Source organism: Lissotriton vulgaris, chromosome 2_1 (genome assembly GCF_964263255.1).
Source record: "Lissotriton vulgaris chromosome 2_1, aLisVul1.2, whole genome shotgun sequence".
Taxonomy (NCBI): domain Eukaryota; kingdom Metazoa; phylum Chordata; class Amphibia; order Caudata; family Salamandridae; genus Lissotriton; species Lissotriton vulgaris.
This window is the reverse complement of record NC_141687.1, coordinates 205,310,385-205,887,100: the sequence shown is the minus strand read 5'-3', so window position 1 is coordinate 205,887,100 and position 576,716 is coordinate 205,310,385. Positions and strand designations below refer to the sequence as shown.

At 45.7% G+C, this 576,716-nt stretch overlaps 2 protein-coding genes and 1 long non-coding RNA gene across 4 annotated transcripts; 1 reads left to right on the top strand and 2 right to left on the bottom strand.

Moving 5' to 3' along the window:
- Positions 1-87,145: 87,145 nt before the first annotated feature.
- Positions 87,146-165,253, bottom strand: LOC147729837 (uncharacterized). Its single transcript, XR_015308558.1, has 3 exons — positions 164,943-165,253; positions 90,199-90,426; positions 87,146-88,554 (listed from the first exon to the last, which is right to left on the bottom strand). It is a non-coding gene; the product is annotated as an uncharacterized LOC147729837 (long non-coding RNA).
- A 163,054-nt stretch (positions 165,254-328,307) lies between these two features.
- Positions 328,308-430,379, bottom strand: LOC147729836 (uncharacterized). Its single transcript, XM_086954036.1, has 2 exons — positions 430,223-430,379; positions 328,308-329,656 (listed from the first exon to the last, which is right to left on the bottom strand). The coding sequence occupies exon 2, from the start codon at positions 329,628-329,630 to the stop codon at positions 328,308-328,310; it is 1,323 nt and encodes a 440-aa protein (XP_086810162.1). The 5' UTR covers positions 329,631-329,656; positions 430,223-430,379.
- RAD51D (RAD51 paralog D) lies at positions 428,313-563,251 on the top strand. Of its 2 annotated transcripts, XM_086954738.1 has the most exons (11): positions 428,313-428,425; positions 438,410-438,509; positions 439,380-439,441; positions 441,242-441,360; positions 461,668-461,749; positions 462,390-462,524; positions 479,333-479,428; positions 492,025-492,115; positions 518,846-518,916; positions 546,220-546,384; positions 561,870-563,251. In XM_086954738.1, exons 2-11 carry the CDS (start codon positions 438,428-438,430, stop codon positions 561,951-561,953), a joined length of 987 nt encoding a protein of 328 aa, XP_086810864.1. In that variant the 5' UTR covers positions 428,313-428,425; positions 438,410-438,427; the 3' UTR covers positions 561,954-563,251. The 2 variants fall into 2 exon arrangements, with proteins under 2 accessions (XP_086810864.1, XP_086810865.1); XM_086954739.1 differs by lacking the exon at positions 546,220-546,384 and having other exon boundaries at positions 561,870-562,879.
- The last annotated feature ends 13,465 nt before the right edge of the window (positions 563,252-576,716 follow it).

The following is a 576,716-nucleotide window of genomic DNA, read 5'->3' as shown; positions in this document are numbered from 1 at the left end:
ACAAGAAGGGATTAGTTTCTGACAACCGCATAAACAGGACAACTTTGCTTCCCCAGTGTTAGACCTGTCTGCCTCTGGGTGTGTCTTTACTGTTAATTATTTATTTTGTCCCCTTTGGCCTCCTAGTGTTCCCAATTCTCTTTCATGTTCACCAGAATTTTTTCAGTGTTGTCAAGGGGCTAGGTGTTGCCTTACCTATGGTGATTTTTCTTTAGGGCCTAGTTCCCCTCAGAGAAGAAACTGATCAACACAGAGACCTAAAATGGTGGCTGGCAACTGCCATAACGGTTCCCTCAGTGCTGCTGACCCATTGGCTTACATAAGGAAAGCTCTAGAACCTTCTGGCTAATTCTAGCAGCTGCGGGCTAGCCTATATAAAGCCAGTGACAGGGCGGCCATTTTAGAAGAGAGAAGTGACCAGAGGTAGTGGGGTGGGACTGGACAGGAGTGAGGCGGCTCAGTGAGGAGGAAGGCGCTTTATAGGAAGAAAGACTGTCCTGTGGGCCAGCTGCACTTCGTTATTGATGTGACCCCTCATCTGTTGACTGATCCCTGTCTGCGGAACTCAAACCTAGTCCCAATTTACCCCTACAATATTTATATGCAGCCCTGGTGAATCGACTTGGCGTCGCCGTGCCATCCCCACACCAACAGGGGAAACAGCAACTTTATGAACTCAAGCCAAAAGCACTTTGTAGCGTAATGAGTCGTGGGCTCTGTGAATGAGCTGAGAGAACCAGGACTTACTGGGTGAAGTGGCGATCGCCCCTCTGCAGGTCCGACTGCAAGGCGGTGACCCCCCGCTGATGTGAGTTCCCCCGCTACATGTGGGAGCGAGAGTCGGCGTGATCAGCTGAGTGTCAGCGGAGGTTTCCCTTTTCGTCGAAGACGCGGCTTCCGTGCCTGACGTAGCTGAGGAGGCTGGGCGGAGGCGGAGCCCTGTGTGAGGAGGCCGGCGGCGGCAACAGAAGAAGACGACGGACGCCCAGGAGGTTGGTCGGAGGCGGAGTCAGGAGTGAGGGAAGCCGGGCGGAAGAGCGTCGCTGGAGCTTCTTCGGACCCCTCCCCCAGTGAGCAGCCGTGGAAGGTGCGTCGTAACAGCGAAGAAGGTACCGATGAGAGAACTACCCTGAAGCTGGACGCTCACTAAAGTAAGCTGGGAAGAGTACTCTGGTGGGGGGGCGGTGAAAGGAAACGCTTCCAGACTCCGGGCGTGAACAAAGTACGAGCCTTCCTTTAGCCTGGAACTGTGACACTGATAAAAATTACCTGACAAGTGGTGAGACGTCCGAAAGGGACTTTTGAACTGAAGCAATAGGGCGAGCAGGCATTACAGGAGGACAGGAACTGGCCGTAATGCAGTATATGAACTAAGCTGTAGAGGAAAGCTTTCATTGAGAAAGAATAGGTGTACAAAATATCCCAGCTTTCCCATGAGTGCTTAGAGGAATCTGGGGGGCTAAATGTGTTGAGGTATTAATTACCCTGTCTCCTTTCAGATATCCAGCTGCCTTATCCAGTTACTAATACAACAGTAAGGTCCTCTTGTTGCACAACTGATCCTTCCAGCTGATATTGTCTTACAGTTCATATGGTAATGTAGAAATTGATTCTCTTATAGGAAAGTGTCATTTAGCTATTTACCAACTGTATATTGAGATCAAATAATAAGAAGTAAGGCTAACAGTGGAATTTTGATACACCTACCAATCAGAAAGAGGTGGGGGCAAATGTATTCAATGAAAGTAATGTAAAGGTTGCGAATGTAAAAGTACACCAATGCAGAAATATTTTATGTGAAAAGGTGAAACGTTATTGCAGAACCAAAACAAGAAACCATAGCTCTCTTTTATAAAACATTAGTATTTTTCTAAATTGGTGTGGCGCCCTTTATTTTTAGTGGTAAGACATTGAGTTACTGTGAGTGGGTTCTGTAAGTACTACACAAAAGCCTTGGAGGTTAGCTGTTTCCCCTCTGTGCCAGGCTACCCTATGTAGTCTAGGATTCCCTAGGTCTAACACCCAGGAATAAAACTGATCTTCAGAGACGTGGAAACAATAGATAGATATTTTACTCAGTCAATCGTGCATGCTTCGTTTCATCAGAGGTGCAGAGAAATAGAGAGACAGGCGTTTTCAATAAAAGGTTTATTGAACAGTCTTCTTTCTCATGCAAGTAAAGTGAACTGCTACAATCGTAATACTGGTTGCAAAGTATAATACGTACAGTAAGAAGAGTATTATAAAATAATACTGTAAAAGCATTGTATGGTTCTTAGACCATAGATAAATACATACATAAATAACAACGGCTAAAAAGTACTCAACTGGTGCTTCTAAAATACGCCTACCCCAATGTACCTAACCTAAGTCTAGTACGAGGGAAGAAGTAAGTGAGGTATTGCATGGGTTTAGTTTGTCTTTGCCAAGAATCTAACCAAGATTTCTCTTAGGGTCTAATCAGCTCCGTACCTTGGTTTTAGAATGAAGGAGGTCAGGTATCTATGTCTCGGGACTCAATTTCCAAACACCCCGCGAGCGGAGCTTGGAAACACTAGAGCTGGATTCTCAGCGAGAGAAAGGACAGCCTCTCTGTCAGTGCGTAAGCTGGAGGGTCGGCTTCCTTCGGCACTTGCTGTAGCGAGCTGCATCAGGCAAGTAGATAGTCGAGCTGCTCCTAACCACTGTGTCTTGCTAGGGCAAGTGTAAGCATATTTATACCTTGAAGGTGCCTAGTTTGACGTAAAGTCGGGCATAATAACGCCATCAAAGAACCCCAAGTGAATTGTAGTTCTTTGAAAACTCCATGATTTCTAGGACAAATCAATATTCAAGCAAGGGATGTCCCTGACTGCTGAAGCTGAGTTTTGCAAGAAATCGTTGTGGCTTTTTGGAACTAGTGGAAGTAGCCATGCTTGTATTTGGACTGGATGGGTTATGTCTAAATATGGATATGATTTCTATGTCTATATAAGGGCAATGTGAATTATACCTATATAAGGGCATGAATCAGTAAATTAGGCTTGGATCCTAAAACGCTACACAACACTGGTTGCAGGAATTCAGTGCACCAGAAAGAGATTCAATATAGCACGAGAATCTTAATATATTATATTTCACTAATAGAGCATCTGCGTAAGTATAATTTATTTAGTTTTTTACCACTTCTCCAGCTAAATCAAGATATGTTTGACTTACAAGTTCCAGAATAATTGAATACTGAAATTTACCTGCAGTCACTGGGATTATTCTTTTTACAATTTCTGAACAAAACAGAGCAATTTCTGAACAAAACAGAGCTCTTACATATGCCTATTGACTGCGATGAATTCCACAATTACTAAACATAGAATAAAATAGCAGGGTAACCAGGCCTCATCAACTAACAATCACTCATGAACAACATACATTCCTCTTGATTGGGGGTCATTAATGTTTTATTTGAGATTAAAGTTAGACGATTTATGAATTTCTATTTGAATTTAAGATAAACGCACAAAATGAGGTGGCAATTGCTCTGAGTATTAAATATAATTTGGTAATCCGTTTGCCATTAGCTGGTATTCAATTGATACAAACGTATAATAAATGGTGCTTGAATCAATTCATGTTTGTATGTTATGGTTTACATGGCCGTTAAGAGAGTTACAGATTGCAACGCTAACAATAACTTAAGAATTTCAGTGTTTTTTCCATCTTAATATGTAACCATAACCTTAACTGAATTTAAAGTTAATTTGTTTGTTTAATATACATTAAGGTGATGTAACCAATGCTAACCACTTCACTTAAGCATTGTTTTTTTGTTGTTTTTTTTTTTTGCACTTAATTTCTTTTATTCCATTTTTAATTCATATACCACATCCAACAGTTGAATGGAGGCCCTATGCCCAAACTGCCATAGGCGGTCAAACTCCTCTGTGCATGGGTGTGTGCAGCAAGGGTTGGTTGACTGCTGGGCTGGCCTTCAGCCAGGCCCTATGCATAGTTTTAAAATCATTCAAAGGTCCATGGACCTTGTCACAGGTTCAGGAGCCCGGCAGACTAGTGGACCCCTGTTGGTCCTCCAGAGGGTTTGCGGACCCTGTTCTGAGTAAGTGAACCCAGTGGGAGGTCTATTAATAGTCCAAAACCTATTACCATGGATATGTAGAGCCCTGGCCATGGTTCAAAGACCTTGGAGAACACCCTGGGTCCGGCAAATCTAGACGTCGGGTTCACAGGACTGCATAAATGAAGACTGACTCTAAGAGGAAATACTTACATGTAGTTTATTGCAGGATACACAGGTCAACCTATAGGCCATAGGTTAACCTATAAATCCCAACAGCAGCAAAGTATGCTGATAGTAACTCAGCCCAGGCAGATAAGAGCCTTCTCAGCAGATACAAATTTAATATCTGATGAACAGAAGCACACAACAATAAGGAGAGAACCGTACTTGGAAAGTGCACAGACCACAAACAAGATACAAACCAGGATAAAACTGCTTCCTTCGGTCCTCTGGTGCGTTTGGATATCGGGAGGGGGCTTTTAGTGTTGGCTCACTGTGCTTTTAGTGTTGGCTCACTGTGCCTTTTCTGGAGCTGTACCCTGGGAAGTCAGATTCCGTTTGAAAACTTGGGTTGTGGAGGTGATATGGACTTGTGGGTCTAAACAATTGTTGGTAAAATGATAAAAGTAGGATAACATAAAACTTTTTTGAATAAGGCTTAAAGAATGGGGCCTCTAACCTTAACATTCCCACTACTTCAAAAACTATAAACCAAAGGAAACATTTGTCCCACCCCAAGGCGGCAAATATTTTGGAATTAAACATTATTCAATTTTACTTGCAGAGTTTAATATACATTTTGCAGCACCCTCATTAATTAGGAGGTGCAATTATTAAGAATATTTTGTAAACAGTACTCTGCAGAACTGACTTACACTGCTTTCGCCTTTGTCTTCCCACTTCAAAGAAATAAAAGCAGACTCTTATAAGCAATGCTAATAGAACGTCTATCTACTAGAAGAACTGGAATAGGTGTAAAGCACTCAAAGGTACAACTCATAGGGAACGGAGAAAGCCTTATTGAGTTTATACAGGGAACATGTTCCCATCTGGAGAGGAAACAGCACCAAGAGCTCATGAAAGCCCTAGCTAGTACTAAATATTTTCCGTAACTACAGGTACACCAGATATGGTATATGCGTGTCAACCCTCAGCCACTAAAAGAAAGCGTTTTTCACAGTATAATGAACCGGAGAATTCAAAAGTTATGTTATGATTAATGCCGAGTGATTATCTTGATTAACAGGTGATGCTAATTTCTACCTAGGTTCTCATTTGCTTTCCTTTCAAAATAGCGATTTGGGCGTTACCTCCTGCTTAACCGGGACTTATAACTAGTGCACTACACGCACACCACATGGGAGCGTACCTGCACGATTTTTACCTGAGGTGTAGAGATTTTCCAGAGAGCGTGTTGGACGAGTGTTCATACAGACATGATATTAGAGAGGAATTCTTGTTTTGAGGTGATCCACTCTGACCTAAGTAGATGACAACACCCAGCAGAGGGATGAGTCAGATTGGTGCTATTAAGCGTCTCTGTTTTCTTTCTTATCCCATTCTCTTTTGCCCTAGGTCTACTGCTAACCTTTATATTCCTGATGTGAATGGTTGGCAAAGGATATGGTGACGTGTGGAAGGAACGATTCACCTTTCCCATTGGATTAGGATTTTTGGTTAGTGCTTTCTGACACACAGCACAGTGCTGTCCTTGACAATAAGCGATATCCAAGAATAGATTAAAATGGTTCACTTTGCATTTTCAAATTGAGTAAAATCTAATGGTAGCCACATTAAATTTGGGGCACATCATCTTCACCCAAACTTCGATACCGGAGACCCCTAGATAAAAAGCGAGTATCATAAATCTGCTAACAGATGGCGAGACTGCAGTCGACCCCCAGAACTCCTAACAACTTAAGGGAAATGTGGAGTACAACATTAAAAAACTCTGAGGAAACTGATGACAGACAGAAAAATAAAAAACATTAGTTGACCTTAACCCCAATCCCATGCGACCTGCTAAAATAGATACAAGAGCTCAATGCGCAACTGCATGAAAAACTGCAAATAGATACAGAAGCATGAGCAAACTGAAGCGGCTAGAAGCAGAGGTCAGTAGCTACAGGAGGTAAAAAGAGAGGAAACTAAAGTACTACAAAAAATGGGGGGCGTGACTTGGCCATGCAGCGAAATGGCCGCTTGTTGAGCAAGCTCCAATGGCTGGGCTCTCTATCCTTCAGTATCCTTCTCACAGCACATTACTCGTGCCACAGAAAGACTGCAATCTCACTCGTGAGACCCCGCTGCATCGTTTGCCACCGAACGGATCATCTGAGGATGCCAATAACGAGAGCTAAACATACAGCTGCAATGCACCCGGAGATGAACATGGCGGACTGCAGCCTCCACTTAAACGCCGTCCTCGCGGCTTACAACTGAAGGCACCTTCCACCGTGTTTGAACACTGGCGGCGACGGGGTGGACGCCTGGTAGGTGAGGGACCCAGCACTGCAACAGGCGCTGAATCGGTCCTGTAGCTGAATAGCAGTGTGTACGGCTGGTGAGGTCTATCAGTCCCCTCGCCCTAGACCAGCTGGGCCCTTCGCTGATCGGTATACCCGTAGCTGGCACCCATACACGCTGAGCTGCATGTCCTAGATGACTGTGTGGGCTGGGTGGGGCGGCAAAGGCCACCGTGATACTGATTGCAGCCTGAATACAATTCACTCGGAGACAACTATAGGCACGGCCTGTTTGATTTACATGCAGGCCGTGCCGGTGGCGGTGGAATGCTAGGTGGAGAAGACCCAAAATTTGTGCTCACCTGAGGCCGACGCATTAGTGACCGTTCATATTGTGCAAATGGGCACACACCGTCACCTTTGCAGGCTTGCTATATCAGTGATTGAGGATGTGGAACTGCTGGTGACTATTGCTGTGAACTTTGAACATGCTGCTGGGGCTGCGACTTGAGGACCTACACATTCACGGAGATTGCTGACTCCGTTGGGAGCGTATTCACTGGACCCCACTTTGATAAAAAGAGCAGCACTCAACAGTGAACAGAATCCGAAGTGCCCATCTATGCAAAGAATAATTGCTGCAATCCCCTGAGACCCAAAGGTGAACGTTCCCAGGCCCCAGCGGCCAGTATCGAGAGGTGCGTTAGAGGTGAAGGGTCTATTCATCGCAATGAGTTCCAGACTGTGTGTGTGGGTTTTTGTGGCCTAGAGCTGGTGCGCACGTGCTTGCTGGTTCCCCGAGGCGTACGGGTGCTGGGTAGTGAGGCCTGCATACCAGCAGTAGCTTAGAGTTCTGGATGGGAGGGGCGGTTGATGCGAGTTTGGAGTGCCGGGTGAGTGGCGCAGCACGACTCCCGGTCCTTTGCCCTTGTGTTGCCCAGGGTCTGTGGTGGGCTGCACATTGTGCAGCCTTTGGGCCGGCGTTGGCGCCCACTCTGTTCAGAAGCCTACCGGCAGACCAACACGTTGCTCTGCGGGACTCTTGCTGCGCTCAGATTCTCTTGCGCCACCACCGACTGCATAGGGCACACTTCCAGTTTCAACTATGGGGAAGAACGACCCAAAACATGCCAAAATTACATTTGAAGGCAAGAGACACACCTGTAACATGGACCCCACCCCTGAACCCGACTCAGATGCTCCAGCACTTGGTGATCCGCAGGAGGAGGACCTGCGCTCCATCGTGCTAGATGTCCGATCTAACCTTAAATCCATTGACACTAAGTTAGACGCTCTCACGTCCAGATTAGACTCCGTGAAGCACCAAGTAGATGCGCATGAAACCAGACTTGACACCCTAGATAATAAAGCAAACCGAAGCCAATGACTTCCAAGTCGAAGCCAAACAACTTATCCTGAGCATGGAGAAAGTTCTATCTGTTATACAGGCCAAGAATGACGATCTGGAGGCGCGCTCCCGGCGCAATAACCTCCGCATAGTGGGTATCCCGGAAACAACTGCCATTTCAAAGATGGAGCCCTATGTTGAATCGCCGATGCACGAATTGTTCCCCCAGGCTCTGTCCATTGTTTTGTGGTAGAGAGAGCGCACAGATCGTTAGGTCCCAAGCCCCCTGTGGGCAGAACGCCAAGACCCATCATTGCCCGGATTACAAACTACCAGGATAGAGACTCTATCTTCAAAGCGGCCAGGGAACACGGGCCCATTAATCATCAGGGAAACAACATTTCAAGATTCCCTGACTTTACTCCGCTAGTACTACCAGCGCGCAAAGAATTCCTTCCCACTAAAAGGCTACTACAGAAAGCGGAGCTACCCTACACAATGTTATACACCGGCACAACTCAAGATTTCATATGATGGTCAAAAGCACTTTTTCACAGATGCTAACTCTGCAAATAAATATGGTAAACATATCTGTACTGGACAGAGATCGCCCCACCTCTCCCACCCTGTGGAGAAAGATGCTACTACCAGTGACAATGATTGAAAGACGAGTGTAACTGCAAGATGACATGATCAACTTTCTATATACTCCTGATTCAGGCCACTTTACTTGCAGTATTGATGCTTAAGTCTCTATGGTTTCTCATTGATGCAGTCTTACTTATATTATATGTGAGCTGATGTTATACTATGTAGCCCAGCCACCTTGGCATGTGGCAAGGGTGTTAGTCGGTAACTCATGCCCCCACTAGGAGAGCACCCATGGTTCGCTTTGTTTAATTTGTTTGCAGGACTATTGTGGTGGTGTTTTTTTTCACAACCTGATTGGGGGGTTGATGTGGCTGGAGAGAGGGCAATGGGGTTTAGTAGTTGTTTAATTTTCAAAGAGACACACATTCAGCACAATCTGAGGCATTGCAAACACCTTCGTTGATTCATTCACTTTCATCACTCATGAGCATCTGAATACGGTGGTCAGGGTTGGCACACTGTTTTGACCATTCTGCTTATTGCAGATGACCTCGGGGACGTGAAACTCTTAATACACCAATGCCACTGGCATCCCTGACGGTTTCTTATCACTTTTTAAGCTGGAATGTCCGAGGCTTGAATAATTACAAGAAAGCTAGATTGGTGCACGCGTATTTGGCCCGCCAAAACGTGGATGTGTGCTTTTTGCAGGAAGCCCATCTACTACCAGCTGACAATGGTCGGCTGAGACACAGGCACTGGGGGGAGATGTACTCCTCAACCTTCTCTAGTTATGCCAGAGGGGTAGCTATCCTCATCCGCCGCGGAGTGGACGGGAAGTTGACACATTTGTCCATTGACCCTGAGGGCAGATACGTAATCCTTAATGGCTCTCTGGATGGAACCCATTTGGTCCTTTCTGCCATATATGGACCTAACAAGGATAATCCAGACATCTTCCATGGGGAAAAATCACGGGAATGGACTGTGATACTTTTATCTGGGGGGAGACTTTAATGCCATCCTATGTGATGACCGCGACCGATCTGGGGCCTCCCGTAGGCTACATCCTAGATCTAGTCAGGCACTCAATTCGATTTTGATAGACTCAGAATTGGTGGATATATGGAGAGTCTTCAACCCACTGAAACGCGAAGGCACATACATTTCCACTCAACATGGCTCCTGGTCCAGACTGGATTGGTGGTTACTGTCGGGAGATGTGGCAACCTGGACTGTAGGTACCCAGATTCTTCCAAGGACACTGTCCGATCACTCTCCGGTTACCTGCAGAGTAGCATTTCCGAACTCTGTACGACAGGAGTTCACATGGAGATTGCCCCCTTATGCTCTTCTGGATTCAGCTTTTAAAGCTGAAATTGAAAATGATATTACCGAATTCTTCACCCTAAACACAGGTTCTGTTTCTTCCACATCGAAATTGTGAGAAGCATTCAAAGTCGTTATCAGAGGGAAATGTATTGCACGCCAATCGGGGATTTTGAAATCGTTATGAGGCACTCTGCAGAAACTAGAAACCGGCCTTAAATCCCTAGAGTCACAATATTTCCAACATAATGATCCCTCCATACTGACCGTCATACGTGAGAAACTCTCCGAGTTTAATGAAGAGGCCGCACGGGAACTCAAATTTCTAGGGAAGTATGCTGCTGCCAGGAGATACAGGGAGGGAGACCGCCCTGGGAGGACACTCGTAAAGCTGCTCAAACCCTCTTACTGCTCCTCATTTGTTACAGAAATCTTAGCCGATGATGGCACCTTAGTCAGAGGCCCTGCTGAGGTACATGAACACCTTACTCAATTCTATTTCTCGTTATATACTTCCACTGCTGCACACGCAGACTCCAACCTCATTCCTTACCTTGACTCAATAGAACTTTTATTGCTTGCAAATGCCCGTAGGGAATGCTTGGACAAGCCAATCTCCAAAGAGGACATAGTGCAGGTAATCAGGAGTCTTCCACTCCATAAAGCTCCAGGTCTTGATGACCTTACCACCGCGTTTTCCAAGTCCTACGCCAATATACCAGCGAAGTATCTTGCAGAGATGTATTCTGAATCTCTGGAGAACGGCTCGCTTTCCCCATCAACGAGGGAGGCTGTTATCTCCACATTGCTCAAACCTGGTAAACCTCCCAATAACTGATTCGTACCGCCCCCTATCTCTTCTAAATATAGATAACAAAATATACGCTAAGCTCCTCGCTAATCGGCTTCAGCCCTTGCTTCCTCTTATCCACGGCCGGATCAATCTGGTTTTATCCTGGGCTGTTCCACCTCCCATAACCTGCGTACATTTTTTTCCTTCCTGCATCAATTGGACCCTCACACTCTTGTGTTGCCTGCCTTCCTAGATGCCACCAAGGCATTCGACTCGCTCGAATGACCATGTCTTTTTACTATCCTAACTCGAATGGGCTTCAGCCCCCTTTTAATTGCACAGGTCAAATTATTATATTCACAGATGACCGCAAGACTTCGAGCTAATAGAAGGATCTCAGCCACATTCGCAATTACATGCAGCATTAGACAGGGGTGCTCCCTTTCACCCCAACTGTTTTCCATTGCCATGGAGTCCCTTGCGGCCAGAATCAGACAACACCATAAAACCAGAGGTATTGACATCCCTTGAGAGACATTATTATATCACAATATGCCGATAACATCGCCCTTTACATTTGTGACCCACAGGACAACCTTAACCTAGTTCTCCGCGAGCTCACGAGGTTCGGGGGACTTTCAGGGATACATATCAACTGGTCCAAATCCAGCTTACTCCCTCTCACTCCTAACTTTCCCATGTTTGATCCAGACTATCCTATGCAATGCGCAGATGGCCCTGTAAGATATCTGGGGATCTGGCTCAGCGCCGACACTCAAGAACTTTGGAATGCAAACTTCGGCTGCACCGTGACCTGGTTGGAAGGGAAAATAGCTGTCTGGTCTAAGCTTTCAATTTCCCTGGCAGGCTGATTCGCCATAGCTAAGAAGGTTTTGCTTCCTAAATTTTTATACCTATTCATCAACATACCTTTACAGCTAACACAGGCATTCTAGAAAACAGTACGTTCCTTGATGATCTCCCTTGTCTGGGCCGGGAAGCAGCCTCGCATTGCGAGGGAAATACTTACACTGCCAATAGCACAAGGCGGACTCAGAGCCCCAGATCTAGCACTATAAATATATTGCGCACAAGCACAATTCCATCACTATTTAATGTTTCCCACCCTTTTTCAACCGCACACAGCTATTGAGACTGATATAGTTGCCCCACTACAACTGACGGTTGCCCTATATCAGCCCTACAAATGACACCAAACCATTATACATATGCGGGACACGCTCCTATGGGCCTGGGATCAACTCTGACTCCGAGCTCAGCAGTCAGTTCTATATGCTCCATCAATTGTATTGGTACAAAACCCACAGATCCCTGTTATGGAACATAGAGGCAGTTCTACCCGTTCACGGGCCTTAGGATGGGAAACATTAGGAGACCTGTATCGAGGTGACTCATTTTTGACTCCACTCACACCTTCGCCAGGCAGCACCATTAACTTCTCCAACATGCTATTATAATATTCCCTTAGGGGTACATGCCGTATATTACACAACACGTTTCCACACCCACCCCCTCACTTCCAGCCCTAGAACTAATATTGAGGAACAAATTCCCATACAAACTGATTACCAAACTTTACAGTAGCATGCAACGTTGCTCACCGCAGGCTTTGCCACGGTGGAATGAGGACCTAGTTGACCCCCTAACAGAGGCCCAGTGGGAATTTTGCTGTGGACAGCTGGAAAAGCTGTCTCCCAATTATAAACTCCGCCTTATACATTTTAAATACTTGCATCGCATATATAGAACACCCGTGCAACTTCAGCGGATGGGTCTCCGTCCTGAGGCGAACTGTTGGTGGTGTCCAGCGCCGGAGGCCTCCTTCTTACACATGGCCTGGAGTTGTCCCGGTGTCGAGTGTTACTGGGCGGAGATTCTCAACTATATCAATGAGATTCTTGATACAAAGCTGTCCCCGTGATACTGATTGCAGCCTGAATACAATTCACTCGGAGACAACTATAGGCACGGCCTGTTTGATTTACATGCAGGCGGCGCCGGTGGCCGTGGAATGCTAGGTGGAGAAGACCCCAAATTTGTGCTCACCTGAGGCCGACGCATTAGTGACCGTTCATATTGTGCAAATGGGCACACACCATCACCTTTGCAGGCTTGCTATATCAGTGATTGAGGATGTGGAACTGCTGGTGACTATTGCTGTGAACTTTGAACATGCTGCTGGGGCTGCGACTTGAGGACCTACACATTCACGGAGATTGCTGACTCCGTTGGGAGCGTATTCACTGGACCCCACTTTGATAAAAAGATCAGCACTCAACAGTGAACAGAATCCGAAGTGCCCATCTATGCAAAGAATAATTGCTGCAATCCCCTGAGACCCAAAGGTGAACGTTCCCAGGCCCCAGCGGCCGGCATCGAGAGGTGCGTTAGAGGTGAAGGGTCTATTCATCGCAATGAGTACCAGACTGTGTGTGTGGGTTTTTGTGGCCTAGAGCTGGTGCGCACGTGCTTGCTGGTTCCCCGAGGCATACGGGTGCTGGGTAGTGAGGCCTGCAAACCAGCAGTAGCTTAGAGTTCTGGATGGGAGGGGCGGTTGATGCGAGTTTGGAGTGCCGGGTGAGTGGCGCAGCACGACTCCCGGTCCTTTGCCCTTGCGTTGCCCAGGGTCTGTGGTGAGTTGCACATTGTGCAGCCTTTGGGCCGGCGTTGGCGCCCACTCTGTTCAGAAGCCTACCGGCAGACCAACACGTTGCTCTGCGGGACTCTTGCTGCGCTCAGATTCTCTTGCGCCACCACCGACTGCATAGGGCACACTTCCAGTTTCAACTATGGGGAAGAACGACCCAAAACAGGCCAAATTTACATTTGAAGGCAAGAGACACACCCGTAACATGGACCCCACCCCTGAACCCGACTCAGATGCTCCAGCACTTGGTGATCCGCAGGAGGAGGACCTGCGCTCCATCATGCTAGATGTCCGATCTAACCTTAAATCCATTGACACTAAGTTAGACGCTCTCACGTCCAGATTAGACTCCGTGAAGCACCAAGTAGATGCGCATGACACCAGACTTGACACCCTAGATAATAAAGCAACCGAAGCCAATGACTTCCAAGTCGAAGCCAAACAACTTATCCTGAGCATGGAGAAAGTTCTATCTGTTATACAGGCCAAGAATGACGATCTGGAGGCGCGCTCCCGGCGCAATAACCTCCGCATAGTGGGTATCCCAGAAACAACTGCCATTTCCAAGATGGAGCCCTATGTTGAATCGCTGATGCACGAATTGTTCCCCCAGGCCCTGTCCATTGTTTTGTGGTAGAGAAAGCGCACAGATCTTTAGGTCCCAAGCCCCCTGTGGGCGGAACGCCAAGACCCATCATTGCCCGTATTACAAACTACCAGGATAGAGACTCTATCTTCAAAGCGGCCAGGGAACACGGGCCCATTAATCATCAGGGAAACAACATTTCAAGATTCCCTGACTTTACTCCACTAGTACTACCAGCGCGCAAAGAATTCCTTCCCACTAAAAGGCTACTACAGAAAGCGGAGCTACCCTACACAATGTTATACACCGGCACAACTCAAGATTTCATATGATGGTCAAAAGCACTTTTTCACAGATGCTAACTCTGCAAATAAATATGGTAAACATATCTGTACTGGACAGAGATCGCCCCACCTCTCCCACCCTGTGGAGAAAGATGCTACTACCAGTGACAATGATTGAAAGACGAGTGTAACTGCAAGATGACATGATCAACTTTCTATATACTCCTGATTCAGGCCACTTTACTTGCAGTATTGATGCTTAAGTCTCTATGGTTTCTCCTTGATGCAGTCTTACTTATATTATATGTGAGCTGATGTTATACTATGTAGCCCAACCACTTTGGCATGTGGCAAGGGTGTTAGTCGGTAACTCATGTCCCCACTAGGAGAGCACCCATGGTTCGCTTTGTTTAATTTGTTTGCAGGACTATTGTGGTGTTTTTTTTCACAACCTGATTGAAGGGTTGATGTGGGTGGAGAGAGGGCAATGGGGTTTAGTAGTTGTTTAGTTTTCAAAGAGACACACATTCAGCACAATCTGAGGCATTGCAAACACCTTCGTTGATTCATTCACTTTCATCACTCATGAGCATCTGAATACGGTGGTCAGGGTTGGCACACTGTTTTGACCATTCTGCTTATTGCAGATGACCTCGGGGACGTGAAACTCTTAATACACCAATGCCACTGGCATCCCTGACGGTTTCTTATCACTTTTTAAGCTGGAATGTCCGAGGCTTGAATAATTACAAGAAAGCTAGATTGGTGCACGCGTATTTGGCCCGCCAAAACGTGGATGTGTGCTTTTTGCAGGAAACCCATCTACTACCAGCAGGCAATGGTCGGCTGAGACACAGGCACTGGGGGAGATGTACTCCTCAACCTTTTCTAGTTATGCCAGAGGGGTAGCTATCCTCATCCGCCGCGGAGTGGACGGGAAGTTGACACATTTGTCCATTGACCCTGAGGGCAGATACGTAATCCTTAATGGCTCTCTGGATGGAACCCATTTGGTCCTTTCTGCCATATATGGACCTAACAAGGATAATCCAGACATCTTCCATGGGGAAAAATCACGGGAATGGACTGTGATACTTTTATCTGGGGGGAGACTTTAATGCCATCCTATGTGATGACCGCGACTGCTCTGGGGCCTCCCGTAGGCTACATCCTAGATCTAGTCAGGCACTCAATTCGATTTTGATAGACTCAGAATTGGTGGATATATGGAGAGTCTTCAACCCACTGAAACGCGAAGGCACATACATTTCCACTCAACATGGCTCCTGGTCCAGACTGGATTGGTGGTTACTGACGGGAGATGTGGCAACCTGGACTGTAGGTACCCAGATTCTTCCAAGGACACTGTCCGATCACTCTCCGTGTACCTGCAGAGTAGCATTTCCGAACTCTGTACGGCAGGAGTTCACATGGAGATTGCCCCCTTACGCTCTTCTGGATTCAGCTTTTAAAGCTGAAATTGAAAATTATATTACCAAATTCTTCACCCTAAACACAGGTTCTGTTTCTTCCACATCGAAATTGTGAGAAGCATTCAAAGTCGTTATCAGAGGGAAATGTATTGCACGCCAATCGGGGATTTTGAAATCGTTATGAGCCACTCTGCAGAAACTAGAAACCGGCCTTAAATCCCTAGAGTCACAATATTTCCAACATAATGATCCCTCCATACTGACCGTCATACGTGAGAAACTCTCCGAGTTTAATGAAGAGGCCGCACGGGAACTCAAATTTCTAGGGAAGTATGCTGCTGCCAGGAGATACAGGGAGGGAGACCACCCTGGGAGAACACTCGTAAAGCTGCTCAAACCCTCTTACTGCTCCTCATTTGTTACAGAAATCTTAGCCGATGATGGCACCTTAGTCAGAGGCCCTGCTGAGGTACATGAACACCTTACTCAATTCTATTTCTCGTTATATACTTCCACTGCTGCACACGCAGACTCCAACCTCATTCCTTACCTTGACTCAATAGAACTTTTATTGCTTGCAAATGCCCGTAGGGAATGCTTGGACAAGCCAATCTCCAAAGAGGACATAGTGCAGGTAATCAGGAGTCTTCCACTCCATAAAGCTCCAGGTCTTGATGGCCTTACCACCGCGTTTTCCAAGTCCTACGTCAATATACCAGCGAAGTATCTTGCAGAGATGTATTCTGAATCTCTGGAGAACGGCTCGCTTTCCCCATCAACGAGGGAGGCTGTTATCTCCATATTGCTCAAACCTGGTAAACCTCCCAATAACTGATTCGTACCGCCCCCTATCTCTTATAAATATAGATAACAAAATATACGCTAAGCTCCTCGCTAATCGGCTTCAGCCCTTGCTTCCTCTTATCGCTCGGCCGGATCAATCTGGTTTTATCCTGGGCTGTTCCACCTCCCATAACCTGCGTACATTTTTTTCCTTCCTGCATCAATTGGACCCTTACACTCTTGTGTTGCCTGCCTTCCTAGATGCCACCAAGGCATTCGACTCGCTCGAATGACCATGTCTTTTTACTATCCTAACTCGAATGGGCTTCAGCCCCCTTTTAATTGCACAGGTCAAATCATTATATTCACAGATGACCGCAAGACTTCGAGCTAATAGAAGGATCTAAGCCACATTCGCAATTACATGCGGCATTAGACAGGGGTGCTCCCTTTCACCCCAACTGTTTTCCATTGCCATGGAGTCCCTTGCGGCCAGAATCAGACAACACCATAAAACCAGAGGTATTGACATCCCTTGAGAGACATTATTATATCACAATATGCCGATAACATCGCCCTTTACATTTGTGACCCACAGGACAACCTTAACCTAGTTCTCCGCGAGCTCACGAGGTTCGGGGGACTTTCAGGGATACATATCAACTGGTCCAAATCCAGCTTACTCCCTCTCACTCCTAACTTTCCCATGTTTGATCCAGACTATCCTATGCAATGCGCAGATGGCCCTGTAAGATATCTGGGGATCTGGCTCAGCGCCGACACTCAAGAACTTTGGAATGCAAACTTCGGCTGCACCGTGACCTGGTTGGAAGGGAAAATAGCTGCCTGGTCTAAGCTTTCAATATCCCTGGCAGGCTGATTCGCCATAGCTAAGAAGGTTGTGCTTCCTAAATTTTTATACCTCTTCATCAACATACCTTTACAGCTAACACAGGCATTCTAGAAAACATTACGTTCCTTGATGATCTCCCTTGTCTGGGCCGGGAAGCAGCCTCGCATTGCGAGGGAAATACTTACACTGCCAATAGCACAAGGCAGACTCAGAGCCCCAGATCTAGCACTATACATATATTGCGCACAAGCACAATTCCATCACTATTTAATGTTTCCCACCGTTTTTCAACCGCACACAGCTATTGAGACTGATATAGTTGCCCCACTACAACTGACGGTTGCTCTATATCAGCCCTACAAATGACACCAAACCATTATACATATGCGGGACACGCTCCTATGGGCCTGGGATCAACTCTGACTCCGAGCTCAGCAGTCAGTTCTATATGCTCCATCAATTGCATTGGTACAAAACCCCAGCCCTAGAACTAACATTGAGGAACAAATCCCCATACAAACTGATTACCAAACTTTACAGTAGCATACAACGTTGCTCACCGCAGGCTTTGCCACGGTGGAATGAGGACCTAGTTGACCCCCTAACAGAGGCGCAGTGGGAATTTTGCTGTGGACAGCTGGAAAAGCTGTCTCCCAATTATAAACTCCGCCTTATACATTTTAAATACTTGCATCGCATATATAGAACACCCGTGCAACTTCAGCGGATGGGTCTCCGTCCTGAGGCGAACTGTTGGCGGTGTCCAGCGCCGGAGGTCTCCTTCTTACACATGGCCTGGATTTGTCCCGGTGTCGAGTGTTACTGGGCCGAGATTCTCAACTATATCAATGAGATTCTTGATACAAAGCTGTCCCCGATCCCTCAAATTCGTCTTTTAGGCATCGGACAAGACTTTATACCTGGGCGTCGCAGGCTTCTAGCCATGTTACTTTTACTGGCCAAATGCCGGATTGTCATACATTGGAGTAAACAAAGCCCACCCACTACCAAACTCTGGGTTCTGGATGTCACATTCTGTCAAGGACAGCTTAGTATATTGGGAACTCCTGCCCCAGACATCTCGGCCTAAAGATATTTGGAGTCCTTTCCTTGCTTGGCTCTCCGGCTGTCGCAGAGCAGACACTTCATAAAACTCGAGAGCCTCTGCTGCGGCCCATTAACAGCCTTCCAACTCACGTCTTCCTGTTGGCCACACACAAGCAATTGTTCATATCACACTTTATTGCGTCACCGATGATTCATGTACACAGCCGGCCAGTGTATTGACTCCTTCTATGTCCTTGGTGCTTGCATTTTTCACAATTGATTAGATGCCTCTGTCTCGACTTGCTATGTTCTTTAAATGTAATTGATTATGCTGTATATCTGGGCAATCCTGATTTATACTATGTATTGTCTATTTTAAGCATGGGCTGAAAATTAGTTCCGCTTGCGGAATTTGCGGATTTTCCGTGATTTTGCGATCCGCGAATCTCACGAAATCGCGGTAAAATTCGCAAATCAGCGGGGACGAATTTTCAGCCAAGCACTTACAAGGTTACAGCAGCAGGTACAAAAGTTGAAGCTAATTTTTTGTAACCTTTTACAAAAGGGTTACAAAGAAATTAACTTCAACTTGGGCACCTGCTGCTGTAAGCCTGTAAGTGCTTCCTGGCGACTCATTGTCTACTTGCAACTATTCTCTGACCCTGCTCTGACTCTTGAAGCAGGGTCAGAGAATAGTTACAAGTAGGCAATGGGGCGCCTGTCACGAAAATTAAACCTCAACAGGAAGCACTGACAGATATAAAAACAAGCATTTGCAATGCAATAGGTCTCGCATTAGGAAAGTTTGAGCTATTGGTCTTGTAAATGACAATTTTTTTTATTTATGTGTTGGTTTTGAAAATAGCTAAATTAATAGCTTTGGCATTTACAATGCCAATAGTTATAACTTTCGCAAATGTGCCACCTATAGCATTTTTAATGCAACATGTTTTGTATTTACGTGACTTAGCTGTATTGATATTACAAATTACAATGGCTTTTACTTTTTTTAAATACTTAATACTTAAATAAAAGTGATTTTAATTTATAATGGCAATAGCTTAAACTTTTGTAAATAACTTTTGTGAAGATTATGTTCAGTGTATTTTATTGTGACGAAAATCCAAGAACAGAAGTGAAATATTAACATCTTTTTTGTGACATTTGTAATAAAGCTTGAAACATTGAAAGAACATATTTGAACCAGTTGTTGTTGTATGGTTGCGCAGATTGATGCTGGGAGGACGCTGAGTGGTGCTGTGGTGATGCTGAGTGGTGCTGTGGTAATGCTGAGTGATACTGGGATGGTGCTGAGTGATGTTGGGGTGGTTCTGAGTGGTGCTGTGGTGGTGCTGAGTGATGCTGTGGTGGTGCTGTGGTGGTGCTGAGGGATAATGTGGTGGTGCTGAGTGATGCTGTAGTGGTGCTGAGTGGTGCTGTGTTGGTGTTGAGTGATAATGTGGTGGTGCTGAGTGATAATGTGGTGGTGCTGAGTGATGCTGGGGCAGCGCTGAGTGATGATGTGGTGATGCAGAGGGCAGAAAGGCACAATAAGCAGTCTAACAAAGGGCAGAAGGGCAGAAAAAAAAGGGTAAAACGAGTCTAACAGAGGGCAGAAGGGCACAAAAAACCAGCCTAACAGAGGACAGATGGGCAGACAAACAAGGAAAAAATGAGTCTAACAGAGGGCAGAAGGGTACAAAAAACGAGTCTAACAGGGGGCAGAAAGGCACAAAAACGAGTCTAACAGAGGGCAGAAGGGCACAAAAAACGAGTCTAACGGAGGGCAGAAGGGCAAAAAAACAAGGGAAAAATAAGTCTAACAGAGGGCAGAAGGGCACAAAAAACGAGTCTAACAGGGGCAGAAGGGCAGAAAAACGAGTCTAACAGAGGGCAGAAGGGCAGAAAAACAAGGGAAAAACGAGTCTAACAGAGGGCAGAAGGGTACAAAAAACGAGTCTAACAGGGGGCAGAATGAAGCCCGACCTGCGTGTTTGTCTACGAAGATGCCACCGTTTTGTGCAATACCTCTACTCAACTGGAGTGCTTTCTACTGTCTAATCAGTAAGTGCTCCCTCGTTGGCTAAATGTATAGGGGCAGATTTACAATAACTGGCGCATCCCCAGGGATGCACCAGTTATTGTGCGCCGTAGCTCTGCCACCCATGGTCCGCCGCATTTACAATGCGGCGCACCATGTGGCAAAAATGGCACAGATGTGTCATGCATCTGTGCCGTAAAAGCACCACATTGCTGGAGCTGTGTCGCAAGCGCGACGCAGCTCCAGCAATGCTCTGGGGGGCCCTATCTACCCTATGCTGCGTCAAGCCTTGCACCTGCTTCAAGCAGGCAAAGGGTTTTGATGCAGCATTGGCCTAAAAGTGACTGAGTGAAATCTTGTAGATTTCACTCAGCCACTTTTAGGAGGCGTTCCTGCGCAGGAACGCCCTCCCCTGCTCCGGAACGCCTCCTGATGGCGCAGGGCTTTACAACGTGAAGTCATCTCTCAGATGCGTCACGTTGTTAATACCCAGCACCATGGCGCATCTTTTGTGCTGCCGCTGCGTCACAAAAGTGACGCAACTGCGGCGCCAAAGAGGCACAAGCGGCTTGTAAATCTGCCCCATAGTGCTTTTACTACACTGTAGCTGCGTATAGGGCCAGAAGATGTGTCTCCAGTGACCATGTGTGCCTGTGCCTGTGTCTTCTGGCCCTTTACGCAGCTGCAGTGCAGTAAAAGCACTATACATTTAGCCAATGAGCGAGCACTTATTGGATTAGCCAGTAGAAAGTACTCCAGGGCAAATCGCAAAAAATCCACGATTTCGCTGGAAAACGTGCGAATTCGTGGATTTTTTGGGCGATTTCGCGGGGAAATCCGCGAATTCGCAAATTTTGCCCATGCTTAGTCTATTTCAAAATGCCAATAAACAAAATATACATTTTGTTAAAAGTACTCCGAAAAATCAGTGCATTACACTGCCATCCTTCTCACCTAGGCACTGATTACAAGTCTGGAGTGTACGGATACAGGTTGGCCAGAATCCTGGATTCCAGAAGGAATTCCAGAAAAATAAACTATTAATTGCATGTTTTGTCCCTAGAATTGGGAATATTTAAATGGACCAAAAAATACAGAGTCCTTTTCTATGGGATATTCCCACGATTCAAATCAGCTGGTGTTTTCCACTTGCCCAGAGCATGTCGGCTGGGGGGAATTGGGAGGCGGGTGCGAGGGTAGGGTTGGGCTGTTCAGAAGGAGTCTTCTCCACTCCTGTTGTGTGCTCTGGTCGAGAGGAGGAGTACAGTGTACCACACAACCTGTGTTTTGCTACTGGCGTGGAGCTGGTCAGGCCTGGGTTATGCCAGTGGGGGCTGAAGGGTTAGGGAGTCTGAGGAATGGATGGGAATGCTTGGAGACCACTGTCTGCTTTCTCCATTGTTGGAAACGGGACGCCGGCTGGCCAAGACTCGCGTCAAGGTCAGTCAGGGATCACCATTCCTAAGGTCAGGGCAAGGGAGTTACACGCCAAGATAACCCCTACTCGCCCTCTAGGTAACGTGGCGCGAGCAGCAAGGCTAAACTTGGAGGCGATATGAGTTAAGTATTTGCGCACGCACCCCAGCAATAACACCCAAGGCCCACCACAAAGGAAACTCCACACAAGGTTATATAAAAAATAGCCTTTGTATTACACCAAAACACATTAGACAAACCCACACTTTACAATGTGCCAGGGGCACGGGCAGAATTTACAGGGGATATTTACAAGACAGGGCCACCTGGACCACTGTCAGGAATCAACACTTTTAGAATTAACACTTTTAAAAATAGCACTTAGGATGTAAAACTGTAGCACAAAAATAACATACAACCAGTCACTACTGGTACCAGGTGAGCACCACCTATGCAACCCTCACTATCTTAGGAGATTACACTAGGGACCTGGGCCTCGCTAGTACCACCTGCACTAGGGAGAAAACAACCACCTAAGTATTACAATACCTGTAGGGGTGTAAGAACATAACACATGATGCAATACATACATTCAGAGGTGTAAGAACAGCCCCACAATAGCGCAAAATCCACATTAGCCACCACCTGTGGCAGTCCCTGTGTCCCAAAGTCAGGGCCTAAACGTGGCAGTTGCCCACAAAGTGCTGGGCAACTGGTGCAAGCATGGTTGAGCCTTCCAGGGCTCAAGAACAACAATGGGGCCAATTTGGGAGCCTCTCTAGGCTCTGAGCACTGGTGGGGCGAACACGATGTGGGAGCCTCATAGGCTCTGCAGAACAAAATGTCCCCCTGAGACTCTCAGGGCTCTAAATACACAGGTGTGGCTGCCACTGAGCCTCTCGGGGCTCGCAAAACAATTATGGCACCTTGAGCCTCTCTGGGCTCTGAAAACAACTGTGGCGCCTCACTGTGGAAGTCCCCCCCCCTCTGGGGGACTCGAGAATACTGGCTCGTTGGAGTCCCACCTCTGGGGACTCGAGTTTGCCAAGATGCCCCTCTGAGCCTCGCTAGGCTCTCTGCACGACTGCGGCCACTGGTGGAGCCTTCAGGGCTCAAAACAACAATGCCCCCTCCTTTGGAGCGGCCTCCGTCAACCGGAGACACAGCGCAGCACTCACCGGGACTCTGGGGGGCGGGGGCTCCTCCTCGGCTCCGTCTGCTGGCGGCGTGCTGGGCGCTCTCGACGGAGACTCCGGGCTCTCCCTCTTCCAGGCCGGTCACCACGGGGCTCTCCTCCTTGCCGGGCCGCGGGCGGGGCTCTCTCACCCTCGAGAGCCTCGCCGAGGACAAGACGCTGGGCTCCTTCTTCTCCCCGGGGCTTCTTCTTTCACATGGGAGCCCCGGCAGGCAGCAGCTTCCGCCTGCCTCTCTGTCCTGCCCCCGGCCTGCCGGACTTCCGGGTCGCGGCTGCGGGGGCGGGACTTTCGTCGGGCCGCGCTCTGATTGGCCGGCCTCTCAGCTGCTTCCGGGTCGCCGCGGGCAGCGCGGTGGCCCGTTCCAGGCACTCGTAGGCGGGGGATGAAGTTACCGAGGGGTCGGCACCCTCGAGGCAAGAGCGAAAACGGGCATCAAGGTCCCTGGCAGGGTGGGCACCTGCCAGGCGACAAATTAACTACAAATAAGCGAGGTGGCACTCGCTAGGGTAGGCAAAGCGCTCCCAAGCGCTCTAGGTAGTTAACACAGCGCTCCCAGCGCTATAATCAAAAATAAAGCACTTCCAAGCGCTAGAGGGCATAAAGCGCGCTCCTAGCGCTACGAGCAGAATAAAGTGCTCCCAGGTGCCCTCAGCAAGCAGGGCAGAGTTCCAGCAAGTCCTTGGGCAGGCAGGGGGGCAAGGCTGGGCCAGGGGCCAGCTCACTGGCCCTCCAGGCAGGGAGGCAGTCCAAGTGGCGGTTCCTCCTGGCCCCAGCAGCAGCAGCCCCCTCAAGTAGGATCAGGAAAGAACAACTTCTGTGGGGACACAGCCCCATTTTTATACAGTACATTCCTCTGTCTAAGGTGCAGGGTGGGGGAGAAACCAGTTGCAGCTGGTTCTTGAGTACCCTTGATGGCCCAACCACCCCTTTCTTTCACTGGCAGGGCTAGGGTCATCAGTCACACCGCAGGGGGCGGAGCCAGCATTGTCTGGGGAAACCCCAGCCTCATTCAGGCCACAGGTACACTCCTCCCCAGCCATCAGCATGCTAATCTCCCACTCACCACCGGGCAGACCCATCCAGCCTTCCTGGAGCCAGGCTCACCAGCCTGCTCCAGCCAATCACACGCCAGACACATTTTATAATAATATGCCAACTCCTAGAAGTGGCACTTCTACATATGACACACTCATGCGACACACACCATTGCGAAGCATTCACTCTCACGAGTTCGCACATATCAGATTCGACCCTGTACACCCCACGCATCAGGAACTACCAGGGACACATACATTCCCCATGCATTCCTATGGGAGGGCAGGCCTATCTCATCACATGCACTCAGAGTGCGCACGCACTTTCCACTGGGACACAGTGAAAGTGCGCAGAACCCAAAAATCACCATCACCAGGTCACCATTACAAGCAAAAATTCTAGGGGTGAACCTGCCATAAGGGCCAAGTCCAACACAACCCCCTTCCAGCCAAAACGCAGGGGAGAACAATCACCACCGTGATGGACTTCCCTGCTTGGGGCGATAGAACACGGACGCGGGCCCACAACTGCAGGGACACCCTCCTGTTCTACGCCACGGTGAACCCATGGGATTCCTTCTCAACACACTGTCTGGACCAACTGGGCTACCCCACTGGTACTCCCAAGCTGTCCGCGGCCAGGACCAGGCCCTGGGCCACCCAGGTGCCACCGGTCCTTGCCTATTCGCAGAGCGGGGGGTAGTAACCCCTGGCACATAGTAGCCATTCTCCGCTCTCCCTGTCTGCAAGACAGGACAAGACTGCCATTGGTTCTCCAGCCTAGGGCCTACAACCTCAGGTGGACCAGGAGTCTCAGGGAAGGCTCTCCTCCCCCTACCTCTTCTTCTAGGGTTCCTCCTCCTCCTGCGAGGGGTACCCTTACAACGCCACTCCAACCCAGGGCTTATCCACTCAGGTTGTACCGGGGTCAGAGGTGGGCTTTCCCACCCTCTGCACCCCCTTCCAGAGGTCTGCCCTCTCCCAACTGGAGATGTTCCTCTGGAAGAAGAACCGGTCAGGACACTGGTTACAGTCGTCCTACCCTTCAGGTCAGGCTGAACCTGAACCTGGCCTCCCAACCTCCGGTCTAAAACTTTTGGTGGAACAATTGCCTGGCACTCCAGGACTTCTGGGGACTCACACGCAATCCCCCTGAGGCTGACACATGACCCATGTGTCGTGTGACTGTCTGCCTGGCGCAGATCTCCCGCCTCCTGTCCTCCTGACAGTGCGCAAAGATCCCCCAGCACAGAAGTGGCGCCACCCGGGTCCCCCCAAGAAGATCTAGCCCAACTGGCTAGTCCCTGGTCCACTGGTGCATCCACTGGGAAACTCATCCCCCAATCACTCCTCACTTCGGACTTCTGTGCACTCCCTCCTGGAGTAGCACTGCCGAACACTGGAACCCCTGGAGCTCTAGTTACAGACGCTCCAGGTTCCCTAGACACTAGGAGATCCTCCTCAAGTGTACTAACCGGACAGCCTAGGTCCCTAACCTGGTGTTCCCTCAAGAAACCATCCAAGTCCTGAGGCAGGGCTTCGGGCGTCTGGGGACCCTCGGTCTCCCTCTCACTCCTGCTCCACTGAGCCAGGCAGGGAGCCCCTATACCCTCCTCGCTATCCTGGGACCTAGCTGGGCTACACTGAGCCTCCTCCACCACGCTGGGCTGGAGGATACCTATACCACTACTGTTGGACTCACTCACTAGGGACTCTAAAGAACCTCTAGCACTCTCCCAGCGGTCTGCTTCCTCTGCAAGCTCGTATGGTTCAGACAATCCACACCCTACTAGGTGTTGGCGCAATCCTGGATAAACAACACTGAGCAACTGCTCTCTGAGAAACATATCAAACAATATGTCCCAATCACATTTCGTGGGCTCCCGTACCCAATCACACAGGGCTCCACAACAGTCATCCACAAAATCTTCCCAAGACTGATGAGACGGTTTCCTAAGGTTCCTAAACCTCAACCTATTCTCCTCCTCTGGGGAAACAGGAACCATACTCGGGGAACTGGGAGTGGGATTTCCTACACTGAAATCTATGTAGCTGCCACCACTGGACTGAACCCTCCCTGGAGAATCCAGACAAGCAACGCTGCGCGCAGGGGATAGTCTACCCTCCAGAGCTACTTTGCCTCTGGTGGAGGCCCTCTCAGCCTCCTCTATCCTTTCCTGCGCTAAGACCCTCTCAGTCTCTAGCTGTTGCTTCTTAACCTCCAGCTGCGCCATAGCCTGGGCATGCTCTAACCTGAGCTTCTCTAAGGCCAGCTGGTATTCCCTTTCTCTCCTCCTATCTTCCAGCTCCTCTGGGGACAGGGAAAGGGATGAGGCGCTGCCTCCTATGCTGGACCCAGCAAGGGACTCCCTATCTATGGGGTCCTCACTATCTGCTGGCGTCCCTGTGCTATCATTTTCTTCCTCCTCTTCTGAATCTTCAGGGCTCCCCACAGACCCACCACCCTCCTGGTGTGAGGCCCCGGCCCTTTCCTCACTGCGCTCAAGATCCCATTGATCTTCTTGCCATTTGACCATGCATCTCCTAAGTGCATACCAGCCTGACTGATCCGCCCCTATGTCTCTCTCTTCACAGAACGTTCTCAGCTCCCACACACCGTATGTGGCTAGATCATTGAAATCAAAAACAAGCTCCATTCTGGCAGACGTTCTGGTGAAAAGATTACACAGGGAACCTAGGGGTCTGAGCTTACACAGGAGTACACAATTCACAAAGGTTCAGCAAGTTCTCTACCCCAGAGAACTCACACTCACTTGTCTAGTGCCACACACCATTCATTCACACACAACCCCCCCCTCGGACTGGTAAGGCAGTTTCTACCACCCCTGATTCCTCAACCTGACCACATGTGACACAGGTACCAAACTCTGGGCGCGGGGCAGGGGAATAAATGTACTTGACACAATTGCACAATGATACCTTTTGGAGAAGAAAATAATGGATTTTAAAAAACAATAATCCCCAAAATGTTGTTATCTAAAATGCAGAGTTTTGTAGTGTGGCCTGTCGCCACTGTGGTACAACGCAAACACAAATCCTCATCCTCACCGCTGCGTCCAATGTTAGAAATGGGATCCCTGGCTGGCCAGGGCTTTCGCCAAAGTCAGTCAGAGACCACCACTCCCAAGGTCAGGGCAAGGGAGTTACACGCCAAGATAACCCCTACTCGCCCTCTAGGTAACGTGGCGCGAGCAGCAAGGCTAAACTTGGAGGCGATATGAGTTAAGTATTTGCGCACGCACCCCAGCAATAACACCCAAGGCCCACCACAAAGGAAACTCCACACAAGGTTATATAAAAAATAGCCTTTGTATTACACCAAAACACATTAGACAAACCCACACTTTACAATGTGCCAGGGGCACGGGCAGAATTTACAGGGGATATTTACAAGACAGGGCCACCTGGACCACTGTCAGGAATCAACACTTTTAGAAGTAACACTTTTAAAAATAGCACTTAGGATGTAAAACTGTAGCACAAAAATAACATACAACCAGTCACTACTGGTACCAGGTGAGCACCACCTATGCAACCCTCACTATCTTAGGAGATTACACTAGGGACCTGGGCCTCGCTAGTACCACCTGCACTAGGGAGAAAACAACCACCTAAGTATTACAATACCTGTAGGGGTGTAAGAACATAACACATGATGCAATACATACATTCAGAGGTGTAAGAACAGCAACCACAATAGCGCAAAATCCACATTAGCCACCACCTGTGGCAGTCCCTGTGTCCCAAAGTCAGGGCCTAAACGTGGCAGTTGCCCACAAAGTGCTGGGCAACTGGTGCAAGCATGGTTGAGCCTTCCAGGGCTCAAGAACAACAATGGGGCCAATTTGGGAGCCTCTCTAGGCTCTGAGCACTGGTGGGGCGAACACGATATGGGAGCCTCATAGGCTCTGCAGAACAAAATGTCCCCCTGAGCCTCTCAGGGCTCTAAATACACAGGTGTGGCTGCCACTGAGCCTCTCGGGGCTCGCAAAACAATTATGGCACCTTGAGCCTCTCTGGGCTCTGAAAACAACTGTGGCGCCTCACTGTGGAAGTCCCCCCCCTCTGGGGGACTCGAGAATACTGGCTCGTTGGAGTCCCACCTCTGGGGACTCGAGTTTGCCAAGATGCCCCTCTGAGCCTCGCTAGGCTCTCTGCACGACTGCGGCCACTGGTGGAGCCTTCAGGGCTCAAAACAACAATGCCCCCTCCTTTGGAGCGGCCTCCGTCAACCGGAGACACAGCGCAGCACTCACCGGGACTCTGGGGGGCGGGGGCTCCTCCTCGGCTCCGTCTGCTGGCGGCGTGCTGGGCGCTCTCGACGGAGACTCCGGGCTCTCCCTCTTCCAGGCCGGTCACCACGGGGCTCTCCTCCTTGCCGGGCCGCGGGCGGGGCTCTCTCACCCTCGAGAGCCTCGCCGAGGACAAGACGCTGGGCTCCTTCTTCTCCCCGGGGCTTCTTCTTTCACATGGGAGCCCCGGCAGGCAGCAGCTTCCGCCTGCCTCTCTGTCCTGCCCCCGGCCTGCCTGACTTCCGGGTCGCGGCTGCGGGGGCGGGACTTTCGTCGGGCCGCGCTCTGATTGGCCGGCCTCTCAGCTGCTTCCGGGTCGCCGCGGGCAGCACGGTGGCCCGTTCCAGGCACTCGTAGGCGGGGGATGAAGTTACCGAGGGGTCGGCACCCTCGAGGCAAGAGCGAAAACGGGCATCAAGGTCCCAGGCAGGGTGGGCACCTGCCAGGCGACAAATTAACTACAAATAAGCGAGGTGGCACTCGCTAGGGTAGGCAAAGCGCTCCCAAGCGCTCTAGGCAGTTAACACAGCGCTCCCAGCGCTATAATCAAAAATAAAGCACTTCCAAGCGCTAGAGGGCATAAAGCGCGCTCCTAGCGCTACGAGCAGAATAAAGTGCTCCCAGGTGCCCTCAGCAAGCAGGGCAGAGTTCCAGCAAGTCCTTGGGCAGGCAGGGGGGCAAGGCTGGGCCAGGGGCCAGCTCACTGGCCCTCCAGGCAGGGAGGCAGTCCAAGTGGCGGTTCCTCCTGGCTCCAGCAGCAGCAGCCCCCTCAAGTAGGATCAGGAAAGAACAACTTCTGTGGGGACACAGCCCCATTTTTATACAGTACATTCCTCTGTCTAAGGTGCAGGGTGGGGGAGAAACCAGTTGCAGCTGGTTCTCGAGTACCCTTGATGGCCCAACCACCCCTTTCTTTCACTGGCAGGGCTAGGGTCATCAGTCACACCGCAGGGGGCGGAGCCAGCATTGTCTGGGGAAACCCCAGCCTCATTCAGGCCACAGGTACACTCCTCCCCAGCCATCAGCATGCTAATCTCCCACTCACCACCGGGCAGACCCATCCAGCCTTCCTGGAGCCAGGCTCACCAGCCTGCTCCAGCCAATCACACGCCAGACACATTTTATAATAATATGCCAACTCCTAGAAGTGGCACTTCTACATATGACACACTCATGCGACACACATCATTGCGAAGCATTCACTCTCACGAGTTCGCACATATCAGATTCGACCCTGTACACCCCACGCATCAGGAACTACCAGGGACACATACATTCCCCATGCATTCCTATGGGAGGGCAGGCCTATCTCATCACATGCACTCAGAGTGCGCACGCACTTTCCACTGGGACACAGTGAAAGTGCGCAGAACCCAAAAATCACCATCACCAGGTCACCATTACAAGCAAAAAGTCTAGGGGTGAACCTGCCATAAGGGCCAAGTCCAACATCCATGCAGGTGTCAGTTTAGATGGGGGCCCTGCCTGCTCCAAGCTCTGCAATGTGATCAGGTGTGCACCAGAACCTGGCTTTGCTATGTGGGTTTTGGACCTTACTCGGGGGCTGTCGAGATCACGCTGGGGTAGAGTTCCCTCCTGCCTTCAGCCTTTGCCCCTACATCGATTTTAACAGGTGTGCATTCATACGTGGGGAAAGTGGGTATCTCTGGGCTCGAAATATATCGTGCCTAGAGTTTGTGGACCCAGGACTACCAGGTCTGGAATTTGCAGGCCCGTTAGTTCCAAGCCCTCCAAGACACTCACAATGGTGACAGGCAGAATTCCACAAGAAGTGGTGGAGTTCTGCCCCTGCTAATCAGGGCTCCTGGTCAATAAGAAGCATCATCAACTATTCCTTCCGCAGTTCTTCAAAATAAATATTTGAGGAGGTGGAAGACGAGGCTTGTGTCAAAAACAAGCACTCAACAACGGAAAGAATAGTATTTCAAATGTAAGGAGGTGGAAGACTAAACTTGTGTGAAAAGCAGTCACTCGACACCTGAAACAATAATAATGTTAACAATCCTTAGATTTAGATTTAAAGATTGTTAGAGAGCATCCATCACATGTTAAGCTTTGCACTAGTTTGGCGGCTAGAAAAGCCTTAATTGCACTAGTAGTCCAGGCCCCTTATTTGCGGGCTGTCTGGGGAAAGAGTGAGGAGAACCCAAGAAACGTACCTGAGGTCTCTTGCAAGTGTTGTCCATTTCCAAAGTGGGTCCTTTTACATGTAAGTTATGGGAGAGGTTTACAGAACTCCTCTGGGTTTTCTATGCTCCTGATATAACTTGGTATACCAGTTTTACCTAGGAGCCAAGGAAAGCCTACTTGGAGTGACCAAGATTAGTTTAGCAACGCAGCACCGTGTGAACCCGGATACCACCAATTCTCTGTTAAAAAAACTGGGCTCTCTGGGAGCCCACAGTAAACCTCTGGATAAACTCCTGCCTCCCATGCTCCTTTTCATACAAAAGTAGTGCTCAGATGTGAGGATTTTCAATACTTTAAGAAAAGTGAAACTTGGCCTCTGGAGCATTCCCCCTGCACAGAAAAAAGCACATTTTCAGTCCTTCTGTTTTCTGGTGCCACTACTAGGGAAGATCCCAAACCCGTTTGTTTCCTTAGTTTGGAAATGGAAGCTCCAGCCCTAGGGGTGCCTCACGTTTCTTTTCTTTCTCTGTGCCTTCGGACTTTCTGTGGGTCTGCTATGAGTGTTCAGGGGCAGGGAATCACAGTCTCCATCGCCTGCTCATTAGAATGGCTGCACCATGCTCTATTCAAAGTTCTGATCGGGAGCAAACCAATACCTGTATCGCAAAGCAAGATAGATGGCTGTAGCTCACTCTTTCTCATAATAGGAGGCTGGATAATGTTAGGCCTTCTTTGCAACAACTGGTTTGTACTGAGGGTGTTTATTTCCTGACTCCACTGGAAGGATTATCATTCAACTAGACACACACACTTGCTCTCTCTTATAAAAACAAACGTTCTGTCTTTCTTCCCCTTTCATTCTTTCTGTGCCTAATTCTCTCCCCCAGAGATTTCCCGGATTCTCTGAGACACTGCCACACTTAAAAAAGAATCCATTTTTTGTGCATACTCAACCCAAAGTACAGTACTCAAACCAATCTGTAAAGTTGCGAAGGTATCCGCAGCATCTTCTATTCTTGTTCATACAAAACACTTTCCATAACAGTATTTTTGGTCCACAAATATTTCTCCTTTAACATTTTTACTTGCCTGTCATAGGGCTGCTTACTCCAGGAACCGGTTGGTCACAGGCTGTCCTCGAGTGAATGATACAGAATTTAGAACACTTACGTTTGTCATAATTAGTCAAGTTTGTCATAATCAGTCAGCTCAGTTCTTTCACAAAATATTCTAGAACTCTCTGTGGGGCTTTGCCACAAAGGCTTGGCACATGCTCGTCTCCTACATGCTTCTTACTGAAGTATTTAATGTCAAACCGATTTCATGATAGAGTCTACCTGCTGTAAATTGCAGTCATGAGGTTTCTTGAACTCTCACGAGGACCTATTTTCAGCATCCTCGGTTCTATATTAGACTGGCCTTTGGTGTGTGCTTCCTCTGCATTCATTAAAAACTTTTAAATCGTTTTTGGTGTTTACCCTATGATTGCTGACCCCAAAGATAGACATCCTGTCTGAAACACTCTAAGCTATTCGATTGATCAACATTGTGGGCATGGCAATTGGCATTATGCGATTCGAGGCATTTTCTGTATAAGTATAGATTTGCCAAAGGAAATGATGGACGGAGCGTTGACAATACAAGCACTCACCCCCAGTCCACTGATCTGGGTTTAATCCATCACAGCTCAGACAGTTCAGACATGGCCATATGCAAATCAGTCTGAACCTGTGCCTCATGGGAACAGTCCAGCCCGAACTGCCAAGCCATGCCTTCCCTGGACCGGAAACAAGCTACCGAGGACCGGTTTCTGGCATTTCAACCGTCTTCAGCCCGGCTTGCTTGAATCCAGTGGCAAAGTGAGCAAGGGTCTGGAATGTCAGAAACCGGTCCTCTGTAGCTTGTTTCCGGTCCAGGGAAGGCATAGCTTGGAAGTTCGGGCTGGACTGTTCCCATGAGGCACAGGGTCAGACTGATTTGCATATGGCCATGTCTGAACTGGGGTGGCAGAGTGGGCTAAAGAACGGTGATGGATTAAACCCAGATCAGTTGGCTGGGGGTGAGTGCTTGTAATGACAACGCTCCGTCCATCATTTCCTTTGGTTTTTCTTTGTTCGCCATAAGTTGGCAGGGTATGCTCAGACATGATTCCCTTGCTCACTTTGCTACTGGATTCAAGCAAGCCGGGCTGAAGAAGGCTGGAAAGCCAGGAACCGGTCCTCGGTAGCTTGTTTCCGGTCCAGGGAAGGCATGGCTAGGCAGTTCGGGCTGGACTGTTCCCATGAGGCACAGGGTCAGACTGATTTGCAAATGGCCATGTCTGAACTGGGGTGGCAGAGTGGGCTAAAGAACAGTGATGGATTAAACCCAGATCAGTTGACTGGGGGTGAGTGCTTGTATTGTCAACGCTCCGTCCATCATTTCCTTTGGTTTTTCTTTGTTCACCATAAGTTGGCAGGGTATGCTCAGACGTGAGTCCCTTGCTCACTTTGCCACTGGATTCAAGCAAGCCGGGCTGAAGAAGGCTGGAATGTCAGAAACTAGTCATCGGTAGCTTGTTTCCAGTCAAGGGAAGGCATGGCTTGGCAGTTCGGGCTGGACTGTTCCCATGAGGCACAGGGTCAGACTGATTTGCATATGGCCATGTCTGAACTGGGGTGGCAGAGTGGGCTAAAGAACTGTGATGGATTAAACCTAGATCAATTGCCTGGGGGTGAGTGCTTGTATTGTCAACGCTCCGTCCATCATTTCCTTTGGTTTTTCTAAGTATAGTTTTGCCATATAACACATCATCTGCTGTATAATCTGCAGATTTTAACAAAAAAATTGCTCTAGCACAATCGAATCAGACTTGCAGGGCAATGGAATGCACTTTCCTGTACTTGTTGTTGTACTATTACTAATGACTGAGACCTTTGCCCAGAAGATATTAACATGCCGTCTTGTTTTACTTCCTTATGTTATTGTACCTGCGGTACTGTTCTCTTTATTCAATAAAAAAAATATATATATATATTATTTTTAAACAACAAGATAATAAAGTAATACAATAAAAACAATGCGCCGCATTATGCTGCATAATTTGTGTTTTCTTGTTGCATAATTTGGTCCGACCCTGCCTCATAATTCCATGACCGGGATTATGACGTGTCATATATGAATTTAGCATATAGGTGATTTAATTGCGTAAATCTAATTTCAGACACATTTTATCATACACATTTCATTTTAAAACGTGCTACTCATACACTGGCACATTAGAATGACACAGTCCTATATTTTGATTTGGAATTTATGAACGTATTCAATAAGAATGCATAGCAAATTGCAGATAAATCTGTATTCTTATATAAAAATGCTGATGTACATATTTTCAGCCCTGAAGAGTGCAATGTGCGCAAAACACGTACTGGCTGTTTAAGAATGTAAACAGTGTGTAAATAAAAGTAATCACAAGAAATTGTACTTATTAACATCGGTGGGTACCAATGTACTGAGAGTGAAGCGCAGGGCATTATGCCTGTTACCCACAGGTTATGTACGGTTTTTCGTTCAAACGTTTCCATTGATTTTGTTTTCAAATGAATTGACATGAATTCATGTCATTATGAAATGAATAAGTTGGTTATCTTGGATCCGATGGAGCCAAATAATTTGAGGGAAACAAATAAGAATGAGAATACATTAAAATGAAATAACCTTTTTTATTCTAAATATGTGTGGTTTTAACACAAAAGTTTACATGAACTATGTTACGGTGCTAAACATATCGGTTTCTGTGAAAAACATTTATTAAACAATACCCATTACGCTGAGGGATAGATGCAAGTATTACCACTCGTGTATCACTTAATGTAATGTATAGACGAAAGAAATAGCTGGGTACTACCTACAAGTTGCAGGGTAGAAACTCTGCATATGTAAACACCAGTACCATACACTGTTGCCATGTGAGTGCCGTCTAATTATAAGTTATTCTGTAGGAATGGGGAATAACGGTGTAGATCTGTGTTTTTCACAGTGAAATTCTGTACCGAATTCCTAATTCCACGGGATTAATGCTCCCATTTAGTACCTACTCTGAGCAAGTGATAGAAAGGAGCATGGAGGTCGGTATGTAGGCTGAGGTGGAGGCTCTTAGCGGCAGAGAGACGGTAGGATGTGACCAGGGTCGGATTGGGATCACAATTCGGCCCGGGCACTGACGAAAAAAGTGGCCCACATTCAAGAGGCGTGGCCCATATTTAAGGGGCGTGGCCCACATTCAAGGGGCGTGCCCTTTCATGAAACACCATATGCACAGACAAGGAATGAAAGTGGGAGGATACTGTTCTTGCACACGACACAGGGCCAAGGTGACAATGGCCTACATGCTGAGCAACTAAAAAAAATAGCAAGGCCCCTTTTTGTCACAAAATTATTCCAGCCCTCCAGCACAGGAGCACCTGAAAAGCAGCAAAGCCCCTGCTATCACTAACCTACTCGGCCCTCCCCAGACCTTCAGCTCAGGAGTACATGAACAGAGGTAAGGCCCCTGCAATTAGTAAATTAATCAACCCTCCAGGCCTTGGGAAAATGTCCTGGCAGGCGATCACAAAACACAGCTTTCTGGGTCATCCAAGGTAGCCAGGTACGCAGGGGGGAGGCTGAGGTGAAGCTGGTGCATGGAAAGTGCCTTCCCAGTGTGTTCTGGCAGTTTGAGTATTTACCATTTACTGTAGTATTACCCTTGTACCTGTGTATGGTACCCTTTTGTAACTTGCACACGTCACTTTTCTCTTGTAACACAGTGTTTGCTACCGCTCACTTTTGTTTGCTTTAGATACTTGCACAAGTGCCACCATTGCCTACATAACGTTTGTTCTTGTGCTGGAGTGTCTGCCATTAATATCAGTATTATACCTCTACTTGTATTTTGTACGCTTTTGTAACCTGCACACATATAACTTTTTCCTCCTGTAATGTACCGATTGCTACCTCATGTATTTTGGTTGCTCACTATTGTCACTTTTGATTCATGTAACTTAACGTTTGCTTTTGTAATTTTTCTCCTCGTGTATTATTGCTGTTCCTTGTGTGAAGCGCTCTGACACCTTCGGGTAAAGTCCGCACTATATAAAATTGCATAAATAAATAAAACAAAAAAATTCCAAACATCACCAGGCCCCCACAGCAAGACCCATTCTTCCTCGCCCACTATGCCCTGAATGTGAAGGGCTGTGGGCGAGGTGTTAAGACTAACACGTTTCTGGGCTGCATGGGCGCCAGGGGGGCGAGGTGCAAATGGCTCAAAGGCCTGAGAAACACCTGGCCCCCAGGGAGGCCGATTATTGCAAACAATCACCCCTCCCCAGCCCAGCCTCAGCTTGATTGCTTGGCAGGGTAGGGGTGAAGGAGAGCCCACAGCTGACAATCTCTGTCAGGCCGCACAGCGAGGCTGCTTTCATTTTCTCTGTCTGTCTCGTGCCCTCCGTGGGCCGTTTTTTTTCTCCCCTTTCCTAGTCCACTCTCTGTGGACTGGGACACGGGAGAAAAAAAACGGCCCACAGAGGGCACTGAGGCACCGGCCCTTCGGCCCATTCCCGAATGCCCGCCTTGCCAATCCGCCCCTGGATGTGACTCGATAGCTGGAACGATGCTCACCCTGTAACATAGATGGCGGCGGGTGGGCTGGTTGGCACCTACAGCCCAATCCCAAAGTGATTTTTCAGTTTCCAGACAGTAAACTTGGGTCCACTGTTCCTGCATCTGGGAATCTGGGCATGGGGACTGATGGAATGCGAGGGAGCTCTGTTATGTGTAGGGGTGCATCATAATCATTGATAATCCGCACCCGGATATATTCCTTTGTTGTGTTAACATTTGACCATTAGAAAGTGTTCAGTAATAACACGTGAAAGTGTAAATGGTAGGAAAAGTGATGTGAAGAGACAACGTAGCATTACGCTTATAATGTTGTAATCCATAGTATTTGATGTAATTAACTTAACGAAATTCTCACGTGATGTAATGCATTCTAGCATCAATGTGCATCATATAAAAGTTGAATGTAGGTGCTTAACGTGTAGGATTCCATATAATTGCAATTAAAATGAAGTTATGTGCTTTCGTAATGTAATGATAAAGAAAGGCCTAAATGAAATGTACATTCGTGTGTGTATTTGAAAGGCCTGTGTACCTTACGCTTATGTTGGCCGATTACTGTAGGCCTAAAATGTATTTTCCCTGGGGTCTTCGGAACAGGGCTAGTATTGTAATTCATGTATGTGTTGAATTTGTTCTGTTCTCACGTTTCTGTTACAGGTGGAGAAAGTCGTCTTTGCTAGTTAGAACAACTTCTGTTTAGGAGAGTTACGCTTGCGAGGATGTGATACAAATGTGCATGGGCCATTGATAATTGGGAGTAGGTGTTTTTTTCTCACTGAGGGAGGCCTGGGAATCAAGGTAATCGAGCCAGGAGCTGGGAGCACCAAGACAGCTAGGAAAATCACCTATGGGATGTGTCCAGCAGGATGAGGTGATCTGTGGGCCTGTTTTTATATTTTGTGATTTGGTATTAGGAACAGTGCTCCAAGGTCGAGTCAGGAGAAGAGGCGAGGCGATCGAGGGAGAGAGAAGGAACATTTTAGAACGAGCTCTGTAGCTTTGGCTACTTGATCCATACAAGGTGAGTGTACTTCTTAGGAAGTCTTCACATGCTGACACCTTTTTCCTGATCTTGCCTGGGAAATGCTAAGTAGGAATGTCACAGTAGTGGTGGTGTAGAGACAGGCTAATGCTTTTCATTCATTCACCACAGATGAAAGCCGAACTTGACTTGGAAGCAATCATTGCTTGTGTTTTGCTTCTGGAAATTGTCATTCTGTTTATGATCCATCGCATAAAGCCTGCCCGTAGGTTTGCATTTGTATTAGTCCCAAGTATTTCTACAACCTTGTGATGAGGTGCTTGTACATGCAGTTGTTCTTGGCTTTGTAAGAAACCCACTAACTTGGAATCAGGAGTCTGTGATTCTACAGAGTCATGGCTCTTATAAATTGTTGTCCTGTTTAAATGATCTATTTCTTCTCAGCAGGCAATAAAGGTCCATCGGCCACTAGTTCCACAGTAATTTGGTAGAGAGGAACTCAGCCCCATCAGAACACTGCACCAGCTCTCAATGGGTAGAGCAGTATTCTGCATCAAAAGAGGAAATGAGAAGAAACTGAGATTGTCACCTCAGCTTCCCAGCTTCATAAAACAATTAATCAAAAAAGAAGAAACTCACTACTAGTAAGGAGAAACATAGGTGCAGTTTTTTTGTCATTTGAAAAGGCGATCAAGAATCCGTCATCATTTCTTCTCGTGTCTGAACACCTCTGAGACACACACACACACACACACACACACCCACGCACACGCACACACACACACGCACACACACACACACACACACACGCACCCCCCACACACACCCACCCCACACACACCCACTTGGCAAACCAGTTACAAACTTACAGACAAAAACACGCTTTCAACATGCAATTGTTTCCATACACGAATACTAAGCAAAAATCTCCCCTGTGGTCAATTTCTGCATTAAGGAGAAACTGTAGCAGAAAGGAGGATTTCACAAATAGATATATAATCTAAACTAAGCAGACCATGGGATCAAATTTCAGTCCTGAAGAAAGCCAGTTGACACCAAGGGGTAAGGTGTATTGGCTGAAACATGTTAACCAGGAGATACTAATGCTTTCAAATAGTGTTACCCCCTATTTTTAACTTTGTCAAGGAACCCCTATAATAAATTAGCATTAGGGTATCATAGACAATTTTATTCATCTTTTGGACCCCTAAAAAATAACATAGAGCTCTTTGGATTTAAAGTCCAGATACAGAAGGCATCTGGCTACGTACTTTATCCTGAATCATGCCTTTTGTATTTCTAGTTGTTAAAGGTCCGTTTAAAAACACCTATGGTGTCCTTGCAAGTGAGGAAAAAAAGAGATAAAAGTATTATACCCTGTGGATCTCCACTCTTTTGATTAATTGCATTAAAGAGCAATATCCAAACAGTGGTACCACTCCTATTGATTTATAATCAAACTGTGAGTATTCAAATCACTCATAATAAACTGTGTCTATCACCTTTTCAAGATAAAACAACATAGAATGTGTAAGGTTAATAAAACAGCAAAAGGATAGAAAAAAGAAACAGCATGGAGGAAAATTGTAGTAGAACAATCAGCTGCTTTTTCAGGGATAATCTGACAACCTATAGAAGACATTTCAACAAACCATCTGCCCTCTACACCTACGTCTGTTGCTGAGATGTCAAGGGTTGTCTAAGGTGGTTCATTCCGATCTGGCTTAAAAATAGCACCTTTGAAATTAGATTAAACCCATTGTTAGACCTGGCACCATTGGTGTGGGTCTCCCTTCCATTTTTGCTGTTGCCTCATGTGTTTTTGCTGGTGTTGGATGCTTTGGGCACTGTGCCACTGCTGTCCAGTGCCACAGTGCAAGTGCTCCCTACTGTAAATTGGTGTATGGATTAGTGATTCCATGAATGGCTTGTTTGATTTACTTGCCAGACCCCAGTACAGAGCACTGAGTGTGCCCAGGGCTTGTAAATCCAACTGCTGCTGGTGGGCTTGCAGCACTGATTGTGCCACCCACAGAAGCAGCCTTGTAAAATGTGTCTAAGGTCTGCCATTGCAGAGCCTATATGCAGTCTAGTACTGTCATGCTGACTGGGCAAGTGCACCCACTTGCCAGTTCCTAAACCTTCCCTTTACTTCATATCAGACATCCCTATGGTAGGCCCAAGGGCAGGGTGCTTTGCATGTATAAGGTAGGACATGCCCTGGTGTGTGTGAGTAAGTAAGTAAAATATTTATTTGTATATGATTAATTAAAATCTTTACAAAATTGAAAAGTGTCCATAGTAATTTTTGCTTTAACGTAACAAACAAACAAAAAACAAAAAATAAGGTGCATAAAATTACAGTGATGTTAACAGTTATATGGTTAGCATCATAGGATTAAAAGTTCATATGGCATGGTTAAGTCTCTTTCTTATTAGGTCAAAGAACTTCACAACTTGACAGTTCAATTTAGTGTCGCTAGTAGAAAAGCACAATATGGCTGCCTATTTGCAGGTCCGGACGGCATAAAGGTTAAAAAAAGGACGTAAGAGATTGAACCTCAGGTCCTTTATGCTAGGGCAGATGCAAATCACATGAATTATGTCTTCCTTGCCGGTTTTGCACATGCGACACTGTTGTGAAGGGTTATTTCTCTCCCAAGGTGGAAGATGTGGAAGTATGGGAATTACACCAAGTCGTAATTTTAGGAATTTTTCTTTAACATTTATTTTCATGCCGATACTGAAGTACGCTTGTGGCCACAGTTTTTCATAGGCTCCCACCGTTAGCCATCCATGTGCTCGGTTTGCTAGGTCTTTCTTGTCTTCTATCGCTGAGATGATGCTAGCTGATTTTTTAGCTACTTTTTTAAAGGACAAGAGATCCATTGATGTTTCCCAGGTTTCAGTCAGGCCTAGAACTTTGAGCGTTTCATATAAGTAGGCTCTCGGCGCAAGGTTGCGGTGCCGAAGTAGTTCTTCCCATAGGTTTGCACATAGAGATCCAGCATCTGCATTAAGAATTTTATGCCAGTTTGTTGCATACACGCTCCGCCTCTCTAGAGTTTGTTTCAGGATACCGAATTCTAGTCGAATCTGAGCTGGGGAAACGTACTTGGGAAGATTGAAAATAGCCCTGTATGAATTGGCAATGAGAGTGTCCAGTAACGCCGCGTCCTTACCATGGTGTGATTCACTCCCATATGTGAGAGTCAGTTTTAATTTGGCACTCAATAGATCGAGAAGAGGTTTCAGTGTCAGATCGGGTAATTTACCCTTCAATGTTTTTAGAGCCATATAAGTCATTATAGCCTTCCCTCGCAAAGATTTAAACTGCGCCCTCGAAGTGTTATTTGAGTCCAGGATTACTCCCAGGTACTTATATGTGGTGACCTGGTCGAGCTTTTCGCCATTCAAGTACCAGCAAGGGTTCTTTTTTTTCTTATAGTTCACAGTCATCACCTTTGATTTATTGAAGTTTATTTGTAGGGCATTTTTTTCTGAAAAGGCATTGGTTATGTTCAAAAGATGTTGAAGGCCCATTGGAGTCCGACTTATCAGCAACAGGTCATCCGCATATAACAGGCTTGAGAGGATGATTTTCCCTAGTTTTGGTGCGTGATTGGAGCATTTGTCTAGTTGCCCAGGTAAGTCGGCTAAAAAAAGATTGAATAGGATCGGTGCAAGTAGACATCCCTGTTTCAGTCCTTTTGTTGTCGTTATGGGTTTTGAAAGATGTGTTCCAGCCCCAAGTTTAATTTTAATCCAGGTGTTTGTGTGGAGCAGTATTAGGACGTCTAATAGGTGTTTAGGTATTCCCAGTTTGTCCAATTTCGTCCAAAGTTTGTTTCGGTCCACGTGGTCAAATGCAGCTGTATAATCAATAAATGAAAAGAATAGAGATGACTTAGTTTCTTTTGCTGCTTCCATCAGCAGTGATAGTGCCATTAGATTGGTTGTGGTCCCTTCCATTTTTGCTGTTGCCTCATGTGTTTTTGCTGGTGTTGGATGCTTTGGGCACTGTGCCACTGCTGTCCAGTGCCACAGTGCAAGTGCTCCCTACTGTAAATTGGTGTATGGATTAGTGATTTCATGAATGGCTTGTTTGGTTTACTTGCCAGACCCCAGTACAGAGCACTGAGTGTGCCCAGGGCTTGTAAATCCAACTGCTGCTGGTGGGCTTGCAGCACTGATTGTGCCACCCACAGAAGCAGCCTTGTAAAATGTGTCTAAGGTCTGCCATTGCAGAGCCTGTATGCAGTCTGGTACTGTCATGCTGACTGGGCAAGTGCACCCACTTGCCAGTTCCTAAACCTTCCCTTTACTTCATATCAGACACCCCTATGGTAGGCCCAAGGGCAGGGTGCATTGTATGTATAAGGTAGGACATGCCCTGGTGTGTGTGGCATGTTCTAATAGTGAATTACAGCCATTTTCGTTTTTCACTATTGCAAGGCTACCTGTTCTCCATAGGCCAGAATGGGTAGTTAGATTATTACATTCTTATAATCCTAACTGACTCAGAGAACATGGTGGAAATTCGAGTTTAGTATGCCTAGACTCAGAATGATAAAATGCATATTTTAGTGAAGTTAGTTTTAACATTCTGTGTTTGAAAATACCACTTTTAGAAAGTAGGTATTTTCTTGCCTAACCTTTCAAGCCTGCCTCTGCTAGGTTGTGTATTCATTGTCTGGAGTTTGTGAGTGACAGGGCTGGGGGATTCCAAGAGACAGGATGAGTCAGCCCAGTGGTGAATAGAGAGATAGGCAGCTAGATGGGAGGGAGGACTTGCACCTGAACCTTGAATAGGGCTGTGCCTGCCTTCTACAATGTTGGCTCCACCTCCTGGGGTGCGGCTGATGTCTCTGCCCTGCACACTGAAAGAAGGGAAGGAATCATGTCAACAAAGTGCTCCAGGGCTGTGCTTTCCCTCCACAATGCTGGCTCCACCTCCTGTGGGGCGTCTGATATTTCTGCTCTGCACTGTGAAAGGAAAGTCATGCAAACAGAGTGCTCCAGAACTAGTTTGGACTAGACAAAGACCTCTCTGTCCTCAGAGAACAAAGGATTTTGGGGTATAAATATTGGGACCCTGATCCCAAGAAATTAGATCACTTTTGGACTACAAGAAGAAACCTTTACTGAGGAGAGGAACCGGAAGAAACTGAGGAGAGACTATTCCTAAGCTGAAGTGCTGCTTAGGGGATTGGCCTGTAGTGGTTGCCTTACTGCATAAGGCAAGAGAAAGGAACTTTGTGTACTTTATTTTCAACTTGTGAAGGATCTCCAAGGGCTTGGAAAAGAGCTTGCCTCCTGCTGGAGTCTCAGGGACCTGAAAATCCCTATATCTAGGGATCAAGAACCTAGCCTTTGAAAGGCGGGTTTTCACAAAACCTTCTTTCTTGAGTTCCCTCACTCACCAGGGTTTCCCCACGGTGACATGCTTCATCATAGGAGCCATCCCAGTCTTCTAGGGACTGAGGCGTGCTACGACTTGTGGTTTCACAGATCTAGCTCCCAAATTATCTCTAGTCAGCGAAGCATAGGGCTCTTTGATAATTTTAGGTAATTCTCACTACTGTTGTGCAGGAGTGCATTCCCTCAGGCGTTGGCATATAGCCACTGCTGCTTCCTCCCCTTTTATGTTTGCTAACATAATTGTAGATACCTGGGAAAATTTGCCTATCAATTTCTTCCCTAAGTCCATGGCAGGTTCTCCCCTGTACTCATTCTGTATTTGTTTCAATACTTCTGGTATGACTGCTATTGAGGGGTTACCATGCACTCTGGTATAAACTGCAGCGAAGACTGTACCCCAAGTGGTAAAACCCTCTATCGGGAGAGCTATTCCCATTGGCAAGCAGATTGTCAGTATTCTGTGTTTTTCTTGCTGGCCTGTGAGTGGAAATACTGCCTCAAGCTATGCTATTTTCTGTGCTATCCATAATGTCATTTGCTCACGTTTAGTGGGAATTCTTCCCATAATCATGTTCAGGGTTTGTAGGGTGATTTTTGTTGCTGTCCCTTGTAGTTGACCTGTTTGAGTGACCCTTGTAGGTTGAAGTGTGAGTTTTCACATAATAAACGGTGTAGGATTTTTGTAAAGTTTTATCAATTATCCACTATTGGATCTTTCATAGATTCACATGCTTTAATCATCCCCACCGTCTACGTGGGAGTCTAACGGTATAGTAAAATAAATATAAATAACAGTAGTAAAATATATTACAATAGGCTATAATGGACTGTACAGTCACTGTAATAGCCCATCCTTGTCCTTTTGTAAAAAAAAGAACCAAAGTTGAAATAAAATCAATCAGGGTCTAGCACCCTCTGGTGGCAAGTTCCTCAGATTTTCTACCCCATGTCATTTAACAGGGAATCTCAATGAGCTCTGCTCAGTTTTTGGTACTTCTCTTGGATTTTGTTGAGTACAGAATGTTTGATACTTCTAAAAAAGGTTTATTATTGCCTTGTGGCTCTTGTGGTAAAAAGAGACTACTTTTTGAAGATCTCCACAAGGAGTGTATTTATTGCCTTTATTGGAGAAGTGTGGCTCACGGTGTAGAGCAGGCAGACCCGGAAGCTGAGGTCAGACCCGGGACCAGGGTTCAATTCCCGACGCGGCAGGGTCTTGAGCTCAAATGTCCATGGGCTCGATAATTCTCGCTTCGGTGCCTGCTCTAATCATGGGTTCTCACTCTGCAACTCTGGACATTAAGCTTGCTTAATCTCCACAACGGCCGCCCTGCGGCGGGATGCCTGGCTTTCACCTTGGGGATGCCCTGTAGGGGCTATCTCACAGGGGAAAAGCCAGGACGGGTTCCCAAGGCAAGCGCCGGGAAACCTCCGGGTAGCTGTGCGCTCAATAAATGCAATAATAATAATAATAATAATAACCCTGCTTGAGGAAGAGCTACGCCGTGAACCAAGATGGCCGCATAAGCTCCCGGCTCCGCCGACCTCCACCGGCGGCCCGTCAATCCTGTTGTCTATCCTCTACCCACGCCCTGGGCCTGGATGTATGAAGGTTGCCTGATGCCAATGGTGCTTTCCCGGATTTTTTGCACACTTCAGCGACGAAGTTAGGTCGTGTTCCATTTTTGGCCTATTCCCGGGCTGCCGCCGGGACCTCGATTTTTGCAATACCCGAGGGGGACCTGTTCAACATCGGCTATGGGACCGAGATTTTTTCCACCTTTGAGTCCCTTCTCCTCGTTGATGGATGATGCCGGAGTAGAGACGCTGCACCGTGCTGTGGGTTGTGTACCTGACCCTCGTTTCCCGCCCCGGGGGCTGACGGGCTGCACCCACGACTGGTGTGTGTGCTGAGTTTGCTAGTCTGGGGCGCCCGTGTTGTTACTATCACCAAAGGTGTGCCCGGAGCCCGGCGTTGTGGGCTGGAGCTTGTGCCAACCTCTGTCCCTTGGACTCCGGGATGGAGGGGGTGGATGGCGTACATTCGCTGAGATCCGAAATGGCGGCGATTGGGGCGCTCCGATCGCAATTTACCGACACATGTGTCTCCCTGGCGGCGAAACTGGACGATCTTTGCCCACGACCGGCCGCAGACGCTACATCGCCGGCACAGAAATCTGAGGTCCAGTCGAGTGAATTGACCCGCCATCTCGAGGAGCCCGTGCGGCAGCCTGACTTTGTTTCTCTGAGTGTCGACCTCACTTTTCCATTTGTTTAACTTAGTATTTGGAGGGCCCATTTGTTTAACTTAGTATTTGGAGGGCCCATTTGTTTAACTTAGTATTTGGAGGGCTATTTGTTTAACTTAGTATTTGGAGGGCGAGCCTAGCTACAGTTCCATTTGTTTAACTTAGTATTTGGAGGGCGAGCCTAGCTACAGTTCCTCTAACTCCCTTCCTTTTTTGTTGACCAGAAACCCTCGGTCCGATAACATCCGGAGCGGAGGGACACAAGTAGGTGCCTAAAAGTAGGAGGTATCCGGTGCACAAGTAAGTCAAATCGGGGAAACAATGGCCATCCACGGGTCAGTTTACTATTGCTAATCGGCCCGAGGCTCTGCTATTTACAAAATCCGCCTTTCTCTCACCAGAGCTGCTAGGATACCGAACCCCTCCGAATCCATGGGGCCCAGTTAGGTCTCAGGAAATGTATGTATGAGTGTGTATGACAGATGAATGTTTGGGTGTGTCACAAAGAGAGGTGTTTTTATCACGTTACGATGCACGAAATGAAACACGTTTTTGTGCATGGATACAACCACGGTCAAAATGTCCGTTTATAAATCACAGGAAATCATCACATTTTCTTCTTGTAAACTATGTGTGATAAGATTTGGGGTAATTCACCCCGTGACTTTTCAAGTTGTCTTTTATTTTTCAGGAACCACGTGTTTTTGGAACAAATACGTAGGTATCATTGCATGCACTTAATATAGTTTGCTGCAGTCTAACTTTAACTTTAAAATTTAAACTTATTCATCAATATCTCATTGAAGAGCTAAGGAGTGGCGAACACAGGGCTGGTCCCTGTGTAGTCCCGAAGAAGTGCTTGGGGTATGCACGAAACATGTCGACGATAGGAGTTGATAGGTACATCTGGACACATTACGTTTAGGGTAGCCTATCTTTCCACCCCGTTTTTAATATTACCACCTAGAGGCAAGAATAAAGTTTATTGTAAACCTACTGGGCAGGTATTTTTAACACACATCACATAGTCCACTCCTCAAATACACATGCACCACACATAGTCTAATAAAGTGCTCCTACGTAACTGTCGTAAGTCGCAGCACGCCCCAGCCCGTAGAGGACTGGGATGGCCCCAATGATGAAGCATGTCACCGTGGGGCAACCCTGGTGAGTGAGGGGACACCTAAAAGAGGAGCATTTCTCCTTTTTTTGTACACAATATCATTTTTCCACAATCGACCCCAGTGTGTGTTGGTTGTTATCTGAAAAATCTAGCAAGGCTCTTAGGTATCTGGAAACAGAGACCATTTGTTTAACTTAGTATTTGGAGGGCGAGCCTAGCTACAGTTCCTCCAACTCCCTTCCTTTTTTGTTGACCTCACTTTTCCCTCATCCTCTACAGTACATGGTCGTCCCTCTACATCTCCTATCCGATGGTATATCGACGATGGCTGTACTGCACTTCCTTGTCGAGTCTCAGGGTCCCATCTACGGGGCCTGCCATTTTCCTTTGTCTCGGCCCGTCTACATGGGGGATGCCGCCATTTTGTGACCGGACTTTGCTTCATCTTCAACGCCCTGATCTGCCACGGACGCTTTGGATGCCTCTGGTCGGATGTGGCTTGGTCGGGATGTGCTCCGGGACGGACTCGTACTGGTCAGGGCTGACTTTGTCTTTGAGGTTTATTCGCCCCTTGCCACTACTTCGGACCATCTGCGACGCTCCCTTTGTTTGTACCTGATATGCCTTTGGTTATGGATCTCCTCGTGAGACTTGCAGGGTTGTCTTCTGTTTCCCTGGGGTTGCTCCGTTTAGTTTTGCCGGGACTGCACCAAATCCCTCACCGGGCTCGGGGTAGGGGGGGGGAAGGGGTTTTCATGGTGACTATCTTCCCCGTAATATTGCTGACTGTTTAGTATTGCTCGATGAAGATTGTGTTATGGCGGGGTTGCCGCTGGTGGGGGGTACCGGGTGTCCGGGGGCTTGTTTGTTTTCTCTCCTCCTCCGCTTATTCTTATATTTTCCCTTCTGTGGGGCAGTTTCGGGGCGACAGGCACGCTGTTAGTGGGTTTGGCCGTAGCCATTACAGGGGTGCAGGGTGGCGGGTGTGGGGGGGGTTTGTTATTTTAGTTTGTTTTGTTCTATGGTCCCTATCGCTCTTTTCCTTCTTTGGGAGGGTTATTTCCTCTGTAGTAGGGTTGGCTGTCTCTTGGTCTCGCACCTTTCTCTCTTTTTCCGGCTTTTTGATGAGCCTCTGTTTTTCTATTCTTGGGGGGTAGGCTCTCGGGGTGATCTTAGAAATGTGGAATGTTCTACTATGGTTTACTGTCCAATATTGTCGCCGTGGCTGCCTAGATTGCATAGATGCTTTTGTCATTGCCTGTCTCCGATACTACTTGGGGAGAAATCCCTTTCATCTCCTTGGTGCTCCTATCCTTTGAGGTGTGATGTCCTTGTTGTTGCAGCCCCTACTTCTCTTCTAAACTTTTAAAATGAAAACCTCATATCCTGTTTCCGAGTCCCACGACCACTCCTTATATCCTTCGTTATATCCTGCTTACTGATTTGCTCTAATTTCTCCTGTTTCATTGACTGTTTTTGCGGCCGGCCATGATGGTTGTGGGCCTGCGCATGTACCTCCTTTTTATGAATAAAGGTTTTCAAAAAAAAAATAATAATAATAATAATAATAACCCTGCTCAAGGACTGTAGGATTTGCAGGACCTTTTCATCTAAAACTTTAAAGGACAGGGAAAGCAGATTGCTCATTGGCCTGGAGAGGTTAAAATCTAAATCCTCTGTGGTTTTGGAGGATGAAGGCAGTGGTAATTCTCAGGCGCCAGTCCAGCTGACTAAGAAGAGGGACAGATCTGAGGAATATCCTGAGAGACTTGGAAAGTCATCTAAAAAGACCCATCAAGAGACTATGCACTCTACCTCTAAAAAAGGGAAGCTGACTTTCTCTTCTGAAGAAAAATCTGGAGGAAAAACTACCTCTAAAACACCTCAGAAAGCTGCCTTCAAACAGCCTAAAATTCAGTCAGAATCTGTCAGTTGATCCTCGTCGTCGAAAAAGACATAGTCAACCATAAAACCGCCACCTTTGTCGACGCTTACTTCATCAACGGAGCCATCAGCAAAGTCTGTACCATCGTTTAGGAAAATCTCTGTGCCGTCAGTTGACGGTACCGCCGCCGACAACATTCTCTCCCCCGTCGACATCTCTCCAGCCGCCGACACCATCGGCGTTGACGGTCCCTCCCTCATCGACGCCTCACCCGTCGGTGATGACAACTGCATCTACGACGACATTACCATCGACAATGGTTCTTCCGTCAACGGCCTCGATGATGACTACATCAACGTTGACGACAGTCATGTCAACTTCATCGATACATGTGGCACCGTTGATGATCATCTCGTCTATGCTTATACGTAGAAGGCCTACTTCCTTGAAAATTACACCTGTATTGTCATCCAGGTTCTCGTCCACGGTTCCATCAATGAGAGGTTTTTTCCAAGACCCTTCATATGTTTCTCCTTTACCTCCTAGCCATTTTTTGGAGATGATGGGCTGCTAAGTCCAGCTCGCAGCCCCTTTCGACTTCATGTAAAGTACAAAGAAGAGGATGATGAGGAGGAGTATTATGAACATGATCAACCTATGCAAAGGCCTTAGGTTTTGTTGCCTCGTCAAGAACCTATGAATCAGTGGCATTGGTGCAGGACTTGACAGCTATGCTGCAGGATTACCATACTCGTTTTCCTACTGCAGCAGGTTCTGTTCACAGACTCCTCCACCTGCTCTGCATACAGCAGGACCCTCGATTATGGAAGGCCAAGATATTTTGCCTTTGCCACAAGACTCAGGAGCGCAAGATGATGACGATAATACAGTCGCTGAGGAAGGTGAACTTCCTAAAACACCAACTACCATCGATGAGTGGGAGGATTACTTAATCCCAGCACCGTTCCCACTGGTTCCTCAGGCAACTGATTCTCTTCCGGAGGACGTTGGAGGTTTTCATGCCATCATGGAAATAGCGGCAAACCGTTTCTACCCTCCTATGCCTATTAAGCAGTCCGTCTGCTTTTTATATAATTTGAAGGAACAGAACAGGAAATCGGCCCGCGCTAGTCCCATCATTGACCATATTTGGGAGGAGGGTATTAAAATTCGGAATAATCCTTTCTCTATGCCTGCAATTCTTCCTAGAATTGACAAAAAGTATTGCGCCCCACACGATGCCCCTGCATGCCTGTCCGGACATCCTAGGCCAGATTCTGTAATTTCCAAAGCTGCATAGCGCAGATCTAGAAACCCTTCAGTGCCAATATTTGCACCACCTGATAAGGATGGAAGGAGACTTAATAATACAGGGAAAACATTCACCACCATTGCAGAAGCTTCTTGGCAATTCTGAGATGGTACGACCGCCAGATGTGGTCTAATGTTGCTCCGTACCTTAAGTTTTTGCTGGATGACAAGAAACAGGAGGCAAGGAAAATTCTCCTTGAAGGAGAGAGGACAGCATTCGAGATAATAGACATCTCTATGGATTTTGTTTCTCTAGGCTTTCGTCAACTGGCTGGGACAGCAGTTCTTCATCGACAGGGATGGCTCAAGTCTACCACCTTTCGTCCTGAGGTACAGAGCAAGATACTAGATATGCCATTCGATGGGGATGCACTGTTTGGCAAACACATAGACGATGCCTTACAAGAAATTAAAAAGGACACGTACATAGGAAAAGCCTTGAGTACTCTTCAGTACAGGAAGACAACCTTTTGAGGCGCCTGTGGCAGAGGATCTTACTACTTTTGTGGTACCTACCAAAGATATCAACCCAAGAATTACCAAAATAGATCTGACTTTTAACAGCAACTATCCTACAGAGCACCCGCTGCTGCTGCTTACACCGGACTGCAAACCAGGAGAAAACAACCCCAGCAGGCCAGAGATAATGCTAGGAAGCAGTGACACCTCCCCTGCACCTGCTACAATTTAGCCACGCTTCAACCCCAAGACTCCTAATATTTCTCGACATTTCGACCAATAGAAGAACGTAACTTCAGATAAATGGGTACTGGATATATTCAGATTTGGTAATAGCCTAGAATTTGTAAAGACCCCTCCTCCACCTCTAAAGAAGCCTCCAACTCATCTTACTCTCCTGAAAGAAGAAGCCAGAATTATGCTCCAAAAGGGAGCTATAAAGAGAGTCCCCCACTCCAAAGTGTGAAAAGGTTTAACTGCCATTTCTTTCTGGTCAAGAAAAAGTCAGAAGAGTGGAGGCCAATTTTAGATTTAAGGACATTAAACACATTTCTGCTGAAAAAGTCCTTCTGAATGGTTACTCTTCAGGAGATTTTGCAGCTCTTCGATCATGACAACACTAGATCTGCAGGATGCATACTTTCACATCCCTATACATTCCAAACATCGAAAGTGTATCAGTTTCTCTGTGCCAGGTGCGCATTTTCAATTCAAGGATCTCCCTTTTGGTCTGCAGTCAGCTCCAAGAGTTTTTACAAAATGTATAGCACCAGTCTCTGCTCATCTCAGACTGTAGGGCCTGCAGCTGTTCCCTTACGTAGACGACTGGCTAATAAAAGCACCGTCCTTTCGACAAGCCTCAAAAGCATAAATAACTTGCCTTCAGATGTTTCAACCCCTGGGGCTATCTCTCAACTTTCAAAAGTCAGTTCTGCATCCTTCTCATAGGACGCAATTTCTGGGGGCAGTTTTGGACACTATCCAAGACAATGCATTCTTGTCCTCAGAAAGGCAATCACACCTAATTTCCCCAGCAACAGAGTTAAGAGGAAGAAAGTCTGCTTCTGTGAGGATGATAAAAAATCTGTTCTTGGGATGTTGTCCTCTGCTATCCCATTGGTACCGCACGCTCGTCTCAGGATGAAACCGATACAAGAAGAACCAGACAAGGAATGCCGTTAGATAACCGGATTGTTCGACGACTTGATAAGGATAACTCCGGTCATGCAAACAGCTCTACTTTGGTGGCAGTGCTCCGGCCTTCCTCGCCCGCTGACCGCCACCGCTGACCCGGTCACTACCCCCCCGTTCTCCGGCCGCCGCCCCAGTCTCCTCCTTCCTGCTACCGCCTCCGCCTCCAGTCCCGCTTCCCCTCCCTGCCCATTGGCCACCCCGCCTCCCAGCTGACCCTCCCTCCCGGCTCCTTATTTATGACGCCCCTCAGCGACCGCGCAGCGGACGCGCGCAGCGGGAGCGCCGTTTGAGCACCGAAGGTGCGCCAAAGGTAAGCCCGTCTGCGCCCGTCCGCGCCTGGACCGCGCCCAGCGTCAGACCCCCTGGCCCCCGCGCCCGCCAGCCCCCCCGCAGGACCTACAACTTCGCCACACTCATCGCACTCAACACCGCCCGAGCCACCAGATGCTACCAAGCATCCCCGCGACACACCCATGGACCCTTCGTCTGCCGATCCTGCAACTTCTCCTGCCACCGAACCTGCACCGCACCTGCCAAGACTGGAAGCAACAACCACCTCAAGTGCATCATGCTCAACACCCGCTCCATCCACCACCACGCCGTGGAACTCTGGAACCTCCTCGACACCGCATCCCCAGACGTCGCCTTCCTCACAGTAACCAGGATGAACGCCTCCTCAGCCCCCGACATCGCCATAGCCATCCCGGACGGCTACAAGATCATCAGGAGGGACCGCATCAACCAGACCGGAGGAGGCTTCGCCATCGTACACAAGAGCACCATTCGCATCTCGACTGACTCCAGCATCACATTCAGCGCCGCCGAATACCTCCACTTCCAGATCCACATCGACCCCAAGACGACCCTCAGAGGCACCCTCATCTACAGACCCCCGGGACCGCGTTCACAGTTCTGCGATGACATCACGGACTTCATCAGTCCACACGCCCTCCCCTCCACCGACTACATCCTCCTCGGGGACCTCAACTTCCACCTGGAGAACAACAATGACCGCAACACCACCACCCTGCTGGAAAACCTCGCCAACCTCGGACTCAAGCAGCTGGTCAACACCCCCACCCACTACGCCGGCCACACGCTCGATCCTATCTTCTCCTCCAGCAAGCACGTCTCCTTCAGTCACTCCACCGGACTCAACTGGACCGACCACAGCTGCGTCCATTTCAGCTTCGCGAAGAACACGGTCCACCACCACCAGAAGCAGGTTCCCCACAGGAACTGGAGCAAGATCACCGCCGACCAGCTCGCCACCTCCCTCAGCCAGAACCCACCCGTCAGGACAACGGACCCTAACACAGCAGCCTGCAACCTCACACAGTGGCTGACCACAAGTGCTGACGACCTCGCCCCACTGAAGGACCCACTCACCAGACCCAGTAACAAGAAGGCTCCCTGGTTCACCGACGAACTCAAGGACTCCAAGAAGGCCTGCCGCACCCTCGAGAAGACCTGGCTCCTCAACAAGACCACGGACAACATGACCGCCCTCAAACTCGCCACCCGCAGACATCACCAGCTCATCCGCACCACAAAGAAGAAATCTCTGAAGGAACGACTGGACAAGAACGCCCATGACAGCAAGGAGCTCTTCAACATCGTCAAGGAATTCTCCAACCCCAGCACCGGCAACAACGACATCACCCCCTCACAGGACCTCTGCGACTCCCTCGCCTCGTACTTCCACCGCAAGATCTCCGACATCCACAACAGTTTCAGCGCTCAACCCCCGCACCCACCGGTCGAACCTACGCACCCAGCCGCAATCCTCCAGACATGGACCGAGGTGACCCTCGAAGACACGACAAGCATGATGAACACCATCCACTCCGGATCGCCGACCGACCCGTGCCCCCACCACATCTTCAACAAAGCGGCCCCCACCATCGCACCCCATCTCCGAGACATCATCAACTCCTCCTTCAACACAGCCACCTTCCCTGAGAGCTGGAAGCACGCCGAGCTCAGCGCACTACTGAAGAAACCAACAGCGGACCCGACCGACCTCAAGAACTTCCGCCCCATCTCGCTCCTTCCCTTCCCGGCCAAAGTCATCGAAAAGGTCGTCAACAAGCAACTGGCCGCCTTCCTCGAGACGAACGGATCCCTCGACCCATCGCAGTCCGGATTCAGAGCCAATCACAGCACCGAGACCGCCCTCATCGCAGCTACTGATGACATCCGAGCCCTGCTCGACAACGGTGAAACAGCGGCACTCATCCTCCTTGACCTCTCCGCTGCATTCGATACTGTTTGCCACCGCACCCTAGTCCAACGACTCAACGACACCGGCATCCAGGGGAAGGCCCTGCCCTGGATCACCTCATACCTCTCCGGAAGAACACAGAGAGTACGCCTCCCGCCGTTCCGCTCGGAGGCCACCGAAGTCATCTTCGGCGTCCCGCAAGGATCATCGCTCAGCCCCACTCTCTTCAACATTTACATGAAACCACTATCTGCCATCGCTCGCAATCACAACCTGAACATCATTTCCTACGCCGATGACACCCAGCTGATCCTCTCCCTCACAAAGACCCCGACACCGCCAAAACGAGCCTTCATGAAGGGATGAAAGACGTCGCCGAATGGATGAACAGCAGCCGCCTAAAGTTGAACACGGACAAGACAGAAGTCCTCATCCTGGGAACATCGCCCTCCGCATGGGACGACTCCTGGTGGCCCCCAGCCCTAGGCGCCGCACCCAAGCCAACAGACCACGCACGCAACTTGGGCATCATCCTGGACTCCTCCCTATCGATGACCAGACAAGTCAACGCCGTCTCCTCATCTTGCTTCCACACACTCCGCATGCTCCACAAGATCTTCTAATGGATTCCCACCGAGACAAGGAAGACGGTCACCCAGGCCCTCATCACCAGCAGACTGGACTATGGAAACACCCTCTACGCCGGAACAACAGCCAAGCTTCAGAAGAGACTCCAGCGCATCCAGAATGCCTCCGCCGGACTCATTCTGGACGTCCCCCGACGCAGCCACATCTCGAGCCACCTGAGAGACCTACATTGGCTCCCTGTCAACAAGAGGATCACGTTCAGACTCCTCACCCACGCACACAAATCCCTCCACGACCTGGGCCCTAGGTACCTCAACGACCGCCTGACCTTCTACACGCCCACCCGCCAGCTGCAATCGGCGAGCCTCGCCCTCGCCGTCGTGCCTCGCATCCAGAGAGCCACCGCCGGAGGAAGATCCTTCTCCTACCTAGCGGCTAAGACATGGAACTCCCTGCCCGTCCACCTGCGGCTGATCCAGGACCACCTCGCCTTCAGGAAACAGCTCAAGACCTGGCTGTTCGAGCAGTAGCAGACCCCCCTCCCCACACGCCTTGAGACCCTCCCGGGTGAGTAGTGCGCGATATAAATGCCATGATTGATTGATTGATTGATTGACAGGGTTAACTTTCCTTTTTCCAACACCAGATTTCGTCCTCACTACAGATGCTTCCCTCGAAGGATGGGGGGTTTAACTTCAAGATCTCCTCTAAAAGGGGAAAGGGTCCAAAGCACTGTCAAAAATGTACATCAACTTTCTGGTGCTTCAGGGGTATATTTCTAGCCTAACAGGCTAGGCTAACATCCCTAGGCTTAAGGGATCCTCTGTCCTCATAAGAACAGACAATACCACATGCATGCATTACTTAAACAAGCCAGGACTAACAAGCTCTTACATCCTATCTTAGGAAGCTCAAGAGACATGGAAATGGCTTCTCTCTCACCACAGATCTATAAATGTAGAACATCTGCGTGGGATAATCAACAGTCTAGCAGACACCTTAAGCAGGACATTTAATTCTTGCCATGAATGGGAAGTAGACCAGACAATCCTGGAATACATTTTCCAGATGTGGGGCTAGCTCAACTTGGATCCCTTCGCTTACGAGGCAAATCGGAAATGCCAATTCTATGCCAGATGGGAACCGGAAAAAGGCTATTGGGGAAATGCTTTCATGATGATATGGACGGGGATCTTCGCCTATGCATTTCCCCCCTTTGCGTTTCTCCTGAGACTTCTCAGGAAGCTGAAAATGGAGCCATGCCAGATAATTCTCATTGCCCCACATTGGCCGCGTCAGCACTGGTTCACAGAGCTTCTCCTACTCTCAGAATGCAGAACTTATTCCCTCCCAGTATCGCCAACGCTTTGACATTGAGCAAGGGCCAGATTCTCCATCCACATCCAGCCCACTGCAATTACATGCCTGACTTCTGAACTCTCTGAATTCAAGGAATTAGATTTGCCTCAAGACTGTAGAGACATACTTGCTAAAGCTAGATCACCATCCATGATTAAGACCTACTTTCTTAATTAGAAAAGTTTTTCTTCTTGGTGCCTTAATAATAATGAACATCCTCTGAGTGTTCTCCAGACAAAATTCTTCCGTATCTGCTTTCACTGGCTAAATCTGGCCTTATGTTCACATCTATCGAGTTACATCTGGCCGCCATCTCCATTTACAGACGTTCCTCTGGTGGCCCATCTCTTTGCTCTAGCTGATAAGGCAAGCAGTTTATGAAAGGTCTCTTCAGAGTTTTTTCCTCTTATTAGAGCTCCTCCTCCTGAATGGTGAATTAATCTGGTGCTAGCGCAGCTATGAAGCATCCCTTTGAACCAATTCACAGAGCTGAGCTTAAATATATCTCCTTACTTCTGCTAGGAGAGTCCGTGAAATACAGGCTTTTTGTATTAAACAGCCATATCCTCGCTTTACCAATGACTAGAGCTGAGCTTAAATATATCTCCTTACTTCCGCTAGGAGAGTCCGTGAAATAGATGCTTTTTGTATTAAACAGCCATATCCTCGCTTTACCAATGAGTAATGAAAGGTCTCTTCAGAGTTTTTTCCTCTTATTAGAGCTCCTCCTCCTAAATGGAGAATGAATCTGGTGCTAGCACAGCTATGAAGCATCCCTTTGAACCAATTCACAGAGCTGAGCTTAAATATATCTCCTTACTTCCGCTACGAGAGTCCGCGAAATACAGGCTTTTTGTATTAAACATCCATATCCTCGCTTTACCAATGACTACGTTCTCCCCAGAACTAATCCTACCTTTATTCCTAAGATTCCATCATCTTTCTATCTTAATTTTATTTATTTTATTTATTTATAGTGTTTTATATAGCGCGGACATGACCCGTGGGTATCAGAGCGCTTAACATATGGAAAACAGATTGACATGGTGGTAACATTTATAGCAACAAAACATATATAGAGGTAGGGCAGAGAGCTATCAGGGAGGTTAGAAAGGGGATTACCTAGGGACATAGAAGAATTAAACAGTTGACATTATAATAGCAATTATAGCAGCAAAAACAAATCAGGTGTGGGAGGTAATGTGCTGTCTACGGTGATTAAGGTAAGATATATTCCTAACGCCTAAGTAGTTAGTATTAGGGAGTGCCTATGTTTAGGTAGTGTCATAGTCATGCAGTCAAGTTCTATGAGGTAGTGTTGTATATTATTAACAAGTCAATATCGGCCTAATAAGCCATAAGAGTAGTGAGGGAATAGTTGGATGCATCGAACATAAATATTAACAAGTTCAAGGTAAGGGTGATATCTTCCGGTGAACGGTATAGCATAGATATCACCTAATAGTGAGGTAGTAATAGGTTGTAGAGCCGATGCTTGAGTGGCATCAGTCGTTTGTCTTATTGGTCTTCCAAGTGTTCGTGGTGACTCCAGTCCTTTTTGGCAGAAATGTTCGTATCACAAGTCTGTGGGCATCTCTATATATGGTATTTACTCATCATGTGGCTTTTCAGTTCCCTTTTAAAAGCTGCGGTATTTTGAATCCTCCTGATGTAAGGAGGGAGTGAATTCCAGACTCTGGGGGCCGCTCCTGAAAAAGCTCGGTCATAAGTCTTTTTTTTCTGGAAGAATGCCGGCCGCAATAGCAGCTCTTTAGAGCTTCTTGTTGTTCTGTTGCCTCCCGATATCTTAATTTTCTTGGCGAGGTACCTCGGCATGTTGTAGTGGACCGCTTTATGTGTGATGCAGGCCATCTTCATTTTAATTCTAGCATCATAAGGTAACCAGTTTAGAGCCTTCAGGTGAGGAGATATGTGGTCGAATTTCCTAGTTCCTGTGATGAGTCTTGCCGCTGCGTTGAGACAGGCTTTTAGTGGTGCAGTGGATGTTTTCGGTAGGCCAGCTAATGTGGTACAGCCATATTCGATCCTCGAGATAACTAACGATTGGATGGCAAGTTTTAGGTCTGCTTCAGAGATAAAGGGCTTCAGTTTCCTTAGATAGTTTAAATGGAAGCGGGCGCCCTTGGCCATCAAGTTGATGTGTTCTTTCATGTCTAAGTTCTTGTCTAGTGTAATTCCTAATGATTTAGCTGAATTAACTAGGGTCGGGGTGCAGTTCAGTGCTGTCACCAATTTCGCCCATTCCTTTGCCTCTGTGTAACTCCTTGTCGGTGAGATTAACAGGAATTCAGTTTTATTGGCATTCAGTTTCAGGTGATTGGCTGTAAGCCACTGCAATGCTCTATTGAGCCTATTATTCTACGTACATTCTTTCCCAGTCCTACTTCCCCGGCTGAGAATGCTCCTCACACTCTGGATGTAAAGAAATGTTAAAATGTTATCTGTCACATACTAAGTTCATCCAAAAGTTGGACCAACTGTTTGTGTTATATGGTGGACAAAAAACAGGTGCAGCAGTGACTAAGGCAACAATTGCAAGGTGGATTGCATCAGCTATTCAATTTTGCCACTCTAAAGCAGAAAGTCCTCTTTCTGTCAAACCTACAGCTCATTCCACAAGAGCAGTGTCATCATTATCAGCGCTTTTTGCTGGAGGGCTATTGGATAAAATCTGCTGTGCTGCAACTTGGAAAAATATACACACATTTGCACGTCATTCCTGCTTGGATTTGGCTACAGAAGCAGAATCAGCTGTTTTACGCAACCCTTTCCAATAACATAAGCCTCTGTTTGGAGGTGATTATTTATCAAATGCTAATTCAAGGTATGTGTTACACATGTTAATGCTGTCTCTTTCTCTTCATGCATGGTGCTTTTTTCATATTTTGTTGCATATGTCGAAGATATGTTGATGTATATCTTTTTACGAGGTATCTAAATGTCATTCGTATGATACCCCCTATCCGCTAAAAATTCAATACTTTAACTGCTAGCTATTCTGATTCAAGCATGTTGTGAATCTATGAAAGATCCAATACTGGATTAGAAAACGAGTTACTTACCTGTAACTGGAGTAATCCAGTATTGGTATCTTTCATGGATTGACATGCAACCCACCCTCCTCCCTGGAGAGGCTTCCCTTATTACCATTTATACTTGCTGTCACCTGAGCTAAAACATCTGAGGGACTTGCCTCTCTGTGGAGTGTTCTAGAGGGTGCTAGAGCCTGATTGGCTGTGTTCAACTTTTTTTTTTTTTTACATAAGGAGAAGGACAGGCTACTACAGTGAGTGTACAGTCCATTATAGCCTATTGTAATCTGTTTTACTACTTTTATATATAATTATTTTTTTATACCATGAGACTCCCACCTCGACAGGGGGGATCATTCAAGCATGCGAATCTATGAAAGATACCAATACTGGATAACTGAAGTTACAGGTAAGTAACTTGTTTTCTTCTTTGTGAAGTGAATGTAAATGTGCTGCTGCTAATGTATCTATCTCTGCATGCGGTGTGTACTATTATCACCTGTGTCTGCCCTTTGAGACATTATGCGTTGAAACTCTACGAAAAAGAGATAAGGTTTTGCACAATGTGGGTAACTATAATCCTTCGAGCTTGAATTAACCTGCAGCCAATACTTACTTAGCTGTGGCGGATTTTCCCTCCCCACTCCAAACATTTCTGGGTAACTGTGCGTAGGGGGCACAAATGAACTACTAAGATTTATCCGTTAAATAAGAACCAAACCAATGCTGGCGGCGCCATGTCGTGTAATTCTTACAAATCTATATAGGATCTGCACGTTTAGACAACATAAACTGAGGGATTGGTGTTCTGAGTGATTCCAGACACCCCAAAAAGATATGTTAGTCTGTAGAACAGCTAGCTCACAGTGCCACTATATGCCGCACAACCTTACCAAGGAGCGAATAGTTTTTGGCAACTATCGAACATGACAATCCTGACCCCTCAGGGATTGTAGAAACAGTACAGTTCTCAGGAAATTGTGCTCACTTTGTCTCAGAGATGCACAGAATAACCAATGGGTATATTATCAATAAGTATTTATTGAATCAACGTCATTCTAGTATAAAATATGTGCGCTGCAACGACCATTAGACAGAAACAGAAACCGATATATACGATTACAAGCACCAACATAGTAAATAAAAGGTAGAATTCTACCATGGCATATAGATACATGGCAGTAATCATACGTACTCCTAAGATGCTAACCCTAGTTAAGTATACCTAAGTGTACTTAGCATGTATGTAGGTGGAAAGCCAAGAATCCCCATAGGAAACCGCCAACCCTATAACCGGAGGGAGAGAACGAAGGTCTTTAGATGGACACCCCTCAAGGGATGTCAGACCACTTCGTGCTGGAGTGTCTGCTTGCAGGGACTTCAGCGTCTCATGTCAGCATGGTTTGCCCAGCGAAGATGTGGTACTCATATACATGAAAGGTAACCTCAGGGGTTCTGTTTAGATGTGTTAAGGTACTGTGGGCATGTCGGCCAAGGATGACATTAACAGTGACATTTGTACAGAGTTATTATGCAGAAGATGGTAATCCTGCTCTGATACCAAGAATCCTCATACATAATAAATTTGGCAAGTTTTCTAAGTAAATCACAATATTTATTCAGCAGTTAACTAGGTAAAAGGTCAGCGCCAGAACTGCTATGTAGAGCAAATGAAGGTAAAAGGTTGTGCAACTACCTACACCTATATTGGGGTACACTGGGGCTCGTAACAGCATTGTCCTATGTAGATGTATTTATCTGACGGACAATGAGTTATTGGATCGCTTGCATAGGGTGAACAACATAATTTGGGGGTTAGCCACTGTGGGCTATAAAATGAACTTTGAAAAATCAAAATTGCCCACCTCAATGTCCTACTTTTGGGGTATGAGCTATCAAGTGAAGGGAAAAGCCTGGCAGCAACTTTTTTAGGAAAATGTGCACTGCTCCAACCTCCAAAGGCTCTGAAAGGGTTACAATCCATTTTAGGATTCCTAAATTTCAGCAGAACATACATTTTGGATTATACAGAAAGGGTTAAACCTTTCTACAACCTAATCAGACCTGATTTTTCAGTCCAACATTGGACACAGGAACACACAGAAATTCTCAGTTGCGTACAAGCTGACAGGATAGCTTCCAAACACGTGTAAATAGCACCAGAGGGTCAATCTGGGTACCCTCATCTCACCTTCAATGAAGGGAAAATGGTACCCATTGCATACAAATCAGATTTGTACGCAAATGCTGAAATGCATTTTGCATCCACAGAAAAATTACTGACAGCAGTACAAACTGCTGTAGTGAGATTAATTATGGCCTGCCATTGGCCGGTTTAAGACTTGCAAAAGCAAACAATTTCTTGTGTTCTCTGCTGACCTCATATGTAAGTTCTTTCTCAAATAGTCTGCCAATTTTGGGTTATACCACAAAATGAACCCTTTAAATGACAGGCACTATCCTGATTGTTTTAGGTCCTGTGAAACGAGTTCAAAGCTATTCCACCTTCATTGAAGTGACACCTCGAACTTCAGGTACAACATTTGAAATAGCATATTGTAAATAAATAGAGAAGAGGAGACGCCCACATTTTTTTTCACTTGTAGGTTGCACTGTGCCCCAATGCCTTGATGACAATCCAGTGAATGACCGCACGGATTAGCAACGCGTCAGCCATTTCTATTTGTCCCCCACATATTGCTTTTGTAAATATTATTGCACTGTTTTTATTGTATATTTACATTGTTTATGTATCCAAACTACAAATTTTGTACGTCATATGTATCGCATCTCAGGCATGAAGTGAATGTCTATAACAAATATGCTTGAATTTATTACGAGTAATTCATACAGAAAAAGCATATGAACCTATCGGTCATTGTTTTTCTCTGCCAAAAATAAATAGTGGTAAAACAGACAACCAGGTACCTACCCCTTTTTTTGTACATTAAATACTCGTCCATACCTGGTTTGCTAAGGACGAAAACCCCCCCATTGTATACACGTAGTGAGAGAAAGAGCACTAGCACAGGGGAAAGCATAATTGTCGTGACTCCACTACCAACCTTAGAGGCTGTTACCAAAGCCAGCTTTCCAAACACAAAACCACTGAATCCGCGATGGATACAATGGGCTAATTCTCTCACTGCAACAGAAGTAGACTACACATTTGATTCTACATTAAAATCATAACAATTTCTGAAGTACGAACAAGAATATACTCTTCCGAATGAAATATTGCCTCGAGATCAGTATGAATACATCATTTACAATGATGGATCTGCCCTGCCTGCCATAGGAATTAAACAGCAATACAGCGCAGCATGTGTAATTGTGAAGGGACGACAAGTTCTGCCCTAGCAATACACAGATGCAGTCTTTAGGAGATTGCACTGCACAGCTGGCAGAACTAAAAGCCCTGATACTGGCAGTAAAAAATACGGTTCTGGAATTCCCCACACCACACTTATTGTGTGCGATTTGTTTTTACAGTGTCCAGTAATACTATAAATATCTTCACTATTCAGGTCAGAATGGGTTCAGAGATTCTAAAGGGTGCACAATAAAACACAATTTCTTTGGGAACAAGTGCCAAAGCTGAAAAAAGGCTTGCCATGGACTCATGTACTTTACACATGAAGTCATCAGGGTGTTTGCATGCAAGTTGAAGGGAATTTACTGGCTTATGAAGCCGCCAAGGTGACAGTGCGAACTGCTGCGGTTGCTGTAGTCACTCGTTCTAGCACAAGGATAGACGAACAGCTAATAATAGCTGTGAATGCTAAGTGCAACAGCAGCTCAACCTTGCCAAAAGGTTTTCCACTCAAATACTCCTACAAGTTATATGTGAAAAAAAATTCTATATGCTCAGAATTCCAGGATTAGGGGGATAGAGTAATACCAAACATGGATCACAAATTAGGATTAATTCTAGCTGCACACGAGGGTCTAGGCTCAGCACACACAGGTATCGCTGACACTATTTCACTACTAAAGCAGCGTTATTGGTGGGCAGACCAAGGGCTTTGTCCTCAAGTGCGACATCTGTCAGCAGATGAATGGCTCCACCGTAGCACGTCCACTGAACACACCGCTACTGATATCAGATAGACCTCTCGCATTTGTCTTTTTTGACCGCTGTGGGCCCTTACAATCTGGGCTAACAAGTACATCTTGTTGGCAATGGATTCATGCTCTAGATTCCTGTGGGTTTGGCCTCAGTGCTCGGCTGCTGCACAAACTGTTATAAAGGATTTGCGAGTCTTCATAGGGATATACGCAATTGGCACATTACTTTATTGCCTCTAATGCTTTGGTTGCTAACTTGTCCTGTCCCTTGAAGAGTTCCCCAGCTGCTGTGATTCATCCGGTGTTTAAGTTGCCCTCGAATGGGAGCAATTGATGCTGAATGATCAAGGCTGTTGTGGGATGGTACCAGGCATCGCATATCGTGGCCGGGCATTTAGCTCACAGGATTACGAAGAAGCCACAGGAAGTTTAGATGTAGCATTTCAGGACTCCTCCCCACATCATCCAGAGAGAAATTTGATTGTGGAGAGGAAGAACCGAGACTTAAAGCAATCCTTAACAACTATGGTACTAGGTTCGTCTGGCAGTGTGGTGCAGAGGGCACTAAACAACATGCCGAGAAGTTCCCTATGGGACTGTACTCCATACGAACTCCTGTTCAGGATCAGAATGTGGGTACCTGACCTCAACTGTGCCAGCACAGTGGCGGATGAAAAATCATTTGACATCAATGATTGTTTGGCTGTTTTACAGGAACTCAAAGAATTGGGGCATTACAAAGCAACGTCCAAGTAAAACGTACCACCACTGGAGAAGTGAAAGCTGTTCCGGCAAGACCTGCCTGGGTCCTGAAGATTGGGGACCTGGTCAGAGAAAATATTGTGGACAAAAAATAATTTGGGCCATCTTACAGAGTACCTGTACCTGTCCTGGCTGTCGAGGGAACAAGAAGAGTACTTCTTCTGCCCCTTGCCAGCAAGATAGAACAGATTCATCTCAATCGATCTGATCAAGCCACACTATGTGGCCTATACTCAACAATAGGCCGCAGGGCACCTGGATAGCCACCGATTTCCTCTCGCTACCATATAGGAAGTTCATACAGAAAGATTAATAACCTTTGAAGATTCTACTCTACAAAGCGAATGAGAAGGAGTTACTAACAATGAGGTTCCGTGACAATTGTAAGTGGTGTTTTCGACTCGCACGAATATGGTCGAGTCTGGTATCTATGAACCGCAAATGACGAGTTTAGTAAGTGTGCGCAGTTTCGCTGTGCTAACTTAAACCGTTCGTTTGTTATGTGGGTTTTTCATCTGTACCCACGGGTTCCATCTTAGATACGGCATCCATTTTGTCTCTTGCCCTCAAGTAGCCAGCGAACGGACGCTGTCCGCTTCGCGACCCTGGGACTCCCAAGATATTTGCGGAAGACACATGTCCTTTGTAAGTGTCTTTATGATGAGGGGGATGATACTGTAAGGCAGATGGCCCCGCTCGAGGCTCATCTCGCCGTGCCGGTTTATTGTCTCAGCCGTGCATCTCATTAGGCACGTCCCTTTGATGCCTGTATCTCGTGTTTCCCGATACCTCCCCTTTTACACCCTTTCCGATCTCCCCACTGTCTCCGTCTTCCTCTGCACCTGTCCTTGTTCCTATTTCGATCTGTTTTACTGCCGATTGGAATGCACTAATGTTGGGAAGATGGGTTTTTACAGTTGGGAACCGCCAAATGTTTCCGCACTTATGTTCCGGACCTTATGTGTATCAAAGTGACCAAAGTGACCCCTCTGGGGGATAATGGTGGGAACCGGGTTGTAAACCTTTGTGTACCATGTTGTCCTATGGGTAAAAACTGTATAAAAGGAGCGATCCACAGAACCAATTTGAAGCAGTCTCCCCAAGTTGCACGAGTTGTACTTGTCGTGATATCTGTGTTCCCTGCAGCAAATAAACCTTGAATCTGTGACGCCGAAGGAAGTGTCCCGTGTCTCTGTGATTCGTACGCCGGAGCAGGTTACCCACGAAGGTTTCAGGTGTTGTGCCCTGGCACCGCTGGGTCTTAAAGAACCCAGTCCTTCAGTTGGCGCCCAACGTAGGGCTGCATCAGTGGTACCGGTCCAAGCCCGACGATCGTGAGGAACTTCGTGTGAAATCTCCGAGGGAAGGTGCACTCCGCTTCATCGATCCTGTTGTCGAAATAAGTGGCCCGAAGTCTTTTCCCGCGAAGATTCCCGCCTCCTGACGGCTGCGACGGACTGCTGCCCTGACTGTAGACCTGTTTTGGCGCCTGGCGTAGACCTTGGTATAGCGAGACGATTGACGGGCCTTCCTGGAGACGCCATCGATCTTTGAGTTAAGTATTTGTGGGTCGCTCCCAGAGTTCTTGGTTGTGGTTACTTAGTGGTTGCATGGTTCCATTGCATTTGTAGTTCTTGGTACTTTGTTGTGTTGTTTGACGACTGCAGCCGCCAAAAACCGAGGGTTTTGTTCTTTGCTGGGACTTGGTAAATCCCGTAACCCTTGAAGTTTGTGAAACTCGGCTAGTGTGCAAGATGCCTGGTCGCAGTACTTTGTTTAGTTGTTTCAGACCTTGTGGTACGGATTCCCGACTGGAGGACTCGTGTCCGATACCTCCGGTTGGAACTCCCACTTATGAATTGTACAGCAAACATGGGCTAGGCCCGATTACCTTTAATGAATACTGGATCAAATACACGAAGAAAGATGGTGACCTTCGCTGGCCACCACATGGTAGCTTCGAGGCCCCGATCTTAGATAATCTAGAGGTTAAATTGTTCGCGAAAAAGTCAAGGCCGGCCATGTTTGATGCCTTTCGGTTGTGGCGTAAAGAAGCCCGACAGAAAGAAATCAGACAGACTAAGCGAAATCAGAGAGATAGTGCTGGTACCATTGTAAAGAAAGCAGAGCAGTTTCAGCATGATAAGGAGGTTAGGGAAAAGGAAGTGTTTGACAGGTTACAGCGTATGACTATAGATAAATGCTATCCTGCTTTGCCTACGGAGCCGGAAAAGAAGGATGAGTCAGTTGAGGATCCTTTAATGTCCTATCTTATGAAATCGCCACCTCCGTACGTACAGGGTACCACAGCCCCTGTGATTCCCCCTGTACCTGTTCCTGCACCTATTCTTCCTTTGCCTGTTCCTCAACCTGCACCCGTTCTTCCGACTGTTCCTGCTCCTTCGTCTGTTGCTATTCCTACTGCTCCTCCGCTTCCACATACTCCTGCTCCCGCTACTGCTCCTGCTCTATTAACCCCTGCTGTTGCTTCTGTTCCTACTCCTTCACTTGTTAGTCCTGTGTCCTATACTTCTCCCTCTACTCGTAGTCGTAATTCTCCTCTTGCGGCTAGCTTCTTTCATTCGCTCGGACCTGTTCTCGGGTCCGCTGGTTCAGATGGTCCTCAGAGACGTAGTCAGCTTCCAGGTAATAGGGAGCGTGCATCGCTATATAATATGGCGATGGGTTGGATGACGCACCCCCTTAGAAATCCACCCCGTATTGTACTCGACACGTTTTGTCAGTTCAATATACCAACCCAGAGATTTGTGTTCGAGGAAATGTGTAAGGTCCTTCGTGATCAGATATCGGCCGACGCACCTGACGAGGTGCTGACCGCGTTGTCTGATCTACAGCTTCAGTTTCCGGCTGGACTGATAGTGGATACCAACGTTCGACGAGCCGTTGAACGGTTGCTATCTTTTCGTCCCACTCCTATACCTCAAGCCTTGTTTGTTGAGGATGTCGAAAGACAGCCAGATGAGTCTGGGCAGTTTCCTATGCGTGAAGTTCCACCCGTGTTGATGCCAGGTGATGCTGCTCACGTTCCACCTATCCTGCCGTATTTTCAGAGAGTATGGATACATCTCCCATGGAAAAGATCAGAAGTGTTGCAGGTGAAGCAATCTTTGCCTGACCCTCGCAAAAATCCTACAGGGTATTACAAAGAATTATCGCAGCTCGTAGATGCTACGGTAATGAATCTTGCCGATATCGATATGTTGTTTGGCAATGTTGTACCGCAACCGGTATGGGCTAAGATTCGTCAGGAAAATCACGCAAACGAATTAGGTGGTGATTGGGCGGCCATTATAGCGGCGGATGGGTTGCAAGTTGGTGGTGCTAAGCCTGAACAGTTGATTGCTGCTCTCCCTCAAAGAATAATAACGTTAATGAAAACTCTTATGCCAGCTATGAGAGTAAATTGGGACAAATTGTCAGCTTGTAAGCAAAAGAAGGACGAGAGTGTTTCCGACTTCTTTACGAGGTTCGAGGAAGCATTCATCGACCATAGTGGTCAGGATATGAGCACTGAGGGTGGTCAGAGGTTGTTCGTGGATAAATTTGTTTCAAACTTACTGCCCGATTTGAGCAATAAATTAAAGAATTCGGAAAGTGCATGGGCCGTTTCTACCTCAGCTCAGATATTGGCTACGGCACAATATTATGAGAACAGAGAGAAAGAAGAGAATGACCGTGCTGATAAAAAGACGAAAGAGCTAAAAACTAAAGTGCTGCTTCAGCAAGCGTATCCTCCACGTTCGAATCAGAATAATTCGCAACAAAATAGATCGCAGCCGCAATCGAACCGATCCCAAACTCGTAATGACTCCTCTTCCCAAAGATCCTCGTTAGGGTACAATCAATGTGCTTATTGTAGACAAGAGGGTCACATTAAATTTAATTGTCCTGTTCTAAACGAACGTAATAGTGGTAACTCATCTAGAGGAGGTCGTGGTGGTTCGCAGCAGGCACCACGTGGTAGAGGTCGCGGTGCTCAGAACGATCGTTCAGATAACTCATCGAATTCCGATAATTGTTTTGATCAACGTGGATCGTCGCAAGGACGATCTGCGCAGTACAATGTAGATGATTATTACGTCGATCAGGGAACTGACGACAGTAATTACTAGGACAGCCATAGACAAGGAGAGGGAGTGGTATCAGTTCCGGTTGATCAGAGAGGGCCTTACGTCGCAGTTGCTACATCGGGCGTCGTTGAGCCTTTTCTGTTGGACACTGGTGCAGCGAAAAGTTCCATTAAGCACTCGAAACTCCCTGGCGCACCTTTGTCTGGCTTAACAAATGTTTCCGTTGGATTCTCTGGCGCCCCTGTTAGCAATCCAGTTTTGTGCCCTTTGCCCCTTAAAATTGGGCCTCGTGAGCTTGAAGCTCCGTTGATTTTAACCACGGGTTGTGGTGAAAATCTTTTGGGCCTGGATTTGCTCAAACGTTTGTATGCGACTTTGTATTGTTCTCCTGCGGGTGTAAAGCTTACGTTGGGAGAGAGGGTTGTCTCTCCCATGTACTTGTCTCTCGATAAGCTCCCACCGGAATTGAGTTCTCTTCCTGCGTCTTTGTGGGCGACAGGTCCCAACGATGTGGGCCTACTTGATATCTCCCCATATGTTGTTCAGTTGAAATCTAATGTGCGGTTGCCACGTATTCCCCAATATCGTATCTCCCTTGATGGTGAACGAGCACTGTTAGCAATCATCTATGATTTGATCGAGAAAGATGTTATTGAAGAGACTCTGGGAAACGTGTGCAATAGTCCTGTACTGCCCATTCTTAAACGTACTGATCCTTCAAAACCGCCTGTTTATCGCTTTGTTATCGATTTACGGGAGGTGAATAAAATTGTGGTTCCTCAATTCCCTGTTGTGCCTGACATCACGGCGCTACTGACTCTGATTCCAGCTTCTGCATCATGGTTTTCGGTGATTGACTTGAAAAACGCGTTTTTTAGCATCCCGATTGCCGAAGAGAGCAGAGACCTTTTCGGTTTCTCTCTCGGTGGACGCAGCTTCCGGTTCAAACGCGCTCCTCAGGGCTACTGTGAAAGTCCATCGATTTACAGTCAAGCCTTGAAGGGTCAACTGGATGCGTTTAGGTTGCCGGCCGGTGCGGCCTTGATCCAATACGTCGACGACCTATTGGTGGCTGCTGATACTCAGAACATTTGCAAAATTGCTACGGTATCGTTGCTGCAACATCTCTGTGAGTTGAATCACAAGGTGTCACCTTCTAAACTCCAATATTGTTGTCAAGAAGTAACCTATCTAGGTCACTTATTGTCAAAGGAGGGAAGGCGGTTGACCCCAGAGAGAATTGCAGCAATTGCGCGCATGGCTGTGCCAACAACCCAAAGAGATGTGCGTGCCTTTCTAGGTATCACGTCGTACTGCAGGCAATGGATTCCTAATTTTTCATTGCTAGCGAAACCATTAGTGGCTCTTACGTGCAAGGATGTTTCGACTCCTTTACCATGGACGGAAGAATGTCAGACAAGTTTTTCTGAACTGCGTGACTCATTATGTTCGGCTCCTGTGTTAGGTACCCCTGACTATAGCAAGCCGTTTACATTATATGTTCACGAGAGAGAAGGTTGTGCGTTGAGTGTCTTAACGCAACCTTTTGGTGGTAAGCAACGTCCATGTGCATATTTTTCCTCGACCTTGGACCCGGTAGCTAGAGCATTGCCGAGTTGTTTGAGAGCAACAGCGGCAGCCGCGGTCTCCATCCGACAATCAGCAGGATTGGTCATGGATAATATGCTTACGGTGATGGTTCCGCACGCAGTCGATACTCTTTTGAGTCGTACGAAAACTCAGCACTTGACGAGTGCAAGGTTGTCTGGGTACGAGTTGACGCTGTTGGCAAGCCACATTCAAATAAAACGTTGTAATGTTCTGAACCCGGCAACTTTGTTACCAATTAGCACAGAGTCAGATGTAGTAGCAGAACATGATTGTTACTTGAGGACTGAAGAAGAAACAAAAGGTCGAGTGGACCTTAAAAACACCCCATTGGAAGATCCGGATGGTACACTGTATGTGGATGGGTCATGTTTTAAGTTGCCGAATGGAGATGTGACTACTGCTTATGCTGTTGTAACGTTGAATACTGTTGTTGAGACTGCAAGATTAAATCAGAATTCTGCCCAAGCTGCAGAGCTGATTGCTCTTACTAGAGCGTGTGTGTTAGCGAAAGGGAAACGTGTGAATGTGTTTACCGACAGCCAATATGCATTTGGCGTCGCACATAGTTTTGGACGATTGTGGAGAGAGAGAGGTTTCTTGACGTCGCATGGTACGAAGATTCAGCATGGCCAGCTTGTGAATGATCTTTTGGATGCATTGACGTTACCTAAACAAGTAGCGATTGTTAAATGTAGTGCGCATCGTAAGGTGACGGATGATGTTGGTCGTGGTAATGCGTTTGCGGATGAGACTGCTAAGGAGACTGCCCGGAACCTTAGCACTCGAATGTATGTGACGAGTTCGGTTAGGTGGCCTACAGAATCGAGCATGTGTGAGGACACTACAGAGAGTGTGAAAGCAATTCAGAATGAGGCCACCGACACTGAAAAGACGAAGTGGAAAGAAAGTACGGGAAAGTTGGATGCGAATGGTTGTTGGATTGATTTGTCTGATCAGAAAAGATGGATGTTACCGGATGCGTATGTGCTGGCTGTTGTGACAATGGCGCATGGGTTAGCACATATTAGCGCGAAAGGTATTTGCAAATTGCTGTCTCCTGTATGGAAGAATGATGGTATCACGAAATGTGCTGAACCTTTGGTGAAGAATTGTATGGTGTGCATGATGTACAATCCTGGCAAGGGAACCCCAACTCCTCCTGGCAGTTTTGCTCCTCCTTCATGTCCCTTTGAGGTGATTCAATTGGACTTCATCCATATGGAGCGATGCAATAACCTGAAATACGTTTTAGTTGTGGTTTGCGCATTCTCCCGATGGATCGAGGCTTATCCTCTCAAAGACAATACTGCTTTGTCTACTGCGAAAATCCTACTGAAGGAATATTTTCCTCGGTATGGAATGCCTAGAGTCGTGTGGTCAGATAACGGAAGTGAGTTTGTGGGTAGTGTGATGAAGAGTGTGTGTAAGGGCCTTGGAATTAATCAGAAATTCCACAGCGCCAACCATCCCCAGTCAGCTGGTTTGGTTGAAGGGTATAACGGCACCCTTAAACTAAAGCTAGCGAAGATTCAGGCTACGACTGGTCTTTCGTGGCCTGACGCTTTACCTTTAGCATTACTGTCAACTAGGGCGACTGTACACTCCCGAGTAGGGCTTAGTCCCTATGAAATAGTGTTCGGTCGTCCTGCGAATGTTTGGGGGGTTCCTAGGCCAGGTATTTTCTGTGATCTTGAGTATCCAATGTTGATCGATTATCTTCATGACTTGACTGCTAAACTGAGGTTAATTCACCAACAGGTTCACGAAGCATTGCCGACGCAGACGGAGGGTCCAGGCCACCAGCTCCAGCCCGGAGATTGGGTGGTGACGCGGAACTTTTCGCGCAAGAACAACTTGGACCCGAGGTTCACCGGACCCTACGAGGTCCTCCTTGCCACGAGAACTGCAGTTCGTCTTGAGGGGCGGAAGAATTGGGTGCACGCCACCCACACAAAGAAAGTCCCCATCCCGTTGCCAGCAGACTCGTGGGTGAGGAAAGGCATTGCATCAACTGAACCCGAAGGATTGCCGGCGTTTGTACCTTTTAGCGACGCACAACCTGTCGGAGAATCCTCAGTGCAGCAGAGAGACACTGTTGAACAATTGTCAGCAAAAGACTCAAGACCAAAACATTCAGCTGATCAACAGGACGCTGTCCCTTCAACGGATCCTTTGTTTGACGAGCAGACACGTCCTGGGAAAACCCGATACTCTTTGCGATCTAGCACTAAAGACTAATAAAAGATCCTGCTTTGCTGTATTGACAACTGCATTATCCCGTTTTCCGTGATCAGTTTTGAACATTCATATTATTGTGATTATTCATATATATATACATTGAGCTTCGTTCCTTACACTTTTTGCTTCCACAGCTGAGAGACATTGTTTTTGCATACATATATATATTGTGCATTAAAGGCCGTAGGGCCGCGCGCGTACTTCCTTCTGGATAGTAGGTCTTGACGCTAGGTTAAAGGCCGTCGGTTCCTGGGAACTTCTAGGGATTGACTATTGCTACACAGAACGAAGTGCGTCAAGAAACGTTGCGGACGGTCGTAGGGAATGGCATTTTTGAAGCTGAATGATTTGGAAGGAGCTCAGGCTCATAGATTCAAGCTGCAGCAACTCAGTCGTACCAAATGTTTTATATTCCAAATATTTGTATTGTTTTTGACTGCTTCTGCATTATTGGCGGGTGGGGTGTATTACACGATGTCTTACTTCTTACCTTCTGCTACACCTACTCCTACCCCTGACCCTAAACTTACCTCCACCGCTTCTCCCCATTCCTTCCATATCTTACCTGAACACGAGCAGGCTAGACGTGCAGAATTCCGCAACAATTCCTTTATTCAGCTCCTTCATCAGCATCAGTTAGTGGTTAACACTACTAATTGTTGGGTGTGTGGGTTGATGCCACATACTATGGATAAGGGAATTCCATATCTGGTGTTACCGTATAGTTCCCAAGGGTCTGCTCGAGCATTTCAGTCAATGTTTCGAAGCGCACTGGGTTTCCACCCCATTCGAGAACCACGTTCCCCCTACTCTGGTCCTACCTCGTATCAAAAACCTTTGTCTATAGCAATAGAGGACCTAGATAGCGATATCTATGATCCCTCGCTTATTCCCGAAGAAGAGGTACAAGCCTATAGGGTCCTAAGTAGAGGCGAATATAGTGTGTTCACCAGTGAAAAGCAGCTTAAAAGCTCGCCTCCGATATGGGTCGTACCCCACATTGGTAATTTTTGTCTCATGGGTCGTGGCCGAAGATCGCAAGCCCGACTTGGAGCGAGTGCTTGCACTGAAAATTACATTCTGCCGATGTTCTCGTCCCCTGTGTTTCTGGCTGCCAAGGGTACATACTTTATCTGCCATGATCGTGCATACGCATGGTTGCCCGCTGACTTCATGGGCTCATGCTTCATTGCAAATCTGTTGCCTCCGACGTTCACTGTAGATGCCGATTATCATAAGACTAGAGTTGTGCGAGGCGTAATTAGCGAAGAGGACACTGCCGGTCAAGAGGCAGGAGACTTTTTCAAGGGTTTCCTCCCGTTTTGGGGACCTATGGTTAACAGTAGGAACCTGAGACAGTTGACTCGAGTGGTAGAATCGACTGCTAATATTACTGCCAGTGCCCTTGGTAATATCACCACTGAACTTCAGGCGGATAGGCTTATGACGTTACAAAACCGTATGGTTTTAGATGTCATCTTAGCAGATCGAGGTGGGGTATGTAAGGTGATCCATTCGAGCTGCTGCATTTTCATTCCAGATAACGCTCCAACTGTCTATCAAGCCATCTCGAAGTTGCATAAGATCTCTGAATCCATACACGTGGATGTGGGGGATTGGACGCTACTTGGATGGTTTTGGGGCCTGATGTCGACTTGGGGTTGGAAGATTCTGATGATCATCGGAGTTGTTGTGGTGTTCCTGTTCACGTGTTGCCTTTGTGTGCAGTGCGGTCCTGCCTTATGTGGCCTCTGTGCTACAACGTGTATGAGACAGCCACCCTATACCAAGGGGACTCGGTTGGACAGAGCTATGCTACAGCAACATCTCGATGGTCTGATGAATATCGAATATGATTCCGACTAGTGCTTGCCTACATGAGGGCAAAAGGAGCGTCTGAGGTTCCGTGACAATTGTAAGTGGTGTTTTCGACTCGCACGAATATGGTCGAGTCTGGTATCTATGAACCGCAAATGACGAGTTTAGTAAGTGTGCGCAGTTTCGCTGTGCTAACTTAAACCGTTCGTTTGTTATGTGGGTTTTTCATCTGTACCCACGGGTTCCATCTTAGATACGGCATCCATTTTGTCTCTTGCCCTCAAGTAGCCAGCGAACGGACGCTGTCCACTTCGCGACCCTGGGACTCCCAAGATATTTGCGGAAGACACATGTCCTTTGTAAGTGTCTTTATGATGAGGGGGATGATACTGTAAGGCAGATGGCCCCGCTCGAGGCTCATCTCGCCGTGCCGGTTTATTGTCTCAGCCGTGCATCTCATTAGGCACGTCCCTTTGATGCCTGTATCTCGTGTTTCCCGATACCTCCCCTTTTACACCCTTTCCGATCTCCCCACTGTCTCCGTCTTCCTCTGCACCTGTCCTTGTTCCTATTTCGATCTGTTTTACTGCCGATTGGAATGCACTAATGTTGGGAAGATGGGTTTTTACAGTTGGGAACCGCCAAATGTTTCCGCACTTATGTTCCGGACCTTATGTGTATCAAAGTGACCAAAGCGACCCCTCTGGGGGATAATGGTGGGAACCGGGTTGTAAACCTTTGTGTACCATGTTGTCCTATGGGTAAAAACTGTATAAAAGGAGCGATCCACAGAACCAATTTGAAGCAGTCTCCCCAAGTTGCACGAGTTGTACTTGTCGTGATATCTGTGTTCCCTGCAGCAAATAAACCTTGAATCTGTGACGCCGAAGGAAGTGTCCCGTGTCTCTGTGATTCGTACGCCGGAGCAGGTTACCCACGAAGGTTTCAGGTGTTGTGCCCTGGCACCGCTGGGTCTTAAAGAACCCAGTCCTTCAACAATGGAATGGAATTCGTACCTGTTGAAATTGAACAGCAAAAAACTACACAGGGCTCGAAAAATCCACTCGCCCGCTCGCATGTGCGAGCCAGATTAAATTAGGGCAAGCTATTTTTAGGTCCTACTCGCCCTTTCCGGCAGGTAGGAAAATAAACTGACTTTTGACCTCTGTCTCTGAAATCAGAGGATGAGTGACAAGAGAGCAAGATTTAAAGGCATCTTTATAGCTCAGAAAGTAAATGAGCAATATAAATGCCTTTAAATCTTATTAACTTATCACATTTGCTTCCTTTCACAGACAAAGGGCAAGTGCATTTCAGTTAGATTCAGTAGATTTAGTAGGTTACTAGACTAGTATAAATTAAATGATTTTTCGAGCCCTGCTACAAATGAAACTCAGATCTCAGCCTAATACTGACATCTATGTGAATATGTCCCGACAGGAGGCATCTGCCAGTTTTGCAAACCTTGCTGAGCTACCAAAGAGAGATCGAACTGCGCCTGGCTACTTCATTGATTCTGATGCTTTCTCATTGGATCCAAGTGAACCCGAGTTAACGTCACTACCTGTTTCCCACAAACAAATGATTAGTGATTTCTACCTTTGGCTGAAAAATACTTACTTTGTTTTTTCCTGGCTACAGCTAGGGTTGCTATTGGTCTGCAGTTCCTAGTCCTCTGGATAGGTGTAGTGACTGCCTTTTGCCTGCTCCTAAATGGACATTAACTCCCAGAACGCTCAGCAGCACAACATGTGAAACCTCATGCATCATCACACCCTGAACAGAGGGACCAATCCTTATTGAACATTACAGCAATTCCATTTCCTGAAGGGATAGTTTGGGACAGAGTTTCCTATGATGTGTATGGTCCAACTAAACGTTTAAAAATACCACACATATTTAAAATTTCTCTTAGTGATATCATCACATCTAGTACTTTCTCTGAAGATTGGGACTTTGAAATGATAAATACTATGCTGTCTGATTTAGAACAATCTGCTGCATTCTTAAATGATGAATTGTATGATGATGCACCATGTTTTGTTATCAACACTATGGTCACCATTTCTTGCATAAGGTGAGTACCCCAAGAAAAATGTTCACTTACTATCAATGGGAACATTACCCAACACCGCCAAAAGGTAGTTCAACAACATTTGCACAGACGTTTGCTTATTTTTCTGGGTTTAACATTTTAGACCAACCTCTTATTTCTTTATGGCCGCACCTACACCTGCAAAGAAAAATATGCTCACTTACACTACCCAGATAGACTCTGCTTCCTTTATTACCCGGCTGTCTGTACATGGTTTTGAGCTGTGGAAAGACACCATAGACACAAAATTTGTCTGGGGGACTAAAGATTGATAAATTCCGGGAACTGAAGCCTTATTCAGAGCATGACTCATACCATATCAGATAATCTTCCTAAATGACACAGTGCAACAGGCTTCCTGTCTTAGGCTAGCCAAGATCAAGGACTTGAACACACCTTGGATTCTCTCGCTTGAGGGTTGGCAAAATTACAGACAAAACAGTGAGGATACATTAGATGCCATGCTACACAATGGTTCGCACAATTCATCAGACCCCAATTGGAAGGACTGGTTGGTTTGGCCTATCAACACAAATAGGTGTCAGCCTAGATTCAGGGGGCCCGATTCACAGAAAGAACTTAAGGCTCAATCCTAAACTTACTACTATTTTGGTATTCACAGAATGCACTTACTACTTTTAGCATTCACAGAATGAATTTACTACTTTTGGTATTCACAGAAGTTAGGATTTTGTCTTAAGTTTGTCTTAGACAAACTTAAGACAGACTTAAGACAGACTTAATACAAACTTAAGACAGACTTAAGACACACTTAAAACAAAATCCTAACTTCTATGAATACCAAAAGTAGTAAGTTTATTCTGTGAATACCAAAAGTAGTAAGTTTATTCTGTGAATACCAAAAGTAGTAAGTTCATTCTGTGAATGCCAAAAGTAGTAAGTGCATTCTGTGAATACAAAAATAGTAGTAAGTTTAGGATTGAGTCTTAAGTTCATTCTGTGAATCAGGCCCAGGGGTACCACCAAAGGGTTTAGTATACATAGGCCTAATCAGCGCTATGTACAATTAGAACACACTGTGGTGGTGACATCATACAGTGTTGGGAATTTATGCCTAGAGTGGCTAAAGACCTCAACACTGTCCCAAGTCCCAAGTGAAACAACACTTCTCTCGGATGACATGGATCTTAGGGATTTTTTGTTAGGTCACCAGAAGCCATGTCAAAAGTACTTCTTGTATGCAATTTACAACAAGGTGTGGGAAATCTCCAACATGAGGCTGCTAAGAGTTTGCATTAGATTGACAGGGTTAACCCTGATAAAGCTTTGGCAATGGTTGACAATGATATGACCACATTATCATGCAGAATTTATTCACTGGGCAACATTATGTCTTCTGCAATAGATATAATGGAACAGGATTTGTTAATTCTACAACATGGACAATCGCAATTACGGTCCATTCTATTAATAAGCTTTACGCTATAATCATTGCTTTCTGGTCATGTGCCCTGGTGGTATATCAACAGTACGACTCTGTTTTTCTGCATACAAGCGAACTGAAAGACAGATAGTAATGGCATGGAAAGATGCAAAATATAACACGTTGCACATTGAAAAATTAGACCAATTACTGTTTACTGTGGCTGAGTCACCTTCCACGGAATGGTTAATCCACGGCTATATTACACTGCAAGTCATGACATTCCAATTTCAATACTGTCTACAGTATCACCAGGTAGGCAGGTATGAAGCCCTGGGAGACGGATAAAATTGTGAGTATTGGGAATTACTGTACAGATTTAGACACAGGAATAGGGACACTGAAGTTTTTCTTAGTGGTTCAAAGTGAAAGTGGGAAAGTGCTTTAATGAAATCTCTAGTTTGCAAAGACATTTCGCTTCAAGAAGTCTGTAATGCTTTAGTTGCTAACTTGTCCTGTCACTTGAGGAGTTCCCCAGCTGCTATGATCCCTCCGGTGTGCGAGTTGCTCTCGAATGGGAGCAATTTGATGCTGAATCATCAAGGCTTTTGTGGGATGGTACTGGGCATTGTATATCTGGTCATAGTAAGTTCCAGGGTACTTACTGTATACAAATGTTTCTACCAACTCACACAGTTAGAACGATATGGCCTTCATTGAATGTTTCCTTCATATGGTTTGATTTTCGCAAAGACAAAGCCATGCTTTACAGAAGGATGTGGCCTTAACCTCAGACTGAGAGACTTTAGATCTCCAGGTTGCAAGTTCTACGTGTGAGATACAGGCATTAGTCTGTATGAACTTCCCGCTCCATTTTGGGGAACTGGTTCATTGTATCTTTAACATGTCTGATACAAGGGGGATCGTCCACCTACTTAGAAGCAAAGGTTCTGGACTATTGAGCACCTTTCAGACAATCTTCAGAGTTATTCTAGCATTTATACACTCAGTACTGTGAAGGGTTTTTGGAGGGCTTCCGCTGGTCCTACTACTTGAAGTGGGTATCCTGTTTTTAATTTTCCTGCTACAAACTGGGCAGCCCGGTTCCTCAGGAGATGAAAAAAGCACTACTGGTGAGACGTTGTTGTGAACGAATGGTACTCCATCTGGTCACACCTCGGATTCTGGAGCTAAGCGAGCATTAGTTCCTATCATTCAGACCAGTGGGGGTTGACTGCATCTTGCCTGTGCTCCGGTGCCTATTCTGCGGCTACGAATCTGCGGCGCCAAATGCATGTTGTATATATGTCTGACTCTTCCATCGGTTGCGCTACTGGACATAGACATACTACTGGACCTCTTAAAGGCCCAAATGTTACAGTGTCCTCAGCGCATTCCCATGTTGATGATGGCATTCTTAGAGCCTCTTTTTGTACAATAGAGGAGTAACTAGGAGGTATATTTATCCAGGTCCAGCATACGGGCCCAAGTGTAATACATTAAACAGAGTGGTATGCTGTTCCTAATGTACACTGTCGGTTGAAGTGGTGAGATATGAAATACTCACTAGAGGCAGGAGGAGGTTTCCTCCTTTCGGAAAAGGATTCACACACACCCAATCAGCGGGGTGTCTTGTTTCATCATCAGGTCTGCTCCTTATCAGGTCGGAGCTGCAATACCCGATCGGCACCCTTGTTGGGGCCTTTTGGCGGAGATCTTTTTTCGTTTGCCGTAAGGTGCAGTGAGTGGAAGGACCCTAGTGAGTGTAGATGTGAAAAATACAAAAGTGAGGTTAAAAAAGGAGGTAGAGGTCCACCCAAAACTATTTTAATGAATGTGGCCACTCTCCTGATTAAAAACGTGAATATCGCGCACCCCTGTTTTAAGGTCAATTAGAAGGCAATTCTTCAGGACCGATGCACGATCTACAGGGAAGACTTGGCTTGGCAGTTCGGTCCGGACTGTTCCCATGAGGCACAGGGTCAAGACTGATTTGCATATGGCCATGTCTGAACTGGGGTGGCTTGGTCAGCAAAATAACGATGATTAAACCCGGATCTGTAACTGGGGGTGAATGTTTTGCCATTGTGCAACTTTCCTTCCATCATCTTGTGTGTTTTGCTGTTCACCCTATGTGGGAAGGGTATGCCCAGACGTGGGTCCCGTGCTCACTAAGCCACTGGAGTCAAGCTATCCTGGCTGAAAACGGCTGATAGCCAGAAACTGGTCCTAGGATGCTCGAGTCCGGTCCAGGGAAGACTTGGCTTGGCAGTTCAGTCTGGACTGTTCCCATGAGGCACAGGGTCAAGACTGATTTGCATATGGCCATGTCTGAACTGGGGTGGTTTGGTGAAAAAATAACAATGGATTCAACCCGGATCTGTGACTGGGGGTGTATGTTTTGCCATTGTGCAACATTCCGTCCATCATCTTGTGTGTTTTGCTGTTAACCCTATGTGAGAAGGGTATGCCCAGACGTGGGTCCCATGCCCACTAAGCCACTGGAGTCAAGCTATCCTGGCTGAAGACGGCTGATAGCCAGAAATCGGTCCTAGGATGCTCGATTCCGGTCCAGGGAAGACTTGGCTTGGCAGTTCGGTCTGGACTGTTCCCATGAGGCACAGGGTCAAGACTGATTTGCATAGGGCAATGTCTGAACTGGGGTGGTTTGGTGAGCAAAATAACAATGGATTAAACCCGAATCTTTGACTGGGGGGAATGTTTTGCCATTGTGCAACATTCCGTCCTTCATCTTGTGTGTTCTGCTGTTCACCCTATGTGGGAAGGGTATGCCCAGACGTGGGTCCCTTGCTCACTAAGCCACTGGAGTCTAGCTATCTTGGTTGAAGACGGCTGATAGCCAGAAACCAGTCCTAGGATGCTCGATTACGGTCCAGGGAAGACTTGGCTTGGCAGTTCGGTCTGGACTGTTCACATGAGGCACAGGGTCAAGACTGATTTGCATATGCCATGTCTGAACTGGGGTGGCTTGGTGAGCAAAATAACGATGGATTAAACCCGGATCTGTGACTGGGGGTGAATGTTTTGCCATTGTGCAACATTCCATCCATCATCTTGTGCGTTTTGCTGCTCACCCTATGTGGGAAGGGTATGCCAGACGTGGGTGCCGTGCACACTAAGCCACTGGAGACAAGCTATCCTGGCTGAAGACGGCTGATAGCCAGAAACCGGTCCTAGGATGCTCAATTCCGGTCCAGGGAAGACTTTGCTTGGCAGTTCAGTCTGGATTGTTCCCATGAGGCACAGGGTCAAGACTGATTTGTATATGGCCATGTCTGAACTGGGGTGGCTTGGTGAGCAAAATAACGATGGATTAAACCGGGATCAGTGACTGGGGGTGAATGTTTTGCCATTGTGCAACATTCCGTCCATCATCTTCTGTGTTTTGCTGTTCACCCTATGTGAGAAGGGTGTGCCCAGACGTGGGTCCCGTGCTCACTAAGCAACTGGAGTCAAGCTATCCTGGTTGAAGACGGCTGATAGCCAGAAACCAGTCCTAGGATGCTCAATTCCGGTCCAGGGAAGACTTTGCTTGGCAGTTCGGTCTGGATTGTTCCCATGAGGCACAGGGTCAAGACTGATTTGTATATGGCCATGTCTGAACTGGGGTGGCTTGGTGAGCAAAATAACGATGGATTAAACCCAGATCTGTGACTGGGGGTGAATGTTTTGCCATTGTGCAACATTCCATCCATCATCTTGTGCGTTTTGCTGCTCACCCTATGTGGGAAGGGTATGCCAGACGTGGGTGCCGTGCACACTAAGCCACTGGAGACAAGCTATCCTGACTGAAGACGGCTGATAGCCAGAAACCGGTCCTAGGATGCTCAATTCCGGTCCAGGGAAGACTTTGCTTGGCAGTTCGGTCTGGATTGTTCCCATGAGGCACAGGGTCAAGACTGATTTGTATATGGCCATGTCTGAACTGGGGTGGCTTGGTGAGCAAAATAACGATGGATTAAACCGGGATCAGTGACTGGGGGTGAATGTTTTGCCATTGTGCAACATTCCGTCCATCATCTTCTGTGTTTTGCTGTTCACCCTATGTGAGAAGGGTGTGCCCAGACGTGGGTCCCGTGCTCACTAAGCAACTGGAGTCAAGCTATCCTGGTTGAAGACGGCTGATAGCCAGAAACCAGTCCTAGGATGCTCGATTCCGGTCCAGGGAAGTCTTTGCTTGGCAGTTCGGTCTGGACTGTTCTCATGAGGCACAGGGTCAAGACTAATTTGCATATGTCCATGTCTGAACTGGGGTGGCTTAGTGAGCAAAATAACTATGGATTAAACCCGGATCTGTGACTGGAGGTGAATGTTTTGCCATTGTGCAACATTCCATCCATCATCTTGTGTGTTTTGCTGTTCACCCTATGTGGGAAGGGTATGCCTAGACGTGGGTGCCGTGCGCACTAAGCCACTGGAGTAAAGCTATCCTGGCTGAAGACGGCTGATAGCCAGAAACCGGTCCTAGGATGCTCGATTCCAGTCCAGGGAAGACTTGGCTTGGCAGTTTGGTCTGAACTGTTCTCATGCGGCACAGTGTCAAGACTGATTTGCATATGGCCATGTCTGAACTGGGGTGGCTTGGTGAGCAAAATAACGATGGATTAAACCCGGATCTGTGACTGGGGGTGAATGTTTTGCCATTGTGCAGCATTCCGTCCATCATCCTGTGTGTTTTGCTGTTCACCCTATGTGGGAAGGGTATGCCTAGACGTGGGTGCCGTGCTCACTAAGCCACTGGAGTCAAGCTATCCTGGCGGAAGACGGCTGATAGCCAGAAACCGGTCCTAGGATTCTCAATTCCAGTCCAGGGAAGACTTGGCTTGGCAGTTCGGTCTGGACTGTTCTCATGAGGCACAGGGTCAAGACTGATTTGCATATGGCCATGTCTGAACTGGGGTGGCTTGGTGAGCAAAATAATGATGGATTAAACCGGATCTGTGACTGGGAGTGAATGTTTTGCCATTGTGCAACATTCCGTCCATCATCTTGTGTGTTTTGCTGTTCACCCTATGTGGGAAGGGTATGCCCAGACGTGGGTCCCGTGCTCACTAAGCCACTGGAGTCAAGCTATCCTGGTTGAAGACTGCTGATAGCCAGAAACCGGTCCTAGGATGCTTGATTCCGGTCCAGGGAAGACGTGGCTTGGCAGTTCGGTCTGGACTGTTCCCATGAGGCACAGGGTCAAGACTGATTTGCATATGGCCATGTCTGAACTGGGGTGGCTTGATGAGCAAAATAACGATGGATTAAACCCGGATCTGTGACTGGGGGTGAATGTTTTGCCATTGTGCAACATTCCGTCCATCATCTTGTGTGTCTTACTGACAGCAGACCCTGAGAACATGTTGGTACTTTTGTTCACGCAGTACCTTACTGCACAGATAGATGGAACAGACAAATACAGACAACAAGGCATGTGGGGGAGGAGGGCGCACTCACCGAATAATCATCCCAGAGGCGCAGGCAAACACAAGCACTTTTTAAGAAAATGGGAAAAACAGGGTCGGAGGGAGGAGGGGATCGACAAGGGGGAGGAAGGGATCAACATGGGGAGTAAGTACCTCTGCAGGCAGGCGGGGACTAGGGCGCAGCTGTGACGGGCGGAAAGCAATAATTAAAATAAAGAGTTCTCCCAAACAACAGATAAAGAATGAAAGTGTAAGGAAACTGTACTTAACCGGTGTTCCTCAGCCTTGAACGGAAGTGAGGTATCAGCTGCTTGAATGAGTAAGGAGGTAGCAAAGTAGAGCGACACTGAAGTGAGTCTTTGGTAAGCAGCAGGTGGGAACAATCTTGTTTTATTGAATACAGCAGGTCTTGAATCAGCACATGCGTGCTGCCAAAGTTCGACCTAAAATAATCTAAGAGGACATGAAATTCAAAGTTTAAACTAGTACCTTAACCTTCTCTTCAACCCGTGCAACCTTTACGTCTTTTTATTATTGTGCAGAGCCATTTCTGACATCCCTATGCACCTTAACTTTAATTGTAGGTTTGAAGGGACTTTCAGTCGCTTTGATAGATGTATAGCTCTTATAATGCTGAAGGGAAAGCTTCATATTTATTTTTTTTTGGTTATACAGATGTTTGAGCACATGTAGTATTATATGCCACTTATTCTAGCACATAATTTTCGCAAATATGTTGAGAGGGGTAGCTTTTAGATGACAACACACACTATTGAGATGTTTTTTCATCAAAGCTGGGAAAGCTAACAATTACACCAATGCCCTCTTTGGGTGTTGAGGCCGCAGTAAGTTGTCCTGGGTCCCCTTCACCCTCAATTTAGTGATGGAGCTGGACCAGGAATGGCCTAGTTCTCTGTTATCTCTCACAGTTAGCATAACATAACATGATCCCAGCCTCCAAGAAAATCAGAATTAGTTGTTGTTCATGGACAGTGACTATAATAGGATAGACAGGTTCGCGGAGTAGAAATAATTTGAAAACTGTCTCTAGGTCTATACTTTAATAATGTTGGTTGTGAATCATATCTCTAGGCAATAATTTTATTAAGAAAGATCTGTGTGTTGTCATCAGTGGCATCGAATGGAGACATAGGGGCCTATTCACAAACTGCTTTTAGTAGTATTTAAACTAGTACTACAGTAGTACTACTGAAAGCACTACAAAATGGTATCCACAAACGTACAGTAAACGTTTAAAAAATGCCAACGGTACCCTCAGAGGAATTGTGCAATATAAATACAGAAACTTAGAGAGAATATTCATTTTTACGATATTGCTCCTACCAACTATACTAAGTGGAAGGAGGTGCCAACTGCGCAGTTTAGCAACCACCCTCTTTAGCAATGATTCATAATTTAATGTATTCACCTCCTCTACTCGACTACTAATGCAAACTCCTAAATATGTTGCTGGTTGTGTGATGCCCAATGCTACTGAAGCCACATCGGATTGATAATTCAGAATTGTCTCTGTTTTGTCTAAGTTTAATTTATAGCCTTAAAAAAGCTGAAACTTTGCGCTTCGAATGTAATCTCGTTAATAGCATCTCCCGGCTTAGTTGAATAAACTACTATATCATCTGCATACGCAGTTGATTTAAGATCAAGCCAATTGAGTGACACTGAATAATCCTAACATTTTGCAGCAAATGTTGCATAAAAGATCCTATGTAAAGGGGGCAAACAATAACGGATATAAAGGACAACCCTGTTGTGTGCCCCTTTGAACAGTAAAGTATGATGAAGAGAGGACATTAAGCTTAACAGAGGCTGTCGGATTGACATCAAGTTTCTGTATTGCCAAATAAACCTCTGGCTAAGACTAAGTGCTGTCATTGTTAACCATAAACATCCCCAGACCATACGATCGAAGGCCTTCTCGGCGCCCAACATCAGCATCCCAACACGCAATTTTAACTGGCCAGAAACATCAAAAACAGCAATAGCTGTATTGATGTGGGCCGCCGTGTCTCTCCCAGGGACAAAACCATGCTGCTGGGCCGAGACTAGGACGTGAATAACAGGAGCCAGCCGAGAGGCAAGAATTTTCAAGAAGATTTTGGGATCGGCATTAATCAATGATATTGGCCAGTATGAAGTCATCTCCTCTACAGATTTCCCCTTTTTAGGAAACACAATAAAATTAGTAATATTCCAAGAGGACAGGGCATCTTCCCCTTGCACAATTTCATTAAATAACACCAGAAAAAATCGGCACTAGAATATCTTTAAAGATTTTATAAAATTCCAAGGGAATTGTATCTTCTCCAACAGCTTTACCAGTGGGCAGTGTGCTAATTGCTTCCTCAATTTCCACAGTTGCAACATCTCTTTGCAAAGGCTCAGAGAAAGATGAATTCAGAATAGGCATTGCACTTTCCTGGATATACTCCACAGCAATATGCTGATTGAAATAGGTAGAACTGCCATACAAACCAGCATAATATAGCTTAAATTGTTCCACTATATCTTCAGATCTAGTATAGGCTAGCCCATCTGTTCCCTTAATTAATTTGATATAGGATTTAGCCCTTAGGTCAGCAATCTGATTAGCCAGCAATCGCCCAACCCTTTCCCCATACTTGTACTGTTTAAACTGGAACCTGTGATAAATGTTTGCTACTTTTGCCCCTTATCTTTTGCTTAAATTTAGCTCTTGCTTCAGTAACCAGCTGATAAACCTGCTGTTCACAGGAATCATTTATAAAAATAGCAGCAACGTGTTTTTGCTCCAAATCTAAATAAAGCCTGTGCTCCTGTTCCAACTGACGCACCCCTAGCCGGTTCTGCTTTATAATATATTGCAGCGTAGCCCCTCTTACAAACGCCTTTGTTATGTATGAATCTAGGACCCTAGTGTCATTTTCCCGATTCATGCCCATATATAGGTATAAATCACCCGATCCTTATATAGGCATAAAAATCATACCCATATTTAGACTGAGCCAATGCAGCCCAAATACGGCATGGCTACTTCCACTAAGTTCTGAGAATCCACAGCAACTTCTTAGAAAAAACCCGCCTTCAGTAGCTAGGGACTTCCCCTTGCCTGAATACTAATTTACCTAGGAAATCATGGAGTTTTCAAAGAACTGAGTCTTTGATGATGTTATTATGTCCAATCATACATAAAAACTCGGCACCTTCAAGGTATAAATATGCCTACATTTGCCCAGACAAACACACAGTGGTTTGCAGCAGATCGACTATCTACTTGTCCGACGTGCCCTGCAGCAGCAAGTGCCGAAGGAAGCCGACCCTCCAGCTGACGCACTGAGAGACGCTGTCTTTTCTCCTGCCGAGAAATCCAGCTCCAGTGTTTCCAGGCTACCCTTGCGGGTTGCTGGGAAATCGAGTCCTGAGAGAGAGATACAAGACCTCCTTCATTCTAAAATCAAGGTACGGAGATGATTAGACCCTTAAAGAATTCTTAGATAGATACTTGGCAGTAGAAATACTAAACTTAAAGCTACACCTCACTTACTTCTTCCCTCGTACTAGACTTAGATTAGGTAGGCGTATTTTAGAAGCACCAGTTGAGTACTTCTAGTCATTATTTTATCACTGTATGTATTTTATATGTTTTAGGCATTTTTATGGCTTAGAAACCATATCATGTTCTTACAGTACTATTTTATAATACTCTTTGTATTATATGCCTTGTACTTTATAACCAGTATTACGATTGTAGCAGTACATTTCTTATGCTTGAGAAAAAAGACTGTTCAATAAATACCTTTGATTGAAAACGCTCTTCTCTCTATTTTCTCAGCACCTCTGGTGAAATGAAGCATGCAAGAGTAAAATTATTATCTATTGTTTCCGCGACTCTAGAGATTGATTTTGTATTCTTGGGAAACAAAGTTGTCATGTTTATGCGGTTGTCAGAAACTAATCCCTTCTTGTGAATTCGAGAAAGTTTCTAGAGACCTCTTAGCTAGCTGGCACTCACAATTAAGTTTAATATATGCAATAGAGGCCTAGTCGACCTCAGTCCTACGTCTAAACTATAGTATATGTTATTCCAATGCGCAGAGCCTATTGGGAATATAGGAACTACACTACACCTTCAGACAGTTCCAAACTATTGCAGACGCTAAATTCTTCTCAGTATACTCCCCCAATGTTCCTTGCATGTATCTCACATATTCTGGATTGCTAAGGAGGTGCCGAGGAAAAAAAATCCCCGCCTTACTCGTGTATCCCATGGCCAAACCCGTATTGTCAACATCACAGGACTGTGATCAGAAGTAATTTTAGGACGTACCTCGATAAATGCACTTTCTAAAGCCTTATAATTTATAAAAATCATATTTATTCTAGTATATGTTTTATGCAGATGGGAATAGAATGTGTATCCTGGCACCGTAGGGTTTATTCTTCTTCAGGCATCTTGGTGTATGTGAAGAAGATCCGAAATAGCAGCTCTGGTCCTGCCCATTCTGCCACGAGATAAAGTATTAGTAGTTTGTATCTTTTTACCTAAAATACAGTTGAAACCCCCCCATAACAATCAGCTCGCCAACCCAATCCAATAATTCAGAATATAGATCTATAAAAACATCAGGACAATCAATATTAGGGCCATATACCGTACCTACTGTAACCTTGCGCTTATAGATCAACAACTGTGAAAATGCCCCTCTCCCTTTAGAATGAGCCTTTGTTCAGAGCACCGTGACACAACAATCTTTGGACTTCAAAATAGCCACCCCTCAGATTGAAGTTGATTGCGAGGTACTGACAATCATGTCATATCTCAGCTGTTTTAGGTACATTCTATCCTTAAAAGCGAGATGTGTTTCGGAAATCCCCAATATAGGAGGTTTAAATACCTGAAGTTCCCCCGCTACAAGGCGCTTTCTCACATAATTAAGCCCAGACACATTCCAACACATATATTCAAAGTCAGGCATTTAACCATGTTTATAAAGCCAAACCAATAACACCTCCCTCATTGAGTAACCCTTTCCCTTGTGCTCTACCAGTTCTACCTTAACTACCTTAACTAAACTATGGCTATTTAAACCCCTCCCTCCCCGACCCGCAAATGTAGAGAGGTATATTGGATCTTTGTCCTAAATACCTACCTGAACGGGATGAACAATGAAATACCGTGTGATCCGGTACTGAAATATAATTATGGATGAATAGAGAAGATAGTTGGTCCAACATGGCTTTGTTGGCTATTCGTTCTCTATGCCCTTACCCAGTTAGTAAACACGTTGACTGACTTAAAAAAAGGCTTTGTTTTAATTTTCAGTTCAGCTAGAATGCTAAAATGACCCCTGGCCTCCTAGCTGCTGCATAATCTCATACCTGTATAGACTGCCTACTCTGGTGCATTATTGTGACACACTCTACCACACCTACCATTAGAGGGCAGGGCTCCCTTGGGTCCCCAACTACAGGCCACAAAACAAGCACATATGTGTATTCTAAAGTAATAAAACATTATGCAAGTTAGACCATTCTTTACATGTAAACAGTGAACATGCACTGTCCTAAAAGAAACTAGAGTTACTTAAACATATATATGTATTGAACAATTCATATTTGTCATGGTTTTGGTTCAAATTTATTTCTACAGGTATCCTCTCAACATCTCACCCCTGCATTTTCCATGAGATACGCAAGGAATGGTTAGTTTGTATTTGCTAAAGTTAAAATCAATTTGAGAGCTTTAAATTGAACTTTAGAAAAAACAACCTTGTGCTAGCCTAGGGCTAGTACAGCAACCCCCATGATATGTAAATTGATCAATACACCCAATTAACAGGTAAACGTTAGACACACCCAAGGCCATAGTAATTCCACCTCCTGTTATCTACTCAAAACCGCAGTTCACAGGTTGCAGATTTATGACCTCCTGTTTGATGGCCATGATAAAGTCAACGCATTAACTGCCAAGAAACATTTACTAGCCACCACTTGGTGATAGAGCTCCTTCTCATGTCGCCTTCAGGGTATACCTAATGCACTCCACAGAGGACTTGGGCCCCTGCAGAGCTCTGCTCTCAAGTACCTTTGTTAAATCTTTCCAGAGCAATTTAGTGATTTTGGGACACCTGGCAATGAGAAAAATTAGATCTGCAGATAGAATGAGACATCCACTAAGGTTACAGTCATCCTCATTCAATAAAATACCAAGCTCATTCAGGTATGTATTTGCATTTGTATTTACACATGGCACACTAACTTTAGTGAACTTTGTTCCGTGCATTCAGGTTCTCTCAGTAGGTCTATGTGTGATTTCTGAAGCCTTCGCATTGTTCATGCCACCTAGAAACCGCGGACAGCACATTTGGTACATTATTTTTCTTCTAGTTTCTCGTCTCATTTTTGATAAGCCATCTGAAATCGCGGCAGAAGTGCTATAAGCCTGCTAAATAAGAATTCTCTGTACATTGGAATGGGAGTAGTGTCCTAAACCTAAATAAGTAGAGGTTACTAGACATAATTACAGTAAGTTCATGGGAGAGGCAGAGTCAATTCAGAATATATAATGTAGACTTTCTACTTTAGCAGGAAGAAAAAGTTGTAAGGGACCCACTTTTGTCAAGTGTGACCTAACACAATGCCCGGCCATTTTGAAAGCTAATGAAGGACACCACTTTCATCATCTTTTCCCTATGAAACACAAAATATTAAAATGTTTCAATGTACTCTGGTGTGGAGGGAACTTCAAGGGATATCTTCAAGCACTCCAAGCACTGAGGGGCTCCAGTACGGATCCTGTCAACAAAAACTGTGTAAATCTGTAACTAAGCTGACATCCAGTGCCGCTAAGGTGCAGGGGAGCACCATGTGCTGTGAGGTGACCCATTTTCCGGTTCATGAATCATGCCCGCCAGTGGTCTCCAACAGATAATCCTGACTCTGGCCCCTGACTCCTTAACTTCAGAAAGATAACTCCTGAGTGCTCCGAGACTTGGCTACTCCTCTATCACCGTCTTGTCAATCAGAATCCTTTAAAGTAGGCGGACGAGGCTTCCTTTCTAGGGCATGGAAGAAAAAGAGCTTTCTGGTTTTACATTGTCTGCCCCGCTGGACTTCAACAGTGATAGGGCTTTGCTGAATGCCTTGTTCCTTCACATCATTGCATGTTGTCACAAACTGAAAGGGATAAAAGATACCATCAGACTTCACCTTCATACAGGTATAAGTGTCTCTGTACCGTATTTTTATTTAAACAGTGCCATAAAATATAAAGAGGGGCTACGCTGCAATATATTATAAAGCAGAACCGGCTAGGGGTGCGTAAGAGCAGACATGGACTGATGAATTGGAACTGAGAAACCTATATACAAGTGGAGCGAGTACCTGCATAAATTCCGTAAACATTAAGGGCCAGATGTAGGTAATTTTTATTTACCGATTCCTAAATGCCGAATTTTACTGATTTGGTATTTAAGAATCGGTAAATATTATGTAGGTAAAAAATCGGTAGCCATAGGAATGAATGGGAAGGTATTCCTTATTACCGATTCGGTAAATACCGAATCGGTAATAGGGGGAGCATATTCAAGGGTGGCAGGGTGTCACATTGACACCCTCTTGCACCCCTGAAACGTGCATGTGCGCACATGTGGCACACATACATGTCTGCCACATGGCACTTCTAAAAAAGCACAAAATTGCTTTTTGAAAGGTGTTCGATATTTACCACCAACTTGTAGTTGGTGGTAAATAACGAATCCTTAAATCAAAAATGCACTCACTTGAGTGCTCCCTACATAGGATTTAAGGATTCTGTAATTTACCGATTCCTCAAATTACCGAATCAGTAAATTACCGAATTCTTAAATCCAGCCACCTACATTAGAAAAAGCTAAATACCGGTCGGTAACGGGAAATTTACAGATTTTCGGCCGTTACCGACCGGTATTAAGCTACCTACATATGGCCCTAAGACCCTTGGAGAAATTACCGTAGCCTGCCATAGTTCTAAATGTAAGGCACAATTTCTGTGAAATACATATCACCCCACTGAGCCCTCGGGGCAATTACTGGACTCATGTTATTACACTACTTGTTTAACTGAATTTCAATGCTTAAGTATCACTATAAATGATTGACAAGCAGTGTACTGAGTTAAACATCACACGCTACCAGCTGTAATGTTGTTTGTCTCATATGCATTAATAAAAAGAATGTTGAAAAAAATCTTTTAGAGTTAAATTACATTCCACAGATTCAGAAGACAAGCTTATGTGCTCTGGTCTATGGTAAATGACACAAAATGTATAATAATGAAGTATCAGGCGACACATTTCTCAGTTGGCTCTAGCGTGGCCAGACCAACACCATTAAACGACAAGCCCAACCTGCCACAGAGCTTTAAATGTTGTTTTATAACGACAGGTATAGGATAGGGGTATCAAACACATAAGATCAATGACTTTGCTAGCAATTTTGAGAGCTAGCCAATGTTGACACCTAAAAGATAGTGGGCCATTAACCACATTATGCATAGAGTTTTGTTATATCTTACATGTGGGACTTTAGAGTAAGAGGTAGTTGGGGTGCCAAACATGTTTAGACCCATGATAATTGCATTTGGCAATAATGAATTCCCAATGTAATGGCATTGGAGCGTTGGATCTACACCTTGTATGCATTATGTTTGACTATCACACCTACATTTCTTGATAAATTGTTTTTGCATGCAAAGTCTTTTCCCTTTTGTAACTTTTAGCACTTCAACCATACAGTGTTTGACACTCCATCTGCAAATTGTCCTACAACCTCAAAACTCACCAAGTAAGGATTGCTCCAGTTTCCTGGTCCGGAGATATTCACGCCTCTTACACATAGGAAATACCTGGTGTTGGGCATTAGCTTTTTTATTCGAACTGCATTTCTGTGTATCTTGGGAAAGAACCAGGAGTTCCTTTCATGGTCATTCATGTGCGTATTCTCTGGAACCAACTGTTGCAACTTTACTTGATAGAAGTTCAGATCTTGTGTGCAAGGCCGCCAACATATCTAATGTAAAGGAAGACAGACAGAAGAGAGGCTATTAAGATGCTTTACCCTGATCTGCAGTCAAACAGGCATATTATGTCATACTACATTGTGATACAAGATGATAGTCTACTGAGAGGATTTGCACCTTGGAAAGAGAAATAGCAGTAAAAACAGAGTACAGTATCTGCTTTGTAAAACTGAAGTTCAACATTAACTCTGGTAAGACAGGCATATATCTAGCTATTTCCTAAATGAAAAGGATAAATATCTTTATTGGACCAACAACGAAAGTACATTTTAGGGAATTTGTGGAGTAGCATCTACTTTATCGACTATGCCTCCTGGAGACCGGGTTCCAATTCCAACCCCCCTCTTAATCAGATTTTGAGATTCTTGGAAAATTCTATCAAATCCCTGTGCTTCAGTTCTCATAGCTATCAAAACTAGGAGTGTCTAGAAGCACCATAAATTTCCACAATGGCGTGCCTTATAACTGGACACGCATGCATATATACCGAGCTTCTAAAGTGAGTAGTGTTGGAGAGGGAAATCTGATATAAACTTTTAATGACATAAGAAAACGTATATTGACATTTCTGAGAGAAAATGAATAAAATGTGCACCAACTACACGTTAAAGAAAATATGACAAGAGTAGACAAAGTTTTGTTACTGCATTTTCAGTTACAGTATTGTCTTCACACAGCCTTGTCACCTTATACGGTCGACTCCTTTCGACCCTTGCTCCACCATAGCAATTAGACCACACAATACTAACTCTTCCACACCTCTTGATGGAGTAGAGGTATCCCCTAATCACCCTACCAATACATGCCATCACAACACCATTACAATAATGGCCACCGAGCTACACAATGACAAAAGTATCTTCACCAACCCCACCCCGCTCTCGATCCCAGAATACAAGCCTAAAACCATTGCTGTCCTTACCTCTCCCACACCAACTGTTTCCGACAAGCACCATCCCAACAGCGCAACACAGAACAACCACACTCCTCCATGCCCTCTGCCCCAAACCACAACCCTATGCTCCCATGCCTCTATAGAATATAGACTTCACTAAATTATACAGGACCTACATCAACTCAAATCTGACTTACAGAACCTAATAAGTATCACATCAGAGTTGGCCTATAACAGATGGCCCACAAAGGCTCCAGATATAATAGGCACATCCACCCACAAAACAACATATACCATTCACGTCTACCAACAAACACATGCAATAAGTCCGCAACCATCTCACCCTCTGATCTCACAAGATGGCGATCTATGCCCTACCCCACCGCTTCCTCTAGACCCGTCAAACTCAAGGATTCGCTATCAGACAGTGACATTCACTCCCTTCTCTTGCATATAATACTGCACACCATGACAACCCACACAGCCTGAATCCCATCCTAACAATTGAATTGAACCCACACAGAGAACCCAGACCTAACTCTAGCGACGTAAATAAGTCCAACCCCAAACCAGTACCCATCACTCAGAAAACCTCAGCAGACACCAAACCACACCTGAAAAGCATGCTTCTAAATTACAGATCGGCTATGAAACACGCAGCGGACATAGCTGACCTTATCCTTGCACATGAACTTGGCCTATTACTCCTAACTGAAACATGGCTAAATAATTCCTCTGCACCATTCCTTGACATATTAGTCCCACCCAGCTATTATAAGATGAGACAGACCAAAAGGTTCGAGGGGGGGAGGCATCGCCTGTATACACCGCAATAACCTTATGGGGAACCATCAAACTATCCTCTTATGAATAGCTATGCTTAACATTGTGAGCAACAACAGACCAATCGGTAAATTACATGTGATCTACCATGTGATCTACCACTCACCTGGTGACAACCTCTTATTTATCGAACAAATCATGATAATCATCACTACCAACGTAGGGCAACACTGCTTCTAAATCTTCCTCAGAGATTTCAACCTTCATTGGAATGACCAGAATGAACCTTCAGTTAATAGCCTAAAATCTTTCCTAGCGGACCTCAGCCTGAAACATATCTGTAACAACCCTATACACAACCTGGGTGCAACCTTGGACCAAACTCCATCCAACTTGAATCTATTGTCCCATGTGACTGGACTGACCACCACTGCATCACCTTCCTCATCACCGAATCAATGAGGACACATAAACCTCAACTTGAGTAACCCAAGCATTGGAAAAGGAACACTCGTGACATAAACCTTAATGATTTGACAACCCTCAGCAACAACGTACTGCCTCCTCCTGCGGACATGTCAGATGTCCACAACCTTACAAACCACTACAACATCTCCATGAGGAGCATCCTTTACACAGTTGCACCCTTACAGATAAAAAGATTGTCCACTAAAGATTCCAAACCATGATATAATGGGAGCCTAAATGAACAAAGACACAACCTGAGACTAGCTGAGCAAGCGTGGGGATCCTCCCCTTTAAGCACCTGAGATCACGGAGGAGCACCCACAACAAACACATTAGAAACTCAAAAGCTAATTTCTTCAGAGTTGAATTAGGCAAAGCTAGAAATTGTCCAAGAAAACTGTTCAAAATTATCAAACATCAATCCACTCAGCAACCTAACCCCTCCACATTAGGATCCAATTTGCAGCCAAACTGCAATATATGTACCTTCTACTTCCTTGAAAAATCGAAAAAGATAGAAAGTGATCTACAAACAGCAATGGAACACCTCCGCAGGATACCTCCAAGTAGCCCTTGCCCGCCCCTGATTGAGCAGTCTCCAAACCTACAAGGTCTGACCCCCAAAAACAATCATATCTTAACAACACTTAAAGCATCAAATCACTTCTGCGATCCTCTACCAGCCAACATCTTCAATGAGATTAAAACTTCTCCACTACCTCTCTGGACTAGAATAGTGAATGTTTCACTACTTCAAGGGCTCTACCAGACTGCCTAAAATCAGGGCAGATAACCCCCATTCTAAAAAAAGCACAGCAAACCACACAATCCCAGATAACTTCCATCCAATATCTACCATTTCCTCTCTGGCAAAGCTACTTGAGAAATGTGTCCATACCCAACTCAATTCCAACTCATTGACCAATTCCAATCGGGCTTCCATCAGGGTCACAGCACAGAAACAGTCCTTACGCATATTGTTGATGATGCTCTCAGATTACAAGATCAAAACAAATTTTGCCTCATAATCCTCCTAGACCTCTCCTCAGGCTCTGATACGGTCAAACATGACAGCCTTCTTGACTTTCTTGAACATCAAATGGGTTTATCAAGGGATTGCCTAAAGTGGTCTGCCTCCTTACTAAACAATAGCACTCAAAGAATCAATGTTAACCAATCACGGCAGTCTCGTGAGCTCCCGTCATGCTACTTGTCTGAAGGTGGACTGGGCTCGGTGGTTGGTGCTCTCAGCTGGTTAGGAGCGGTTGTAACTGCGGGAGGATTGCTCCCAGAGGAGGGCACATCGGGAGAACCTGAGTGAGGACGTGGGTAGCCTGAAAAAAGTTTGGATGCGTGGGTTTGGAGGGCTGAGGCGGTGCTGCTGTGCTTGTTGGCATATGAAGAATAGTTCGGGAAGGCAGACGAAATGAGGAACAGCTACATGTTTCTGGTGCTCGGAGGATTTAGGACTTAAGTGCATAAGGTGCTAAATTCAGGTCAGCAAATTCCGCTTGACTATTTTATAAATGATATTCTTATAATATTAACAATGCCTGCCATGGCTTACCCACACTGCTAGTGTCACCATCTCTGGGTCTGGATACTGTAGGGGGTGGGCACTAGGCCGCCCCTGCAGTGGTGGTCAGGTGGGTGTGTGCGGAAGCAGCCTAACTAGATTTAGGTGCAGCTTGTGTCCTCTTCTCAGGTCACATCCCATCATGCTAAGAAACAATGACCATGAAAGGAATCTTTCGTGACACCACTGTCAAACCCCGACTTGTAACAAACCCCTCGCGGAGTTCGAAGACTCGTCGTAGGAATCCTTTTTCTAAAGAGATTGAATTCAAGCTATTTAGTGGCAAACCCAGGAGGGACTCCTCCAATGAGGCATCTGGACAATCAGGTCTTAAAAAGTTGGATGTCCTGCAGGGGCTTAAAGACTCAGCTGCTACGTGGGGTCCCCTGCTAGTTAAGGATATCTATGGTACCACAGAATCTCCATCAAACAGAGAAAATCATGGCTCGTTCATGACACCAGAAGCAAGCTCCTCTGTACCAACTGAAGCATCAACAGCGGGGGCCCTTCAGCCGACAAGCAGCAGATAGCCTACCTACTGTTTTCAGGACTCAATGCAAAAAAACAGGTCAAAGCAACAAGCTATATGACACCGAAGCAAATTGCAAGTCGCGACACCCATGATAAGTGTTCCTCTGGTGAGACTTAACGGCTGACTCCTCCTTGTTTACTACTGCACTGGAAGCTGCAACCCGAAGGCCTACTTATGACAGCGCCTGTAAACTCATCTATTTTGCAGACCACCCCAGCACTTGAAAATACAAATAACATGAATGGATTAGAGGACTCCACACATACTCCACTACAACACATTTTGTCAGAATTAAAAAGTGTGAATTTTTCACAGGTAGAAGCTCAAAAGAGAACTGAATTGCAGCTGTGGTCAATCCAATTCCATATTCAACAACTTACGTCACGCATTACATAAAAAGAGCAAGATATATCAGATCTTGAAGATAGCGTACCTCGGCAGACCGATCAAGTAACCAAACTCCAATCTAAGCTAATGCGTTTGCAAATCAAGGTGTATGATACGGAAAAACGGTCACGAAGATGCAACCTACATATAACTGGAGTCCCAGAAGGCCTCAGGAATGGTCAATCAGTAGTGGAAGTTGTCTCTGACCTTATCGCTAAATATGTGTGTCCAGAAGTAGAAGCTCAGAAGACTAACCTTACTATCTCACAGGCTCATCGTGTTCCTGCTGTCCAGTACCCTAATGCCAAATTCCCGAGAAAGATTATTGTGAACTTTGGGGACTTCAGAATTAAGGAAAAGATTCTGGCATGTGCCATTCATGACAAGTGTATCAGACTATGGATAATATTTCATTTAAAAAATGTGTTCAGACATGTCCGCTTTAGACGCACGATAAACTGCTTTCAGCAGCTTGGCGTCCCGGTGGTATTATCCAGCAATCCAAATTAAAAGCTCTTCACAAAGGGAAGGTATACATCTTCCAGTCACTAGAGACATCACAAGAGTTCTTTCAGTCCCTACAACACCAAGAGGGAGGGAACGGGATAGTTATGCTCCGCAAGTCTCTAGCCTTGAATTGTCATATGTCAATGAATGTGCAGTCTCTTCTTCCCTCACGCGTGATAGCAGTTAGCAGATATACAAGGGGGCTTGGGAGCATGGGTTACCTGCTTTAGGCCGCCAGCCACCTGCCCACTACCTTGGGTACCATGTCATAGCACCCCAATGCAGGGAAGGGGGAGAGTTGGTAAGGGCACAGTGTTGGGGGGAAGGTGCACTGGGGGCAGAGGGGGGACCACTCAGGGAGTCCTCAACAGGGAGTTTCTGGAGTCATGGGGGTCCATGGGATGGCAGGGTGAGGGGTCACTGGGGGGAGGCGGGTTGAAGGGGATGTCACTGGGGAGTGGGGAAATGTAAACATAGCAAAAATGTGGAAACTCGAGGGAGTAACATATCCCATTTAAAACCTTTTTTTCACAAAGATGTCCTGTAGGCAACTAAAGGTGGTATCTTATAATGTAAATGGCTTTTACAATAGGGTAAATCGACGATGAAGGCGGGCGTGGTTCAAAGCCCTACAAGCTAACATAATCTTTCTTCAAGAGACACACTACAAGCTAGGGTCTCTAGTGGATAAAGCTCCTGGCTTTATTCAACATGAATTTTACGCTTCATCTAATGCTGCCAGAAGGGGGTTAGGTATACTAGTAGTTAAAATCTTCCAGTGTGAAATTGCAATGGTGCATAGAGATCATAGTGCCAGGTGGGTTTGGGTTCAGATGAGGATTTCCGAGCAGCTCTTTAATTTTGTGAGTTATTATGGACCCGTTGAGGATTCTCCTAAGACGATGCCGTCCCTCTATGATTTCGATACAGCTCAATCAGAGTTTTATGTGCTTGGTGGTGCTTTTAATGTATTGCTTGACCCCGCCAACGACTCTTTACCAGCACAAAAAAACACAGAGAAAACCTAGGTCGAGAATGCTCTGTCAGGACTTAATACAGGATTTTGCCCTGGTCAATTGTTAGAGAGATGAATTTTCAGGCGAGAAGATGTATACATGCCACTTACGGAGATTTCACTCTTCCTCTTGGATCGATTTATTTCTGATTTCCTGCTCTCTCCTAAAAACTGAGTCGGAGATTATTGAAACTCCCTTCTCTTACCATGCAGTAATTTCAGTTGAATTGAAAATTCGATCTCAACCCCAAACTGGGTATAGATGGTTTTTTGACACATCCTTGCTAGTGGACGGGCAGTGGATTACCCATATGCACCTAGCATTAGAGGAGTTTTTAAAGCTTTATGTTTACACAGCTTTGGAATTTGCGGTATGGGGCGCAATTAAAGCTTTCATTAGAGGGAAAGTAATCGCCGATATGACCTACTAAAGGAAAAAAGTAGAACAAAAAAATATTATAGCTAGCAAAAGAACTTTCTAAAGCAAAGGCAAGCTACCTAGCTCTACTTAAAATAAGCAATGTCATGCGAAGCATGAGTTGCAAGAATTTGTTACGTCCAAGGAAATTCTGAATCATTACTCTGTTCTGCAGAAGAGATATGAAGAAAATGAACATATCAGTAGATACCTGGCTTGGTCAGTCAAGCGTAGGGCTAATGCTAACTGCATTAAAAAAATAAATGACCCGGTTAATACGAGACCTAGATAACATTCTCTTGATATCGCTGCCATCTCTCTCAATCATTACAGGGAGCTCTACTCTGAGTCTGATAACACCTCCTCAGAGGAAGCTACAAGCTAGCTAGACGGGTCCCTACTTGCCGATATTTCACTCAAAGAAGTCACTCAGGCGGTGAATACATCACCATCTACCAAAGCATGCGGGCTAGATGAGGTTCCTATCGAGGTATATAAGACAATTTTTCCCTAGCTGAACGCTTATCTGAGATTACTATTCAATGGTATTTTAAAAGGAGGTGCTGTTCCTGACACTTTTACCCAAGCCGCGCTGATTAGTTTTGTTAAAAAGGGGAAATTGGAGGAAGAGATAAATTCTAGTTAACTGAATGTCGATTATACGATTTTCTCTAATAAAAGAGAGAGGGACCCCACGACCAAAGGGATGGGGTGCCAAGTCGACTGTTAGGTCAAGCAAGAAATCCCTTTGGGACACCTTTTTGTAGTGACACAACTTTCAACACACAATAAATACAGGAACAAGTAAATAAACACAATACCGTACTTATGAGGCGGTGCTCTGGTAACCCGCCGATACAAATACGGTACAAATAGCGTGCTAATGAAACTGCACCGTCCTGAATCGGACAAAAGCGCAGGAAGCTGCTGCCGTACTCTCGTGGTTCCACTATTCACTACTCAGCGTCCCGTGTGTCAATCACCGTCGTAGAAGGTTAAGGTGATCGACACACGGGACGCTGGCATTCTAACTAACTCCGGCGCTGTTTTGTGGTATCCGTGAGTAGTGATTAGTGAAACTACGAGAGTACGGCAGCAGCTTCCTGCGTTTTTGTCCTATTCAGGACGGTGCCGTTTCATTGGCACGTTATTTGTACCGTGTGTCCCTGGAGAGCGTCAAACAATTAACAAATGTTTATCGTGTATCCTGTATTTGTATCGGCGGGTTACCAGAGCACCGCTTGAGACTGCCCTTCCTTACCTTATTGTTAAGCACTTTTTAAGATTATCGGGTCTGAGAAGTTCTTTAACTCATCGGACGAGAGAAGGTGTTCTATTAACGTAGGAACTATTGACTATAAACTGATACGGTTTAAAAGTTTCGAGAATTTTTGGGGAAGAAACTATGTATAAGCCTGATGAAGGTGGTCTGACCATATGATCCACCGAAACGCGTCGCATGATAAAAGGAGGATTGTGTACTATAGGGTTTAGAAAATAATTCTGACGTTTTCGCTGAATTTAATTTTCTGTCTATACCTCCTTCTTTACTTATAGGAATTCAATGTTCCCTTTCTTTTAATGCTCTTCCCCGTTATTTTAATTATTGTTGAATTAATATGTTTTAACATTGCACTGTGTAATAAATTGTTCAGGATTTTTCATAATTTCTTTTGTGTTTTGCCTCATAAGTACAGTATTGTGTTTATTTACTTGTTCCTGTATTTATTGTGTGTTGAACGTTGTGTCACTACAAAAAGGTGTCCCAAAGGGATTTCTTGCTTGACCTAACAGTCGATTATATGATTTTCTCCAAAATTCTTGCAAATTGGCTTGCACAACTGACCCCCTCTCTTATACATTGGGAACAAAATGTGTTTTTGCAGGGCAGGGTTTTGGCCTCTAACACACATAACTTAATTCAATCGATCAATTATTTCTTTACTATTAAATCAAAGCAGCAATAATAATGTTGGAAGCCAAAAAAGCGTTCGACAGAGTACAGTGGAATGTACTCTTCACAGTAATGAACAAATTTGCGATTCCATCTCAATTCTGCCAGGAAAAGAAGAACTTATACTGCAACACCCACAACAGGCTCAGAAAACCGCAATGCTACCCACCTTGGGAAGGACTATTTAATACTTAGAACTAAGGTGTTAGGGAATTGGTATAGGCTATTTAAGTTTGCAGAGAACAAGCAAGCAATCTTAGATCATTTGGAAATAATTTTTACACTCACTGGCTGCCGCTATAACCTTGAACAGTGGAAATGGTTTATTAAAATGAGCTGCAAGGCTGTAAGAGCAGCTAATTTAAGAAGGATGGAATTTTTTAGTAAATGAATGATTTACTATACCCCTGCCAGACTCCACAAAATCTATCTGGCTGTGGACCCTAGGTGTTTCAGATGTAGACAAGCAATTGGGGCCTGGATGAATGTGGGGTTCACATGCAGCCACTTAATTAATTTTTGGCAAAATGTTTTTATAGAAATTGGAAGAAATCTCTTAATAAATCTCTCCCCGATGCGAGCTGCCCTTCTAGGCATAGCAGAGGTAGGTGATGAGCTTACTATTGGTCAGTGCCAATTCATCTATATTTCCACCTTAGGAGCAAGATCGTTAATCCTAGCCAATTGGAAATCCGAGATGATCCCGACAATCTACGAGTGGCAGATTAAAAGGCAAGGGGTATTTAGGTAGGCACCTATATATGCAAAAAGGATGGAGTCAGTAGCTAAGCTGAACAGAATACGAAAGAATTGGAATTGAATTGCACTAGTTACTGGTTAAAGATAACCTATGAATTGAACAAGACAAACTTAAGCAATTTAGTGCCTTCTATGAATTTTGTATGTACTTTATATGTCTAAATATCTCCCTGTTTTATGAATATGGAGGTATGCATGCACCTTATGTAAAATGTCTGATGAAAACTAGGCCCTTTTTTGGGGGGGTTTTGGTTTGTTTTGTTTAAGAAAAGAAGGCAGTTTCTGTATTATGCTACATTGAAAATAAAGATGGGGAAAAAGGTTAACCAATCCCTATGCACTACAACTCCGATCGCCTTGGGGGTCCCTCAGGGGTCCACCTTATCACCTACACTCTTTAATCTGTTCATGGAGCCCTTAACCCAAATTCTGAAATGTTCCTACCTACAATTCCACATGTATGTAGATGATAGCCAACTTCACCTAAAAATATCCAACCCTGAGGAGATCTGATTACTCAACATAGCTTTACAAAAAAAACAAAACTGACTGCCCAGAAACCCCCTCAAACTCAACTCACTCCAAACCGAATTCCTCCTAATTGCCCCACCAAAAAGATTCTCGACATTGAAGATTAGATGAAACATTTAACAGCCTTCAACTGCCTACCACACATTATAAATTCTATAAGATCATTAGGAATAACACTCTACAAGAATCTCACCATGCAGGAACACATCAGCCCAGCCATTAGAGCAGCAAATTTTCAAATGAACATTCTAATAAAACTAAAACCCTTTCTCCCCTTCGACGACCTCAAATCAGCCTAGCAAGCATTAGTTATCCCCTTATTGGACTATGGGAGTGCAACCCTATGTAGTTTGCCGATATCCAGTTTGGCTCCACTAAGGGCATCCCTCAACTCGGCTGCAAGGCTCATCACTCAATCAATCAATCAATCAATCAATCGATCAGGGGGTTTATAAAGAGCGCTACTCACCCGTGAGGGTCTCAAGGCGCGGGTGGAGAGGTGTGGGGTGTGCAGCTCTGGTACAGTCAAAGAGCCAGGTCTTACTGGATCCTCACTGGATCCAAAGGAATAACCACATCACTCCTTATCTGAAGGCACTAAACTGTCTTTGCTTGCATGATACATAAAGCCTTGCACTTCAACACACCAAAGTACCTCGGCAACAGACTGGAATTGTCAGGTGGTATCAGATTGTCGAGAAGCACCAGCACTTTATTATTGAAACCTCAAAAATTTCAGAAAAAGATAAGCTACAAACCGCACTTTCTCTGGATTAGCACCTAGAATCTGGAACTCCTTGCCCCCTGAAGTCAAACTGAACCCTTCAATCACATCCTTCAAAAAATAAGTCAAACTGTTTTTACTGAACAAAACTTTACCCTGAACCCAACGACTCATTTATCCGGGGACTGATCTGACACAGTTCACCAACTAGGGTCTCAACTTGGCGCTAGGTCCTGATGTTTAACACATTCCTTCTCCTGATATGTAATGGGTACTAACAGCATTTATGTTTCTTGGTTGTCTTGTTTTCCACTTATATTCATGTTTCTAGGTTATCCTACTTTCTACTTGCCGTAACATTTGTGAAGCGCTCTGATATCATTCCAGGGTCTAGTTCGTGCAATATAAAACCTTATAAATAAATTAACAAAAACCCCAAAAAATTGTACAATCATGCAGGATAAGCTGTAGATTAGATGATATAATTCATAAACCAATATAGACGGTGATTTATTAATCAACAAAGTACTATATTTTATTGGTGAGTGTTAGAAATGTTTAAATGGTGAGCGCTCATGTTTTGGAGTTTACCTCAAATCATTTCTTATTTTCAATTTTATGTGTATATAACTAATTGGAATTAATCAAATATTAAGATTTAACCTGAATATGATGATTAATTCATTTTAAATGTATCTTTTATGTGTAAACGTGTGCACCAAAATGGCAAAAACAAAAGAGGTGCCACACATTCCTAATTAATGATATATTCATGAAACCTTTAGAGATTGTATATTATACATGTACTAATGTTTTACGCCTAAACGAGTTTCTAATAATTTGATTTGAAATGTTTTTAAAAGTTAGCACTTTCAAAATATAGTAGCATGTTATACAGACATGAGTTATTTGTAACCACCCTAAATGATTTCAAATGCATCAGTTACTTTAGAAGTATGAGATCTTTATATTCTCTTTGAACACATGTCCAACGATCATATATATATATATATATATTACATTAAATTGGCTTAATAATGGGAACTTGACTGAAATATGAAGTTCTTCACTCGCTGAGTCTACAGCTCGTGAGAGAATTCCTCAATATAACCAATAACATGAAACAGTGTACAAGACAACTTGCTACATTTTTTGTTACAATCCTGAACATCTGCCTTGGAAACTGTCCTCTTGAACTCGCTTATGTGCTATTGCTAAAGGAGCATTGTCCTGACGTTTCACTTATTGGATTGATTAAGGACTGCATAATTGTCCCACCTATTTCCCTAAACTTTGTGTCATCTTTATGTCGCCTGACTCATCCTGTACCAGATGTCCAATGACCTGAGTGGTCTGATCAGATGTGATGACTCCAGAAGTGAAAATGTTAGTTGAAACCGCTTGCTGAGAGGAATGATGAAGGTGGTAACATGAGTTTACATATGCTTCAAAGTGTTGAGTTTTAATTAGCCTCACAGCGTTGTAAGCAGTTTTGATTAAGCTGTATTTGTGTAAGAGGCAGTACGAAGAAAACCAGTCACGATATCCCTGACGAAGGGAGCAATTCCCGAAATGCACTGGATATTTTAATATCATGACTCATGGAAATGTCACACTCTTTTGTGCCATGATTACTATGAATGTATCAAATGAATTGAAGATTTAAGGGAAAACAAGTGACAAGTAACAGATTAAAGAGTAATAAAATAGAAGACAAATTGGAATTTGATTCATTTGATTCATACATATAAGGGGCTGTGCAGCTTGTATAGGGACCGACCCCGGTTCCCTTTTGATTGTTTGTTCTTTCAAGCGCACTGGGCGAAGCACTATCAAGTTGGTACGCTGCCGCTGTTTGAAGAAATTGAGTAACTAAGACCAGAAGAACAAGTTGAGTACGTCAGTGTGCATTCCACTACTTATAATGACTCAGATGACTCCAGGAGGACGTCATGCCCGGAACTTTAGGAATATAATATTTCCCAATTGAACGAAAGGGGAGGCTAGATTCTAATTCTGGATTCTGGAATGCTGTGCGATTTTAAGCGAATTGGCAATTGCTGGTTGGCGTGGATGGGTCGCTGATTATGCAATTACGGAGATTTTTGGAACTTTCCCAGCAATCTTGAATTGCCTGAAGCAGACCCTCCTAGCTGCTTCCTGAAATTGACGCATATGCCATATGCGCATAGTGGTCTCTTCCTTTCTGAGAGAATGCTTGAACTGGTATGCTTCATATCCTTTCCTGAACTCTTGAGCTTTGGCATATCATTAGAATTTGGCCAAATTACCTTATGATCTGATGCTAATTTACGGATGCATTTGTTTACCTAAATCCTTGATAAACTATACTAAAATGTACATATCGACTCAGTTATTATGATTGTATCTATTAAAGAGGATGTGCATTCCTAATTTGGGTTTATCAATGATCAGCAAAGATAATAGCACCAAATACTAATGCTATTATTCTGTATAGCTTTAACCAAGCTTTTGGTGTGTATGAGTTTGGCTCGCCAGAAGATTTGGGCTTGCCATGGTAACCCTTTACCTTCATAGCCTTTTTTTAGGGTAATTTACATGAGTTTTTATTTGTAGTCTAGTTATCCAATTCCTGGTCCTAATTGGATGACTATTGGATGACTATTGGGACCCTTATATCCAGCCCCTCTCATCACAAAACAAGATCTAAGGTCCATCAAGAGAGTGGTATAAAATATAAAATAGGAAGAGAGAAGGGAAAAACAAATTCAGCTGGGGCCCAGGAATGCTACAACAGTTTTTCTGGTAGCATGTCGTATGGATACCTTTCCGATGAAATTAGGATACAAAAGGGAATCCCTACTTACATCGCTATTAAGACGCTGATTAAAAACTGTGTTCAGTTGAAGGTGACCAAGTGCCAGTATTGGAGGAGTACGACGAAGGCAACGAAACAGTGGTGTGAGTATTATTAACGTTGCACGTTGCTATTGCTTAAAGCTTAGGTTGCATTGATATGGCTGTGTGAGGTTATGCAAGTTTATGTTTGAGTGATGCGCTTTGTTCAGTGAAGTTGAAGTTGTTATCAGGTCCAAAGTGGCCTAAGATCTTCAGATATACACCGGGTCATCTCAATGTGGCATATACTGAATAAGACTGTCTACTGTGGTTTTGAAGGTACTGTGCATGAAACGTCATCGGCAGTATCACTAAGTGAAGGAAACATTCTATCAGTACGGTTGAGGAATCACGATCATTGCAATAGTTCTCAGTGTACAGGAAACAGTTGTAACAATTAGAGTGAGGTCGCGCTGGTCGAGATTTCACTCAGACGTGGAGCTAGATAAAAGTAGATTGGTGCGTTTATTGAATCTTTTGAGTGAATAGAGTCTAGACTTCTTTTAGTGGAATAGACAGAAATGATTGAAAACACTTGCATTTTTGTGACTATTGCTTAGAATAGAATGTACCCAAAGGATTGTGAAGGAGGGGGAGTTGCTGCAAGGAGTGAGGTGACATCACAGTGTGCCGCATTAGTATTGATTGATTGCTGTAATGCCACACTGGGATAGGTTTACAACTTCATAGAGTGCTGCGCTGGTATTGGTTGGTTGAAACTAACCAAGAAAGTATATCTCAGCATTTGGGAGCAAACTATTTGTGAAAAACACTATTAGATTTTGAGGAAAATGAAGAGTTTGATGCAGGGAGATGTGCCCGTGCCCACAAGAGAAAGGGTACAGATACCACCTGAGGGTACACCAGCTTTATACATGACATAGGAAAGAGGATATCACAAGTGCAAATGGCTTGAGAAGTGGATGTACCAAGAATGACGGACCTTTAGCTTTTCCTCAGTATGGGACATTTAACATTTGAATTCTTGAGAACTTACGAAGGCATTTGTAAGAAAACAAGCCACCCCTGAGACCCATGCAATTTGAAGCCTTTAGTGAATGTGAACACATAGCTCATCAGAAAGAAAAACAACAAATTTAGGGTAGATACAAACACTTTAAATCAATAGGTCGAGGCTAGGTAGGATGCACAACAAAAGGCTTGTAGAACAGATACAGCCAAGAGAAATCAAATGTATCCCGTATTAGTTTCAGAAAAAGAGGAGGGAAAGAAGTGTAAGGAAAAGAACAAACACATTGAGGATATCCCCAGACACTGACGCAGATGGATGATAGTGAGGATGAGATGCACCCGTCATGCCAATAAATCCAAATTCAAACAATCCTTTCCTACCTGCAAATGATGTTGCAGGGAGACCTGAAACAAATATTCAGACTGTCCTAAATGCTCCGGATGCCCTGCCTGTCCGTGACAATTAGTCCTGTAAATCTGTTATACCAATCTGGGAGTAGGGGACAAAACACACATACTTTAGCGGTTCCCACTGGAATGGGTTGCTCAGTTCCTACAACGACAGACCGGAGATCATGACAGATAAATCAAAAACGATTTACTCCGACTTCAGCAAATACTCCAAGTAGAATTAATGGAGGCTCAAAGACAAATTCGGCTCAACAAACCACTTTAGGTGGGAGATTTAGAAATGGCTTGGAAACCCCCCAACAGGGAACCCAAAGCATAATAGTGAGAACTCTTAAATAGCATCACCAGATCCTGATGTTTTCCTTCTACCGCCCACTTCTGTTATAGGTGCAGAAGGCCGAAGAGAAGATTTGCATGGTAATACCCCAGAAAGACAGATAGGCCTTACACCCAGGGAACTTGATGATTGGATTAGAGACATAGCTCCTTCTCTATACAAAAGAAGTGCAGGAATCCAAGGAACCACTGCTTTAAAAAATATTAAGGACAAGACTCTCGATGTAGCTACACTCAAGGTAGAAATTGAAGAAACGATTACGGAAACTACAAGCCCCGCTAGGATAGGTGCTTATCAGGACAACAAACTACTGTTAGTTTGCAAGGATATTACCAGAGGTGCTCAAAATACATGTGAGAAACTGTCTGAATTGGCACAAATGTAGAGGGTGGACATACAAAGATAAAAGACACTACAGAGATCACACAAATTAGACTTCAGTGATCGAGATATTGAAAACATGAGACCTTCAGGAATGAGATTGCAAATTAAAGAGTTGTTGACTACACTGGGGGGAGTTGGAAAAGTGGGAAGGAAGATGGGTTAAAGAGAAAAAGAAGGAACAAGGAGCGGTACAATGTCAATGTTCCCAGTCATTGAAGATGATGAAGGTGAGGGAGTAAAAATGCATCCTATGAGAGAGGTACCTGGAGGACGGTATGTACATCTTCCCTGGACAACATGAGACATATTGGGGTACATGCATCAAGGTGGGCAATTGAGATTCTTTACTTGCGACTATTAAGGAATCCCAATTATGGAATCGCAATTGCCTATGCATGTAGGTTTCGCTAAAATATTAGCGATTTCTACATATTCCTTAATTGCGAAATGCAATTTGCAATTAAGGAATAGCTCCCCATTCATTGCTATGGGCCAGGAGGCCCATAGCAATGAATGGGAATTGCATGCGCAATATCCGAGTACCAAATAGGTACTCACAAATTGCGCATGCAATTTCAAGGTTGCAATGGTGCCAAAAGGCCACCCTGATGCATCCCCTAATATTGACATGTGTGCACATGTGGTGCACACACATGCCCCAGGGGCATGTGTGAGCGCCACACGGCACTTTAAAAAATGCGCTTTTGTGCATTTTTCAAAGTTTTTGCAAATTACCATCAACTTGCAGTTGATGGTAATTAGCATTTCCTAAATGCGAAGTCGCAGTTAGGAAAGTCTTGTTGCATCCCAAATAGGGAATCGCGATTCCCTAAATGCATTTGCAATTTAAGTAGTCGCTAATTTTGTGATTACGTAATTTGGGTTGATGCATCCCAAATGCCCAAATACCGGTTGCAAAGGGGCCAATTCTGCGAATCGGCCTGTTAACGACTGGTATTATGGTTGATGCATGTGCCCCATTGTCCTTTAAAATGATTTCCCAAGATTGGGAGAAAATCCCTTTGAATGATACAAGCAAGTCAAGAGATTTATGTAGGTTTCAAAGGTTTTGTTGAAGGATTTGGCGACACTGTTTGACATCGTAGTTCCAGGTGAATTGTGGGCAGAATGTAAGATTGCTATCGATTGGCCTGAAACTGAACCAGGTAGACATCCACATACTGGTGCACCATCACCTGAGGTAATAAAAAAGGTATTATCTAGCCATTACCTCTTTGAAGGGATAAATCTCTCCTAAAGAGATCGATTAGATGAAAATCGACAGGACAACAGCATGCCTATTATAAACGGTTGTTTCAGGCATTTAAGCAATATAACAGGATGGAGAATGTGTCAGGGTAGGATATGGACATTTCGTTTATTGATTTGTGTATGGATTGAGACCCGAAATCAGCTGCATGATTCAGCAGCATTTGATTGCTGGAATAGCAAGCCCATAGACAAAATTCTCTGATATTCTAAATATTATGGAGAAAAACTTGTGACCAAGCATAAGAAGCTGAAGGAGATGCTGATGATTGCTCAAATGAAAGCTGCTAAGTAAGGACACAGTGGTGCTGCTGGTGATTTCGCAAATATGGTACAAGGAGATTATCAATTGAATTCTGGGATGCGCGGAGTAGGTGGAGGACAGCAGCAGGGTATACCACAACAATGTTGGGGTTGAGGTGTTTCAATCGAGATGATAAAAAAGACTAATCTGTGTCACATTTGCGGCAAATTTGGACATTGGAAACACAAGTGTTGATTTAATCCTCTTAATCAGATGAATGGGCAGGTTCAGCAGGTTGGGAATGCACAGTCACAAGGAGATAACATGGTACAGAGTCAGCAAACTCATAGGAAAAGAAATCAAAATCCAAACATACCCCAAGGCCCGATGCCACAGATGAATGGTCAGTTTCTGAAATATAATTCAAGCAAAGGATTTCACATAAATGGTCAAACTGATTCAAATCAGAATGTAGCCCAACAATATCTGATCCAGATTGATGATACAGATTCAGATATGTCCCAATGACAGTGCCTGCGGGAGGGCAGGAGGAATGCTTGCTTAGTGCATCCTTGGAGGTAGACCGTAGTGGTCCCTATGTGGATGCAAAGGTAAATGGGACTCCAGTCTCGTTCCTTATTGACACTGGTGCTACACGTTCCTCTGTGAGAACAGTGGAAGTTCCAAACCTACCCCTCTAGGGAGAAAGAATCTAAGTCATGGAGGTTTCAAAAATCGATTGACATCCAAACCAGTCACAAAACCTGTACCAGTTCATATTGGATCCTTTGAGAACTTACATAAATTTGTGGTGTGTGATTTAAGTCTGGTAAATCTGTTTGGACGAGACTTCCTGATTAAGCTCAACTGCTCAATGTATTGCACACCAAGGGAATCAATTTCCATGCTAATGATGAAGAAATTATTTTTTAATTGGCTGAACAAAATTCTGAAGTTGAGGTATTATTTATGATGCTGACTAGTGATGATTTACCTCTGGAATTGAGAGATACTGTATCTCCAGACATTTGGGATTTTACAGAAAAGGGCATTGGTCTAATCTGAGATGTGACTCAAGTACAAATTACTGTGAAGCCCAATGCTGAATTTCTTAGAATTTCTTAGTACAATCTGAGTCCATTGAAGGTATTACTCAATTAATTGAATCAATGATCGAGCAGGGCATTCTAAAGGAAATCATGGGTAGTTCATGTAATTCTCCTACTATGGGTTTGCAGAAAGCCAATGGAAAGTATTGGATAGTGTATGACTTGCAGCGAGTTAATCAGATTGTTGTTCCATACTGTCCTTTTATGCTAAATCCAGCTGTGATACTTTTCCAGATTTCATGTGAAGCAGATTAGTTTTCTGGCATTGATTCGTGTTAAGCCTTCTTCTCCATTCTATTGCATGAGGGCAGTCAATTTTTATTTGCTTTTCAGTCCGGAAATCATGTCTTGGAATGGTGCAGAGTCCCTTAAGGGTACACAGAAAACCCCTCCATTTTTAACCAGATCTTGAAAAAGACTCTGGAGTCATTAGTGATACCAAATCACTCTGTCCTTGTTCAGTATATTGATGCCCTGATGGTAGCACCAGCACTCAGGAGGCTTGCAGATGCAACACCATTGCATTATTGGATCACTTGTCAGAGAATGGACATAAAGTCTCATCAAACAAATTGCAGTTCTGCAAAAGGGATGTTCTATGTATAGGACATCATATTGAGAAAGGAGCCAGAAAGGTGTCATAAGACAGAATCACTGTGATTCTGAAGATGAGCCCGTCTAGTACACAAAAGGTAGTCTGAATGTTTTTGGGAATTGTTGGTTGTATTCGACAATGGATTGCCAATTTCTCATTGACAGCAAAGCCTCTTCAAAGGCATACTCACAAAGATGTGTCAGATTCAGTGCCCTAGGAGGATGAATGCATGCACTCTTTTACTGAACTGCAAGAGAGTCTTTGTCGAGCTCGAGCTTTGGGAATACCCGACTACAACAAAAGTTTATTCTGTTTTGCAGTGAGTGCGAAGTTGCACATTGTCAGTGCTAGCTCAAATGCATGGAACCGCTTGTAGACCTGTACCACATTTTTTCCCTACTCTTGATCCTGTAGCTGCTGCCTGGCTGGATGCCTTAAAGCTGTTGCTGCAACATGTGTGAGCTTGGAACAGAGTGAGAGCATTGTGATGGGACATCTGTTGAGAGTGCATGTACCACATTCTGTTGAGATATTGCTTACTCATACTCAAACGCAACATCTCACTAGTAGCTGTCTCACAAAGTATGAGCAGGTTATTTTTGGAGCATAGAATGTAACTCGGATGTTATATGCAAATTTGAATCCTGAAATTTGCTGCATTAGCCTGGAAATTAGATTGTGGTGGATGAAGCAGATCACGATTGCTTGGATGTGACTGAATTGTGCACTAAGTCAAGACCGGATATTTTAGATACTCCATTGTCCGAATTTGATCATGTGTTATGTGCGGATGCGTCTTGATTGCGAGATGCAGAAGGGAATTTGAAAGTTGCTTATCCTGTGTGTTCGGTTGCAGGCGTGGTTGAAGCTTCCTGGTTATAGGGTGTGTACTCTGCCCAGGTTGCCAAGTTGATCGCCTTGATGGAAGCCTGCCACTAATCGGACAAATGGAGAGTTACTATCTTCACCAAAAGTCAGTATGCATTTGACGTCGTACCTGACTTGGGGCAGTTGTGGTCACAGGGTGGGTTCATGACCTCATCAGGATCCCCCATAAGAGATGGGAAAAGCGTACGGAACCTTCTGCTGTTGTTACAATAGCCTGCTCAAATTGCTGTGGTGTAGTGTGCTGCCCATCGTTAGGGCAATGATTATGTCTTAGTTGGCAACCGCTATGCAGATGAGACTGCGTGCTATTGCACTCTAAATTCTTACACCTTCAATGGAGATTCCCTTTGAGAGAACACTGATATCACGAAATGTAGGCTGTTCTTGTGGACTGTAGAGACCTGGGAGGAAATTAAGGCATGGCAAGATGAAGTACCAGATGTTGAAAGACAGAGATGGATAAGAGCAGGTTGTAGCAAATGGCAAGAAGATGAGGATGGGAGACCCGTACTAACAGATAGCTTACTGCCTCCCATGGATCTGCACATGTTGAAATCAATGCTATGATGCTTCTCTTTCGCCAGACATGGTATAATCCCTGATTCAGAGCTGTAGCAGAAGGAATATGTCATAGATGCATGGTGTGTCAACAGCAAAATGTAGGTAAAAGAACACAAGTTACAATGAGTCATGTAGGGAGATCCGGAGGACCATTTAACAGGATGCAACTCAATTTCATTGAGATGCTTCCTTGTAATGGTCTGAGATACATTCTTGTAATTTCTATGCATTCTATCACAGTAGACAGAGGCTTACCCTACACAAAGGAATAATAGCCTTCACTGTGGCCAAGCTGCTTTTGAGGAAGATCATGCCGTGTTTTGGATTTCTGACTTCTTTGGTATCAGACCAAGGGACACACTTCAATAATGAGGTCTTAAAGATGTTATGTGCAGCAATTACAACCTAAATATGACAGCGGAACGCAGACAAGGCACACAGTATTTGTATATCCCTTTAGAATTCAAGAAGAAAATACATTGGCAATGTGCACACAATATCAACACCTGCTGTCAAGGTGTAGTTAAAAAGAATATATCAACATGAATACACAACAAGGTGCACCATTATGCATTTCAAAATAGAATCCAAATTCCAATGAAAGCGGATTCATAGTTTGTGTAATAATCTTCTTTTTATTTTGTTCTCGTTTCAAAAGCCCCGAATTATATGACACTCATACATCCAACGCGTTTCGTCCAACACAATGGACTACTTCAGGGCTGTACATATATTGTATAAAAACATATATAAACCCCACATATATATGACATAGATAACATTACGTTCAAAAAAGGAAAGAGTGTAAAAAAGAAAGACTCTCAGTAGTACAACCAGAGCAGAGAAAAGGTAGGTATACAACACCAATTAGGTTTGTATAGAAGGCCCTCACTCACCAACCTGGTTGGTGACATGCTTCATCATCGGGCCCCACTGAGAGAGGCCGAATACCTCTCCAGTGTGCTTCAACACCAGATTCAGGGGCTGATTAGGATGGAGGATTTTCCGCATCCTCCGGGCCGGCGGAAGCCACCACCGACCCGGAGGATGCGGAAAATCCTCTGCGGGCCCACCAAAGACCCACCGCCACATTAGGATGGCTGGTGGGTCCTGGTTTCAGTCTGCCGCTTTTCCGCCGCGGTTGACTTACAACCGCAGCGGAAAAGCTGCAACATGGCTGGCGGTGTCTATCAGACACCGCCAGCCATATTAGGATAGAGTAAAAGAGATGCTTTTCCACGGCGGCTGTTCCGCCATGGAAAAGCATACGGAATTTGACTTCGGGGGCCCGTTGTGGGCCCCCTGTGTGAAGGGGGCTGGGGGGTGCACAATAGGGGGTACCCATGGTACCCCCTGCATTTGTATGCAGAAATCGGCAGGCACCGCGCGGTGCCTGCCGCTTTCTGCATACAAATGCAATGTATGCATTTTTAACATTGCGGCGGGTGCAGCTTGAAGCTGCACCCGCCGCAATGTTAAAGATAGAGGATGTGACCGCCACCCTGGTGGTCACATCCTAATCTGCAAGGAGGGAACGCCGCTGCCCATGCGGACGTTCCCTCCTACTCTGGGGTCACGGACGGACTCAAGTCCGTCCGCAATCCTAATGAGCCCCATACTGCGGAGTGGGTAATGTGGAATAATGAGTGCTAGGTGATAGTGTTGATAGTGAGGTTAAAAATGTCTAAATTGTATCAAAAATGATTTATTACTTGATCAATTGGACATATTAAAAGCAATGTGTTGAAAAGTAAATCAAATAGATTGTTTGGCTGTTTCCAATAAAATTATGAGTGGGTCAACATGTTTCTGCCAATGTTGGTGTCAAATTACCTGCCATTCGTCAGGACCTATGATGGACTAAACCCCGGCGGTATGGGCACGCTAAAGCCCACCCTAACCTAGGGACGTGTAAGTGAAAAAGATGTGAAAAGTGCAAGGAAAAGGAAATTAAATGATTCTCTTTATGGTACTCTCAATTATGGAGACCAAAAAAAATATTTTAAAATGCACTTGAATGGTGAGAAAATGTCACACCATTGACCTGGGGAGGGGGGTGGTGGCGGAAACGGCACACCGCCCTCGACGCCAGGCACCCACTGGAAACCTGCATGCACCCTCATCTTCGGGACCCGGTTACAGAGGGTACATGCAGGTTTCCAGTGGGTGCCTGGCGTCGAGGGTGGTGTGCCGATTTCATGTGATCAAGCTCCGCCCGCGGAGTGAAACGCGTCATGGAGGGCAGCCGCCCAAAATTTGCACAATAAATACTCTGCAACTGCTTACACTTTCTGGTGTTTGATGGCTCGTCATTGAACGTTTTGATTCTGGGGAAGAGGTCGGTACCTGCTTGGTGCCGTTGTATATGCAGCGGCCAGGACTTGCTCTTTGATATATATATATATATATATATATATAAAGGGTAATTTTAACTGCCACACGGAGTTTGCTGTGTATGTCCTGACCTGTACCTGCGGCCTGAGCTATGTAGGTAGCACCAGGTCGCAGGTGCACGTGAGAATATTGTAGCATCTCCGTGCAATAGTGAATCATGATTCAGCATACCCCGTGGCACGGCATTTCGACTCGGTGCACGCCAGGGATCTGGCGTGTTTGAGTTATTTTGTTATTGATGCAGTGCCCCCGCTGAGACGGGGTGGCGACAGGGACAGAATACTCAGAAGGTTGGAGACCCAGTACATCGTGGCATTGGACAGCAAACAACCGTACGGTCTAAACGCCACAGAGGATTTACATAATTTTATATAAATGTTCCCCTCAGTATCGTCTCAGCAGGTGTGGTTTTTCTGAGTGTTGGATTTTGTAAGTCTTGGTTACCTCAGTATGGGGTTTTGGATTCAGGTTGTAATCCAATTCCAACATTAAATAACCCACTGAGTTAATAATTCCATTTCACACGACTAAGATATATCAGCTTGAATACCTTTGGTAATATTCTGACAATATGTGTGTTTATGGAATTTGCAACTTCTCTCTTTTTTAGGATTGTAAATATTACTTTATTCTTATAAAATCAATTGTTGAATTTTTATCACTCACATTTTTTCGCACATATAAATAGGAGCACAAATCAAGTGGTGGTTATTTTACACTACATTGTATATACACATTTTTTCTGTACATAGTTGTACATAGGTCTTGATATTTATGATATATGTAAATTCATGAAATTTGAATTTTTAATAAATATTTTAGACATTAGCTCGTGGGTATCACAAAGTGAGTTGTTATAAATATGTTTACATCACATGACTAAGGAAATCAAAGCTTTAATGTTAAATATTATTCTGGTGGTCAGTTTACATGAATTTGCACTAGGCACTTTACATCTCTCGGGATAACTGCATTTAAGCAGCAAGGAACAAGCACCAGTCACTTTAATAGCCCTTAATTTGGGTATATGCATTTAAGCAGTTATGATATGTGTTAAGGCCATGTATGAGAGATGTGTGCAATGCTTCAGGGCAGGAAACAATAATATTTTATAAATGTCTTACTGTACATTTTAAAATTGTAGACGCAATACATTTTATATAAACAAAATTGAATTGTTATATATATTGTATTATTTTTCGTGCAATGTTGTAATTCAGTAATTATATCAAGAAAAGTCGTCTGTTTCCCATCCTAAATTCAGCACCCATTTCTATGTTTATGTTCTCTGTCATTTGATGCACGACAGGAGTGTGGCCCTTAGGAAGGGTCAGGGAAAAGCAAATAAAAAAACAGGTTGACTGTTTTAACGGTGTGTGAACAAGAGTACATCGTACTCGAAACGCGTCATTGAAAGGTCTCAATAAATTGTACATCTTGCCTGAAAACGTGGGGTCTGCTTTCTTCTTTCGCCACGCTGCCGGCGTGGAGGTTCGAGGATTTGCTGCATATATATATATATATCTGCAAATACCTCGCAGCAGCGCTCCTTACAAAGAGACTCGAGGCAAGGACCAGCTTTCTTTCAGCATTCTTTATTCAGCCATTATGTAGTGTGTCATGACGCGTTTCGGCCGTCCCAGCGGCCTTGGTCACATCATACACACATTTAAACGCACTGTAATCACATGACAAAATAACTTACACATATAGACCGTTAACAAACAGAAATACACAGAAAGGAACATCATATTGTAATTTGCTCTAAATTTCATATCTATATACCAGAGCATACACTTACCAACATTTAATAAAAAACAAAACAAACACCTGAACACTAGAACAATTCTTAACAAATGTAGCATTTTACTACTAAGATCATATCTGTGCCTACATTCATCCTAAAACATGTACTAAACTATTATAAAAATCTTTGAAGAATAGGATGGGATTTGCAGAGGACAATAAAGCTGTTGTGATGCCATCTATTTGTGTATCAACACAATACATTCTAACATCCATCAGGTAACATATAATGAAATATGTTAGAAACCCGAGATATACTTTAAGTTATGAACTATGGTCTGATGTATGGATTGACACTACTAATCTTGACCCTGATCACGCTGCACCTCGGTAGGTACATCACTATACATATATATATTCCTCAATTTCTTTTCCTTTTCTAGAATCTTGTCTTTATTTTTGCCACACCATGATTGTTATGAGTGAAATGCAGTTATTATACTATACCTTTGGCTTTATTAATTTCATCATATGTTACCTGGTGGATCTTAGAATGTATTGTGTTGATACACAAATATGTGCATCACACCAGCTTTATTATCTTCTGCAAGTCCCATCTTATTCTTCAATCATTTTATGAAGATTATTATAATAGTCTAGTACACGTTTTAAGATGAATGTAGGCAAAGATGTGATATTAGTGGTAAAATGTTACATGTTAAGTGGTAAAATGTCACATGTTAAGAATTGTCCTAGTATTCAGGTGCATGTTTTGTTTTGTATTATATGTTGGTAAGTGTATGCTCTGGCATATACATATATAGATATGCAATTTAGAGCAAATTACTATGTGATGTTCCTTTCTGTGTATTTCTGTTTGTTAACGGTCTATATGTGTAATTTATGTTGTCATGTGATTACAGTGCATTTAGATTTGTGTATATATATATATATACATATATAATATTTTGTACTAGGTTTGTACTCTAGATACTATGTTGTAATGTTATATATGTCATATATATGTGGGGTTTATATATGTTTTTATTCATCATATTTTCAGCCCCAAAGAAGTCCATTGTGTTGGACGACACGCTGGATGTCTGAGTGTCATAATTCTGGGCTTTTGAAACGAGGACAAAATAAAGGGAAGATTGGTACACAAACTGGAAATCCGCTTTCACTAGACTTTGGATTCTATTTAGCAATGCTGTATGGTGCACCTTATTATGTGTTCATGTTATGTGCAGCATTACAGATGGATCAGAAGCTACATTATGCTTACCGCCCACAAGCCTCTGTTATAGCGGAGCAGGTTAATGGAACCTTCAAGTCCTGGTTGGCAAATGTGTGAGCTTCAACATCCCTGAAATGGCCTGATGCTTTGCCTCTTGTGTTGATGAGTTTGAGAAGTACCCCACACAGAAGAATGGGAGTGTCTCATCTTGAAATTAACATGGGAAGGGCGATGAGACAGCTTGCAGTCCCTACAAATCAATTGGTCAACATAACAGATGATTTGGTGCTCAATTATTGTAAAGGACTGGCTGATGTGGTACGTTCTGTGTCCCAGCAAGTTGAGGAAACTGCAAATCCGCCTCAACAGGAGCAGTGCCACAACCTCAGCTACTGTGACTGGGTACTGGTGAAGAAGCACATGTGCAAATCATGCTTGGAACCTCGTTGGCATGGGCCATTACAAGTAACCACAACTGCTGTCAAGTGTGGTGGCCTTTCAGATTGGGTACCTGCTGCCCACACTTCCTTGTTTCGGAGGTGCCGATGGTTACAGTGAGACAGCCGTCTCAGGTTAGCCAACTGTATAGGGGCTCCAGCTACTGGGACTGGTCCTGAGGAGGGTCTGAGAGAGTCAGCTCTGGTAGAACAGAAGGATTACAAGAGGAAGAGCTGGCTGGACGAGATTTTGTCCTGAATGAAGGGAACAGTGCCACCTGAGATGCGAGTGGTGAATGAAGACCAGTGTCACAAAAGAATGCACACATTGAGACACACTCTAACTGAACACCGAGTACCACGAACAGTTGTAGAGGTCTCTAGTGAGTTGGAACACAGTGTCAGTGATGATGAGGGGCTGTCAGTGAGAATGTTGAAAAGGGCGAAGATACCAAGTCGCAAATACGCTGCACCAGAGTCAATCAATCAATCAGGGGTTGGTGAAGCGCGCTACTCACCCGTGAGGGTCTCAAGGCGCTGAGGGGAGGATAGGGCAGATCCAGGTCAGTCAAAAAGCTAGGTCTTGAGATCTCGTCTGAATGAGTGCAGGTTAGGAGAGCTCCGTATTCCTAATGGGAGAGAGTTCCAAGCTGTGGCAGCGGTGTAGGAGAAAGCTCTTCCTCCTGATGTGGCTCGGCGGATGCGGGGGACCTCTGCCAGGGCGAGGTCCGCTGAATGGAGGGTCCTTGTGGGTGCGTGAAAACGTATTCTGTCGTTGAGGTAGATGGGTCCGATGTTGTTGAGAGCCTTGTAAGCGTGTGCGAGTAGTTTGTAGGTGACCCTCTTCTCAACGGGGAGCCAGTGGAGTTCTCGCAGGTGAGGGTTCATGTGATCATGGCGAGGTGTCCCTAAGATTAGCCTGGCGGCTGCGTTCTAGATCGTTTGGAGTTTGCGTAGTAGAGATGTGTTGATTCCTGCGTAGAGGGCGTTTCCGTAGTCTAGCCTGCTTGTGATGAGAGCGTGGGTGACTGTCTTTCTGCAATCGAGGGGGAATCCATTTCAAAGTCTTCCGTAGAGTCTGTAGGCAGTTGAAACAGGTGGATGAGATGGCGTTGATTTGGCGGTTCATGGAGAGGAAGGAGTCTAGGATTATGCAGAGGTTACGTGTGTGGTCCGTGGGGGTGGAGGGGGAGGCCGAGGGCAGGTGGCCACCATCAGTTGTTCCATGCGGTGGGGTGGGGTCCGAAGATGAGAACCTTGGTGTTCTCGGAGTTGAGTTTAAGACAGCTGTCCTTCATCCAGGTGTTGACGTTCTTCATTCCCTCTTGAAAGCTGAGTCTGGTATCTTCTGAGTTTCTGGTGAGGGATAGGATTAGTTGGGTGTCGTCGGCGTAGGATACAATGTTTAGTCCGCGTCATCTGACTATGTTGGCGAGGTGGGCCATGTAGATGTTGAACAGGGTGGGGCTCAGGGAGGAGCCTTGGGGGACTCCGCAGATGATGTCCGTGGGTTCGGATAGAAAAGGAGGGAGCCTAATTCTCTGAGTCCTGTTGGAGAGGAAAGAGCGGATCCAGTTGAGGGCGGTTTCCTGGATCCCAGCGTTGTGGAGTCTGGTCGTCAGTATGCCGTGCGATACGGTGTCAAAAGCTGCGGAGAGGTCCAGGAGAATGAGGGCCGCAATGTGGCCCTGGTCGAGCAGCATTCGTATGCCGTCGGTGGCGGCAAATAGAGCTGTCTCAGTGCTGTGGTTGCTACTGAAGCCGGATTGGGAAGTGTCTAGGATGCAGTTATCTTCGACGAAGGTGGTCAGTTGGGTGTAGACGTGTTTCTCTGCTACTTTGGCCACGAAGGGAAGGAGGGAGATGGGCCGGTAGTTCTTTAGGTCAGTCGCATCCGCTGATGGCTTTTTGAGGAGGGGCTTGACTACTGCGCATTTCCAATCCAGGGGGGTAGGTGCCCGTGGACAGGGAGGAGTTGATGGTGCGGGCTAGCTCTGGAGCGATGGCTGAGGAGGCTCTGTGGAAGATATGGGGTGGGAAGGGGTCAGTGGGGGCTCCTGAGTGAGTTTTGTTCATGGTGGTGGTGATGAGATCGATGGAGGCGGGGGACCAGGTGGTGATGGTAGGAGTAGTGGAGTTGGTGGTGGTGAGAGTGGACGCCTTCGTTGGTTCGTTGAAGTTGGCGTAGAGCGTCATGATCTTATGGTGGAAGAAAGTGCTTAACTTGTTGCAGAGCTCTTGGGAGGGGGTGATGTCTGAGGCTTCGCAGGTGGGTTTGTTGAGATAAGTGATGATCTTGAAGAGTTCCCTGCTGTTCGTTGCGTTGGCATTGATCTTTTCGCTGATGAAAGTTCTTTTGGTGTCTCTTATCAGCTGGTGGTAATTCCTCATGGCGCTTCTATAGACTGCGTGGGCTGCCGGGGTCTTCATGTTCCTAAAACGATTTCTCGAGGCGTCTACAGGTGCATCTGGATTCGAGGAGTTCTGTCGTGAACCAGGCGGCTTTCGGAGGGCGTATGGTGGTAGCTTGTCTCAGGAGAGCTAGTTTATCTGCCCAGCTGGTGATCCACCTGTGGAGTTCCGCTGCGGCTGCTTCAGTGTCGGTGAGGGAGGCGGGAGGATCCTCAAGGAGGGTAGAAATGAGGAGTTTCGCGGAGATCTTGCTCCAGCTTTGTCGAGGAGGGCGCGGAGCTATTCTGGGTGCGGCGCCGGACGAGAAAGTGAAATGGATACAGTGGTGATCGGTCCAGGCGTGCTGGGGGTATGGGTGACCTGGATGTTAGATGCTGCGGCGAAAATGGGGTCAAGAGTGTGACCCGCCGTGTGAGTGGGGGGATTTTACCAGTTCCTTGAGTCCCAGGTTAGAGAGGTTCTCCAGTAGAGCGTTTAAGTTGGGGTCCTGGTGGTTGCCGAGGTGGAAGTTTAGATCTCTGAGTAGATGTAGTCCATGGAGGTGATGGCGTGGGATGCGGCAAGTTCAGTGATGGCGGTAGTGGGTTGGGTGCGAGGTCCCGGTGCTCTGTAGATGAGCGAGCCTCGGAGTGTGGTCCTGGGGTTGGTGTGAATCTGGAAATGGAGGTGTTCTATGTTGGGAAGAGTGGTGTTGGGAGTGGAGAGTTTAAGGGTTGTTTTGTGCGCGATGGCGATGCCTCCTCCTGGGCTGTGTGGGCGGTCCAATCTCTTGAATTTGTAGCCTTCAGGTAAAGCTGTGGCGATGTCCGGTCCGGAGCTTGCGTTTGTCCATGTCTCGGTGAAAAAAGCGACATCGGGAGTGAGAGTGTCCAGTAGGTCCTAAATCTCAGTGGCGTGTCGCTGGAGGGACCGGACGTTGAGGAGGATGCAGTAGATGGTGTCGGTGGCTGAGGCGGCTGTGTGGATTTATCTGGCACTGAATACTTTTTTGTTTAACAATTCAAGCTCCTATAATCCGCCTTCAGAGACTGTTGTACTCAACTTAAACTTTGCAAACACTAAAAAAAAATGTAATTCAGTTGAGAAGTTAAAGGCAATCTACTCAAGTTCTAATCTTCGCCTGTGCTGCGACACTATTGACCTCTACTATAAAAGTCAAACAAAGTTGTGAAGTCTGTTTCTAGAGAAGCCATGGATCCAAACGTATATGTGCATGTCTACTTGCTGTGTGTTCTATAATTCTTGTCACATTTCTTATAATTCTGAATTTGCCTCATCGTGTGTATTTAGAAAAGACTAAACCTACTTCTGTTCCTAAATCTGTTTTTTTTTTTTTTTTTGGGGGGTTCAAACTGCTTTATTGAGAGAAACAGGGTGAGGTGCACAGCTTGGGTCGCCTACAACCCGGAGGCCGGCAGCAGGAGAGGAGTAACAATACACAGCCTGGAAGCCGGCATCCCGGGGGCCCGGCGGCACATTATAGACTTACATGGCGCTGGATCCGCATCCGGTGATGTAGGACAAGTGAGGATGAGCAGCAGTCGAACAGGTTTTTTTTGAGCGAGAGAAGAGTCTCACTACTGTTTTGTAGTTTGTAAAACAAGAACCAAAAACACCCCAACCAGGTAACAACTAAGAGGCAGTGCATGACCGTGTAGCAGTGACGTGTGATAGTGGTGTACTGAGGTAGTCCTAGCAAGTGGTGTCGCGTGGGGAGAAACGTGTCCAGAGCTTACTTCCCAGTGCTGTTGGAGCCTGCAGAGTGTCAGCCTTAGAAATCGCAGGGTGTTAAGGACATCGCTCGCCAGAGGGGCGAGATCGTGTCGCGATGGCGAGGGAGGGAGTATAAGCAGAGAGAGGGGAAAGGGGGCAGCACGGTCTAGGCAGGGCAACCCACACCTTCGGGGAGTCCGCGGGGGCAGAGGGGCATACATAAAGAGGGAAGGCAACAAGCCATATCCGGAGCTACAGGTCAAGAGAGAGTCCTTGGTGCTGGGGAGTGACAGGCCCGTCACCCGACTGCGTATCTTCGTTTGAGCGCCTAAGCAGGTAGTGCACCAGAGGATCCCATATGTCCCTGGGTCGGCATGAGAGAGGCAGTAGTTCAGCAAAGGTGGTATGCTGATCCTGGCAATATGTCAAGTCAGTTAGCCAGTCCTTGAACTTGGGCGCTCTACCCCTGCTCCAGTGGCAAGCAACACGCCGCTTGGCCAAGAGCAACGCCGTGTCAACGAATTTTCTGCAATCTCTAGGCAGCTGCATTGTATAACCGAGGACGGCTACCAGAGGGTCCGCAGGAATCTCCTCACCCACCATCTCCGCAACGGCCTCAATCACCTGTCGCCAGTAGTGAGCAATCTGGGGGCAAGACCACGCCAGGTGGAGAAAATCAGCATGTTCGGCACGACAGCGCTCACAACGATCATTATCAGCCAATCCAAATCTATACTTCCGGACCGGCGTGTAATATATCCTCTGAAGGAATTTGTAATGAATAATTTTTAATCTGCAGCTGGCAGAGATGCGGGAAGTCAATGCACAGCAGTGCTTCCATTGGTCATCCGAGATATCTGTTCCAAGCTCCGCAGACCAGTGTAGCCGGGCAGCAGAGATTTGTAATGGAGCAGCACCGCGGATCTGGCGGTAGAGCCCAGAGACCAAATGGGTCCCATCCTGCGTTCCCAAAAAGAAGTGCAGTGGTAGCAGGATCGCAGGCTCATCGGGGTAGTCAGGTAGGATGTTACGCATCCCAGCGCGTAGCCGAATATAGTAAAAGAGTTCAAGGGGCGTATGCTCATGCGTGTTAAAAAAACAGATCAGCAGATTTGAATTGACTGTCGTGAAACAGATCCCCCCAGCAGGTGATAAGAAGTTTACCACAGAGTTGCTGAAACCCCAGCTCCGATATCAAGGAAAGCTGCGGGTGATAGGTGAGCGGTAGTCTGGGGGAGTAGGGTAGTGAGCATAACAATCGCCGAGCGATACGGCGCCATGCATCCAATGTGCAGGAAACCGAGGTATTCGATGTGGTGATGGACGTCTCGGGACAGTGTAGCAGGCCGTTTAGCGGGAGTGGGTGCACTATCCAGTCCTCCACCGCTATATGCGGCATGAAGGGAGTAGGAGCCATCCAGTGATAGGCAAAATGCGCCTGAGCGCATAGATAGTATGTTTCAAAATCGGGGACATCAAATCCCCCCTGGTCATAGGGAAGGGTCAGCGTTGACCACTTTAATCGGGGAGAGTTGCCACCCCAGAAAAGTCTGCACAGCTCCGTGCGGAGTGTCTTGAAGAAGAAGGCGCCTGGGTAGTAGGGGATATTAAGAAAAAGGTACAGAAAGCGGGGAAATATCACCATTTTTATGAGGGAAGCCCTCCCAGCCATGGAGAGTGGCAACGTGATCCATCTATCGACGGAGGCAGTCAGCTTGGTTATGGCCACTTCATAATTGGATCGGAGTGTCTCGTCCTTATCACGAGCGATACGGATCCCCAAATAGCGAAGATCATCACGGCACCATATCAACGGGTAATCAAGTGGGAAGGTGTGCACCGCATCCGTAAGAGGAAAAAATTGCGACTTAGACCAATTGATGTGAACACCTGACACCCCTCCGAAAAGGACGAATTCCCGAAGCAGGGGATTAAGGTGTAGGTCCGGATATTTGACATACAGCGTGATGTCATCCGCATAGAGGGACACATCAATTTTCCGCTGCAGGCATTGTACCGCTCCCGCTCGGTGTAATTGACGTAGGCGACAGGCAAGAGGTTTGACCGCGATAGCAAATAATAGAGGCGAGAGCGGGCATCCCTGACGGGTGCCTCTCGTGAGTGTGATAGGTTGCGACAGTTTTCCATTTATCAGTACTTTCGCCGTAGGATCCGTGTATAGGAGGCGCACCCAGGCTAGGAACATTTTAGGGAAACCCATGTTGGCCAGGACCGAGAAGAGGTAGGGCCATTCGACAGAGTCGAACGCCTTGGTGGCGTCCAGGAACACAGCCGCCACTGGGACGTCAGGGTGGACCGTGCGGAGCAGGGAGAAGAGGGTGCGAAGATTATGGGATGTGGATCTGCCCGCAATGAAGCCAGATTGGTCAGGCAGGACAAGTCTGGTCATTAGTAACGAGAGCCGTGTGGCCAGAATCTTGGCAAGGATCTTGACGTCACAGTTTAGGAGGGAAAGTGGGCGGTAAGAGTCACAGGAGGAGGGATCCTTATCCGGTTTCAGAAGGGAGGTGATAACCACCTCGCGCATAGAACAGGGTAGTATCCCATCAGCCAGGGATTCGGTAAAGACCTCTCTAAGCACGGGCGCCATAATATCGATATAGGCTTTGTAGAATTCGGCTGGGATGCAATCAAGCCCCGGAGCCTTACCATTTTTGGGGGACATGATGGCCTCGCGAACCTCGTCTAGTTCGAAAGGCGCTGCAAGAAACTCCCTGTCACCATCGCTAAGCCAGCACAACGCCACTTCATTTAGGTATTCAGCATATGGCGCGTCCGCCTCTGCTGTTGATGTGTATAGTGACGAGTAGTGTGTCGTGAAGGCAGTGAGTATCGCATCCGAATCTCTAATGGTGGCACCGGCCTCATCGGTAAGCTCTAGTATAGTGTTGTGCACTCGTGTTGGACGTGTGAGCGCAGCGAGCACTTTTCCAGGCCTATCCCCCTCACAGTATCTCCGGGCCACCCAGTGTTTACCCCGATATTTCGCTTCCCTGGCGGCCTCCTCCTCATATTTGGACAGTGTCTCTCTAAAGGTCACATGTAGGCGTGGGTCAGTATCCGACGCCATGCGGAGCTCCAGATCCCGCAGGTCCCCCTCTAGTGTGGTGATGGTGCGCAGGATATCTTGCAAAACCCCGTGGCTTTTGGAGATGCAGAACCCCCTGATAGTGACCTTGAAAGCTTCCCATATGTGTTCAACTGACTCCACTGAGTCCTTGTTCCTAGGAAAGAAATCCCCATTCTCTTCACCCAGTTCTGTGCGAAAAAGAGCGTCGAGAAGCACATCGGGACCTAGTCTCCACTGTGGCCTCGGACTGTCCCACCCAGGAGTTCGGAACTGCAACCTCACAGGGCTGTGATCTGAATAGGTTCTGGGCAAATGGTCCACCCCCAACAGCCCCATAGCAATGTCTCGGGTAGCCAGAAAATAGTCTAAGCGCGCCCATGTCCCGGTGTGAGATGTGAAGTGTGTGCCCTCTCGCCCGAGGGGATGTAGGTGTCTCCAGGCATCCAGTAGCCCACCCTCCTCTACCACTCCCTCCAAAGCTTCCCTGGCACGGGGCTTGTAGGAACTAACACCATCCGCTCTGTCAAGGGGGGGCGCCAGCGCCAGGTTGAAATCACCACCCCAGATGATGTGTCGCGCCCCGATGGACACAATCTTACCCCACAATGAGGAAAAAAAGGCAGGAGAGTCAATATTCGGTGCATACATTGAGACAAATAAATAGATGTCATGTCCCACCCTACCCCATAACAAAGCATATCGTCCCTCCCCCTCTACCTCCTCTCCAAAGCGGTGGAAAGGTACTCCGCGGGCAATGAGAATCGCCACACCTCTTCCATAAGACGAATAGGAGGAAAAGACGCGGGTACCAGCCCATTTCGATGCAAAAGATGTATCCCTTCGTATGGGCATATGTGTCACCTGCAGCATGGCAACCTGTACATGATGTCTATTCAGGTAGGCAATAACATTCCTGCACTTTTTAGCATCTTTCAACCCTCGGATATTCCATGATAGACATGTCAGTCGCGCAGTTGCATTCACAGCAGCCATGGACATAGCAACAGTAGAAGCGAGAGCGCCCGAGGGGGCCATATCATGAACCCACAACCGCCCCTGCAGGACCAAGTCACAGACCAGGTTAGCAAATATACACACAGTCTAAGCAATGTCAACCTCATGAAACCCAACCACCCCCCACCCACCCCAGCATCCCAAACATGCCAGTAGCCATGGAACCCCCCCACGCAGCCCTCCCCCCTCCCCCTCCCCCCCAACTGTAGTAACGCAAACAGCTAAAAACACAACAAGTCAATGGGGAACACCCGACAGGGGTACATCAGAGTGCGCACTGCCACTATCCGGCCCATAGCTCCAGAACTATACCGCCCTCGGTGGAGACTAGGGCCGAGAGAGTGGTCCTTGGTATACGTTACCACTGGGGTGCAGGGTCCAGACAGTTCGCCGCTCTCGTATCACCCCAGCTCTCAAAGTGTGAGCCGCTGCCAGCAAGCAGGCCGGCATAATGCATATACAGCTCAAAGTATGTAGGGTCAATCAATCATCGTGGTGCGCTGGAGGTAGGTCAGCATTCTCCTGTTCGTCCGCAGATACATGTTCGTCCCTGCGTGCTCTCCGGATCGTCTTCAGGAAGTCCTCAGCTTTTTGCGGGTTGGTGAAAAAGCGTTGCTTGCCCTGGTGGGTAACTCTAAGCATTGCAGGATACAAGAGGGCATAGTCTATTTGGACCTCCCGCAGTTTTTTTTTCACTGGAAGGAACTTGCGCCGCTCATCCTGAATCATCGGCGTAAAGTCGGGGTAAATGGAGAAGGTGATGCCGTCGTACCGTAGTGATCGTTGAGTCCGGGCAGCTCTGAGGGCCGTATCACGGTCGCGATAATTCAGGAGACGAGCAATTATAGGTCTCGGTGGCAGACCAGGTTGGGGCACAGGCGCCAGGGAGCGGTGGGCCCTCTCCACAATGAACTGGGGCGAGAAAGCTTCCTCTCCGATTGAGCCCTTAAGCAATTTCTCCACGTATAACTCCATCCTGCCCGTAGCAGTGGACTCCGGCACATTTGTAATGCGAATGTTGTTCCGGCGGCTGCGTGCTTCTAAGTCCTCATTCTTTGCCGCTATGACGCGAAAGAGATTGTCCATTCTTGCCAGCTGCGTCGTGTGGGCCGTGGTGGCATCAGTGTTGTCGGAGATTCTCTGTTCCGCAGTCGTGAGACGTTCCTCATGGCGATCTACCTTGTGGACCAGGGCGTCCAGTCGAGCCGTGACGCCATCTACCTTCTCCACAACGGTGGTGAAGCCCTGACGCATCTCCTGTATCAGGTTGGTAAGGTCTGCAGCAGGGGCAGGAGGCGGGGCAGGTTGCGGAGGCGGCACGCTGGGCCCCGGGTTCATCTGTGTCGATGTGGCACTTTTGCGAGCGCTGTCGAAACTCAGCTTGGGCTGGCGCGTCTCGGGTCGCCCCATGGCAGTGACCGGAGGCAAGTGATGGGCCAAGACGAGGGATGGCAAAGCACTGCAGCGCAGGGTTAGATACCGCAGGTGAGAAGCAGCCAGCAGCAGGCAGAAGGATCTTGAGCTCGGTGTGCCTCAATATATAGCAGTAGAGGCGTTACCAACAGGAGCACTATGCAGTCCTTAAGCGCTCAGAGGTAGTGGCTGTATGTCCAACCATGGGCACGTGGTCTCAGCAATAGGCACTCGCTGCATGGAAGCTGGGTACAAGAAAGGCCAGAGCACCGACAGCTATGACGGGCAGCAGGGTCAGATCAAAAGAACAGGCTGCGACAGTCAGCGGCAGGGTCTCACGACTCACCGGTCGGCACCACACAGGATAGCAGCCATGCGACAGGTGCACAGCCGTCAGTGCACCCAGCGCTCGATATGGTGCAGCAATCTTCAGGCGAGTGAGGCGGGACGCGACAGGGGCACTCCGCGCAGGGGGGCCAGCCCCAACCCCCGGTCAGTGGGTCCAGCGGTCCGCGCCGCGCAAGCCAGGGTCTGCAGCACTGTGGACGACGGGCACGACAGTCCGGAGGTGCCGTAGCTGCAGGCGTCGTATCAGGAGCGTCTCCCTCTCAGCGCCAGCGAGGTGAGTCAGCGATGGCTGGGGGAGGGGGGGGACCCAAGGCGAATTCCTTAGCAGCCGCCTACCTACACAGCCGCCCCCACACGCCGCCCCAGAAGGATCATGGAAGCGAAGTCCCGATGTGGCCTGGGAGCCTCGTGACAGTCCCCGGGATCGCGTAACTGCAGTAGCCGAGCGTCCGTCTCACGCAGCTCCAGAGCGAGAGCCGGGCAGATTTCAGCAGCCCGTAACTCCGGCTCCAGTGCTCGCAGCAGCACCAAACTTGGGACGAGTGCAGAGAACCCCACTTGGATGCAGAGTCCGGTCTTCTGGGGGTGATACGGCACCCCATGGCGCAGGATCTAGGTAGGATTAATTACCAAGGAGCGGGAGCTGCAGGTCTAGGCAGCCATTCCGCAAGGGCGCCCTCTAGCGCCCCAACTTCTGTTCCTAAATCTTCATTAGAAAACAATAACAACGGACGAAGCATGTTAGCTGACTAAACCTTCATGGAGATCAGTCTACTAGCGATTTTTCATTGAATGTCTTTACCAAACTTATGTATGAGTACTTTGAAAACATGGATGCCCGAAATTGTTATGCGTGCTTACAGTGACCTACCTCAGTTTCAGAAGACATCACATACCATCATTTGCCTGTTACTTATGGAATTTCTTATAGTGTACAAACTAGTCAGTTTTATTGCAAAGGACAATTTCAGTATTATTATTCCAACTATGACCAAGTCGTTTCTGAAGTGCCTATTAAAAAGCATTCAAACCCTGTGCCAGATACACAACTTGCTGGAATGATGTGAGAATTATTCAAACCCACTCAAAGCTTAGACATCGCATTTGCACACCAACACAATTTAACATGCCTATTTCATTAGGTAGAAAAGGACTTCATAGATTCAATTGAAGACAGACAGCGATATCATGGGTAAAGTCGCAAATCATATGAAAATTCTACCATGGGCTCTTAGAGAACATGAACTTAACCAGACAGGAACACCAGCTGCAATTGGTTTAGACTGGCAACATAAAGGAAAGCTATGTATGTTGGTTCCTGCTAAGTGACCACACTTTCCAAATTGTAGGTGGTTGGGGATTATATCTGGGAGGTGTAGATCTTGTATTTACAGGGATTCACTACATTTGTGGACAAAATACTATTACAGGCGGCCTAAAAATGGTATGGATCTTGCTGCATGGGAAATGTTTTTCCAGAAATGTATAATCTGGATGAATCTGATGAAACCAATGAAGTAAAACATACCCAGCTAAAAAGGGGCGCTATTGCTGCTAAAATAGTAGGAGACATATTTGGTGCAATAATTCCATCAGTTGGGGTGATACTAAATTCTTACAAGATTCGGAAACTTTCTACAGTAGTTGACAAGCGGATTAAAAGCTGATGGTGCTTGGGAATCAATTGGCAAGGGATTTTCTGCAAGGGGGAAATGGTTTACTAACCTGGGAGGAAGTGGATTAGTGGGACATATTTAAAAACCTGTATTAACAATTTATGCTAGCATATTATTATTAATTCATTCTATCAGCATTTATAGATGCATAAAAACAAGGAAAGAGATGAGGGGTAAAGAGAAAGAGGTAGGAAATAGAATTGTAAGATAGACAATTTGGATATTATGAAAAGACCAAAGCTCTGTAGCAATCTAGACTAAAACTAATGATAACAACAGAACAATAAAGTCAACTCAGATGGGATCAAGATAATTGTTGGAGAGGGAATTACATATAAACTTTTACTGACATAAGAAAGCAAATTACAACATTTCTGAGAGACAATAAATTAAACGTGCACCAACTACACGTTCTTGAAAATATGACAAGACTAGAAAATGTTTTGTTACTGCATCGTAAAAGCATGCAGAAAAAGACGTTGATCAGATTATATAATTCGTAATTTAATATAGACTTTGATTTATTAATCGACAAATTTAGTATATTTTATAAATGAGTGTTAGAAATGTGTAAATGGTGAACTCTCAAGTTATGGAGTTTACTTCTAATCGTTCTTTATTTTCATTTATATGTGTGCATAACAAATGGGAATTAATCAAATATTAAGATTTAACCTGAATATGATGATGAATTCAATTAAATGTATCTTTTATGTGACAAAAAGAAAATAGGTACTAAACAATGTTAATTAATGTTATATTCATGAAACTTTCAGAGATTGTATTTTATAAATGTACTAATGTTATAAGCATAACATGATTTTCTCATCATTTGGTTTAAAATGTTTTTACACGTTAGTACTTTCAAAATGTATTAGTATGTTATACGTGAGTTATTTCGAAACATACTAAATGATTTCAAATGCATCAGAGTTATTGTAGAAGTATGAGATCTTTATATTCTCTTTGAAGATATGTCCAATGAACATATATATATATTTTACATTAAATCAGCTTAATAATTTGGACTTGACTGAAATATGAAGTTCTTGACTTGCTGAGTCTACAGCTTGTGAGAGAATTCCTCAATTTGACCTATAACGTGAAATAGTGTTTTGTTCCCTGAGTTCCAAAGTACTGTGCAAGACATCTTCCTACATTTTTCGTTACATTCCTGAACATCTGCATGGGAAACTGTACTCTTGAATTCGCTTATGTGCTATTTCTAAAGGAGCACTGTTCCGCCGTTTCACTTATGGGATTGCTTAATAACTGCGCAATTGTCCCACCCATTTCACTACATTTTGCCTCTTCCTTATGTCGCCTAACTCTCATCCTATACGAACTGACCAAAAAAAGGAGTGGTCTGATCAGATGTGTTGACTCCAAGAGGTTTCACCCCCCCCCCCCCCCCCCCCCCCCCCCCGGAACTTTAAGAATAGAATATTGACCGACTGAACGAAAGGAGCAAAAGGAGAACAGATTTGAGATTCTGGACTCTGTAATGCTGAGCGATTTTGAGCGGATTGGTAATTGGAGTTTGGTGTGGATGGGTCGCTGATTATCCAATTATGGAGATTTGCAGAACTTTCCCAGCAATCTTGACTTGCTCGATGCTGACTCACCTGGCTTCTTCCTGAAACTGTTGCATATGTCATATGCACCTAGTGGTCTCTTCCTTTGTGAGAGACTGCTTGAACTGGCATGCTTCATGTCCTTTCTTGAACTCTTGAGCTTTGGTATTTCATAAGAATTTGGCCGAATTACCTTATGTAAATTTACTGATGCATAAACAGAAGGAAAGTGTCCTTTTATCAGTTTTTTATCACTTTTACTATAAGGAAGTTGGATGTTTTGAGGCCCATTCACAAAGTCGTCTAAGAGTATGTGAAAGAGTACCACTTCCATAGTACTACTTAGAGTATTCAAAAATTATTTTGCGAGTCAGTCGTAAAATCATCATTTATTACTGTCACTGTTTGATTTGAAAAATTTCTAAATGTCTGTAGATTTCACAATAGTGGACACTTGGACATCTATTTTGTTAGTGGATTTAACAAAGATTTACCCTTTTTGATCTTGCTGTGGTGATGAAGCACATTAAGCCACTTGCTGAGCCTGTAGTTCTAAAGATAGCTGTGATTCCTATTCTGCTATCACCTAGGGAAGACCTCTCCCTAACTCTGCTCATTCCCCTTTCTCTGGTTCATGAGCTCATCTCTTGAACGATTATGCCCATTTCCTTGAGCCTTGATTTGGTTCATTTGAGACTGACACCTTCTGCTTCGAATTTCTCCTTTGCCATTGTTGATGCTTTATTTAGCTTAGGGAAGTTCCTTTATGGAACTGACGTATTCTCTGTTCCGCATCTTCAATTTGATTATGATTTGCCTTTTAATTTATATAATGCACAACTTCAGATTGAATAACCAAATTGATAAATATGCTTGTCTGGTAAACTGTTTTATCAATTGATTCAATCTCATTACTTTGACTAATTTTCTAATAAAAGTCTACGATGTGGAAATTCATCCACTCAGTCATTCTTGTGGTGCCAAATTGGTTCCACTGTAATTGACAATTTGGTGCTGATGCTAGTTCCTTTCATACACTTCCAGTAAGTCAATAACAAAAGGTCTATACGACCTGTGGCACAACCTATTTGACAACTACACCAGAACCTTTGTTATAAGGAAGTACACTGGATCAATGGCTTATGTAGATGAACTGATTGTTAGAACAACTAGGGAAGACCCCATTCATTAGCACCCTGGATCTGATGAAGGGCTATTAGCAAGTACCATTGTGGAAAAGAGCAAATAGAAAACATATTTTTCCATCCCAAAGGACCTCTTCTAATTGTAGGTATAACGTTTTGGGTTACACTGAGACCCTGCCACTTTAATTAGATTATTAGATATAATCCTAAAACTCCATTGTTTTGCCACATATATACATTGTGAGATCTTTTTCATCACCTTTTAGCAGTATGTACAGCTCTACAAACTGCAGGCATTATAGCTAATATGGATAATCACATGCTAGCTGATCTTCAAGACAAAGACTTGTGGGTATACATTTAATTTTTCTACATTTCCCAAGAGAAAAGACAGACATTCTTCTTCAGATCTCTATCTCAAAATCAATAAAGAGGTGTGTGCCTTTTGGCAATTCACAGAGTATTGGAGTATTGTAGATGTTTCTTTCCTCTTTTCCCTTCACTAGCTGCCCTAGTACAATTTTCATACCTAATAGTGGCACTTTAGACCATCTCTTACGGTCCATAGATTTTCAGCTAGCCTTTATCCTCCAGACTAATGCCTCTGGCACAGGATTGGGTGCTGTGCTACTTTAGAATGTTGAAGATAGTCCTAATTGCATCCTCTTAATCAGCCATAACAGCCTTCCACATACAGTTGTTTATGTTATGTTATGTTATTTAGGTACTTGTTAAGTGCGCGGCTACTCCACAGAGTGGCCAGGAGCTGCAAAGACCACGAGACAAACAGAGTTCACACAATCAGTTAGGCCCAGAACTAATGTTGGAAAAGCCAGGTTTTTAGTTGCCTCCTAAAGGCAAGAGGATCCTGCACCTGTCTAAGAGAAAGGGGAAAGCTATTCCAAAGACAAGGTGCCACCACCTAAAAGGATTGACCACCCATACGGGAGTGGAAAAACTTTGGGATGGTCGTCAGGAGCTGTACTGAGGACCTCAGAGTCCGTTGTGCTGAATTCATTTCCTGATGTAAGGGGCCCCTATATTGAAGACCAAGACCAATGCTTTAAAATGGATCCTCATCCGGACCGGTAGCCAGTGCAAGGATATCATGTGGGGGTCATTCGCTCCCTAGGGCCTACCATGAGAATGGCTCTGGCAGGCGCATTCTAGACCACCTGCAAGCGACCTAATAGATAGTCAGGGAGGCCCAAGTACAAGGCGTTGACTTAGTCCAGCCTTGATACAATCGGGGCCTGGACTACAGTCTTCCTATATGAGACCAGAAGCAGGGCCAGAAAATTCTTAACATTTTCAATAGCCCAATACAGGTGCCGGGGGGGGATGGGAACCAACCATTGGAAAAGAATGTTTAGCCATTAAATGGGACGTTGAGTACTTTAGGTTATGGGTTTGTTATATAAATTGATCATGCTCCTTTTACATGGCTGTCAAGGCTTTATGAATGATACATCATTTTGTGTCTCTCGGTTCCTTTCTCTCCAGCCCTTTGACTTTGAGACACATTGTTAGACCTGTCTGGCCTTTTGCGTAGCCCCTCCTATTACTTATTTATTTTGTCCCCTTTTTGCCCCTCATACCCTTTTTATCTTTTTGTGTCCACTGGATTTTTATGGTGTTGTCCTGGGGGATAGATGCTCTTTCGCCCTCATAGTTTTTTACCTGAGGCCTAGGTGCCCTTTTCTGACTAGAAAGGTTGGGCCATGTAAAATGGTGGCTACTAACTGCCACAACTGCCAACTCAGGGACTGGGCCCATAGGATAGAATAGGAAGCATCCAGAACCTTCTGGCTAGTTCTGGACCTTGGGAGCTAAGGGTATAAATAGAACACCTGTAGGGCGACCATTTTGTCTTGCCAGTGAGGAGCAGCTGGAGTATAGGCTAAGGGTCTGGAAGGGGTAGGGCCTTCATAGGGTGGACTACTTTTCAAGGGTTGCCCCCTTACAGGGATCACCACCCCCATTCCTGTAGACCTGACCCAGTTAGTCCCGACCTGCTGACCCTGGACAGGGAGACACCTCAAATGGGGTGTAGGGACTGACCTCCAGCTAGCGGTGAAGCTTAGGGGATCTCAGCTGAGGAGGGCGAGAAGTGAGAAGCACCCCCCCCTCTTTCCTTTGTCCAGTATGAAGAGCTAGATCGATCTTCGCAGGAGATAGAGGTCTGGGGCCCAAAAGCGTGAGACTTTACCTCTGACCCACCCTTCCTCTGTGACTGTGGTGCCATTGGCTGCCTATGTAAAATCGGGACCTCTCACCTGCATCAGGAAGTGCAGCAGGAGTTTACCCCCCCCACCTGTGGAGCCCGAAGTAAGGAGAGTCGGGGCTTCGGTGGGTGGTCCAATAGTCCTGAATCCATTGAGGACGGGCCAGGCGGGGAATCACTGGCGCTGCCGTGAAGGTGAAGTGGAGCAGAGCATAGGGCTGATCGAGCCTGGGGCAACGTGCTTCTGCGCATACTCTCGGCGGTGAACACTTTCCTGTCAGGAGGGGCCTAGGACCGAGCAGGCCCAGAGGTGAGCCACTCCCAGACCCGTCGAGTGGAGCAGCCTCCGTTTCAGGGCTGCTACTCTCCCGCGCCTGCGCAGAAGCGCCGCCGGTGAGAGAATCGTCAGAGGCGGCCAGAGGCGGGATCGGAGCCAAGCACTGGAGACAGACCTAGCGCGACCTCTCCTCAGGGCTGACGCGTGAGCAGACTTTGAACAGGCCCCGAGGTAAGCGCTGTTGGGGACCGGAGGAGGCCCCTGAAGAGAGCTGAACCCTGGGGCCGGAGCTGTGCACTGAGAAAGGCTCTAACAGCCGTCCCAAGTAAGGAGGGAAGTGGGAACTGTTGGGTGCCTAGGTTTTCCTTCAATTCGCCTAGCCACTGACTAGAAACACCGATAAAAGGGGCAGGAGATCGTTTCTGGCACCTAGAGGAATTCTGTTGCAGGACTATAATGAGGCAGAGATAGGATGTGGCTCTTCAGTGTAACTGGGATACTGACACCCGGATGTGGGTTGCCTGTGACAGAAATTCCAATCGGGGTTGCGTGTCAGAGAAACTCTCTGTAAGAAGTTGAAGTGCTAGGAGGCGACAGAACTGAAGGGATCAACTGAGGAAAATTTCTGTTAACACTGTGGAACTGCCTGTTTAGAATGCCTAGGATTTCTTAGGGAATTGAATAGCTTAACTTGCTTAATCTACTGCTCACTCAGTATTTACTGTGTATTACTGCTAATATTCCGGTGGGTAAAGAAGAGTGGAGTTCATATGTAAGTTGATGGAGGAAGTAAAAACATGTCTTTGTAAAGTGATTTCAACTGCATAAAATAAGAGGAGTATAAGGAGAAATAATAGTGTGAGAAAGACAAAAGTGAATCTAATATATTTTTATAAACCAGTCCATATTTTTCCAAAACATTGGTGTAGTGTTGTTTTTGTGTGGAAGTGCATTAAGTTATTACATGGCGGTGCGCAACCTTTACACTTGTGCTTCTAGGAACTGACTGTCTTACCCTAGGCCAGGCTACCCTATGTGATCTGGTAACAAAAGGTCCAACATATTGGTGTCTAGCGGTGGGATCAGAACTGTGGTTGCGACTACTCTGCAGTAACTAAGTGTAATCCACTGACCTACACCAGGAGTTTTCTCCTGGCGGACTTCCTAATTACTACTTTTGTTGTTTTTCAAATTCATTCCTGGTGGTGGGTGGAGGTAGCTTCAGATTGCCCCTTGTAAATCTATTCTTTTTGTGTGCTTGTCCCTGAATTGCCTTTAGCAAAATGGAATTTGCGTTGGAAGAACTGGACACTTATTCTGTAGCCCAGCTTAAGGACTTTTGTCAACAGATGGGAGTGTTCTTTAAGCGCGGTGCCAAGAAGGGGGAACTCCAGACCAGTTTGAGGGCTTGGGTGGAAGCACATGGAGAAGGGAAGGAGGAGGAAGAGGGGACGGACCGGGACACATTCATAGGGGTAGAGGGAATGTTCCATCCTGAGATGGGAAACCTACTACCAGGACCAATGACCTACTCAAAGAGGGGCAGTAGTGTCTCCGGAGGAAGCTTGACCGAAGCGGAACTCACAGACAGGAGGGAGAAAAGGCAAATGAAGTGGGAGTTAGCCAGGTTAGAACAGGAGAGTGAAGAACGGAGGATGGCTCATGAGTTTGAACTAAAAGAGCTAGAACTCCAGGCCCTGCAATTAGGACCCTCCCCTACTCCGAATGGTGGCAGCGAAACCAGAGAACCAACCCGGGAGTCCAGACCCTACCTGCCCAAAGACATAGTTGCCAGCTATAGTCAGGGGGATGACATAGCCAAGTGGCTGGCTGCCTATGAGGTCTCTTTAAGAGCCCATGGGATCCAGGAGAAACACTGGGGGGGGGTTATATAAGTATATGCCCCCCACTGGTCGGGACACCTTGTTAGCCCTAGAACAGGAGAAGCAGACCCACTACCCCACTATGAAGTTAGCATTAATCAAAAAGTTTGGGCTAACCCCGGAAAAGTATCGCCAAAAGTTCAGGGGGAGCCACAAGTTAAGCACCCAGAACTGGGTGGATTTCCTGGACTATGCGAAGAAGGCATTGGAGGGCTGGGTTCAGGGCAGCGAGGTGAAGGACTCTGAGGGGTTATATGACCTTTTTCTTAAAGAGCATCTACTCGAGAAATGTTTTCCCGAGCTGCGCCAACACCTGGTGGACAGCAAGCTGACCAACCCCCGGAAGCTTGCAGAGGAGGCGGACATCTGGGCAAGTACCCGGGTGTCCTCAAAGGGGACTGGAGGGGATTCCCAAAGGGCCGGACAGGGCGCCCCTCAGAAGAAGGAGGGGGGAGATAAAAAACGGGAGTTCTCTAAAGGTCCCCAAAACAATTTCCAGGGAAAGGGAACAGGTTTCACCCCTAAGGCTAACCCGCCCAGAAACTTTCATCCTGGCCAGAGCCAGCAGCCAAGGGTTGTCCACTGCTTTGAGTGTGGTGGTGTTGGACATTATAAGGGAGATGTCAAATGCCCAAAGAGACCACCCCCTCTCACCGGAGGAAAAGCCCCGGGAGTAGCTAGTGTAGCGCTCGGGGAGGAGTTGCCCTTAGATAAGGGGGGTGAGTGGGCGGGTGTCACCTTAGTGTCCCTGGGAGATCGGGAGATGGTTCCTAAGATCCATGTGCCCCCAAATACTACCAAGTATGGGCAATGGATCACCATCAATGGCCAGAGAGGGGAGGCTCTGAGAGATACAGGAGCCAGTATGACTATAGTGAGGAGTCAACTGGTGTCTCCAGAGCAGGTGATTCCCAATGTACTCCACCCCGCCGCGATGGCTGACGGCAGAATGGGTCACTACCCTGTGGCCGAGGTTCCCTTTGAGTGGGAAGGGGTTGCAGGTTCACTTCGAGTTGCCGTAAGCCCTGCCGTGCCAGTCGATTGTCTTCTGGGGAATGACATGGAGCACAATGCTTGGAGAGAGGTGGAATACCGGACGCATTCAGAGATGCTGGGTACACCGGACTGGGCCTGTGTAAGCACAAGGTCTGCGACTGCCCGGAGAGGGAGTTCGCCTGGGTTGGAGCCTGGAACAATGGCCCAACCCGCTGCCTAAAAGGGACAGACCCGAAGACAGGAGAAGCCTGCTTCGGCTTCCACACCCCATGTGACAGATCGGCCACCTGCGGTGGTGGACCAGGAGTCCGTGGAGGGGGAAGTAGTCTCCCTGGAGGACCTACCCATCCCTGCTGAGTGGCATGTGGAGGGAGGGCCTACCAGGGAGGAGTTCTGTAAGGGCCAGAAGGAGTGCCCTACCCTTGAGGGACTGAGGCGACAGGCCGAAGCCCAGGCAGCAGGGAACGTTGCGGGACACTACCACATTTACTGGGAGGACGGACTCCTCTACAGTGAACCCAAGGTACCCTTACCTGGTTCATCAAAGGCCTTGGTAGTCCCGCAACGGTACCGAGCCTTTCTGTTGGAATTGGCTCATGAAATACCCTTGGCAGGACACTTAGGTCAGGACAAGACCTTTGCTCGGCTTGTCCCCCACGTTTACTGGCCTCAGATGAAAGTGGCGTCTGACACCTACTGTCGGACATATGTATCCTGCCAAGCCAGTGGGAAAACAGGGGTGAAGCTGAAAGCTCCCCTGGAACCACTTCCTGTCGTTAGCACCCCCTTTGAAAGGGTGGGCATCGACATTGTGGGGCCATTGGATCCACCAACAACGGCTGGTCACAGGTTTATCCTGGTTCTGGTGGATCACGCCACACGGTACCCAGAGGCAATTCCTCTGAGGACTGTTACTGCACCTGTAGTGGCTAGGGCCCTGGTGGGGATCTTCACCCGAGTGGGTTTCCCCAAAGAAATTGTGTCCGACAGGGGGAGCAACTTCATGTCAGCATACATGCGGGCGATGTGGAAGGAGTGTGGAGTGACCTACCGGTTCACCACTCCCTACCACCCCCAGTCAAATGGACTGGTAGAAAGGTTCAACAAGACCTTGAAGGGCATGATCAGAAGTCTGCCTGAAAGCCTGCGGAGGAAATGGGACGTCCTCCTACCCTGTTTGCTATTCTCCTACAGGGAAGTGCCACAGAAGGGAGTGGGCTTCAGCCCCTTTGAGCTTCTGTATGGGCACCCTGTACGCGGTCCTCTCAGCCTGGTGAAGGATGGATAGGAAAAGTCTCCCAGGAAGCCTCCCCAGGATGTGGTGAGCTACATGCTGGCCTTCAGGAGCCAAATGGCAAAGTTGTGGAAGCAAGCTTCTGACAACTTGGAGGCCAGCCAGGCAGTAATGAAGGAGTGGTATGACCACAACGCTCACCCAGTGGAGTTGGAGCCTGGCCAGAAAGTGTGGGTGATGGAGCCTGGAGAGCTAAGTGCCCGCCAGGATCGCTGGACAGGCCCCTTTGAGGTGTTAGAGAAGAAGGGTAAGGCTACATACCGGGTGGACCTTAAGACCCCTCGACAGCCCCTACGGGTGCTACATGCTAACCGCCTCAAACCCCACCATGAGAGTCCTGAGGTCATCTTGATGATGGTGACTGATGGGGGAGAGGAAGCGGAAAGCGAACCTCTCCCAGACTTGTTTTCGTCTCAGGAAAAGGATGGGTCGGTGGAGGGAGTGATTCTCTCCCCATCCCTAACTCCTGAACAGCGAGAGGACTGCCGCAAGATCCTGGAGCAGTACTCTGCGTTGTTCTCCCTTGTCCCGGGAAGGACGCACTTGTGTACCCATGATGTGGACACAGGAGACAGCCCACCAGTGAAGTGAAAGACCTACCGGCTGTCAGACAAGGTGAAGGCTAGCATCCATGGTGAGGTTACCAAGATGCTGGAGCTAGGAGTTATAGAACCTTCCAGTAGCCCCTGGTCCAGTCCGGTGGTTCTAGTGCCAAAAGCAGCTCCACCAGGCACCACTCCAGAACTGAGGTTCTGTGTGGATTACCGGGGACTGAACTCAGTTACCAAAACTGATGCTCATCCGATCCCTAGGGCGGATGAATTAATTGACCGGCTGGGAGCTGCCCAATACTTGAGTACCTTTGACCTCACTTCAGGGTACTGGCAGATCTCCCTGACAGATGGAGCGAAGGAAAGGTCAGCCTTCTCCACGCCTGAGAGACACTTCCAATTCTGTGTGATGCCCTTTGGGCTCAAGAATGCCCCTGCCACTTTTCAGCGGCTGGTGAATCAGGTCCTCTCCGGAATGGAGGGTTTCTCCGCTGCTTACCTGGATGACATTGCTGTCTTCAACAGCAGTTGGGAGGACCATTTGCAATATTTGCAAGCAGTTCTCCAGGCCCTGAAACAAGCTGGCTTGACAATCAAGGCCAGCAAATGTCAGATTGGGCAGGGGTCGGTTGTGTACCTAGGCCACTTGGTGGGTAGGGGAACAGTGCAGCCCCTCCAGGCAAAGATTGAGGCAATCATGGCATGGGAACCCCCCAAGACCCAGACTGAGGTCCGAGCTTTCCTGGGCCTCACAGGTTACTACTGTCGCTTTGTGAAGGGGTATGGCACTATTGTAGCGCCCCTCACAGAGCTCACATCCAAGAAACAACCTCGACGGGTAGTTTGGACAGAGGCTTGTCAGCAAGCCTTTGAAAAATTGAAGCAGGCAATGTGTGCGGCACTGGTCCTGAGGGCCCCAGACTTCTCTAAGGAGTTCATTGTCCAGACAGACGCATCAGAACATGGCATTGGGGCAGTGTTATCGCAACTCAATGAAGAGGGTCTGGATCAGCCTGTAGTCTTCCTGTCCAGGAGACTGCTTCCCCGGGAACAGAAGTGGAGTGCAATTCAGAGGGAAGCTTTTGCGGTGGTGTGGGCTCTGAAGAAGTTGCGGCCATACCTGTTTGGCTCGCACTTCCTGGTTCAGACTGACCACAGACCCCTTCGTTGGCTGATGCAAATGAAGGGGGAAAATCCCAAGTTGTTGAGATGGTCCATCTCCCTACAGGGAATGGACTTCCGGGAGGAACATCGGCCTGGAGTGGACCACGCCAATGCAGACGGTCTCTCTAGGTATTTCCGCCTTAGTGATGAGGACTCCCAAGGGGTTGGGTAGCTCTCCCCACTTTCAGCTGGGGGGGACGCGTATTAGACCTGTCTGGCCTTTTGCGTAGCCCCTCCTATTAATTATTTATTTTGTCCCCTTTTTGCCCCTCATACCCTTTTTATCTTTTTGTGTCCACTGGATTTTTATGGTGTTGTCCTGGGGGATAGATGCTCTTTCGCCCTCATAGTTTTTTACCTGAGGCCTAGGTGCCCTTTTCTGACTAGAAAGGTTGGGCCATGTAAAATGGTGGCTACTAACTGCCACAACTGCCAACTCAGGGACTGGGCCCATAGGATAGAATAGGAAGCATCCAGAACCTTCTGGCTAGTTCTGGACCTTGGGAGCTAAGGGTATAAATAGAACACCTGTAGGGCGACCATTTTGTCTTGTCAGTGAGGAGCAGCTGGAGTATAGGCTAAGGGTCTGGAAGGGGTAGGGCCTTCATAGGGTGGACTACTTTTCAAGGGTTGCCCCCTTACAGGAATCACCACCCCCATTCCTGTAGACCTGACCCAGTTCGTCCCGACCTGCTGACCCTGGACAGGGAGACACCTCAAATGGGGTGTAGGGACTGACCCCCAGCTAGAGGGGAAGCTTAGGGGATCTCAGCTGAGGAGGGCGAGAAGTGAGAAGCACCCCCCCTCTTTCCTTTGTCCAGTATGAAGAGCTAGATCGATCTTGGCAGGAGATAGAGGTCTGGGGCCCAAAAGCGTGAGACTTTACCTCTGACCCACCCTTCCTCTGTGACTGTGGTGCCATTGGCTGCCTATGTAAAATCGGGACCTCTCACCTGCATCAGGAAGTGCAGCAGGAGTTTACCCCCCCCACCTGTGGAGCCCGAAGTAAGGAGAGTCGGGGCTTCGGTGGGTGGTCCAATAGTCCTGAATCCATTGAGGACGGGCCAGGCGGGGAATCACTGGCGCTGCCGTGAAGGTGAAGTGGAGCGGAGCATAGGGCTGATCGAGCCTGGGGCAGCGCGCTTCTGCGCATACTCTCGGCGGTGACCACTTTCCTGTCAGGAGGGGCCTAGGACCGAGCAGGCCCAGAGGTGAGCAACTCCCAGAGCCGTCGAGTGGAGCAGCCTCCGTTTCAGTGCCGCTACTCTCCCGCGCCTGCGCAGAAGCGCCGCCGGTGAGAGAATCGTCAGAGGCGGCCGGAGGCGGGATCGGAGCCAAGCGCTGGAGACAGACCTAGCGCGACCTCTCCTCAGGGCTGACGCGCGAGCAGACTTTGAACAGGCCCCAAGATAAGCGCTGTTGGGGACCGGAGGAGGCCCCTGAAGAGAGCTGAACCCTGGGGCTGGAGCTGTGCACTGAGAAAGGCTCTAACAGCCGTCCCAAGTAAGGAGGGAAGTGGGAACTGTTGGGTGCCTAGGTTTTCCTTCAATTCGCCTAGCCACTGACTAGAAACACCGATAAAAGGGGCAGGAGATCGTTTCTGGCACCTAGAGGAATTCTGTTGCAGGACTATAATGAGGCAGAGATAGGATGTGGCTCTTCAGTCTAACTGGGATACTGACACCTGAATGTGGGTTGCCTGTGACAGAAATTCCAATCGGGGTTGCGTGTCAGAGAAACTCTCTGTAAGAAGTTGAAGTGCTAGGAGGCTACAGAACTGAAGGGATCAACTGAGGAAAATTTCTGTTAACACTGTGCAACTGGCTGTTTAGAATGCCTAGGATTTCTTAGTGAATTGAATAGCTTAACTTGCGTAATCTACTGCTCACTCAGTATTTACTGTGTATTATTGCTAATATTCCGGTGGGTAAAGAAGAGCGGAGTTCATATGTAAGTTGATGGAGGAAGTAAAAACATGTCTTTGTAAAGTGATTTCAACTGCATAAAATAAGACGAGTATAAGGAAAAATAATAGTGTGAGAAAGACAAAAGTGAATCTAATATATTTTTATAAACCAGTCCATATTTTTCCAAAACATTGGTGTAGTGTCGTTTTTGTGTGGAAGTGCATTAAGTTATTACATGGTGGTGCGCAATCTTTACACTTGGGCTTCTAGGAACTGACTGTCTTACCCTAGGCCAGGCTACCCTATGTGATCTGGTAACAAAAGGTCCAACACACATCATGTGGAGAACTCCTGCTTGGGTCCCTATGACTTACTTTCTTGAATATGATTTCTGCCTAATTATCAGGTCTATGGGGGCATGTGTGATGGCCTCTGTGCCTTTTGGTTCTTACCCGGTTGAATATTGGTTGGGTGGGGATCTGGATAATTCCTGTTGACTCGCAGTGAAGGTGCTAGCGTGATATCTACTCTACCCCTGCCAGCAGAAGCTGGTACAGTGTCTCCACTGTACACCTGGGGGATACCGGGGTTGCATACACCATCCCACAATGAACCACACTTGAGAGAAGAGGTCTATGTTGTGGCCCTTGCCTGCAGTACCAGGGAGGAAAGCGGGGTTGTGAGGCTCCAGAAGGCTGTTATGACTCGGTCCACCAGAAAGCGGAGTGTTTATCATTTAAAGAGGAGGTGTCACCCCTCCCACTGACTTGGTAGCATCACACTCCTAACCTTAAAGGAAGAGTGGTTTCAAAAACACCCTATCAAAGTGAAGTTAAAAAGTAGTATCCAAAACCCTCCTCCCACTGGAAGCACACCAATGGAGGCAGTAGATGGAGCCCTATTGGAAGTCATCCACTGTGCTGACTTAAGTATTCTCTCTTTCAGAAGAATGTGCGAAAAGCCTAGCAAAATGAGGATTGCATACAGCAAGAGGGCAAAAAGACAAGACAAGAGTACCATAGAAACTAACAGCAAGGAGCGTGAAGTTAAAGTAATCCGTACAGATGATGTAGTCAGAGTCCTGGAGATTCATCTCTTCCTATGTTTTGTGAATCAGAAACCCAGGGGAGAAGGGTCTTTATATGGACTTTGATTCAGGAGCCCTGGAGAGAAGGATCTTCTTAAGGATCCTGAACCATAAACCTTGGAGAAAAGGAGAACGTGACCAAGCAGCATGAGAGGGTAGACATGAGTTTACAGCACCTCATAGGCAATAGTATTATATTTATTTATCCTCATTAAAATTATAATGGAACAAAAATAAAGATATTGTCAGTGGTAGTAAGTGAATTGACACTCCTTTTTGAGTAAGACGCCTGGATGACTAAACACATTTCCCTCCATTGAGAGACATAGAATTACACCACAACATATATTGGCATGAAAAGCAGACACTAGAGGAGAAGCTTGTGTGGCGGTGGAGGACAGTGTGAAACAGAGGAGAAACTGTTGCCTGGAAGAAACATGAAATATTGGAGAGCCACGCCAAGGAAGCATGACCTGCCATACAAGGAAATAATGGAAGTCAGTAAGCAGGAAAGACGTGGAGGAGAGGTGGTGTTACCACATAGTGCAGGACTCTGGTTGTGCGCTGTCTGCTGTGGTGGGATGCCATGTGGTATAATGGTAAGTTGGCATCCCAGTCAAAATATTAACCTACTGGCTGGGAATCAGCTGAGCAGTGGATGGCTACTTTTGGTGGACAATTAATTATACTCAAATTACTGAACTAGTGGGAGAGAAAGAGCGAGACAGACACAGAGAGATGCCATGTTACATACAGGCAGGAAAAAGGATGAACAGTAATACATGAGAATGCTGCTGTTGTATCTGGTTTACTGGCAAATAGTACAATGCCAAAGGAAATGTTTTGATGCAGTTAAAAGAATCTACAAATACATGCTACTATTGCGAGAGAAACTGGGTGCTACAAGAGAGTTGCAGATACTTCTTCCAGACTCCAGAGCAGGCATGGCAATGGGTATAGAAGGGCGGCAGACCCAAAAACACAAAAACAGACAAACATAATGTGATACCCATGAAAATGGTACAGAGTGAGATGGGTCATCGGCACAAATGGCTGAGCCCCTGGAGGGGGTGAGGCAGAGACTGCCAACAATTGACCAGGTGATAGCAAGGCAGATGCTACTTTATACTAACTATTCACAGAGTCTTTGAAGACCTTCTCCCTGCAACAAATTGTAACAGGGAATGTCGATTCTCAGGGTTTAACTGCTTAGAGAATCATGATTTTATTAAAGACTAGGAGGCTAGCATTATGCTTAACACTTTATTCACCACTTCTGAGCAGCACTTAAAAGCTTCCTGTAGAACAGTATGTAGTCACAAAACACTCGAACATACAACATATTAAAAGTCCCCAACGTTCCAGTCTGATCCTCTTTTGTTTCTCTTCTCTCTTCTGAACATAATAAACGTTTTGGAAAGTTTAGGGAATACTTGTAATTTTGATTTGACGATTTTGAGTGGGAAATTGATGATTCTGTTATGTCTACTATCCTTTAGAAGGGTTTCGAATGTGAGAGATTTAGATGTTTGTGCTAGGATTTTTAATCCTGAAGTTGTTTGTTTTTATCTGAACAAAAGAAACAAATCAAATTCAGAATCAATTTTCTATCCATATTTTAATGATCATGAAAATGTATGTGTGGTTTGATGTCTAAAAGAGTATTAGAGAAGGACTTTTTGAATGCGTTTCTCCAATGATAACCAATTGTTAATATATTTTAGACAACCTCACAAGGCAGAATCAAGCCCAACACTGGCTAGATGGGTAAAGGAAGTGATGAGGAGTGCAGGAGTGGATGTAAGCATGTTTGGTGCTCATTCTGTGAGGGGTGCTTCTGCTTTGAAAGAGTTTCTGTTTGGGGGTGCTTTGCAAGACATTTTGAGGTGTACTGTTTGGTCTTATGACAATATATTTTGAAATTTTTATTTGAGACCTGTAATTGATGCAGCTTCTTGTTTGTTGGAGGAGCTTTGAACTTGCAATAATCTTAGCCTATGTAGATTTTCCTCAGCTTTGATGGACAGAAAATCTGAATTTTTTATTAAAGACACAAAGGCTAATATTATCCCTCCCTGGTACCCGACCCTTGTTTGGTTATTGTCTTTTCTCTTTTATAGGTCGTGGTCAACAATAAAAGAAGATGGAGGAATTCTGAGAAGAAAGGATAAACTCTCGAATTTGGAAGTAACAAGTTTATGTTCGTGTTTAAAAACTTTGAGCATTTTAAAATGTTGTTTTGTTTGCAGTCCACAAACAAGAAGGAAGATGGCTGTTAGTTCTAGCCTTTTGTCGGACTTGGAATTTTGTTAAAATTCTTTAAAGGTGCTGCTGCAAGTGACGCAATAAAGGAGATTGCAATAATATCAGCCTCTGTGTCTTTAATAAAATCCAGATTTTTTGTCCATCAAAGAGGAGGAAAATCTACATTTCCTTGATTCCTTCTTCACATACTATTTAGCAGCTTACTGTGAATCTGCACAAAACAAAAAGATTGCATTGTATTAAAAAAGTCTTCTAAAAAATGTCTCTTTTCTTAATCCCACACTACAACATTAACATGCAGTTAAACCTTTACAAATTCCAAACTTCTAATATCACCAACACTCAACAGAAGGGAGAGTGGGAGGGATAATGCTAGCCTCCTAATCTTTAATAAAATCATGATTCTCTAAGCAGTTAACCTCTGAGAATCGACATTTTATGTCAAGACAGGAAGTTAGCATTATGCATGTTTAACGTTCTTTAAAGCTTGTTCTGTAACATGTTCCACTGGTCTGAAATAGAAATCTCTAAACACTCTGTCATTTGACCAATTTGCTGCTTTAGGAATATCACTTAAATTTCCTCCGTATTATATGCCTTAGAACCCATTGTCCCACTAATAGAATGTGCTTTAAACTTTCCTAAATCAGCTCCTACCTCACTCATCGTGTTCTTAATCCATCTAGAAGAGCAGCCACTGAAACCCCACATTGAGGTTTCAGATATGAGATCAACAATTCCTGCGCACCTAAACTCACTCATCTTTGATTCATATTCCCTAATGCATCTCTCCACATACAATTTAGGATTATCAATAAATCTTGGATAAAAAAATCTTTCAGACATTGTTTTAGTTATTCTCCTTACTTCAAACAACACTCCTTCTGGATTGAAGTATCTACCTGAAATATCCAATGCCTTCACATCAGACAAGCTCCTAAATGAGATCATTCATAGCAAGGTCGCAAACTTCCATGGCAATTATTTTAATGTAAAAAATCTATTAACTGGCCATCCTTCAAACAGTTTCCAAATCACATTGGCTTCACAAACAAAGGAATATCGTGATGCTAGTGGTTTCCGTAAATGAATTCATTTCATAGCCCCACAAACTAATTGTCCTTTCCCTACTGAAATACCATCAACCAATGAATGACCTGCTGCTATTGCCGATCTATAAAAATTGACAGTCCTATAACTGAAACCTTTCATATACAAGCTAGCTAAAAAAATAGCAATCATAACTTCATGTACAGCAACGGGATTCAACTCCCTCTACACGCTCCAGTGCAGCCATACTTTCCATGCCCTTGAATACCTTTTCCTTGTCCCTGGGGCTCAGGATTCACACAACAACTCTACAGCTTCTCTTGTTAAATCCTTGAATATTTCAGATTTCCTTAAATGATCCAAACTAGAAGGTTGGGCACGCCTGACTCCACTAAAGGATGTTCCCATCCGTCCACATCTTGTAAAAGTCCTCTAATTGCTTTTGCTAAAAATGGATCCTCTAAAGCAAATTCCATCACCGTAGGATACCAAGCTAGAGTCAGCTAGAAAGTAGTCACTAAAACTAATGTGCAACTCAGAATCCTCACCTGTTTCAAAACTATCTGAATCATTGAGAATGGAGAGAACGCATAACCTTTCATGCCCTTCCAATTCATGCTGAACGCTTCCACTGCCATTGCCCCTGGATCTGGTCTCCAACTCACATACCTCTCTAATTGATTTGTCAATCTTGAAGCGAATAAATCTACCTACAAAGGACCCAGTTCTTTATGTATCTCCTGAAAAACCACTGGATTCAGCTGCCAGTCACTGAAATCCTTCAAATAACGGGAATTAGAGCCAGCAACCATATTCTACTTCCTTGGAAGATTTTGCGCTGACACACTTATCTTGTGTTCCATGCACAATTTACAGACATCTTTTGCCAATTCTGTCAATTCTTTTGATCTGCTGTCACCTCATTTGTTTATGTATGTCACTGCAGAAATATTGTCCATTTTCAACAATACCACATCCTTCTGAATGCTTTCCTTGAAACTGCGAACCACCAATACATCTGCTTTCATTTCCAGACAATTTATTTGTTTTACTCATTCCTGCATATTTCACCTGCTTATATCTGTCTCTATTACAAAATCTAGGCTTGTTTAAAAAATTGCACGCCCATTCCACGCTTGAAGATTTTCCAACCACCAAACCAACTACTCCTGTGCCTCGATATCCAACTTCACCTTGTCCCCATACCCTTGACTTCTTCACCCTTTGCAAAGCTATGTATTGTAATGGTACCGGAAAAGATGCTTGTATTGACGAGGATAAAAGGACTATCACCCTTGCCAACAGCCACTTCACTACCCATCTTGTAAGACCAATTTTCCTCTCTGGTAACTCCAACTGCTTCTTCATTGTGTCCACCACAAATCCCCAAAAATCCATTATCTGAGCGGGTACCAAAACCACCTTCTCCAAATTTATCACAAATCCTAAATTCTGCAAAACACTTTGTACCAGAAAGCTGTGTTGTAGTAATGTCTCCACACCCTATTCATTACCAATATGTTGTCTAAATAGATCAACAAATGTACTCCTCTTTCTCTCAGAAATCCTACAACTGGTATCATTATCTTAAAAAAACCGCAAGGGGCTGAGGACAACCTGAACGGGAGACATACAAACATGTAAAGAGATCCTTTCCACTTGACCTGAAGGTAACTTTGACTCTCCTAAGTAATTAGGACCGAAAAGTAAGTAACTTTCAAATCTATTTCTACCAACCAGTCACTATATCAGAATGTCTCTCAGTAGATGGATACCCTTCATCTTGAAATGTCTGTAAATCACATAATGATTAAAATCCCTTAAATGTATCACTGTTATCCAACCTTGGTCCTTCTTTTTTACCACGAAAGTGTGCTTTCAAATCCTTTTTCACATTCCGGTACTTCCATTATCGCTCCTTTCTCTAACATTTCTTTTATTTCTTGTTCCACAATTTCTTTGACTTGTTCTTCGAATAATTAATCTTGGATCCCTTTCCTGTTTTGGTTCTCCCACAAATTCTATCAAATATCCTCTAACAGTTTCTAAAATTCATGCATACTCTGTTATCTCTTTCCATTTCTATATGTAGTGTTTCAACCTTCCTCCTTTGTTTCTCTGAGTAAAACCAATTATACTGTTCATACTCACCTTGATTTGATTGATTTCCTGTTTGGAAACCACCTCTTCCACGACTTGCTCTGCATCTGACACCTCTTCCTCTAATTGGATACAGAGTCCACCTCTACCTTGAAATATTATTCCTCCTTGTTAAAATGGGCCTCTTCTATGTAGACGGCCGAAAGCCTGACCCTCCCTTCCGGCCCTTCCATATAAACCTCCATGGACAAAAACCTTTGTCATGGAAGCATGAGCTTTATCTAGAGCTGCTAATGTTTGAACATGTTTGTCTAACAACTTTACCAGGACTTCACCGAAAAGTAACCCCTTTCACTCCTCAATCGATTATTTTTTAGCACAATCTCCTAGTTTCGGACTTATTCTAAATAATACTGCTTTTCGCCTTTCGGCAATCAAACTTGCATTTGCATTACCAATAAAGCAAATAGTTATCTGGCTCAAACCCTGCAGTAAATTTATATCCAGCTCTGACCCATTCAAATAAGATTCTTCCACTATATTGAAAAATCTAGATACTGGACAGAAAATATCCAGCAGTTTGTCTTCATACTGCTTAAGTGACCTCTGAAGTACTTTCCTTGGATCACAACCTAACCTAAACATATAAGCTATTAGATCAGGATCCAAATTTGGGGTCATGGTCTCCTTGACCTGTATTATAGGACGTGAGCATTCTGCTCTCATAAGGTTACGCTCATTTCTTTCAAGTGGACATCTAATCCAATATTTAACACAGTCTGCCACATGAGTCAAAGGCCACTGCTCAGAACTTCTTGGGCGCCTTATTTGAGCTGGATTGAACAATGACTGACCCGTAGCATCCCTAACCTCCTTTATAGTATCCTTATTTGAACTCCCCAAATCTGAAAACTCATCTTGATCCACTTTATAACCTAGATCCAATACATATTCATCCAATTCCTTATTTTCTTCATGTTGAGACCAGGTAGGCTGTCCATCTCTTTCATTTGCAGGGTGAACTTGCCTCTTTTTTTGCCGCAGAGGACACCATCCAACGACCTTCCACTAGTTGAAGGCCCGCTTTCTTATGTAAAGATTCGGAAATATTCTTCCTTGTAACTCCATGTTTAAGTTTTTTAAGTAAAGAATCGCGTAGTTGTCTGCGTAAATCAGCTGAGCTTTCTTCCAGGGATTTGATTTTACCAATCACCTCCTGTTGTTGCGCTTCAAGATTAAGTGTACGCTTACCCACTGAGTCAACATCTGCTTGGACAGCTACTAGTTTCTCACACACCTCCACGCGGAAGGTTTCAAAGGAGGCCTCCATTTCTGCCTTGATGCCTGCAGGTAGCTCAGTGCGCAACTCCTGTTTAAAGTCGTGCATGGAAGATAAGAGATCTTCTCAGGTCAGCGCCATGGCCGTCCCCTCCTCCGTCGCCCCCTTACCAGCCGACGTGAAGTAGTTGGAGACCCTGTTATTGAGGTTCTTCTTTGGTGGCATGGGGGGCCCTCAGCACGGTCAGCACTAGTAGGGACCCCATTTGCTCACTCCTCCTCTCCCGGGACCACACTACTCCTCACCTCCAGGTACCCTGCCAGGTCAAACTTGTGTGCCCCACCTGACAGCCTGCAAAAGACAGCAGGCTCAAAGATGATGTCAACCAGCGCCTGCCTAGGCGCACTCTTTTGACTCTCCCAGTGGGGCAGGTATCTCTCCGTTCAGGCGCCTCGTGGGGGCCACAAGACAATAAGGGAAGACTTCTTGGCAGCCATGTTGGGGTCAGGCACCCCTTTACTGCGCATCTTCAGAGCGGGTCTCCAGTCCCCAGCCTATAAACTCCTTGCCCCAACAATTTTCCAACTTAGGTCCAGTCCCAAAAGGAGACAAACTCGGGGCACTGTCAGTAACAAAAGGGGTCTCAGACTCGCACAGCTTTTCTTGGAGTGACTTCACTTCACTCAGCAATGTGCGGCAGCTAGATTGGCTCGAGGCTGGAGGGGCGCTTCATCACTGTATAAAGAGGCCGTCACATGCAGGGCCATCAGATCTGGCCAATCGTAACCTCTCCTTCACTCATTTTCTCAAAAATATTTATTTCTGTAAACTCCCAACAAATTTCTTATATATTTTTCCTACATCCAATTTATTTGGCAAACGTTTGATAATTTGCGCTTATTAAAACACTTTTAAACTGTTCTCCGATCGACAACAGTCAATGTAACTGAAGCCGTTGTCACTTGAAGATGCGTTGCTTGGTTACCCTTGTGTACAGCAATACATTGTCCGCTGTATACCAGGCAAGCCCTATTTCCTTTAAAGAGAAGCGTAGCTTTCTCACACAAGCTTAACGCGCTTTATTTCCTTCCGAAAAAGGCATAATCCCTCAGGCTTGAACTCCGTAACGAAGCATTCAGGTACAGAGCCTAGCTTCAAACTTTCCCCTTCGGTGAGCACTTGCTTTTAAAGTAAACAATCTAAAACACGGTATGACCGTTTATTTAATTTAATTACTAAATACTTTAAACTTGCGATTTGCTATCTACGCTTACAAAGAATACTAGAACCTCTGTAAATTCCCTGAAACTAAAACTAAATCAATTTTATCCGTAAATTGGGTAATACACAAATAAATAAACTTTTTATCAATCATACTCAATCTTCTAAACATACTTACCGATTTTTCCCCCAAATATATACATATATTATTAAAAACAACACAAATAGACAAACCTTTCTAAGACTAGCAATAATATACCCTTATAGATAAAGTAATTAAAAAAAATATCAATATACCTATCTGCTCAGAAGCAACAAACAAAAGAGGATGAGACTGGAATGTTGGGGACTTTTAATATGTTGTATGTTTTAGTATTTTGTAACTTCATACTGTTTATTGGAAGTTTTTATGTTCTGCTCAGAAGTGGTGAATAAAGGGTTATGCATAATGCAAGCCTCCTGTCTTGACATAAAATCGTGGCTGGACCCATGTACATATAGACAGATAATAGGGTGATAGTAAAATGATGATAGACTCTGCTGTAAAACGTGCTCTTTGCTGTGTTAGAAGAAGGTGCTAGGAGGGTTGTGATGCATCTTTTTCTTCACTGGAAGACAAAGTTAGGGTTCTGTCTGTACAGGCGTGGCTCCTCAGGTGAGGACCTTGTAATGTTCTCCTTTCCCCCACACCAAGCACAGAGCCTCTGTATATGTGTAGAGTATTTATTACACAATATTTCCAAGATATATGAACACAGGGCGCCGAGCGTCTACTTAGTTCCAGCTCCGGTCGCCAACTGCCGTTTTCCGCCTTCGCGCCTTTCTCTCGCGTCTATCCGCGCATGCGCGCGCCTCACGCTCCAGTCTATGACGTGACGCGTCATCGCGTCTACGCTCATAGACTAGAGCGCATACTACATATCTCCCCTTTTTATATAAACACCAATTAACATACCCCCCAACTCTCAATGTGTCCAAATCCCCAATGTGTGTCTCTGGGGGACGCCCGGGGGCGTGCGAACATATGGCTAATGTCCACTCATTTCAAAGTCTCTATATCGAGAGGGCACGGTGACTGCCCTGCCACTACGGGTGTGTCTTACCGGCATGTTCTCTTCCACCTCTCGCTCTCCTCGTGCTCTCTCTCCATCTCTGTGATCTCCACTCTGTACTACACCGTCCGGTGTATCGTCTCTGTCTATAGGCTCAGTATTGGGATTGTCCGCTTCATTGTTCTCTCCACTTCCATCCGGCAGGCCTCCCGTGTTGTGCCCCGTCTGAGATCTAGCTTCTTGGGAGTCCACCTGTATCTCTTCCTCCTCAGACTTGGGCCACACTACTATCTTGTTGACTCTGGCCATGCGGTCTTGGGACCACACCTTGCCGTCGCTCAGGAGAGCCGCCCTGCCTCGCACTTCTTGGACCTGTAAGGGCTGGCTGTATTTGCTTTCACCTTTCTTTTGTATGGTAGGGAGTTTGACCCTAACCCTTTCTCCTTCCTCCAGCTCTGTACCCTTCACATTGCGACGTTTGTCGTAGTGTGCCGCATAAATCCTCTGGGCCTTCTCCAGGTTGTGCTGGACCACCGCGGGGGACCATTTGCTGGTGATGGTCTTCTCCCTCCACACTACGTTGTCCCTGGTGAACGGATGTCGTCCTCTCAGCACTTGGAATGGGCTGTACCCCACCACCGTGGGGGTGATCCTATAGGCCCACAGCATACTCATCACTTCGGTCTCCCAGTCCTTTCCTTGTGTGATGGCTGCCTGTATGGAGCCCATTAGCACGCGGTTGAACCGCTCCACTTGGCCATTGCAGGCCGGGTGATAGACTGCCGTGTGCTTTGACTCGATCCCGTTCCTCCTCATAAACTTAATCCACTTGTCCGAGACAAACTGTGGTCCATTATCACTGAGGATACATTTGGGTATACCTTCTCTCAAGAACAAGGATGTCAAGAATTTCAAAATCGTGTCCGTGTCCATGGACTCTTGTATGTCCACTTCAGGCCATTTGGAATATTTATCTATCACCACACACAAATACTTGTTCACGCCTCTGTTGTCCAAGACCGGCCCCAGTATATCGATGGCCACATTCTCCCAGGGGCTTTGTGGTGTGTCAAACTTCCCCAAGACTGGTCTGAGTGGTCGTAGCACCTTGTCCGCTCCTTGGCACTGCCCACACTCCCTCACTGCCTTTCTATGTGGACATCCATGCCTGGCCACCAATACATTTGCTTGACTCGTGCTTTAGTCTTTACAATACCCAGGTGTCCTTCATGCAGTTGTGTTAACAATCGGGGTATTAGTGATTCTGGTGGTACTACCCTTTCACCTCTGTAAATGAAAATCCCCGAATCACTCAGGGACAGCTCCTCTCTTATTTCATAGAATCTCCGTATTCCTTCCGTGAGCCTCCTTTTGTCAGGCCAGCCAGATGTTAGATGTCTCTTTATCTCTACCTTCTCGGTATCCTGCTCGTAAGCTGCCGCCCATTCCTGGCCGCTTATCGTCGTCTCATGGTCCTCCATGCTGGCCACCATCTCATCTCTGTCCCGGGCTTCCTCCGGCGCATCTTCCATCGCCGCCGCCCTGCTGAGGTAATCTGCAACCCTGTTTTGCGTACCGGGTAAGTACTCCACGTCATAGGTGTAATCGAGAAGCTTCAGAGTCATCTTTGCTATTCTCGGGGTCGCTGTCTCATGGCCCGAAGATGTCAAGACTTTGATTAGGGGTTTGTGATCGGTACGAAGCTTGAATCTGGTGCCCCACACAAACTGCCGAAACTTGCCAATGGCCCAAGTGACCGCCAACATCTCTTTTTCTATAACGCTGTACCTTTGTTCCGTCGGGGACAGCGCGCGTGAGGCAAAGCTGATGGTTTTAGTGGATCCATCATCCCTTTCCTGAGCCAAGACCGCCCCTAAGCCCTTATCGCTTGCATCTGTCGTCACTATGGTCTTGCCCATGGGGACATACCCTTGCAGTGGAACAGCTTGGCTGATGCAGTCCTTAATAGTGTCGAATTCCAATTGCGCTTCTGAGTCCCAATCAAATTTTGTCTTGTCTCTGATGAGTTGCCTCATCCTGTATGTCCTGGTAGCGAAATGTCTCACAAACTTGCTATAATACTCGGCCATCCCGAGGAATGACCGTACTTCCTCCTTGGTGCTGGGAGCTTTGGCATTCCTGATGGCCTTCACATTTTGTTCCTTGGGTGTTATACCAAGCGTGCCGATTTCGTGACCCAAGTATGTCACTGAGTGGGTTCCTATTTTACATTTGCTCCATTCCGCAGTTAACCCTTTGCATTGTAGCACTCCCAGGACTCTATGTAGCTTCTTGTCGTGATCTTCCTTGGAGGAGCCCATCACCAGGATGTCTTCCTCACTGATGTCCGCAGTGGCTGAATCGACGCACTTGACCGTGGACTTCTTCCCCTTCTTGCGGCATACCTTTTCAAAATGGCCGACCAGGCCACAAAACGCGCATCTGGCGCGGGACAGCGTTTATCCTGGGCAGAATGCGCCGTGCTGCCACATCTGTAACACGAGAATTTGTTGTCAGTGCTGGGGCGGACCGTTTGTTTCCCGGTCCATCTCGAATCCTTCCTCTGGTCTCCATACGTCCCCTTGTGTCTGCTGGACTGTGGAGACTCATCGATCTTGTTGATCATCTGCCTCGGTGCACCCTCACGTTTGGCTGCATCTGCACCACGTTTCGACATTTCGGCCTTTTTGACCATCGCCACGACTTCCTTGAGTGATGTCTCGTTCTGCGCCCATAATTTGTCTTGAACAGCCCTGCTGGTGGTGTGCATGACGATCTGATCTTTTATGTACTCATCCTGTAGAGTACCATACTGGCACGTGATGGCCAGGCGTCGGAGCGCTGCCACATAGTCATCAATGGATTCACCAGCCTCTTGTTTCCTCTGTTGAAAGTTATAGCGGTCTATGGAGACGCAAACCGGTCTAAGGAGATGCAAACCGCTTGACGGTAATGGCTGTCCAAGTCATCCAGTGCATTTTTTAAGACATCTGTCTCCGTCGCGTCCCTTTCCTTGGGCACCAGGTTTTTGAATACTCTCACCCCTTCCGGGCCTAAGTTGTGAAGTAACAGTCTCTTTTTCCTTTCTGGGGTGTATTCTCCATCATTTTCATCCTCAAGTGCCTCTATGTAGTTTTGAAAGTATTCCTTCCAATCCTCCCATTTTAACTGGGGTTCCCCTGGTCTGGGCAAGAATGGGACGGGGGCCATCAGGGCCGACGCTTGGTTCGCCATCTTGGCCTCGCCTCTAGGGTCTACTGCCTGGGCAGTATGTTGGACGAGTACTCCGGATGCTCCTGCACTCCCTGCCGTGTCACTTTGCCCTCTTGGACTACCTGGGGTATTGTCCCTTATAGCCTGCGTGGGGTTGTCCGTCTGCACCCCTTCCTCTGGCTTGGGGGTGGTGCCTTTGGCTGCCAGGTTGCTGGCTGTGGCTCTGTTCCTTGGGGCAGCACTGACCTGAGTGTGAGGGCTTGTCCTCGTTATACTCGTGCTGTTGCGCTGCTGCCACGCCCTCTGTTCGTCCTGTTGCTGTTCTGTCCTTCTGGCTGGTGTGGGGCTGTAGAAGGGTGCCTGCTCCTGTTCCTTGTGCTCACTGGTGGTTTAGATCCCACCCTCGTCGCCACTGTAATGTTCTCCTTTCCCCCACACCAAGCACAGAGCCTCTGTATATGTGTAGAGTATTTATTACACAATATTTCCAAGATATATGAACACAGGGCGCCGAGCGTCTACTTAGTTCCAGCTCCGGTCGCCAACTGCCGTTTTCCGCCTTCGCGCCTTTCTCTCGCGTCTATCCGCGCATGCGCGCGCCTCACGCTCCAGTCTATGACGTGACGCGTCATCGCGTCTACGCTCATAGACTAGAGCGCATACTACAGACCTCAGGTGCAGAACAGGTGGAGTAACGTGGAACGTGAAGCTCCCATGATCATACAGACTGGTTGAGTTTGTTCGACAGATGTGTAATGGGGTTGTTTGTTAATTGTGACTGTTGTGGAACTGGGGAGTGTGAGGAAATACATAGGGTGAATGCAGGACTTTTTGCCACAGTTGGACGCTGTAAGAATGGTTCATGTGTTGTGGACAAAAGACGTCTGGAGTAAGCAGTAGAGTGAGACGATGTAAACAAGATACACTAAGGAAGCAGTCGAGGACAAGATGGTTCCAATATTTATGGCTATACTGGAGAAAGGCATGCGAAGTCTAGAGTATTGATGGAACACTTACTGTCAAGTGGATCACTTGGAATGTTAGGGTATTAAACAACCATGTAGATACAGGCAACCTATTTGTTGAAGATGGAAAGCAAAGATGTAAAAGAAACAGAGAGGGAATTCTACAGTACACCACACACCACATATTCTAAAGAAGTATGCCTATGACTTCTACCCAAAACACCAGCTGTTTCTACGCAAAATGCCAGCTCTAGTAGTCAGACAGAGCTAGATTCTATAGGTAGATGTATTAATTGAACAGAGAAACTGGAAGGGAAAGTTACAGTGTTACTAAATGTATATCCAAATAACACCAGCAATGGTCTCTTTTCCCTGAAATTGCAAATGTGTGTCTCATAGGTGAGTTTCTTCTAAAATGGGCCTGTGGTTTCAATCGTTTCATAGATGACAGACTAGACAGAAGTGAGAGGAGTGAAAAACATGTGCAGGAGAACACAAAACAATTAAAGGGGCACTATGTGGCTTAAATATGATTCATGTCTAGAGGACGCAACACCAGAGATAAGGACTCTATTCATTCAGCTCCCGGGTACAATAGGGATTGATGCCATATGTGTTACAGAGAAGTTCGGGGAGAAGGCTACAGTGGCATATTACCTGGTTAAGGTATTATCATATCACTCAGCACTGAAGTTGTTGTACACCTAGTGCAGTATCATACCAAGGGTCCTGACATTGGAGGTTGCCCCCTTGAGCTGTAACAGATGAAACATTTGGAATAGCATTTTGCAAGGAGATACATGTGTTTTTTAAAGTAAAGACAGAGGTAGAGGAACTAGCACTGCTACAGAATGTGGAACGATGAAGTTTGTAATATGAGGGTTTATATTGAAAAGGACAGATGGGATGAGAAAGACACTAGGGAGAAAGTCATAATGTGTGACACGAGATTGAGAAGGAGGTGGCAACAGAGAAGATCCAGCTAGGGGAGCAATTATTAAAGAAATGGACCCTCTTCCCTTTCACAAAATTGTTTGCTATTTCCTCTATTTTGCGAATAATGAAACTTTAAAATTGGGTTGGACTTTGGTTCGGCACTAGCTGTTGCCCTGACCTTGTCCCACCATAATAACATCTGGGCTGCTTGCGCAGGGAATACAATGCACCCAACTACTGAATAATCTGCATTACCTGCTATGGTGAACACTGTTGAAAAAAAGAATGCAAACCCCTCATCTACACTAGGTGGCTTCCTTCATCATAGGGATGGTCCTTCACCAGGAATAGCTAATGATAGTAGACTCATTCCGAGCTTTTGTTGCGAGCCTTTTTTTGGTATGTCAGAATGGTTGTTTAAAACTGTACCAAGTTAAGGGGTGGAATTACTTTATTTGGTTTTAGCTTTCTAGTTATACAAGGTTAAAACACCGAAGATCTAGTATTAGGCTAATTTTGACACCAACCTGTTTTTACCGTATTATATTGTGGTGAGGAATCACAGGTCTTTCACCAGGACCCAAAAAGGAAAAATAGAACCCTCCTTCCTACCCATTCCCACCTTTCCATGAGCCTACTCAGGGTGAGTTGGGTAATAGTGCAAGAATTCAATCCGACCTTGGTGCTCACCTTGTTGCTCCAGTGAAGCTAATTTACTGCAAAGGCACATTGCTGGCAAGGAGAAAAATAACTGTAACTATAGTTCTCCTATTTCTTACAAAGCATATACCCATGAGCAGTGAGGGCAGGAAAAGAGAAGCATCTATATAGGAGCTGCTTGTATTTATAACTATCAATGGTTCTCGCCTGAGTATATCGGTGTGCATGACCCTCTCCCTTTCCTTCCTTTAGAAAGTTTTCTTTGCCAGGGATGTTGTTCAGTGTTGACACAACTAGCTGACACTGGCACTGCGCATGACCCCATATCAGCTTGCGCAAGTGGGTAGCAGTCAGAGACTGTGGAGAATAATCATGTAAGAACTGGAATAAAACATGGATCCAGAGACCACAGTTATTTGTTTATACAGTGTGTTTTTCTAAATGTTAGTTATCTGCCTGTCTCTAAATTTATGATCGATGCAAATGTAATGATGTGCAGGGCGATGTTGGTTGGATAATCTGTTAACTTGGCTTAAATGTCATAAAACTAACATTTTTAAAACAAATAGGTCTCCCACTGGCCGTTGATTTGATTATTGTCATAGGGGCACACAGTGTTCTTGGGTGCATGTAGTTTAATGTGATAGGAGCATAAATCACTTGCCTGTTCCTGTAAAGAGCACTAGGATGTGCATGTGCATTGTGTGCAATGGGAGAAGCATCTATTAGTGAAGCTGAATATGCCACTTTTTTGGCTCCTTAGTGTGTGCCTATCCAATTACCTATTGGTACACCAATGGGAAGTCTGAGGCAGAGTCTCTGCATGCTCCACTGCAGGGTGCAGTTTGGGTGTTTGTTGCTCCTTATCCTGTGGTTTACAGACGAGGAGCAGCATGGCTTCAGTTAGATCCAGGGTTTGTTCACTGGGCCTGCATGCAGTAATTACACATTGTGCTGCTGGCAGATCCTTGTGCACAGGATCAGAGTATGTGGGTGTGTTAGTGCTGGGTCTTTGAGCAAGGGTGCAGATGACAAAGGCTGATAAATTGGTTTGTCGGTGGGTGGAGACTGGGGTTCTTTCATTCTGTGGCAGAGGACACGCAACACTGTTATCGGCAATGCTTCCCAGAGGCAGGTACTTCCCTTCTGCCCTGGTGTCTGTGTTCAGCACTTTCCAGTATCCTAGAGAGGAACCTCTGCTATCACCAGGGAACTGCTATTAAACCATTTTTGGGGAGTTGGGGGGTAGTCCTCTGCTTAAGGAGTTGGGACAAATCTGTTTCACCTATCATACAGCAATCAAGACCTTACATCGGAAGTATGAGGATCTGCATTTCCTCCTTAATGCTGTGTCCTGAGAAAATGTCTGCCCATGAGGTTTGGGAAGATATACCTTTACTAAGGTCCCTTGGATCTTTTCACTGAAGTAATCGGCGGATTGTGAATCTGGCATATAAAGTAGATTAAGGGAAGAGTTGTTTAAACGTTTTGTTAGATGAAATGTGCTTTGACATAGCGAATATCTAGTAGAAGGCTATGCAATTTTAACCAATGTGGTGGGTAACATCTACTTAACTAATACATTTTCTACTAAATTATTAAATAATCCTGTTTAGGGAATAAAATGCTCTTTATTTTGTTTATATCTTGGTAATATATCGTGTTCATTTCCAAAATCAATGCAGTCGGCTGTTAATCCCTAAAACATAAACTTTGGCCCTGTAGAAAATTTGAGTAACCACGCTTTGGTCAAGGGAAACATAGGAAGAAAGACAAGGCAAGCAGACTAATGTCATGGTTGACTAGAAGGGATGAGCCACCGGCTTGCCTTACATTTTTCACAGAAGAGAATTCATTATATGTTTTTTGTTTTTTCAAAGAGATTCGCCACCTTGCAGTGTGTAAAGGACCTGGATGGCTTGTAAAATGTGTTGGACAGATTAGACATTCCACAATTGCAAATGAACAGAGAGAACACATGTAAAATGCGGTAAAAGGAGGATATGCATGGAGCAATTAAACAGATGAATTTTTTAAAAAGCCCAGGTAAGAATGGTTTACAATTTATTTACAAAGAATATACAGCTATCCTGGTAGACAGGAGTATTAAAATATGGTAATACTTCCTAAATCAGCATATGAGGAGCATATGGCGTTACTCTAAAAATCTAATGATAATAAAAGAGCCTGGCCTAGGCATTTCTCATTACTTATATCTAATAATAAAATCTTATGCAAAGTGTTGGTGAACTACATTCAAACAGTAATATGCAGTTTTATTCACTTGGATCAATGTAGAATTATCCTGAACAGAAAGGCAGAGGCAGAATCTTAGGCACTTAGCATATACTATGATGCAAGAGTGTAGGAGGAAGACTGTGCTTGCGCTTTTAGATGGACATAAGTGTTGGATATTTCAGAAGGGAATACCTATTCCAAATTATACAGTGCATGAGCTTCTGACCTAATCTTACAAACTCATTGCTATTATTATACACATCCCCCACAGTCAGAATCAGGATCTACTCTGTGATTTTGGAAAGATGGAGTTGAGAAAGGGCAATAAGACAGTGATGCCCGCTACCACCCATCCTCTTTCTGGTGTTGACAGAACCACAGGCCTGTTAAATAACTATTAAAATGAGAGGTTAGGGTGTGCAGATATGTAGAGGCTTTGGGGCACATGCATCAAACTCCTCATTGGCGATTACCAAACAGCGATTTTTCAAGGATTTGCTATTTGATAATTGCAAATGCCTATGCATGTAGGAATCGCGAAAACATGTGCGATTCCTTAACATTAACTAATAGCGATGTTACTCCATTCATTCCTATGGGCCTGTTGTCCCATAGAAATGAATGGTAATGCATTCGAAAATTGCAATTACCAAATTAGTCATCACAAATTGCGAATGCAAATCCAAGGGTACCCGGGGGCCTAAGCCCCCCTGATGCACCCCCTAAAAAAAGTGTGCACATGTAAAGCACTCACATGCCCTAAGAGCATGTGTGCGCCACATGGCACTTTGAAAAAAGCATTTTTGTACATTTGTCAAAGCATGGACAAATTACCATCAACTTGAAGTTGATCGTCATTAGCGTTTCCTAAATGCACAGTTTGCATTTAGAAAGGCTTCATGCATTGGCAAATAGGGATTCACAAATTGAGATTTCCTGAATGCATTCGCAAATTAGGTAATTGCAAAAAATTGCGATTACCTAAAATGCTATTGAAAAAAGGTACGTGCATCTGAAAAGGCCTTTTGCCATTCTGCGAATCGGCCCATTTGCCAACGGAAAAATGCTTGATGCCTGTGCTCCTTTATATTGATAATATGTTGATTTAAGTAATGGATTATCACCGGCCTCGCCCCCTTACTATCCACCTTTGGTCCTGGGCATTATTGGCTGCCACATCAAACCCTCGCTCAGGGCATTGCCACTCAGGAAATCATCTGTGCTGAGCAAGGTTGCAGATGTCATGTGTGCTGCCCAGTTCTTACCCCACCAACACCATCACAGTTTAATCTGTCCCCATACGAGCACCTGCTGCTCTGTCCATCCAGATAAAAACATGTCAGCTGAACTTAAAGAAGGAATGGTTTAATTCATAGTGCCAGGACGGGAAGCTACAAATGGAATTGTGCTGGTCATTTGGAAGCCTAATCGCTCTAAAGAACTTAAAGCAATTATTAGGGGGAGAAAAAAAGAGGTCTGATGGAGGTTTGGTATGAATTGAAAAAGTGATCTTAAATGGAGAGACATCATGCTCACACGAATAGAGGATCAAAGAGGTCAATGTTCGCCCTACAGCTGGATACACCACATTTCCAAGGCGCTATGCACCTCTGAACTACTCTGGCCTATTTGACAATATTTCTTACATTTTGGATATCGTCTCCGTCTTAATTAATGTATTTCCACATTCAGGGGTTACAACTTTAGTAAAGGCTTGCCATTGCTCAAATAACCCTACTCTCAAACGTATGTTGATAAATTCCTTTAAAAAAAACTGAGATCTTTATATGTGGCTTTGCGCACCAAAGTGCTAAATGCAGCCTTGAATTCAGCTGGCGATATGGTTCAAATTCGGAAAAACAGCAATCTCAAACTTACAGAAGGCCAACAGGTCAGTGTTTGCCCTGCAGCTGGTTATACTACATCTCCACTTCTATACAGGACCTATGCACCTCTGGGCTACTCCAGCTCATTTGATCATCTGGCTTGCATTTAGAATAGTCCCTCAGTCGTACTCCATTTCCACTTTCAGAGGTTGATACTACAGTAAGAGCAAAGCGATTACTCAAATAAACATGGTCCTAAACGTGTGCTATTGAATTCCTTTCAACAAAGTAGGCCTTTAATGCATCAAAGTGCCGAAAAATGCCTTGAATTTATATCTGTGTCGGGATTCACTGGAAACTGCTGCGATAGTCCCAAGTTTAAAAAACAGGAACAGATGGATCCAAAATGCAGCTCCCTCCACCCCCATTTCGCTTGTTCTCCACCGCACAGTCCTTTGGAAAGCTACTGCTGAGTCATTGGGAGAATTGGTCTAGAGGTGGGCACAGAATGTCAAAGTCCAATCGAGAATCAAGGTAGCCCTGGGCACATGTAAACATCTGTCGTTTACAGAGTAAATAGACATTGGCAAAAGAGAGCCTGTTTTTCGATCCCTGTACTGCCTCTAGTTGTCCATCACAGGGGAGATGGAAGTACAGGATCCATTCTTGAACATCAACTTAAACATGGAGTTACAGCAGCCAGTAAATGTGGTTCTCATGACTAGATGTCTGCATCCTTAGCTTATTGGCACATGATTGGTGAGGAGCTACTTTAAGCCCCTAATGACTCACCCAAAATAGAAATTAGGAAAAATCTGTTTTATAATTTATGTAGGTCAACAAAACTTAACTTTAAATCAAAGGTGTTTTTTGGCCCTTTGAGGACACTAAAATGAAACCATTTTGGTGGAGTGTCTAAAATCAGAAGTAGCATCATTTTGTTACCTGGAAATTGATTTCAAATCTTATCATTGGTTTCATCATTACGGTCAGAAACTGATTTAACACGTATATTCACCCTATCATAAAAATTTGTAACACAGATTCTCATCTTCCAAAATATATGCAAGTGGCAGCATGTGACTATATGACAATAGTATTCTTAATTTTTTTCTTTTTTTTTAAAAAAACCTTTATTATATCATTCAGCAAAAAATTACAGTAGTAGCCCTACAACCACAGGGGCCAGTCACCACATGTAAGCGATACGTATCAGAAGTTCCAATAACACAGCTCTTGAGCCGGCAACCCTGAAGTCCGGCAGCGGTAAAGGATATACGGTGCACTGAAACTAGTACAGATCAAAGGATATTCATAAGGTTTCATTTTGCATTTAACCCCCCCTCACCCTCCCAGAGACAAGATAAAGAAGAAGATACAGGATATCCGGAGCCACACATTCGAAGGTATGAGAAAGGCGGGCAAGTGTAGGAAGGTAGTCGCGGACCAAGTTAAAGAAACAGTAAAGACGCAAGCGCTAGTAAGCTCAATGAGGGTGAAGAACAAAACAACCGATCTCCCATCGTAGCCGCCCACCCCAGACCCCGCCCACTCATATACTTCAGGATGAAACCGAAAGCACTGCTACCGGACACTGCAAGAAGGAAAAAAGGGGCCATAGAACAAAACAAAGGCAAAATAACAAACCCCCCACTCACCCCCCACCCTGCACCCCTGCAATGGCTACGGCCTAGCCCACTAGCAGCGTGCCTGTCGCCCAGAAGAATACCCTAAAAAGAGAGAGAAAGAAAGAAAAAGGGGCCATAGAACAAAACAAAGGCAAAATAACAACCCCCCCCCCCACCCTGCACCCCTGTAATGGCTACGGCCTAACCCACTAGCAGCGTGCCTGTCGACCAGAAACACCCCTAAAAGAGAAGAGAAGCAGAGGAGGAGAGATAAAAACACACTCCCGGACTCCCGTACCCCCCACCAGATGCGACCACCCCGATAGACGGTCAAAATAGAATGCAGCGAAATATACAGTCAATCCGGGGAAGTATGATACACACCACCCGACTCCCTTACATTACAGGTCACAATCCCAGCAGCAAATTAAATTATTTTGCCGAACCCTAAAAAACACAAGTCAACACTGGCCGGTACGATTCTTCACTAGAGCACTGATAACCCAGACCACAACAACAGTGAGAGAAGCAGAGCTTTCATAAAAGTTCAAGTCAGTACGAGCGAATCGGAGAAAGGATAAAAGTTCACGATATCCACAGAGCAAGCGAGGAAAAGCGTGGAAGGATAATGAAACTCTCCAATAGCCACTGGTGACCTTGTTGAGGCACTCAAGGTTGTCCATAGCGATGTGTAGCGGGATATGGCTCAAGCAGGGGAAGCTAACAATGTTCACGGGTGCACGAATTGTCCTGTAGGGATCAGCAGCGCACACGGAGTCCGGCTTTCGCACAGGGTCCTCGAAGTTGAGCATACAATGTTCCATGGGTAGTACAGCTGGTTGAGATGATGCCGAAAAGTCGCCGTCCGGTCTCCTGTAGAGATTGTCCACTGTTGCCGACAGCACCTGGTAGTTGGCAATGATCTGTGAGTGGAGCGCTCCAATGGCCGCATGCAGCGGTGGTGTGCCTTCTGTCCCCTCCATCTCCTCTCGCGAAGCGACAGAGCAGGATATGAACCCCGGAGGTCGACTACTCCGGGGTAGCAGGCACATCCGGAGCAGATAACAACAATGGGCGCCCTCACCTCACGATTTCTACACCTTCGCCGCTGGTCAGGGCTCCCGTCCGTCACCCCCGGGAGGCTTACGGTGTCTCCGGGCGTCGGATACAGGGCCGCAGCAACCGAAGAGTCACGCTGCAGCGTCTGTGGTGTAGACAGGATACCAAATCGCCGTTAAAAACAAGTAAAGTGTGTCTCCATTCGGGAGACTGGACGAAACCCAAAGTCCACAGCCGATGTTGTTCAACTCCAGCCCGGATGGGTTGGAAATCGAGGCCCCGGCTTCCAAGCTGAGTTAGGCCGAGAATGAAACACGGCGTATCTTCGTCACCCGATGAGTTAAAAAGTTCGGGATTACACCTTCAGAGTCAGTCACTCCTCGTGTACACGGGAGTCCGGTGTGAAAACAGGATAACTTGCAGGATATACAAGCTGCTGGCGGAGGTCGGCGGAGCCGGGAGCTTATGCGGCCATCTTGCTTGTTAGCGTAGCTCCTCCCCGTGTTCTGAATTTCTGGTAAACCAAATAGTTTTTTTCTCATACTGCCCTGTTTCACATGGTAAACCAAAACAAACACAAAGTTGTTTCAACTAGGTTCACCAGCACTAAGCAGTTTTGGTGAAAGTTGCTCTTACTGTATCGGTGATAGCCCCACTAGGGGCAAGAAAATATGACAGAAAATATGCAGATGGGCTGATGGAGGTGAGGCCTCTGCCCCCCCAGAAGCTTGGCAGCCGACTTTTTGGGGACAACAATACCCTCTTATTTTACTGGATATGGACAATATGATATAACTTTTTTATTTTTCTGGGCAGATATTCTGCTATATTAAATTTTAATTGCCACATTCATTTATCAAATTGTCAGAAAATCTTCACCATAGATCCCACCTCCTCCGAGCATTGCCCCTCTCATCAGCAAATTGTTTTTGTCATTATTTGTACACCTTAATCAATACATTTTTTTGTAATGCCTCCTGGTATGTACCTAGCATTTTTGGAAAGTCAAGCTCTCAGATAAACAGTCATGAAATTGCCTTTTTACTGAATTCAATACTACCAGACTAACTATTGAGTAACCACTAAAAATGAATTTCCAAACTTGAAGTGTGTCAAGTTTATATTCCGAGTTAGGTGCTCCTGTTAAAACCTGGCACCCAGTCGAAACATGCATAATCATTGGACAGCCCCTCCCCAACCAACCTTAAGGAAAATCATTATAAACACTTAACTTTTGCAGTGCTGTTGTCCACTCTGTGCTGATAAACCAGAGGTGCATCTGGTAACAAGCGCTCCAGATGGAGCGGCGCCTCGGGGCTACAGGAGGAGCTGCTGCTCCTTTTGCTCGAAGGTCTGGGTTCTGTTTGAATCTCTCTGGTTCCAGGGTCTGCCTTGCTGCTTGGCAGGTGCCAGCCCCATTTCCGGAAGTCCCAGATGAGAGCTGCAGCGTCACACGGGGACAGGTGGTTCCAGCAGTCAAAGGCGCAAAAGGAGGAGCTCTGCGAGCTTGAAGACAAAGAGGTGTCGTCGGTTCGGATGTAACGAGGATCACGACAGACATCGTTGTTGAACCTGGGGGAGAGAGTTTGGCTGAATTTATTAGCCTGATAATGAAAGGAAATAATACCACTGAATAGCAGACTTTCCCCATTCCTCAATACTCGCCGTGCACATTTTTACAGACCTGCCATTCGCTGCCAGTCCCCACACAACTATGCAAAAGCACTAACCAGAACAAATGTAAGTAGATACCTTAGCTATTTACTGTAAATTCCTTTGGTACTTCAAAACAGAACCCTTGCAGAGGTTTTCAAGCACCCCTAATTCTAACTAACAATGCTATTATAGGCATCTGGTGGAAGGCAGCTCTTTTGATGCTGCAGTGTGGCTGGTACATCAATGTCTTGGATCTACCAACCATGACATGAGACAACAGCTGGATCACTAAGAACTTCATAAACAAACAACCAGTAAGAGATGGAATTCAAAACATTGGATATTCATCTGGGTAGTATGCCGTTCTTTCATTCTAGAGTTCTTTTTGGGCTTCACCGACTCCTTTGGGTGTCGAGCCTGACTTATATTCTGTAATTTAGTTTTATACGTCACTTGTCATCTGCCTGCCTGATTCTCCCAGTGTGAAATGTGCATGTTCAGAGATGGCACTCTTGACATCTGCATCATAATGACTCATAGTCCTTCACCTCAATGATGCAGGCAATAAGGCTGAAATGCATTTGGGGTGGTATGTTAGAAGAAAAAGCACAGAAACATTCTAGAAAAATATTGTGGCGACAATATTGACAACCAAAATATTGATAAGGTAAGTATATATAGGCAGTGCTTAATGTGAGCATGTGGAGACCACCGGTACTTATTTTTGTGGACCGGTACGTATTGTTCCTCATCAGATATTTTCCAACAGAAAAAGAGGGAAAAACACAAACAGAAAGACGGGGGAAGAGACAGAAAATCTCTCACCAAGGGAGAAAGCAGAAACAAGTAGGAGTGAGAACACGGGCAGGGGTATCTGGCTGTGAATTAAAAGCAAATTAAAGAGGCCTGAATTGGATTCAGGACTACGCACCCTCGGTCCACAGCTTGCTGACATTTTAATAGCAACAGCCGTGGGTGTTCGAGCAGCGCTTTAGGCACCATCAATTATTATTTTACTAATAAAGCACTGTGTATAGGTACGTATAGATGTATTGTTCCTAATTCCACATCCAGGCCCCTTGAAGTTATACACTTAGCATAGCAAACCTATATTTACCTACATCTAATTAATTACATATGCTTAACTTTAAGATATTTTGGTAGTCAATATTTAGGTCACAATACTTCTATACTTCTATAGGGTGACATTTCGTCCATGATATTCAGGTGCTGTAGAGCAGATCACGTGTTCATGTTTGGGCAGGACTTCTCATTTGAAAACCTGTGGGCTATTCGATTTGGGTATGTTTACTTTCAACGTGTACTTTAATTGATGAATAAACAAACGATGCTCAGGTGAAGCATATAGCCTAATTGAGTGGGTTTTGTGCCATAGGGACTCACGCTGCACTTTACCTATGAGGACCAAGAAGTCCGAAAACCAGGTGGGATACCTTTAATGTTCTTGCTCACAAGGGACACGGTTTATAAGTTTGGATTGAACAATCCCAGTTGGCCAAGCCATAGTTGCATATGGTTGGCTTCCTTCTGTATCAATACACCCAAGCTAAGAATGAGGAAATGAATGATCAACCAGAGCAATTTTTGCAATTTAGATAGATTCAACTATTTCCACTAATCCATTTCTGGTGTTAGTGTGCCTCATTGTGTTGAAAATCAGATTCACCTTCTTTTGTCCCTGTCACATAATCTCGATAATTTGAATGCCGATCTGAAAGTTATAGAACCAGCTACAATTGTACACCTTATGCCACAGAACGTTATGGGCTGATCTCAGAAATGATCAATATAGGAGCTATTAAAATATACATCCTTGGTCAATACAGTAGAAGATGGTGTGATGTATTTTTTCTTGTTTTTTGAAAAGAGTTAGAATGGAAAGCACAATCTGCTAAAAAAAAGAATCCACCATTTACTTCATTTTTAGGTCTCGCACATGGCGACGCAGTCGCCAGCGAGACCTGTTGTTACCGTTTTGCCTGCCAAGTGATACAGACCGGGGCACGCGCCAATTGGGGTCTGTGTACGCGCCCGTGAACACGCACATGTACACATCTCCCTTCTGTCATCGCAAGCTCCACTTTTGTTTTTTTATGGTGGGGGGTGCACACGGGGGGTACCTGTGGTACCCCCCTGCATTTGCATATACAATGCGGTAGGCACCGCGCGGTGCCTGCCGCATTGTGTATGCAAATGCATACATTGCAAAAAACACTGTTGGTGGACAGAATGCAGAACAATGTCTTACATTCACCCCAGTACAAAGATCTGGGTCTAAATCCATTGTTTTTTTGCACTCCCGAATGGCTAAATGCACATCAGCCTTGACCCTGTGCCTCATGGGAACAGTCCAGCCCGAACTACCAAGCCATGTCTTTCCTAGACCGGAATCAAGCATCCAAGGACCGGTTTCTGGCTATCAGCCTTCTTCAGCCTGGATAGCTTGATTCCAGTGATGTGGAGAGCCTGGGGCTCACGTCTGAGCATACCCAGCCCACTCGGGATCATCATTGCAAAAAACACTGTTGATTGACAGAATGCAGAACAATGTCTTACATTCCCCCCAGTACAAAGATCTGGGCCTAAATCCATCGTTTTTTTGCACTCCACACCACCCTAGGTCAGACAATGGCTATATGCAAGTCAGCCTTGACCCTGTGCCTCATGGGAACAGTCCAGCACGAACTACCAAGCCATGTCTTTCCTAGACCGGAATCAAGCATCCAAGGACCGTTTTCTGGCTATCCGCCTTCTTCAGCCTGGATAGCTTGACTCCAGTGATGTGGAGAGCCTGGGACTCACGTCTGAGCATACCCAGTCCACTCGGGGTCAAAATTGCAAAAAACACTGTTAATGGACAGAATGCAGAACAATGTCTTACATTCACCCCAGTACAAAGATCTGGGCCTAAATCCATCGTTTTTTTGCACTCCACACCACCCTGGGTTAGACACTGGCTATATGCAAATCAGCTCTGACCCTGTCCCTCATGGGAACAGTCCAGCCCGAACTACCAAGCCATGTCTTTCCTAGACCCGAATCAAGCATCCAAGGACTGGTTTCTGGCTATCAGCCTTCTTCAGCCTGGATAGCTTGACTCCAGTGATGTGGAGAGCCTGGGACTCACGTCTGAGCATACCCAGCCCACTCGGGATCAAAATTGCAAAAAACACTGTTGTTGGACAGAATGCAGAACAATGTTTTACATTCCCCCCAGTACAAAGGTCTGTGCCTAAATCCATCGTTTTTTTTGCACTCCACACCACCATAGGTCAGACAATGGCTATATGCAAATCAGCCTTGACCCTGTGCCTCATGGGAACAGTCCATCACAAACTACCAAGCCATGTCTTTCCTAAACCGGAATCAAGCATCCAAGGACCAGTTTCTGGCTATCAGCCTTCTTCAGCCTAGATAGCTTGACTCCATTGATGTGGAGAGCCTGGGACTCACGTCTGAGCATACCCAGCCCACTCGGGGTGAAATTGCAAAAAACACAGTTGATGGACAGAATGCAGAACAATGTCTTACATTCACCCCAGTACAAAGATCTGGGCCTAAATCCATCGTTTTTTTGCACTCCACACCACCCGCCACAATGTTATAAATGCAGGATGCGGCCATCACTGTGGCGGCCGCATCCTAATACCACCCACGGGACCCCCGCCCTTATAGTGGGCGGTCCCAATCCCCGACAGGATGGTGGGCGGGCAAAGTCCGCCCACCATCCTAATGACCTCCTAAGCATCTTGTTTTCTATGGCATTGTGCTGACTTGGAGATAGTGGTTCCAAACTCTAACGCCATCTGCTGTAGGACACCACGTTTTGAAATGTAAGCAGCTTTGTTGAGGGAAATCGTAATTGATCTGTGAAACCGTCTTTGACAAAGCGAGTAGGTTTGGCTCTTGTATGAAACATGCATGAAGATGTACACAACAAACAGGTGCAAAAGAACAGATGGATCATAACACATGCACAGAGGCCAAAACTCTGCTTACCTAACATAAAAGCACACAACCAATCAGATGGCCCCATTTTTTGCTGTCTGCCAGAGACCTTTTTCTGCTGGCAAAAAATAAATATTGCGGTCATCTCGCTGCTCAGCTGGTTTCGCGAAATGTCATTACCCTGAATGTTGAAAGACACACAATGAGATCTATTGAGTTCTGCCAGTGGGTGCATATACACAGGGCCACTGGAAGTATGCAATTGGGCGGCCATAGAAATATTCGCTAAGTGATGAATTTGTCACTTAATCGATCGTCTGCCACGTAATCTGCAGATTATTTTTAAAAAGTCGTTTCTAGCTCAAACAGTTCAAACGTTACTAAAAATGAATCTGCCTGTGTTGCCGCGCCAAAAAGGCCCTTTGCAAAGCTAGACTGGTCTCCTTTCTGTTGCTTATTGCTATATTTGTATTTTAAACTGCTACTAATGATGCGCAAACAATGCCCACAGAGTGTTACCAAGTTTAACAAGTATTGAAAATGCAATATGTCTTCCCTTTGATTAAGTTAAAACCATTTGCTTTGCTAATGGTATTGTATAGCAAAGCTAATAGCTGTAACTTATTGAAAGGCGAGACCTATTGCATGTTTAATGCTTTTTTTTCTTCTTTTTTTATTGTACTCCATTTACAATGATATGAAATACCACTCACGCCCTAGTTTTGTGCACACATTTTCCTCCAGGTCTTACCTGGAAGAAATTCTGTGGGCAAAAGTATGTGGTGGTTCTGTACAAAAACTTATAGCAAAAGCAACCTTTTTACTGGCTGTGTTTCATGGTTTTCTAGAAAAGCTATAATTGCCACACTCACACACCCGATACTACGCGCCAATGCAATTTTAAATGCAGCTTGCTGATAGCTCGCCACTCCAAGAACCACCTCACTGTGGCATATCAACCATTTCAAATGATAGTTTCCCTCCATAGCAAAGCAGCCTCACCTCATGCGTCTTTCCTTCAGTTACTTTCCTTACCACACCTTCCTATTTTGCAACACTACCTATCCGACTGCCTCATTTCTGCCTCTGTGGTCATGCCCACCAACCCAGTACCCTCCAAACATGGAAACCCCTTAGCCCAACCAAAATTCAATTGGCAGCATCCCTTTGCTCACCAACCCCAACCCTCCTCTTCTATACCCGCAAAATGCCCAGAGCCCTCTGTACTTCAAGGATACATATCCCATACTATATAGCACTCAATATTTGTACAGCTATGTTTGTGCTAAACCTATCCCACATACCTCTAACCAACAGACCCAATGACTGGGCCAATAGAGGTTGTTGTAGGATTCTTGTGCAGCAGATGGATGATACATCTTTGTGTACTAACACTTACCAGGGCATAGTAAATGAAAATGGTAGATATAAACAAGTAATAGCAGACATAGAAAAGGAATTATAAAAATAGAGTAATAGAAAAAAATCTAAGAATAAAATGACGGAGTGAGGTTAGGCGAAAAAGAGAAAAAGCAAATCTGCTAGTCCTATTATGAGTTATACGTTTATTAAATCATTTAGTATAATGCAATAGGTCTCGCAATTACGCGAGTTTGACCTATTGTCATTGTAAATGACAATGGCTTTTATTTATGTTTAAAAACCAAAACATAAATAAAAGGCAATGTCATTTACAATAAAAATAGCTCAAACTCTCGCAAATGCGAGACCTATTGCATTGCAAATGCTTGTTATATAATAGTAAACCACTCTTAATCCCCCACAATATTTTATGAATATTTCTGCCACTGTCTTCTGGGTCTGAGCAAACCTGCTCCCATGAATTTCCTATACGCTCCAAAGTATCTTTGTACCAATAGCCAGCACTCATCCCATCTTGTATCCTAACCATTCCTGAGTATATTTACTGTCACGATTCCGCAAAATACTATTGCTTTTTCTTCACGTTATTGATGGAGTATTGCAAATGCCGGATAAAATTGTACATGCCTCGCCTTCTCAGAATGCACAACTATAGACAGTCCCCTTGCAAGGCTAATGAACATGGGACCCAGGCCATGGGTACTATGTCTATTCCTTGGGAGGTGAGCCTCTGAGATGGATGGTGTCCAAGTGTAGTGTGCTTAAAATTAACTATTCATCCAAAAGATATATATTGCAGTTACACACTAGATGCATGTACACCATATTCACTTTAAATCATCAGGTAATAAGGGGCCATATTATCAAGCATGGGCGATACATTATCGCTGCTTCTATCGGCAGGAAACTGCTGATAAAGCAGCGATAATGGGCTTTGATAATATGCCCTTGTGAATTCCCATAGAAGCCCAGGTTAACACCAGAACCTGGGCTTCTATGGGAATTCACAAGGGCATATTATCAAGCCCATTATCGCCGCTTTATCGGCAGTTTTCTGCTGATAAAAGCGGCGATAATGTATCGTCCATGCTTGATAATATGGCCCATGGTGTTAAGAGCGGATGTATGTCATTACAACGCATACTTTTACAACGCATACCTTTACAACGCATTTTTTACACCGCAACATCCATTACAACGCATTCCATTACAACGCATGCCATTACAATGAAATCTTTGAAACTACATTTACAACGCATTCCACTACAACGCATACTACATTTACAACGAATACCATTTAATTGCATGTATGGTAAGTATTGGATAGTGTAGGGGTAAAAATTACTATTCTAACTCCAGGGGGTGCAGCAGTAGGGTAAGTGTTGGATAGTGTAGGGGTAAAAATTACTATTCTAACTCCAGGGAGTGCCACAGTAGTGTAAGTATCGGATAGGTTAGGGGTAAAAATTACTATTCTAACTCCAGGGGTGCAACAGTAGGGTAAGTGTTGGATAGTGTAGGTATGCGTTGTAATGGTATGCGTTGTAATGACTGCATTGTAGTGACATGCGTTGTAGTGGTATGTGTTGTAGTGACATGCGTTGTAATGGTTGCATTGTAATGGTATGCGTTGTAATGGATGTTGTGTTGTAAAAGTTTCGTTGTAAAGGTAGTGCGTTGTAAAAGTTGCGTTGTAAGTGTTGTTTCCCGTTAAGAGCATCATAAACATTTTCGATAAAAAGAGCTGTAGATCTCCAATTTCACAATGCCCAACTTATATCCGAAGGACTATCTTTCCTAAAAAAAATATTTACAGAATAAGATCAACTGTTTCCAAATAAACAATTGACTACATGGCTTAGTCAGAAGTAGTATTTACACTTGATCCACTTGACTGATTTTAACATTTTATATAAACATATTCAATCAATTTAAAAAGGAATCAATGCTAAGTTTCCAACACATTACTAATGACCGATAGTAAGTAATACCTGTTCTAAATTAACATACGATTGTGTGTTTCAAAGCTAAGCACTAGGGACACAGTTGCACAGATGAGGTCCTCTTAAGACTGATATACAGATGCACTTTTTACGATTTTAACTTTTTATTGATTTCAGAAACGGAGGGGATAAGGAACATCAGCTGTCGCCTACATCCATTGGCCGGCGAAGAATAAGCAGTACCTACATCCATTGGCCAGTGCGGTAGTCATGAGACCAAACAGAAAATGGGAGAAGGTGTGGGGGTAAAAATGGGAAGGGGAAATATAATCTAAATTCACATCAAACCTTAAACAGGAAACAACGTGTGCTCAAGTATCTAAGGTGTAGACTTCACTCTTTCTTTTACCCTGGATCCGCTGGGGTTGTGGGTGGTGTAATCTGCAGTATGCGTAAGTATATCGGGCAAGTTAATTGTTGAAATTCTCCTGAGAGGTGCGTAATACATGTGCCTCACCTTTTTTCGAATTTGGGTAATGTGTGGCTAAAAGTAACTGTCAATGTCTCCATCACTAATAGGTCCCAAAGTTTGTGGCGCCAATCTGCGTGGGTCGGAACCACATACGTGCCCCACCTAGAAAGCAGGACCTGATTCGCAGCACACAGTGCTAATGTAATAGCTTTACCCTATTCAGAGTGTAGTGGATAGTTTAAGGCATTGAGCAATCCTAATAGAACGTAGGCTGGATAGCGGGGTATTTCGGTGATGAACATTGTGTCAATATCAGTCAGAACTTCCTTTCAATACCTATGAAGTTTGGGGCAGTGCCACAGTAAGTGGGTGAGTCTGCCTGAGTGAGCGCAGTGCCTTCAACACTCATCCGGCCTCCCCCTCAGCCACTGAGCGTGCCAGGGTGTAATACCAGTAATGTGACAATTTTAGTAGAGTTTCTTTGCCTGCAGCACTTGTGGCGGATGTGAGTGCTCGGTGTAGCATATCTAGCTACTCTTTATCCCTGAAGCTGCTTTTGCATTCCCGCTCCCATCTCTTCCTAGCTGGAGTGTGTAGCAGTGTAGGCAGGGTATTTAAAAAGGAGTATATGTCAGACAAAAATACGAGAATCGTCCTTCCGAGTGAAAAGCCAGCGTTCAAACAACGTTAGTCTTCTACTAGAATGTGGCTTAACAGTAGGTAGAGACACCTAGTGTCGGACTGCTAAGTAATGCCAATATTCTAGGTGCAGGAGCCCTAAATCCTGTTGAAGAGCCTTAAAATTCAACAGGCCTTGCACATCAAACAAGTCCCCAATCAGCTTACATTGTGCTTACTGCCAAGGTGCAAACGCTTTATCTGTCATTACCTGTGGGAAATCTGGATTTCCTATGATCGGCGTAAGTGGCGAGATACATGTGGGTAGCTAGTGGATGGAATACATTTTATCCCAAACCCCAACAGTTGCTCTGACCACCGGCGAGATCTATACACCTTGCGCGCGATATTTGCGCTGTAACCACAGGATCTTCCAAATATGGATGCCCGCTACCACCTGGTCCGGAAAGCCCCAATGTTTTTCGGTCATCATACTCTGCCATTTGACTACATGTCATAGCTGAGCGACTTGAAAATATTTCTTCAGATTTGGTATTTCCAGTCCCACCATGGCCAGTGGCAGGTATGTGCGCTCCTTCGCCATCAGAGCTCGCTTACCCTCCCCTATGAAGGCTTCTGTGCATCCTGCAATTTCCTCAAGATGGCTGAGGGAGGTGGCAATGGCATCATCTGCATAAGGTTGAGAATTTTCTGCAACAAAGTCATTTTCACTGCCGCGATGCAGCACACCCAAGAGAGGGGACCCCCACCATGAATGAATGAGTGATCTCGCGGTACGCAACAGGACCACGTAGTTATGGGTGATCAAACTTTCTATTGTAGTATTTGAATGCCCAGGCATTGGATACCCATTTCTGACCACAGAAAGGGAAATGTTGACTCTAAGTGGGTTTGTTCCTCTCGAGGGATAGTGATGTTCAGGGCTTGTGTTTTGGCTGTGCCATTTTAAAGCCAGAGACCTCCCCAAACCGAGCCAACTCCTCTAGGAGGGGTGACAAGGAGCCACAAGGATTGGTGACAGTCAATAAAACATGGACCGCATACAGGGCTATTTTATGAGATTGGCCCCCGTCCTCTATCTGTGGATGATGGCGGATGCAGTCCGCCAGGAGCTCCATGTTGAGCGCAAATAGAAGGGGCGAAAGGGGGCAACCCTGTCACATCCCCCTTGCAACAGGAAAGATCGGGGATTGAGTGTTATTTACCCGTACCCGCACTTTGAGATCTGCATAACCCGACCCAAAGCCGGAACTTGGGTCTGAAGCCCACCGCTTCCAGCACTCCATACAAGAAGGGCCAATGTATGCGGCCAAAGGCTTTTTCAGCATTAATGGACAGAAACAACATTGGGACCTGAGAGCGCTGAGTCTTGTCCAATAAATGGAAAAGCCGGTTAGTGTTGTCGCTGCAGGTTCGACCGGGTATAAAGCCAGTCCGGTCAGGCTCTATCAAGCCAAGCATGTGCCTGCCCAGTTGCCCTGGCAAGATCCCAGTGATTATCTTAGCATCGACAATCAAGAGGGAAATGGGGCAGTAGGAGGCACAAAGTTGGGGGTCTTTTTGGGGCTTTGGTAACACAGTGATGACCGCCATGCACATCGATTCTGAGAGTTCCCCCGATTCACTAAAATAATTGTACCGGTGAGTCAAAATGGGGGCTAGAAGGTATGCCTATTGCGTATAAAAGGCAGCGATAAGCCAGTCGTGCCCGGTGCTTTCCCTTCTTGGAAGCGACCTATCACATCTTAGAACTCCCTTTCAGTTATATCCTTCTCCAATCGTTCAGCCTGAAAGGGCAGCAGTTTTGTGATGGGAGCCTGTTCGATGTATAGTGTGCAAAATCTGAGGAATTTTCCTCCGCTGTGTACAATTGCGCATAAAAGCGGCTGAATTCCAACACTATATCTTCATCTCTCATGAGATGACGTCCGCTGCCATCTATGACAGCCTTTATGCGTCTAGAGGGCGCCTCGCTCTCAGCCTGCCTTTTTGCCCCCGCATAGTACTTCTGCCGTGTTCGCAGCAAGGTTTACGCAGCCATGTCCATTTCTAGCGGTTTAAGCTGTTTCCATGCTGCATTTAATTGGTGTCTATTTTTATGTGTGGCTACACGTCGATGCTCATCTTCCCCCTCTTTCACACTGGCTTCGAGCTCAGCTCACTTCGAGGCCCGTTCCCTGTTAAGCCTGGCCACTATCGCAATGTATGTACCTCTAACGACCACCTTAAGGGCTTCCCAAAGCGTCATAATCACAGCTTCTGGTGTGTCGTTGATGGAAATATAATATACTATGGCCTTCTCTACCTCCTCTACCATAGCGTCGTAAGTTCATAGTTTAGGATTAAGACACCATGTTTTGCGGGTCTGATGTGCAGTTGGAAGGCGAATATCTAGCTGGATCGGGACATGGTCAGGTATGGCTACCATGTGTAACATGCTGTGACCCTTCCCTGATTTTGTCCCTTCCCCACCCCCGTCCTGCCTGCTGTGTCCGTGCGCGTGTCCCCCGTCGCTCGTTTAGAACATTGTGGGGGCGTGTGCTAAAGCAGTTATTCCAACGTCATTCCGTATCTCTTATTGAATAAAGCTGGTCGCTTACTTTATCTCTCCCTGTCATCTCGTCATTACACACGTCAATCGTGGCCCCAACTACTCTTGGACATAAAAGGGCCGAGACCAAGAAGTAATCGATTCTAGCGTGAGGCTGGTGGGCCATGGAAACGAAGGATTAGGTCTGTGACTGTGGATACAATACCCACCAAATATCAGTAAGCCCTGCCTCTGCAATCCAGCTTACCACTTGTGGGGAGAACATTCCTGTAGGGCCTGGATGTGAAGGGGACCTATCTATTGCAGCATCCATAACCAGATTAAAATCGCCCCTTATTACCAAGTTGGAGTCTGGAGACGCCAGTACTTCACCTAGTGCCTGGAGAATAAAGGGTTCCTGCCTTTCATTGGGGGCATAGAGGGTAGCTATAGTGAATGTATGTTCTGGTCCAGATCTAGACCTAGAATGTCCGCTGCCTCCGAGGGTGTGTGCGCCACTCATGTCTCCCCTTGCCATGCGAATATTAGACGGAATGGGTGGCCCCATCTGTACCTCACTTCTTTGTCCCTTAGGAACGGCGTCGCAGGTCGCACATCCCTACGCCGCTGGAGTGTAATGACTGACAAGTCTTGGTACAAGCAGACCTTGTGCCCCTCAAAGAGAACATGTGGTTGGTCCCGTACTGTTGCCAAAATGAGCTCCTTTTGAGTATAGCTGTGGAGACACTTCAGAATGTCCTGAGGCGCACCTGGTGAGTTAGAGGGGCGCCCGCCCTATGCGTCCGATCCAGAAGAAGATCTTTCCCCTACAAGGCCGGCACAATGTGTCAGTAGAGGTGCAGAACGTAGTCCTCCAGGTGTCCCGCGTCCGCCTGTGAAGACACCCTTTTAATTCGGAAGTTTGACATACGTGACCTGATTTCCAAGTCTTCCAGATGCAGGTTGAGGGTCCCGTTGCAATCCTTAAGTTCCAAGATCTCCCTGCAGCGTTCCTCCATCTCCTCTTCTCTGGAGTCTGCGGTGCACTCCATCGAGTCCACCCTCTGCTCTGGTTCCCCCAGGTCTTGTCGCAGGTCTTTAACTTCAGTGGCCATATCCATCGGATGGCTGTGATATCGCTCTGTAGTGTGCCAATAAGTGCTTCCATGAAGCCCCTGGTGATTGGGGCCTCCTCGTCTGCCTCTTGGCGCACCGGCGAGCTTGCTCAATTTACCTCTTGGGAGACCGCAGTGGTCCCCATTTTCTTGATAGAGCCCTTACTCAGGAGATCCTTGATAGTAGCAGTGTCCTTCATTGACAGTGATGAGGGCATGGTCAGTCGGGGGAGGCACCGCAAATGTCTCACTCCAGGCGATCCGGGTGCAGGAGAGGGCCACCAAGAGGGCAGTGGCCAGCAGTCTCGCAGGTAAGAAGGTGCAGTCCCTCTATGTCTATCCTCCCACACAGAAGATCCTGAAGTAGAAACCACAGACGCTGGTGTTTGCGGTCGCTTTCACTGCTGCTACCAGGCAGCGGCCAGCAGAGCCCTTATGTCAAACCTCAAGTGGGCCCTCGACGGTTCAGCACTAATGGCCCTGCTACTTCGTCCACCGCAGCCAGTGGCTGCCCAGCTGTCTGGTCTCACCTCCGCGGGCCCAATGTGTCGATTGTCGCAGGCATGGGCCACCAAGCGGCAGATGCGGGCAGTAGATCTGTAAAGTCCACCGCAGCGGGACACGCTGATCACCATCCACCTGCCGTGATCCTGTGTCCTGATCCCGCTGAGCGAGTCTTCACTGGAGCCCCCCGTCCGACCCCCGCCCGGGGGCCCCCATGCACCTGGGATAGCAGTCTTGTGGCTCTCCTAATTAGTGCTGATGTGTCAAGCAAGGGTCTGCCCTCTTAGGATTCCCCTCCTGGGCCATTCACCATCGCCCACATCGACAGCGGGCCTAATCGCAGTTTCCGCTCAGTGTGGCCTGGTCTCCACTGCTGTGGGTCCTCGTACACGTGAGCTAGCTCCGCTTACAGTCGGCGGCTGTATCCGTATTTGGGGGAGATATGCTGATCAAAGCCACCGAGGCCCCCGACGCCTCAAGTACCTACGCTCACCCGGTGTCTCCACCCACATCACTCAGGGCACTGTTGGAGGGGGGCCTGCTCACCGCTCTCTGGTGTGGAAGTACATGCGCCTCAGATGCTCGCAGGTGCTGCCAATGGCTCTGTGCAGTCCCCTGCGCTCAGAATTCCCAACATCAAAGCCTGGCCAGGAGTAGATTTGCCATCCGGCTCCCAGCCTGGAGAACTGTGCGCACCCGCAACTTCTGCCACTTTCTCGGGCTCCGCCCGATCTGCTCGATTTGCCGCTCTCTGATTTCCGCGGGCTTGGAGCCTATGTAGCCGCCATTTTGTCTCTACCTCGCAGGCGGTGTGGTTGCGGATTCTGCTCAGTGGAGGCCCCAGCCTCCACCGTCGGGGTCGCTGAGTACGTGGGCATGCTCCACTGACCTTCAGCCCGCTCTGCTGTGAATTGGGGGTAGATACCCCCGGGAACTGCTAAAGAGCAATCCGGTGCGGCAGAGCTCTGTGACTCTGTTACAGCATGGTGCCATCTTGGACACGCCCCCAGAGGCACTTTTTAAGGAAACATTATGCCAACCACAGGGGCTTTCATAAAGATGTGAATTTTACCATAATATCCACTGTATAATAGCCTCTAGATGTGTGTGTTTATGCTGTCGCTACAGCAGGAGCTGTCGATTTTAGGACTCAAGGTCCCTTACTAAGATATAGGCCATATACTACCACCCAGGCAGAAATACATGTTTACTTGTTTGGAGGACTTGTTTGCTGAATGGTGCTATTTGAAGCCGACAACGGACTGGTGGAGGTTGCCTGGATGCTGGCACTATGTAAACTACTGTTACATCCAGTTGAAATTGAGCCTTGGTATAGTATGAGTCAGAAGCAAGCATAATCAGTAGAGAGCCTTGGTTCTTTGGCTCTTCACATCTCTCTTGCCTAAACTCCTGCCAGGTTTTTTTCAGGGTCAATGTTGTTGGAAAATTCAGTACATGGATATTTTACAGTCAACTAGATGGCAGACACCTGATTGCGGGAGTCACATTTGGTCAGACTTTAGCAAGTGTGCGGAGGTAGGATGTTGGTGTTGCTTGCAGCCTGTGCCACATGAGGTGAATGTACTGCAATATATCCTATGCTTTTGTGCTGATTTATTTCCTGATCTGACAGTGTTATTGGTGGCTGCCCATTGATGAATTTACTATGCCTACTTGGGCCAAAGTTGAATCAGGATGAGGGTAAAACTCAGACCTGTGGGAAGATGTTTCTCATGAGCAGACCAATACCTAGAGAGGAAAATATTGTTGTGACCCACACTTGATGAATAAGAATTATTGCAGCTGAGTAGCCCATCAAATTCTGTATCTGGTCTGGTGAGTCTACATGATGGTATACAACTGTTACAACGAAGTTTTTACAATGCACTACCATTACAACGCAGGCATTACCACGCATACCATTAGAACGCATTGCGCTGGGGGGCGCTCTAGGATAGGGTATAAGTATAATTTTATATCCAAAACCTTCCCTAGTGTCCACGGGGACTGGAGTTGGAATATAAAATTATACTTACCACTATCCAGCACCTCTAAGCGCTATGCGTTGTAACGGTATTCGTTGTAAATACCGCGTTGTAATGGTATGCGTGGTAAAAGTATGCGTTGTAACGTCATACATCCCTACATGATACCCTCCTAGCTTAAAATTCGTTGCCATTGCTTTATAATGTGTATCTTAATGTATATTTACAGACTGATCTGCATCACTGGGAGAAAGAGTTCTCCAAATAATTATACTATAATCACTCATTAATAATGGAGAAGATGCTTCGAAGTGTGGACTTTTCGCATCTTAATAATTTATGAACAAGAGACCTTCCGACCTTTGCAATAGATACAATTATTATCATTAACCACTGATCTTTAAGGCAACAAATGTTTAAGGATATGTTAAATTGGAGTGGACTGAAAATCAAGCCCTCTACACTGTCCTTTCCTTTCAGACTTGTAAGTGAATCTTCACATAGTTCAAGTCATCTCTATGGCTTCTGGTTAAGGGAACCTAACTGTATAGTACCTTTTTCGAATATATGATTATACCACGATTTCAATTACCACGCATGACTTTACCACTCGAATTTTACATCGCAAGTGGCTTTACCACGCTGGTATTTGCAACGTAGGATTTTACTACGCGTAGAAACGTCTTACCTGCACGTCTTTCTCTACGAGCCCTTACTTCTATCCTCCATGGAAACAAGCGTCAAAACACGTATACCAAAATAAAAAAAGGACTGCTTTTTTGACGTACACGGCACGTCTTTGGGGGAGGCTCTTTCCTTTTTTTTCTAAAATTATGTTCGTTTTTTTTTAAACTAACCTGCTTGTTATTTTTTGGGGGGGGAGACCCCCCCCAACCCCCCTCTGAGCCCCCCCCTCTGCCCCCCCCAAGCCCAAGCAGAACGACTTGAAGGAATACCACGTCTCCCCCCCAGCCCGTGGTAAAGACGTCGTGGAAGGCACCCTCGTTTTAAAGACGTTTGCGTGGTAAGTGTCACGTGGTAAACGTTAGTAGTGGTAATGCCTTCGTGGTAAATGATGTTTCCCACCTTTTTCAAATACCCAATGACTTCTATTGCTTTTGATAGGGCACAACTGACCGGCGCTACACCAATCCAACTTGCAAGCAGCAACTTCTTTCAAGTTATTGAGAGGGTCTCACCTTGCTGCTGAGACAATGATTGCCAGATAGTTCTAGACTAGGGAATGTAAGCTTCTCCTGTATTCAAAGCTCTAAAGTTGTCAATTGCTTCCATTTAGCGATTCCCCTTTTTAGGTCTCGGCCTCATCCAGAGCATGCGCTGGTCTCGGCCAAGACATTTTTGGGCTCTCAGAAATGTTACTTTGCTGGCAATCAGCTTGCTAGAACGAGCACAAGAGCGCATGCACGGGCATGCACGTTATAGCAAGCTGATTGCCGGCAAGGTAGCACTTGCGGTGACGCACTTGGTGTGCAACTCGCGTTTTTTTTTTTCAAATTTAATTTCGCGGCCACCAATGCTTGGTTGTTTTTCTATTTCTTAATCTCCCCCCAGCTGTTATCACTCCCCCTCCTCCGACATTGATTAATTTGTGCCGCTGGTTGCAGACAGTGGCATTAAAAAAAGTGCTCTTGCCTTAAAGCTTTGAAGAAAGCATGCTTTTTAATCTTAGGAATCCTTTACAACAGAGTGGAGACGATCCTCATCGTGCACCCCAAAGACAGTCTGCTAACATGCTGAGGCCACCAACACACAGACGCAAACAAACACACATCCGTGCACATACACAAAACGCACAGCACGAGTTTCCCATCTGTTGTGTTCTTTGACAAGCAAACATGCTTTCCCAGTTCCTGTACCACTCTCCATCCCCATTGCATGCAGTCTGCTGAAGCCAATGAGGGCCTTCAGCACAGCAGTCAAACATTTTTCCATTGCATGCATTCCAAGTGCAGGCGGAGTACTCACTCATGGAGCTTGACTAACAGCAACCAATGTATGCCCGGCAGCCCCATGGCTTCAAGTAACCTGCAGGATAATTAGCTATATACTTTATGTCAGACACTCTGGGGCGTGTAGAGCAGAGTGATTGGCTGTGAGGCGAAGGCACAGAACACTCTGTCAGAGAGCGAAGGGCAGTGGTGCACTTCTCTGGTCTTTGAAATTGGTCTGCCTGTTCCTTCCCCCGCCATGCCAAGCACACTGGTATGAGGAAGTACGCGCCTTCCTGAACCAGCGCTGGGGGAGCACATTAGGTGCAACCCCTCTCTCCCTCCCATCAAATAGCGCCAAGGGAATACATTAGTTATAAACCACTCTCCCTCCCATCAACAGAACCAAGCTCTGGCCACCTCCATAAGAATGTGTTCTGTGCGTAGAAATGGTTCATGTTTCCACCGCTTGAGGGCGACATGCGCACATGTGTATTGCCTTGTAATCGGCTGAAGACTTGCGGCAGTTTTTGATTTTTATGTATTTACACTTATTTATAGTATTCTGTAAGAAATTCACTCTCTGGATATGGCTTTTGTAATACGATGTATTCACTGTAAGGTTTTCAAATTCTCACTATGTTCAGAATTTGTGTCATTAGAATGAATCATTTGGACATTTTACCATCATTGTCCAGCATTTGACTCGGTGTGTAATGGGCACCTTAAAATAAATGGGTGCTGTGACGTACGCAATCCAGAGCTCTGTTTTGTCAAAATAAGAGCTCACAACTTCCTTTGAGTCTCATGAAAAAACAAATATTATATTAAACAACAGGAGAGATAGGGTTGGGAGACACTCCTCTACCCCAAGTAAAGTTACTAACAACAACAAAGGAGTGACTACTGGCACAAAAAACACAAGAAGGGGACTAGTGTTTGCAACCTCAAACAAAAAGCATAAAGGGTGGGGTGTGCAGTGTGTTACTCCAAACCATTAAGGTTTTTAGGAAAACCCTCATTCACACACCTAGTAGGTGACATACTTCATCATCGGGTTCCAACCGAGTGCCTTCCCGGTGTGCTACAACACCTGCAATTGCAGTGGAGCTGGTTTTTGTGTTTGAAGTGAATTGTGACAGGGTGAATTAAAAGAGAGCAAACTTTGTCTAAAATGTAATTTTAATATAGGTAAAGTGAGCAATCGGTTAAAAATAAGTGAAGCGGACAGCAGCTGGCTTTTAGCCTGATCCAGCTATGTCCTTGGTGTACAAAACGTCAACATGTTTCTGCTCATACATGCCAATTAGGCTGAGCTTTCATCAGGATCAAGCTACAGGTGCAAAACAACCTCTGGGCAGTATACACACACTAAGGTGTACCCTGACCTCAGGGGTGTAGGTGTAAAAAATGCAAAACTCACGGTTTTGTACCGGACTATCCTGGCATTTCCAGTTGTCCTGAACCTGTAAAGGAAGAAAAGGACATACAAACAAAACAACATTTAGGTTCATCGCATGCACCCTTTTACACTGAATTGCCAGGAGAGTATTATGCTGGACCCAGTTTAGTGAGCACACACACCATCTACACCCATTGGTGCTCACATTAGTCCTCTACTATTTATGCAGGAGAAAGTTTTGACCAAACATTGTTTCTTTAAGTTCAACATGACGGTCATATCAGGGGAAACAGCTCGGCAATTACCCCTCTCATTCCGTGCCCTCTATGGTACTTAACACGAGCAAATCTTGTCGTTCTCGTGTCTTTTAAAGTTTTTTTTACCAAAATGTGCTTTGTTCAAATTTGCCTTGTAGCGTAAAAATGGTAACAAGCCATTTATGATGTATTTAAAAAACACTCAAGTATGGAAGGAAGCCTAAATACTAGAAAGAAGAAAGGAAGAATTACATGGAAGCACGTTGAGCTTCACTTCATGGGACCGGTGGCAGGCGTTTTCTTCGCGTCTGAGATACTAAGATGGAAGTGAGAAGAGGTTTGGCCAGTTTCTCAATAGTGTATGTTCGGCAACCAAATGTCAAATCATATCGGAGGACCGACCAGTTCCCCTCCACTTACTTTACTCCTGACGACTCCGCGCCTGCGACCTATTCAGCTCACATCCACTGCCCGAATAGTGGAGATTGGGCTCTGCCAGGATGTTCAAATGCGCCGACATGGTTTCCGTTCTTGAGGACGAGGACCTGCCTCATTAGTAAAACGGGACCTTTAATGACTGCAAAACGCTTTGTTTTTTTTTTTTTTTTTTTTTTTTGAAAACCTTTATTTATCAGAAACATAGTACACAGCGTCTGCCTACAACCACTGCGGGCCGGCCGCTATGACAATAATTAGCCTTCCAAGGTACCTTGCACTGCAAATAAAGGACAAAAAATCACAAATATCAACACTACGGTAGACTGGCAAGGAGCCACAGGAGGAGGATAGGGAGGGTTTCATTTTGTAATTTAGACGAATCGTCCTAAAGTCAGATCGGGTGGCCGAAAGGGCGGACCAAATAAAGGGATATACACAAGTTAAACATCATTATCGAGAAACTGGCGTAAATCAGCACAATAAGGATAAACAAGCACCGAGATACATATCACCCCAGTTAGTGCCCGCCCAGTCAATTTGTCACATAAGGAGTTGCATTCAAGCTGGTATACGGTATAGTAGGATATAAGAGGGATCATTATATGACAACGATGAAAGGATCCTACGACATGCAGAAAGGCACTTATTACAAGGGAAAATTAGCAGCAGAAGATGCGCCCTCAAACAGTAATATAAGAGGGAAGGAAGAGCAGGATGTGTAATCATTCAGCGACTATGCATTAAAGTCGATATCATGGTCGTGAGTCAATAAACCTTGCGACAGTAACACAGACGCAAAGCACGAAAATCCGTCACAGAAAGAACTAAGCCCAACCCCCATCTGACCCGAGATACGAAAGAAGAAGAAGGAAACAAGAGAAAGAACAAGAAGAAAGGCCATAGAAACAAAAAGAAAACGAAAGTCAAGCCCCAACCCCCCCACCCTGCACGTCGAAGAGGCTACGGCCCCCCCCCCCCTACTAACGTGCCTGTCGCCCCAAGAGTACCCACATAAGGGAAAAGACGGGGGAAAGTCAACACAAGCAGACTCCCGCCCCACCCCATTCGCACAAAGCAGCTCAGGCGCGATCCCAAAACAGACCAGCAGGTCGACAAACAATGGCGGCGTCGTAGTACAGTTCAGCAAAGCGTCCACATCATAATGAGTGACCGGGGATCAGTCCTGCGATGCAAAAAGGAAGAGTTCACCCCTGTCCCAACTTTACCCTTCCGTCAATACGTAGCCACTGAAAGTTTGCAATGGGGCACCGCCCCGAATGAACAAGACGGCCAGGCGGGTAGAACAAAAGCAATTCAGCGAGAGATCCCAGAGGCAGGGGACTGACAAGTAGTCTCCTGAGGACATGTAGGCACAGGAACAAAGCTCTGAGCAAATCCCTCAGGTTGCGACCCGGTAGTGGCAACACAAGATAGCCGGGTGGTGAAACAGGCCCATGAGGGGAATCCGCACTTTTTGTAGCACTAGGCCTCGATGGCACATTCAAGCGGCTAGGCAGGTGGGATCTGTGACCAATATCGTCCAGGGCCCTCCATGGCACCATCGGTAGGCACGTAGCAGGCACATCTAATGGCGGCAAAGATCCGCCCACAACACTACTTCTAACGGGATCGCCGGAGCCTTCTTCCCACGACTGGGTGATAATAGCGTCCAGGCGCCGTGCAAGGTCCCCGGCCCCATCCAAACAGGTAAAGCGCAGGGAGCTCAGAGCAGCAATAAGGTCGCGAGCCGTAGGTTCCATGGTGCTTAGCCGGCATAAAATCACTCGCTCTCAGGGTATCTTCTACCTCGGCCAATGTCAGTGACCCCCACCGAACCGCCCAGCCGAAAAGGTAGTGTAAAAGTCACCAGAGCAGGGGCCGGCGCCACCTCCAGCTGTTACGATCGATCCGCCATTACACCTTGCCAATAAACAGTACACTCAGTTACAGGATGCCCCATAAGAAGCGCGGGCAGCATCGACGTTATATGGCACAGAGTCTCCATAGCAGGGGCAGACCCACCAACTGTGCGCAGGAGCGCCGACCTCCATACCTTCGAGGTCTGAAAAGATGCACCGGTCTGCCCCAGGTCAGCCAGCGCCAGCAACGTTGCTCCCGTTTCAAAATGGCGGTCTCAGCTCGTCCAGTAGATCTACAAACAGCGCAGATAACAAAGGAACGGTCGTATCAGGCAAAGGATCAGATCTCCGGCGTGTGCGCCCGTGTCTGTGGTGGCGCCAAGTCCCCGCGTCCGTCCGGGTTGGCGCAGTGTCTCTCCCGCAGCTAGGAGATATGGGCTTCGTGGCCCGCAGAGCCGCGACCTCCAGTGGCATCCGCGGCCGGCACCAACATCCGGTCTCTCGGCCAGCAGTCGGACGCCGCCACGGCGTCTAGCGAGAAAGGGTGGATGGATGGGTCACCAGTCACCTCCGAGCGCCGGAGTTGCCGCCCGCCGATCCACACATCTTCAGACGTCCCGTGAGCGCTGCCCGAGCCTGTGCGACCCGGGGAAGAGCAGGATATTAACAGGATAAGTGCCGTGGCGAGCGGAGCTCGCGGACTAGGCGGCCATCTCGCTCCGCGCTCGGCCACGCCCCCCCGCAAAACGCTTTGTTTAGTGGAAATTTAACCAGTGTTTTTCATAAGAGAAAGATACTTAAGACCGCTATCTAGCCTGATGAAAATTTTGTGGTAATGTTGTAAATGAATCTAGGATCCTAGTGTAAATTTTCCCAATTCATGCCCTTATATAGGTATACTTTATCATATCCTTATATAGGCATAGAAATCACTACAATTTTTGGCCTAAGCCTTGCTGCCCAAATACAGCATGGCTACTTCCACTAAGTTACAATAATCAACACGATTTCTTGGAAAAAACACACCTTTAGCAGCTAGGGACTTCCCAGTGCTTGAATATTGAGTTCTCCAAAAACTCCTGGAGTTTTCAAAGAATTTAGCCTTTGAGTGACGTTATTAAGTCCAATCATGCGTCAAACTCGGCACCTTCAAAGTATAAATATGCCTAGGTTTGCCCAGACAAACACACAGTGGTTTGGAGCAGATCGACTATCTACTTGCCCGACGCCCTGCAGCAGCAAGTTCTTGATGGAAGCCGACCCTCCAACTGACGCACTGAAAGAGAAGCTGTCTTTTCCCTTGCCGAGAAATCCAGCTCCAGTGTTTCCAGGCTACCCTTGTGGGTATCTGGGAAATTGAGTCCTGAGAGAGAGATACAAGACCTCCTTCATTTTAAAACCAAGGTACGGAGCTGATTAGACCTCTTAGAGAATTCTTGGAATAGATTCCTGGCAGGGAACTACCAAACTTAGGCTACTCCTCACTTACTCCTTCCCTCGTACTAGACTTAGGTTAGGTACACCGGGGTAGGCGTATTTTAGAAGCACCAGTTGAGTACTTTTAGTCATTATTTATTACTGTATGTATATTATACATTTTATGCACTTCTATGGCTTAGAAACCATATCATGCTTTTACAGTACTACTTTATAATACTGTTCTTATTATATGCATTGTACTTTATAACAAGTATTTCGGTTGTAGCAGTACATTTCTTATGCTTGAGAAAGAAGCCTTTTCAATAAATACTTTTATTGAAAAACGCCTGTCTGTCTATTTTCTCAGCACCTCTGGTGAAACGAAAAAATGCACGATTGACTGAGTAAAATAGCTATCTATTGTTTCCGCGACTCTAGAGATTGATTTCTTATTCGTAGGAAACAAAGTTGTCATGTTTTTGCGGTTGTCAGAAACTAATCCCTTCTTGTTTATTCGAGAAAGTTTCTAGTGACCTCTGAGCTAGCTGGCACTCACAATTAAGTCTAATATATTCGGTAGAGACCTAGTAGACCTCAGTCCTACGTCTAAACTACAGTATATAGTATTCCAATGCGCAGAGCCTATTGGGAATCTAGGACCTACACTACATGGCGCCCAACATTTGGTAAGGCGATAATTTAACGCTAGATACTAGAGTAACTCAGTCGTGCTTTTCACACAGACCCCTTTTTCCTGTAAAATACTCCAATAGATGTCTGGAGTGGGTAAAAGGTTAATATCCGCCAAAATTGAGTAGGACGAAAATCCTATGTATTAGCTGTTGGTTTATTCAACGTTGAAGGATACAATGTTCTAAAATATTGTGCACCTAATCTTTGTTTCCTTGAAACTTGTTCTGCAAACTTTCAATAAACAATGTCGAATAATGGCGACAACAACACAACTGGTGTAGCTTCAGTAGATGCGAATCAATCGGGTTTAGACGTTGCAGGGTTTAATGAAGAAGACGATGATGCTATAATCATCCCGGCAAATATAAAGAAAACCATAACTATAAAACTTATAGAAAATGGGGTATCATCGAGAGGTGGTAAAGTTATATTTGTGATAGTGGCACATGAATATCGGCAGACAGAGGTATTCTATTCATGGATTACTTTTCCACAAGCAAATACAGTAACACAGGAGTTCCACTACTACAAAGCAGAGGAACCTCCACCGGAATACGTTCCTTTCAAGGACATTGAAATTCCACTAACTTACCAGGAGCATCAGCTCTGGTTTAATGGCGGCCTAAAACATCAAAATCACATTACCAGGCTCGGTCCACTAGGTAGACCAGGAGCTACATGGCCGGTACTGGCCAGCTACACACCACATCCTGACATTAAAGGAAGGACAGGTGCAGAACTGTTAGCTCAGCTGAAACAGTTAATTAAAATACACAGACAATTGGTTCAATATGTCATGCAGACCTTAACAGTCTGAACCTGCTATAAGGATTCCACAGCACACCCTTCACCAGGGGAACACAAACAAAATTACACCACAGATAATACAAACAGTCATTGGTAAATTACCCGCAAAGAGGGAACAAAGTCCGTTCTGGTTAGCTCAAAAAATTACTCAAATAGAGGCTGTATTCCTTGATAGTACACCTCATGAGAAACACAGAATTCTGACAATCTGTTTACCAATGGGGATAGCACCACATGTGGAGGACTGTGACACTTGGGTAACAGTCTTTGCTTCAATCTACACAAAAACACATGGTGTACCGTCCATGGCGGTGATACCAGACGTTCTGAGGCAGATTCAAAATGAATACGATCCAGAACCGGCCTTAAATCTAGGTATGAAATCACTGAAAGATTTCAAACAGGTCTCGGCTATACTATTAGCTAATATTAAAGGTGAAGCAGCATCCGTGGCAGTCCGCCAGAAGTCAAAAGAAACAGATATAGCAGATCAACCATTTGAGCTTGCTAGAATTATTGAAAAATCATATGAAGAACTAGGTAGAGATAGTTTGGGTGGGAAACCAGTAAAACCCGAATTAACAGAAAATCCTGAAAAAATCTTTATTAAAAATAATCTCACTACTCCTAAAAACAAGTGGGAAAACACTAAACAGATTCTTCCTAAAGAGAAACGTTCTCAGTCCAGAGGAAGATATCGCCAAAGGGGAGGTAGGTCTCCCCAACGGGAGCCCTTTGAAAAAAGGTATAACCTTAGGAATAGGAATAATTTGAAAACACCTGACAGATATCAAGATAATGATACACGTCCCTCTCGATCTTTTCAGACTTCCTCGCAGAAATCGGAAAGAAGAGGACGGTCAGAACACAAGGAAGAACGCGTCAAGTCCAAAGACAAAGAACCCGTTCACCAAAGCAAAAAAGCTCAATTTTCCAAAGAGAAGGTAGCAAGCATAAAGATCAGACATGCCGAGGATCTTGAGTACACAACTCAAGAACGGGGAGTGGGCTCAGACAATGCTAGACAGCGCAGCAGAGGTCACCATAGTTCGCCGGATCCTGAAGGATCATCTGGAGACAGTGGACTTGAATGAATTCATTCAAGTTGAAACTGCAGACACCAGGGTTAGTGTACCCCACAAGTTATATGAAGTAACACTCCGGATAGAGGGGGACATAACTATAAAAACAAGAGCACTCTTTTGAAAGATATGCCAGAAAATGGGCAGTGGCCCAGGCTCCAGCGTTATATAAAAATCACATAGGATGGGATGAGGACTCTCCTCACCATAAAATCGAGTTAAAAAATCAACCTACTGCACAGAGGCAGTATCCAGTTAAGCAAGAAGCTAAAAAACAAGTCAGGGAGATTTTAAATCAACTTGAATACTAAGGGGTAATTGAAACATGCACCCCGTCAATGAACAATCCTTTGTTTCCTGTCTCCAAACCAGACAATTCATATTGTCTAGTATTGGATTACAGACACTTAAACTCTTGTTGCAAAATGTTTGCAGTACAAAATGCACACAGTGCAGCATTGATGAATAACATCATGCGGAAAAAATATAACACCACATTAGATATTTGTAACCTGGAGGACCAACGAGAGCCGCCTCCCCCGATACCCGGCGCGAACCTATAATCTGTGACCCCCCTCTTATCTCCACAGCCACCGACACTCCCGAAGTGGACCCGAGAGGAGCAATACAGCTGTGACGAAGAAGACGAGATCGGACCCTTTAACTGGATGGGAGGTCGTATGGAGGAGGAGGAGTCCCGATCCCCGATAAGTGTCAGCAGTGAACATCCACAGTTGTGTTATTACACCGGAGGAGCAGACAGAGAGTGGCAGAGCGGAGAGGCGTGGAGCAGTGTGGAGATCGGAGCAACGAGAGCGGAAGAGAAGCAGGAGGCGGGTGAAGAGTACCATCTGAGACGGAGGAGCCGCCAGGAAGAGGTGAAGACGAGGACGGGAGGAACGTAGCGGAAAGGAGAAAGCCAGAAGGCCGACACTACGCGTCGCCCAGCCCCACACCAGGAGGGGTGTGGCTATCCGAAGTGCGTACTCGTATCGTGGGCTGGGTGAAAATTAAAGCCTCACCTAAACAATCCTGTTCCCCGGGAGTCTAACACCTTTCACCCCTTCACATCCTGTGTACAGTTCTACACTTACGGTTTCCCTCACTCCCCACCCCTTGCTACTGGTATATAGTAGGAAGTGTGGACTGATACTTTCCTCTTTGTGTTCCCCCCCTTCAACTGCGGAGCCTGGATCATTACGGAGCCGAAGGAGTACAGCCGAAGGAGGAGCCCGATCCGAAGAAGGGAGGAGAGACTACTCCGAAAGACCCGACTAGAGAGAAGTCGGTCACAAAGAAGAGGCGTCCCACGAAAGACCTGTACCGATTTGTTGTTTCAACAATTAAAACCTTCTAAAACCAAGACACGTCTCCTGCCCTTCCCTATCCCGCATGTTACAGTGGTGGAGAATGCGGGCAACCCATCCGTCTATGTAATGAAGATGGACGAGGTAGTACAGGCACTCGTGAAGGGTCAGGAAAGACTGGAGTGGCTTGCGGAGCAACAGATTCGATCTGCAGATGCCGACAGGGAAATAATGAAAGCCGCCATGACGGCCCGTGCACTCGACTCTCCCCTGACCAGCGGACCAGTAACCTTAGGAGGAACTCCTCAGGGCATCAGTGGGGTGTCCCTGCAAAAATATCAGCCAGGCGAGGATACAGATGCGTTCTTGCTAAACTTCGAGAGGGCTGCCCGAGCATGCGGTTGGCCAGGAGCGAAGTGGCCGTTCTTTCTCGCGCCGTTGTTGGTGGGAGAGGCCCAAGCGGCCTACCAGGTGGCAAATCCAAGAGGCGTTACCTCCTATGCCGATATCAAGAGGATCATATTGGATCATCTCGGTTTAGATCAAGAGGCATACCGCCTCAGGTTTCGTAAAGAGCGAGGAGTACCAGGGGAGATACCTAAAAAGCTGTTTGTTTGGTTAAAGATGGCTGCTGATAAGTGGCTAACACCCAACACGTGCACGAAAGATGAAATAATGGACAGAATCTATCTGGAACAGTTTCTAGAGGCACTACCGTTTGCAACAGAGAGGTGGTTAAAACAGCATCACAACCTTACCACCATCCAAGCTGTAGAAATGGCTAATACGTTTTCGAGAGTACAACAGAGACCCCTCCCTCCCTGGGAACTGGAAAAACTAAAAGGCCGCCTTCTAAACCGAGAAAAGACCACTGAAAGTCCCGGAACCGCCTAAGCCCAAACCTTGGAGACCAGAACCCCCGCCTCATAGCGGACCGCAATGTTTCGAATGTGGTACCTGGGGCCACATAGCCTGACTGTGCCCCAGGAAGAACCTATGGAGGTCGGGTACCTGCCAAGGACTTTACTGTATTCAGCCGAAATGGGGCATGCATATCGAGTAAGTATAGAGGTAAATGGTAACCCCGTTAAAGCCCTCCTAGATTCAGGTTGCCGCCAATCGGTGGTACAAGCACATCACGTGCGACCCCAACAGGTCATACCTAGGGAAAAGGTGTACCTCAGGTGTGTCCACGGGGATGTGAGACCCTACCCTGTGGCTGTACTTCCCATAGTCCCCTTCAAGGGTAACCCCCATAATATCAGAGTGGGGGTGCTGTCCTCTCTTCCGGAGGACCTGATAATTGGAACAGACAATCCCACCTTCCTAGACATGTTTCGTCAGAGCATAGCACTCTACGACCCGAGGAGGAAAACTCTTGAGAGCAATCGGCCATTGCCAGCGTTGGTAACCCCCGAACCCTGGATCCTGGACAGGAGTTTTCATTTTGCTCAGGCGAACAATGCGACATTGTTCAACGCGTGGGAAACCGCTCACTAAACCCAAGGACAAACGCCAGTTAGATACCCCCGTTTTTTAATTAAAAACGACTTACTGTACAGACAGGGACAAAAGGACGAACCAGAGCAATTACTCGTCCCCGTGCCATTCAGAGAACATGTACTCTTCTATTCGCACTCACACTTGGTAGCCGGCCATACGGGAGCAGAAGAAACAACCCAGAATATCCTGAGATGCTTTTATTGGCCAGGAATCTATAAGGACGCGATGACCTTTTGCCAGGAATGCGAAATTTGTCAGAAACGGAATATGACCAGACCTCCAGCTGTGCCTCTGCAACCCCTCCCCATCATCGGGGTACCCTTCGAGAGGGTTGGACTGGACCTTATAGGCCCTCTTCCCAAGACAAGAAAGGGACACCAATACGTCCTGGTAATCGTGGATTACTCAACAAGGTTTCCGGAGGCCTTTCCGCTTACATCCATCACCACCAGAAACGTAGCGGACAAAATGCTGGAGCTGTTTTCTAGGGTGGGGTTCCCTAAGGAAGTTCTGACTGACCAGGGAACCCCCTTTGTATCTCGCCTGATGAGAGAGGTCTGCCAGCTTCTGCATATACATCAAATCAGAACTGTCGTGTACCACCCACAAACGGACGGGCTGGTAGAAAGGTACAACAGAACCCTGAAGACCACTCTTAGAAAAATGCTAGAGGTTAACGGAGCCGACTGGGACCAGATCCTGCCCCTAGCCTTGTACGTCATACGCGGACAAAAACAAAGTAGCATGGGTTTCTCGTCATTTGAGCTACTATACGGTCGACAACTGCGCTCTCTACTGGACATGACGAAGGAGGCCAGGGAGAAGGAGACCCCGGAAGAAACGCTAAAGACCCTGGAGTATGCCCGGAACCTTCGATCCAAGCTGGGAAAGTTAAGAGACCTGGCTTTTGCCAATCTGGAAAAAAACCAGAGGAAACAGAAAACACTGTACGACAAAGGAAAGAAATGGCGTTGTTTACAGAAGGACAATTGGGCCTTGGTCCTCCTACCCTCTTCGTCGCAGAAATTCAAAGCGGAATGGGGAGGTCCCTACAGGGTGGTCAACACTATTGGGAACACTAGTTACCGGCTGCAAATACATTCCCGGAAGACCCAAGTGTACCATATAAATATGCTAAAAAAATGGCTCGGTACACCACCAGTGGGGATACATCTGGCTGACCCCAAACCTCCGGACATAACGAACACAATAGACAAACTCGTGATCAATGAGGACCTAAGAGAGGCCGAGAAGCAGGAACTGATGAACACCCTGAAAGAACACGCCATTGTGTTCTCGGATACACCGGGAAAAACCACCCTGGCTCAACACCAAATCCCGACCCTACCCGGAAAGATTGTCAAGATCCGTCCCTATAGGATACCTGAAGCCAGAAGGACGGGGATCCGACAAGAAGTGGCAGAAATGCTGAGATTAGGTGTCATCAGACCCTCCCATAGTAACTGGTCAAGTCCCATCGTAATGATCCCGAAACCCGATGGAACTCGGAGGTTCTGCATGGACTTCCGAGCCCTTAACGAGATTTCCACCTTTGATGCTTATCCTATCCCTAGGATAGATGAACTCATTGAAAAATTAGGGGAAGCCAAATTCATAAGCACCATAGACCTCACTAAAGGTTATTGTCAAGTTCCCCTTAAAGAAGAAGACCGACACAAGACTGCATTTACCACAGACGAAGGGCATTTCGAATTCACCGTGTTGCCGTTTGTGCTACATGGAGCCCCGGCCACTTTCCAAAGGCTGATGAATAACATGCTAAAAGACATCTCGTCCTTCACATCCGCCTATCTGGACGACATTGTCGTCTTTAGCCCAGATTGGGAGACCCACTTAAAACATCTGCACCAAGTCCTGGAAACCCTTGAGAAGGCAGGCATGAAGATCAATGCGAAGAAATCAAGAATGGCTTTTCAGAAAGTAAAATATCTGGGGTACGTTCTAGGACATGGCCTTATCGAGCCCCAAATAGAAAAAGTACGGGCCATAGCAGAGACACAGTTCCCTAGAACAAAAAAAGAAATGAGTGCGTTCTTGGGCCTAATCGGCTACTATAGACGCTTCATTCCCCAATTTGCTCAGCTAGCTGCCCCCCTCACTGAGACCCTGAAGACTCGAGTCAAACGAACTGAGTTATCCACCCCAACCCCGGTAATGCTAGAAGCCTTCTCTGCCCTGAAACGTATGATCACATCGACCCCCATCCTGTCCTCACCAGACTTTTCGCGTCCCTTCTCCCTGCACACGGATGCGTCCGATTATGGTATAGGGGTGGTGTTGTCTCAGGTGTGGGTGGATGGGCTAGAACATCCCATACTATACATCAGAAGAAAGCTGTTCCCCAGGGAGCTCAGATACCCCACAGTTGAAAAAGAGTGCCTAGCGATTAGGAGGGCGGTGGACAAGCTGGCATACTATTTGGAGGGGCGTCCATTTACTCTCTATACAGACCATGCACCCCTCCTATGGATGGCTCGCAACAAATCAAACAATGCAAGGGTGATGCGTTGGTACTTGGCTCTACAGCCCTATGCATTCACGGTGTGTCACAAAAAAGGAACTGACAATACAGGTGCTGATTTCCTCTCCAGGAATCCACTTCCCGAACGGAAGTGTCCAGGGGGATGGTGTGTAACCTGGAGGACCAACAAGAGCCGCCTCCCCCCGATACCCGGCGCGAACCTATAACCTGTAACCCCCCCCTCTTATCTCCACAGCCACCGACACTCCCAAAGTGGACCCGAGAGGAGCAATACAGCTGTGACAAAGAAGACGAGATCGGCCCTTCAACTGGATGGGAGGTTGTATGGAGGAGGAGGAGTCCCGATCCCGATAAGTGTCAGCAGTGAGAATCCACAGTTGTGTTATTACACCGGAGGAGCGGACAGAGTGGCAGAGCGGAGAGGCGTGGAGCAGTGTGGAGATCGGAGCAACGAGAGCGGAAGAGAAGCAGGAGGCGGGTGAAGAGACCGAGGCTTGCGCACCCTGAGTACCATCTGAGACGGAGGAGCCGCCAGGAAGAGGTGAAGACGAGGACGGGAGGAACGTAGCGGAAAGGAGAAAGCCAGGAGATCGACAATACGCGTCGCCCAGCCGCACACCAGGAGGCGTGTGGCTATCTGAGGTGCGTACTCATATCGTGGGCTGGGTGAAAAAGAAAGGCAGAAGCCTCACCTAAAAAATCCTGTTCCCCAGGAGACCAATACCTTTCACCCCTTCACGTCCTGTGTACAGTTCTGCACTTACGGTTTCCCTCACTCCCCACCCCTTGCTACTGGTATATAGTAGGAAGTGTGGACTGATACTTTCCTCTTTGTGTTTCTCCCACTCACCTGCGGAGCCTGGGTCATTACGGAGCCGAAGGAGTACAGCCGAAGGAGGAGCCTGATCCGAAGAAGGGAGAAGGGACTACTCCGAAAGACCCGACTAGAGAGAAGTCGATCACCAAGAAGAGGCGTCCCACGATAGACCTGTACCGATTTGTTGTTTCAACAATTAGAACTTTCTAAAACCAAGACACGTCTCCTGCCCTTCCCTATCCCGCATGTTACAATATTTCAAAGGGGTTTTTCTGTCAAAACATTGCACCTGAAAGCAGGCATCTGACCGCTTTCTCAATTATCGGGACACAGCAACAATTTTGCCGTCTCCCCAAGGATTCAAGAATAGTCCAGGGTTATTTTCAGCTAGGATACAAATGTACGATGACGAGGCATTATCCTATGTCGATGACATCTATCTGACAGACGATGATTTGGACGTACACTTGAAAAGAGTGAACACCATAATACTTGGGTTCGCATCTGAAGGGTATAAATAAAATTTTAAGAAATCACCAATTGCCCACCTCAACATCCTATTTCTAGGCTACGAGTTATCAAGTGAAGGCAAAAGCCTGGCAGCTAACTTTCTAGAGAAATGTGCGCTGCTACAACCTCCAAAGACGCTGAAAAACTTACAGTCAATTCTAGGTTTCCTGAATTTTGGAAGAACTTATGTTCTGAATTACGCAGAACGGGTTAAACCTTTCTACGAATTAATAATACCTGATTTCAAACCAACTAATTGGACTCAAACACACACAGAAATTCTGAGGTCAGTCCAAACAGACATGTTAGCAAAAACAAAACTACAGACACGCTAAAACGTGTGCAACCTTGTGATCCGAATCATCCCAGGGAGATGCGGATTCACGTACCTGACCTTTAATGAAGGAGAAACTGTACCAATAGCATACAAATCTCACTTGTACACACAAGCAGAAATCAAATTCACGTCATTTGAGAAAATTCTGACAGCGGTTCAAACTGCAGTAGCAACGGAGAGATCTTTACCACAGGGTAAACGCATAATGATCGTTACACCTGTACCTGCCTTAGAGGCAGTGACAAAAGCAAGCATTCCAAATGCAAAAGCATTACATCCAAGATGGATACAATGGGTTAACTCTCTTGCTGCAACAGACGTTGAATACGTGTTTGACCCATACTTGAAAACACAAGAATTTCTCCAATACGAACAGGAATGTCCTCTGCCAACCGAGATTCTGCCTCTAGAACATTACGGCTGTATAATATATAGAGACGGATCAGCACAACCCGCAATTGGGGGTATACAAGCCTATAGTGCTGCGTGCACGATTGTTAAAGGTCGCTGGCGCGATGGCAAATTTAGACCTATGGTCACAAAAACTCAATCACTCGGAGACTGTACAGCTCAGCGAGCTGAACTACAGCCTTTCAAGATGGCGCTTGAAAATACTGATCGCGAATTCCCCCGACTAATAGTGTGCGATTCCTATTTCTGTGTTGAATCTTACAACGAAAATTTGCAGAACTGCGTTAAAAACGGCTTCAAAAATTCAAAAGGTGACACAATTAAGCATAAAACGCTTTGGGAACAAGTAGTTCTTTTGCAGAAAGAACTACAAAAGACTCACGTGATTCATACACTGAGTCATCAGAGTGATGGCTTTCACGTTGCAGGGAATTCATTGGCTGCTGAACCCACTAAGGCAGCTGTGCAAACGGCTTCCGTAGCTACAATCGCTCGTTCAAAAAGAGAAATAGATGGTGAAACGTTACTAGCAGTAAAAGCCTCGATGAAAGGCAATCATGCAGCGTTACCTCTAAACTATCTACTCGGTAATACATAATTGATGCAAACTCTGTTCCTTTTGCTCGAATCCCTAGAGTGGGCGACAGAGTAATTCCAAACAGGAACCAGAGAGCTGCTTTGGTACACGAAGCACATATGGGAGAGGGTCTGAGACACCACGGGATATTAGAATCTATAATAGAATTAGAAGAGATGTACTGGTGGCCAGGAATGAGCGTCCAAGTTTACGAATTTGGAATAAACTGTGATACCTGTTACAGATATCATAGCTTTGACAACCACCAGATACCTGACTACAGTGTAGCCAGCCCAGTACAGATATTTTGTTAGACAGCATTAGACTATCTACACGCAGACGTCACCATGGACAGATGCGTTCCCACAACTACCAGGACAAGATTTATTTGGATGTGGCCCCAGCGCTTGACTGACGCCAGAACTGTTATAAAGGATTTGCGAGTCTTTATCGGCACATACGCAATCGGCACACCACTCTCTGACCAGGGTCCTGCGTTTAGCTCTCGGGCTTACAAGGAGGCCATGGTTAGCTTGGGCTTTGCATTGCGGTATTCTAGTCCCTTCCATCCTCAGGGTAATGTGGTGGTGGAAAAAAAAAACCGTGACATAAAGCAATCCATAACAGCTAAGGTATTAGGTTCAGGTGATGGGTGGGTCAAACATCTAATAAGTGTCCAACGTAGTCTTAACAATCTGCCAAGAAATTCTCTGGGGGGAATCACTCCATATGAATTACTGTTTGGTACTAGAATGATCATCGAAGACCTTGATTGTCAAACTTCAGTGGTGGAACAAAAACTCTTTGATGTCAAAGACCGTTAGGCTGTTTTACAGGACTTAAATGAAACAAGAAGAAGTCTGAGTAACACGATACAAAAGACAACAGCCACTGAAGAAAAACCACCTGTCCCAGCAAGACCTGTCTGGATTCCAAAGATTGGGGATCTAGTCAGGGAAAAGATAGCGGTGAAGAAGGAATTTGGGCCTTCTTACAGAAAAGCAGTACCTTTCTTGGCAATCCAAGGAACAAGATCAGTAGTACTTCCGCCCCTTTCTGCTAAAAGGGAGAACAGAGTTGTGTCCATCGACCTGGTCAAACCACACCATGTGGCCAATAATAAGTAGTAGGCCAAGTGGACTCCCAAGATGTAGCACAAGACCAAATCTGGCTACTATCCATGAGGTTCAAACTGAAAGACTTAACACCTTTTGATAAACTTGCAGTAAGAAAAAAAGGACTATGCAAGGAAGCCATGGAACTCGTGCCTCTTGAGACCCAAATAACATTTCGTCAAGAAACACCTGTCTACAATGATGTAGCCTCTGACTATACCAATATGACAAAGGAAGAAGCAACTCCAAAGATTAATAACAATCCTGATGAAATTCCAACAATTGACAGAACTGCCTCTGGCTATTTCATCAACTTTGATACATTTTCTGAGGATCCCAGTGAACCCGAAGAAACGCCAGCAAATAAAACTTTCAAAGAAAAAACATCAGAACTCTTTCATCAACTTGAGAAAATATATCTGGTTTCACCATGGATTGAATTTTGGACTGGTTTAGGTGTATTTTTCCTCCTGCTTTGGCTGATTTTAGTTTTAAGCTTGGGACAAATGATAGATGGAAATTACAGTACAATGGACACAGCAAGTCAGAAAATCAACTTGGTCCTAAAACCTCACAAATCATCCCACCGTGAAAAGAGAGACCTGTCATCAGTAAACATCACAGCCGTTCCTATACCTGATGGTATAGCATGGGATAGAACTGATTATGACATCTATGGCCCGGTAGAAATGCTGAAGATTGCACACCAGTTCAAGGTTTCTTTAAGTGACTTTGTATCACCCAGCACATTTTCTGATGATTGGGACATTGAGACTATTAATAATATGATGTCAGATTTAGAAATGTCCGCAAAATTAACTGAACATGACTATTTAGAAGGGTCATCAGATTATGAACAAATGTGTTGTTTTAATCATTATGGTCACCACTATTTGCATAAATCTGCAAGCCCTAGGAATGTTTTTACATATAATCAACGAGAACATTGTCCAACGCCACCAAAAGGCAGCTCAAAAACATTTCATGAAACGTTTTCGTACTTCTCAGGGTTTAATGTTACAAATCCAGAAATGTTTTATTTAAAAAATATAAATAAGACAGGAATGAAATCAATGTTGACCAATACTAAGCAAATTTATTCTGTAAACTTTTATGCTCAGCTGTCTACATTAGGTTTCGACTTTTGGAAAGACAACATTGAGACAAAAACTGTCTGGGGCATGAAAGACTGGCAGGTACAAGGTTTAGAAGCCTTGTTCAGAGCCTGCATTATACCAGAACAAATAATGTGTTTAAATGACACTGTTCAACAGACTTCTTGTCTTGGCCTGGCTAAGATAAAAGATATAAATAAACCGTCTTTACCTAAACCCACTTCTGAGAGTAATGATATAACAGAAAAGGAGGTAGATGTACCATATATTTTAACACAAAACAGAACTAATCCTGATTGGATGAAATTGTTAATCTGGCCCACAGACACCAATAACTGTCAAGATAGATTCCTGAACAAAACACAGGGGTTAAAACTGAACAGGCCAGATCCAAGATACTCCCAGAGACAACATCCAGGGATAGTAACAACTTATAGTGTAGGAAAACTATACTTTAAGTGGCTAAAGACATACACACTTCCGGAAATCAAACAACACTTATCTTTACTTAAAGAAAGCAATGATTTGTGAGATTACTTAATGAGACTTTACAAACCACTGCAAATACGTTTCATATACGCCGGTATATACGCTGCGTACAACAAAGCTTGGGAAATAACGCAAATGGAAACTGCAGAAAGAATACAAGAAATTGATCGTATTAATTGGTATCCCTGGTCCATACACGACACATAAATCCACCAGGACCGAATGATTATACTGTACTGAATGCCTGGGGTCTCCCTCAGGTCCTAGGACATTACCCTTGCGGGGGTTGCAGTGTCTGTCATCTTACCACTGCAACAAAAATTCAGAATTTAGAGCCAGGGAAACAATGGCTTTTACGTAAGCACCCGAATTGTAATTCAGATAACATAATCTACTTGGTCACCTGCCCCTGTGGACTCCGTTACGTGGGAATGACCACAAAGCGTGTAAAACAACGAATCTGCGAGCATCGCAGTAACATAATATGCCAAAGGAATACCACTGAATTAACTGCGCATTTTATACAATTCAACCACACCCCAAATGACATCAAATGGACAGTGATTGAGCAAATAGTGGACTCTGCAAGAGCACAGGAGTCCCTATTTGAAAAAGAACAGCATTGGGTTTATCGTCTATCTACTCACGAACTAGGACTCAATGACAATATCCCCTGGGGTTCTGTGATGCATCGCTAGGTCAACAAATTATCATCTCCTCTGAAGCCCAGTAAAAATAATCTCCAACGGAAACTGATGGCACAGCCAATAACGTGGTGTTGATATATTACAAACCTTTTTCAGATAGTAGAAGAGACTTAGTCCAACTGCAGAATACATCATACACTATGTAACACAATTAATATCCCCCATATCATTCTTGCAGCATAAGGTAATGTTGAGATAAAGCCACAGACAAACTGTTTAACTTGTCATTACGATAGATCTCTTATGTATTATACACTGCACTTGAGTACTTGGACTAGCGTGTAATGCGGACCTTATTTCATATCATTCACACTGAGACTTAGGTTGCCACTGCTAGTTGAATTTTTTGCCTAGCTCTGGGTATAGAATATTCCCTTTGCCGAGATATGGGCACTGATTAAACTGTATGTCATCATGTGGTGTACGACGCGGTGAGTCCCAGTCTTCAAATTCGGCATCAAACAAATAACACATACTAGTACACCGTAACTGTTGTCAGTGTTGGCTGGACGGTTGCTCAATAAAGTTACATTGACTTCTTTAGACACCGTGGCCCTTTAACCAAATCCTTCTGACATCACGTGACGTGTTAGTCGTGTGATCCCTCTGAGATCGAGACCCGGAGGACGAGATCCATTGTTACCACTAAATTTTCATCAGGCAAGATAGCGGTCTTAAGTATCTTTCCCTGATTTGACATTTGGTTGCCGAACGTAATTCTTCCTTTCTTCTTTCTAGAATTTAGGCTTCCTTCCATACTTGAGTGGTTTTTAAATAAATAGTAAATGGCTTGTTACCGTTTTTATGCTACAAAGCACATTTTGGTAAAAAAAACTTTAAAAGACACGAGAACAACAAGATTTGCTCTTGTTAAGTGCCATAGAGGGCACAGAATGAGAGGGTAATTACCGAGCTGGTTTCCCTGATATGACCCTCATGTTGAACTTAAAGAAACAATGTTTGGTCAAAACTTTCTCCTGCATAAATAGTAGGGGACTAATGTGAGCACCAATGGGTGTAGATGGTGTGTGTGTTCACTAAACTGGGTCCACCATAATACTCAGCTGGCAATTCACTGTAAAAGGGTGCATGCGATGAATTGAAATGTTGTTTTGTTGGTATGTCCTTTTCTTCCTTTATAGGTTCAGGAACCCTGGAAATGCCAGAATAGTCCGGTACAAAACCGTGAGTTTTGCATTTTTTACACCTACACCCCTGAGGTCAGGGTACACCTTAGTGTGTGTATACCGCCCGGAGGTTGTTTTCCACCCGTAGCTTGGTCCTGATGAAAGCTCAGCCTAATTGGCACGTACGAGCAGAAGCATGTTGACCTTTTGTACTCCAAGGACATAGCTGGCTCAGCATAAAAGCCAGCTGCTGTCCGCTTCACTTATTTTTTTTAAAACAAATTTTATTGGCCGAAGACACATATTTATGTACAGCTCTGAAATCCAGAGGCAACTGCCACCATATTTTCTCAATATCAATTTCAGCATTTTACATTTAAACAACTAAGGATAAAAAAAGAACAAAGGAAATCAACTAACCCCCCCACCGCCGCTGCTAGCTCGACTCGCTACAAGTGAAACATATACAGTACATGCCACGTACACTAAGTCACCGTTCATAAGTTCAGAAAGTAAAAACTGTCAAAGATTTGGGGGGGCAGTGTCCTCTGGCGGTGGGTCCAGGTCCAAGCTCCGATAGTCCGCCCACCTTTTCCATATTTTGAAGTGCTTCCGGGGGCAGCCCCTCGCCACAAACACTGGGTGTTCAAGCCCCATACAAAAGTCTAACCCATTCTTCCAGGCCGCGAGGGGCGGAGCACGGGGCGCCTTCCATGCCCTCGCAATGTCCCTTTTCGCCAATGTTAATCCTAGCAAAAGCAGGTGTCGCTTGTATCGATTGCCCCCTACCCCAGCCATAACGTGAAGCAGGATTAGTTTAGGGTCCCTCTGGAGCTCCCAGGCCAGAACTTCCTAGAGACATCTGATGACCCCACTCCAGAATCTCTGTATAGCCCCACAGTCCCACACTGTATGCAGCAATGTGCCCACCTCCCTTCCGCAGCGCAAGCATTCTGGAGAAGGCACCATGCCCGCCCGCCACAGTCGCTGTCTGTATAGGTGCAAGTATCTGAACTGGATGAGTTGCAGGCGCGTGGATATCGCCGCCCCGCTAGGACTCTCTAGGGCCTCTACCCAATCCTCCTCGTCTAACTCCCCAACATCCTGTTCCCATAGTCTCGTCAAGTCGGAGGAGCTATGCCGCACTAGTGTTTGGTAGATGCGAGACACCTACTTGTCGGGCAATTCCCCCATAAATAACTTGGCTTCGAGTGGGCTAAACTCAGGGAGTTGTTCCAGACCCGCCAGATAGGGCATAAGAGCGTGACGGACCTGGAGATATCTGAAGAACTGCTTACGGGGCATATCAAATTCCTTCTGTAATGTTTCAACGGTCTTGAGGACACATCCGGACATAACGTCACCCAGGGTGGAAATGCCAATCGCATCCCATCCCCGGAAGCCTACCAGGGTGGTTAGCTGAGGCAGCCTACCGTTATGCCACAGCGGGGTTTCCTGGGTGAGTGTGTTCCACCAGCCCATTCGACGCAGGGCTTGCCTCCACACCCGGAAAACTACTTGGGTGACTGGGGGAAGGGCCTTCCTAAGTGGATCCGAATATAAGAGTGTATGAAGGGATGCAGTTCCCATTAGGGCCCTCTCTACCACATACGCCGGGTCCCCTCTGTCAGCGTACCACCAATCATTCAGTACAAGCAGGTGGGACGCCTGGTAGTACGAAAGCACATCCGACGTGGCCTGCCCCCCTGTATACGTGGATAGGAAACACGTTCGTAAGGCTACTCGTGCCACTCCCTCCCCCCCCCCCCCCCCCCCGCCCCCAGGAATCCACTCAGTGCAGAATTAAGGCACTGAAACCAACGAGGCAGAATCTCATGCGGATGGTTCTGAAGTTGATACAACAGGCGCGGAAGCGCCACCATCTTAGAGATGGCAGACCGTCCCGCCATAGACAGAGGTATCTTAGACCATATCTTCAGGTCCTCACGCGTGCGGTCCCATACCGGGTTAAGGTTCCGTTCACGAGAGAGAGCCGCGTCCTCAGACAAGAACACTCCTAGGTATTTCATCCCTTCAGTGACGAGCCGAAGACCAGATGCCCAGTCCCCTACCTCCTGCGGGCCTCCCAACACCCACAGCGTGGATTTACTCGGGTTCATATAGAGGCCCGTCGTCTCGCCGAATATCTGTAGTATGCGTATCAGCCGCGGCCCGAACGATCCAGGTCGGTGAGAAAGAACAACACGTCGTCTGAGTATAGTGCAATCCTATCTGCATGACCCGCCGACCACTGGAATCCTTTAAGTTGGGCATCAATGCGCACCCACTCCGCAAGAGGCTCCATAGCGAGCGCGAATAAGTACGGGGAGAGGGGACATCCCTACCGCGTTCCACGCCGGATCGGAAACGAGCGAGACACCCCTCCACCCACTCGCACCGAGGCTGTTAGATCGGTGTACAGAAGACATACATACGCCAGAAAGCGCGGGCCAAGGTTGAGGCGACCCAATAGGGCAAATAAATACGTCTAGCTCAGGGAGTCGAACGTCCTGTCCATGTCCGCCAGCAACAACGCTGCCCGCTCCCCCATGTGCCCCCAGGCAGATATTGCGACCTGGGCCCTTCTAATATTATGGCAGGTAGCCCGCTGCGGCATAAAGCCTGCCTGATCAGGATGGACCAGGTCGGTAATGTACGGCTTAAGCCTATTGGCCAGGGCCTTGGCCAGTATATTGGCCTCAGTATTGAGAAGTGATATGGGGCGATACGACGCATGACACTCAGGGGGCCTTCCAGGTTTGAGGAAGACCACCACCTCTGCATGCCGCCAGTCCGGGGGGAGAGTCCCGCGCTCGCACGCCTCTTCGACCACCGGTCGAAAATGGGGACCTAATTGCGGCCCAAACCGCCGGAAGAATTCGCTGGGAAACCCGTTTGGGCCAGGTGCCTTACCCGGATTCAGCTCACCCAGCGCTGTCGCCAATTCATCAGCTGTCAAGGGTTGATCTAGGAGGTCACGTACCTCATCTGTGACAGCCTTCGGTGGAAGGTCATCAATGAAGCGCTGGACCATCTCGGCCACCAGGCACTACCGGGGTGCGTATAATGCCTCAAAGTAGTCTGCGAAACTCTCAGCAAGCGCTGCCGGCTCCAGGAGGGGCGTGCCGCCGGGACCCATTATTCGGGGCACCGGATGGGAGTGCATGACACCCTGACACAGGCGGTGCAACAGTTTACAGGACTTGTCGCCCCATTGGTAGACCCAACTGCGTGTAGCTAGCCAGGCCTGCCTCGCTTCGTCTATCAGCATGGCAGAGTACTGCTGTTGAGCTAGTGCCAGCTGCCGTCTGGCGTGACGCCACCATCCTCTTGACCCCCGCGCTCCAACGCCTCCAGCTCCGCCTTGCGACGCACCAGGTCCGCACGTTTCTCCCGACGAGCTGCAGCACACCATGAAATGTTCACCCCCGTATCGTGGGCTTCAGGGCCTCCCAGAGGAGAGCTGTGAAGAAGTGATCTATTTCCGTAGTTATATGTGCGCGATATGCGTCCTGCATCAGATGCCAGGCCGACATGCGCCACCGGAATGGCTGTCTGGTTTGCCCCGTATCCAGCGTAAGGAGCACCGGCGAGTGGTAAGAGAGTGCCCGTGGCAGAATCTCTGCCGACTGCACTCTACCGGCCAGGACCCTTGGGACAAATATATAATCTAGTCTAGAGAAGGAGTCACGTGACGTAGAGAAACACGTGTAATCACGTCTACTCCTGTGTTTATACCTCCAGGTGTCCACCCAGTCAAGACTCGTGATGAGCGCCTGCAATTTGGTGGCCGGACCCCCTTCCCTCTCGGAGGTTCGGACTGCAGCTGGGTCCGCCTTCTGTCGTAAAGTCTATCTATGACATCGTTCCAGTCCCCCCCCACAATGTACAGGGCTGTCGGCATGTCTTCCCAGAGGGACATGATATTCTCTACCAATGACCACTGCAGCGGTGGCGGAGCATACACGCTGCCAAGGACAACAGACTCTCCCCCAATCTCTCCCTGCACCAAGACATACCTGCCCTGCGTGTCTGACCATGTGCGTTTGTGAGTAAAAGGAATTCTACAATGGACAAGAACTGCCACCCCCTAGAACCTCTGGTGAACCCTGAATGGTATGTGTGTGTGTACCCAAAGCGCTGGAGGTACAAAGCATTCGTACCTAGCAAGTGTGTTTCCTGTAGGAATATGATGTCCGCCCCGGTTCTCTTGGCATGTTTAAGGACCGCCCCCCGTTTCACTTTACTCAGCATCCCTCGCACATTCCAACTCAAGATTCGCATCTTGCCTAGGGCTAGCCGCCCCCCCCCCCCCCTTCAGTGTGAGACATTGGATCGCATCAACAAACTGATATCCAGTAACTATACCCAGCATGCACACGCTTCACTTATTTTTAACCGATTGCTTACTTTACCTATATTAAAATTCAATTTTGGATAAAGTTTGCTCTCTTTTAATTCACCCTGTCACAATTCACTTCAAACACAAAAACCAGCTCCACTGCAATTGCAGGTTTTGTAGCACACCGGTAAGGCACTCGGTCGGCCCGGTGGAACCCAATGATGAAGCATGTCACCCACTAGGTGGGTGAGTGAGGGTTTTCTTAAAAACCTTAATGGTTTTTGAGTAACATTGCACACCCCGCCCTTTATGCTATTGTTTGAGGTTGCAAACACTAGTCCCCTTCTTCTGTTTGTTGCACCAGTAGTCACTCCTTTGTTGTTGTTAGTGTCTCATGAAAAAAAGCCATGAATTTGAAAGTTTATGCTTTACTTTGGCATCACTTACCATCCGAAGAAAAGTAGCAGCTGAACACCATGCTGCTGTCCAAATTTGACAAAAAAAAGCCCCATAAGACTGTAGAGTACAAAGTTTAATACCAGATGATATTGATTATACACCTTCATTTGAGTTTGCCTTTTTTAGCGGGAGCGCTCCGGTGATCTCCATTGCAAATTAAGCCTGTCTCATTTAAGCAATGGATTTCATTAGCTCCTGTCTTGGGGCTATACCCATGTTTTGCATGCCACATGTTCGTTTTGTGTATCAGTCAGCATGCAATCACTGCGAAAGGGATGTGGCCTAATGGTAAGTGCTGCTGACTTTGAACCCGGGACAACATTCTGGCTTCTGCTCAAAGTCGCGTGATTCTGTACCACCATGGAACTTGCGTTTCAGTTTTAAAATTTGCTCCACCTCAGCATCACTTTGCAACACATCAGCACCAGCACAGCAGCAAATAAACACCACCACAGCACCGCATAAGCACCAACACAGCACAACATCATCAAAGCACCACTAACAGTGCAGCACCAAAACGGCAAAAGCACAGCACCACCTCAGCTGCAGTGCACCAACACCTCAACATCAACACAGTATAACACAGCACCATCTCAGCATCAGCGCAGCTCCACCCAGCATCAATGCACCAATACAAAGGCAGCCAAAATTCAAAAGCAAATTAAGACCAACACAACACCACTTCAGCAACAGTGCTGTACCACCTCAGAATCAGCCCTGCTCCACATCAGCATCGCTACAACACCAGCAGTGCAGCCCCACATCAGCACCGGCAGAGCCATACCACAGCAGCAATTTAGCACCAACAGCGTACAACTTCAACATAAGTGATACACTAAATCAGCATAAACTAAAACAACATCAACACAAATGCTCAAGATTAAAAAGCATACAGCTGCACAGCAGCCACACTGCTCTACAACATACCTTAAAACAAAGACCAAACCAAAACATCTGGCTAATCACTTATAAGTTCCCAAAGGCAAGACCTATTGGCTATGCCAATGCTTGTTCTGATTTGGAAGCCCGGTGCTCAGACACATCTACCATTGAATCTCAGCCTGGATCTGCAATCCCCATTATAGTTGTTAACAATCTCCAAACATACACACACTCACATACTTACGAGCATGCACACACAGGCACAAACACGCACACACACAATATATGCCAATAGGTATCAGTTCTGACCTACATCACCCACTGGATGCCCAGAGAGTTGCATGTTTGCATAATGTGGGCAGCTTATCACATAATCAGGGCTGCCAAGGAGTCCCTCTAATGTGCAATAGCTGGAGCTGGAGATGGACTGGTGTTCTGTTGGCCAGATGAAGTCATTGTTACTATTGGGCTCAGTGGCGGCTCCTCCGCTACGTCGGAAAAGTATCACCCCCCCTTCCAGCAACGTTAATACAATTAAAATAAAATGATAATGATAATAAACTGTGGTTTACTATCGTTTTATTTTGTGTCTCAAAGCCTGGGCGGGGCCAGAGGGATAACATGCTCCCATGTCTCAGGCCGGCCAAATCGGCATGCGCACTTTGTATGTTCTACAAGCAGGCTGCATTACAGCCTGGGAGAAGAACATGCCCAAGCTCCCAGTCCCTGGCTGAGCGCCGAACCATGGCCTCCTGCTTCCAGCTTCCCGCTGGAGCACAGCGACGACAAGAAGAGATGCAGGGCAAGCAGATAAGTTCCATTTTTTTTACTACCCTGAGCCCCCACACCTGAGTACCCCCGATCCATGCCAGCTGCCTACTGATTGGGCTCAAGTTTTTTCCATGTAGTTGAAAGTGAATCTGAGGGGAAAAAAAGGGACGGTCTTGAGTGACCGGAAACCACAGCCACAGTAATGCTGGAGCATATAAACCACATTCATTTCCACACACACACCTCCCGCACCCACACACATTAAATATAACAGTTGTAAGGGAAATCAGTGAAAACAAAGAGGAGTCCAAAATAAACAATCACATCAAACCTACAACTGAGCCATCTTGGGTATTGCCCCCAGAAATTGGAATTCCCTGTCCCCTGAAACTGGACTGAATCATTCAACTGCTTCATTCAAAAAAGAAGTTAAAGTGCTACTGATAAACAAACTTCTGAACTAGAACTCACGATCTTCACTCTCTGGGACATGACTTGATGCTTTTTCTCCACCCTGGTTTATTACACCCCGATCACACTTTTATTTGATGATTGATCGGCCTGGTCCTATGGCTCTCTATCTTGGTGTTGCCGCATCCTGTATTGTTCCCAATCTTATTGGTGTTTTGCTCCTTTGCTGCTGTTTTCCTGTCAATATGTAAAGCGGTCTGATCCCCTCTAGAATCATGTTTGTGCTAAATAAAACTTTATAAATAAAATGGGTGAGAAGCTCAAAGTATCAAAAATAACCATACAACAAAAAGTATTGACAAACTTAGTGCTTCAAAGGTTTTGTTTTAATTTAATTTTTATTATAATTAAATTAATTTAAAATTGAACTTGTGAAAACAAGGAAGAGATCAGAAGTAAGACATAAAGATACAATGGGCAGGTCAAAGTTATAGTAGAGCACCACACAATAGTAATCCATAATACTGATAATTCGGAAACGCGTAATCCGTAGTCTAAATGCAAACAGATATACAGAGTTGAATAGAGAGTCTGGGAAGAAAAAATAGATTTGTCACCTGTATGATCTTAACTGTGGCTTTATGGAGAAGTAAAGAGTGTTACAAAATAGCTTGTAATTTGTAAGGATACCATCTCTGTTAGAATCCATAGAGGCATGCCATGCATAAGAGTCGAAGCCTGGTCTCCCCATTCAGCAAATCAGTTTTATCACTCGTAATCCGCACAGGATAGTGTTTCAACCCATTATTTTGTTACCCACAATGTCTCCCTAGTTTGATATGAGGGAGCCTGGCTGGAGCCTAGGTGAAAAGCCAGATTTTGAGTGTTTTCTCAAACTCAAGGACCGGCTGATATGTATGGGACGGTCATTCTGGGCTTTGGGAGCTAGTGGACGCTTTTGGTTGGTGTGCAGAAGCTGTTACGGCTGTTCAGGTAGATGGGACCAAGATTGTGTAGTGCCTTATATTTGTAAGAGAACATGTGTGTACTGGGAGCTGCTGTAGGTTTTTGAGGTGGTGGTAATGTGTGTGCAGGGAGTGAGTTGGGGAGTGAATCTGGTTGCTGCTTTTAGCATGACCTGGAGACTTTGGTCAGATGAGAGGTAATGCCAACCTAGAGAGTGCTACAGTAGTCTAGTTTGCTGGTTGTCATTGCCTCGGACACTGCTCTCTGGTGGGAGATGAGCTTAAAAGAGTTGATCTTCACCCAGTTGACAACTTCATCTTTGATGTTCAAAATATCACTGTTATACATCTACAAGTGAAATTGGGAGAGCTGAAATGACAAGCTCGGTGTTCTCTTCACATTTTCTTTGATTCCCTTGTTGCCTCAAAACATTGAGGTGGAAGTGTCAGTTCCCTGTGGGTGTACATACAGAATATCTAGTTGTTTATTTTGAACTACAAGAAAATCGAGTTACAAGAATATCAACAGCAAGTATATTGTGGTACAGAACATCGACAGTACGGTAAGAAATATTGTTTTTTTTAATATCGAAGACAGTAATATCGTTTGTAAGAATATCGTTGTTAATATCGATATTTATATTAGTGTTCTGTATTTTAGTATATGTGTTAAAAGTATGTGATGTCATTTTTTGTTATAAGTGTAGTTTTTAAGTACGTTTACATTTTTAGCAGGAATTACATTTATGTAAATAAATGTTTGCGTATTTTAGTTCGGCAGTGGGTTGTGGGTTTATAGGGAAATAGGGTGGGAAGTAATGTAATTATAATAAAGTACTTATTAATTGTTATTTATTATTATTAATAAATAATTTATTAATAATTAATAAAAAAAATGTTATTTGTTTTCATTAATTAATTAATTGATAATTATATTAATTGTGTGTTTTTAGGAGCAGGTTGTGGGTTTATAGGGGAATAGTGTGGGAAGTAATTCATTTATAAAAAAGTAATGATTAATATTTATTCATTAGTATTCTTGATTAATTTATTATTAATTGATTATTTAATTTTAATAATTATTTCATTGATAAAGTATGTTAATTTTAACCATCTGCTATCCAACACTTTTCCTACCGTTGTACTCACTTTAGTGGGAATAGTAATTTTTAATCCTACCCTATCCAACACTTTCCCTACAGCTGCACTCTCTGGAGTGGGAATAATAATGTTTACCCCTCCGCTAGCCAAAACCTTCCCTACTGTTGCACTCACTGGAATGGGAATAGTAATTTTTACCCCTGGGCTATCCACCACTTTCCCTACTGCTTTACTCACTTGAGTGGGAATAGTAATTTTTACCACTTCGCTAGCCAACATTTTACCTACTGTTGCACTCTCTGGAGAGGAAATAGTAATTTTTACTGCTACGCTATCCAACTCTTTCCCTACTGTTGCTCTCTATGGAGTGGGAATAGTAATTTTTACCCCTATGCTATCCAACACTTTCCCTTCCGTTGCACTCACTGGAGTGGGAATAGTAATTTTTACCCCTTTACTATCCCACACTTTCCCTACTTTTGCACTCTCTGGAGTAGGAATAGTAATTTTATCCCCTCTGCTATCCAATATTTTCTCTACTGTTTTAGGTAATGTAGTGTAAAATGTATTTTAAAAAGATTAAAAATATTGAATTATTTTAATTTCTTATATATATATTTTGTATTTTTTATGTATGGTGTATGTGTGTGTGTGTGTGTATGTGTATAGATATATGATCAATCTTTCCTAGACAATACATTCAGGAGAGTCTTGAGAATTCCAAGGAAACATCTACTATCTCAGACAACTCCAACCTGATGAATCAGATCCCCACATAAAATTCTGTATGATTACCACCTACTCGGACGAAGCGAATCAACTCAGACATATTCTAACAAGGAACTGGCACATCCTCCGAACAGATCCCATAATAGGAAGTGTCCCAGCTAAACCCTTGTTGACTTTTAGGAAATCGAAGTCAATCAAGGATAACCTTGTACAGAGTCATCTCATGCCACTACTTCCGAAACCTGGCGGCACTCTGAAAGACGTGGGGGTTTTTCCTTGTGGGAAATGCAGAGCGTGTGAGAACAGTAGAAGGACTTTATGGTACAATGTACCTGGTCTCAGTAAACCCAGAATGATTAACAAATTTATCACATGTACGACTCCATTTGTAGTGTACTGTCTGGTTTGCCCCGGCGGGTTACAATATATCGGGAGTACCATTAACAACGTAAAACTCCGTATATTGGAACACCAAAGGGCAATCATGAACAGGGATGCAGCCTATCCAGTTGCTCGACACTTTGCCGAAGCACATGGCAGCAACAGAGAACTGCTGCGTTACTTTGGCATTGATCATGTGCCCCTACACCCCTGAGGAGGAGATAGACTGTTAAGTCTACGTAGACTAGAGTCTAGATTCATAATAGATCTGCAAACTAAGAATCCCTCTGGGTTAAACATAGGGGGAGAATTAACAGTACACCTGGGTAGATAATTAATTGACCTAACCATGAACATTTCTGAGACCTTGTCTGAAATCCTCTTGTAATAATGAAATGTCCTTCCATGTATTAAAAAATGTTTCCGTTTAATTAAGGCCTTTTTCATTTATTTTTCATTTTGCATATACTCTCTTTTCTTCCAGTTCCAGTTATGTTTTGAATGAGTTTCTCATTTGCTTGCTATTATATGAAATACTCATATACACAATTGTATAGACAGTAACAATGTTAACAAGGAATAAGAGAACCAGTGTTCTGTCCTATACAAATGTTTCATATGAAATGTAATTTTCTACATATTGCTTTAAATTCCGCATGGATCGTAAGCATGATGAAATGTATTTTTTAGCAGGTTATTCTCCAGAACTCACATTGTTATGGGTTACCGGAGCTGTGCCGATACACGTCTAGATCGCTTTCTGTCGCTGGTTCTTTAGGGTGCAGGAAGTCATTTGTGGGATGTAATAGGAATACTTCCTTTGGTTGATCTAGCCAGTACAATGCCGATACACGGCGATATTGTTTCGTTTTCTGGCGGTGGTGAATAGCCTTGATTTAGGTTAAGAATCATGTACATAGAAATTTTGAACGTTTTAAATATATGATTTGACATTAACGTTTGACTTTCAAGAAAAATGCACAATATGGCTGCCACGTTTAACCTACGTTTTAAATCATATGTTTTTGTAAATATGTCCGCTCTCAGTTTTCATGGGGGCGTGTACAAAAATATGCCGCAAACAGCGTGTGATTGACACTGAGGAAGGACTGTTGTCTGAAACGCGTCTGCCATCTTTGCCGTAGGCTGCGAATAAAATCTGCCTGCCATACCCGGAGTGCTTAAAGTCTTCTTTTCGAGTTGTGAGGGAGACCAACAAGCTTCAATATATCACGCATCTACCAGCGCGACATAGCACCCGCCATTGAGTGCCCCGAGATATCTGGTAGAACGGAGATGGAGATTGTTTATCGGGAGCACCGCTGTGATCAGGTTCGGACCGGAAGTGTGAGGAGTTAACGAATGGGCGCACGGCTGACATCCAAAAACACCGGTAAGTCGCTGTTCCCGTAATCTTACTCCTACCCGTACTTGCATCTGCGAGGGTCCAAAACGAAACAGCAAGGCGAGTGGGTTTTGGCAGAAAAACCCGGGGAGGCTTCCCCGTGGTTCCTAAGCCTACAGGCATGTGCGATGAGGAAGAACGCCGCGAAGCAGCTCTGGATGTTTTTAAGAAGCGCATACCACATGCGACCACTGCACCAAACACCGGAGGCAGGGGGAACATACCACAAAGTTCCCTACAAAATCTCTTTCAAAAAATGGAACGATTGAGTGAGAGAGAGATACGAAAATGGTGGGAGGCTACCTCTCTACAGAATTATATTGATGTCAATTGAGTGCCCAGGGGGCTCCGTATATACACGGTTCCTGCTTATGAAAGTCCTGACCCCATGCTTTTAGAGCAATGGTCGGAGCTCACCGCGGCATCCTGTAAAGCCATGCTCGAGTTACTTGTAAAATTCGCATGGAGTGATAGACTGAAAGCGATTGACGAGACAGCCTCTCTGGAACTGGAGATTGCCAAAGAAACGGATTCAGCTACAGTGACACAACTACGAGATGACATGAAAAAACGCTTGGTCAAATATGAACTTAAGATATGACAGCGAAAGCAAGAAAAGTTTGAAAGAGATGAGCGTGACTACGCTCAAGGAAGAATCCTAACTTTTTCAAAGAAATTCGATGGTCCATGAAAAGCTCTGAACAAAACAAAAAACACTGGACCAATTGAACCACCCCCCACTTCCGAATCCTTGGCCACAGAGGAAGAACTGTCAGGAGATGAGAGACCAACCACAAGTAAGGAAGGGAGGAAGACTCCTTTTCATTCGGAATTCGACCTCATCCGCAGCACATGGCTCAGAGGGGGAAAACTGAAACCACCCGAAAACGACGGAGAACTCGACGAGGTGGCTGGCAGAGGAAGTGGAAGGGGCAGAGCGGCAGCTCAATCTATTCGCAAAAAACGAGGCAAGAAATGGTAGATTCCAGTCCAACAATTATCAACCTCACGGAATATCCGTTAACACAAGAGGAGGAAGACACTCTACAATTGGGGCTGAGTTTTTGCCCGAATAAAAGACTGGAATATACTCAAACTCGTATCGATCTGTTCAATCTGACCCGCAAGATAAAACTACATAAGTTTCATAAATTGAAACCACGTACTGAAGGCACTAAGAAAATCAAAAAGAAAATCACAACGTGTCCCACTGATGTTCTATCAATCAAGGATCTTCATACGGCACGAATATTGGAGGAGCTTCGAACCGAACAAGAGGTTGAAATTGTTGACTTGAACATCAGAGCGTCAGATGCAGGAAGCATCGAACAACAATCACCAATAACGGATTTTAAGGCTCCATCACAATTCAATCCGCAGATGCCATATGATGCGATAGACACTTTTTCAGACGCAGTGACACAAGATCTTATACATCACAGATTTTCCAGTAGAAAAAGGACTCAGAAAAAAAAAATCTAACCATGGCACAAATCAACACTCTGACCAATTTGCATAACAACAAAGAGATAGTTGTAAAACCCTCAGATAAGGGTGGCAACGTGGTTTTATTAACTCAAAACCAATACTGTCAAGAATCACTAAAACAGCTGGAAAATCCAGGAAATTATAAAAAGATCAACAAAGATGAATATATGGACAGCATTAAAGCCTACAATGATCCCTTGACCAAATGGCGTAAAAAAGCAATGTTAGACATTGATGAGTTTCTTTTTCTTCTAAATCCAGAACCTGTGCTGCCGACCTTTTACCAATTACCAAAGGTCCACAAAGATCCACAGTACCCACCGGGACGACCTTTTGTTTCTTCAAAGGGAAGTCTAACGGAAAATGTATCTATATACATTGATTCTTTTCTCTCTATTTTTGTCACTGATTTAAAATCTTATGTTAAAGACACTAAGGACTTCATTGGACAAATTGGTCAAATCACCTGGGATTCCTCTTATGTGCCGATAACTCTGGATATAGCCAGCCTCTATACCAGTATTCAACATGACCAATGTATAGAGGCCATCAAATATTTTCTGGATAAAAGAGCAGCGAAATATGTGGCTCATGGGAAATTCCTAATTGAATGTTTGAATTTCTGTTTAAGAAATAACATCTTTCTCTTCCAGAATGATCTATTCAGGCAAACCAGCGGCACAGCGATGGGAACCTGCTTCGCCCCCAGCTACGTGAATCTTTTCGTAGGCTGGTGGGAGGAGCAGGTTGCCCTAGCTGGTGAAAACCAGCGATGGGCCAATCATGTCATCGCATGGCGTCGATATATCGACGACCTCTTTCTTGTGTGGAGGGGCTCCACCACACAGGCAGAGGAATTTATTGAGGATCTCAATCATAACGATCTGAACCTGAGGTTTACATCAGACATAAGTGGAAAGGAGGTACACTACCTTGATCTAAGGGTCTTCGTACATAAAGGCAAACTTGAGACAAGTCTTTATAGAAAGCCGACAGCTGGCAACAGCATACTACATGCTGGAAGCAGCCACCCCCCCAGTCTGATCCGTAGCATCCCATATGGTGAGCTACTAAGATTGCGACGGAATTGTTCTTTGGAATCTGATTTCGTCAGAGCAGCTAACGAATGTATAGCTAGATTTCTAGTTAGAGGGTATGATCAATCTCTCCTAGACAATACATTCAGGAGAGTCTTGAGAATTCCAAGGAAACATCTACTATCTCAGACAACTCCAACCACTGACGAATCAGATCCCAACATAAAATTCCGTATGATTACCACCTACTCGGACGAAGCGAATCAACTAAGACATATTCTAACAAGGAACTGGCACATCCTCCGAACAGATCCCATAGTAGGAAGTGATGTCCCAGCTAAACCCTTGTTGACTTTTAGGAAATCGAAGTCAATCAAGGATAACCTTGTACGGAGTCATCTCATGCCACTACTTCCGAAACCTGGCGGCACTCTGAAAGACATGAGGGGGTTTTTTCCTTGTGGAAAATGCAGAGCGTGTGAGAACAGTAGAAGGACTTTATGGTATAATGTACCTGGTCTCAGTAAACCCGGAATGATTAACAAATTTATCACATGTACGACTCCATTTGTAGTGTACTGTCTGGTTTGCCCCTGCGGGTTACAATATATCGGGAATACCATTAACAACGTAAAACTCCGTATATTGGAACACCAAAGGGCAAACCAAACCAAACCAAAGGGATGCAGCCTATCCGTTGCTCGACACTTTGCCGAAGCACATGGCAGCAACAGAGAACTGCTGCGTTACTTTGGCATCGATCATGTGCCCCTACACCCCCGAGGAGGAGATAGACTGTTAAGTCTTCGTAGACTAGAGTCTAGATTCATAATAGATCTGCAAACTAAGAATCCCTCTGGGTTAAACATAGGGGAAGAATTAACAGTGCACCTGGGTAGATAATTAATTGACCTAACCATGAACATTTCTGAGACCTTGTCTGAAATCCTCTTGTAATAATAAAATGTCCTTCCATGTATTAAAAAATGTTTCCGTTTAATTAAGGCCTTTTTCATTTATTTTTCATTTTGCATATACTCTCTTTTCTTCCAGTTCCAGTTATGTTTTGAATGAGTTTTCTCATTTGCTTGCTATTATATGAAATACTCATATACACAATTGTAGTGACAGTAACAATGTTAACAAGGAATAAGAGAACCAGTGTTCTGTCCTATACAAATGTTTCATATGAAATGTAATTTTCTACATATTGCTTTAAATTCCGCATTGATCGTAAGCATGATGAAATGTATTTTTTAGCAGGTTATTCTCCGGAACTCCCATTGTTATGGGTTACCGGAGCTGTGCCGATACACGGCTAGATTGCTTTCTGTCGCTGGTTCTTTAGGGTGCAGGAAGTCATTTGTGGGATGTAATAGGAATACTTCCTTTGGTTGATCTAGCCAGTACAATGCTGATACACGGCGATATTGTATAGTTTTCTGGCAGTGGCGAATAGCCTTGATTTAGGTTAAGAATCATGTACATAGAAATTTTGAACGTTTTAAATATATGATTTGACATTAACGTTCGACTTTCAAGAAAAATGCACAATATGGCTGCCACGTTTAACCTACGTTTTACATCATATGTTTTTGTAAATATGTCCCCTCTCAGTTTCCATGGGGGCGTGTACAAAAATATGCCGCAAACAGCGTGTGATTGACACTGAGAAAGGACTGTTGTCTGAAACGCGTCTGTCATCTTTACCGTAGGCTGCGAATAAAATCTGCCTGCCATACCCGGAGTGCTTAAAGTCTTCTTTTCGAATTGTGAGGGAGACCAACGAGCTTCAACACATATATATATATATATATATGTATATATATATATATATATATATATATATATATATGCTTGATTCAAAGAAAGCAGACGGCACTCCAAGCTGGTGGTAACTTCATTCGATTTATTGGCAGACCCCCTACCCCATAAAAAGACAAACGCGTTTCGCCGTGAAACGGCTTCCTCAGTGTCAAGGTGAATTACAAAACACGCCATTATATCTCCACCTCTTCATTAACGTCAAAAGAGGACTGAACCAAAACATGTTGGAAAAGTGGCAGACATCTTGTAATGTACAGGTCTATAGTTTTTTTGAATAAGTGCAAGGAGAATGGCGATTAATAAAGTGCTCGTGCAGTTAAAAACAACGGGGAAACCCCATGTGATTTTTAGTGTGATACTTTGCTTGCTCGGAGAAAGAACAGATTGCATATAGCAAAAACAATTAATTCATGTATATACAAAGACACGGTGTGTAAACATTATATTATTGGAGTTGGTAAGATGTCAATAGAAGTTATCATAGATTGCAAGTATAATACATATCATTACAAAACTCTCTGTACCAATTACTAATAAGCTTCACATTTGAATATTATTGGTATTTATCGACATTCTATTTTCACACACCGTGCATTGCCAATAACTCTCTCTACGTTATTGTATGTACTCCGCGCAAGCCACTTGTTTATAGCGCCCTGTACGGGCATCTCTTGCCCTGTATGGGCTTTAGGCTGCGGATGACATCAGAGCCATACAAGACCAGGGGGGGACAGCACTCCTGGTACTGCTGGATCTTTCGGCGGCCTTCGACACGGTCGACCACAAGATCTTAGTCGACCGTGTCGAAGGACTTGGGGTCCAGAAAACTGCTCTGGACCTGCTTGTATCGTTTCTGGCCAATAGATCACAAGCAGTATCTCTAGGACCCTACCAATCATCGAAGGTGTCTCTGCCGTGTGGGGTCCCTCAAGGCTCATCCCTGAGTCCGACACTATTTAATATCTACGTGTCGGACCTTGCAAATGTCATCAAAGCATTTGGGATGAGCCTGACCTCCTGCGCCGATGACACCCAACTGGTACTGGCTATCAAAGGGGACGGGGAGGAAGTGGCCAATCGATTCACGAGAGGAATGATGGCAATAGGTGACTGGATGGCTACGAATTGTCTGAAACTCAATTCAGAAAAAACTGAAGTGGTCATCTTCGGTCACCTCTCCCCGGGCTAGTCACCTGTCTGGTGGCCACCATCTTTCGGTCCCCCGCCGAGTCCAGCTAGCAAAGTGAGAAATCTAGGCGTCATCTTCGATGCTGGCCTCAATTTTATGGCACATGCGAATAAAACTGCGGCTTCAGCTCATATGAAATTGAGAATGATTAGGAAAATACTACCTTTCCTACCGAACACTGCCGGGAAAACACTGGTCAGCTCACTAGTCCTGTCCTCCTTGGACTATTGTAACGCTCCATTCTTAAATGCCCAAGTCCGAGTGACAAATAAGATGCAGTCAATCCAAAATGCAGCCGCACGAATGCTGGCTGGGATCCCCAAGTTCGCACCAGTTACAAACATCATTAGGGATCTCCATTGGCTCCCGATACGCAGCCGTATCAAATTCAAATCGCTGTGTATTGTTTACTAGTCACTCAATAGTCAAGGTCCCCACTTTCTCAAACAGAATCTTCTCCATCATGTCCCAACCCGATCTCTTCGTTCCTCTATTCAGAACGTCTTGGCTGTGCCTCGCACTAGAACAGTCACCTGGGGCGACAGGCATTTCCTGGTTGCCGCCCCTAGACTCTGGAACACCCTTCCTGCACATATCCAAGCAAGTCCCTCCCTGTTCACATTCCGCAAACAGCTAAAGACGTGGTTATTTGACCAATAGCCATGTATATCTTCTTTACCTCAGTTGCTGATCCATCCCTTAATTAGCGCCGAGACGCCCACGGGTATTCGCCGCGCTCTACAAATGTCAATAAATAAATAAATAAATAGTCAAATAGACATAAAGCGTATGGGAAGGGCTGGCAGATGATGGTGTCATAGTTCTATTTAGGATGTTTCCTACTGTTTTTACTTACAGCTACCCCCATTTTGGCTTTAATCCAGGTGTACCCAAAGTTCTTCATCATTATTTAGACCCACCGGTTTCATTGTCTGGAGGTCAATAATGTATTTAGACTCCATTGCCCTGAGAGTTCTTATTTTGTCCCCACCTCTTTCCTGTCTTTCCAGTTGATCTATAAGATAGAAAGATAGAAGATCTCTGTTGCTGTTATGGTGGGTTTCAAAATGGCATGCCACCGGGTAATTTTTATCCTTGTTGGTGATGGCACGCATGTGCTCCAAGATACGCTTTTTTGCTGGATTGATCGTACTACCAACGTACCTCTTGGAGCACGGACAGACAAGACAATATATCACAAACTCTGAATTGCAGTTCAGGAATTTGTTGATAGTTCTTGTAGGTCGGGGGTCATTAGGTCTAGCCTCATACTTGGTCTTTTTCTGACTGTATTTGCACGCTTTACAGTGCATGCAAGGGTAGAAGCCCTGGATAGATTCGGATCTGGATGGTTTTGGGGGGGTCCCTGTAGTGACTCCTTGTGAGATGGTCGTCTAAAGATCGACAACGCCTATATGTAATTGCTGGTCTAGATGGTATTCTGTTCTTCAGGACAGTATCTGTTTTCAGAATATGCCAGTTGTTGTTAAAAATCTGAACAAGTTCCTTCGATCTCATATTATAGGTCGTGATCATTCTTGTCAGAGGTTTTGTCTCCACTGTCTTTCTCAGGTTTTTGTCCACCAGGAGATCTTTTCTGTTTGTGAGTTCCACTTTTTTAGAGGCCTCTGAAAGTGATGTTCTCGAATAGCCTCGCTCTAGAAACCTGGAGACTGCTGCTTTTTGTGCCTGTAGGAAATCACTGTGTTCTGAGCAATTTCGTTTCAGGCGCAAAAGTTCACCATAAGGAATGTTCTTTAGCATAGATCTGGGATGGTGACTGGCAGCGTGCAATACGGCATTTCCTGCCGTCGGCTTACGGTAGAGCTTGGTTTGGATGATACCCCCTGCCGCAAACACCTCAAGATCGAGATAGTGGACTGATTTCTCACTTATCACACTGGTGAATCTCAAATTGAGACTGTTGTTGTCTAGCGTCGCCACAAACCTCTCAGCCGAGGTTCTGTCGCCCCGCCAGACCACAAACAGGTCGTCAATGTATCTGGTCCAAACCATAATATGGTCCAGCCATTGTTCGTTGGTCCCCCCCCAGGCCACGTGCTTCTCCCACCAGCCTACGAAAAGGTTTGCATAGCTGGGGGCGAAGCACGTGCCCATGGCGGTCCCCCTGATCTGACGATACAATGTACCTGAAAATAGAAAGATATTATTGTAGAGACAAAACTCAGTCATTTTTAAAAGCATGCGATTATGTTGATGAAACTGCATGCTTTTCTTTTTCAAAAACCATTCAATGGCTTGGAGTCCATCTTGATGTCCAATGCAGGTGTACAAATTGGCGACATCTAAAGTAATGAGAGGCATGTCTTTATCCCATTGTATGTCGTCAATAATCCTAAGGAAGTCCTGAGTATCTCTTACAAAGGAGGGAAGATCTTTGACAAAGGGAGATAGATAATTATCAATGAATCTGGAAGTTGCTTCTAGGAGGCTGCCTATAGACGAGACAATTGGTCTCCCTGGTGGGTGCTTGATGTCTTTATGCACCTTTGGCAGGTGGTAAAAAGTAGGGATGATTGGATGTTCGCAATGCAGGTACTCATGTTCGCTTTTGCTCAGCATGCCTTCATCCAGCCATTCTTTTAGGAGTCCATGATATTCCAAAATATATTTCTCAAAGTCATTCTTGTTGATTACTTCATAGAAATCCTTGTCCTCTAGTTGTCTTAAGGCTTCCAGTTTGTATTGTTCTTTATCGAAGATCACTATGTTTCCCCCTTTGTCTGAGGGTTTGATCTCTATTGAACTGTCTTCCTTAAGTGATTTTATGGCTTGCCATTCCATGCTTGAGATATTCGAGTTGTTTTTAGTTATTTCCACTTTTTTGGTGGTGAGTTTATCCAGATCTTGTAAGATTGCATCGTTGAAAACATCAATGGCGTCATGTGTAGCATGTGGTAGAAATCTGGATTTCCTTTTTAGGTTGCTTGGATCTCTTCTTTGTGTGATGTCTTCTCTCCTGAATATTTCATTTGAGCTAGGCAGTTCCTCCGTGCCTGCTAAGGAATGCGTGACTTGAAGGAGAGATAAGTCATCATCAATGAGATCATAGGTCGTTTGATTGGTTGATCCAGTATTTGTTGTAAGTTCTGATTGTGGACGATTGGCAAAGATTTTATCCAATTTCAATTTCCGTACAAACTTGAAGATGTCGATTCTTGTTTCTACTGGATCGAATTTCGCTGTCGGGCAGAAGGTCATGCCTCTTCTCAGTACTTTCTCTTCATGGATTGAAAGTTTTCTCTGAGAGATGTTGATGATGGTATTCTCCTGTTTTACCGTCTCCCCCTCCTGCCCCTGCTGCGTGTTACCAATGGTGTCGTGTCTTGTGCCGTCCCTTCTGCCGCGCCTTGTTTTCCTCCTTTTTTTGTGTTTTTTTTCACCGTCTGGGGCTGCGGACGTTGTCGCGTTTCTTTCATTACTTGAAATTCGTCTAAAAAAGGCTCTGTCATATCGGGTTCCATATTTTGTCTTCCATTTGTTCTGGTCGACTCGTCTTCTGATGTTGAGACTTCCGATTCTGAGGTGACATTAGTAGTTGCCCGTTGGGCTCCCTGGGCGAGCCTTTTTCTAGTGGCATCGAATTTCTTCGCGAAGGTGAGTATTCTGCCCGTTAGATAATCTTGCTCGTCCCTCTGGAACTTAGTTTGCTTCCTTTTCTTGATTCCGTTTTCGTACTCTTTCAGTCTTTTCTGCATGTTAACACGTAGTTCGTCAATGGTTTTCGTGTCCTTATCTTTTGCAATCAGTTTTTCAAGTTTCTGGATCTCGGAAAGAGCTTTATCTCTATCACTCCATGCGTATTTTATTAGCAATAGCAGCATGCCTTTACTTGAATCAGCTGCGTACGCTGCCCAATCCTTCAATAGTTGGGGATCTGGGTTTTCATAAGATGGAACGGTGAAAATCCGCAGGCCTCTGGGGACTCTATTGCAATCTACGTATCTTTGGAGTGATGTTGCTTCCCACCATTTCCTTATCTCTCGCTCCTGGATTTTCTCCAGTTGGTGGAATAGAGACTGTAAATTGCTCATTGATGTTTGTGGCAATCCCAAGTTCTCTGATCTTTTTGTTACTGCATTGAGACTTTTAAACACATCATCCGCCTCTCTCTCCCTCTCCGCAATTAAAGACATAATGACGGGGGAGTCCGTGGCACCAGAGTTGCTCGCTGTAACTATGTCAGCGGTTTCTCAAAACGGGGTAACTAACAGTTGTGTGGGGGGTCTGCCAAATTAGTTTATAGCGGGACAGAGGTAAAACAATTGCAAAGCGTATTGCAGAGTACTGGTGCGTGCAGCGCTTACCCTCTCCGGATGTCCGCAGTAGCCGGCGGCGTTCTGCAGTCTCACGGGTTGGGTAGGCTGAAGGCAGGGTTCCTCCGTGACTTCTTATGATTCCCGGTTCCGCAATACGGATGCCTTCATAGATTCCTTCTTTACCTCAGGGCTAACGGCCACATTAACTTGCTGCACCGAACGGTCACCGCCGTTGCTCCGCCCACGTCCCGGGTGCTGGCGTCTCACGGTGGTGAGCCGCGTATTATCAAAACACGCTCGCTTGATTCAAAGAAAGCAGACGGCACTCCAAGCTGGTGGTAACTTCATTCGATTTATTGGCAGACCCCCTTCCCCATAAAAAGACAAACGCATTTCGCCGTGAAATGGCTTCCTCAGTGTCAAGGTGAATTACAAAACACGCCATTATATCTCCACCTCTTCATTAACATCAAAAGAGGACTGAACCAAAACATGTTGGAAAAGTGGCAGACATCTTGTAATGTACAGGTCTATAGTTTTTTTGAATAAGTACAAGGAGAATGGCGATTAATAAAGTGCTTGTGCAGTTAAAAACAACGGGGAAACCCCATGTGATTTTTAGTGTGATACTTTGCTTGCTCGGAGAAAGAACAGATTGCATATAGCAAAAACAATTAATTCATGTATATACAAAGACGCGGTTTGTAAACATTACATTATTAGAGTTGGTAAGATGTCAATAGGAGTTATCATAGATTGCAAGTATAATACATATCATTACAAAACTCTCTGTACCAATTACTAATAAACTTCACATTTGAATATTATTGGTATTTATCGACATTCTATTTTCACACACCGTGCATTGCCATTAACTCTCTCTACGTTATTGTATGTACTCCGCGCAAGCCACTTGTTTATAGCGCCCTGTATGGGCATGTTTTTTTGTTTTTCTTACTCTTGCCCTGTATGGGCTTTGGCCTCCCTAGTTTGAATTATATTGATTTCATAGTCAAATAGACATAAAGCGTATGGGAAGGGCTGGCAGATGAAAAAAAAAAAATATATATATATATATATATATATATATATATATATATATATATATATATATATATATATATATATATATTTATAATTTTCTTTTTTTTTACAATTTATAAGATATTAAAAAAATTATTTCTAAATATTATTAAGTATGTATATATATTATATTTTATACATATATATGTATTATTTACTTTATTTTACATTCTTTTTTAAACATTAAAAAAAATATATATTTTTAACAATTATATTTTTTTCACGATATCTTTGTACTTACTATTATGTAGATAGGACTTCGATATTCTGGACATCGATATTTTTGCCTCGATATTTTTTACCTCGATATTCTGACTGTCAATAATCTGTCAGTGATCCTTCCCTGAGGCTTTCAGGGACTGAAGAGGTAACCCTACCTTCTCAGTATTTCAATGTCCATCTATGAAAAAATTGATTATTATTTGTTTGTGGGGTGACTATCCACCTCAGAGACTAATCATAATCCTTGTCAGGGTGAACACCCAAAGTCACTAAATTATTCTGACCTCAACTCCCTGGTACCTGTGGCAAAGAGCACAACAGGCTTATGTTAGGGCAATGTGTAAAATATTTATGCAGAACCTACCAATAATAGTCAATGGTCGCAGGATACCAGTACCTAGGTGCAACTTGACCTGGACCTTCATGAAGCACTGGTAGTATACACCAACCAGGTTCACCCTGGATAAAGATTTACCTTCTGACTCCTTTAAATCCCAATCGACCACTGAAGTACACTTCTATGCCTCCTCAGTTAAGTAGTAAGGTAGTACACTATATTGTTAGATTAATTAAAATTATTACAATATAAGTTAGGCGCAGGGAATTCATAAAATACAATAGAATTATAAAAATGTGTGAAATATAAGTGAAGGAGGGATCTCAATGTTTGAAGTTCAATTCCCCAGCTAAAAGATCCAGTCCATCTTTGTGCAAATGAGGAAGCGGTAACTTACCATGTGAAGAGGATTTTGGCGATTAATTCCGCCAGAAAGTGCTTTGTGCAAAGGGAAAGACCTTTGCAAGTGGTAAGTTAATCGCAGTCAGTAAGCTGGGGATGCAAGTGCATTGCTATGATTAAAGAGGAAGGTACTCTGCCTTGTCCCTGGCCGGTGCCAGAGATCACGGCTGCGTGAGCTATGAGCGGCTGGTGCGGTGCTTTCTTTAAGGCCTGGTCGACTCCCTAGAGATATTTACGATTCCGGAGATTACTTGAGGGTCCCCTGAGTTAAAATATGCTATTATGGGCTGTCTGCAGGAACGCACCCCAACCTGGTTTCCAAAAGGCCCTAAACCAGCAGCAGCGCATATTTAAGGTGGACCTACAAAAGTAGAAAGTTTGGATTGTGTCTTCTTTTGGTTGGCCACATGGCCTGCAGGAAGCTTCTCTTTCTGCCCTTAGCCAAGGTGCTATGTGCGCTTTAGCAGGGAGAACACCAAGGCGATGTTTTAGGAAAGGCCTTAGTCCTGCTGCTAAAAGCCCAGGTATGGTTGTGGTTTTAGGAGTGTGTAGCTATTAAGTATCATCCATGCATGGACAAGTAATTGAGGGAGGCCCTATCTTCTAGAGATGAAATAATGTTATACATTTTGCTAGTTGTCCTACGGAACGACTCCAGAGTGGGTCTTTCAGACCATAGCTGAGCTAATCCAAGCTGGTCAAGTGAGTGTTTGGGATATTTTCCAGCTGCTGAGTGGGGTTAATTTGATCTCCAGTCAGCCGTTGTGTTGTTTTCATCAGATTGGAGTCTGTGGTACATGATGGTGAAGGCTGTGCATCTAGCTATTGACTGTTTGCCTAGACCAAATTCTAGCCTGATTTGATCGGCCAAGGTATATCTAGGGAGGTGGAAACTTTCCCTGTAGAGTCTAATGACTGTTGTATCCAGAGTTGTTTAGGCCCTACCTAGAAGGACTTCACTTCCATATGCTACAGTTAGGACTATCTTCGTCCTTGCAGTTTCTAACATAGGGTTGTAGGATAGCCCATTCAGGTTTCTAAAAAGTGCCCCGAAGCCTGCTGCCAGAGCAAACCCTTTTCTTTTTGTTTCCTCTCCATGTGACTTAAAGTTTCCTTTGTTGTCGAATGTGAGTCTGAGGTGAGTCAGAGATCTTTATAATCGGTGACTTCTTTCACCTTGGTGGAATCAAGGAACCAGCTGACATTGCTGCTTGTTCTTCTGGAGCCGGTCATGATTTTGATTTTCTTGGTGTTGATTGTCATACCATTTCTTAATGAATAGTCATGGGTGGCATTCAGAAGGTGCTGCATCCCCACCTTAGTCCGGCACCCAATCATCAGCATAAAGCATGTTTGAGAGGAGATTAGGCCTAGCTTCGGGGCGTGAGAATTAACAGCAGCCAGGAATGATGAAAGGTCCGCTAGGAATAGGTTAAAAAGCGTTGGAACTAAAACACAACCCTGCTTGAGCCCACAAGATGTTGGAATGGTCCTGGAGAGGTTAGCCCAGTTTCCCAGCTCTCACCCAGGCATCCGTATAAAGGTTTTCAATTGCTCTTCAAAGCACTGGTGATACGTACCAGTTTTTTAGTTAGCTCCAAAGCAGATTTTGAGTGACCCAGGAGAAGGGTGCTTTGTAGTCTATATAATATAGTTTGATGTTTATTTGTTTTAGAAGCGTCAAGCAAAAGGGTCAATGCCTTGGTGTTTGTCTGAGTCCAATCTTTTTTGTGAACCTCGTCTGATTGATCGGGATGATTGCGGTTGCATTAGCCCAGTTGACAAGCCCTTCCATTAAAATGCCCACATAGTACTTCGCCTCATTGTCAATGAGGGCTATCAATCTGCAGTTTTCCGGTTTTGACTTGTCACCACCCTTAAATATAGGTGAGGTGATGAACCCCTTCCCGGAGGCTGAAATTGTGGCACCTGATAGGGCGTGGGTGATTAATGAGGTTACGTGCCCTGCCCATTTGGCTGGGTTGGTCTTATAAATTACCTGGGGAATTCCGTTCGGGCCAGGAACACACGTGATTCTGCCTTTTATTATCTGCCGTTTTACTGTGGCCTCGTCTAAGATTGGCTCCTCCTCTGAAAATGCTGGGTGTTGAATGTGGTGGGTGGTACTTGCCAGCTGAGGCCACCCCTGGACGGCCCAATGTGCCTGCTACATTGGCAGTGTTGTTGAAATGAGCGAGGAGGAAGGAGACCCCTCAGGATATCAGGGGAAGCACTTAAAGTCACAGAGTGCTAGAGAGAGAGCAAACAGCAGGGCCAAGTCCATTTAAACCAATGGACCCACATTTAAATGCAAACATTAAAAATATATACATTATAACATTCATCAACAAAATTGACAAATAAAGCATTTGTATTCAAAATTACCTTAAACATGTGTAAGATTCTTTTTTTAATATGTGAGGCAGCTACAGAAACAACCACCAGGGAGCCCAATACTTCCAAATTGTAGAGCAGAAGCTCCAGCCTAGAAAACTTTGAGCCCCTTTCCTGGTGGTTCTAAAATGCATGTGCTTGCAAACATACGGTAGCTTAAATAATCCAACTGTGAAGGGATTGCTGCTGTCCTGCAGCTACCAAACCGCCCCTCCCTTGGCACCACAAACGACAAACATATGCTAGTGTCCCCCCTTGCTCGGCCCCTAATTGTGCTTCTTGAGGAAAAGAATACACATTTGGAAAGAGGCTTTTCGCAACATGGTACAGAGGAGGATATGTGTGTGGCCTTGCTTTGTGGTATTAAAGTTACTCTGATGGTTACATTTTTTTGTGGGTTGCCCATGTCCCACCCTGGGCACCCGCAGAGCCATCCGTCCCTTGTGGGCTGAGGAGGGAGACCCAAGTTCCCCATGGCCCACTGGCTTTCAGCGAGCATTCCTAGACACAAGCATGGGTGTAGCAATGCACCCGGTGCATTTGTGCCTGCCTGCTCGGGGATTCAGTTCTAGAGTCAGGCCATGTTTCATTTGCACCGGCCCTCAGGGATATCGGTCCCCCCAAGGACACACTGGTGTTCGGGGAGGGGATCCACGTACAGCCGCCTCCTAACGAAAATAAATAAAGCCCCACCAAGAAGTGGGCACTGGCCCACCCCGAGGGTAAAATGAGAAAGCACTGGTGGAGCCCCACACACTCTGTTTTCTAATCGAGAGGGCAAATGTCACAATCTTTAAAGGACTATAGCTCGAGCCCTGTTGGTCCGATTTCCTTGATCTTGGGCTCATTTTAAGTTTGGTGGTAAACACTAGCACGTCGAGCATTTCTGCAGGCCTCCTGACCTAAAAAGGAGCACAAATTGTGGGTAGCTAGTTTCACTGGCTTCCTGAGCCAGCCTTCTCCTCGGCTTTTCCTTTATGCCCATCTTGCAGGGCGTCTGACGGCAGTGGGGCCCTCAACGGGCATAAGGAGGCCAGCAACACTGGCCCTGGAGAGACCCATTTATCCCTGGGGGCAGCTGTAGTCCTTAGCACTTCAGTGGCATCAGGTGCTTTTCCTTCGGGATGCCCATGGTGTTGTCGCCATCTAGATCCAGGGTCTCTCCATTGTGAAGGCGTTTATAAGTTAGGGTGGAATGTTCTAGATGCCAAGCGTCTCTGGCCAATCTTAGGTGCCACCTCATTCTCCACCCCTGTCCCAGTCCTCCTGTTCAGCATTTTGGAAGGTGTGGCTGTCATAAAGGGCAAACTTTCTCTGGTGGTCACTCCAAACCAATTCTGGTGCTGCTTCCCCCCCCCCCCCAAACCCCCCCCACCACCAGAATTGAAGCCAAGTTGGCTATTGGATTAAAGAAAAAAGCAGGTATGGTGTCAGTTTCATCTTTTTGTGACAGGGGAGGCTTCTTTGAAGTGTATCTGGCCTTGGAGCACAGCCCCATCTGTAAAAGAAAAGGCAGTACCTGCCCACTTCCAAGCCTTTTGTCCTCAGTCTGGGAGCACTAAACATCTCACTACAGGGTAGCCTTCCAGCTACCAGGGGACAGTTGAATATTTACAAGGTTTTGCACAAAACTGGTAACTTTCTAAAAGTACCAATTCCGTCATTGTTGGATGAAATTAGATTTTACAATAAAATTGCATAACCTGAAATGAGTCTTTGAAATATTTCTCTAGCTGCTACCAATCCGAATTTATCATTTAATAAATGTAACAATGTAGCCCAATGATTCCCTATGGAAGCAGCCAGCCTTTTGAACATAGAGGTCAGAAGTGTTTCATGAAGAGTAGGTTCCTTAATGAATTGTTGCATGAACTAATATGCGCAACCGACCTAGCCACCACATTTAAGACACAGCGGTTTTCACATTGGACTCCACTAGGGTAAACTGGTCCAACTTGAACGAAGTTTTAAAACTCAACAACTTGGGGGAGAACTTCTGTAATGTGATTCAACTAATATATTCTACTCCCGCGGCTAAAATCCTTATAAATGGGACTACAACATCAGAGTTCAAGATTTCTAAAAGGACGAGGCAGGTCTGCCCCATTTCCAATATGTACATTTAGCCTCTGGCAAAGAAGCTTAGAGAGAAAAGAAAGATAGACCATATAGGTACGATACATGGGAGAAGAAGATTTCCCTGTATGTGAATGATTTGATAATATATACAGTAGACTTACAAGCTTCACTTACAGTAGTGGAGGAATTGGTTTTAGATTTTTGTAAGAGATCTGGATACGCAGCAAACTCTTCCAAGATAGAGATAATCGTATGGAACATGGGCAGGGTCTACCCGGGAGTTAAGAAAGAGATGAAATAACTTGGCATTAAAATCACACAGGAAATAGCTAATATCCCTACGTCAAATTTCAACAACATTCTAAAAGAGGTACATGGTCTCCTGTCCAGCTGGTCTCATCTACCACTGGCAATTCTTGGAAGTGGTACTGCCAAAAATGATCATTCTGCCTAACTTCACTTTTCTCTTTTACTCAATTCACTTGCACTTTAAGAAGAGTGGTTAGAGAGGTTTCGGGGTATGAGCAGCTCATTTATCTAGCCTTCAAAGGGTCTACACATCTCTTGTAAGAAACTTCAAAGAAAACGAGAGAAGGTGTGGCTAGCCCTGCCGGACTTTCAGGTGTATGCTTGGGCTTTTCAGTTGAAAAACTGCAAGTCCCTACTCAAGGAAACAGTTTAAGGGTCATTCTGAAGGATGCTAATGGGGGTGAATCTCACTTTCTGTACAAGTTTGGGGACGTAAGATATTACAGAAAGTAAGCCTGAAAGTCCTGCAAGAAATGGCTTACTTATGGGCACGGATATGAAGAGCAACAAAATTACCATATTACAGCAGGTATGCACCAATCTGGGAGTCCCCAGGTATACCTGAATGTCTGGTCTCACACACCACCAGGTGTCATGCTTCATCATCGGCCAATCCTCGCCCTCTAGAAACTTGGTTTGGTAGAGGGCGGGCATACACCTGACGACAGGGATGCACTTCAAAACTAAGTGGGGGCCCGTGAAGGAGTGAGTGAATTTAAAAACCATTATAGTTACCAAATAAGTTGTGATGTGACTGGCAGCTATATGGTGTTAAAAGCAAGTGAACAGTGTGATGGGGATTTTATTGTCCCCCCCCACCGTAGTGTGTATGGACAATAAAATAGGGTCCTAGACAGAAAAACAGGGCAGCATTATGGGGGCCGAATGGTTTTGAGGCTGGAAGTAAAAAAGGTGAATGAGGACTAAGAAAAAAAATGATTCCTCATGGAAGCAGCCAGCCTTGCTACAACAGAGAAAGGTGTTTTGGGTGATATTTCACTGAAGGACATATTTAAAATTAGCGCCCTCAGGCCCTATGTTTAAATATTATGCAACGTGCTTTTATAAGCAGTATGGCCTACTTTGGAGTGTCTTATTAATATTTAAAAAGTCAGGCCTGTCAAAAGGGGTTACTTTTACAGGTCAAATTTGCAGTTTAAAACTGCCTGTCTGCAGCTACTGGGCTGTGCATGACTGTAAGTCTCTCATGTACAACCTGCGGACGTGTGCAGAAGTGTTCACGTTTAAACAGCCCAGTGCCCTTTACGATACCTGGCCTCTTCTTTAAAGGCAGTCAGTGGCAGTAAACAAGAGCAGCCCCATCTACCATGAAATTAGTGAGACTTAGGTAGTGAGATTCATCCTGAGCAAAGGTCCAAAAATCCGGTGATCAAAACTAAAAAATCCTAGTGGACTAAGTATGTGATACCCATTTGCAACACACTTGCACACACAACTAATTGTCAAAAGGCATTAATATGGACTTACACCACCATGCCAGAGCACAGAGAGATCTGTGTTTCCATATTGTCGTCACTTGATCACATGTCCAGGGCTTCCATAGAGTCCCTCTAATGTGCCATAGCTGGACCTGGAAATGGACTGACTTTGGGTTGGCCAGTTTGGCCAGGTGAAGTCATTGCTACTAGTGGAGTCAAGTTTGTCCCTGTTGTTCAACTTGGTACTGAGGGAAAGAAGTGGATGACTTTTAGAGACCAGAAAGTAACCATAGCTTCTAAGCTGAGGCATACAAACTACTTCCCCTACAGAATGCATGCATGTGCACAAACTCACCCAGACACTCACACACACATTCTGCCTTTCTTAAGTTATTAAACTGCTCTTTATCAAGGTTAGAAAGGCTTTGAAACCCCATTTCAACTGTTCCAATAAATAAAATAGTTTCAAAGGAAAGTAAAGAAATATAAAACAAAGAATAACTTGTTGATACATGACTAACATGACACTACTAGAGAAAGGTTTAAAATAACTGGTCAAATAGATTTATGGCCCGAATTTTGTCTCCCTCATCCCAATTCTAATGTTCTTCAAGTACTATGATAGATAAACCTAAATTCCATAAATGTGAAGTAGACTGTTTCCATTTCCCATAGAATGATCAGCCCTTCTTCTCTCTCTGTACTGTATCCAGCCTCTTTTTTCCATGAAAATATCCCTCATCACTTGCCCTACCTTTCAAATACCAAGCATCAACCAACACAAAACCACAGCACAACGCCAAGACATATTAGGATTTATAGCTTTTAGAACTTAAAACTTGGTCAGGATAGGCCTAGTACGAAACACCATCATTTACATGCTCACCTTATTTAAGTTGCCTTCTCTTTTACTTACTATGACTTTTGCCATACATTTACGTGTGTGACAATGCAGGATAACATTCTCTAAATTGGCATTACTTACAGTTTTACTTTTTGGGCACTTTATTACGACACCTTGATCATTCAGTAAAGGGATAAAGTTCACTGCGGAAAACGTCATCATTGTGATTGTCCATAAGGCAACAATGCTATCCATCTAGAATGGACAATTGCGGCCTTACAGGGGTTGCGACATGGCCAAATGGGTTCTGTTATTATATATACAGAAGGATTTCCTTGTTGAGGGGGAGAGGAACTTGGCTGAGACTGCGAGGCCACTACATGCCGGAATTACAGCTCAACTGATTCCTGTTTACAAACACGAGGAATGTCCAGCTCAACACCAAGACAGTTTGCCTGATGACACTTACCCACAGGTATGGCGAGTTAGTCCACCCTGGCAGGGATTTGGCCGATCACCCACCCAAGGGTGAACTAGGTTAGTGCCCCGCAGTACACAGTACTTGTATGCCCGCATATGTCCATGATCATAACACAATGGTGGAAATGTTCATCCTTTTCGGTGTGCTTGTGATGCTAATTATGCTAATCTGTTTTATTCTATTGATTATCGCAGCGTACATATTTTATACAAAATTCATAATTCTTCAATAAATATTGAAAAGCCTTGCTGAGTATTTCTTGTGTATTTCTTTTGGTATGCATGAGAGTTCAGACGAAAAGGTTCTAGATCTGTTACCATGATTGCCTTGGGTGATCAGGGTTGTCATTTTCTGAGGCTGCAGATACATTTGTTTCCCTGTATGGTAAGGTGTGCAGATGGAGCACTGATGGTTAGCAGGGAAAAAGGCCAACATATCCTGAGTATGTACACAGAATCAGTCTGTCACAAACCTCACGCAAGGGATTATGCCCAACTCTCTCTGTAACAGCAAAATGGTTGAACTGTTTATCTTTTTTACCATTCTCGTAATGCTAATCACATTATTCTGTTCCCTTCAATTGATTATTGTAACATACGTATTTACTCAGGAATCACAATGCTTCAATAAATGTTCTGAGGTTACACAATCCATTTGTTACCATGTCAGGTTAGGGGTACAGATGGTGTACTGTGAGCTAGCGCAACTGAGGCACACATATCCTGATGGTATGCTCAGAAAGAGTCTTGTACAGTTCTGACGTTTATGTTGTCCAACAAACACATAGTTTTACTTGGGAAAGCATAAGCCATACGGCATGGCACCCAGCATTATAGCATTGGTTCATACTTAATGGTATGCCTGAGTAGTTTTCTTTTGTATACCCAAAGACTCCTGCTCACCTCTAACAGGAGATGTCATTGGAGATAGGGAAACATCCTCCTTGGTTGAGTTGGTACATCCTATGTTTTGGCTGTAGGTTGTCCAAGCTTGAACCTTTCAAATGATCATCCCACATCGCTCTCTGAATCCTACATATTCATATGACTGAAGGCAAAGCAGCAAATAATATACCAGTAAACTGCAGACATGCGGTTACATAAATGCTGTTACAGCGTGGACTGCCCCATGTGGGTGGAGACGCTACCTTCGTGGTTGAGGTCACAAAGCTTTTAGAACAGAGGTATTCTATTCATGGCTTACATTTCCAGCAGCAAACACAACTCCAGGACGTTTACACACATTTACTGCAGATACAGTTCCTAGCAACTAGACAGCTTACAAAGCACTAGAAATACCATTAACTTACCAAAACACCAAAATTAGTTTTAAGGCACCTTATCACATACAAACAGAAATGTTAAACTAGGCTCGCTTAGCAGTGAGGAAGCAACATGGCCAGTCTTAGCAGGTTACTCACCCTACCCAGATATTGAAAATCTTACACCCCGGAACTACATATTCCAGATCCAGATCGGGCTAGAACATATAGATGTTGGACACAAATTGTCTTGAAGACAATGACAATTAATCCTGTCATGGCTGCTCAGGCTGCACAACCATGACTGGCTACAACTGGCATTAGTCCAAAAACCATCAATTCAGTCATGAGTAAAATTCCTGTCAGAAAAGTGCAAATTTCGTTCTGAATTGCACAAACACAAGCCAGCTTGAAGCTGTGTTTCCTCATGCGTGACCTCAGGAAAACCAGAATTCTCACAGTACACTTGCCAATGGGAATGTCTCCCCCGGTGGAAGACTGTGTCTCTTGGGGTACAGTCTTTGCTGCGGTATATACCAGAACACATGGTACACCCTCATTAGCTGTTTTGCCAGAAGTGCTTAAACAGATTCAAAATGAGTATGGGACAGCCCTGGATTTTGGGATAAAACTGATGGGCAATTTTGCCACAATATTCACCATAATGTTAAGTAAAAGTAGAAGGGAAGGAGCAGCATTGGCAGTACGCCAGCTACTCACAAATTTGGCTCCAGAAGAACAGTAGTGTGAATTACCTAAAAGTTTCGAGGAAACTTATGCATCTATAGGCAGAGATAATTTGGGAGCCAGACCTAATAAATCACAAATTGAGAGTAATTCTGAATAGGGTAACTCGAAGCAGGAATCTGAAAAATAAAGAAAAGACTAAACCACAAGGTGGGTTTCCTCAACAGGACGCCAATGAGAAACGCTAGAATTTGCATTATCGTGACAATATTAGAACGCCTGACGGGTATCAGGATACTAATCCACGTTCCTCTTGTTCCTTTAAGGAGTCATCCGAAAAACGCTCTGAGAGAGGAGGAAGTTTAAAGTGCAAATCAGAGAAGCGTATATGAAACCGAAGGACGCACAGTACTCATCTGACTTTATAAAGAAAAATGAGGATAAACCTGCATCCATTATACAAAATGCAACTCTAAATGGAGGGGGACATACAACATTCAATAAATGTCCTCTTTTGGGAAAACTTGATATTCGGCTACAGCATTCTCTTGGCTGAAAATTATTGGCCACCAGAATTTGTCATGGATTGGTCCGAGAGAGAAACTGTAATTTTACCTGCATTTTCCAACCTTGTCCCAGATGCAGTAAAACATGCATACATACCAAAGTGGGCCTTAGTGCAAACCCCTGCATTATGCTGCAACCACGGTGGGTGGAATGACAGTTCCCCCATCATGTTATACTTTAAGATCATTCCCACAACCAAAAAGACAATACCCCATTAAATATGAACCTAAAAATCAAGTAAGAGAGATCCTTACACAACTTGAATACCAAGGTGTAATTAAAAGTTGCAACTCTCCTATGAATAATCCTTTTTTCCCGTAATGAAACTAGATCATTCATTTTGTTTAGTGTTAGATTACAGACAATTGAACACCACTACACGTACATTCACTGTACAAAATGAGAACATAGTGGGACTGATGAACAACATAGGGGCCAATTTCGATGTTATTCGGAAAGGCTCTGAATGGGATTCGGCATTGCAGAATCCAATTCGGCACTGTTGTTTCTGAACGAATTGTACACATTTCCCAACGATCGATGACGATGCCTGGAAACCATTCGAACAGTCCGAATCGGTTCCAGAAGGCATTCGGACAGCCCGAGTCTTTTGTCGCCGAATCGTACAGCTCTATGGACATGGTTTCTGAATGACTGATTACAATGACTGATTCGGACAGCCGTTCGGATTCTGTCTGCCCAAGACGAAACGGCGGTCATAATCTGTTTTGGGGGGCCCGTTGCGGGCCCCCTTCATACTGAGCCATCCGATTGGGGCCCGTGGGGGTACCCAATGACGCCTCTTCCCATCCGTGCACAATATGGCAGGCCTGCCACAGGGTTCAAGCATTTCCCCAACCACCCCTTTTACCAAAGGGAGCCTGTGTTCTCGTTTAGAACATAGGCTCCCATTGAAGTCAATGTGAGTCCAACTGGACAATGTTGGGAAGTATCGTAATGAGTCGCTGAAACTCACAGGACCCGATTCGTTTGGAAACAATTCTGAGACTGGTTTGTTCGGAACAGTTTCCGAACAACATCAGAATCTGCCCCATTGTGCAGAATAGATACAAAACCATTTTACACATTTCAAATGGATTTTGCTGCCAAAACATAGCGTCTGAAAGCAGGTACTTGGCTGCATTCTGTGTGCTAGGTTCTCAAAAGCAGCTCTGTTGATTGCCCCAAGGAAATAAAAACGTCCTAGGGCATGGGTTACCAAACTTCTATAGACTTTGATGACCAGGCATTGGCCTATGTTGATGGCATATTATTTACGGATGATGACATTTCATCTTACTTTGCTAGAGTAGATTCCATAGTTTTGGGATTTGCTCACATGGGCTACAAATTCTATTTAAAAAAATCAAAAATAGCCCACCTCAATGTCCGATACCTGGGATGTGTGTTCTCAAGTGGTTGAGAAGTGTGTGCTTCCACAACCACCAAACACATTGAAGAAACTCCAATCAATATTAGATTTCCTGAACTTTGGCAGAGCTTACATTCCAGACTACGTAGAGTGGGTAAAACCGTTCTACAACTTAATGTAGCCGGACTTTAAGCACCCACTGGAAATCTGTTCACACACAAATTCTACAATCAATACAAGCTGACATGCTAGCTTTTAAACATATACACAGACGTGTAAAGATCATCAACTTGGCATGGCTGGGTTAGCTGTAGCAGGCATTGGGCTTTTCCCCAGAAGTCTAAAAGGGTGGGGCGCTGGTTTTGTTAGTGGGGGGCAGTTTTGTAGCAGTGCAGTAGTTTTAAAAGCACTGCAAAGTCCCCTGTATATTCAGCAGTTTGTCGGCAGAAATAAAAGTATCAACAAAACTCTGGTGATTAATGTACCTTCTTGAGAAACATGGGAGTTTTGTTTAGTGGCAATTTTGACTCATCTAAGGTAGCACATAGGGTTAATATGCTTACTGCAATGAACGTGTACCAAGCATATCAAAGAAAAATATTTTATGTGCATAGCTCAGTGGGTTACTGCTTTTATCACAGAGATTCATTTTTTACTGTGCAGTTCATAAGATACAATTGGGAAGTAGCACAGTGAGCTATGAACTGTCATCAAAGAGCTACTTGCAAGCTGCATGGCACAAGTTAAAAGGTTATTTTTTTCTTTCATCATCCAGATGATGCTAAAAAGGTTTGTTTGGGTAGAAAGACATTGGGGCATATTATCAAGCCTGTGCGCTAAAATTATCGCCGCTTTATCGGCCGAAAACGGCCGATAAAGCGGCGATAATGGGCTTGATAATATGCTCTGTGGAATTCCAATCGAAGCCCATGTTAGATGTCTTCACATCTAACATGTGCTTCGATTGGAATTCCATAGAGCTTATTATCAAGCCCATTATCGCCACTTTATCGGCCGTTTTCGGCCGATAAAGCGGCGATAATTTTAGCGCACAGGCTTGATAATATGCCCCATTCTTCTTATAAAAAGTTAACCATAACCACTGTGTTATGTTTGAATCCCTTTATGCTTCTCCAGACCAAGCACTCATAAAAATGTCTACCAGTATGGATGACATGTGAATCCTACACCTTGTACTTCCCTCTGCCTTATGTAACATTTTCTATACACTGATTACACACATATGATTCATTTGGCCAACTCTCTTACCACAACAGATGTAATTACAAATTTGACTCTACACTACAAACATAAGCATATCTTCAGTATGAAAACGAATATCCTCTGCCTAATGAAGTTATGCGACTTGATCAGTATGATTACATCATCTATACTGATGGTTCTGCACAGCCTGCCGTAGGGAAAAAGCACCAATATTTGCAGCATGTGCCGCTGTTAAGGGTAGAATGGAGGATGGAGAATTATACCCTCACACAACCTACAAGCAGTCATTGGTTCAGCTGGTTGAACTAAAATCACTATTACTGGCACTTGAGAATAAGGATCCCTGAATCCCCACACTCATAGTGTGTGATTCATATTATTGTGTCCAGTTTTACGATTAGTACTTATACTACTGAAGCCAGAATGGATTCAGAGATTCCAAAGGGTACACAATAAAGCACAAGCTGCTTTGTGGTCAGGTCACAAAACCTGCTGCTTACTATTGTGATACATACAATGAGTCATCAGTGTGTAGGAATACACATTGCAGGGAATCCCATGGCCGATGAAGCCGCTAAAGCAACAGTGCAATCTGCTGCAGTCACTGCAATTACTCGGTCAAGTACGAGACTAGATGGCGACATCATGGTAGCTGTCAACCTTCCACGCAATGGCACGCATTTGCTGAAAGCATTTCCAGCAAAGTACTCCTACCAGTTAAGTGTGCAAAACATTACATTTGCTCATATTCACAGAGTGGGGGATATAGTAATACCTAAATCAGAGCGCAGGCTAGGTTTAATCCTAGCAGCAGATGAGGGTCTAGTATCTGCTCATGCAGGGGTGGTGGCTCCAGTGTCATTATTGAAGCAACGCTATTTGTGACTAGATCTCTACAAACCGAACAAGGACTTTGTCCTTAAATGTGACATCTGCCAGCAGATGAAGGTCTTTCTTTGAATGAATGAATGAATGAATGAATGAATGAATGAATGAATGAATGAATGAATGAATGAAATGATTTCTAAAGCGCAAACCAATGCCTGGAGGCATCTGGGCGCTAGTTGGTTTAGGAAGGTGTGCATTAGTCTCCTGTAACTGAATGATTACCTTAGGGATGCAAAAAGACCAGCTAGGTCTGTGCGGAGAGGCAGGATTTTAAGACCTTCCTGAACCTAGCCAGGGATGGTGCTGTTTTGAGATGAAGAGGCAGGCTGTTCCACAAAAGGGCTGTTGATCTAAAAAAAAAAGCTCCCCATATGGTTTTCTGAAAGGCTGGCCCCAAAAATGTTATGTGGAAGCCAAACGGAGTGGCCTATTGGGGATATACCATTTCAAATGTTACCTGAAATAGAGAGGGCCTTGTCCATGAAGGGTCTTGTAAGCCATGCAAAGGGTCTTGAAGGCAATCCGTTGTCTAACGGGTAGCCTGTGTAGGGTTTTTATGGCCACTTTAGCTTACTGGGACTAGGTAAATTTTATAGAGAAGCAAGCCAAAGCATGTTGTAGCCTCAGAAGTTTCGTACGAGAGGAGGCCCGGAGATTAGAACAGAGACTGCTACAATACCAATGAGATAACCACTGTTTTCAGAAGCTCAAAAGGGAGGAAGTTTTCAATCTTTTTCACTAGCTTTAAGGAGTGAAAGAGGGCTGATGTTACTTTGTTCACCTGCTCTTTGAGCTTTAATTTGCTATCTTTAATTATCCACAGATCTGTGACCATTGCCACAGGGATGGGGAGTGGGCCCATTTGGGGCGGCCGCCATCAAGGTGTCCAAAAAGACAGGTTATTTCCAAATAATATCACTTCTGTCTTAGAGGAGTTAAGCTTTAAGGAATTCCCATCCATCCATTTGCTGACTATTGGATAGAAACAATTGTAGCAGTGCAAGACCATCGATTTCTAACCCCTTCAAACAGTCAGGAAATACATTGTGATTGACCGTGTCGAAGGCCGCAGATAGGTCCAACAGGACGAGAGCAGAGTTACCTCCCCTATCCAGGGTTGCTCTGATCTCCTCTGTTGCCACAACCAGAGTAGATTCGGTGCTGTGACACTTTCTAAACTCAAATGGGTGTCATCTAGAAGATGATTGGTGTCAATCAATATAGGATGTAACCTTTTCAGCTATTTGGCAGGAAAGGAGAGTATCACAATTGGTTTGTAATTATTCTGGTCAAGCTGGTCAAGTACATTGAGATTAGCTTTTTTCAAAAGGAGTACAACCGAGGCAGATTTCCATTGAGACGGCAAAACCCCAGATTTGCACATCGCTGTAAATTTATCAGCTAACTGTGACAGTTTTGCAGGCCATATGCATGATTCATGGTGGACAAGATTCCAGAGGGGAACCTGATTTAATTTTGGAGATGAGAGTAGCAGTTGTTCAGAAGTAGGTGCTTTGAAGGCCTTAGGGGGTGGGACTAGCTAGTTTAAAACTGGGTTGTTCGCCTATATAATTGCAAGCAGCAAATTTATTAAAACTTTGATAGTCTTAAAGAGAGTTTTATTAGAATAATTTGCATACCTAAAGGAAAATTCTGTTTTTGCATCTGTCACCAGTTTTTTTATGTTCAGTCAGCTTGGATTTGTAGATAATCTAAGAGGTTTCGTAGTTGTCACACCTCTTTAGCTCTTGCCTACGGCAAATTTGCCTTGAGGATCTAAGGGTATTGTTTTACTAAGGTTGGGAAATTATTTTTTTAGCTGATTCCTTTTCCTTTATTTTAAGGGGGCCACACCATCAAAGGCGCTTACAATCCAGTCGCTGTAGCTATCCACCATTTGCTCTACACTATTGGTCGCCTTGGGTCGTGTCTCCATGAGTACTAAGGTGTATTCTGATGGTTGGATTTTCTGTAGATCTTTATAGAATGAGTAATAATCCACAAATACTCTCAATTGTTTTCTCTATTTGTCAGTTAACTGAAAAATTATCAATCCAGGTTAACGGCAGCAAAGTCAGGTCATTAAAATGGGGGTTATTAGAAAAGATCCCAACCAGGATATGACCAGCGTGATGGTTGGAGTTGTTGGTTCTTAGTGAGAGCCTGAACCCTGTCATGGTGTCTATTAGTCTGCCTGAGTCAAGGTATGACTAAAGTCACCTAGTATTATACAGTCGGAGATAAGAATATTTGATCCCATGAAAGTGCTGATATAGTCTGCAAAACTAAATTAAGGTCCTAGGGAATAATAAGAAGAAGGATACCATTAAAAGTTTGTGATTTTGTGAGCTCAATGTTAAACTGTAGGGTTTCAGAATCTATCCCAAAAAACTGGGAAAAAGTTGCATGAAGGTGGTCGGAAAACTCACTGCTAGAGCTCCACCGTTTTTTTTTCTCTCTGTCTAGCCAAAAAATATCTTAGCCGGGAGGAACTGCTCCTATCATCTCTGAGCCAGAGCATTAGTCAGCCCAGGTTTCTGTCACAAACAATATATCAATGAGGTACATTAGTAAGAATTCATAGAATTCGGAATATTGCTTCAGAAAGGATCTGGTATTCAATAAAGAGCAGTTAACTGAGAGGAGTATTGTGACCTTTCCCTTAATGGTAGAAATTACTGGTTTAATGGCCGATGAGTGCTTCGAGTGAGGGACGTTTTGAATAATTTTAATTATATATTTGTTGCTTTAATAGCGGTTTTAGCTAAGGTTTTGACTAACTGATGCATATAAAATACATTTGAATTTGACATTAAATAAAGGTTAAAAAAACTCAAACCACTTGAATAAATAAAGGATGGAAAACAAGAGTCCACTTTAATCGGGTCCATGATCAGGTACAGAATCAGGGCCTTCTTTAGAGTTTGGCGGATGGGATACTCTGTGAAAACGTGTAAGGCTGCCCATTCGCCCTATTACAAGTGCCATAAGCTATAATTCACTTGTAATACAGCAACCATGTTTGTGATGGAGCACTAGGCCCCTAATGTGTGTAAAATATTACCAAATTTTATTATAATGAAATGTATTTAAGGTTCCACAAGAAGAAAACTTCAACTAAGGAATACATGGATGATATGGGAATTAAGAAATATGGAAACAATGGCTATTTCAAAGTTATAGTAAAGAGCAGTATTTTTCCTCATTAGCACAAGTTCGTAATTGGGTAAATTATTTATCTAAACAGATAGGTTTGGAGCTACAAGACTTTTCTGTGCAAACAGAAAGATGCTAGGGTCTGCAAAGAAAGAGTAGTCAGGGATATCTGGGTGTTGGGAGGGTTGTTGGAGATGGCAGGTGAGGCAACACACACTTTTGAAGTAAGGAATGGGTCAAGGTGAGGCACTGTCAGCTGACCAGCCACCTGGTAGGTCGAGGATAAAGTTGAAGCAATAAAGGACCCACTCTGCATGGGTCAAATATTGAACAAGTCCAACCAGTGCTTAATTTGAAAAAAAAAGAAAAGTGCCCGAGCTAAAGTATTTAATATTTGTCCACTGACGTTGACATCACCCACTGCTCTTGGCGCTTCTGTTGAAAGTCAAAGCCAGCATTACCTATTAACAATTACAGTCAAACAAGTGTAACATTTTGGCCTATTTAATATCACCTCAAACTGTAGGAATGCCGGGACCTCCTAGTTTTATCATGTTTTTAATAGTATATTAAGCAGTCAATCTTGGCACTCATGCACTCTTCTGAAAATGCAGACACAGCACCAAAACGTGGTGGAGTCTGAAAAATACCTGCTGGTGTTTAAACAAATGCTGTTGACGAATGCTGGAACACCGATAAAAATTAAGCTCTGGATCATTGAACAGTAAAGAGTCTGCTGGAGATGCAATCCTCTAGAAATGGTTACCTGGTACTGCAGAGCTTTAGGGACTACCGAATAATGTAGAAAATTGCTAAATAAATATTTGTCAGTAGCCAATTGATGAGGGCTGGGGTATGTAGTTCTAGAATTATAGATCACTATGTAATCCTTATCCGAGACAGTCAGCAGATACCTCAGCCCTCTTAGCCCTGACTTGGCTGGAAGGAAGGATTCCAGGGCCTATAATTCTCTATAAGGGCCCACCTTCTTCACGGCCAAAATTGCCAAATTAATCAAGCCTTCCCTCAAATCATGGCCTTTCCCAATCGCCAAATCTCTCTTAACATCTCCCTTTTCTCCACATCAATCCAGCCTCCTGATCCTTTCTTCAATCAACCTACTTCAAATGGTTCTGGAGACATCCTTTCCAACAAACAATTGAAAAACTACGCCACTTTGACTAATTTCATACCCACATCTGAGCTTGAAATCTTTAATATCATTGCGAAATTAAAGCCAACCTCATATACCAAATAACCACTCCTGGCTAAGCTAGTACATAACCTAAACCACATCATTGCCCCATGTTGGACAAAATTATTGACACCTCCCTTGCCTCTGGGTATGTCCATGACTCCCTTCAACTTGGGCAAATTTCTCTTATTCTTACAAACCACAAGGGTGACCCTAATGATCCCAACAACCTCCGTCCCATCTCTAACCTCCTACTCTTAGCTAAAACCATGGAGAAATGGGTCTTACAACAACTCAATAGACACATTGGCAAATGCAACTCACTTGACTCCTTCCAATCTGGTTTCAGAAAAGGCTGTATTACTGAAACCGCCATGCTTAACATTGCTGATGACATTCATAGTTTTTTAGGTAATAAAGAGGCTTGCCTTCTTATACTTCTTGACCTCTCAGATGCTTTTGATACAGTCAATCATTCTTTTTTACTGGCCTCGATGTCACTGTCCTAAACCGGTTCATTTCCTACCTCCAACACCGAACACAGCAAATTAAAATCAACTCTCGAATCCTGTCGCTCTCGGTGTCTCCCAGGGTTCAATTCTCTCCACCCCTCTTTTCAATCTCTTCACGGAATCCCTTACTATCATTTTGAAACAAGCCAGGATCAATTATCACCTTTATGGTGACGACACGTAACTCTACTACAAAATCAAATCTCACAGCAACATCCTTCATCTAAACAACACTCTGACCAAGATTCAATCCTGGTTTTACTCTAACCATCTAAAATTGAACCCTAACAAAACGGAAATCATTATATTTTCCCCCAAAAGTAACCACCTTCCAATGTAAGGCTGGATCACCAACCTCAAAGCCCCAAACTGTCCGCTCACTCTATCTAACTCTGCTAAATCCTTAGGTTTCATCCTGGACAAAAAGTTGGCACTGAAGTATCATATCAACAACTCAGCAAAAGGAGCACTTTTCACACTTAAACACCTAAAAAAAAAAAGCCCATTATCCAATTCCAAATTCCAATTCCCAAAAACTTTATTGTGGTTATTTGTAACCATAAAAGCACAATCAATTTCAACAATTACAGATCCAGGGTGGCTTTTTGAGGTAGATAATTGTTACGTACATAATCAATTCAGGCATAATACAACAATACAGATTCATAAAAATCATTAAGAGGTAAAATATCATAAATATAAAAAAAACACTTTTTTAAAATTTGGATTTATATATACAATTCTAAAATTCTAGATGCAATTAGTCTCCCAATCCCATACTAAAAAAGAAATAGAATGAAGATACTAATTCTCCCTCCATCTAGGATAAAGATTAAGGCTCGATGATTCCATTACAAAATAGGCATTGCCATTGAATACTAAGGTCAAATCCTATTTTAGCAAATTTCTGCGGGTTAGCCACATGGAGAATAGGAACTTTGCTATTGAGACCACAAAAACTGGGTTGGAATCTGTTCTTAAAATCCTGACAAAATCATGGTAATTCCTGATGCCCAGGTTCCTACACAATTGGATTATCCATTTCTGCCTATGGTTTTTGTATTCCCCACAGAAGAGTACTACATGTACTGCTGTTTTCTCCTCTTCTCAGCAACCGGGGCATAAACGACTTGGGACTCCCGCCCACTTGCTAGTAGATGCAAATAATGTTAAAGTACCATATCTAAACTGGAGGAAAAGCTTTTTGGCTAAAATCAGCTGAATAGAGTCTAACACTTGCTCAAATTCGTAATGGCACTTAAAATCAAGAATTCCTGATGTAAGACTGGTTAGTTTTACTGACCGAAAAACTTCCATCAATTTGAACTCTTTAAGTGCATTTTTCAGCGTTTTTTTGGTATCTCAGAACAAGAAACCTCCAGACTTAACCAGAGGTTTTCCATACCTATTGCACTAAAAGAGTTCCTTACAAAGGCTAGCCAGGGTATACTGCCTACCCCAAATGATGTAATTACCGCTCTCAACTCTTCCCGGTAGCTACCCAGCTCGGGAGTACACCATAACCGCCGCCAATAAAGCAGCGGGCGCGTTGCAATTACATCTGAGATTGGAAGAATATTTAAATCCATCCTAAGCCTTACTAATGGCGTGTTCTTCGGAAGAGTTCAAATTTGTCTAATAAAATTGTTGTCAGTTAAAGCTAGGGAGCTGGAAGTTCTGTACCCCCACAGTTCCGCCCCATTTAGGGAAGCTGCCCTCGCTTGGACTTTATAGATTTCCAGAGGTAGCCCTATAGTTTTTAAGACGCAGTTCTTTTGTACTTTAAGGATTCCCCCCATAGCCTGCATCAATCTCAGATTAGCCTTGTCCATCTGTGGGCCCCACCCCATTTTGTCATTTAGCATGAGGCCCAGATAGTCAAAAACGGATACCCTTTCTAGGGGTCTATCCTCCATCATTGAATGGGGACAATTGATAGAATTGGCATTAAAAACCATATACTTGGTTTTATTGATGTTGACCACAAGATTCCTTTTTTGTCAAAACTGACAGAACGCGTTTAACACACGCTGCATGCCCATAGATGACTTTGCGTGAATCCAGTTTCGGGCAGTCTATTTCCTTTATGGCAAGAAGATCTTCTATCAACCCGTTTAAAAAAAGAGAGAGCTACACAAACCTGCCTGACCCCCTTGTCTACAGGGAAAGGGGCCATCAATTACACAGTCTTACCATACCTTACTCTCGCAAAGGCACCTTCGTGAAGAAGCTTAAGCTGGTGACAAAGATACGGAGGAACCCCCATAGCCAGCAGAATACTCCAAAGCTGGTTTCGGTCCACCATATCAAATGCCGATTTCAGGTCTATGAAAGTTAGGTATAGACTACCACCTCCTAATACGACATGCTTCCAGTAAATTAACTGGAGCCTAAACAACTGGTCTATTATGGAGGTTTTGGCCCTAAAGCCTGCTTGTAACGGTGTACGGATATCTTGGTCACTCATCCATTCTTGGAGACGTTGTAGTAAAACCCTTGCATATATTTTTTTAGATACAGCGATGAGGCTAATTGGCCTGTAGTTTGCCGGTTCCATGGGTGATCCCTTTTTATAAATGGGGATAATCTCCGCCCCCGCCCATGTGGGGGGGCTGGGAGTCCCCCTAGAATTGCATTAAATAATGATTGTAGATAGGGGCCCACACTGCCTGTTCCTCTCTATACAGATCTCCTGGAATTCTGTCCAAGCCGGGCGCTTTATTCCTTTGAAGCTTAGCTAGGGCCAGTTGTGCCTCTGCCAGTGTGCAGGATGGTATACACCATGTGGGGTCAGGATTTGAAAGACAGACTGGGAGCGCACTTGCTTCAACTGCGTGATTTGAATATAATTCTTTAAAATGTAAGCGCCATGCTTCTTTGCAGATGTTTGGATCGATGGTAGACTTGCCCTCTGACTTCCCAGTTTGAACCAGATTCCAGAAGGCCTTCACATCTTTTGCTTCTAACGCGGATTTAATGGTCTGCCATCTTTCAGCTTCCCATTCTATTTTTGCATTTTAAATAAAAAAATTAAAACTGCCCTAGCTTCCTTAATACGTAACTGATTTCCCTCCTTAAGGCAGGATAGGAGGGTCTGCTTTGCTGCCCCACATCCCTTATTAAACCATGGGTTCTTATCTCCATGTATTTTACTCTTGTTAGGCTTGGAGGTAAAAAAGAAATCCGCCAGGATTGCCACCATTTCCTGGTGGATTCCTCCCAAGTCCTCATGGCATACGTTGTTAGTAGGGTTTTCGGAAACAATGCATGCCCTTCTAACAGTGGAATTATACTTTTGTACATTCTTGCCATTGTTTCTATGGATTGGGTAATTTTGGCCCAGCGAATACGCCTCCCTTCAGCCCCGATTCTGTAATCACTTCTAGATGATATTGCAGAGCCATGGTCTGCATCATTAGAACAGGTATCTAAAAGAGTGACCAAATGATTATGGTCACTTTCGGCGCACTGCACAATACTAAAATCTAAAATTTTGTGCCAAATATTAATACTGATTAGAAAATAATCAATTGCCGATGTTTGGCCCAGTCGTTCAAACTTTGGATGGCCTGCATTGTCTTTTGGGAAGCGCCCATTACAAGCCCTTATCAGTCATTTGGAGAACAACTGGAGTCCACCCCTTACCAGGGTATGTATTTGGCGGAGGGACTGACCATGTTGCGTCCTCATCAGCTGTAATAGGTTGCACGATACAGCTACTGCAGGCGAGTGAAAGGTCTTAAATCCATTAATGAGGATCACATCTTCGCCCCTATTTCCTGCAGACACAAAATATCGAACCTGAGTACAAACTCTGTCCACTGTGGGTTAACAGTCTTAGATTTTAAACCTGCAATATTCCAAAACAGGGCGTTACAAGTACAATCTTTGAACTTTTCCTTTGCAACCCTTGCACATGGTTCTAATGCTATGGCAATGCCCACTTTGGGGGACACTATTATACTGTTATCTAGGCTTTTTACCTGCTAGATCAGTGACTCTGCTAGTTAGGGCCGGGTGAATATCGTTCCTAAGATCCTTATTTGTGGCCATCTCTGGGGTTTTATACTTATTTACCACAACATTTATGGGCCCGGATCCGTTAGTCCCTGTGCTAGTGATCTCATATCTATGGTAGCGACTCTACTCAACAAATTCGGTCCCTCTCTGTTCTTAGGGTGTCAATCCACCAGCTCCAAGTGGGAGAAGAGATCATAACGATTCTGCACTGGGACATTATATAGTGTGTGCCTCATAGGGTATTCAATTCAATTTCTCGAACTATGCATAATTTCAATAGTGTTGCCTTCCTTTTCCCTAGTGAATTAAATTTAATATAAGACCCACGCAGAATCAAAATACTCTAGTACCCTGCTTTCCATAACAATTTCTGGAGCCATCATTTTACAATGAAGTATGATGCTCTCACATGGCGTTGACCCTTAGAGCCTGTACTTCTGAATAAAAGCCACCTAAGTACTATGATGATGAAGACCCATTCAAATGTTCTACAATGGAGAAACATTTAATCCTGAGCTAAAAAGAATAGAGCATTTCATGCCTTAACAGCATGTTCATCCCCACCCTATGAAAATACAGCATGTTGTGCTCTCCTGTCTTCTAGATTTCTACCCTGCTGGCCATAATGTCCTGTCCAGTTGTATACACAGATTATGAAATGTACCTAGTTACTGACCTGTTGCTGTTCTGATGGTTTGTATTGGCATCTGGCTTGTTCTCATAGGGTAGGGCCTCTGGAAAAGTGTTGTGCTTGGAGTCAAACACCCCCAGGGGACCAGATGAGCTGGTGGTGGAGCTACTGATAAAGTCTGTTGTCTCTCTGATGCCTGAGTCACTGGTGGAAAGCGGATTGTCCCAGGATTCCTCCGCGAATCTGGGAGAGACAGGTGAATTATATCAGAAACAGAAAGAAAACAAACAGCACTAACTAACGTCTAACAGTCTCTGCAGAGCTGCCAACTTCATAGAAGCTGCTGAAGATGTAATCAAATGACTGGTAAAGTTTCATTTGTTATTTATAATTATTAAATTTAATTAACTCGTCAATGCATTTCCGTTATTAATATATATTGTGTATGTATGCCATGCCAGTGTTGGTCATCTCAGACTGCTCTGTTAGGATAGAGGGTACAAGGTGATCATACAAATGTGGAGTCTGCCTTTCTTTTGGGGTGTCTCATCAAGCACACCTCATGGTCATGTTGGAAGCGAGAAAAATCACCGATGGGATAGTTTAAATATGAAAAACTGCACTGACGTAAAACCATAATAGTTGTTGGTAATAGAGGCCTTATTGAGTGTGAAATCAAACATAAAACATCCTCAGAGCAGGTACAGAGACATATTTAAGTTTACACCGCAAAGAAATGTTAAGTCCATGTAGAAAATACCTTAAAAGAGAAGGGCGAAAAAGTGGCAACAATGTGTTTGTATACTAATGCACTGTATGGCTTCCCATGTGGAAAATAATCCTCTTAACTAATTGTACAATAATAGGAGGACACTGACCTCTCACGTAAACTAGGTGGGATGCTTAATTATTGGGTCGCCCTCACCCACAATTATTCTTGTTTCTAGGTGGCCTCACCAAGAGGTATTTCTGTCATCGACTGCATATGTATAAGATTTTTTCTTTTTTGCCACTCAATTTATTAGAGCTACTTGTTTTTCTGAGGTTTCTATATGGTTAGACATGTATTATATGGGAAAATATAGACTTTGTAATTTATACATGATATACATTAAGTGGATAACATAAGAGTTTTATTTAACCCGTTAACCGCGGCGGTAATTCCGCCGCGGTGTGGGCGTTTTCGTGCGCAGACTGGGCCGCGTCGGCCATTGGCCGACGGCAGCACTGGGAAGGTAGTGCTGCCGTCAGCCAATGGCCGACGGCAGCAAGGAAAGGGTTAAGAAACATCCTTCCTTTGTCATATCGATCAACATATTTCTGCCTAGTCACAGGACATTCTTCAGGACCACTTACACCCCTTATCCTGGCCTACTTTTTATATCCTGATCTGGGTATTTGTGCATTTCTAAGCATGACAGTAAAGCTATGGCTAGTGGGAAGGTAGACTAGTTCACTCTATTGGACCAGTATGTTTAATTCACAGTAATATCATATCTAGCTGTCTCAGAGTTTCTGAGATTAATAGGAATTGTGTTTAGCTGGCAGATTATTTGCATTTTCAGTACTGTGAAACCTCCGGTTCACACCCCTCTCCCTCCTAAGGACGATCTTCTAGTCTAGAGACATTTCCAGAGCCCTCCCTTCATGGCTTTGGAATCTCCATTCTTTCGATATGTTTAGGGCTCGGCTATATTAACTGGAGGGAACTCTGGAGTGTACATACCTTTAGAATACTTCTTTGTCACTTATGAGCTGGCAGTTTGTTCAAAAAAACCACTAGGGCACACTTGAGATTATGTGAGTGTGGTCAGATATCCATTGGGCTATTCACCAGGCCTATCTTGGGGAGGGGAAGGAGGGATGTGAAGGGGAGAGTGGGCCAACATAAATAGCACAGGATTTTTGATGCTGGACCTTTTCTCCGACTTTGAAGAAAATACAAACCCTTAAGGGAGACATCATCGGCCAGAGAACCCAGGCCACCGAGGAAAGCTGTATGAGAGGTACATTCATGGGCAAAGGAAGTGTAGGGGGCGCGGGGATCACATCCCCCCAGATTTTGAATGAGGGCAAGGTGAGGGGGACAAGAGAGATATGTTATCGTGTGGATTGTGTGGTTTTGGGGCCATCTCGTATGCAGATGGCACCCAGCTTGTCATCACCAAGGATCCCAATCCTGAATCTACAAAACTTAGATTCAGGGGCTGTATGACTCAGATCACCGCATGGATGTCTGCTTATCAACTGCAAATGAATTCCGGCACTACAGGAATACTGCTTCTTAGGAAAGCTCATTCCTTTTAGTCAGACGATTGGTGACCGAGAGATCAGGGCATCACCCCCACTCCAAAAAAAGTAGTAAAAAATATAGGGGTTTTAATTAATGAAAATCTATCCATGAAGGAACAGGTGGACTTTATTTCCGTAACCTGTTTTGGTATAATGCGTATGCTCAGGAATACCTTTCAGTGGTTACCTTTGCAGACAAGGAAACCACTTATACAGGCACTGTCTGGAATACAGAAATTCGCAAATGGTTGCAATGAATGAGAGTCTCTTTTCTAAGCTCCAGGTGATACAAAACATAGCAGCATGGTTGGTCTGCAACGTACCATCTCGCTCTCCTTCGGAACCTACTTTGAGATTTCTCCACTGGCTGCCCATGAGAAAGCGTGCCACTTTCAAACTTTTATGTTTGGCCTATGGGGATCTGCATGCAAAAGGGCCTTGTTACTTACAAAATAGGGTGCAATAATACATTTATTTATTTTGGAGTTTTATATAGCGCTAGCCAGACCCGAAGGTATTGGAGCGCTTTACAATATTTGTTGAATAACAGTTGAGTATACAAAGAGTGTAATATACAGAGTGTTCAAAGATGGGTCATTACTCGGTATAAGTGAAATATAATTCAAATGCAGCATAGCAGTGGAGGTGATAATAGTTGGGGAGAGTAATGAGCGGGGTAAGAGTAAGATTCTGTAGGAAGTTGGTCTTATAGTAGTGATTGGATCCTCAGTTGATGTTGGATTGGTAAATTGTAGGACCTTTGTTTTTTTTTATTTATGATGTTTTTCAGAAACATACAAGCATATATAACCCTACACATGTAAGAAATGATATTACTTTTCAACATTCTCTGTGAGTGCATCACAATGGCATGTCCGAACCATATTGCTCCTAGGCGGCAACAGTATACCTGCAAGCATAGTGCATCAATTGGTAGAATTGCTGTTACATGAACAAGGGGATATCAGGAACATAGCAATCCAATACATAAGTGTCCCTCATACAAGTTCATTGTACGGCTCCTGTGCATTCGTACGGTCAGGTAAGGGGGAGCGCTTTCTCCTTTTTGACCCCACATCACTGGAATTAGCTGCCACTAAACCTTCGTGTCTGTGCCAATTGATCAGCATTTAAAAAAACTACTGAAAATGGTGATATATTTTGTAATCTCATTCAACTGATTCTAGGCAGTGTGCCAGAATGTCAAGAGACCCCTTATGGGGTGAATCGAGCACTTAATAATTGCCTATAACATAACATAACCTAAATCTCCCGAGCACCTCGAGAAGGGCCATTTCCTATGTCCCTCTCCTCTCATATCACCGAGGGGCCAGAATTTTTTTTGTTGCAATTGTTTTATAATTTTTTCTGCTGTGCTGCAGTGTCTCAGCCAGTGGTGGTTTTTGCATTAGGGCATCGGGGCTCCGCCCCCTTACAGTCTCCATACAAATTAAAAAAAAGAATAATAGGGTCATAGTGTGCCACTTACAACTGGAATGACTTTTGTTGCTGTCTGTGATGCTGAAACTAGAGTGTGCAGCTTGACGTGTCACAAGCCGGCACTATCCCTACTTGCTCCCCTAGGCTGCAGTATTGCCGGGCTGACAATCTCACTGTCCTGATATCTGTGAGGTCATCAGCTTGGCAAATGCTGAACATCAAGGACCAGTCTCCACCCCCTGGTGACGTGGAGGTAAAGTTAGCCCCGGGCGTTTTCAACTCAAGCCCTGAAGAGCTAAACCTCCAGGTCAATCAAGGAGTGGAGAGCATTTTGACCAAACCCTTTCCCAACTCGTCACAGGGTGTGACCCTGTGAGGAGTTGGGAGAGGGTGTGGTAGAGGTGTGAGTGGTGGAAAGCAAGGTATTGAGTATTCGCAGTATGTCATGACGTAAGACACACTGCACAGACTCGACTTATGGTGTCTGCCTCCTGCATGAGTCAATGATGCTGGGTGCCATTTTAGGACCGGACTTACAGTCAGAAAGGCGCGTAGAAATTATCCCGATTCCTGTCAGCAGCAGGCTTCTGGACTCCGGACGTGATTGCAATAGATCTATACATGCGACCTCAGTCTACCATTCTTTCTGGTATGTGCTATTTATTCTCATGATAGCTATTATTCGCTGTAAGAAGTACAAACTGTCCAGGCGGCGGCCCTCTCATTTCCTTCCCTGTGAGTTTCGTTCTTAAAGGTTTTCATTGTCTTACCTGTTCATGTGCAGAAAAGGTGTTAATACCGCACATTTGCATGTAGTGTGTTTCCTTTTTGTCATGACATCCGCTGTACTGGTACCTTCCTTTCAAATATGTTGTTGAGTGTTACCCAAAGCACTTAAAAAGGTATTTGGCTAACCTCGGACATTCCCCTCCCTGTGGAATTTCTTACATTAAGTCTAACTCGTGGTTCTTTAAAACCTCCGGTGCCGCCTCAATGTTCATGTGCACCCGGCCTTGAGAAAACTGGGATTTTGATCAAAAGCTAACATTCCTGTACAAGAAAATCAACATGGAAATTGTGGTACAAAATAGTTAAACCTATGTTCTTTTACCATTCTCCCACGTAAAAGCTACTTCCCCAACTCCAGTTCAGTGGCGAATTTAAATCCACTTTTCTCCATGTTATTATTATGGCATTTGTTCCTCAAAAATCTCCCTCTTGGTGGATTTTAGATTATGGTATGAATGCATGTCAGACTCAAAATAGCACCAGCTTCACCATTTCTGGAAAAGACCTCGACAGCAAACCCAGCTTGGCTCTGTAGTTCCCAATATGGGTCTGGTTATAAGTATGATGGATTTATGACCGCATGGAAGTAAGTGGGTCATATCAGATGCTTCAGAGGATCCCTCCATGAGTGCATGGAGAAATAAATGTGGACGGTGACATTCTTTTTTTTATATATTTTTTTTATTGCAATTTATGTCAGCAAGCAGCCCTGTATATCTTCACAATCAAATTATAACAAAATGTGATCTAATTAACACAGTATATTACAGCATATTCCATTTACAAAAGCAGGACAATAATTCAATTCTTTAAATCCCTTTTGACAAAGGAGACCAAAGTTTCAGACCAAATAGCTTTCTTCTTAGCCCTTTTGATTTATACACTGCAGTCTCTAAGTGAAATGTCAAGAGTAATCTGGATTGCCAGTTAATAAATACTGGTGGTTCTGCATCTAGCCATTGAGATGTTATACATAACCGAAAAATTGACATATAAATAAATAAAAACCTTTGCTCGGCTTTCATCCTACCGCTCACTTGATTTGATTGCAAACCCAAAATAACAAATTCTGCTGATAATTGTGCCTGGATCCCCAGACTAACATTAAAAAAATATTCAACATCAGAAATGAATTGACTTAGTTTTGGACAGTAAAAGACTATATGAGCAGCATCTGCCGCAGTGACCTCACACCTATTACATTTATCCCCTTTAATAGAATTCCATTTAGCCAATTACGCCGGGGTATAGTATAAGTTAAATAAAGCCATAAAATGTCGGCTTTTCAGGGGGCCATTAAATAAAACTGTTATCGATAATTCAATTGCTCTAGCTAAATCAATTCTATCCATTCCTAATTTTCTTTGCCATTTATCCTCCCAAACAGCCAAATCATCATCTAAATTTTTTAACAAGAGCTGATAAATTGAGCCTTTTTTCAATTTTGCCCTTATTGCTTCTAATACGCCCACTTTTTCAATAGCTACTCGATTTGGAATATTTTTTAAGTCCAAAAAACTTCGTAGTTGAAGATATTAAAAAAATTCTGTCCTGACCAGGTTCTATTTATTCTGCAAAAAAAGAAAAGAGGCTATTTGGTTCCCCTGAAATAAATCACCTAATATATGTATCCCTGCTGCATACCATCTAACCATCACCTGATCCCTAAACACTTCCGGTAATAGAGAACAATTATTCAAAGGTGTATAATAATTCAGATTGGAGTTCCAACCAAATCTGTCCTTTGCTTTTCTCCAAATTTCAAAAGTAGTCAACAAGATTTTTAATTTCGTATTCTTATAGTAGCTAGGCTCGATTATACGAACTAAACATTGCTTCGCCTCCTTCCCCAATACCATCTCGTAAATTGAAGGGCTAACTGATTCTTCTATAGTAACATCATGAAAAATCAGAACACCCATATGTTTCAAAAGTGCAGCCCAGTAATAAAGCCGAAAATTAGGAATCCCCCAACCACCTCTATCTCTGGGTAATATACACCATTTCATAGCCCTCCTTGATCTGCGATAGCTCCAAAGAAACCTAGAGCATAGTCTATCAGTGCGAAACAGATATAAGAATTTCAGAAAAATGTACATATTTAAAACATTGCTCCGCCCATACAAAGATAAATGAAGTTTGTTCAACCTTTTCAGTGTCTTATTTGCTGAACCTAAAATAGGATCTGTATTCAACCGTCTACTTTTGCCGAAATTTTAATACCCAAATAGAGGGCTTCAGACACAAAGCTAATACCCTTTGGGCGTCCTACATCTGAATAAATTAACTGTGTTTTAGAGATGTTTAGTTTATAACCCGAACGCCCTCCAAATTTATCAGCTGCTTGAACTATCTTTGGTAAAGCAGACTTAATATCAGATGCAACAATGGCAATATCGTCTGCATACGCAAACACTTTATACTCTATCTGATGTATCTAAATCGGCATGATGCCTACATCATTTTCTAATCTAATTAAAAAGGGCTCGATATGTAAAGCAAATAACAAGGGGGAGCTAGAGCATCCTTGCCTCGCCCCCGTGTTATTGCTATGTCTTCCGAAACATTCCCAGCAATTCGAATTGCAGCCTTTGGTGTACTATACAATGCCTGTATTGCTTTAGTGAATAGTCAAATGCTTTTTCAGCATCTAACAGGGCAACCACAACAGGAGAATTTGTAGCCTGGGCCCAATCCAGAAGAGATATAATTCTATTAACATGGTCAGTTGTGTCACGCTTGGAAATAAAACCATGTTGTCTATCAGAAACTAACCTGGGCATGAGATCATTCAATCTGTGTGCCAATATCTTGGTATCCCCATTGAGAAGCAAAATTGGTCTATATGACCCCATGTCAGTGTCCTCCTTTCCCTTTTTCTTAAAGATTACACTTGTGGCTTCAGACCAGGAGTTTGGGGGATTACCCAGAAAAGTTTGTTGACAAACTTCTAATAACTCTTTCTTCAAGATCTTTCTAAAAGTATGAACAAAATTCAAGTGGAATGCAGTCGGGACCCATAGCTTTACCAAAAGCTAAATCCAATAAGGCTTTTTCTATTTCTTCACAAGTTATGGGTGCAGATAACAAAGCTTTTTGCATTTCAGAGAGTTTACTGGTCTCTAGGTCTTTCAAATAATCCACGGACATATGCCCACCTGACATATCATCTATTGGTGCCCTATATAGGGATTGATAAAAGTTTTGAAAGGCTTCTAAAACCCGGTGACATTCTGGTGGTGTGTGGAGGCGTTTGACTTTTTAGGAAGATGAATAGCATTGAAAGGCTGGCACCCACTAAGTGAGGGTGAGTTGACAGTAAGGCTGATCCCTAAGGTGTTTATATAGCAAGCCTTTGTGAAAAATTAATTTAGGATAACTTAAAAATGTTAAGTACGGCAGTTATCTGAGGTAAATAGATTTACAGTCCATGTCAACGAAGACAGTATTTTGGAAGTGCAGTTGTGTAATGTAATGGTGATGGTTGGCTGTCTTTCAATTTTTTTTCATTTGTCTAGGTCACTGTGTCCTTGACCATTGTTTTATTTTTAAACTTTGAAATAAAAATACAATAAAATAACAAAGACAACATGAAGTAATTCATTGGTTGTTAGTGTTTAGGTAAGCTGATGCTCAGAGGAGCTATATGAATGTATGCAGAAGAACTTCTCATCATGTGAAGCAGCAATGTTTTGGGATTTCAATGCAGTGTGAATTGACTGATCATTTTCTGCTGCTGTACATCATATCATTGGTTAACACTACTCAAATTTGATTCACACATGGAGTGTATTATAGGGATGTATGACGTTACAATGCATGCTTTTACCACGCATGCCGTTACAACGCAGGTTTTACAATGCATACCATTACAACGCATAGCGCTTTGGGGTGCTGGATAGTGAATAGTTTAATTTACTATTCCAACTCCAGTCCCCGTGGATAGTAGGGAAGGTGTTGGATAGTAAATTAAATCTATTCCCTATCCTAGAGTGCCCCCCCAGCGCAATGCATTGTAATGGTTTGCGTTGTAATGGTTGCGTCGTAATGGTAGTGCGTTGTAAAAGGTACGTTGTAAAGGCTGTTTACCGTATTATAGGAACTTATATTAAGAATACAGAAATGTGATCTCTAGTATGGCAGGTGGTCTTCCACTGTCTCTTGGAAATGGTTGAATAGTGGGATTACTCTAAAAATGCGCCTAGTAAGCAACCCTGATATCTGACAGAGAGAGAGGGCGAGAGAGTGTGTGTAAACAATCTGGCTGAAAAATGCATAGTTTAATCCCATTTTTGTTAAATAAGATTTGCACAGGAAATGGCAATTAATCTCCCCAAAAAACACTGTGATTCCCCCTCCCCGCCAGTAAGCGCAGCCTCACCACTCACAAACCTTACCAGCCGCCACTGGTCTCAGTGAAGCAGCACAGCAGGACGTAAAGAGAGGCAAATCAGCTTCTGATCAAACCAGGACTTTAAGTGGGCTGATCCTGCCTAGTCTCGTAGCTGCTGTTAATTAAGAACGGATATTGAAACAGGTCCCAATATTCGTGTCCTTAAGCCACAATGGCAAAAAACAGTGATCGATATTTGAACAATATATGTGAAAAACGTTTAGGTAATCAATATCAGCGTGTTGGTTTTTGGTTACATTTCAAGTTCTACTTAATATTGCATTCCTCCATGAAAGTGTTAGCGAGTTCCAAGATGTTATGTTTCTGTTTATTTTCAGTTTAGCTTTTTAAATTTATATAGTGCATATTCTCAGTTGAGTCACCTCTGTGTATTTATAACGTGCCATGACTGAGTGCTTTGGAGTTTAGACTGAAGGCAGCTAGAGTTTCTCAGGAGAGGTCTGGCTGTAAGTGGGGCAAAAAGGTGTTCAAAATACATTGGCATCCAATCCTTGGTATCTCTTCGGAATGAACAGAGAAATGGTCACATAGTTCAGTTGCAATTGTAATTCTGTACAAATGTGTGTGAAGGACGATCACAATTGTCAGAATAGTGACAAGGTAAAAGAAAATGCGGAGCTTACATATGAGTGAGTGCCTTGTGTATATATTGGGGTGGAGAAGCAAAAGAGTTGCGAGGACAATCAAAATCGTGTATACACTCATTTTAGTATGTTTGCCAACTACAAGCATATTCACTTCTCATCATCTCATGCCAACACTGGTTTGCAAGAGAACCTTCTTCAGCACGAGACAATGACAAATTTAGAAGATGAAGTCAGGAGTAAAGTGGTTTATAAAAAATCAATTAACCAATCAGCTATCCTATTGTCAACTATAATAGATAAAGATGAACTAAGGAAAAAACACTCATGGTCAATTGCTAACTCCTTTGGTAAACTGGTTCCCCAACCTTATTTGTTGTTTCATTTAAAACCTTTAATTAAGAATACGTTTATGTTATTATGGTTCGGGAGATATCCAACTAAAGATGGAATACCAAAATGGGAAAACAAGTGGCCCTCCAACCTATGTAGGTTATGTGGTTCTTGTGAGAAAACCTTAGTACATATAGTAACTTTATGCCCAAAATTGTTAGAGCGGCAGACCATCTTAAACCATCTTAAAATCTATTTTGAATGAATTGGGAGTAAGATTTTGTAGAAACGCCATCATTTTATGTTTAAGTGGAGCCACCACCCGTCTTATTTCCCGATTTGTTAAGTTTATTTTTTTTTCTGAAAAGAAACTTTGTAATATAGACAATTTAAGCGAAGATATTTATGCTACGAAAATTATTTTAAAAGCTGCAATGATTTACATTTTTTTTTATATGGCTATCAAATGTTTTTAGGGATAGTGTGGGCATTCTGAAGTCTGGCTAAAGTCTATTACTATAAATGCACTTTCTAACACAATTTTACTATGGTTGGTTGTATTTCATGTACCATTTATTCTAAAGTTTATTTGGTATATAGACAACTTTAGCCGCTAGCACAAAGCACCTTAGTTTCTGCTGCTAAAAGTTTATTAGCTTAACTGTACTTTATTGTCAAATTTGTTGTAAATGTTATTCTTTTGTGCCTTTTTTTATTTTTGTATGTCTTATTGTTTTAAAGTATTGTATATTGTGAATTATAGCTGCTGGCACAATATATTTTATTTTTGCAAATTGATTATTTGCAGTCAAACAAACTATGTTAGGGCTTAGCTGTAGATTTTGGCTTGGATATAAATGTACACTGTATCTGCATATTTTTTATCTAATTTTGTTTCGGACATGTACTTTGCTGATTGTAATGATTTTAAGTAATCGGCAAATAAATATATTACTTACTTAAGAGTTGCGAGGAAGTGTATTCAAGAGAAAGAGTAGATGGTGCAGAAGAGGAAAAATGAGATGTATCATATGCAGATGGAGGGGAAAAAGGGTGTACATGTCTAACATAAGGTGATCCAACAGGAGTGATTGAGACAAGCTGTAGACAACTAACCCCTTCCACAGCTTCAGTCATGTTTAATTCACATTCTCACAATTTCAAAACTGGAACATCCTCAATATTAGTTACACAAACGCAGTATTGCTACTCATTTATTTTAAAGAGCTAACAACCATTGACAAAGACAATAGTCCGGATTGGTTTTAGGTGTATGTCAGTTGGATTACATATCTGGATGTGATAACTGAAAGCACAGAGAGGAACCTAAATACAGACTGGGTGGAACACTATGGGACTCACAGAAATTTAGAGACAGATTTGTCAATATTTCACGCAAAGTAAAACCTTGCTGTGCTGTATGAAAGGGAGAGGGCAGGGATTTGCCATATCTAACATTATATGGTGCATTCCTGTTCTCTCCTTGTGCTGACCCACTTTAGGCTAACTAGTGCCAACACATGCACCCTTGTGTCATGATTCAAAGGTGTTTGTGTTGCAGGCAGGATCGTTTTTGTGCACACTTTCCTGCACAAAAACAATCCCCATAGGGGGTTTCCTCTTTATATGTGCGCTGCAGAATGCAGCACATGTAGAAAGAGAAACAAAGGGGAGAAAAAAATATATTTTCATTCATTATGCCTTCCCTGGGAAGGCATAACACTTTAACAGATTCACAAGTTTACCACTCATGGTAAATATGGGAATGCACCAAAATCAGTAGGTGGGTGCATTGGAACACCCACTCTCCACCCATGGACAGCCTACCTGGGACTTGCACTGCCTTGTATTACTCTAGGTGTACCAAACACCATAGAGTCACGCAAGGTGGCATTGCATGGATTGGTAAATCTGACTTTAGTGTCGAGTTGCCCTTTTGTTACCTTGCATGAACCATGGGCAGCTCAACACTTTGGTAAATCGGCCCATTGTTTACATGTTTAAGCCACGGTCTTAATTACAGAGGCCAAGAACTTTTGAGACCCTACATTTCTTTCATTTCACTTGAAGCCCTGGAGAGGACACTCTGCTGACCTACCTCATGAGCTTTCCCCTTAGCCTCAAAACAAACTTTTGAAAAGAAGAAGGGCTATTTAATGAAAATACATTTGCACTATTTTCATTTGATGTCTAACTGACTTTGGAAAAATTTTGATGTTCCATCAAGCTTAAAAAAAGGTATGCATTTTTTTTAAAGTTTCATATTGTAGAAAAGTAAACATATTCATACTTATTAAGTCCTGGTTCTATAATTTGCTTTCAGGAACTTTATTTTCTGTAGAGGTGAGCGAGCCACTAAAAGCTTCACACTCCAGCCAGATTCCTGGCTCTGGTTCAATTTAAGGACCTTTTGGAACCTTGAACCCAGAACAGGCCAATCTTTCACTGGAGGTGACCACACAGCTACAGCTGCCAACTATCTAACATGAGGAAAAGGGTACAAATTTCAGCCTTGGTTTCAGAATCTTGTCAACCCTGTCAAATTACACTGTGCTAAAAAAAAGCATGTTTTGCAGTATGTCTCTTGCGAAGAGCTCTTATGCCCTTGAGTAAGAACTGTGCTATGTAAAACTATCCAAAATAAAATGTGGATTCTGCTTGTCACCCATGCTCTAATCTCATTCCCTAAGAATTACGGGCAAAGTATTAACCTTTGATTGTCAGAAAGAGATACCCAACTAGCCGCTAATTAGAAAATCTGGGATTAAACACAGCTTCCCTATTTGACCAAACTGTGTGATTGTAGGCAAATACTTTAGTTCACGGAATCTCCTTTTTTTGTACATTATGGCTCTTAGTTGATACAAAATTGTAGTCCTACGTCTTTGTTTGTCAAGTGTCCTGGTTTTAGGTCTCGCCTAAGACAGTGTATGCACTGTCGCTTGCGAGATCTTTTGTTTATTTAAACTAAAGGGGGCTTAAACCCTGCACATTACTTGCCATTAATTTTGGTTGTAATAAAAACAAATATTTGGTTAATCACCACTATATTGTTTGGCTTTTTTAATCAAATCCCCCAAAATGTTTATCTTACCTTTCAACAAATTAAGTCGCAGATTTATAGTTGTGTGGTACGAAATCTCATTGCCAATTTTGGTGCCCTTAGACAAACCTGTGAACCCAATTTATTACAATTTTACCTAGCTCAATTCTCCACTCATCGGACAACAGGTAACATTTCAAAACGTTTTATTCAGCTAAATACTATAATAATTGGTATTGTGTGTCTTTGGGTAATATTATGGTCTTTATTTGGGTAGCGCTGTGTTGCTTACCCTGCTCCTCCCGCCAGAATAAGAATTCCTATGACAAGTCCTGTGCTGGTCATGTCTTAGCACTTTTTTCTAACTATTAGCCTTGCTACACTGTACAACATGGCAAAAAGTCATTAACATAGGCTACACCTATTGCCTTTGCTAATGCTTGTCGGTTTTCAAAATGTAGTGACACTAAAATATGATCACCCAGCTTTTGACCTTCTGACTTACCCTTAGTATTTTTTACCTATCTGCAGGTCACAAAATGAGGCAACCGTCATGAAGCTCACCTCCATCTTAAGCCCACTGCAGGTTTATTTAGACTCCAGGGTTTTGCCCATTCGTTGTGTGTTCACCCACCTACAAGCCCACAGTTTCAAAATGTCATGTGCTGCTGAGGACAAAAGGAGAGGTAGAAACTTTGCTACCAGCAGTTTACTGCCTGCAGTCAACCCCGGAATGAGAATCAGGACCTCCACACAGTGCTTATTAGCTGGCAGGTCCAGGGTCCGGGTCGTCTAGCCAGATCTGGTGGCTTAGAAGTCTAATGCATCCACTGTAGGGGGCTGTGTTGAACCTTATGGTCACAGATTCAAATCCCATAGGGTTCACTTAGCCTTTCATCCTTCTGAGGTCAATGAAAAGAGTACCAAAGAGTTGGGAAACAATAAATATCTTTTATTCAGCGGCAAGATGCCCAAGGGTGGAAGTGTGTTCAACATATAAACATGGTATGGTATGTCTAGTGCCCCAGGACTTCCTCAGCGACAGCCCTGCCAAGATTCCCAGGTCAAGGCATAATGAGCTAGTCCAGGTTTTTCTTCTTTGAATTCTGGGACATGTAGTCTTCTTTATTCCATTATAAAACCAGGCCTACACTTTGCAGTACCAGAATGCAAAGAAAACAAGCACTGGCGTTGCCATTAGGTCTCGCAGTAGGAAAGTTGGAGCTATTACAATTGCAAATAGCAATGCCTTTTATTTTTGTTTTCATTTTAAAAACATAAAGGGCTTTGTCATTTACAAAACCAATAGCTCCAACTTTCCTACTGCGAGACCTATTGTGCACTGCACAGTGTGGGTTAAAGTGGCACTGCGTGGGTGTTAGTGCCTTTGGGTGAGTGGCGTTGCATGTGTGATTGTTGTTGCGTGGGTGAGTGGCGTTGCGTGGGTGAGTGGCGTTGCGTGGGTGAGTGGCGTTGCGTGGTTGAGTGGCGTTGCGTGGGTGAGTGGCGTTGCGTGGGTGAGTGGCGTTGCGTGTGTGAGGGGCATTGCATGGGTGAGTGTGGCGTTGCATGTGTGAGAGTGGGCTTGCGTGGGTAAAAGTGGCACTGCGTGGGTGTGAGTGGCGTTGCGTGGGTGAGTGAGGTTGCGTGGGTGAGTGGCGTTGCATGTGTGAGTGGCGTTGCATGTGTGAGTGGCGTTGCATGTGTGAGTGGCGTTGCATGTGTGAGTGGCGTTGCGTGTGTGAGTGGCTTTGCGTGTGTGAGTGGCGTTGCGTGTGTGAGTGGCATTGCGTGTGTGAGTGGCGTTGCGTGTGTGAGTGGCGTTGCATGTGTGAGTGGCGTTGCGTTGAGTGGCGTTGCGTTGAGTGGCGTTGCGTTGAGTGGCGTTGCGTGGATGAGTGGGGTGTGTGGATGAGTTGCGTTGCGTGGATGAGTGGTGTTGCGTGGATGAGTGGCGTTGTGTGTGTGAGTGGCGTTGCGTGAGTGAGTTGCGTTGCTTTGAGTGACTGGCGTTGCATGTGTGAGTGGCGTTGCATGTGTGAGTGGCGTTGCGTGGGTGAGTAGCGTTGCATGTGTGAGTGGTGTTGCGTGGGTGAGTGGCGTTGCGTGGGTGAGTGGCGTTGCATGTATGAGTGGCGTGGCGTTGATGAGTGGCATTGCGTTGATGAGTGGCGTTGCGTGGATGAGTGGGGTTGCGTGGATGAGTGGGGTTGCGTGTGTGAGTGGGGTTGCGTGGGTGAGTTGCGTTGCGTGTGTGAGTGGCGTTGCATGTGTGAGTGGCGTTGCATGTGTGAGTGGCGTTGCTAGTAAGCTTGTTGACCTTTCCTTTTTCTCATTTTTGACTGATGAGTCTGACCTCGGAGTTTAATGTCCCAGGACAAGAAGAAAAGATTGTTGCCTTCTCTCAAGAATCCCTTGATCAAAGCCGACCTGCAGAAGGATTGCCAAACGGGCTGTACAAACGCTTTCAAATGTGTTTTCCTACTGTTCCTCGGTGCTCTCGGCTTGTAAGCCAGCTGTGTTTACTGGCAACGAACACAAGGAAAACAAGTAGCAGTACTCGAGGAACTGCTGAGACCCACATCCCGTCGCCACAAACAATGTGTGATCCTCCCACCTCCAAAATGATCACATGAGTTCAAGTATTGGAAAAAGGCTCTGCAAGTAAAAATAAATGCACGCACGGAGACAAAGTGACAAAAAAATGAGTTCGAGTATTGGAAAAAGGCTCTGCAAGTAAAAATAAATTTACGCACAGAGACAAAGTGAAATAAAGAATGGCAGCCGAAGCAAATACAAACAAGCAGCAATTGGCCACGGCCTGCCTGCGAGGCTCTAAAGGCTCTGCAAGTAAAAATAAATGCACGCACGGAGACAAAGTGAAATAAAGAATGGCAGCCGAAGCAAATACAAACAAGCAGCAATTGGCCACGGCCTGCCTGCGAGGCTCAAAGTGTTAGAAGGCAGGTCTTGGGCAGAGGCAGAGTACTGACTTAGGAATAACTGTGAGGTGCATTGGTGTGAAGCACATCAAAGGGCTTCTCCTCCCCTAATTAGGAGAGGAGAAGCCGTTTCGGGAAACTGAAAGTACGGCCGGCCTGCGGCGGCCATGAATAATTAGGGGAGGAGAAGCCCTTTGATGTGTTGGGCTGGCCCTGAATGCGCGTGCATGTTTAATCACGTGGTTCACGTGAACTGCATGAAAACCGCGGGGCTGAAAGCCCTTTGGTTTGACGATGTTTTCGCCACTTGAATTCTCGCTCCGCTCGATGCGCTTGCGCACATCGATAGGTCGCGAGACCTAAAAACATTGACTGGAGCATGCATGGCTCTGGAAACTTGCCAGCTATGCCTCCCTGCCAAGCTGCTGCTTTGAAGCTGAACTTCATGCTGAAAAAGAGGACTATCCCAGACGAATTAGTGTAGACTGCTACTGCCAGGTAAGAGACTATTTTTAGAGTGAAATCATATAATATACAACAACGTGGGAAGTTTAAATAGAGACAGTAATGCAGTCCCTGTTTAAACCTCACTCATTTATCAGTGCATAAATAGCATGGGAACTGTGACCCTGACTAGTCGGGGGTAGTGGTGTGGCAAAAAATAACACTTATATAATCGTTTTGCTGCCATTTGACTTTCAGATAACTCAGCTGAAGACTTACCCTAATGTCAAGGGGCCCAATTCACAGAATGAACTTAAGACTCAATCCTAAACTTACTACTGTTTTGGTATTCACAGATTGCACTTACTACTTTTGGTATTCACAGAATGAACTTACTTCTTTTGGCATTCACAGAATGCACTTACTACTTTTGGTATTCACAGAATGAACTTACTCATTTCGGTATTCACAGAAGTTAGGACTCCTAACTTTAGGACTCCTAAATGCCTTCTGTGAATACCGAAAGTCTTAAAATTTGATTTTTTCTCAATTTAGTAGTAGTAAAGTTAACTTTACTACTACTAAATTGAGAAAAATCCTAATTTTAAGACTTTTGGTATTCACAGAAGGCATTTAGGCGTCCTAAAGTTAGTAGTCCTAACTTTACTACTACTAAATTGAGAAAAATCGTGATTTTAGGATTTTCGGTATTCACAGAAGGCATTTAGGAGTCATAAAGTTAGGAGTCCTAACTTTACTACTACTAAATTGAGAAAAATCCTAATTTTAAGACTTTCGGTATTCACAGAAGGCATTTAGGCGTCCTAAAGTTAGAAGTCCTAACTTTACTACTACTAAATTGAGAAAAATCGTAATTTTAGGATTTTCGGTATTCACAGAAGGCATTTAGGAGTCCTAAAGTTAGGAGTCCTAACTTCTGTGAATACCGAAATGAGTAAGTTCATTCTGTGAATACCAAAAGTAGTAAGTGCATTCTGTGAATGCCAAAAGTAGTACGGTCATTCTGTGAATACCAAAAGTAGTAAGTGCAATCTGTGAATACCAGAACAGTAGTAAGTTTAGGATTGAGTCTTAAGTTCATTCTGTGAATCGGGCCCAAGGTTCTATTGTTTTTCTGTTTTATGGAATATTTAATAGATATATTCAGATTTAAACATTTCTTTTCACATCAGACTGAGCATTACCAGTCTTGACAAGAAATATCATCCTGTATTGTACTAATCTTTTGTACATAAGTGTGCGGGCCTGCTTATGACTTTGAATAATATCGATCAATCAATCAGACCATTTATAGAGCGCGCTACTCAGCCGTGAGGGTCTCAAGGCACTGAAAGGGGGGGGGGATGCTACTACTGCTTGAAGAGCCAGGTCTTGAGGTGCTTCCTGTAGGAGAGATGGTCCTGGGTAGTTTGTAGGTGTGCAGGGAGGGAGTTCCATGATCTGGCCGCCAGGTAGGAGAACGATCTTCCTCCGGTGGTGGTTTTGCGAATCCGTGGGACGGTGGCGAGGGCGAGGCTGGCGGCTGTTGAGGTATTCGGGGTCCGTGTCGTGGAGTGCTTTGTGTGCGTGGGTGAGGAGCCTGAATGTGATCCTTTTGTTGACGGGGAGCTAGTGCAGGTTTCTCAGGTGGGCCGATATGTGGCTGTGGCGAGGGATGTCGAGGATGAGTCATGTGGAGGCGTTCTGTATGCGTTGTAGTTGTTTCTGAAGTTTGGCGGTGGTTCCTGCGTATAGGGTGTTTCCGTAGTCCAGTCAGCTTGTGACCAGGGCCTTGGTGACCGTTTTTCTGGTTTCAGTGGGGATCCACCAGAAGATCTTACGGAGCATGCATAAGGTGTTGAAGCATGATGACGAGACGGCGTTGACTTGCTTGGTGAATCGTGAGGAATGGGTCCAGGATGAATCCTCGGTTGCGTGCATGATCCGAGGGTGTCGGTGCGGTGCCCAGCGCCGTGGGCCACCAGGAGTCGTCCCAGACGGAAGGGGATTGTCCGAGGATGAGGACCTCCGTCTTGTCTGAGTTCAGCTCCAGGCGGCTGAGCTTCATCCATTCTGCGACGTCTTTCATTCCTTCCTGTAGGTTGATTTTGGCGGTGTCTGGGTCTTTGGTGAGGGAGAGTATCAGCTGGGTGTCGTCGGCGTAGGAGATGATGTTGATGTTGTGTTTGCGTGCGATGGCGGCGAGGGGGCTCATGTAGATATTGAAGAGGGTTGGACTGAGCGAGGATCCTTGGGGTACACTGCAGATCTTGGTGGCTTCTGAGCGGAAGGGAGGGAGGCGAACTCTCTGGGTTCTGTCGGAGAGGAACGAGTATATATCAGTGTATATCATGTCGAGCAGTTCACCATAAACAGGGCTACTTGAATAATGCGATTCTGTAGCTGCTGGACTGGTCGCATCTGTCACATAATCCAGCAACTCCTGCACAATCTTCAGTGTTTATCAAAAAATGTATTCTAGCTCAAACAGATGAAACATTACTAAAAGTGCAGAAACACGAATTGCAGCACAGTGGAAAGCCATTTGCAAGCTGACTTAACCTTCCACAGTTGCTTATTCCTGCATTTTGCTGGTAAACTGGTACTAATGATGTGAAACCTTTCCCAGTGCTAATATTTCGAAACATTTCAAAACAAGTAAGATCATAAAAAACTTATATTGCAGTATTATTTAGTTAACCCTGCCAGATAATTTGGTCCTCCCTGCCTCATACTACTAGTGGCCCTGAACTTTGGCGATAACTGCATGCAAAATATAATACAGACACCTTAAGTGAAAAATAAATGAAAGATAAACTAATTTTGGGAATGATTTGTTCTGGTAAGGAAGCTTAATCGTTTACAATGATTACTTTAAAAATCTGTGTAAGTGGTGGATGCGGAGTAGTGACTTGTATGTTTATAGACCCTTGAGGTCTCAGTCTGGGAGAGAAAGCATTGTGAGTACATAGGTCACTTAAAAAATGTTTTAGGCTGTTCACAGTATAAGATAGGCTGGCCCAAAGTTTGCAAAAAGACCTAGGCGGAAATATACTAACACTTTTCACCAGGTTTTCTTCACAAAAGTGACAGACAGCCAGGGAAAGTGTTGTGTTGGGATTTACTTTCCAACTCTAATTCTGGTTTGCATTGAAAAGTGACCTAACGTAATGCAAAGAATAGCTATGTGTTACTTTGTGGCAAGGAGGAGTTCCATGGGTAGTAAGTAGGCATTCCCATGCAACCTCCCACGTGTTTTTTAAGCAATGCCCAATTACTAAAAAAAATGTACACAGGATTTTGTGCCAAACTCTACACTTCATCGAGGAAGCTGCAAAATGTTGTGATCGTATTAAAGGGTACTCTTCCAAACCAAAACCTATGCGTGGCATCACATGTCCACCCTTGCATTATTGCAGTATTTAAATAACAATGAAGCATACTTGCAAACTGTGACTACATGCCTGTCTTTGTTTTTCACAGCAGAACTATTTGATTGAATTAGTTTGCATTTATAGGAGCCTGCTGGCCGACAACAGGCACTTTGTATAGGGTCAATGGAAAGTCCCCAAGCCTGTCTCTGTCCCCTTCAGAAATGTATTGTCTCCTACACCCCTGAGAAGTGGTGATGGATTAAAGCAGAGGGTCTGACAAGCGGCCAATGCACAGCGGTGACTGAGAAAACTCTGATAAGAGTTATATGGGGGGCACTAGGATGGGATGTTCCTGCCTAGTGTCCGCCTGTGTCGCAAGCCACTGAGATTGGATTCGTAGACATGGCTTCTGAAACAGACTGCAATGGTATAAGTGGCACACATGACAGAGCTGTGGATACTGCATATATGCAAACATTTTAGAAGCAAAAAGTGGGAGATTCCTAAAAAAATAATCGGGAGAATGTATTTGCCGAATTGACTTCTATTGTGGGCTGAAATGGGTTACTATCATGTACGGGCTTTGCAAATCTGCTGCTGCAGGATCAGATATTAGAAAAGCAAATGTATCTTTTTTATCTTACATGTCAGAAACATGGAGAAAGCACTGTGGCAGGCAGAGAGAGCGTGATGTAAATGTTGTTCACTGGCCTGAGCAGCAGAGAGCCGTGGAGAACCGTGGCTGTGCAAGCACTGTGAGCAGCTAGTGGCAGCAGCAGCAGCAGCCGCGGTCGCAGCGGTTTTTGAGCTCTTTCTAGAAAAAGCAGACGGGGCCAACCGAGCAGCGGCCTCACCGGTCTGAGCTCATTTTGAAAAACGCCGACTGGGCCGATTGACTGAGGCCTTGAAGTCGGCCAAATGCCAAGCGGCTTGTCAAGCGGCGTGCCCTGAGCGGCGGGCAGCGAACGAGCGTGCTGTGAGGAGCACACACCGAGATCCACCGCAGAGACAGCCGGTTGTACCAGGTTGCACCAAGAGGAGCCCAGGCATCCAAGGAGCTGACAGAGAATTAGCGGTCTAAGGGCTACGGCCCGCACAGGGTAAGCGGCAATTCTCCAGCACACCAGCATCTGTCTTCCACCCTGCCCTCTTCCTCTCTGCTCTCTGCGCTCTAAGTGAAGTTGTTGCTAGAGGCTGATAGAGTCTGCAGTGCTTGTGGTGCGACTTCCTTGCCCCCTTGCAACCGGCTCTCGGCTCCCGGCTACCGGTCTTACTGCTGCTGTGTGCCGTGCAGAGAGGGGGGTTGCCGCCTACAAGGTTGCCACAGTGTGTGGGGTGTGGCGCATGGTGAGGCCTTTGCAGTTACCCCGGAAGCCACCGCGAGGCACCCCAAGTGAGTCACCTAAGGCGGGAGCACCCAAACAGTTGGAGCAAGCGGCAGGAGCCGCCTGTCAACCCCACAGCGGCAGGAGCCGCGAGTTTCCCACAGCAGCAGGAGCCGCGACTTTTCCGGCAGCGGCAGGAGCCGAGAGTTTTTCCGCCCGCCACCCCACAGCAGCTGCAGTAATCGTGTGAGACGCCTCCGCAGCGGCAAGAGCAAAGCCATAAGAGTCCTCCTCTGCAGCAGTAGGGGTTGCATGAGACACCCCCCCAGTGGCAGGAGCTGCAATAGCCAAGTACCAGTAACCAGTACCACTCAGCACAAGTTAAAGTGCACCGGTCTTCACCCTGGGTGTGTACTAAAATACCAGGAGCCCTTGGAAGCAGCTAAATCCTTAAGACACCTAAAGTAACGGCAACAGGTAAATGGTAGCAGTAACACCCTAGCACCCCAGTACCCCAGCACCCCAAGATTATCTGGTCCGGAACTCAGAGTTGCCCAGGTGTTTGAAAGCTTGGACAAAGCCACTTAATAGGATCTTAATAAGATCTCAATAAGAACAACAATAGGAACAACAAGAGCAGGCAACTATATCCAAGCAAGTCGCACTGCCCAGGCGGGACAAAACACAAAACAAAAAACAAAAATAAAAAAATCTGAATTGAAACTTGCGCAAGTTTACGCAATTAGACCACCATGAGATCAGGGAAGATTAGGGGGGCACCAGGCGACCAGCATCAGAAACCTGAAAAGGAGGGAGAGGACCCAACAGAGGCCCAAACCGAGGACCAATCAGAATTGGAAAATTTCAGTAAACTAAGGGATATGGAGCAGCAACAGTATTCGGAATCAGACTACGATCAAGAAAAAGACATGGATAGCAAACCAGAAAAGGAAAACATTCAAGAAGACAACCATACCCTCATCATCGTCACTTGCTCTCCCACCAAAATTAACACCAAAAGCAACAAGCGGGCTCTCATTACTGATTTTTTAAAAGTATGTCGCAGCTTATCCCCAGGGAAGCAAAAGGTGCATAATGCAGCCAAGGAAGCAAAGGAGGCAAAGGAGGCAAAAGAAGCCAAGAAGTATAAGTATAAGGGGGCAGCATGGAGAATGAGACACACAAGGACAATGCCAGCAAAAACAACAAATAAGGAAGACACTGAACAAATGGCCCTTAAGCTTTCTGTATCAGAAGATGCAAGTAGCGCCAATCTCATTCAGAGTCCACCAATCGCTCATCACGGATGCCATCAACAGTCCATCCAGGCTGTTGTCCACAACTAACAGGAATTTAATTGGGAGCCTGCACTTACACCCAAACAACGGACCTGTCAGGCCCAAACAAATCAACTAAGACAACAAAACCAACAACTCCAAACAGCCCAACAATCTGCTCGGCAGTATCGTGAAGAGCAGAGCCGGGAGGATAACCTGGTGCTCGGGCAGGATAGTATCGACAGCTCCGGTGCAATACTAAACATATCTGCAGACCCACACCTTGACCAACCTCTCATTCAGTTTGTGGGCCAAACAACCTACGTAAAAGAACAACTCTCCAATATTTTGAAACCACCAATTAAGCAACTTCAAATGGTACATCAGATGACGCAGATGCCATTTCAAAGCATGACCAACGGACCCCGGCCCAAAACCTCCCATGAGACTGAACAATTCAGTCCAGTTAGCCACTTAGAAGCTCAAAAATCACCCGCACAACGGCGAAGCATGAAGAGACAAGAGGGACAACACTTCACGGAACAACAAAAAGACCCATCAACAGGACCATTCTGGGATCAGCTATTAGGCACAATGAAAACAATTGGATCAGCCGCTACCTACCACGCTGAAAAGCTGGACACTCAAGTCGAGCTATTAAATGTATTAGCCTTATATGGGCAGGGAATAGACCAAAAATGACATGACTTAAATGCTATGACAACAAGCGCAGGATATCACATATCATACGTGTCACTGCAACCAAATAATTGACAAGCTTGCAAGAGTCCCAACCATAATGTCAGAGTTGCTGGGGGCAGTCAGGGAAACACAATTTAATTCCACAACTTCCATGGAAGGAGACCTCAAGGAGGCAGATAGAACTAACAAGGATACCCTTAACATCAATACCAAACCATTAAAGGAGGAAAACAACTTTCAAGAAAGCAAATGTAGAAACTCCCCTGTCATCGAGAAAGACTGGGAACGATCAGAGGAATATCCTCACTTAGAAATCTCATCACCATTTCTGAATCTAAGTAGTTACTTGAAGGAATTTGTACAAAGCAAGGAACATAAAAGCTTGGAAAACACCCTCTCAAAACAGGAACGTAAGCACTTGAGGAAAGCAAGGAAAAGTAAAACAAATAAAGTCACTTCACAAGCATTACTGAAACCAACTCAGAAAAGACAAGACAAGATTGATGATAGTAATAGTGATATACTCAGCATGCCGAATCATAAAACTCGGCAATAAAAGATGCAGCGGCCTCAAGAAACTACGATGGCAAAAACAAAAAAAAGGAAAACTTGTCGACAAGCAAAATATACGGCATATTCAAGTCATCGGTCGAGAAGGAACATGACAATGCCAAAAACAAAGAAATCGTAAAATCAGACATAATTCAAACTTCTCAGAACCCAAATATAAAGAGAAATGAAATCGATATGCAGGACACAGCAATAAGTGGGAAAGGAGCCACACAGGCAAGAAATCATAACAATGAAATCCAAAAGAATTTACAGTTTCAGAGCTCTGGAGAGTCCTTTGAAAACACACAACAAGACCAAGTCAAACCTGCCCAGCATGCCGAAATACACCGTCAAGATCCAACAGATGTATTAAAAGGGTGCCTGATCGAGTACAACAAAACACAATTGCCTACAGCTCGAAGCCAGATAGAACTGATCCCACATTACAAATCGAGAGGAACTCACGACATACTAAATCGAAGTGCAATAATAAAGCTATTCAAATCTCTACCTGCCCTGAGACACATAACATCCAGCGAACTGGAAAGAATTGAATTTAAACCTAATGCCAATCAAACAGGAGCCGAAATAAAAACAGCCACCTGGATACACTATTCAGTCACTGAACAGATCTTGAGGCACAAGGAGGTATTTGCAGCATGGGGCATAGAACTAAAAGAGGTGGAACCTCCTCGTTACCCAAGTCCCCTACAACACACCCCATTGTATAGAGGGCGTTTTAAAAGGAGCGAAAGGCCCAGAGACTCAGGATCAAATAAAGGAAGACGTCAAATTCATAAGACAAATCACAATTACAATTTCACACCCAGACACAATTTAAAAAGAGGACAATCAACATTGGAGATCCCCAAACACACAACAAGGAGCAGCATGAACAAAATCCCATAAAAACTCTAAAACATTGCCGGACATCAAAATCTGTTCCTGGAATGTGAATGGCCTAGCCTCAAAAATAGGGGAAATTTATTTTGCTGACTTCATTCTACAGTACGATATACTGTTGTTACAAGAAACCTGGCAGACAACGCATACCCCGATTGTAGGTTATAAAGAACACTTAAATCCAGCTAAAAAGGAGTCAGCATACGGAAGAGCCAAGGGTGGTTTATCAATATACATCTCCACAGATATCCCCTGGCAAGAAGAAAACAACGACCTAGACTCGAGCTGGATGCAATGTATTAAATTCATAGTCACCATCACTTGCACATTGTTAATTTTGAACATCTACTTGCACCCAGCTTACAAGCATAAGGGGAGAGATATCCAACAATTGGCTGCTACTTTTAAAACTCTAAAGTCAATATACCCACACGCCAGCCTAATATTGTCTGGAGATTTTAATATGAGCTTGATGCAAGCCCAAGAGAAAAACTTACCAAATGGAATAAGCGTCAGGAGTGACAACACAACCAGACGTGATAGCTCGGGCAAGAAATGCGCCGGACTATTGGACAAACAATCACTATACACTTTAAATGGTCGAGGCCCACAAGACAGCCCGGCAGCTTTCACAAGAGTGACGGCAAAATCAGGAGCAACTATTGACTTCACCTTAGTAGATCCAGACCTATTCCCCTGCATCACAAATTTTCAAATAATAGATAGAGTAGATAGTGATCACTATCCCCAATCTTTTACATTAACTAACTTCAGAGAAAAGTCCCGGCCATCGAGTGCCCTGGCACAATTCACCCAATTGTACAAACTAAACCGGCTAACATGGAACGAAAACATCGTAGATGAAATCATGGAGTTTTGCTCAGCTTGTCTGGCCACTACTGGCGCAAAACCACTAGGGACAGAGGCCTGGGAGACCATCATTAACAGCTTGAACAGAAAGTTTTCACACAGCCCTAAAAACCATAAAGCTGTCAGGATCAGCGTGTCAGAATGGTATACCTACGCTCTAAGGATAAAAAAACTAAAATTAAATAAAGCTTTGAGACAAATGCAAACTTACGGACAACAACATTCTGGGAGGTCCTGACCACAATTAAACAAATGAAAAGCGACCTAAAAAAAGTGATCCGGGAAGCAAAACGTACATATAATGAGCAGTTCTGGACAAAAATGCTCCATGTGAGCAAACAACAAAATTACAAGCAGTTCTGGGCCCAAATTAATGTTTTATCAAACAGAAAAAATCAGCATTACAACTCCGACATAACTGAGCACATATGGCGAGCACACATAGAAGCTGCATATAATCCCCAGAAAGCCCCAGAGTTACCTCTGAAAATGAAACATGGAAGGCGACACGATCCAACCACAGTACCGCCAGTGATATGCCAATAAGAGAGCAGAGGAAGGCAGAGATACTGAAACCAACCTCACAGGCCCTAGATTACACGACATGCAAATTGAACCTGAAACATCACAGTAATTCACAATACAAACAAATGGAAGGCAAAGTTCAGCAAGACCCATCAGGGTCTGATCAATCAACCGCCAACAGTCAGATTACACAAAAACAAGTATTGAAAGTTATAAAAAAAACAGAGATCCGATGGGGCGCTGGGACTAAACAGTTTGCCCAACGCCCTATTCAAAAAAAGACAGCATTTTGGTCGAACCTTCTAGAGACACTGTTTGCTAATATTTCAGAATCTCATACCATCCCAGACTCTTGGCGAGGAAACATATTGCATCCAATATTCAAATCAGGGGCTCGCGCAAATCCCTTCAATTACAGGTTAATAGCCCTCATAGACGTTGAGGCAAAAATCTACGCTGCAAACTTGCTGAACAACCTAGAGGATTGGGTAGATAACATCAAACTGATCCCCAATACACAGACAGGCTTTCGAGCCAGAATGGGCACTTTAACAAACATATCCGCCGTTCAAGTTCAAGTTCAGGAATTTGTATAGCGCACTATTCACCCAGAGGGTCTCAAGGCGCTTGAGGGAGGGTGTGTGCATTACTTATCGAATAGCCAGGTTTTTAGCTGTTTTCTGAAGGAGAGGTGGTTCTGTGTGAGGCGGAGGTGAGAGGGGAGAGAATTCCAGGTTTTGGCCGCTAAGTAGGAGAAGGATCTTCCTCCCATGGTGGATCTATGGATGCGCGGAATTGCGGCGAGGGCTTGATTGGATGAACGTAGTTGGCGGGTGTGTGTGTAGAAGGACAGTCGTGTGTTGAGGCATTCGGGTCCTAGGTCGTAGAGGGCCTTGTGTGCGTGGGTGAGGAGACAGGACGTTATTCTCTTGTTGACTGGGAGCCAGTGGAGGTCTTTCAGGTGACCGGAAATGTGAGCCACCATGAGTTGTCCCAGGCAGATGGGGATGATCCTAAGATGAGGACTTCCGTTATGTCCGAGTTTAGTTTTAAACGGCTGTTCTTCATCCATTCGGCTACTTCTTTCATTCCTTCGTGTAGATTGGTTTTGGCGGTGTTTGGGTCTTTGGTGAGGGAGAGGATCAGCTGGGTGTCGTCTGCGTAGGAGATGATGTTGAGGTTGTGTTGTCGCACGATGGATGCGAGGGGACTCATGTAAACGTTGAAGAGGGTGGGACTGAGTGATGATCCTTGTGGTACGCCGCAGATGACTTCGGTGGCCTCTGATTTGAATGGGGGGAGGCGGACTCTTTGGGATTTCCCGGTGAGGAACGAGATGATTCAGTCCAAAGCTTTTCCTTGTATACCGACGTTGCTGAGGCGTTGTATGAGGGTGCTATGACAGACTGTGTCGAAGGCGGCGGAGAGGTCAAGTAGGATGAGGGCAACTGTTTCTCCGTTGTCCAGTAGCGTTCGGATGTCGTCTGTAGCTGCAATGTTACACTCTTGGCTAATCAATCTATTGCCAATTCAAAAGTTCTGTACGCGTGCTTCGTGGATCTCAAGGCAGCTTTTGACAAGGTCCCTAGACAATCCTTGTGGGCAAAAATGGAATCCTGGGGTGCACCCACAAACCTATTGAATGCTATAATTAATCTCTATTCAAAAACATGTGTCCAAATAAAAATGGGAGATGGTCGAACTCTAACAAACAAAATTACCACCACCAATGGCTTAAAACAGGGGTGCGTTCTAGCCCCCTGTTTATTTGATATATATATATACAGCCAATTTAGATTATAACTTACGTTCAACATTAGGTGATCCTCCAAAACTGGGAAATGAGAGAACAGCAAGTTTGCAATATGCAGAGGACATTGTGCTGCTCTCCCAAACGCCTCGTGGCCTCCAACTTCTGATGAATAAACTAGTAGAATACACAGACCTAAATCAACTACATATAAACTTCAAAAAAACAAAGCTCATGTGTTTTTCAAGCCCACATAAGAAAATACCAAAATTCACCTGGACGATCAACAGTAACCGCCTGGACCGCGAGGGGACATACAAGTATCTGGGATTAATTTTGGATCGCCACCTTAATTATAAGCAACACCAAGAACAGCAGAAACAAAAGCTAAACAGCTATTATTTGCACTCAAAACCTTGCAAAAAAAACTCAGTGTCTGTTCAACCACCCACTTATTAAAGGTCGTGGCATCAACATTTTTACCTTCAATTACATATGGTTCCGAACTATTAAACACAAAAGACGCAACATCTTTGAAAAAATTGTTTAACATTCTGCGCCATATTTCTCAAGCCCGGATCAGACTTGAATTCGGGTTAAAAAACCAGACTATGTCAAGACAAGGAGCACTGGTTAAATATTACTGGAGAATGCGGGCAGCAGAGGATGACTCTCTGGCACATTATTGTTGGCCGGAGGTCGAAAAGCAATCCAGATCGAGTCGTCTCTGGCACATTATTGTTGGCCAGAGGTCGAAAAGCAATCCAAATCGAGTCGTTCAGTTTATTCATTCTCAAAGAAATCGATTGAGGCCTTAAAGTTAGAGAAAGCATGCCACACAATTCCATCCTATCCGGAGTTTAAACAATTAGTCAACAAAACAGTTAATCAAATGTCTGAAGAACAGGATAAAGCTGCACTGACTATGAAAACCAATTCATGGATCGTGCTGCCAACATATAAAATGTTAAAGCCCCAATCATACCTTTCGTAACACTTTGCAAATCGAATGAAACAGCAACTGATCTTACTGAGACTGGGAGTGTACCCAACCAAAGATCTAACTCCAAAATGGAAACGCACCTGGCTCTCAACGGACTGCCGCCTCTGCGGGCAAGGAGACGAATCAGTGCTCCACTTACTTTGTATTTGCCCAGCATTATCATCCAAACGGAAAGAACTGTTGTGGCCTTTAATGAAAAAAGAGCAGATAAGGACTTGTAGATCCGCAGTAATAAAATGTTTAGGAGGGTCAACTGTGCAACTGGCATGTAAAGCATTAAAGTTTTTAAGTCTAGCTGCAAACGTACTAGAAAAGAGAGATACAGAACTTGAACTGGCTAAGCAAGTAATGAGAAAAAGTTTAGACAATTACCCCGAAGCCAGCATAAGAATTAGATATCTCATACCCAGAATGACTCCTATAAGACTAAAGGTACCAATTGCCCTGTTTCTCTCTATTTTATTAATAAAATAAAAAAAAGGTTTTTTTATATACATTTTAAATGAGAAGGTTATCAACTAACATGTATTTTACTCATGAATTTTAAGTGTTTTAGTGGTTAAGCCGCTCTTTTTATGATTTAACCCAAATCAAATAAAGTAGTTTACTACCACTGGCCTGCAGGAGCAGGTTACTGGGGATTGGTGTCACTACAACGCAGGCTATTACAACGCCTGCTGTTACAACGCGGTTTTTACACTGTATACCATTACAACGCATTGTGCTTTTAAGCGCTGGATAGTGAATTATTTAATTTACTATTCCAACTCCAGTCCCCGTGGATAGTAGGGAAGGTGTTGGATAGTAAATTAAATATATTCCCTATCCTAGAGCGCCCCCCAGCGCAATGCGTTGTAATGGTTTGCGTTGTAATGGTTGCGATGTAATGGTAGTGCGTTGTAATAAATCGTTATAAGTGATGTTCCCCGGTTACTGGTAGTGCATACTCTGAGTTTCACAATACCAGACCCTTTTAGCGGCGCGGTCTTAACAGCATTATAGGCGCCAGGGCAAAGCAGGGCACTGGGCCCTGCCTACACAACCACTCACCGGAAAAAAAATGTTCAACAGAAACTTTGTGTTAAATTCTGGTCTGAATTGGGCCCCTATGCCCATGGGGCCCCCGAGCTGCATGCCCAGCGTGCCCCTGCGTATGAGACGTTACTGCCTGTTTGCTGAAGCCCGCAGAGGAATCAGGTTTATGCATGCAGGAATCAAGTGGGAGTATAGCTTAAAATCGGTAGTCTCCTTCCTGAAACTGGAGGGGTTGGCCTGTATGATACCGACACATGGTGGGAGGTGGAGGCAGTGTACAAGCGGGGGTCTGCCACAGGTGACGTCACCTTCCATAACTCCCATGGCCCGAAAATACGATTAAGGAGACTTAGGCCCAGGCTCCTTATAAAAAGAGGGTGATTTCCTGCAAGAGTACAGGAGGCTCCTGTAAGAACGACCATGCAACAAGGGGCAGCCAACATACAAGGAGGATTCCGTGGTGTGCAATGTACTAGGCTGGTATTGGAGACAGTAGATAGTCAACAAGAAACCAATTAGGAAGAAAACACAGATCGAAATACCGAAAGCACATGTGCCCATCTGATGGCCGGTAGAACTTACTCCCACCTGGAAAATTCAGAACATCAAAAACTGAGAGTCCACCTGCCCAAAAGGCCTTCGGGTCTATTGCTCACATCGACTAAAGCAGAACTCGTGCAGAAAAAAACAGACTTCAAATGAAACAAATGTGCACAACCACTAGTGCCACCCATTCAACCCCTCTCCTTCTCGCCTACCACGACCCTTGCGGCAAAATGAATGTTCCTATTGGAGTAGGACTGACACTGATTTCCATATGGCTGGGTGTATTCTGAGGCGGCATGGAGGGCAAAAAATCAATGGGTCTGAGATGCTATTCCAAGTAATTATCTGTGGTTTAGATTAATCCAGGAATTCCACAAATCACGTTTTTGTTTACTTCTATACAGAAACAGATCAGAGGTACTAGACGCAACAACATTGAATCATATCGCCAAAGTGCACCTCCCCTAAGTGGCAAATTACCAAGTAGAAGCTTTAGAACTCTGAGTAATGGTACAAGACATCAGGAAAGCAATATCGGAGATAGACAGAGTAAAAACCAGTGGCGGCTGGCTCAGGAAAGCGCGGTGCGGCAGGGCAGGGCGCGGCAGAGGGGGAAACGACAGAATCGGTATAATTAATTAAATACCACTCTCCACCACTTCCAAAGTAAGCAGAAGATGCCTGATTTATTTTGTTACATTCATTAATAGTTTTTTTTTTCAATACATTTTACACCAATACAAGTTATCAGGAAAGTACACTTGTCCTGTCTATTAAACACATTAAGTAATATTAAGTATTGACACTTGTACTTGAACCATAGGTACTTCCAGTACACATTTCTTTCAGTACACACACATTTGCAACCAGGCCTGCTCTCTCCTTGAGCACAGGGAAGTAAAACACCATATACTGCATAATGCCACCATTTAAAAGCAAGAAAGAGGCACGTTTAAAAAGAATTTTCTTTTTAATCTGAGTAATTTATTTGGCTTGCATTGATTTGGAGGCAAATTTAGGGAGGGGACTATAATCATAAAGCTGTATGTGATTTAAAAAATCGTGAGTCACCCTGCTGAGAAATGTGTGTTGGCACTTATGATTGATTGGTGGTATTTGTGGAACGTTGATTAATTGCGCCATTAATCAGTGTTCCAAAAATACCACCACTCAATTGACATTTCTATTATTGAGTTCTTCTAGAATATTGGACACTTGAGTGTGGGAATGTTACAAGTAATTAAAAGTGAATTAAGAAAATACAATTGTTAAAAATGAGTAAAAATGTGACATTAGGGAGGCGAAAGAAAGCTTATATTTAAGCTACTACATTTGTCCATGTCCTTCGTTTGTGCCACATGGAGTTCAGAAAACGGGAAACAGCAAAAACAATGAGTGGATGGACATCTGTTCACAATATTTTATATGCCTCCACTTATTGCCTACACCTCACGTTTTTACAGAGTGGGACTATCTAACACGGTCTGGCAATTTTGTACCCGGGGCAAAAAAAGAAAACATGTAAATCAGTCTCCTCTGCACTGTCACAAGCGGGGCACCCCAGAGAGATAGAGTTAGACCATTTGTTGGTAAATGCACGGAGTGGCAGTGTCCCCATTCTAAACTGAAGATAGAGTTTCCTTGCGAAAATCGGTTGAATAGCATCCATAAAGTGCTCAAAAAGATAGTCAGCTTTAATATTTAAGAAAGAAGCTGTTAGATGGCCAAGTTGAGCATTCCCATGCAGTGCATCAAACTCGTGCGATCTAAAGGCTCTGAATAGTGCTAAGCGTGGACTGGCCAGACACGCAGACTCTGGGGGTCCATAAGTTTGGGAAGCCGCCCCTTTTATAGGAAAGCCACGGCCGGTTGGCCACCTTCAGGAGGCCCAAAATCTCCTTAAGTTTTGACTGGTAATTAACAAGCTCTGGGGTCGCCCACTGTCTCCGCCAGTAAGTTAGAGGACGAAGACAGAGCTCCTCTACTATGGGTCTAATGCCAAGATCCATTCGGGGTGGGGTTAGAGGGGTACTGGATGGGAGACCCTGCAACTGTCTCATAAAGTTATTCTCGGTTTTGGACATGCCACCAGCGGAGCAGTGACCCGAAAACTCTGTCCTGTAGAAGATAGCACTCCTGGCTTGGATTTTTCAAATTTCTGCCACCGAGGCAGGAGGAGTTCCTGTAGGTTTTTAATAACGCCCCACCGTCTGAGCTAGTTTAAGGCTTGCTTTAGCAATTTGAGGGCCCCACTCCAAGGTAATCAAAGACAGAGACCCTTTCTAACATGGTGACATTTAAAGAGGGAGGTTTTTGCTGGATTAAACACCATGAATTTGAATATGTTTATCTCCAAACCTCTTCCTGTACAGAATGTTACAAAGCTATCAATGACTCTCTGAATGCCCATAGGAGACTTGGAAAGGAGCAAGGTATCGTCCGCAAGCATCAAGGCCGGCACCTTGCTGTGTGCCAGCTTGGGGGCATCATTGTCAACTGCCTCATTAAGATGGACTATCAGAGCACTGATGAAGAGACAGAAGAGGGTTGGGTCAAGCACACATCCCTGCCTTACACCTCTGGTTACTGGAAAACGAGGTGTTAATTCCCCTAACTTCTCATACCTTACTTAGGCATAATTATCCGAGTGCAGTATCATAATCAATGTCAAGAAATAGGAAGGGATTCCCTGTTGTTGCAAAATCTCCCGCAGTTTGTATCTAGGAACCAAGTCGAAGGACGTTTTCAGGTCAACGAATATCACATAGAGGCTGCCACCCCCTATTGATACCGTCTTCCAGCGTAATAATTGTAACCTTAAAACTTGGTCAATGGTGAAGGTATTTTTATTGAAACCGGCTTGATAGGGACTAAGTATTTCTCTTTCCTCTATCCAATCATGCAGAAGATCGAGGAGGATCCTTGCAAACAGTGTCTGTGAGACATCGATCAAACTGATCGGCCTGTAATTGATCGGTAGGAGGGTAGAGCTCTTTTGTAGGTGGGGTAGATTTCAGCCCCATCTACAAAAAGGGCTCTCCCTTTATATACATGTTTATTTTTTAGTGAAATATATATGATTAGAAATGAAAAATATACAATAAATACATTTGAAAGCGCCTAACGGAACTTGAAGGGGGCATTGCTGTTTACCTGCTCGCCGGACGCCTTGTTGAAGCGCTAGCGCGCCGGACACTTTGAGCCTGCTGCCAGTCTCCTGTTGCCGGTCTCCCTCCCGCCGCCGCTGTTTCTGCCATCAGCGCGGCCGCAGGAAGGAGGGGGACTACAGGTCCCAGGAGCACACGCGGCGGAAGCTGGTACCACCCATCCTGCGCCCGGAGGCGCTATAAGCCAAGCAAACCCCCGCATCGCGGGACCGCGCGCCGGGCTAAGCCCGGGCAAAGGACGGGCCATCAGTAGCCGTCCAGGGTTGGACGTGGCTGGGCTGGGCCGGACCCTTTGGTTTTCGAACCCCAGGATTATTAACAAACTTGAAGTGTGATTTGTGAGTGCCCTAAATGTCTGTTAGCAGGGGATGACATAACTTTGTGTATTTCCCCTCTTTTATTATCATCGTATCGTTGTTTGTTTACGAGGAACCCGGGGCTACATTTTATTTAGTTTTATTCCCTATTCTTTCATATTAAGCATCTGTACACCTAAGGATATTTTATAGATAGCCACCTACTGTAGTCATGTCGAAACAGAAAGGAAATAAAACCCCTCTTGAGCTGGCTAGCGCAACGCTCAACAATTATTTGGTAAAAGCTGTGAATAAAATAAATACTGAAATTGATAAAACTGAGCGGCGATTATCGCTGGGCCTGGGCAATTTGTTAATTACGCCCCTGACTTCCCTAGTAGAACCACCTTTAGATAATAGTACGGAATCCATTAACTTAGCTAGTAGTACCCCTGAAGCACAAGTTCAATTGCCAGTTATATCTGCCACATTGGTTGATATTACTAACAACCCTTCACAGAGGTCTCAACCTCCTAGAACTAGAAGGGGCTGCAGGAAAACCCAAACTAAAAGTGGGGGTCATAATAATAATAAAGGAGCTAAATCACCCTTAAAAAGTACTTTAGGTGGTGGATGAGTCAATGGTGAACCCACACACAGTTAAAATAAATGCCGACCAGTTTGAACGATTAGTAAGTATTCTGGGCGCCAAATTTGAAAATTTAAATAAACCTTTATCTGAAAAATTAGATGTAATTTCCAATGAGGTCTCCAGGCTAGGGGACCAATTATCTGCCCATATTGAATGGGTAAAGAGACCTAGGGACGAGGGTGAAGGACACAGGGCGAGTAATGTTGCCTCTAGTATATCTAACCCAGCCGTCAACAGCAGTGGGGAGAAGAATGTGAAAGAGTCGGTCCAGCCTAATTCCCAATTAACTGGATCTCAGAAGAAACGGGTAGTAGTGGAATCTAAGAAGCCATAACATTAACTTACCCCCGGATTCTGCCCCATATGTGGTCGTTTTAACAAATGTGCCACCGTGTGAACAACATTTGAACAAGAACCAACAGGAATCGCATGATTCCCCTAAAAATAAAACTGTTTTCTGGCTCAATAACCGATGTGGTTTCCCCTTGAATTACTCAGATCAGATTCTTACAACTAGGAGGGTGAATTAGATTGGCAATTCCCGCAAGAGCAGCAGAGGTGATTGTGTTTTTATTAATTTCAAACATCCCCAACATGCTGCAACCACCTTGCTAAGAACGGCTTCATTGCCTTATTCTGAGAAGGGTATTTGTCCACGCCCACTTGGTTTTTTCTATAGTCACATTATGAATGGTCCCACCAGTATAGAAAGAGGAGACCTGTCTAGCCCTAACAAAGATATTAATTTACTTCCCGCATTTGAGGTCCCAGTGTTAAATCGTTACAAAGCCTTAAGCTCTTTAGATGCTACTGATTGACTTACCCAAGTCGGTTGTCCTAACTATGAGGGGAACACAGCTTGCAAGGGCGATGCAATAGGAGAAGAACCTGTGCTCCCCAATTTACTACCTAAGGTTTATCCGAGTGTTGAAGCAGACGAAAGGGAAATGTTAAATGTTGATTCAAATGTGGGGGATGTTCAACAGGAAAAGCGTATCATAGGTAGCTTTGGGACTAGGGGAAAAAGTGGCCTAACTATTATTAGTTGGAATATCGCCAGGTTAAAATCTAAGGGTGATGTCCTTGGCTGGTTGAAATTGATTAACCTCTATGACATCGTCTGTGTCCAGGAAACGTGGTGCACGGACTTTGTCAATTATGAGGGATATGTATCATATAACCTACCAGCACAGGGTTCTATATCAGGTAGGGCCAAAGGCGGACTTTTAATCTTAGTCTCTATCAATCAGCCTATAATTGTAAAAAGGTATTTGTCTATAGGTGCTCATGTACAGATTCTTTGGTTGCATGAGAAACATGGCCATAATGTTATTCTTCTTAATTTTTATAACACTATTTTTGATAATACTAGAATGCCAGTTGTAAAGGACCTGCCCATTGCTATTGAGAATTTAATTGCTGAATCAAATGTTTTTTTAAATTTTATCTGGGTAGGTGATTTTAACATCCCGATCTGTGAAATGTCAACCCAAAAAGTCTGTGGGGGTCTTAAATAACGTGGGACTGGATGACCTCCATTTTCGCCATAACAGCTATGGAGAAACACTTAATAAATTCATGGGTGATCATGACTTGGAAATTTTAAACTACTCAAAAGATGAAAATGGTCAGATTGTTCCCACGTTTAAGAACCGGCACACTAGTTCAATCATCGACCATGTATTAGTTTGTTCCAATATTGTCCCTTATTGTCTGGCCCCCAGGATAGAAGTCTCCTCACTGAGTGACCATAATTGTATCATTCTAGAAACTATTATTTGGGGTGGTAGGCATGTCTGTCCAGGGAGATCAGTGACGAATATCGAACCCCATAGACCTAACGGAGTAAGACTGAGATGGAAAGGGGAAAAATCTGATGGAATATTGAGTTCTATTGTTAAAGAGTACCTTGCAGATATTACCCTTATCCTAAATAATAATAACGAGCCTGACCGGGTTTTAGACGCTTTTAATGGTATTAACAAATGCATACATGCTAGATTTACTATACCTGATAGACCACAATCTAAACATGGCCCGGGTTGGTTCGATCACACCTGTACCTCACTTTTAACGGAATTAAAGTTTGCCTTGACGTCAAGACCTAGGGATACAAACTTAATTATTAAGTTGAGATCAGATTACAAATTTGCTTTGAAACGAAGGAAAGAAGAGCTGCAGCAGCAGGCATGGGAAACTTTAAATTTAGCCGCTGAACTGTCTAACTGCGCTCTTTTTTGGGCTACGATCAACTCCCCTTTCCTTAAGGAATATTCTATCCCAGAGCTGAGCTCTAATGTTTCTAGAGAGGGGTGGGTTTCCCATTTTTCAATGATCTTTGAATCTGATAATCACTATGTAGCCTCCCCAAGGAACTGGCCGATTGTGCCTCTGGATATTACTGTCCCTGAGGTTGAGCTAGGTATCTGTGCTAGCAAGGGGGGGAAGGCTCAGGGGCCAGATGGGGTACCCATTGACGTCTATAAAGCTGCACCGGAGCTGTGGAGTCCTATTTTAGCTTTTGTTTTCAACGCAGCTGTTTGTACCGAGGCACCCTTGACCTGGGGAGAGGTGCTGATGACGAGCCTAGGCTCGTCATGCAGCACGGTGCTCATGTGCTGGTGACGAGCCTAGGCTCGTCATGAGCCGTGGAACGCTCACACGCGGGGCTAATTTCCCCGCTGTGCTGAGCGTTCCATTGCGCGGGCGTGGTCATGACGAGCCCAGGCTCGTCACCAGCACACGAGCACCGTGCTGCATGACGAGCCTGGGCTCGTCATGAGCACAGCGGCGCCGTGCGCGGCCCCCCTCCCCCGCGCTGTGGGGAAATTAGCCCCGCAGCGAAGGGGTTAAAAACTATCGCCCTATCTCCCTTTTAGACTCCTCAGTTAAGATCATGAGTAGAGTAATGTTGGTTAGATTGGAAGAGCGGTTGGAAAGTGAAGGGATTTTGGCAGATAGCCAGTATGGATTCCGGAAAGGGCGGGGTACACTCAATCAGTGTATTAATCTAGAACTACTGATCGGGAAGTATACGCAGGCCAAATATGGTTCGCTTTATCTCTGCTTTGCAGATGTAACCAGTGCTTTTGATCTGGTGGACCATTCCATCTTATGGCCAGCCCTGTTACAGCTTGGGATTCCGGAGGGCATAATCTTTTTTCTGGCCAGGTTATATGAAAAATTACAAACAAGTGTGCGATATGGATTCAAAGGAGAATGTACCCCCAAATTTAGCGTTAATAGAGGTATTAGACAAGGCTGTGTCCTTGCCTCCCTGCTTTTTACGTTAAAAAAAAAGTGCAACATGTAGGCAAATTTTGTTATTTGGGAATAACCTTCTCAAAATACAGAAATTGGTTTAATGAATTTACCAATGTTTGTAACAAAATGGCTAAAAATGCTCACGGGATTTTTAGATTTGCGAAAAAGATCGGAGACAGACATACCAGGGATATGCTCCAGATCTATCAAGCCAGATGTGTGTCAATCGCACAGTAAGAGGTGGGAGTCTGGGGATACTGTTGTGATTATAGTTTGCAGAAGGAGGAAAATCTAGTTTTGAAAAAGCTCCTCTGTTTACCTACCTCCGCACCTACTGAGCTGATCCATAGAGAACTGGGGATTAACTACCTGATGGATCTGCTATCCCTAAGGCCTCTTATGGTTTGGTGTTCCATCTGGCTAAAGGAGGAGACAGCTTTTAATAGATCTGTTATAGAGGACTGTTTCGCCTTAGACATTTATTCTAAAATTCCCTGGTTAAAATATATTGTCAATTGTTTCTCAGAAATTTTTAATATTAACATCTTGGCCGACCCAGGTGCTGTTACCGCAATATCCAAAAGTGAGCTGAAGTCAACTTTTTTAGCACATAGAATGAGGAGGCGATCAACAAAGACTGGTGTTCTGTCTTCCACTATGTTTTATAATAGCCACATTGTTGATGAAGGATACCTCCTGTATTTAGCTATGGTGACTAGACCATCACACAGATTTGTACTCATTAGACTCAGGCTCGGGTTGGTGCACCATTTGGTGGCATGGCCGCACCTTAACAAAATTTCGACCGGACCCTGTCCATGTGATGGTCTATCAAAACAGAGCACCTTACAATTTTTATTGATATGTAAACTGTATAAGGGTTTTCGTATTGCCTATTTAAAACCTCTTTTTATCAAATATGGCCTACGTACCATTAATGATGCAATGAAATTAATTTTTAACATGCAATCTGCAGATATTTGCTTTTTTACTGCTACCTTTTTAAATCAATCAATTAAAGCTAGGAAAAGTATGCTGTTTTAGATTTTATGTTAGTATTTTCTGTTTCAATTCTGCAATATTGATTTTCTATGTATTGTCTATGTGCTTTTATGGTCATTTCTTATGCACCGAATAAAGCTTTATGAATTGTTGTCATTTGAAAGCATAAATAAAATTATTAAAATATGTCACATGTGTTTACTATACAAAGCAATGTAATTAATAATATTATGGTTACAAACATACAGCAATTTTTTTATTATATTAGTAGTCACCAAAAATACTAATAAAATAACACAAGGTATTTGTACTACATACAAATAAAAGTAATATACAAGATTTTAGAATAAAATTATAAAATCTAATAATCATACTCCCAACATTTTGGGAAAGGTTTTGGACACTAGACGGGTGACATTTACAAATCCAACTCCAATCCAACTATATTGGGGGAAAGCGTCGGACACTATAGTGGTGAAATTTACTATTAGCACTCCAATCTAACCATATTGTGGATGGTGTGAGACACCAAAGGTGTGACATTTGCTATTCCCACTCCAGTGTAACCATACTGGGGGGAAGTGTTGGACACAAATGGGGTGACATTTACTATTCCAAATTCTATCTAAATGAATTTGGGAAAGGTGTTGGGCACTAAAGAGGTGGCATTTTCTATACCAACTCCAATCTAAACCAATTTGGCGAAAGGTGTTAGATACTAAAGGGGTGACATTTACTATTCCCACTCAAATGTAACCATATTGGGGAAGGCGTTGGACCCTAAAGTGGGACATTTTCTATTCCCACTCCAATCTAAGGGCCTCATTTTGAGTTTGGTGGTGCGGGAGCGGGTCCGGGCCGCTCCTGCACGACAAACCCGTGGTTGAATCGCCCACCAGATTAGGATTTTCTGCTGTCTAGCTGAGGGTCCTTTGGTGTTCCCATGGTAGTGTCTATGAAATAGGCACCGCAATGGGAACGTCAAAATCAGTACATGCATGGCATAGGCTGCTGCAGTGCATGCCCTGCAGGTATTGGGGTGCATGTAGACAACATGTGCCTCCCTGCATGCACCCAATGGAGTAGAGGCAAAAGGAGGCCCTGTAAATCCCCCTTTGTTTCCTCACCACCACACTTTTCATGGTGGTCGCACGGCCATGAAAAGTGTGGTGGTGTGGAAACTCGTAATATGCTTGGCGAGGCTGCAGTGGCCCACCAAGCATAGTGCGGCCTCAAGACCGCTGCACCACTGCCAGGGATCTCTGATCCCTGGCGGTTGCGTCGGTCTAAGGGCAGCCTGGCCGTCCTAGTCATAATAGGCTAGTAGGAAGCACACTGCGAGTCTGGCAGTCCGTGGACCGCCAGACTTGTAATGAGGCCATATAGCTATTTAAAAAAGATATTGGAGGCTAAAGAGTTGACATTTACAATATCCACTTCAATTTAAAACATTTTAAACATGGTAAGTCAAATTAAACAATGTAAAGACACAATCAATACTCCATACTCATACACATTATTTTACTATCAAATTAAATATCTAAAAACACACTAACTAAAACTTCACATCTATATATAGAAATGTAAATATTAAATAAGAAAACCTAGTTTAAATTGCTAGTAATAATTAATATATTTTTGAAACTTGTTACTGCCTTTCCTAAACTTTCAACCATAAAATAATTAATACATTAATATTCTACAATTGCAAATCATAAAATGTAAAAACATTTAAATAAAGTTTATATTTTTAAAGAAGTTAAGTATATTTTGAAATTAAATGTCAATTTTAAACAGTGTAAACTATTTCTACAGTTTGAAATACATTTTGACAAAAAATTATAGAAATGCAACATTTTACATAAAAATATTTCAAAATATTTTAAAATGTGCAAATATTATTCCTAATTAAAATAAATTAAAAATAATAAAGTCGGGGGCATGTCCAGCGAAGATGGCTGTGTGGGCGTAATCCACGATGGCTCCGCTGCCACCGACATAGAACTGCAGAGAATCAGCCATGAATACCATTTCCTCACGGACTATTTGCTAGCCTCCGCAATCCAGAGGAAATCCAAGTGAATTCAGCAGCTCCCATGGTCTGAGCAAAAGCTGCTGTGGGCGGATGGTGCTGCAGCCTACCGAGCACAGAACGAGTCGTCCCACTCAGCATGAGCGCAGGCGGTCCGCAGTAACTAAGGACCCGTGGTGAGGAGTACTGGCGTCTCGGTGAGGGGGGCTCACACAGAGAGAGGAAGGACCGATGCTCCGGATCAAGGGACTCCATGCGGTAGTGCCACCTGCCTGTCCCGGAGTGAGCAGGCAATGCTGGGAACACACCAGAGAGCGGGAGAGCGCAGCAAACTAGGAGCTGGCACAAAGATGGGCCTCAGCCAGCAGTGACCACACATGAACACATCGTCTGCGTGTGGGAGAAGAGCTTCAAGAGGTGGACACATCATTAGCAACGGAGTGGGACGGTGCCACCTGTACTGGAGCTGTATCTGACCCTAAGATGGCGGCTGAGAGGCCCGCACAGAGGCGGTGAGTGAGACAAGGATCTGTGTGACAGGAGTCTACAGGGGGGATCAACTCGGCTGAAATCAGGGGACTTAACCAACAGCCTGCCCCGCTGGCACATATTGGAATATAGATAATGTCTGTTACGCTGTTGCCTGACCCTGACATGGCAGCCTTGGAAATACACAGGAGGCCGACAACAGCTCCATTGAATTTATTAACAGAGCATCTGCATAGCGAGCACACAGGAGATACCGCCGGGGGCAATACACAAATCGAAGTCAGGAACCGGAGGCTGAGGGGCAGTGGAAGGGACACAACGGAAGCCACATCAGAAGGACTGCCTCTATAGCAATCGCATGAGAGACACTACCCCCAGTGGGCCCCACTACAGACATGTTTCTTCTGGTTTCGGCTGCCATTTAGACTCCCTCTATGCTTTAAAAAAAACAGCAGAACGTGGTGTTTAATGACTTCAGCCCTACTCAGCGCTTAATTTGATCCTGTGGTTTCCGGTGCTCGGCACCAGCACTTAATTATCAACACCGGTGCTTATGACAGTATGCCACAAGGTGGCGCTATATAGCTAATTTAGAGATGACCAGAACAACAGTTACTTATTTATTCAATATACAGTAGATATGACTATTACCTGTTTACCTAGCCATTCTTATAGCTTTGGTTGCCTGTAACAGTCCGAATTGTAGAAGTGTGAGGGTTAGTAGCGTTATTATTTTCCCCGACCCAATGGCAGGGGCAATGTGTGCTGCAAGCTTTAGTGGGCTCTTGGTGGGAGCCCTGTCACTTGTTATGTTTTTACAAATTAAGCACTGGCCCTACAGACTCTTGCAATAACTGTCAGGCGACGGGGTGAAGGACACAATGGCCCTCACACTGGAAGAACTCAAAACGTACATGTCCACATCTCTGGAAACATCTAAGGCTGACCTGAACGAAAAACTAGTAACACTCCGGCAAGATGTAGATTCAGTGGGTAGCAGAGTAATGGAGCTGGAGGCTAAAACTTTGGAATTGGAAAAGCGCACTGATCAGATCAATATCACTATGCACTCTCTACAGTTGCAATTTCAAGCTGCACTGCTCAAAAGTGAAGATAATGAATATAGATCTCGGAGGGACAACATAAGGATCAGTAATCTGGAGGAGCGAGCAGAGGGACCGGACCTAGAAGAGTTTGTGACGGGACTCTCCGCTAAGACCCTGGGCACAGCCACAGCAGTCAACATCAAAATAAAAAGGGTGCACAGAATGGGGGGGTCACCGATGGGAGACAAACAGCAACAGAGTGACATCCTGGCCAAACTACACTCCTTTAAAACAAAAAAGGTCAAAGAAAACAGACAGCGTAACCTTCCAGGGGGGTCACCTGAATATTGTACCAGGACATCGCTCCAGCGACTCTGGTTTGCAATCAACAATTCAGGCCGGTCACTGACAAGTTCTGTCGGATAACATCAAGTACAAATGGACGTATCCTTTTGGTCTGGCCTTCGAATTCCATAACAGAGCGTATCAAATTTTGGAAATGGAGGAAGCCATGATGCTGCTGGGTCTAGGGGTGCTGGAGGGTGGACATTCTACCGGTGATCCCGGGTCATTGGGGGCAGGGCCGGTGGAATCTGGGGAGGGGGTCCATGGCTCTCCCAATGGCCCCACAAACATTAGAGGAAACACTGCATATCTTGGCACCCAGACTCTGACTACACGTGCCCTCATGTACCAGCTTTGCACTGCCTGAACTGTCCTGGAAGATAGGCGACTGGGAGGCTGGCATGAACATACTCCATGGAGTGCAGCTCTCATAACTGTCTCGCCAGCTGACACCAGGTGCTAAACCACAATCCTTTAAACTCCTTTGATAAATGATCAGGATTTGGGGAAACATCTGCGTTGAACACTTCAACAGACGATACAGACGCCTGCATGTAGTTGCATCTGTATAGCCATGGTAGGGATAATGGACCGATTTCCTCTTATGATCTTCACACATCTTGGCATCAGCACAGTTCTGGGACCTGTTGTCCCTAACGTTTTGGTTTTGGGGGATTTTATTAGTAGGTACTCAGCCGGCACTCTTGGATGGGGGACTGTGGATATACACTATTCGTACTGGTTTAGCACAGGGTAGGTAAGATGTGGGGAGGATGGGGAGATGGGGGTGGCAGGGAAATTGGAGGGAGGGCACTATTTAAAGAACAGCTGCCTCGGAGACAAATGGGACTGACCTAACTCTCGCAAAGGTAGTCACAGTGCTTACATGGAACTTAAGGGGTCTTAACGCAAGGTTTGGAAATACCTGTTAGAAGGCCACTATGATATTGTGGCTCTACAGGAAACCCATCTTAAAAGATCGGAAGATCACAGCCTGAAACATAAGTGCTACCCCTTGATCTAAAAATCTTCTAGTTCTATGAAACACAACGGTGTGGCGCTCCTGTTTCACTCTGCATCAAAGTTCCAACCCAAAGTCTTTAGGACAGATAAATAGGGGAGGGTGGTCTTGGTGAAGGGGCAAATACGAGGGAAGATGTGCACTGATGCAGCGACTTACAAACCAAATATCAATCAGATAGCATTTATGACAGGTTTGTTAGCACTTCTGGGAGGTTTTGAGGAGGGTGAGATACTACTCATGGGGGACCTTGACCTCACCTGGCATTGAGGCACAGATAGCATAGGGCCCACACCGGCAGTTTTACAAGATCAGTGAAACTCGCAATGCGTGACCTAGGCCTGCTCGAAGCCTGGAGGGAGTGTCACTCTGCGGACAAGAACTACACGTTTTTCTCACAAATTCACAGCACCTATTCTAGGCTAGACTATATATTTCTAAGCCAGTTCCAGACCCTTGCTCGATACATCTGAGACGCAGAGATTTGAACAATAATGATATCTGGTCACGCCTCTGTGGTTATTTCTCTTGAATGGAATAACCCCGCCCCAAAATATTCAGGTTGGTTCTCCCCCAATACCTTGCTTCGAGCTAGACAGTCATGCGATGACTTGCGCAAGGCTATCAAGGAGTTATTTCAGCTGAAAAATCCCCAAGACACGTCCCCCTCAACCAACTGGGATGCGTTCAAAGCGATCTGGAGAGGCTTGTGTGTGCCAGCACTATCGGCACTCAACAAACAGAGGACTGCGGACACTTCACTCTGGAGACAGCACTACATACACTAGAACAAGCCCATAAGATGACCCCAACACTATCCCTCCAGCACAAAGTCACAGCCATGAAGGGGAAACTGAATGAGATTTATATAAGCAGGGTGGAGCTGACGCTTCTACAGCTCAAGCAAACATCCTACACGCATGCCAACAAGGTGCGGGTGTATCTGGCACACCAGCTCAGGGTAAAGGAGTATATTGAAGCTATTTGCTGCTCCACAGGGGAGTTGGAGACATCAGAGCAGGGAAAGGCGGGAACTTTGGGCAGTTCTACAAATCGCTATACACGTCTGACCCCACCGACTCCCAGTTCCAAATAGATTACCTGACTAAGGCGGATCTTCCACAAATCTTGTCAGCGCAAAACAAACTGCTAGGGGAACCTTTTAGTATAGAAGAGTTGCGGGAAGCCATAGGTTCCTTGAATCTCTATAAATCCCCTTGCCCAGACGGGCTGACGGCGCACTTCTATTACACCTTCAGTGTAGAACTTATCCACCAACTGACTTTACTTTTTAATCATATAGTGGAAGCTGGCACAGTAACACCCTTAATGAGCGAAGCCATAATTACGATTATACCCAAAGCAAGGAAAACCCTAAAACCCTATAGTTCATGCCGTCCCATAGCACTACTTAATCTTGATGCAAAACTCTATTCTGAAAATCTTAACCTCACGGTTGGAGGACGTGATACCTGACCTGATCCACCCAGATCAATCGGACTTTATCAAAGGCAGGCAGACCCATGATAATGTTCGGAGAGTGATACCAGTAAGTCAGTCAAACTTGCTTTATTCGACATTTTGTCATAAATGCAATATACAAAACAGATTAAAAACCATCAAGCAGTATATAACTGCTTGCAAAAATAATCATTAAAAAAACAGACAATGTAGTGTAGTTCCTATTTTCCCTATAGGCCCTGCGCATTGGAATAACATAAACAGCAGTGTAGACGTAGGAGTGCGGTCTTCTAGGTCTCTACTGACTATGTTAGACTTAATTGGGTTTGTACCAGCTAGCTCAGAGGTCACTGGAAACTTTCTTGACTGAATAGGAAGTGATCAGCTTCTTTGGCTCAGACAAGAAGGGATTCAGTTTTCCAACAACCGCATTAACATGACAACTTTGCTCCTCAAAACAAGAGTCAATCTCTAGAGTTGTGTGAAACAATAGACAGCTATTTCACTCAGTCAGTTGTGCATGATTACTTTCACCAGTATTCAGAGAATAGAGAGACGGGCGTTTTCAATAAAAGGTATTATTTTTTGAACAGTCTTTCTTCTCATGCAAGGAAAATGAATTGCCACAATTGCAAGACTTGTTTTTATAAAAAGTGCGTACAGTAAAAGTAGTATTACGAAATAATACTGTAAAAGCATTGATATGGTTTCTTAGCCATAAGATGGTTAAAATGAATAAAATATATACATTCATATATACATTTGGCTAACAACCTCAACTGGTGCTTCTAACTACGCCTACCCCAGTGTACCTGACCTAAGCCTAACATGTGGAAGTGAATAAGTAAGTAGCAAGTTAAGTTAAGTTGGTTTTGCCAAGGGTTTGCTTCAAGAATTCTCTCTAAGGGTTTAGTCAGCACCGTACCTTGGGAATAGAATGTTGGAGGTCTGGTATCTCCTCTCAGGACTCGATATTCCAGTCACCCGCAAGGGTAGGCTGGAAACGCCTGAGCTGGATTTTCTCGGCAGGAGAAAAGACAGCGCCTTTCTCAGCGCGTGAAGGAGGAGGGGCAGCGTCCGTGGGCTTTCGCATCTGCTGGGCTTTCTGCAGGGGTACAGCTGTTCTGCTCCTGTATTCACCACCACCGCTGTGTTTGCTTAAGGCAACGTTGGTATTATTTATACCTGAAAGGTGTCGAGTTTGACGTACGTTTTTGGACATAAGACGTCAATAAAGATGTCACTAAGAACTGGTCGTTCTTACAGTGCTCGTTAGGAGTTCTATTACAAATCAAAACAAAGCAAGCAGGGCTTTCCCAGGTTGCTGGAGGTTTGAAGTGTCGAAAAAACTCGGTGTGCTATCTAGGAATCTAAGGAAGTGACTTCTGCTGTGTCATGGACTGTCATGGACTGCAGGGGCGACTCGCTAAAATATGGTTTCGGATATTATGCCATTATAGGGATATGTATCGATTATAGCCGTATAGGGGCATAAGGTCATGATAATGATCGGGGTCCTAGATAAAACACAACACCCACTCCACAAATTCATGTCCATCAAATTACTAAAAACTAAAGCAATAGGATGCGCGTGTATTCCTACCCACCCCAAAATACATTTTGTATTTGAAATGGTGTACATGAAATACATGATAATATAGGTACTGTACGTTTATAAGCAGATTAATCATTCAAAATCTATGCATATATATTCAGTTGAATGATTATGCGAGTTTACACATGAAATGTCTCTAAATACAGAAGAAAAGGTCAAGACTATTTCATCACATATAAATACAACTGCTGTGAAAATGTACTAGAGGTCGAGGTACTATATTGTCTCTAGATGTACTAAAAATAGAAGCTCTGTTCTTTATGAATAGTTCTACTTTAAGCAAAAGTATTTGTGCCAGAAAAAGGTAAATATTTTGAAACAAAAAGTGTCTGATTAAAAAAAAAATTCCAAGGAGAGCGGGGAAATATAGTTCCAACGCTTTTCAGTAGCTTTTGTTTATCAAAGCTGAAGGCCGACTTCAGAGTTCATGGGAACGCTGTGCGCCGGATCGTTTTCCAAAATTCATTGTTTCTGTTCAGGGGAGAACATCATATCAGACAGGCTCTCAAAGAATAGCTCTACATATTCAGGTGACAGTTCGACCAGGTTTGATAGTGCTGTAACCTGGCAGCTGTGAGAATGATTGCTATCATCGATGTCTGGACCAGCAATGCTCACAGAAGGCCGTACCTGGGTGATGCTGCTTTCACTGCCGCCACCTAGTCGTAGCGCAGGAGTTTCAATGAATGCCGTCATCAGGATTGGTAACCGCTGGGGACAACATGATGCATGAGCCGTTACAGGACTTAGCAAAGTATCGATATCCATTGGTACAGCCGATGGTAGTGCAAGACAGGTGTCTAACACGCATTCTTCTCCGCACAGCATACATCGAAGCACAGGTAAGATGCAGGTCTGCCATATAGGTCTGAATGAAAGAAACCAGGTCATGTTCAGATCTCTCAGCCGAGCCAGTCCAAGGACCTTAGTTATGCGGTCCCGGTAGCGCATTGCTGGGATCGTTTCTTTCATCCTTGCCGGAGTCATGTCTGTGTTTTGGCTTGCCATATCGGAGCAGAAGGGTCAAAAATAAAATGCCTGCTACGAGTCCCAAAAATAATGGTAGGCCGGCAAAGACCGAATGGACAAAATTTGGAATTATGCCCAGGACTGCTTTGAATGGTGTTAAGAGTCCCGAAAAAATCGTCTTAAATACATTAGAGATACCTACGGCATCCGACATATTTAGGATTTGGCTCAACATTTCCACAAAATGTACGGGGCAATTTGTTGATAAAAGTTCATATATCTCCGATTTTGTCCTTGCAACTTGAAAATCATACGTTTCTTTTGATGACGTGATGGGCACTGTTGTCTGCAAAAGCACAGACTTCATTCTGCTTAAAGTATCAATTCTTATAGAAGAGATTTTCAACGGAGGCCAAATAGGAGTCTCTGAGTCTCCAGGGCCGTTTGGAAACAATGCTTGCATACAGCAAGTGACCATGGAAGACATGCTCACGAGATATGCTTTCCCTTGCACCAAGCCACAACAGCTGTGGTCTGTCATTAGAATGTAACTCCCGTTAGAAAGTTGTCTAAAGAAAGGCTCTCTCTGTGTTGCAGGTGTGACGTGCTGGTGGCATGAAAGGTTGTTTGAAGTCCCTTCACAGACCCCATGTAAATTAATACCCTGGCACAAAAGTATACCGCTTAGTGAATGTTTGCAATTTTCACCACTAAGAAATACATTTTTGTCGTTGTCACTATAGCATGTGTGTGTATATGGTAATTTCCATGATGACTTAATGTACCCTTTACCCAACCTTTCATACTTAAGGCAATTCTTAAACTGAAAAGTTGTTATCGGAATTGTGATAATCCCGTGTATTATCCATTCAATGACAGGTCTTTCTGACATTGTTAATTTTTTTTTTTTCTCAATTCAAAAGTGCTTTATTCGAGTATTACTCATAAAAGCAGACATACAAACATACAATAAAAAGTCAATTAAATTACAAAGGTCATTTAGACATAAGCACATATCACATATAAAAAGTTATTACTCATCATAATCACAGGTGCAAAGTTCATTACTATTTAAAAAATACAAAAAATGATTACGGTAACATTGTGCTAATAATCATTAAAATTTCATTCCGAATGATACATTAGATGAACCGTTACAGAGAATAGACAATAGTCTAGCAGTCTCTGAACAACTAAATAAACAGTTACAGAGAATAGACAGTAGTCTAGCAGTCTCTGAACAACTAAATAAACAGTTACAGAGAATAGACAATAGTCTAGCAGTCTCTGGACAACTAGGCAGAGAGTAGTTACCCTACTAGCAATCTCTGCCTTATTACCCACGCCCACCCCAAGTACTTTGCGGTGGCAATTGTGATCCAAGTTACAGAAGTAGATCTAACAATACGCAGCGCTACCATGCTACTTTTTGTACCTAAGTTCCTGCACATAGGTGCCAACCAGGCTCGCCTTGGGACAGAATATACTGGGCAGGAAAACAAAAAGTGACCAAGGGTTTCGTTTCCTTCCCCACAAACCGGGCAAGTAGCTACACCTCCTGATTTCCACTTAGATGTTAAATTACGGAGAGGGAGGGAACCAACCCTTAGTTGGAAAAGCAGTTTCCTGTCCATGGGGTTCAATATGTAGTCCCAATACATTTCATAAATAGGGTACATTTTAACTTCAAGAAAACTGGTGGTCATGGACCCACTGTTGGTACTGAGCAAACTCCTTTTAGCAACCTGTTCCCAAAAAATGTTTTTAGAATAGACTTGGTGGGAAATGGTGCCCCAGCAGGATCGGTCCATAAAGCATTTAGTCCTAGATCGAACAATGCAATCTTTAGTGTTTTGAACCATCTAATTTTATTAAAGCGGTCAGCTTTAATGACGTCAATGAACCCATCCGCGTAGTGGGAGAGCTCCGGCGTGGTCCAGAGCCTACGCCAGTATAGAATCAGGCGTAGTTTGGCCATTTCCGAAATTTCTCTCCTGCCAAGTTCATATCGCAGGGGCAATAACGGACTACTCTGTGGGGTACCTGTGAGTGTCCTAAAAATTTTATTCTCTGATATTTGGAGTTCCTGCAGATTTTCGTGCCCCCATAGCTCAGCACCATACAAAGCTGACCCAATTGCTTTTGCCTCGTATATTATCAATGGTGGTTTGATGGGTTTAGTCAGCGATTTCCTATGTTCCTTTATAATGGTGCCAGCTAATTGCTTGTGCCTTAATGTAGCAATGTTAAGATGTTGGTGCCACCTATTATCATTTGAGATAAGGATCCCCAGGTAGGTAAATGATTTTACAACCTCAAGAATGCGTCCACTCATGGAAATTTTGGGTTTAAAATTTCTATGCGGATTAAAAACCATGAGTTTTGTTTTGGAAGCATTCACCTCCAGTCCGTGATCTACACAGAACTCGTCAAATATTGCCAATGCTTTTTGCAGACCACTTGGGGTTTTAGATAAAATTAACGTATCATCGGCGAACATTACAATAGGAACTTTTACACCAGCAAGAAAGGGAGCATCCACTACCTGAGATTGCATGCGGGAAACAATACCATTAATAAAAAGGGTGAACAGAGTTGGGGCCATTGAGCACCCTTGCCGAACCCTGCGCTCAACAGGAAATTCGGCTGTGTCATTAACGTATCCACCCCATCGGATTTTGGCATAGTTACCCTCGTGCAATCGCATGATCAAAGTCAACAATTCCCCTGGGACCCTGTCAGGGGGTCCCTTGCTCGGCCCAGACTGAGTTGCTTGATTCTCCATCTTCCCTACAGGCGGACTACTACGGGCCCTTTAAGGACGGCCCGTGCTACCTGGATGACCGCCTCGCTTCTGGACCACCTGACTTTGTGGGCCTATCCGGTGCGACCTCGCACCATTTGAGGGTGGATCAGGAAGACGCCACGTCTCGGTTGGCAGACTCGTGGGAAGCTGCAGTTCTACGTCAGGAGCAGAACGTGAGCAGGAACGGAGAAACCGAGACCACGACATCCGACACAGGAGTCGAGACCAAGGAGAGGAAGACCTTCCCGGGAGCGGAACCGAGGAGAGCAGAAGGGACCGTTACAGAAGCAGACGAGGACCCGAAATCACCAAAGGAAACGCCAGGAGGCCAACGATACTGCGTATCGCCCAGCCACGCCAAGGAGGACACGTGGCTTACCCAGGTGCGTGCTCGTTTGGGTTCACTGTTCCGGGGTAAAAAGGGTGGAACCGAGTAGAGAGACGGGAGGGGAGGTCTGGCACCACAATTGTTGCTTACCTGTTCACGGGAGGGTCGGCACACTTGTCCCGAGCACTTTACATGACGTCCGTGATTGCTGGTGGTGGTTCTGACTGTTCCCTCACTCCCCTAACCCTTTCCGGAAGCAGAATAGCGTACAGAGTCTTAAAGCCTTTTCGTTTTCTTTGTCTTCCCATACATGGCGTGGTAACCCCGGATCTTCACCCAAGACTCGGAGCTGAAGACCGCAAGGAAGGACCCTCGAATCTTGTTGCATTTATGTTTACTAGAAGTGACTATTCTGTATAACCCGAATAAAGTGGTTACAAACGCCCATTTCAGTGTTGGCTCCTTCCCTCCTTGTGACCCAAAGGTGACAAGTGGCGAGCCAGCCAGGAGACATTCCATCTGAAAACAAGATGGAGGCCCTGTTAAATCAAATGAGCGAAGGACAGTCCAAACTGGAGTGGGCCATTGGGCGGTCGAATGAACAAGCAGACACAGACAGAGCTACGTTTACTACCGCTATCCAACAACAGTCGGATCACCTTACCAAATTGGCAGAAGGTCAGACACAGCTGTTGGCTGTATTGGGACAGAGTAGAGCCGCTCATCCACCGGGCGCAGTAGTTCCCCTTCAGAAATATGCTGCAGGTGATGACCCGGTTTCTTTTTTCTTGAATTTTGAGAGGGCAGCTAGAGCGAGCGCCTGGCCAGGTGAACGCTGGCCCTTCTATTTAGCTCCTTTGTTAACTGGGGAAGCACAGGCTGCGTATCAGTTAGCTAATAAAGACGGAACCGCCGCTTATGGACATGTGAAACAAATCATATTGGACAGATTGGGGGTAGATGATGAAACCCATAGAATTAGGTTTAGACAAGAAAGGGGAACCCCCACAGATGCACCAAAAACTCTCTTTTACAAACTGAAGGATGCGGCAGATAGGTGGTTGAAACCACAGGATGGTGATATGGACAGTGTTATGAAAAAGATTTATCTGGAACAATTTCTTGAGGCTCTTCCCTATGGGACACAGCGATGGCTTCGACAGCATGCAGGATTAACTCTAGATCACGCCATTGAGATGGCTAATTCGTATGCTCGTGCTCAAACTAAGCCGGTTTTTAGGGAGCAAGAAAAACCTGTTGTCAATAAGGTTCCTCCAAAACCTGACAAAAAGCCGTTCAAACCTCAAAACGAGCCTCCACCTTTCAAACCTAGACCAGTGAAAGTCGAGCCGCCCGCCCTAGCAAGTCCTCAATGCTATGAGTGCGGTGAGTGGGGACATATTGCAAGGTATTGCCGCAAAAAGAAAGAGAAAGAGGAAGAGCCCATGGAAGTTGGTTATGCTCCACGTGCTATCATGTATGCCCAAGAGACTGGAGCAGCGTTTTACGTAAGTGTCCTTGTGGATGGTAGGAACATCAGGGCATTGCTAGACTCAGGTTGTAGACATTCAGTAGTGAGGAAAAGCACCTTGTCTGATTCTTCTACATTGTTAAAACGCACAGTGAGAATTAAGTGTGTACATGGGGACGTTCGCACGTATCCTTTAGCTCAGGTTACTTTAACGACTGACAAGGGTACCCGTTTACAGGGTGAATTAGGAGTTCTGCCAGATCTGCCTGAACCCCTTATTATCGGAACCGATAACAAATGGTTTACCACTCTCATGTCTGAAGTTTTGGATAAACAAGATAGCAAGAAAGCGAGCCTCGGCCTGCTGGCTGAAGAACCCTGGTCCACTGATACCAATTTTAGGGCGGCTCAGTTAAATGACGCCTCCCTCGCAACTGCTTGGCAGAGTGCACACGGTAATCAGGGTCAGGCTCAGGTAACATATCCCTGTTTCATTGAACAAAACGGCCTCTTGTATTGAATAGCTAAAGACCAGGCTACTCCCCAACTACTAGTGCCCACAGCATTCAGGGACCAAGTGATGTTTTACGCTCATGCGCACCTACTGGCAGGACACTCCGGGGCAGAAAAGACTACTAATTCCATTGTGGAACATTTCTATTGGCCGGGTGTGTTTGCTCAAGTAAAGAAATATTGTCAAGAATGCCAGATTTGCCAAAAGAGAAATCCTTATATTCCTCCCAGAGTACCTCTTGTCCCTCTTCCTACTATAGGAAAACCATTTGAGAGATTAGGAGTTGACATTATCGGTCCTCTACCGAAGTCACATAGAGGGTATCAATATGTCATGGTGGTCGTTGACTACGCAACGCGTTACCCGGAAGCGTTTCCATTAAGAGCGGCCACTACAAGCGCCATTTCACAGAAGTTGGTTGAGTTATTTGCTAGAATGGGATTCCCCAAGGATCTTATTACAGATCAGGGAACTCCGTTTGTGTCACGGCTTATGAAGCAGGTTTGTAGTATCCTAAACGTGAAACACCTGCGCACTTCGGTATACCACCCACAAACCGATGGCCTGGTGGACGTTACAACAGTTTAATAAAGACCACCTTAAAAAAACTGTTGTCAGGAGATGGCAAACAGTGGGATCAACTACTTCCACTGGCCCTGTATGTTCTGAGAAGTCAATACCAAAGCAGTTTAGGGACCACACCCTTTGAGTTACTCTTTGGAAGAAAGCCTCGTACTCTGTTAGAAATAACCAGAGACAGCTGGGAAAAGGAAGGGTCTTAGGATGCAGAGGAATTACTAGACTATTCACAACAACTAAAAACCAGGCTGCACAAATTAAGGACTTTGTCCTATGGAACTTTAGAGAAAGCGCAGGAAAAACAAAAGACCTTTTATGATAAAGGCAAGAAGTGGAGAGAATTAAATCTGGGTGATTGGGCTCTTGTCCTCCTTCCCACTTCTACCCACAAGCTCCGCAAGGAGTGGCAAGGCCCATTCCAAGTCATAAGGAAGATAGGAAAAACTACATATACATTACAGTTGTCTCCCACACGAACCCAGATTTACCACATTAATATTCTGAAAAAGTGGCTGGGACCTCCTCCTAAAACTCCTGTAGCTGTCTCATTGGCTGCCCCCACAGAGCAGCATACCATTGACCAGGCGGTCGTGAATCCGGACCTTTCTAACCAGAGAAAGGAAGAGTTGAGGTCATTATTGTTAAGACACCACTCAATCTTTTCTGATCAGCCAGGCAGAACTAGCTTGGCCGAACATCATATTCCCACTGCTCCAGGGGTAACTATAAAACAAAAACCATACAGACTTCCCGAAGCTCGACGGGCACTGATAAAAGAGGAAGTGCAGAAAATGTTGGAAGCTGGGATCATTGTGCCGTCCAAAAGCAACTGGTTATCCCCAGTAGTACTGGTCCCAAAACCAGACGGAAGTAAAAGATTTTGTATTGACTTCCGCGCAGTAAACAAAGTGTCCAAACAAGATGGGTATCCTTTGCCAAGAGTGGACGAAATGATAGAACGACTTGGTGAGGCACAGTTCATAACCACTATTGACCTTACTAAAGGTTATTGGCAGGTGCCCCTTGCGCTAGAAGATCAGGAGAAAACCGCCTTTTCCACACCGGACGGTCTCTTTCCCTTTTGGTCTACACGGGGCTCCTGCTACGTTCCAAAGACTCATGGACACAGTGTTAGCTCCATACCGCCACTTTTCTGCGGCCTATTTGGATGACATAGTCATTCACAGTCCCGATTGGCAGACCCATCTACAGCATTTGGGACAGGTCTTGGAAGCTTTGGAGAGCGCGAGGTTACACATCAATTCCAAGAAGTCCCGACTGGCTTTTTCTCAAGTCAAGTATCTTGGTTACATCCTGGGTAATGGTCAGTTATATCCCCAGCAAGAGAAGGTGAAAGCCATACAGTGTCAACTCTTTCCCACGAATAGGCGAGACCTGCGAGCCTTTCCTGGTCTGGTCGGTTACTACCGACGATTCCTTCCTCACTTTGCGTCCCTCTCAGCTCCTTTGACTGATTTGCTGAAAAACAACGCTACTTCAGCCCAGTTCAAACATCCTTCCCCTCAAGCTCGAAGTGCCTTTCAGGCCTTGAAGGACGCATTGTCATCCTCCCCAGTGTTGATAACGCCTGACTTTGATAAGCCATTTTATTTATAGACTGACGCCTCAGGGGTGGGTCTGGGGGCTGTCTTGTCCCAACAGGATAGTGACGGTAGGGAGAGCCCTATTTTGTACTTGAGCAGGAAACTGTTCCCTAGGGAAACTGCCTATCCCACCATTGAAAAGGAGTGCCTGGCGGTGAAATGGAGCATAGAAAAGCTTCGTTATTATCTGGACGGCCGGCACTCTACCTTATTTTCTGATCATGCCCCTTTGCAGTGGTTACAGCAGAATAAGGGTCGCAATGACCGAATTCTTCGGTGGTTCTTGTCCTTACAGCCTTTTGACTTTGAGGTTTGTCACCGGAATGGCTCTTCCCAGACTAATGCTGACTATTTGTCCCGGTATCCACTTTCCCCCGATCGGGAAAAGTCTGTGGGGAAGATTTGTCAGGGGGTCCCTTGCTCGGCCCAGACTGAGTTGCTTGATTCTCCATCTTCCCTACAGGCGGACTACTACGGGCCCTTTAAGGACGGCCCGTGCTACCTGGATGACCGCCTCGCTTCTGGACCACCTGACTTTGTGGGCCTATCCGGTGCGACCTCGCATCATTTGAGGGTGGATCCGGGAGACGCCACGTCTCGGTTGGCAGACTCGTGGGAAGCTGCAGTTCTACGTCAGGAGCAGAACGTGAGCAGGAACGGAGAAACCGAGACCACGACATCCGACACAGGAGTCGAGACCAAGGAGAGGAAGACCTTCCCGGGAGCGGAACCGAGGAGAGCAGAAGGGACCGTTAGAGAAGCAGACGAGGACCCGAAATCACCAAAGGAAATGCCAGGAGGCCAACGATACTGCGTATCGCCCAGCCACGCCAAGGAGGACGCGTGGCTTACCCAGGTGCGTGCTCGTTTGGGTTCACTGTTCCGGGGTAAAAAGGGTGGAACCGAGTAGAGAGACGGGAGGGGAGGTCTGGCACCACAATTGTTGCTTACCTGTTCACGGGAGGGTCGGCACACTTGTCCCGAGCACTTTACACTACGTCCGTGATTGCTGGTGGTGGTTCTGACTGTTCCCTCACTCCCCTAACCCTTTCCGGAAGCAGAATAGCGTACAGAGTCTTAAAGCCTTTTCGTTTTCTTTGTCTTCCCATACATGGCGTGGTAACCCCGGACCTTCACCCAAGACTCGGAGCTGAAGACCGCAAGGAAGGACCCTCGAATCTTGTTGCATTTATGTTTACTAGAAGTGACTATTCTGTATAACCCGAATAAAGTGGTTACAAACGCCCATTTCAGTGTTGGCTCCTTCCCTCCTTGTGACCCAAAGGTGACAGACCCCTAAAGCCGCAAGCACTTCCCACAGTTTTGCCCTTGGTACCAGGTCGAAGGCAGCCCGCAGATCAACAAATGCCGCGTATAGACTGCCTCCGCCTAGCACCACGGTCCTCCACTGGATCAGTTGAAAACGAAAGACTTGGTCCACAGTGCTGGTTGCCCTGCGAAATCCAGCCTGAAAGGGAGATAAAATGTTGTGGTCCTCCGCCCAATCGAGCAACCTGTTGACAATCACTCGCCCCACAATTTTTTGAATAGTATCTATTAAACTGATTGGGCGGTAGTTACAAGGCTGGGCGCGATCTCCCTTTTTATATACTGGAATGATTACAGCACCCCGCCATGTTACCGGTATATCTGCACCTCTGGCAATATTGTTTATTAGCAGGTAAATGTATTTGCACCACCTTCCAGTGTCATTTAAAAAAACGTCCGCTGGAACCCCGTCAATGCCAGGAGCACGGCCACTTTGAACAGTTTTAAGGGCAGACAGTATTTCACTCTGCGTGAAAATGTCGTCTTCTGCCAATAAAAGGGTCAGGCACCTACTATTTACAGTCTGATCCCTGGAAGCATACTGTTCGCTAAAGAATTTAACCCAGGCGTCCTGGGGGACGTTGTTGGTACTTGCCTCTTCAATCCTTTCATGACCCCATTTGACTATGTGCCAAAATAATCTAGAGTGATTTTGATCACTTGCACATTTCAACTTGTTCCAATGGGCTTCGTCCCAGTCTTTTTTCGCTTTGGCTATGCAATTTTTGTAATGTTTCCTGGCTGATCTAATAACCCCCAGATTTTTATTCTTGATTGCGTCTCCCAGAGAGGTTCGGGCCACCTTACAGTCATGATTATACCATTTAGCAGCTCTATAAGCACAGACCCTCTTTCTGTTTACCGGTTTTAAGAAGTGGCATTTGATTTCATTAAAGAGATCCTCATGAACCTTAGTAGTATTATTTTATTTTTATATATTTTGGCTCGAGGAATACCCAGCCACTCCCTCTAGGGCCATAATAGCCTTATCAGTCGCCACTCCTATTTTTTCTAAAACCAGCAGATCTGTCCTAACACTTGTCCACCTCAGCCTGCGCATGTCATTAGTTGGTACGATCAACGGGGGTAAGGGTTCGACACAGAGACTAGGAACAATATCATCAGACAGCCACCATTTGTGGAGAACACATAAAGGGTTATGATCGCTCTCAAGCCTTTCCAATACAACCATATCGATAACAAATGACCAAAGAGACATGCTACAAATGACATAATCAATGCAGCTTTTGTTTCTCACATTGTTAATGATAATCTATCAAGTTTTTCGATGCTCAGGATTGTATAGTCTGCTCCTTTCTGTGCCAAACTGATTTGTTTATCAGTGAGGTTAAAGATAGAAAACAATGACGTTATGTTGATTAGATGCCATGGCACATAGCCCGAACGCAGATTTTGCAACGTCCAACCTAGCTGTACAATAGAACGTAATTGGGACTGGCCATGTTGTAACATTAGCAGGTCCTGATCTATTATATCGATGGCAGATGATACAATACTGTCCAGTGAATATATTCTGGAGGACAGAGTCATTAACCCATTGTCCACAACAGAAAGTGATTTTTCCAAATTAATACGATCAATTTCTCGTATTTTCTCTGCTGTTTCAATTTGCTTTACTTTCCATGCCACGTTGTAAGCCGCATATACACTTGCCGCTATGAAACGTTTTTGACGCTGCTTGCGTGGTCCCATAATGAAATCACGCAAGTCAGCACCCTCTTTAAGTAAAGATAAGTGTTGCTTAATTTCTGCCAGTGTTGATGTTTCTAGCCATTCGAGGCAGAGTTTCCCTACACTGTATGTTGTTACTATCCCTGGATGTTGTCTCTGGGAGTATCTAGGGTCTGGTCTGGTCATTTTTAACCCCTGTGTTTTGTTCAGGAATCTATCTTGACAGTTATTAGTGTCTGCTGGCCAGATCAACCACTTTTTCCAATCAGGATGTGTTCTGTTTTGATGTAAAATTTGGGATACGTCTATTTCAATATCCGTGGTTGTATTATCAGGTATTGGCTTTGGAATAGACGGTTTGTTAAGGTCCTTAATCTTAGCTAGGCCAAGACAGGTTGTCTGTTGAATTGTGTCATTTAAGAACATTATTTGTTCTGGGATCATGCAGGCTCGAAATAATGCTTCTAGGCCTTGTACCTGCCAATCTTTCATACCCCAGATTGTTTTCGTTTCAATGTTATTTTTCCAGAAATCAAAACCAAATGTAATAGTTTTTTCATAAAATGCTTCTGAATATATCGATTTAGTATTGGTCAGCATGGTTTTCGTCCCTGTCTTATCCAACAGTTTATAATAAAATGTTTCAGCATTACTTGTGTTAAACCCTGAGAAGTATTGGAATTTCTCATAAAACGTTTTCGAACTGCTTTTGGGCGGTGTTGCACAATGCTCCCATTGGTTATATTTATAAACATTTCTAGGTTGAGCAGATTTATGCAAGTAGTGGTCTGCGTAATGTGAAAAACAGTACATTTGTTCATAGTTAGATGAACCTTGTAAATAATCATGTTCTGTACATTTTGCTGACAACACTAAATCAGACATCATATTATTTATACTTTCAAAATCCCAATCATCAGAGAATGTACTTGGTTTTACAAAGTCACTTAATGAAACCTTAAATTGGTGAGGATATTTCAAGATCTCGACCGGGCCATATATTTCATAGTCCGTTTTGTCCCAAACTACCCCGCCGGGTATTGGAATGGCTGTGACATTCACTGATGATAGTTCTCTTTTCTCGATGTGAGATGACTTGTGTGGCTTTAGAACTAAGTTAATGTTCTGACTTGCTGTGTCCATTGAACTCTATTTTCCCTCAATGAATTTTCCCAAACAAAGTATCATGATGAGCCAAAGTAACAGGAAAAATACACCTAGCCCAAACCAAAACTCTAACCATAGAGAAACAAGATAAGTTTCCTTGAGTTGATGAAAGAGTTCTGTTGCCTTTTCTTTAAAAGTCCTGGTTTCTGGCGTTACTTCAGGGTCGCTTGGATCTTCAGAAAAGTTATCGAAATTGATGAAGTAGCCAGAGGCAGTTCTATCGATTGTAGGAATAGCAATTCCCCTTTGATTTTCATTAGCACATTCTGATGCCACATCATTGTAGACTGGTGTTTCACGATGAACTGATTCAATTTGAGTTCCAAGAGGCAAGAGTTCCATGGCATTATTGCATAGTCCTTCTTTGTGCACTGCAGGTTTATCAAATGTGATTAGTCTTTCAGTTTGAACCTCTTGGATTGTTTCAAATTTGGGTATTCTGTTACTTCTTGGGAGTCCACTTGGCCTACTATTTATTATAGGCCACATGCTTGTGGTTTTACCAGGTCAATGAATACAACTCGGTTCTCCTTTTTACCAGCAAGGGGCGGTAGTACTACTGATCTTGTTCCGTTGATTGCTAAGACAGGTACTGCTTTTCTGTAAGAAGGCCCAAATTCCTTCTTCACCGCTATTTTTTCTCTGACCAGATCCCCAATCTTTGGAATCCAGACAGGTCTTGCTGGGACAGGTGGTGTGTCTTCAGTGGTTGTTGGCTGTTGTTTTAACTTTATGTTGCTCAGGGCTTTTCTTGTTTCATTTAAGTCCTGTAAAACAGCCAAATGATCTTTGATTTCAAAGTCTTTCTTATCATCTTTTACTACTGAAGCCTGACTATCAAGATCCTGAACATACATTCTAGTTCTGAACAATAGTTCGTACGGGCTGAAACCTTTTAGAGAATTTCTTGGCAAATTATTAAGACTACGTTGGACACTTGTTAAATGTTTGACCCACCCATCACCCGAACCTAATACCTTTGCTGTTATGGATTGCTTTATGTCTCGATTTTTTCTTTCCACTACACTGTTTCCCTCAGGGTGAAATGGACAAGAGAACCGCAACCCAATGCCCATGCTGGTCATGGTCTCCTTATAAGCTCGAGAGCTAAAAGCAGGACCCTGGTCAGAATGGAGCATGGCTATTACGTATGTGCCGATAAAGACTCGCAGATCTTTTATAACAGTTTTGGCGTCAGCCGAGCGCTGGGGACACATTTTTTAAGTGAGTTTTAGTCTTAAACATTATGGGGCGCATTATTGCGTATAGACAGCATTACTCTGTCCATAAAGGGTATCTGGGCTACAGGTTGGAACAGTTCACAACTGCGGTCTCTGCTGCAGTCTTGGCATTTTTTTGCAAATATTTGATGTTGCACGCTCATCCCCGGCCACCAGTACTCTGATTGTAATTCAGTCAGAGATTCCTTCATCTGTTTATGCCTAGGACCTTCACCCATGTGTGCGTCTGCTATTAATAAGACTCTCCGATTCGTGTTTGGAATTACCTTATCCCCCACTCCAGGGATTCGAGCAAAAGGAACGGAGTTTGCATCAATTACGTATGCATAATTGAGTGGATAGTTCACGGGTAGTGCTGCACAGTCGCCTTTCAAAGACGTTTTTACTGCCAGCATGCTTTCCCCGTCTATGTATTTTTCTGAACGCTTTTTTGTGGCTACGGAAGCCGGTTTAGTTGCTTCCGCTGTGGCTGTATTAGCCAATGAATTCCCTGCAACGTGAACGCCATCACGTTGACGACTCAGAGTGTGTATCACGTGAGTCTTTTGTAGTTCTTTCTGTAAAAGAACTACTTGTTTCCAAAGCATTTTATGCTTGATTGTGGCACCTGTGTCATCTTTGTAATCATTTTGAACCCAGTTCTGCAATTCATTATTGTAAGAATTGATGCAAGAATTCGAATCGCACACGATTAGTGTCGGGAATTCTCGATCGGCATTTTCAAGCGCCAACTTCAAGGATCTGATTTCAGCTCGCTGAACCGAACAGTTTCCTTGTGATTCAGTTTTTGTTATTTTCGGTCTGAATTTACCGGAGAGCCAGCGACCTTTAACAATCGTGCAGGCTGCATTGTAGGTTTTATCTTCTACATTGTAATGCTGTACAAATCTGTCAGTATAGATTATACATGAGTACTGTTGTAGAGCCAGAATTTCGAATGGCAGAGGATATTCTTTTTCATATTTTAAATCATTCAGTTTTTTCATGTGCGGGCGAAATAATATTTCACGTCCTCTGCAGCAAGAGAATTTTCCCACTGTATCCATTTCGGATCTAGTGACACTGTGGGCAGGTTTACTGGGCTGAATAGTGCCTTGAAGGCTGATTCTGCTGTGAGAACAGTTATTCTTTTCCCTTGAGCCAGTTCTCGTTCTCTTGCTTTAGCAGTCTGAACTGCTTTCACAGTATTTTCTGTGAGACTGAATGTTTTCTCCGCTAAGGACAAAAGCAAAATATTATGTAAGAAAAAACTGTGACCTAATCGACCAAGCCCAACCTAAAAAATTCGCTATAGCTGTAGTGATTGGAATAGAAGCATTTGTACATAGAATTCTTTCAGCTTCTTCGCTCCTTCTAGTTTCAAGTAATTTACAAATTGGAACTAACCATACTCGACGAGGAGCGGCGTAAGCTGGGCAAACAAATTACAAGTGTGCTACTGACTCCACTTTCATCTGGTATAGAGAACACAAGTTGCCATTGGACTTTGACCATCTAGCAGTAAAGATTTTAATGGGCAATGTGCCCACCCTGAACTGGAAGTACAGTTTCCTATCCTGTGGTTTTGCTATTAAATACCAAAACGCTTCAAAGATTGGTAACAACTTAACATCCAAAAGGGTTCCTGTTAGGGTAAATGACACACTATTGCTAAAAGTTTTTTGTGTAATCATCTCTCAGTACTTTTCTTTCAGGATCTTTTTTGAAGGGAAGCTAGATCTGTCAGGTTCTTCCCATAGTATTCTCATACCTATGCTTACTAGGGCATCTCTAATTCCTGTCAACCAGCGAGCTTATTTTTTTAAATGTGTCAGTCCTGATAATGTCCAGAAAGCCCATGGCATAGTGGTTCAGTTCTGGAGTAATCCACAGCCTGCCCCAGTATAGTAAAGGGCGCAGTTTGGCCACCTCCGCCAGAGGCCTTCCTCCCAGGTCATGTAGTAGCGGACACACTGGTGTACCTTGGGGGAGTAGTGTGATGCTACGCATTAACCTGTTTAATGCGGTCATAATGTTGGTGAGATTTTCGTACCCCCATATCTAATAATACACCAGACAGTTGTCGATGCCTAAGTGTTGCTAGGTCGATTTGCTGTTTCCATTTTAGGTCACTTTAAATTATGACCCCCAGATAGGTAAATGCCTTTACTTGCTCCAGTGGACGATTATTCATTACGATTTTACTTTTAAAAGTTTTATAGGGGTTAAAAGCCATACATTTCGTCTTGGACAAGTTGACCTCAGACCGCGAGTGTTGCAAAACTCCTCAACGATGTTCAGCGCCTTCTGCAAACCACTCGGGGTCTTTGAGATGATCAACGTGTCATCTGCGAACATTAACATCGGAATTTTGCTGCCGGCTAGTACCAGACCATCAGTAGACTCAGCTTCCATGTAATCAACAATACCATCAACAAATAGGGAGAATAAGGTTGGGCCAAGTACACAAACCCGACGTACCCTCTCTCTACCCAAAATGGGCCGTTAACCATACCCTGGGAACCCCATCGAATTTTGGTGTAGTTTTCTTCATGCAATCTCACAAGTAGTGTGAGTAGCTTTAGGGGGATTGCCATCTCATGGAGGATTACCCATAGTTTGTGGTGAGGGACAAGGTCAAATGCTGATTTTAAATCAACAAAGGCAGCGTACAAGTTACCATTGGCCAGGACCACTGACTTCCAATATAACAATGTGAAACTGAACACCTGGTCAATGGTACTGGTGTACTCTCGAAAGCCTGCCTGCAGGGGGGATAATATACAGTTCTCATCAATCCACTCCTGGATCTTGTTAAGAATCAGCCTGCCCATTATTTTTTGGAGGGAGTCTATCAGGCTGATGGGCCTGTAATTGCCGGGACGAGTTTTGTCTCCCTTCTTATATATGGGAATTATTTCTGCCCCTTTCCACAAGAGTGGTACAGGGGCACCTTTTGCAACTGTGTTAGCCAGCAACAGGATGCACCTGCTCTGTCTTGATTTGTCATATAAAAACATGTCAGCAGGGACACCATCAGGGCTGGGGACCCTCCCTCCTACTACTGAGCCCAGTGCTACACTAATTTCTGTACAGTTAAAAACATCATCTTAATAAAGTACTTGGGAGTGACCGTTCATATTTAACTCACTATCTGGGCAAGCATATTGTGGTTTAAAATTTTTTACCCAGTTTTCCTGCGCAACATGATTGTGAGGGTGTTCCGGCATGCCTCCTCTGTCCCATTTGACTATGCTCCAGAACGTTTTGCTGTCATTCCGAGAGCATGCATCCCTGAGATCCTCCCATCTTGCCTCGTCCCATAGTTTTTTAGCTTTTATCTGGGTACTCTTATATGCCGTCCTAGCCGCTCCAACTATGGAAGGCTCTCCCTTTTTTACTGCCTCCCCAAGTAATTCCCTAGCTGTTCTACATTCTTTGTTAAACCAGGAATTAACTCTCTTCTTTTTAGGTTTCTTTGGGTTGCAGCGCTTCGTAAAATATGTGCGAAGTTGAAGGAAAAGTCATTGTGGATCTTCGTAATAGGCTCTGGCACTACAATTGGAACTAGGGTAGATTCTAGCTCTATCACAGCCTTGTCCAATTCCATTGTGATGGTAGCTAACAGTTCAGGTTTTTCAACTTGGCACGCCCACTTTAAACACCTCACATCATTAGTCGAAACTACATCACAAGGATAGAGATCCTCTGCGGATATCCGCTGTCACCACAAGTCCAGGCTTGCACACAAAGGGTTATGGTCGCTTTCTAGCCAATCCCTGACTACCATATCAGCAAGGGCATGCCATAGGTTCAAACTAATCAATATATAGTTAATACGACTGGCCACTGTTCCATTATTAAAAGTATTGGCCCCTAATCTATCTGATAATGTCCTGCCGTTTGCGGATCGAAAGCCCTTACCTAGACATATGGAATTAATCTTTATGGCCACATCTGTCCATTTTTTAATAGGTGCAAGATCTAACTTTGGTATGGTCCTCTGTTCATCTTCTTCCACTAGGAGATTACTTTCCCCGCCGACCAGGGGCTCAAATGTGCCGTTAAAATCGCTGCCAATGATAACATTGGAGGCTGCTGGGTACTTATCGAGGAGGTCATCAAGAGCCACTATTACGTCGGACCTCCTCCCTCTTGTGCCTCTCGCATATACATTATAAATATCCACATGCTCCCTAGTATCTATTTTCAGGCATAAAGCCTGGATGTCAATATTCGTAGCCGGGAGCTCAATAATGGTGATACTTAGGTCCTATCTCACCCGAATTGTCAAGCCCCCAGATGGGTGACCTTTGGTCCCTCTCGCGGCTGGAATATGATAATTGAGATATCATACACAATATTGGGGGGTCATGAGACAGGTTTCTTGAAATAATTAGACATCATAGCCTTCAATGAAGGTGGGCCACTCCGGGGAGGATAGTTTTGAGGCCAATCCTGCTATATTCCATGACAAAAATGTACCCTGTTTATCATTAGTAGAAGGCAAAAGCGGGCCTGCTGGCACCACTGTATGTATGAAACTGGGTTCCCTATGGTTACCCTGTGGGCAAGATAAGGTGTTCCTTCCTGGAGACCCAGCATGCCCTTCGCTTTCAGTGCCTATGGGATATATAGATTTTGGACCGACTCTTGTAATTGGAAGATCTCCCAGGTCGCCTGGGCTTTTTATGGACAGGGCTCCTAGTCAGTCAATATTCTCTAGTGAAAAACATCCCTCCAACATTGTGAACAGTTGGCCTGTGGGGTCCAACAGAGTATACAAGGGGGCCTGTCTAAACTGTATGTTTGAGGAATCCGGGGGACAAGTGCGAAACTCTAGGGCAAAGAGGTTTGCAACTAGATCTTTCCTAGCAAAGGTCAACTCAATACATTCTTTCGATTGATTAGGTAAGGAAAGTCTACGCACCCTGGTAATGTCCTCCCTTATCACGGAGCGGCAACCCCTGACATGCCTAATCCAATGTATAGCTTTGTTTGTTAATGAATCTGCATGTTCCCGGCTTCTACCAGTGTCTAGTTTGGGCACATTTGTCATAACATTTTTGTATGCACTTTGGTCTGAATCAACATTTTGTCCCCCCCCCCCGACCTCGGGTAGGTATTTCTCTGCTGTGGAATAGCTTCCAGGGGTGTGACCCTGTACCACCCAAAGAGTGAATTTTGAGCTCCCTCGCGGGCCTTGGGTTTGCAAGATGGTCAGTTGCAGCACAGATGTTGTTACTATGCACATGTCTAAAATTGGGTGTTGGTTTGGGAAGTGAAGGTGCTAGTTTTTTAGACTTCGCTACCACAGAGTACAGCTCCTCGCTTGGATTAGCTCCACGGATTAAGGGCCTAGCAATTTCTCCCTCTACGACAGGTTTTTGTCTGTGTTGCGAGGGATAACTCGGTTGGTTATTGGTGCAATTTGGGCATCCGGGATTCCTTATTATTAGTTGCCTAGCCATTGCTGACAAATCCTCGATAGCCACCTTCATGACCCCTATTTCGGACCTTAGCAGCTGCACTAAGGCTGATGCTTCCTGATTTTCTATGGTGGGATCTTTATCTGGCATGCTAGACTTACTAGGGGAGTCTCAGGATCTTGAAATATTGCATCCTCTGAATTGTTAGATAGCACCACATATCTATTTGTACATACAATTATGGGGTCAATGTGATGGCAGTTACTATTAAGCACCACAACTGGAGAGCTTTTGGAGAACACTGACTGCGTCTACAGATGCGTGGCTAGTACAAGGAGCAGAGGGCGAATCACCCATCTGCCCTTGTTTCTGTACCCTGGGTGCGCCCTCTTTTGTGTGGTTTAAAAACATATTTGGAATAGCTACAGATTGGCTAGAGCGCTCGCTGGTAGATTGCGCCAATCCATGTGTCTCTTTATTCATATCTATTCTCGTATTGGTATCTATTACTAGTATATCTTCACATTCCTCAATGAGTGTGTCAATTCTGTCTATAACACAAGGATTTCCAGCTTCCTTGGGTAACTTTCTTGCCTTTTTCCCTTTGCGTAATCTACCACTATTACCCTCCTCACCATTACTCCCACTCTCCCACCACCCTCCATGGTCTTTCTTTTCCCCATGGATCAGAGTAGGGGATACAATATGTTAGAAGAGCAAGTATAACAATTGGAAAACAAACACCAATACTGGAGAAAAAGGTTTGCACTAATGGCTTAACAAAGAGCAGTGATAGACTAACACATACTCTCTAGATGGCTGTGTAGCAAAATGTCGAGGAATAAGTTCAGATTTAACAAACAAAACCCACTCAGTCCTATTCAGTCCAACAATCAGATAGGGGGTGAGGAAAATGAATGCACAGAAACTCTGCACAGAACAGTTGCCACCAAAATGATCAGGGTTCAGAGAGAAGGTGACAGAGGAGTGGCCCAGCCTCTTCCGGGCACTGACGGGCCCGCCCCGGGCGCTGCCAGCGCGTGTCCCGCGCAGCAGTGTGCCTCTGAGCCTTTTAACGCTGAGCTTGGCATCTCCTGGCGCTTGGCGTCAGGTCCCCAGCAGGCGCCTCTACCAAAGCATGCTGGGAGGTGTAGTGCGGGCACCAGCGGTGATTCCCAGAAGCCGTTCCCCTCACGGCTGTTGCTGAAGGAGGAACAGGGGAGAAACAAGGGAAGTGCCTCGTGCCCCTCACAGTGAGTCTCCCCTCTTTATGCGTGGCCCGGGCAGCAATTTCCCTAACGCAGAGCCTGGCGTTTCCTGGTGCTCGGCGTGACGTCCCCAGCAGGTGCCTCCACCAAAGCCTGCTGGGAGGTGTAGTGCGGGCACCAGCGGTGATTCCCAGAAGTCGTTCCCCTCACGGCTGTTGCTGAAGGAGGAACAGGGGAGAAATAAGGGAAGTGCCTCGTGCCCCTCACAGTGAGTCTCCCCTCTTAATGTGCGACCCGGGCAGCAATTTCCCTCTAAGCCTCTTAACGCAGAGCCTGGTGACTCCTGGCGCTCGGCGTAACGTCCCCAGCAGGCGCCTCCACCAAAGCCTTCTGGGAGGTGTAGTGTGGGCACCAGCGGAGATTCCCAGAAGCCATTCCCCTCACGGCTGTTGCTGAAGGAGGAACATGGGAGAAACAAGGGAAGTGCCTTGTGCCCCTCGCAATGAGTCTCCCCTCTTAGTGCGCGACCCGGGCAGCAATTTCCCTCTAAGCCTCTTAAGGCAGAGCCTGGCGTCTTCTGGTGCTCGGTGTGACATCCCAAGCAGGCGCCTCCACCAAAGCCTGCTGGGAGATGTAGTGCGGGCACCAACGGTGATTCCCAGAAACCGTTCCCCTCACAGCGGTTGCTGAAGGAGGAACAGGGGAGAAACAAGGGAAGTGCTTCATACCCCTCGCAGTGAGTCTCCCCTCTTAATGCGTGAAAATCTTAGCCTCACAGTTGGAGGACTTGATGCCTGACCTGATCCACCCAGATCAATCCGACTTTATCAAAGGCAGGCAGACCCATGATAATGGTCGGAGAGTGATACATTTAATAGAGAAGGCCACCAAGAAAAATATTCCAGCAGTTATGCTGGGATTGGATGCAGAGAAAGCATTTGACTGGGTGGACTGGTCCTTCTTATTCTCCACCCTGAAACAATTTGGTTTCTGTGAGCCCTCCAGAGCGAACTCTGACTACTTGAGGGAGTAGCAGGCCTACGCATAAACCTGTCCAAATCCTTTCTGCTCAATCTAATGCTCCTCAATGCAGAGATGAGATTACTGGTGGCAGCGATGCCCTTTCAATGGGCGAAGAAAGAACTGGGCAAACCTGGGCAACAAACTAACTCCTAAGATCTCAAAACGGTTTCAGGCTAATTATTCACACATCTTGCAACATTTGAAACATAACCTTAAGAGGTACTTATACCCTACCAAACTAAAAACTAAAAAAAGTGTTTCCCAGATTTGTGGGATCTGTGCTGGAGGGGCTGTGGCCTCCTAGGCGACTTTCATCACATCTGGTGGGACTGTCCCATCTGGTGAAACTGTCCGACTATCCACCCCTTTTGGTCTGAAATTTTGGCTCAGATTAAAGACATATTAGGCTACCTGATCCCTGATACATTGATATTTGCACTCCTGGGGCTAAGGGCCTCCTCTTTGAAATACCAAACAAACGCAGACAGAGATGTTATGCGGCTGTGTCTGGGCACGACAAAGACTGCGATAGCTGCTGCCTGGAAGAAGAAGAAAGCTCCAACCTTGACACAATTGCATGCCCACTTGTGGCAGACAGTCACATTGGAAAGGATGAGCAACATTTTCAGGGATGACTTTAAACATTTCGAATATTCTTTGGACTCCTTAATTAGCTATCTTTCAAGAGGGCTCCCTCTCATAGCCTGCCCGTCAAGGACAGGGGCATTGCATCTCTTCCAGTTCTGAATAAAGACCAGAGCACTGCATAAGTGATATTATATATTATTTTATTTTATCAATTTATAGGGCGCAACAGCTACCCAAAAAGGGTTTCCCGGCGCATAGACACAGCTAGATTGAGGGCAGAGAAGGGAGGTGACTGTTAAGTGGTTATTGTTCATACAGCCAGGTCTTTACACAAGCGACACAAGCATTCCCATGTCCCACCTTAATTTTCTGAGATGTTGGCCAATGCTCCTCGCCTTGATCAATCCTGAGGGAAGAGAAGGGGTGCTGTACGAAGATGGCCAGGGGTCAGGGGACAACCAGGGGGACACATTAGGTTTCTCATTCGAGTAATACATGGTTGTTGTCCTATATAGTGGCATGCCATAGGAACATGGGAACGATGAACACTAATATAGTTTTTTTTCCTCATGGCTTCTGAGAGTAAAGGAAGTGTTAACGGTCAGTCTATAGAGTGTACTTAAAGGCTGTCAGAGAGGAGAAGAGCTTGTGGGACTGGGTAGGATCGTAGGACTACGGCTGATTTCTGGGTCCCCTTTGCTGATTGTTCCTCAAGGAGTGTCTCCCCCGTGACCCGCCAATAACAGGCATGAATGTTGTCTTTTTTTTTTACTAGTTCCGCAGAGCGTTTTTGTGTCCAGAAAGATATTCTTATTCAAAGTATGCACCTTCTGACCTTCCTGAGTACCTTGTATTGTTCATTTTAATTAGCCTTTTCTTTTAATGTATGGGGAAAGTTAGGGGGAAGGAAGGTGAAAAGTGAATACCGTTAGACTCCTAAATCTGGTATTACAAAAATAGGAATACAAGTAAACAGCAGACCAGAGGAGATAAAGGAAAGATGGTTGTGGATATAGCAATTGCGTCTGAGGATATGGTCTTATTGATATCATTGTAATGCAGCTTATTGTGGTTAAAAACTGAATAAAAGAAATGTTTGGCAAAAAAAATAATTTAACTAAATATGTTTACAAATTTAAAATTAATGTTTTGCAAATCTTCTAAATTATTAACATAAAATTGAATTTAAAATAGAGTTTTTTAATAATCTCCCCACTCAATGTAGTAAACAATTATTTATATACATTAATACAACTAAGTATACACATGTCAACAATTTTATAGCTAAAAAGTTATTTTACTGAGAGCACAAATAAACAAAATTATAAACAGATGCAATCAAACACACTACAATAAATGAAATAATAATTAACGCTGATAAACAATACGACATAGAATGATATTTTCTACATCAATATTTTTACAACAGTTTTAAAAACAACACTAAAAATGATATTTTGACTTTCGATATTCCTGGCAATTATTTGTTTGATGACCCAATATTCTTGACGCAACATTGATGTATCACATTTTCTTCCAATATTCTGTCCAAACACCAACAATAGTCTTTTCTTACAACATGGACTAAATGGATGCTGCTACGAAAAAACAAGAACAGACTTTGAATATTCACCATGAGAAAAAACACTGGTTTAGCGGTAGTCTGCCCACTGGTTTCGAAGAATGGGCAGGGGTGCGGGGATTGAAGTGCACTGGGATAACCTGTTCTCAAACATGAGAAGCTAGCTTGGTTCAAAACCAGGGAGCGAAGAACTGGAGAGAATGAAGGAGTGACTACAAATGGGTGATATGTTTGTTTCTGCAGGTGATACTGCAGGACAGATTTTCTAAGGCAGAATTGGATGAGAAACAAGTTAAAGATGGGCAAATATTCGGTAAGTACTTTCCAAATGCAATATAATAATTGTATGATATTATGCAAGAAGAAAAGGGTGATATTCAGTTCTAGAGAAGGAGGGGAGAATCTGATTTAGAGTTGAAACCACAATGTCCGGAATATGGATAGTGGTAGATAGTTCAGAAAATTTTCAATACGCAAGAGAACAAGGGAGGAGGCAGGGTTTTATAAAAGGATGGCAAGGCCAAGTGCAGTGAGATCCCCAGGCAGGACTGTAGTCTCAGAGGTGGTCTCCTAAAGTCAAGAGTAGGCGTTAGGGTACACTGAAATATGTGATAATAGATCTGTTTCACCTGGGCTTCCAAGGACCATACAGCAGATGGACAAAACTAAGACTTGCTACATGGACCCTGGACCTTCAACACAGCCCCTGCCCTAGCCCTCTACTCACCATTGTACATTTTACCTTCCCTTCTCACCCAGTTCCCATTCCCTCTCTTGGAATTGTTCCCAAGCACCCCTTACTCCTCGGTGCACCTCTAGTTAAATACATGCAGACATACATCCATACATAAATCATGTTTGTTCAAAGGCTGTTCTTACAGCTGAGACTGCTTTATTGGAAATAGAAAAATAGAGGTTGAAGTGAGAAGGAACTGAGTTCCACCATTTATAGTTGTATTTCCAATTAGTTCCACTGCTTTTTGCAACACCTCTCCCCGATCTGGTGATTATGGTCTGAGAAGACATAGATAAGCAAGACTAGAGCATTGCTCTGAATGAAACATTCTGGTAGGAAAACTGATCTACGAGGTGAGAGGCTGCACCACAACTTACATGAGAAGATAGACATGGCACATTTCAAGACCATTTTCAGAAACATTTCTGCAATGGGATATTTTTAAGGGCCTGTTGGAAATTCAATAAATGCAATACACCAGTGGATATTTTTCACAGATCAACTCCACAAATCTCACAGAAAAAAAGAGTGAAACACAGCCAGATTAAACTCTTACCCACAGGGGAACGACCACCATCCACACAAAGACCCAGACTCCCCCAAATACAGCTTTTAACAAATAGATTTGAATTGAATATGTAAAAAGGAAACACAAATTGGAGTCATTTTCTACCTTGTCTCCCAGGGCTTGATTTAGAGTAATCAGACCCATGCTTCTTTACCATAGCTCATTGTGGATTGCATCGGCGCATGGTAAATTGCAACAATAGCACATTTGTACAGATACTAATATAGCCCATGCAATTTAATTTGTAAAATAATAGGGCCTATTCCACCACCAACAATGCCCACTCCCACTAAGTGCACTGCTCACTATCACCTCCTCTGCTGCAAGCACAACAGCTCCCAGATTGTGGTCTGGTTGTAACCATAGCGAGGTGGTTGAAGGGGTCCATCACACTTTAATATTTAGCTGAAAGTCCTTTCTACCACTAGTTCACACAGTTGACCAAGGGAGCCTTTATAAAATCCAGTGAGCCAACCGTGCATGGCTGATGTGTTAGAGGAACCCCTATAATCCATCACACAAGTCATTTTTAATAAACGCCCCCAAAGTGGGGGTTCACCTTTGGAAAATACAGAACTTATATCTACACAATGGATGTTTTAAGTAATGTGGGAGCTGGTGGCTGATATTTCATTGGGCAAGCAGCTTTTCCCTGCATTCTAAATGAGGAGGAACCCACAGCGTGGGTGGACAGGACACGTGCCAGATTCACGGTGAAGGTCTTGTACCACTTTGCTATGACATTTACATATTTTATGTGACACAAATTGAAGCATCACGGTTCAGGCAGATGTTCTGATTGAATATATTAAGCAAAACTGGAAATGCTTGAAAGTGACACTCTCTGTGAGGTTTAGGTTTTCTCCACAAACCACTCTTCTGGCTCAACATAACACAGAAAAGAAACGTTTTGTAGTGGAGGTTATCTTAAGAGCCTTGCTCCCCACAGAGAACTATATCTAAATTAATTATACTTTACATCCTGGAGTCAAGTAATCAAGTGATTCATTTAAAGATTGTCAGACAGTTCACTGTCCTGCCAGGTCATTGTAGGCTACGGACTCTGCTTTCCTGGTGAGCCTGATTTAAAGACCATGCCTGCATGGCTAGATTTCTAAAGTCTTCAGTACAGTCTTTGTAGCGGAGCCATGTTTGTTTCGTCTTGGTACCCTGATCTTTTGTCTTTCAGTAATAAACTACTGAAACAAGAGTTTGTTATTGGGAAACAAAACTGTAGATGGCCTTGACATGCAGGGACATTTCTCACTGCACGCTGGTCAATGCATTGAAATTTAGAAACTGTCATGGTGGGTGTGACCATCACAGTGATCTGGTGGCATGGCGGTAGATAAACAGCCTATTCAAGAGTTTTTGACAGGAGTACCAGCTGAGGCTCCAGTGTCAAAAAGGCGGCTATTTCCCCACCTCTAAATGGGGTGAGGAAACTGCAAATTTAGCGCACAGGCACCAACTCTTTTCTGGTAAATGCTCAATCTTTGCCAAACTTTAAATGAACCACAGAGTCTGTTTCTGTAACTTACATTTCAAAACCAACATTTAGTGGACAAAGTAGGGTATTGCTAGTATAAGAAGCTGTCTCTGTCTATATAATATACCAGTGCATAGTCCAGTGGATCCCCTGAGGGTTTACAGAGGCTAAAGTAGATAATACTAATAATGCTCTCTTTTTGTGGTAGTGTAGGCGAGCAATTAGGCTTATCATAGGGCAGTGCTAAGCATTTGTTGTACACAGACAGCCAAGAAATTATTACACACGCTGCATGACCAAACCTGAGGCCAATGGTTTATAAAAATATTAATTTTAGTATATTTTTATAGAACCAAAGATACTTTGTTGCAGTAAAATAAGTTTTGCAATATCACTGTTTTTCAATATAAAAAGTGGACACTGCATTTTTCAATCAGTACAATGCTATCTTATGGGAGGAAACACATTCAGCAATATGAAAGTAAGTAAATAATGTACGATATTCAGCTTTTGGATAAAGAATCAGTACCAGGCAAGGTTCAGGTAAGTGACCTCACTGCACCACCAGCGACACTGGGGGCGGCCGGGTGCAGAGGTCTATTTCGGGTTCTGGTGCCAATGTTATCGAATGGAGATAGGGAGCAATCAGAGTGGTACTAATTAAAGGTAAGTAGAATGGCTTCGTAACCCAGTCTATGGGGTTAAGGTAAACACGGGGCCGCAAGTCAGCACCAATCTTACACCCTCAGCGGTACAGGGGCGGCCGGGTGCAGAGTGCCAATACAGTGTTGGGCGCCCAATGCAAACAAACGGTGAACCTCGAAATCGAAAAAAGGCTGCAGGCTCAGGCCAGGAGGCTGGAAGAAAGAAACTTACAGCTGCACAGGTACGTTGAGGAGTGCTGAAGCATCGAGACACTGTCAGTAGATCTCCCCAAGGTTTAGGGGGCTTTGGGTGCAGCAGTGTCCTTTGGTGTTGGAAGTCAGCTTATCAGTGCGGTTGGCGGGTTGGTCATCGTGCAGACACCTTGGAGTCCGGCAGGGGTCAACCCATGAGGGACTCTTGCTCAGGATCACCGGTTAACCTTTCCTGGACCAGTGGGCCTCTTGGACTCAGGCCTTGGGTGTCGGTGCAGAGGTGGTCGACCTCGCGGTTTCACAGACAGAGCTTTGGTCTTTAAACTTGGTTTCCTTCTGGACAGGCCCGCAGTCCATGGAAGGTCAGGAGTCTTTATAGAAGACAGTCCTCCCAGGGTTCTGGCTTCTTCAGGACCAAAAGGATCCCTTCTACGCTCACAAAATAACAAAGGAAAATGCAAAATAGTATAAAAAAATGTCTATGTACATGTAGTCACTGCTACGTGATAAGCATGCCAAATAAACATGCATAACATACAGTACCCCAATAGGGGAGCTGCTGGGAGGCAGGATCCAGGAGAGGAAGTGACCTTGGAGTATGTGTGACTATAGGCCCCCTTCCCACCCCGTTAAAGGCTCATGGGGGAATATCTCCATTGAGAACAAACTTCATAAAGTAGTATACCTATTGGGGTACTGTATTTCACGCATGTTTGTTTGGCATGCTTATCACGTAGCATTGACTACATGTACATACACATTTCTTGATACTATTTTTGCATTTTCCTATATTATTTTGTGAGCGTAGAAGAGATCCTTTTGGTCCTGAAGAAGAAGCCACGGGAGGGCTTCGAAACCGGTTGACATAGGAGGGCCTGCTCATTATAGCATAGTTCCTCCGACCTATTCTTCACTTTTAACAATACCAGCTGAAAGAAATATATATGTTTTTTTAATCCATAGAGCCAGGTATTTTTTAATCACTCACTCATTCCTGACCCTTCCACTCACATTTCTACACCACACATAGCCTTGCTGTTTCATAATAGCAAAGTGCTCCTGCGTAGCCGTAGGTTGTAGCACGCCCCGTCCCGTAGTGTGCGGAAAGACCCCTATGATAAAGCATGACACCAAGGGTCCTTCTGGTGTGTGAGGGGTATTTCAAAAAAGCTATGTGCTTTCCACAAACTGTAGGATGCCCATATAGTCTGGCAGAACACGGTTATACATCAATCTGAGGGTGGATCCTTTTGTTTATTGTACATTAGCCAGAGGAGGACGTATTCACCTCTCTCGCTCTTTTGATCACCTCTTCACTCCCTCTTTTTGTTTTTTTCGCTTTGCATGTGCACCAGTAACATACCCAGAGCGTACAATCACCATGGGGCATAGGGTCATATTTTCAGGAATTTACATGCCTTTCCCCCAACACACGCATGGCTGTGTTCCCGCCAGGAAAAGGTAGACGGAAAGGCAAGTTGTAATTTGGATGGCCCTCAACATGCCTGCACTGCATCCATTGACTACCTCTGCCTCCTCTGCCGCAGTAGCTGCGAATGGCGGTGGTGGCATTTGTTAACTGCCAAAGTCATATTTGGGCCCTAGTGTGTGGCATTTGAGGTTGAATGTGAGCTAAGTGTACAAAAGGTGGCTCTAAGTTTGTGGAAAAGGTATTCTAGAAAGATGACCTGGTAGATCTAATTGTATGGAACTTGAAGAAGCATACAAGGCAAAATGGTGTGGAGTGACACAAACTTGAAGAAACCTTAAACTACAGGACGACCATTTTGCACTCTACACTGGGTATTGGTGGTGAGAAATGAGAGATGGTTTTGAGCATGTTAAGTAGTGCCAGGATGAAGGAGTTCATCATCTTGTGATTGTGTGAGAGTGTAGCCAGTGGTCGCTGATGCATGTAAAAAATGGTGGGGCAGGTGAAGGAGGTGCGGGGGGAACCAATGGGGTTGGGGGGAGCACGGGGGAGAGCGAGGTTTTAAAAATTAAAAAACCTAAAACGTACCTGATGCTGCTTCTACTGCCTCGCGCCTCAGTTCTCTGATGCTTCTTGTGTCCTAGCAGCCTCTGAGCCAGCATCAGAGACTCTCTGTGCCATACCAGTGCTTCTCTAAAGCATAAGATCAGTGCAGAGATTTGCCTGAGCAGGCTGCTTTGACGCCTCGCTCAGGACAGGGAATGTGTGCTGTTTCTCCAGCCCGGCTGTTCATTACAGCCAGGTTGGAGAAACCTAAGAGCGCATGTGTGTTTGTCTGGCCTGAGACGGCCGGCCAAACACACATGCTCACTTACAGTGCAGGAACCAGTCCTATTTCCCCCTCCCATGGCCTCGGCCCAGCCCCTCCCTGCACACGCTGGCTGAGCCAGCCGATGAAAAATGAAATGATTATAAAATAACTTTGAATTTTTCACCAGCTGGCTCTGAGCCCGTGGGGCGATGCTCCTCCACCATTGGTAAGAGGAGCCGCATCTGAGTGTATCAGAAGGAAGCATGTAGTAACCCATTCCCCTTTATGAATGCAAAATAAAAATTGTTTGGTGGTGGGCAGTGGTCAGAGGGCCAAACTTTTTATGGAAAGTTAATTCTTTAGTCTTGCCCATACAGTACCTGCGCTATGCTGCAAGACATATTGTTTACTATTCAGAGGCTCACAACCTGCTCACTGTGCACCACTGATTGTGTCCTTTGTCACTCTCATATGCAAGCCTTCAATTGTTTAGCAACTGTAGGATTCCCTTCCTTTCTTGTGTTAGCTCATTAGCTCCTCTCTGAAGTACATGTGTTCCTCCTCATCTTTGTGTATTTTTTCTTTCTGTGTTTTTTTTTAATGCACAAGCGTTACGGTAATATTTCTGGATGTGCCGGTGCAGATAGACAGCCTTATCTTTACAAGAAGAAACCTTTGTCAGCGTCGCCTAGCAGACCAGCTTGTGACACTACGTCTCTCCACTCTACATCACACACCACTCTACTGCACACCACTCTATTATACGCCACTCAAATGTATGCCACTCCACAAAGGCAATAGCTCTCTCATAGATTACATTTGTTGGCTTTGCCAAAGCTTGTTTCTTAAATGCAGACCTGTTTCCTTTAAGCAAAATAGACTGTGTTTAAAAAAATACTTAGTTTAAATGTGATCACAGACAAGGGGATCTGGTGAACTCAGCAGGCCACCAACCTTTTTATGGCAACCAATTTGCGACCTACCTCATGAATATTGATGAGGTGGGTTGACTTGCAACCCACCCTGAATGGTGATTTTGGGAACTGACCTATTAGTGCATAGGTCGGTTTGCAGAATCTCACTGGTTTTGCAACCACTTTTTTCGTAAGTCTCTCCTGTTATTTCAACGTGCCTGGTCCTGGTAGATGCATCTCTAGTGTTCTCTTGAGGTAAACTGATATTTGAACATTGTCACAAGCAATAATGTAGGGTGACATATTATTGGGGGTAAATGACTTACATAGAGAGAGCTGCAAAAAAACACAGTTGATGGACAGAATGTAGAACAATGTCATACATTCACCCCAGTACAAGGATCTGGGCCTAAATCCATCGTTTTTTTGCACTCCACACCACCCTGGGTTAGACCCTGGCTATATGCAAATCAGCTCTGACCCTGTGCCCCATGGGAACAGTCCAGTCTGAACTACCAAGCCATGTCTTTCCCAGACCGGAATCAAGCATCCAAGGACCGATTTCTAGCTATCAGCCTTGATTCAGCCTGGATAGCTTGACTCCAGTGGTGTGGAGAGCCTGGGACTCACGTCTGAGTATACCCAGCACACTCGGGGTGAAAATTGCAAAAAACACAGTTGATGGACAGAATGTGGAACAATGTCATACATTCACCCCAGTACAAGGATCTGGGCCTAAATCCATCGTTTTTTTGCACTCCACACCACCCTGGGTTAGACACTGGCTATATGCAAATCAGCTCTGACCCTGTGCCCCATGAGAACAGTCCAGTCCGAACTACCAAGCCATGTCTTTCCCAGACCGGAATCAAGCATCCAAGGACCGGTTTCTGGCTATCAGCCTTCATTCAGCCTGAATAGCTTGACTCCAGTGGTGTGGAGAGCCTGGGAGTCACGTCTGAGTATACCCAGCACACTCGGGGTGAAAATTGCAAAAAACACAGTTAATGGACAGAATGTAGAACAATGTCATACATTCACCCCAGTACAAGGATCTGGGCCTAAATCCATCGTTTTTATGCACTCCACATCACCCTGGGTTAGACACTGGCTATATGCAAATCAGCTCTGACCCTGTGCCCCACGGGAACAGTCCAGTCCGAACTACCAAGCCATGTCTTTCCCAGACCGGAATCAAAGCATCCAATGACCGGTTTCTGGCTATCAGCCTTCATTCAGCCTGGATAGCTTGGCTCCAGTGGTGTGGACAGCCTGGGACTCACGTCTGAGTATACCCAGCACACTCGGGGTGAAAATTGCAAAAAACACAGTTGATGGACAGAATGTAGAACAATGTCATACATTCACCCCAGTACAAGGATCTGGGCCTAAATCCATCGTTTTTTGCACTCCACACCACCCTGGGTTAGACACTGGCTATATGCAAATCAGCTCTGACCCTGTGCCCCATGGGAACAGTCCAGTCCGAACTACCAAGCCATGTCTTTCCCAGACCGGAATCAAGCATCCAAGGACCGGTTTCTGGCTATCAGCCTTCATTCAGCCTGGATAGCTTGACTCCAGTGGTGTGGAGAGCCTGGGACTCACGTCTGAGTATACCCAGCACACTCGGGGTCAAAATTGCAAAAAACACAGTTGATGGACAGAATGTAGAACAATGTCATACATTCACCCCAGTACAAGGATCTGGGCAGAATGTAGAACAATATCATACATTCACCCCAGTACAAGGATCTGGGCCTAAATCCATCGTTTTTTTGCACTCCACACCACCCTGGGTTAGACACTGGCTATATGCAAATCAGCTCTGACCCTGTGCCCCATGGGAACAGTCCAGTCCGAACTACCAAGCCATGTCTTTTCCCAGACCAGAATCAAGCATCCAAGGACCGGTTTTTGGCTATCAGCCTTCATTCAGCCTGCATTCTGTCCATCAACTGTGTTTTTTGCAATTTTCACCCCGAGTGGGCTGGGAATGCTCAGACGTGAGTCCCAGGCTCTCCACATCACTGGAGTCAAGCTATCCAGGCTGAAGAAGGCTGATAGCCAGAAACCGGTCCTTGGATGCTTGATTCCGATCTAGGAAAGGCAAGGCATGGCTTGGTAGTTCGGGCTGGACTGTTCCCATGAGGCACAGGGTCAAGGCTGATTTGCATATAGCCATTGTCTGACCTAGGGTGGTGTGGAGTGCAAAAAAGCGATGGATTTAGGCCCAGATCTTTGTACTGGGGTGAATGTAAGACATTGCTCTGCATTCTGTCCATCAACTGTGTTTTTTGCAATTTACATAGAGAGAGGACACAGAGATTTAACAATGGCCCCTTTAGAAAGAGGAAGCCAGTAACTTCGTGTCTGTTTACTGAGATGTGGTTTTCAATCATATTGCTCGTTTTACCACACCTTTCTAGCGGATTACAGCTGGTTAATGCTTATTTTTTTAATACAAAGCATAGAGCAGCACATTTTCTTATAGGAAGAGATAGAAAAATCCAGTGGTCCCAGCTCCCCCACCATGTAAATGTTCAAAATCTCAGCTATTTCCATCACTGCGTGTAAGAATGAATGGTTGACACACATACTGGTTACACAGGCATTGTATTATAATTTGGATAGCCCCTGAGATGAAATAAGTTCTTCTTGTAGGTACTTTGCCAACATATAGAGCACAAGTAATGGAGGATACAACTTTCAGACATTTTATTCATGTTTCTTTTTTCCATACCCAAAAGGACCTGTTTTACATGAAGTCTTTCCTAACCGCCTTCGAGCTGCTAGCTTTCCGTGTTATCCGAGGTTGGGTCAAAACAGAAGATGGTCTGTGCTGTGTTTTGCTAAGGCACTGCGCAGAGAAGCCTCTCTGTCTTTGCTTGCTAGCGCTAGGACAGCCTTGCCCTGTGCACATTAAAGAGGTCACCTGACGAAGGTTCCGGCTTGAGCCACATAGACTACGTGGTGCGTAGGCACTCCGCAGAGAAGACACTTTGCAGCAACTTTCCTCATGTGCCTGAAAACTAGAAGAGCATTTGAGGCGTGAGGGGCAACATCTATTGTGGCCCAGGTGTGAATTCTTGGAAGCAGAAGGCTTACTTGTTTTTGTTGCCTTGGTCAATTTCTGGGAAAGAGGATGCACAGCAGAAGCTACACTTATTGCGAGATGTTCAAAGCTGGTGGTGAGCCTCTCCCATCGCTCTCTGTCTATTCTCCGTGCTTCCTGTTCCTCAGCCTGCCAGCCCTGGCACTGCAGCCGCCAGTCTTGCAGCTGCCCTAGTAGCTCCTTCTGATTTTGCTCCAATATCTTCACCTCCTCATGCAGTTGCATCTCCTTCTGCTCCTCCAGCTCAACCAGGCGGCGCATGCATGTTCTCAGCGTCACTCGCTGGTGCGTGTGTTGTGTGCCCCCTGTCTCCTGGTCTTCTGGAGGGTCAAGTTCTGAGCGACAATTTGTTTCTACCTGTGTAGAAGTGTTGCATGTCCTGGTGCCAGTTTCACTGTTCTTGGTACCATGCACCACCACTTGACTTTTTTGGGCAGATGAGACTTTGTACTTCTCGTCTATATATGATGTACCCTCAGAGTTTTGTTCCTCATCCATTCCATTTACTGCCAAAGACATTTGAGCTATCCTCTGCAAGTTACCATGTGCTTTGCATTTGTGTGCCTTGAATCTGTATGTTGTACTTATGGGCAAAGTGGAAGAAAGTGGTATAAGCAAGTCTTTCTTTTGCTCAGGTCTATCATTGTCCGTGTTAGTGCCAGCTGCAGTGCTCACCATCATCAGCCGAGGTTCTGCCTTAAAATACCCCTTGGCTTCATCTCCAAGCATAAATGTCTGAGGTAAAGTAGAGTTCTTTGTAGCCGAATGCTGTCCTCCTTCGGGCTGTTGAGGGTTGCTGCTTGTAGGAGACATCTGTAACTGCACTTCCTGAAACCGGTCAATATGAAATAGACCAAGATCTAACGGAGTCGTGTTTGTCGCCAGGGTCCAAACTGATGGGTCTTTCTTGACGTGGGCATAGCCTGGGCTAAGCATGATCTCATTCATTGAGTAGAGCGTTTCCATCGGAATACTGCTGGCACAGAAGGGACCTGTAGAAAGTGTAACAAAGCAGGGGTTAGTCTTTCTTCTTTAAAGCTTAGCAGTCCAGACAGGGAGATATGCAATGGGTGATGCATCCTTCCTGCTCTGTCATTATTAGGCGGAGTTACTCTGGCTCTGATTACATGAATTGCAGGTGTGCTACCTGGATCTCCTGCACCCAGAAAGAACGGATACCAAAGATACCCGCACTTCCGGGATGGAGCAATATTGGCCCCTTACGAGTTATGTGAATGCGGAAGTACATGAGGGAATCGGTGCTTCTACACCAGTTACCACATGATTTTCACAATTATCGGGCATCTTAACCACTGCACTTTCGCCTTCTTTTAGTAGGAGCGACTGAAAGAAAAAGAAAATGAGAATATGAACATGACTGAAGTGGAAATGACAGAAAATAGAAATAAAATGAAAGAGAAGAGAGGTTGAAAGGGACAATGAGTAAATTAAGAATTGAGAAGAAATGGGTCAGTTTAATATAATATATAATGTGTGTGTATACATTTCTAAATAAAAACAAACATATAAACATATGTATGTATATAAAATATACATATATGTGTGTATATATACATATATGTGTGTGTATATATTTATATATATATGTAAACCTACATATATATACATACATACATTCTTCACATTTGTTATAGGCGACCCCACCAGTCTAATATGTGGCCCGTAGTGTGCGCCCCTCCTTTAACATCATTTCGAGAGATGCCATTGGTTGAACCAAGAATTATTGCCCATTTATATTAGGTCATACTGATTTGCATATAATCATGTCTGAACTGGGGTGGCAGAGGGGGCTAAAGAACGGTGATGGATTAAACCCAGATCTTTTGACTGGGTGTGAGTGTTTGATTGGTTCAGATGCTCCGTCCATTACCACCCCCTTTTGTACCGCTTTTGGCTGCCATAAGTGTCGCAGGGTATGCTCAGACGTGAGTCCATTGCTCACTTTGCCACTGGATTCAAGCAAGCCGGGCTGAAGACGGCTGGAATGCCAGAAACCGGTCCTCGGAAGCTTGTTTCCGGTCCAGGGAAGGCATGGCTTGGCAGTTCGGGCTGGACTGTTCCCATGAGGCACAGGGTCATACTGATTTGCATATAGCCATGTCTGAACTGGGGTGGCAGAGTGGGCTAAAGAGCGGTGATGGATTAAACCCAGATCTTTTGACTGGGTGTGAGTGTTTGACTGGTTCAGATGCTCCGTCCATTACCACCCGCTTTTGTACCGCTTTTGGCTGCCATAAGTGTCGCAGGGTATGCTCAGACGTGAGTCCCTTGCTCACTTTGCCACTGGATTCAAGCAAGCCGGGCTGGAGACGGCTGGAATGCCAGAAACCGATCCTCGGAAGCTTGTTTCCGGTCCAGGGAAGGCATGGCTTGGCAGTTCGGGCTGGACTGTTCCCATGAGGCACAGGGTCATACTGATTTGCATATAGCCACGGCTGAACTGGGGTGGCAGTGTGGGCTAAAGAACGGTGATGGATTAAACCCAGATCTTTTGACTGGGTGTGAGTGTTTGATTGGTTCAGATTCTCCGTCCATTACCACCCCCGTTTGTACCGCATTTATATCAATCCAGCACAGCCCAAAGAGCCCGGTTACACGGATTTATTGAAACCTTCCTTCATAACTATTTAAAAGGCAGCAACATATGCAGCTACTAAAGTCTACAAGGGCAAGTAAACCACAATTTCTGCATGTGCGAAGTTCCAGTACTGAAACCCTGCATAGCTGCCAACTGTCCTATTTTTGCCGGGACAGTCCCAGCAAGTTGGAGAATGCCCTGGGTAATTCACTATCCCAGGACAGCCCCAGCAATTGCACTTTGGAGAGAATTGCAGGGAATTGCGATGAGAATTTCAAACTTTAGGCCAAAGAAGCCGAGTTGGAAAAATTCTCCAATGCAGCTGTGTGGGAGAATGTATCCAACTCAGCTACTTTGGCCTTTAAGTTTGAATTTCCAGTCTCAATTCCTTGCAATTCTCTCTTTATTGAATAGACCCTATAATCTGCGCTATGATAAGTAGACAGAGTTAAATTATGCTAATTATGTGGGTTGGGCTGAGTGGGCGGAGCTTTGGGGCAGTGGGTGTGGTATATTTTGAAGTAAGTAATTTATAGCTGTGCTGCAAAATGTCCCTGGATTTTTTTTTCAAATATTGGGAACTATGCCTCTGTCATTGTAATCCCTGTCCTTTAAAGGAAAGAGGTTGCAAGGCAAGAAAAAACTTGCCCTTTGTGAAAGATGAAAGGCATTTAATAGATTGGACCACTCATTCCTTACATTATGCAAGGCTGACATACCATGGAAAACTGGCATAGCTCTGCGTCTCAATGCAAAGATTTCACTGTTATAAAAATTTATATTTTACTGAGCTGAAATGATAGTGCAAAGATGAAGGAGCATGGCGGGTCTGCCCGCCTCAAAAGAGAGATTTAGGGCCTCAACCTGCCACTTATCTGTTACAATTTATCATGACCCGCTACCTCTGGCAGAAGTCTTCTTTGCTGCCTGAAATATATTGAATGATACTAATGTCTTAGGTGGTCATTAGGATGTCTGGCGGATTGCCTCCACCAGGCTGGCAGTGGCCACCGCTAGCCTGGCGGAGGCAATCCGCCAGACATCCTTCCCTGAATTCCCCCCGCCATGTTACAATGGCGGGGGGGGACCGCAGCGGGAGAAAACACCGCCCGCCTGTTTTCCGCCCTGGTCGCCTTGCGGCCGGGGCGGAAAATGATTAATATGGTGGCTGTGTCTATTAGACACCGCCAGCCATATTAACATGGGCTGTGTTTCATGCTTTTCCGCGGCGGCAATGCCGCCACAGAAAGGCAGGCGGTGTTCACTCTGGGGGCCCCCTGCGGGCCCCCCAAGTGAAGCAGGGTGGGGACATGCACATGGGGGGTACTTGTGGTACCCCCCCACATTTACTTAAACAAAACGGCAGGCACCGCGCAGTGCCTGCCGCTTTGTTTATGTAAATGCTGCAAAGCATTTATAGTATTGTGGCGGGCAGTGCAGAGAGCACCGCCCGCCACAATACTAAAAATACAGGATGTGCCCGCCACTGTGGCGGGCACATCCTAATACCCCCCGCGGGACCCCCGTCCTTATGGTGGGCGGTCCCATTTACCACGAGGATGGCAGGCGGGCAAAGTCCGCCCGCCATCCTAATGAGGCCCTTAGTGTTCAATGAGATTGTGTGAGGTAGGGGGAGTGGAGACTCCACAGCATCGGATTCAATAGGACAAAGTTCCCTGAAGGTGAGGACCAAGGATCAAGGCACTGGAGCTCAGTCAAAAAGCTGCTGCCTGCTTCTTGCTGGCCTTTCAGGTATATCAACCATGCAAGATTTAATTTCATGATTCTCATCTTTGCTTTTCTCCAGCCTCATTTGTTTAGAATTTTTAGTATATCTTTTCCTAGCTTTCCATAAAACCTCTCTCTCTCTACACGACGCTCGATTTAAGAAAAACAGATCATTAACAGGGCAGGAACATCAGCTGAACAAAAGCTCGCATGAGCACGTTGAAGAAGATTTACTCGTTTTGACATATGGCATAGTAATCAAGCAACAGTCCATGTGATCAGTTCAAGTGCCAAATTCTTGCCAACATCTGTTTCTCAGCTATTATTTTTCTTTATTCCTCTGACGACTCTTTTCTATGACAGCAATCAGTGGCTTAATTCGTGCTAAACATCAACAGTATTGAAATCAATTCAAAGAGTAGTCCTGCTGCTAAGTCTCATCTTGATTTCCATGCCAACAAAGGAAGTGTTGACTACGTGATGGCCATGTATTACTGATTCCACCGTGTAGATTGACTGGGGACAGTGATGCTTGGGTTCGTTAATCTGCTTTAGTTTCATCCTGGAAACCTATTTTGCAAACTGCTGCTCGTTTGGTTTCTAGCACTGCTGCTGTTTAGTTTTACATTGGTTACCCTTATGCCTGAGAATGAGGTCTATGATTGCTGTATAATTTTCTGGCTCTAGCTCCTGGTCACTCTGCCTACCTTGCTATCAGGAGGTCTACCAAGAGAGTAGGAGGAAACTGGTTCACTAACTAGAAAATCCGAAGGTTTGTCATCTCACTTTCTTAAAATAGATGTTCTTCACTGTAGCGTCCTCCACAGCCCGGTAGCATGTAAATTAATTATGCCACACATGGAGTTCGGTATTGCACGTCTTTATTTCTCAGAGTGTAACCGGTAACTGCAAAGTACTGCATCATGAATTTTATTCACCACACCCAGTCACTTACCTCACAAGACTACGGAGTCTGTTAGGGACATAGGGTCCGGCCTTCTAAGTTACACAAGACACTTCATCTCCCCATTTGGTAAATAAAAAAATACAAAATACACATCATAGTTCCTCAATGAGTCATTGAGGCCCTTGAACCAATCTTCCAGATCTCGTGGTGTGAGGAAGAGGAGACATAGGAGAAACAACTGCAGCAGGCACCAGTGATGCGGCCACTGGGGCAGTTTTGAGGCTCTCCTGGCCCTCTGATGACATATTCTCACTCTGGATGTCTTGGACCGACTGACTCTGAGGCAGGTGCGTGAAATGTCAGAAATCCCTCGTAATGGACTTTACTGGACAGCAAGCAGTAACCATGTGCCCCTTACTAGGCACAACTTGCAATGGATTGGCCTCAAATGGAGCATCAGATTTGCGTTTTTGCCGCTGCCTGACAAGGACATGATCCCCTTTCTGAAACGTAGAGTCCCTAACACATCAAAGCTTGCCTGCATAAGTCTTCATTTTGGACTTGTGAACTGAATCAGTTAGTTGAATTGCATTGGCATCAATTGATCTTTCCGTGGTCCACTGAGCCACCTGTGTAGCCAAGCCTCTCCCAAACATCAAGGTGGCTGGGCTTTCACCAGTTGTAGAACAGGGGGCAGATTTGTAGGCACGAAGAGCAGAATGAAAAACTGATTTGAGCTCAAGTCCCTCTAGCACAGTGCGCTGGACAGCCTTCTTAAGAGTGCTCATAAAAAGTTCAACAAGTACCAAATTAAAGTCTCCCATCCAGATTATTAGACCTTGAGTTGTTAGGAGGTGGCTCTGAATTTTATTCAGATATGAGGGATCATCCTGATTAGGACCGTAATAGCCAACCAAATTATATGGTCTGCCCTCTAGACTAACTTTAGCGTATAGCCACCTACCACTAAAGTCTTCCTCATGGGCAAGAATCTGAGCTCTTATTTGCTTTTTGAAAATTATTAATATACCACGAATATTCGCATTATGGTTGGTAGAAATAAAACAGTCTACCCATCTGATTTTACTCAACATTTCCCTCACTTCGTGTTGAAGATGTGTTTCCTGAATGACGATGACCTGCGCTGGAGAGTCCCTCAAATATTGCAATATTCTATACCTCCTACTCTTAACACGCAGGCCATTGACATTCCATGACAAGAATTTTATTCCCCTCAGCTAATGTCCATACCCCTACCCCAACTCATTAGGTAAGTATAAAAATTACATCTCCCAATGCGAATTGAACAAAACAAAGATGTATTTGGTATGATTTGTGAGTGTGGAACGGTGACTGATCGATGAGGATATTTTACCGTTTTATCCCTCCCCCCCCCACTCCCCTCCCTGGAAACCCCCCCCTTGGTTAATCTGGCCGTTGGTGCCAGATTTGTCTCTCTAAGGAGTTCCCCTTTGCCCAGCTCTGTTACATATGTGAAATATAGTCCGGCATACCTAGATAAGTACTTTTAGGGGGAAACCGTCATAATTATAGAGAGTAGTAAAACTAGAGGTGGGTAATTGTCACAAAAATTTCCAGTCTGAGTTAGTGCTCTAAGAATTTTTCCCTTTTTATTTGTTTGCATATATTATTATTATTTTTTTTTCTTTCCTTTTTCCTTTTCCTCTTTTCCCATCCCTATTTTCCTTTTTTTTGTGTATATTTAAACATCTGTGAAAATCCCACTTCCTCAATCTCCCTTCTTTTGTATATTTATTCTATTTTTCCCCTTTTTTTTCTAGCATGTCTTTTATCTCTGTATCTCTGTGTCTCCCTGCTATTTTGTCTGAAAGCTTCCACTAGATGTTTCCCTGTTGATGGTTGCTAATAGATGTCAGAAGTTCATCTGCCTCCAGTGGGGAATGGATGTTATGCATTTTATTGTTATACATAACCCTCAGGAAGGCACGAAACCTCATCTGGACAGTAGCTCCCAGAGCCCTAACCTTCTCCATTTTCTGGCCTAACTCCCATTGTCTATCGAGGGTAGTTTTCGACAGGTCAGACCTAACAACATAAGAGAAATCTGGAGCTTTTAGAGCTGTAGATTTAAGTGCTAAATTCAATATCTTCTCCTTAACAGAATAGGTTAGGAAGTTGACTAGGATCTTCCTTGGTTTAGATCTCCCCTGTTTTAAATGGAACAGATCTCTGTGAGCTCGTTGAATGTCTTTTTCCAGGTCTTCAACAGATTCCTCCAGGTTCAGGGACTCTTTAAGCAAGGAAGCAACACATTTTTTCATTTCACCTCCCTCTTTTCCTTCTGGAACTTTCAAGATTCTGATATTATTCCTCCGTGAGTAATTCTCCAAAGATTCCACTCTCTTTTTTTCCCCCAAAGATCCGATGATTAAGCCCACCTACTCAATGGTTCAGTATTGTGGTCTGCCCCGATTTCGATATTTACATACTGGCTTTACTGGCACGAAGTTGCCTTGAGATCGTTAATAAGATGCATGGTTGTTCCCACCAACTCATAAAAAGTTCAGCCTAGGTGTGTAGCGGCTCAATCTCCAGGGAATTGCTCCCAATGGCAGTGAGCTGGTCGGGTTGTCTTCTCTGCATCTAAGGGACGTAAGTTGGGCAGATGAGGGTTAAAAAAAAAAAAAAAAAAGTATAACAAGGCGATTATTAACCTGTAGCCATATAGGTGTGCTTTTCTGATACTTGATATTCAAATGAGTAATGAAGGGGCCGATTACGATGGCGGGCGGATGCTGCTGCAAAAGGGACAGCCCACCATAGGTGCTGGGGTCCCGCAAAATTAGTTAGGATGAGCCCACCACACTGGTGGGCGCATCCTGTATGTTTGTATTGCGGCGGGTGTCAGCACCGACCACAATGTAAAAATACAAGTTTTGCATGTGTATGTACACCTTGTACATGCACATGCAGGGGGGTACCATAGGTACCCTCACGTGCAGCACCCCACCCTACCCTGACCCCTCCCGGGGTTTAGGTGTTAGTTTTAAAAAATAAAAAATAAAAATATATAATAATAATATAAGAGGCTCCTAGAATTGGACCTTCTAAAATCCTGTTCCCTTTTACTTTATTCGATCCTAACTATACCTACCTGTCATGTCTGACATGGATTCAGATGACTCTATCGCTAGCTCCCCTAACCATACCAATGACTCTTTTAAAATATTCCTACAAAAAGAGATGAGGTCCTGCATGATGGACAGGTTGAAGGAGGTCATGTCATCTAAGAGACCCTTCTTACAGGAACATGATGAACATACTCCTCGTGATCCTGAAGCTGTATGCTTAAAAAACACTAAAAAAGTCAAACATTGTGAAGACACTATTAGAGGTCGCGGTACCTCACTTGACCTGGGAGGTCCTAGCACCTCGCGCTCTATGGGAGGCCCCCGCACCTCAAAAGTTACTGGTGTCCCTCGCGACCCGAGTAGGATGGGTGTTCTTGGTGGCACGAACCTGGCTGGTGTCCCTAGCGACACAAATTTTAATAGTGCATGTGATGATGCTGGTACCGACTCAGACGAAGACGAAGTCTTCAACGATCCTTGTGATGAGTTCATCTTTGACCTGGATGACCAAGATCTGAACGACATGGATTTTAATATCCATTCAGAGTCCGACTCTTCTGCCCCTCCTAAGGATGCCATTTTTGACCCTTTGGGTGGCAAAATGTTTTCTCCCGACAGCACCTCCCACCCTAATATTTCTAAATGGTTTCCCCACGATCATGTCTCTAAATGTATTACCAGATGGCTAAGAAATTCTCTGGAAAGAGAGACACGTAATGCCCTAAGATCCGAATGCCTGAGACCCTGCATTGAAGACAAGGTCTGCCAGACCCCCAATCTAGATACTGACTTGAGCGAGCTCTCAAAAGTTGTCAGGATCGTCTCTTGATGTTCTCGGGCCCCTTACTAAGATTCTCGATTTGGCTGAGGAATCTTATATCTCCAATTCTCCCCTCGACACTAACCTAATTAGAGGCTGGAGCCCAAGAGCAATCGTTTTGCTTGGCAATGCTAATTCAGGCCTTAATATTGAAAGGAGGAAAACCATCCTCAACAAAATTAATCCTAAACTGGGTGACCTTGCCGAAAAGGAACCTTTAACAAACCAAAGGCTCTCCTCTTCAGTGAGGATATGATTAAAACTATAGGGAAGTACGTTTCCACTTTCATTGCCCTAGATAAGGCTCAAAATAACATGAGGCGTGTCTTCAGTTGTAATTTTTTTGGTCAGGCCGGAAGAAGGGGCCGTTCTTCTGGCCGCGGAAACTACCGCCCCTTCTCATCCAGTAGAGGCAGAGGTGCTATGGGCAGAGGCTTCTACCCCTCCAACCGACAATTCTACCCCCAGAGAGGCAGAGGTTCTCGCGGCAGAGGCTTCTCATCCCGAGGAACTCTGAACAGCAACCCTCCAAGTAAGTCCTTCTCTCTCCTCTTCCCTTCCAAGGGTCGGGGGAAGACTCAAACACTTCTATCACGTTTGGAAATCCGTAACTCAAGACCCGTGGGTTCTCGAGACAGTTCAAGGGTTCAGAATAGATTTTGTGAATATCCCTTTTCAAACACATACACCCAACCCCTTGGTTCTTCCATTGGAACACCTAGAAATTGTCAAACAGGAAATTTTCTCTATGCTTCAAAAAGAGGCTATTATCGAGGTTCCTTGGTCTCAAAAGAGATTTGTAAGCACGCTTTTCTTAGTCCAAAAGAAGGAAAAAGGGTGGAGACCAGTTATGAATCTTCAAGAGGTAAACAAATACCTAGTGTACAGACGCTTCAAAATGGAAGGGATCCCCCTCCTCAGGGACCTTCTCCTTCAGGGAGATTGGCTGGTCAAGCTGGATCTAAAAGACGCATATTTTACCATCCCTATGGCAGAAGATCATCAGCCCTTCCTTCAATTCATATGGGACAATCGCCTTTTTCAGTTTCAAGCCCTCCCTTTCGGGCTTTCATCCGCTCCTTGGTGTTTCACCAAGATCACAAGGACAATTGTCTCTCTCTTGAGAGCGAAAGGGATCCGCATCATTATCTATCTAGGCGACATTCTCATTATGTCTCAGTCTCACTCTCAACTCTTGGAAGATCTCATGATCGCCATGAATCTGATAGAGGATCTTGGCTTCATTATAAACCGGGAAAAATCCTTTCTTACCTCTTCAAAATCTCTAGAGTTCCTAGGTTTCACCGTAGACACCTCGAAATGTCTCCTCCTGCTTCCCAACAAGAAGATCGCCAAGATTCGGAAAGAGATCAAGTTTGCTCTAAGACAGCAATCCCTCACTCTTCGAGAATCGGCCAGACGTCTGGGTTTACTCTCTTCCTCAATTCAGGCCATCTTCCCCTGACCTTTCAACTATCGTGCCCTCCAGAGAGTAAAAGCCAATGCCCTCAGGTCCGGGCTGTGGTACGAGGACCTTGTAACCTTGGATCAACAAGCGAGGTTGGAACTCTCTTAGTGGCTGGACAATTTGGATGCGTGGAACGGAAGAGCTATCTTCGGTTCGACTCCAGACTTTGTCTTGGAATCAAATGCCAGCCTTCATGTTTGGGGAGCACGCCTCCTCAACCAAGACACAGGTGGCGTCTGGTCTCAGACGGAGTCCTCTCACCATATAAACTTTTTAGAGTTGACTGCCGGTCTTTATGCCCTAATGAGTTTCAAACACTCTCTTCAGGGCAGATCCGTTGTTTTAAAGATGGACAACATCTCCGCAGTCTCTTATATCAACCGCCTTGGAGGGACGAGGTCAGCAGACCTCTCTGACTTGGCCAAGAAACTTTGGATGTTCTATTTGGAACACAAAATTTCTTTGAAGGCGGAATATCTCCCCGGAAAATCGAATCTTTCCGCAGATTAGAATTCAAGATTCCTTCAAGATTTCAGCAATTGGAAACTCAACGTAAATGTTTTAAATTCTCTGTTTCATTTTTGGGGCCTCTTCGATGTGGACCTTTTTGCCAGCAGATTGACTTTCCAACTGCCCCATTACTTTAGCTGGATGCCGGATCCGGGCGCACTTGCTGTGAACGCCTTTCTCTAACCATGGTCCCTTCTGCAACCTTACGCCTTTACCCCATTCGCCATGATTCAGAGGGTTCTTCAGAAGGTAAGACAGGACCAGTGCACCCTGGTCCTGATAACTCCCTTCTGGCCTTCTCAGGCGTGGTTCCCCACAACTTTGGAACTGTCGTGCGACATTTCCTTCCTGATTCCTTTAATGCAAGGTCTGGTTTCAAACGCAAACGGAGAAGATCACCACCTGGTAATTTCAGGGAGTTTGAACCTTCTTGCTTGGAAAGTGTCAGGCAATCTAACGAGTTGTCTGGACTTTCGTTGTCAGCTCTCACTCTCCAGGGACCCACTATAGATACAATAACATTTGGAGAAAATGGTTTCGTTGGTGCATGGAGAGGAACTTGGGTCCTGTGGAGGCACCTATCGTCAATATAGCTAATTTTCTTGTTCAACTTTTCGACAATGGCCTCTCCTATAGATCCATTAATTGTTGTAGATCCGCTATCTCCGCTGGACATTCTCTTGTCAATGGTAAGACAGTAGGTAAGAATGTTATTATTTGTAGAGTTTTAAAAAGTATTAGGCTTAAAAGACCTCCTAGGCCTAAATACCAATCTTTGTGGGATGTTAAACTTATGCTCGACCTTTTTTGGTCTTGGCCTGATAACTCTCTTCTTAACAGGAAATGTCTTTCCATTAAACTTGCTTCTCTTTTATGTTTAATTTCTTGTCGTAGACTATCTGATAATAAATCTTTAGATATTTCTAATAGATGTTATGACATGTTTGGTGTTAAGTTTGAAATCCTTAGGAGAACTAAAACCATGTCAGATTCTATCTTTTACCCTCACTTTGACTACTGCAAAAAACTTTGTGTTGTTGATTGTATGAAAGAATACGATTCCAGAATGAAATACCTTCGCCCTCCTAGTGCCAATCAACTTCTCATTTCTTTTGTCAAACCTTTTAAACCTATCTCTTCCTGTTCAATTGCCAGATGGGTTAAGTTAGCTATGAGTTTTGCTGGCATTGACCTTTCAAAATGTCAGGCTCACTCCCTCAGAGGTGCTATGGCCAGCAAGTCCTTCTGGTCTGGTGGTAAGTTAGATGTTATCCTTAAAGCTGCTGACTGGTCCAATGCTTCCACCTTTGCTCATCATTATTGTAAACCTATTGAACATTTATCCAACGTTGTTCTTCAAGGCTACCAACATGCATAATGTAGCCTCATGTCTTGTAATGAAATTGCGATTCTCCTATTAACATGACCAGAGAATCTGGATTTCATTAAAGACACGGAGGCTAACATTATCCCACCCGTCCCTCCCTTGGACGGTATATTTGTTTATATTCTTATATTTGATTGAATATCTACATTGTTTTATTCTTTTTGTTGTTTACAATATGCACTCTTTCTTCGCAAAGAGCCCTTCTAATGTTTCTCTTTCTTTTCAGATAATTCATCTTAAAGGATCTTCCAGGTCGTCTTCTCTTCTTCTCCCTGCTTCATCGTTCTCCAGCACAAGTTTCATCTTGATCCTCCCGGTTCTCTCCTTGCTTCATTGCATTTAAAAGAGGAAGCTCTGTTGTTGCTCTTGACTTATATTGCTGTCATGTGTCAATACATTTTAATTCTCGTGTTTATGATATAAGCGGCTGCTTGTGAGTTGCATTAAAGGATTAATGCATAATGTTAGCCTCCGTGTCTTTAATGAAATCCAGATTCTCTGGTCATGTTAATAGGAGAATCGCAATTTTCTTTCAGATGTTTACAAGATGTTTTTGAATTGGAATACCACTGGTGAAGCATTCACTGTTGAAGTTTAGTTCTCTGTTGCAGTTATCTTGTTTGCAGCGCTGGAAGAAGAAAGATGGCGGTGTGTTTTAAAGTTCTGAATTCTTCCAATTGTTGCTGCTGTGAGTGGGCAATAAAGGAGATTTGTATAATCTTAGCCATCATGTCTTTAATAAAATCCGAATTCTCTGCCCACCAGGCTATCAGAAATCTACATTATAAGATGACTGCAGATGATGCTGGACCACTGCCTATAGAATACTTCATAAATATTCCATATGAATACAATTTAAGAAGGAATAGATACCCATTAAAAGACCACAAATAACTTTTATTAGTGAACTATTCAGATAACTAACAAGAAAATATAAACCAGGCTATGAACTTCCAGAAATAGATGCAAATGATCCCAGCACTGAAAAACATATTGGTCAAGGTAGTGAGGTACTGGCAAATTCAACGGGTCTGGCTCACAATGCCAATGTTTGTTCTTAGCAGGGAGCTTCTCGGCATCCTGAATAGCAGCAGTGCCCACGTAGTAGGATCACACCAGAGCTAATGGACACTCTGATAGGACTACAGCAGCTCAGCAGCAGAGAAAAGCAGACACTGGGCATGTCACTGCCTGAGGTGTGTCCTGACAGCAGGAGAGAGTATTCACTAGACAACAATCCTAGTTTCGGACATATAGAATGCATTCAATATTTTTTTGTCATACTCTGTTGCTATTCACAAGGCAATAATTGTTTTGTACTGCCTAAAGGTTTTTTTAAATTTTGTGTCTGCGCTCGACTACGAGACTGACACCACGATGGCTGCATGGCTACAATGGAGAGTAGCACTGCTGGAACATGAGTGCTGACAAAAAGAAACTTTAATGCATTCATGAAAAAAGATTGCATTGTGCGCAGCACGAAAAGTCAGACATAATATATGGAGTGCATAGGGTTTGACGGGACGTTCTAGATATATAATGGTCACTAATGCATCCCAATGAATACATTAAGTAGAAAGAACATGACACTAAAATAGTCCTCTGGACTGATCCAAGATGTGAATGACAATATATCACGCCAACGTCTCAAGAGTCCTGAGCCAAAGAAGCCAATGACGAAAGAAGGATGGCCCAAAACCCACAGTAAATGTTCATTTTATATATTTTTGAAACCAAGTGGTTTTGGCTTACCCAAGTACTACAAAAGAGCATTTATTCTCTAATTGAAATGCGAAAGGATTTATTGTAAATTGCAATGTAACGCAATTAATGTGTTATAAGAATACATACAAACAGTTCATGTCATGAAATTAATATCAAAAATTCTCATTTCCATTGTATTGGTACCCTGATACTGTCACATTCCCTGATGTCACACTTTGGTCTCTGTTTCTCACACGTCCAAGCATACCCACATATATGCTTAAGTGCACCTACACGTACTCATCACACACACCAAAACAGTAAAACACCTGATAACCTACTCAAATACATGGGTTATCTGTGTGTGTGTGTGTGTGTGTGTAATCTGTGGGTGTATCAGCAATGCAATTGTTCAATGTGAATTAATATCACTCCAAACATGTATTAGGTACAGCCTCTAAATGCAAAAAACATAAGACCTCATGCAAATGTGTTTTGCAGTTGACAAGTCTGTGATTCACAAAATTACGGCTTCCCTGAGCACACAATCTTAATTCAAAATGTTCAAAAGATTCATTACGAGTCACAAAGAATATTTATGACTCCCTAATTACGATTCTTTGCAAATCTGATGGAAGGGGTGCAAAAGGGGCATCTTTTCTTCTTACAAATCAAAATTAAATGTATTAATGCTTTGCTACTGCAGTTTTGGTTCCACACTATTGATTGCATTTCAACTCCTCAAAGGGGGCAGTATTGAGTTCACTTGGTGGAAGCTGTCCATGAGGGACAATTATGTTCTGTAATTCCTTATTCTAAAGACGTAACTCTGATAAAAACAGTTTTCGAGCACTGGAAGCTTCTTAGGCTTCCAGAGAGCATCTTTTTCCGACTAATTCCAGAGTTAACGTAAAGTTGAAAAGAAGTGAATGATGCTGGACAAGTTGAATGAGAGTGGAATAAATGTATTGTTAATTCTCACAGGTGAACTGTAATGGGGAGATAAAAAATATCTTCACAAACGTTTTTCTTTAATACGTAGTGATACAGGTTGGCTCAATTGTTACCTCCTATTGTTTCTTGGGGGTGATACCAGAATCCCCTGGCCTAAATTTCGCATGACAAACATACTGTCTCCTAAATGCACTTACAAACACCTTTTATAGACCCAGATTTTACAGCAAGACTAATAATTTCAGATGAGAATACATAAGCAAATGTAGTTCAATTAAGAAATTCAAAGAAAGAAGAAATTCCCGAAAAGTCAATAAATAAAATGAAAAAATCAATAGCCCCAAAAAAAACCCTGAAAGACAAATGAACCTATCATATATTTGTCCAATTATTCACTTAGGTCCTCTAGTAGATTAAACGTTAGTATGTCATTCAAAGCAATTGTTAAATGTAACATATTTACTCAAACCAGTTTTTGAATACCAAAGGTCTAAGGTAAAGGATATGGTCACAACATCAATTGCAGAAATGCATTGCAATACACCATAATGTTACAGATAGTAGAGGAGAGGATGTTTCCATACTTAAATAGTGTACAATAATGTTTTTTTTTAATGAAAAGTAACTCACAATCATCTGGGAAAGCAACACAGCTTAAGGTTTATGCAACTGGTTAAACTATCTGTTCCAGCATAGGCCAGTGGGAAAATGATACAGGAGGCTAAATTACTCTGGTCTGAGCGCAAACGCATATGCATACGTCTAACATGAAGTTTCCACAAACTCCACACTATTAGGAATATGGGCACAATGTACAAGAAATTAATGTTTCAACTACTCAAAGTTATCAACACGAAGCAGTGTGCCAACAGAAACCTTTTATTGCAGAATGAGGCTTTTTGGACAGGACATATATATACCACCCACCAGAACTGTTTAAATGAATGATTAGACCTTACCAGATTTTTATAATTTCTATAGGTGACTCAAATACAACGGAAAGAAACAGTACAAGAGTATGTCAAGCTATTGTACTAAAAAAAAAAATCAGTTGCTGCTTTGTGGGACATTTATGGAACAAGTCATCAAAGTAATGATCTGCAGTAATGAATGGGGTTTTCATTTGAAGATATTTAATATGGTTTTTACATTCATTATATTGTTAAGAATATTATTTGTTTATTTTAATTTGGCCGATAGATTTTACTGAATGTAAATGTATAACTTGTAATGCTCCTGGACAAAAGCAGTGATGCGTGAAATGCTTTCAGCATGTGTAATTATCCAATAGTAAACAGGAAATAATTTTTTGAATCCAATTATTCCACGATTTTTTTTTTAAATAGATTGACAAATACACCAAGGAACCTTTAAAAAGAACCCATACAATGCACACTTTGCAACAGCTCAAGTTACCATTTGTAGTGACTTAGGACTTTAGAAACACATACTACGTAGTACAGCACAAGGTAATACTACATAGCAATAGATAATTATTGTCTTCGTTTGAATATTCCAGTTCTATCAGGATCTACTATTGTGGTTACAGTTGAGTCAATTTCTAAAGAACTGTTTGGGAAGACCATGATTTAAAAAAAATAGTTGTATTGATTTATTTCTTTCCGTTTAGCAACCCCCAAAAAAATCTGATTAATAACCATATTAAGAACAGTATGTGCAGAGAAGATGGAAACAAGCATCAAGTATACATTACTATATCATTACATGTCTAAAAACAGTACAAATCACATTAAGTTTTACATGCCATGCACAGGTTCTCTAGAGTGCTCCGCTTTCCCAAGTACTCTCTCCCTGTCATAGCTTCACATTACCTGGGCTGTGCCCGACTATGCAAGAACATGTACAACTGGTTGGCAATACAAGGCATCCTTTCCTCATCCCACATTCTATTTTACCGTAAATTACTGAAACGAAAGTATTTTTTTTATTTTTTATACTATTTGTTCCAATCTTTTTTTTCTTCCGTATCTGGTTGTGTTCATTGTCTGTTTCATTGATGGTTGCAAGGTAAAACTAAATGTTTTTGCCCTGAAGAAGCGACATTAAAGTTGTGAAACAGTGTTGGCAAGTGTTTGTTGATAATAAAGATAGAGGTACTGAATTAACAGCAAGAAATGTGTGCTTTTCCTTTCGCACCAGTATCTTTTGCTACAGACCTCGAATTGAGTTTTTCCCTATCCTACTTTACCCTATTACGAAAGGCTATAAATCACTGCCAATTTTCAACTCCAAACACTCTTAGTTTCCCTGGGATCTTGTATTCAAGAGATACAAGATCTTTTGTAGAATGGACACCCAGCGGCATGGCGTTGGTTGTCAGCTCCTGTGGCAAGGCAAGTATCCTTTCACTTTTCTTTTAAAATGTTGTGCCCCTATTAAAATTGTGCAGCCCTAAGAATGCCCCTAAGAATTTTGAACCCGGGGCAACCGCCCTTATGGCCCCATCCATGCTATGCCACTGTTGACACCTAATCAGCATTATCATGCCAGTATATCATCCGTTCGCTCCATTTTTATTTGACCCTCTTCAGCCATGGCCCATTCCATCATATCCCTCACACAGATGTTCATTGGTGGTGCCTGTGGCCTCAGCGAATATATGACTATCCTGTGTTTGGCAGGGATAAGTCCCAGACCATCAACTTTACATATACACTTGTTTTTTTCTAGGTAGGAGTAAACCCAGTATGCACTGGTTAGGCGGACCCCCAGTAAGTGGATGCAGTCTCCCCTATACATTAGAACAGTAATGCTGTATCAGCTGGCACAGCCACCTCATGTGTAGAAGTCCTACCCAAGGGCTATGTCATCGTGAACAGTCATGCATCACTAAACTATCTTTTTACTAGGTCACATGCCAACTCTGCTGTGCTTCCCTGTCCATATCAGAGACACGAATAGATAGTCTAATTCCTTCAATACCCTTGTCATGGGAAACATTGACCCTTGTAGACAGGGTGGAAGAGTGCTATTTTCACTAAAGAAATTCTGTCCATCACCAGAAAAGGCAGTATATTCTAGAAGTCCACCAAGCATTTCAGACCAGTAAGCACTCCACCCATTATGAGGGAATAATGAGTGTCTGTATTGTGCTTAATTTGTACCCAAATAATGAAAGTTTGCAACCGCTCACTTGAGTCACACCTGCTCTGTCTGATCCCTGAGATCCCCCTTGTGGGAAAAGTTTAGATTTTGCCTCGATATTTCCTCAAACTGGTCAGCTTATTTAGAAAGACCATCAGGAAGTGGAGAATTGTTCAAATATACAAGAGCATAATCTGCACACATCAATACTACATGAGCTTTCTTACGATTCTTGTACCCCTCTCATGAAGGGATATACACAACCAGTAGGCTAGCAGTTCCATTATCAGGGCAAGCAAGAGCGTTGAGAATGGACACCCCTGTCTCGTTCCACTTTCGAGGGCCCGGCTCTGAGAGATCATATGCCTTGCCCTTACCTTGGCAGTGGTATTGGTATAGAACAATTTTACCAATTTGAGTATGTGCTACCCAAACTTGTATGTTCAACAACAGACACATACAAGCCAAGCAACTGTGTCAAACGCCTTCTAGTTAGCTGGGATCACCACAGAATATTGACTTTCCTCCCCGAAGTTACACGGGAATGTAGACACCTGAGATTATGTTACATGCTTCACAGCGGCACAACGCCACTACAGTTATACATCAGCAACTCCATTACATTGATTACTCTGGTACTCAAGACCTTCACATTTGTGGTGATCATAGGCGATAGAATATATGCCCCAACCTCGGTCAGGTACTCATATGGTATTGGAATCAGGACGATAACTAACTCCCTCAATTTCTACAAGCTACTGTACCCTCCAGCATACTTGGGAACTTCTGAGGGCAGCATATGTAGGCTCGGAACTTGGATTGTTCGTGAGTTTTAATCATAAGTAGAGATTTAGCAGAATATGATATGTGGGTCAAGTATGAAGTGTTTATCTCAGTTTGGGCAGAATCTCTGGCCTCTGGGCTCGGCTGGGCTCAGCTGGGCGCAGACGGACTTGCCTTTGGCGCGCCTTTGGTGCGCCCGCTGCAGGCATCCGCTGGGCGTGCGCGTTGGCGCCATCATTTTATGGCGTTGGATGTAGTAAAAGACTAACTCGCTACCCTGCAATACCCCCAAGATGTCTGCCCGCTCCAGCGGTAGACTTGGGACCATGATTTCTCTCCACCACCAGCGCCTCAATTGGCTGAATTATGGTGATAGAGGGTATGCTTTGCCAATAAGTTAAAATTTAGTTTCTGTAATTTAAAAAATATGCACAAGTGAAGCAGCGAAACAGTGCGTTAAAAGTTCTGCTCACGGTTTTCCGCCTCAGGAGTATCTAGTATGGCGCAAGCGCGTTGGCGCCATCATTTAGTGGCGTTGGATGTAGTAAAAGACTAACCCGCTACCCTGCGATATTCCCAAGAATTCTGCCCGCTCCAGCTGTAGACTTGGGACCATGATTTCTCTCCACCACCAGCGCCTCAATTGGCTGAATTATGGTGAGAGAGGCTATGCTTTGCCAATAAGTTAAAATTTTGTTTCTGTAATTTAAAAAATATGCGCAAGTGAAGCAGCGAAACAGTGCGTTAAAAGTTCTGCTCCTGGTTTTCCGCCTCAGGAGTATCTAGTGCGGCGCAAGCGCATTGGCGCCATCATTTAATGGCGTTGGATGTAGTAAAAGACTAACCCGCTACCCTGCCATATTCCCAAGATGTCTGCCCGCTCCAGCTGTAGACTTGGGACCATGATTTCTCTCCACCACCAGCGCCTCAATTGGCTGAATTATGGTGAGAGAGGCTATGCTTTGCCAATAAGTTAAAATTTTGTTTCTGTAATTTAAAAAATATGCGCAAGTGAAGCAGCGAAACAGTGCGTTAAAAGTTCTGCTCCTGGTTTTCCGCCTCAGGAGTATCTAGTGCGGCGCAAGCGCATTGGCGCCATCATTTAATGGCGTTGGATGTAGTAAAAGACTAACCCGCTACCCTGCCATATTCCCAAGATGTCTGCCCGCTCCAGCTGTAGACTTGGGACCATGATTTCTCTCCACCACCAGCGCCTCAATTGGCTGAATTATGGTGAGAGGCTATGCTTTGCCAATAAGTTAAAATTTTGTTTCTGTAATTTAAAAAATATGCGCAAGTGAAGCAGCGAAACAGTGCGTTAAAAGTTCTGCTCCCGGTTTTCCGCCTCAGGAGTATCTAGTGCGGCGCATGCGCGTTGGCGCCATCATTTTATGGCGTTGGATGTAGTAAAAGACTAACCCGCTACCCTGCAATTCCCCCAAGATGTCTGCCCGCTCCAGTGGTAGACTCGGACCATGATTTCTCTCCACCACCAGCGCCTAAATCGGCTGAATTACGGTGAGAGACGGCATGCTTTGTCAATAAGTTAAAGTTTAGTTTCTGTGATTTTAAAAATATGTGCAAGTGAAGGAGCGAAACAGTACGTTAAAAGTTCTGCTCCCGGCTTTCCGCCTCAGGAGTATCTAGTGCCAGTGAGTGCAACAGTAGAGAAAGTGCTGGATACCACACCAATAAAAAATAAACCATCAACATTTTTATAAAATTTTATTTCTATGATTAACATTATTTATATTTAAATTAAAAAATATTATTTAAAATATAATAAACATTAATTAATTACACATTGTTTAACACTATCATTTCCACAACACACACCTAAATTTAATTACACAATTACAATGAATAATTACTAATTAATTAATTCAAATAATTAATAACTCATCAATAAAAAATAAACTATTTCCCACCCTTCCCACCATTTACACTTATAAACACCACATCACACACCTAAAGTTAATTAAACAATTACCATAATGAATTAATTATTTAAAATAATTAACAACTAATTATCAAACAATAATTAATAAATTAATGTACACATTTAACTCAATAACATCACAGCTATACAATTATGAATAAATATAAATTACTAAATACATTTTATATAATTACATTACTTACTCTATTCCCCTATAAACCCACAACCCGCTACAGAACTAAAAACGCAAAATTCAATTTACATTTTTTTATTAACTACTATAAATAATAAATAACATCTATAAAATAAAATTACTTCCCACCCTATTCCCCTATAAACCCGCGACCTGCTACGGAACTAAAACGGCAAAATTGGATTAAAAAAAAATTGTAACTACTAAAATGTTAACACATATACTAAAATTACAAACAATTCTTACACAAAATACTAAAATACATAACATTAATAATAATTCGATATTTTTAACAACTATATTTTTGTAAATTATATTTAACACCAATATTTTTGCAATCGATAATATCGACCTAACAATCAATATTCTTAACCACAATATTTTTTTCATCGATATTTCTATCCCACAACATTTTTATCTCAATATTTCTGTACATCGATATTTATACATCGATATTCTAGCTCTGTACCGATTTTTCACATCCTGGTGGGCAGAAAATAATTTTTTGGATTAATGACACGGAGGCTAAGATTATCCCACCACATCAATACCCACCCTAATAGAATAAATACATGTTGTTTTGATTTTGTTTCGTAATAAGAAGAATTCAGAGAATGAAATTTGAAATGGCATGCCGGGAGCATTCACATTCGGATTTCTAGTCCTGTGTTTTGGGATTCATCTTGTTTGCAGCATTTGAAGAAGGAATTTGCCTGCGCGTTGCTGGATCTTATGCTTTAGTAGAATGTTTTCAAAGTTCTAAGTTCTCGAGGGCATGACCACACTGCGACCCGAGCTGGTCGTGTAGCTTTGAAGCTCCTCACAGTCCTTGCCATATAGCATACTATAATCGCCATCCTAGCCGGGTAAAACCTGTGTGGGAAGTCATTGCACCAGGGGAACATCCTGCCATGGGCAGAAGCTGAACGATCAAGCCGTAACCGTCTCCCTGGCCGACATCTGAACAGGGCCTTGCTGGCTGTGGTGTGGTTCCCACACGGCCGGTCAGGCCTACCTTGGTGGTGCTACCTTCCCCAAGGGCCGAACCACCCCTCCGCTGTGCGACTGGAGGACAACAGCGGACCTGCCGGAGCGGAGCAGCTGGTGCTGAAACCGAGTGACCGGGGGGAGAGCACGGTGCTGCGGTGCAAGACCCCAGTAGCGGTCTAGGGAAGCTGTTGGAGGCTGTGGGGGAGGAGGTTTGGGGCTGGTGGGAAGACGCACCAAGATTTGGTGCATCAGTGGAAAGTAAGGCCGGCCCATGCAACCGGCGGATGCCCCGTGGTTTACAGAGTCCATGGGGGAGCCTGGGGGCCGGCCATCGGGCTGAGCTGGGCCGTCCCAGAGCTGTGTGCATGCCCACGCCCCCCCCACTACCTCCCTTTTTATTTTTTTTAATTATTATTATTATTATTTTTTTGCAAAGGATTCAAACACAAGATAGACAGACAAAAATTCAGCATCCATATCGTTTTTTGGTCTCGCCTGCCAATGCGCTTGCGCATTCGAGCTCGGGGGAGATATAGGGGCTTATCCAGAGTTTAACCAAACTGGCGATTTGAAGCAGAGCACGTGAACACAAGTACGCGCATTCTCGCCACATGCACTTTTTTAAAGTTCTTTCATTGGCTCGTCACTTTAAGTCCTCCCACCCTTTCCCTGTCCAGCTCGCGCTTCACTTTCATCGCACCCCCTTGCACTTTCGTAAAGTTCTTTCATTGGCTCGTCACTTTAAGTCCTCCCACCCTCTCCCTCTCCAGCTCGCGCTTCTTGCTCGCCAGCCACCACACTCATTCCACAGCCTCTCTCCCATTGGCTCTTCACTTCACAGCCTCTCTCCCATTGGCTCTACACTTAGTCCACGCTCTTTTCAGCTGACTCGCGCGCCTCGCGCTGTCACCCCCCCCTTGCTCTCCAGCACGCTATCATGCATCCCACAGCCACCACACTCATTCCACAGCCTCTCTGCCATTGGCTCTCCACTTAGTCCACGCTCTTTTCAGCTGGCTCGTCACTATAAGTCCTCCCACCCTCTCCCTCTCCAGCTCACTCTTCTTGCTCTCCAGCATGCTATCATGCATCCTACAGCCACCACACTCATTCCACAGCCTCTCTCCCATTGGCTCTTCATTCCACAGCCTCTCTCCCATTGGCTCTCCACTTAGTCTACGCTCTTTTCAGCTGACTCGCGCGCCTCGCGCTGATCACCCCCCCTTGCTCTCCACCACGCTATCATGCATCCTACAGCCACCACACTCATTCCACAGCCTCTCTCCCATTGGCTCTTTACTTAGTCCACGCTCTTTTCAGCTGGCTCATCACTTTAAGTCCTCCCACCCTCTCCCTCTCCAGCTCGCGCTTCTTGCTCTCCAGCACGATATCATGCATCCTACAGCCACCACGCTCATTCCACAGCCTCTCTCCCATTGGCTCTTCACTTCACAGCCTCTCTCCCATTGGCTCTCCACTTAGTCCACGCTCTTTTCAGCTGACTCGCGCGCCTTGCGCTGATCACCCCCCCTTGCTCTCCATCACGCTATCATGCATCCTACAGCCACCACACTCATTCCACAGCCTCTCTCCCATTGGCTCTCCACTTAGTCTATCTATCACCCTCACTATCCATTGCATCACCATAGCATCACTTATAGCCACCACAACATTACTATACGCTACATCCATCCTCTCAACCCAGCCATCAATCTATCCCCTCACTACAAACATCCATCCACCTACAATAATCCATCCATGCAAACATCCATCCCACTGTATCCATACATCCATACATCACACAACATCAATCCATACATCCATCCCAATCCAAACATCAATCCCACTCAATCCATCCATCCATCCATACCACTTCATCCATCCATCACACTACAGTAACACAACTTTCACAAGAGGGATGGCTACCTTTAGTTAAACATACTCGTCTAAACAAAACACACAGACTCTCTCCCATTTACCTGACTACTTATTTACACACTCCCTCTCCAGCGTGCGCATGCTCAATGGTATTACTTTACATTCAGACTCCAAACTTGCACTTAAATTCAAAATTATTTGTCGGAGTTATTAAAATAACGTTTCCTTTATATATTTTACGTTTTGCAAACAGACTTGCACGTTAAATGTTATAACTTGGATTTAGATCATAAAAGTAAGTTTGATTTTAAAGTAGACGAAAACACACAGCCTCTCTCCCATCCTGCTGACTAATTCCTTCAACCCCCTCACTCCTTCTGTACAGCGCGCCCCCTCTGCAATTTCATTAACATAAACGTTCAGGCCACACACTTTAAGAATTTGGGAAACAAAACTACAAGAGAATAGTGGAGTGCTTTAAGCACCATCATAAAGATTGTAATCTGATGTCGGACAGCATCTGTGAAATGCTAATTTGAACAGCAGGATGCAAAGCTCTTGTGAGCGCTAAAACATAAATAAAAAACGCATGCACGTTTGTTCAGCAAGCCCTAAAAAGGCGGACAGCAGCAGAAATTCCCCTGTCACAAAATGACATGCACTGCAGATGTTATTAGTCTTTTTTAGTAAATACAAATACATTTGTTGGGATATTTTACATTGTGCACACAGAGCTTCGCCACAAATGTTAATACTTACGGTTTCGTTATGATGAATAGATTTATTTTACAAACACAAAGCCCACATCTTAGCTCCCATTCACTTGCCTAATCAGACCACCCCTCTATCTCTAGTGCGCGCATAGCTCTCCATATGTTTTTAAAAAAATCAGCCCACAGAGTTACATGTCACATCTTAAAAAATTTGTATTTCTTACAGAAACTACTTTCTTTTTTAAAAACATTACATGGGTGGAAAACAATAACATTTAACACTTGGCAATCACATAACAATGCCATAAAGCCAACATACATCCATCCGTACATCCATCCAACAACATTAATACATACATCCATCCCACTACAAACATACATACCTACATCCCACTCCATCCATCCATCACACTTCATCCATCTATCCATCCCACTCCGTCCATAACTATCCATCCATCCATACAATTACTTATGTTATAATTATGATTAATAAAAATGAAGCATCTCATTTACATTAGGCATACACACATCAATCAACAGTGCATAATTTTGCCCCAGGAAGACACAGCCACAGACATTTGTGCACACATTTACAACAGCCACACATAACACATGCTGTTCCTGCACATTTACCCACCAGGCACACACAACACCAGCTGTTTCTAAATGCTTCCAAATGGCACACACCAACAGCCGTTACTGCATAAATCCAACACGTACACACACAGCAGGAACACCCATTGCATATATTTTACGTTTTGCAAACAGACTTGCACGTTAAATGTTATAACTTGGATTTAGATCATAAAAGTAAGTTTGATTTCAAAGTAGACAAAACACACAGACTCTCTCCCATCCTGCTGACTAATTCCTTCAACCCCTCACTCCTTCTGTACCGCACGCCCGCTCTGCAATTTCATTAACATAAACACTCAGGCCACAGACTTTAAGACTTTGGGAAACAAAACTACAAGAGAATAGTGGAGTGCTTTAAGCACCACCACACACCACAACAACATTACTCTGCACCAACACATTATCAGTCAGCACAAACACATTCACACTATGTACCAGGGTACAACAGCACAGCATCACTCAGCATCACCATAGCACCACTCAGCACCACAACAGCAGCACTCGGCACCAACACAGCAACACTCATCACCACAACATTATCACTAAACAACACCACATTATCACTAAGCACCAACACACCATCACTCTGCACCATTCCAGTATCACTCTACAACAACACAACATCACTCTGCAACACCACAAACAACACTCTACACCAATACAACACCACTCAGTACCACTACAGCACTACCACACCAACACTTATCGACACACCAGCATCACTCAACACAACTCCAGCATCACTAAGCACCACCACACACCACAATAACATTACTCTGCACCACCACATTATCAGTCAGCACAAACACATTCACACTATGCACCAACACAACAAAACTTTGAACAATCACAGTAAAAAACAGCACAACAGCGTCAAACAGCACCACTACAAAAAGTATGTGCAACCAAACAATGCAAAGTTGTGCTGCTGTGCTGCTGAGTAATGCTGTTATGGTGCTAAATGATGTAATGTAATGTAATGTATGTGTCTTGTAAAGCGCACTGCTGCCCTGAGGCGTCCTGGCGCTGTAGACCGCTGGGGAACCCGTCCTGGCTATCCCTGTGAGATGGTCCCTACTGGGTATCTCCAAGGTGAAACCAGGCATCCCCAGCGAATGTGGGGGGCCGTTGTAGAGATGAGGCAAGCTAATGCCCAGAGTTGCCGAGTGTGATCCCTGGTTAGAGTAGGCACCGAGGCGAGAATTATCGAGTCCACTGGCCCTGGTCCACGACCCTGCCACGTCGGGAATTGAACCCTGGCCCCAGGCCGTTCTCTGCTTCCGGGTATGCTGCCTCTAACCAGTGAGCCACACCACTCCAAATGATGCTATAGTGATGTTCAGTGATGCTGTTGTGGTGCTAAGTGTTCCTGTTGTGGTGCTGATTGATGCTGTGGTGATGCTAGGTGATCCTATGGTGGTAGTGCGTGATGCTGGTGTGTTAATGAATGTTACTCTGGTGGCGGTGAGTGATGCTGGATGTGTTGGTGAGTAATGCTAAGTTGTGCTGTTGTGCTGCACTCGCATAAAAATCGTACAAAAAAATAACACTCTGCAACACCACTGCAATAGCAAATTCCAATATCTAATAACTAGAAAAAATATACTGTTACTGAAAATAAAATTTTATAAAGACATTCAAAAAAAACAAATTAAGAAAGACACTGTGAATAAAAAAAAACACTGTACAATAAACACTTTTTCGTTCACAGTAATGGCAAAACTCTCAAGACATGTACGGAAAACATCACATAAAATAAATACATTGCTATATATTAATTCAAAGCTACCTTGATACATCAAATGTAGAAAGTACATTACATTCTTAAAGTACATTACAATATATTACGTCAAAAGCGCTTTAATACTAGCACAACATTTTTTGCAAAAGTGCAATTAAAAAACAATAAGTACATAAGCAAACTCAAAGAGTGACACCATTGATCCGAGGTACATCCCAATCAATACTAAAAAAAATTACAAAATATTCATAAGGTGTTAATACATTGCACATTTAATAACCAGAAGAAAAAAAACACAATACACTAAGTACACAAGGAAAATAAAACAAATATATAGATATTACTTCAATAAGTCACATAAACAAAATACATTTACATACATTCTATTGCAACAGATTAAAACTTACCAGATCCACAATTTCGTAACATACATAACTATATACTAAGAACACAGCCAAAAGAAAATACAGTCTCGATACACACACGTATAGAAAACATCAAAATCAATAATCCATAGAGAAAATTATTACAGTAATTGAAATATTTACATTTACCTGTCCAAGAACACATCTACAACTACGTAAGAACTAGACACCTTTCGCACGCCAACATTCGCCAACATCGGGATAATTACACGTTTACGCACATCGAACGCAACGCTACATCAGTAAACCGAGCGATCACATTGGCTAAAAATTACGTAAGAACTAAACTAAACAAAAGTTACTAAACATACATTTATATACATTGATACTTTTATATATAGCACATCCACTCTTTAAAAAAGTACATAACTAAATAATAAATATATAGCCTACTAATAAAAATGTTGCTAGTTCATAACATACCCAAACATTAACAAACGGAAAAAAAATTCTAATTAAATATAAACACTATCAATAATACATTCACGGAATGTAGTAAATACATTTAAAATTTACAATTACCTGTCAGACGACGCAGCAACAAGACCGGAAGAACAACACGCCTTTCCCACGCGAATAATCACGAAGATCTGGGAAATTACCTGCTGACGCATGTCAAACGCAACGCTACGTCACTAAACGTAGCGCTGCGATTGGCTAGATATTACGTCACACCGTAAACATTATGGAAGTTAAGAATAAACTAGAACACTAACCACAAAAAACGTCACCAACGTAAAAGAAAAACATAGAGTCCGCAATGTTTATAACCCAAAATATACATACGCGGAAGAAAATAACAAGACAATACCATCACACACTTCAATAAAAAAAATTACAAAACACATACACACACATATGTGTAGAGGCAACGTGTACTATGCAGATTTAAGCTTCAAAAACTGTACATAAATTAACAAAAGATGACAGAAATGATAAATCTCAATTACAGATGGTGTAGTGTTCAGAATGCTTTTTTGGGGGTTTTCATCCAATCCACACTCCAGCCTGTGGATTGTATAAAAACACAATATAAACATTTTTAACACTACGCCATCTGTCTTGGAAATTAATCACTCCTGCCATCTATTGGTAATTTATGTACTGCATTTGAAGGTTACATCTGCATAGTACACGTTGCCTCTCAACATATGTGTAGCACACCACTAATAAACATCACAACAGCAACACGCACCAAGACCAAAGTATCACTCAGAAAAAAAACTTTCTGCACCACTCAGCACCACCAAAGAACAAATAAACCACAGCACACCAACACTCTGCAACGCCACGCAACACCACAGCATTACTCTAAAGCAACACAGCATAAGTAAGCACAACAAGGTAAATACTAGGCGACACACCAGCATCACTCAAAGCCAACACAGCATCACTCATCGCAACATCATAATCACTACACCCAACAACAGCATCACTGTGGTCCATACCAGCATTACTGAGCGCAGCATCACCGTCACTTACCACCGCTATACACCAACACAGCACCACTCAGCATCACCAAAGCATCAGGCAAAAACACAACAACATCACTACGCGCCACTCCAACATCACTCATAGCCAACACTGCACCACTTAGCACCACCACCACATCACTCAGCAACACAAATTACCACAACAAAATAATTATGCAACGCCACATTATAACTACACACCATCACATTATAACTCACAACACACACAGCAACACTACACGATCTCTCAGCACGAAAAAAAATATTTCCAGAAACAGTTACATTTCAAACAGTAGAGGAAAATACAAATAAAAAATTAACAAACAAATAAAATATCTCCATTATGTAGTACCATCAACAATACCCAAAAAAAAAATAAGGGACAAATTACAAACACTCAAAAAAATACAATTACGCCAAAACTTAATAACTAATAAAAAAATCAATGAATTCATACAATGAAGGACCAAATAACACTCCAAAAATAAAACCCACTCAATAATAACTTACTAACGAATAAACAACTCATGGAATTCTATTTAAAAGGCTTATCCTGCACATATGCCAAAGAAAATGATCAAGTTACCCAAAAAAAAATGAAAAGACGAACGGAAGTAAAAATACAACACCAATACTGTACATACAATAACTGAAATAATAACCCAACACCTACAAAATACATACCGATTCAATATAAGCATGGCAATACTTTAATACATTAAATTATTAATACATAACAGCTCATAAATAAAGGTAAATACTATTTATAAACGCAAAATACTTAAGCAAAATAAATAAATGTATGATATTTACACATTAACAATAACTTTAAATCAATACATTGCTATACATTACATAAAAGTACATTAAAACATTGTACATTCACAATTTAGAAAGTTCAATACATATTTAACTATATACTAAGTACATCCGCTAAAGACAAAAAAAGGCGCAATACAAAAATGTAGAACATTACTATTAAACAGTCATACAAATGAAAAATAATCTCTACAAAATCAATAATACATTCACATAATACATTATATAGTCTTACATTATAAACTTACCTGTCAAACGACGCAGGAGGAAGACCGGAACAACAACACGCCTTTCCCACACGAAAGTTGCCGAAGATCTGGGAATTTCCCAATTGACGCACGTCAAACGCAACGCTACGTCACAAAACGTAGCGCTGCGATTGGCTACAGATTACGTCATTCCTCAAACACTTTGAAACTTCACTAAAACACTAGAACGCTAAACACAAAACGTAAATCACGTAAAGGAAACACATAGCGTCCGCCGTTTAAAAAAAAAATAATAATTAATAAACAACTTTACAACACAATACATTAACATACATAACACATACTTAACAAATATATAAATACACACACATGTTACAAAAAAATGCAACACACTAACACTCACACAACAACACATCTGACAAATACAATAAACCATCACACACAAAGCATAACGCCACAACATATAATACACTAATAACAAACATCTACACAACAGCATTAATACACACCATCACAGCAACACACCAACTCAACTCTGCAACACCAAATCAACACTCAGCACCACCACATCAACAGTCAGCAACAGCACAGCACCACTCACAACAAATACAGCATTACTCACCATCAAAACAGCAACACTCAGCTACACCACAGCAACACTCAAAAAACACATGCATCATTAAACAACACAACAACATCACTGTACAACACCACAGCAACACTCAGCACCAGCCCAGCATCACTCTGCAACACACCAGCATTACTTAGCGCAACACCCACAACACTCCGCACCAACACAACATCACACAGCACCACACAAAATAATAAAATTGCATCAATCCGCAAAACACCTGAAACAATCAGCAGAACATTAATAATAAACATCACAACATTTACAATGTGAACAGCAACTGCATCAACACAACACCACTCAACACCACCACAACATCACTCAGAAGCACACAAAAAAATCAATAAATAAATAAAAATAAAAATAAAAAAACATGAAAAAAGATAAACTCAATCTTGCTGTCACTCAACCGCCCTCACTCTACTACTCTAACACCCTCACTCTACCGACAACAATCTACCACTCTACCGCACTCACTATACCGCTCTCACGCCCTCACTCTACCTCACTCACTCTACTGCCCTCAAGCCCTCACTCTACCAACATCAATCTACAACTCTATCGCCCTTCCTCTATCACTCCATCACCCTCACTCTACCGGCCTAACTCTACCACTCTACCACTCTCACTCTAACACCATCACTATACCACTTTACCTCCCTCACGCCCTCAATCTACCCCATACCGCCTTGACTCTACCGACCTCACTTTCATACTCTACCGCCCACACGCTCTCACTCTACCACACACACTATACCTCACTACCACCCTCAGGCACTCACTCTACTGCCCTCACTCTACTCCTCTAACGCACTCACTCTACTGCCCTCACGGCCTTCACTCTACCTCACTATAACACTCTACCTCACTCACTCTAACACTAAGCCGCCCTCGCTCTACCACTCTAGCACCCTCACTATAACACTTTACAGCCATCACTCTATCCCCCTCACTCTACCACTCTACCGCCCTAACCCTACCACTATAACGCCCTCACTCTACCGCCCTTAATCAACCACTCTACCAAACTCACCCTAACACTCTACAGCCCTCACTCAACCACCCACACTCAACAACCCTCACTCTACCACCCTCACTCTATCCCCCTCATTCTACCACACTCACTCTAATGTCCTCACTGACTCTACCGCACTCACTCGCTATAACACCCTCACTCACTCTACAACCCTCACTCACTCTACCGCCCTCAATCACTCTATCTCGCTCACTCACTCTATCGCCCTCCCTCACTCTATCTCCCTCCCTCACTCAATCGAACTTCATCACTTTGCCGCCCTCCATCACTCTACCATCCTCACTCACTCTATCGCCCTTCCATCACTCTAACACCCTCCCTCACTCTATCGCCCTACATCACTCTATCACCCTCCCTCCCTCTATTGCCCTCCCTCTATCGCCCTCCCTCTACCGTCCACCCTCTATCGCCCTCCCTCTATCTAACATCCTCCCTCTATCTATCTATCGCACTCACTCTATCTATTGCATAACATAGCAACACTCAGCACCACCACTGCGTCACTCAGGGGCACCACACATCACTATGCGCAACAACAGCATCACTGAACGCCACAGCATCACTTGTCACCAAAACAACATCACTCAGCGCCACAACACCATCAATCTGTGCAACAACTCAACAACAACTGGTTCAATTATTTTCTAACAATGTTTCAAACTTTATTACAAATGTCAAAAAAATATGTTAAAGGTTTTCACTTCGGTTCATGTTAAAATATTTTTATTTGTCAGGTCAATACATGTAAGACAGGGGAAAACTACATATTGTACCTTTACTAATGCTATACATGTAACATGTGATAATTTTATAACTATTGCCATTTCTAAAAAACTTAAATAATACTTTTATATTTTGCAAAAAAAACTAACATTTTCCACACCAAAAGCTCAAACTTTTCTATTGCGAGACCTATTGCATTTCCAATGCTTGTTCAAACTCTTTTCATTTTCCTTAGGTGGGTGATTGTATATACTTTAAGAAATAACAATAGAGAATCCTAGCTAAATAATAAAACAAATAGATCCAAAGTACTAAGCACGAAAATTAATTGGTAGCTTGATGCTGAATCATACCATACCAGATAGCATTACATTTTCTAAGTGCCTTAACGCCTCTGATTTTAGACAAAGCTTTTTCTCGTGCAAATATTTTGCTAAAACTACTCCACCACTCCATTACATTACGTAGCTTCGGAGATATCCAAGCCTGGGCTATAGCCAACCTAGCCGAAACTATAGCTAATTTAATTTAATTTAATTTAATTGCGGGTTTATATAGCGCTAGGATCGACTTCCGGAGGAGTATCTCTGCGCTTCGACTGCTGGGGAACCCGTCCTGGCTCACCCTGAGAGATGGTCCCTAATGGGTATCTCCAAGGTGCAACCAAGCATCCCCGGCGGTCTGGGGGGGCCGTTGTGAAGATGAGGCAAGCTAATGCCCAGAGTTGCCGAGTGTGGTCCCTGACTGGAGTAGGCACCGAGGCGAGAATTATCGAGCCCGCTGACCCTGGTCCACGACCCTGCCGCATCAGGAATCGAACCCTGGTCCCGGGCCGTCCTCTGCTTACGGGTCTGCCGCCTCTAACCTGTGAGCCACACCACTCCACTCCGCTATAGACATTAATGCTGTCTTAGCTCTATTAGCATCATTTCTATAACCCACCATTATCTCAGTTGTAGAAAAAGCCTCATCTAAGCCAAGTTGATTTCTTGATACATTCTGAACTCCTTGCCAAAAAGTCATTAACATAGGGCACATAACAAACATGTAGCAATATTTACTCCATATCCCCCACATTTAGGACAGCACGACTTATTACAAGAATGTTGCATGGTTGCTTGTCCCCATCTAACAATTTTATCCGGCTTATAATACAACATACATATAGTCTTAAATTGCTGAAGTTTTAAATTCACGGATCATACGGCTCCTTTTAATGTAATGAGTGCATCTTCTATAATTGTACCAGATATTTCCTCCCGTAGCACTGCACTCCACTTCTCAGCCAGTGGGATCCGGTCTATCCTGGTTAAATAATTGATAAGCAATACCAATATATTTTCCTTGAGAAGGTTCCTGGATAAAATTCAGTAATTGATGGGATTCCACTATTTTGAGTCTTTGTGATCTCAAAAGATAATCCCTAAATTGGAAATATTTATAGTAGTACTGTCAGGGTATAGAAAAGGAGTCTTTCAAGTCTTGAAAAGTGTGAAAGCCCTCCGTGTCGTATAAATCTCCAAGTTTATCTACCCCCAGGTTAGCCCATTGTTTAGCTATACTATCCTGAAAAATATCTGGGAGAAATGGATTATCGAACAGCGGGAATTTATTAAAGTAAATTGGCAAGGAGTAAATATTAAATATCTCTCTCCAGATTGTAGCTATATCCTTTAGAGTCTTAAAGCGTACCCTTTTGTAATAGTTAGGATTGTGTATGTAGTGAAGAAATCTGCAACTATCCTGTTCTAACAACAACTACTGGCTAAAATCTTGATCTTTGCTGGAGAGCAGGCTCTGAAATCTGCTCATGACTGAGGCCCAATAGTATGCTTTAAAATCAGGCAATACTAGACCACCTTGACTAAAGGGGTATTTTAGAAGCTTAATAACCCGACGTGCCCGCCTATACCCCCAAATAGAACTACCTACTAGCCCAAAAAATAGATTCAGCAATTTCAAAGGAATAGAGATAAATAAATAAATATATGTTAATGGTAATGTTAAGGGGGGTACTTTTATAGCGCACGGCTACTCCGAGGAGTGTCCCGGCGCTGGAGCAACCTCACAGATCCAGGATGGAGGAAGGGACGAGCGAGAGAGCGAAGCTAAGAGGGAGTGGTTTATTGCATAAAAAACAGGGTCTTCAGATCTTTCCTGAATGCCAGCAGATTGGAGCTAGATCTGAGAGAAAGAGGAAGAGTGTTCCACAGCAGGGGGGCGAGATATTTGAAAGAGCGCCCGCCACAGCGAGCACGTCGGATCAAAGGAGTGACTGCCCTGGCCTGGGCCAAGGAGCGCAGGGATCTAGAAGGAAGATAGAAGCTGATCCATTTCTGGAGATAGCGGGCACCTGTACCATGAAGGGCTTTGAAGGCGATGGTCAGGGCCTTGAAAGTGATCCGCTTCTTAATGGGCAGCCAGTGAAGAGTTCTAAGGAGTTCACGGCCCTGGCTCTCCTAGTGAGGCCGAAAATGGCCCAGGCCGCAGAGTTTTGAACAACCTGGAGACGCGCGAGGAGGTAGTCCGGGAGGCCTTGGTACAGAACATTGGAGTAGTCCAGGCGCGAGCCAATCAAGGCCTGCACCGTGGTCTTTCTGTGCTCTAAGGATAAGAGCTGCAAGAACTTCGTCAGCATCTTCAGGATCGCAAAGCACCTGCCGGCTAGGCCCGACACCTGGGCCCTGAAAGAGAGGCTGTTATCAACCTGGATCCCCACATTTTTAGCAGCCCCTGAATCGCTGGCAGGAGGAAACATGGCGGCAGGCCACCACTCTTTCCATCTGGGGTCTGCGGGGCAGCCGAAAAAAAGCACTTCGGACTTGTCGGAGTTGCACTTGAGGCTGTTCCGACTGAACCATCCAAACACAGCCCCAAGGCAGTCCCGAATCGACACCCCGTCGAAGTCGTGGCCCCTGTCGCAGGTGAACAGGAGTTGTGTGTCGTCCGCATACGACATGATCTGGGCCCCAAAATCCTCCGCTAGTGCCGCCAGAGGGGTCATATAAATGTTGAAGGGCTCAAGATTGAGCCCTGCGGAACTCCAACCTCCAGAGGCGTCATCGCGGCAGAAAAAGGTGGGGCCCAGATAGTTTGCTGGCGGTTGGAGAGGAAAGACCTGAACCATCTGAACACCATCCCCCTTAGACCCACCTCCCATAGTCTAGAAAGAAGGCGGTGGTGGGGGACGGTGTCGAAGGCTGCGGACAGGTCGAGCATCACCAGCATGGCTTTTTCTCCCCTATCCAAGGTTTTTTTGATCGCTTCGGTGACCTCGAGCAAAGCTGTTTCAGTGCTCAGATTAGAGCGGAAACCAGACTGTGATTTGTCTAGTATATCATCCGTCTCTAGAAAGTGGGACAGGGTGGTATGGACGTGTTTTTCGACCACTTTCGCAAGTGCTGACAGGAGGGAAATTGGTCGGTAGTTGGCATGGGATTCGGGGTTCAGGTTGGCTTTCTTAAGCAGTGTCAAAATGAGTGCCTGTTTCCAAGGCTGGGGGGACTTCACCCGTGTTGAGCGAGAGATTGAGTATCGGGTTAATGAGGTGGTTAAGGGTGGGGGCCATTTGTGCGAGGAATGTAGCCGGACACGGGTCGAGCGGTGAACCAGATTTCAGTTTAGAGAGGAGATCTAAAGAGGACTGTAGGGATAGTGAAGGAAAATTCTAGAGGGAAGGGCCCGCCGAGGTCGGGCAGGGATCGAGAGACCCCAAAATGGGAGTGCTACTCGTATTAGAGGTCCCAAAGGAGGTCTGGATAGTCCGAATTTTGCTGGCAAAAAAGTCAGCGAGTTCGGAGATCCAGGACTCCGAATGCGAGGTTTTAGGAGTGGACCATGGAGGGGAGATGAAATCCTTAACTATCCTGAAAATTTATTTACAGGAATTAGAAGCATCATCTATCCTGCTAGCCAGATAGGACTTCTTACCAGCGGTGATATCATGGTGATAGTCTCTAATCATCGTCCTGTAGGTTTCCTTAGAGCTGGCGTCATAGTGTTTACGCCATTAGGGAGAATTGTCATTTTAACAATGTAGCATCTTCCAATGATGCTATTAGGGAGCTTATGCCAATTATTTAATTTCTTAGTAGTATCAATCAAGAGTTCTTCATAATTTAGTTTAATGATATTTTCAATCTTTGGAGTGATATGAACTCCAAGATACATAGGGGCTCATTAGTATGGCAGGCAGACTTTGTATGCCCGCCATAGCCCTGGGAACTGGGACCGCCCGGAATGCATGCGGCGGTTCCGCACTTTCCATTTGGATGCACCCGCCACACTGGCGGGCACATCCCACATTTTTAACATTGTAATGCAGCTGTGAGAAAACGAAGAGGGACTAACCGCACAATTATGGAGACTACAGCCCTGGCACTAAAAGTTGCCCCATTTGGGTTCCCGAAGGAATACTATAAAGCCTACCAACAGGCCCTGGCACCGCAGCTCCTTACTATGTATTGAATCATGCAGGAGTCGGAGATGCTGCCTGGCACACTGCGTGAGTCTTTACTGGTGTCATTACCAAAACCAAATAGAAATGCGGAACTGCTTGGCTCATATTGCCCACTGACACTCCCAAATACAGATTATAAAGTGCTAGCAAAACTATTGGCATGCAGATTGGCCCCATTGGTTCCGAAGCTCATCCATGCAGACCAAAATGGGTTTGTACCCACTTGCAGTATGTCATTAAATCTGCGCCGCTTCTTCAGGGTGGTGCACTATTCCAGGGATGTCTGGGAACACTCAGGGCGTCTAGTATTAAACTTAGAAAACGCGTTCAACACCCTGGAGAGGGATTTCTTATTTGCCAGGCTAAGTAAATACGACCTGGGTGGGAGACAGGTTTTTAAGTCTTGTTCAGCTGCTCTATACTCAGCCAGTGGTCAGTGTCAAAACTGGCCTATATCTCTCAGATCAGATCCCTATTCAACATAGCACGCAACAGGGCTGCCCACTCTCCCCGCTCCTGTTTGCGCTAGAGGTTGAGCCACTGGCCGAATCACTGCGTAATACACAGGACGCATGGGGAATCCCCTTGGGCGATGGTTTACACGGTGTTTCATTAAACACAGACAATCTGCTTATATATCTCAAAGACGTCAGGTTACCCTGTGCGACAGTAGAAAGAACACTGCTAAAGTTTGCCACTGTTTCAGGGCTCCGCATGAACTGGGACAAATCATGCCTATACCCCTTCTCTGAGTCCTCTCCAGATCCCCACCTGTCCATTAATGGCAAGTCAGTGCACTGGCAATTGTCTACGTTCCGATATCTCGGGATACTTATATATAGAGACCCAGTGGACCTGATTGAGGGTAACCTGGCGCAAGCCATCACTGCGGTGCGGGTGCAGATGTCCTTTTGGGGCACATTGCCACTGATGGTTATGGGATGGATTGCACTGCTGAACATGGTGGTACTCCAGCGCCTCTTATGTCATTTCGTGGATTTACTGTTGTGCCTTAAGCTGATGTTGTTTAAAATCCTGGAACTGGACACGAAGAATTAATTTGGAACGGGTTGTCCAGCAGAGTGGCCTTGCCCAAGATGTACCCCTAGACAGCCAATGGAGGCCTTTCGCTGCCGAATATGGAGAAAAATGACCTCGCCCACAGCTCCAATGGGTGGCAAGATGGCTGAGTGTGCGCCATCTGGAAGACTTGGCGACTCAGGTGCCAGGACTCACACATCCATAGGTGGTGGAGTTATTCCATTCCAGCAGAAAGGGCAGGCTGCCCGCCCAGCTGTTGATGGAGGTAGGACACTACTGCCTCCGCCACAGCCTGCGGATCACACGCAGAGTGATCCCATAAGCGCCATCCCTCCCCATAGTGGTCAAGCCCAGAAGGCACTGAGCTATCGCAAGTGCGATGCTATTGCAGTGGGAGGAAGCAGGCATCCAAACACTAGGGGACCTGTTCAACAATGGGCAGCTCCTGCCTTTCCATGTGCTGGCTGAAGACTTGGGCCTACTACAGGGCCAGTTCCTACTGCATGTGGAGGTAACCCGCAAGTTGCAGACGGAATGGGTTAACATAGTGCAGGAGCCTGCCACTCATTTGACCGTACAATACTTACACGAGTTAGAGACAGGCCGCCACCTTGTCAAATGGTTTGCGCAATCACTCAGGGTGCACAAGGCACCATAGTGGAGTTCCCTCCGTGCTGACTGGGATGCAGATCTGCAGCGGCCCAGCACTGAGCGTGAATGGGAAGCCATCCTTTAGGGCCCCACTCGTGTCCCCCGTAACGCAAGATTCCGGCTCCTCCAGTATTACATAGCGCACAGGGCTTACCTGACACCAGCCATAACAAATATTTTGATTGCACCAACGCCAGTTGTCCAAGATTCGAAGAAGTAGGATGTGACTTGCTTCATATGCTTTGGTGCTGCTCAGCTATACAACCATACTGGGAAGTGGTTAACACAACCTTAACACAATGCACAGAGCGCACACTACATTGGTCATGGGAGGTGTACATACTGGGATTCTACCAGAGGTCTAGCAAATACAAAGTAACATCCTGTTACATAGATCTGGGGCTTGTAGTGGCCAAACGTCTGATCGCGCAACACTGGAAATCCCCTGAGCATCCTGCAGCGAAGGCCTGGTTCCAGTCGCTGCTCTGCTGGGCGCAGGCAGAGAGTATAGAGCTGCGTCGAGAGGATGCGATAGGAATTCGTACGCATCCGTTTGTGGTGGAATGGGATGCAATCCTGGCAGATTTCAGCCCAATCTGGCAGAACCAGGCCGAGGAATTAAACAACACACCTGTGTGAAGTAAATTCTAACAGTTTAGACAGAACACACGGGTCAAGCCAGAGCATTCATGGCACACTCAGCAACATGCATAGGGCGACGGGTGCAACGTTACTTACTGACACTTACACAGGCCAACCAGCACAAAAAGCGACAGGCACTAATTGAGGTATAGGAGCCTAGAGGGTGGTATACAATTAGGTCAGCATAGAACCAACCGAAGCGCAAAGGCAAATAGATAGGTCCCATAGAAGGCTGAGATATGATGTACACCGTGTTGCACTGTTTTAATGTCTCAACTTTGAGAGAGGGGGTCCATGTGTTATTTCCATTGTTATATCAATGTTATGTTGTAAATTGCCTATCATATATTCACTAGGACAACGCAGCCATTATCGCAATGTTGAGTAAGAGTCTTATGTTTAATTGAAACAAGCTGTGTTGCAAACCTGCTCAGGAAAATTATTGAGTCAAAACTGAATTGTGATACAACTGCATAACCTGATGCGAACTGCAATTATGAAAAATCAATAAGCAAATTTAAACAAAAAATAAGGGCAAGCAGTTAGTTTAGGAATTTTGGATGGTGGATAACATATTTATGTACTGGTTAGTGGCAGTAATCAAGTATGGAGGTAAGAAATTGCAGCTCTCATGTGAATCACGCCCATTGGTAGCAGAGTCCTTCAGTGGGAAGGTTATTTATGTGATTTTTAGGTCGAGCCTGGGCAGCACATGCGCTGCTCTGCGAGGCATGCTGTTTTGAGTAGGGACTTGTAGCTCCGCCCACTCTACACACACATTTTTCATTGGCTTGTGTCATTGTCCACTGTAAACTGTGGCTGTTCATTGGTCAAAAGTATCCGTACTAGGGCAGTCATCTGCATTTCCGCATTTAGCCTATGACTAGCCTTTGTGGCTACGGGCTGATGAGAGTTGTCTCCAGCACCCGAAACATTGGAGGGGCTTATGGAAGGTATCATGAACCTCATGCAGGGCGGCCCATAAGTGATAATACGTGAATGTGGCTAACATCGGGACTGCAGGTCCCTGAAGAACCCACTGCAGGGTGGCAAAGGTTTCCTCTGGGTAAACTGGCCCAAAGGTCATCAACTGTAGTCGACATAGCTGACTGCGAGTGCCAGCGTCCGTAGCAATAGGAAGTGAAGGGAGGTCAATCATCGGCACTGATGGCACAACCAAATAATGCAGTCATGCCCTCCACTGTAATTCATTCCATGCTCAAACCGTGCATGCCACTGTGTCTACCTGGGTACGCAGTCCCCCTACCCGGGAGATACAAAGCCATTTATTTACATTGGGCACGGGCGGGGTAGTCATTTTCAGGTGACGTGTGCGGTTGAAATTGCGTAGAGTAGAGACAGTAAGGACCAAATTGCACTTGCGCACTAAAATAATACCAATCTATATCTGTGGGCTTGATTCTTGACAGTAGTGTATTCTCAGTCAGTGTAGCCTAGCTCCAGGTAAAGGCCAGGACATCCTCCATTTAAGCTGACATTATGATGCCTTGTTTCTTTACCAACGTGGTGTGTGGGTGGTAATTTGGGGATTGGAGATTAGAGAAGGGGGAGTTACTGGTGTGATAGTTAATAGACTTTGTAGACATGGTATAAGCGTTAACATCCCTAGCAAAAGTAGAAGCATTTAGGGGCTTCATAGTATCGTTTTCCCCTTAAGGGAGCTAAGTAGTCTTCGAGATTAAGAGTAAAAAGTACATTGCATTGGGGCAGGAGGGTGTGTCTTTAGTTAAAAAAAGGAGTAGGTCATTTTAATGAAGCCCTGTCTGAGACTATAGTACATGTCACTGATAAAGATTTCGCGGTTAGTCATCAGGGCTTGCTGCTTGTGGTATTTGAGGGCAGCTTTGAATAAGTCAGGTTCTCAGTTTCTCTGAGCGTTTGTGATATGCATCCTGGGCATGATATGATATGAAGTTCACTTTTGTTTAGGTTTGGTGGCTATAGTAGGTCTTTATTATTTGATGCTAAGAGGAAAAAGAATAGTCCATTGGTATAAAATGGTATGTCCTTCATTAAAAAAGAGAAGGTCATTTGTTGAACCCCAGTCTATAAGATGATAAATGTTACTGATAAAGGATTCGTGGTTTGTCATCAGGACTTGGTGTTTTTGGTGTTCTAGGGTAATTTGCTGTCGGGTGTCACTCAGCACATAGGTTCATATGTATGAACACATTTTCCCATAGGCACAGAATGGGTAAAATCCTTTGATACATCTGGCCCATAGAGAGACTAATATAGTCAGATTAGGTGTAAACAGAGTACATCAATCTGACCTCACAATTGGTTGCGAGCAGATTGAGGTTCAAAATCACTCTCTGTGCAGCATTTATTAGCATGTGTGTTGAAGGCTTTGAGGAGCACAAATTACATGTATAAAAATCACTTTTGGTAAACCGTGGCACGATGTAAGTAGGACTGTGGTATCAAATTTAGGAGCAAAATCAAATTTAGGGGTAAAATCACATTTACATGCAGAATCACATTTAGGTAAAAAATCAACCTTGATACAACATCGCCTAGAGTGTGGAAACAGATTTTGGAACACAAACAACTTTTAGAGATTAAAAAAAACGTTTGCCTGCAAAATGACCTGTTTACACATCACTTTTAGGTGAAAAATCACATTTAGGTATGAACTCGTCTTTGGGGCAACATTAACAAGACTGTGGAAACAAGTTTAGGTGCAAAAATCACATTTAGGAATTAGAACACATTTAAGGGCAAAATCAACTTTGATGCAACATCAACAGAAGTGGAGACACTTTTAAGTGCGAAATATGTTTAAAGGCAAATGTCACATTTGGGTGCACCAACACATGTAGGTGCAAAATCACTTAGTGCAAAGTCAGCAGGAGTGTGGTATCAGATTTTAGGTGCAAATTCATTCATAAGAGAGAAGTTATAGTAAGTGTTCAACACGTGCATCATGTTTGATTGCCAGCACATTGGCTTGCAAAATCACATTTGGTGCAGAATCAGCATGAGTTTATAAAAAAAATGTAGAAGCGCAAATCCCATTTATGTGTAAGATGACCCGCAAAATCGCATACAGCACAGGCAACACTTTGGTATCACATTTAGGATCAAAATTACATTTTATATTCAAAACCACTATTAGTGCAACATCAGCAGAATTGTGGAGATGCTTTCTGACCACATGTAGATTTCAGAGGAACACATATTTAGGTACAAAATCTGTATAATTATGAAAACACTTGTTAGTGTAGAAGTCATATTTAAGGCAAAACATGTGTAGGTGCACAATCACATATAGGTGGAAAATCACCACCGGTGCAGCATTAACAGTAGCGTGAAAATACTTTTCTAAGCAGAAATGCGCCTTCACTGTAGTGTCTCGATGCTTTACTTCCTGGTTCATATACTGCAGTGGCAACCACTCTTTAGGCATGCAGATTATGATATCTAGTAGCCAATTGCTAAGGATGAGGTACTACTCTCGTTGAGTCAACATTGTTAGCGATACTTTCATCAAGCAATGGCTGAAGGGGGCTGACCCAAACTAACAGGAAACAACAGTTACAACGCAACTGTTACAACGGACTACTTTTACTACGCAACTACTACAACGCAGGATCCTTTATAACGGATGCCTTTACAACGCATGACATTACATAGCAGATGCTTTTACAACGCATGCCATTACAACGTAAGTTTAGGTAAGTTTATCTTTTTTAAAACATTTATTTAATTTGGGTTTTGGGGTACAGGGGTATTTTTAGGTTTCAGGGGTAGGTTTGGGTTATGGGGTACAGGGGTAATTTTAGGTTTCAGGGCTAGGTTTGGGTTTTGGGATACAGGGGTATTTTTAGGTTTCAGGGCTAGGTTTGGGTTTTGGGGTACAGGGGTATTTTTAGGTTTCAGGGCTAGGTTTGGGTTTTGAAGTACAGGGGTATTTTTAGGTTTCAGGGGTAGGCTTGGGTTTTGGGGTACAGGGGTATTTTTAGGTTTCAGGGCTGGGTTTGGGTTTTGGGGTACAGGGGTATTTTTAGGTTTCAGGGCTAGGTTTGGGTTTTGGGGTACAGGGGTATTTTTAGTGTTCAGGGCTAGGTTTGGGTTATGGGGTACACGGGTATTTTTAGGGTTCAGGGCTAGGTTTGGGTTTAGGGGTACAGGGGTACAGGGGTATTTTAAGGGTATTTTAAGGGTTCAGTTTAAAAAAAAAAATAACTTTAAATAAATTAAATTAATTAAATATTTATTACTTACAATTTAAAAAAAAAAGATATACTTACCTACACTTACATTGTAATGGCATGTGTTGTAATAGCATCTGCTATGTAATGACATGCGTTGTAAAGGATCCTGCGTTGTAAAATTTGCGTTGTAATGGTATGCGATGTAAAAGTTTGCGTTTTAACGTCATACATCCAAACTAACCAATGGCTGAAGGGGACTGTCCCAAAGCCCGTGTCTGTATATATTTTCGGTGTTGTTGACATGGACTCTGGTAGGCTGTCTATAGCCACATCTATTACCTGTTTGTGGATTGAGACAATAATCTATAATTGGTGACTACAGTCAGAAGTTAATCCAATTTACAAAATATTCTTCAGTTACTTAAGATGGTAAATGTTATCAAAATACCTTTCCAGTGAACGTTATGAACACAAAACTACTACTGGAACTTCAGAACCGCAGTATACAAGTCAACCCAAAAGACGACCATTATATCGAATTAAATATGCCCCATAACCGCTCCTTTTCCCCCTGTCACGATTTTAATTGCGACAGGCTTCTTCTTGTTATTTTATGTTCTTAAGCAATGACAAATGGTTCAGATGTTTTGGAAGAAAATGAAAATAAACCAAATGAGCTAACAAAAGGCTTAGCTGTACCTAATTCCCATGCATTTACTCATCAGTAGTAGGCAAATGTAAATGTTTTATATTTATGATTATCATTATAATGAGTATTGTTGAATATTTCACAGGTTATGGAAGAGTAATAAACGCCAATCTGTAGTGTATGGTAAACCTGGTTGAAGTGCCCATACTACATATTTCGTAGGAGGCGATAGATCCAAATATGTAGAAACACACCTGAGAACATCACATTTACAGCTAATCCCAAAGGCCCAAAATATATCGCCTGGAATATTCTTCAAATCATACTGACAGAGAACATTTCTGCCCAGACACTGCCCTGCACAAGATGTCTCAGGAATTAGAAGCCTATTAGAGAGCTCAACCAGGTGCACCTTAAAGAGGTCATCACTTGTTCTGACCTCAGTCTCTGACAACAAGAGAGAAACCATTGCTGATCCCAGGCGTTGGCTCTCCAAGAGGCCACATCACAACATATACACGTTATAGAAACAAAAATGTAAAACCTTCTGAAAGGGCCAATACTAGATTTATGTTGGATTTGTGGCACTCCCCCATTTTCAAAACAAACAGAAACCAGCTCTACGGGTGGCCAAAGCAGGCTATAAACAGGAATATATGTAACAGCAAAGGTTGTTCTTACTGCATCTTTTCATCCTTGTGGTGTGACAGGGTCTTTGGCAGTTGGTTGTTTCCCTGAGTCGAGATGAATGTATTGTCTCCGGTTCCTGGTCTTTTTTCAGTCCTTTCTCCTAACCTCGGATCATTAGGAAAGCTTGTCAGCCCTAGCCGCTGTTTTCCTGGCTGTCTGGGGTTAAGAGATGACTGTAGGCGGGACCCAGTGACGTCATAATGCTGAATAGGAAGAGGCCCCTGATTGGTAGACAGTATTTACAATACAGAAAGTGCTGATGCATACATCATTTTTAAACATAATTTTTAAAGGAGAAGTTTCGGAAATAAAGGAAAAATATATGAAGATTGTCCATCAAGCTTTCAAGACCTGCGTGGTTCCCTTTTTACACTCTTCAAATCCAGAAAGAAAACTGGACTCTACAAATCAGCTACATCCTATGAATTGGACTTTCCAGTGCCTCTGCTTAGTCCCCTCCCTTCTAAAACATGTAAGTGTGGGGGGGGGGGGGGGGGACGGAGGCGAGGGGGGTTATAGTCAGCAATGTGTGGAGTGATGTATGTCACTTACTTGGTCCCACCCCTTGCATTACATTCAAGTTAGAGGCGTCACTCATCAACATTTGAGGAGTAATGGAAGTGACCTCAAGCAATATTGACATTTCAGATGGCGCCACTTGACTGACCCATTGCCCAACCTGTAGAAAGGCAGATTTCTATTTGCTGTTGAAGGGCCAATACAAGTGAGGGAGTGGGCACTGCGGAAAGAAGAGAAGACCCTCCAAGCCCTATTTCCTTTCTGTTCCTGCTACTTCCTTCTATCCTGAGTCCCAATGCAGCAAGGGAAGTGATAAAGGTACCAACAATCGAACTAGTAATAGTAGCGGCTACTCCTGGGTTCCTCAAATTGACGTCCCTGAGAGGCGGTCATTGTTTTCTTCAGGGTTTAGTCAGGTTGGAACTGGGAGAGGCCTGGGTGAACCACACTCAGAAACAAGAAGACTCATCATGTTTGTATACACAGCTCAACACCAATAGAGATACTGTACTTTATTAGGTAAACGATGGCAGAGCAAAGCGTTTAATTCAAGAATTGCTTCAGTATATTGCAGAAACATAAAATAATCTGGTTTATCTATAAACTCTACACCAGTGGATTACATACTGGGCTCCATCAATTGCTAGGATCCTCCTTTCTGTTTTGCATCTTTACATACAAGGCATTTGTAATCTGTACTGGGCAAGCGACTTGAAAGGTGCGAGCTAACAGATTGTTTACACTACGAATGGCAGTATTTAACCAAACGAATGGAGTCCATGCCTCATGATGGCCAAGATGGACTTTACGCTTGATTCAACCGGAGAGAAAGGAGTGGCCAAATTTATAAATGTTGGAAGCTAGGCAGCCATATTTTGACCTTTTTAAGCATGCAACTGTACCCAATGTATGTGGCATGCTCGTAAGGGCACTTTATAGTATTTTGCAAGACTGGACTGATAGGGACCGTAGAGAGTTACTTTTTAAAACCTGGTGATTGATTAGTGGAGACCAGATCTCATTTGTGCCGTCATGAATAATTTTGTTTTCTTTTCTGTCTCCCGCTCTGATTGCTTGGTAAAGGCATCTGATTTAGCCGCCAATTGCTCTTGATTCTATTATCATCCATAGAAGCTTCCATATCAATTGTGGTGGAAACTGTTATATACAAATGAGGTTGTCCTCTATACCTTCTTGTACAAAATGCATGTAGGTATTCCTAAGTCTATAACTGATATTCCTTAGAGTATGCCATGGATCATCAAACCTTGCTAACTGCAGAGTCACAAAAAACATTTTATACATGCAGGAACCAGGGGTTTAAGTTCTCCTTGAGAAATAGTACAGTTTGTTAACCACATGGCTGCTGGGCGTTTCCCCCCCCTGTGCTGGAAAATGCCATTTTAGTGGCACCATGACGAGCTCAGCTCGTCATCAGCACACGACACCTTTGGGTGATGACGAGCTGAGCTCGTCATCAGCATCGAAAGGGTTAATGAGAGCAAGTGTCAGGAACGGTTGCTGCCTGTCCAAATCTTTACCTATTAAAGAAGCGACTTCAGTTCTAAATTAATTCAATATATGAATATCCAACTTGCAGTGCACAACCATATTGCAAGAACCATGTGGAATTCCCAGAATTCTTTTAATAAACAAATTCTCTGTCACAGCTACAGATGTGGCCATACTATGTTCTCAGATTTATGTTTCGTAGCTTGTTATTCCAATCAATTTGGCTATACTGATTTAGCCTACCATAACAATTCTCAATGCAGTGAGCAAAATTACAAAAAAATCCAATTCAGATGAAAGATTGCCAAGGTTATCTTTCTGTTCTGCTCTTTCTAAGACACCGTGACCCAAGGTATATTTTTTGTACATTTTCTATAGCCATTTTGACTTGTAAACAGTGTTCTTCAATGTGACATGTTGTTCAAAGAAATGTAGCACATTTATGGCCTTTGCTATCACACCTGCATCATGTGTGAATTGAAATGTCAGAATTCAGAGCCCAGTTTTGGAACATCTGGTTCCATTTTAATAATATGGAACATATGAAGTTAACATATAAAATAAACAGCAGGGAGGAAAAGACACACACACACACAGTTTATAGTTTATTGCACAGTTAATTAAAACCAATGCGATACAGTACACAATAAGAAAGTTAAAATGCTCATAAAAAACATGCGTTTAAGATCAATTCTATACTATAGTGCAATAAGCATAAGCTATTCAGCATAAAAAATGATTTTGTTTGCCGGCCGCCCACATTAGGCCGTTCTGCACTTCTCATCTACTTTGTAGGCCTGTTAGTCTATTCGTATTTTCCATAAAATTCATTAAAATTTACAACATAGATGGTTCATCAATGTAAATTAAATCATATGTCCTGTTTGTAGATTATTCATGGGTCAGTTTTCGGTAGTTTTTTTCCCACTGCTTTTAAAAATTTCACGAAGCTGCAGCTCAGCTGAGGGTCCTGTGCTGAGAAGCAGGTTAGCACTGCGCTCCTTCGTGTGCGTACACCCTGTAGAATAAAGTGGCGTTTCAGCAGGAGCTTCCTTTCTTCTTTCAGTTCTTCACACAAGCATAGCAGATGCATCATGTCTTCAGCCCCAATGCCACATAGCCTGCATAGTGTTCCTGCTTTCGATCTCAGCCAGTGAGGGAGGTGTAGGATGCATGGTAGCAGGCCCAGTCTGTATCTTAAAAAGGACAGTTTGGGTTTTTTTGTATAACCTAGACCGAGATAAGGCTGGGAGGCTTGTGTCAGGTATGTGTTTAATACCATCCATGCGTGAGATCGTTTTGATAGGGTGGCTTTATCCTGGACCCATGACTGAAGCTTGATCGATTTCTTCACCAGTTTATTGAGTGATTTGTGATCTGCAGAGGACGCCCAGAGTTCTGCCAGCCCGGTGTTCACTATGCTCTTTTCCAGATATTTTGCTGCTGGTGAGTTTTGAATCTGCTCTAGCTCTTTCCATAAATATTCGTTCAACGTTCCTTCAGTCGTTTTCCTTACTTTGTCCCATGAGCAGATATATGCCCCCTGTCGTGTCAAAAGCTGTGACCGAATACCAAACTCAAATTTGATCTGTGCTGGGGAGGATCGCTTTGGAAGGCTGAAGATGATTCTGTATGCCAACACGATTGTACTGTCAAGTGTTACGGCATCTCTGCCTCGGTCGGCCTCACTCCCATAAGTTAGAGTCGGTAACAGTTTGGCACGTATGACATGTAGTAAAGGGGTCAAAGAAGGGCCGGAGAGGTTGTTATTTAGTGTTTTTAAGGTGATTGTCAGAGCGAGGCCTTTGCCTCTTATGCTGGCCCTTTGTTCGCTGAATTGGCCACCATTGTCAATCTTCACACCTAGATATTTGTACGACGAGGTGTCTTTAATGCGGGTGTTATTCCAGAACCACAAGAAGACTTTCTTGTTTTTGTTCTTGCTGATTATCATTGTTTGCGTTTTCTCGAGGTTCACTGTTAAATCATTTAACTCGGAATATCTCTGGGTCGTATTTAAGAGATTTTGGAGCCCTACTCTTGTATGGCTTATTAGCACCAGGTCGTCTGCATATAAGAGGCATGGTAAATTTAGGCCTCCTAGTTTTGGCGAGTGTGAGTTGCAGTTGTTTAATAGGGGCACCAAGTCCGCCAGGAACAGGTTGAACAGTGTGGGGGCCAACACGCAGCCCTGTTTAAGGCCGTTGTTAGTTTGTATCCACCTTGACAGCATTGAGACGTCCCCCACCTTTATCTGAATCCAAGTGTCTGTATGTATATTGATTAACAGCTCCAACAAACCTTTTGGGATACCCCAATCATTGAGTTTTGTCCATAGTAGATTGCGGTTGATGTTGTCGAATGCCGCCTTATAGTCAATATAGCAGAGGTGCAGGGGCATTTTTTTCATCTCTGCCTTATCTATAAGCATACCCATAGTCAGTATGTTTGTTGTTGTCCCCACTGCTTTAACGAAGCCTGTTTGACTGACAGGTATAAGAGACTTCCTCATGGCCCATGCCTTTAGTTCTTCCAGTATTAGACCTGCAAAATACTTCGCATCATTATCGATTAGGGCAACTAGCCGGTAATTTTGAGGAAGGCCTCTATCCCCTGCTTTATATATGGGGGCAATGATGGAACCCTTCCAAGTGTCTGGTAAGATGTTAGTGTACCTGATCTCCCGAAAAAGGGGTTCAAGTGCCATTGCCCAATAGTCCATATCTTGTTTGAAGAGGACTGGCGGAATCCCGTTTGGACCCGGCGCGCCTTCCCTTCTTCCTTTCTTTATTTACCGCTTTATTATGGGTTCCAGTAATATATGATCTAGGTCCCCTGCTGTGTCCTGGTCAATTGGGCACCTTTGTAACCTATTGCCGACGTCATGGGCTCGTACAGGGAAAGGTTTGCTCATATTCTGATTGGCCGACAGATCTCGGTTAAAGTGGTTTTCGAGATATACTGCCCAAGTTGCCTCTGTGATGTTTGATGTAATCTCCATTTTTGCAGGGTGCGTTAATGAGTTTATTGTTTTCACAAAACTTGCACCATCATTCTTTTTTATGTCCTCATGGAGTGTTGTCCAGAGTTGTTCCTCTAAAGTTCTGTTTGCTTCCCACTTTAGTTTTTTTAAGGAAGCTTTTAATTTAGAGAGTTGATGCAGCATCCCTTTGTTATTTTGGTCCTGCTGTGCTGCTCTAGTTAACTTAGAGATTGAGTGTTTCATTTCTTTTATTTTCCCTCTATATGCTTGGGGAAGGGTGCCCAGCTTGTTCGTCCTTGTGTGCACTTTTGGCTTTGTTGCATATTGTCCCAGGGTAGTAGTAAACTGCGCCCATTTCGCTACTTCATTGGGGCCTGTGCGCTCCATATAATGTTGTTTTGCCAGTCCAATCAAAAATTCACCCATTGCGGCCGAATACTTGATCTTTTTAAAATTTACGGTGTAGATGGACTCTTTAGGAGCCGTCGAACACTCGTAAATTGGTTTTGCAAGGTCCATAGTGATTTCCTGAGGACAATGATCACTATCTGTTTGGTTCCCTATCCGATAAGATATTGTGAATTGGAAGAGTGAAAGTGACATGAAGGTATAATCTAGTGTACTATTCGCTATTCTTGAGTGAAAAGTTGAGGCTGGCGGGTTATCCCTTCAAACCTGCCATTTAGTGCCCTGATGTTGAAGTTTTCTAGTGCTTCGAGTACCTTCTTTCCCAGTTTTGGTTGATTGGCTGTTTGTGGCTTGCCTTGTTGTGGCAGGGCCCAGAATGTATTTTGTGCCATGATACCCTCCTCTTGTGTTGTTCCCATAAGATTGAGGTTGAAATCCCCAGTGAGTACTAAGTTCACTGTTTTTTCCCCCGTGATGCACTCTTCTATGTATGCATATAACTCCTCCGCTGCTTTTTCTTTCCTTTGGGGTGAATATAAGCATTGGCCAGGATGTAGTTATTAATTGTTTTTCCTTGTCCTGTTGTCAGAGTCAGGTTAACTGCAAGTGCAGCTGTCGCCGAGGGCCCGATTTCTTTAGCCATCACAAAGCTAGTTGTAGCTACATATATTACCAAACCTCCTCTTAAGTGACCATACTTGGCTAAGCTCTTTGCGCCGGAGAATAAGCGTAGGTACCGCTGAAGGTGCGGGGGCTCGGCAAGCCAGGTTTCTTGTAGCACAATTAGATCAAAGGATCGAATATAAGCTATGAAGTCCGAGTCAAGCATTTTGGATGCTTGGCCATTTATATTCCAGGAACATAAACGCAATTGATCCTGTAGGTGCTCCGTTGTTGTCCACTGCACTTGTCAATTACTGTTTGTTATGGTTCTCACGAACCGTCTTTGTTCCTGCCACCCGTTAGGGGCTTGTCTTCCATGTCGTTCCCCAAGAGTGAATTCAATGAACCCATTTCTGCCAGTACAACTTGGCCCGACAGCACCACTAAGAACCGAGATTTTACTGCCTTCTGCATGCTCCCTCAGGTTCAGGCTTCTCTCAGAGCACAGTACGTCCGGGTATCGTGGCTTTGTAAAGGGCTTCAACGTGATGCCCCAGTTTTTAAAGGTCTCGAATTCCATAAGGATCTTTTGTGCCAGGTCTACCGAAGCCCAAATTGCCTTTGGCGCTTCTTTTCCTGTACCTTCCGCAGCTATAAATTCAATAGACTTCAGGTCAGAGCTTGCCACAAAAGTCAGTGAAGGGATGTGGGCCAATAATCGCAAGATGTTGCCTCTGTTAAGGATATTGTGACTTCCTTTGGAGGTAAAATCACGGGTGACCATATGGCATCCGAAACTTCCCCTTGGTTGGTAGCACCTCCAAATACATTGTCCGTGTTTAGTGTTGCTGTCTGCTTCGTATTACTTATTGTATTTACTGATGCCCGAAAGCCCTCTCAATTGTGCTCCCATGCTGAGCTTTGATCCCTTGCACATTCAGTTGGATCAGAGGTTTCGCAGCGTGGAAGCTGCTTGTTTAAAGTCAGGGCTACAGGGGCAATTGTTGACATTGGCTGGTCCACTTGTAGATAAGTTGACACAGTTTCTTTAGTGATGGCTGATATTTGGTTTTCAGTGAGTCCTAGGTCTTGTCTTCCTGTTTTTTCTCCCCTTGGGCTTGTGATAGCTTTTGGGCTTCCCATGGGTTTTGTGCAAGGCTGGATGTTGTCCGTTAGCTGGTTCTGTGACCCAGGGTCGGCCAGTGATGTAATGGACCCACAATATTGGGGCACCGCAGCGTGATTACTTAGTGGATCAGCTGCTATTTTTGCTGAGCTTTTATTTGCTGGTTGGGCAATGTCTTCAGATGTGCCGCCTCTTTCATCGTATTCACGATTTGGTGATATTTCTTCCACCAGGTTGCTCGTGCTTTGTTCTGCGGTCTTAGTTTGCCCAAAAAGTTGCCTAAAGCCTTCACGTTTAGAGCAGAGCTTATGTTTTCTCCCTTTGCGTTTTTTCGCTCTCCTCTGTTTGGCATTTAATTTATGGTTTGTGTCCGCGTTGTCTCCGACTCCTGCTGATAGAGGCATTATTGGCTCCATCCTATTCTCCCCTGTGTCCTAGGTTTTCTCTTCCGTCCTTGGGTGATCATGGCCACCGGTCTTCGATATTTTATCATGCCGTTTGGCAGCAGTGTCCTTGCTGAGGGTGGCGTCAACCTCAGCCGCCCCTGTTTGTCCAGTAGGCACTTTGCCGGGTCCATTTAATTTTGGGCAACCCAGTACGTCTCTGCTGATCTTCTATGTTCGGCAGATTGTTTGAGATGTCCGCATAAGTCTGACATTAGTGTTGGCAGGGTGGCCAGTTTGTCAATGATTGGGCCACATTCACACTCAATGCCATTTCTCCTTTTGGTATCCTCAAGTTGGTTAAGTTTACTCTGAAGAAGCGAATTTAACGTGCCCAGCTTCCCATCTATTGCAACTACAAATACTGCCAGCGTGTCTAACAACGTTAATTGGGCGTCCATTTTCTCCAATTGGTAGTGTGCTGCATCCACCAGGAGTTGTACTGTATTAAGGAGACGGCCATGCGCTTTCTTGACTGGCCTGAGCTGGAGTTGCATCCTGGTTTCCATGACACTCTTTGAGCCCTGCTTCCTGGGACACGGGAGGCACTTTGAGGGGTTGTGCTATTTCTGGCCCCTCCATTCCTGCTATGTTTGTCTGCAGGTGGGCCATTCCACTTTTTGATGTCTCACTGGCCGTCCTACTTGTGCTCAGGTCTTTTGGGTAGGCTGCCATGAGTTCCTCCCACTCCTCTTTCCTTAGATAAGAAGAGATTTCGATCACCTCTGGAGTGCAATACTTCTGGCTTACATCTTTATTTCGCGTCCCTTCTGACGCCTTGGGTACTAGTGTGGGTTTGTTGTTTGTTGTATCAAGGACTACTAATGAGGGTTCCATCTCTAATGGCCGTGCTGGTGGGGTTATAGTTCCCTCTTTTCTCATGCCCTCCTCATTATTGCTTATGCCCTCGTAGCCCTCATGGCCTAGTTCATTACTCATGCTGACATTCTTGATGTTACTGTTGATGTTAGAGATCTTCTTCTCCGCTTTTGATGGCAGCATATCCATGGCTTCCTTTGGATGATGTACTTGTATTAAATTAGCGTCTATGGTCATTTTCCGTCCTGCCGGGGTACCTGCCATCTCGAACTTTTGCCCCATTTTGATATTATTGCGCTGAGGTGTTGAAGTTTTTTGGGGTGGTGTTATAGATGTTATACTTTTGTCTCCTCTGCTGTTGCCGATGCTATTACTGTAGCTGTCGTCCAGTCGGGCCGCTTATTTCTGGGATGGTGGTTTAAGCTTGATTGGAATGGTTCAAGAGGCGATTGAAGGCCTGATACTTTGTTAATCTTCGAGAATAAAACGTCCCCTGGATTTTTTAGAAAACAGAATTTTGTATAAATTTTAGGTTGAACCAAAGTTATGTTCATTTTATTTCCCCCTTCTTTATCCGTCGTTTTTCTTGTTTGTTTGGTTGTGGCAATTTGGACCTGTATTTGCTCCGTTAACTCACTTGAGACCTTTAGGTCAATTGTTTCTGGTAGGGGGCTCTTCTCTATAGCTGTGGACACGTCTGTCTGAGCCTCAATCTCCCCCTTAGATGGCTTAGTCCTTTGTTTTCGCTTGTTTGGCCCTCCCTTATTCGTTTGGCCCCCTCGAATCTTGCCAGATCCATTTGTTGGCTGTTGGCCCTAGGTTGCAACCGACTGACAGACGGTGGAAGGTGGAAGGTGGGGAGCTGGGGAAAGCTGGGAAAGCTTAGGGTGCACACTGACCGTGATTTTGATTATGCTGTATCAGTCCTTTAGCAACCCCCCCCTGCGCACCCCGCACCAACACACCAACACACCACTCACCGGTTTAGTCCTGGTATATATCCGGTCCCTCCCGGGATGGTCTAGTGCTACTGGCGCAGTCAGCAGCTTCACGGGCTGGTCCGTGCAAGTTTTGAACTGAAGCGGGAGGGTCAGTTAACCGATTGTCCGATATCCCTTTGCTCCCCTTTGGTTTGGTTGGTTGGTTGTCCCTTCCCACGTAGTATTGCTGTGCTATACTGTGGCTTGTTTTTCGTTTTCGGTTGCGGTTGCCGCTGATAGCTTCCATTATTAGCTGAAATCACAGTTTGTTAACTGAAATCACCACGCCGTCACCACCTTCTCAGCTCAGCCCAGCCCAGCCCTGCGCCGTGACCGCGATGGTAGCTGGAATCACCACGCTGCTCACTCCCCCATGCTGAGCTGTGGCTGGAAAACTTCAAATTGCGGAGTTGCGGGTTTTTCGTTTTTCACGTCGGGTAAATTTGTTTCCGTTTATTTACCGGTTACCGGTTTGCCGCCGCTAACTCCCGTTGGTGGCTGAGATCACCACGCTGCTCAGCCCTGTATCGTAACTGCTCCGCTCCGCTCTGCTCTCAGCGACAGTATGGCCACACGCTCTGCTCTCTGCGCTGCTCTTTAGCGCCACCACTCGAACACAGGGGCAAGTCACACGGCTTGACATACCCTTGATAACTAAAACAATATCAAATCCCTCACCATTATTCCCTACCCTCATGCATGCAGTATTTGCAGTATAGTAAACCAGCCAATGTGAATGCCGTCCAACATGACACCTGTCCAGGTGAATGTTTCTGGTTCATATCCGACTCTGAGAGGATCTACTATGACCAACCAAGGCTATGCATGATTGTCTTGACTAAAGCGATTGCCTTTTCTACCAAGTCGGATGGCGTAGCCTCCTAACAATCGCAATACTTTTTATGATTGTCAGAAGATTAGTCAACCCTTACAGTCTTTGTTCTGCACTGTTGCCCACTCAAGTTTTCTGACACGCTTTCTAGCCTTTTTGATGAGGCTTTTCTAGGAAACCATTTTACATTTTGACTGCCCGTGACAAGTATTCTATCACCTACAAATGCCTTAGAAGGAAAAGACTTTCTTGTAGGCAGAGATTCTCTTGCATCTGATGTCTCCTACATGTTATTTACATATTTATTTATTTATAATTTAAATTTAAATAGGTGTATGATACTAGGGCTCCTGGTCTTGAGGCACTTGAAGAAAAATGTGGATGAGATTAGGTCATCTGATCAGGTGTATTGTGTTATCAATAATCAATTTAATAAGAAGGTGTTTGAAATTCTGAATTTATTCAAGAATAATGTTATGTTTTAGTTTGGAACAAATTGGCGGTAAGGAGGAGTGTCATATGTTACTCACATAATCTATTAACTTAGGAGATCAAGGATGTCAAGATAGACGGAAGTGCTAGAGAGCCCGACCGCAAGATGGCCGACACTCTGTGAGGCTCTGCGGGATGGACGGCCAATCCATATTCTATCCATCACATCTGACAGACATAGCAGCCACAAAAAGAAGGGTGGACACTCTGCTGACACCCGGGGCTCGGATTGACCTGACTCCGGGGCACTGAGCACCAATCTGGGGTGCAGAATTGTGCAGCAGTGCAGCCCGTGACTCAACATGGCAGAGTAATGAGGCCTGAAATGCTGTATGCTGTGCAGGGTTTCCCATGACAGTGGTGGAGACCCGTGAACGCGCGCACCCAGAGTGCGGGGGACAGGACAGGACTCCCGCCCTGAAAGCAGCAAGAAGTTGGGGGAAGTGATGGCTGGAGGAGCGAGTGCACCGGCTGCCGGAGAGGAGTAAACTGTGACCCAGCCTTCAGGGGGGAGCCGTCGGCCCACCAAACCATAATGGAGCACAGAGGTCGCTAGTGTTGGAGGTGTGCATCTGGAGCCGGCCAGCTAAGCGCTGTAACAGGGAGCAGGGGCACTGAGTTGGCTACTGCTCTGTAAAAAAAAAAAAGTAAATTGATACTTGTATAGCGCACTACTCACCCGCAAGGGTCTCAAGGCGCTTGTACGAATACCGCTGTGGAACCCGTCCTAGCTTTCCCTGTGAGGTGTCCACTCCTGGGCACCCCCAGGGTGAAGGCCAGGCATCCTTAGCATTGTGGGGGCCGTTGTGGAGATTAAGCAAGCTATTGCCCAGAGTTGCAGAGTGGGACTCCATGATTAGAATAGGCACCGAGGCGAGAATTATCAGGCCCGTGGAATTTTGAGCCCAAGACCCGCCGAGGCGGGGAATTGAACCCTGGTCCCGGGCTAGACCCCTGCATCAGGGTCTGCCGCTCTAACCATTGGTGGTGGCCAAGGTGAGCGCAGGAGAACTTGATCACCATGGGGAATACGGATGCCCGACAATCTAAGCTGGTGTTTGAACAGAGCAACTCATCTAGAAGCACTGCACTTTTTAGAGGAGGCTCTGCAGGAGACAGGGTCGGTAGGGGTGCCCCCACAGGAGACAGATATTCGTGAGACGTTTAAGGACTTTAAGCAATTTCTCACAGCCATTGACCATAACATTGATTCCCTTTCGGATAGACTAGACTTCCTAAAAAACAAGGTATCCAGTTAGGATGAACGTATTGAACAACTTGAGCAACGCACCTTTCAATTTGCGGATGACAAAGTAGCGACACCTGAGAAGCTGCTCAGCATGGAAAAAGTTCTGGAAGTGATCCGAAACAAAAAAGGACTTAGAAGCCAGGTCTAAGTGGAACAAACTACGAATAATGGGAATCCCGGAATCCACAACCATGACACGTATGGAGGACTATGTATAGGAAATGCTGAGATCCATCTATGGAAACTCATTGTTGCCAGTATGCATCCTGGAAAGGACACACAGGACATTGGGACCAAGACCCCTGCCGGCAACTCACGCCAGATTGATAATTGCCCGGGACACTGTACTCCGGTTGGTGAGAGATTAGCAAGTGGTTGTCTATCAAACAAACACTGTGTCGTTCTATCCTGACTTCACCCTGGCGGTACAGGCAGCTAGACAAGAATTTCTGCCTGTGAAGAGGCTACTTCAAAAACAGGACATTAAATACACTTAGCTATACCCCTCGAAAATCTGCATTTTCCACGTGGGCAAGATCTCGTACTTTACTAATCCAAAGATGGCCACAAAATGTGTGCGTGATCTCCCTCAGCTACACAGTCTTTGTGTTCAGAGAAGGATATTGAGGTTGATAACCGCACCAGCGACAACAACTAACAGGACCTGGCACACAAGCCTCATTATAGACTGGGGCCCAGACCTGTGCCCACAGGGCAGCTACTATCAATTCACAGAAATGTAACTATTCACCACCTTATTTATATGCTATTGAAATATCTGTTGATGTCTGCTTTTTCAGCAGCGGGGTACTGTCTTCCCACTGATTCCGTTTGGTCCAGCCACCCAGCTATCTATAGCGGGGATGTGCTGGACGCCTAGTGTTACCCCTCAGGAATGAATCCTATTTTTTGCTTAATTGTCAGCCACAGATGGCTGCGAGCAGGGTGGGTTATACTGGGGTCTTATGGAGGAGTTGGCCTAACGGCTAGGGCGGTCAACCTCGAACCTCGTATATGGGGAACTGGGTTTGAGTCTCAGCAATGACGCTGAACATCCTGTGATTCTGGGCAAATCACTTAATCCCCCCGTGCCTAACAAAAATGAATATGTCCTCGTGTAATGCAACTGGGGCTATGTAAAGTGCTCTGATTCTCGATTTGGGTCAGGTTCGCGCTATATAAAACTCAGTAAAATAAAAAATAAAAACATAAATAAAACATGTTCTCTTGATGTTCTTCCCCCCTTTCATTCCCCGTCCCGCTGGCCTCTTCCTGCCTTAATGTGCCTAGTGATTGGCCCTTAGGTGTGAATGAGAGATTGCTTTTGAGCATCTGGATATGCGAAGTGAGAAAATGACTCAACTAAAAATAATTAACTTGGAATGTCCGAGGCTTGAATAATAGACAGAAAGCAAGATTGGTAGCAGCCTTTTTGCACTGCCATGAAGTGAACATCTGATTCTTGCAGGAGTTGCACTTGACGGAAAGCCCTTGTGCACACCTGCTGGCAGGATGGCTGGGGAAAAACATGTACCATAGAATTCTAACTATGCAAGGGGGTGACCATTCAGGAAGGGGCTGCGGTGGTTCACGCGAAAGGCTCTTTGCAATAACCAGGGAAGAAACTTCATGCTGGTGAGCACGCTTGGAGAACACATAATCAGGTTGGTCTCGGTATATGGCCCCAACGTAGATGACCCGGACTTGGAGAGGTCTGGTTGCTGATTGCCACTTTAGGGCTGGGTGCACTTGGTAGATATTTGGCGCAGTAGAAATGTAAACAGCGAGGAGGGCACTTGCATGTCCTCCGCTAGTCCCTCCTGGTCAAGAACTAATTATTGGCATGTGTCGAGAGACACACTCGCGTGGGTTACCATTGTCATACACCTAGCTAGAACCCTGTCTGACCACGCCCGATGTGGGTCGAATTAGCTTTGCCGGAGTACCTGAGCGGAGCGTTCAGCTGGTGCAATCAGGACGGTGATAATAGAGTACTTCACAATTATTATGGGCCCGCTTGAGTTCCCTTCCACACTTAAAGCCGTAATATGGGGAGAATGCATTGCAAAACAGGCGGGTGAGGAGATACAAAGCCTAGAGAGCGAGTTCTTTGCCACCAACAATAATGTAATCCTGGGCAGCATCAGGGGCAAGATTGGGGAATTCGAGGAGGTAGCCATACACGAGACTCTTTTCCTCGGGAAGGAGGCATGTGCTAGAAGATATGGAGAGGGAGACCAAGCTGCTAGGACCCTAGCAGGTTTACTAAGGAAGCCCGGGACCAGTGATTATATCAGTGAATTACACACCTCTGTTAACGATGTGGCGATTGGCCAAGCGGCTGTCCTCTCCGAAATGATCTTCTTTTACTCCACATTGTATGAAGTGAGTAAAAGAGATGCCCCTCCAGATATGAACAATTTTTTGATTCAAGTCTGCTGCTGTGGCTTGAGGAAGGACATCAAAACTATCTGGACAAACCATTCCCAGAGGAGGAGGTGGTCAGGGTCATCCACGCATTACCCGGGGATTAGGCCCCCCGGCCTGGGTGGCCTGTCAGCTGCTTTTTACAAAGAATATGCAGCACTGTTAGCACCGCATCTTATAAATATGTATGAGGAATCAATGAAAAGCGGAGTACTTCCCCCTTTTATTTACAAAGTACTCATCATCACAATCTTAAAACCTGACAAAGATTTGTTAAAATGGGATTTCTATAGATCGTTGTCTATGATTAATCTGGACAACAAAATCCTGGCTAAACTCATTGCATCAAGACTTCTCCCAATGCCGCCCCTTATAATACGGTCTGACCGGTGTGACTTTGTCCCTGGTAGGGCTACGTCTCACAACTTGCCCACCTTTTTGCCACATGCAGGAAATTCACCCCTCGTTCTAAGCGGCTGTGATTTTTCCGGAAGAAATTTGACTAACTCGAATGGCTATATATATTTTCACTTCTTTATCATCTAGGCATCAGTTCCACATTCATCAAACTGATCACTCTCTTATACTCTAATGCCACAGTGAGGGTCTGGGTCAATGGAGTGTTATCCCCTCCATTTCCTGTGTCCTGGGGCACAAGACTGGGGTGCACATTGACCCCCTTCTATTTGCCATCCCTATGGAGTCCCTAGCGGCCCTGTTACGGCAGCATCATGTACTCCGCGGTTTGGCTTTCATTCCGTGGGTGATTCTCATCCCCCTATACGCATATGATGTGACTCTGTATGTTAAATGCCCTTGATCAGGGAGATGACGCGGTTTGGAGGACCTTCGGGCACACATCAATTGGGGCAAATGAATAATATTCCCACTTGCAGCAGTTACAGAGTGGTTCCAATCTGAGTATCCATTCTGCTGGGCAGAGGGCCCAGTGAAATACCTGGAAATCTGGCTGAGTCCTAATGTCGAGGAACTTTGGTGCTCCAGTTATGGAAGACTTATCGAGTGGATGGAGAGCTCACTGAAGCGATGGGAGGGACTGCCGCTGCCTCTGGCTGGGCGACTGATAACAGCCAAAATAGCCATTCTCCCCAAATTTCTTTGTGTTCATTAACCTTCTGCTACCTCTCAGCAGTGCCTTCAGACGTAGATTGTGCTCAAACTTGATATCCCTTTCCTGGGCTGGAAACCAATACAGGGTGCCTTGGGAAACCTTAACCCTGCCCTTTGAATAGGGTGAATTGGGCCCTCCAAACATGGACCTTTACTATAACTGTGCCCAAGCCCAATTTGGTTTTTACTGGATATACCCAATGTAATTTATGGCAGACATGGGATCCTGCAATAGACTGAAGAAACTCCAACTTCATACAATGGGGGATGCGTTCCCGCAGGGCACCTTTGTACCGCCATGCAGGGCGCTGGCGGGGGAGGATGTGGGTGTGCTCGACAGAATGACTTACTATCAGCTTCGAGCTGTACTGCGTGCTGGGTTTACTTCCTACCTGGCGCGCAGTCCACGTTTCAGGTGCTGGAGGACTTCCTGACTAATCCCTCGCCTTGAAAACTGATCATGGGGTTACATACAGGCATGCAGGAAACTGTGCTGGTATGCGTCCCTGAGGCTCGGCGGGAGTGGGAGGAACAGTTCAGCATACCTATATCAGAGGACCAGTGGGCGTTCTGCTGCAGGCAGGAACAGGAGCTATCCTCCAATTACAGGCTGCACCTGATACATTTCAAGTTCTTACATAGCTTATATAGAATGCCAGAAGGGTTGCACAGAGTCAGCATAAGTGAGGATGCAAGATGCTTGAGATGCTAGGCGCAGGTCGCGTACTTCCTCCACCTAACGTGGGACTGTCCTGACATTAGTCATTACTGGGTAACCATCTTTAATGCTACGGATGAGATATTAGAGTTCCCTATACATTACTCCTCTTTGACAGCACTACTTGGTATGTGAGGAGTGCGCCTGCGGATAGTAGGAGGCTAGCGTACATGTTCCTGTTGCTTGCCAAATGCTGAATTACGATGTGTTGGGGCCGTGGTCAGGTGCCCTGGGATGCAGACTGGCTCAGAGATGCTGTTTTCTGCCCTGGGTACTTGTCTGCCTACTGGGAACTCACAGGTGAGTAGCACGCTATATAAACCCCTGATTGATTGATTGATTGATTGATTGATTGATTGATGCCCGCACATGCACGCCCCAGGGACATTTGGGAACCGCTGCAGATGTACCTCTGGATGAAAGCACAGGATCAAAGAGATCCCCCTCTGTCTGACTCAGCAGCGTTTAACGAGAAAGGCATCAAATGGATGGCACGCCAAAGATGGAATAACAGTACACAGTAGTAGAAGGCTAGCTCCTCCACCGCTCCCCCCTCTTCTTCCTGGTTCCTCCATTTTCTGTTCTGTGTTGCGTACGAGTCATAACTCTGTTGAATGTAATGCAGGATGTAATGGCAGAGATAAAATATATATCCGTACTGGCAATTGTTGTGTATAAGATGTGCTAGAACCATGTCATTTTCTGACATTACAAAGTATGTAATTGGTCTGGCCCCCTGCATGTATACACAACTGTTTTCAGATTTTATTTTTTAAAGGATGTCACGATAGACAGTGAGCTAAATGGCACTTTATACATGGAAAGCTTTTTAAACTTTGTTTACCATTTTCAAATGAATTCATTACAAGCATTACATGGTTACTCACTGCGAAAATACAAACCAAGAGGAATATTTACTTAGAAGATATGATCTCAGACACATCACACTGTAATGTTGGGGCGGCGCATACGTTATATACTTTACTAACAACATTTAAGCAACCTGGCAACGATCCCATCCATTCAGGCCCACCACCCATCACTCTCAGCATAGGAGATATGTCTACAGGAAACATAGTAGTGCAGGGTTCCCCCACGCCAGTGGGAACTATCCCTGCAGCCACTATGAAGTAGGGCTAGAGCCAATGTCAATCAAGTAGCTCTTCAGGGGGCTCCAAATATCCTTGGGACTAGATGCAGGGGGTTGAGTTGTTGCATACATCTCGCAATTTGTGTTACAAAATATGAGGCTATTAAGCCAACCTTTCGTTGTAGGAGTGACACTGCTGCCCCATCGGAGCGATATCGCCCTCTTTGCATGTAAAACAGCTATGACAATGAATTTGAGCAGCTGTTTAGGGAAGTCATGTACATATCCCTACAAAGCAACCTCGGGTGTAGTGGCTATATCAAGGTGAATCATACACGATAAAATTGTGTGAATAGCTCTCCAGTAATCCCCAATCTTAACACAGTTCCAGGTCATTTGAACAAAATCTGCATGCTGCACGCCACACTGAGGGCACTTGTACGGCCGGTTGGGGTCAATAGAGTGGATTTTTGCAGGGGACATATATGCCCTTCACAGGAACTTAAAATGAATCAGTTTGTGTCTACTGTTTAGGGAAACCTCTTTGGTCTGGGTACAACAAAAGGACCAGTGCGAGCCCTGTATCGGGTGGCCCAGGTCACGCTTCCATGCCTACCGGACCTTGATGTCCTTACTAGGGACTAAAGCCATACATGATCTGTATAACTTGGAGATCAGGTGGTCACCTCCGTTGCTCGTGCTCAGTAGTGTTAGTGGTGGGAAGGATTCGGGCTCCAAAGGGAATTCAGTAATCCTTGCACTGAGGGCTCTCCGAATCCTACTGAAAACAAACTTAACCATAAAAGATGCCTCGCTGAACCTCCCTTCCTCTGTGCTAGAGAAGACATGTCCCCCCGGTAATAGGTCCCCGATCTTATCTAAGGAATATGAGGTAAGTGTGTGTTGAATCAGTTTTCCTCAGTAACGGGCAGCCATGGGTTATTAATAATTGGGATCGCAGAGGAATATAGGATGCGCCCACCTGTCACGCGCGCTAGTTTCTGCCAGGCCCAGCTGGTGGTGGATACTGTTTGGATATCCCAGGGGTCTCTGGGAAGTCCCTGTGATAATACCATGCGCAACAGGGCTGGGAGCACTGGATCAGCCTCAGGCCTAGTATAAGGTATCCATGCATCGGGGTGATACCATGAATGCTCAAAGCTGCACTGCTTGACTAGACAATAAATCTGAAAATTGGGCAAGGTCAGTGTGTCCCAACTAACTCTGGCCCTGCCACCTCCCCAGACAAGCATGATGAGGTGGGAACAGAGAGTACGGAAGAAACTGTTGGGAATATTGTGGAACAGGTATAAAGAATTTTGGAATGACCACCATTTTAATGATCACTACTCAATGAGCCAGCGAGAGAGGGAGCCTTTACCAATGTTCCACCTGCTGCTCTGGCGTAAGTAATACTGGGCCATAGTTAAGTAAAATAATTTGTTCAGTTTCCCTATGGAACTGGATTCCCAAATATCTAGCCGTCTCATCACACCACAACAAGGGGAACTCACAATCCAACTTAACGGCACTCGGGGCCAGGGGAAAGATTTCCGATTTACAAGTTTATGCCCAGTCCAGAGAAACCACTAAATCAGATGATCTCTCTGATTAGCGGCTCCAAATTATCCTGAGGATGACGAACATAGAGAATAATGTCATTAGCGTAAAGTGGGATTAGGAGTGGGCCCCTATTGAACTGAAGCCCCCTATGAAGGTGCTGCTCCTGCAATTGCCAGACCAATGGGTCCAGCGCAATGATGAAAAGCAGTGTGGAAAGTGGGCAGCACTGTCTGGTGCCATGGGTAAGAGCAAACTGAGGGGACAGGGTGCCGTCCAGCCTAAGCCTAGCGCTGGGTGAAGCATATGTCCTTCTTTTTATGGCCGACCCAGAGCATTCCGGTCCCCACTGTCTAGAGATACTTCGAAGCTATGAAAGCGTTTCCGGACTCCGACTTAACCCCGCCAAATCTATCCTTGTCCCGATCCACATATAGAGAGCCTGCTTTGAGTGGCAATCCACCATTCCCATCAGGAGACAGTCCTTTAACTATCTGGGAATTTGGATAGCCCTCCTACCAGAGTTGGAATGGGCTCTGAATATCACTCCCCTGAGCTCCAAAGCAAAAACTGATCTTAAACGCTGGCAAGCTGTGCCGCTTAATCCCCTAGGCCGTAGCGCCCTTTTCAAAATGAGGATTCTCCCCCACTTCCTTTATATCCTCCAAAACATTACCCTCCACCTTCCGGGGAGTTGGTTCCGAGATTTCGACGGAGCTCTCACCAGATTCCTCTGGGGGCATGGGAGATCGCGCATTGCCCTGGCTCAATGTCGGATCCCGCCCTTCGACGGCGGCATGGGAGTGACTAATTTACACCTTTATTACTTAGCAACCAGACTCCTCCTAGTCCATGATTGGTATACAGGAGGCTGGTCAGACCCGGCTTACTGAACTGTGCTTCGGTACATGGACTTCCCACAGCTGCATGCCTATCTCTACGGCGCTCCTATACCGCTCATACTCCCCCCGATCACTAGATCAGTTCTGGTGGCTTGGCGCTCCGCCCTCCGGCACACCCGTTGGTATAGACAACTTACTCAACACACACCCCTTTGGCAGGGCACATGGCTCCGAGAGATGTCCTCCCTCATGGGCTTCCGGTCCTGGGACCACATTGGAATCTCTCTCCTTGGGGATGTTTGGGTGGGAGATCACGTTCGGACCTTTAATGACTTACAAAAGCGTCATTCCCTCCACACCTCCCAATTCTATTGAAACCCCCAACTCCGCCACGCACTCACGGCACATATCTCCCCCGGTACATCAATACCCGAATTCAGCCCACTAGAGGGGCAGGTACTTATGGGAGACCTGGGGCAGGGAGGGGTCTCGAGCATATACCGATCTCTGATTAACAACACCCCTACCAACCTGGACACAGTCCGAGCCCGCTGGGAGGGATCGTTGGGCTCCCTGGAAGAAGCGGATTGGCAGGACGCCCTTATGGCTCCCAAAACCCTTCCGACCTCCTCCAAGCTTCGCCTCATCCAACTATACTACCTCCACACAGCCTACCTCACCCCAGTACGTCTACATAGGGCACAATTGCACCCCTCCCTTGACTCGCTGTGGTCAGGCCCCTGCAGATTTTTTTCATATGGTGTGGACCTGCCCGACCCTCGCTTCGTTTTGATCCAGTATAGAAGCGGAGCTTACCAAGACCCTAGGCTGGCAGGTTCCCCACGACCCAATGCGCCTGCTCCTTGGTGTCTTCGATGGCTTAGACGGCTCTAGAGCCTACAAGCTCTTTTTGGGCACATCTCTCGCAATTGGCAAATGCGACATAGCGGCGGTATCTACAAGCACCAGACCCCCTACCCTGCAGAAGTGGCGACGAGGGGTGGATTGGTGCGCCACCCAAGCAGAACCCCTGTTTGAGGCCCGGGGTTGTCCGAGAAAGTTCCAGAGGATATGGGGCAAGTGGTTGAATTTGCTACTTTCTTAATGGTCATGTTGCCTGTTAGACCTGGCACCGTTGGCGTGGGTCTCCCTTCCAATTTTGTTGCAGTTGCCTCATGTGTTTTGCTGGTGTTAGCTGCTCAGAGCACTGTGCCACTGCCAATCAGTGTCACAGTGCAAGTGCTCCCTAGGTAAAGTGTATATGTTGATTGGTTTCCATGATTGGCTTATTTGGTTTACTGTAAGACCCCAGTAAAGTGCACCAGGAGTGCCCAGGGCTTGTAAATCCAAATGCTGCTAGTGGGCCTGCAGCACTGGTTGTGCCACCCACAGAAGCAGCCCTGTAAAATGTGTCTTAGGTCTGCCATTGCAGAACCTGCGTGCAGTCTGGTACTGTCATGCTGACTGGGCAAGCGCCCCCACTTGCCAGTCCCTAAACCTTCCCTTAACTTCATATTAGTCACCACTATGTTAGGCCCAAGGGCAGGGTGCATTGTAAGCATAAGGTAGGACAAGCCCTGATGTGTGCGGGATGTCCTAATAGTGAATTACAGCCATTTTCGTTTTTCACTATTGTAAGGCTACCTGTTCTCATAGGCAAGAATGGGCTGTTGGAATTGCTACATTCTACATTCCTAATAGACTCAGGGAACATGGTAGAAATTCGAGTTTAGTATGCCTGAATAAAATACATATTTTAGTAAAGTTTATTTTAATGTTCTGTGTTTGCAAATACCACTTTTAGAAAGTTGGTATTTGCTTGCCTAACCTTTTCAGCCCGCCTCTGCTAGGAGGTGTATCTGCTGTCTGGTTTCTGTGTGTGACAGGGCTGGGGAATTCCAGGAGACAGGCTGGGCAGCCAGGTGGTGAATAGAAAGATTACACCAGGATGGGTGGGAGGAGTACCCCTTGACTCTGAATAGGGCTGTGCTCTGCCACCACAATTCTGGCTCCACCTCCATCTGATGTCTCTGCCCAGCACACTGAAAGCAGAAGCCTGCATCATGTCAACAAAGTGCTCAAGAACTGGACTGAACAAGGCAAAGGCCCCCTGGTCTGAAGGAACAAAAGAAATGCAGTATAAATATAGGAGCCCTGCTCCTAAGAAATCAGATCCTGTTCTGAACCAAGAAGAACCTCTGCCCGATGAGAAGGACCTGGAAAAGCGGCAAGGAGGAGTACTGTCCCTGACCTGGGGGATGGGCCTGTAGTGGGTGCTTTGCTGCGAGAGGAGAGGAGAAGATTGAAGAAACTTTTATCTACTTGTGAATTCTGAACAATCTCCAAGGGCTTGTGTGTGAGCTTGCCCCCTGAACAGAGTCCCAGGACTATTGGACTCCTCCTGCCTTCGCTAACGAATTGCTGAACTTTGCCCGACCTTCCTTGTCGCTGGAGCCGCGACCCCAGTGCGCCTCGTCCCCTCCTTTGCTGCGACGCCTGTGCCTGGCCGCCCCGCACCGTGTGAGCCCGCTCTGCTGCGAGCCGTCCCTCGCACCGTTCCGCCAGGGCCGCCCGCACTCTGCCTCACTCTCCCCCCCTTTTTGGAGCCGCACTGCTCGTCTCGCCGCCCCCATCGCTGGAAGCCGGATCGGAGCGCTTCGCAAGGTGAAGTACAGCCCGTACGCTCGAAGCGTACCGGCTGCCTCGCACAGCGCTCCTGATCCCTGAGGCCGTGCCACACTGCAAACCCGGCCCGTACGCCACGTACTGGCTGCCTCGTGCCACGCTGCCCGCATCGGAAGAACAGCCCCCGAACCGAAGGTACGGCTCGAACGCCGCCTAACGCCGTGAACGCCTGAAAAGAACCAGCATCGTCCGCCTCGCTTCTTGAGGCCCCCCCCCGCTCTACGCCTCTCACCAAGAAGCCTACAGCAGCCGGGGCCCGCCTCGCAAAGGCGCCGCCAGCACCCTTGGTTGGCGTTCACTTCCCGTACGCCTCATTCGAGCCAGACTCATCACCCTAAAGGTACTGTAACTCGACTCGTACCCCTGTGAGTATGCTACGGACCAAGGAGTCCACAACGTTTGTGCAGCCCCTTTTTGACATTGTTTTTCACACTGTTACAGTCGGACAAGAGTGCGCACCGCGCACCGAACAAGAGAATTACGCATTTTTGTAACCTTTCCTAAAATAGTATTGTGGCCTAATTTTAAACGTTATTTGGAACTTGTGCTAAGTCTTTTACATAAAGAATACCTATTTATGATACAGCCCTGGTGTGGTGTCCATGTGTGGTGTTGTCACTGAGTTACTGTGTATATTTACCAATGCTTAACCCATAACGCTCTGTGATTAGCCTTGTCCGCTCGCGCCACGCAACCTAGAGGGTGAGCAGGGGTTATTTTAAAGAGTAAGTCCCTTGCCCTGACTAGAGGAGAGGGTCCCTGCTTGTCACAAGTACTTACCTGTGCCAACCAGAGACCCCCAATTCTAACATTGGAGGCAGCGGTGAGGATTTCGAATTTGCATTTGTAATTTATATACAGTAATTGGTGAACACCACGTAGTGAGTTCAGACCAATAATGCAGCCACATACTTATTGATTTTTGTTTTGCTGAGAGATTCCATTTTTAAAGAAGTCATGCCTGGCCCAAACTCTGTAGAAAAGGCAGCATCTGTAATCTCTGACATTGAAGGAATAGAATGGGAAGAGGAGAGACTAGAGATCTACTCCTTAGCCCAGCTGAAGGGCTTCTGCCTCAAGTTTAGAGTTTCACAGTCTGGATGTAAAAACAAGTCCCACTTCCAAAAGGCACTGAGTGCCTGGATGGAGTCAAGGGCACCTGAGAATGTGGTGGAAATTGAACCAGCGGAAAGCATCCATGATTTTGGCAGAGTCCTGTCACCAGAGGAATTGGCAGACAGGAAGGAAACCCGGGCACATGAAATGGAGATAGCAAAACTTAATGGACAGCTGGCTATGGAAAGCAAAAGGCTGGCTATGGAAGAGAGAAGGAGCCAAATGGAGAATAAGAAGAAATTGAGGGAGTTGGAGCTGAAAGCTAAAAGTATGTAACATACTCCCTCTGGTGGCAGCGCATCACCAGTGCAGATAGAATCAAGGGTGTACATACCTAAAGAAGTGGTAAAAGAGTTTTTTAAGAATGATGACAAAGGGCAGTGGTTCAAGGCCTATGAGGTAGCCATGTCTTCCCACCGGGTCCCTGAGAGAGATTGGGGAGCGGGGTTGTGGGGGTGGTTCCTTAGTGAGGGGCGGGACACACTGCTAGATTTGCCCTCTGAGGTTCATAATTCTTATCCACACATGAAGGAAGCTTTGAATACCAGGGATGGGTTAACTCCTGAATTGTACAGACAGAGGTTCAGGGGTTGTGCAAAGATTCCTAATAGTACGTATTTGGAGTATGTAACTTTTTTCTGCAGAGCACTGGATGGTTGGGTGAAGGGTAGCAAAGTTGATGATTTTCAAGGTCTCTTTGATTTAATTGCATGGGAGCACTTGTGTAGAAAGTGTTTTCATGAGCTACGCAAGCACCTGATTGATAGCAAGCTGACTAACCCTAGGAAGCTTGCTCAGGAGGCGGACCGCTGGGTCAGCACCAGGGTCCACAAGGGTCAAGTGGGAGACTCCGCCAAGGGTGGGCAGGGTCCCCAGCAGAAGAGTGGGGGGACAAGGGCAAACAGAGGGAGTTTCAGAAGAGGCCCCAAAGTAATCCCCAAGGGAACCCAGGGAAAGGTTCTCAGCCTCCCCCAACCCAGAAACCGGCCGGGGCCCCGACAGGTAAACCTTTTCAAAGAGGGCTCCCAAAGTGTTACAAGTGTGTTGAGCTGGGTCATTTTTCCAATGATCCAAAGTGTAGCTAGTTTGGTAAACCAGCACCCACTGGTGCTCCGCCCCGGCAGATGGCTAGTGTAGCCTTTGGGGAGAAAGTAGCAGCCCAAGTTGGGTGGGGTACAGTAGAAATGTCCCTTGTCTCTTTAGGAGACTGTAAGGTGGTCCCTGAAAATCAACTGCCCAATAACACAAAAAATATGGGCAGTGGGTGACCATCAATGGCAAGAAGGTGGGGGCTCTTAGAGATACAGGAGCCAGTGTGACAGCTGTCAAGCATCACCTGGTGTCTCAAGAGCAGGTGGTCCCACATGCATTCTGCAGCGTCGTGAACGCCGACAACACTGAGAGTCAGTGTCCAAAGGCTCAGGTTCCCTTTGAGTGGGGGGGGGGTCTCTGGTACTCTTCAAGTAGCTGTGAGAACTGCCATGCCTGTAGACTGTTTGTTGGGGAATGACTTGGAAAGTTCACCTTGGGAGAAGGTGGAGAAGAGTACTAACCTGAGGATGGTGGGTGTGCCTGACTGGGCGTACGTGACCACCCGGTCAATGGCAGCCAGTAGGGGTGCTCAAGAGGTCCTAGAGCCTGAGGAATAGGCCCAGGAACCGGCCTTAGAGAGAAGGTACAGGAGGCGCGGGAAACCGGCCCCTGGAGTTCCCACGGCCCAAAAGGAAGCAGACCTTGAGGGGGATGCTCTGGAGCCTACCGGGGAACAGAACTGGGAGACCTGCCTGAGCTGACCCATCGGCAGCAAGAAGGAGGCCCCTCCAGGGAGGAATTCTGCAGGGCGCAGAAATAGTGTCCTTCTCTCATAGGTCTGCGGCAGCAGGCTGCAGACCAGGCCAACGGTGATCAGTCTGGAACACATTTAATTTATTGGGAGAATGACCTCCTGTATTCAGAGCCTAAGGTTGCTGAGCCTGGGTCAGCCCATGCGCTGGTGGTACCCCAGCGCTTCAGAGCCTTCCTACTGGGGCTGGCTCACGATGTGCCATTGGCAGGGCATTTGGGGCAGGACAAGACCTATGAAAGGCTTGTCACCCATTATTATTGGCCTCAAATGCACAGGAACTCAGAGGCTCACTGTAGGACCTGCCAGACTTGCCAGGCAAGTGGAAAGAGTGGGAGGAAGCAGAAGGCTCCTCTCCAGCCATTCCCTGTAGTCAGTACCCCATTCCAGCGAGTGGGAATTGACATTGTGGGGCCACTGGACCCCAGGACAGCCATGGGCAACAGGTTTATCCTGGTCCTGGTGGACCATGCCACCCGGTACCTGCAAGTTTACTCACCCTTGAGGCGGAAGCCGGGGGTTCTCTGCGCTCCCTTGCGCACTGTGTAATTTGGATGGTGATTGGGTGCTATTTGAGCACTAAATACACTCGTTTTTTAAAATTGTGTAAATATTTTAAATAGGAGCTTTTTTAGCAGCCCCCACCTGGAGCGAGACTCACATCGCCCCAGAGCCCCCTCTCGTGTCCGGCAGCGCCACTGTTGCCAGGCGCCAGGCACTACTCGAGAATCTTCAGGCGCCATCTTGGCCTGGGGAAGGATCGCGGGACAGATCTCCGCCCCTCCGCCCTCCAAGGAGATTTAAGGGCTGGTTTCTTAGGTGCTCGTGTTATCTGCAAGTTTACTCACCCTTGAGGCGGAAGCCGGGGGTTCTCTGCGCTCCCTTGCGCACTGTGTAATTTGGATGGTGATTGGGTGCTATTTGAGCACTAAATACACTCGTTTTTAAAAATTGTGTAAATATTTTAAATAGGAGCTTTTTTAGCAGCCCCCACCTGGAGCGAGACTCACATCGCCCCAGAGCCCCCTCTCGTGTCCGGCAGCGCCACTGTTGCCAGGCGCCAGGCACTACTCGAGAATCTTCAGGCGCCATCTTGGCCTGGGGAAGGATCGCGGGACAGATCTCCGCCCCTCCGCCCTCCGAGGAGATTTAAGGGCTGGTTTCTTAGGTGCTCGTGTTATCTGCAAGTTTACTCACCCTTGAGGCGGAAGCCGGGGGTTCTCTGCGCTCCCTTGCGCACTGTGTAATTTGGATGGTGATTGGGTGCTATTTGAGCACTAAATACACTCGTTTTTTAAAATTGTGTAAATATTTTAAATAGGAGCTTTTTTAGCAGCCCCCACCTGGAGCGAGACTCACATCGCCCCAGAGCCCCCTCTCGTGTCCGGCAGCGCCACTGTTGCCAGGCGCCAGGCACTACTCGAGAATCTTCAGGCGCCATCTTGGCCTGGGGAAGGATCGCGGGACAGATCTCCGCCCCTCCACCCTCCTCCCACTCGTTTGGATGGATATAAACAGACTACCTTCCCGTCCGCGCAGCGGGCGGGCGCAGTGGGCGCGCCGGCGGCGCGCCGAAGGCGCGCCAAAGGCAGGCCCGTCTGCGCCCGTCCGCGCCGGGACCGGGCCCAGGGCCACAACCCCTGCCCCTCTTCTCTCCTATACCCGCAATGCGCTGTTGGAGCTCTGTCCATCTTACGCGCCGCTTTGCACCAAACACGATCTATCCCTCATGCAGTTGGTATCACACACACAATGCTCACAGTGTAACATTTCCCCTGTGTTTGATTATCCAACTTTGTATGCTAAATCTGTAAGTAATGAGGCCGATACCCATGTCTCCATGGCACTCATTAATGCGCGCTCCTTGAGCAAACATTGCCAGGATATAGCTGACCTTATCAGCAACTTTCATTTAGATGTGCTTTACATCACAGCGACATGGTCTGATGAAGCATCTGCCCCCGATTATGTCATAGCAGTCCCTTCAGGTTACAGTGCATACCGGCAGGACAGGCCCATAGGAAAAGGTGGTGGTATAGCTATTATAGCGAGAGACCAATTTGAAGTTCGTTGCTCGTCGATTCCTACTACCTCATGCGAAGCCATGCATTTCAATATAAAACTGTCCCCTACCTATAACTTTAAGGGTATATTAATTTATAGACCCCCGGGGACAAGATCTGCGTTCCTCACAAATCTTACTAATATGACTGAGTCCATAGCTACAGAAGAATCCACTACGATTATGGGAGATTTTAATTTCCATCTGGAGCTCCTTGGTGACAGGGATACTTCAGCCCTTCTATCAGACTTAGATATAATGGGTCTCAGACAATTGGTCTCGACTCCCACCCATCAGGCAGGCCACACGCTGGATGGAATTTTTACAAATGTGGAAGGACTGTGTATCACCTCAGTTCTCCCTATGACCTGGACAGACCACTCAGTCATCTTCAGCAGACTTACAATTAAAGGTTCACAGAGAAAAAAAGTGGGCCCAGCGAAAAAGGGTACGTTTAAAGCTTGGAAGGACATCAACCCCAATGACTTAACGTTGCTTCTTAATTCCACAATCCCAGAACTATCCACTGATCCTAACATCGCTACTAATCAATTTCAAAAGTGGTTGGGTGAAGCCACGACCCAGCTGGCACCCACTAAATCACTTTCTAAGAATAGAAATGCGCCTAAAGCTCAGTGGTATACAACAGAACTAAAAATTCAAAAACAGTTAACCAGGAACAGGGAAAGACACTGGCGAAGAACGTATGACAGTGAAAATAAGGAAAATTATAAAAAAGCCCTTGCCACTTACAAAGCTATGATAATAGCAGCTAAGAAAGACTTTTTCACACGCCAGATAGAAACTGCGAAAAATTCCAGTAAACAGTTATTTGACATTGCTAAAACCCTCGCTGGAGACTCCCCGGATCTTAATCCTCTCCCTTCACAAGCTTTATGTGATGCACTATCGGAGTTCTTTTATGCAAAGGTTAATGACATCTACCAAGCCTTTAGCTCAGACCAGACCAGCAGTAATGCCATAACCTCTACAACTATTCCAAAAAATTCCATGACTTGTTTTAGCCCCCTCACCACTGACCAAATCAAGAGTATAGTTAAAACAATCAAAGCTGGCTCTGCTTTGGACCCATGCCCGACTTCTGTGCTCGCTACTGTACCGGACACAGTCATTCCCATCATCACTGCTGTCTGTAATACAGTATTGACATCCGGAATTTACCCTGATCGACTAAAAAACACGTTGATTAAACCCCTGCCCAAAAAACCTGGCTCAGATAAAGGCGAATTAAAAAACTATCGCCCTATAGCAAGCCTCCCTTTCTTAGCCAAGGTTCTAGAAAAGGCTATGAATCAGCAGCTATCATCCTACATAGAAAAACACAATTTACTGGATGATACACAGTTCGGTTTCCGTAAAAACTATGGCACAGAAACCGCTCTTATAAAAGCAGCTGATGACATAAGAGTCATCCGCGATCAAGGAGGAACTGCTTTGTTAGTTCTCTTGGATCTCTCAGCAGCTTTCGACACGGTTGACCACAAGATCTTGGTCGACCGTGTCGAGAGGATGGGCATTCAGCTCACTGCTAGGGACTTACTCGCCTCCTTTCTAGCCAATAGAACCCAGGCGGTTACACTGGGTCCCTTCCAGTCAGCCGAGTTGTCGTTACCGTGTGGGGTTCCCCAAGGCTCATCCCTAAGTCCGACACTATTTAATATATATGTGTCAGACCTTGCTAGTGTCATCAAAGCACATGGGATGAGCCTAACCTCATACGCTGACGACACCCAGCTGGTGCTGGCAATAAAGGGTGATGGACAGAGGGTTGCAGAGAGATTTAAAACCGGGATGATCACTATCGGTGAGTGGATGGCAAGGAATTGCCTGAAGCTTAATTCCGATAAAACGGAGGTGGTTATCTTTGGCAATCTCTCACCAGACTGGTCTGCAGATTGGTGGCCATCGGCCTTAGGTACACCTCCTTCCCCTACGGTCAAAGTCAGAAACCTAGGTGTTACTTTTGATGACCAGCTGAACTTCATGGCCCATGCAAATAAGGTGGCAGCTAACGCCCATTTCAAACTTAGAACGGTAAGAAAAATCATACCGTATCTACCAGACTCAGCAGCCAAAACGCTAGTCACCACTCTAGTCTTGACATCACTAGATTATTGCAACGGTCTGCTGCTCAATGCTCAGAGCAGAGTTATTAAAAAACTACAGACCGTGCAGAATGCGGCCGCTCGCGTACTATCAAAAAAAACCAAATTTGCACCTATCTCAGATACTTTGAAAAATTACCATTGGCTGTCCATTCACAACAGGGTGAAATTCAAAGCTCTATGCACAGTGTACAAGACATTACAGGATCAAGGACCTCGTTTCCTTAAAAATCAATTGATCCCCTACAACCCATCGAGAACCCTCCGATCCACCTCACTCAACCAACTAGTGGTGCAACGTAGCCGAACAGCTTCTTGGGGTGATCGCCGCTTCTCAATTGCGGCCCCTAGACTCTGGAACACCCTTCCAATCCACATAAAAACATGCCCGTCGCTTCTTCAGTTTAGAAAAAAACTGAAAACGTGGCTATTCAACCAGTAATTTACATCTCCGTACTTCCTGATCAGGGTGAGACAACATTTGCATTTCTAGCGCCGAGACGCCTACGGGTATTTGCAAGCGCTCTATAAATATCATTAATAAATAATAATAATAAAATAAATACCCGGAAGCCATCCCTCTGAGGACAGTGACGGCCCCCGTGGTGGGACGTGCGCTGATGGGAATTTTTTCCAGAGTGGGATTCCCTCTAGAGGTGGTGTCTGACGGGGGTACCAATTTCATATCCAAGTATATGAAATCCCTTTGGCAAGAGTGTGGTGTAACCTACAAGTTAAAGTCAAAGTCAAAGTCAAAGTCAAAAGATTTATATAGCGCGCTACATACCCAGAGGGTCTCAAGGCGCTTGAGGAAGGGTGGGGAATTACTTGTCGAATATCATAAGTTTTAAGTTGCTTTCTGAATACTAGGTGGTTCTGAGTGAGGCGAAGGTGAGTGGGAAGTGAGTTCCAGGTTTTAGCTGCCAGGTAGGAGAAAGATCTACCTCCCATGGTGGTTTTGTTGATGCGAGGTACAGTAGCAAGGGCTTGGTTGGAGGATCGTAGCTGGCGGGAGGGGGTGTCGAAGGAAAGTCGTGTGTTGAGGCATTCGGGTCCAAGTTTGTAGAGTGCTTTGTGTGCGTGGGTTAGGAGGCGGAAAGTAATCCTCTTCTTGACGGGGAGCCAGTGGAGGTTTTTCAGGTGACCAGAGATGTGGTCTTTACGCGGGATGTCTAGTATGAGTCTGGCTGAAGCGTTCTGGATGCGTTGGAGTTTTTTCTGGAGTTTTGCGGTAGTACCGGCGTATAGGGTGTTTCCGTAGTCCAGGCGGCTCCTGACCAGTGCGTGGGTGACCGTTTTTCTAGTTTCGGTGGGGATCCAGCGAAATGTTTTTTTGAGCATGCGAAGAATGTTGAAGCAAGATGATGAAACGGCGTTGACTTGTCTGGTCATAGAGAGGGAGGAGTCCAGGATGACGCCCAGGTTATGTGCGTGGTCCGTCGGGATGGGTGCTTTTCCAAGGGCCTCTGGCCACCAAGAGTCATCCCAGGCGGAGGGGGAGGTACCTAAGATAAGGACTTCTGTTTTGTCTGAGTTCAGTTTCAGACGGCTGTGCTTCATCCACTCGGCTACTTCTTTCATTCCTTCATGTAGGTTGGTTTTGGCAGTGTTAGGGTGTTTGGTGAGTGAGAGGATCAGTTGAGTGTCATCAGCGTAGGAGATGATGTTGAGGTTGTGTTGGCGAGCGATGACCGCGAAGGGGCTCATGTATACGTTGAAGAGGGTGGGGCTGAGTGAAGATCCTTGTGGTACGCCACAGATGACTTCAGTGGCCTCTGACTTGAATGGTGGGAGGCGGACTCTCTGAGTTCTTCCGGTGAGGAACGAGGTGATCCATTCCAGTGCTTTTCCTTGGATTCCGATGTTTCTGAGGTGCAGTATTAGGGTGCTATGACAGACTGTGTCGAAGGCTGCGGAGAGGTCGAGGAGGATGAGGGCGACTGTGTCTCCATTGTCCAGTAGAGTTCGAATGTCGTCTGTTGCTGCGATGAGGGCGGTCTCAGTGCTGTGTTTGGCTCGGAAGCCGGACTGTGAGGAGTCGAGGGATTTGTTGGTTTCGAGGAAGGCGGCGAGCTGGTTGTTGACAGCTTTCTCAATGACTTTGGCCGGGAATGGAAGGAGCGAGATGGGGCGGTAGTTTTTGAGTTCGGTGGGGTCAGCTGTGAGTTTTTTCAGAAGGGCGCTGAGTTCTGCGTGTTTCCAGCTTTCCGGGAAGGTGGCGGAGTTGAGGGAGCAGTTGATGACGTCTCGGAGGTGTGGTGCTATGATGGAGTCTGCTTTGTTGAAGATGTGGTGAGGGCATGGGTCTGTGGGGGATCCTGAGTGGATGGAGTTCATCAGGCGGATGGTGTCCTCAGTGGAGATTGTGTTCCAGTCATTAAGGATGTTCAAGGGGGGTGAAGGTCTTGCAGAAGGTTGGGTGGGTTGGTCTCCGGGTCGGTTGTCAAAGCTGTTGTGGATGTCTGCGATTTTGTTGTGGAAGAATGAAGCTAGGGAGTCGCAGAGGGCTTGAGAGGGGGTGATGTCGTTGGAGTTGGCTGAGGGGTTGGTAAATTCTTTGACGATGTTGAATAATTCCTTGCTGTTGTGGGCGTTGTTATCTACTCGGTCTTTGAATGCGGCTTTCTTGGCAGACCGGATTAGTTGGTGGTGTATGCGGGTGGCGTTTTTGAAGGCGTCCCTGGTGCTGGTGTTTGGGTCTTTTTTCCAGGCCTTCTCGAGGGAGCGGCAGAGTTTCTTAGATTTCTTAAGATCATCGTTGAACCAGGAGGCGTTTTTGCTGCCTAGTTTGATTTGACGTTTTTTCAACGGTGCTAAGATGTCGGTGCTGTTGGATAGCCATTGGGTGAGGTTAATGGCTGCTTGGTCGGGGTTTGAGGAGTGGGCAAGAGGGTTTTGAAGAAGCGATGAGGAGATCTGGTTGATGGTGATTTTGTTCCAGTTTCTTCGCAGAGTAGGTTGAGGATGGTTGTGGGTTGTGGTCTTATTGTAGATAAAGTGAACGCAGCTGTGGTCCGTCCAATGGAGAGCTGTGGTGTGACTGAAGGAGACAAGTTTGCTGGAGGTGAAGATAGGGTCGAGTGTGTGACCTGCAATGTGGGTGGGGGTAGTGACAAGTTGTTTGAGTCCGAGGTTGGCGAGATTGTCCAGAAGGGTGGTGGCGTTGTTGTCATTGCTCTTTTCCAGGTGAAAGTTGCTGAAGGGCATGAATATGGGTCTGGAAGAACCCATGAGGCGTAAGTGGGACGTCCTCTTACCATGCCTGCTCTTTGCTTACCGTGAGGTGCCACAGAAGTCTCTAGGGTTCAGCCCCTTTGAGCTCCTGTATGGCCACCCAGTGAGAGGACCTCTAAGTCTGGTCAAAGAAAGCTGGGAGCAATCTTCCAGGAAACCTTCCCAGAATGTATATAGCTACATGTGGCCTTCAGGAACCAGACTAGGCGTTTCAGAGCACTTGCTGAGGCAAATCTGGAAGCCAGCCAGAAAGAAATGAAGCAGTGGTATGACCAGAATGCCACTCTGGTAGAGCTTCAACCTGGACAGAAGGTGTAGGTCTTGGCCCCCGAGGAGCCTTGTGCGCTCCAGGATAAGTGGACAGGCCCCTTTGAGGTTGTGAAGCACAAGAGTTCTGTCACCTATTTGGTGGACTTGCAGTCTCCCAGGAACCCCTTGAGGGTCCTACATGTCAACCGCCTTAAGCCCCACTTGGAGAGGTCCGAAGTGGGCATGCTCTTGGCAACAGATAATGGATTGGAGGAGGAGACTGAGCCTCTTCCTGACCTCCTAGTAGCCAGAGAGCAAGATGGGTAAGTGGATGGAGTTCACCTCTCTCCCACCCTGACCCCTGAGCAACAGAATGACTGCCGCCAGTTGCTGGGGCAGTTCTCTGACCTGTTCTCCCTGGTTCCTAGTATCACTGATTGGTGCGTCCATGATGTGGATACAGGAGACAGTTTACCTATGAAGCACAAGGCTTACAGGGTGACTGACAGGGCCAGGGCTTGCATCAAAGAGGAGGTCTCAAAGATGCTTGCTCTTGGGGTGATTGAGTCCTCCAGCAGTCCTTGGGCCAGCCCAGTGGTCTTGGTCCCGAAGGCTGCAACGCCGGGTGCCACGCCCGAACTCCGGTTCTGTGTGGACTACAAATCTAGCAAATCTAGCAGTGTGTCAATTCAGTCACCAAGACTGACGCGCACCCCATCCACAGAGCTGATGAGCTCATTGATCGGTTAGGGGCTGCACGGTACCTCAGCACATTTGACTTAACGTCTGGGTACTGGCAGATTACCTTGCCTGATGAGGCCAAAGAGAGGTCAGCATTCTCCACACCAGATGGGCATTTCTAGTTTCGGGTTATGCTATTTGGGATGAAGAATGCCCCTGCCACCTTTCAGAGCTTGGTCAACCAGGTGTTGGTTGGGCTGGATGAGTTCAGTGCCGCCTACCTGGATGACATTGCAGTGTTCAGTGTCACATTGGAAGAACATCTGCGCCACCTCTGGGAAGTGTTGATGGCACTGCGCAATGCAGGCCAAATGATCAAGGCGAGCAAGTGCCAGATCGGACAGGGTTCTGTGGTGTACTTGGGACACCAAGTTGGGAGCGGCCAGGTGGCGCCCCTTCAGCCCAAGATTGAAACCTTCCTGGCTTGGGAACCCCTCAAAACCCAGACAGGTGAGAGCCTTCCTAGGTCTCACAGGGTATTACAGGAGGTTTGTCAAGGGGTATGGCAACATTGTTGCACCCTTGACCGAGCTGACTTCCAATAAGCAGCCAAAAAAGTGATCTGGACTGACACCTGTGAGAAAGCTTTTGACACCCTGAAAACTGCCATGTGCTCCTAGCATCCAACTTCTCCAAAGAGTTCCTTGCGCAGACAGACGCTTCAGAGCATGGTGTAGGGGCTGTTCTCTCACAGATGACTGAGGAGGGCTGGGGCCAACATGTAGCCTTCATCAGTAGGAGGTTACTTCCACAGGAACAGAGGTGGAGTGCAATTGAGCATGAGGCTTTTGCTGTGGTCTAGGCACTGAAGAAGCTAAGACCCTACCTGTTTGGGACTCACTTCCTGGTTCAGACAGACCTCAGGCCCCTCAGATGGTTGATGCAAATGAGGGGTGAGAACCCAAAGCTGTTGAGGTGGTCCATTTCCCTACAGGGTATGGACTTCACGGTGGAACACCGCCCTGGTTCAGACCACGCCAACGCTGACGGTATGTCCAGATTTTTCCGCTTTAGTGATGAGAACTCCCTGGGGTAGGATAGTTCTGCCCACATTTCGGCTGGAGGGGACACGTGTTAGACCTGGCACCATTGCCGTGGGTCTCCCTTCCATTTTTGTTGCTGTTGCCTCATGTGTTTTGCTGGTGTTAGCTGCTCAGAGCACTGTGCCACTGCCAATCAGTGCCACAGTGCAAGTGCTCCCTAGGTAAAGTGTATATGTTGATTGGTTTCCATGATTGGCTTATTTGGTTTACTGTCAGACCCCAGTAAAGTGCACTAGGAGTGCCCAGGGCTTGTAAATCCAAATGCTGCTAGTGGGCCCGCAGCGCTGGTTGTGCCACCCACAGAAGGAGCCCTGTAAACTGTGTCTAAGGTCTGCCATTGCAGAACCTGCGTGCAGTCTGGTACTGTCATGCTGACTGGGCATGTGCCCCCACTTGCCAGTCCCTAAACCTTCCCTTAACTTCATATTAGTCACCCCTATTGTAGGCCCAAGGGCAGGGTGCATTGTAAGCATAAGGTAGGACAATCCCTGATGTGTGTGGCATGCCCTAATAGTGAATTACAGCCATTTTCGTTTTTCACTATTGTAAGGCTACCTGTTCTCATAGGCCAGAATGGGCTGTTGGAATTGTTACATTCTACATTCCTAACAGACTCAGGGAACATGGTAGAACTTTGAGTTTAGTATGCATGAACTCAGAATAATAAAATACATATTTTAGTAAAGTTTATTTTAATTTTCTGTGTTTGCAAATACCACTTTTAGAAAGTTGGTATTTGCTTGCCTAACCTTATCAGCCCGCCTCTGCTAGGAGGTGTATCTGCTGTCTGGTTTCTGTGTGTGACAGGGCTGGGAAATTCCAGGAGACAGGCTGGGCAGCCAGGTGGTGAATAGAAAGATTACACCAGGATGGGTGGGAGGAGTACCCCTTGACTCTGAATAGGGCTGTGCTCTGCCACCACAATTCTGGCTCCACCTCCTGTGGAGCATCTGATGTCTCTGCCCTGCACACTGAAAGCAGAAGCCTGCATCATGTCAACAAAGTGCTCAAGAACTGGACTGAACAAGGCAAAGGCCCCCTGGCCTGAAAGAACAAAGGAAATGCAGCATAAATATAGGAGCAGGTCCTGTTCTGAACCAAGAAGAACCCCTGCCCGATGAGAAGGACCTGGAAAAGCTGCAAGGAGGAGTACTGTCCCTGACCTGGGGGATTGGCCTGTAGTGGGTGCCTTGCTGCGAGAGGAGAGGAGAAGATTGAAGAAACGTTTATCTACTTGTGAATTCTGATCAACCTCCAAGGGCTTGTGTGTGAGCTGGCCCCCTAAATGGAGTCCCAGGACTATTGGACTCCTCCTGCCTTTGCTAACGAATTGCTGAACTGTGCCCGAACTTCCTTGTCGCTGGAGCCGCGACCCCAGTGAGCCTCGTCCCCTCCTTTGCTGTGACGCCTGTGCCCGGCCGCCCCGCACCGTGTGAGCCGGCTCTGCTACAAGCCGTCCCTCGCACCGTCCCGCCAGGGCCGCCCGCACTCTACCTCATTCTTCTCCCCTTTTTGGAGCTGCACTGCTCGTCTCGTCGCCCCCATCGCTGGAAGCCGGATCGGAGCGCATCGCAAGGTGAAGTACGGTCCATTCGCTCCAAGCGTACCGGCCGACTCGCACCGTGCTACTGATCCCTGAGGCCGCGCCGCACTGCAAAGCCCGGCCCGTATGCCACGTACTGGCTGCCTCCTGCCGCGCTGCCCGCATCGGAAGAACAGCCCCCGAACTGAAGGTACGGCTCAAATCCCGCCTAACAACGTGAACGCCTAAAAAGAACCAGCATAGTCGGCCTCGCTCCTCGAGGCCCCCCGCTCTACGCCTCTACCCAAGAAGCCTACAGCAGCCGGGCCCGCCTTGCAAAGGAGCCGCCAGTGTCCCTGGTTGGCCTTCACTTCCCGTACGCCTCATTGGAGGCGGACTCATCACCCTAAAGGTACTGTAACTCGACTCGAACCCCTGTGAGTACGCCACAGACCGAGGAGTCTGCAACGTTTGTGCAGCCCCTTTTTGACATTGTTTTCCACATTGTGAGAGTCGGACAAGAGAATTACGCATTTTTGTAACCAAGAATGCTCTTTCCTAAAATAGTATTGTGGCCTAATTTTAAACGTTATTTGGATCTTGTGCTAAGTCTTTTATATAAAGAATACCTATTTTTGATACAACCCTGGTGTGGTGTCCATGTGTGGTGTTGTCACTGAGTTACTGTGTATATTTACCAATGCTTAACCCATAACGCTCTGAGATTAGCCTTGTCTGCTCGCGCCACGCAACCTAGAGGGTGAGCCGGGGTTATTTTAAAGAGTAAGTCCCTTGCCCTGACTAGAGGAGAGGGTCCCTGCTTGTCACACCAGAGACCCCCCAATACTAACATTGCCCTCTAAATGTAAAAGTACATGTTGCCTTATAAATGGAAATAAGATGATATACCATCTTTACCTAGAGCTGGATTACGCTGTTTGTTATACATGGCTATTGTGTATTCATGCTGACATGCAATGGATTTTGTTCTGTTGCTTATACGAAATGCAAATAAAATGTGATTATCATAAGAATCTACTCTATGAAAGGTGAACCAGAAAAGCTATCCAACACACTACGACAAAGGAGCTAAATGAGAGTCCTAATATAGTGGGGGTGGTGAGGTACTAACTTTGAATATTCACATAGCATTAGAATTTTGTGAATTGCACTATTTTAACAGACTCTTTGTTCTTTGTCTCTTTTCCATTTACCAAGTTTCTCTAACACCTTCAATTGCTATGCACACCTGTCCACCATATGTTCTGTATAGAATTATTCATTCTTCTTTGTGTGTGTTCTTCACAACATTCTTGTTAATTAAAACTCCCAGCTCGTTGCCAGTTAAAATTTGAAGACAGAATCACTTAGCTAATTAAAAAACGAAATGCGTCGGCAAGGAAAGAAATAGGGTGGAACACAGAACTGCAATTAATGTCTTTCACCCAAAGGAAAATGTGCTTTTATTTTGCGAAATTACAAAGATTAGAGAGATGAAGAAAATGTGCTGCTTACCATTGTGGATATAATCGAAGTCTATGGCGTATGGATATCATGCAGAATGCAATCAATGGACGGGTGGCATGGAGAATATGACGTGTCTATTGGTGATATGCTGAATGTGACATGTGTAAGCGTGGCATGCAAAATGTCCCATGAATGGGTGCCATGTAAAAAATGAAACTTCCCAGTCAGTCATGCCACAGGGGTTTAATATGCAGTCTTACATGCCAGGGAGGAGTCAAAGTAGTAGTAGAGTTTGAATAGAACCAGTGTTGCATAGCAAACCGAACATCCAGTGTCAGTAAATATTAGAAACGTATTATACTGTAACATCTGTATGGCGCTTACTATTCCTGTGTGGGGTACTGAAGCACTTTTTTCTGCATGTTTGGAAAGGTACACCATGTGTGGTTTGAATAGTGTTATCTATGTTGTGTGCCTATGTGGAAAGTGTTTTTATGTCATGTGGGATGAACACTGAGGTGCGGATATCATGTTATGGGATACGGTGCATGGCAGTGTAATGGATGAAGTAATGTGACAGATGCATATTTTAGTTTTGTAGAATACTGGTCTGTTATTATCGTGATTTTTTGGGATGTTCTCAAACCGGTGTCCTATGCTGGCTGTGCCGGAGTTCATCTATTCTGAGAACTTATGTATCTAGGGGAGGTAACAGGTGTAGAGAAGGAGAAAATAGAGTCAGATCTGCATGCAAGGACTGTGTTACACTTATCTTTTATACTTTTAATATGGGTGTTAAATAGTGATATTTGGCAAGATGCACTGCACTAAGTACAGAATTTATATTATTGACATCATGAAATGTCAGTGCTCATAGAATGTGACTACTTGGGACTTGCAGGACAACCTAAGTTGGATTCCTCCTGTGACAGCTGTGTAGCAGATCTCTTCAGTCACAGTTTGACTGGTATCATGCTATTAATTGTATCAGTGTCAGGAGAGTCCAACAACTACTTTCATACATTATATGCTTGTTCTATTAGCAGTAAGGGATCATGTAGCGAACGATTATATGATGACACAGTGATTAAATCAGATAGAGACATGGCAGACTGTTTGAATGACTAATGTTACTATCATTACTCAAGTGGTTGCATTTGGGGGTAAGGTAGACAATGCATAATACGATATTGATCTGTAGGCAGGACTATGGTTTAGAGCTCCACAATCTATCAATCGAGTGGATCCTTCAAAAACGTTCTTATTGCAAGGCATATGAGGATCCGAGGGCTCTGTGGATTAAACAGCGTGGCTTGTACACTGACCGTCTAGTTAGTTGAAAGCCAGTGAAGTGCTTGCCGAAGTAGTTTAATGTGTTCTCTAGTGTGACGGCAGAGGAGGAGTCTTTTGACAGGATTTTGGACCCATTGTAGTTTGCCTATTATAAAACAGGGGGATGCCAAAATATAGGCCTTTGGCTTAATCAAGCTTGGTGATCCGGAGTATGGGGATAGGGGTAGTTTTAGTTGGCATCCAAGATATGGGAAAATGCATGACAATATTTTCAAACAAGTGCTCCTAGGTACCGTACTGACATCTAATATCAGTGATAGATCGGAGTCCATGATCACCCCTCTGTTCCTCACCACTCTTGACGAGGCTGGTAGGACATCAAGTTATCTAGGGCTAAATAGCTGTTAGCTTGTGCTTCTGTCACTGTCCACTGGTCATTGCAAGGGTTTTCGCTGTGCTTAGCTTTAGATGGTCACTCTTCATGCATGCTTCCATGACACAAGGATTAGGAGGATAAGGTAATGGTCGACAGAAATAATCAACTGTCACCCGTTTCTTCTCAAATTAACTCTCCTAATGTGGATGAATGCAGGGCTCTAGTCACATCAGGGCCACAGAACCGCCCGCCCCCGTGATGCCCAAACCTGCAAATAACACACAGACACAAGTGTTAAGTTTGGGAAAAATTGCTGCAGGTTTATTACATACAACATATGTAATGATGGTGGGTTAACTTACGGGTGATCAAAGGGCAGGCCGCATTCTCGCCACCTGCCCGCCTGTTGAGCCAATCAGCACAGTGGCGAACCACGCAACTGCTGCACACTTATTATAATTATTATATTTATACTACACACGCCCCTTGCAGGGCGTGACTAGGCAAACCCCCGGCTGCACAGGCCCACAACCACCCGAAGGACTACTGGGGCGCCGACACGAGTTCCTGCACCTCCCATGAGGTTACAGGTTAGGCTCTGAGGTTATGCTCTGGCACCCCTATGTGCCCGCTTAAGTACAGTTTTTGCACCTCTCTTCTTCCAGATCGCCCAGTAACTCCTTTCTGCAACGAAAAAGGAACACATTAAAGCTCCCCCCGAAGCCCCCCTCAAGCAGACACTCTGGGTTCGAGGAAGGGCGGGAAAAGAGTGTCCCGAGCTGTAGCGCAACGTCCGGAGCGGCAAAGAGGCCTCCACGAAGGTGCAAGGGAGTAATAAACCCCCTGAGGCTCCTCCTAGCCACCCCGGACGTGCGTCAGCGACCCGCCTACCTCTACTGGGCGATACCTGCCCAGGTGAGGAGTGGCTGGCCACAAGGTGGGCGGGGGCAGCCCTCCGTGACTAGGAGCCCGCCCTCTTGATGGCCACTGCGTGGCCTCGGGCAAGCGCATAGTCACATCAGGGCCACAGAACCCCCCGCCCCCGTGATCCCCAAACCCGCAAATAACACACAGACACAAGTGTTAAGTTTGGGAAAAATTGCTGCAGGTTTATTACATACAACATATGTAATGATGGTGGGTTAACTTACGGGCGATCCAAGGGCAGGCCGCATTCTCGCCACCTGCCCGCCTGTTGAGCCAATCAGCACAGTGGCGAACCACCCAACTGCTGCACACTTATTATAATTATTATAATTATACTACACACGCCCCTTGCAGGGCGTGACTAGGCAAACCCCCGGCTGCACAGGCCCACAACCGCCCGAAGGACTACTGGGGCGCCGACACGAGTTCCTGCACCTCCCATGAGGTTACAGGTTAGGCTCTGAGGTTATGCTCTGGCACCCCCATGTGCCCGCTTAAGTACAATTTTTGCACCTCTCTTCTTCCGGATCGCCCAGTAACTCCGCCACAGCCCGTGCGGTAGCTCCCGCTGCTGCAAGGGCCCCCCACCACTGCTACTACTCTTTACCTGCAACCTTTGCTCAGAAGTGCTTCCTTCAGATAGAGGAGGACCAGGTCAAAGCCTACAGGCGCGAGATGAACACCATCTGCCACCAATAACCCCTGACCTCCAACCTTAGCTCAGCAGAGCTTCCGTCAGTCCAAGGAGCAAGACCAAACGACAGGTGCGGGGACACTTTCTACCACTAAGAGACCATATCTCCTGACATGAACATTACATGCCTGAAGGAGTGAAAGGCCCCTCTGTCACTGATCTGCCGATCCCCCCGGGTCCTTTCGCCAAATCAGCGTAACCATCCCCAGTTCGAGAGGCCATACTACCATGAAAAAACCAAGGGAGAGGAGGGGCCACTACTACTGCTGAATGCCCTTCGTATCATAAATAGGCTGTCCAGCACATGCCACCGGAACTCAACCCCTCACCTCCCACAAAGCGTAAGAGGACTACACCCAGGTGAAGTTACAGCGACGGCTGCAACCCCGTCCTCTGCACAATCAAGAAAGTGTGCTTACGTTGAACGCTTGTGCTGTTATCCTCAAAAGTAATTAGTATACAAGGGGGTAACCCAATAGAATCACAGGGACCTGGGTTCAATAAGTGTTAAGAGGAAGGGGTCCCAATGAAAAGTGGGAAACATATAATACACTTCACAAGAATTGATCTAAAGCAATTATTTTGATACACAGAGTTTTATTCAATATGGGATCCAGTGTAATTAATACACATAGCAAAGCAAACAGTCAACTGTATTCATGGTCATACAGGCCCCCAGGAAGGAGAAGGAAGTGATCGTGAGGAGGTAGGGGAGTGGTGGGATGGCGTGACAGTAAAATCAACAGTTCAAAATATTTTTCACGCTATGAATCACATAGCAGTAGGTGCCACAACCTTATGGCAACATTATGTATAAACAGGCATACAACACATAGTACAATGTAAATGCAATTTTTCGCATGTGTGGTTGCCGTAATTGAAAAAGCCGTCGACGTTTCGACCCTCTGAGACTGCAGGAAGATTTAACCTTGCTGCGGGGTCTTCATCAGGACCAAGGAAGGGGCAGGGGACCACATGGTCCGTAGTTTGCAATGTGGTCTTGTAGGTACTTAAACATGGGAAGGTCTGAGTCAGCATCGAAAGACGGCATTCTGCCAGTAATCAGTATTCAGTAAATGGAATTAATCCACAGTAGAGTCTGTAGCGTTGGTTCACTGAGCTCCGTAGATCGGCTGCCCGCGTACGGAGCTCAGTGAACCAACGCTACCGACTCTACTGTGGATTAATTCCCCGCGCAATTTGCCTTACTTCACTTGGACACAGAGTTGCCTGTCTAGCATTTATAATATACAATAACACCCCTACTAGCCGCCTCGCCGCAACATGGCCTCCCCGAAGTATCAATCACCATGCCTCCCTTTCTTACATTAAACGCCGGAGCACAAAAGCGACACAAACCTTTCCCGGAGCATCAGGGAGGCCGCGCACCGGAAATTTGGGTGAAGGGAAAGGGCGTCGTGCGCGCTCCCGCGGCTGGCCTCTGCACCCCCACAGTTCCCCCTCCAAAACAACAGGACGTAAACCCTCCCCGAGATGGAGCAACTCACCGGCCAATAAGACGAACCCGGCGACCACGGGAAACATCACCCCGACGCCAGACCGAGCTCCACACGACGACAGGCTGGGGGAACAAAGAAAATGTGTGTCACCCCAAAAGTGTGTCCCGAGCTGTAGCGCGACGTCCGGAGCGGCAAAGAGGCCTCCACGAAGGTGCAAGGGAGTAATAAACCCCCCTGAGGCTCCTCCTAGCTGCCCCGGACGTGCGTCAGCGACCCGCCTACCTCTACTGGGCGATACCTGCCCAGGTGAGGAGTGGCTGGCCACAAGGTGGGCGGGGGCAGCCCTCCGTGACTAGGAGCCCGCCCTCTTGATGGCCACTGCGTGGCCTCGGGCAAGCGCAAAGTCGGGGTACACGCAGGTAGAATGTGTCTACCCACTATTATCACATTGTAGATGTCGTCCACCCTGCCAAAAAGGTGGATCCTATTGAAATATGCTGAACTACAGCCAGAGTAATTTCAAGACAATGGGACACGTTCAGTCGCAGGGCACGTTGTCTGCTTTCCATTCCCAGCAGCTACGTGCAGGCAGGGAGGGGGCTTTATTATTTTCAACTGCAGCTGGGCCAAAGATAATAACCGAAGTTAATTGGCCATCAGTCCTCTTTTTGTTCCTGTATCCTGGCTGAGGGAGGTCTGGTGCCTCACACTCATATTCAAATGCAACTAAGAGGAAACAAAGGCACACATCTTGTTATCATATCTCGTCACAGGAACTTAAGAGAGGCATACTTTTGACTTTGTTCAGTCCCTGGATAAAAGACGTATGGATGCAATGTAAACATGTTAGATGTGTTGGTCTATGCCAGTACTAATTACCACTATTTCTTTCATAGCGCTATTCATCCCAACACAGGGTTTCAGAGCGTTTTGCATCACACAAAAACATTATACATTGATAATAAATCATGTGAGTGTACAAATCAACGTATTAGATGTGTTAAATAAGACAGTGAGGGTTACGAGGTGTAGGAGTCACGTGTCCTTCATAGCTCACTGTGCGATATTAGAAGGATTACAATTTATGAACTGGAAGTAACAAAAGGATCTGTGTTAAAATCAGTAACTTACCCATCTACATAAAATAAAAGTCGGCCATCTGCAGGTCACATGATGTGCTTAGCAGGTGACTCCTTAGCCCTCTATGGGACTATAATTCTTTACTGGGACTGAACAAAACACATCTCTCTCCAGCAAAAGCATTAACCTTTAGAGTAATTTTACCATTATTATTATTCTGCAGCAGGAGCCATAACCCCATAATATTTTTTAATGGAGACGGTTATGTTGTGAGGACCACCCCATGTAGTTGCGATGTAGGGATGTCCTCTATATTTGTCCTGAACACACCAACAAGGTGGTACTGCCCCAGGCGGAAGCGGGGTTTGGAAATAAATAAGGGTTGTGACCGGATGTCCGGAACAGGTCGGGTTATCACCACTACGAGTGTCAGCGGTCTTATTTATCTTGTTGTGGACGATCTAATCATCAGATCTAGCGATACGCACCAAAGGTTCCCCTGGCACATTACAACTGGCGACGAGCATGGTTCCTGTTCCTAGGACCCGCGCAATCTCTGTGCCTGCCTCCGTGCGATCGCTCCATTCCGGAGCGCCTCTACCCCGTCTGCAGTAGCCGCGGTATGGCGAGGAGTCATTGGGTGCCAGGCTCCCCAAGATTACGGTGAGCGCCCCCCACCCACCAGCGTTTCTCCGCTACATGCTCACCTCCACAGTGTGTGCTCCTGGCTCTCTTGTGCTTTCTTCCTGTGCCCGGAGAGGTGTTCGGCCGTGTCTGTGTGCTGCCTCAGCACGGCCCAGTGCACGTGGTCTGTGCATGCACGCACGCCTGCCGTGAGCGAGGCTCAGCCTGGTGCCAGAGTCTCGGTGCCGGTGGCCTCCAGGACTATGTGCCCCTGTATCACCGAAGGGCGGGGAGACCTCAGGAGTTTCCTCTCAAGAAGACAACACATAAAAATAACTGCTAAACACAAAACAAATAAAAGGAAATGAACAAATAAGGAAGGGAAGCCAAAATAGATGGGGCACGCGTGGGCTGCACTTACCGACAGTGGGAATTTCTACAGGCAATTAAGTGGCTGGATAGCACAACAGGGGCATCCCAACTGACTGGAAGTGCACACATAAGGAGTACAGTGCTGAGACGTGCTACTGCACTGATATCCAGTCGCGCTGTTTTCGCTTGTGCATCCCCGGTGGGGCTGAAGCACGCAGAATGGTGACTGGTCCACCCGTGGAGGCTTTTGTGGTCGATGGTCCGCCATCTGTGCAGGTAGCCAAGTGGAAGGACTGGCTGGAGCGCCTCAAGACCTACTTCAAAGTGTTGGGCCTGAAACCCGAACGCCAATGACCCATGCTGCTGCACCTGGGTTGGGGAAATCGGTGGTGGAGACTGGGCCACCTTACACGTATGCCACACTCAAAGCTGCACTGACTGCGTACTTCGAGCCTCAAGCCAACCCAGACTACGAACGCTCCCTTCTACGCCAGGCACGACAGCTCCCCGAAGAGTCAGTGGACACATTCTATGCCCGGTTAAAAGAGCTGGTGATTACTTGCATGTACGCCGACGACGAGATTAGGGTCCAATTCATTCAGGGGTGTTCGTTTGCCAAGCTACGAGAAAACATACTCCAAACCCCCGGAATTTCCATGGTGGATATCTTGACTATGGGTCGGTCCAAACAATTGTAGAAGGTGCGCGCCCACATAAAAGCAGCCCTCCAACTGCAGGCAAAGACAGAACCTGCAAACGTGGTGGTGACCGAATCCCTGGCAAAACCCTCCACAAAGAAGCCTGAGCGCAGCAAACTGCCTCCAACATCCAGGGCATGCTACACGTGTGGAGGAGTCTACCCTCATCAAGGCCCGTGCCCTGCTCAACGAAAGTGGTGCACAGTGTGTGGCAGGTTCAATCACCTGGCAAAGGTATGCCGCTATGCTGGGCAAAGAAGACAGCGAGGCCGTCAAGTCAATGCCATGGATACCCCGCAGACGGGAGGAGAAGAAGAAATGGCTGATGATGACGTGCAAGGCGCAGTCCACATTATTCACGTCCTGCAACCAAACGATGCCCCAGAAGGCGTATACCAAAATGTAGCATAAGTGCCGCCGGACACCCAATTCAGGGGCTCATCGATACAGGAGCCTCCATAAACATGATGGCGGAGTCAATACTAAGGATCCTCCGAATACAGCTGAACCTGCGGCCAACTTCCACACAAGTGTTTGCATATGAATCTACGACGCCTCTTCGGTTGGCAGGAGTATTCACCACAACCATCTCCCATGAGTTACAGTTCACCCGTGCCAAGATGTATGTCACCCAAGAGGGGTCCGAGATGTTGCTGAGCTGCTGCACGGCGGAACACCTCCAGCTAGTGGCATTCGCTGTGCACCAGGAAGATGTTGAATCCTTGGTGGAGGATTTCAGGTCACTTTTCGAAGGCATAGGGTGCCTCAAAAATCACATGGTCCCTCTCCAAGTGGATCGTTTGATCTAGCCAGTTGCTCTCAAACACAGGCGAGTGGCTTTTCATCTACGAGCAAAAGTGGAGGAAGAGTTGAGGAAACTAGAGGCCGCGGATATCATCGAGCGGGTAGAAGGTCCGACCCCCTGTGTATCTCCCATTGTGATAGCACGAAAACCTAAGCAGCCTGGTGAGGTTAGGATCCGCGTGGACATGCGCCTGCCGAACAAGGCAATTAAGAGGGAACGTCACATAACCCCAATGGTGGATAACATTGTCGCGGAAGTGAGTGGTTCGCAGTGGTTTTCGAAGATTGACCTACGGGCCAGGTATCATCAACTGTTATTGGATCCCGAGTCGAGAGCCATAACAACTTTATCCACACATGCGGGACTGCGCAGATACAAGCGTCTCAGTTTGGCAGTCTCCAGCGCAGCTGAACTTTTTCAAGAAACCATCAGAGGTGTGCTCTCCGGACGAAGAGGAGTCATCAACGTTAGTGGTGATATTTTGGTGCATGCACCCACTCTAGAGGAATACATGGACTGCCTCTGAGATATATTCCAAAGGTCTACAAGACAGCGGTCTCACCCTCCATTGGGAGAAATGTGCATTTCTACAAAAGGAGGTAGCTTTCTTCAGATACCATTTTTCCCAGCAGGGAGTGTCGCCGGACCCTGCGAAAGTCTGTGATATTCATACCACACCAGCCCCCACCACCGTTACTGGTGTGAGAAGCTTCCTGGGCATGGTCACATACTATGGCCGGTTTATCAGCAACCTCACGGCACCATTAAGAGACCTCACGAAGAACGCCACCACGTGGGAATGGGTCGCTGTGCAGGAAAAAGCATTCCTGGACAGCAAACGTGCTCTCTCGGCTGATTCCACGTTGGTCTACTTCAACTCGACCTGTGAGTCGGAGCTATGTGTTGATGCAAGTTACATTGGACTGGGTGCAGTGCTGTCACAGAAACAATCGGACGGCGAGTGGGCCCCGGTAGCATATGCCAGTCGCGCCCTCACAGACACTGAACAGCGGTATTCACATATTGAAAAGGAAACTATAGCAATTCACAGGGTTTCGTCATTTCCACCAGTACCTGTATGGTCAGCCATTTACAGTCCACACAGACCACAGACCGCTAATTCCCCTCTTCATGGGACTCTCGTAAAAACCTCCTCCAAGAATCAAGAAGTGGATCCTACAGCTACAGGAATACCAGTTCAATGTGGGCTATTGCCCAGCGACGAACAATCCAGACGACTTCCTGTCCAGGCATGCAGGCCAGTAACTAAGGAGGAGGAAGATGAAGCAGACGAGGTTAAAGAGTACGTCAAGCTGGTGGTTGTACGATCTCGTCTCTACCTGTCTTGTTGGAGGACATCATAGAAGCAGCCAAAGCGGAAGTGGATGGGTGCTGGGTGATGGCGATCTCGGCAGTGGAGTCAGGACGGTGGCATCTCCTCCTCGAGAATTTGACATGCAGAACTGAGGAAGCGCAAGCAGCCCTCAAGGCCCTGCATCATGTCCGCATGAAACTGGCCGTCTCCCCCGAGGGATGCTTAATGAGGGGTGCCCGCCTGGTAATCCCTAGAGCAGTATAGCAAATGGTGGTGGATCTGGCTCACATCGCTCACCAAGGAATAGTCAAGACTACGTCCCGGCGGCGCTGCAAGGTGTGGTTCCCTGATCTAGACCATGTCGTAGAGCAGACAATCCAGTCCTGCTCCCTGTGCAAGGCAGTTGGCCCAGCTGAACCACCTGCACCGATCATGACAGAAGACATACCGCCTCACCCGACACTGAGCAAGTGCCGACTTCGGGAGTCTGCCAGATGGAAGACACATGCTCGTGGTAATAGACGATTTTTCAAAGTATCCAGAGGTACAAATTCTGGACTCTTATTACAGCCAACAACACAATACCACGGATCGAGAAGGTAATGGTCACCCATAGCCTCATTCGAGAGCTACGTGCACACAACATTCTGCCTTTCTCGAGTCACAAATTCACTAGCTACGTCCAATTCTGAGGTATTCGAATGAATGAATGAATGAATGAATGAATGAATAAAATATTTAATAAAGCGCGCGATGGCCGAGCGGCTTCCTGGCGCTGGGGACCTGATCAAGAACTCGGCAGAGGGGACCCAGGGAAGATTAAGAGGGGAATGCCTGAAGGAAGAGGAAGGTTTTAAGGGCTTTGCGAAAGTGGGAGTAGATGGGAATGGAGCGAATAGAGAGAGGAAGGCTATTCCAGAACTGGGGGGCAAGGACTGAGAATCGGGTTCCCCCGGTTCTGGATTTGCGGAAACGAGGGGTGTGAAGAAGGGAGAGAGAGGAAGAACAGAGGGTGCGGACAGGGGCATGAGAAGAGACAAGAGTGTTGATGAACAGGGGTGCGGAGCGAGAGTGAGCCAGGAAAGCTAGACAGGCCAGTTTGAAAAAGGATCTGAGACGGACAGGGAGCCAGTGAAGTGATTTAAGAGCCGGGGTGATATGAGAGGATTTGGGGAGGGAAAGGATGAGACGAGCGGCTTGGTTTTGAATGGCCTGTAGGCGGCGAGATTCGTAAGCAGGTATGCCCACGTACAGGCCATTCCCATAGTCAAGGCGAGAGATGACGAGGGCCATGACTATGGATTTGAGAGCATCAGAGGAGAAGAAGCGGGAGATTTTCCGGATTAAACGGAGGGAAAGAAAGCAGGAGGACACAACAGAGCTGATCTGACTGTGCATGGATAAGTCATGACTGACTTTGATGCCAAGAGTGCGGACAGAAGAAGAGGGAGCAGGGGGGGGACCAAAAGAAAGGGGCCAATGTGCGGGAGTCCAGGGGTTAGAAGAGCCACCGGTGAGAACAAGTTCAGTTTTATCTGGATTGAGCTTCAGTTGGTTAGCGCACATCCAGTCGGAAATGAAAACTAAAGTGGAACAGAACTTGGGAAGAGAGTCAGGGGAGGAAGAAAGATCGAAGACGAGCTGAAGGTCATCTGCGTAGTTATACACAGAGACCCCCAGCTCAAGAAGAGAAGTGATGAGGGGATGAATATAGAGATTGAAGAGGAGAGGGGAGAGAGAAGAGCCTTGGGGAACTCCGCAAGTGACAGGACGGGGAGGAGCGGAAAAACCGGAAAGATGAACTGCCTGGGACCTATCCTGAAGGAAGGACGCCAGCCAGGAAAAGGCCACGCCCCGAATGCCCGCTGCGCTGACACGGTCGAGAAGGATGGCATGGTCGACCGTGTCAAACGCAGCGGACAAGTCGAGAAGGACCAGAGCTTGGGGGAGATTGGAATCAGCCTTCCCCTTAAGCTCATCCAAGACTGCGAGGACCACCATCTCCGTGGAGTGGCCCGGGCGAAATCCTGCCTGGTGGGATGCAAGGAGGCTGTTCTCCTCAATGTAAGAGGAGAGGCAAGAAGTGACATGAGCCTCGAGGATCTTGCCAAGGTAGGGAAGGAGAGAGATGGGACGGAAATTGGAGGGAAGAGAGGGATCTAAGCCAGTTTTCTTTAAAATCGGAAGGACTATGGCAGATTTGAAAGAGGAGGGGACAGATCCAAGAGCCAGAGAGGAGTTAAGGAGAGCAAGAGGAGGTCCAGAGCAAGTGGTGAAGAGGGTTTTAAGAATGCGTGCTGGCGCGCAATCCATGGGGGAACCGGACTTGATTTTGATCAGTAGATTTAGAAATAGTTCAGTGGAGAGAGGAGGGAAGGAGGAAAAAGAGGAGGGAGGATAGATGGAAAGACAGGTGGGGCGGGGTGGTGGCAGTGTGGGAATGTTGGCTTTGATCTTAACAATCTTATCAATAAAAAAATCGTTAAGTGAAGAACAGAGGGACTGTGAGGGAACCGGACTGGGGGTGGAGCGATCAGAGGTGGCAAGATTGTAGACCAGAGAGAAGATTTCACGGGATTTGTTATTCGCGAGAGCTACTCTCTCAGAGAAATAGGCGGTTTTAGCCGCCAGGATCGCTTTTTTATATTCAGCAAGGAGTGATTTGTATTTGGCGCGCAACAAGGGGCAATAGTTCCGTCTCCAGTGGCGTTCCGACCGCCTTAGGTCGAGTTTAAGGGTTTTAAGTTCTGGAGAGAACCATTTGTGCGCGTCATGAGGACGCATCGCCTTGATCTTTTTAAGCGGAGCGACAAGGTCGCAGGAAGAGGAAAGCCATGTGCCAATGGCATTGACCTGAGAATCAAGAGAAAGATTGGTAAGGGTAGGGACAGATGAAGCCAAAGTGAGCGAGAGAGAGTCAAGGTCCGTTCGATTCCAATTGCGGGTTGAGATGTTCTTAGGGAGGGGAGGCTTGTCAACCACTCCCAGGTGGATGGCAAAAGAGATGGAAAAATGATCCGACCAGACGCATGGGGAGACAAGAGGGGGTGAAACAATGGGGCGAGAGGACCAGATTTGGTCCAAGATGTGACCCTGGACATGAGTGGGAACTGAGATATGAGAAGTGAAGTTTAGGCATTGGAGAGTGCCTGAGAAATCTTTCGAGGGAAGGTCTTCCCTGGGGTCACCCGGCCAATAATTAAAGTCGCCGAGCAATAGGACGGAAGAATTATTGACCACAAGGGTGGCCATAAGGTCCTGAATGGAGGCTACAAAAGAGGGCATAGATTGAGGAGGACGGTACACAAGGACAACAGTGAGGGGGGCAGGTAGATTGAGAGAGCGGGCCACTAGGTAGTCCACATTAGAGATAGGGGGGTAATTAAGAAGTTGGAATTTGAGGGTTGACCGAATGATCATCGCCACCCCTCCCCCCACCTTGCCATCCGGACGATCAGCCCGGAGGGCATAATAGGTGTCGGGAAGAATGGCTAAGAGGTCGGGAAGGGAGTCAGCGGTGAACCAGGTTTCGGTCAAAAAAAGGAAATCTGGGGAGTCGGAGGTAAGAAGATTAAAAAGAGCCGTCTGATGTTTGGCCGCTGAGCGGGTGTTAAGCAGTATGGCAGAAGCAGCGGCAGAGGCAGAGAGGGAGGAGGAATAGGAGGCAGAGGGGGGGTCAGCAGCTAGGGGGGTAGTGCTGGTGGGGCTAGAAAGAAGCAGAGTCAAGTGAGGGGGAGGAGAGACGAGAATACCAAGTGTGTCAAGGTGGCGCAAGAGTGGAGGTGAAAGTGGGGAAACAGCATTGAAAGCTAGGAGTTGTGCGGAGGTATAAGCTACAAAAAGGGCAGGGGGTGTGGCCCCTGGTCCCGGCCTGTCGCGGACGGGCGCAGACGGGCTTAACTTAGGCGCAACTTCGGCGCGCCTTCGTCGCGCCCGCTGCGCGCGTCCGCTGCGCGGCCGGGACTGGGTAACCATTAAGTAGCGACACATGGGGGAAAGAGTCCGGGGGTGTGGCAAGGGGGGAGGGGCCAAAGAACTGCAGCGCCGAGCCCAGACCCGCCCAAGATGGTGGAGCCGCCCGTCCCACTCCAAGAGTCAGCAGGGAGGGGGCGATCAGCGGTGGCGGTCTGGGTCAGCGAGCAGGACAGGAGCAGCCAGGAATAGCAGAAGCGCTGGCTCCGTAGCGCCAAACAGCGAAGCAGGTAGGCGGGCTAAGAACAAGTAGACAAGTGTCCAAGTAATTTTAAAAGCAGCGTTGCTCCCGGAGTCGCCTCGGGAGTTCTGGTGAAATGCAGGATAGGCGCGCTAACAGCTGACCGCCTAAAGTACTTGACGAGGGGGGAGGGGCCATCACAAGATCACACCCCGGTGGCCCCAAGCGCATGGGGAAGCGGAATGCGCACCTTGAACAAAGTACTGAGGATAGCGACTGCCAAGGGGCAGAACGAGGAGTGTGTCCTGTACACGTTCCTCAAAGAATACTGGCTGACACCCCACTCCACGACCATGGTCAGCCCTGGGTCGCTGTGCATCCACCAGATGGTGGACGATGTCATCCCTCATGTGACTCCATCTTCCAACCTGCGTGATCAAGTTGCCGAATGGCTCCAGCTACGACTGCCCAAGAATGATCCCATGTGAAGGCGACGGCATGCGAAGAGACGGACTCTGGCAATCGGCGATTTGGTGTTGGTAAGGAATCAACACCCACAAAGCAAATTCTCACTCACGTTTGAACTGGACCCTTGGGTCATACAGGCAATCAAAGGCACGATGGTCACTGCCAGGAAAGGTGGTGAAACAGTCACGAGGAACATTTCACACTTCAAGAAGTACCAACATCCTGTGGCTCCCAGCGCTGAGGTACCCAGTCTGGATGATGTTGGATCCACTGTCCAGTCTGAATCAGAGGGCACTGGGCTGCCCGACCGACAGGGGCTGTCTCCACCTAGGGCTTTCGCTACCAGACCCTCGATGACCCTCCAGGCTGGAGACTGCCGAGATGAGACAGGACGTCAATGAGGTCTGAGGTACCATCTCCGCAGCAATTCTCCAGTCGCCTCGACTGTGAGGTTTCGTATTGGACTAATTGTTTTGCAGTGGGCAGTTTCTCTGTTATCCATTTTGCATCTCTCTCTTTTCTCTTTTGTTTCTCTATCCCATCCAACTGTTTTGACGTCCTATTTGGTTGTCAACCAATTTGTGATAAAGGAGGAATGTTATGTTGTGAGGACCACCCCATGTAGTCTGGGATGTAGGGGTGTCCTCTACGTTTGTCCTGAACACACCAAACCAGGCGGAAATGGGGTTAGGAAATAAATAAGGGTTGTGACCGGATGTCCGGGTCAGACCGGGTTATCACCACGAGTGTGTGCTGTATCATTTATCACGCTGTGGCCTATCTAATCATCAGACCTAGCGGTACGCACCAAGGGCCCGATGTAGGTCGGTCGGTAACGGCCGAAAATCGGTATTTTCGGCCGTTACCGATCGGTAAACAGGTGAATGGCATGTAGGGGGCATTATTTTACCGAATCGGTAAAATTACTGATTCGGTAAAATAAAAAAAACGGTAAATTTACCGATTCTGAGCCACCCATATGTAGGTGGGACTCTTCAGAGTCCCAGGAGCCTTAACGAATCAGTATTTTACCATCAAATCCAATTTGATGGTAAAATACCGATTCCGGTGTGCATGCACATGTGTGCATGCACACCTATGCCATGTGACAGGCAGACCTGCCCTTAGGGCAGGTCTGCCTGCCACATGGCACCCGTGCCTGTTTTGGGGGTGCCAGAGGGTGTCAAAGTGACACCCCCTGCACCCTTGTGAAATTCGGTATTTACCGATTCGGTAAATACCGAATCGGTAATGCCCATTCATTCCTATGGGCTTCAAAGCCCATAGGAATGAATGGGCATTACCGATTCGGTATTTACCGAATCGGTAAATACCGAATTCATCCGATTCGGTATTCCAGCACATCTGGAATACCTACATGTCGGACCCATTGATTTACCGATTTTAAATTACCGAATCGGTAAAAATCGGTAATTTAAAATCAGTAAATCGTTCCTACCTACATCTAGCCCTAAAGGTTTTCCCTGGCACATAATAGAGACTTTGCAAACAGAACAGATCTACTGCCTGAGAAGTCCCCCCACCACTTTTTTTTTGTTTAAGCCTTGTGCCCTAGGAAGAATAGGTTTAGACAGAGCTTTAAGTAGGATGAAAAAAATAGGGGGTCTTTCAAAGGGGCTTGGCGAATTAATTATGGGAGTGGCTTAAAAACATGTACGCTAAGTATATGTTCTTATTATAGTATACCACCCAACTGGTATTTTGCATTTGGTGTCACTGCATCCAGATATATTATGCCGCAAGTATCATTACACCTACAACAAGCCAGGACTATTGGCTTTGTCAATGGTTGTTAGTTGCATAAGATAAGTAAGAGACGTATGGCTTCGTTGTATAGAATAATGAAAACGCTTCAGTTCTGAAATGATGAGACTGAAGGAACTATAACCAGTCTCTTAGAAATTACATCAAATGCAGTGAAGGGTGGCACTGCTACTGATTACTTATTAACCCTGAAGGTGAGGACAAAAATGGACAGCCCGATAGTGACCCGTTTCAGCACCTGCTTTTTAGCTGCGGCAAGACCCGGCCCGTTTAAAGCCCTAGGTTTAGACACAGGTTAGGAGAGTTAAAAAATAACATTACGTGATAATTTACTGTTTTGGAGACATGGGTGGTAATTCCTTTATTTCTGTCTCAGTTATTAGTGCGACAAAGGGATGTGTCCCCCACTATGGGGATTGCCAGGTGTTCTACTTTTCCTTAAGGAAACGGAATATCTCTAATAAAAGTAACAGAACCTGGCTCCAATGTGCAGTCGAGATCTTTCCAGGGTGCCTTCGAGAACGAACACCATGAATCCCACTGTCACGAGCCGCCTTAGCCCCTCCTAGAACGAGGAAAGCAGCCGAAATAGCGCTCTCTACTGGCAATCAGGATTAGAACATTCATCGCTGAAGCATCACTCCCATGATCACCAGCCTTCTCATCCCCACCCCTGCCGATACTCTTCCATTCAGGACAGGCGGCAGCAGCCAGGCTTGCCCCCTCTCCTCGCGGTCTAAACAGGCTGTCGCCACACTCAGTCAACAGACGTTATACCAACACAAACTGCTGACCAGCAAGCGCCAGCCGCCTTCTAAAACTCCAGAAAAGTTCGACGACTTTGGCACATGCACGCGCAGACGCCACGACCAATCAGCAATTCATAACACCTCGTAGCGCACTAGGATTGGCTCAGATGTACATTTGAGGCTCCAATTATTGATCATCTTACACATGAGCAGTAGTACCTCCCGCTCTCTGACGACTGGCAGAGTATATTCTGCCGTGAGATTGGCTAGTCACCTGGACAAATGACACCCATTAAAAGATCAACAGCGGACGAGAGAACTTGTGCTGTGGTTTCCGGATAGTCCGCGTAAGTAGCGGGCAACTGGTCACCATATACCTATCGGTGGTAAAGTGTATTGTTTTATATTGTGAGAAGTAGAATGGCGTTACCGGCAACACATGGAAATAGGCAACCGAATAATGTACTGACTGGATCCTGTCGGTAGCTAGGTCTAAGGGCATTCATTTAGCGAAACAGGAACTGCACCAGGCTTCAGGAAGAATTGAAGACTGTGATTATTTGGACATATTGCCTGACTAGTTGTATGGGGAATAGAGAAAACCACCGTAACTCTGAGGACGGGTGTTGGTTTTTAGGGGTGTGTGATTGAAATGGAGTGATCAGCTCTCGGCTTGGCAAGTTATGAGGAAGCGCACAGAGTTTCCTTGTACACGTCTGTATATGTTGCCCTCCCCAGTTTACCCTTACACCGACTCGCTTACTACAGGGGCTGGTATGAACACGGTACCTACCAGTAATATTTACTATCCTCAGTATTACACGTTCTGACCAAAATTCATACTTTTGAGGTATACCCTTCTCAGAAGAAAGAAGTGGGGGCATTTCAGCAGTCTTCCTGACTTTACCACCCTTTCCGAACGTCATCGCCATGGTGTGATGTTGGGTCATAATGACTGTGTTTATGATAAGGAGGACTAATGAGAATGAAAATGACAAGTAAGTAACTGGGGTATTTAGCTTATGTCCCTCATCTCAGACATTATTTTTGAGGAACACAAACGTAATGCCAGCCTCACATGTTAAATGAAAAGAACTTACTGCACATGTTTGCCATTAATACCAAACTAACTTTATTAGTGAAAAACATTAATATCTGCCAAGAATTGCAAATAATTATCTAAAACCGCATTCAGCGTATTCTTCCCAAAACAACGACCTTGCATTCCCAACTCCTTAATTCTATATTGGCGCTTTGAACCTACGCATATGAGAAGCTTTTTATCCTTGTAGTGTCCTCACAGGTTACAAACGTATGGCTGAAGATCAGAAAGGTTTTAAAATATTCAGAATATATGGTGAAGGCTCTTTTCACATCCTAGAAGTGTAACTATTTATCCTGCATAGAAGCTAAAGTAAAAAAGACAAGTAACAAGACCTCCCTCTTAATTTCTGGGACCCATGAAAGTGATCTTCGGTATAAACTTAAGGTATGGTTTAAAAATGATCCAGTCTTCAAGAATTCTCAAATAAGGTTATATAGGATAGGACCCAGTTCCCCAATCCTTCTAATCACCAAGGAGTTAACTAAGTCTGACTTTTTTCAAGATCCTCAATCGTATAATGTATGGACATGAACCTGTGAACATTGACCCAGACCAGGGCCTTCCAGAGCTGTAAGATAAGTTCCAAAACTTGCTGGTATAGCAAACTACTCCGAGCAGGAGCGCATTGGTACTACATTTGTCATGTTTCTGATGGAAGTGTCAGGAGATTTCTTAATAAAGTCACCCATTTTCTGACGAATTTTTCCAAAGGTTTCAGGTATCACCTCCTCATCTTTATGTTTACCTCTTAGATCTGAAGAAGCAGATGCCATTTTTTCTCCCTCATTATTGGAAGATCACCATGATCTGGAATCTAGTGTGAAGACTTCTGTTTGGGAGAAGGTGGCTGCTGCTTTGAGGACATGGTTTACTGAGGATCTGTCTTGTCCTGTCCTCAACTCCACCTTAATCATTTCCCTTTGTCTTCCTTGCCCTCGTAAAAGAAGAAGTTTACCTTTTAGGATGAAAAATCCTCTCTACATTGTATCCTTTCCTAGAATTGTTCCCTATTGTTTCATTAGAACAAATCAACACTTACCTCTTCTTTTCAATACTTAAGAAAGATTGTCCTGCATGGGATGGAAAGCGAATCTATGCAGATGAGCACAGCACCTGATTTCCATCCAGCATATGCGTCCTTTGTCAGAAAGTGGAATTTCGTATGTTTGGAAAGGAAATGTGCTGCCTTCCGCTTCAGTTAAGCACCCGACCTCTTACTTTTATAGCTGCTCACTCCCTCACTTCAAAGGCAGTTTTTGGTGCCCTTCCAGCCTATCGGGGATCTTTGCCACCTCTTCCTGAAATTCTCTCCTCTGCGTTACTCAACTGTATTACTCAAACCAGACGTCCCCATGCCCAGCTCCTGGAGGAAAAAGGGATGATTAAATGGCAAGACAATGTAATGGTGAATAATAAAAAAGCAAAACTAAAAAAACTCAATTAGAGAAGTACCTTATTTCTAGAAATATTATTTTTAAAACCTTATTTGCATTTATGATCTACAACTGAGAGTTGTTAGTACAAACTTTATTAAACAAGGGACGTATCAGCTGTATCCAATATTAAAAAAAAAAAAAAAAAAAAATTATGGACGGGGACATCTACAAGTTCAAAATGATGGTACAATGAATTTTATGAATCGGGATATTGTTTTGGTTTTAATTAACTATACAATAAAGATATTTTTCACTTCATTTTATTCAACATAATATATTAAGCACCTCATTTCGCTCTGCTGTTGATTCACTCACAGCCCTATTCCATCTCGTTCTTAGTGCCATAGCCGTTTATGAATGTAGCTCTGAGCAGGGCCTACCTTTTTGACTTCTGTTGCATTTTTTTTGTGTTAACCTGCATTAGGAATTTTTGGTTGGCTGAATTTTATATTATGTTTTATTATGGGTGTGTTGTGAGTTCTATTTTATCTTTCACCCTTAAACTAGGTTTCTGTCATTTGCTAAACATAAATAAACCAAAGAATGAACAATTTTTTGTTGTTTGTAATTCTCCTTTTTCCAGTTGGAAGCGTGTCTGTAGTCGAAACCAACAAATCCCTCGACTCCTCACAGTCCGGCTTCCGAGCCAAACACAGCACTGAGACCGCACTCATCGCAGCAACAGACGACATTCGTACTCTACTGGACAATGGTGACACCGTCGCCCTAATCCTCCTCGACCTCTCTGCAGCCTTCGACACAGTCTGTCATAGCACCCTGCTACAACGCCTCAGAAACATCGGAATCCAAGGAAAAGCACTGGAATGGATTACCTCGTTCCTTACCGGAAGAACTCAGAGAGTCCGCCTTCCACCATTCAAGTCAGAGGCCACTGAAGTCATTTGCGGCGTGCCACAAGGATCTTCACTAAGCCCCACCCTCTGCAACGTACACATGAGCCCCCTCGCGACCATCGCACGCCAACACAATCTCAACATCATCTCCTACGCTGATGACACTCAACTGATCCTCTCACTCACCAACGACCCGAACACTGCCAAAACCAACCTACATGAAGGAATGAAAGAAGTAGCCGAGTGGATGAAGCACAGCCGTCTGAAACTGAACTCAGATAAAACAGAAGTCCTTATCCTAGGTACCTCCCCCTCCGCCTGGGACGACTCTTGGTGGCCAGAGGCCCTTGGAAAAGCACCCATCACGACGGACCACGCACGAAACCTGGGCGTAATCCTGGACTCCTCACTCTCAATGAACAGACAAGTCAACGCCGTTTCATCATCTTGCTTCAACATTCTTCGCATGCTCAAAAAAACATTTCGCTGGATCCCAACCGAAACTAGAAAAACGGTCACCCACGCACTGGTCACGAGCCGCCTGGACTACGGAAACACCCTATACGCCTGTACCACCGCAAAACTCCAGAAAAAACTCCCAACGCATCCAGAACGCTTCAGCCAGGCTCATACTAGACATCCCGCGTAAAGAACACATTTCCGCTCACCTGAAAAACCTCCATTGGCTCCCCGTCAATAAGAGGATTACATTCCGCCTCCTAACCCACGCACACAAAGCACTCTACGACCTCGGACCCGAATGCCTCAACACACGACTTTCCTTCTATACCCCCTCCCGTCAGCTACGATCCTCCAACCAAGCCATTGCTACTGTACCTCGCATCAACAAAACCACCATGGGAGGAAGATCCTTCTCCTACCTGGCAGCTAAAACCTGGAACACACTTCCCACTCACCTTCGCCTCACTCAGAACCACCTAGCATTCAGAAAGCAACTTAAAACTTGGATATTCGATAAATAATTCCCCTCCCTTCTTCAAGCGCCTTGAGACCCTCTGGGTATGTAGCGCGCTATATAAATTATTTGACTTGACTTGACTTGACTGTAGAGAACTATACAAATTAGGAATAAACGGTAAGAGTGAAAGGACAAGCACAGAAAATAAACCTTACATTTTTATCACTTATTCTGTAAATATTGTAGAGTACGTACGCTCAAAACCCCAAAAGGATCTACCGGTAAGATCCCAATCACTCCAAAGAATCACTAAACAAATTGATGGAGCGTCGTATTGTTTATTGAAGTTCATGAACTTCAATAAAAAAGATATTTTGGAATCAACATCGTTGAACCTGTGACACATTTTTGAACAATACGACGCTCCCTCAATTTGTTTAGTGATACTGTAGAGAACTATTTTGTGTGTGTATGTGGTCCTTGTGAACGTGCAGTATGCTTTAACTTTTAGTGAAATCAGTTAGTGCCTGAAGTGAGCTGACATTGCCCTTGATGAATGTTGGAGTGGGTGGAAGAAAAATATGAATGACCCAATCACAGACAAATGGGTGAAGTCTGGCTGAAAACCCCTATAAGTACCTATGTTACTAATCATTTTAGTAAAATCAAAAGGTCTTGTCTAACACAAACCTAAACAAGCTTTTGCAATGCAATAGGTCTCACATTTATGAGAGTTTGAGCTATTGGCATTGTAAACAGCAATGCCTCTTGACTCCTTGCGTGCTTCTGTCGGCCAATTGCCATCGCGCGCACTACCTTCGTAGTGCTGCGCACGTCCGTTGGCATTGCCGCCGCGTTTAATCGGTTATTTTTGTTTTGGTTTTTTAAACATAAATAAAAGGCATTGTCATTTACAATGCTAATAGCTTAAACTGTCACAAATGTGAGACCTATTGCATTGCAAATGCTTGTTTAAAGGACGCCCCAGACACTACTTCCCCAACCTACCAGCCTTCAGCGATAGGACAACAGCAAGCTCATCTCTAAAAAACATCTTGCACCTGGTCCTGCAATCTTACCTCCCGAGAGCTAAAACCAAAGCTCTAACCGCCTGTGAACTTACAAAAGTATGAACCCACCGGGTCAGGCATAGTCTCTTCTCTTGCAGAACTATTTCATAGACTCTCCTGTTACCTTATTCCCTCTCCTGCCACCTGCACTCGCTATCCAATCACACACATGACGCTAATGCACTGTTCATCAATAGGGAGCTGTTACCTACTTGTTATGACGGCCCTCTTTTCTATCTCCTAATCCGCACCTTGAGGCGAATACAACAAACAGTTTAAGAAAGAAACATAACAATACTGATTCAGGTTTTTATGGCATTCATCATTACTACTGCTGGCTTGTGACTGGCGTGCAGGATTAGTGTTATCAAAGTGTTCTGACTGCTTTCAGAACTTGTTACAATACTAATTTGAGTGGCAATCTTAGAGCCAAAGCTTGTATGATTAGTCGAACATGATGGAGAAATCTGCTCACTTAGACCGAAAATTGACATCTGTGTAAAGTGAATGTTTCCTTCCTGCCCCTTCTGTGGAGTATCATTGACCGAGAACCTGCTTGGAAAAGGCAGGATGACATGTGAAAGATAAACATTAAGAAAGTGGAGACACTGCAAACCCATATTATTTAAACTGCAGGTAAAATCTATGATTTTCATCCGATTTTTAAACCAGTTTTCCATTAGGTCTTCAGAGCTTTAGGGTTGAGAGGGTAACTGGGTTGGAGATTTCCTGTCACAACGTGTTGGAATTGTTCATTGGATGCGTCTTCAGAGTGCTCCTTTAGAATTAGCTGTAAAAGCTGGTCTGTTAGAACACATATATGCAAAATTGCACTGAATGATGTAGCGTTTGACTACGTTTTGCTGGAAGGATCTGTGAAGTTTTGAATTTAGACAGAAAACCCAGAAATGGAAATTGTCCTGAAGAACTTCCGGAATTTATTTATATACAGAAACTCTACACCCTGCTAGCTTCAGCAACTGGCCAAGCTCCTTGAACAATTCAACCCATAAAATACTCCCTCAGAATCCAAAAGGAAGGACTGCACAATGAAGTTCTGCAGCAAGGCACGAACACAAGCTGCAGCAACTTACCACGCAAACCACTAAATATACCTGGGGCAAGTCGAGTCTGTTACTACGCTAGGTCTGATTCATAGTAGCTATATAAACCCTACCATTTTGAAAGTTCACCCCATGGATTGAGTATCACAAAGACTCCTGTCCCACAGCACCATGTATTCACCGCCCTGATGAGAGACTGGAAGAGATAGCGAGATTTCCGGGCTAAGCCTTTTATAAACACGAGACCTCAGCTTCAAAATAATGTACGTCACGTTGAAATGCGGAAATGAGAGTAGTAGAGGTGTAAATGAAGGCGTACTACTTTGACTTCTAATGGGATGCTCAAGAGAAACAGAGAGTAGGCAAAAGAAACAATTTGAAAGATATATATATTTTGAACAAACCTTGGCTTGTGGCTGCAGTGAATTTTATTAAATGTTTTCTCTTTTCATGAGTTTTGCCGCTCTGCCAGGGTGCTCCTCCTACATCGCAGACGTGAACACTCGGTACACACCAACGTGCTCCGAGCAGGAATGCGTCCGGCTCTCCATGAGCGACAAGGCGGCCCCCATTGTCCCGGCTGCTTGTGAAGTAAAAGCGGGTGCTGGGGTGAATGTAAACAAAGCGATACAAAAGGGGATGATGGACGGAGCGTTTGAACAAATCAAACACTCACCCCCAGTCAACTGATCTGGGTTTAATCCATCACCATTCTTTAGTTCACTCAGCCACCCCAGTTCAGACATGGCTATATGCAAACCAGTCTGACCCTGAGCCTTATGGGAACAGTCCAGCCCGAACTGCCAAACCATGTCTTCCCTGGACCGGAAACAAGCATCCTGGGACCGGTTTCGGATTCATAGTCCTCATCAGCCAGGCTATCTTGAATCCAGTGGCCAAGTGAACAAGGGACTCACGTCTGAGCATACCCTGCCACACTTAGGGCGAACAAAGCGATACAAAAGGAGATGATGGACGGAGCGTTTGAACAAATCAAACACTCACCCCCAGTCAACTGATCTGGGTTTAATCCATCACCATTCTTTAGTTCACCCCAGTTCAGACATGGCTATATGCAAATCAGTCTGACCCTGAGCCTTATGGGAACAGTCCAGCCCGAACTGCCAAACCATGTCTTCCCTGGACCGGAAACAAGCATCCTGGGACCGGTTTCGGATTCATAATCCTCATCAGCCAGGCTATCTTGAATCCAGTGGCCAAGTGAACAAGGGACTCACGTCTAAGCATACCCTGCCACACTTAGGGCGAACAAAGCGATACAAAAGGGGATGATGGACGGAGCACGTCGTGTTGTAGTGCCTGAAGTAGGAGAAACTTAATAAAAGAAATAGTTCTTACAAGTCAAGTAACAACCAAATTAAAGGGCCCAGTAGCTATGGGAGGCTACAAATGAAGACAAGGCAGAACTGAGGAGGGACTAACAGGTTAATCACTGAACCACAAGTCTGCAGGGGTTAAACTACGCAAAGGCATTGGCAGCACAGTGCCTCTAGCAGTGGCATTCAAATTGAGTGGCCCTGAGGAAATTGCCTGATCTAAACCACGGCAATGAAACATGTTGGCTGTAAGTGGGGTGTGAAGTGATAGGCAGTCTTCACACTCTCCTTTTTTATATTCAAGTGTTTACTGTTCGCAACAAAGAAAGGAACATAAGTAAAGTTTAACGTCCTGGTTGCACAGTATCTTATATGTCTAAATGTTTTATGTTGTTAGTTTTTGTTGCAAATAAGTTGTGTTCACTGCACCACGCACTGTTTACTTTGGGTTTGAGACACGTTTCCGTTAAAGCTTGATGGCACCAATGATGATAACAGGGCCATCCTGGTGAGTACCAGCCAGGGGTCCCATTGGTGGTGCGCCCGTGAGGTGCCATCTCGCTCTTCACACATTTTTTGTCCGTTCAAAGTGTTTGGGAGTTCTGTGTTGTCTCGTATTGTTGAGATCAGAGCTAGGCTGCTTTTTATTTAAGCAATAGATTGAGACGTCGCGAGTATCCCTAGATTAAGGAACTCCCTGGTGTGATTCATGAGCAACCATTGATGTCTATATATCAATAGGGAAATATTGCAGTGAGAACTAGGACTGATCTCTCTCATTGATGGCCAGCACCGACATACACTTTTAGACACACCTCCCGCCACCAGTTCTAGAATTGGGAACTTTAGAGCTGGGGAGCTACGTTCGAATCTCTGCATCAGCTCAACATCCTGTGATTCCAAGCAAATCGCTTTGTCTCTCTGTGCCTACCACAAATGAATGTGATTTTCTGTAATGTAAATTGTGCTAATGCCATGTTGTTGAGTTCGCACTATATAATATTGCAAGGAAAAATAAAGTAGGGAAACTCGAGTTCACACACTACTGAACGCGCACTCTTTAGTGCATCAGCAGTGCACTGTGAATCGGTGCGTTTCACAGGCCTGTCACAGATAAGAAATGCTATCAAAACGAAATCCTACAAAACAATATACTACTGGCCGGCAGCAATTCAAACCCGGACAACGTTGGGGCGGGCTGCTAGTGTTTATATGAAGGGGGAGTACATATAGAGCGTAGGCAGCTCCAGTAGACAGTGCAGCGCTGCACAGGCTCGGGGATGCAGCTGAAGAGCTCCTCCACCTGCTCAGAGGCCTAGCTAAAAATGCACATCAGGCTGTCTAGCAGAAATCAGCCATTGGGTGGCACTGAAGTCTCTGATGCCAAACTCTACAAGACAGAAGTGCTATTCCTTCCTCACTGTTCTACACTATCTGCTGTACCTGATTCAGTCTCATTTCCCACAGATCATTTGCTGTTTTCTCCATGTGCAAACAACTTTGGCATTATGTTCGGCCTTTCTATGAAAAAGTGATGCATTTATTACAACTAGAGCGACTCAGTACTAAAGAAATCCGATCACTGTCCCATGCAACACTGCCTGATCTCTTCTCAACAGCCTCCTGATTGAACTCAATAATTAATTACTCTTATAATCAATTGGACACAGTTATAAACTTTGCAATCCATACTCTGTCCACTCATCGCAGGCATACATCTAAATCCAAATAGGATGAAAGAATGTCCAAAACAGAACATTTTAAAAGGGCGTGGTACTTTTCCAAAATTCTATTCACTATTTAGCCCTACAGGTCTTGCCCACGACCTGTCGTATAACTCCGTATATAATTCTAATCTGACAGGCACAGCCTGTTACCTTCATCAGCTTGTGCCCCATCCAACTTTGTACTCTCCTGCCATCAATGTCTACTCCTTTGGAACACTCTACGGCCTCAAAATCGTATGAAAAAATCAACTTCTACAGCAAGAGAAGGAAGCCAGATAACTAACTGTTTTAATTGTTTGTAAATCAGACTATTGTGGATGTAAAAGTGGTGATACAAACATAATAATACAACAATATTGAGTATTAAAAAAGGTAAGTATAACATTTTGTACATAAATACAAATAGGTATATATTAACAGTACTTAGCGCCACACCAACGTGCGTTCAAGATATATTTATACACATATCCCCATGGCATATATGTTTAGTTAGTATAGTATACTTATATTTACCTCTTGATGCTTACCTGGCAATAATATAGTAGTCTGATTTTTGCTACAATATTTTGCAGCACAATATGTTTTCCACCCTATTCTGGTTCTGTAGCATTTTATGTATATCTGTACATAATATATCAACTAGTGTGTGCCCTTCTAAACAATGTTTTTGCTTATTCCTAGTAACCCTGCGTTTGATGTGGTACCCTGCCAACCATACACAGTAATTCCCTTTCTTCACCCTTTGCACTCGCTGAGGTACATATTAGAATGACTAAGATGTTAACTTGTTTCTTTCACTGTTCTGTCTTTCTTCCTCAGATACTACTACCTGGTGCCATGGTGATTCTACGAGAGGGCCTCTGTCCAGGCCTCACTGCTGAAATAATCAACATTTTGAAAATCAACAGCATTCGGACAGGTATGCATAAGATTGTGTTTCTATATCCTTATGTTATTCTTAGGTACCACTAATTCTGAGTGGTAATAGCCATTTACTTGCATTTTAAAAATCTAAAATGTACAACAAGCAACAACTGAAATAATTAAATGTGTAAATCAAGCAAAGACACATGAATTTTCTTGTCATAGTTTTCTGAGGCGAGTCTAAACAGACACGCTGTCGACCTTCTGGCTAAGGACCACATCTTTCCTGTAGTTTGTAAACACTTCCGGAGTCTTTCCTAGTCTCAAAAAGCCAGTCTTTACTAATGTATTGGGTATTCAACATGGCTATTGAATGCTTGTAAGGGCAAAATACAGTTTCAAGCAATATAAGGAGATGGAATAAAGCCTTTGGTATGTCAAATTTCGAGTGGGCCGTATAGGTCCCTTTATATTTTTTCAGGATCTTCAGTCAGTAGCTGGCTGCAGAATACACCGATTTTGTTCAGTGCCCAGTAGTAAAATCAAATCCGTTTCTTTCCATATAAAGAAAGGTAGGAGATGTTTCATAGTCTACAATTGTGCACGGTTTGTTGAATGCAGCTTTGAAAGGTGATCTCTTTCTCCATTTGAGGCAACATACAGCCTCAATTATTTTAAAATGCAACTGAACCCATCTCCAAAGTAAATCTTTTACATTGACTATAATCCTCATGGACCATGATATTATCTGCAGCAAAAACTAGGCGAACGTGATAGCCACCTTAGATCGGAAGTAGAAGGTATGTTAGTTTAAATCCTTTTGAAAAGCTGTATGTGGATGATGTGTTGCTGCTCTTGCAGATTATTGGCATCATTAAAGGCCCTATATTATTGTTGATATGGTTTTTTATTTCCTGGAGTTCAGTTGTGGACCTAGTGTCATCTGACTTGGAGGAAGTAGCCAGAAAATGCTCCCTCTCATATAAGGTAAGAAATATGCTAACACAAGTTAGAAGAAAATTTCAAATATGCCTTTTTAAATGCAATCGCCTGTTTTCTCAATGTTTATAGTTGTTGTTATTGGACAATGTTACCGGATCCCACTGCTATACAAATGGATAAGATCAACTATAATATCAACGCCTCCTGCTGCTTATTATTTCATTAAAATGGGAAAGCACGGAGAAGAAATGGAAGAACACTATGGGGCATATGTAGGAAGGCTTTTGCGAATCGCAAACATCGTTTTGGAATGTAGGTGCCACATAGCAAAATAAGGAACCGCAAAAATTGCGATTCCTTATTTTGCTCAAGCATTTAAGGAATCGCAATTTTGCGATTCCTTAAATGCTATGTAGGAGTGCCTTTTAAATTGCGATTTGGGCATAAGGAATCGCAAAATACCACCTACTCCAAGTAGATGGTATTTTGCGATTTCCTGTCAAAATGCTTTTTGTTTTTAAATTCAAAGTGCCATGTGGCGCACAGACATGCCCTTAGGGCATGTCTGTGCGCCACATGTACTTACAGGCACATTCCAGGGGTGCAACAGATGTCCTTTGGACACCCTGGCACCCTTGGAATTGCGATTCTCAAATTGCGATTTTGTCATAGAAAATCACAATTTGAGAATGTATCCCCATTCATTCATGAATGGTACACTCATTCCTTAATTGCGATTCGTGATTTGCTAATCGCAATTAAGGAATTTTATCAATTCACTAAAAAATAGCGATTTTTTTTTGTTTACCTACATTCCATTTTGCAATTCTCAAATAGCGATTCCTTAAAAATCGCTATTTAAGAATCGCAAAATGGAAATTACCTACATATGCCCCTAAGTGTCCGTGTACATTCAGTGGTTGCATGTCATATGTATATAAAAACATTACATGACAGAAAAACTGTGTCCTAAATTTGCTTCAACAGTTGCTAGATTGTTGACTTTTTTTCTTTACATTCACTGGATAACTGTCTCCATTTGCTTCTCCCTACCTCACCCCATTGCCCCCCACATTTTACAGCTTCCCTGCCCCCACCCCCTTTTTTTATGGCCCTTTTCTCCCCGCCCCTCTAGTTGCTGAAGTTCCTGCAACTTCTTTAAGGCATTGTTATTCTCATAATACAGATGATTCATGATGGATTTTGTCGATTTATGTTCAGCTTTTGTTTATGTCTGTGTTCTAATAAGTTAATAAACAAATAAAAAGAAAAGTGTGTTCTAAACATTTTTTACAAACCTATTATCCTGTTGAGTTAGATTTTCTTATTATTATTTCATTGGAGTGCTATTTTTGTAAACAATAATTTTGGACAAAATATTTCTGGATATGATATTTTGATTATAGTATTCTATTACTGCAGGTTCTTAGTTTATTGCCAACATAGTTGAATACTAGCCATACTAGCAATGTTTGGCAGACTAGATTATTCTGAAAGTGGGCAAATGGCTGAGGGCACAGAGACCGAACTCCTCTGGTTCAACATTAATGTTTTGCAGTTATAATCTGTTATGAGTAAAATGTAGTACAACCAATAAAAAAGCACAAGGAAAATAAAGACAGTTGCTAAATGTTAATTGTAGTTGGGTAGATTGTGTGGGCACAGTTTAATGCACTCCTGTATAAAGTGTATGTTTAGAGTGAACCTCATTTCCTTAAAGCACTCGCTCACTTGATGGCTATACTGAGTTATTTTCTTTGCTAGTGTTGCACGCATATGCTTAGATTGTTGATTTATTACATCTTTGCGTTCGTGCCATACTAAGCACAATTTGCTTATGTGTAGACCATGGTGGCAATAAGACGTGTGCTGCTGGCACAGTTCTCAGCTTTTCCATCCAATGGGGCTGATCTATATGAGGAACTAAAGAGCTCCACTGCCATTCTCTCTACTGGAATTTCCAGGTAAGCAGCACATTCAACCAATAGCCATGTTTTCAAAAGAGGATGCTAATGTTCAAACTGTGGAAGGATTTGAATGCATTTTCTTGAAAGTGCGTTTCTCAGTATAGTTTCACTTATGTATTTTAGTGCATCATTGGTACAACGATTGTATGTTTTTGTGCCCTGTTTAGCAATACCGGTGATGATATACCAATACGAATGTCAAATAAATCCCATGATATCTGGAGATAGACTAACAGATAAAGCATAGCGACAGATGAGACAACTTAATAGAAGAGCTGAAAATAATTAGGGTCTGAAATGTTTTTTTCTCTTGCAAAACGTGAGCTTTTGTTTTTTAAACAACATTTAATTTTTAGATCTTGTTATTAACATGACAGCCACATATGCATTCCAGCAGGATTTGTTAAGAGTCGCATTAACAGCATTTATACATTTGCTCCTGGTGCAGTGCTGGACACCATAACAACTTATCGTTATCACTAGGGCTTTCAGCCTGAACTCCACTCCCAAACATGGTGTAAGTGCAACTAACCATGTACCTCTCTGTCCTCTGTAGGTCTGTCATTTTCCTCATAGTTTGGTCTATTTTGTAGGACATTCTCTTCCTTTATAAACGTGCCTTTTTTCTACTTGTCTATTTCCGTTAGGCAGGGAGTACCCCACTAACAAGCAATATTCCTTTTTGCAATAATTAATCTAAGGTTAAGCAGAAATCTTGGGCATTTCGATGGGCGCCTCTTCATCCAGATGTTTAACAGGGGTGCCGTAGGCGAGTCCTAAATCTGTTGACATGTGGCTTAGCACATCCAAGCTTGAGTGCCTTCCCAAAAGGGTCTCCGAGAGGGACAAGCCTAAAGAAGATAAAGGAACGTTACCTCTGATCCCAACCCCTTATACAAATGTCAGATATCGTTCTTCCCATTTTCATTTGTGTGATTCTAGTGTATTAGGACCTGCAAAACTTACGTTTTGCAGTCAATATACAGGAGACTTCACAAGAAGATGTACCTTTCCATTCCATTATTCCTCTAAGTACATTTCTTTGAATTATACAAATAACATTTGAAGATTTTGTTCTTTAGTTGAGATTAAAGTATCATTTAAATCATGCTCTTCACAGATGCACACAGACTGGAAAGCCCTGCCACCTAGACCTTGCTTACATAGAAAAACAGTTTGAACAAAATCCCTTCCCAGAATGTGATGGCCCAAACAGTTACCAGAAAAAGTCCAAAATACATTAGCCTGGCAATTCATACTTCTATTTAGTTAAAGACATAAGGCATGATTTCTAGTTTGGTGGATGGGTTACTCTTTCACCACTGTGATGGATATCAGCCATCCTTATTACAAGTGGCATAGGATATAATGCACTTGTAATAAGGCAGGCGGGACATCCATCAGGTTTAAGACAGACTAACCCCTCTGCCAAACTGTAAACCAGGTGCTGAATGGATTAGGCAAAGTACACAGTTTTAATTGGCTCTATCATATCCAAAATATTGTAATGCTAGAGAATTGTTGTGTATTATTGACTGTATTTGGATTCTAAAGTGTGAACCTATGTACAAAGAAGTGGAGTACTGTAACGTAGAGGGGAATATATTTGTGTACTCTGGGATTTTCTGGGTGTCTCTCCCTCCTGTATTATGCACACTTGAAGTAAGGGTATTAGGAGTCAGACAAACTGTCAAATAATCTATTGCATCTGCAGATAATATCGCAAAGCTCCAACCAAAAGCTAGCATTAGTACACATATAAATAATTGGATTTTATAGTGTATTTAAATTTATTATATGCTATTCTCTTTGCACCATTTCAGTAAAAATGATCAATAAACATCTCAGGAATCAAAAGGGAAATAAGTGTGACAGCTAAAAATGTCTCAACCATCACCCATCACATATCCCTAACTTATTACTATAGATCCCCAACATTTTTTTATATTAAGCTGTCTTACAGCTTAGTCTAGTAATTTAGCATAACTCGTGCACAATAATGTAATGCCCCCTGTACTTGTATTTCAGTAGGCTTCTTCTAGAATCTCGATCATGAGCATTTGCCAAAAGCGACCGAACAGACTGCTAGCCCTGCCACAATTACTAGGGTTTTGTATACACTTTCAAAACATCAAGGCATATATGCTCGGAAACTTAATTTGTTTCAAAGGACACAAAACAATGTTCACATTAGGTTATTTTAAGCAGGACACTGAAGCTGTTGTTTTGTATCTTTCAGTTTCTCAAATATGTTCAACATTCAACAGATCTTTAGTCCTTGTGCACAGACAATGAAAAAAACCATCTTGCTTTAAAAATGCATGCAGCAGAAAGTGTAAATATGTGACAATTTAGTATAAACTCGGTTAGCTTTACACAGAAATGGAGCTAAATAGCCCACATTAGTAGAGACCCGCATTAGGCCTAACATTCACATTTACAAGATAATGTTCACATGCATCAAGGCCTGTGATATATATATATACATTGTCAAACACATAAGAAAAGCATGCGAACACGCACCAATACAGTGTGTCGAGAGATTGTGGGAGGGTCAGTATAGTTTACACCAAAGTACCAGCTAGTTTTGATTCTGATAAATTTGGCATGAATTATACTCTTGCTCTTCTAAAGGCATAAGTTATCTGTGACAAAGCAGAATCATCAGTCATTTGTGGCTGGCTCGCTAATATAAATTTAGAGTCCTTTCTTGACTGTCTTCTAAGTTGATGCCATTAGGGATTTGACCTGCAGTGACCATTGCTGTTCCTGCTTGTTACATTAAAATAAACTCTTTTGGGTCAGTGTTCATTGCCAACTGCGATAAACGATCTCAGATGTCTGCGGTCACCACAGCCCACAGCTCTTCTCTCCATGCATTCGACTCTGGGGAAGAAATCAACATTGACTTCAACTTTGTTAGATGCTACCTAAAGCATGGGAATAGTTGATGGTTACTTCTTTGCTTCAGTGCTTCCCTTGAATAATCCTGCCAATATTAAGTAGCAAGTTGTAAGAAATAGCCTGTGACCAGAATCACAAAATTGATGGATAAAAAGGTTTAAATTAATCTGAAGCACTGGTAATTTCTCTTGGTACGTTCCATTTCATCAAGTTCATATTTTCTCTTCCATACTTCCCAAGAGCAACCATATGTTAATTATTTTTGCCCACACCTTTAATGGGGATAGTCTAGCCTTTATAGCGAGGCCACATCTGCTCTGCTAGGGAATACAAGCAACTTCAGATATGTTCATCAGATATTAGTTGAGAAAGAACTTGTACCTGAGGGGTTAAAAACTGTTGTGACCTATATTTTTGTATTTTGTGATTGCAGACTTTATTCCCCTATGAGGTTTTATTTCTCCTAGCAAGGCATCACCTTGTTCAATTTGTCATAGCAAGGTGTCATTGTTTCTCCAAGCCGGTTGCAAAGTGCTAATGAACAATTCAGTATTACACAAAAAAAGACACTGGAGTCTTAATAGGTTTACATTCCCATCAATAGAGGTACTCTCCATCAATCTTAATACTGTATCCATTTTCAAGGATCGTTCCTATTTCAAACCATAAGTTGGCATAGATTTTCGTCCAGGCTTCTGACCTCTAGCCTATGACCTACACCTTGTGGTGATTTCCTCACAACATAAAAATGTATCACGGTTTCTTTGCTCTGTTTCAAAACTGCTTCATTGTGATGTTTTGGATATGTTTTATTATTCAGCCTTTTCCTTGTAGTGATGGCTGTACAGCATATTCATCTACACGTTTTCTGGGAAACAAAGTCATAATTGCTAGTATCATGTTCTATATGTGTAGAATTGTCCCCACACTTTGTTACCAACATCATGGGAACAGATGAATATCTCTTCATACATTTCTTACCTCAAGAAAGCCATTCTAGTGCAGCTGCACCGTATGGTCTTATACCCAGACGCCACATGCTGGAGATGCGGACACCAGGACGCGACATGTATACATCTGGCGTGGTCCTGTAGATTGATAGCGCAGTTTTGGCTGGAGGTAGTCCGACACATTGGAGAAATCACTACTGTACAGATACCACTCACACCACTGGTCACATTATTGGGATTTGTCTTGGAAGTTCCAAAAGGATCTCGTAAATTGGTGTCCATGCTGCTGCTACTGGCCAAACGGCAAGTGGCAATACACTAGAAGAGACCGCAGCCACCTGTAGTTGCTGTTTGGCTACATACTGTCACATACTGTAAAGATCAGTTGACCCAATAATGGGAATTGATGCCAAGCAGGTCAAGGCCAGTAGATATATGGGAACCATACGTTACTCTGTTGGAGTCACAGGGCGCTGATCACTGTATAGACACTGATCAGTGACATGTAGAATTTGGCAGTGGATCGGGTACTGGGAAATTCAGGATGGTGGACAACAGGGATATCTGGGCCCGCCCTTAGATGCAAGAGAAGGGGTAATACAACGGGTACCAGATCTAAGGGCCAGCTATTACTCGTAACCAGGCCTACAACGCAGAACCGGGGATAGGCAGATTGGGCAGATGTTGGCAGACAGGGGTGGGGGGTAAGTTTAAGATTATTCGTTTATTGGCGGATAACATATACAGAATTGTTAAGGCTGTTATCATTGTTATCACTGTTGCCATAGATGATTGCACACAGGATTTTTATGCTCAAGATAAATTCGCTGCCGGACCCCCGGGATGTCGGCATTTAAGCTGTGAATCTGATCCTAGTTTGTTGTTATTCCACACTGCCGGCTCCAGGGTTGTTTGCACGACCAAGCTGTGTAAATTGGGCACAGTGTACTAAATCTTTAATAAAAAAAAAAAAAGGAAGCCATTCTAGAGGCCTAGCTGATTAGACAAAAGGACTATCTTCATCCAGGGAGACACTGAAGGAGATTTGCCACGCAACTCCTCATATACTTGCTTTATTTCTTAGTCCAACTAAGGGACCCATTACGATGTCAGGCGGATTGCCCCCGCCAGGTTGGCGGTGACCACCGCCAGTCTGGCGGGGGCAATCCGCCCGACATCCACACTCGTTTCCCCCCCGCCATATTAGTATGGCGGGGGGGACATAGGCGGATGGAAAGACTGTCTGCCGCTTTTCCGCCCCGGTCCCCTTGCGGCCGGGGCGGAAAAAGAATAATATGGTGGCGGTCTCTATCAGACACCGGCAGCCATATTATGATGGGCCCAATCTGATGCCTTTCCGTGGCGGCATCGCATGTGGTCTTCACTCTGGGGGCCCCCTGCGGACCCCCAGAGTGAAGGAGTGGTGGGGGGTACCTGTGGTACCCCCAGCATCTGCATACACAAAGCAGCAGGCACTGCGCGGTGCCTGCCGCTTAGTGTATGCAAATGCATGTGTGCATTTTTAACAATGTGGCGGGCGGTGCTGGGAGCACCGCCCGCCACAATGTTAAAAATGAGTGATGCGTCTGCCACTGTGGCGGGCGCATCCTAATGCCAACATCGGGACCCCCGCCCTTAAGGCGGGCGGTCCCTCTTTCCGATGGGATGGCGGGCGGGCAAAGTCCACCCGCCATCCTAATGAGGCCCTTAGAGCGAAGTTCTGATTATTACCATCATAATATAAATTTCCATTATGACCAGCAGCCACTAGATAGTTGTTAAGGATGCGAAGACAATTAGCACCCATGTTATTTGTCCCTGTTGTATATGTTATTGAAATTTCAGTGGCAGATTATTTTAATTGATCTCTCTCAGGAACATGGCTTATAGATGAATCAATTTTCAGTGAAATGCAATACAGCGGGCAAGCAGGGCAGCCTATTAATTGCCTTCTTAGCTAACTTGAAAGGCATAAACGGTATATTCTTAGATTCTTGAGTTCCCACTTGCCAAGTTTCAGGGCTTCTGGTGTATCTCCCTACCCACACATGCTCCCCCCTTGGTTGACTTCATGTTTAACTCACTGGATTTTTCAAATCCGCATTTCATTTTTCTATTGTCATTTGATTGAGAAAGATCACCAGCCTCAGTGTTTTAAAGTATACTTCACCAACCACAAATGTCCTAGGGCTAGATGTACAACCCTTTCATTTAGCGCCTCGCAATTTGCGACTCATTGCGAGTCACAAATAGTGAGGCGCTAAATGAAATGTACAACAGTGTTATTACACTGTTTTGTGGTTCCCAATGGGGTCGCAAATTGTGAGGCTTCATCAATATTAATGTGCCTCTTGCAATTTGCGAGTCCATTGGGAATTCCAGCCCTCGCAGGGACGGTGGTCTGCTGGGCTCAGCAGATCACCATGTCTGGGACTGCTTTTTAATAAAGCAGTTTTTTTTTAATGGAGGCCGTTTTCCTTAAAGGAAAACGGGCTGCATTTAAAAAAAAAAAAAAAAAAAAAAAAAAAATGAAACGTTTTCGTTTGATTTTTTTAAGGACAGGTAGTGGTCCCTAAGACCACTGCCTGACCTTAAAAATATTTTTAGACACAGTCACAAAGTGGAACGGGTCCCCTGGGGACCCCTTCCAAATTGCGACTGCATTACCACCCTCTTGAAGAGGGTGGTAATTTGCGAGTGTTTTGCGACTTCAATTGCAGTCACAAAACATTCAGACATAGCAATACGGCCGCAATTAGGAAGCGAACGCCCCTTCATAATTGTGACTTGCCATTCCTAAATAGCGAGTCGCAAATAATTTGCGACTCACTATTTAGCAATTGTACATGGCCAACAATGATTTTGCATGCGCAAATGGGTTCGCAAACCCGTTTGCGCATGCAAAATCACGTCGTACATCTGGCCCCTAATCTTATAGTGATAATGTAGTAGATGTCAGTGTAAACTGAATGAAATGTACATCTGGTTATATTTTATTCAGTGGCAGACCTTGAGCTATAAATTTGACAGAAATAAAAGGGAGGTGATCACTGATAATAAATATGTTTGAAGTGCCACAGTCTGACATGCATTTATTTAGACAGAGTTTTATAGCACGGATGCCATACCCTCGGGCATCAAAGCGCTTTACTCTATGGGTGCATGATGTTACAAAAGAAATATCCAAAGGTGTACAATTACAACCTGATAAATTTGGTAGGGAATATGAACATTGATGTACAGTAGTTTCTGGCACAACCTCACATAACTAAAAATATCCAATACACAGTACTCCCCAAGGAGATAGCATGTAATTCAATCCCACCCTAGTGTGGTACCCAAGAATTAATACATAGCCACTCAGACCTGCCTTTGTAGGGAAAGAATTGCGAAATGTCTGGGACGGAATAGATTCTGGAAGACAGTTGAACCAGACATTTGGAATCATAAATACCAGATTTTCTAATCTAAACTGACATTATCAATGCTCGTACTAAACACTCGTATTCATATAACTTAAAAAAGATTCTTCGCTTAAAAAAAAGAGTTCTCTTTCACTTCAGATAATAGGTTAGCATAGATTTCTTTGTATAGAGTGGGATGTAGAATCCCAGCAATTCAACATTAATCCAAGAGAATGTGCACATCATTAGTAATTAAAATGTAACAAGGAAACAGAACCCAGACCTACACAGATATAACTGGCGAGACATTGTCAGAGCAGACCCATAATACAGTTGTGACGGGTGAAACCTTGTCATCTAAACCTGAAATGGAGAACTGAGGAATTCCTTAAATTAACACTAATTAATTGTACAGGGGCTAAATCTCTAATATTTGCAGCCATTCTCACTACGTTAGTAGAAAGTAGTTTCAGAAAAAAAGAAAAACAAACTTATTTTAACATGTTCTAACTACACTTGTGGAATGTTATGGCTTTTGTAGTGAGTTTAAAGTCAGGAAAATGTCCCTGATTGAACATTCATTGACCCCCGCCAAGGAATAGAATGAAGCTTGTATCAATAATCTCAGGAATGGGAGTGCCAGATTCACAACGTTACCAACCGCAACAAAGGACTCTCCTTCATAATTTTGTTTCAGGATTAGTAACCTCCCCCCACCCCACCTCCTTTAGAAAGCAGTGAGTCGCTCGCAATTGACTGGGAAAAAATCATGGAGGCTTACTAACAAAGGCATTTCGGAATACATGAGAAAGTTTGCGGGTAGTATTCCTTTACAACTTTTAGGGGCCCATTAGGATGGCGGACGGTTTGGCCCGGCGGGGGCGAACCGCCCGCCATCCACACCAGAACCCCCCCCCCCCGCCATATTAGGATGGCTGGGGGGTCCACGGCGGACGGGAAGACCGTCCGCCGCTTTTGCATGCACAAGGTGGCAGGCACCGCATGTAGCCTATCTCGTTGTGCATTTAAATGCACAACATTAATGTCTGACATTGCGGCGTGTGCTGCTGACCGCACGGCCCGCCCCAATATTTGAAATGCGGGATGCGACCGCCAGTGTGGTGGGGGCATCATAATGCGTACAGGGGGACCGCCGCACCTATGGCGGGAGGTCCCTTCAGCCGTTGCGGTGGCACATTGTATTGAAGCCCTTACTTTGTAAATTGGCCACAAAGCAGCTAGAATGGCAGACTTACTGGAATAAATCCAAACTGTGATAAGGAAATCACTGAAAGGCGCGCTAATTTTACATGAAACCAGCAGGTTTCTCCATAAATTTCGTGATGTTTAATTATCTTTTCAATGAAACAATCACATCATTCTTGAGATCATCATGTGTGTTTATTCATTTCAAATGGATATTCCTTTTCAGATGAGTAGAAATTAATTTCATTCATGAATATTTCATTGCATTACTTCATGCCCGCCCAATGCATTTCGGGTTAAACATGGTAACCCTTCGTCAGGGGCCTAGAAAATGAAAGCATACAGGACCTTAGCGTTCAGCAAACGAACCTTATGTGTAAACATAACTAATTACTATTTACATTCAGTGTATTACATGCCAAGTCCTGGAACATTAATCAACCACATACAAATAATACTGGGCTATCATTCAGGTCGGAAATAGCACAAAGAGCTAGCAGTTTACAAGCATATGTGTATGAAAAGAAATCGTGTACAAGTGAAGGTCCAATAAATGGGCAGTCGAAAAAATAAGAGTGAGGAATTCTGATTCTGCGCTTTAACACCTTAGCTGCGTGTAAACATTTCTCCCCAGTGCTGCGCTGTCCATTAGAACTAGTGCTGAATTTATTTATTTATTTATTTATTTACGGGTTTATACCGCGCTAGGATCACCTCCCGAAGGAGTATCTCCGCGCCTTGAAAACCTTTTCAGCTTGTGGCAGTAGGTACACAGATATCACTAGTTGGAGAATAGGAAGGTTTTTAACTGTTTTCTGAACGGGAGATAGTCCTGGCAGAGTCTCAAAGAGAGAGGGAGGCTGTTCCACAGCCTTGGTCCGGCTATGGATAGCGCCCTTCCACCTTGCCTGGTCTTTCTAGCTCTTGGGACCTGTAGTAAGGCTTGATCACTAGATCTCAGGGACCGTACAGGTTTATAGAGGGAGAATCTGCTGTTTAGATACTCGGGCCCTCTGTTCTGGAGGCTCTTATGTATAGTACATCCAATCTTGTACTTCACCCTTTGTTTAATGGGTAGCCAATGTAAGGTGTTCAAAAGAGGCTTCGATGGTGTGCGGGGGGGGCTGATTTAGTACAAGACGGGCCGCAGTGTTCTGGACTACTTGCAATCTCGCAATAACTCCCTCATTTGCTGATAGGAGCATCCCGTTGCAGTAGTCCAGACGACTCAGTATTAGGGCCTGCACTAATGTTCTCCTAGTTGAGTCAGGGAGCATAGGGAAGACTTTCCTCAGCATGGCGATCACATGGAAGCATGAGCTCACTACTTGGTTGCTGTATTGTTTCAGGGAGAGCTCCTGATCCAGGCGCACGCCAAGATTTTTTACCACCTGCTTTGGCTCTGGGACTGGGCCTAGCTCTTGCGGCCACCAGTCTGGGGACCATAGGAGCTTTGCCTCACCGAACAGCATCACTTCCGTTTTTGCAACGTTACATTGCAGGAAGTTAGATGCCATCCAGTGGGCCACTGCCTTCATCCCCGAGGAGAAAGAGTTCCTGACCGACTCTGTGAGATGTTTGAACGGGAAGAGGAGTTGGGTGTCATCCGCGTATGACATAGGGATGAACCCATGAGATCTCATGATGTTTGCCAGGGGGGCCACATAGATATTAAACAGGGTCGGGCTTAAGCACGACCCCTGTGGCACCCCCTTTGAGATCTCCAACTCCTCTGACCGGTGGGGACCCAGGATGACTGTCTGGGTGCGGTCAGTCAGAAAGCTCCTTAACCATGCCAGAGCTCCACCTTCCAGACCGATGTTCACAAGTCTGGTAGTCACGATGTCATGTGACACGGTGTCAAACGCCGCAGACAGATCCAATAGAACCAGGATGACGGAGTAGCCCCCATCCTGGTACATATGTAGATCGTCTGCGACTGACAGTAAGGTGGTCTCGGTGCTATGGCTTGGCCTGAAGCCCGATTGAGAGGGGTCAAGGCCATGTGTGTCCTCAACGAACCTGGACAGATGTTTGTTAACATATTTCTCTATCATTTTGCCCATAAAAGGGAGGAGAGAGATGGGGCGTAGGTTGGCCAGATCCGTCCAAGGAATGGTGGTATTTTTCCTTAACGGTCTTACCAGCGCCCGTTTCCAGTCTCTCGGAACTTCTCCCGTACTTAACGATAGATTAATTAGTTTCTGGATACCAGGACCAAGAGTTTCAACCAACATGGGCATGATACGGGCAGGAACGATGTCCTGCGGACTGCCGCTCTTAATCATTTTTGTAAGGGTGATAACTTCCTCTAAGGAAATAGGGGGAAAGTTTTTTAAATGATTGGCCTGTGTGTCCCGCTGCGGGCTATTGTGAGAGGGGGTATTAGGATCGGCTACTTTAGTCGATTTAGTGGCCAGTATCTTTGCATAAATAGAATCAATTTTGTTCATGAAAAAGTGTGAGATTCCATCACATAGTTCTTGTGAGGCAACCTCCACCGTCTCGCATGCTACAGGCTTGGTGAAAGTTTGCAGGATTTGAAAAAGAACTTTAGAGTCTTTCCCAGCCTCTGCAAGTTGCATAGCAATGTGACTTTTACGGGCCATCCTTATAGCTTTATGGTAAGATCTAAGGGATGTTAAATAACATTGTTTGTCCTCCTGACTCCGGGATTGTCTCCACACTTTTTCCAGCTTTCTGGACTTTTGTTTCATATGTCTCAGGTCTTCGGAGTACCAGACTTCTTGTCTGGCTGCTTGACGGGGTTTATACACTTTCAGCGGAATAACGCCATCAATTGCTTCATTGACAGCATGTACAAACCGATTGAGCTCATTTGACATCATTCCCTCTTGCTCATTGATCATAGGAGCTTGATAGGCTTCTCGGAAAGTGTCCTGTGTTAGTTTGTGCCAAGGTCTTCTCTTGGTGGCTAAGGTGGACGTTGCATTAGATTTACCCATGGGCTTCGTGTAGAATTTTAAAATAAAATGGTCTGTCCATTCTACTTGAGTGGAGGGTGTACACATATATAAAGATGAGTTGGAGAATACCAGATCCAACGTGTGACCTGCTTCATGTGTGGGTCCCTGATTCATCTTTTTAAGACCTATGTGTTCCATGTCCATAAGAAGTGTTCTGGCCTCCAAGCATGTCTCTAATTCACTGTGGAAATTGAAGTCCCCCACTAATAAGAAGTTCTGGTCATTTAAAATAAACGGCGCAAGAACCTCCATGAGTGAGATCGAAAAATCCACACTTGAACCTGGGGGTCGATATACAACCGCGCCCCTTCTGTTCTCCCCGGAGGTGGAGCAGAGTTTAAAAATCATTAGTTCCATCAGAGGGGTGCTGATTTCCTCCAATATGGTGACAGTTAGTTCCTCCCTGTAAACAATGGCTATTCCACCACCTATTTTTTGTGGACGATCCAGTCTAGAGACCTTATAACCTATTGGAATGGCCAGAGTGATAGCTGAGATTGAATGAGGCTTGAGCCAGGTCTCTGTGAAAAAGCAGAGATCAGGCTTTTCTGTAGATATCAGGTCCCACACCTGTGATGCATGCTTTGGTAGTGAGCGCACATTGCATAGTAGATGTTTGCTTCCTATGGGGATGGGATCCTTGGTAGTTTTTAGTGGGTCGGTTTTATGTATAGAGCATAATGGTTTGGTAGGAACTCGCAAAGGAATATTATCCCCTGCCTCGAGGCCAAAATGTGTATGACAGTCAGAGCATGTAAAAGGGCCCTCAAGATTAGAAAGGAAAGTAACATCGCATGTGGAACCTATACTGGGACGTAGATCCCATAGTACCTGTGATGAGTATGTTAGTTGGCCAGTAACAGGGGTACTCGTGATGGTAGTTGGGACAGCCATAGTCTCCTGCCCCTGGTCCCGTCCGGGCCCGGACGGACACAGACGGGCTTCTCTCTGGCTTGTCTCCGGCGCGTCCTCCGGCGCTCCCCTGCGCGCGACCGCTGCGCGCTCAGGCGACGAGGGGGCTAAATAGCCCCTCCTTGTGTGAGTTCAATGGTCGTGCGCAGCACTGGGGAGGTAGCGCTGCTGACGACCATTGGCCGTCAGCAGCACTTAAGGGGTTAAACTATCGAAGAGGTGTAGTGACAGGCATGCAGGTCCGGAGGCCAAAGTGAAAGAGACCGAGTGAAGGGGAATCGCAACCGACTTACCGGGAAGGGAGCGCACGGTGCTCGTGGAGTTCCGAACGCGGAACCAGTCGCATTGACTATAGACCAATCAGGTGGCATGTTATAGGTCTGTGATGTAGTCACGTGATAACGCGGAAAAAAATATAAACGAACGGGGTTCATAGATAACGAACGAGAAAGTCTTATCTAATATATTTAATGTATTTGGGAGTCAGATTGCGGTAATCCATATGAAAATAAGACGAAGGTATCGCATTTCAACGCCGCGGTTGAATTAACCGTGTGTGAAGTATAACGCGCTCAGGGATAGGATGACAGTCAATCACGTGGATACCATACAAAAAGTAAACAAACCCTCGAGAACGGGTTGTGAGGAGCAAATGCAATCGAGGTAGGACAGATGAACCGCCGGGTAACGTGAATGGTGCAACAAAACACAACACACAAACGCAATAAGAGGATAAAGTGTAAAGAGTATGGAAAGAAAGTTACAGGAGGTGTAGTGATATTGTCGGAAAGCCATATCAGAGTGCTGATATTTGAGAATGATGCGTGTAAAAGAATAGCTCATATGGTATGTAACATGAGGTTTAAAAGACCGAAACATATCCACTGATCTCTTAACAATGAGTATCAAATAAACATGATGGAAATAAAATATAGTAATCTACAGTTCAAACATGTATTGTATGCAAATAAGCTAGAGGAGCGAAAAGTCTCTCGTGGTACCAAGTATTGTGCTCAAGGTCATAGAAAACATGAAAATTCAATTCTGTAGTTTATCCCTGTTGGTTGGAGGGAATTAAGTTTTTTGATCCAATAAAATTCTGCCTGTAAACGTTGTTTCATTGGGTCTGTGTCATATCGTTGTCGGAGTATCTCCAGTATGGTAAATTTCAGCTGTGAAATTTGATGATTGCATTCGAGCCAATGAGTGGCGACCGCTGATTTTATGTTCTTAGTGCGGATATTGCTTTTGTGTTCGGATATTCTTATTTTAATCTTCCTTTCTGTCTGTCCGACATACATTTTGCCGCACGGGCATTTGATCGCGTAAATCACGTTTTTGGTGTCACAAGTGCCAGTATATTGGAGATCAATTTTGTGACCTTTTGAAGGGTTGTGGACTTGGGGAACGTGCGGACCGGAATAACAGGCGGGGAGGCCGAATATAGTGAGCTATGTCTCTGGTTTTATTTCAACAGATGGATGGAAATACAAAGTCACTGTGCAGTTAGGGATGGTGGATTTGGTTGATGACCCGGTTCGATGATGAGGATCTTGGATCAGGTGTTGCTTCCCGCTTTCACCTTTCGTCTCCTCGGGATGGCACTGGGGCTCCACGGAGGCTTGAAGAAAGGGAGAGAAGCGTAAGGGCTTTACTCCGTGCAACACAGTCGGAATGCTGACACCTACACCCGGGCGTGAGAGGGTATGAAAGAGGACGGTGAGGGAGGGACGGAACGGGTTTTGGAAGAGGCAAGGAAGAGACGGGAAGGAAGAGAGGTGCCAGGTGCTGGGCAGTGATTAGGCTCTATACAGCGTGCGTGAAACAGGGGATATTAACATATATACAGTGACTCGGTGCTCGTGAATCCTACGATATTTACAGCTATCTATATACAACTCTATGTACAGGGGCACTGAGAAAGGGTGACGTGTACTCACGTGCCCCGCCGCAACTCTCGTCCGAGTTGCGGCCGCTCTCCAGCTTCCTCCTGAGGACGCCACCAGTAATCCGTCCAGACGTCCTCGTCCTCCTCCTCGCTTCGATCTAGCCGTGCTGCGCCGCTCTCTGTCGGGGGTTCGTCGCTCTCCGCTGCCTCCTGCCACGAGTCGGTTGCTCCTAACGCCTTTCCTCTCTCCTCGGGGCTTTTTCTATCTTCCGGCTGGTCGACAGCCCGTCCACTTCCGGGGTCAGGGGCGGGTACTTCCGGGTTGAAAGAGGTCGTCCTGTTTCTGCTTCCGGGATCGCTGATGAGGGTTTCCGGTTCTCCGCGTTCAGGGGTCGGCACCTGCAGGGGATGAGAAAGAGAGGGTGTCCTGGGTGACCGGGACGTTAACTGGCCGAGCGAGGGAGACAGGAGTTCCCCGCTCGGACACCGCCGGAAAGAGGTAGGTGCAGCCTCCGTTCCACAAGGGTGCATGAATGTGTTGCCAATTATTGCATTATTGCAGTGTATGCAATTGAGGCATTTCGACATTCCTTTGTGTTGAGTTTTGATTACTTTTTTGGAAGTCAGAACCTCCTTTAGGTTTCTTGATCTTTTGAATGCAAAAGGTAATTGTTCACTGTAGAGGTTTCTCAAGTCTGGTTCATCTTTGATTAAGGCCCAATGGTGATTAATGATTTTTTTAATCTTGTTGGCTGCTGTAGAGTATTTTAAGACACACACTGTGTTTTTTTCTGTGGTCTGTGGCCTAGGTGTTAATAGTCGCTCTCTAGAAAAAGTGGCGACTTTCATGATTGATTTTTCCAGAATCTCTTTGGGATATCCACGGTCAAGGTATTGCTGTTGTTGATCTTCAATGGTTTTATCCAAAATGTGTTGGTCAGAAGTGATTCTTTTCAAGCGCATAAACTGGGATGTCGGAAGATGTTTTTTTAATGTGTCAGGATGAAAACTTTGGAACAGTAAGCTGGAGTTTCGGTCTGTGGCTTTCTTGTAGACTTGGGTATGGAGTTTGTGATTGATGATGGTTATTTGTACGTCTAAAAAAGAAATGGTTTCCTTGTGTATGGTATGTGTAAATTTAATTCTGGGGTTCAGTTGATTGAGTTCCATGATGTTAGTTAGCAGTTGTTCCTTTTCTCCTCTCCAGATCAAAAACAGATCGTTAATATATCTTTTGAATGTCACAAGATGGTCTGTCCAATTGGTGTTGTTCAAGATGTTATCATGTTCGAATCTTGACATCTACAAATTCGCCTATGAGGGAGCCCCCCCAAAGCCCATTGAAGTGCCATTGCATTGATTGAAATATTTATTGTTCCACTCAAAATAGCTATGATATAGCGCGAAATGCATTAGTTCAATGAGGAAAATCTTGTTGGCTTCACATTCTTCTTCTCTTAGTAAGTTCCATTCGAAGGCTTCAAGGCCTTCATTGTGCTGAATGGATGTGTATAATGACACAACGTCAATTGTACTTAGTACTTACTTTCATATGGATTACCGCAATCTGACTCCCAAATACATTAAATATATTAGATACGACTTTCTCGTTCGTTATCTATGAACCCCGTTCGTTTATATTCTTTTCCGCGTTATCATATGACTACATCACAGACCTATAACATGCCACCTTATTGGTCTATAGTCAATGCGACTGGTTCCGCGTTCGGAACTCCACGAGCACCGTGCGTTACCTTCCCGGCAAGCCCGTTGCGATTCCCCTTCACTCGGTCTCTTTCACTTTGGCCTCCGGACCTGCATGCCCGTCACTACACCTCTTCGATAGTTTAAAGCGCAGAATCAGAATTCCTCACGCTTATTTTTTCGACTGCCCATTTATTGGACCTTCACTTGTACACGATTTCTTTTCATACACATATGCTTGTAAACTGCTAGCTCTTTGTGCTATTTCCGACCTGAATGATAGCCCAGTATTATTTGTATGTGGTTGATTAATGTTCCAAGACTTGGCATGTAATACACTGAATGTAAATATTAATTAGTTATGTTTACACATAAGGTTCGTTTGCTGAACGCTAAGGTCCTGTATGCTTTCATTTTCTAGGCCCCTGACGAAGGATTACCCGAAATGCATTGGGCGGGCATGAAGTAATGCAATGAAATATTCATGAATGAAATGAATTTCTACTCATCTGAAAAGGAATATCCATTTGAAATGAATAAACACACATGATGATCTCAAGAATGATGTGATTTTTTTCATTGAAAAGATAATTAAACATCACGAAATTTATGGAGAAACCTGCTGGTTTCATGTAAAATTAGCGCGCCTTTCAGTGATTTCCTTATCACAGTTTGGATTTACAACATAAGGCACTAATAGGCAGAGTGCGACAAGGAAACGCGCCCAAAAATTTTCTTTAACCCATATTTATACAACAGAGTGCACGGAGATACAATAACCAGACTTACGGGAATAGTCATATACAGTTAGTTAAAGTAGAAAAGACTACACTTTCTTTACACTTTTACTAATAGAGATTTGGATATTTCGTGCCAATTCACAAAGGCATGTAAGAGTACGTAAAAGATTACTACTTTTGTACTGTTCACATTCTCAGACCCTTTGAATAGAATGTTAGTTCAACCTGGTGCTGACACAGACTGTTCAAGACACAATCATCAAAAGCCTAAGATTAGCAACCAAGAGGACCTTAATACAGAACCAAAAACTGCATCAAGGATGCTGCAGGTAATACCTTTAACAATGTAACATGGCTTTGTTTACACACAACAAATGGCAGTTGACAAGATTTGCAGCACTGCTTTGAAGCCTTTTTATATCGCCATGCTGCCCCAGATAATTTATTTTTCACATGCAGCTTGTTAATGCAATAAAACAACTTTATTGACATAATACATTCTGAACAAAAACATTTGTCAGCTACTAACAACCAACAAATCTCCACAAACTCTTGCCTTGCCTGTGACACCACATGGACACTCTAAGTACCATTGAATAAGCACAAGTCTTGATGGAAACCTGACGCATAAGTAAATATGACTCTTTGCATTTGCCAGCAGTGGGGTTCCGAGCAGTGTATACATGGAAATGGAGCATAGCAAGTAGCATGTACGGTAAAAAGGCTGCATGCCAAAAGAGATAGCCCAATAATCTTGTTTATCACCATGCGTGGCGGGTTTTCCCGCTGTGCGCTGACTTTTTTAAAAACCCGCGATTCATGACGAGCTCAGCTCGTCATGAGCGCACGAGAGCCGTAACTCATGACGAGCTGAGCTCGTCATGAGCTTCGAAGGGGTTAATTATCTAATAAGGAGTGATAAAAACTTAGAGCCCAATTACAAGTCTGGCGGTATGTCGACCGAGCGGCTTCTCATACTGGAGTCAGCTGTATGCTACCTAAGCAAATATAAGTTATAGTTCTAATTTGGATGTCCAAGTCTGGCTTGAGCAATTAAAATCTCTGCACACATCACCAATTCCTATAGCTTTACCATCAGTACTAATTTTAATCTAGTAGCCTATGTAAACAAAATTACCAGGATGCCTTTACCTGCTCCTACTAATCAAAGGGCTCAACCCATCGGTACCTCATGAAGATTTCAACAGATGATGCAACTTGTTCTTTTCACACAAGGACGGAGTTAATAACATGTTTTTGGAATTGCAGAAAATAATATGTGCATCTCTCAAATTATATTTTAATAGGGTGCCTAGTCACAGATGTGAAAATGTTTACCAGGTTACTTCTTTTTTTATTGACTTCTAGTGGCTTATCCTCTGGCTTGTGTGCAAGGGTAGGTGCTATCATCATTCAGCTTTCCTCCTTAAGAACTCCCTTGTGGCTTCTGTTTGTCTCAGTATCATTCCACTGTAAGACTTACAAAACTCCCCAAAAAACTGGCAACTTTCTAATAATAAATATTCAATGTTAGGTTAGTATATCCCATCAATTGTTTCTAATTCTTGTCTACACTATTTTTGTTAGAGAGTTTTTTAAATTACATTCATGGCCTATCGCAAGGGGAATGTTGGAAAGTATAATTCTGGAATGTTGTAGCAATGCATACATTTCTTTAGGTTTTGAATATAGATGTCCATAATTCACTTAATAATGTGCTGACTCAATAAAGGGGACCTCGTTGTAAGTGAATCAATCAATCAGTGACACTTATAAAGCGCGCTACATACCCGTAGGGTCTCAAGGCGCTGGGGGGGGGGGGGGGGGGGGGTGGAGGGGGGGGGGGTCCGCTACTGCTCGAACAGCCTGGTCTTCAGCTTCTTCCTGAAGGAGAGGTGGTCTTGGGTCAGGCGCAGGTCGGTCGGGAGGGAGTTCCAGGTCTTGGCGGCCAGGTAGGAGAAGGACCTTCCTCCTGTAGTCGCTCTTCGGATGCGGGGGACGGCGGCGAGGGCGTGGTTGGCTGATCGGAGGTGGCGTTTGGGAGCGTAGAAGTTGACTCGGCTGTTGAGGTAGCTCGGGCCTTGGTCGTGTAGGGCTTTGTGTGCGTGGGTGAGGAGGCGGAAGGTGATTCTTTTGTTGACGGGGAGCCAGTGAAGGTCTCTCAGATGTCCGGAGATGTGGCTGGTTCGTGGGATGTCGAGGATGAGTCTGGCTGAGGCGTTCTGGATCCGCTGGAGTCTCTTCTGGAGCTTGGCGGTGGTACCGGCGTAGAGGGCGTTGCCGTAGTCCAGTCGGCTGGTGACGAGGGCCTGGGTGACGGTCTTCCTGGTCTCGGTGGGGATCCACCAGAAGATCTTCCGTAGCATGCGTAGGATGTTGAAGCACGCCGAGGAGACGTTGTTGACTTGCCTGGTCATGGAGAGGGAGGAGTCCAGGATGAAGCCCAGGTTGCGTGCATGGTCTGTCGGTTTGGGTGCGGTGCCCAGGGCGGGAGGCCACCAGGAGTCGTCCCAGGCGGAGGGTGAGGAGCCCAGGATGAATGAACATATGATTGTACAGTATAATAAACACGCTTATGCCTGGGGATCAGATTTTGTTTTTATTACCTCATCTGGAAGTGTTGGTGAGATTCTTCATTTGCATTGGTAATATTTTTAAGTGGAAGAAGTTGTTTGGTGGAACGCTTTTAACTGTCCCTGATGTTTAGCAATTTACTGTCAGCCTGTCTTCGTCTTCGTTCTACGTTCTACAGTTCCTATTAACTAGTGTTTGCTTTTTTATGCTGAAGGCAGCCTTTGTTTTTACTTGAGTAAGGCCAAAGAATTGGACTAGATGAGATATTCTATAGGTCTGGTGTCGAAAGAAATGTTTTCTGAACAAAGGAACTCCAAAATAATGGTTTCCTGCATCCATTACTGTTACTAGTTGGCCAACTGCCCTTGCTTGGTTACCGCCAGTGCTCACCATAAGATGTAAGGCTGCAACTGCAGCATTGCTAGGTATGTATTCTCTCTTACTGAAATGTGTATAAAGTTGTAGTGTTTCAAACATTCTGTAACATTATCCCCTTTTAAAATCTCTGTGGTGCGAATTCCCACACCATTCTCAAACCTGTTTTAGTGAAAGTTCAGTGCTCTTTAGCGCTCCTTTCTCTGGATGTTCATTGGTGCTCTGGGAATGTGGATCTATGGACAATGATGTTGCAGGAAATGCTGCTGAAAGTATCTTCTATAGATTCACAGGCAACCAAATCTACATTCACATTCGACCCATTTTGGTATGCCATTTTGAAACCAGCCTTAAGACCTTTGAATGTCATGGGGCTTAAGAAAGATGCTGCATCTGTAATCACAAGCCTCCCATTTTATAATGCTTTCTTAGATGCTCCTCCTGACAGCGTGGTGGATGTTCTAAGCATTTTAATCTAGAGATTATATTTTGACTGGAGAGCTGTTGTTACAGGTAAGTAACATTTTTCTGCATAAGGAAAAGCTGACCGTACTGAATGATGTTGCCATTCAGCAATCTTTTCATGCTGCATAAGGCTCACATTTTTGCGTTCATTTTCAATCTAACTCATCTTTCCACATATTACTACCCTGTTCCTAGTCTCGATAAGCTGTTGGATTCTGGTCTGTACACTGGGGAGGTGACGGAATTAACTGGAGCAGCAAGCACTGGTAAGACTCAGGTAAGTGTCCGTAGTAAAAGGGTAAACCACTAATTGCCTCAGGGCTGCTTTGCACCACCTCTTTTTACCCCCCTCCTTAGTTTAGTTCCTGTTTATCCTCTGTTCTGAATTGTTGGGGCCTTGATATTCCCTTTATGTGCAGTTACTTTACAGCATCTTTGCACCCATTTTATTTTCTTGTGTATGCTGTTTCAAAGACTTTACAGTGGAGCCATAGCTGGTGCTCGGACTGTGCTGAGAATCAGACTACTTTCAGCCTGTGGAGATACCTAGTATCTTTCACTTGTTCACCAGCAGGACTGAACCCACTCTACACAATTTAATTATTCAAAAATACAGTTTTGAATCATTCTTTTAAATAATTGTTTAGTTTTACAATAATTTAATTTTATCTGCAAGGTTTTCACTCTAGAGTGCAAGAGAAGCTTCATAGAAACCTGCCTGTATGATTGAATTATGACAGATACCAGGATATGTTAGGCCACCTAGGTAAATACCCAATGGTAGTATAAACAAACTCATGGGTAAAAGACTTGAATGCAAGTGAACCTAAGTTCAATAAATGACTGTACTATTGTGTAAGTCATCTGCAGACTTTATTTAGACTTTGTCGTGATCAATACTTTTCCTATTTACTCAGGTGTGTCTTAGTGTGGCCATTACTGCGGCGCACAGCCTGAAACAGAGCGTGCTGTTTGTTGACTCCACTGGTGGACTAACAGCCTGCCGCCTATTGGAGCTGGTAAAATCTCAGACGGAGGATGAAGAGGAGCAGGTGAGGGCATTAGTTCTCTTACAGCAGGCTGAAGGTTTAGGAGAGTTCACAGTTGGTAAAATTGGGCATCCACTTTTCATATGGGGCTGCAGTGCATAAATGAGTCTCTACAGTCTTATTTTCATCACCACTTCAATTAAAAAGGTCACATTATAGCCACACTAGTGATCTCATTTGTTGAGAAGGCAAAAAGGACTCTGCCATTTCCTTTATGAAATGAAATGAAAAAAGTATTTATAGAGCGCATGGCTGCCCTGGAGCGTCCCAGCGCTAAAATGAAACACATAACCACAGCCGTGTGCACCGGAGAATTAGGTGTCAAGAGGGAAGAGGTGGGTTTTCAAGGCCTTGCGGAATTTCCCAAGGCTGGGTTCCTTGCGGAGCTCAACAGGGAGGGCATTCCACAACTGCCCGGCGTTTATGGAGAACCGACGGCCGCCGGACTTTGCTTTCTTCGCTCTAGGAATTGCCACCAAATTACTGTGTTCAGAGCGAAGAGAGCTTGGCGGCTTGTAAGGGCGAATCAGGTCCTTCAAGATGGGAGGGCCCGAGCCCTGAAGTGATCTGAACACTATACACAGGCATTTAAACTTCACTCTTGCCCGAATCGGCAACCAGTGAAGGGCCTTAAGGGCGGGTTTGGCCGAGGCTCTTTTTGGAATTCCGGTGAGTAACCTGGTGGCTGCGTTCTGCGCTCTCTGAAGCGTGTTGAGGGTCGATTCTGGTGCAGCAAGAAATAGAGCGTTACTATAATCGAGCCTAGAAAGGATCAGGCCCTGCACCAGGAGCTTCCTTGAGTTGGGTGGAAGGAGCGGAAGAATTTTCCGCACTGACCGGAGCAAGCCATAACAAGTCCCTGCAACTCTCTTGGCCTGTGTTCCCATTGACAAATCCGGTTCCAGCCAGACCCCCAAGCTTTTTATAGCGTCCTTTGGGTCATAGGGGGCACCCAGGCAGGGGGGCCACATAGGTTTTGGGAGCGAGGTGTACATGTTGCCCAGGAGCATCAGCTCCGTCTTGGTGCCATTAAGTTTGAGGCGAGAGTCTGACATCCAAGACATGATGCCAGAGAGACAGGAGGCAAACTTTTCCCCATGGCTTTCTAGGAGCGACAGTGAGACGATCAGTTGGGTGTCGTCTGCGTAGGTCACTATTTTCACCCCGAAGGGTGAAACCACCTCCTCCAGTGGGGCCATATAAATGTTAAAAAGCGTAGGGCTCAATGATGAGCCCTGCGGAACTCCACACTGAAGGGGCATAGGCAAAGATCTGATGTTGCCTTCACAGACCTGGTATTCCCGCCCACTCAAGAAGGATGTAAACCATTTGAGTGCTACGTCCCTCACTCCTATCTTGGCCAAACGGTGGATCAGGATCCCATGATCCACCGTGTCAAATGCAGCACTTAGATCCAGGAGGACCACAGCAGCGGATCCTCCTGAATCCAGGATGCATCTGGCTTGCTCCACCATGGCAATCAAGGCTGAGTCAGTTCCCTGACCCGGCCGGAAACCAGTTTGCGTACGACGCAAGAGGTCATTTGACTCCAGGTAGAGTGATAGTTGCCGGTTAGCATGTTTCTCAGCAATCTTACTGAGACCTGGCAGAAGTGAGATAGGACGATAGTTTGACAAATCTGCGGGATCAAGGCCCGGCTTCTTTACTAGTGCCTTAACCATTGCCTTCTTTCAACTAGGTGGTACTATACCCTGATTGCGGGACCGGCGATGGTGTTGGTGAACCGCTTGAGAATGTGAATTGGCATGGGGTCGGTGGGAGAGCCACTCTTGAGGGCCGCTAATTCGGCACAGAAAATTTCCCTCGAGATAGGTGTAAAGCTGTTGAACATGATCCTATCAGGCGTAGTGTCAGGTACAGCAGTGTCCCAATTATGGGTACTCTGGGGCAGACTAGCCAGGATGTTACTAATCTTGGTGTCAAAATAGTGGGCTAGTTGGTTGCATTTATCTTTGCACCCATCTGGTGGCACCGATGGGGTATGGACTTTAAGCAGTTCTTTGACGATCTTATACGTCTCTCTAGAGGAGTTGGAGGAAGTTTTAATTCTTTCCTCAAGGAAGGTGGCTTTAGTCAGATTGCGAGCCGCTTTATAAGCTCTCATGGCTTCCCGGTAGTCTGATTTGGAATTTACCGCCCAGTTCTTCCGCCATTCACGCTCCAGCTTTTTGCATTTTTTTCTCAAAGTTCTTAATTCAGGAGTATACCATGAGGATTTGGGGCCGCCGTTTTTCTTCTTCTCCATTTTCATGGGGAGAACGGCGTCAAGCGCGCCGCATAGCCAGTCATGAAAATTGGCATCGGCCTCTAGGGGGTCACTCTTAGGAGGGGTGGTCGAAAGTTCAAGTACCGAGGCAAGGTCATTCGTTGACAGTTGGGACCATAGCCTTGAGGAGGTAAATGAAGACATGGGAGGTGAGGGACTAGGGTCAGTGGCAAAGTAAAGCTCAAAAGGGACCAAAAAGTGATCCGACCAGGGGAGGGGGAGGGAGGGTAAGGGCCGAAGTTGAGGAATATTAGAAAACACTGGGTCCAACAGATGGCCCTTAACATGGGTAGGATCGGAGTTATGCAGTATAAGATTGCCTGCCTTCAATTCCAGTCTAAGATCTGAGGCTACTTTGTCCTCCTGCCTATCAAAGTGCAGATTCAGGTCTCCGAGCAGCAGGAAATTGGAAGAGGAGGCTGCCAGCGCCAGCACAGTCTCCAGGAGGGAGCTTGTGAATTGTTTTATTGCCCCAGGCGGGCGGTAGACAAGCATACCCGAGAGAGAGCTGTTTGGGGAGAGTTGTATCCTAAAGTGCAGGCTTTCAGAATCAAGTATGAGGCCCTTGTCAACCCTACAAGTAAATTTCTCCCTGTAGATAATCGCCAGACCGCCCCCTATCCCTTGCGGTCTATGGAGACACTGAATAAGATAGCCATCCGGGAGGGCATTGACAATGTCGAATTCAGAGGTATCCGACAGCCATGTTTCAGTAAGAAACATAATATCAAAATTATTGTCAAGGATTGCTTGGTGGATCTGGATCGAGTGTTTAGGCTGAGATCTACAGTTGACTAATGCCAGAGAAAGCGGGTCCCTAGCAAAAGCTCCCCGTGTGATGGTGTGGCCCTATGTTGGCAAAGTTCACAAGTGAAAATAATTCATCTGACATGACTTCATGAGGACAGTGTCGAGGATTAACTTGTTTCATACGGAGGAGCTCCTCCTTAGCATATTTCTTCACTAAGTGGCCTGAGTCGAGCAGCGTGTCTGGCCCTAGGTCCGTACTGGCCCGGACGGGCCCAGACCGGCTTGCCATCGGCACGCCCGCTGCGCGGCCGGGAGAGTACTGCCATTTTATGAAGCTCGAGGGGCTGTAATCGCCCTAGCACTAGAGCGCTGGTGTCAGAATACCCCCAAGATGGCGCTTCCAAAGTCGCGCTGGGGAGGCAAGCAAAACGCCGACCGGAGCCCTAAATCGGCTCTCAGTCTGACGAAGTACACACAATTATAAATCACTGAATGCACGAACTGCCCAAGGTAATTACAAGATTTTTAAAAGCAATTAAAATAATTTTCTTTCGTTCCGACGATTTGGGTGCTAGAATCAGAGGAAGTGTGACAAATGTGCTAGGTATGCAGCCTAACTCCCGGTGAGGCAAGGGAGCGGCAATGTGTATCAAGAAGAGCACTAGCAGACACCTAGAATTTATAGTGCGAGGGGCTGTAATTGCCCTAGCACTAGAGCGCTGGTGTCAGAATACCCCCAAGATGGCGCTACCAAAGTCGCGCTGGGGAGGCAAGCAAAACGCCGACCGGAGCCCTAAACCGTCTCTCAGTCTGACGAAGTACACACATATGCCTTTCACACTGTCCAGTTTTTTTAGTATGCGATTCTGAGGACACTATCTGTTTTACTTTGTTTTCAGATATTTATTACCACTGGTGTTTTTTTGACAACTTAATGGTATAGGTTATTCACAGTAAATGTTTGATTCCAATTAAATACCATATTAACTTACTTACTCAATGCTGCTGCAGTGGTGCCTACTGCCCTCCCTTTCTCTTTGACAGGTTATTTAGCTGCCTCTAGGATGCTGTCTCTTTAAGCACTTTTTATAAATTTTCAACATAGAGGAATTATAATTACTGCTGCAAGTACAGGGTTCCCTCGTGACAACAAAGTATTACATATCTCACCATGCGTGGAGCACAAGTACATTCTCACGTCTGCCACCTAAATAATCATATGTCTCTGGGGTCAATTAGTATTACCACAACATGGAATATGAATATTTACACTGTTCACAAAGTCCCCCAGAAATACTGCTAGTACTGCCATATTTTAGTCCCTTTATTCAGGCATTGTCTACCTTAATAGATTTGTTTTTCTGCTAGCATCCACTAATCCTTATCGTCCTTCCAACTGGACAAGTCTTGTGGGGAAGCAACTCCCCATTTCCTGGCTTCGTTTCTCTTCACTACCATTAGGCTTGTGGTGAGAAACATGTTTGTATGTTTTGATGGTCCCCCTCACTCCAAATATTAAGAATGGTTAACCTAGGTGATTTGTATACTTTTATACCAGTGACTCACCCCAAGAACGCCCGACCCTCCTCCCAGAAGGGCAACAGTACTGGACACGACCAAAGAATAAAGTGCCCTTCTGGCCACAACCTCTCGCACAGATGTCCGTCCCTACCTTCGCCATCTTTCATGGTGCAGCTGTGGTACTATAGGATCTACAAGGGATATGGAGTCCATCCTCATTGGCACTAGGGAATTGGAATTATTAATGAGTTTCCTGTTTGTCAACCAGATGTCCCTCTTAAGGAGGGAATAGGACACGTTACGACACAAACATTTGCTTTTACAACGCAGTTTTTACATCCCAACATCCATTAGAACGCATGATTTTACAACGCATGCCATCACAACACATTTGTAGAAACTACATTTACAACGCATTCCATTACAACACATAGCATTACTACGTATACCATTACAATGCAAAATACTTTTAGAGTAACAGTGGGATAAGTTTTGGATAGTGTAGAGGTAAAATTACTATTCCCACTCCAGTGAGTGCAACAGTAGGGTAAGTGTTGGATAGTGTAGGGGTACAAATTACTATTCCCATGTACCCCCAAACCCATATCCACCCTAAAACTTTACAAAAATCCACTACTTACCCTGTAATGCATTGTAATGGCATGCGTTGTAATGGTATGTAATGAATGGCATGCGTTGTAGTGACATGCGTTGTAGTGACATGCGTTGTAATGCCTGCGTTGTTGTGGCTTGCACATTAACACCCACGTTGTAAAGGTAGTGCGTTGTAATGACTGCAAAGTCATGGTTGTTTCCCTAAGGAAGGGCTCAGTGAGGAGTCGATCTTCCATTAGTGAGGACTTTTCAATAACCGTTTATTTTGCTATTTGGGCTAGCAGGGTGTGTCTTACTTGTAGGTATTTCTAGACTTCCAAATTTGCCAGCCCATACTCCTCCGAAGGAAATACAAGGCCATTTTCATAAACCACATAATTTACTTATCCCAATGCAGTCTCAACCGTGAACTGCCTGGAGTTTCTCTACCTCTACAAGCATGTCAGAGCCCTACAAATGGGTCTCTTGTTGGGAGGATGATGTATCCTTATGTTAGGTGGTGGCATTTGGTGTTATTGATTTCAGAATGCACAAATTGTACTTTTATAGGTCATTCGGCTAAAAGACATGCAGTTTGACTTATTCGGAAAACTGCAACTATTATTTGAGAAGAAGGAATGGGAGGACATGGTTACATAACTCTTTAGGACTATTATACAGTTGCGGATAATGTACAATGATGAAGTAGACACTTTCAGAACATCAGATCAAACAAGTTGTGATCATTCAGCCGCTGGGTATTGGTCAACTCTGCCACAATTTACTATTCAGTCCTCTTCTGGAAGAGTTCTTTCTGCGATAGAGTCTCTTCTCTAAAATGAATTTCTTTTGTCACCATCTCTTTGCTTCCTTCAACATCCTACTAGAATGAAACATCTGAACGCAAGCTAATGACACCTCTTGAGCAAGGATTTTTATTTACTTGCTGCACGGCCTAAGCCATTTGTACTTGGAGATACTTCAACCTAACAAGAAAATACTGTAGAAAACTGGTTACTCCGTGTTTTCTCTTGCCGCTTCCTGTGCTATCATTACTTCAAAAAACCATATCTTATATATATCGTTTCATCACTCTATATAAAGATTTAAATGTAGATCGCTAATGATATGATGCAAAAATACAATGTCATATTTCTTTGGGTGGAGTTAGGCACATTCTGATATGGTGCATTCCAATGCAGTCGCTAGTTGTTGCACTCTGGGCATTATAACACTAACATCCTTGTATTTGTCAGAGTATCTTCAGTTACCGCTGTTGTATAATAAAGAGATTCACCTGCAATCAAAAAATTGTAATTGTAAAATATTGTTAAATATTTTTTTTTTCATTTTAAAAATGTTTATTAGATATTTCATCAATACAATAAGGGCATATTAATTGACAGTGGAGTGACCAAAAGAGGGAATGCTTGAGGTCTCATTTTGAAAGCAATGGAAATACCTGTGGTCAGCTTTGCAGCCTTTTCTTGGCACATCACTATTATAGAATGGAAATAATATTTTACGAAAAATTCCAATCAAATCAATCAAAGCGGCCAGAATTCTTAGGACCTTCGACCTGCATACAGTTAGAAGGAACGCCTGATGCACTCTTGCCTCATTGGACCTCGAAGAGTGTCCAATCTGTAGGATCAATGAGAATAGATCAACATCTGTCTATAACCGCTCCCCTTAGGGAGTCTCAACAGAGAAATAACATGTTGAAACGTTCTACATTGAAACAAAAGCTTTTCTGTGCCAGGCACTAAGTGTGGCGTCTTTACATTTTCTTTCTTTTGAGTCGACATGCATTTGTTCTGCAAGATTTTCAGTGTTCAGTGTTGTCCTAACAGGTATTCTAGACTAAGGGCCTCGTTGAATTTGGCAGAATGGGGGTATTGCCATAAATCGGCCATACTTCTTATCTTTCTGTTCCCCTGCCATATTTAAAGTCAGGAAAGCATTGTGGTAAAATTAGAGCAGCCTCTGTTGGCTATGCCAGTCGAATCCTGGACTAGGTGGATCTCTGTCCTGGTCATGCTTTAAATAGATGACTGTCTACCAGTGTATAAATGACCCGGTTAGTCTTTTGCTGTTACCTTAGAGAGGTGGTCATCTTAGCTAAACTGACTGACATAAATTATACTTTGGATGAAACCGTACCGGTACTCCTACAGCTTCTAATTTCACTAAATTATTCCTTCAGATTTCATCGAAGCGTATCGGCTTTGAAACTTTCCTTCTGATGCCCTCTTTTCACTTGATAAATGCATATGGAACACCTTTCTATCTAAATGAGTATACAGTCTGGCTTCAGCTACCACTGAGGCTGTAGGAATGGAGCACACTACATCACCCAACCATTCTGGCAGGGCAAAACTTCACCTCACTAGCAATCGCACTTGCAGCCCAGTAATTAGGGAGAGAAGTAGAAGTTCATCCCACCACGTACCCACACTTAATATTACTTATGTTGCGCTTCTCAAACGACTGCTGCAGTTTCGACGTAGTGCAAATAACAGATATTACTATTACTCAGTGTAATGATATTCACTTTACGGTCAACCAGTGGATTGAACACTGAGTTAACCGTGGAAGTATTATAATTTATCACCTATAGATCAAAACAGATGCCACCAGCAAGTAGTATTTCAAGTGGAGTCCTGACAGCATGTAAGCATAGTCCTTTATGGTTTCTAAACATTCTGACACTCTTACCTGGAGTAAATAAGCTCTTAAAAGATTAAGCAGGAATTCATCTTTTCTATGGATCTTCAAGATAGATCACAAAGCTCTTGTTGTGGGGGCACTCTGTTTTTCCATGTTCAAAGTTCGTGCCCACTTGAAACACAAATGTGTGCCTAACTAGTGGCTCATGCAGCATCTTAAATTTCACACAACACACCTCTCCTCTACCCATCTTACTTTGTAATGTAGTTCCGATAGTACCCTTTCATGCAGGACCTACGCTGTTTAAGGATAACATATACTGTGGGTTTGGTGGCAAGCTGACTCTGTAAACCCCCACCGAATATGTCAGCCTATATTTTCGCATTAGCTAGCTCGCAGAGCCACTAGAATCGGAATTTGCCTAGCTTAGTAACGGTAAGTTTCAATTCTATTAAGGACACAGAGGTGAGGATTATGCTTTTCCTTCTTCGCTATTTATTACAATCAAAACTTACAGCAGCCCAAAAAAGCACTGACTCCAAAAACGTATTCATATATCCCAAACACAGGGATTAAGAACATTATATCAGACACAATTACTGAGAAAAACTACATATCCCATCAGACCATGTTAATCACATAACATTAGTCCTTTCATAGTGTCCACAACAGTAAGGTAGGGCGTCCATCTTGTGTTCCCTTCCTCTTTCTTCGCGCGAGTCACGCCAAAATTTCAACGGTCTTGTTTCGAACCTTCATTACCTAGCGGGAAAACAGAACAGCGTAAGCGTTGTAAACCACTGGGACTGCTAAAGCAAAACTCTTCACATCGGGAAACATTGCAAAACACCACAAATTTGACTTCACCTAGAAGCAAAAACGGCTTACTTATGTCCATACAGGTGGGATCTCCTCAGGAGTTCTGGGTGGGATAATCCTCGCCTCCGTGTCCTTATTAGAACTGAAACTTGCCGTTACTAAGTTAGGCAAATTTCGATTCTATGTCAGGACTGGAGGCTTCGGATTATGCTTGTTCAAAGTTTAGTTACCACCAAATTCGCAATATCCACCACAGGTTTGAAATAAAACCTTTTGAAGGTGGAATCCGAGGACCAATCTGCTGCCCGCATCAAGTCCTCCAGACGTGCCCCAAAAGAGAAAACGTTTGAGGCCATGGCCCCCCTAGCCGAATGAGCTCCGAACTTCTTAGTATCAATGCTAGCTTCTTGCAGCACCCATCGCAACCAACGGGCTATAGTGGGGGAAGATACAGCCTTGTGTGGCTTTCGCAGAGGAATCAGGAGCTGCCGTTCACCCGGAGGGCGAAGTTCTACAGTGACGTCTTCATACATCTTCAGGCACTGAACAACACAAAGTTTGGGAACGACTACAAAAGTCAGATTAGAGATAGATCTCGTCGCGGACTTTGTGCGACGAGATCTACGGTAAAGGTAACCTCATCCGGGGAAAACACTCTCGCCGAGACATCCAGAGCGCGCACATCCGAGACTCTACGACACGACACCAAACACAGGAGCATAGCTAACTTGGCTGACAGTTCTTTTAAAGAAAGGTATTTGTTATGTTGCCAAGAAAGAAAAAGATTCAGTACCACATTAATGTCCCACAGGACTGAATATCGCGGCTCCGGGGATAAAGAAAGCCTCACACCCTTAAGGAGCCTACAAACAAGAGGATGTTCCCCAACTGGGGCACCATCCAACGGCTCATGAGCCGCCGAGATTGCAGAACGCATCGCGTTAAAGGTCCGGTAGGCTAATCCGTCCGCTGCTAACTGCGCACATCCGAGACTCTACGACACATCACCAAACACAGGAGCATAGCTAACTTGGCTGACAGTTCTTTTAAAGAAAGGTATTTGTTTTGTTGCCAAGAAAGAAAAAGATTCAGTACCACATTAACGTCCCACAGGACTGAATATCGCGGCTCCGGGGGTAAAGAAAGCCTCACACCCCTAAGGAGCCTACAAACAAGAGGATGTTCCCCAACCGGGGCACCATCCAACGGCTCATGAGCTGCCGAGATTGCAGAACGCATCGCGTTAAAGGTCCGGTAGGCTAATCCGTCCACTGCTAACTCCGCCCAAAAATTTAGGGTGGGAACGACGCCTACGACCAGGGGATCCAGGTCCCGTCGAAGACACCAACTAACCCACCTGGTCCACGCTGATCGGTACCTCTTTGCGGTGCTACCTGCCCATGCCTTTGACAAAAGGTTTTCAGCCAACTCCGAAAGGCCTGGGAGCGACCAGTGTCTCCGGAAAGCCGCCATGCCATGAGGCGGAGAGAACCCTGCATTAGGAGGTGATGCGGGTCCCTGTCCGGATTGAGAAGAAGACGAGGGAGCCGGGGGAGTAGGATTGGAGAATGCCAGGAAAGTTCCAGAAGAACTGGAAACCAGACTTGCGATCTCCACAAGGGCGTCACCATTACCACTACCGCCATCTGGCGGCGAAGCTGGGCCGCCGCCCGCACCACCATCGAAAAAGGCGGGAATGCATAAGGCCTTTACTGACTCCAATCCTGGAGGAAAGCATCCGTGGCCTCTGCGAGAGGATCTGGGCTCCAGCTGAAAAACCTCGGTAGCTGGAAGTCCAAGCGGGATGCAAACGGTCCACTGAAAAGGGACCCCACATTGTTTTCAACCACCGGAACACTTGTACATCCAGCTTCCAAAGGCTGGAGTCTCGCAGGTACTGCGAGTGCCAATCCGCTACCTGATTGGCTCGTCCCGGAAGATATTCCGCCGTCACTGAGACATGATGGGCCAGACAATAATCCCAAAAATCCTTCTCCAGATCTGCTAGAGCTCGTGATCACGGACCGCCCAGATGGTTGACGTATCGAACCGCTGAGACGTTGTCCATTCTCAAAAGAACACATGACTTCGCTGAATCCCTGGTCCAGCAACGGACTGCAAAGGATCCCGCCAGAAGTTCCAGGCAGTTGATGTGGAGCCTTTGCTCGTTGGATGACCAAGCGCCGCCTGTGGAGAAATCCCCGCAGTTGGCCGCCCCAGCCCGACCTGCGGGCGCCCGATTCTATAACCAAGTCCGGTACTGACCCGAAGATCGCTTGACCGTTCCACACCTCCATATGAGAGAGCCACCAGGCCATTTCCCCCTTCACTTCTCCCGACAGAGAGACCAGTTGGTCGTAGGTCAAACCTTTCCTGAGGTGGTGCGCCTTGAGGCGTTGAAGGGCCCGGTAGTGAAGGGGTCCCGGAAAGATTGCCTGAATGGAAGATGAGAGAAGTCCTACCACCCTGGCAATCTGACGCAGGGAAGTGTGTGACTTGGAGATCGTCTGCCGTTGCTCTTGTTTGATTTTGGCCATCTTCCGGGATGGAAGACTGAGGGATGCTTGCAAAGAATCCATGACGAACCCCAAGAATACCATCTTCTGGGAAGGGGAGAAGACAGACTTGTCTTCGTTGATGATGAACCCCAGTCCGTGTAACAAGGAGATCGTTTGATTGAGCTGAAGTACCAACCTGGTGGGACACTGGGCCATCAAAAGGATGTCGTCCAGATAGACAATCATCCGAATCCCTTGGCTCCGAAGGACCTCCACCGCTGGATGTAACAGCTTGGTGAAGCACCAAGGGGCCGAGGAAAGCCCGAATGGAAGGGCTGTGAACTCGAAGACCTGATCCTTCCAGAGAAACTGAAGGAATTGACGGTGAGGAGGATGGATGGTCACTACTAAATACGCATCTTTGAGGTCCAGGCGGACCATCCAGTTGTTTGGAAGCAACACGTCTCGCAGCAGATGGATGCCCTCCATCTTGAAATGGTTGTAAACCAACCAGCCGTTGAAATCTCTGAGGTTGATTACGGGTCTCTTGCCCCCGTCCGTTTTCTCCACTAAGAAAATGTTGCTGAAGAAACCGTAGGGGTGACGCGTTGATCGACAAATTTGCGCTGCAGCGCTGAGACTTCTTCGTCGATCAACTGCGCATCTGTCTGGGAAAAACTTATAGGGTGAGGAGCCCTTAGTTGGCAGGCCCGATCGTAAAACTCTATATGGAAACTGCGCACGGTCTGAAGAACCCATGCATCCGCCGTAATTTCTGCCCAAGCCTCTGGAAAAAATGCTAGTCTTCCCCCAATTAGTACCTGGTCTGCAGGAATCACACTCACCATGGGAACTGTTGCCTCCTGCGTCGTTCCTGAAGCCTCTGCGCCCTCGGAAACGTTGGCCTCTGGTCGGATAGAAATTGTTGTAATTGGCAGAGGTGTTGTACTGGCCTCTGCCAGAGCCTTGACCGTTGTTGGGTTGATTCTGACCGCCACGGCCGGTCGTGAGGCCCCTACCACGACCAGCCCCTCGGGAAAAACGCTGCTGGAACACCCTTTTAATACTGGACTGGGCCTTGTCCAGAGAGGTGAACGTTGAAACGAACTTCCCTAGCTCCTTTATTAAACGGGTCTCCAAACAGGCCACCCTGCGCCACAGCGCCAGCCTCTGAAGAGGCCAAGTCCCCCAACTTGGGGTCCAATTTGATCAGCAAGGAGCGTCGATGTTCCGTCTAAAGGGCGCAGTTGGCGTTCGCTAAAAATATGACCACCCTCTGCGCCCAGTTCGACAGCACGTCTGGGGATATGGGAGTGCCCGATACCTTGGCCTCCTCCGCCATATCCAAGATCTTTGTGATCAGGCCTATTGCGTCTAACAGTTTGTCCTGGCATGAGCGCCAAGAGCGGTCAATTCCCTTACGGGGGTCCTTGATAAACTTCGCCATAAACGTGGCCATTTTTCCGTCTAATTCCGGGGTCATGGCAACTTTCCCTTCCAGTGTAGGCCGCGGACACTCCCCCCTCAGACAACTCCGCGCCTCCTTCTCTAAAGGCTTGCGGAGGCGTCCATCACAAACTTCGCGACCTTGTCTCCAGGCGTCCAAGCAGTCGACCTCGGATAAATGATGTCATCCGGGTCGAGCATGCCTGAACTATCCTGGGGTAACTCGGCCGCCGAGCTGGACGGTCGCCAAGACCGCACCAAATCCTCATCATCATCTGTGTCTGTGGGGGAGTTCCCCCCGGGGAGGAAGGGGCTGTCTCCGTCAGTATTGAAGGGGCCGGGAGTGGCGCAGGGGCAGGTTCGATCGCCTTAGCCAGAAAGGCGCACCGTAGGCGCTCAGAGGCATCCCTATCTACACCCCGCGCTCCCCCAGAGCCTCCGTCCCTACAAACCTTCTTAGACGCGGGTGGGTTCCCCTCCAAGGGTGCTGGATCAAGTACAGGAGTCCCTAACTGCGCTGGCGCTAACTTTGTGCACCCCTCCACTATGCGGGCAGAGAGTCTGTCCTCCATGGGCCCCACTATCTCCTGCACACATCTATAGATTGACTGATCTACAGCTGCATAAAACTCATCATCCCCTAGATATTGATGAGCCTCTTCTTCTTCGACATAATACCCCTCTGCCATAGTTGACCCTTTGGTATATGTATTTAAGGCAGGCTGAGGGTATGCTGGTGCTCACAGGGCCAGATTGTGGACCAACCAGAGGTTAGCAAGGCTATTGGGGCCGGTGGAACCAGGCAATTACAGAGGCAGCACCCGCCTCTAAGCGCGCCAACCCTCTCAAGGAGACCGGGTCCATGCCGCCTTCCTGCACGCTCTAAAATAAAGGCAAACTGCAACAAGCACAAACTGCGGTAAAAAAAACGCTACCGGTGCCAAATACTGCCTGCAGTCGTAGCCGCGGCAGAACCGCTGATACGGACCCCGTCGGGACGTTCAGAAATGGGGAATACAACCCTGCAAGGGCGTTCTGGGTTAGGCGGCAGATGGGGCTCCGGCGCGGCTCTCTCTCCTCAGCGCGGTTTATGTCAGTGAGAGGAAACCGCGCTGAGGCAAACAAGACGCAATGGCTCCCTCTAGCGGCTCAATCGACACTGCTGCTCAGACGGGGACATCGCGTAAGGGGTGAAAGCGTCCCCGCGATACAGCGCCTCTAAGATTGAATAAAAAATGAAGACTTTCGCAATATGAAGTGGCACAGAGCCCCCAAAGTGCAATAGAAACCTCACATGCAAGAAAAATAACCTTAATCTCTGCAATAAACTCCACAAAAACAATTATCTGTGAGAGATAAGCATAAAGGTTCTAAACTGGCTGAGAAGCAGCGAAGAAAGAGGAAGGGAACACAAGATGGACGCCCTACCTTACTGTTGTGGACACTATGAAAGGACTAATGTTATGTGATTACCATCGTCTGATGGGATATGCAGTTTTTCTCATGTAATTGTGTCTAATATAATGTTCTTAATCCCTGTGTTTGGGATATATGAAAGGTTTTGGAGTCAGTGCTTTTCTGGGCTGCTGTAAGTTTTGATTGTAATAAACAGCGAAGAAGGAAAAAAGCATAATCCGAAGCCTCCGGTCCTGACATAGAATCTCCTGTTATCAGAGAGATTATTTTCTGGCAACTTCAGAACATAATAACCTCAGACTCGTGGAAACAACATACTGCTTTTCATCCAGTCACTCATGCTTGCTTGTTTTGCTCTCGGAGAGATACACAGAAGAAACAGTTGAGCGTGTTTACAATAAGAATTTATTGTACAGTTGTTCTTCTCATGTAAAATAAGTGCGCTGCTACAACTGTGACACAGTAGCAGAGATATAGAACCAGCAGTACAGTGAATAAAAAGAAATAGTATTGTTCTACCATTTTGCAATAGTCATGAACAAATACATGATTATAAAATGCATTTATAAAATAAAGTGCGTACTCCTAAGATACCTGACTAGAAGTACCTAAGTGTACCTAGGATGTGAGTAGGTGTGGAAGAGCCTAAGCCTAAGAGCCAAGAATCCCACTAGGATTTAGGCGAACCCTCATACCTGAATAGTGAATGTGTGGGACTTCATCCTGGACTTGAGCTGGACACCCCGCAAGGGATCGTCAGACCACTGTCAGCTGGAGTAATGGCATGCCGGAGCTGCAGTGTCTCTGGTCAGTGTGTCTGCCTTGAAGTCTCAATTCCCTCCTGCTTTCTGATAGCAAGAGGTGCTGTATTTAAACCGTCTATGTGCATATGTTCCCCATTGTTAAGTATGAGGATGACGTTGGGGATTAAACCTTGTGCGTTGATGGGAGAGGTGAAGTGTACCTCCTGGAGAGTGTACTTATAGATTATTCATATGTGCTAAGGATGACGTCTTCCATTAATTATAATGGGGTAACCCTGTAATCCTCAGACCCTGGGCGGCTAATTAAACAAACAATAATTGTTCTGTCGGAAAAAACATTTCGATTGAACATGGTACGTTATACCATAAATGTACTCGTGTATCCTATGACTGATATATACCGTTTAAACTAATTAATCAACACTGACCCAAATGGAGAAAAAATAAATCTTTAGTAATCAACTTTCTTATGAGCATTAATTCTGCAAAGCTTTAGGTATGCTGTCCAAAATATAACTAACATATACTGTGAATACAAATAGGGCATAGATAGTGATTTTGGGACTGAGTGATATAGGTGACAAACATATATAGAGATGAACTTTATTTAAAAATCCACTGTGAATCACAATAGTCTCAAGAGGTTAAATTTGTATCTTTTGTTCTTTAGGACTTTGTGGAGTTGGATGTGTATCAAAGGTACGTCAACGTTTCGACCCTAGTGTTGATGCGCTGATTTATGAGCATCTAGAGAGGGTTTTCATCAGGACTGGAAGGAGGGGTAGGACAGCCTATAAATGGAAATAACATACGGTCAGGGCCTTCTAAGGGTCAGTGCTAAAAGTTAGAGAAGGGGAAATCCTTACTCAGCTCACCTTCTTGTGAGGTGTTGGATTCATCTGTTCCTTTAATGATGATGGTGCTTGTCAGCCGACACGCACATGTAGTGCTGAAGATGCACTGCTTCTACAATCAATGTATGAAAGAAACCTTAGCGTAACATAACTAAAACGGTGATTACTATTATTGTTCACACTATTTAAATGCAAATATGTGCATTTACACCTGTGCCATGTGAATCGGTATTTGCCATTCATTCCTATGGGCCTGGAATTTACCGATTCTGTAAAATTGGGAAAAAGTCAAGGGTGGCAGGGTGTCACTTTGACACCCTGTTGCACCCCTGATTAGTGCTTGTGTGCACATGTGGCACACATACATGCCCTAAGGGCATGTATGTCTGTCACATGGCACAGGTGTAAATGCACATATTTGCATTTAAATAGGAATTCGTTATTTACCACCAACTAATAGTTGGTGGTAAATAACAAATCCTTTAAGCCCAGAAGCACTGTTTGAAGTGCTTCCTACATTTTATTTACCGATTCGGTAAATACCGAATCGGAAAATACCAATTCGTTATTTACCGAATCGGTAAATATGCCCCCTACATAGGAAAATGCTTTTACCGGTCGGTAACGGCCGATTTCGGCCGTTACCAACCGGAAAAAACCTTCCTACATCTGGCCCTAGATGTATTATGTGATAATCACTTATCAAAGTTGCTCATTGAAAATGTCCCCTGAAAAACTGCTTCACTTTAGGAGCTCATTGAAAGGTGGCTTAATCAAAAATATTCATGAATGTATTGAATAGGCTTACCCAGATATTTTAGAAATTGAAGTATGGTAAAGTAGCATATATTTGTGCTGTCGGTGACTGTACCCCTTAGCTCTGAGATGAGAGAGTGATTGTTGAAAAGAGAGCTTGCATCCTCTTGCCTGTTTCTTTCAGTGTGAGCAAGAGATAATTGGTGGCTGAACTTAATGGCCCATTTCCCCCAGTGTAAAGTAATGGCTACGTTGACCTGGTGTCTTCAAGTTTCTCCTAGTTGAGGGCTGAGCATTTATGGCTGCTGCACAGTTTCTCCCCCAAACTATCATGGCCAATTGCCAGTTACTTGCGCAACTCTATTACAAGTTCTGTTTTTATCTCTTTGCATTGGGCTGATGGGACAGCATACTCCATCTTTTCTCTTTGTTTCAGGAAGAAGCAATGCAGAGAATTGAAGTTGTACGGGTTTTCGACATATACAAGATGCTGGATGCATTGCAGGACTTGCGCTGGAGCCTATCCCAGCAGGTATATTCTATCTTCCTTTCACTCACTGGCCCTTTTTTCTCCCACTTTTCAACCATGCCATAAAAAGTATACATCCTTAGCATTATAGGCCCTCAAAAAATGTGAGGTGATTTGAATCTGAGCTGCTTTACCTCTGATAAGGGATTATACTGCTGGAGAAGCCAGGCCTATAGAAATGTCTCAATAATATAAAGATCTTGCACACATAGTGAGATTAAAAGAATGTTTTTTCAACATCCTCTTCTTGGGGTCATAGACCTATTCTGCAAGCACCTGGCTCTAAAATAGGTTAATTACTTTAGAACCAGGCAAGGTCATTGTGTTTACACATTCAGTGTTTCAAAACACCTGCAGCGGTAGGATTTAGTTGTTTCTTGGTTTAGTGGTTTTCTTTGTTTAGTGTCTAACATTCAATGTCGTGTGAATAAGCAAAGCAAATATATTTTATGAAGAGCACGATTTTAACCATTACCCCATACAAAATGTATAACGCATCTGATATGGGCTAATTTTGTGAGCAACTGTGACTAACATAAACCATAACTGTGACCTAAATATTAGAACTTCTCACCGTAATTGAAAGTGGTTAGAGACCCAACATTGTCTGCAAATGTCTATAGTATACTATTTTTGGCTTGTTCTATGGCACCGAAATATTTGGGACTAATCTGTTTTGTTACTAACCTCATCACTGTCCTCTCATAACTCCACAAACCAAAATGTCATAATTGAAGTTTTATACGTGAGCTGTTCAGCATGCCACCACTATCCAAATATGTGTGCAAAGCACCAAGACAAATCTGCTCGCCTTTTCATTTAATTTTGCCGCACTTGATTAGGGGAGGCCATAGCGATCCATAAAGAAAGGTGCCTGTAGTGTCACAAAATAAGATTTTTAAAAAATATATACATTTCTTTATTCACATCGTAAATGTGCAATCTGTACAACACAAAAAACCTCCTGGGTAGACTGCGCTGATCATAACATATAAACATTTAAATAGTCCTGCAGCACAGTAGTCCCCTATCTCTCGGGGGTTTCCAATACAAGCAATTTATTCCTACCTGGGATTGGCCCAGAGGGGGCAGGGGGATGACATGTGTGCACGTGCACGTAGTAACTAGAAAGCTACTGATCAATGGTCCACTGTGGGCACAGGACAGGCGACGGAAACAGTGCTGCATTATTCATCAGTCACACTTCTCCTACACAGTCAAGTCAAGTCAAGTCAGAGAATTTGTATCGCGCACTACATACCCAGAGGGTTTCAAGGCGCTTAGGAAGGGGGGAGGATTACTTGTCAAATATCCAAGTTTTAAGTTGCTTTCTGAATGCTAGGTGGTTCTGGGTAAGGCGAAGGTAAGCGGGGAGTGAGTTCCATGTTCTAGCAGCCAGGTATGAAAAGGATCTGCCTCCCATGGTGGTCTTGTTGATGCGAGGTACAGTGGCGAGGGCTTGGCTGGAAGAACGTAGTTGGCGGGAGGGGGTGTAGAAGGACAGTCGTGAGTTGAGGCATTCTGGGCCGATGTCGTAGAGTGATTTGTGTGCGTGGGTAAGCAGTCTGAAAGTGATCCTCTTGTTGACGGGTAGCCAGTGGAGGTCTTTAAGGTGACCAGAGATGTGTTCGTTGCGTGGGATGTCTAATATGAGTCTGGCTGAGGCGTTTTGGATTCGTTGGAGTTTCTTCTGGAGTTTTGCGGTAGTACCTGCGTAGAGGGTGTTTCCATAGTCCAGTCGGCTCGTGACCAGAGCGTGGGTGACTGTTTTCCTAGTGTCGGAGGGGATCCAGCGAAATGTTTTTTTGAGCATGCGAAGAATGTTGAAGCAGGAAGAGGATACGGCGCTGACTTGTCTGTTCATTGAAAGTGAAGAATCCAGGATGATGCCTAGGTTCCGTGCGTGGTCTGTCGGGATGGGTGCTTTTCCGAGGGCTTCCGGCCACCAGGAGTCGTCCCATGCAGATGGGGATGTACCTAGGATGAGGACTTCTGTTTTGTCTGAGTTCAGTTTCAGGCGGCTTAGTTTCATCCATTCGGCAACTTCTTTCATTCCTTCGTGTAGGTTAGTTACACACCCTATATCAACCCCACTGCAGCGTCCATCGGACTTCCACTGGGGAGGGGGGGGGGGTTGACGAGCCATGAGGCTACGCTAGACCCCGTCTTTGTTCCCCACCATCGTCAGAGGAGCCTCTGCCAAGTCATTAGGTGAGCCTGGGGTGGATTCCACAACCACCGTTTCTCCGTCCTCTCCCAGGTGGTCTAACATAGCGCCCCATATCTCCAGGTCCCTCTCTGCATTGTCATCTGTGTGGATTTTACGAGGCCTACATTCTTCAGCTACTGCCTACTCCATTAGATCAGTTCTCCAATTTACCCCGCGTTGGTGGTATCGGGCTGGCCCAGTGAATAGCTATACGCGACCTGGCCAGCACCAGTCCCAGTTGGGCACATCTACCCCATCTTCCTACCGTCTTTAGGGAGTAGCAGTAGTCCTAATAGGCTATGGTGTATCGTCAATTCAGCTCTAACTCCCATTACCCATTGTACCTCCCAAAGTATCTCCTCCCAAAAGGGTCTCACCAAATGGCACGTCCACGTGACGCGACAGAAGTAGGCTGGGGTCCCACAGCACCTCATTACACCCACCTAAACGCGTCAGGTGTACCCTGTGTAGTCACTGCGGCATCAGATAAGCCCTATGCAGGTTATAAAATTATGTCAACTTAAATCTAGCATGCTAGCCACTTATTGCACCTGTGCTCTAGCACGTCTCCACTCTACATCTGAGAGGGTGGCTTCAAGGCCTCCATAATGATTGTCGTGGGTGGATGTCTGCCTGCCTTTGGAGCTGAGTACAAATGGGAGATGGTGCCCCTAGTTGAACCTTAGTCCAACACCACCTTCAGGACGTGTGAGTAACTTGGTTTGTCTGAGAAAGAAATCCATATCTCTTTGACCGTACAGGACATGCATGTGTACTGCAGAAACTGTTACGGTCGTACACCGTAGAGTATCCCAGCTTGTATTAGTGTCATGACGGTGCTGTTCAAAAGCAGGTCTCCTGCTCTCTGACAGCCTCCCTCGACCCAGTTTGAAACATCCACGGATTTGCGGATGCACATGAAGGGGCGCAACCACCAAATGTAAAGACGTTTATTGTATGGCGCGCCTCAAAACCTGGGTGACTGCCTTTTCCCATGCCTGTGTGACCTGTGACACTATGAAGGGGGTACCAGATTACATTCTGCGGCCCCTCATAAGTAGCTTGGGGAGGTCTTACACCATAACTGATCCATCCAGGAATGCCTTCTCCCAACTGTGGCCTATGTGCACACCCCAATGCAGCATACTGGAGAAGCATACTGGAGAAGGCCAGCTAGATAGTACAACTTGAGGCCCAGCCCGCCCTCTGTAATGTCTAATTTTAGGACCTCTAGTCGGCTCTGCACCCTTTTGCTGCCCACACCAAGGACACCAATAACCCAGTAAGAGAGGAAGACATTTTAACTGGTCTATCCTTTTATATCCAGGTACCCCTGGGCATTCTTGCGCTATATAAATGTTCAAATCAAATCACATATCTGGATCAGGAAAACGGGCAGCGTAGCCTGAACTGCATTTACACTTACTCCTGAATTTAAAGTATAATCAGTAGGCTATAAGTCTTCGGTCTTCATGTGAGAGGGTTTGAGGTTAAGAAGTAGTTGTTAGCCAGTCCAAGTCTGTTTTGATACTCCGGCACAGGAGACTTGAAACCTTTCAAATTTAACAGCTAGCTCCCCCATGAATATTAGCAATTATTGAAGGGAAGTCTGGATCGACAGGCATTTAACTTTGCTATTGGACATTATATTTCTATGGTTACCTAACTGTGTTTTTCATTTCAAAATTGTTGCTTTTAACACAGTATTGCTATATTGGTATAGATTTATAGCAGTGTATATGTCTCCTACTGATCTGATACCCGCCAAACTAATCTCCCCTCTGAACGAGATATTAGGACCCTCTATTCAGAAATTGCTGAACCTCTCCTTTGCCGAGGGACAACTCCCACAATCCTGGAAGGAAGCGGTAGTGAACCCTATACGCAAAAATTCCACCTTGCCCTGGTCAGAACTCTCCAACCTCCGCCCAATTTCTCTCCTCCCTTTCATCAGCAAACTGGCAGAGAAACACGTTAACACCATCCTCTCCAGCTTTATCGAGGCGACAGGGGGCCTGGACCAATCTCAATCTGGGTTCAGGCCCAACCACAGCACTGAATCGGCCCTTCTTTCTGTGACAGATAAGATCAAAATGTCACAGGATAGAGGCGGTTCCATGATCCTGGTGCTGTTGGACCTGTCCGCAGCCTTTGATACCGTGTCCCATAACATCCTTCTCAGCCGTTTGCAGGGAGTAGGAATTGGAGGCTTAGCGTTATCATGGTTGGAGAGCTTCCTCTCCGGAAGATCACAATCTATCAGCTTGGGCCCCTTTCGCTCCATCTCAAGGGTGCTCACGAAGGGGGTGCCACAGGGCTCATGCCTTAGCCCTACATTGTTTAATGTATATGTGGCCCCCCTTGCTGAGATTGTGCGGAAATATGGGTTCATACCGGTTTCCTACGCTGATGACACCCACCTCCTCTACCCTTTCAGCTCCCTTGGCCCCAAAGTCAAGGAGAACTTTGCTGAGGGTATGAGGGCAGTGTCACATTGGATGGCTGTGAATTGCCTCCAATGTAACGTGGGAAAAACAGAGTTCTCTTCCAGGGGATCCTCATCAATAGTCATAAGCACTGAATATTCCCGCCCATGTGCGGGACCCCGGAAACAATATAAAAATATATATGTATAAAACACATATATCTCGCTCCACATATATGTATGTACATATATAATTTTTCTCACATCAATGCAGCCCCAAAACTGAGGCTAAACAATGCAAACACATATACATGAACTGCAATTAGTAAGGAATCAAAAAACACATTAGGTCAAAAAAAACCTTGAACTTTGTGTTTTAATGAGTCAAACCACTCATAAATCCTGAAAATTGCTTATAAATAGACATTGTTAGCCCTCAGGCTGTATTGCAAAACAATATCATAGAAAATGAAACCATTTTTACAATAACTGGCACCGTGCCTTTAAGGCAGCCATGACCCCAGGCTTCCCATCATGCCTCAGGGGTGACAGTTAGGTCAGTTGTTCTTTCCGGCTCCTTCAGTCAGGACCCTGGTGAAACAGCTCCTTTTCTTTTTGACTTTCTGTCAAAAAATATTCAGCTTTTACTAGAATTTTTGACTTCACTCGACGTCTTTTAGACATAGAGTGCTGTTTAAACAATTTTTGTGCTTAAAAAAGGTATTTTTCCTGTCAAAGATGCCTTCTCTCTTTAACAACTGTCCTTCATGTGGAAGGAAAAAGGCAAAGACTGACTCTCATTCAGTCTGTATCCTGTGTCTACCAGACTCTCATTCCTCTAAAACCTGTGAACACTGCCAGGTTTTATCTTCCAGGACTCTTAAAGATCGAGAGAGGATTAGAGCTTATGGGCTTTCTGAGAGAGGAAGATCTCCCAAGAAGCAGAAAAGTCGGAAGACGCGGTCGACGTCGAGAGAAGCCCCGACTGGTTCACATTCGACGTCGGGATCGGCGTTGAAGAAGCAGTCGACGGCGACGAAGAAGATGTCTTCAGCGTCTACATCGAAGGTACCTCCGCTTCAGTCAGCGTCGAGGGACAGGTCGCCGTCGAAGCGGAAGAGCTCGACGGCGAGCCGTATGACGTCGAAACAGCATCGTCATGCTGTGACGTCGAGGCATTCTCCGTCGACGTCGGTCCATCGACGTTCGACGTCGAGCCATCCTCCGTCGACGACTAGCCATGGTCGTTCGACGTCGAGGGAGCCTCTGTCGACACATCATCGGTCGACGTCGATGCAGCCAACGTCGACACTTGGACGAGAGCGTTCGACGTCGGAGCGGCATTCGGAGTCGAGGCACGCCCAGTCGCCGTCAAATCAACGGCGATCGGCGTCGAAACAGCCTCCATCGACGTCGAGCAGACAGCCTTCAACGTCGAAGGACAGCCATCGCCACCCGAGGTCAACGTTAGAGAGATCACGGTCGACGTCAAGGGAGCGCCTTCCTGCTCGGCGCTCGGCTTCGATACAACCACCGTCGAGGGATCAACAAGGATCCAGGGAGAAAGGTTCTTCGCAGACAAAGAACATTACTCCTACAAAATCAAAGGAGGTGGTTCGGGACAAGGAAAGTGACTTGTTGGACCAGTCTCATGCCCTAGAGCCACAGTTGGGTTCTCCAGGTTCAGCATCGGCTGCGGAGGTGGAACAATCTCCAGTGCAGGATCCCCCTGCCAAGAGACGGAGAATCGCAGAAGAAAGATCTCGCTCAAGGTCTTCCTCTGGATCTCTGGTGAGTCTTTCCTCATCTTCCTCATCATCTCGGAGTGGCAGATCCTCGGATGGACGGAGCGGCGCATCTAATAGGGGGAGGTCCGAATCCCCTGCAAGATCGCAACAGGATCGGACGGTTCGACCTCAACGGTCAAGTACACCTGCGAAGGATCCCGTCCACAAGTCTCCTTCTGTTCATCTTTCCCCAAGGTGGAATAGACCTCTTCACCACTGGGCAAAGGACAAGGAGACGGCAGATCGCCTAAAGCGATATCGAGACAAGCCTCTTCCCCGCAGAGAACGGTCTCGTTCTAAACACTCAAGTAAGAGACATTCTCGTCACAGAGAGCGATCTCGTTCCAAGACGCGTTCTAGCAGAAGATCTAGGTCCAAGAGGACACGTAGTTCTTCAAGTTCGTCGAGAACGCGATCTCACAGGGAGTACTCCCCGACTCTTACAAACAGTCCACGCTCAAGAGTGTCTCCAACTGAAGATATTTTCTCATTCCAAGATATCTTGGGCAGGGGAGCCCTGAAACTGGGAGTACCGATGACAGCTCCACAAGTCAAGACGACTGTCATATTCGAAACCCTGCAGCATAGATCAGCACCCAAACCGTTGTTGCCGTTGGTTCCGGGTATAATGGAACATGTGAATGAAGTCTTCCTCACTCCGGCAACGGTGAAGTCCGTTCCAGCGAGGATTCTCAAAAAGTATCGTCCTCCGGAAGAGGATCCTCTGTTCCTTAAAGCTGATCCCCCGCCAGATTCAGTGATCATTACGGCGGCAAGAAAATCCAATGCGGTGGCTTCCTCATCCACGGTACCTCCGGATAAGGATAGCAAGGTGCAGGACTCATGGGGGAGAAGGGTGTGTAACACCTCAGCCTCTTTCCTCAAGGTCTCCAACGCAGAAGCCCTGCTCGGCAGGTATGACAGGTCTCTGTGGGACTCACTTCAGAGATTTACCGCTAAGCTTCCTGAGGAAGATAGAAAGGACTTTGAGGAGGTTCTGATGGAGGGCAGTCAAGTCTCCAATCAGATTATAGGATCGGCAGCAGATGGGGCAACGCTGGCTGCGCATGGCTATGTGCACGGAGTTACAGCAAGGAGAACATCTTGGTTACGCCTCACAGCATTAAAACCAGAGGCTCAAGCAAGAATCCTAAACCTTCCTTTTTCAGGCACATCTCTTTTTGGAGCAAGTGCGGATGAGGAGATGCAGCGGATGAAAACCGAGTTGGACACCCTCAAAGCGGTGGGACTCGAGAAGAAAAAGGAGTTCAAGAAGAAATTCCGTTCGAACAACAAAGGTTATTCGAAGCAGAGGGTTCAAACCCCTCAATGGCAGAAAGGCCAGAACCAGCAGGGCCAGCAAAAGGCACAGTACAAAGGCAAGGGCAATTCCAAGGGAAATGGAAATCAGCGCCAAGGCAACAACTTCAATAAAGCTCAGCAGAAGCAATGAGTCTTCACTTCCCCCAGCGCCGTTACCCACTCCAGTGGGGGGAAGCATTGCGCATCACAGGACAGAGTGGGCCATCACGAAAGATCAATGGGTGTTGTCTACGCTGCAGAATGGGTACTGTCTTCGTTTCCATCGTCTACCTCCACACGTTTCCCCGATGTCAACATCAAGTCACCAGCTACAAAGGTTAAAGGCAGAAGTAGCTACACTCCTCGAGAAAGAAGCCATCGAGAGAGTTCCGGTGTCCGAAAGGGGGAAAGGAGTGTACTCGAGGTATTTTTTGGTCAGAAAAAAGGGCCAAAAGGAAGAATACAGGCTCATTCTGGACTTGAGAACACTCAATCTGCATGTCCGAAAAGAAAAGTTTCGCATGTTGGCGCTTCATCAGATATATCCACATCTCAGGCAGGGGGATTGGATGTGTTCGATGGACCTTCAAGATGCGTACTTCCATATACCAATACGGCAAGATCACAGGAGATTCCTTCGATTCCGGGTGGGGACCTCTAACTACCAGTTCAAAGTCCTTCCGTTTGGGTTGAAGTCGGCTCCCAGAGTGTTCACCAAGTGTGTCGCAGTGATGGCGGCAGCTCTACGCCGCAGGGGAGTCTTCGTATACCCATACTTAGACGATTGGCTGTTGAAAGGTCCAACTCCAGACAATGTAAGGAATCAATTCCAGACATGCATAGAACTTTGTCAGCGTCTAGGTCTACATGTCAACTACAACAAGTCTGTCTCGCAACCCACTCAGAAGATCCACTTCCTAGGAGCTCTGCTAGACTCCGAAGTAGGAAAGTGTTTCCTTCGGAGGAGAGACAGTTTTCGATAGCCCTCAAGTGCCAGCAAGTTCTTCTCCACAGATCCCAGAAGGTGCGGAAGATAGCCTCACTCTTGGGGTCGATGGCTTCCTGCATCTTCCTAGTACCGAACGCCAGACTTCGGATGCGTCCTCTTCAGCAGGATCTGGAGGACAAATGGGACCAACATTCAGATCGATGGGACGATCGGATCACTTTGTCGCAGGTAGCTCAATCTTCACTCCAGTGGTGGACAAAGAGACAGAACATGCAGATGGGAGTTCTCTTCCATCAACCTCCTCCAACACAAACGATCATCACAGATGCATCATTGCAAGGATGGGGAGCGCACATGGGACCCCTACAAGTGCAGGGTCTGTGGTCTCCCAAGGAAAGCACTTATCATATCAACTTGCTGGAGTTGAGAGCGGTTCACCTGGCTCTCAAAGCGTTCCTTCCCTCGCTTCAAGAGAAAATGATTCTAGTACAGACGGACAACACCACCACGATGTACTATTTGAACAAGCAGGGAGGAACACGCTCAAGGACTCTGTCATTGGAAGCTCAGCGCATCTGGCATTGGCTACTAGCTCGCAAGTTGTCTGTTCAGGCAGTCCACCTCCCAGGAGAGCAGAACGTGAGGGCGGACGCACTAAGTCGGCACTTCGAAGACAGAGAAGACTGGGTTCTCAACGACGAAGTGCTAGACGACATTTTCCAGTCTTGGGGTCGTCCTTCAATAGATCTCTTCGCAGACGACGAAAACACCAAATGCCCAAGCTTCGCCTCCAGGTTCTATCGACCAGGAACGAGAGGGAATGCTCTGTTAATGGACTGGTCAGGACAGTTTGTGTACGCCTTTCCACCCCTTCCGCTGATCCCGAAGGTGGTGAGCAAGCTGAACCACTCGTGCACAACGATGATCCTGATTGCTCCCGACTGGCCGAGACAATGGTGGTACACAGACCTACTTCACCTATCAGTGTCTCCTCACAAGAGGCTTCCATGCAGGCAGGACCTGTTGTCGAAGATGAACGGGAGGATTCACCATCCCAACCTTCCGACACTGAACTTGGCAGCATGGCTCCTGAGGTCATACAGTACGGCCATCTAGGGCTGCCACAGGACTGCATGTCCATTCTGAAAGAAGCACGACGCCCTTCCACTAGACATTCGTATGCATGCAAGTGGAAGAGATTCTATATGTGGTGCATGCAGAATGGTCACAATCCGGTAAAAAGTCAGGAAGAAGCAGTTCTCCCATACTTGTTGTACCTGACTAAAGCAGGTTTGAAGTTTAACTCCATTAAGGTGCATTTAGCCGCTATTACAGCTTATAGGCGATCACCTTCACAAACTTCTTTTTTTCAGCTTCCTGCAGTAAAAGATTTCCTGCAGGGTCTAAAGAAGGTGTACCCTCCTGTACGGCCTCCTGCTCCGCCTTGGGAGCTGAACCTAGTCCTATCAAAATTGATGGGTTCGCCTTTTGAGCCTATTCATAAAGCTTCTTTACAGCATATTTCCTGGAAAGCGGCTTTTTTGATAGCGATTACGTCAGCCCGTAGGGTGAGCGAAATTCAGGCCCTATGTACTAAAGAACCGTATACAGTTTTTCATCTGAACAGAGTGGTGCTTAGAACGCATCCTTCTTTCCTGCCTAAAGTGGTATCAGATTTTCATGTCAATCAGTCTATCTCTTTACCCACTTTCTTTCCTAATCCCTCTACTCCAGCTGAGAGGGCGTTACACTCTTTGGACCTGAAAAGGGTTTTAAAGTTCTATCTGGACAGGTCCAAGTCTATTCGACATTCTGATCAATTGTTTGTTAACTACGAATCGATCAGAACTGGTCATGCAGCCTCGAAACGGTCTATCTCCAGGTGGATCGTTTCGTGTATCAAGCTTGCTTACCAATTGGCACAGAAGACTTTAGGGGGTTCCCCTAAGGCGCATTCTACTAGAGGTAGAGCAGCCACGGCGGCTTACCTGCAGGATGTGCCCATGTCTGAGATTTGTAAAGCGGCGACCTGGAGGTTTGTCCATACATTTACCAGACATTACTGTCTAGATTCTGACACGAGAGCAGATACCCAGGTGGGCCAGGCCTCCCTGAGGAATCTGTTTAACAGCTAGTGTTTTTTGGCTGTTATGATTGGTTGGGTCATGTACTTCTCATTTACCTGCAGGTGGTTGATGGGCTTGCTATTCTATTCAGTGCTTATGACTATTGATGAGGATCCCCTGGAAGAGAAGGATAAGTTACTTACCTGTAATCCTAGTTCTCTTCCAGGGGTATCCTCATCAAAGTCATAAGCAACCCACCCGCCTCCCCAGGTAAATGAGATTTGGTACTGTTTTGTTTTCAATCTTGTGGTTGAGCCCTGTCTTCAGGGTTATGCAAAGAACAACTGACCTAACTGTCACCCCTGAGGCATGATGGGAAGCCTGGGGTCATGGCTGCCTTAAAGGCACGGTGCCAGTTATTGTAAAAATGGTTTCATTTTCTATGATATTGTTTTGCAATGCAGCCTGAGGGCTAACAATGTCTATTTATAAGCAATTTTCAGGATTTATGAGTGGTTTGACTCATTAAAACACAAAGTTCAAGGGTTTTTTTGACCTAATGTGTTTTTTGATTCCTTACTAATTGCAGTTCATGTATATGTGTTTGCATTGTTTAGCCTCAGTTTTGGGGCTGCATTGATGTGAGAAAAATTATATATGTACATACATATATGTGGAGCGAGATATATGTGTTTTATACATATATATTTTTATATTGTTTCCGGGGTCACGCACATGGGCGGGAATATTCAGTGCTTATGACTTTGATGAGGATACCCCTGGAAGAGAACTAGGATTACAGGTAAATAACTTATCCGTCATGCTCTTTGGCAAGGCGAGTCTCCTCTGGTCCCCAGACTGGTGGCCAATAGATCTGGGCCCAGTACCCACATCCAAACCTCATGTTAAGAATCTAGGGGTGAAGTTGGACCAAAAGTTGACCTTAAAGGAACACACCAATTACATCGCAGGGTTGTGTTTCCATACCATCGGCCTTCTCAGACGTGTCTTCCCGTATCTCCCTGCCACCTATAGGAAGACACTTGTACAGGCCTTGGTCACCAGCCGCCTGGACTACTGCAACGGCCTGCTGACATTAGCAAATGCAGATGCAGTAGGTCGTTTGCAGGTAGTCCAGAACACAGCAGCGAGATTGGTCATGAGTGTACCGGCCAGGACTCCCTCTAGGCCCTTGTTGGAAGAATTACATTGGCTCCCCATACGGCAGCGCATCAACTTTAAGATATGCTGTACGGACCACAAGTGCCTATATGGAGCAAGTCCTAAATACCTGTCACAATACCTTGAGCTGTACCAGCCTAGCAGGTCTCTCCGCTCAAGCAATCAAGCCCTTCTAAAACCCCCTGCTACAAAGAAATCCAGACAAGGAGACCGTGCTTTCTCCTCGGTTGGACCTGCCTTATGGAACAAGCTCCCTACCGATGTAAGAATGACCACCAACCACCTGTCTTTTAGAAAGACATTGAAGACCCTTCTTTATCAAGAAGCATTTCTGTCCTCTTAACCTCTTGTGTCACACTACCTGATGATCCTATGGCTCTCAAAGCGCGGAGATACCCTTACGGGATTGATTCCAGCGCTATATAAGAAATTAAAATAAAATAAATAAATAAAATAAACTGGAAGAAAAGTCTCTAATAGGTTGTGGAGCTTGTTTGGTACAGGACACAGCCACAGAATATTGCCCTGAGTGTATATTGAACCAAAGCCTACTGTGCGTCACTGTGCTCTGTTTCGAATGGGGTAGGCTGTTCTTTAAAAACAGGTATTGCTATGCTGATGTCGGATTTTAATGTCCGTGAGTGTGTGTCACCGATTCATAATCTAGTGTGTTTTGCAGGTGGCTAGCTCCTTGGGGCCAGTGAAGATTGTGATTGTCGATTCAGTCTGTGCTGTCGTTTACCCACTGTTGGGGGGCAAACAATCAGATGGTGAGTAATGGACTGCACTTGTTGGATTTTCAGTGGACTGGGTCAGTGAGCCAGCAATCTCAAGGCTGCTTACTGCTAAGAAGTTAATGATTTGGCGGAATACATTTTACAATAGGTGTTGCAGCAGTTGTGTGGTAGTTGCTTGGATTTACATTTAATAAAAATGTTTTTATTCATTTGCAATGAACGTTTTGGACGTGTTCAGTGCTTTTTATTTTGTGACTAATACTGAAGCATTACAAAAAGGAAAAAAGGCCTCATTACGGAAGCCTCCACTCAACTATAGGTAGCCTATATCCTGGCCGAAGCTAGCGCCCTATAATGGGATGCTTAGTGGTGGCCTCTTTTGCCTCTGGTGAATCCAAACCAATCATTCAACCAACTTGGATTCGTATAGCGCTGCTAATCACCTGCGAGGGTATCCAGGCGATGGGTTCTTGATAGGAACGGTCGAAGAGGCAGGTTTTGAGTCCCTATCTGAATTCTGTGAGAGATGCTGATGTTCGGAAGTGCAGACAAAGGTCATTACAGGACTTGGCTGGGAGGTAGAAGGAACTTCCTCTGCTGTTGCGTTAGCGGATGCGGAGAGTGTGAGCGAAGGCCAGGGAGGCAAAGCACTGGGTTTGGTGGAAGATGTATGATGGTCCTTGATCGTGGAGGGCCTTGTATGTGTGTATCAGCATCTTGAATTGTCATCTTTTCTGGATAGGGAGCCAGTAGAGCACAATAGTACGTGTACATGTGTAACTCTACATCAGTGGCATACGTATGCTCTTGTGGACGGCTATCATCCCCTCAGGTTATTGCTAAGCAAACAAATACAAAAACAACAGTTGATGGACAGAATGCAGAACAATGTCATACATTCAGCCCAGTACAGAGATCTGGGCCTAAATCCATCGTTATTTTGCTCACCATGCCATTCCAGTTTGAACACAGCCATATGCAAATCAGTCTTCACCATGTGCCCCATGAGAACAGTCCAGCCCGAACTGGCAAGCCACGTCCTCCCTGGACTGGAACAAGCATCCTAGGACATGTTTCGGGCTCTCAGCCCTCATCAGCCAGGATAGCTTGATTCCAGTGGCATGGAGAGCACGAGACTCGCTCACAACGTCCCTTTTCTATCAAAAGCCTCCAACTTCTGTAAGTATAGGACTATCAACAATATTCAAGATTATACCATGTACTTGTTTTTGTATAGTCCATACAAACAATCTCACAACCATATAGTGGGACATGCACACACAGATCACACTTGGAAGCACACATGCATGTCTAGAATGATGAATGTGTATGAGAAAGATGAACTGCGAAAGCTAATTCTAATCATCCCTAAACGCATGTTTGAAATCCAGAACAAAGCAAGACAACCAAATTAAGATTGTGTCATGTGACTGCCTTGTAAAATTTCATTCTACGAGTTAAAAAAACCCACACTCAAACCAATAAATAATGCTATATTCATAGGCCTCTCTTTCAAAGTGGCATGGGTAATGTGATACACTATCTGATCTGAAAGATTATTTACAACTTTTTAAATTGCGTCTGTTTTATTAAGGGTCAAGTTATGAGCATTACACTTGATGTGCAAGGTATGGTTTGTATAGCTGTTGTGCGCATTATGGATTGTTGTCCTAACCATAACTTGCAAATTTCTCTGGTTTTTCGGTTTAATTTGTAGTCAAAATTCCACTTTAACTGAATCTATTTACATTTACATCCACAAATTTAATTATGTACACACACACATAAACTCAGAACTGAGGTTCTTTGTACCGGTATAGGTACACAAGCTAAAAATCAGCCAAAGAAAATAATACATTGATACCTTAATCTGGAAGAAACAGGTTAGTATTGGATTTCTTACCTTAGAATATCCCCAGGCGTCAGACTGGATCCGGAAAATTTGGCGTAGAAGTACCCCAGCGCGTCGGTAGGCGTCGTCTGCGGCTCAGCGTCCGTCGTTGGAGCCAGGATGACGTCGTCCGAGTACTTAGATGCCGCCCTCGCGCCCCGACGTCGGTTCTTCTTTTTTCCGCGCCAGCAAGCGCAGGTCCGGAGAAAGTGGTACCTTTTAGTGAATTTCTGACTAAGCTTTTTCGATCCTTTTTTAAAAAAAATTTTGGAAACCTTTATTGTGCAACAAAGCTTACAGGTACGGGCCCACAACCATGCAGGCCGACGCAAAATCAAGTAGTAGCACATAAGGCAAAATCAAAACAGCTCAGCAGTCCCAGAGACGAGGGGCAGCAATTATCCGATACATCACATACTGGAGAAAAGGTGGGACCACTGAGTACAGGATAAGTGAGGTTAATTTTTAAAGTTATAGATAAGAAGGATCAGACGCAGTCACTTCATCGAGAACACATGGCGGGCAATGATCCCAGCGAGTCAGCAACAAACCAGGCAATAATTAGAGGATCATCAGAAGAATTTGAGGATAAGAGCAAACAGTACAATACATACTGGTCAGTACCCGCCCCATGAACGGGGAACATCGTGACTGACGGTAGTGGAGAGACCAACAGCCGAAACAATAAGCAGCGCTACACCTAACCACCAAACTGACCCAAAGGAAAAAGAAAAAGCAAGAAGAGTCAAGAGAGAAAGGAGAAAAATAAGGCCCATAGAACCAAGACGAAACAAAAGACCCACCCCGAAACCCCCCACCCAGCACGCATGCAGAGGCTACGGCCTACCCCCCCCCTAGCAGTGTGCCTGTCGCCCAAAACCGAGTCCCGAAATATAGACTCAGAGAAGAGAAAAAGGAAAGGAAAAAAGAAGGAAAGGGAAGGGAGAAAAAGAAACTAAAAACTAATGGGAGAGGAGACATGCAATCAAAACGATCTGCTCCCACCACCCACCCGTGCACAATTTGAACCCACGAGAAGAGAAAGTCGCTACAAAGTCAAATACAGGAACATGATGAGGAAGCGATCATACTTGTACAATCGAAAGTACGCCATTTATCCATGCACGAAGTAGTAGTCCGCCGATGTAAAGTATCTCAACCCTGTCCCTGCCTCTCCAGGGCCATAGACACGGAGTGCACATTGAACCAGAAGCGGACGGGCCAGGAGAGAAAAGCAAGAACTTCAGGCCACAACAAACGGCACCAGTCATGATGGTCTCGGAGGGGGCCAGCAAGAAAAAACAACAGTAACAGCAGGTACCACGAGCAACGCCCCGTTGACCAAGAAGGGGCACTCGCTCTACTAGGACAGACATCAGATCCCGGCTCAGCAGGGCAAGGCAAACAATCGCCGGGAGTCACGGCAAGGCAGGCCCGGACGGACCCCGGCCGGAGTCCCTCCGTCATTTCCACTCCTTGGAAGCGCTCTCAACAAAGCAGAGCAACGGGCACCCAGTCCTCCAGACAAACGACGGCCGTAATCTCATCAACCTCCGGGAAGGTCCGTGCAGCACAGTTCAGCGGTTGGTCCGCACACGTGGGGGGCGGCTCAGCGAGCCCGTCAAGAAAAACACCGTCCGGTCCGGCGGCACTCAACATCATGGACTCACGCCAGGAACTCAAGGCAGCGAGGACGTCGCCAATCGTAGGACCACCCCCACAGTATTCAGCAAACGTGCCGTGCGGCAGGCCAGTGTCCCCGTCGACGACGGGTCTAAGATACAGGTCGCCGGCCGCCATCTTGTCAGCGCGGCGGGGCCACCGTACACTCCAGCCCCGATCCGGTTGCCAGCCGGGGACAGTCAGCCGCACCAGTGATGCAGGGAGGCGGGCCACCCAAACATTGGAGGTAGTCGGCGCCTACGGCCCATGGGCGCCGACCACCGAGTCCGGGCGGAGGGTATCAAAATGGCCGGCTGGGAGACAAAGGGGAGACGCGTCTCCCATGCGGTCAACCCCCGTCCGTGGGATGCGGCACCCCGCCACCAGGTCCCACCAGTCCCCGGGACCATCCAGCCGGGCCCGGTCAGTCGTCACCGGTCCATCCGCACAGTGGCCTCTTCGGTCGACCCCTCTCCTCCACCAGGGGCCGGCGCAGGAACTGCGTTCCAGTCGGGGAGCCGCAGGCAAGTCCGGGCCCGCCCGCCTCGCGGGCTCCGAAGCGAACAAGGGCACAGCTCAGGAACCGCAGCACCCAGGGGCATCCGGAGCAGATGGTAAGAATCAGCAATCTTTCATGTTTCCATATTTCCACGAATACGTCTTCTCGGGGCAGGATATGGCACAGGATTAATAAAACAGGCGAGAAGGTCTACGGAGCCGAGCTACAACGCGGCCATCACGGTCGCGAGCTTGGCTCCTCCCCTTTTCGATCCTTTTTGAATCCGGTTCGAGTCATACGACTCCATCGGTGCCGGTAGGGATGCCCAGGTTCAAGCCCTGTGGCGACTGCTGCCGACTGATATTGGTTACCGACCCCCATCGCCGGTGCCTACATTGCCTGGGGCCCGACCATGATGACGAGTCGTGCCCCGACTGTCGGGCCCTGACGTCGAAGGCTAGGCGGGAGCGGTCCCGTAAGTGCCTCGAGCTCTGGCAGTCGGCCCGCGCCGTTAGAGGTCTCGGCCCAGAAGGAGGTCGAGGGACCGGTCGCTGGGCCGGAGTCATCACAGCTCGGCGAGTCGACACCACTCGTTGGGCTCCAAGTCCTCAGGTAAGAGGCACAAGAAGTCGAAGAGGCGTCATCGCTCTTCTGACTCCCCCCGACGCTCGCGCAACGCGGCTGGGGGTTCGGGTGACACCGCCCACGCGGCTCGGCCGGAGCCGCAGGCGTTGCGGCCTTCTCCATACCCGCCGGTCCCTGGGCAGGACGCGACACCAGAGGAGATCGAAGGCTTCCTCATGGCCATGAGGTCGCTCTCACCTCCGTCGGGTTCCGCGGCGCCTTCGGGACAAGAGGCTTCGACTGGGAGTCCAAGCAGACCGGGTGCTTCGGCCCCGGCGCCATTGGGTGCTTCGGTCCCGGCGCCGCAGGGCCCTGCTGGATCCGGTTCCAGATCCGGGACGCCGCTGGTCGACCTTACGACCCCCCTGGCGTCGTCCCCGGTCCACCCCTCGGTCTGGATCCGGCGTCAGAGCGTTGTCGCTCGACACCTCATTCGGCACCGGCCGAAGAGGAATTCTTCGAGGATCTGGGTCCATCCTTTACTCCTGACTTTCAGAACATGGACGACGAGGGAGACTGGGGGGGGTCTGAGGACCCTCTGGCACGTGAGTGCCAGTCATATCAGGACTGGACACAGGAACTAGGGGAAGCCAGTGGCCTGGATACCTCCCCAGACACTGGTTTTGTCTCCCCTCCTATGGCTACGGAGGAGGGGGCTGCTTATAGCGTGGTGCTGACGAGGGCGGCAGAGGCCTTAGCTCTTGAGCTCCCCGTCGCAAAGGTCGCAAAGGTGAGGTCTAACATCCTCACAGAGGTCCTTAAACCGCAGGTAAGCTCCCCAGAGCCTCTACTGCCGTTTAATGAGGCTCTCACGGACGTCCTGTTGGGCACCTGGTCCAGGCCCGCTACAGGTCCCCCTGTAGATAGGAACGTGGCTAAACGCCACCGCCCTGCTCCGGGCGACCCAAGTTTCTTGTCCACCCACCCCACCCCGAGAGCCTGGTTATCCAGACCTCTACTTCCCAGTCCGCATTCCCGACTGCACTACCAGATCGGGAATCCAAGAGGTATGAACAATTCGGCAAGAAGATGTTTTCCTCCCTTAGTTTGGGATTGCGGTCAGTCAACACCGTGTGCCTCTTGGGCCGTTACACCCACTCTCTGTGGGATATGGTCGCGGAAGTGCTGCCTGAGTGCCCAGAGGGAGCCCGGTTGAAGCTCGCTCAAGCCCTCGCGGAGGGAAGAGACGCAGCGCGGTATTCAATACGATGTGGACTGGACACCACGGACTCACTGGGAAGAGCGATTTCCACGTCTGTTTGATGTCCGCCAACTTCTCGGCCGATGCCCAAAACACCCTTATGGACATGCCGTTCGATGGCAGCCACCTCTTCGGTGGCAAAGCGGATAGTGCGGTGGAACGCTTTAAAGACTCCAGGGCTACGGCCAAGTCCTTGGGCCAGTTGACCCAGCGCCAGCAAACTTCTGCCCAGCCTCCTTTCGTGGCCACGGAAGGGGCGCCCCCACATGTCCTGCCGCAGACTAACATCCAGCGCAGCGGCTGGCGTGGTTACCATTGCAGCGGTAACAAGGGACAACGGTGCGGCCAGTCCACATCTACCCCCGCAGCATCCGCCTCAAAGCCTTTCTAGTCCGAGCATTCAGGCCCATTTGATGCCAGTGGGGGGCAGAGTTCGCCATCACCTCCTCCACTGGCGCTCCATCACGTCGGACAGGTGGGTGCTGCAAATCGTTCGAAGGGGCTACTCCCTCCCCTTCGAGGCATCCCCTCCAGCCATGCCACTGCGGTACCACCACGTGTCGGGGGATCACTTGCAACTTCTACAAGATAAAGTTACGGCCCTCTTGGCCAAGGGGGCCATCGAGCGCGTTCCTGGGCCAGAAGTAGGGCGTGGTTGTTACTCCCCCTACTTTCTGGTTCCCAAGAAGTGCAAAGAGGGCCTACGCTCTATCTTGGGCCTGCGGAACGTCAACGGCTTCCTCTGGAATGAGAAGTTCAAGATGCTGACTTTGGCTCAGGTCTTAACTGCCCTAGACCCGGGAGACTGGATGGTAGCGTTGGACTTGCAGGACACCTATTTTCACATTCCCGTCCTGCTGGCCCACCGGCGCTACCTGCGGTTCACGGTAGGCCACAAGCGCTTTGTTTACCGTGCTCCTCTTCGGCCTTACCACGCCGCTCATCTGCGCAGGTTAGGGGTTTCAGTCTTCCCCCTACCTCGACGACTGGTTGTTGAAGGCGGGCTCGCCCCAGACAGTCGTCAGCCACCTCCAGACTACGGCCGACCTCCTGCACCTGCTGGGGTTCTCCATCAATGTGCCGAAGTCGCACATGTGCCCCTCTCAGAAGCTCCTTTTCATCAGAGCGGTTCTAGACTCGGCGCAGTTTTGGGTTTATCCTCCCGAACAGTGGGTTCGGGATATTCAGGCTCTGATTCCGATCTTTCAGCCGTTATCCTGAGTCTCGGTCAGGTTGACGCTGCGGCTTCTGGGGCTGATGGTCTCCTGCATCCTTCTGGTGCATCACGCCAGTTGGCAGATGCGGGCTCTGCAGTGGGACCTGAAGTTTCAGTGGGCCAAGCATCAGGGCAACTTGTCCGACCATGTCTTGATTTCGGAGGGCACTGCAAGACAGTTGCAGTGGTGGCTCGAGGACCGCGATTGGGTCAGCGGCAGATCCCTCTCCCTACCCCAACCGGAGCACATAGTTGTGACGGACGCGTCCCTCTAGGGCTGGGGGGCCACATGGGGGAGGCGGAGATCAGAGGCCTCTGGTCTCCGGCGGAGTCCCGGCTCCACATCAACCTTCTGGAGCTGCTGGCGATCTGGCTTGCACTGAAGGCATTCCTCCCCTCTGTCCGGGGGAGTGTAGCGCAGGTGTTCACGGACAACACCACCGCCATGTGGTACTCCAGCAAACAGGGCGGGGTGGGGTCGTGGACCCTATGCCAGGAGGCTCTGCGCCTCTGGCAGTGGCTGGAACATCAGGGCGTGACCCTGGTGGTTCAACACCTGGCAGGTTCCCTGAACGCCAGGGCGGACGAACTCAGCCGTCGGTGCATGATGGATCACGAATGGTGTCTGAACTCGGACGTGGCGCAAGGTCTCTTTCACTAGTGGGGAGAGCCTTGGTTAGATCTAGTCGCCACAGAGGAGAACGCGCAATGTCATCAGTTCTGCGCGTTGGCATTTCCAAGGCGGCACTCGCTCGGAGACGCTTTTCGTTGCGAGTGGAGTTGCGGTCTGTTGTACGCCTTTCCGCCTATACCACTTCTGCTAAGAGTGCTGAAGAAGATCAGACACGACCGGGCCCAAGTCATCCTTGTGGCTCTGGACTTGGCACGAAGATACTGGTATCCCGAGCTACTCAGCATGTCAGTCGATCCCCCGATTCGTCTGCCTCTTCAGGAGGATCTTCTGTCGCAGCAGCAGCGGACGGTCCTCCACCCGAACCTGTCCAGTCTCCACCTCCATGCGTGGAGATTGAACGGCGACAGTTGAGGCCATTTGACTTGCCTCCTGAAGTCTGTGATGTTATTCTGGCAGCCAGGCATCCCTCCACAAAATCGGTATACGCCTGCAGGTGGAACAAATTTGTGGCATGGTGCACAGCAAAGGCTGTGGATCCACTCTCTACCCCTCTTTCTGAGGTTCTCCTCTTTCTTTTTTCTCTTGCCCAGCAGCGCTCTGCTCTGGGCACTATCAAGGGCTACCTCTCTGCCATTTCCGCCTTCTTAAGGCTCCCTGATCAGCCCTCTTTGTTCAAGTCCCCAGTTGTAAATAGGTTCTTGAAGGGCATCACTCATATGTCCCCCCCCCCCTGTTCCTTTTGTGATGCCTCAGTGGGACTTGAACCTTGTTTTGACTTATCTGATGTGCGCTCCCTTTGAGCCACTTCATAACTGTCCTCTTTGTCTTCTTAACCAAAAGACTGCATTCCTGGTTGCCATCACCTCTGCCAGGAGAGTGAGTGAGCTCCAGGCCCTTTCTTCTCAACCTCCTTTTCTTTCTGTCCATCCGGACAAAGTTGTGTTGCGGACGCGACCCTCTTTCCTGCCCAAGGTAGTCACAGCCTTCCACATCGGGCAGTCCATCACCTTGCCCAACTTCTTTCCGCCTCCACATCCCTCGAAAGAGGAAGAGAGGCTCCACCGTCTGGACCCTAAACATGCGCTCTCATACTATCTGGATCGCACACGCCAGTTCCGGGTGGATGACCAACTCTTTGTTGGTTACGTGGGCGCTAAGAAGGGTCGGGCGGTGCACAAACAGACCATTTCCCGATGGGGTGTCTTGTGCATCAAGGCTCGTTATTCACTGGCTAAAAAGGAGCCTCCTGTGGGGCTACGTGCCCATTCCACTCCGGCCACGGCGGCTACTACTGCCCTGGGTCGGGGAGTCCCCTTGCAGGACATCTGTCAGGCAGCTACGTGGGCCTCGCTGCACACGTTCGCAAGACACTACTGCCTGGACAACCAAGTCCGGAGAGATGGCTTTTTCGCCGTTCAGTTCTCCAGGACTTTCTGGTGTGATTATTGGTTCGCAGGCCCACCACCGGGGTTGGTATTGCTGGGGTATCTATTCTAAGGTAAGGAATCTAATACTAACCTGTTTCTTTCAGATGCACAAGTTACGTACCTTCGGTAACAATATATCTGTAAGAAACAGTAGTTAGTATTAGATTCCTTACTGCCCAACCCATCCTCCCCGTTCTGCGACCCGATATCTAGGGTTAAGGTCATTCCCTTTCAGGGCCCTAGTTTCATGGCACCAGTGTTGGTTTTTATCATGGCTCTGCGTTTCTGGCACGGAAAAGCTATGTATAAGAACTGACGTCAGCGAGCGAGGGGGGCGTCTAAGTACTCAGACGACGTCATCCTTCACCAACGATGCCGACGACGGACGCGGAGCCGCAGACGACACCTACCGACGCACAGGGGTACTGCTACGCAAAATTTTCTGGGTCCAGTCTGATGCTTGGGGATATTCTAAGGTAAGGAATCTAATACTAACTACTGTTTCTTACAGATATATTGTTACAGAAGGTAAGTAACTTGTGCATTAGGGTGACACAATAAGTTATTGACAAGCTTTTCTGATGATTGTCACCTCGTCAGTCATGCTCCAATGAATTAATTCTGATTTCTGAGCACAGTTTTAATAGTGATTCTCTTAGCAGATCATACTGTCTCCTTAAATTGTAGGAGTACATATTCTTCTGATTGGAGTATTTAGTGCTTTTGTAGGTTTTGCCTAAACAGCGCCTACAGTGTGCTTGTTTGCACAAAGATAATACTGTTTACACACTAATTTCCCTCATATACATAGAAAGGAGGAGAAGAAAGCTGTGACCTCCAGCATATTTGGCTTAATCATTGGACCCACTTGTTTGTTGCCAATTTACGTAAAGCTCCCAGACCTTATCCAGACTTTTCGAATCACTGGCAGTATTGGCCTGGCTCTTGTACTTAATGCTTTTAGGGGCAATCTGCTATAAGTGGGGGATTTTCAGATTTCCAAAGCCTACATATCTCCTGTCTCGCCAACAGGATCACATCAAAAGGAAAATGCTACTTACCAGTATGCATCTGTTCTTGGCATGTAGAGCTGTAGATCCGCATACTTTTCCATAGATCGTCATCTGGTGTTGGGCTCGGATGTTTGCACTTTGTTATTGTAGAAGTCTTTGTAGTCACGAGATAGGTGACTCCTCATCTGGTTAGTAGTGCGCATTGGCATCGACTCCATCCTTTGATTGATTTGCCATGAAAGGTGATGATGGAGTTAGTTAGAAATAGAAAGATGTCCATGTGTAATGTATCTAAGTAAGATAGTACTGCAACACATATAAGTGTCCGGGGATGTGGGTGGCCGTATGCTGATCTACAGCTCTACGTGCCAAGAACAGATGCATACTGGTAAGTAGCATTTTCTGTTTGATGCATATGAGCTGTAGATCGCATACTTTTGCATAGACTATACAGCAGTTCCCCTGTTAGCGGTGGCTACCCGTATGCGTTGCAGTAGTTTGAAAACGTCTTCTTAGTACAGCCTGGCTACAGTAGCTTGTTGTTGTGCCTGCACATCAACACAGTAGTGTTTTGTTAAAGTGCGCGGTGTAGACCATGTTGCGGCTTTGCAAATGTCCTCCATGGGGATGTTTTCTAAGAATGCCGTGGAATTCCAGACTGGTAGGAACTGTGATAGTCTCCCCCAACTAGAATGGAGTGGTCTGGGGGGAGTGGAGGAAAGCCACTGTTTTGTGGTAGGGGAGTTGCGGGTGTTAGAACCACGTCCTCTGCCCCTGTTGGTATTGCCTCTGTAAGTCCCTCTAAAATATCATCTGTTAGGGGAAGTTTTAGTGGGGCTTTTAGAAGTGGAAGAAGTGTCTGTATCAGTGGTCTATGAGGCGCCCCTATAAGAGGAGCAACGAAAGGAACCTCTACTCGATGTTGCTTGTAGACCCCCCATGGATTTGGCTATATCTATGTCCTTTTTCATCTTTTCTAAAGATGTGTCTATAGTGGGTCCAAACAAGTGTTCCTGATCTAAGGGTTGATTGAGAATGGTAGACTGCACCTCTTGCTTAAAGCCCGATATGCGTACCCACGCATGTCTACGTAATAACACGCTTGTATTAACTGCGCGGGATGCATTATCTGCAGCATCCAGGGCACATTTTATTGAGGTGTTCATGATTAACTTTCCCTCTTGTATGAGATCATTTGCTTTGGTCTTGTACTCATCTGGAAGATGTTGCATAAGTTTTTCAAGTTCATCATGGTGAGCCCTGTCATACCTTGCAAGTAAAGCTTATGAGTTAGCAATGCGCCAGAAATTTGCTGCGTGGGACGCAACCCTTTTACCTGATGGGTCTAGGAGCTTTGATTCTTTGTCTGACGGAGGGGCATCACCTGTGGTTTTGGAATTTGCCCGTTTGCAGGCATTTACCACTACCAATGAGTCCAGAGGGAGTTGACCTTTGATGTAAGCTGGATCACTTGGAGCTGGCTTGTATTTTTTCTCAATTCTAGGATTAAGCACCCTAGCCCTGACAGGATCTTTAGAAACCTTAGGGGCATGTTTAATCATCCCCTCGAGCATAGGGAGAGTATTTGTAATCTTTTGTGGCTGAGAGAATCTCTTAGTGAAAAATACTCCTCTAGAGGGTCTGAGTGGAGTTGAACCCCATGGTAGTGTGCAGCTATATTTATCAGTTGGGCAAATCCTACATTATCATCTGGGGGTGCCGGTCTAGACAGATGTACATCTGGCTCAGGCACATCGGGGACATTGTAGTCTTCCCAAGAGTCATGAGGTGGGGTACTGTGTGTGTCATCATGAGTATCTGTGTGATGTGGGTCTATTCCCTCATCCTCACCCCCTATATCCTCATCATCCTCTTGTGGTGTAGGTGAAAGAGGAGGCACTGGAGAGTGTGCTGGAGAGGGTATAATGTTTGCTGGTTGTGGAGGTGGAGAGAAAGGCCTCATAGGTGAGGTTGTCTTTTTTGGGCGCTGAGGACTTCGGCTCCGAGTGGTGTTTTGGCCTGTCTTCTTTAGCTTTAGGAGGGGTTTTTGTGTCCTTTTGCTTAGGTGGAGTTTTCGACTCCGAAAATTTAGGTTTTTTTTCCGGCTCTGAGGACTTTGGTTGAATTGTTTTTGGTGCCGAAGAGTCTGTTACTTTCGGTTTTGGTTTAGGTGGCGAAAGATTCTGGGGTCGATGGACCTTTATTTTATGTTTCGGTGCCGAAGATGGTTTTTCGGCACCGTGGTGTGGCTGGATCGATCCCAAGCTGCCTGAAGGCTTCGGAGGCGGGGCTTCTGAAAACTTGTCTCGGTGACGACCCAGACCCGAAGGTGAAGGTGTTACTGGAGACTTTTGTGTTTTCGGGGCTGGGGCGTCGACGTCAGTACTCCCGTTCCGTTGACCTGGGGTAATCGTCTGGTCTTCTTAGTCCGAATCGTCGGCTTCGGAGACACTGGCCTGTTCATCTCCTGTCTCTGGTCCCGGATCTTCATTGCCTGCCTCGAAGATATCTTCTGGCGCAGAAACTGTTGATCAGGACATTTCGTGATGTCGAGCCCGGTGATCACGTATGGTCTTCTTAGACGTGAAAGAGTCACAGGTCTGGCAGTGTTGACTCTCAGTGTTCTGGGGAGAGACAAAGGTTGCCTACCTTGTGGAGATCTGTGTGTGGGAATTTAGCCCCACACTTGTATTTTTTAAATGGAGTCCTTTCAATATGCTGGTTGATGGCGCTGATCGGCCCAACGGCCCACTGCGACGACCGGAGTCGAAAACTGGATAAGCATCGAGAGAGATCGCAATCGAAACAATACCGTCGATCGGTAGGAGTTTTGTGCGTCGAAGGGGAATCGAAACGACATCGACCCGGAGCGCAGCAAATTACATCCGAACCTGATGGCGGAAAAAAACAATCTAACGATGGAGTCAATGGCCATGCAAACTACTAACCAAAGGAGGAGTCACCTATCTCGTGACTACAAAGACTTCTACAATAACAAAGTGCAAACATCCGTGCCCAGCACTAGATGGAGATCTATGCAAAAGTATGCGATCTACAGCTCCTATGCCTTGAACACAAGTTTCTGTATGGGAGAGCTACCCGTAAGCTTGCTTCTGGATGTAGCTCAAAAAATATAAGCTGAGGGCTCACATCTATCTGATGTCCAATCCCCTCCCTAAAGAAGTTACATACTGATATCCAAAAGAGGGCAATCCTTGGACACTGCCTGAACATATGTACATTATCGGCCGATAGAAACATATGCTTCGAGCATCCAAATTTTCATTCCCGGTGACTCCTGAAAGCTTGGCTGGAGACCAATATACAGTGTGAGGCAGGTGAGGCAGGTTTCACCACTGCCTATAAAGTAGAGAAGGATACTTGCCATATTTGCTGTAAGTTTCTCTCCAAATCTCCCTCTTCCCACATGTTGGTTATATTTGGCAAGTTCTTATCATCTGTCTCCAGTAATAGCCCAATACTAGATTGAAACTTCCTTCTTGAGGGGACCAACTTTCATCACCTGTTCAAGCCAGGGCTCATCGTCTTTTTCAGCCCAGTCTTAGGAAGCCCACCACGATCGCAGCTGATAGAATATGACTCCCGTTAGCTGACCCTTTCTGCAATTCTTTAACACCTCCCAGTCCACTAAGCCCAATCCTGTTCTAAGATCTGCCCAGTAGCTTAAACCTGCAGATTTTAAGGGTTGACTGATCTGGTCTAACAAGCAACCTGGGGTGCCGGGGAGTTCCAAATTGGTGCTGAAGACGTATAGTAGAGTATATCAAATCTCCTTCGGAAATATATCCATGTGCCTAAGGACGTTTTCAAAACCTTCAGCCTGACCTTTTTTTAAATATTTCGGGTCCCCATATTTACACAAAAAGTGACTGTCCCAAATCCCCAAGCATTGCTGCATATCATCTTCCCATTGATGAGCTATCTGGCCTATTTGCTAACATATGAAAATTCTTGAAGTGGAAAGCATAACAATATAAAAGCAGATACGGGAGGGCTAGTCCCCCCACCCCAAGCTTTCTCCTCAGTATTTTCAGGCAATCCTAGGTCCCTTCGACGCCCAAATAAAACTATCAATTTTGACCTGTAACTTAGCAATAGTCTCCTTTAGGAAGGTAAATGTTATAGAGTTAAAAAGAAAAGTGATTTTTGGAAGAATAATCATCTTGATAAGGTTAACTATACCATAGATGTTTAATGGTAAATTAGCCCATTTTACCAGATGTCTCCCCACCTCTTGGCTCACTTTTTTCCAGTTAACCCTTGGAATATCATCCAACCTCTGAATTATTAAGATGCCCAGATATCTCATTTGGGATTTTGCCCCCTGGCTCTAATCTATATCTTCAGTTTTGTCCACATTTACCTTATATCCGGATATCTTGCCAAAGTTCTCCGTCCTCGCCATCAGACTTGGTATTGCTGTCTGTGGATTGGTTGTATACACCACCATATCATCTGCACACAAAGCTAGCTAAAACTCCAACCCAGCAGACTTAAAGGGGGTTATGGTGGTATCTGCTCTAATCTGATGCGCTAGAGCTCAATATACAGGTTAAAAGTAGGGGAGACTGGGGACAACCCTGTCTCGTACCCCTAGTAATGTGAAACCAGTCTGAGAGCTCCCCATTAACCAATACCCTTGCTGTGGGCACCCTATACAGGTTTTGCACTGCTGTTTCCGATTCTGATGGAATCCAAAGCTTTTAAGGGTTTCCCAAAGATAATCCCAGTGTACTCGATCAAAGGCTTTAACCACGTCTGCCTCCACTACCGTTAGAGGAGATATCTGAACTTCCGCCATATCGATGACCTCCATCATCAAATATGTGAGCTCATTTAGCTGCCTCCCCAGCATAAAACCTCTCTGATCAGAGTGGATAATGCCCTTGATGACCTGCGCCACCCGTGAAGCTAATATTCCAGAATATGATTTTATAATCAGTATTCAATAGCGATATTGGTCTATATGATTCTGCTCTTACAGGCTCTTTATCAGGTTTCAAAACGAGGACCACAGTTGGCTCTGACCAAGATGCTGGCTCTTCTTCACCCGCTTTATATATATCGCTTTGAAAACTCTTTTTAAAAAGGGGATTAGCTTCTCAGTAATTCCTGTATAGAGCTCTACTTGGAGGCCATCTGGGCCAACCGCCTTCCAGCCACTCATTTTCCTACATTGTGCCCTGATCTCCTCCTCAGTGATCCCGGATTCTAGTATATCTATTTGCTCCCTTGTTAATATTGGAAGATCTAAATCCCTTAACCAGGACACTATACTCTGCTTTCCTGGATGTAGATCTTCTCTATATAAACTATTCATATACCTCCATGCTTCCGCTCTAACATCTGCATTTGTTTTTAAGAGCACCCCAGTCTCCAGATTAGTCAGATTCAGTATCGAATTCCTGGCTCTATCTACCTTAGCCGTCCAGGCCAGAAGCGAACACATCCTCTTGTCATAGGACAAATGCTGTAACTTGCTAACTTTCCATTTGTCCTGAATCCTTTTAACCAGCTGGATCTCATACTCTGCCTGCAGCTCTTTGAGTTCCTTTCGAAGCACTGGCATCCTAGCTGTTCCCTCAAATGAGGCCTTCTGGAGTTCAGTTTCTTTCACCTTACTCTCTGCTATAGCTACCTCATCACTTAACCGTGTATCTTGTCTCGGTCCAATCATGATAGCACTTATTATTGCCCTTAAATACGCTTTGAATGAATCCCACACTACTTGTGTCTTTGCAGAGTCTCTGTTAAAATAAAAGAAATCAGCTGTCTTATCCGCCAGGCCTACTACCACCCCCTCATCCAACAGTATAGTTCTATCAAGGGTCCACCTTTTCTGCCCCTATTGTTAATGATTATCTAAGTATAGGACCACAGTAGAATGATCAGAAAGCACTGCATGGGCAAGGATCACAGACTCAACCTCATTGTTCTGAGTCTGGTCCACCAGGAAATAATCAATGCGCAAGTGATGGCCCTACTTTTTACTATAAAATGTAAAACCTCTACCTGCCCCCATCTTCCTTCGCACGATGTCTAATAAATTTAGTTCGATCATCATATTTTTCTAATCTTGAAAATGTCCTAGGGAGGTGTGTGGCTCACTGATTAGAGCGGAAGGCCCTGATGCAGAGGTCTGGCCCGGGACCAGGGTTCAATTCCCGTTGCGGCAGGGTCTTGAGCTCAAATGTCCGCGGACCTGATAATTCTCGCCTCGGTGCCTACTCTAATCATGGGGTCCCACGCTGCAACTCTGGGCAATAGCTTGCTTAGTCTCCACACGGGCCCTAATCGCTAAGGATGCCTGGCTTCACCAGGGGGGTGCCCAGGAGTTGGGCGCCTCACAGGAACAGGCCAGGACGGGTTCCTCAGCGGTTTATTCAGCACTTGGACACACTGGTAAGTGTAACCATGCGCTTTATAAGCTTCAGAATTACAAATTACATATTTTACCTTTGATGTTCTATCGAGGTCGAGGTCTCATTTAGAACTATATTAAAATCCCCTCCAAGTATAATTGGAGCCATAGCCTTCAACAGACAGGATTGCAACTTCTCTAGCGCATCTGGAGTGCCGTTATTTGGACCATAATAAGTTGCACATGATACCAGCCTATCCTGAATCCCTATGTTAACAACCAATCATCTGCCGGAAATATCCGAATCATTCTTCAAAAGCTTTATTCTTAAATTATTTCTTTTGACTAAGGCCACTCTTCTGGTACTACCTCTCTGATCTGAGCACACTACATCCTGTACCCAGCATAATTTAATGAAACAGGATCTACACTCCTCCCACTCTAAATGAGTCTCCTGGAGGATTATATGTGCCCCACTGTTCTTGAAATATTCTGCCACCAATGCAAACTTCCTCCTAGATCTCAAACCATTTACATTCCAGGTTATGAATTGAATCTTTCCAACTTTATTCATTATTCATTACCCTCATCTTGTACCCACTTAAACTCTCTCTGAAGGTAATCCTATTACAGCTTATTTGCCAGAAACATCCCTGGGACGGTCTTATCTTATATTGGCTATATTTTATAAGAAGCGGACTTATTTTATCTTTTTTCCCTATGCTCCCACCACCCTGTGCAACCTCTCACCCCACCCTCTGGGGACCCCCCTCCTATCCTTAGGCGATGATATCCACCATTCGCGAAGCCACCCACCACCCCGGCGGAAAAAATATACAAACTAGCCAACAGAAACTTAAATCAAGCTAGCCTCATATATAATGCCTCCATTCAGTATTACTGACTACAGAATACGAAAGTGGACTTCTAAGAGCTAGATGTGGAAGCCGTGGTTCCCGTGATTTTTAACATTACCGGGAATTTCACCTGAACCTGGGCACCTTTATTACGTAGGTCATTCATCCTAGAACCTAACTCCCATTGTCTCTGCGCCTTTCTCTTTCCTATATCAGACGTCAGGTGATAATCAAAGTCCTCAAACTTCAAGGTTTTCTCCTTTAATGCGCTGCCTAAGATTAGCTCTTGGACCGCATAAGTAAGAAAGTTGATCAGAATTTTCCTAGGAGACTTTCTATTGGGGTTTAATTTAAATCGATCTCTGTGCACTCTTTGGATTTCATTTTCGAGGTTGAGGTCTGGCCTGTCTAGTAAAATCCCCTCTCTTAGTCGTTTACAAATTAAGCTTTTCATATCTCGTTTTTATCCACCGTCCGGGATGTTGAGTATCCTCAGGTTGTTCTGCCTAGATTGAGTTTCCACTCGTTCCAGATCTTGTAACGTTTTGCTTTGCATTTTCAGTACCTCAATATCCAGAGCATTTCGTGTCATTCCTGCTGATAGAACTTTCATATCTTCCTCGAGGGTTGCAGTAGGCTCTGCAATACTATCCAGTTTTTACTCCAACACTACACATTTCTCCTGTATACCTTTCTGATTAACCTCTGAGATCTCGAATTTCTTAAGGATGCCTGACCTTAGGCTCAATATTATATTTTCCAAAGGGTTTTCAGCTCTCTCCTCAACATGGGAGCTAGCCTCCAACTACATTGTCTTGCCGCAGTAGGGGCTTGAACCTCCCTTTGGCCTAGCGGTACCTGTCCTCCTTCAAATAAGTTTTCCAAAGAGAGAAACGGTTACTGATAGAAATCGCTGATGGCCTCACTTTTATTAAGTTGGCCTGTTCTTAACTCCACGCCACCCCCCTCCCCCCTCCGAACTGGTACTGCACTTTTTGTCTGCTCCATGATTTTAAAATAGGAGTTAAGTGAAGGTGTGGGTTTGAGAAAAGCGCAACCTTCTTTCAACCCACAGCGTTTGGGTCTCCCAGCGCTTTTCACTGTTTTGTTTACGGGAAACACAGTGATCGTCTCATTAACAGTCCGCTTCCCGGCCCTTTATTTTTTTCCCTGGGAAGATCTTAACTTTATCTATTTTTTAGATGCGGTAACAGACTTGTATCAGCTGGAGAGACTTTCTACCATGCGTTTCCCACTGTGCTGCACGGAACCTCCCGCACTGGCACCTTCCCCTTCAAACCCCTCCAAGTGGCCCTATCTAAGGGCCACTTCAGGTACCCGAGGAGGGGAGTCCCTTTCCATTGATGTCTGCTGTACCTGCACACTGCCAGTGCCCTTTTCCCTCAGTGCCCTTCTCCCTCAGTCTCTTACGCCTCCAAGCGCTAATATTGGGAATCTCTTGGAGGCCAATGTTTCCTCTCTGTTCCCCCTTTTTCTGGAACTGCCAACTTTCTGTGGAGCCCTGACCTGTGCTGACTCTGCCGGAGCCCACCCGGAAGCCAGCTCGGGCCGTAGCACTCCAGGATCACTGCAGGAGGGCCGACGCCCAACTCCACCTAGTTTCCCGAGGCTGCTTCGCGTCAGATCCCATCCGCGTCCCCACCAAAAAAACACCCCAGAGCCGCCATAGAGAAAAGAAAACCTAATCTAGTAAGTCCATCCTCGGTTTCAAAGCGTTTTTTTTTTTTTTTTTAGAGAGTAGTATTATATTGTTCTTCAAACGAAGAACCGCCCGTGTTTCTCTCCGCGGATCGGGGGCTCCCATGACCGGCGTCAGCCCGCCGCCATGTTTCCTGCTGATTCGTATGATTTCAATAGTGTAGAAAGTGCAGTGGCACTGGGATCAAAAGCTTTAGGTAGCCCACTGTAAACTGATTATTTCTATATTTTACAAATAAACAGGCAGTCACAAGTGCAGTTATCTTTCAGGCACTAATGTCATGCTTTAAATGGTGCAGCAAGTGCAGTGGCACTGAGTTCAAAAGTTGGGGGATTTTTTATCTTGCCTTAAGGATACACATAGTTTACTGTTTATTGATACTTATCTTCCCCTGGCTGTCCGCATTTAAAATTTGCTTGTTTAACTCTGCTTTAGTGGGTGGAACTTTTAAACAATTTTCACATTCTTTATGATCTTGTTCCGCTAATAGAATTGCATTATTTTCTGTCATGTGTTTGTCTCTAATAAACATTCTTGTTTCATGTGTCATGTGTTTGTTGTAGGCGCATTATGTAGCGTAAACCCGAATGAGTTGATTGCAGTGCTTTACATGAGCACGCTCCATGGTGCTCTGAAGGGATGTTTTAACCTCCTTTATGCATTGTGACAGTTTCTGTATAGCATAACAGCACCAGACAACTGCCGCAGAGTCTTGGATTGTAAACACGTTCATGTGCCTGTTCTAAAAGTATTTCTCAAGTTTTGTGATTGCAGCCTGTTCCTTCTACTGGCCAGGAAGGGAGGCTGTATAGGTTGAAGAGCAATGAATCTGAAAATTTCAACTGCTGGGCATTGTTGTCGCATTGCGTCTAAGCTGATCTTTGTGAACGAGCGTGTTTAGTGATTGTATGGGATTTGTGCTGCTGTTCTTTTTCGGAAAGTATCTATTATTTTCGAATACTTTAAAAAAAATTAAAACATTTTTTTTTCTTCTTTGGTGTGAGTTCTCCACTTTTTTAACAACGAGCGTTTAGCTTAGTCAGCAGGTAGGTGGTAAGACTCGCTTTTTTTCCAGACTGGTCCTTACTGTGCAGATTGTATTGTTCTAGAACCAAAACATTTTATATTGTTTGCTGTATTTTCCTTTGGCCAAATGAATAAGCAGCGTGATAATTGGGCGATACTCTGTAAATTCGTGAGTTATTTCCAAATAGTGAAAATTTTGCTGTTCATGTTTCCGTGGATGTAAATGCATTCATATTTATTTGCATACTTTTAAAGTGTGGTATACTGAGGTACCAGGTTTTTAGGGACCCGGCGGTGCCAGGGGAAACACCCAGAGACCTCTTGAGTTCTTCCTGTTTTGGACCAAAGAAACACGGAGTCTTCTAGGTGATGTCAAGGATCGAGTTTTATTGGCTGCAACCAAGTAACAAGCATCCTAGAAGTACAACAGCACGGTGTGTATATTCTCAGGAGACTGTTCGTTTTTACAGAGCCAGCCTTCTCTTTTTATACAAAATATTGCACTTCAGGCAAGAATTCTTTGTTTTACAATTCGACCATAAACATATTTCCACAATAAAGAAAAAGCAGAGTCATGATGACAAGCCCATATTTTCGTTTGTCCAGTTCGTGATGGATTACCCAGCAAGGCCCAGAACTTCCATCAGATATCGATGAAACCCCAATAAAATCGGGCACCTCCTCCTTGTAAAACTAGCCATAAAGAAGAAACAGGGACAGGTGTGTGTATGATAAAGCGTGGTTTGTATGCGGTGAATGGTTTATGACATGTTGTGCCTTGATGCTAATCTCGCTCGGCCATTGGGTTGGGGACTGCCCGAACAGGTTTGGCTGGAGGCAGTGGAGTCAGCTCGCCCAGGTCACTAAGGAGTCAGCAAAGGTGTACGTGTCCTTTCAGATCGAATTCGGCCTTGGTCAATTGACTATGTAAGGGCAACCACAAAATGGATGCCGCTCACAAAATGGAACCCGAGGGTTCAAGACGAGAACTACGATTTAAAGGTGATTTTGTCACTCAATCATGACGCAAATGTACAGGGATAATGTCTTGATCATTACCGGTCTGCCGATACCAAATTCGTCATGGTATGATGATATTTTCTGACACGAGTGTAGAGCTTCGGTACCGTACAATAGCAGGGTCCAAAGTTTTCAGTACCACAATTTTAGCTTAATAATTGCTAAAATAAAAAAAGGTTTTGAGTTCTCCAAAGGAATTTAAACAGCCTCCTGTATTTCCGTTGTTATATAATGTAGAGAACATCAACTGCACATTCTTAAAACAAGCAGGCAAATGCTTTGTCTAATTTAGCTCGCTTTACACCTGGTGTTATAGTTTAATAATTGCTATAAACGGCTTGAGATGTCCAAAGTAATGTAAACAGCCTCCTTTATTTTCGTTGTTATATAATATAAAGAACACCAATTACACCAACTGTACCTTCTTAAAGCAGGCAAAGTGCAGTTATCTAGCAGGCACTAGGGTCATTATTTAAATGGTGCAGCCGGTTTAGTGGCACCAGGACAATGCCTTGGGGAAAAAAATACAGTATTTGTTTCAACATTCAAACTTCAAAGTATATACCACAATAATTGAAAATGTCACAGTGTACTGTTTAAATAAAGAAAAAACAATGTCAGTGACAATGCAAGTGCAAATAGTTACAATATGCTCATTACTGTTTCAGAGTTTATGTTCATGCTAAGGTTTTTTGCAACAATAATAAACATGTGCAGTGCATAATAAAATAAAAAAACCTTCATAAGAGAAATCTGTAATTAAAAAAAGTGCCCATCTCAATAAAACAATAATCATACTTTCAGTGTGTTTCTATCAATCACATAGTCAAAACCTAATGCACTAATGCTTGCAGGAGTTGCAGAACTGTGTGCACTTACATCAAACCAAGCCTCCCATAGAGGAATGTCCATTAAAAAGCATTTGATTAGGGGACGGTCATCTTACATCATAGTTCTTAAAACAACTGAAATTTACCAGGGATGAAGACCTATGCAACCACTACACTAAATATTGATTCTGTGACTTCACTAATGAGGCCTTCATCTACAGTAGTGGTTCCTAATATTTTACTTTTGTGGATTTCCACTCAATCACTACTAGAAGCCGGAGATCCCGTCTAAATAGGTTCCATAATTTGAATCTCAAAATAATACCAACAAATATAGAAACAAGTATACCTTACAGAAATTATGGGATATTTTATTTAGTTCACAAAAAAATGTGCTGAAATTAACATTTTATTTTCAATAGGAGGGTTGTTGCTTTTCAAAATTGTATTTTTAAAAGACAAATTATATCGCTTGGGGCCAGATGTACAACCATTATTGCATGCGAAAACGGGTTTGCAAACCCGTTTGCGCATGCCAAAATAGCATATACAAATCCTATTTTGCGTCTCACAATTTTTTGCGACTCACAAAATAGGCATTTGCGACTCGCTATTAGGAAGGGGCGTTCCTTTCCAAATAGTGTGCACAACCCTATGTAAGAATGTTTTGTGCCCTCAATTGCGGGCACAAAACACTCGCAAATTACCACCCTCTTCAAGGGGGTGGTAATGGGGTTGCAAAGGGAAGGGGTCCCCAGAGGATCCCTTCCCCTTTGCAAACGCAGGATCAAATATTTTTTAAGGTCAGGCAGTGGTCCCAGGGACCACTGTCTGCCCTTAAAAAATGAAACAAAAAGTTTCATTTTATTTTTTTAAAATGCATCCCGTTTTCCTTTAACCCCTCCCATGCTCGTCATGAGCCACGGTGGCCATGTGCTCATAACGAGCTGAGCTCGTCATAATGGCCACAACGCTCGCATGCGGGGCTAATTCCCCCGCTGTGCTGAGCGTTCTAAAGAAACAGGTGTGGCTGTGACGAGCTCAGCTCGTCATGAGCACACGGCCACCGTGGCTCATTACGAGCTCAGCTCGTCAAAAGCACCAGGGCGCTGTGCGCACTCCCCCACTCCCCAGCACAGCGAGGGAATTAGCCCCGCAGGCAAGGGGTTAAGGAAAACGGGCTGCGTTTAAAAAAAAAAAAGCTGCTTTATCTAAAAGCAGTCCCAGACATGGTGGTCGTCTGAGCCCAGCAGGCCACCATACCTGGGAGGGCCTGCCATTTCCAATGGGGAAGCAAATTGTGAGAGGCTCATTAATATTCATGAGCCTCTCTATTTGCGACCGCATTGGGAATCGCTAACAGTGTGAAATACACTGTTGTACATTGGGAATAGTGCCTTGCAAATTGCGAGTCGCAAAAGACTCGCAATTTGCGAGGCCCTATTTCCAGGGTAGTACATCCAGCCCTTGGTCTTTTATTCTCCTACTGCATGTTCTCTTTTTGTCGACGCATACCAGTGCTGTTTAATTGAGGCCACCAACTGTCCCTGCTACATCCCATTTGCTGTATTTGTGCTGCTCCCATAAATCAAGATAAGGATACAAACTTAAATTTTTAATTTCCGACTTTATATTCCTTCACATTTTATAGAGGACTTTAAAACTTTCAATTTTGCATTTTTATGTATGTCCTCTCAATGAACTCTAAAGGAAAATCCATGACCTTGAGCTGAATGAAGGAATTAAGCCCTGAGCCATGGTTGATGTCACAAAGAAACTGAGCCGTTTATGGTCCTAGCTGTAGTATTGAGCAAGTCGTTGTATATTTACGGCTGCACAGCAGCTGCTTTTGCCTCCGAGGTCTATGAACATCAGCTGCCTCATGAGTAAGAAGTAATGTAAACCTTCAATTCTGTTCCGGTTTTGAAGACTGTAGAATGACATGCAAATGACCAAATGTATCTGCCTTAGGACTTGCCTCCTGCAAATTCTACCAAAATTCTGCTTTCTTTCTCCCTCTAAAGATGGAGTGAGAGCTGAAACCTGAAACTTGCCAAGAAGGGATAATTCTTTGAGTTAGGATATTTCGTGCCTAAAGTGATAAGCAGTGCAGGCCTTGAAAGTGTCCCTGACCAGGTGGATATTAATTAATCAATAGCAGATTGCTTCACAGCGGGAATAGGCATGGGGCAGTCTCATGAAGCAAGTCTATGGAACAACCCAGAAGTACAGCAGGCTAGGCAACTGTATGGAATCATATTCAATGCTTGGCTTTTATTATCACCTCCTAGAGTGCTTTAGTTAGCTGTAAATGGTCTCGATAATCTCCAACTTCAGAATCCGTATATCTATTCCGAACCAAACCAACTTAAACACCTTAGTCTTCCCTGTTACAGAATGTTGTTCCACTAGATGGACGCGATGTTCTTGTGTAAGTTGTTCAAAGTCTTGTTTTCAGCCATTTGGCTAAAACCCAAAACCAGAAAAAATTCGGACAGAAGGGTCAACCAAATCTTTTATCTTATATCATGAGCCATTTTTAAACTAGTACATATTGTTGGCACAGCTACCTCATCAGCCCTCTCAGATATTGTAGACAGAGAGGGTAAATAATATTGCCTACAAAACCATTGTTAAGAATTTAGGCTAGTGAGAGGCCGTGGAAGAATAGGAGCTAAAGCTCCTGGCTTTGACATGCCTGCTATCTGTTCCTACACTCGAGACTATTTATTTGAATGTATTTATTGGTAGGTTGTTGGAAGCGTAAGGGAACAGGGTGGGAAGTTTTACCATTTATTTCTAAATGTTTATACAACATTTTTTTATTTAATTATGTAAATGATTTTAATTGAACATTATTAGATCATTTAAATTAAAATGGTAATTAATTGGTAATTAGTTAATTTGTCTATTGATTTTGTATATTCTTTGACTGAATTTAATAATGTGTTAATTGCAATTTTGACATTCATTATTTTTAGTATTGTTTGGTATAAATTCATATGTTTTAATTATATTCAAACACTATTTAATTTGTTTGTGTTGGAATTTGATGGTTGGGGTAGTAGGCTGGAAAGTTGTTTAAATATATAAATAGTCTGTAATGTTTTTATTTGGAAATTATTTAACTTTTATACATTTGGAAATATAAAAATATGTATTATGTTTATTTACTTATTAAAGTATATTTATTTTATGTTTATATTAATAATTTTTTATATTTTTTATTTATGTCAGTCAATATTTTCCCTACTGTTGTTTAGGTTGGCACAGGAATCTTGAATGGGAATGGTAAATTTGATCCCTGCAAGGGTATTTTTATAAGCATTTTTGTTTTACATTTTTAAAGATTTATTTTTGGTGATTTATTTTTAAGGTACTAACATTTATTTAAGTATGTGTTTTTATTTTCCAAAGTAATGTTATTTGTGGTCAATATTTTTTTATTTAATTGTATGTTTATTATTAGATATATAGGGACTTATTTCGATATCGGTGGGCCTGGCGCCAACAGGCCCTCTATGGCGGCCCCACCTACATCCACAGAAGCGGTCCGACCGCTGGATTATGAGGCATTGGACGAAAGGACCAACCTCTGCCTTTCCAACGGGCTCAAAATGCTTGTTGGGGCAGTGGTGGGACCATAATCCCCACAATAGTGCCTGCTTCGGCACCGCTGTAGGGATTACGATGTACGTTTCCCTCAACCTGTACATGGCAGTCCGACGGCCAGGTACAAAGAACCTCAGCTCTGTGTGTATGTGTGCATACATATTTAAATTTTTATATGTAAATGTGAATAGATTCAGTTAAAAAAAATTCAGGTAAAGTGGAATTGTGGTTACATATTAAAACCCTTAAACACTTAGTAGAGGGACTCCTGGACCCAGAAGGGTAGAGAAGTCCTTTAGTAAATGAAAGGTAAGGGGATACATACTCCCTATTAAATATGCAATATCCTACGTGGTATTCTTTTCTAAAGGTGGCAGTGTGGTAAGGAGATTATACTACACCTACTCCACCGCACTCAGGGGTGGGGAAAAGAAAATATACAATCCTCACCCACTTTACTAGTGGCATGCTTCATCTGCGAGTTCACCCTGACTCCTAAAGGCCGGGGTGGGCTCGAACATATTCCACGAAGCTCTTTGAAGAATTATTTGTTTTTTGGGTGTGAGTACTCAGTGAAGGTCAGTCAGCCCCTTTAAGCAACGTTTGAAACCAACAATCAACATTACTGGTAAGAAGGGGAGAACAACCAGGTTAGTAGTAGTCACCTACAGGAGATTGGCCGAGAGGCAATAGTGCAGACATCCTCTTCAATAGAGGCTGGAATTGTGTGAGCTATATACTTTGCTTTTTGGAGGTTTATTCACTGAAATTGCTATGTGACATGTTATGTTGGGTTATGAGTTTGATAATGGAAAATGTTATGTTTCTGCACATGAAATATACTTTTGGTTACATTAATTTAGATGAGTTCCATCACCAGATAACTCTCATAAGACTTAAAACAAAAAACAAAAACATTGCACATTGTGTTGCACATCTAAAAGCAGTCGAGGTAAGAGGCTGCCGCAGGAATGTGCTAAGCATCCTCTACAGTACAGATTTCAGAGAATAAATAAGATTCACCTTTGTAATGTGTTTGCATGGAAAATAGTGCATATTGCATGTTAAATGTAAAATGGATCTCTAACTTCAAAGAGCTGAAACCTGACTAAGGTGGGAAAGCTGGTAACTATGCCTTGTACTTTTCAGGCATGGCGTTGATGATGCAACTGGCCCGTGAATTAAAAACCATGGCTCGAGAGCTAAGTATTGCTGTTCTGGTAAGTGCCATGTTGAAGGGTGCTCCTGTAGTGAGGACTATAAAGCCCAATTTTTCCTTTTCATAAGTGATTGTTAGTGTTAAAAGTGAGAACACAAAGAAGCAGTGCAGATCCTCTAGAGTATTGGTGGGTCAGTGCCTCAGCATCATTCTCTGAGTTCTTATTATCAGAATTTCTTGATGGCTCCAGTGTGTTTAAGGTAATATTGTGAAATGTGAAATATGTTTTATGTTGATGCAGATTATGCTCAGTGAAAAGAGATTTGAGAACAAGAGCTTGCTGCATAAGGTTATGTACATGTGAATAGTTTTATCAAAATGTATTCTCAATCATGCCCATACGCATGCTCTTCTGATACTTTGTCTAAAGTGAACATTCAATAATTATCCTTGTGAAGCTAGAGAGTATGCTTTTTTTACTGGATCAGAATCCGGTAATTTACTGATGTGACTTCTGGTTAACCACTTTTGTAATGTCACTCAGTTGGAGCATTGACTTCCCATTTGTTCTACCTCCTCACCAGGGTCTCCAGAGACTCGAATGGTGGCGGAATTGCAGTTGGCGGTCTCCCCCATCAATTCTGGGTCGCCACAGACGCAGGGGGAGGGGAGAACGTGGGCAACACCGTTTATGCATGAAACCTTTTCTCCCCTTTTAGCATGGGGAGTGTGTAGATAGTAGTGGGGGGTGGCAAGACATTAGATTTGTTTTGTTCCAGTTTTAGCAGGGAGGGGAGTTTTGGCTGGTCATTTAGAGCTAGTGGGTGGCAGGAAGCCAGGTATTTTTGGGGTCATTTCCTTATAGAGGGAGGGGGTACATGCAGCTGGTGGTGTGGGTGGGGTGCATGAGAGAAGTTGTTTCTTTCATAGTTGGAGATAGGTGGCGTTTTTTTAAAAGGGTAGTGGAAATGCGTGCCAGGAGACCAATTTTCTTTATAATTTTGTTTATGTTATGAATGTAAGTTTTTTTTTTTTTTCAAATTTCTTTATTGCGGTTTTTAAGGTTCACTTCACATGTTGGTAGAGTAATATTTTACCGACAACTCTGAACAGTAAGCCTTACAATCCCTGAACAGCATCAGGTAGTCTAATTTGGGTTGTCTTTAAAGTGTATACTCAACCAGAAATTAGTAAAAACATTGTCAGTAGCAATCGTATGGACTTTTAACTGAACACTCCCTCCCCTCCCAACTTCACACCCCCCTCTTTACCGGATCCACCCACCCAGAGGTCTCTCCAACAAAATCTCAATCAGGGGTATCCTCCCGTCCCTCCCTCTGTCAGGGGGAAGAGGTCTCCACGTGACTAACACCAGTCAACACCCTCTGCGTAGAATTAGGGGAGCTCCTCCCTATCTCCTGGACCATTAGCCCCCATGTCTGCAATACCTCTGGGATTTTGGCATCCCTCCTAGTACTGTGTATGTGCCCCTCCTCCGCTAGTGCCCATTCCTACAGGTCCGCTTTCCAGTTCGCTACCAGCGGCCCACTCTATGTCAGCCAGTGAATTGCTATTCGTCGCCTGGCTGTTACAAGTCCCAACACCAGGAACTTCCTGCTCGTTTTACGTTTAGGGTCACGGGGAATCAGTCCAAGGAGACAAGTACGTATCTCTAGGGCAACTCTCCAACCCGTTATTCTGTGTAGGTCCTCTAGAATAGCGGTCCAGTATATCTGAATCATTGGATACGACCAAACCATATGTGGGAAATCTGCCTGCGCATAGTGGCATCTGGGGCACCTTGGATCTCTCGAGCTATCAATGGTGTGGAGGCGCTTGGGTGAGAGGTATGTCATGTGGACCATGTTGTATTGTATCTGCTTAATTCTATTGGAAACCGCCACCTTACGTACGCCCCAATGAATTTCTTCCCATTCTCGTTGTGTGATCTCCTGAGGGCTCACTTCCTGCCATCTACTTTCTATTTTGATAAGTGCACATTGTCTGTCGTCCCATAACGCCCTGTACAGATGAGTGACAAGTTTCCGCCCTCCCGCCATGGCTATAATTGTGACCAGAGTATGTGAGTGTGTTCAGGGGCTTCCGGGAATGAAGGCTATAGATGTTGTGCCGTTGCCGCTATTTTGGTGTATTGTAAGAATTGCCCCGGTCCCAGCTCAAAAGAGTCTACTGCTTCTTGGTATGTTATGAACCGTTGTTCAGGATAGAGGTCCGCCAACATAAGACAGCCTCACGCCTTCCATTTGTCGGTAGACATGACCCGGTCAATGAGCGCGGAAGGCGGCATCAGCCAAAAGTCTGCCTCGGGGGCGAACGGTCGCACCTGTATAAGTCGTCTAACCACCTTGGCCCAGATGGCAGCCAGTAGTCGGCCCAGTGGAGGACATTGGTCCTGTCGCCCTTTCGTGTGCCATAGAAGCGCACCCAGCTGTTGATCCCCATATGTGTCCGCCAGGAGCAACCATTACCATGATGGGTCCGTATCGAGCCAGGCCACTGCGTGCTGTAATAGGGACGCAAAATAATAAAGTTCAAAGTCAGGGATTTCTAAACCGCCTCTACCCCAAGTACGCTTTATGACTTCAAGGCTCACCCGACACCGTTTTCCAATCCACAACAGTTGTATAAGCATTGCATCAAGGTCCCAGAAGATCTGGTGTGGCAGTTCGAAGAAAGAGCCCTGCATTGTGAAGAGACAGCGAGGCAACACCACCATTTTAATCAAGGCGATCTTCCCCATCAACGAGAGCCTGAGTGTATTCCAGAAGTCAATACTGCCTCGGAGACCCCTAAGTATTCTCCCCATATTGTGTTGGTAAAAAATGTCTCTGTCCCTACTGATCAAGATCCCGAAGTAGCGCAAAGTATCTAACAGCCACAGAAGCCCCATCTCTGGGAGTGGAACCCCTCCCCTCTCAGCCTCCGACCCATCCGGATTCAGTTGTGATTTAGTGTTATTGACAAGGAGTCCTGAGGCCTCGGCAAACTTACCCAAAGCCGCCAGCAATATCGGAAGCGAGTGGGTTGGCTCCCGCAGATACACCAGAGCATCATCTTCATACAGTGATACTATATGTTTCAGGGCCCCAATTTGGATACCCTGCCCCTGGAGAATCCTACAGAGGTGGCACGCTAATGGCTCCATCGCCAGGGCGAACAGCAAGGGGAGAGCGGACATCCCTGTCGCGTCCCCCTGGCTATCGATATTGCATCTGGGACATAGCATCCCATGAGGACCCTAGCGACCGGCTGAGTGTAGAGAAGTCTCACCCAATTCACAAACCCCTCACCGATCCCCATTTTTAGGAGCACCGGCTATAGATATTCCCACCTGAGCGAGTCGAACGCTTGTTCGATATCGAGGAATAACAGAGTATTCTGTTCAGCCCTGCCCTCTAGTGATTGCATGACATGGGCAGGACGACGGATATTCTGCAGCGCGTTCCTTCCTGGAATGAAACCGGACTGGTGGTCATGAACCAGTTGTCTAAGATATGGGAGTAATCTGTTGGCCAGTACCTGACTAATAATCTTACGGTCGACATTGAGCATTGAGATTGGCCTATAAGAGGTGGGTAGAAAGGGGTCCTTCCCCGGCTTGGGGATCATCACAATCAGTGCTTCAAGCATGGAGGCAGGCAATATGCCTGTCTCACCGGCCTCGTTAACAATGCCCAGGAGCCTAGGGACCAGGACTCCCCCAAACTCTTTATACAACTCCGCCGCCATGCCATCCATTCCAGGGGACTTAGATGTTTTCAGATGAGCGATCGCCCCTCTCACCTCCTCCCCCCTGAAATGCTCCCCCAGGGATTCCTGACTGTCCGGGTCTGGGCAAGGTAGCTCCATCTCAGTAAGGTAGGCTTCCAAAGCCTGTGGGGCGACATTGGACTCTGGCTCAGAATATATTTTATGGAGATGTGTGGTGAATACGGTGTTAATCTCATTCTGGGTGTAAACCAGTCAGCCCCTATCAGCCTGAAGGGCCAATATCGGGAGAGGTTGAGTTTCCACCCTAATCAAGCAAGCCAGTAGGCGTCCGGCTTTGTCACCCTCAGTGTACCACTGACGCCTGCTCATGGTCCCATTGTACTTGCCCAATGACTCCTATAGATCCCCTATCTTTTGTCACCGTTCCATTCATTTGCCCAGCCCTTCCGGATCTGTGGGAAGGCCTGCCTCTAGGGTCTTTAAGCGTTCCTCCTGTTGTTTTAGGTCCCGTTCTAACACTCTCCGCACCCCCACCTCTGTGGACATACATATCCCCCTCAACACCACTTTCATCGCGTCCCACTCAAACGCTCTTGAGCTAGCAGTGTTCCAGTTCACCTCAAAACAACCTCTCAACGCTGCCGCGATCGCCTCTTTATAAACCGGGTCCGTCAAAGCCTCAGTGTTAAGTCTAAACAACGGTATTTTGGAGGGCGGGCGGCCCAAAGTGTAGGCCACCAGCAGGGGGGAGTGATCGGACAGATATCGGGCCAGGTACTGTGTCTCTAGAATCCGACTGCCGCCCTTTCCTGTATGAAACAATAGTCCAGCCTGCTGTACGGATTAGCTGCCGGAGTAGAACAGTAGTATACCCGACTATCAGGGTTGCGGTGCCACCATATTTCTAGTAAGTGGTAGTTGCTAATCATCTGGCGCAGGGCTTCCTGTGTCTTGGGTTTAGCATCCACCTTTGGGAGGTGCCTATCCCATTCCCCATCTAAGGCACAATTAAAGTCTCCTGCTACAATGAGTTCCATGTCAGGTGTCAGGTCCAATCTCCCCAGGACCTTAGCCAAGAATTCCCCGTCGTCAGTGTTTGGAGCATAGCCGTTTACTAAACACAGTTATCCAGTATTTGGGTGTCTTTCATAGATTCACATGCCTGAATCATTCCCCGTCGTCGAGACGGGAGCCTCCGGTAAATAAAAAAGTAATGTCCTATAGACATACATAGAGAAAATAGGCCTAAGTAGCCTTTCTTTGTCCTTATGTAAAAAGGACCAAACTCTCACAGTCAGCCAATCAGCTCCGACCCCCCTCTAGAACCCTTCAGATTTTCTACCGCACGTTGTGCTAGGGAGTCTCCAGCCTGAGCTCTCCTCAGGATTCCTCAGAATCACCTAACTTTCTTTGAAAGCAATCTCAACTCTTCAAGGATTACTTCACTACACTGTTCTGCAGTAAGTGTTTTCTTTCCACTACTTTCTTCCATGTCTGAATCACAGAAGAAAGCCCTTTTCAGGGCCTGCTCTTCATGTGGGAAGAAAAGGATCCATGTGGATGATAAGCATGACCTGTGCTTATATTGCCTTTATCCGGACCACAACTCGGACAAGTGCAAAACATGTAGGTCTTTCCCTAAAAAGACCGTGAGGGACAGAGAAGGGCGCCTTCTCATCTGGCTCGACAGGCTTAAGGATAGAGACACTCTGGAATCATCTGAAGGCAGTGTTTCCAAGTCCTCAGAAGTCTCTAAAAAGAGGCCCAGGGCGACTTCCCCGGGCCCCTCAGACACTCCTCCTAAGAAGGCACACAAGAAGTCTTCAGAGGCAAGATCCACTACATCTTCAGTGTCTGCTCAGAAAGATCGAACTTTTAAAAAGCCTGCTCCGTCATCTAGACATGCCCAGAGGACTACCTCAGTCACCACCACGGTGTCGACGACATCAGCGTCGTCGCCTTCAGCATCGACGACGACGACTGCATCCTCCTCATCAGGTAGACCTGTCTCCTCTATTATTCTGCTGACACTGTCGTCGACGACGAAAACCCTGTCGACGATGACGTCGTCGTCGACGAGCCCATCATCGTCGAAGACACCGTCGACGACGAAGACGTCGACGAAGACGTCGACGAGAGAGTCGACGACAAGGACACCATCGACGAGGGAGTCGACGGCGAAGACACCGTCGACGAAGACACCGTCGACGAAGGCACCGTCGACGATGACACCGTCGACGACGACACCGTTGACGAAGACACCGTCGACGAAGACACCGTCGTCGACGAGTGCACCGACGACGACTACTTCGACGTCGAAGTCGTCGTCGACGACCAAGGTACCGTCGACCGAGGACTCGTCCTCTAACGTGGCACTGTCTGAGCCATGGAGAAAGTCCAGGCTTGTGGAGGTGTCGCCCCTCGCGCTACCACCGGCGAGGACACCCTCAACGACGACAGGGTCAAATGCTACGTCTAGCAAGGCTACCAAGCTGCAAATTACCCCGGAAACGACGTCTCCGAGTAAGGTGGAAAAGCAGCCACCTCAGGAAATCTTCCAAAGTGAAGAATCTGAAGAGGACTAACACCTGGGTCCCGCTACTTCTATCTCGGACCTTAATGTCAAGTGCCAAAGCACCGATGAGGAACAAGAGGAGTTCACTTATCAGGAACACTCCGTCCATGCTAGTCTCCGCACGGACGTCACCCCCATGATATGCCTACCAGCGGCTCTCGTTAATGACCTCCGGTTCCTTGTACAAGATTACAAACAACGCTTCCCGGAGGCGGACAGTGGGAAACAGACACCTGTGGTACATACTCCATCGTCCGCCCCGAAACAGCATCAACCTCTCCCTCAGACCCACCGTGACACGGCCCAACCTCAGGTGGTGGACTCCTCAGACGAAGATGAGGAGTTAGAGGATGGAGAGGTCCAGGAGGTCCACTCGGACCACGACGAGGAGTATGTAGCGTCATCCCCTGCTTCACCACAACCACGCCAAGCAGAATCACCGCCTGTGGACATTGGCGGCTTCCACAATCTTGTGGAAAGGGCGGCGAAGAGATTCCATATGGTCGTGGAGTCAACTGAAACTGACTGCTTCTTACACGATTTCAAAGAGCAGCCGCAAAAGTCGACTAAATCTATTCCAATTATAGAGTTCTTATGGGAGCAAGGCAAAAAATTGATGATGACACCCGCTTCTGTGCCCGCGGTTGTTCCACGCCTGGACAAGAAATACAAAGCCCCGCTTACAGCGGCGGCTTGCCTCAACGGACAACCCAAACCTGATTCGGTAGTTACGCAGGCGGCCCAGAAGAACTCCCGCAACCCTTCATCACCGCTGTCCGCACCTCCTGACAAAGAAGGCAGGAAGCTTGACACGATTGGGAAAAGATTCACGACAACATCGGCCATGACCATCAAGGTGGCCAAGTCCATCGCCTTGTTGGGACGTTACAACCGGCAACTTTGGGAAGACATCGCCCCTTATATAAAGGAACTGCCTGACGCAGTCCAGGGTGAAGTCAAGGCTCTCCTTGTAGAAGGACAAACTTCTGCTGCGGAAATAATTGACTGTGCTATCGACGCAGCCATGACTGGCTTCCGTCAGCTGGCTGGAGCTGCTGTTCTGCGCCGTCAGGGGTGGCTGAAAGCGACGTCGTTCCGCCAGGAAGTACAAGCGAAGGTGCTAGACATGCCCTTCGATGGCCAGCATCTCTTTGGGGACAAAATCGACGAGGCACTGCAGACCATAAAGAAGGACACCGATACTGCCAGGGCACTGGGCACTCTACAGTCGCGAAACCTGTCCTTTCGAGGCAACCGATCCAGAGGTCAGTCCTCTTATCGGGGTTCCTACCAGAACAGGTCCTCGGATTCCTACAATAACAAGAACCAATACCAGCACAAGCAACAACAACAGGGACGTCAGTCTTCATACGGAAGATCTAACTTCAGAGGCAAGAATACCAAGAGGGGCACTGGCGGCCGCCAGTGACCGATTACTCCAGCCAGTCCTACCACCCTCTCGATCCTTTCAAATTGGAGGAAAGTTGACCCATTCCCTCACCAATTGGCAACTCATAACCACGGACAGGTGGGTTCTCCAAATGATACGATTCGGCCATTCTCTCGAATTCACCACAATCCCTCCCAATACACCTCCCCAAAGGCGAGCGCACAAACACCTACGCCTGCTTCTCCAGGAACTCTCTGTCATGTTACACAAAGGTGCCATCGAACAAGTTCCAGCATCTGTAAAGGGGAAAGGATTTTATTCCCACTTCTTTCTTGTACGACAGAAGGAGAACAAGTGGAGGCCCATTCTAGACCTCCGAGCGCTCAACGCCTTCCTGCGGAGCCAATCGTTCAGGATGGTGACGATCCAGGAGATTCAAAATTATTCAAAACAGATTGGAGGTACCCCTGTTTCTTATGGCAGGGAGGGGGCTAGAAACATTAGAAAACTTTGAAGTCCCTGTTTTTCCCAGTGATGGGTAAAGTGTTCCTGTGTCTTTCACTATAAAGAAGGTCTGGCTGAGGGAAAGGTTTTCCTATATATTCTTAGACATTATGCAAATACCTAGTAGGGCAGAGGAAGCTACTACCCTTCAATTCAACAAATTTAAAAACAATGATTGAATATGACGGACAAACACTAACTGTAAGGTTTTAAAAAAAGGATATAGGTTTTATTGTTTTTCCTCCCAACTGGGTTACAATCTAAAAACAGTATCACAAATTCATTAAAAAACCACGAAACCTGGTATTCCAAATAATATATAAAGTACAAAGCAATGGTTAAAAAAGACAGTCAAAACAGTCAAAACAGTCGACGCAGCGTTTCGGTGCTTTCTTTCTTTTGACACCTTCTTCAGGACATTTGGACTTTTGACGCCATGCTATTCTAAAAACAGATAAAAATGTTTTAGTGTTTGACCTTAATTCTTAAGCTTACTCTCCTCTTGTTTAGTATGCTCCCTATTGTTAAATACATTTTAAATCATGCCAGACCACTCTCTAAAAAACAACCAGGATCTTTATTTATGTTGGTTACACCAGGGAACTCCTATGGAGAACACCTGTAAGGTTTTTCTTTACTAGACGATAAATGGCTTGATGTACCAATTTAAACATTGACCAAAAAAATGTTTTTACATTGTATACGGGTTGTCCACAATACCTGAATCATGGAACCAATCAATTTCAATTTGTTTTCTCGTAGGCTGTTGGCTGCTCAGGTTTATTCAATTCCCTTGAGCTATATTGATTATAAAATAGAAACCTGATTTACTATTTCATCTACATTCGATTGAACTGATATATTCCTACATAAAAGACAGTTTTACCTTTATAAAACAACCGTGGACATCTATTCACACGGAGGAGCCACCGTAAATGAGGGGGAGTTCTTGTGGTCTTTAAACCTAGATAATCATATAAGCAAACAATTGTATAGTCGCCTGATTCTCTATGTTTTCTTTCAAAAATGCAAAATTGCGCTATCAAGATATTGGATACGGAGTGCACGAGAGCTTTCCCCTCGAAGGAAAGGACGGACAAAATATTGTCCCTGGCCACGGCTGTGGCAACAAAGACACGCCTCAAAGTCCGTACTTACACATCCCTCCTGGGAATGATGTCCTCCTGTATACTTCTCATCCCTCACTGCAGACTCAGGATGCGCCCGTTGCAGGAAGCTCTCACGAGTCAATGGACTCAAAGTACTGGCTCATTCGAAGACTTTGTACGGATAACACCAAAAATGACCAAAAGTCTGCAATGGTGGAGGAGTCGCAAAAACCTGACCATTGGATTATCGTTTCTCCTTCCGGCGACACCTCTGGTGATCACCACGGACGCCTCCCTGGAAGGATGGGGCGCTGTTCTCCAGGACCTTCGGATCAGCGGCAAGTGGGACGCACAGGAAAAGCTGCTCCATATAAACCTCTTGGAGCTGAGAGCGGTCTATCTTGCTCTACAGGCCTTCCTACCGCGCATCCAGAACTCCCCAGTGCTCGTCAAAACACCACGACGATGCACTATCTCAACAAACAGGGGGGAACGCGTTCGCTCTCTCCCTCACGGGAATCGCAGAAAATCTGGAACTGGCTGGTGACTCACGGAATCCAGCTCAAAGCGGACTACGTACCTGGAAAAGACAATACCATCGCGGATGCCCTGAGCAGACAACGATCCCTCTCCCACGAGTGGGAACTGAGCGACAACGCTCTGGCTCACATCTTCTCTCAATGGGGCGTCCCAAGAATCGACCTGTTTGCCACCAAGGAGAACGCCAAATGCCCAAACTACGCAAGCTGGCGTCCCCAACAAGGGTCACTGGGAAATGCTTTTTCCATCGGTTGGTTCAGCGTGTTTGCGTACGCTTTTCCTCCGTTTCCGATGATCCCGAGGCTCCTCAGGAAGATGAAGGCGTAACCCTGTACCCTGATACTGATTGCCCCGTTCTGGCCGAGGCAACACTGGTTCTCGGATCTGCTACGACTTTCCATCAGGTCTCCGATTCGTCTGAGACAGCAGCCGAACCTCATAACGATGTCCAACGGGCAGGTCCAGCACCCGAACCTCTAATCGCTCAAGTTATCGGCTTGGCTCCTGAGCACAGAGAGTTCTGTGACCTAAACATTCCACAGGACTGCAGGGAAGTCCTGGCCAAAGCGAGAGCGGACAGTACAAACAAAACCTACTCTCTCAAGTGGAAAAGGTTCTGCATTTGTGTTCAGCCCAGGGCCTACGACCGCTCGCTGTCACCCCTGAACAGATATTACCATACCTTCTACATTTGGCACAGTCGGGACTGTCACATGCATCCATTAAGGTTCACCTGGCTGCTATCTCTAGGTTCACCAGAACTTTCACAGGCCCTTCTCTGTGGTCAAGTAGGCTTGTCAAGCAATTCCTGAAGGGGCTCTACAGATCCTTTCCGAGGCCTCGGAAAGTCCCTCCGTCATGGCAGCTGAATCTAGTGCTCAACCAACTTATGAGACATCCGTTTGAACCCATTCATCGAGCATCTATCAACGGCGCTCTTGCTCGCCTTAACATCAGCCAGGAGAGTAAGCGAGCTGCAAGCTTTATCCATTCAGGAACCATATCTGCAGTTCAGACAGGACAGGGTGGTGTTGAGACCGAACCCTAAATTCATACCTAAAGTGCCTTCGGACTTTCATCTCAACGAACCAATTGTCCTTAGGTCCTTCTTTGCGAACCCTTCCACAGCAGCTGAAAGAGCTCTGCATTCTTTGGATCTTCAAAGATGCCTTAAGTTCTACCTGGACAAAACTAAGGCCATAAGGAAATCTTCACAACTGTTCGTGGCATACAGCAGTCCAAGAATGGGCCTGCCTCTCACGAAGCAAAGCATCTCGAGATGGATCTCCTCGGCGATTGCATTCTGCCATGACAAGGCCGGCCGGCCTTTGACTGATCATGTTACTGCTCATTCCACCAGGGCGATGTCCACGTCAGCAGCGACCTGGAAGTCACCGCACACTTTCTCCAGACACTACTGCCTGGATATCGAACTTCAGAAGGATGCGGCCGTGGGCCAGGCGGTGCTTCGCCATCTCTTTCAGTGAGGTGAGCCTTCCTACATCCCGCCATCCAGGTATGCACATTCTTTGCTCTTGTGGTATTTTTCTTATGCTATCATTCCATGTTATGTGATAATATATGCATTGTCTAACATGACTGCAGAGCGACATTACATCACAAATGTGCATATCTAATTGCTAGCTATTCTGATTCAGGCATGTGAATCTATGAAAGACACCCAAATACTGGATAAGAAATGCGTTACTTACCTGTAACAGCAGTTATCCAGTATTGGTGTCTTTCATAGATTCACATGCAACCCTCCCACCTCCTCTGGAAGGACTCACATCCCTCTCGGACAATATTACGCCAACCTAGCTGGGTGCGTGCGAAAATCTGAGGGACTGAGGCTCCTCCCAGGAAGGTGCTAGAGGGAGGTCGGAGCTGATTGGCTGACTGTGAGAGTTTGGTCCTTTTTACATAAGGACAAAGAAAGGCTACTAAGGGGAGGCCCTTAGGCCTATTTTCTCTATGTATGTCTATAGGACATTACTTTTTTATTTACCGGAGGCTCCCGTCTCGACGACGGGGAATGATTCAGGCATGTGAATCTATGAAAGACACCAATACTGGATAACTGCTGTTACAGGTAAGTAACGCATTTCGTGTCTCCCATCCAGCGTCCATTCCACCACCACGTATATCTTTTCGGAGTCATGACTACATTTTAAAACTTTAAAGGGGACTCCAGGCGCTACCTATATAAGTGCCCCCCTGGCAAACCCTGAGTAGGAGGTCGCAAAAACTGGCCCCCCCAAAGATGCGTCTCTAGTAAAAAGGCCATGATTATCCTATACCGTCTAAGGTATGTTGCTACCCGAATCCGTTTGACCCTGTTGTTGAGCCCCCTAACATTCCATGTTATAAGTTTATAGGCCTGCTGATCACCTGCCATAGGTATAGAATTCTGGTTAACCACAGTATCTGATGCAGGAGTGGTAAGAACCGTAATGTATAGTGTTGGGAACCCCTCTGCCCCCTCTGAACGCTCTCGTGACCTCTGGTGACCCGGTATGAAACATTCCCCTAGTAGAACAATAAAGCAAAACAATCTGAAAATTACCCCCCACCGCCCTCAGGCAGTAGAACCTCATTCGCACAGCCCAACCTTGGTCTGAGAACTCAGGACTCCGCCCCATTGCCACCACCCTCCCCTAAAGACCCCCCGCAACAAAGCAAACAACAATGACAATCTACAAAAGGAAGAATCCCAGGCCTTGTTGTACAACCAAACTGCCTGGTGCTGCGCAGCCCCGCCCGACCAATGGCCTAGCCGGGCCAACACAACACACCACAGTCGGAATACCTAGACTGCAGTGTGGCGGAATAGCGCCCCCCACCAGCTACGTTCCCACCCCCCACATAGTCCCTGAAAGAGAGAACCCCCTTCAGGCGCTCCATAATAGTCAGATCGCAGTAGCGGTGAGGTCCCTCCTCACAGCGTCCAATGCAACCCCACTGACCACCATCCCCCAAACGGCAGTCCCCATAATTGCAGATATGGATCTCACGAGCCACCAGCTAGTGGGCCAGCAGTGCCTTCCGGTTCCGATTGAGTTTCTTGGACGAGGCACAATGGGGGAAACTGATTTTGCGTCGGTATGCCCCCCAGCTCTTCTCTCAGGGTGCCGTCTGGCCCCACCATGATGCGACCTCCGTCTGGTGTCCCCTTTGACGTGGACCATTGTCTTCCAGTGCGACCCGGCCGGTTCCGTTACCGACCGCTCCGTCTCCTCTGTTCTTGCCATCCTTGATGTTGTTCTTGCCTCTCCATGCCCATCAAGTCCATCCAGTCCGTGGCCTCTTGCGGATCAGTAAAGAAGTGGACCCTGTGTGCATGTTGTACTCTGAGCCGGGCTGGAAACATTAGGCTGTATTTTTCATCAAGATCTCTCAACCTCCTCTTGCCCTCAGGAAGTCGTTCCGCATGTTATGCACCTTTTTTGTGTAGTCCGGATAGATATGGATCTCATGGTTCTCAAACCTGGGGGGACTGTTCTTGCGGATGAACTGCAGGATCATGTCCCAGTCCCTAAAGTTGAACAAGCGAGCAACCAGAGTTCTAGGTGGGTTTCCCGGCTTTGGGGGGGCGTAGGTCCAGGCGCAGATGATTACTGTCCATGGCCATACCATCCATCTTGGATTCCAATGCCGCCCGTGAGTCTCAAATGGCCTCTAGGATGTCAGCCTTATCTTGGGCCGCCGATCCTTGCGGCTGTCCACGCGCAGCGTTCGGTCTGGTACGCTCCGCCGTCGTCTGGCCCGGTACTGTATATTGCATAATCTGTTCGTTTGTGCTCCTCTAAGAGGCCTGTCTTACCCATTGCCAGTACGGGCTCCTCAAGGTAGTCTCCTGGGCCCTTCACTCTTCAACCCCAGGCCTAGAAAGATAACCCCTGTCACAGGGCAAGTCGGGCCCAGGAGGCGTGTGGGTCTCGCGCTGCACCTTGGTCTATCAGTTGACTGAGCATTATCAAGTTAAGTGATCCCCAGAGCTCTCCACTCCAGGCACTAAGGCCACCAGGGGCCGTCTCACGAGTCGCAGTCCAGCCGGGGCCAGCTATGGCCCCCCGGGGCTTCCTACTGTAAAAATTGTGTTGTCACTCCAGCAATCACCAGGGGCTGTCCTGGTAGTGTTTGGAGCAGCCCCCCTTTAGGAGTGCGCCTGCAAGTGGGGGTCCAAGCTCCTTCGCTTAGCAGCATGCTTGTGCAGACCACACCACACCACTCCACCAACGGCCCTCCCAGGCGGGGACACAGCTCGAGCAGGCCCGGACCAGCTCCTCCGCTGCCCTGGGCTATCGTGGGTCTGCAAGTCTTCACCTCGCCACCCCTCCAGATTTCGAGGCCTTCGGACCCCTCACTCCAGTCAAGTATCGGGTCTACCGACGGCTCTGCAGCATAGGCGTCTCCAACAGGGCCTCTCCCCCGCCCACTGTCTCGAGGGGCAAGGCTCAGGCTTCCCAATGTGTGGGCCCCCCACAGTTACTCCGGCTGCACTACTCCAGAGCCTGCACTCGCGCCGCGGTCGTGTCTCATTGGCCTCAGGGCTCGCCGGGAGAAGCCCAGTCCAGGCGGGCCTACCTCGGCCCTCCCGAGGTCGCATAGAACCTGGCCCCCGGACACTCACCCAGGATGCAGCAGGCCAATCCGCGCGGCACCGCACCTCTGTGCGAAATCCTCCGGGTGCCCCCCTTTCAGTGCTGGCCGTGATCAGCTCCTTTGCGTAGGTCCTCACAGGAGGGCAGACTCAGAGCAGGCGTCCGGGAGCTGTCCATCAGGGAGTCGCGGCCCGCTCCACCATTTTACATGAAGGGGAGCTGCCTCTGCTCCCAGGGAGACAAAGTTAATTTCCAGGTTCCCCTACAAGCGGAACCGTACTCGGCTCAAATCCTCAGGACCAGGGGGGTTCCGACCCCCGTGTATAGTAGGGTGAGCGCTACTCCACCAGGATATAGGTAGGATTATGCCATTTGGGGCAGGAGCTGCAGGGATCGGCAACTAGCCCGCCATGCGTCCAAGCCACGCCCCCAATGTTATGAATGTAAGTTAGTGGATTTTCAATTGTGCAAATCCAAAAGGCTGCATGAGTGCTGTACAGGGTCAAAGATAAGCATAAAGTTAATTATTGGTAAGAAAGTAAGTTGCTTGTGGACGATTTATGCATTGTATTGTAGTGTTCTTTTAAGAGGTGTGTCTTTAACTCTACTAAACTGGAACATCATTGAGTCTGTCTTGATAGATACAGGGATGTTGTTCCAAACCCTGGGTACATAGATGGAAAAGGTATGCAGCATTGTTTCTTTCTTGTTTCTTTTGATGCGGACCACCAGAGATGGTGGGCTGGTATGCAGGATAAGTGAGGGGCTAGTTGTGATGACAGCTGGTTTTGAAAATGGTGGAGGCCAGCAAGGTGAGCCAACAGAGCTCCATTCGGATAGGGATGATCCAATACTATTTCTTTAGACCTTGGTTGAGACGTGTTGCGCCATGTACGATATCCTTAAGGGGTGCCAGTGTGGAGGGTGGGAGGCCTTGTAACAGGGCATCACCACTATCCAGATGCAAGAGTATAAGGGCTTGAACAGTAGTTATAAAGTATATTTCTGGTGGAAATTGTGTTACTTTCTATTCGTGGCAATGTGTTTGTTAAGGGTGATTCCAAGTAACTTGGCATTTGGTGACAGTTCTGGTTTGCAGCTGCTATGGTTCATGTCATTGAGCCATATTTGTACAATTCTCCATTTATTGTTAATGGCAAATAACAGCCATTCTGTCTAAATTGATATGAGCTTCAGGTAGTGTGAGAAGGTGGCCTGATATGCAGTGGTCACTATTCTAGTGAACACTATGTATCAGTCCAGCAACCCTTATTGATGATTGGTTGTAAGTCAACCTTATAGACCAGCTATCCTAGTAGCATGGATACGAGCAGTCTAAGGCTAAAGACTCGAGAGGGCGTGTTAAGCCAGCTGTTTACCACACATATACCCCTTGAATACCCAGTGAAAGGACACCACACAAGTGTTATGAAAATAAACAGTTATTTATTAAGAATCACAACAGCCCTGTACTCTTTATGAGGACAGGGTACTAAGCACAAACCAAAACTCTTACAAAAATACTTAAGTTAGCACAGTATATACAAATGCCCGAGGGGCACGGAAAACCATATACTCTGAAAGTGGAATGTGAAATTCCTAGCAGGTAAGTACAGTACTAATAGCTTTTGGAATCGCTAGGACTTGACTAGGGAATCGTTAGATTACTTCTAGGAGGCCTAGGGGACTCGGGTGCAGTGTGTGCACTCTCACGCGAGATGCGGACAAAAGTCTATGGTAGCTAGGAAGTAGAAAGTTAGTGTTCTCGGGCGAACCCGACCTGGTAGGGAGAAAACGAAAATAGATTCTGACCCTTGGATAGTGAGGCTATGCTGGGGCACCGAAATGCCGAAGTTACCTAGCCCAGGGGCTGCAGCTGCATAGGTCTGAAAAGACGTCGGGAATCCTCGTAGACGGACCAGGAGCCGGAAGAAAAGATGCTGGCCGGTGACCAGTGAAGAAAGTTCAGTTGGATCCAAGCCTGGATCTCGAAGATAGATGACACCTGAAAGCAGAGGGGACCAAGTTCGAGACTACTAGCCAGTAGTCAGTGGGCACCAGGAGGGCACCGGATGGTAGCCACCTCGACAAGGTGAGTGGGTGACGCTGGAGCTCGAAGATCTCACGGACCAGGAGGCGTTGTCGGCGACCAGGATGGAGGATCGAGCTGTCCCACGAAGATAGAAGCTGTCGGCGTCGCTGGACCCAGGATTGGGCAACAAAGCCTTGGCAAATTCAAGCCCACGCGGTGGACCTAAAATGGCGTCTGGAGTGGACCAGGAGGGTCCGGGGTGCCTCTCTCGAAGAAGGAAGCAAGGGCCAGCCTGGAGCAACCAGACCAGCAGCAGAGATGTCGTCGGGCGTCGTTCAGAAGGCCACAAGCCAGCCGGCTAGTAGCCAAACAACGCGGTGCACGGCAAACAGCAGAAGGGCCCCACGCAGATCGTGGAGATGCAGGGAGGCTGACCTTGGGTGCTGGAGCTGCGCAGGGTCGGGGCTTCTCGGACCCCAAAGCACTCACCAGTGGAGGACACGGTGGGCTTGCAGTAAAGATGTCGTGCAGTCTTGGCGATCGTCGGTCCCTCGAGGTCTCGTCGCACTCACGGTTCTCAGCTTGGCTGTAGAGGTGAGTAGAGGTCAGAGGTGCCAGGGAAGCCGGGTCTCGTCGAGCTGGGTCGTCGGATTCGTGATGAAGGACTTGCAGCAGACCGCAGTGTTCTTTAGGATGGTGCCCGCTTGATGCAGGGTGACTACTCCTTAGCCACAAGGGAGAATCTTGAAGAAGAAATCGTGAAGTCCTTTCGAAGAAAGTGGTATCTTGATTCCAAAGATGATCTCATTTGAACAGGGGGCCCGCTCCTATCTTTATACTAAAAAAGGGGGCTGACCCGGTGACTGGGTCCTGCCTATGGGTGGGACCAGGAGGGGGGTGGTTACACCCCTCTCCCCTGCCGGACTTCCCCAGGCCAGGGGCTGGTGTGCCCCTGGAACTGGTTCTGACTGGCCTATGCGTAGTGAGCACCGGGGTGCCACTCAGCAGTCACCTTCCTGAAAAGCCCTGCCTACCCAGGATACACAAAACCATGTCTGGGACGGTGCTAGCACTGCCCCTGACAGGAAACCCTTTGTCCAGGCTCCCCTCGCTGGAAGGACTCCCAGCTGCAGGGGGTCAGACTCGTGTCTGTGGTGGCAGCATCCATTTTGTGGAGCTGAGGCTTCAGTTAACTTTAACCGGGGTTCACAGTTACATACATGTCGTGTCCCTCTAGAAGGGTGGAATGCTAACCCCGTCGCCAGAATTGGCGAGGGGTTAGTATTCCAATTCGTATGACACCTTACTCGACATGTTTTGATAAAGCAATACCAAAGATAGCATTTAACCGCGAGGATTATAATGCACTTAAGAGTATATGGTATGCGATATCATGGAACAGCTATTAGGACTTGGTTCCGCAAGCTGCAGACAGGCTCAGCTCATGCCAGAGCACCATCTCACACGATTCCAAGCACTCTGCCTTCAGGATTGTTAAGGCCTGCCATAGGAGTGACTGATAGGAATCTGTGTGTCCATTTTAGGGTTAGATATAGGTATACTATATCTACAGCAAAGGGTGATTACACGACTTTGCCCCAGCTGTCAAGCAGCCAGTTGTGTCAAATTTAGGAGGCCAGCCAGGGGTGGCATAATACATGCTGCAGCCCCTGGCAGCCCTGGGTACACCCATGCCCTGAGTTACAGGGTCTGATAGGGTGGCCCAGTACCAATTGGAAATGTACCTAGGGTACATGGAATCCATTTTAAAGAGAGAGCAGTAGGCCTGGGGTCCTGATTGGCAGGGTCCCAGGTCGACTATGTCCAAAACCAGCTAAAACACAGGGCAAAAAGTTGGGGGCAACCATAGTCAGGATGTACCTTCCTACAGGTAGGGGCTGGACATCCAGGTCTGGATGATGTATAGGTAGTGTTTGAGGCACGAATGGCGTTGAATGACTGAAGACTTTCAAGTGGAGTTCTCTATCATCTGCATATTGGTGAATCGTGTTGCGGTTATCTGTGAACATAGTACCAAGTAGCTTCATATAAAAGTTGGAGCTGATAGGGGCCAGCTTATCTACCTGGGGGGCTCTATAGGTGACGGGGATATAATGGGACCTTGAGGTGCACATGTGAGCAAACTGGTGACAGTTGGAATGGTTGCGCACTTTTAATCTCCCTGATTGGAGGACATTACCAGTGAATCCCACTCGAGACTCTGGGGTGCATATGAGGGTGGGTCGTTTTAAAGGCAGCAGAGCTCCAACAAATTCAGGAGGCAGGTGTCCTCTTCATCTGTGCCCAGGAGGGCATTGTTTACGTTGTGTAAATGTTAGACGGACCGGGAGGGTCGGCCGAGATTACGGGGAGAGGTCTCCAGGGAGAGCCGTCTCCAACGACTGTACAGATAAGTAACTTCCCCCCCACAGACGGACACCACACAAGATTGAAGGTTAACGAGACTTTATATGCACTTCTTAGGTTACGTTGATATAATACAAGGAGGTCTGGACTCAGGGGTCCCCTCGGTTCTGATCTCTGGTTGAGGAAAAGGGTAGCGGGTCAGTCTTAGTTACCAATGAGTTCAATAGCTCTCAATCCTCGAGCTCGGTGGGTTTGCTGATCGGGCCGTGGAGGAGCCAAGCAGGTCCCGGGATGGATGAAGGATGGTCGACGGGCCGTGGAGAAGCCAAGCAGGTCCCGATGCAGATGACGGTTACAACGGTCCGCGGCCTCGCCAGCAGATCCGGACGACGGTGAAGGATGAAGGTTACGACGGCTGTGGCAGCGCCAACAGGCAGGATGATGGTGCACAGGACAGAGCTACGGCAGCGCCAGTAGTCCGTCCAGGATGAGTTCTTCTTTCGTCTCTCGACTCCAAGATACAACTGCCTTCCTGTTCTGGAGCTGCCCCAGTTATAGGGCTGGCGTGCTTTGATGTCCGGACCCTCGCACTTGGAGGTCGGGAGGTCCGGGATGAGGGAGTCCAGACACCCAGCAGGGGGGTGGAGCCAGCGCCCGGGGAGGCGATGGGCGAGCGGCACTGGCCGGGGGAGAACCATCGACACCTCTTTCTCCCATTGACTGGCCAAGTAGCTCGCTCACCTCCTGGGTGGAGGGTGGTGCCGGAATGTCTGAGGCCGGGCTAGGCCCAGGGTTGAGGTCGATCGGGGGCCAGGCGGCCTCGTGGCGAAGAGTCCAAGATGGCGGCCCGGGCTGGGCGCGTGGGTCGGCCGTGGATCGGACCCACGAGGTTATCATGCTCGGGGGCAGGTGTCCCTGAGGGGACGCAGGGCGTGCAATGGTGGTGTGTGGTGCTTGCGTGACTGGGCTCGGGCCTGGTCGAGCCGGGGGAGAGCGGCCCGTCATGTGGCCTGTCCAACATGCGTCCCCCCCAGCTGAAGGCGGGGAGAGTTACCCATCCTCTTGGGGACTCTCTTCGTCGAGGCGGAAAAACCGGGACAGGCCATCCGCGTTGGCGTGGTCAGACCCAGGCCGGTGTTCAACGGTAAAGTCCATACCTTGCAAGGAGATGGACCAGCGTAGCAGTTTTGGGTTTTCCCCCCGCATATGCATCAACCACTGCAGGGGTCGGTGGTCAGTCTGCACCCGGAAGTGGGTGCCAAAAAGGTAGGGTCGGAGCTTCTTGAGGGCCCATACCACAGCGAAGGCTTCCCTCTCTATGGTGCTCCAGCGTTGCTCCCGTGGTAGGAGTCTCCGGCTGATGAAGGCCACCGGTTGATCAAGGCCTTCGGTGTTCACCTGGGACAGGACCGCCCCAATGCCCTGGTCGGAGGCGTCCGTCTGGACGATGAACTCCCGGCTGTAGTCTGGGGCCTGGAGTACAGGAGCGGAACACATGGCGGCCTTTAGCTGTTCGAAGGCCGCTTGACACTCTGGGGTCCAGTTCACCTTCTTGGGCTGATTTTTCGACGTGAGTTCGGTGAGAGGCCCCACGATGGTACCATAGTCTTTCACGAACCTTCGGTAGTAGCCCGTGAGGCCCAGGAAGGCTCGCACCTCAGTTTGAGTGTTAGGGGGTTGCCAGTTCTGGATGGCGGCAATTTTCAGTTGAAGAGGGGCCACTAGACCGCTTCCCACTTGGTGTCCGAGGTAGGTCACTGACCCTTGTCCAATTTGACATTTGCTGGCCTTGATCGTGAGGCCAGCTCGCTGAAGGGCTTGCAACACTGCTTGGAGGTGGTGGAGGTGCTCGGTCCAGTGGTGGCTGTACACCGCGATGTCGTCCAGGTAGGCGGCGCTGAACTCTTCGAGCCCCGCCAGGACCTGATTGACGAGCCGTTGGAAAGTCGCTGGGGCATTTTTCATGCCGAAGGGCATGACCGTGAAGTGATAGTGGCCATCGGGGGTGGAGAAGGCAGAACGTTCTTGTGCTCGGGGTGTGAGGCCGATCTGCCAATAGCCTGCCGTTAGATCAAAGATGCTGAGGTAGCGGGCAGCGCCCATTCGGTCGACCAGTTCATCTGCCCGGGGGATGGGGTGTGCGTCCGTTCTGGTGACTTCATTCAGGCCCCGGTAGTCGACACAGAACCGGAGTTCGGGTGTGGTTCCGGGGGCGGCTGCTTTGGGGACCAGTACGACCGGGCTGGCCCATGGACTGTCGGAGGGCTCGATGACCCCGAGCGTGAGCATCTTAGTTACTTCCGCCTGGATGCAGGCCCGTACCCGATCAGGTACGCGGTAGGCCCGGTGGCGGATAGGAGGGCTGTCTCCGGTGTCCACATCGTGCACACACCAGGAAGTGACACCTGGGGTGAGGGAGAACAGGCTGGCAAATCGTGATAGGAGGGCTTGGCACTCTTGGCGTTGTTCCTGGGTGAGGGTCTCCGAGAGTCGGGCCCCATCCACGGAGCCGTCTTGCTCCTGGGTCCGCAAGAGGTCAGGGAGAGGCTCGGAGTCGTCCTCAACCCCGTTGTCTGTGGCCATCAAGAGGCTGAGTTCTGTTCGTGCAAAGTGGGGTTTCAGTCTGTTGGTGTGGAGGACTCGGAGCGGATTCCGGGCGGACTCCATATCGATCAGATAGGTGGCGGGTCCCTTGCGCTCGATTACCTTGAAGGGTCCCGTCCATTTGTCTTGGAGAGCGCACGGTTCTGTGGGGGACATTACCCAGACCTGTTGCCCCGGCTCGAATTCAATAGATGAGGCGTTCTGGTCATACCATCTCTTCATGTCCTCTTGACTGGCCTCTAGGTTGGCTTTCGCTAGGTCTCTGAACCGCTGGGACTGGTTGCGGAGGGTGAGGAGGTACCGGAAGACATCTGGAGGACTCTTGGCCGGAGGCAACTCCCAGCCTTCTTTGATCAGGCTGAGTGGCCCCCGTACTGGGTGCCCATAGAGCAGCTCGAATGGGCTGAAGCCTAGGGACTTCTGTGGGACCTCCCGGTAGGCGAAGAGGAGGCACGGCAGCAGCACGTCCCACTGGCGACGGAGGGGTTCTTCCAATCCCCCGATCATCCCTTTTAGTGTGCGATTGAACCGCTCAACAAGTCCGTTTCCTTGGGGGTGATAGGGGGTCGTGAAGCGGTAGGTGACCCCACACTGTTGCCAGAGGGACTTCATGTATTTGGAAATAAAGTTCGTGCCTCTGTCACTGACGACTTCTCGGGGGAACCCCACACGGGAGAAGATCCCCATCAGGGCCCTGCCGACCACTGGGGCTGTGACGGTCCGGAGAGGAATAGCCTCAGGGTAGCGGGTGGCGTGGTCCACTAGTACTAGGATGAAGCGATGGCCTTGTCTTGTACGTGGGTCTAGGGGTCCCACAATGTCTATTCCGACCCTCTCAAATGGGGTCGTGACTACGGGAAAGGGTTGCAGGGGGGCCTTTAATTTGCGGCCGCTCTTCCCACTGGCTTGGCACGTGGGGCAAGATCGGCAATGCTGGTGCACATCGTTTCTCATTTTTGGCCAGAAGAAGTGGGTCACTAGGCGGCTGTAGGTTTTATCTTGTCCCAGGTGCCCTGCCAGGGGGACATCGTGGGCCAGATTTAGCAGGAAGTCTCTAAAGCGGAGTGGCACCACTAGTACTCGGTTGGCCCCCAGCTCGGCGATTCGTTGCTCGCTGTACAGTAGGTCATTGTCCCAGTAGACCCAATGAGTTCCGGAGGTATCCCCTGCGCTTTGGGCGAGCGCTTGTTGTCGGAGTCCCTCAAGGGAGGGACAGGTCTTCTGCTCCTGACGAAATTGTTCTTGTGTGGGTCCCCCTTCTTGAGCCCACTGGTCAAGATTAGCAAGGTCGGAAGGTTGAGCAGGTTCGAGGGGGATGTCCTGGTCGGGGGTCTCGGCGGGGGCGACCGGAGGCGGAGGCGCCGGCCATTCTGGTTCTTCCGGGTGATGGTTGGCACGGGCGGCCATGGACCGGGTGGTGACACACGCCCAGTCTGGGACGCCCAACATCCCCAAGTGTTCTTTTCGCTCCACGGCTGCCCACGGGGAGCTTTCCAGGTCATTTCCGAGGAGGCAGTCCACGGGGGCGTCGTCTCGGACCGTTACTTTCAACATGCCGGAGACCCCTCCCCACTCAAAGGGGACGCAGGCCATCCGACACAGACTCTCCGAGTTGTCGGCTGATCGTACAGGGCAGAGAATGTTCGGTAGATATTGTTCTGGGGTCACCAGGTGGCAGCGGACGGCTGTCACACTAGCCCCGGTGTCTCGAAGGGCTTCGGCCCGCTGTCCATTGATGCTCACCCATTGGCTGTACTTCTGGGTGTTAGCGGGTAGGGGGACCCGCGGAACCATGTCTCTTCCCCCTAAGCACGCGAGAGTCATGGCGGCTGGCTCCCACTCTTGATACTCTTGCTCGTCTGTTTCTTGTTCCTCGGAGATCTGTTCTTCCCCTAGTGCCGCGGCGGCCACATGGCGGGGTTTTGGACTCTGATACTGCGGGCAGCTGGGGTCGTTTGCATAGTGGCCGACTCGTTGGCATCGGTGACAGGTAACATTGGCTCTGTATCCCGGTCGCGCCGGGGTGCTGCCCCGGTTGGCCGGGGGGGTGGTGCTGGTAGCGGGGGCGGCCGGAGTATTGTCTCTTCCTCGTCCTTGGCCCCCTCCTCCTCCTCTGGGTCGGTAGTGACCATTGTTGTTCCTGTTCTGCTCGTAGGACCCATTCCGGCCCACTCGGGTGATCTCCCACCGGTCAGCTTCAGCTGCGAGCTGCCGGGGATCGGTTAGCTTGCTGTCGAGGAGGTGTTGGCGTAGTTCAATGAAGCAATTGTTGGACAGATGCTCCCATACCATCAGATTGAACAACTGCTCGTAGGTCGTGACGTTGTTCCCTCTGATCCAGCCTTCGAAGGCTCGGCTAAAGTACGTTACATAGTCCACCCAAGTTGTACCTGGAATGCGTGTGCAGTCTCGGAACCTCTGACGGTACATCTCGGGCGTGAGGCCATAGCGAGTGAGGAGGGCCGCTTTCATATGGTCGTAGGAGGTCATCTGGTGGTCTGGGAGCTGTAACAGAGTATCGCGGCCCTCATTGAGGAATTTGCCCCATAGGCCGGCTCCCCAGTCGGCTCTATCGATCCGGTGCGCAGTCATCGCGATTTCATATGCCTTAAACCATTGCTGGATGTCGTCTTCTCGAAAATATTCTCGGACCACATCCTTGGGGATGTGCACTTTTTTGTCCGTGGTCCCTGGGGTGGACGGTCTGTCGGGCACCCCTAACTCTTTATTCTGTTTGCGCAGGTTGATCTCGGCTAGGTTCCGCTCGTGCTCGTACGTTAGTCTTTTTTCCTCGAGCTCCCTTTGCCTCTGTTTCTCCTCTCTTTCTTCTCGGAGGCGAAGGTGCTCTAAGTTTATTTTTTGCTCGGCCAATTTGAGTTCTACGTCCATCTTGAGTCGGGCCATTTCGAGTTCGTGTAGTCGGGCTTTTTCTCTTTCTTGGATCTCGTCTTGCGAGAGACCCGTTCTTTGCTCTTCAGGGGCCGTGTTGGTCTTTTTCGCGGTGCTTTGCTCAGGGGCTTCGACATCCCCGGTCTCTGCCCAAGATTCTAGGGCATGCTTAAAATCGTCCTTGGTGCTTAGTCCGGTGGTAGCGATACCTAGTTCGATGCAGAACTGCTTTAGTTCACGATGGCTGTATTCCTCTAGTTTTTCCATTTGGAACTTCTCAGTTGCTCCGCTCTCTTTAGTCGACATTGTTGTTCGTTGTGGGGTGAGCTACTCTCTGTACGTTATGCGGTGATTCGGATCGCGCCGCTGGCCACCAATGTTAGACGGACCGGGAGGGTCGGCCGAGATTACGGGGAGAGGTCTCCAGGGAGAGCCGTCTCCAACGACTGTACAGATAAGTAACTTCCCCCCCACAGACGGACACCACACAAGATTGAAGGTTAACGAGACTTTATATGCACTTCTTAGGTTACGTTGATATAATACAAGGAGGTCTGGACTCAGGGGTCCCCTCGGTTCTGATCTCTGGTTGAGGAAAAGGGTAGCGGGTCAGTCTTAGTTACCAATGAGTTCAATAGCTCTCAATCCTCGAGCTCGGTGGGTTTGCTGATCGGGCCGTGGAGGAGCCAAGCAGGTCCCGGGATGGATGAAGGATGGTCGACGGGCCGTGGAGAAGCCAAGCAGGTCCCGATGCAGATGACGGTTACAACGGTCCGCGGCCTCGCCAGCAGATCCGGACGACGGTGAAGGATGAAGGTTACGACGGCTGTGGCAGCGCCAACAGGCAGGATGATGGTGCACAGGACAGAGCTACGGCAGCGCCAGTAGTCCGTCCAGGATGAGTTCTTCTTTCGTCTCTCGACTCCAAGATACAACTGCCTTCCTGTTCTGGAGCTGCCCCAGTTATAGGGCTGGCGTGCTTTGATGTCCGGACCCTCGCACTTGGAGGTCGGGAGGTCCGGGATGAGGGAGTCCAGACACCCAGCAGGGGGGTGGAGCCAGCGCCCGGGGAGGCGATGGGCGAGCGGCACTGGCCGGGGGAGAACCATCGACACCTCTTTCTCCCATTGACTGGCCAAGTAGCTCGCTCACCTCCTGGGTGGAGGGTGGTGCCGGAATGTCTGAGGCCGGGCTAGGCCCAGGGTTGAGGTCGATCGGGGGCCAGGCGGCCTCGTGGCGAAGAGTCCAAGATGGCGGCCCGGGCTGGGCGCGTGGGTCGGCCGTGGATCGGACCCACGAGGTTATCATGCTCGGGGGCAGGTGTCCCTGAGGGGACGCAGGGCGTGCAATGGTGGTGTGTGGTGCTTGCGTGACTGGGCTCGGGCCTGGTCGAGCCGGGGGAGAGCGGCCCGTCATGTGGCCTGTCCAACAGTAAAGTAGTGGGCTTCATGCTGCAGCGTGATCTGAAGTCAAACTAGTAGTCTTGCAGGAGATGGTTTGAATTAATGCAATTTTGTATCTATTTAAAGTTCCCCGTTACTCTTCCCCTCATGTGTCCATGTTGGGAGCAGATGATTTGGGGTGGGGGGACAACATAAAAGTACATATAGGTAAGACGTGAATAAGGTGGATGTTAATCACCTCAGGGTTCTAAGTGACATCAGCAACAACTTGAGCTTTGCTCTCGTCGTCACTCAGAACCCCTTGGCAAATAACCTCCCTATTATCCACAGCTACTTTTCTATAATTCTAGATGCAGTGCACTGGACACAATTGAGTGTTGAATTATGACACTTCAAGGAAGAACAAGCCATTTTCATTTCATAAACTTTAGAAGACAGAGAAAGTGTTGGTTTGTAGTGAGTGACTTCTGATAGATTCAGATTTCCTTACTCTTATCTGCAAAGAACTAAAGCGCATTTCACATGCTAATTCTTGAGAACGCCCAAGAAGATTTTACGAAAGGAAGATAGGGAGTTGTAATTTGTTCTATGACGTGCATTAAAGTGATGAATATTTTACGAGAAAGAAAGGGGAAAAATAAAACCAATTAGGGACTAAAGAAATCACTAGTCTCTCTAATAAAAGATGGGTTGGTATAATTGAAGGAGACAAATATTGGTCCACAAATGTACATTTTCATACCCATCATCTGATCAACTACCTACTTTACCTCTTTCTATAGTACAGGAGTATTTCAGGTTTGCTGAACCAATTATTGTAGCAGTGTGGCTTTGCTTTTGTGCATAATATAGAATAAAGTGAGTTGGATTTAAGAACACCCGAAGCTCTTCACAATGTGGTTATATCCTTAGAATAGCTATTGTACATCCTAGAGACCTGACATCTGAGGGTGGCCTTTTGAAATCACATTTGTAGAATTTAGTGTGTTTGGTCTCAAAAGAAGTGTTTGCTTAGAAGAGCTAGTATGGCGCTGTATTGCATGATACAAAGTTTGATGCCCTGCCTCAGAATTAAAATTTAATTTGGAATCCTTGTGTCCAGATGAACGTTGTACGAAACAGTAGTACTGTACTGGTACACTTTCAGTTGCAGAAGACAGTGAAGCTGTGAAAGACTAGCTTTTCAGAGATTGTTAAAACACAACACACTATTTTATGGACAAGCTGAATATGGCTAAGGAAACTAACACAGCAATATCTGGCACGACAGCACCTTCATATCTTTGGAAGTGTTTACTTTAAGCTGTGTTCCCCATTACATAATCTTGAGGATTATTCCTTTACTCTACTTGTTCAGTGTTCACAAGTAGGACAAAGGTGTGCTTTCCTCATTTCAAAGCTGACATTTTCTATTACATTCACTTAGCCCCTTACAAAATATAAATGTTCTGAATCCTTCAGTAGCCTGTTTACAGCCCCTCCACCATCATGATGTTTGAAGGGCTATAAATAATGACCCTAGACCTGTATCGAGTTGATCGAGGTTACTTTTGCTGTGCACCTTTAGAGTTGAATTTGTTGTTATTGTACAATGTTCTGAGTTATTTCTCTGCAGGTGACTAACCATGTGATTCGTGAAGGTGGGGGTGCCCTCAGACCTGCCCTAGGCCGTTCCTGGGGTTTTGTGCCGAGCACCCGCATTCTTCTGGAACAGAAACATGGTTTTTATGTGGAGTCGACTAATCAGCGCATTGCCACCTTAACCAAGTCACCGCGACAGGTTAGTAAATGGTTGCAGCATGTTGATGACTTTGGCGACTTATTTGGGTCTCCTATGGCTTTTTTAGCATTTCCGTTGTGCTGCCGTGCCCTTTTATATCTCAACTTGTGTGTTTTTATTTCAACATGCATTTTATTGGTTTTCTGTTAGTATTCATACATACAAGCATCTTAGTTTTGCTGTGCTAGTCCAGTACTTAGTGAATGTCAATTATTGCGAGATCATTATATATCACATTGGTTGTCAATGGTGGAATAGCATGAATTAGATCCTATAGGATGCATACATGAGAAAACATTATCAACAATCAAAAGTTTATTCGTTCTCAATAAGAGCAAACAGCTCAACCCTCCGTCTCCCCTAAACTAGCTTGCGCGGTCTGGTAAGTTCTTGTGTGTATGTTATGAGGGCTGAGAAAGAGAAGTCAACACTCTGTGAGTTCTCTACGCGTCAGAGGTGTATGTCCGGAATTGCTCCAGCAGGTGAGACCACTCCATAGATATGGGTTTTTTGTGAAGTCCCGTGCACTCTTTTCGTTTCAGGGCCTTGCCTTCTGCAGTGGCCCAGTGTATAACCTCCTTCCTCCATGCCCCCTCCCTGGGTGGCGCTCAGGATTTCCAGAGCTGTGTTAGTATCCTTTTCGCTAACAATAGAGAAAGGTCAGTAAAGTGGCATAATATCTTGGCAGTGCGAGGGAGAGGGGATAATCCCAGAATACATTATTCAATTGAGAACCAGGAGGGATTTTTTGCTAAATGTGATAGGTCTCGGATCACTTCTCTCCAAAACCCCACCAGGGAGGGACACGCGCCTGGTGTGTGACAACGGGGCATCCTGAGGTAGCAGCAGGATACATTGCATGCACCCTATATGGCGTGAGATATGCTCTGTGTAAGATTGGGAATTGTATGAACTTGAACCAGGTGTTGCAAGAGACCTTTGTAGGGTTCTCTAGAATCGTGGTCCACTCCTTGTCAGTCAGGACTCTTGCTATATCAGCCTCCCGTTTCTGCTTTAATGGGAGCAGTGGTATGGAAAGGTGTTCCCTCAGGCCCCTATACAGCCATTTCACCAAATAAGTCCTGTGTCCTATTGTGTGTAGTGGCCGCAGTAATTAAAATGTTGGAGGGTCCTGGTTCTCCACCATCCAGTGTTGCCATAGTTAGTGTACTATATTAGTGCGGATTAGGAACAATGTATTAGGTGCACCATGGGTATGGTTGAATTCTGCGTGTGGCATAAGGGTTCCATCAGCAAACATTGATCCCACTGTCGTCACTCTGGCAGTCTTCCAGGGGGCCAGCCTCTGGGCCATTAGAATCCCCTGTGGTATCGGTAGGCCAAAAAGTGGGATGTTCGGGGCATACGGGGTGGGTGTTTTAGTGTACTTTAGTGCTACCTTCCAGAAATGAATTGCGGTCTAGAGAAGCAAGGGGTCTGTGCTCAGCTTTATTGATGTTGAGCATAGTAGAGCCCGTAAGGTTCCTAGACGCAGTTGAGCAGGTGTGTATCCAATTTCAAACAAGGTCTGACCACCAGTATGCCAACCACTGAAGCTGCATAACCATACAATACACCTTAACCCTTCCCATGCTCGTGACGGAACCGTTCCGTCACGAGCCTCGGGTGGGCTGTGCTGGTGACGGAACGGTTCCGTCACGGCCCTCTCGCCGCGCCTGCGCGGCGTGAATTCCGCGCCTGCGCTAACGTTCTCTAGCGCGGGCGGGGCTGTGACGGAACAGTTCCGTCACAAGCACAGCTCACCCGCATACCGTGACGGAGCGGTTCCGTCACGAGCACGGGACCGCCGCCGCACGGCCCGCCCCACCCCCTTAGCACTGCGGCGGAATAGTCGCCGCAGTAAAGGGGTTAAAGTGCGGGCCCCCACACAGTCTTTTGTCGATGGCAGTTGTAATTTAGAAAGACTGATCCGACAGCGACCCTTCTTCCAAATTAGGCCTATCAGTAAGGAATCTAAGAATTTAAATACCCAGGTAGGGACAACTATTGGCAAATTGAAAAAATTATACAGTAACCTTGGTAGCATCACCATCTTGGATAATGACAGTGAAACCCAAAAGGTCACCTGTGATTTTAGGTAGTTAATTGTGCAAACTAGGTTACCCTCTAGTGCATCCTGTGCGTCTCTATAGATCTGGGCACCTAGGTATCAAAACATGACTGGCTCCATCCTGAGTTGTTCCAAACTGTCAAGTAGGTAAAGTATATGAATTGTAAAAGGTATATGCACTTCATTTGGTGGCATTGATCAGTAGCCCTGAGATGGAGCCGAATCGGGTAAGGAGTGTGGCCAGTGTATGGGTGTCCAAGCGTAGATCCGTATGGTCAGTGTATGGGTGTCCGCCTTGGAGCCTTCGCCCCGCTCCCTGCCTCAGCCTGCCAAAACGCCTGTCCCACCCCCTGAAGCTGAAAGCAGGTTTGATTAACTGCCGTTCATTGCCCCGACACGCCAACGAGATATGGACGTCAATAATCTCCGACGCCTGGGATATCCTGTTCCTCACCGAGTCTTGGCTCACAGATACCTCCACTCCCGACATCCATCTTGCCACCCCTCCGGGCTACCTCTTAAAGGGCATCAATCGCGAAGGGGGCAAATTGGGAGGTGGTCTTGCCATCATCCTAAAATCCCACCTCAATTTGTCTATTACCAAATTAACAAACATCGGGATGATCGAAGCTTTGCACTTCACTATCTCGGATACCGCGGCTGTAGTATTGGCGGGCACACTAGTTTACAACCCTCCTACTGCCTCAACTCCCTCTTTAATGGCACTCACCCACCTGTTGGCGGATCTCTCCCTCAAACACCAACATTTTTTGGTGCGAGGAGATTTCAACCTCCATGTGGACAATTCTCTCTGCTCGAAAGCTAACAACCTGCTAGAAACAATGCAGAGCCTGAACTTACTTCAGTTAGTCAAGGGTCCTACTCACACAGCTGAGCACACTCTGGATCTAATCTTTGCTAATTTCTCTAATATCACAGTCTTTCCTTCCCTCCCGCTCACCTGGTCTGATCATCATCTTGTTCCTTTCAACCTAGAGCTAAGTTCGAGACCCGCCCCCACTGTCCTCAGGAAAGAGCTAGGGAGAAAATGGCACAAAGTCACCTGTGCTACCTTAGACCCCCTATTCAACTTTCAGCCAGACCCTCTATCCAGTGACATTGATGGAAACGTTTCTAGACTCAATTCTGCATTGCTCCTTGCCATCGACTCCATCGCCCCCCTCAAACCCATCTCCTCTGCTAGGACCCGCCCCTCTGCCCCTTGGTTCTCTACAACCCTCCGTGAGGAAAAAAGCCGATGCAAACTACTTGAACGCAAGTGGCGGCAGAACTACGACCCTGAATCCAAAGTTATTTACAAAACCGCTCTGAAAAAATTTCTAAAACTAAAAAAAACCACCATGAGAGACTACTTCTCATTACAAATCTACAACGCCAAGAATTCCTCAAAAACCCTTTTTAATATTGTCAAAGAATTTGTAAACCCCCCGCCAGGGCCACGCAGAACCCCTCCAGCCAGGCACTATGCGATGGACTCTCGGACTTTTTCCTTGAAAAAATTGAAAAGATTTGTACCTCATTCCCTGAGGTACCCTCCTGACCCCCCATGTGATGGCCCCGGAATCCGCCTCCCTGCAGTCTTACAACAAGCTGTCTCTTGAGTCCGCACTCAAGCTATTCACCCAATGCAGATCTGGTTCCCCTTCCGACCCAATTCCTGCCAAGACCATGGGTGACCTAGCCCCCTCACTGGCCAACTCTTTTCTTTCTATCTGGAACGCCTCCCTCCATCATGGCATTTTCCCAACTACGTGGAAGGAAGCTCTGCTGGTCCCCATTCTGAAAAAACCGGACGCCGATCCTACCAAATTTTCCAATTACCGCCCCATCTCCCTCCTCCCCAAACCCGCAAAAATCTTGGAAAAGGCCGTGCAGCTGCAACTTACAGAATATCTGGAAGATAACTCCCTACTGCACGACTCCCAATCCGGATTCAGAGCAGGTTTCAGCACTGAGACTGCTCTTCTGGAAGTGGCTGAGACTATCCGTGAATGCGTGGATAGGGGCGAGGAGGCCATGCTGGTCCTCCTCGACCTTTCCGCCGCTTTTGATACGGTCTCTCACAAAATCCTACTAAACCGTCTAAAGCAGGTCGGAATCGGTGGCTCTGCTCTTGCCTGGATTGAATCCTTCCTCACTGGCAGAACTCAGAAGGTGGTGCTCAGGCCTTTCAAATCCGAGGGTAAACCCCTGCTATGTGGTGTTCCGCAGGGCTCTGCCCTGAGCTCTCTGTTTTTTAACGTCTATCTCGCACCCTTGGCCCCAGTGGTGGAGTCTTGTTGAGTCAGAGTGGTCTCTTACGCTGATGATACTCAGCTGATATTTTCCTTTAGAGACCACTCGGACTCCACTTTTGCCAACTTCCGCCAATGTCTGTACAACATCTGTGACTGGATGACCAACAATCACCTAAGACTGAATGCTGACAAGACAGAAGTCCTGTTTTTTAACCAGAAAACACCTATTTCCCCCAGCCTGTGGTGGCCCTCAGTACTTGACCTTGCGCCCACCCCTGTCCAATCAGCACGTAACCTGGGCTTCCAGTTCGATAACTCTCTCTTGTGCAAAGCACAAGTCAACAAGGTCACCTCTGCCTGCTTCGCGAAGCTGCGCATGATTAAGAAGATCTTTCCTTACCTTCCCTTGGACGCCCGCCGAACAATCACTCAGGCCCTCATCACTTCTCACTTAGACTACGCCAACAGCTTATATGCCGGCGCTCCTCAATATCTGATCGATCGGCTTCAGATCGTTCAGAATGCGGCAGCCAGACTGATCGGAAATATCCCTACCGTCAGTCGGTTGCCGCCTATCGCAAAGAGCTCCACTGGCTTCCCATTGCAAGCCGCATTCAATTTAAGATCCTCACCCTCGCCTTTCGAGCTATCAACGGCCTGGGACCTAGCTACCTGAAAAAGCGAGCATCAATTTCTCATTCTGTCAGATCACTGAGATCTAACAACTTACGCCTCTTGATTGTACCTTGCTTTCGACGTTCCAGAATGGGCGGCAGAGGGTTCAGCGTAATCACTGCCAAACTATGGAACTGCCTCCCTCTCGACCTCAGGTTCTGCCCGTCTGAATCCATCTTCCGTGCTAAATTAAAAACCTGGCTGTTCTCCAGATTATGATTCCTGTCTTGTAAGAAGCTCATTCCACCCCTCCCTCCCTGAGGCTCTGTTTTTAGCGCCGGGACACCCCTCCGGGGGTAGCTGCGCGCTGTATAAGCTACTTAAATAAATAAATAGATCTCTGAGATATAATAACATGTCGTTGGCTTAAAGGGAGTGCATGACAGTACCGACAGGCATGCCATTTGGTCTCATCGTTAGGCGAAGCTGTTGGGCTAACAGCTCCATTGCCAGTACAAACAGAAGTGGGGATAGGGGACATCCTTGACGTGCCCCACAAAATATCCGGTACGATACAGAGATTTTTTGAGCAGTTTACGCTCTGGCTGTGGGCATTCTGTAGAGTAATTTTACCCAACGGCAATATTCTCAAGTTTTCTCAATATGGCAAGCATTTAGTCCCAAAAACTTGCCTGATATCCAGCGATTATATATCCAGCGTATGGGACTTGGTCTTGGGCCGTGTCAGTTAAGCTGAAGAGGTGGCGTATATTTAAAGAATGTTTTGGCGGGGTATCAAGCCACTTTGGTCTGAACGTATCAGCTTGGGGAGCAAGGGAAGGAGGAGGGAGGTTAGGATCTTACTAAGGATCTTATTTTCCATAATCAGGATTGATAAGGGCCTATAGGAGGATAGTTCAGTGGCCGGTTTATGGGGTTTTAAAAATGAGGCCACTATGGCTTCCCTGACCCTGGGGAGCAAGATATCCTCAGCTAGAGATGCTACATACATTTGGAGCAATTTTGGCACTAATTGTGATGTAAATCGAGAGTAGAATTCTATGGGAATGTAGTCCAAGTCCAGTACTTTGTTACGAGCTAATTCCTTTATGGCTTCGCGAATTTCTGCTTTTTGAATAGGGGAGATCAGGCCTTTAACTTCAATAACAGAGAGCACAGAGAGGGGTATCGCCGCCAGAAAATCATCTATTGATTCCACCAGGGAAAGTGTTGGGACAGCATGCAATTGAGGGTAGTATTTATAGAATACCATATTGACTTTGAGCTGAGTACTCACTAGTCTCTGATTTGGCGTGATAATCGATAGTATGGGCATGGGGGAAAGCTGTGGCTGTATTATACGAGCCAGTAATGTGCCATACCTGTAATGCTACACTCCTGAGGCGGAAAGCCGGGAGATTATTTACATTTGTGTGTTTTTGGCTGCATTTGAATTTTAAACCCACTTACCCCCTCACTCACTGCGCTCTGAAAAACGGGATTTTCGCCGCTTTCAGCAGGCTTGGAACGCTGTTACAGCGCCCCGATCAGCTCACAGGCCACGCCCCTTTCGGAGGCCACGCCCACCGCCCATAGCTACAAAAGGGACGCTGACTACGAGCGTCACCACATGTAATGCTACACTCCTGAGGCGGAAAGCCGGGAGATTGGTATTTTAATTTGTGTGTTTTTGGCTGCATTTGAATTTTAAACCCACTTACCCCCTCACTCACTGCGCTCTGAAAAACGGGATTTTCGCCGCTTTCAGCAGGCTTGGAACGCTGTTACAGCGCCCCGATCAGCCCACAGGCCACGCCCCCTTCGGAGGCCACGCCCACCCTCTTGCTCCCCCTCCTATAAAGATGTGCTTCCCCCGGAAGCGCAGCGGACGAGCGCAGCGGGCGCGCCTAAGGAAAGCCAGTCTGCGCCCGTCCGCGACCGACCGAGGCTAGAGGCTGGTCACTCTGCCTCTATCATTAAATACTCTCGCTCGCAGCTGACCGATCTCCAAGGCAAGTGGCCATTAGCTGAAACTACTCTAGCCCGAATCACCAGGCTTGGCCTTCTTACTCTTCAAGCCCTCTCCCACACTCGTCCCTCGCCCTGCCTCGGACTGGTCGCCCTTCGGTCCCGCCTCCCACGGGCTCGTCCCCTACAGTAGTATCTGCAATGTATCTTAATACTAGATCGGCTGTCAAACATCAGCTCGACCTCTTTACGTTACTGGAGTCCCATAAACCCGACCTGTTATTTCTTACTGAGACTTGGTTCTCGGACAGCTCTCTTCCCTCACTACTGGCAATTCTCCCCCCTTCTTATTATGCTCTCCGAGCTGATCGCTCTTCTGGAAAGCCAGGTGGAGGTGTTGCCCTGATTGCCCGCAAAGAACTCACGTTTCAATCCTTAGCCTTTTCCTCCTTGGGTTCATCAGACTGTTTAGTAGCCCGCTCACTTTCCCTGACCCCCCCCGCTCACGTGTGTCCTTATCTATCGACCGCCGTCCTCCCCACAATCGTTTCTTCCAAGCTTTCAAGATCTGATGGCCACCTTGACAGTCAACCACTCCTCCATTGTTGTCCTTGGGGATTTCAATTTTTGGCCATCTGACCCCGCGGAGTGTGCAACTTCCAAGGAGTTTTCTGATTCACTTCGTTCTCTCAATCTCACTTCTGCTGTTCATGCCCCTACTCACACTTTAGGACACATCCTCGACCAAATTTGGTACCGAGATTGCCCGTCATCTCACTATCCATCTCTCCCTGTGCTTGGTCCGACCACTTTCTGATCACCTTTTCTTTATCCCTCCTCTCACCTTCTAAGCCCCCCCTCGCCAAAAACATCTGGGCGCGATCATGGAACCGCGTAGACGTAGCGGCCCTGTCCGCCACACTATCCTTGTCCAGCCCCGATCTCTCAGGGCTGCCATTGTTTGAACAAGCGGAATCTATCAACGGCTGGCTGCGGGCGGGCTGCGACTCAGTCGCCCCTCTTAAGCGCATTTCATCTAAGCGATCCAAAGACGCTAACCGCTGGTTTTCCGATGATTTGAAGACTCAAAAACTCTATCTCCGCCAAGCGGAACGCCTCTGGCGGTGGGACTATTGTCCTACCTTAAAAAAACGATATATCACTCTTCTAGCCCAATACAAGAAATCTATTTTGGAAACTAAGAAGGCTTATTTCTCATCTAAAATTCAGCTTGCAGAGAATCGGTCCAGAGAAATATTTTCCATCGTTCAAGATCTTGCCTATTCCGATAGAGCCTCACTTAAACCGTCTTCTTCGCAACCACTCTGCGATTCTCTCAATTCCTTCTTTCTCGACAAAATTAGCACGATCAAAGCCAAGATTCCCCCTCCATCCCCCTCCTTCACCAACCCTTGCTGTCCTCCAGTCGCAGTACGTCTTGACTCGATTCCCCTCCTCACGACTGATTCTTTTTTCTCCATTCTCCCGCTGGTCAAGTCCGGCTCCCCCCTGGATCCTTGCCCCACCTATATCCTGAAACAGATCTATTCCTCCTGCCCCTCACCGCCCCTCACATTTCTCAACAGTTCGCTATCCCAGGGTATTGTCACTCCATCACTCAAATCGGCGGTGATTGTTCCTATTTTAAAAAAACCTGGTGCAGACTCTTCTGACCCAGCCAACTACCGTCCGATCTCCCTCCTGCCTTTCCTGGCAAAGGTACTAGAATGCCATGTTGTTAGAACTCTGAGTTCATTTGTGGAAAGGAACAGCGTCTTAGCTCCCAGGCAGGCTGGATTCCGCCCTGCACACTCTACTGAGTCAGTGATAATATCTGTCCTGGACAACCTCCGGGAGGGCATGGATACTAGTCAGCCCCAGGCCCTGGTCCTCCTCGATCTCTCCGCCGCGTTCGACACGGTGGACCACGCCATCTTACTTTCACGTGTCGAGGCGGCGGGAATCGGAGGGACGGCCCTGCTGTGGCTATCCTCCTTCTTGAGCGGCCGCACTCAAGCAGTTCGCTTGGGTGAGTACTCAGCTCACTTCCGCCCAGTCCAGTGTGGGGTCCCCCAAGGTTCCTCTTTGTCCCCACTGCTATTCAACCTTTACATTGCCCCCCTTGTTTTTGTTTTACAGCAGCTGGAGGTCTCTGTCTACAATTATGCAGATGATCTCCAGCTTATCTTCTCTCTCTCGTCTTCCCCCGGGTCAATTTCTAATTTTCAGTCTATCATGACTTTTATCCAGGACTGGATGAACTTCAACCACCTGAAACTCAATCCCGACAAAACGGAATTGGTGTTGACGGGTGGTTGTTCCAGTCCTTGGTCTTCTTCTTTCTGGCCCCTTTCTTTAGGTCCCCTACCTACTCCCGTTCCCTCTGTTAAGACCCTCGGGTTCAAACTCAATAATCAACTTTCCCTCCACTCTCAAGTTAGTGCTGTCGTCTCCTCTGCCTTCCTCTCCCTCCGGACAATCCGCAAAGTCTCCCGGTTTTTTTCTCCATCCGCCCTCAAATCAATACTTCTGGCCATGGTGACGTCCCGCTTGGACTACGGCAATGCCCTCTACCATGGCATGCCAGCGTACCTCGTGAGGCGTCTCCAATTGGTCCAAAACCAGGCGGCTCGTCTGGTATTCAATCTTCCCAAATCACAACATGTCGCGCCCCTTCTCAAATCTTTACACTGGCTTCCTGTCCAGCAACGTGCCCTATTCAAGCTTGGCTGCATCATTTTCAAAGCCCGGTCCGGCTTTGCCCCGTCTTTCATCAGCACGGCTATCCACGACTACACCCCGTCTAGAGAATTGCGCTCTGCTACTCATCAACTTCTCACTGTCCCTCGCTTCAAACGGAAAAAATGGGGAGGCTCCAAATTTTCTACCACGGCCCCGGCCTTTTGGAACTCTCTCCCTTTTCATTTGAGATCCTGTTCCCAGTACCCCCTTTTTCACAAAAACCTTCCTCTTTTCCCAAGCCTTCCCTTCTTAACCTCCCCTTGTCCCTCAGTTTCTCTGCCCCTTGAGTAGTAGTATCACATAGCGCCAAGAAACCGCCTGGTGTACGCGCGCTCTAGAAATATTTTTAAACTCAAACTCAAACCTGTCTGCTTCTGTATGTGATTGCTGGGTGTAAGCGTTCAGGTCAATTAATCGCAGGAGTTCTAATAATTCTGCATTAATAATTCTGCATATTTCACCCTGACGTCTCATAGTTTTCCTTCCTCTAGTGCACTATTCTGGGCAGCTACCTCTAGGGATTGTAATTCTGCTTCTAGCTCAGTAATGTCTCGGGAGACCTCATGCCTCGCTCCCACTACTGCACTCATTGAGACTTTCCGGGTCAAAACCATGAAGGTTTCCCATTCCTTCGATTGTGTAGTGGCTGTTTCTGTGTTTTCAGTAAAATAGGAGGTAATTATGGTAGGCACTGTGGTTCTGAATAACAAATCTTCTAAAAGCTGGGCTTGTAAGCGCCAAGGTGGGATCAGGGAAGGTATACGGCCCCCATTAAGTATCAGTTCAAGTGGGTTATGGTCCGAGATAGTCTTGCCCAAAAAAACGGTAGTATGTGTCACAGCTGGGAGCAAAGCGAGAATGGAGGTCATGGGGATGAGAATAGAAGAAATATTCTTGCATTCCACCGTTTTTGGCTCACCAGACATCCTCCAGATTCCACCCTGATACCTATTGGCATAAGACCTTGGCTTAGTGTGTTATTATTGTACCTGGGAGTGGAGGTGTACCCGGTCCAGTGGTGTATCAATGACGGCATTGAAGTCACCGCCTATTGGCCAGGGATATTGTGCCCAGTCCACCAGGGCAAGCGACCGACTGGTCGGGAACGCTTCATGATCATTGTTTAGTGCATACACAGAGACAAGCATCACCCGTTTCCCATCCAGCGTGCCATTTAATAGCACATATTTGCCTTGGTCATTGATCTTGGATTCTGTTACTGCAAATGAGATCCCAGCACATATCCATACTGCAGCACCCCGCAAGAAGGCTGTATAGGCGATAGCATGTAATTGCTCCATCCATCTTCTGTTCAGTTTGAGTGCCTCTATGGGCAGTAGGTGCGTTTCCTGGAGATATACTATCTGTGCATAATTGAGCTAATATTCTGTGCCTCTTTTGAACTTAACCCATACCACGGACAATCCAGGTGAGAAATGTATATGTTTTAGCTACTGTCGACATTGGGATTTGGATTAGGAATGCAGAGGTCTCGCCCCCTACCATAGATCAGATCGTCATCATAAACTCAAATTATGATCAACATCAAGCTGAACCATTGAATAGGTACCAGATACTCGGTCAAGCAATTAAACGTCTTTCGACCAAACTTTACAATAACAATCAAGAACGTAGTAAACTGTAAGATAACAAGTGCTTTTAATTTCGGGGTAGGAAAAGAGTCCGGTCAAGCAACAATGAATGTGTGGGTTTCTTCCTATTGGCGTTACCTTATAGTTCAGACCTCTGGTGGTAATCTAAAAGGCATTATGTGACATCCCTTGTTTTCAATATAATGACATCATGGCGCGTGGAGAGGGACCACTGCGATAACATTTGTAGGTTCTATGTAATTTTTTGTATGTAAATTTAATATGACATTTACTGTATAGAGCCTTATTCCACTTCCAGAGGAATCCCCATCCTTACACCATCCTTTTCTCATAAGAAAAGGATTTAACAGTGAGCAGCAGTTAGAAGTAAGCGGCGGGGTGAAATATCTCTCAGGGTCTCAGATCAGTAGATCGTTGCTGCGCTGCGAGGACACAGAGGGGAACAGAGCGACGCTCCCCCCGGATTCTGAGTCTGATGATGCAGCCCGGGAGGTACTGGAACTGATGGGCAGTCCGACAGTCTGTAGTGTCTTCCATCTAAGCCTTCTGCTTTCCCTCGAAGGCCAGTCCGGGGTGACGGGGCCACGATGAGACTGTCTTGAGTAGTCAATCCTCTTCTGCACCTACGCGGGGTCGTTGTGATTTCGGCATTGATTGTATGTGGTGCCCATTTGTGACAGCATCTTGGAAGTGTCTTTTCATATAGTCCCGTGCACTTTCCGTGGCTTCAATAAAAAATTAGAGCGCTGATTGTGAAGGACTTTCAACTTGGCCGGAAGGAGGATATGAAGGACTTTCAACTTGGCCGGAAAGAGGAGTGCGAACACGAGGCCAGATATGCAAAAGTGAGTTTTGATGCTTTGGAAAGAAGAGTGTTTGCGCTGCACTGCCAATGTATAGTCAGGAAATATTGAGACTTTAGTATTATTGATAATAAGACGACCATTATCACGGGCAGTTTGCAGGACTGGATCACGATCTCTGTAATTCAATATTTTTGCTAGAAACGGACGTCGATTTCCACCAAGGATTGGCTCTTTAGAGGGCACTCAGTGCGCCCGTTCTACTGTGAAGTGGTCTGAAAGTCACAAGGGGGTTACCTTAGTTTTAAGCCTTTTTTTCAATGAAGAGTGTCGGTCGAGGGCCCTCCACCCCTTCCGGAAGACCCACTATGCGTAAATTATTCTGGCGGGACCTCCCTTCCGCATCATATGCTCGGGCCTGGAGCATCTCCACTTGCTGGCACAGTTGAAGTAATTCTGTTGAATTCTCTTGGACTTCAGAAGTCACTGTGTCTAGCGTCACTTCTGTAGTCTTGACTCTGCCCGCTAACTTCTGATAGTCATCTTTTAAAAGACCAAGTTTGGTGGAGTTGGCTCCTAGTTGTTGGGCAATAGCAGGTCTGGACCCGCGGATTACCTGCAAATCCATGTCTAATTTATCCGTGGGGGTGGTTAGGAACGTTGTATCCCCTGGGAAGGAGTGAATTGAGGAGGCCTCTGAAGGTGGAGATTGGGAATGGACCCTTGCCAAGGGGGTTTCCACCTTGGGTCTTGTGCGCCCCATGGTTATAGATGCGATGAGCAAGATCACATGCACAGCTTATTCCGTATTAAGCCCAGTGATTTGGAGAATGGGCCGGGTAGAGCTGATAAGTGAGGTGTGGAGTGGTTGATACACCGTGCACAGTTAATGTTGTCCACGTCTTGGTGATGTGGTGGTACTAAGTACTCTGCATGGTTGTCAGCAGCAGGTGTGTCCAGTAGTTGCTTGGCAACTCTGGCTCCCGGTGTCAGGAGAGGTTGTGTATTTACCCAGAGTGGCAAATCAGCAAATTACCCTCAGACCTTTAATCTCCAAAAGGTTGTGTAATCATGATAGGATGTCTCAACACATGGGAGGCCCTCCACCTTCCACAAGCTTTACCAGTGCACTGGATAGCGGGTATGAGAGCATTCACAAAGGTAGTTCCCGGAAGCTGGGAGTTCTGAGCTTTGTAGAGACGTGCGGCCTCACCTGTCACCCCTCCACCACGGGTCATTCACAAGCACCCTGCGCCCATGGAGGGTGAGCAATAGAGCAGGAGGGAGTCTAGCCTTCACCCTTCTCCTAAGAGGGGGTGGGGGGCCACCGGTTTCGCCGCCTTAATCAACTGGATGCATGCAGCTTTTACTGGGCTTCGGGGGCAGCAGGTCCCACAATCTCTGACCCTACAATCACTGACCTTCTCTCCTGGAGACCTCTCGGTGTGGTAGGTCCAGCTCGTCAGCATGCGCACAGCTTCTTGCGGGCTTCAGGCAGTGGGTCGGTCACATGTCTGCTGGTTCCTCCCCGATACTTCCAAAGATCACGCCGAACTGGGGGCCGACTAGTCTACTCTCTCCTCCGCTGCAGTCGCTCTATGCAGGGCCTGACTTTCATCCAGTTTGTCGTCGCCGGCTCCTCTGAATACGCGGGCAAATTCTTTCTGCCCCTGGAGCTCAGTGCCTTCAGGCGGCACCGCCGAGATCATTCAGGCCTCAACTTTACCATTCTCAGGGCTCTCTGTCACTGCAACAGGGGGCAAATCCGCCATCGGAGGACACCTTGCTGGTGGGCAGCCCTTCGGCGTGGCTTCACATAGAATTATAAGGGGATAGTCATATGATAATTTCCCTGGGTCCGGGAGCTCGTCGCTTATGCGACAGCCATCTTGGGCTGTTTGCCATGCCCCCTCTCTCCACTTCTTTGTTGACTGCATATAAAGCTATTTTTTTTAAGCTACTGTGGTGGTCTGTTTGAGTTTTCTCTTTCATTGGTTTCAACTATCTTGGTTCTAATTTTATATGCATCGAACCTAACTCTATTTTTTTTTTTTTATCAAACTCCCAAACTATGCTTGTCCCATAAGCTACATTTGGGCAATACTCGTGTGGGCTCAAAGCCCTTTTTCAGAGCTAGGCGTTCCTTAGAATTTAAATTTCATACCTTCGTGATCACTATCAGGAGGGCCAAGCAGTGCTTGTTGAGCAGGAATCTCTCTACATTAACATATGTTTAAGGAAGTCTCGTAATCCTTTCTTCCACTGGAATCTCATTTTTTCATAAACCGATAAGAGAAAAAAAGGAAGCCTTCTTAAAAGGAACTGCCAAATGGTGGATGCTGAGAAAACCCAAGTAAACGTATAAAACACCTACTTCATTGTTAATTTTATCAAGAGTGGAAGGGTACTTTGTTTAAGTCATGGGGCTGTATAATGTATGTCTATAAGTATGCATGTATTTTTGAGTCAACCAACTTGTAAATCCAAGTTGTTAGGTTTCTAAAGCTGAACATTCTGTACTTAAAAACCGATATGTTTTTTTTGCAAACCTGTAACACACGGTCCGAATTTAGCCACGGCACTCTTGTAGTTTTGGAGTTTGTACAAAAGAGATTTTAGTCAAGGTTTAGCTTTTCCGTAATTCACAAGTCTCGATATGAGTTCAGTCATTAGTTATATGCACATTTTTACCACCTCAGGCTTGGAACATTAGTTATCCTTGATTACTAATCCAGAGCACAGATTTTATCTGGCCAGGCTGAGTTTAAACGTGGCTAAAGTTTCAGTGGCCTCCCCCCTTGGTAGCACTTAGTTTCCTCTCTTCCATGCTGCCCGTGTGATGCTGTCTCGTCTCTGCCCAATCCACCGTGCACTTCATGCTTTTTTCCACTGTGTACTAAACCCTCCGAATACGTTTTTTATGTCTAATGCTTCTGCATAAGCACTTTACTTCCCAGAAAGAAGGGCTGATTTATTTGCAAATTCTATCTAGCGTTGCCTGAAACCTGCACTACTGTACTCAGTTATATTGTTGCTGCTATCAAACTGTGGATATATTATGCATTTTAATTAAATTATGTGAATACGTTTTATTGTGTTTGTTTTTTTAAATGATCCTATGTATTTATGTTTTCTCTTATTATTGTATTGATTGCTGTGAATGTATTTTATGTTTTGTGCTTTTATGGTCACATACATTTGGCCTCATAAAGATACTTTTGACTTGACTTGAGCTTATCCGTTAAAGTGAAGGGATGTTTTTTAGATTTTTCATAACCGCAAAATGCAAAAACATCAGAAATGGAACTAAGTCAAACTGCAAAGAGAAAAGTGCTTCGTTCTGCCATGCTGACACTCATTTGGAAAACAAAGCGTGTCCGTACAGATTGTTAACTCTTCATTTCCTCTCTTCTAGCCGACCGGCCTCCAGGCATTGTTGGAGATCAAGACCTGTGCATCTCTGGGCGCTGGTTCTGCTGCATCGGGAAGGGTATCGTGACATGGGTGAAAAGCACGTCCATGCCCACCATACTATGTTAAGACAAGCGCATAGGGACCTGAGATGGACTTCCAGGCGTATCTGGAAATAGCCTTTTTCCAACTTGGACATGAAAAGAATTCCGCACCGCAGAGGGAAAAAGAGCAACGTCGAGAGCACACAACTTGGAATGGGTGCGACACTGGATGATTGCATATAGCACAGTGCCTTCAATCAGGAGGGGGCCTTCTGGGCTGTGTTGTCATACTCCTCAACCATCTGACTCTAGAGCTCTGGCCCCGCGTGGCTGGTCTCTTTGCTCTGCATGTAGAGATCTCTTGCATCTCTCTTACAAAGTCCCTGGGAGCTGGAGACTCCCTGAGCTCCAACAGAGACCTGCAGATCCGGGAGCAGGTCCCAGTCCTGTACCCTGTGCACATCTGGGACGGTGGACAGAACATGAACAGCTGGCCGGCACTAATAAATGTTTGAATTATTTGAGAAAGACATGAATTTGTGTTGTGAAGGTAATGATTTTACTTTGAGTATCATTAGTTTAAGGGCTTTAATTTTTCTAAATCAGTTAAGCTTGTTACAATAGATCTCAAAACCCAAGCCGGCTTGTCCTCGAGCGAAGCACATTTGTAGAGTGCCCATGGTTAAAGATCATTAGGGATGCAGGCCGGGATAAAGAGAATTGTGGGTTTTTTGTACGTAGTATGTTCACTTTAAGAACTTCCAAAATCTAAGCATGTATAGGTTTGCCCACTCCCAGGATTGGTCTCCTTTTTACCAAGCAGCCCTGTTTTCGTTGTGGTTTATTGTACTCCCTTAAGGATAGGCGCAGGCTGTGTTTTGTTACCTTGTGGGAAAAAAACATATTTTTATAAGAGTAGAGTGGACTACGCGTACTTCCTCTTTCTTATGACGCATTCAACTTTAAGTTTTTGAATTCTGCACTCGACCTTTCTTAGTTTTAGTACGTCATACTATATGATTAATATGTCTAAGGGCGTCTCACGGAGCAAGTAAATAGCCCACGCTGGGCGTTCCATGGCAAATATTCAGACATGATTTCTGCTTTGGACAGAGATGTGTGGGAAGGAACCATCAAATGTTTGGGTCTGCTAAAGAAAAAGACATGTGCCTTTGTTCATCTGGCCCCTGTTTGCAAGTATTCTTTTTTCTTCTGGATTTTAGCCTAATTTAAAAACGGGAGTCACCTGCTATGGTTAAAACCAAGTTGTTGTCAGATGTGCCTATAGTGTCCATATCAAGTGAACATGCCAGCCGCCTGATTAAAGAATCTTTTGAAAGGCCTTAAAAGAAATGTTTAATCTTGAAAGTTATGTCGTCAGACACTCTATTTTAGAATCTCCTAAGGTTGCACTTAATAAATGCAGGAGGAACTGTAGATAAAGATAGGCCTAATTTTGAAAGTAAGGTGAGCATTCTCCTTAGAACTGGTAGGTATGCACTGTGCCTGCACTGTATTATGACATTATAGAAGAAAAGACAGAAGAAGACATGCTAAACAAGCCCTTCCTTACAAGCACAGTCTGAGCGCAAGCGTATTGTGATTGTTGTGCACTTGCCTTTTCCTGGAGCTACAGGCTCAAAGCCCTCTTATGCTTGTGGGTCCTTTCAGTTCCAAGGAATTAAATGCTCCGTTTCAGCACTAGATGTATTTATAATTAGTGTTTTGTAACTTCCAGAGTCTCTATAAATGTTAAGTGTGTGCATTAAAGTACCTTTACAGAGAGCTGTGCCTTTGCACACATTACAGTAGTTTCCAGCAGCTGGCAGCCCAAACCCCACTCAACTTCTACTGCAGAGGCAGGAGATAGTACTGTATCAGATGGGCATTGTTGTGACAATCTGTACTTCTTCATATTGGCATCATCTTTTGGCTGGAGCAGACAATCCACAGCTTTTGAACAGAGCTTTGCAAGTTTGATAAAAGAGCCCCTACTTTCACGCAAGTGGACTCCTTTGGATGTTTCATTTGTTCACTGATTTGCGTGCATCAAATCAGCCACATTTACTTCCTAAATATGTTTGCTGTTTTATACCCTCTGTTCAGATTTTCCTTTTGTTCATTTAGTTTGTTATGAATCTGGGCAGTAGTTCTAAGCCATGCATGTTGTCACAAACCGTTTGTAGCAGGTGATCCGCATAACCTCCTGTTATGCAGTCATCCACTGCTTGTTTGTGCTCAGTGAGTTAACATAGATAAACTGACTTTCTCAAACATAGGGTGAGCATGAAGAGTAATGGCTATTATATTGGGAGATATTGATCACTCCAATCCAAGCCACACACTATTACCGGTGTTCAAAACTGTTTCAGATACTGCTTTTTCTATAGTGTGAGACCTCCTATGGTCTGTTTTTGTGTCCTTGAACATGAAATTCTTCATCTGCTGCAGTTGTCCCTTTTAATTCTTTTAAGGCAAGTATTTTAATCAGCTTATACTAAAATGTTTACTTATAGTGGTACTTGGGAGATGTGTTGTAACCTGCCCATACCTTCATGTATAATTAAAGTGGTACATTCCTCCCCCCCCCCCCTGTCCCCTTCCTGATGGTATGTTCCATGGGAGTCTGCTGTAGAATGTTGACAGCCACCCGGCAGTCTTGGAGAGTGGTGACAGAATAAAGTTAAGTTCTTACCTTCTGCTGCATCAAGAGATTTCTTTACAACACTGGCGACGAGGCGAAGAACCTGGCGCAGGGGGCCTTGCTGTCACCTCCCCTTTCAGTGCTCTCTCCATCCAGTGAACTTGTGCGATGGTGGTGATCGTGAAGTGAATGATGTGAAGATTCCCTCGAGGAGAGAAGTGATCTACAAGTGCCCAGTCCTGAGTGGAAGTACATTGATGAGACTACCGCAGGTATTTCCCAGTGAAGGACAAAGTGCCTGACTTCTGCGGGCCAGGAGTCTATGGAGACGTGAGTGTATCTGGTGCTGGTCGATTTTCGAAAGAATCGTCATGCTCGCTGTGCCCACTAGTTTAACATTCGGGCTGTCTGACTGCAAGTGCTGAATTTGTCTTACACTGCCAGATTCCATGTAGGAGATGTTTACGGGGAGTTGCTGGGTGAGTTGTCTCCTCTGCCAGTTCTACAGGCGGTTATGTGCTGTAATGCACTGCCGACTCTCACTCACCCTGAAAATGCGCGAAGGAAATGGCAATTCTGCGCCATAAAGGTACTTTTCTCCTGTTCTGGAAGAAGGTTGGTGTCAGGAAGGTGCTCTGTTGAAGTTCATTCTCTTCAGGTGACAGAGGGAGGCAGCGATACATTTTTTGTCTCTGAGGTAATTCCCTCACACGAATGTAGGCAGCAGTGGCGCCCTCCATCCTGTGTTTCCATTATAGTTTGAGATTACACCGTCCATGCAGTTGTAACTTGTTCACATTCTGCGCAGCTGCAGCCTTCCAAGGTACTTAATCCTGTCAGCCGATGAAATGTTTGAGCAAGCGCAGTGAGGAGACACCGTTTCTCTGTCAGTTTCGGGGTCTTCCTTTTTTCCATCGGATCTGCGCAACAGCAGCTCTGTCAGCGGAAGCTGCGCTGAGGCAAGCTCTGTTCAGAGACATTTTCCCTCAGGAGCTCCAGTCAGTTTCTTCCTGAGCACAGCACGTCAGTTTCCCGGCGCACCAACAGCAACAGAACTGTCCCGGTCATTATTCAATTCTTCGTTTTCAACTTCACAGTGTCTATTACTTTCTGCTGCATCTTTACAGTCAGCGTGTGTGTCCTCAGCGGTGATACACACACCAAGGTTTTGCAAATCATAGTTTCTTCTATACTGAGACACAGAAGAGTACCTAACTCTAACTAGGCTTTTCCATGGTGAGGTAATTGAAATTTTTATGGTCAATTGTGTCCCCTATCGTGTACCCCAACGGCTCCATGTACGTACTTCAAGTACATGTAATTTCCCTCCACCACCGAATCTGAAGACGCAAATACATTTGTGTCCAACGTTAACATGTCTATCAGATCCACCATGAATGGATCGATAATTCAGTTCCTAAGTATGCCGTGCCACCGTCTTTACATGGTGCACTTACACGTTTTTTCCTGGCTCTGCCGAGCTAGGCCCTGATTTCTGTCTTCAAGCCACTTCTGTCTCTGCCTCTGAAAGCTGCAGCATGGAGATACATCCCTGACCTCTGCCTTATTTCCTGCCAAGCGAGCGGTGCCTGGCTCGGCCTGGCCTGCCTGCCAGAAACGGTATTTTGCCTTCAAGTTATCAGCGTAGCCAGCTCAGCCTCCTCGAAAACACATTCCTGCCTAGTGATTTAGGTAAACATATCCCCGGCTGCAAAGGGCCAAGCCTTCCTGTCTCCCTCATGAAATTCATTGCTCCCGTTACCCTGGTAGGCCCCTAGCTCCGTGCATTACACTTAGACACATATGCATTCAGTATAGAATAGCCTCTGCCCGAAAGACCTTTTACTCCAGATTAAACATCCCCCAAACACTAGATATCAGATACGTTATAGGGACAGGTCGATCTGACATGCCAGACTTCTGTCTCCTCTACTAGTGCTAAAAGTCAGACCCTTAGCTTCCTCCAGATGCACGTCAATTACACGTCATATTAGCTGCGCGCGCATTCAGGTCACAGGTTTCAGCTGACTCTGCAAGAATTCTTTATGCATCCACCCACTTATGACACTTTTCTGTGACGTTTCTAGTATACGCCTTCGAGCACACCCCTGTTCACGCCTCTTTGCTACGCACATGTGTTCTTATCATATACATTTCACTTGTCACGCCTACTGTATTCACTGCTACTGTGTCATTTTACTATATATGTCATGTACTGTTAATAAATCGTTGACATCTTTCTGCCATCATTGCATACCCGAACCCTTGTATTGATGGAATTGATTTCCATGACTCGAGTCATCTATGAATAAAGCCCGTATGACTCTGATGCCACGGACTCTGCCTCTCATTTGATTGAGCTATTTCTTTTACATGTCTGTAATTATATGGCAAACTCGTATACGGTAAAGATCTACAAGTACGGGGGCAGTTCTTCAATCCTCAAGTGTTCCTGTCAGCAGAACAGCGCTCGTCATTTCTCTTAATCCTGTCAGCTCGTCATTTCTCTTCTGTGCACTCCTCGTCAGTTTCCTTGTCAAGCTCCCGGCGCCCCAGCCGCTTCAGCACCGGTCCTGCCTTCCGGCCACCATCATCCTCAGTCCTGCCTTGCCAGGGGAACATACGCCGGAAGCAATCCTGTGAAAGAATGAAGCACCGGGGACTGCTGGTCGAGTAAGACTGCCGAAGGACTGTTCGTTTCCCAGTTTTTTTTGGTCACCGCTAATACAGTGTTTGGGGACTGCTTACCCCCGTAAGACTGCTGTGTCTCCCAGTCCTTTGGTCTATGTTAATATTGTGCTTTGGGACATAGGAGACTGTCTAATGTCGTAGTATGCCTGCCACTAGACGGAGTTTCCATACATAGGTGTTTGGTGATATTGTAGACTGCCTACGCTGCGTAAGACTGTTGTGTCTCCCAGTTCTACTGATCCTTATATATACTGTACTTGGTGATATAGGGGACTGTCATTTTGGTAGCAAGACTGCTACTAGACTGTATCCCTCATACTTATTGGTCCCCCCAGCAACCTTTCCAGCCCCTTTGAGGAAAACCCCCTCCTTGGGTATTTATTTACATATTTCCACCTCCTGTGCAGCCCCTCCCTTCCGCTGCTCACTCCTGGCTCCTTCCCACCCCCCCCCCTCCTAGAGACGTCCAGTGATTACAGTTGCTGCTGTAATTTGCAATATTTTCTAGTATCTTAATGTACCCTGACGTTAGTTTTCCAGGTCTTACCTGTAGGTATTTTCCTCTAGGGGTGGGGGATTTGTTCGCTTTGTGGCACTGTACAAACAGGTGGTAAGTGATATGGTGCATTGTGACTAGTGCAAGCACTATGGGCAGTGGTGGTAATCTAGCCATGTGGATACCCTCTGCTGTGTAGTAGAGTACTTTCCCAGGGCGAGTGCTCCTTGTGCTTGTCAGTCCTGTTATTTCTCAGTACTATTTTGTAGCCTTGATACTTTGTGAGTGCCGGTTCCCAGTTTCATAGAGCCTAGTGAACACTTTGTACAGCGCTTTGAGTTTGGTCTGAGAGTGCGCAGAGAAGGCCTTTTGGTACTGTACCGTTTTATTATGCTGTAATACGTACAGTTGGTGACATTTTGGTCTTCACCCTTATATATCCTGTTCCTATAGGGACACGCCACTCATAAGTTCAGTGCATTCCAGCTATTCGTTGACCTTCAGTTCACGCTGTACTGAGCCTTCCAGTGGTATAACTGTGAATGGATTTCAAGTGTGTGTATTCTTCATGTTATCAGGATCTGTAGTGATATCATACAATTGGTGACAGCTAGTTCCGAAAAGTTTTTGCATTTGTACCTTATGCTTCACAAACTTTGTGTTGATCTGTTACTACACACAGGTACTTTATAGTGTGCAATTGAATTTGGCACCTTCCGCAGGAAAGGTACATACCTCTACCCATTCCTCCTCCTTTCTCCATGGATGCTTCGTCCAATTCCTTCATCAGAGAGAAACGTAGTGAGGTGGTTTGTCGGGTTAGCTTTTCCATTCTTTATGTATCCAAACCCAAGGTATCCCCGACTAGCTATGCTGACGGGCCCATACACCTTATGGGCAGGGTGAAGATGAAGGCCTAACTCGTTTAGGGGATTTTGGTCAGTGTTCGACTCCTTTCAAGGAACTCGGGTAATAGGTAATCTCCATCCCCCATTAAGAGTAGCTATCAGTAGGGCTAGTCTATCTATACTTTGTCAGAGTTGGTTGGAGAGGTATCCACCTGAAGAACCCGTCAGCTAGGTAAGACATACTAAAGGTACATTTAGGATAACCATAACAAGATTTTGGCCTGCATAACAAGAGCTCATGGAATGTTCTTTGCTTCAAACAGTATGTATTTAGCCATGTGCCCTCTTGGGAGTATAATGATGATGCATTCGTGATCGCTATATTGTTGCATGTTCTCTGTTAACTTGATGGTGGAATTACTCTTTGCATCTGTCCTATATCCCGACTTGGCTATCCTAACTGGCATCCTGCCCGGGATTTCCCTTCGTTTTCGGCCCTTCCCCTGTACCCTTTCCTCCCTTCTTCTCCGAGGCTGATCTCTTTCATAGCCTAGGGAAGGTGTTGTATCTGTTTTTACTATTGATTTGACATCGATGTACGGTCTCTCCCTCTTACCTCGTTCTTTCCTTCCTTCCTTCATTTTTACCTTCCTTCTTTCCTTCCTTCTTTCCTCCCTTCCTTCTTTCCTCTTTGTTCCTCCATAACAGAGGGAGATGTGTTGTAATCAGCTTATACTAAAATGTTTACTTATAGTGGTACTTGGGAGATGTGTTGTAACCTGCCCATACCTTCATGTATAATTAAAGTGGTACATTCCTCCCCCCCCCCCTGTCCCCTTCCTGATGGTATGTTCCATGGGAGTCTGCTGTAGAATGTTGACAGCCACCCGGCAGTCTTGGAGAGTGGTGACAGAATAAAGTTAAGTTCTTACCTTCTGCTGCATCAAGAGATTTCTTTACAACAGCAAGTCTTGCCACTTTATCCTTTAAAGTCTTGGAGGAAAGTTTTCTTCATATCTTGCAATATTTAGACTTATGAGATGGATGGTGGCAATGAATACAGTCATTATGAGTTCATCCTAATGCAACCTATTTTTACCACAAGAGGCCAGGGTCTGAAAGGCTCTTCTTAGTAGTATTTGGCATTCTGGGGTCGTTTTTAATAACAAAGGCTCTTAAACCACCATAAAAATGCCTTACAAGTATGAAATAAAACTCAAATAATGATTTCATGACAGAGTTAAATGGAGTAGAGCTCAAAGGGACTCCCATCAATCACGACATGTGGTAAAAATATGAAGGATGGTGGCCTCTCAGGTAGTGATTTTTCAGTCTGGTTGTCTCTGCTTGGCTGAAGTTTGGCTCTTCTGAGATAATATAACTAGGCTACTTGAAAATCACTGTTACAGCCTGTAGCCTATCTTTATCATGGAACTGCTATTTCGATGTTACTGTGTGACTCACAACTTGACTACATATATGATAAATCATGTGGATCTATGACAGAAACAAATATTTGGGAACTGCAATAACAGCTAAGTAACTTTTTTCTTTACAACATAACAGGCAGGTTCTTTTACTGGGCATTACCTGGATATGGCAATTGATTACACACTGTGATTAAACAGCTGCTATGGGTAGTTTGCCATGACCCTGGATGTAGCTTCCTGTAGTGCATCCCAGCATAGTATGTAATTCAGAGGGTCCAGCAAAATTAAAGAAGGCAGCACTACACATCTCCATATTCATGGTGTGACCTCCAGCCAAACCAGTGGTAGGCGGACACGATTGCTCACAAACACACTGTGACTGCTTGCAGTACCTGTGACAATCCCCCTGTCTTCACTCTCAATGTAGCAAAGCCGCCTGGAGAACTCTTTGCAAGTCCCACTCTACCAGTCATTAAGTTAGTGAAAACTCTTTGTGAAAATTGGGCTAATGTCAGTAATAGCCAGAGTGGATTGGCTAGAGTGTTGGATTTCCGGAGAATGAGCAGAAGTATGTGAGCACTATATGTTATCAACCCTAGGTAATGGGTCTGTTTTGTTTCAGACAGCGGGATTGGTGTGTGCATGTATGTTTGTGTATTTATTGAAATCTTTCTGTGTGCATGTGTATGTATATCTGTGTATTTATGAATGGGTGTCCCTCCTTGAAAGACATTGTCTGTATTTATCTCGAAGATATGCATACACATATAAGATACGTAGATGTGGAGTTTAGAATAGTACATCTATAGTTATATATGTGTTTATATGTACCTTCATGCTATTGTATTAGTCAATATTCTGGCTATAATCATTTTGGTATAACTCAGTGTTGTGACTTGTATCTGGATGTTCACTACTAGTAACCCTGCAAGGTGTAGTCTCTATTTTTTAAAACATTTGTTTATTGACATTTCCAAAAGAGTATATTCATTACATTACAGGATATTTCTGGATCACACTTAGCAGTATTATATATTCTTCTAGTATTCTTTAGTATTGCCGGGCAGCAAGTAGCCATTCGTTGATTTTACAAAATTGTTCAGGCTTCTGCGTCCGGTGCTCGTACAACACCCTCTTTATCAGATTCATTATTTTCTAGTGTTAGGCTCTCCTAGGATCTCACTAGTTCCTTCGATTGGTCCGCTATGGGCGCATGCACACTCCCCTCACCTCCTTTCTGGAAAGTGCCCTCCCTTCTGCCTTGGTCTAGTTCGAGACGTCTTGTTTCCAGGTCTTTATCTGTGGACTCTGTCCGGACTCCCATGTCAACACCACTCGTCTCTTAGCCAGAGCCATAGCTAGATCTATAAATCTATTCCCCACCTTCCGTTTCAGGAAATAGGCCTAGGAGGCACTCCTCCACAGAGCTATCCAGAGTTGTCGTTTAGGTCAACCCTATCCGTTTCACTACTTCAGCCCAGAAGGGAGTCAGTGGCGGACACTTCCACACCGTGTGGATAAAATCCACAACCTGTTAGTCACACCTCAGGCACTTACGCATCTCCCCTCCATGAATTATTCTAAGCCTGTGCTGAGTCAGATAGGTCATATGTAAGTAATTAAACTGAATGTATTTCAGCCTTGTATTACGGGATATTGACTTGGGCGAAGCCAACACTTCCTCCCAATCTCCGTCTTGGAGTTGCCTATTCAGGGCATGTTCCCAGCGGCCTCTGATTTTAGGTAGTGGCTCCCACAATGTCGCCATTAGGGCCTTGTGGAACCACTTCACCTGGTGCTTAGCAGCTCCCAGGGAAAGCAGTGCGTGCAGTAGGGGGTGTGTGTCCGGTTCTTCCCTATACCCACCCAATAGATCCCCAAATGTGCGGACCAGGGCTGCATGCTGCAAGAACTGGCCTACTGGCAATCCATATTGTTCCACCAGGTCCACAAAGGGAATCCTTGCCTTCTCCTGGTAGCAATCGCCCACAGTCTTTAAGTCCACATCTATCCATTCCGTTAGCTGCTCCTGGGTGAATATCTGGTGCTAGATTTCATATGGGAGGCCCACCAATGGGAGCCGTGATGTGCAGTTGGAAATCACAGGCATCCTGGACACACTTCTCTTTCAGCACTGTTGTGCCGTATTTTGTAGTATCGACCTATATGGATTCACCACCTTGTGATCTAGGATCTTGGCTTGCAGGAGGGCAAACTTTCTACCCAACTCGCCCAGAAACGTTCCCTTTACATTGACTCCCTTCAGCCACTGCACCAACCATTGTATCTGGGAGGCTAGAAAATAGAATTCGAAGTGGGGCACTCCCAGTCCTCCATTCCGTATTGGGCACCGCAGTATTGCTAGAAAGGCTCTTCTACGGCATTCACCCCAAATTAAGTATCGTACTAAGTGGTCCTGTGGGATGAACCAGCTTCTGGGTAGTACCAGTGGGAGGTTCACAAAATAGTACAGTAATCTGGGGAGCAGAACCATTTTGGTCAATAATATACACGCCATTACAGGTAACTTTAGTGTGCTCCAAGATGGTACACAGGATCTAAGCGATCGGAGTGCTCTATCCAGGTTACCGTCATGCATATCCACCAGAGAATGGTAAATATGTATACCTAGGTACTTGAACATGCTTTGGCGCCCAGTTAAGATCCTCTGGGAGTGTCCGTGGCCTCGTCAGCGGTCAATCAATCAATCAGGAGTTTGTTAAAGCGCGACTACTCACCCGTAAGGGTCTCAAGGCGCTAGGGGTGGGGGGGGGTGCAGGTTCCATTCCATCAACAAGGGGGACTGTCGAAGAGCCAGGTTTTGAGGTTTCTTGCGAAGATGGGGAGCGATGTTGTCTGTCTGAGGTGGAGCGGAAGGGCGTTCCATGCTTTGGCCGCGAGGAAGGAGAAGGAGCGGCCTCCCGATCTGGGCTTTCTGGTGCGGGGGACCACGGCGTAGGAAAGCTGGGCTGATCGTAGGGTCCTTTGGGGTGCGTGGAATTTGAGCCGGCTGCTCAGGTATGCTGGTCCGGTGCCGTAGAGGGCCTTGTGTGCATGGGTGAGTATCTTAAAGGTGATTCTCGCCTCGACGGGGAGCCAGTGGAGTGTGCGCAGGTGCTGGGAGATGTGGCAGTGTTTTGGCAGGTTGAGGACCTGTCTTGCGACGGCGTTCTGGATGTTCTGTAGCTTGCGGATGAGGTTTTTGTTTATTCCGGCGTAGAGTGCGTTGCCGTAGTCGAGTCTGCTGGTGACCAGGGCGTGAGTGACTGTCTTTCGGTGTTTGAGGGGGATCCATTTGAAGGTCTTACGAAGGAGGCGGAGGGTGTGGAAGCAGGAAGATGAGACAGAGTTGATCTGGCGGTCCATTTTGAGCTCGGAGTTCAGGATGATTCCCAGGTTGCGTGCGTGGTCTGTGGGGGTTGGCGGGTTTCCGAGGGCGGCGGGCCACCAGGTGTCGCTCCAGGCATCGGGGTTTAGGCCCATGATGAGTACTTCTGTTTTTTTGGTGTTTAGTTGTAGGCAGCTGTTTTTCATCCATTTGGCGACGGCTTCCACGCCTTCTCGAAAGTGGCGGTGTTGCGCTCGTTGGATAGGGAGAGGATGAGCTATGTGTTGTCTGCATATGACACGATGTTGAGTCCGTCGGTTCTGACGATGGGGGCAAGTGGAGCCATGTAGACGTTGAAGAGCGTCGGGCTGAGGGAGGAGCCCTGGGGCACTCCGCAGGTGGTAGGTGTGGGGTCCGAGAGGAAAGGGCGGAGTCTGACCCGCTGCGTCCTGCCGGAGAGGAAGGAGCAGATCCAGTCGAGGGCCTTGTCCTGGATTCCTGCATTGTAGAGTCTGCGTATTAGGGTGCGGTGGGGGACTGTGTCAAACGCGGCTGATAGGTCGAGGAGGATGAGGGCTACTGTTTCTCCTTTGTCCAGTAAGGTGCGGATGTCGTCTGTTGCGGCGAGGAGGGCGGTTTCCGTACTGTGGTTTTTTCTGCAGCCGGATTGGGAGGAGTCGAGGATGTTGTGTTCTTCAATGAATGTGGCGAGTTGGCTGTTGATGGCTTTCTCGATGACTTTCGCTGGGAACGGGAGCAGGGAGATGGGTCTGTAATTTTTGAGGTCGGTGGGGTCCGCTGAGGGTTTCTTTAGGAGGGGGTTGACCTCGGCTTGTTTCCAGTCGTCTGGGAATGAGGCGGTCGCCAGGGAGCAGTTGATGGTTTGGCGGAGCATGGGTGCGATGGTGTTGGCGGCTCTGTTGAAGATGTGGTGGTTGCAGGGGTCCGTGGGGGCCCCTGAGTGGATTGACTTCATTGTCTTCAGTGTGTCTTCGGTGGTGAGGGTTGTCCAGTCATTAATCGCTGGTTTCCGGGTGTCGGGGTGGTTGGTGAGGGTTCAGTGTGTTGGTTGTCTTCGTCGAAGTTGTCGTAGATGCTCTTGATTTTGTGGTGAAAAAAGATGCTGAGTTTGTCGCAGAGGTCTTGTGAGGGAGGGATGTCGGTAGACTCACTGGTGGGTTGGCCGAACTCCTTGATGATTCTGAAGAGTTCCTTGCTGTTGTGTGCGTGGGTGGAGATTCTGTCTTCAATCGCTTTTTTCCTCGTTTCTCTGATGAGTTGATGGTGGGCGTTGGTGGTGGCTCTGAAGTTGTTGTGGGCTTCTGTGGATTTGGTGTTTCTCCAGGCCTTTTCGAGGCGGCGGCATGTGTGCCTGGACTCTCGAAGTTCGGTGGTAAACCATCTGGCTTTCTTGGCACGGGTATTGTTATTTTTCTTGAGGGGGGCTATGGTGTTGGTGCTGTCTGAGATCCATCTATGCAGGGTTCGGGCTGCGGTGTTGGGGTCGTCGTTTTCCGCGATGGTTGGGGTGGAGTTGTTGAGTGAGGAGGTGAGCTGGTCATCGGTGATTTTGGTCCAGTTTCTTTGTGGAAGCAGGTGCTGGTGTCTGTGGATGGTGGGTGTTCTGAAGGTGAAGTGGACGCAACGATGGTCAGTCCATGGGAGTTCGGTGGTGTGGCTGAAGGTGATGGAGTTTCCTGTAGTGAAGAGGGGGTCGAGGGTGTGTCCTGCTGAGTGCATGGGCTCGGTCACGATCTGGCGGAGTCCAATGTTGTGGAGGTTGTCCAGGAGGCATGTGGTGTTGGGGTCCAGTTGATTGTCGAGGTGGAAGTTGAGGTCTCCCAGCAGGGTGTAGTTGGTGGATGCGATGGCCTGCGGGGAGATAATGTCCGTGATGGAGTTGGCGAAGGGTCCGCGGGGTCCAGGGGGTCGGTAGATGAGGGTTCCTCGGAGGGCGGCGGTGGGGCTGGCCAGTATCTTGAAGTGAAGGTGTTCCATCAGTTCTGTGGACTCGTCAGGGAGTGTGCTCAGGCGGAGCCTGGATTTGTGGACGATGGCGATTCCTCCTCCTGGGTGGGTGGGGCGGTCCTTCCTGGAGATCTTGTATCCTTGGGGGATGGCGATGTCCGGTCCCGAGGTGGTGTTGGTCCAGGTTTCGGTAAAGAATGCTACATCTGGGGTGGTACTGTCGAGGAGGTCCCAGATTTCTGTGGCGTGTTTGTGGAGGGATCGGACGTTGAGGAGGATGCATTGCAGGGTCTTCGGTTCGGTTGTGTTCTTGTGGGCGGGCTGTGCTGGATCCGTGTTCTTGGCGGTGCTGCAGGTGTGCCGGCAGCGGTGACAGCTGAAGGGTCCATGGGTGTCGGCTGGTGATGCTAGCTTGCAGTTGTTGTTGCCACCTGGGTTGAGTGCGTGGAGTGCTGCTGGGTCGTAGCGTTGGCGGGGCGGAGGTCCAGGGGTCCTGGTGCTGGTCGCGGACGGGTCGCAGACGGGCGCAGACGTGCTTGCCTTTGACGCGCCTTCGGTGCACCAGCGGGGCGCCCGCAGCCTTCGGCTGCGCAGTGGCCGCCATTAAGTAGGGGTCGGGGAGGGCTGGATAGCTGGGAGGCGGGAGCGGGGAGGGGAGCTGGATTGGGCCGGTCGCGCTGGGGGGGGGGGAGGGGCTGCGGGGGCACCAGCGGCGGGGAAAGGTAAAGGGAGGAAAGAAGGGATAAAGAAAAAAGGGAAAATAAGCAGAAATAAGGCACAAAAGAGCAGAGATGCTGAAAAGAGCAGAAAGGTAAAAGATAGAAAGGGTAGAAAAACGAGTGAAAACGAGTGAAGGAGCAGAGGGAGAGAAAGGGAAAATGGGCAGAAATAAGGCACAAAAGAGCAGAGGTGCAGAAAGGTGAAAGATAGAAAGGGGAAAAAACGAGTGAAAATGAGTGAAGGAGCAGAGGGAGAGAAAGGGAAAATGGGCAGAAATAAGAGGCAAAAGAGCAGAGGTGCAGAAAGGTGAAAGATGGCAAGTGGCAGAAAACGAGTGAAGGAGCAGAAAGAAAGAAAGGAGACAAAGGTCCACTGGACCACCAGGGATGAGGCGCAGGGAAACCTGCGGGTGGAGGAGGGCCTCGATCACCAACACTCAAGAGTGCAGGGGCAGGGGCACCTCACTTAATGGTGGAGCTGCGAGGGTGGGAGAGCAATTTCACTGACAATGAGTCAGTAGTCTTGCGGTCCCAGTATAGGGAAGAGGTAGGTCTTGGACCGATTAACTCGTAGTCTTGTCAGGCTGGCAAATCTGTCTAAGATCTGCAACGCTGTAGCCGAAATGGCCACTGACTCATGCAGATGAACCAAAAGGTCATCAGCATAAAGCAAAATAATGTGT

Bases quoted from the DNA above. Each gene is read 5' to 3' on its own strand.
- LOC147729836 (XM_086954036.1), bottom strand. From the start codon at position 329,630: ATGGAAACGCTCTACTCAATGAATGAGATCATGCTTAGCCCAGGCTAT.
- RAD51D (XM_086954738.1), top strand. From the start codon at position 438,428: ATGGTGATTCTACGAGAGGGCCTCTGTCCAGGCCTCACTGCTGAAATA. The intron at 439,442-441,241 runs GTAAGAAATATG...GCTTATGTGTAG, and splicing joins AATGCTCCCTCTCATATAAG to ACCATGGTGGCAATAAGACG. The intron at 462,525-479,332 runs GTGAGGGCATTA...TCTTTGTTTCAG, and splicing joins CGGAGGATGAAGAGGAGCAG to GAAGAAGCAATGCAGAGAAT.